Source organism: Microtus pennsylvanicus, chromosome 22 (assembly GCF_037038515.1).
Source record: "Microtus pennsylvanicus isolate mMicPen1 chromosome 22, mMicPen1.hap1, whole genome shotgun sequence".
Taxonomy (NCBI): Eukaryota; Metazoa; Chordata; class Mammalia; order Rodentia; family Cricetidae; genus Microtus; species Microtus pennsylvanicus.
The window spans coordinates 8,147,869-8,724,584 of NC_134600.1; the positions used below are offsets into that span (position 1 = coordinate 8,147,869).

Sequence of the window (576,716 nt, forward strand, 5' to 3'; positions counted from 1 at the left end):
TGTATAGGCATCTGATGCATTTCCTTCTTTTTTAATTATCGAATGACATTTAAGAGGGTAAATAAATGTCTATCAGAATTTTTACTGCCTCTCCCTTGTTTTCTTCGCAGGAGAGAAATTTGATATAAACACAAAATGCCATTACCTAATGAAATGCTTACTACAGAGCAGCTAATTGACTTAAAATAGCTTAATTATAGGCTTGATTAAGTTTTGTTCCGTCCGTGTTTGTATTGGCTTCCTGGGCACAGTCAGTATTACACTTCCTTGGGATTTATGGTGTCCGTGAGTATTCTGCCACGTTTTAAAACTCTGCAGAGGAAACATTGCTCAAATTTAGGAAAAATAGCTTTAAATTCTATGCCTTTTCCTTTTTACAAATTTACATGATCTTTATAATATTTGTATTCCAATAAGTCTTCCAAATAGATGATAATTAATTGTTGTGATGGCTAGCCTTGGTTGTCAAATTCACCTAGTTAAATATATCGTCTGTGTACATGGGATGGTTAAATCATGTTAGGGTTAATTATGGCCTGGTTACTGTTTCCACTTGGAAATTAATCGTGGCGTGAGGAGATGGGATTGTGTGCTAAGCTGACGAGAAGTGAAATTGTGATGCTGTTCTTAGTTCTCACCTGGCCTACGGCTGGAGTAAACTAAAACCCAGGGAAGTGAGCGGGCCCACCTGTGAGGGATTTTTCCTTAATTAAATCATTGGAAGTGAGAAGACCCACTTCGAATCCAGATCTCTGAGGTGGGAGGACTCACCTTTCATCTAGGCTGCTCCTTCTGCTCTCAGCTTGTAGAACATGGCAGAAGGGAGTGTGCTCTCTCTCTTTGCTTGCTGTCACTCTCCCTAAAGACTCCACATCTTCGCTGCCTTTAGAGTCTACTTCTTGGGGATTCTCGTGTATTCTGAAGACCAGCCGAGATGAGACAGCCAATACCGTGGACTAATCAACTACCGGATTCTTGCACCTTCCATTGGCACACAGCCATTATGAGATTATGAGGCTAGCCAGGACACAGCCTATAAGCCTTTCTAATAAACCTTCCCTCTGTTTTCATATGTGTGTGTATGTATGTATACACATATATAAAAAAATATATATGAAGAACATATATTGATTTCTTAAATTCTGTTCCTATAAAGAATTCTGACTAACGCAATGATTTTATTAAATAAAATCATTTAATATTTATTTATGCTCTATTAAATAAAATTAATATTATTTTTAAGTATTGGTGCATGGATATGTTGCTTACAATTTCAATTATCATAATTTATATTTCCTTCATACATGAAAAATATAAGTAGACTAAAAGCCTAAAACCTCCTATTGAATGCCAGGAATACATTAATTAAAGAATCAAAAATCCTGGAATTGGTAAAGAAGTCTATGCAGTATTCCTCATTGTCCTCTATGATGAGGGAGGGTGACTTGATTGGGGGAGGGGGAGGGAAATGGGAGGCGGTTGCGGGGAGGAGGCAGAAATCCTTAATAAGTAAATAAAAAAAAAATGGTGAGAGCCAGATATCATAAAAAAAAGTTGTATGTATTTTTAAAATACTTTAAAAAATGTGAATATTGGCAAACTTTCCTATAAAAAAAAAAAGAAGTCTATGCAGAACGTTTAGTTCTGAATGACAACAATTCTCTACTCTTCGTTCTCATAAATAGAAAAATTATATCACTCTGTAATAGGCATACAATTAGAGAATGTTGTTTTATTTTGGATTGACACAATAGTGACGCATGTTTAGAAGCCCAAGTGAGTTATTTCAACACGTCTGTGACATGTGTTGATCAACACAGGATAATTTACACTTCTTTTCTTCATCTCAGTGTCGGAACACTGAGTTCCTCCCTTCTGGTTTTAATGTAATATGTCATAAACTCGCTTTAGGATCTTCAGAATCCTTTAATCCTTGCGCAATGGCATTCTGTTAATGAATTATAATGGAGATGACATTTAATTAGCTGTTATTTTATGCTGCAAAGAGTGAAAGATTCTTTAGTTTTATATATTATTAATTACCCACTGCAATGCTCTTTATAATTTCATTATTCAAAGTTTCTATATATGGTAAATCCAAAATACGGTGAGGTTAAGCTGCTTGTTCAAATTCATACAACTGTTAGATAGTGGAACCGTTATTTAAATTAGTCCTGATTAGTATCCAAGGATAGTAGCATGGTCAATGATTTTACAAAATTTCCTATTTAACTGGTATTAAGATCACAGATAGATTAAAGTCCACAGTCTTGACAATTTTCCAATTGAATCGCAACTCACTCTGGAGTTTTTAATGGACTGATTTTCTTCAGTTGTAAAAAAAAAATCAGTGACAGTGTTCGCTTTGGTAGTATATATACTAAAATTGGAATGATTCAGAGTAGATTAGCATGGCCCCTAAAAAAAAATCACTGAGAAGTCAAAGATTGGCTTGTAAGATGACTCCCATGGCAACCTTCTGTTTGGGGGTGAACCCATTAAATTTGCTACTTACTCAATATTTACTTTTTCCTCTAAGCAACTTAATATGTAATATATGCAATCAGGGAGAAATGGTGTGTATTTAAGTCATGTTTTATAATTATTTTCTGTTTGTTTGAGACGGGGTTTCTCTTTGTAGTCCTGGCTGTCCTAGAACTCATCAATGTGGACCTGGCTGGCCTTGAACTCAGAGATCTGTCTGCCTCTGACTTCCAGATGCCAGGTTTAAAGGCGTGTGCCACCGCTTCCTGGCTAGGTTGTGCTTTGTAATCTATAAAATAAAACATGAGATTCTAAAAGGTCAAAAATAAATAATTTAGCACAGCCATGAATAGGAGAAAGCAACTTTGCCAATTGCCATATACATTATCCATAAAAATAGTTTAAGAAAAGCAATTATTGACCTTTGACTTTGTTTCATTTGCAATACCACTGCTTCATTGGGTGGCAATATAAGTATTTTCAAAATGCTTAATGATTACAATTTATTATATTTGATTCTATTTCCTACTATGAGAGATGGCTTTTGCATTCATGATATTATATAAAGTGACCAAAGCTCCCCTATGATCACAAAAATAAGAAGCCAATGAAATTTTCAATAATTGCTGTTAAGAAATACTTTGCTATCTTTTACGTTAGCTAGAGGTAAATGGTACAACACATTTCTACAGTCAAAACATCCCAAATAGAATTCTTTTTAAGTTAATAGGATAATAGCAGACTAGGTGTAGCAGAAATGAAGTAAGAAAAGTCTTTCAAATATGAGTGACAGTTTAAAACATTTGGTAACTTTGGTAACTGTGCGTTTGTATTAAAATCTACAAAAGGTTGCTAAAAATACAAACTGTTGCCTAGAAAAAAGTAAAGAACGAGTTCATCAATATAAACTTGATAATCTTTAACTTGAAAGTAGGGGAAATAAAGGGGGAAAAGGAGGATGGGGGCAGTTAGGGGTGGAACTTTAGAAAACAGGCTCATTAGAAGCAGAAAAGTGACTCCGCAGCAATGACCTGGAGCACTGGTCCTTACCCTCTTCCTGCTCCCTCTTCCTTAGGGTCCCCAAGCCTGGGCTGTAGAGGTTGTGTTGAGCTCTTACATTGGGGCTGAGCACACCACTGTCAGCTGTTCTCTGCGTTTTTCACGAGTTGTACATTTCTGTAATAGACAACATCTGCAGAAAAAAAAGCCGTTGCTTTGATGAGGGACGAGAGCTGCACTTATCTGTAGGTATGAGAACTGTGTGTGGAGGATGGATGCCCTTGGGCACTGGACCGGTTTAGGAAGATGACAGTAGTGAGTTGTCCTCTGAGATCCATGACCTCACCAGCCGTAAGTAGTTTGCTGGGTTTACGGGGCTAGATTGGACACATCAGCCACCAATCTTAACAATGCACGCATGCTCCAGCTGTACCGCGTGGATTCAGCCAACTGAGCACTAGTGGTCTTCTTTTCGTTTCCCGAAGGTGGAGGCCACAGCACAAACTGCTTCCTTCCCTGCTGCCAGGACTTCACCATGAATGACAGCAACCTCAGAGTGCAAGCCAAAATAAATCCTTCGATCCTCAAAAAATAAGATAAATGATAAAAATTTTAAAAAAAAAGAGGAAAGCAAATGAAAAGCCAGGAGAAGTAGTCCAAGGCAGGGCCGGGAAAATGAGGCACTATGAGTCACAAATTTCAGGATATTTTTCACATCGTTGATAAGCTCGGAGCTTAATAAATGTTGTCATACATGTCAAATAATTTACAGCAAGTAAAGATCCATATTAATAAGCAAAGGCATTATATGGTCAACCTTTTTCACCCTTTTTTTTAAAATTTTGAGCTATTATTTTCTTTCTAACACAAAGAGCAAAAATGTTCCAGTAAAGATCATGCCCTAAAATTTGTTTGAATTTGAAAAAATAAAACACCCACAATTATTGTTAATGAGTATGCTGTTTATACTTCAGTAGAAACAACCACATTGTTTTCTTTGCTTAAAAGAAAGAAGCACTTTGTTCTCATCATGGTCTGACTTTTGGGCTCCTCTGACTAAGTGCCATGTTCCGAGTGTTTACGTCACCCTAAGATTTGCATATGCTGGCATTATCAACCGGAAAGTGATGATGGTACATAAAGTTAGGACCTCTGAGATTAAATCATTGGACCAGAGCCCTCATTAGCAGTATTAATGCCATCATAGAAGAAGAACAGACAGATGCCTGGCCCTTCTCTTTGTGAGGACACAGCAAGATGGCATTCTGGGAATTGGGGGTACAGTCCTCCCATGTGAACTAACGTATAGTACTCACAAGACATTAGGTTGTCCTGGGCTTTGCCTTAAACTCGTCAACCTCCAAATCAACGAAAAGCAGATTTGTTTTCTTTGAAAGCTACCTGGTCTATGGTATTTGGTGACAGCATCAGGATAGACCAGTGTAATGTCTTTCCTTGGATGCAGATTTTTGGCAAAGTTATGTGCCAAGTTGAAATTGGTGGCAACGATAAAACCACAGAAAAGGTAAAAGAGATTAGAATTCCGCGAGACCCAAGAAAGACGAAGTCCATATTGATACTGTAACATTAATGAAGCTATGGAAATTTTTGTCCAGATTCTGCCTTTAACAACATGACATGTAACTTGACTGTTATCTATCTATCTATCTATCTATCTATCTATCTATCTATCTATCTACCTATCGTCTATCTATCTACCTATCGTCTATCTATTTTATTCCTTCTTTTTTAATGCAAATGATTTGATATTTGTTTGCTTTTATTTTCCTTTGCAGTATTTAATAGTCAACCCACATCCTAGGCAAGTACTTTATCTCTGACCTATTTCCTCACTGCAAACCTTTCCAGGTACTTTGTCTCTGACCTATTTCCTCACTGCTAACCTTTCCAGGTACTTTGGGCTCTGCCTGCTGCAACATTCAGTGAGCTCTCTGAGTATTCTATGCTTTTGGTGTCCACTACTGAATCCTAAGTCTAACTGTGCTCTGTCATTGCCTAGTGAAATGATTCTGCAGCCATTAGAGAGGCAGCCCAAGCCAAGGCTGTTTGCAGGGCACCAAAATACCTCAAGATCATGGCAGCCATGAAGTAGCAACCTCAGGTGCCTTGACCGATGTGTGACTTCGTTCTCTGGGCCATGCATCTGGCTGATCAGCTCTGGAATGTCCCATAGCCACCACCTTCTATCTCTTGCACAGCTGCCGACCTTGAGAAGGGGAACAAGCTAGGAACTCGGGGCCACAGAATCCTTCACAGCCACTGAAGGATCAGTCCTCATTCGATGGATAATGGGTGGGAAGAAAATTGGGGATCCAATGGAGTCCAGCTGCTCTTCGGGTTCCTAAAATAGTGTGTGTGTGTGTGTGTGTGTGTGTGTGTGTGTGTGTGTGTGTGTGTGATCTTAGAGAATGGATTGTCTTGGTCAAAATTGTTTTGCTATGAGTTTGACGATATAAGAACTAATTGATACGTACAAGTGAGACAGTTCTAAATATAAAAAGGAAAAGTATCACAGTTCCTCCAAACATGGAAGACATGAAAATGAGAAAGGATGAGGGAAAGGGCAAAGGAGCACTTAACTGGAGATTAGGCTCTCCCCTGTGCCCATCCAAAGCAGCCACTGAAATTATAAAATGTTGAATGTGTAGAATTGCTAAGAAGCATAAAGAAGCTGAGCTATAAATCCTGGTGTCCCAAAGAAATCGGACACTACCTGGAAGCTCTCTATAGCATGGAGAAAGGTCTTGACATTGACCAAAACTATGTGGAAAGCTTTGAAGTCTATTGCAGAAGTTAGAACTCAAGTCAAGACAAAACTAGAAAGCCCTGCGTGACATCTGTCTTACCATCCTAACATGTGATGTGGTTCCATCTGTCCTCAGCTGGAGGCTCTTCATGTCTCTTTTTTTCCTTTTCTAACACCCAAATCTTTACTGTGAAATACAAGCAGGGGTGTGGCTTAGATCCTGTGCTCCAAACAGCATCATCTTTTGCTGGACATTGAGCCCCTTTTAATTAATTAGCCTCCACATAAAACTTCTCCTGGTAACTTCTTGAAACTTGTTGGATTTTGTTTTGGTATGGTCTGGGTTTGGATTTAGTCATAAATGCTAAACTTTCCTCATTCCACATGAACATGGAAAATAATCCTAAATTTTATTTTTCCAGTGGTGCTTTTTTTTTCTGTAGGTGGTGGGTTGGGGAATAGTCTCCTGCACCCTGGGTTGACTTTGACATCTTTAGAGAGCTGAAGATGACCTTGACCTTCCAATGCCCCTTCCTCCTGCCTCCACATCCTGCGTGCTGGAATTTCTTTGGCTTGCCACCATGCCTGGCTTCTAAAATTCTGTTATGTAACCCAAGGCTACATGTACACCAGACAAGAAATCTCACAGAACTTCACCCCAGCTCCAGGTCTGACTTCTCCACCTCTGAGATGAGAAATAGTTAGTTAAAATAACAGAAGCTTAACTAACTTTAGTTTTATGTTATTTCTCCCAATTTTTTTGTTTCTCGCACTTTAAAAATGTTTCTCATTCTTGGTATGAAGTTCTCCTTTTCTTCCCTCTGAGCCATCAAAGAGAAGAACTCATGTATCTTGTTTTATTTTTTTTTTATTGCATCACCAGTTTTTAGCTTAGTGCCAGGAAAGTGATAGATAAAAAAGAAGAACCACTGAATGACTGGTTTGTATGAATGATGAACAGTTTCAAATTCTAGGAAAGGTCTAAAATACTCCCTACAGGTTCAAAGATAAACTATGACAGCCTCATTCATCACCCACAAAGAAGTCAACTCCCTTAAATGATAAAAAAAAACATTAATTATGTTACTAGTAGGTATCAGTGACCTAAACATAGTTGTCACCTTCTATCTCCTAGCATATAAAAAAGAATTTCATTAATCTAGTCCTTACTCACAATGGATGCAAGTGTTGCACTCTCTGTCCACCCTTCTCTGATCATTTAGTCTAGATGACATGATCTAGGACTTCATTGTTTTCCTATTGGAAAATTTTCAGGAGCCCCAAAACTTGCCTGTCTGCTCCCTCATGGTCCTTTTAGCTCAATCGCATCAAAGATCGCTTTTAGAGGTGAGTCTGAGACTGGGGAAGATATCTCAGTCTGTAAAGCACTGCCCAGGTGAGCAGGAGGACTAAGCTTGGTTCTAGTGGTTGTATAAAAAGCAAAGCCTGGTGGATTAGTGGCTCACACTTGTGATCCCAGCTCTGGGTATATCAAAATAGATGGATCTTGGGGGCTTGCTGGACAGCCTATCTAGCTGAATCAGTCCCAGTGAGGGGCTTTCTCCAGCTTCTGAGGAATAAGAATGACTCCATCTGCACATACGCATACCTGCATGCACAAAGAAATATGAGTCTGGTCTCAGAAGATTCTCAGTAAGACTTCTGCAGAGAACACGAAGTCAGAAACTGTGTCCTGGTTTACAGTCCCCTGTGTGATCAGTCATATCTGATTCTGTTTACCCTTCCATTTTTGTAACACCCAGCCATCGAGCTTCTGTGTTTATACAAATGTTTCTGAGTGCGGCATGTAGTAGACACGTTTCTAGTTCTGGGAAAAGTGGAATCACTTCCTTCTTTATTCCGCTTTCATTGGCAGAGGACGCTCTTGTTCCTAGATGTATTGCAAAGGTGGAGCAGACCTAATTCGTCACTGTGAGATAAAATACAATTGTGATCCTAAGATACACATACACACCCCAAAATAACATACATACATACATACACACACACACAATCTCACACTATGTGACCATGTTATGAAATATATGACATATAATAGTGAGAAGGACTGGCTCAGGATCCTAGGTTACTAACAATATGTAAATATACTAAAAATAGAAAATAGTTATTAATTGTGCTTAACCACATAGCAGCGTAGTCTTTCCTATATATGCTGCATGGACAAGCACTTATTTGAGAGTTACATAATTATGTTACTTTATTGGTCTAATGATCATTTCTTCATTATACTCTAGTTTAACCAGAAAATTAAAGTACTTATATAGTGTTTTTTTTTAAGCTCATACATAACTCAGTAAATAGAAGTGAGATTGAAGGTTGAAGTATTCACGGCTCACATGGAGATCAAACTTCTTTTCTCATTTCCCTTGGTCATGAAAAGTGTTTCTTTAATTTACTTTAAGGAGCATTAAATCTTCTTTAACAAGTCATGAAAATCAAGACAAATATGCCGAGTCACAAACCAAGCAGATCTTATTCTGACTGCCTCCTGTCGGTGATAGTCATTGTTGATAAATTCTGAGATATACTTAGCTCCAAATTATTAATCAAAATGCTTCAAAGGCTATAATAAGCTTAAAATGGTAGCTAAAAGTAATTTTTTCACATTGCTTTGTGTTTTTAATTTATTGTTTTACATCTAAATATGGAACTGAATAACATGAGAACTGGTGTATGAAAGTTAATATGTATGCTTTGGTTTAGATTTGTGTATGAATGAAATATGCTTTTCTTCTCACGTTTAAATTAAGAGACAAAGATACTAAATGGAAATAGTATACCAGCATGTTTCTTCATAATAAGATATGCAGTCAACATTTTTATATTCTTTTACTCATCCCTCAATGAAAGCCTATGCAATTTAGTAAAAAATCTCTTTTTATCATAAGGTCAGCCTTTATTAAAAATATTAACAAAGCCAAGTCAATGATGGGATAAACTCTTATGCTCCCAATACCAAATTCTTCCCTTATGTCTTCCTTTATAAACCTTATCTTTGAAGACAAGGTCTCTAACTTAAGTTTATTCGTTAACTAATCTGTCCTCTGAGCTCCAGGAATTCTCCTATCTTTGTTGGAATGACAGACTCATGCTGCTATAAACAACAATTTACACAGTTCTTGAGTATCTGAACACAGCTCCTCCTTCATGCTCAACAAGCACCCCCTGACCATCTTCCAGGTCCCCAATCCTTCCCTTTTTCATAGATGACTGACATAATGTGGCTATGTGGTGACATTATTTTCCTTATGAAGAACAAATGTATACTCAAAAAATATAACATTTATGCTAAGAATCAAAGATGGTTTCTAGAGTTATCTTTGAACTTTCTGAGACTATAAGCAAACATATTATACTGGCAGATTATTAGCACTTTCCTTTGAATAGCCATAAATAATATCCACTTCTCAACAACATCATATCCTAACTTATAAATATATAGATATGGAAATATAAGTAAAATGCTTATAAGTCTATACTTAAATAGTCAATGAAGTTAATGAGACTTCAAATTCAACTTATCATAAAAAGCTGACATCATAAATCTGAAGTGAAGAAAATTAAGGTTTAATATTTATTTTACTTTAATTAACATCACTTTATTTCCTTGTGATCAAAACCTAAGGAAGCCATTTTTGCATTTCATGTACAGCTTGGTCTGAGAGATGGATCAGTGCTTAACAATTCTCGCTGCCTTACAGAGGACTCAGGTTCAAGTCCCAGTTCACACATCTAGAGTTTCTCAACTGCCTGTAACTATAGATCAAGGGACTCCAACAACCTCTTCAGATTCTGTGCACTCCTGTGTGCGTATGGTGCTTATTCATACAGTACACACACATATATGTAGACAAAAATCATTCTTTATAAAAAATACACAAGTAAATTTTTAATAACTCTAGGTACATAAATTAAATTTTAAAATGACTGAGCTGACTGCCACCTCATGAGTACAGTTTTGGATATTGAAATGACTACTCCCCTTGTTTAAATTTGCCTAAAGTTTTCTTTGAAAGTGGAGTAAAAAGAAATGTCACTGAAAAGTGAGCTTTCATATTAAATGTTATATTAAGGTAACCTATATTTCTCAACAAATAATGTCCCTTAAATGTGAGTTTTCATGAAATGTAACTGTCTTGCTTTCAATACGTTTAGGTACAATCCTATAATAGAAATATGTATTGTACACAAAGACGAGGGCATTTTTGATGTGTTGTCAATAAAAGAAACATGCATCTTCCAATCGTTACCCATCAATCAGATGCTGCTGGGAAGATCACGCTTCACTGGAGAAGGGGAACTTGTTGGAGAAATAGCCTATTCGCATGGACTGTAAGCCTATTAATGCTGTAAATTTATCTTCACGTGTGTCATGGAGGATGCATTATCAGCCATTAGATGAGGGTATAAGCGCAGCATTAATGGGCCACTGTTGATATCGTTTACCACAATATCCTCCCAGTCGTGTGCAACGAACATAGCTCTTTCATCTAAATGGTAGACCGCTTTCAGTGATACACAATTAAGAAATATGCTATCCTGTTGGGAGCCATGCAAGAGGACCAACAAGCAGCACTGGAACTCATGGAACATGGATGAGTAATTGGCAAAGCCACGTCTGAGGGAGTCTTGGAGAGGCAAAGCCATAAGGTCCTTCTTTTGTAACCACAAAATACAGCCTGCCAATAAAAGAGCAGAAAAATACCTTGCTTGCTTATACTCTGTTAATCTATAACAAGTTGCTTGGACTTGGCATATGTATATATATTATGCTTTTATAAATAAAGCTTGCCTGAAGACCAGAGGGAAAATCAGCCATATTAATCAACCATACAGACCAGGGAGTGGTAGCACACACCTCTAATCCAGGACTCAGGGGACAGAGGCAGACAGAACTTTGTGAGTTCAAGGCCACTATGAGCTACATAAGACTGAATCTGTCAAAAAGAGAAACAGAGCTCATACAAAGGTGATCCCAGCATTTGGGGATGCATACATTTAATCCCAGCACTAGGGAGGTAGAGATAGGTGAGATATGACTGGGTAGAGAGAGGAATACAAAGGGGAAAAGACAGGAACTAATTGAGTGTGGAGTCTGAGGATTCATGGAGACAGGATCTTGGTATTGTATTTGATAGAGGTAAAGGGTCTATCTTTGGTTGACTGTTTCGCTTTTCTGATCTTCATGTTGAAGCCCAATATCTGTCTCTGGGCTTTTATTTTTCATGCTACACTTGGAGATAATTTCTTTCTCACCTGTAATATGTAAAATGTTTAATCATGTAAGAGATATGAAGAACATGACGTTTTAAAAAGTGTAACATTGTAATCCTTCACTTAACAATAGAATGTAACCACATTTTAATTTTTGTATTGCTTGACAGACTCTGCTGGGGTATATAAACTGTAAAAAAAATTAAGAACACAAAGAAGGGATACATCTGAACAGAGGTGAAGAAAAGAAATAAGGAGAAGAGAGAGAGATGAAAGACCTTAAAGGTATGTATGTGTGTCCCACGTCTGTATGTTCCTTTATCATTAGTCCCAGAAATAAGTTTTACTCCCTCAGATAGAAAGTCAAACTGTTTGATTAGTTTGCCAACTCAGTTTGCTCCCCGTCAGTTCCTGAGCTGCTGAAGCCTCATTCCCACAGCAAGGTTATCCTGCTGGATTAAAACATAGGCCAAATGCAGTGTATTGTCATCCATTTCAAGGACAATTTTGTGAGTGGGGAGATGCACGCAACAAAAAAAATATTGCTCACTTATACATACAGCTTAAGAACCCAATATTTATAATATACATAGGGGACCTTTCAGCTCTCAGTACTTACAGCGACAACTCCAAAAGGAAGCTTATTCCCACAGAGTACTGGCACTTCAGCTGGAAAGCACTGGTTATTTCTGTAAGTATTATATTTTGGATCTCTAAAATAAAAATAAATGTATGTGTCTAGTAATGGGCACGAGAATTACTTAAAGAGTTTTGTATGAAAACAAGTGCTGTGTAAATACTACTAACATTGTTATAAATGCATAATCAAACAATGAGCCTGCCAAAGGAAGAAAAGACCATAAAATTTACATTTTTGGCACATTGATCAATGACATCTTGCTTCCTTCCTCGCTCTTTCAGTGAATTGTAAAATATAAATATCATAAGGATGCTTAAATTAATTAGAAAACACATAAAATATTTCAACTTTCTAAATTATACTCTTTATAACTTCATTAAATGAATCATTGTTCAATATTTCAACAACAACAAAAAATAATGCATTTGCCAGCTATGTCTTATGTCTATGTGACACAAATTTCACCTGATATGAGGTTAAAAAAAAACACCTACATAAGATCTAACTATATGGAAGCCTGAAGGGTATTTTTTAAATTAGTGATAAATGTAGGAGGGCCCAGCCCACTGTGAACTAACCCACTTCTGGACTTGTGGCCTTAAGTTTTGTTTATGAAGCCAAGCAAACAATAAGGAGCAAGTCAGAAAGCAGCACCCCCTCCATGGCTTCTGCATCAGCTTCTGCCACCAGGTTCCTGCTCTGTTTTGAATTCCTGTCCCAACTCCCTACAGTGATGAACAACGATATGGAAGTGTAAACCAAACACACCCTTTCCTCCTTAGTGTGGTCTAATCATGTGTTTCATCACGGCAACAGTAACCCTAAATAAGACAATGGATTATGAAAAAATATCACAATCTTCCACAATAAACCAAGGAACTTAGTCTTTGGGTTTGTCTGCTTTTCTGAACGTCCTGAGTTCACATTTGAAAAAAATGATATTTCAGATGTGACAGTGGCCACACCTACAACTCAAGTTCCTGAGAGCTCCACCAGGAGGATCTTAAAGCTCAAGGTTGGCCCCTGCTCGTTCCTTTGTAGTAAATTTCAAGCCAATCTGTGATACAGAGTGAAATGGTGTCTTTCAGTGGGGGGAAAGGGGATAATCCACAGTGGGCTTAACAGTAACAGAGCTACTACAATTATTTCCATTCTTAAAATACCTTCAGATATTGAATTCAGATTATATTCTCATTACCAAGTGTGTGGGGCTTGGGAAATCGCTCAAAAAGGCATCGGGAATGGCTATCATGGTTTCTGATTTGAATTTAGCAGCAAGGACCAAATAATAGGCTGTCCCATTGCCTTGCACACACGGAAAATGGTAAACCACAGATGTGTGGAGATTCACAGCTTGTAAGAAAATGGGGCTTAGTAAAGATAGTTTCACACGGTTTCAAGATCAGAGCCAGAACGTGGAACTAGATTTTCCAACTCAAAGTTGATGTCCTGAACACTACTCTGATGTTGGTTTGATTGAAATTGGCAATTCGTACTTCTTTCTCATCACAAGAAAAGAGTGATCATTTTAACTGGTATATTTAAACTGTCTATAGTAGATATGGGAATATGAAACATTGCAAAGCAAGAAGCTTATTTTCTAGGTCTATGCCAGTGTTGCAATTAACACAGTTTGCATGAATAATACAAGTGACTATCCCGGCATGGTAATTAAAACCTTTTGGAAGATTTTAAAGATCAATACTCTTTGCATTCCAGCAACTAATATTGCATTAGTCTTTGGCATTATTGTTAAGTCATGAAGAGTCATAGAACTTGTAAGAAATTATGTTTTCGCTATCATGATTGTGTGCAAATATATGAGAATTAAGTTAGCAAAAATGCTTCTAATATTTCTATTATTAGTCTCAGCTTAAATATGTTCTTCATTAAGAGTAGCTAAGATCAAAATGTAAATCTTTGTTTTGCCAGACAACTCAATATTACCCCCTCCAATGGAACTATTCTCTTACTTGCAGTCTTGAGTTCTTTTGGTGGGAAATAAGATAAACCTTATTATTACAAAAAAAATCAAATATCATTAATGCATTAGTGTTAATTATAAAATAAGATTGATAATAAGAAATAGTGAAAAGAGCAACTCCCTTTGGGGGCCGTTTTCTTTCAAGCTACCACAGGTGCTAAGAATATATACTGGGAATAATTGCCTTTACTGGTTCTTTTCACAAATCCAGAAATGTATCGAGCACAGTTCAGTCATAGCCACAAGAGGCAAGAGAGGAGAGATATGGAAAACAGCTTTTTCCTTCAATGAAAAGATTGCACAAGGCATTTGAAAGCAAAAGTATTACAGGAAGACCCAAATTAAGGCTGGGTTTAGAACAACAGACACTGAAACCAATTTGAATTTGTAAATACTGACACCAAATCAAGTTGAGGTGATTGTTGCTTTCCAATCCCTTGAAAGTCGATAGCGGTTTTCTTCTTGTTCTGTAAACCATTGGCAAGCTGGTTTCAAACATCATCTGGTTTATATTGCTTTCATTAGATATTGTTATCCCAAAGCATTTTTGTGAGATATGTTTAAAAACTTTGACGGGAAAAAAAACTCACTCTTCTTCTTCTCCAACTTGGATATGTGTGCGCTGAGGGGAGGTTCACTCTCCCGACAACAGGGTTCAGCCAAACCATGATACTGAAACACCAGAAGAATTCGTAAACGCATGCCAATATTGATTCAGAGTTTCCAAGAGTTGGGTGGAACTCTTAATCAGTGTATTTTAATTCCCTGGATGGGTATGATAGAAAGTCATAAAAATCTGACTGAGGCCCATTGCACTAAAACTAAACTGTTTCTAGAGTACTGAAATTACAAAGCCAAACCTTAAATACCCAAAACAACTGAAAACACAAGAATTGCAAAGTAGAGGGAAAATTCCACTTTGTGAAATTGTTTATGAATCACATTATTGTCACTTACGCATTGTTAACCAGCTGTATGAAACGGAGACAATAGCAAACACAACTACTCTTTGTCTTATGATAAAAGTCAATAAGGATTAAGTACAGCTTCTGGATAACATTGTTAATAGAATTTGATCTAGAAACACAGCTCCTGTATATTTATCATGTGATGATTTTTTTTTTTTTTGGTTTTTCAAGACAAGGCTTCTCTTTGTAACAGTAACTGTTCTTGGCTGTCCTGAAACTAGCTCTTGTAGACCAAGTTGGCCTCAAACTCACAGAGATCTGCCTGCCTCTGCCTCCTAAGAGCTGGGATTAAAGGTGTGTGCCACTACCACCTGGGCATTTAAAATTTTGAAAATACTACATCTTAATATGTAACTTTTCATATTAGCATTAAGGGAATATGATTTGGAATGTTGCATTGACTTACGTATCTGAAGTAGATTAAAAATTAAATTATAAAATGTTAAGGTGCTGAAGTAATACTGTACTTCTATTTAAATTATTAGTAACTAACATACTAATACAGTGTACCTCTGTATCAATCATCCATAGTCACCTTTACTTGTGTACAGAACATGCTATATTTGTTTATTTATTCTTGATTCAACTGTTCACCTATTTCTACAGAAATGTCACCAAATCATGAATTGTTCCTCTTTTAAACTTCAGAACAGTCTTAGGAGGTGTTATCACCAACATTTTGCAAATAAGTAGACTATTTATAGCCATATAGTCACTAAGTCAGACCTATTTAGCAACATTATATATTTTGTGATGAACATGCATAAAGCAGATACAACGGCATCTCTACACACAGAGTTTAAGTCTCAACTCTGTTAACTTCTCTACCAAAACAACATGAAACCTGAGTCAGAGTTCAGAAATCTTTCATCTAGTACCTTCGTTCTCAAACAAATATGAATTTCTAAATACAGATTACAGAATCCAACTCCATTTCTTTAATTGAAAAATCCTCCTAGTGAAATATGGACTTACACACTTTCAGAGAGAGAGGTGTAGCATCCTCCCCCTTTATGAAGGAAACTTCTCTTTGTAACAGAAGAAGACCATTGCAGAAACCCACAAGCAATCAAACTGCCGAGTTGTGGAGCCCAGTCCTAATGGATTCATCTCTGAAGCAACCCCTTACCCAAGGCTCAGGGAACAGTGCAGTAGAGCGGGAGGAAAGACAATAAGACCCAGAGGAGCAGTGAGCTTGCTGTAAGAACGCGTTTCCTAGCAACATCAGAAGGTACACCCATTAAGTCTCACCATCATGACTGCCTAAGCATGAGCTGAACAAGCCAACAGTATACGTGTCCAAGTGGATAAGGGAAAAGCAGAGAGGCCTCAACCCTACACAAAGAACCACAGGAAACCAAGGAATACCAAGAGAGGGAGAAAGAATCTTCTCCAGGGAAGAGCACACCAAATAGCCCTAAAACATACACGAGTAACATTATATGCATTACATGCACATATATGATTCATATTATATAAATATATATATCTTTTTAGTGTGTCAAGCATTTTACCATACAGAAAGAAACACATTGTCATTTATTTCTTACAACAAAGGTGACAACTATTCTTGTGGACAAACTGTATGAAGTTTGTTGGAATTCAGCAAAATTCAGTCTGATATCAGACAGAGTACAAGATAATCATTGTCTTACGTGTGTAATAACAACTGATTAAAGAAGAGGCCATGAATTTGAAAGAGAGTAAGAAGGGTATATGGCAAGGTTTGGAAGGAAGAAAAGGAAAGAGAAAATGGTGTGATTATAGTCTCAACAAATAAATGACAGATAGTTTTAAAACTCTCCTGGGTCAGGTGATAGCTTAGAGGGTAGAGCGCTTATCACCGAGTTTGATGACCCAAGTTTGTTCTCTTGAACCCTAGTGGTAGATGGAAAGAGAAAACCTGCTCTCACCAGTGTCTTTTGATCTCCATATGGGTGCTGCGGCACACACAAGCATGCCCACAGAAATAAATTTAAAAGGTAAAAGCAATTAATCTCAATTAACCATATGAACAAACAGATATAAAAAACCACTGGACCTCATTGCTCCTGCTTGAGAATTAATGAACGTGGGTGATTGTGCGCACCAATAAAAGAGCAGACAAAACCTCTTCATGGGAAGAGCTCATATAGTCCATCTTAATGGAACAGTAATAAAATAAACACGGTAGCAGGTCTCGTGTTCTGATGTTAGATAGAAGTCTGCCAAGTTCCAAAATGCTTAATGCAACTTGTTCATAAAACAAGACTAGTTGCTGGGTGGCGGCGCACGCCTTTTATCCCAGCACTCGGGAGGCAGAGGCAGGCGGATCTCTGTGAGTTCAAGGCCAGCCTGGTCTACAAGAGCTAGTTCCAGGACCCTGTCTCAAAAATCCAAAAAGAAAAAAAAACAAGACTAGTTATCACTTTTGTCTCCAAAGGGGTGTTGTAGGGACCCAATGACATGTTTCTTTCTTTTTACTAAACTGTCTGACATACGACAAAGCACAATCTGTACCCTCCCTCTACTGAACAATCAGAAAGCTTTAGAGAGAGAAGAACAAATCCCCTGTGTCTTACTTTTCGAACCTCATTTATTGTCAACATTGCTTTTCTAGAACAATCCCTATTTCTCTTCGCAGTTCTCAGAAGCCCTGAGCAATCTCACAGGTCTTGATGATGTCCACTCCGCTTGAAAAATAGTCTGTGGTTGTTGTTGTGCTGGGGATCAAACCCAAAGCCCCCCCACATAGGAGGTAAATCCTCTACAACTGAGCTATCCCCCAGTCTCTTCCCAAATGATTTATTGTAAGTTATTTTTGTATGTATGCACGTGTGTATCAATAACTAAAGAAAAAAGGAAATGGACTTATGAGGAATACATGGGAAGGGTTAGAGGGAAGGAGGAAAGGGGAAGGGCCAATTATGACTTTTTAATTTCAGACTCATACAAATCATTCAAATTAAACGCAAATTTATTTAAGTTCACAAAGCTGGAAACAACAAAAGCTAAATTTAAAATAGTTTTCTACAAAAAACAAAACACCTACCTGCAATTTTTTAACTGAACGCCTCTCTGGGTCAACCTCTCTGGGTCCTTGTATCAATTGCAGATAATGTGTCCCACAACTAAAGTATTCTAACTCAGGAATATTGAACACAGCATGCACTGTTTTAAATAGGAACTTTGAAAACCCAAGGTATGCGTTCACTTAAATTACTAATAATCATATAATAGATGGTGCAAGGTAGAATTCGTAAGCATACTTTGAAAGTTTATGGTCATGAGGAAATTGATTTGAACCTAAGGGAAAAGATATGAAGCGCTTGGACAATCCTACAATAATAAAACGTACCCATCTAGCTCCTCAGTACCTAAATGAAGACTAAATAATATGCATGTTTTATTTACATATTGGACAATGCAGCGCTCTGTTCAGTGAATGATGTTCTTCTGCCACTTGGTGGTGCCTGCCAGTTGCAGAATCCGCTTCTTGGTGGCACTGTACCACCAAATGCTTAGTAAGGGACGCAGCGGCACAGAATTCCCAATGAAAGGCTTTGCTTCCAAGGGCTTGGCTTAATAGTGTAAAGAACCCCCGTAGAGGGGACTGTGTTATCCACTCACAAGCAGCAATTGACTCCGCGGACGTTTTAAGTTACTGTGGGCAAAGGGTCTGAAGAATACACATTCTTACAACAAGAGCCAAAATTTTAGCAGAGAACGCAATAGCAATTTTCCTCGCGAAGATGTTCTGTAAAATTCTGTGTTATAGTCAAGCCCTGCATCCCTAGCTCTGGTTTCTGATACTAATCGCCGCAAAAGCAGTGTCTGAAGGACTTTGTCTTTAGTTTAAATGGAGCTTGTTTTCACATGCCTAATTAGTTTCTGATCTCCGGTCGAGCCTTGGTATGGAAAATCCCAGGTTCTCACTCTGTACTGTGGGGTTGGTGCGGCTGAGTCTGCGCTAAGCTTGAAGGTCTGTTGCAGTCTCGGATGAAAAGCAGCTCCGTTTCTTTGTTTTTGCGATATCTTTGGCAGCTCCATCTTCTGGGCATTCCTTTACCTTCAACAACTCACTTGCTTCATCTAAAAGCCGATTTTTCTGATGCCTCCAACGTCTGGTCAAATTGATCTGTGTTAATGGAGTCTTCGCTGGTGAGAGATGCCATTGAGTGGAAAGCTGAGATCTGTGGCCGCTTATTTGCCTGGGGCAAGAGACACCAAGATTCAGATATCTTTAAGGGTGGGCAGAGGAGGGGAAAGCTCGTCTTGGGAGGGGGCCCGATCCCTGAGATAAAGGAAAAGGTTCCACACTGAGGAAGAAAGAGAGGTGGCTTTGAGGCTCAGAGGTGCTGTGGGGTCACATCTCTCTAAGGCGAAGTTAAAAGGCAGCCGGGTGGGAGGAGGTTGGAGGTCACAGTACTTAAAGGGATTGCTCTGGCATGGTTTGTTTCCTGGTGGCGTCTGCGGAGGGTAGAGAGTACCCTTTTCAAAGCTTGTTAGAGCCTCTTTTAAGTGATTTAGGTAAGGTACGCTAATTGCTTGTTAGATGCCTTCAGACAATGCTCTCAGTCAAGATGCTGGAAGGGGATACAAGGAAATTTAAGAAAGGGGGAGGATATGCGAGCTCTTGAAAGAAGGGGAGAAGGAGGGAGTGGGAAAGAAGAAAGAGGAGGGAGAGAGAAACCAGGGAATATACATGCATGGTGCGGATGGAAAAAAAGAAATCCTAAATAACTGAACAATCACACACACACACACACACACACACGAGAGAGAGAGAGAGAGAGAGAGAGAGAGAGAGAGAGAGAGAGAGAGAGAGAGAGAGAGAGAGAGAAACTCTGCTGCAAGAAACCCTGTGACTGCAGTAGTGACTAGAGTCGCGGGAGACAGACACTCCTCTCCATCCTCGTCCCAGATAGCTCTGGGCCCTACAAGCTAACATGCCATTAAGCTATAGAGTGTTTCTAACTGCCTGGAAGGCAACAGAAGGAAAGCGGTAGCGTTCTGCTGTTTCCCGAGTTCTGGGGCGAAAGAGAACCGAGAGGAGCAAGCTAGTGACTGGAGCCCAGTTAGACACCCTTGCCTCTCCCAGGTCACTGGTGATCCGGCAGCCGCGGAGTAAAGTGCCCAGGGGCTACTGCCCATGCAGCTTAAGCGGATCCTCTCCTCCAAGGCGCCACTTGGCTGTGGATTCGCCCTGTAACTCATCCTCAGCATAGATGCAGGGAAACCTCTTGCTGCTCCTCACGGCCACCTGTCCCAACCAAAACTGACCTTCCAAGCACATTTGGCTGCGCCTTTTAGACAGCCACACAAATAGGTTCCAGGCTTTACCAGATCGCGCAGGGGAAAGGGACCCAAACCTCAGCTGCCCTAGCGGGTCTGAACTGCAGAGAGCCTGGAAAGGGAAAGGGAGGGGCGAGGAGACCAGGGAGAGCCAGGGAGACTGACTGGCTGCACCCGCCTGGAGAGCACCGTCGGGTTTGCAGCTCCTCAGGGAGCCGCTGCTGCTGCTTGAAGCCTTACAGAGCTTTCTAGCCTTCACAGGGCCACCTCTCACCCGCTTTTCTCGGCCACCGCCTAGAGAAGCATCCTTATGCTTCTTATGCTACCACGACATGCCTAGCCTGGATCCCTTTTCTGGCCCACCGGCGCCAGCGGGACACCCTCTGCTCCCTGCCCGCTTCCCCCTCGGTGCCCTGCGGCTGCTGATTCTCCACCTCCTCCGCCCCCACCATCTCCAGCTGGAAGACAAGGCCACCCAGCCGCAGCGGGTGCTGGCAGCCTGGGTCACGCACAGAAGAGAGGTGCAAGCTCGGACCCCACGCAGGGTAGGGGGCGTCCTGGAGCAGAGCAGAGAGGCAAGTGGAATGAAAGAGCGTGGGAGTAGCCGCCCTGAAGCCTGAGCTTCTCCCAGGAGCCACCACCCCCCTCCTCCGCCCCAGCCCGACTAGGGCAAGAGCCTAGAGAGCTAGCCCATCTGTGGCATTGGTGGCCGCCTCCTCCTTGCACCTCCTCGCCGACCCCTCCCTCCCGGGACCTGCATCCCGCTCCGCCAATCAGAGTCCGACTGCCGCTTCCCACGTGACCCCGGGCGGGCTAAGGACCTGCTGCTTCCCAAACGCCAGAGGGATGCGGGCGGCAGAGCGCGAGAGGCGGCGGCTGGGTTGCGGGGCGCTGTGACTGTCCCTCCACCCAGTCTAGTCGCGCGCCTCTCTCCTGCCGGCTGGCTGCCTCCTCTCTGCCTCCTGGTTTCTGTCTCCTGTTCCTCCTTTGCCCCAACCCTGTTCCTTATGGCAGCAGCTCCCCGCATCTGGGGCGAAGCTTCTCAGCGGACTATCCTCTCGCTCCCGGGGCTGAACCGGGTTACTGGATGTTGCTGAAACTCCTGAGATCATGCGCTCCTTTGGCCGCAGCCCCAGAGCCGGCTGTCCCTGCCGCCGCCTCCTCCTCTGCTGCCGTGGTCCGCGGGATGCTCAGTAGCCCGCTGCGTGGCCCCCGCGATCCCGTGTTCTTCAGAAGCCGTTGGTTGCTGCAGAGTTGCGCGAAGTAGTCATGGTGCCGTGGGAGTCCCCGCGGCAGTGCAGCAGCTGGACACTTTGCGAGGGTTTCTGCTGGCTGCTGCTGCTGCCGGTGACGCTGCTTATCATAGCCCGCCCGGTGAAACTCGCTGCTTTCCCTACCTCCTTAAGTGACTGCCAAACGCCCACCGGCTGGAACTGCTCCGGTAAGTCCAGACCCTCAGCCCTCCACCCCTTCACCCCTCAGAAGCGCGGAACCTGTACAGACCTGCCAGCCCACCCTCGTGCGTCTGCCCAGCCCCTCGCCTTCCACTGCCTGGAAGCCAGGACTTCCCACCTCCATCCTGAGAAACATTGGGAACTGCTTCAGTCAGGGCTGGGCGTGCTGGGATAGGAACAAAGTGGAGGTGTGGGGGAACCTTGGATGTCTGCCCTCAAATTGGAGCTGAGAGGATTTAGAGACATACTAGGGAGGGAGTTTTCTGGATTCTCGAATCTAGGGAAACACCTAACAGAGACTATTTCCTGTCGTTTCAAAAATAAAAGTCTAGCCTAGCTGTGCGAGAAATAACTTTATGAGAAAGAACAATCGAGAAAGCAATAAATCAACTCATGACTGCAGGGGGAACCGTTAATTCCTGCATGGGAAAATAAATGCTTCTGAATGCAGGGCTTTCCTACTTAGCACTGGGCACTGGGTCACAGATATTTCTGAAGGAGGCAAGTTTCCAAGAACTGACTCTCTCTCTCTCTCTCTCTCTCTCTCTCTCTCTCTCTCTCTCTCTCTCTCTCTCTCTCTCTCTTTCTCTCTCTCTCATATTTCTCTGCCTCCCTGTTCCCTCCCTCCCCTCTCTCCCTCTTCCTCTTTCCTCCTCTAGCTATAGCCCCCCCCCCCCCCCCCCCCCCGGTCTATAGCTCTTTAACTCTCTCTTGCTCTCTCTGGTGCGCCCTCTCTATCTCTCCCTCCCTCTTTCCTGTCACCCTCCCTCCTTTCTCTCTTTCTTTGGCTGCAAACGCCATTGATTTTGAAAGAGGTTGATTTTGTAGCCAAAGGATGTCCACCCAGGCTTTCTCAGCTCCTATGTAGAGCACAGAAGTTGAGAAAAGAAGCGATCACAGATTCTCCCCCAGCCAGGATGGGATGCCCCAAGCCTGGGTGCTTCTGAAAACATAGTGCCCCTACCCCAGTGGGTTCCAACCCCTTCACTTCTGCACTGGGCTTCCTGGAGTGACAGGCAGTCCTTTTGCTCATTCATCCCCTGTCAGAATACTCAAGCCTCACAGGCTGCACCCTACTGAAGCACTAATTGAAAACGGCCCAAAGATTGAAGCTATTGCAATCTTCCTGGCTTGTTCTACGTTTCCTTGGGAGAGCCTCTAGCCTACCTTGAAGAACTGCGGTATGATAGCTTTGGCATTTTAAACTTCATAAACATGCCTGGGCATTTGTCCTCATGGTTTGATGCTGTCTCGTTTTAGCAAGTGTGTTTATAGCCTTTTATTTTCTGTCAATAAAATCCTGGTACAATAGAATGAGGTGAAGTTTTGTAGAAATATAGGTGAAAGGAAGGGTCTGTAACTGTCGAGAGGGTGTGATTATTAAGTGTAACTTATAGCTGGAGGCATGCACAGTCCTAAGGAATGGCTACGACAAACCCCAAGAGGCAATTAATATATGCCAATCCAGTTCGGGCTTTCTTAAGACAAGTTGAAATTTACAGTTCCATGATATCTGGGTCAGTAGATTGACTGTTCTGCTTTGGGTAATTTCTAAATGTGGCATTTTATGAAACTCAACATGGATCTAGCTTATTCTTGGCACCTGCATTCCTGTAGGCTATTTTTTTTTTGTAGAGAATAAGTTCCACCTGGGAACAAAACATCCTTAAATTTGATTGTAGCTAATGTTGAATAGGACCAGTTTGCTTCATTCTTACCTGGTATTAGTACAGGAAAGAAATAACTTGAGTGTGACATTGGCAATGAAGAAATGCATTCTGAGCTATATATCTCAAAAGTGGGTGCACTAACTAAAAAGAATGACCTGCACTTCTAGCAAGGTTGTTGAGAACTTGGCAGCCCCTTCCCACCCCTGTTAACTGAAAGGTGATCAATCTTCCTTTGAGCCTGAGAGACCTTCATAGAAAACATCAAGCCTGTTTATCTTTATTATTGAGGTTTTGCTTCCTCTTTGTCTGGAAAAAAAATATCAACTAAGAGTCATTTTAGACCTTATAGCAAAGAATAATTAAAGATAAAGAAATACTAGAAATAGCATCCACATACCATCACCAGAGTTTCCGTAAAATGTTGAGTTTGGGTCTCTGATAATAGTCTATTAGTGAGGGGGGATGAGGAAGCTGAGAAGCAAGTATCAAACTTCCATTCAAAGTCAGCATTAATCCAAGCTAAAATTCAGAAGATGATATTGAAAGGGAATGTACTAGGAAACTGGTATAGAAGTATAAAATATTATTGATCCCTTCTCTAGATTTTGGGATTGTTAGTAGAAAGCAACCTTGTGGAACATCGGTGGCTGCTGAAGTTAAATTTTAAGAAAATTCTGTTAGTGCCACAAAATAGCATTCTCTTAAAAGAATTCATAGCATCTTCAAATGACTGGAGCATTCTCTTTGAACTTGAGGTTATGATGACAGAGAAAATGATCTCTTCCTGTGCGACACCAACACCTGTAAATTTGACGGGGAATGTTTAAGGATTGGAGACACTGTGACTTGCGTCTGTCAGTTCAAGGTAAGACATCTGCTATCTGCACCTTCGATCCCTTACAAAGACTGCAAGGCAGAGAGTTGCTTCTGCAACCCATCACTTGGCATTTTATAACTATGCAGATTCAAAGGGAGGCTGGCATCACGCAAAGGTACTGCCAAGGGAGCAAGCTGGTGTCAAGAAGACATGCCTTTTAGAGACTGGTGTGTGCCATAGTTAGAAACGGCACTGGAGTCAGGCAGCTTTGGATTCTACTTTTGAGATGTGGAACACATGCTTTTATAGGTCAATTGACTGAGGGTACTTGTCAAAGGTCAGTGGATATAAAGTGTGAGTTTGTGCTTTTGTTCTTCTTCTCCTGAGTTGTCATCTCTCTCTCTCTCTCTCTCTCTCTCTCTCTCTCTCTCTCTCTCTCTCTCTCTCTCCCTCTCTCTCTCTCTCTCTCAACTCTATCGTTCTTTGTTTTAGTGGTCTTCCATTTTATTATCCTGTCAATATGAGACAATTTTAAGTTGACTTCTATTAAGGTCACTCCAAAACTGCGGTGCCAATTTGGAAATGATGAACCTTGTTAATATACGTTAAGGGTTTTCAGAATAGCACATTAGATGACAACGGAGTCTCCTAGGAACCCAAATGAGCACTTAGAGCCTCAAATTGAGTCCTAAGCAGAAGAAAGGTGCATTTTCCCATGCGTCATGGAAGTTTGCAACAGTTGGAAAGATAAGCATATTTTTTACAAAGGGAAGTATCATCAAAACTAGTTCCCAAAATTGAATTTATTTGATACTACCATTGTTGTTATTAAGTTATTGAATTGATTTAAAAGCACACACTAATATCCAATATATACTGAGTCAGTATATATTATATATATTATACTATGCTATATTACTATACGGTATATAATATACTATACATATTATATCTAATATATACTACACTCGAGATTAAGAATGCTTCCAAAATTCTATGAAAAAAAGAAAGTTACAGAACAAATAAAAAACATAAGGCATATCTACATACGTGATTTAACATACAACACTGAGGAATGATTTAATATTAAATATTGGGAATTTGTCTTGGTGAAGATAAGACAATTCACATTTAAATAGGACTCAAGTTACTTCTAGGTAAGATTAAAGTTCCTTGGGTATTATTTTCTCCTTTACGAGAAACAGAGTGAGCCAATTGGTAGTTTACAATTCTTGAAGATATTGCCCTCACATCATAAATATGTCTGTGACGATCACACGCACGAGGCATCAACTTTCAAAGTCTCTACTACAGCCAGTGGCAAATCACGTTCTCCTGATGAGCTCCGTGAGGGTGGTGGAGCGTGATCAGTTTAGGAATTATAAGCCAAGTGGGAAAAAGCAAGTCGGATAAATGACTAGAGGCCCGTGGAATTTTACAGATTTTTGAAAATTGTGTGATCCCCATGACTTTCTCTTACTTTTGTAACCTAGGGTGGATGCAGAAAGTAAGTTTGTCAGTATCACAGAATGGTTCATGAAGACCATTCCTCAAATGGGAGCTTGTCTTTCTGATCCTTCACCTAGAATAAGCGAAACTGGTAGACTTCTAACTGGGCAAATGCAGGAGATTGAAATATGTCATTTTCTTATTAAAGGAACCGTGTTTGATTTTTAGCTGTCACGGGGGGGGGGGGTTGTCAACCAAGTGATTTATGCTTTTCATACATCGGTCAGCCAATATATATTAACTTAAGTAATTATGGAGTAGCTTTCAAATAATAAATGAAAATATATGCTCCAAGTTTATATTTTTTAATTTACTTACTGGATTATATTGCTATTAATATGTGTTTTACAATAGTCAGTCTTTCAAGAGAAAAAAAAGATCTCTCTAGTAGTAAATTTATACTTTATGTGTTATCAGAAATATTGAACATCTAAATCATAGTGATGTCTAAATAAAATTGTACAAATCACATGAAAATGAGAAACTACGCTGAGCTGGGAGGCCTTTTGTTTCCTCTCAGTCTTTAGGGATTGTTGTTGTTGCTTTGTGAACTTGTTTGTTTTTCTTTTATGTCTTCCCACTTTTATCTGGCGAAAAGGATGAGATCTGAAAATCTCTTCAAGATAGTATCCTAAACTTTTGTTTCTTGTGCAGTTTCATATATAAGCATGAGTTATTCTATTTAAAATGGGATGTGCCATTAGTCTTTCTGGATGTGAGATAAATTTCAATCATAAATATGCATACTGTGCATAACTTTTAATGTCTTGCATTATGTGTTATTACTCAACACTAGAATGAACATATATGACCCTGATTTCCCTTAGATGCCTTAACAGACATTAATTCCCACCCTTCAAAACTCACTCAATGATTACAACTAAACTCGGTAATTTTGGTTAACTGGCTCACTTTTCATTTTTGTCTTTCCTCTATCATTTCTTTCTTCCCTTCTCCCCTCTTTCTTCTACAGTGCTGGTGATTTAACCCAGGGCCTCACATGTGAGAGGGAAGTGCTCTACCAATGACATACATTCCTTTACATCATTTATGAGATATGGAAAGTTATTTTTGTTAATATAAATATTTTACCATTAAGTCATTTTCCTAGAGTATGAAACCAACTGATATATTTATAAAGCACCCCAATTCTATTTTTTTAATATTATTACGCATGCAAAGAAGAATTCCAATAACACAACAGTGCCAGTTTATTATAGACGATAATTAATAACCAAAGCAATGTAAGTTGAACATCTATAATCCATAAAACCAAAATTCTAAAATACTCTCAAATCCATCATTATATTTAAAATGTTTTGAATTTTGTTAAAGCATTTTAGATTTGTTTTTTTTTTTAATATGGATGCTCAAAGGGCAAAGTCTACGCTGACATCTGACAAACGGCGAAATTTCAAATGTTATCCTCCTAAACATTTTGGATAAGGGGTATTAAATCTCTACCAGTAATTCTTAGATAATGAAATAAAAAATTAAAATGCCGTGCAATCCTGTGCATCTTACCTTCCTATCACAGTACCAAAAGATACACTAGTCAATCTGGTAAATCAATTGTGAAGAAAAGACTGAGAGGCAGTAAGCAGATGAGTGGATGGATGGATGAAAGGAAGGAAGATCAAAAGACAGATGAAAGGTAGGAGGGGAGGAAGAGAGAAAGACACAGTTGTTCTTAGTTCTGGCCACAGAGTGATCAATGACAATTTTATGAGTTTAAATTATAAGGTAGCTTTATATTTTCTCAAGAATATTCCAATTTGGGTGTTAAATATTTGCTCTTAATAAACCAGGTCTTATATCTAAAATGTCCAATTACTGGGGTTGCTTTAAGTTTTGCCCAGAAGTTAGACACTGAAAACGAAAGTTTATCTTATTCATAGATCTGTAGTTTTGATGAGGTTATTAGAAGCAGCTTATCTGCACTCTCTGTTCTCACTGATAAGGAGTGGTCATTCAAGGCATGCTCAGTTCAGGGCTCTAATTCATGCCTGACCACCAATTGCAGAGCACGGCTGATCTCTGCCCCTGACTCTCTGCATGGGCTACTTTGGGCTTTGACATAGCATGGTGGGTAAGTTTCAAGGGCAAGCATCCAGAGATAGAGGAGGAGCAAAGTAAAACCCATGTTCTTCAGTGACTTGACATGGAGAATGACAGCCACACCCACCACAGTCAAAGACCTACCCATTTTAAAAACCATAAACAGTATACATGCAGGGAGATGTAGTCCCAGAGAAGTAAAAGTTACTGGTGGAATGGTCAACACATATGGATTTTTAAACATTTTCTCCTCCAAAAGAGTATTATATTATCTTAAGCTATTCTTCCTCAGTCTTTGACAACTGGGAATATAACAGAATTCACTTAACATCTGTTGAGAACCATCTCCATGCCAGACGCTGTGGAAGGTGCTGGCAATAGACGCAACTTAAGTCACATTTAGCTTCTAGAGGCTGAAATCTCAGCCTGAAAATCCATATTAACCAAACAAGCATCAAATCACGTGAAAACTTGTATGGTCTTTTTATTCCCTGGTAGCAAAGATGAATTCCATAGATCTCAGAGATTCAAGCTGTTGGCTCCATTAATGTAGTGTGTGGCTGTCTTAAGCAATATGAAAACTAGGGAACAAAGTCATCCTACTGAAAACATGTATTTGGAAAATAAATTTGAGATTTTTAAAGACATAAAGAAAAACAGAATCACTTATACGTCTTAGAAGTTTATGTAACACACACATTTATAGATTTAACCATAATCTGAGTTCTATTTTTCTTTTTACTTCACCAAACAACCATGCAGACTTTTAGTAAGTTACTAGACATCAAGTTTCCCTTATTCAGACCGTAAACAATACCAGGACTACCTTCATCAACCATTTTTCATGAATCTGGCGTATTTCAGTGCAGAAGTTAGCCTATTCTCACCTAGAGCTGTGGAGGGTATATCTTTGTTTTCTAATTCTACAAACAGTACTTCACCATGAGAGATAGTTGATGACTCTGCTAGCAAAAAGTGTGACATGAATGCCAAATAATTTCCATGTAATAGGTGTTACTTATAACAAATTCTATGTTTTTAAAGCATAAATTTCTTAGTTCTCCACATGTCCCCATTCACCGGTTCAGATGAAGAAACTAAACTATGGATGTACAAGGTTTTAGCCATGAAGTAACATAACCAATCCCTACAGAAAGATGGAGAGAAAGAGAAGACAAGCCAAGACTAGGCATCCACACTTGAGTTTTGGTGCCTGAGAGCATCCATTTCCTTTCATGCAAGTCATGGTACCAAGGGCCAAAAGCATCATGGTGATAATCTACAGTTAAGCTCTTCGCAGCTCCACACAAATCCCCCTTTTGGCTTCTGCATGGAACTTGGCAGCTCCGCTTTAAACACTGCTCACATTTGGCTTAGTGCATCCCACAGAAGTGACATACTAGCTCTCTATCAGCTTATTCTCTATTTTAAGATGCGTATCAGCATTGTGTCATCGCCCGTGACAAAGATAATAAGAGCTTCCCATCCTCCATTCAGTCCAGTGGCCTGGTAGTTGACTCACCTTCTGAAGCATGTGAGAAGACAGAAGAAGAAAAAAAAAATCAGAGTTAGATAGAAGAAATTGTGAATTCAAATAATCTGCACACCCAACATTGCTAATGAAAAGATGACCAGGGGCAAGAATGCCAGACCCAAGCATAAGAAATTTATAAACCAGCCATCCACATAAATTTTGACTCTTGTGTGTTTAAGGAAGAGGAAGCTAGCCTCTTGTCCCTATTGTTGCCATCTCTTTCCTTGACCTTCTTCTCTCCTCCAAGTTCTCAGACAGCACGGTAGCTTAAAGACCTGCCAAAGTCCACCTATATTCTGCTGTCCCAGGTCCTGAACACTGCACATTTACCCAGTAATTGGCCATATTTGTCTTCTGGCCATAAATATGAAATTAGCACCAGCCTTAACTTTTCTTTTACTGTTTAATTGTTATTATCGGAAAATTGAAATCTCACTGTAATTTGGCTATTGTCTTTGCCTTGAGTAACACTGGAGATACACTTACAGTAGTCAGAAATCAAATGTAATTTAATCTATCTATCTATCTGTCTGTCTGTGTATGTGTTTTCATGTGTGTGTGTGTGTGTGTGTGTGTGTGTGTGTGTGTGTACAGAAAGCTTATGAAGACATACAGTCCACAGGTTTCACAAATCAGAAGTGAACTCCTTATTGAGTTGAATAGTAATGACAGATTACCAAAAATCATAATCAAATCAATTTCATATGTAGCTATGTAAACATACTCAACTTATGAACCAACAGTATAACTGTGGAATGGAATTACTCAGTGCATATAAGGCATCCAGAATGCCTAGTTATTAACTATGGAAATAAATTTAAAGATTTCTAAAATATCTAGGAAATCATGCTATTAGCAATCATGACTATCATAAATGCCTTAAGATTTGGATTTGCTCTTTGGAAAAATACCAATTAGCAAAATTTAATATTTAATTTATTCAGTGGTGTATAAAAGGCATAGCATGTGCCTTTCATTCAAAAAACACTGATTTACATCACAGGTAATTTGTCTGTGTGGAAGACTGGGAAACGCTCAGAAACTAATGTGTTTATTGTGCAAGAATACAGACCTGAGTTCAATCCACACTTTTGATGTAAGAATCTGGGTGTGGCAGTGCACAACCATGGCCACATCATGGGGAGAATGATCCCGGGATCAGCTTAGCTGAGTCTGGGGGTTCAAATTCAGGGGGAGACCCTTACTCACAAGATATTTGATGTCAACCTCTGGCTCCCCACACAGGCATGCGCATATACTTGAACTCACAGGCACATACACAAAATGAGTGCATAAATAAATAAACTTGTCAGGATGATAAAACTTTTGCTATGTAAAGGTAAGAAAGGATTAAATAGATTATTGTGAATAAAAGGATACAAGTGCTGTATGAAATTATGGAATCAAATATGCCTCAAGTTGTTGTCAAATTAATTCTCATCTCATACTTGTTTTATTCTTTTCCTTTGGCATAAGTCCTTGAGTTCAAATTTACATGCGATCAACTTTTAAGCATATAAACATGCATATTAAAATTTCCTTGAAACCTGGATAGGTTGTTGATTTATTTTTGTGGGTACTGTATAGTTATAGCACATCCAAAGTTCAAACATTTTAATGAAAAGTAGACAACAGAGAAGCAGTTCCACGTGGATCTGCACGCATGGTATTCCTTCCCGTGTTTCTGGCATAGGCAAGCTTTGATGAATAATCATCTTGATCATTTCATTTGTTATAATTAAACAATGAAGTGCATCAGTAGTAGCAATCAGCAGATAATCACATCCTGGTGTAATTAGCAGGTATAGGACACAGCCAAGTATCTCTAATGTCTTAAAGTGTGATTATAATATGACGGTTGTACCCAGTAGGTTGCCTAATTTCCATTGTAGAAATATGTAGTTTTTATAATGAGCTTATTTTTAAAAAATGAGCATTTCTCTTTCTGAAACAAACACGAAGGGTGATCATTTGGGATTTTCAACAAATTGGATATGCAGTTCACTACTTGTGAAAGTTTTCCTTTTATATTCCGAAGTCTTGCTTCTATCCTTCGTCTTTATCAATATTCAAAGTTTTAATGATAAGCAGTAATTAACAGATCAATATCTTATCTGAATATTTCTTAATGTATCAAGATTAAAATTAAATAGAAAAAATAATAACCAAGGAGTAACTAAGGATTTTATTTTGTTATTTTAGTTTTGAAATTTCAGCCAAATAGTTCTGCTCCCAATACAGATAGCAGTCAGCTTTGATTTTAATAGCTTGACCTGGCTGAGCTGTTTGTTTTCACCATAGCAAGTCAGCAAGGATACCTATCAGGAAAAATTAAATAATCGGGGCGTGCCTGTTGTTACATCTTTTGTGGGCTACTGGCTCAGTCACTTTCTTGGAATCACCTAATCAATTTGAATACTTTGCAGTGCCTCTGCCTAAATCAAATGACAAATTGGACAACATGGCATGACCCTTTGTGTATCTCTCGGTGATGCCCTTACAAAGCAAACCCTTGTAGGATGTGACAGGGATCACCAGCAACCAAAAGGAGTGGTTTGTTTTGGAAGTGGTTATATGTATTGGGGCTGTCTGAGGGATGCAGAATCCAATAACTACCATAGTGTTTTCTTTTATCTTTGTTCCTCAGTGCAACAGTGACTACGTGCCTGTGTGTGGCTCCAATGGAGAGAGCTACCAGAATGAGTGCTACCTGAGACAGGCTGCCTGCAAGCAGCAGAGCGAGATACTTGTGGTCTCAGAAGGATCCTGTGCCACAGGTATGCGCCAAGTGTCCCTGAAAACCACATGGATTGTGGGTCCAATCCCTTCTTGTTTCCTCTTAGCTCCTAACATCAACCTCACTATATACTGACTGTGGCTTCCATTTGTTCTTCTGTTTTTTTAAAGCCTTGCTTTCTTTTTTTAAAAAATTAAATACATCTGTATAAAAATAGGAAATGTATTGTATGACAACTGGTATCTTTAAATACATATATATTGGTTACCAATGTACAGACAGTTGAATCAAATAGAATGCCGCCTTGAGATCCTACATATCAAGTTTATAGAAAAAGTGTTTGTTTGTTCAATTGATGGTCTCTTTGAGAAGGGGGGTTATCTCCTAGAGTGCATCTGTGCAGATTTGAATTCTGAAGTTAGCAAGTTTTTTTTTGTTTGTTTGTTTTTTTTTTGTGGAGGCACTCATGTTAGATTTTAACTTTAAAATGTACTGGATACTGTTTAGCAGATCATACTCAGGAATGCATTGCCAGTGTGAATAATTTACACTAACATCTGTCTTTCTGACACAGTTAAACTCAGATTCTTCGGAGCTCCTTAGTTATGTTGCTCTAAGAATGCTGGAAAAAAGGAAGAAAGGAAGGGAGAGAGGGAGGGAGGGAGGGAGGGAGGGAGGGAGGGAGGGAGGGAGGAAGGAAGGAAGGATATCAGTCCATGAGCTTCTTAGCTTTTCAAGGTTATGTGTTTTAGTTTAATTGTTTTCCTTTTGTTCTCCTGCTTCTTTTTCTTTTTCCATCTCTCTCTCTTCTCTCCTCCCTCCTCTCCCCTCCCTCCCTCCCTCCCTCTCCCTCTCTCTCTCTCTTTCTTGTTTTGTGCCATGGTTGCTATAGGCCAGGAATTTACAGGCAGAGAAATAAAGCAACAACAAGAACACACAAAACAAAAAAGTAATTAGGCAGAACTTGCTGAGGAAAGCAGAGAGCTCTAAAGCGGAGCGGAGCCCAGTGCAGGTCAGGCTCTAGACACCGCAAGCGCCTCCCAACTCAACAGGAGCACACCATAATAGCTACACTTACCCGCAGAAACTTTTGGGAGAGTCACAGTTTCCGAGAAAGACCTTTGCAGGTTCAGGATAAATAGTGATGCGATAGAAAAACTTCTTTCAAGAACTAGGATTAGGGAATCTTTGCTATAGAAGTCCCTCGGGGATAACAGGTCTTTGTCATGGTGTTCCAGGAGAAGCATGTGTTAGTGTGTTGGGGTAGGGTATAATACGAGCAAGGGCTGTCTACTTATTATTAAGGGTGGATGGTAGTTAGAGATGCCCTGCTGACTCCCACGGCCTCCACCATGAAAAAGGACAGTCAATCACGGATGTTTCTCTGCTACAGAGATACGGTCATTCGATTTTGTGTTGGTTGCTAAGGGGTCTCTTCTCCTCAGCGATTCTTTGCCTCAGAATATGAGTGACCTATCTGGATGGCGAGCCAGTTTGGCCTCTGCTCACTACAGGTTTGGCAGAGCAGGTCATTGCCTCTTGGCCTGGAGTGAAAAGGGTGTAAAGGTGACCAGCAAGTGTCCCAGTCAAGAGGGCAGGAGTCCCTGCGGAAGAGGACCAGAAGGCTAGCCTTGGGCCTACGAAGAACACTCAGAAACAAACTATGAAAATAAAGTACTCAGCCACACCAAAAGACAAAGCAATAAAGAAAAACGATTTTGGAACTAATGGGACAGAAATAAATAGAATCACTGGACCTCGGGAAGGCTGTAGCTAACACTGGACTGGCGAAGAGTAGGAAAAGCTTTGTCTGTGATCGAGGAGGGCAGCTGACCAACTTGGGCATCACCGGGTGAAGGCCCGTAGGTAGGCGGAGTTACACGAGATAGAGCAGGAGCTACGGTTATGAAATAACAGCTGGTCCTAAAACCGGCATCCTTTCTCCCGCCCTCGAAGTTCCTCTCAGTGCACAGCCACCCTCTTGATTCATTCAAGTCTATTCCTGCTCGTCCCCAGTGTGCTGCTTTTACTATGAAAATAAATACTTAGCCAAGTAGAAAATTTAATCACAATCGAAGGAGCTGTCCTTACCTCATTTGCATGCTGAAATTTCTATGGGATTTAATTAGTCAGCCAGTTTAGCTGAATGCATCTTCTGTCGACTAGCGGATCTAGAAGAAGGGTTTTGGTCTGAGGAGTGATGGAGAAACCAGGCCTGACGGCAAATAAATTAGCTTTTCTTCATAATGTTCCTATTTATTTTTAATGTTCTCGGACACGGAGTGGAAGTGGCAAGGTGTATTCTCTGGGGACAAAAGTCTGAAGCGCATACGGTTTTTATCTGTTTTGTGCCGCTAGAGATGCGAGGCTGCTTTTTGATCCAGAGTGTGACTTCCTCGTAGCCAGGCTCACGGTCAGCTTCATGTCTCATCTTGTAAGAACTGGCTGATGCAGAAGCAGACTGAGGTCCAATGGTATCCCTTCTCTGCCGGGGTGTTTCTGCCTCCATGCAACTTTCTTGGACTACTTATTTCTGGCTTGTCAAGATGACTCATCCTGCAATTGAGAACGCATTAAAGTATTTCGTAATGAGACTGTTGACGACAGGGACCGTTTGCCCATCTAGTCCCGTTATTCCCTAGCTATTCAAATTGGATCAAATCAAACACTACTCATGCGGACTAAATCTCTTGAAATTTTAGAAACATGTGTGGGAGATAAAAGTCAAAATGCTGTCACTGTTTTTTTCCTCACTTTCCCCCAGTCATCTATAATTTCCCAAAAGCCGAAGAATCAATAGGCAAGTTGTTTTCTCAACATTTTGATTATCGTCTTCCAGACAGTGCTCATACATTTAGCGTAAGTTCTTGTTGACTACAGTCATTCAACAGAAGGAGTAAGTTTAGGAAGGTGGCTTAAGATTGCTCTTGCCATTTAGCACCCTGGGGCCTGTGAACATGGGTATCTTTCTCCTTATATGTGTCATATTCGAGAGGTGGGAGACAAACATCCCATTGGCCTGCCTGAAGGGAGTTACCAGTTATATTAGGAAATGAGAAATGAACTTCATATACTGAGAATACATGGGCAAGATGTGTTAACCCTGCTGCTTCACAGCTTGTGAATAAAAATAGTAGAGAAATGAGCTAAAATACTTGTGAAGGTGTGCTCAGGGGAAACTTAGCAAACATTGACCATTTGAGCACTTAGTCTGTCCAAAAGAAATAGTATTATCCCTGATGAGTATTGTTCTAACTGGAGGAATATGTCCCTATAACAGAGAGAAATGCATAAGCCTTTCTTAATACTTTATCTTTATAATGTCATAGGACTACAGTTCTAAGTTAGTTCTATATTTTAAGATACACACACACACACACACACACACACACATATGGCTGCACATGCTTTTAATCCCTGTGCTCAGAAGACAGAGGCAGTCAAATCTCTGTGAGTTCAAGTTCAGCCTGCTCTACAAGGGGAGTTCTTGGAGAACCAAGTCAACATAGAGAAACTCTGTTTGGAAAAAAAAGAAAAAAGAAAAAAAGATATATATATATATATATGTATATATATATAATATAAAACAAATAAAATATATAAATATATTAAGAGTAAATATATATATAAAATAAATATAAAACAAATAAAATATATAAATATATTAAGAGTAGATATATATTAAGAAAGTTATGTGTATATTTAATATATATTTTAACAAATACATATTTATTCCTAACCAATATTGTTCTTAGCATATATACACATATATATTGCTGTAAACTATTTCTATCAATTAGCTTGTATTTAAGCATATGTCCAGTCATGATGACAGTTAATGAATTAATTAATCGAGTTGCCCCAAAGACTCACTGTTCAACTGCCGTACCTCCATGGCAATGTTAATGTCACACAGGTAGACATGTTGTATGGTGGATGCAGCCACTTTCCCATGAGTGTTGGTTGTATGAATTTTCATGCCTCTAGCCACTCTATGTAGTGTTTCTCAGCAACGTTTCAAAGAGACTAGCAAGAAGAAGAAATGTTTTATATTCATGAAACTGAACAACAAACACAAATTTATAGAGGTGGTTTCTGATGTATGTCTAGAATCCTGTCTGAGATTCCAATGTAGAGCAGCAATAATATATCTGAGACTACCAATATTATATTACCTGGCTCTAACATGAGAAATCCACAAGGAAGCATATTTTCAATGCAAACAAATAAGTAAAGAGAAGATGATGTCTACATTTAGGAATAGATAGTTACTCAATAGTCTTGAATCAAACCAGGAATTGGGTATTTCTGGAATCTGAGTTCATAGATAGATAGATAGATAGATAGATAGATAGATAGATAGATAGATAGATAATAGATAGATAGATAATAGATAGATAGATAATAGATAGATAGATAGATAGATAGATAGATAGATAGATAGATAGATAGATGATAAATAAATAATAGATAGATGATGATGATAGATAGATAGATAGATAGATAGATAGATGATAGATAGATAGATAGATAGATAGATGATAGATAATAGATAGATAGATAGATAGATAGATAGATAGATAGATAGATAGATAGATAGATAGAACCCAACTTTAAGTACTGGCAAGACTTGGAAGGGAGGGCAGGAGGAAGCAGAGTAAGAAACCCTACATAGGACTATTTTCCTGCCAGTTTCTCTTAGTGTCTGTTCCATTGTAAGCACAGAGGCAAAGTTACGCTCACTTCTACCCATTTAAGACACAGCGATTTAGCTACAGACAGACTCCTCAGTATGTGTGGTCTGGAGAAGCATCTTGTCACACAAAATACTCCCTTTATCTCTTTTCATCTTTTTTATGAGCAATTTTCAAGCATACAAGTCTTCGATATGTGTTTATTTGCCACGTATACTGTTTAATTTTCAAAATATGTTTACGGAAGTGTCTCCTTTTTTTTTCTCTTTCTTTATGTCAAAGTCTCTAAATTCAGCCTGATCAAAATTAAAATAGGGAGAATGGTCAAGTTTAGGATTTTTCCAAAGCAGTTTCCTAACAGGTTTCATAAAAGTTAAGAATTAAAAACTGTATCTTATTTACATATTATGTCAATAGGAATTAGATTAAGTTGAGGGATTAAATATTAACATATTAAATACTACTAATTTTCACACCAATGATATTTTAGCTGTGAGATAGTAAGCAAGCTAATGATGCAGTTTTGTGATCCCCACACTTGGCAGGTGAAGGTGGGAGGAGGGCCTGAAATTCGGGACACACCCCCCAACAGAGCAAACTGTAAATCAGTCCTGGTTACAGAAGACCCCATCTTAAATGCAAAACAACCCCAACAAAACCCATTGTTTCATACGTTTTTCAGGTGATTATGACCTGTCATTTTTTTTTCCTTTCCAGATGCGGGATCGGGATCTGGAGATGGAGGTAGGGGTTGCTCTTTTTCTGTATTTTTGGAGATTTTGGTGAGTTACTGTGGATGCTTATTAATGCTACTTTCAAGCAGAAATCTAAAGAAACCTAAGTTTTGAAATTTTTAAGAAGGTTAAACTATATAAAAACTTGTCTTCCGAGTTTAGGTGCTATATATTCCATGCTTGCTTTTTGGTCTATTCATGAATCATACCCATCTCAGTTCATCTTCCTCCTTCAAGTACTGGAGTAAGAGTGGATAAATTTGAAACACGTACAAACACTGCCGAAACCTCAAAATGCAAAACTGTAGACGTGGTTAGCAAGAGAGAAGAAGTTCATGGAGAAAATGTTCAAATATTTGGTTCTTAAATAACATAATATTGCCCTCAACCATTGAGTACTAACATTAACACATAAATGATTTCCTATTTCAAAATATAAGTTTAAGTCAAGACATATTAGCTCATCAAAATGAAAAAATAAACGTTAAGTTAAAGATAACACAATTCTATCTTTTCTTCCAAGGTGAAATTAATATAAAATAATTTTAATAAAATGAGATATATTTTTGTTTGTTTTGCTTTGCTTTGCTTGAGACAGAGTCCACTGTGTAGTTCTGGCAGACTTGGAACTCTTTATGGAGACCAGTCTGACCTTGAACTCACAGAGATCCACCTGCCTCTGCATCCTGAGCACTGGAATTAAAGATATATGTGTTGTATTCTATTGGGCCCAGCCAATTAAGATGTATGTTTTGATTACTTAACTTAAAATATGAAAGAGAAAAGTAGAAACTTTACATCTTATATGCTTGCAAGCAAAGATACTTTATTCTCAGTGTAAACTTTCCTTGTAAATACCCTAAAGCCTTTCCCAAATGTTTATAGACACTAAATAAGTAAAAACACAAATCCCAAAATATAATTATAAGATTGATAACATGAAAACTGATTTGAAATATAAATATCACCTCAAAGATTTATTAGGCTTTGTAAAAATAATTATGTCCTAACTCTTAGCAAATCTAGAATGTGTTGAAACAATAAAGTTGTGCTTTGTGTTCAGGAAGATCGCTACACAATGCTGGAAGCTTTATCTAGTCTAGGAGATTTGAGTCTTAAAGAGAAAGGCTTAACAGTTCAAATGAGCTGCCCCTGGAAAGCACAGAGTTGCACATTGGCGTTCAACATTATTCCAGATGGGCTAAATCTAAGCAGCAGTTACGACTCAAATACAGATCGTGTTTGACATTACATGGCCATGGACCGCCATTCATGCTTCAACAGACTTTCTTTACTCCCAAGAAATCAAGTTGCTCGTCCTCCCTAGGTGATGGAATCAGTACTCTGAAGAGAGATTCCTGGAGGCTTTGAACAGGAGAACCTGGGAAACAAATTAAATCTTAATATAAAAGACGAGAAAAGGGCAGTGACTTTTGCAGATGCTCTGCTGTTGAAATACTAAGAACTCCATCCAATTTTAAGATCTTGCTTTAGTAGGAAGTTGTTTCTGTGCAGAGTTCTGTCCAGTTTCTGAACAGCTAACTGTGTTTGAAGACTGTTCTTACAATCACTCTGTTGAGACTGAGCTGTTCCACTGTCCACCCAACAAGACTTGTTCTTTGCTATCACGTTTACAAAGAAAACAGAATGGTCCACAGAACATAGAATGCCTTCGCCGTGTGGCTGAGTTTACACTGCACACTGTCCCCAACCAACGTGCATCTTGTCTTGGTTTTAAAATAATAACCTGGGCTTTCTGTGCCGGTAGCACTTCCTGGTTTTCATTTGTGGATAATAGCACAAGAAGGTGGAAGCAAAACCACACTCGTCCTTCCTCGTTCCTGTTAGAGTGAACCAGTTTGGTCCTTGTACTCTCCTGCCATCTGATTAAGGCTGTCTGCTTCTTACAGAAACCGTTTTTCTCTCAGCCTGACATTGGCTATATGGTTCCTAAGCAGTGGCACACACCTTTGGGAAACACCTTTCTGTCCCCAGTTTGTTGTGTTCTCTCCTCTCTCACCTGCTCTCTCTTCTTCACGATTCCTTTCAACTAGAGCTTCCTTAAAACAAACAAACAAGAACGTTATTGTGATTGTTGAGAGAGAGTCTTGCTTTGTAACCAGTCTGGCCCAGACAGACTCACTAATCAGGCCAGGCTGGTCTTGAACTCAGAGCATTTCTCCTGCTTCTGCTCACCAAATCTTAAGTCTACATACAGGAACTACCATACCTGACCCAATTGCTTCATAAATACACTTACTTTTAAGAAATAGGGCATATAACCCTTTGAACCAGTCGGTCTCAATTTTCTGAATGCTGCGACCCTCCTGTTACATACAGTTCCTCCTGTTGTGGTGACCGCCAACCATAAAATTATTTTCATTGTCGCTTCATAACTGTAATTTGGCTACTGTTTTGAATCATAATGTAAGTAGTCTTGGAGATGGAGGGTTTTTTTTTAAAGGAATAGAGACCCTCGGCTTGAAAACCACTTCTTTGAATTCTGAGGTCTAATCTTTGAAATAATAAATGTTCTGAAAAAATTTAGCAATATGAATAAAAGTTTTAAATTAGAGACAAAACTGGGATGTTGGCCAGATTGTTTTTCCCCAGCTTGTATGTTATTATAGCCTATGGTACTAGCAGTTTTGAATTTTATTTAAATTGTTTATTTTAAGATGCCAAATAGCTTAGTAATTGCAATGACAAAGATGAACTCAAGTGCAGATTGTATAGCCCCGGAGTTGGTAAAACTGGGTTTGGCTTACCGATGCTCACATCCTTAGGATAGACTGTCTTTGTACTAAGGGATCCTCTAAAGACCTGGGGCTGAAGCTTTCTGTTGACCGGGGTCATCCTTGGAATGGACTGCAGGTGGTCGAACATGCTGTGCCTGTTCTAAGGTGAATTGTAGGAACTGGGTCATCTTTGCAAGGGCCGTGGAAGCTTGATAGCTGTGCTTATCATGTCTTCTCTGACAAAAGTTCCTGTGAGTCTCCGATGCAGAGCATTGATAGGACTAGTAAAAGAAGCAAATATGCCTACAAACACTCGCTAGGAGTAGGGGCCGTAATGAAATGGCTAGGGCCCCCCAAGGGTAAACTCATTTTTTAAAAAAAAAAAGTATCAGTTTTACCTGTTTTAGATTGGCCGATGTTTTTTGAAATGGTTGAGTCTCATATTAGCAAAGAAATTAGAAACTATATTAGACGTGATTATTTTAAGAATAATTTAACCTCTACTCATATGCACAGGGCATAACTGTTGTTTATCATGATTGAGGGAAATTTTTATCCTAAGTATAATGGATGCAAAGGTTTTATGATGTTATTTGGATACATTTTATAGACGGTTTTAACTATTTTACTGTCCAGATCAAACTCTTGAAACTGTTCACTTTGTTACAAAACTGTGTTTACAGTGTCTCCAACATGAGCTTTACTTTGTGTCCCTCTGTAAAGGTGTCTGCAGAGGAGCTAGGAAATTATTACCCCACATGGTGATGAGTGGGAGCCCACTTCAGGGTCTATATCCTCATCTTGCGGTGTCAGTATTCCTTCTGAATTGATTTGCACTTGGAGAACATTTGTGACAAGCCATAACTTCATGTTTTGTGTGCTAGGAGATAAAGCGTGGACCACACGCCCAAGAACTTGAGAAAGCAACTGAATATGGTTAGCAATGTTGGTGCTTATATGTATGGGTATGGAGATTTAGTGTTGTAAATAAGAAAGTGGTGTGTAGGAGGCTTAATCACCTCCTATCTACCCACAGACTTCCTTAGGCAACAAATACCAAGGAAGGGAAAGTATTAAAGCATCCTCCGCTCAAGATCTAGGACTGTGTGGGTGCTGGAAGGATCCTCTAGCCGCTGCTTTTCTGCGTCTTTAAGCTATCTTAGAAACACGAGGCTTTGAATAGTTTTCTTCATTTCCTTTTACAGTAGTTTTGGATTGCTTACATTCTCACCGAGTTCCTAAAGAGAAAAGGTCCAAAATGAAACCCATATCTTTGTTGTTGTTGTTGTTGGTTGGTTGGTTGGTTGGTTTGGGTTAGGTTTTTGGTTTTGTCTTTTTGAGACAGCGTTTCTCATGTTGCTCTGGCAGTCCTGCGACTCACTCTGTAGACCAGGCTGTCCTCGGACTCATAGAGATCACCCTCTACCTGCCTCTGTTTCCCGAGTGCTGGGATTGAAGGTGTGCGCCACCACTGCCTGGCTGAGACCTATACTTTAACAGCTAAAATATTTGCAGATGCGCTGTCCTGCTGTACTTGAGGCAGTATCCATAATCAACTTTTTATGACATCTTCTCAGAGGTCTGAAGTATTTGTGGAATTAAATGTTTATCTGAGATACATGCTATAGATTCAACAGTATATTGCTATTTTGTAAGAACATAGCCAACATACACACTTTAGAGTTCTACATTTCTAGGAAATTCTCACTGTTCTGTTTCTTGAGAGAAAGTTTTCTTTATAGTCAAGCTGTCCCCAAACTTGTGATCCTCCCACCTCAGCCTCATTTTCTGATTTTACAGACACACATTACAACAGCCTCTAAGAGAACTTTTAAATGGATAAATGTTAGAGACACACAGTAGCAAGGAGAATTCGTATCTGGTATTTGTAAACTTCACATGAATTTCAAAGTAATTAATATTATGATCACTCTAAAGCAGAAAGCCGATTTAGATTTTTGTTGTTACTCAGTGCAAAGTTCCCCTTTCCAGTTGCCTTCATATAATATTACTCAGGATTTCAGTAATTAAAATATTTACTTCGTATACAATTTGGCACAAACAAGGAAGGATGATGCCACATCAATGAAATCTCAGTCATTACGGCTTAGGGGCCTGATACAAGCTGGTGCACCACCCTAAGAAGTTGAGAACTCAAAAGTTGTGTTTAAACAGTCTTTTTCTACCTCAGGTAAATCGGTTGATTTGAAGTCATGTGTTGCCTAGGCACTGGGGCAAGATTTCTGGCATCTGTGATGTCAATCATGACCGTTTATTATCCTCAGAGAGATTACATATTAATTCTCCTCTCTCCACACAATGGGAAAACTTATGATGCTGATTATAAAAGAGAATAATCCCCCACAGAAATAAAGCATTAAATACACTGGAGATAAAAAAATGAATATTCATTTCATAAAATGCTTTGATGTTAGAGGTTAGTAATTTTCTCTTCCATGTTGCTGTACTCCTCCCTGGCCTCAACAGCATTTTCGTGCCGTCTTCAGTTACGGTCACAGCCGAGTCTGGCAAACACAATCTACTCCACAATGATTTTTCCCCCATTGGGTTCACATTGCAGCCAAAGTCTGACAGACAACAGGGGTGAGCAGCCCCAGCCAGAAGAGCGATTGGATAAAGAATCCCAGCAATCGCAAAAGAACCGAGGTCTTCCAAGGCACAAAGAGGGAAGCAAACAAGAACAGTCCTTTTTTTTTTTCATCTCCCACACCCAAGAGCTGCTCTTCTGCCTAGTAATGGGCATGGAGCCATCTAAACCCCAATTGGAATCTTGACTTCCATGGCTCAGGATCCGTCTTTCTTTCTCTTTATCTCAAAAACAAACAAGAGGGAGATGGACTAAGGGAAGAGGAACAGTATTAGTGAGGAAGATGTCATGGATGGCAACTCTGGGAAAACATATAAAAAGCGGACAAAAAGAGAAACAATGAGAGAGATGGAGAAGCAGGTGAAGGAGGGGGAAGCCTTGGCTACGAGAAGAGCTGCAGAGCAATTTGTTTTCACATATGAAAACCATTAGACAAATCAAAATGATTTCCCTTTAACGAGAGCAGCGGTCATTTCTGAAGGTCTGGGAGAGTGGAATGAAGGCAGCAGGCTTTTCCAGGTGATGCAGTTGGGTTTATAAAAACTGCAGGGAAGGAATGCTAATAATCCTGTGCAGAATAGTAGACGTGGTTTTGAATTCAGTATCCAGAGATTTGCAGTTTTAGCTTTTTAATTGGCTGGAATGATACCTATTAAATTCTTTCTTTTTTTTTTTTTTTGGATTTTCAGTCTCCTTGGAGAGTCATTCATCTTATTGCTTAAACAGGCTCACACCACTTAAGGGAAGACAATCCTAATAAACAAGAGCAGAGAACTTTGAACCCTGTGAGATCAGAAATGGAATTACAGGAATCCCCATTACCTTTGGCTCCAACTCCTATTTTCTCTGAGAGCGTAATTTCTATGAAGAGTTTCATAAGAATAACTTGAGTCACTCAATTAGTAGCTTTAGGTCCATGGCTTAAAAACGTTGATGCTGGCCTAGGCATGACAGTTCAAACTTGTAATCCTAGCGCTCTGAGAAGCTGACAAAGAGGATCAACTGGACTACACACACACACAGCAAGTTCTAAGTCAACTTGATCTACACAGCAAGACTCCATTTCAAAATAAAAAACAATGACAATAATTATGACTTCAATAGAGTTTCTTCTGTTTAGCAAGACAGTAGGCTCTGCTGGTAGAAGACAGCAGAAATCAAAGGGCTGAAACAAAGGATGGGTAGGAAACACCCAGAGAAACTATGATTATGTGAGATAAAAGAAATAATAAAAAATTCTCAAAACTAATTGCTCAAATGAAAACGTGGAAGGTATGTCAATATGGGCTAATCAATATTTTTACAAAAAAAGCATTCCCATCAGGGCTATAAGCATTGCTGTTTTCTAAGAGGCTGTGGGATTTTTAGAAACAATGGATTTAAAAATGGGTAGGAAATTGTCTTCCCGTTCTTGCAAAGGTCCAAATATGAGTTAGCTAAGTCCGTGAGCATGCTCATGTAATTACTTGTAAATGCATCATGGTTTTAAAACTCACCATTGTAACATTAATTTATTTAAACACAACAAGAATTTTCAAATGTGTAGGTGCAAGTTAAAAAGGATGGCCAGTCCTAATCATACCCCAGTTACAGTAACCATGGCAGCCAACCCAATTCTCAACCTTGAAGAAGGAAAGAAACCTATAGACTTCGGGGTTAGTCTACCTCTCAAAGCAGCTGCTTGCAATAACTACACCAGACCTCATTTTCTATGCTTTACATAAATTATCAATTTTACCAAAACTCTTAGGAAATTTACTAACCCGCCTTTTTATCCTCTCCCATTCCTGCTTTTATTTCCCTCTTAAATCCCATGCTCTTTTCAATCATAACACAAAACGTGCGTTTCTGTTGCTGTCTGTTACCCACATTGGACTCGCACTTAAAGGCTTATGATTGGTATCCATTCTCTTCTGTTCTTTCCCCCTTTGTTCACCATGTCAGTCTTCTACAATTGTTCTCTCTATGGTATTTGGTGGCCTTTACATTTTTAGTGAAATACATATTATGAAGGTGAGAATAACACCAAGGCAACAGTTCATTGTTGGAGAGAGGCTGCTTGTTGGTTCCCTGCCACCCGGCTAGCTTAGACCGGGAATAATCACACAGAAACCGTATTATTTAAATCACTGCTTGGCCCATTAGCTCTAGCTTCTTATTGGCTAACTCTTACATTAATTTAACTCATTTCTATTAATCTGTATATCGCCACATGGCTGTGGCTTGTTAGGTAAAGTTCCTAGTGTCTGTCTCCAGTGGCTCCATGGCTTCTCTCTCTCACTCTGCCTTCTTCCTCCCAGCATTCAGTTCCGTCTTCCCTGCCTACCTAAGTTCTGCCCTGCTATAGGTCCAAAGCAGTTTCTTTATTCATTAATGGTAATCACAGCACACAGAGGGGAATCCCACATCAGTTCACAGCACAGCATCCAGACCTCAAGGTTCCGTGGACTGGAGCATGACCTTCTGCTTTCCAGCTAGCCCGCTCTGAGCAAGTTGCTTAGACCTGTCTCTGCATCTGCGATAGGCGGGTTTTTAGTGAGAGGTGCCGTGAGATTAACCTTTCTATACATGAATCCTGCCTTAGAACAATAGCATTTGTAAGAGTAAAGAAGCTGGATAGGGACAGAAAGGCTTTGAATTGATGCAGGAGATGAAAGTCAGAGCCAAGCCCAGTCTCGTTCCTGAGATGAGAGGCCTCTGCCAATTCCGCTCAGTAGGGATGATGCTAGTGAGCCGTGATACTCCGCTATTGATCACCTCTTACATGGGACTCACCAAAGGTAGAGTAAGTTAAGGCAGTTGGTTTTCTTTGAGGACATATCTAGCAGAAGTGGGGGGGGGGGAGACTCAGATGAGCTGTCTGAATATAACATTCTCAGGGAGAAAGAAGGAAAGATGTGGGCAGTGTACCACAATATCCATTACTAATCTGATCTAGAGAAAATAAAAAACAAAATTCCTATCCTTTTAGAACTTATTGAATGAGAAGAGACAAACATATTGTAAGAAAATATATAAGGAAGAAAACAACAGCCCGTGAGTTCTACGCGGGGGTGGAGGACAGTGGTAATGGAAGTGAGGACATTGCTAGGTTTTGGGGGGATAATTAAAAGGACCTGAGGTGACACAAGATACTGGAGGAGGAACCAAGTTTGTGGATAAGCAAGGGAAGGACGTACAAGGACAGTTAATGCCTAGAATGTTGCAGACCAACATGAGAAGGTATTTGGTTAACAGTGAGGGAGGTGGAGCAATGACGTCACGTATGGTCCTAAAGAAGTTCATCTCTACAGGAGCTGAGGGTCTAGAATGGGCTGATGATTGAAAAATGCAATTAGCTCCATCCTCCAGGCATGCATCCAGCGTCGACGTTGGCAAGGAGGTTGGAAGATGTGTGCAATTAAATGATAAATATAAGGTCGGGAGAGATGGCTCAGCAATTAAGAGTGCTTGATGCTCTTGAAAAGGACCCAGAAGTCTGGTTACCAGGACGATATTGCTCCCAGCTCTCTGACACTGCCATTGCTGTCTGGCCTTGCTGGCTCTCTGGTCATCTGCACATGTGCACATGCGTGCACACACGCGTGTGCACACACACACAAATAAACAATAGGTAACATTCCTGTTGTCTGGTTGTGGTTGATTTTGACGAGGCTGTCTTCAGACCCTGGAGGACCCCTTCTGCTACTCTTCTGAGGAATATTGTCTTTAGTGACTAAAATTCTGGATTTTTCCTGTCATCAAATACAATGTTCTTTTCTATTGGAAGTTTAATTGAAGATTCGAATTTCCAGATTTGGTAGTTTTAAGCAAGAATTAAGAAAATTCTCTTATTTCCAGATGCCATTTAAGCAAAGGCACGGACCTGCATGCTGCAATGCGTGCCCAATTGCATTGACTTGGTTTGAAATTTGGATTTGAAAATACAGCTTTTTTTCAATATACTAGATGTACATACACATATTGTATTATATGTATGTATCATATGTACCAATGTGTACTTAACACAGAACAGTTCTGTTTTCCCTGGCAAATTCCACACTGGTTATAGCTGAGGGAGTCTAACAGAAATCCAGGTTTAAACAGAAAACAATATACTTAAATGATGTGAGCATCCTGTTTCAACAAGCGAAGCCTAAAGAATTCTTCCGGTGCTCCTCCATTATTGGGCTGATTCTGAAAACATACAAGTAAAAACCCCAAACTTGTCATTGTGGATGAGCCGCTCGCCTCTCTCAGAGAAGAGTAAAAGAAAAATTAGCTGTGTACTCACATAATGTGGGCTCTATGTTCTGTAGCTCGATCATTTCAACCGGGTCCATTCCTGCCTGGCTAAATTATATCACTCATAACATAAACTTTTATTTCATTTTCCCGTTGTATTTTTACTTTTTTTACTTTAGAGCATGACTAATTGGGATGCTGGTTTATCCTTTTTTTTTTCTCTTGGTGAAGGCAGCAGACAAAATACCTTGTCGGCAGTATCAGTTAGAAGGGTCAATCAATTCTATATCTACAAGAAAGGGGGGTCTGTAGACTTAATTGGTTCTGGCTTTGTTGAGAAATTTTATGTGGTCCTGTGAAGAGGGAGATAGAGTGAGCATCCTTCTAGACAGCGTCTGTCCTCGCCAAGGACTGTGACACACAAAGCAAAGTGAGTCTTATAGCAAGTGGGACTTCTGACATATTGATTTGAATGCTATTGGCACCCATTTAATGAAGGACTCATTTGACTATAGATTACTGCCAGTTCTGGCTACTCACAATCTAGTGTACGGTTGAATCCTCAAGAGCTGTGGAGTTTCACAACGCTCAGCAATTTGTTCAGCTACTCAAAAGACAGCTATCATCACCGTTTGAATGTGGTTATCGTTGAGAGTAGGTGCTATTTTTTAAATATAATTAAACAGAAACAGCTGTCTGTTAAAGATAAAGAATCACTAGAAGAGCTATTTCACTGCATCTTCAATATGGAGATGGAAGACATTAAATACCTACATGCTGGAAGCTCATGTCCACACTCCTTTGAGGTCTAGGCTGCCCAGCCATGACCAGGCATCAATTCCTGAGTCTCCCCCCTCCAGCCTTTCACTAAGAGAGCTCCCGTATGCCAGGATCTGCTTTGAAAGAGAATATGGCGGAGTGGACAGCAAGTTCAGTGTTAATATAGCACAGTGTGAATTTTCTACCGTGAGTTTTCAAGTCTATGCCTCCAGACCCTCCATCTTTGCCCAGTCATAGGCCCCTTGGCAGGCATCTCATGTCTGCAACATTGGAAAGAGCTTTTAAGAATTTCATCCTAAAACATTTTTTTTTCCAGCACACTCAGAATAAGCATGGTAAATAATCACCTAGCTATAGTATTCTCTTACGCAAAACTCAGAGATGGCTGTCCACCCTCTTTAGACGAAAACTCAGTCGTCCGCTTAGGGGATACAAAGATCTCAACATCAGTTCCGTTTTTGCCCCTTCGGTCTCAACACTCACCTTTTTTCACCCTAGACTTGGCTCATCGGCACTCTTCTTCACTGACGGGGAAACAGTGTTAGTTGGCTTCATTCTGCATCTCATTGATTTTCCTTTCTTTTCAGTAAATCCCTCTCAAGTATTCAACTAAATACCCCTGACATTACAAATAAAGTGTGGGTTATGAGGCTATCTGGGATCTCTATGTACTCTTATCAAGCAATGGGTAATTTGCCAGACTTTCAGGGGTCTTCTTGAGAGGTCTTTTTGACCTTGGAGAACAAAGGCCAAAATACTGACTGTTCTTTATATTTATTATGTGTATGTATAAATATATATACATATATGCATGTACATCTATATACATAATATATTCATTATATGTATGTATATATAAATGTGTATATATACATACACATATTATATATAAAATATACATGTACATATATTACACTGTATTCGATTGTGTGTGTGTGTGTGTGTGTGTATGTGTGTGTATGTGTGTGTGCATACCACAGTGCACCTGTGGAGTCCGAGGAAAACCTACAGGAGATGCTTCCTTTCTTCTTGTTATGAGGAATCAAGAGACTAACATTAGGCCTTCTTGTTGGTGGTGCAGTCTCTGACCGCTGAACTGTCTTGCCCACTGCTTAGCTGCCCTTCTTATTCCCTTTCTCTGTTTTAGTTCAGTCCCCTAAGCTGTGGCTGTTGAGCATCTACAAGAACAGCAGCACCAGTCTTGAAAAGAAAATCACGAATCTGGGTTTTAACTTTGGAGTGTAACCATTTATGCAAAGTCTATAAGTAAAAATTAACATAAATCTTATTTTTGCTAAGACTCTCTTACATCTCTTTGTTCAAATAATCACCTCTTGTCAGCTCTGTGTTGCGTCCACAGTCACACGGAAATCTCTGTGTAGGTCAGTGTGCTGCTGGTTATTCGTTCACCTCATTCAAAACCCAGACCTGTGGATTCTCTCTGAGGGTTTGTGAAGATAACCACGCCCTTGGTACTAACAACAAAAAGTGACCAAGTACCTGAATGTTTCTGCCTTTGACACTGATTGCTATAGTTGATTTAAATTATTTTTTTCTGTTTTATTTTCCTCCTCCTCTTCTTCCCCTTCCTCTTCCTCCTCTTCCTCCTCCTCCTCCTCCTCCTCCTCCTCCTCCTCCTCCTCCTCCTCCTCCTCCTCCTCCTCCTCCTCCTCTTCTTCTTCTTCTTCTTCTTCTTCTTCTTCTTCTTCTCGTTCTCGTTCTCGTTCTCCTCCTCTTTTTCCTCCTCCTCCTTCTCCTTCTCCTTCTCCTTCATCTTCTCCATATTTTCATTATAATCATCATCATCATTATTTTTACTGGTTTTTTTTGAGACAGGGTTTTGCTGTGTAGCCCTGGTTGCCCTAGAACTCACTCTGTAAACCAAGCTGGCCTTGAACCCTCAGCATCTGCCTGCCTCTGCTTCCCTTTTAATTCTTTTTTAAAGGAGCTAAACATGAAGAGCTTTTTATAATAAAATAACTATAGATTGGTTGTAACTACATAGATTGAAAAACAGCAACAAACATTATTGCACATTTGCCTCCACGATCTCTTTATTATCCTCCAAAGGACCCTTCATATGAGCACAACATTGAAGCCATGCTTCAGTTTCAGTTACTGAGTAGAAAGATAGCAGAAAAGAACCTGAGGAATTGGGTATGAGCATTGTAGCATGATTAATAAATACAGAGGCAGAAGTTGGGGTTCAACCTGCAGGTCAGAAAAGCAAAGCAGCCAGCCACTGGCTCTGATCTCTACTTCAGTCCAAAATAGCAATCCTGACTCCAGGAATCTCAGTATGAGACTGTGTCTGAGAGCTGTTTCCTCCTATTTTATATTCCTCTCTAGGGCTGAGATTAAAAGTGTGCACCACTGTTGCCTGGTTTCTATGCCAAACTAGTGTGGCTACTGGGATTAAAGGTGTGTGTCACCACTGCCTGGTCTGTAAGGCCAGTGATCTTCTGTGATCCTCAGGCAAACTTTATTTATTAAAATACAAATGAAATATTGTTACAGAGAATGGTACAAATTAAACCAAACTCAGAAATAAATACCATATACCCAGGACCTAAACAGTGTCCAGGAATTCCCATGGGAACCTTGCAAAAACAGAATGTGGCTTCTTTGCAACTTTATTTACTTATGTTCCATAATGTGTATTTTTACTTGTTGTTTTTAAGTAGCACACAAAGGAATAGGTTTCAGAGTGGTATCTTCATACCACTATATATATATTTCCATTTCCTTTATTTTGAAGTTCACAGGAGCCTCGGAGCCTCAAACTGAACCCAGAATGTGGTATCAGTGGAGTGTGGAGAAAAAAATAGTAGAGATTATTCTAGGACTCAAGGTAGTTAGTTTGGAGGTAATTGAGATGATTTCACCCTATGCGGATACTTTCTTCCATAGCCAAATTACTTATTAAGGTACCAAATGGCTTTGGCCAAAAAAGTAGCATCACTTCAAAATCCACTTGATGCTTTCATTTACTTTGGCACTAAATTGGTGGCAAGTGGGCCGCCTTCTGAGTTTCCAAAGAACTACCGTGATTACCTTACATGGAGGTATTTTGGCAACCAAATAACACTACGTAGCAAACGAGGCATTGGATATTACTTATATCCAGACAGTGTCTCCATTTAATGAAATACAGTGTAGCATTCTGTGCGATTCGGCTTTAAGTCATGAAGTAGGCAAGGATGTAAGCAGAGGGAGAACGGAGCCCCTACAGGACGCCAGTGAGATTCTAGTACAAATTATTTTCGCATAAGCCTTGTTATCATCATCAATGTGGAGGTAAAGACTCTCTCAGCAGAGCCTGAGAGAACAGTGTGTGCCCCTAGGTAGGTGTTTGATGAATGTAAGGGACGGTGGCTGTACTGGCAGGACAGTATTGCTGTAGTTAATCCATCCATATGTAAATATAGAGGGTCCCTGCTCTGCACCCCACACGTTAATAGAAGGCTCCCCATGCAGATGGGCAGCCACCCAGGGCAGGCACCACTCCTCGATGCTCAGTCAGGCTGCTGCTTTGTCCACTAACTCCAATCAAAGCACCCTCTGCGTCCATAGGCCTTTCTCCCTCTCTGTCTCCCTCCACGACATAAATCAGTGGAGGAAGGTTGAAAAGCTATGATCAATTATAAAAGATACCTGTGAAGGATAAAAAAAAGGAAAGTTTAGAGAAAGAATTACAACAATAGAGGACTTTCCCACAAAATGCCACCAACAGAAAGCAGTGTGCTCAATATTTTGTAGAAGGGTTCCAGTGTTCAGAAGGTCACTTGTAGGTGGTTTCAGAGTTGAGAACACTATGTCGGTTTTATACATTGTAACTCCTGATGTTTCTTTCTATATTAACAACACAATACTTACTTACTTAATGCATTTCTCCATTTGATTGTTACTCTGCTTGCAACACCTAAGTTTTTAAGAGCACCAATGTACTCTAAATATAGATTTGCATTCTGATTTTTCTACCACACACACACTTTGCCTCCCATAAGAATAGCATTTGATATTGTCCAGTATATAGTTCTTTAGGAAGCGTAGGTTTTGCTATTACCAGACAGAATGGGCAAAATCAATGATCTAGTGTGGGAAGTGAGTCTAGCTAAACAACTTCCCCTAACCAGGCAATTCAAAGTGTTTTCTGAGGACCATGAAAACCTCTGGGTGCGATTCTGCCAGAGGCTGTCTACGTAAGTGAGGGTGAAGGATGTTGATGTCGTAACTCCTTCTGAGAAGTCACATATAGGTGGCTAACTGCTTGCAGTTTGCCTGGAATATTTACGCTTTTAGCACTGAGAATCCTGCTGCAAGGGGGAAACATGACTGATCATTTCATGTCTTACTCCTATAGATAAGGCTGAGAAGTCTCACAGAAAGTATTTTGTGTTAACACCCACCTCCCCCGTGTGTGTGTATGTGTGCATGTATATGTATTATGTGAGTGTGTATTAAGAAGATGTTAACATGTTACTTTTAGCTTTAAAAAAAACAACATTATTTTGATTCTATTCTTTCCCCTTCCCCAACACCTCTCAGATACTCATTACGTCCCTACTCCTCCACCCAGCTTCATGTTCTTTCTCTCTATGGCTCAAAATAGTCAAAATCAAAAACAAAGAAACAAAGAAAAACAAAATCAATTCTTTTTCAAAAGATGTTCAGAGAATTTATTTGCAAACTTTTTCTCCTGGACAACCAGGAATACCTCTGTGAAAGGGAGAGAAAGCAAACTGTTTTCCCCTGAGGTGTTTCCCTGGGAAGCAGTACCAAGAAGGACTTGAGGTAGTTTGGGATTCTGAATGGGCTCTTTTGAATGTTCTAGACACTATATGAGAACAAAAGAAATGCAGATGTTGGCAACTCTCATGTTTGACAATTCTCTTGAGAATAAACGGTAGAAAAGACTCTATATTCCAAGGACCATTGGGAAGAGGAGCAGCCAGTGGCTAACTTCACACTAATCTATGCTCCGCATATGTACTTGGAGATATTTTTCTTTTCCCCTACCTAGTTTTCCAATAAACTTCTTTTCTAGCTGAAAATTATTTTTTCATACAGTATTTCTCATTATGATTTTCCCTCCTCCAACTCCTCCCAGATCTTCTCCACATCCAACTCCATGCCTTCTTTCTCTCTCTCTCTCTCTTTGGAAAACAAAGAAGCAAATACAAAGCCAAGAAACCAGAATAAGAAAGAAAGCGATAAAGTGAGAACATAAAATATACACACACAAGCAAAACCATGAAAACATGAAATTGCAAACCATAATATACAAGCAGAAGTATATTATGGCAAAAAAAACCCAAAACAAAAACAAAGAAACCAAAAAAACTCAAACAAGGTGAATGATGTAAGAGTTCCCACAAATACCACTGAATTCATTTTGTATTTGTTGTCTATCCACTGCTGGGCATGGAACCTAGCATAATGTGGCTGAGATGCCCAGTGAGACTCCATTGAAGAAAACGAATTTTTCTTTTGCAAGCAAGTATCAATTGGAGATGATAGGTTCTTGGTAAGGGATGAGAGCACTTGTCCACATCCCTCTCAGAGCACTGGTCCCCAATATGGCTTGAACCTGTGCATTCCGTCTCTGTGAGTTCAGATGTTTAAGCTTGGCATGACAGCATAGGCCTGAAATCCCAGGATTCTGGAAAATGAGACTGGAGGGCCTCACTTCTGAGAGCAATGCAGAGATACAGACTCTATTCAAATAAACAATAAGCAAAAGGGATTAGCGATCTACAATGCACACTTTGGAAGACACTACCCCCACCCCAACCACTTGTTTTCCGGTTGCTGTGTGCTGAGTAGAGCCCTCCCTGCCATACCAGGTTGCAGAGCATGAGACGTGAAAAACCAACTCCAGCTCCTTAGAGCACCAACTACTCTTCAGACTAGAGGTATTTAAGTGACGACCTTGAAATTTAATTTCTACACAGAAATATTTTTGCAAGGGACGTAATTCTTTCTCGAGATCTTTACAAATATTGAGTGGTCTTTGTTAGATTTGTGGAGCAATTCTCTTCTAATGGTTTTGTAGATATAAGATCTGAAAGGCAAGGGGAAAGTAATATGAGCAGGTAGGAGGCGCAGAGTCGGAGACAAAGATTTTACATCATTGCAAAAATTCATATCCAGAGCCATGAAGTTGCAAGCAACCTATTAGTAATGTTTATTTTTAACTTTCTAGCCAGCAATCAAAAACTCCTCCTGACTAAACACACTAAAAACACTCCCCAGTGCATCGTTAAAAAGGAGGCCAGCGTCTTCACTAACAAAGCAGTTACAGTGAGACCCAGGACAGGGGGAACCAAAGGACTGAACAACAGGACATATGGAAGAGTTTCTGCTATGTTACAGTGTTCAACATGGATTTGTTTATAACAGAACTCACTTTTACCCGTCTGTCTGTCTGTCCGTCCGTCCGTCCATCCATCCATCTATCCATCTATCTATTATCTATCATCTGTCTATCATCTATCTATCTATCATCTATCTGTCTATCTACCTATCTGTCTGTCTGTCTATCCATCCATCTATCTATCTATCTATTATCTATCTATCTATTTATCTATCATCTGTCCATCATCTGTCTATCATCTATCTATCATCTATCTGTCTATCTATCTATCTGTATGTCTGTCTGTCTGCCTATCATGTGCATGCATGTGTGTGCCATCGCACATGAGGTAGCCTGAGGTCAATGTTAAGCATCGTCTTCAATTGTTCCCTATTTCAATTCTTCAGCCAGTCTCTCATTGAACTTGGAGCTTACCAATTCAGCTAGAGTTCCCTGTGCACAGAGCCCCAGAAGTCCTCCTGTTGCTGCCTCTCTAGATCTGGGTCCTTGAGATTGAGCTCAGAGACCCATTCCCTTAGCAACGGAACCATATCTCCCTGTCCAAGACCCTCCATCCAAACTTGAATATATCTTCCTGATATTTTCTGAGTAGTGTTTATCTCTACATATCTCAGAATTAAAAAGTGATCTATCCAACAGATCTTAGCATATGGAATATATAGATAATGATGACAAAATGTCTTTTGACAAAACTTTCAATTGTATGTCCCTCTGGGACAATAACCTACAGAAGAAAAATACAATGGTTGCTTAATACTTCCTGAAGTTATTGCAATGACAAAACAAACAAACAAATAAATGGAGAAAAACTCCAATTAGTACTAGGCATGTTTCCTTCAGATTGAGCAAATAAACCCACTGGGTGCCTACCATGGTCTGATTGTTCATAGTCATGGATTAAGTCATCGCCATAACTCCAGGGAACATACATCATCTCCATTGTCAATTGTGGGGGGAAAAAAGGAGAACAAATATTACTTGTCCAATCATGTATATTAGGGGCAAAGCTAGCAAGTATTCACCCAGCCTCCTTGGGCTCCAGAATTTCCCAGCTCTTCATTGATATGTGTGTAAATTTTCATAAGTTTAACACTGGGGACTTAAAATAAGAGGCTTTAATCTTTCATATTTCATATTAAGCTGTGTTAATGTGATTGAGAATAAGTTATTACTGCTAGGCATAAGATTTCTACAAATCATCAAATTTGTGTGATATAACTTGGGTGCAAGACTCCATGGGAGTGCGTGTGTGCACACACACAGATACACACACACACACACACACACACGTCTCTGGTAGTGTTGATTTGTATAATACTTATTATCTATTATTCTTTATACTTTCTTTGTATTGGTAACATTGGCTGTATCATATTTCTTGTCACCCAAGTTGAAGAGACAAACAATAAGTCGGAATACTTCAGAGAGTAATAATTGCTTCTCAGATAGTACAGCAGGTACTAGAAGACAAAGCCTCTGTCATGAGAAAGGAATGAAATCTCTACTTCATTATGAGAAGGCAACAAGGCAGGTAAAGATACAGGGACAGGATGCTCAGGACAAAAGCCAGATCTCTAGTAGCTATGTGTAGTCATGCTAGCTTAACGCCCCATCTCCTGGAGTCTTGGGCATTTGAGGGCTTAGTTCCTAGCTGGTGGTGCTGGTTGGGGGGACTGAAGAGGTGTGTCCTTGTTGGAAGAGTGGAGTCACTGGAAGAGGTCTTTGAGAGTTTCTGTTTTGTTTTTCTATCTATCTTTTACATCACATATCTTGATCCCATTAATTTTATCCCCTTCACATTCACCCTCCATTCCTCTGCCCCTCCCCCCAAAAAAAACCAAATTTGAGAGGAAACAAATATAGCAAAGGAAAAAAATTAAAAATCTTGTCATGGGAGATGCAGTGTGATACAGTACATCACACTGTAGATCCCTTTGTCCGTAATACAAGACTTAAACTCATTAGGATAGGATAATTATTAAAACATTTATCACGTGCTTCTTACTTGATACTATTTATGCTGGTTGTGATTCTAATTTTTATACCTGATATTTGTTCTTATTGTATATAGCTTTGTATTAGGCTTAGAACTTTCTTATTTAAACAAAAGGGAGAGGTGCTGTAGGAATTCCTATCGCTGGTAGCCTTTAAGTTACCCGCCCACTTGGGCGTGGCCTCTTATACTATATATGCCAATGTAAAGCGTGCACCAGGCTCTTCAGGCTGCTGGATTTGGTTGCTGTTCTCCATTCCAGCAGAGGACTGTGATCTGTGAGTTTACCCCTAAATATATAACCTTTTATTATACTCAATTCTGAGCCAGTGTGGAATTCTTTTTTAGCGTCCCGCTTCATCTGGTGCCCACTTTACTTACAAATGTTCATTACAGAGCCGTTGGTCTAGTTCAAATCCCTGGGTTTCTACTGCACCATCGATGCTGGGTCCTCTCCACGTCTCTTCCTAGGTATCCAGTTCTTGCCCTGTGTTGTGCAAATCCTGCAGCTTTGAGTCTGTGGGTCAGGTCCCTTCACGTGTTCCAGCAGGTCAGAGATGGGATGGATGTGGGGATGAGTCAAGTCATAACCCTGGATCTGGGCCTGGGCAGCTGCAGTGTTGGACTTTGCGAGTTTACAGGCCAGTGCCCGTTTGGGTCTGCTTTCTGTTTTGCTTGCTTGCCTTTCAAGACGTAAGCTCTTGGCTCCGAGCTCCAGCTCCCATGTTGCCACTCTGCTCTCAGGAACTCCTCCTTCTGGAAGTATAAGTCCAAATACACCCCCTTCTGAACATTGCCTTGGTCGTAACAGAAAAATAAGACAATACACGAGACACCAGTGCAACACAGAGATAGGCAAATACAATACCTGCGCAGCAATCGAGCAAAAAATATTCAGCCGAGCAGAGACATTGTGAGAAATGTGTACTTTGATCAGGGTCATAGAAAAAGTTTGAAGGGCAGTCTCTTTTCTATGTGTAAAGGATTGTTCCAGCCTCCACGTGGAGAGTGAATTCTATTTGAGGCAATATTAGAAACAAGACACTCGTGGAAAGATGATCACAGCCGAACAGGGCAGGGTGACCCTGGCCCACTGGAGAACTGGTTAAAGGGTTGATGAGGAGGTAACAGAGAAACAACTCTCTATTCATTTTGATGAAAGTATGTGGGTGAACAGGTGTTATGAAGTAATTTATGGAGTAATGAAGTGTATGGGTGACTGGGAAGTAGAAACAGAAGAATCAAGTTCAAGGCATCATTTATGACTGAGTAGTGAATTCAGGCCAGCCTGGATATGTGAGTCTTCATCTCAAAAAAAGGAAAGAAAGACAAGAAGGAAGGAAGGAAAAAAGGAAGGAAGGAAGGAAGGAAGGAAAGAATGAAGGAAAAAAGGAAGGAGGGAGGGAGGGAAGGAAGGAAGGAAGGAAGGAAGGAAGGAAGGAGGGAAGGAGGGAAGGAGGGAAGGAGGGAGGGAAGGAAGGAAAAAAGAAAGAAAGGATGGAAGATAAAAAGATAGTATTTGGAAAAGTGTAGGAAGAAAGATAATAATCTCATCTCATTTTGCACACCCCAAATCCTCCGCACGCGCCCAACACAAACCAACACGCGGGTTTCGTTTTAAAACACAAACATGCTTCATAAAGAGTATCCTTTAAGAACCACAGCCACGTGCTCAGCCCATTTTATCCATTGAAGGCAATTTTCTCAGGCTTCAGAGGCAGGCAGATTGACGTGCTTGGGAGTTTTCAGTTGGTTGCTTTTCAATAAAGCCTATGTATACTGATGTTTTTTGTTTTCTCAATTCCTGCTTGAAATTTATACAATTTAAGTAGCATCCACCGGTACGGCAGTAAAAGGTAAAATACAGACGCAGAGAGCTTGGTAATTTGGCTTTTAAATGGCTTTGTGTATTTATATTCTATGTAGGCTATGTAACAGATTGTGATAACAGAATCAGTTATCATCAAATCGCAGCCTCACAAATATAGCAGATACCACGAAACAGCTTCCTTCTGCCGATGGAGATGCGGAGCGCCATCTCCTTCCCGGCATTTTCTCCGTGACGGCACACCGGCCTCAACACCTTCGCTGCCTTTCTCCGGTGATGTTACTGTGACTCTCCCCACAGTAACACTTTCCCTATATTTATCATTGATTCTTGCACATTGGATTTTCTGCTCCACAGACGACTAATTTGAGCGTCTCGAAACATAAAACGTATGGCTTTCACCTTCAGCGCCCCAGTTCACATAACAATAGAGAAGTCATTTCCCAGTTCAGAAAACCCCAAGGCCCCCAGACGTTGTTCAGCCTCCATAATGCTACATAATTTATTTTATTTCTCCAAAGCCTGCAGAGTTTCTCATGCAGTGTTAAGGGAGGAGACCCATTGTCAGGGTGCAGGCACCACTTCAATTAAACTCTGATGCTTGCTCTGTCTGAATGTGAATGCGAACACCGCCGCCCTGAGTGTGACAGTTGTTTATTTCCCTCTTGACGGTCTAATCTTGGGTGGGGCTTACTGGTTGACTCAAATATTTATAAACATGCCTTTCGCTTCCTATCGTGGAGGTTGCTTTAAAGTGAGAAGATTATTTTTATGTTTTACTTGCATCTTTTGTGTGGTTTTTCACAAACTCCTTTAGCTTTTCTCTCTCTTGGATTCTGAATTGCAATTCTTTTTTATCCATCTGTTCCCAGAAGCTAGACCCTTTGATTCCTGAGTGGGAACACTGTTCCACCAGTAGGGGGAGCTCATACCATGCCTATTTTATGGGTTGCCTTGAACCTGTTTGTGGCTTTGTATACTTAAGGGTGGAGCCGTCTTTTTCTTACTTTTAAGCCAACAGTCAGGAGGGTTTGGAATGAAAGTTATTCCTTCTGGTTGAAAAATTAAAATACTTTGAAGCTGTAGATCTCAAGGGCATGAACCGTTTAAGTCTTTAGCTGACGAATCGCCTTACTGTGGCTGAAGTTTTCAGAGAGACGAAATGTGGGCGTTTAAAGTATCTGAAAAGGTTTCTCCCCTTGGATGTGTCATCAAATAGCTTCCCTGAACGAAGAGTGGCCGCAGGACTCAGTCCAAAGGGCTTTTGTGCTGACGACTATAGGCAAGGCAGGTGCTGACGTACAGCTATGCACATAAAGCGAGCTTGGCTTTCCCAGAAATACCTTTGGCGTGACTTATTCTTGGGGCCATTTGTATTTTTTTTTTTACAAAGTCGAGAGCAAAAGGCACACCGATCTCGGTTAGCTCTGGCTCACCCAAAGCAGTCGGGACTCAGAGCAGAGGGTGGTTCTGCAAACTTTTCTTCTTCCAGGTTGATATTTATGAAACGCTGAAATTTTCCAAGCACCAGCTGCAATGGCAGCATCTCGAAAGTGGTGAGCACCAAGCTCCTCTTCATCCTGCCTCTTCTCTTTGTTCCTTTTGCCCACTTGTGAGCATCCGTCTAATGTGAAACACAAGGATGCCCAAGGCTCTGCTCTGCCCCACAGCAAACTCGTGATCTAGGGAGTCCGCTACTCAGTGGACTGGGAGAAGGACAGCTAGCTCCTGCGTGTGTTTTCTCATCAGCATCAAAGAACACACTTGTCTCCAGACTGGCCCACATACTTGACTTTCAAATCATCGCTGAGTCAAGACAGCTGACTAATTGCTTACATTATGGCTAACAAATGTGCAAGTCTGAACTGGAAAGTGTGTGATGCCTGCCTCTGGATGGACATTAATTATGAAATCACTCATGTCACAGACTCTTCATCTAAATTACTGTGCTGCTTCACAGGTCACCTGTTGTTGGAGCCCTGGCATGGAAGAAGAAGGGATGATGGGGAGGAGAACGAGAGGGAGGGTGGAAGAGGGTACCAAATGATGGTGAAGGGTTCTCAGGCATTTACAGCTTCCTCGGGGTGAATGCCACGATTGTCTCGCAATTTTCTAGCAAGAAAATAGCTGTCCTGTGATTGGTGAGCCTTTATCATGACAGAATGATGACGCTTAGACTGGATTCTCGAATTTTAATAGCTTTGTAGTTCCCACCGGGAGAAGCTCTTTTCTCTTTGCTTTCTTCAACATAAACTTTCTCCTCTGCCAGTGATCCTCCTGCCTGCTGCTCCTTCCTCGGTGTCTGATTGCTGTGACGTCATCACTGCTATAATGCCTCTTTCTGTATCACACATTTATTTCTTCATGTGTCTTCTTTGAGTGGTTCTGTGCACAGTGTTACCTAACATGAGCATAAATAACAGGGCAGAGTCTGTGGGATCACAGTATGCTTGATTTCAATGTCCCCGGCCTTGTGCTAGGCCCACATCTAGTACTCTATACATGATTTGGTATTTGTAACAGAACGTATTTATTTATTTTTTTTGAAGAGAGTCTTATTCACTGTATGTGTTTGGGTTCCATAAGAATCTAGATCTGTCTTTTAAGTTTGGTGTCCAGGTATTTCCCTCATTTTCCATTGCCCTACTGCTGGTCTTGTGGCCGTGGCTCTGTGGTTCCACAGGCTAAGTAGGTGCCCTCCTGTTCCTTCTGTTAATAGGTAGTTCAACATAGTTTAGTCTTGCCTTGTACCAGAAGTCAGGCTGTCTGAACGGCTTTAATGGCTTTGTCAATAATTCTTACAAGATGTGGCATCTCAAGCCTGTATCACTAGCGTAGAAATTATAATATAGATAGCACAAGAAAATACTTAAGAAAGCGAACAGCATTTGAAACAAACAAAATGGTGTTGCAAACCCTTAATCATATTTGTCCAGCAGCTCCTATCTTAGCCTCAGCTGTGAATGGATGCTAAGCTCTCTGAAACGGCCAATTCTCGGACACAAACACTTGTTTGATGTGGGAAGTGTAAGGATCGCAGTGTTTTAACAAGTAGTTCAAACACAGGGGCTCGATTTGACCTGTGTGCGGTGTCTCAGAACTGTAGCCCAGCACGGTTTCCCAAATACTGAGTCGCAGTGTGACTGGAGCATGACAAGCTTGAGACCAACCTCACCCGGATAGTAAGAACCTGCCTCACTGTAAATATAATAATATTATAATATATAGAATTGTATATATATTTATATAATAACAAGCAAACAAAAACATCTTCTTCTAGGGAGTCATTACAACAGAAAAGGCTTTCTGAAGGCTGAACTGCTGGCAGCCATGAAACCTGTGCACTGCAGAGAGGGCAATGCAAATTCAGCAATTCTTATCGGCCCGATTGCAGGCCATTAAGCCTGCTTTCTAAACAGCAAAACTTCAAGTCCTTGGTTCTGACTTATATATCTCCCCCAAATTAATTTAGCTCATGATTTTCGTTCATTAATTCTGCGTTTGGTCTGCCAAGCCTTTGTTCAAGTTCTGGGAATGCAGAAGGGAAGAAAGCTAAGAATTCTGATAGCGTGTTAGGAGAATTTCATGGAGCAGGGCAATGAGGTAAAGACATCGGAAGAGGGACAAAGACCATTGAACTATTTACTTTCTTTTCTCCAAATAGACGCACAGATTTTTGGTACAGAGCACTTGGGAGAGGCTGTTGCTCAAAGGGACACCTATGACAGCTCCCTGCATCACCAGATTTTATCGAATAGGGAGGTCCATGTAGAGGATAGTGTTAAACTGAATGGGAAATGGTTTAAGATCAAATACTAGGCTTCTCATATAGGTTTCACAAGCATAGAAAAAACTAGCCCGTGTCGTTCCCAGAATCATGGCTTCATCATAAAGATGAGTCAGGTTGAACTAAAGGGGCTACATTTTAATGAACCATTCTGGACCTAGTTGCTCATCCACACTTCTAAGCAGACAGCCTGGGGAACGGGAGACAATGTTTCTAATGAAAAACTGGCCCCTGTCCCTGTCCTTTGTCCTGATTTTCTTCTCAGCATCCTGCGCACACTATTTTCCTACACTTTTTTTTTATTTAATTTTATTTATTTATTTTTTTCCTTTTACAACCAGTCCCATTTCCCTCTTCCCTTCCCCAGCTCCCTGACCTCTCTTTATTGTCTCCCCATCCAATCCTCAGAGGGTGTAAAGTCTCCTTTGGGGGATCAACAAAGTCTGGCATACCGCGTTGCAGCAGGACCAAATCTTATACCCACTCTTTCCTTGGGCTTTCCCTTAACTACAAACGGAAGACTCAGCACATTTTCCATTCTTCTGGGCGGAATCCCCATGTGGCATTTGTTAACAAATGAGCATCTCCAAATGAACGTTCTGTATCTACAGTTCCCAGCACAGTGGCGACAGAAGCCAGCATGTAAAATAACGAGGATGACTATGCTCTTTGGGGAAGACGAAAACACGCATGCGTGGACTCTTCAGCCCCAAAGAGAAATACAAGTGAACTCTCCATTCCCTAAGCACGGCATGCCTACTGGGAAGAACAGTCCAACACAGGCTTGCAGCCAGTCGGGAGAACTTCCGAAAGGAGGTGGAGCAGGAGGAAACCTTAAATGGCCATTTTCATTTTGAATAATTAGACAGATTTTAGCATTTGTGAATCTTCTACCCTTTAAAACTCACAAGGCAAAAATTTCTTAATGAGAAATGAATAATGCATCATTATTTTTTTTACTTCTCATTTCAACAGGTCACTTTATGAATAGTTTTGCTTAATTTTCTATGTCAAAGAAAATATTTCCATGTTGAAGCATTGGTATTGAATTTCCTTTGAGTTTGGTTTTGAGTTCTAGAAATAATAAAATATCAAGATATAAATGTTAGTGTCAGTGAAAGATGGTAGAGACTAAATAAAATTGTTATTTAACCATGGTTAGCTGTTATGGTTTGCAATATTCTTATGCAAATGCTTTAAAGGAGATTTGAATATATTATTTTCTGCTGAACAGCATGTAATACTACTTTTAAATTACATTACTAAATAACTAGGAAGGCTGGGAATGTAGCTTATTTGCTTGCTCTGGGGATACCCAGCAGCTTGTGGAACCCAGGTGGCAAAGTATACCTTTCTCAACCTAGTTCTTTAAGAGGTGGAAGCGGAAGGCTCAGAAGTTCAAAATCATCCTACGTTGTGATGACAACTTGTACATTTAAACTTGCTGTAGTATAAGCACCCAAGAGGAGAGCTCAACTGAGGTCTGTCGAGATTAAGCTGTCCTGTGGGCATGTCTGTGGAAGACTCTTAATTATGTCAGCTAACGTAGAGAGACACAGCCTGTTGTGGGCAGCACTATCCCCTAGGCAGAGGGCCCTGAACTCTGTAGTTAGAAAGCCCAGGGCAGTAAAGGGAGCAAACTGCAGCCACAGGTGCCTTGCTTTCTCCTTGTTCTTTCCTGGGAATGTGATCTGATGCGTTCTTCCAATTCTTGCCTTGACATCTCCTCAGCGGTGATAAACTGCAGCTGCGAACTGTAAACCAGATCAGCCCTTCCTCCTCTGAGTTACTTTTTTCGCCAAGGTGTTTAATCACAGTAACAGAAATAAAAGCAGAACAAGTCTATATCAACAAACTGAGTTGCCTAAAAGAGAGGGAGTAGAGGGAGGAGAGAGAAAATGGACAGCCATGTGTCCGTTTAGTCCAATAATGTGGTTGACGAATTAAAGGTTGACTAATAAATCTGGGGGTCACTAACTTCTTAATATAATGAAGCTACAGTCTCAAACAACATTTACAGATGTGTTATCCTTTCAAACAGGTCCTTCCTAGGAGCACAGCTACAATTTCACAGTAATGTCGCCAGTGGTAGCAGAGCGTATTCATTTTTCGTCTTATATCATTTCGTTTGGGAATATTTCGTCTTACTAGCCTTTTGCTTATACATTATGGTTTCTGATTTTGCATTTCAATGTGGGGTATTTTTTGGGGTGTGTATGTGTGTGTGTCCTGTGCTTTTCCTTTTTATTTTTATTCTGTTTTTCCTCGTTTGTTTTCTAAAGACAGAAAGAAGGCATGGATTTGGTGAGTGAGGGAGGAAGTGAGGAGGAACTGGGAGAAGTTAGAGGAAGGAGCGTGATCAGAATATATTGTATGAAAATTTCTCTTGAATAGTAACACCATCAGCTGATAGAGCTTTTGAAAGTCGGTGTCCATCCTTCCGTAAAGCCAGTTTCCAGCTAGTCAGAGTTTCTTTGTTGTGAAGTTAGCATGTGAACAATAGGATTACCTGGTTAGGTGATTGCTTTCCCCCTTCATATGGCACACACTATTATGGCATGAAAACCTTCATATGACACACACTATGACAATATGCACACCTTCATATGACGCACATTGTTACGGCATGTACACCCTCATAAGACACACAATTGGATGGCCAATCCACCCTCATAGTGCCTTGGAGGTGTGCTCACTGGGGCAGGACCTCACCTCTAAGGAACTGAGCCCGGTATAGCGAGTCAGTTCAGAGTTTAGAAAGGCCAGGGGAGGTAGAGGATGCGACCCCAATAGACTAGAAGGACAACTGGAGCAGCGTGACAGTTTCAGGGAAGGGCAGATAGCTTCACTTGGCTACGGTACGGTGTGAAACACAAGAGGAGGAAGAGGAAGAACACACTACAGATGAGTTACTTAAGCCCGACAAGGGATCATTTTTCTCATACTTAGAAATTCCTCTTGTTATTAAAAAGATTATGTTGCGTTTGTTTGTTTGTTTGTTTGTTTGTTTGTTGAGCATAGTCAGCAATCAAATCCCAGTCATTCTTCTGGGGGTACTTTTACTAAAACTTGGATAACGGGATCAGGAGGAACAAGTGAGCTAAGTAAGTTTAGGAGCACAGAACAGGTGTCAACATGACCTTCCCCTCTTTTGAGTTAGCAACGCCTTCTTCTCAGACACAATAATGAGGAAAATAGGGAGTCTTTGAAAAGACTTCTTACTACATAGCCCAGCCTGTTTCCCGCCTCAGCCTCTGGCATCCCGGGATTGCAGGCATGCATCAGCACATACAATCTTTAAGTGGCTTAAAGAAAGATAGTTCCAGTTCACTGGCTTGTTTATTGTATACAGCAATCTAAGTAATAGGCATATTTTTGTCCCTATTTTATACCTGGAACATTAGATATAGAAGACAAATATATTTGTCCTATATCTGCAATCTACTGGAAAATAGAAATCCAGATTTGTACATGAATATGCTAATTCCAAAGCAAATATTTTATACTGTCACGCTTTTTCATTTTCTCCTGGAAGGGTATTATGTATACCATATTAATGACTGAATAATCTCTATTCTAAAGTAATTTTTCTTTAATTAAATCAGCCCTAATAATGGCTCAGGAAGGGTATTGATTCCTCCATATTACACTAGTCATTCTAAATGTTCTGGAAATGACAAGAAAATGTTTTCTAAGTCTTTGGTCTACAGGTCCCTACACACACTGCATCCCAGTTTGCTCATCCCCAGATTAGGTCAAAAGACAAGCGGGACTGTTTAGAAATCTCTAAGTGAGACAGAACTATCAAATATGAGACAAATAGATGTTTGCTGCAAACGCTAGCATCTCCTGGCTAGCATCTCCTAATTCCTTATCTCAGAAGTGAACAGTTCGAACTCATAATCCTAGAGGGCTCTCTGCACAGCCTGTGCTCACTTAGAAAGAAAGAAGGTCTAGTTCCATATATACACACACTATATGCTGGCTTTGAGGTGAGAGAACACTCTTTAAGTGTGATTAGCTTCTAACTGCCAACTTCAAAAATCAAATTTGAGAACTGCAGTGTTTGTGTTTATTTTTAAGAAGCCTCATGGCCTGCATATTCCTAGAATCTCAAGGATGTGTAGCCGTTGAAACATATCCAGCTATAAACAGAGACTGTTATTTAAAAAACAAGGTAGCAGTGTGTTTAATTTTTAGATAAAAAGAAGTAAAATGATTAAGACTATCTGTCAGCTCCATGCTGGGCTGCTTTGTTAGGTACAGAGGCAGAACCCTGCAGGGAGCAAAGTGCAGGCTGGGAGCCTGAATTCTGGGCTCTGGCTTCCATATGGTAGAGCTTTTCACAGGTGAGTTCTGTTATGAAAGCCTTAATTTTCACACACACACACACAAAAAAAACCCACCACTATTTCATAGGCATTTTTGAGGAATAAATTTGCTAAGTCATATACAGTATACCTAGAACAATATGTGACATGAAATGCCATTAGCCTGTTAATCAAGACATTTCTAAGCATGCTTATTTAGTTATTGCATAGGCATGGTGTGTGTATACATCTGTGGGCACCTGCATGCCACAGCGCATGCTTAGAGACCAGAGGATAACTTACAGAATCTGCATCTCCTTTCTACCCCATGGGCCCTGGGGATGGAGCTCATATCTTCCGACATGGTGGGGAATGTCTTAGTCAGCCAAACCATCTTGTAGGTCCAGGAGACATTTGCAACGACCTGAGTTACAGAATTAATGGGTAAATAAATAAGTCTGGGGAAAAAACACTGAGCAAACAAGAGGTTTTTGAGGTTTGTTTTCAGCACCGTGTCTGTAGTATTCCTGAAGCACAGAGAACGGATTAGGTGCCCAGTAGAAACGGACTAACGACCAGGTCAAGATTTGATGAAGTTGAAGTTGATATTATTTTGATTCTTCCACAACACATTGTACTGTGTTTGGTTCTTTCCTAAGTTCAAGATCATTTAGCCATGTGCGCACAATGAACAAAAATAGCATCTTCCTCCTAGTCCATCTTTCCTTTGCTATATTGAACAGAGATATTTCAACGTTTTGGACAATTTCTTATAGACACAGATGTCAGATCGCATTATTTTTAGGATAACAACATCAGACCCCTATTTATTTGGACATTTCATGGGTCTTGGCAGTTCCCTTTGTTTCGTAGCAGCTGTATTGATCCAGCTGCTGCAGTTGCTACTTGGGCAGCTGCTGGGTCCCCTTGCCAAGTGCCTCAGATGGTTTTAAACTGATATCAGAGCGAAAACCCGGTCCATCGATGCCATAAATTCTTACAGGCCTCCCTTCAACATTGTCCAATGGAAGGCTGGGGCCTAGAACCTTGGCTTCCAAATTCAGCCATCCTGTCCTCTGGGTATGCGTTAACTCAGATCTCAAATAGCTTTAGTGGGGAAAATACCTCCTGTTCAGCCTTGTATTCCTGACAGTGCTTGGCATCACAGTCATATGAGCAGAGTCTTTCCAAGGCTTTCTACATTGCTTATCTTCCTTTACTGAACCTGAAGCTTCTCCTCCCTTTTCTTCTTCTCACAGACATTCTGTGAAAATCCCCATCAACTTGCCAGAGTGACAAGGATATTACTTCATCTAATGAAATTAAATCATTCCTCCCAATAAGTACCAAATAACAAAAACATGAACATAAATTTCCAGCCTCCAGCTTCATACTGACTTAAGCGAGTTATTGTTGTTTCAGTGATTTTATTGGGTGTACAAAGGTATGTTCTATAACAAAATACCAAATCCTAATAATAGTTGTTGCCTTGAGAGTGCATTGGCAATAATGATGATGATGATGATATAATCAAGGTTTTGTTTGGTTATTTTTCATAAAGAACTATTAATGTTTAGTTTAAAATTCCCCAAACAGTTTTTAGAAATCCTGAATAAAGGTCTTCCAGTTTTTTCTAGAATGAAAAATGGAGAGAAGCCATGTAAACCTGTTCTAACCATGGAACATTACTGTTGACAGAGGTTTCTGTCCCACCAGGCCCCGAGGTCGTTTAGTCCCAAAGAAACCACACAGAGGTCTACATTCACTATAAACAGATCGGCTCATTAGCTCAGACTTCTTATTAATTCTCATAACTTGTATTAGCCCATTATTCTTGTCTGTGCTAGCCATGTGGCTTGGTACCTTTTTTGTCAAGGCAGTCATTTATTGCTTGCTCTGTGTCTGGGTGACGACTCCAGATTGAGCTTTTCTCTTCTCAGAATTCTCCTGTTCTCATTACCCCACCTCTACTTTCTGCCTGGCTACTGGCCAATCAGCCTTTTATTAAGCAAGTACAAGAAACAAATCTTTACAGGGTAAAACCACTGTCCCGCAGCAAGTTACTAAAACCTGTTTGGTAGAGAAAGGTGATTTCCAAATATCGGGCAAAAAGCTGTGAAGGTTGCCAAATGCCAGTTGTGGCTGCATGTCCCTGGCCTTTGGAGGGTGTCTATGTGTTCCATTGCCACTGAGGAGGTGGTATAGAAGAAGTCAATCACCGCCTGGAGAGCACCTAGACAGCCTGCAGATAGAAAAACAAAAGAGCAAGCAGAGAAGAGAGCCTACTGCTGCTAACTGTGGGAGCTTTTAAAGTTTAGATGGGTTTTAATGGGGGGTCGGGGGGGGCAATGCTACTTTATCTATAACTCCCAAACAAGTGAAATAACTGCCAACATTCATGAAGGGTGACACAAAGTCCTGTTTGTGGTCCTCCTAGGAGATACAAGCACCAAAAGAGTTTCTAAATAGAAAATAACTACTGTTATTCTTCTACGAATTTGACAATGGTATCCTACTCATATCTAAGAAAGAAATTCATGTGATTATACCTTCCGCACTGATGTAGACAGCTCAGTGCCGGTGCCATCATTAAGTCCTCTCACACACCCCGTTCTCAGTCACAGTGATCCCAAGATCACTCAAAGCTCTGGAACTAACCGTCTACAGAGACAACTGTTTTTGGAACCAACACTGCACCAGGGACAACTGTTCATAGAACCAACACTCCATCAGAGACAATTGTTCCTGGAAACAACACCGCACCAGAGACAACTGTTCATGGAACGAACACTGCATCAGAGACAACCATTCGTGGGACCAACACCCCATCAGAGACAACTGTTTCTAGAAACAACACTCCATCAGAGACAACCTTTCATGGAACCAACACTCCATCAGAGACAACCATCCCTGGAACCAACACCCCATCAGAGACAATTGTTCCTAGAAACAACACTCCATCAGAGACAACTGTTCATGGAACCAACACTCTATCAGAGACAGCTGTTTCTGGAACCAACATTCCATCAGAGACAACCTTTCATGGAACCAACACTTAATCAGAGACAACTGTTCCTGGGACTGCATGTCATTTGTTTCCCAACCTCAATATGTCCTTCTGTGGTGAAGAAAGACACTTGCCCCATTTCCCAATACTGAAGTAGAGCACTGCCAAGTTGTGACCCTTTCAATTTGTCTTTGATTCTTCCAATCATGGAATTGCATTCGACCCACTGTGAGGACAGTTAATAATTCCTGATTTTCAAAAGCAACCATGTGCCTGACCCAAACTTGCTTAATGGGTTTTGCCATTGCATTTAATTTCCTTGGCTCTCCAATGAAAGATAAAAATACTGTCTTGCATTCACCTTCCACAACCATGTAAGAAGATAATCTGGTTTTGATGAAATTCTATATTGAAAATAAACTCTGTTTTATGTTTATTTACTGGTTGAATCTGTGCCAGTGTTTCTGGGGCATTCTGAGCAGGTATCAGCTATCTCATGCATATTTGAGTAGCATCAGCTCTTTCGCCCTGTTCCAGAATGTGAACTGCGGGTATGAGAATGTATGTGGGCATCTGCGGCATATCAGCATCTTTCAAACCGAGCACAAACTCTAGACATTTTTTTTTATAACACAAGTGTTAATTTCTCCCCCAGGAGATATAAGGAGGGCAAATCAACAGATATTAACTCTGATGAGTTGCATTCAAGCGCTCATCTTAAAAAGTCTATTTACAGTGTCACATGGTTGGAAAAATATTTGATAGTCCGCCTACTTGGTAACTGTTGGTCTGTCGTGGACAGTTTAGAATCAACCCTGGCACCTGAATGTTGCCCACATTGGAAACTGTGAACAGAACGGGGATGCATCGGTGAATATGCATTCATCAGTAGACTGGCTGATGAGAAAGAGAACAGACACTAGGGAAAATGCACAGAAAAGGGACGCACAAAATCAACTGTGGACATCTTGTTTGTTATTTTAAAAAAAATACCATGACTCACCTATGTAGTGCTTCATTAAAAAATGAAATTAAATTATTAACAAGGGTTAACATTTGAAAGTACACAAAACTCAGCTTGGCAGTTCATGTCCGTAATCCTAGCTGTTGGGAGGCCATGTTAGGAAGACAACAAGTTTAAGACCCGGTTGGTCCAAAGAGCAAGTTCTAGGCTGACCTAGACAAGTTAGTGAGATTTTTAAACATATATAATAATTATAATGAAGTTACCCTACCACAGAGACAATGCCTCCCGAAATAACAGAGTATCCAATCAAAAGCCCTATGCCAGATATGGGTTCTGAGTTTCCGATAAGTGGGTTTACATAGACACCCTCAACATTATTGTGATTGCAATTGTTCTCAGTTACCCTCTAGAACTTGGTAATAAGATGTTATTGCTGAAGGTACTACATATTTGAGTCATAAAACATGGAGAAATCACAGGTATCAACCTGGAAACTTCTGGTGTTCATAATACTCGAAGGGTCTATGGATGCTATTGGGGTAGAAAAATAACTAAAAGCCTTATCAAACCGTGAACCCGGTAAGCTACAATAACAACTGGCTTGGCAAGATGAGCTCACTCTTACGCTGGTGGTACAATTATGCAGAGAATAACCAACCATTTTATGATGGGGTTTACGGCCCTCTTCACATGGCAGAATCCATACTTGGTATCATTAATTGGGTAGAGAACTCACGACTGGCTAGGTCATAGATCCTAGATGAGAACCCAATCTGACTATTCTGCTAAATGGACCTAGTAATATACTATTTTCCCAGTTCTTTGTTTTATACCCACAAATGCATCTCTTCTTCACGTTCATCAGAGAAACTGCTTTTTATAGTAGATGCTACTGTAGGAGGCCACTTGTTCAACCCCAGATACGCAGACTCAAAATAACCACACAGAAACTGTATTATTTAAATCACCACTTGGCCTATTAGCTCTAGCTTCTTATTGGCTAGCTCTTACAACCTAAACTAACCCATCTCCATTAATCTGTGTTGCTGCACACCACGGCCCCCGTCTGTGCTCTACGTGCTAGAACCCAGTTCGCGAGCTTCAGGCAAGGGGCTGGAGGTTGAGAATACACATGCAGAGACAGACCAACACACAGACCCTTAATCACTGGTACCAAAAGCCCCTCTTTATTAGCACCATGGAGGCTTAAATACCCTGCAGTCAATGGCCAACAGGTAAAAAATTTCATCCTCTCATCCTCTAGGCAAAGCATAGCTTTTAGTCACTTCAATTAGAAGCTTCTAGACAGGGAAGAGCAGCTGAAAGGCAGGATTTAATTAATGCCATCACTGTGTATTGCCACATGGCTGTAGCTTACTGGGTAAAGTTCTGTCCAACAACAGTCATCTGTCTTCAGTGGGGGCTAAATGGCTTCTCGTGACTCTGCTTTCTTTCTCCCAGCATTTAGTTTAGTTTTCCATGCCTTGCTCTACTCTGCCCTATCACAAGCCAAGGCAGCTTCTTTATTTATTAACCAATAAAGGCAACATTTACAGAAGGACTTCCCACACCAAGAAGCCATTTAATACACTAAACCATAACTAGTCAACATGCAGAGAATAAGAGACAGTGGAATGATCAGTTTTAAATAGAATATCTATAAAAACAACCCCTTACCTCAAGGCTCAAGGATAATTATGGAAGGGGGTTGGGGAAAAAAAAAACTGTAAGAGTCGGAGGTTGTGGATATGTGCCCAGAAAGAGTATTTGACAGATATGACAGAGCTATTGAACACATGAACTCACAGTGGCTGTGACTGCTTCCACAGGATGTGAATAATATCAAGCCAATTAAAACACCCACATGAAGACAAGAGGGCACAAAGTCCCTCCGTAGTGAAGGAGCTATTGGCAGTTGAGGGATTCCAGGAATGTGTCCCCTGGAAAGCAAGCCATTTTTTAGTGGACAGTCATACACCCACTACACAGAGGTAATACCAGGAAGACTCAATAGACTTTTCAAAAAGACAGAGAGCACATGACCTTGAAGGGGAAATTGGTAGGGATACAGATAAAGGAAGAATTCAGTGGGAAGAAATGGGGATGCATGTCTTTGATCAAAGCATTAGATAAATGCATGAAATTCTTAAACAATAAAACAGACAATGAAGAAGGATTCTATTACTGCCATCTTTCATGAAAATAGCTCCTTTTTTTAAGTTCTAGGAGGACTGCATTTTACTCAGCCTAGTATTACAGCAGAATGTGTAAAATGTGTTGTAGATGTTTATGATAATTCTGCTTTAGTTACTCTCAGACGATTTTGACTCAAGTCCATGAGAACTTCTTTATTTTCACAGAAAATATAATTTTTGGATATAAAGATACTGGTAAATTGCACGTAACATTAAATTTTAAGCTAGTTAGATCAGAAAGACTGGTCATTCATGTAGTGTAAGTGTAGAATGCTTGCCTCCATGAATGAGGCTTTGGTACCATACAGAAGCACGTGAACATATAATTTCTTTCGAGCTACATTCTTTTCCCATGTGTAAATAAGAGGCTGTTTCTTTAATGAGAGGCTAATATTTCTCTTAAGCACTGAAATGTATTATTGGACTTACTGGTATTATTGAGAATAATAGTTCAAATATTTAACTGCAAATTGTGTGCTCTTGAAGAATTTTCTTAAACTAAACAATTGTTTATTTTAACTAGACATTACACAGCAAGTTGGCTACTGTCTTCACACATAAATCCTCAATATTAGCCTTCTAGTGGACAATTACATATAAATAGTTTATCTTTATGGCCCTGAAATAAGGTCTGATTAACTATATTCTAAGTGTAGTCATCTCTGTTTGTTAGAGTAGAAAACCATTTCAGCATTTCTCATCCTTTTAATCTAGTGGCCTAGAAGTTATTACAATTGTTCTTGTGTGTACGTATTAAGCAAATAACAATTACTAGTTGACATAATCCAGATATCATTAATGGATCAAATTGCTCAGCTGATTAAATAATTTCCAGTTGCCCAATCTATAATCTTTGCTAAAATAGATGGCTATCTATATAATATAGGGCATCTAACACAAAGCAGGCAGCTATCAGCCATGTGCAGACATCAGCCTAATTAGTTCACAGATACTCTGTTTGCATGATAGTAGATAAGTTAATCAATTAATTGGTAAGTGTAATTCTGCTCCCTTCTGACCACTCTTTACTTTGACAGTAACATCAAATCTCTCCTGCAAGATACTCTTGTTTAGCTGACATCTTGGGTTTCCTCTTACTTAACTACCGGCCGTGAAGTTAAAGATGAGTTGAATACCAATTATCTCAGATTGCCTACCATCTATAAAAAACAATCTACAGTAAAATCTTTGATTTAGTGCTGGCTTTCGTCAGTTAAAAATGGTGCAATCATGGAAGCAAAGAGAACCTGTGGGTGTCTGTAGATGAGACAATATCCAAATAAACTCTTTGCTCAAGGAATGAGATATCTCCATACAGCGAGCCATTAGAGAGTTAGGGAGAAACATGGTGCTAGGGAAACTCCCAGGAATCTACAGGGATGACCCCAGCTAAGACCTGAACTGGCTTTCCTTTGTAATCAGATTGATGACCAATCCAATTGTCATCATAGAACCTTAACCCAGTAACTGATGGAAGAAGATGCAGCAATCCACAGCTACAAACTGGGCCGACTCCCATCAAAGAGAGGAAGGAACGATAATATGAACAAAGGGCTCAAGATCTTGATGGGGTAATCCGCAGAGACAGCTGAACCATGCTATTGGGAGCTCACTGATTCTGAGCTGTAGCTGGGGAACCGCATAGGACTGAACTAGACCCTCTGAATGTGGGTGACATTTGTGTGGCTCAGGCAGTCTGTGGGGCCACCGATAGTGGGACCAGAATTTATCGCTAGAACATGAACTGGCTTTTGGAGCCCATTCCCTGTGGAGGGATGTTGGGGACCAGCCTTGACAAAAACATCTCTTGCCAGGGTAGAGGTGTGGGGATTTAGAAATATAAGTAAAAAATATTAAAATGCGTGAAAAATAATGAAACAGAAACCATAGAATAGGACCAGGAGGTCACTCCAGTGAATACTGAAATTGCCCATGTTAATTTTTCCATACACTTTTAGACCCCAACATGAAAGGGGGACGAAGGTAACAGAAGACTTCTTTAACATGATACAAAAGACAGCTTGAACAGTTAATTGCTTTAATATTTTGAGGCATCAACTCATTAGCATTCTGTTGCTTAGGTAGTGAGGCTACCCTAGACCAAGTATCCTGACGGCAGCCATTCCCCAGGTAACCTCACGTTACAGAAGAAGGAGCAGAAGTATGTTTGCACATCCTGACCATCTGTCAGGATGGAATGGATCTACTTGTATGAGCCATCTTAATGTCAAAAGAACCGAGTAACCCCATCCTGGGTCAGGATATGCAACTACACTTGCCAACCATTTTGACCAAACTCCAAAGTCTCTGACTAACAGACAAGGTGGCAATAGATTCACATTTTTGGGCCTCCACATAGGGAATACCTTGCTCAGCCTTAGTACAGGTGGGAGGGCTTTGGTCCTGCCTCAACTTGATATCCCAGACTTTGTGAACTCCCCATGGGAGGCCTTACTTTTTTTTGAGACTGGATGGTGGGTTGGGTGAGGAAGAAGATGGGGAAAGCAGGAGGAGGTGGGGGAGGGGAAATTGTGACTGGTATATAAAATGAAACAAAAACTTAAATAAAAGATTTTTTTAAAAAAATGAGCTCTTTGCCATAATTTTCTGTCACCCTTATACCACTCTGAGTTAGAGAATATAGAACACTGAGCAATGTATTTGGATAAAAATTGGCAGAGTCCCAGTGTGCTCTGTTTCTGATTATGCAGGAATGCATTCTCTGGTGGGTAACTCATCTGTTGCCAGATTGGTACCTCTTCATTGCTTTTATAGGGCTTCCAACTCTTTTCTCCCCGGATATCTCTTTTTGGACCAGTTTTGAGCCTTTAAAACAGGGTTTACAAAGGCCTTGAACAATGGCCTTCAGTCAGCAGGGAGCACCTATCTTTGTTTCTTCCAGGCTCCCTTTGACTGTATTGTTAGAGAAGCCAGATGCCTACCTGCATCCATTCTGCTCCTGCCTATTAATTCAAAGCCCAGATCAGTCTTATTAGAGCCCATGTTTCCAAAGTGCTCCATAGGAATAAGACTCAGACCTTCTTTCCGATACGTAACTTCCCAGGACAGTACCCAAGGATGACAGCTGCGTGTGTAAGAGAAAAGTCTATGGGGGAAAAAAAGATTTCTTTAGTAGGGAGCAGAAGAAACCTTGATAGAAGATATAAAGAGTGAAAAAGTCCTAAGTGAGTGTCAAGGACCCAATGCTTGAGGATGGTAAATATTTTCCCCCTGTGATGAAGCAGGGAACAATGGGCAAAGCCTCCCTCTGGTCTGAGTGTGGTTGTTGACAGTGTTGCAAAAGCTCTCAATCACAGTTCCCTCCTCCTGGATGTTAACAACCCTGAGACTGCTCTCCCACTGAGAAAAAATAACCACTGCCCCTGTGCCGTACAAAATAAACCTGTTGAGGTTCCCAGGTATTGTTTCCTGCTTGGTGCAACTTCGCAGGAGGGTGCACTGTAGGCTTCCTGTCTTTGTGTCTCTCACTTCTTCATTCCCCACTCAGGTCAAGCCGGTGACCCACAGGCTGTACTCTTTCAATTTCTTAGGAACTGAGTTTGTAGACCTGGAAATGGATCCCATGGCCACCAGTTCCTTGATTTTGTTAGTCACATAAACAAAAGAAGTCAAGAAAGAAATAGCCCGGGTTCCCCAATTTTTGCGTATTTTTTTTCTGCATCATATTTGATTCTAGATTTGAGTCTAGATATAGCAAAGTTCACACACACACACACACACACACACTGATTTCTTTCCTAAACAAACTTCTATTTAACAGTTATAATGATCTTGAAAATGTTACAAATCAATGGTTTTCCTTGGATGCGACTGGACATTGATTGGGATCACTGAGAGAAGGTCAGAAAAGTGATGCTGTAATTAAACAATCTACCGTATCATCTTCAGAAAAGAAAAACTCATGGGGAGTAATATTCAGTGCCTGTTTCATGCTCAGTTCTCTGAAAAAGAATGAAAACGTAAACCTGACATACTGGACTCAGCCCTGCCTCCAAGGGTCTGGAATAATGAGGATCTGGAACTCAGGACAAAGGAGAGGCAGCCAAGGGAAACATGGTAGAGACAAGATTCTTGCCACCGCCATCTGCTTCCTCCCCAGGGATTTGTCCTAGGAACTGATAGAAAAAAATAAACTACAAAGTATTCTGTTTAGATGTTGGACTGTGTGGAAAGGAGCAATACCAGTTCCTTGACTGCAAGACGTTTGGGGGAATGCAACGCACACCGGAAGGGAACAGAGTAGAGCAGAGAACTGGGTATGGAGTATGAGGGTAGAACCCTGCTGTAGTGTGGGCTGCTGGAGAATGATTGTTCACGATGGGATACACCATAACACACAGTAGTTTCCACCTCATGGTTTGGGTCTCAAAATTTGTCAATATTCTTGTTCAGGGGAGGGTTGGAATGGGTAGATGGATGTGCTGCCCAAGATGCAAGATAAAGGCTTAAGACAAATGAATTTTGATGATTCCAATACTGATTTGTATTGTCAGGGTCATGGCTGGCTCTTGGCTACTTGAAGAGTTTATGTTCATTTTTTTGGGTTATTGTTAGCTCGCATTTTATAGTTAATTACAGTTTCTATGTCTCACTATTCTATGACTTTTTTTCAATATACAATAGGTGAACTGAATTTCCATTTGAAGGAGACTTTACACACTTAATCAATTTTAAAATATGACATATTTTATTTATTTGAGATAGACTCACAAGTAGAGCTTATTAGCATCAGCACAGACAGGGAACGGCAACAAAATATTTGCTTTAGAGCCTTACAAGAAATTGTTCTGTGATGAGCCTTCTGGATCAAGGAGTTCAGCATAGATTACATGGTGAACAAAAGCGGGGAAGGTCGTCAGCTATGAGACGACATGGCATTTTGCTTTGCTTGCATCATATACTTAATAATAAATGAATATAATTATGTGAAAGTCCCTAGTGGTAAGTGCAAAACAGAATTGTTGCTCCACGCTTTTGTTGGGGGAAGTTGAGGTTCCAGGGTACCCCAGCCCTAGTGATGTACTGCCAGGCAGGCGACAATAATGTGTGCACCCACTGCCGTCTGAACTGTTAGCTTCCATGAAGAGTAGAATTGACCGGTGTAGCACAGAAACCCAAACGAAACCCACACTATGAACTTAGCTCTGAAGGCAATGTTTACACTAAGTGAGCTGCTTCTACCGTTTCCTTGTCGCCATCTCATAGATTCAGAACTCGGTTGTGTAGGAAATAACCCCCACCCCGTAAACAGAAGAGCTCTGTGGCCATGGCGCTCGTGCAGAAAAGACATACAAGTAGTTTGGAAGCTAGGACAGCCAGAGCAGAGCTTTCCTTAAGGCGTCCCCCCTGGCCACGCCCTGTGCTCATCTCTCGTTGCCACGCCCTGTGCTCGTCTCTCCTTGTGTCCACACCCACTCGGCCATATTTTTGGAGGCAGAAGAGTACTGCTTGCTTTTGAGGACATTAAATTGCCAAAGGGAAAAATAATGCTGACGTGAAACCGAAATATACTTAGCAGACTGGCAAGAGCTTCTGGGAGAGCTTCTTCGAGGGGCCACTCTGGGAGACACAGCTCCCTTCCTCCCAGGGCCCTTTGCGTGAACCCGAAACCTCCCAACCCAGCGAAATCCATGAGACAATGAGTAGGATTTGAAGCAAAATTAAAGGCTTAGAAGATATATAGCCTCTAAAAGATCGATTGCTCGTGATGCAGAGATAAAAAAGAATATGCTGGTCTCCAGTTTCTTATTCGCTCTTTTTCTGGTTTTATAGTAATAGTAATAATAATAGTAATAATAATAGAGATGCCATGGGTCTTAGGGACCTCCTAGACACAGAAGACATTCTAAAAATATATTTGTTTAAATTTTTAAAAAGCCCTGCATGTTTTGGGAATCTTCCTTGGAGGTAATCTGCTAGATGCGACCGATATCTTGGCTTCTAGCAGTAACAACTTATGCCAAAAATGAATCATAAATAAAGTCCGGACAAATGCAACTGTTTTGCTCCAGCAGCAGCTAGCAGATGCTTTGTGTAACCCACACTCTCTTGCAGTCTAGATTCGTTTGTCCCTGGCTTTCACTCTGTAGTGTCTTGGAGCCAAAGGAATTCTAAATGTGTCCTTTGGTCATTTAGAGGCTCTCAGATCACTTGCCGAAGCCTTCTTCTGTTTTAACAAAGAGTAAACTGCCTCGTGAAAAGTCCTTCTGGTTATCCACGGCTCAGCCCACAGCTCTGCCGAGGCAGGGAAATCACAGGCAGGGTAATAAGTACTCCAGAGATGGCTCTTCAGTTGTCATAATTCCTTAATGTGTGTAAAGCATAGGAAGGCAAAGTAAGGGCAAGCCTAGGGGAACAGACACCTCAAGTTGGTCCATGGGCTGTCCATCAAGTAGACAGTTACAATTCTGATAACCTTCTCTTGCATTTACATGATATTCATGTTGGAGTGGAGGCTGAAACCATTTCAGATCCAGAACATTCTTCAGAAAACTTGTTTTATTTGGACAACCAGCTTTGCTAGTTTTCCAAATGGAACAGTAACGGAATCTTAAAAATCAGCCTTTTTTTTTTTTCTTTTTGAGGGAACCGATGCACAGAAGGTTAGTGGAGCCTGTCTGTGGAAGATAACTTAAATTGACACTCTGTGCAACCCAAACACAAGTATTAGCTGCAGAAATTGTGGGAAACATGATTGAGCGTTCTACTCATTACAAGCAATTCTCCTAAGCTCCGTAGACAGACTGTTCTTAATTGAGGAGCAGGCATTCCCAATGAATTTTTATGAGTTCATTCATTCTAGAACATTTCATCATAGTGCGGTCAGGTTATTATATTAAAAATGTATATCACAACTGGAGGAGTTTTGTAAACCATGCATTAATACCCCGTTGTATCTATTTATTTGTACCCTGGGGATGGAGGCAAGAAAGCAAACTGCTTACAGCTTGAAAAAATCATAACTGCCCATGGCTAGCTGTTGATGTTGGAACTCAGGGACAGACCTCTCTTTGACCATAGGAAAGTAATTATGATTGGTTATAAAAAAAAGTAAACGGTTACTTAAAATTGACTTAGTGAACCCATAACGGATTTTTAAACACTGGCTGAAAATAAAAGCTAAGATTGTTAAACCGCTGCGTTCTCCCTCTAGCCTACCAGAACATACGCATACCCACTGAGATTTAGCCCTTGCCTTAACTATTAGATACTAGTCCCTATTAGTACTATTTCAATAAGCATTAGGATTTGTTGTCATGTAAACTGAGGCCAAGAATTCAAGAAAAGAAAGTCATCCAAGATATTTTAAAGGTAAGAGGTGAACCCTGAGGGAAGCAAACTGAATTAGAGTCACAGCATAGCTTCTTTAAGACCACACAGAAGTTCAATGATGCCTCTTCATACATTACTTGGGTCAAACACAAAAGTACATATGATGTCCTGAAAATCGGCATCAAAATGTTGATGTTTTCTGGTGGTTACGATGTATCTTACTGTATAATCCAATTTTTAAAATGGGGTACAGATCTAAACAGAGAAATCTGAACAGATGAATCTAAAATAGCTGAAAGACACGTAAGGAAATGATCAACATCCTTAGCCATCAGAGAAATGCAAATCAAAATAACTCTGAGATTTCATCTTACACCTGTAAGAATGGACAAGATCAAAAACATTGATGACAACTTATGCCAGAGAGGATGTGGGGTAAAGGGAACACTCCTGCATTGCTGGTGGGAGTGCAAACTGGTATAGCCTCTCTGGATATCAGTATGGTGATTTCTCAGAAAATTAGGAAACAACCTACCTCAGGACCCAACAATACCACTTTTGGGTATATATCCAAAGGATGCTCAATCATAGCACAAGGGCATGTGCTCAATTATGTTCTTAGCAACATTTGTCATAGCCCAAACCTGGAAACAACCTAAATGCCCCTTGACCAAAGAATGAATAAGGAAATGTGGTACATTTACACAATGGAGCACTACACGGAAGAAAAAAATTATGACATCTTGAAATTTGCAGGCAAATGGATAGATCTAGAAAACATCATATTAAGTGAGGTGACCCAAACCCAAAAAGACAATTATCACATGTACTCACTCATAAGTGGCTTTTAGACATAAAGCAAAGGAAACCAACCTATAATTCACAATCCCAGAGAACCTAGACAACAAAGAGGACTCTAAGAGAGATATACATGGATCTAATCTACATGGAAAGTAGAAAAAGACAAAATCTCCTGAGCAAATTGAGAGCATTGGGACCATGGGAGAGAGTTGAAGGAGAGGAGAATGAAGGAAGGAAAGCAGAGAAAAATATAGCTCAATGAAAACATTTTTTAAAAAGTAGCTACAATAAATTCATGAGGTCAGCAAGCTAGGCTTGGGTGGAATTTTTCCTTTGGTCTCTCATTTGTGCCCTATCTGTTGGGAATACTTGTCTCTTCACAAGGCCTGGGGGTAGGGGGATATGCCATATATTGTAATTCTGTTTTTGATTTCAAACAGCTAAAAAACAAAACAAAAAAATTAAAACTTAACTTATTGTAGTTACAGCTTTGTCTTTAAGAAATACCTCCTCGCCAGGCAGTGGTGGCACACTCCTTTAAGCCTAACACTCAGGAGGTAGAGGCAGGCGGATCTTCGTGAGTTCGAGGTCATCCTTGTCTACAAGAGCTATTTCCAGGACAGGCTCCAAAGCTACAGAGATACCCTGACTCAAAAAACAAACAAACAAAAACAAATGAAAGAAAGAAGGAAGGAAGGAAGGAGAGAGAGAGAGAGAGAGAGAGAGAGAGAGAGAGAGAGAGAGAGAGAGAGAGAAAGAAAGAAAGAAAGAAAGGAAAAAGAAAGAAAGAAAGAAAGAAAGAAAGGAAGGAAGGAAGGAAGGAAGGAAGGAAGGAAGGAAGGAAGGAAGGAAGGAAGGAAGAAAAACCTTTTCCAAGTTCATACTAAAAGGAACATTTTGGGGAATTTTTACCCATGGGGAAAAAAATCTGGTAGTGTCAGCATCACTGGAGAATGGAGACAGGGATTCTCCAGGAGCTTGCTGACCAGGAAGCCTAGCCAGAGAGCTTCAGATTCAGTGCGACCATGTCTCAAAAGCCAAAGTGGAGAATGGAGAGTAATAGAGGAAATGATTGCTGACTTCTAGCTCCCATACTCACATCTACCAGTGCATCTATGTGCACAAACATGAACTAGAGATGAGAAAAGAGCGATGAATTCAAATGGTTAATGCTTACCCTGCTTATGTAATGTTCAACACATCACCTTTAAATACAGGGGGAACCGATTCTCATACTAACTCCTGCAAATGGAACAAAAGGAAGAAGAAATTTACAGAGGGACATTTAATAAATGAAGTCTGAAAATGCGAGATTGGTGGGTATGATGACAGTTTGGAAAAGGTGATGAGCCCTAAAGAGAGTTCTCCTTGATGCAATTACACAGAAAAATTTAAAAAGCAGGAATATATTTTAATAATACCTCTAGATTTATGAATTTGGAGGTGTGATTACAGCAACTGAGATTTTAAATAGCCTAATAATAGCTGCAGTATTGTTTTTTATCATAATTGCTGTGTAAACTCACAGCTAATAAATGTCTTAAAATAACTGGGAGCAGAAGGTTACAGAGAACCAAATCAAGCATAGCTGTGTGCATTTGATATTTATCCTAAATTAGAAATAGCTGCAAAAAAGTAAGAAGAGACTATAGGTCTTATGTCTTTCAGCAAAAGTGCTTGATGAATTCAGAGAATGCCAAAGCAAGGTGCTTCCTCAACTCATAAATTAAGCAAAAAAAAAAAAAAAATGCCGGGTTGCCATGGGAATACTTAAATTACAGAAAGAAATAAATCAGGAAATGATGAATGTAATTAATTTTTCTTGAAGTTCAACTGATGCAAGGTAAAAGCATATTTATTATGTGAGTGTCTAGTGATCCATGATATTAAAAAAATGAATACCAAATTTGCAATATATGGAAATTAGGCAAATTTTGTTATTGATGTTCACAACAAACACAAAAATGTAGTTACTCACTGATGAATTTAATTTTCTCATATGGTTTCTCACAAATAAATAAATAAATACACATGCATTTGCAAAAATAGAAGGCCGCCTTTTGTAACTTTTATTAGCTAAAAAGTGTAGCAGAACCCATGACGATCCACCAAGCCCAGAAGGTAGCTAGTGTGTACAAACCCTACAGCTCTAAGCAGTGACTCATGACCTCAGGATAGACTGAATGGATTTCAATATTTTACCCGTGTTCCTGATTCTGAATCAAAGAAATAAAGGCCCAAGATTATATTTGGGCAATCAGTCAAGCAAATGAACACGAAAAATATGGGATGTTTTTAAAAATTCAGGAAAAAATAGGAGCCGCCTATGGTCAAATAAATAACCCATCCTCTGCCTAGATGAGCACCTCCATTTGAATTTCTAGGTGGATGAAAATCTATATACAAAGGATCTTCTGTTCTTTCACAAACTGTATGTCTATATTTTATGTGAATCCCCTTTAGTCTTACCTTCCAGATGTGAGTCAAGTGTGATACAGGAGCTGGTATGCATTTGGGATATTCTGTGCGTCTTTACGTCTTGTGCCCCTTAGAAGTACACCAAGGCATGGTCGCTGGAGAGCTGCTGGTTGGAATTTGTTGGTTACTACACCGCCTGTGTCACAAGTTGTCCCATGTCACACGCAAGCATGAAGCCGTCCACTGCATTGAATCAGCAGTGTGACATTTAATAAACGATCTCCTCTTCAGTCTGTGTGTCTGCCCTTCAGGAGCTACTAAATCCCAGGATCAATTTTTGCATTTGTACCATGGATTTAAAAAAAATAATTGATTATGATTCACTATACAAGCGTATGTGGTTTCCAATAAGAGACACAATTTTAGCCATAATAACAGTCATCAGGCAAAATATTAGCCGTAATCATAGACATTTGTGCCTATTTTCTTACTCTCTTAAGATCTTTTTTCATTCTAAACGCACAGAGGGAGGTGTATATATTTTGTGCTATAAATTCATAGACACACATCTCTCTGTGAGTTTAGAATAAAATAAAATCATGTGGTATCCTCAAAGCTATAGTACCTAGCTTCTTTTCAAACCTTCAGGCACTGCATTTGACTCCAGAGAACTCATTCATGGATTTGTCACCATTTTTATGGCACAATCTGATAGCTCTTATAGACACAAAGTTTTTTTTTAAAAAAAATAGGCTGGTCTGTCCATTTATCATCACTTTGACAAAGTAACTGAGAAAAGAGTACTAAAGAAAAGATAGTTTTCTTTTTGGCCCGTAGGCTGTGAGATTTCAGTCCATTTTTGATGGTGTTGTATGTCAGAACAAAAGTTGTGTTTGGCAGCCAGGAAAAAAGAGGAAGACATTCCCTGTACCAGCTGCCTTGCCACGTTCCCCCTTTGTGTCCCAAGGTTGTAGGTCCAGGGCCACTGTACGCTACACAGGGAAACCGATGAGAGAGGGCAGGGTGCAGAGACAGAGAAAGAGAAAGAATACTATCTATTTTTGCCAAAACATATGGAATCTTCTTACCTCATGACATCATGTTTTTCTTTTTGAAAAATTTTACAATTTTTTTTTACTGTACTGAAATGCTCTTTTACTTCTATCCCATGTTTACCTCTATCTATGGGATTTAAATATCATGATCTGTTCCATCTTCCACATGACAGCCCTTGATAAATGGTCACAGGACCTCCCTTGCCGTTTCCTTCTCAAGATCAAACATGCTAGCCCTTCATTGCCGTGTCCTGATTTGTTTGTTTGTTATTGCTTGTATGTTTGTTATTGTTTAATTAGAACAACGCTTTGGCCGCTTGCCTGAGAAGTGTCAGTTTCTATATGCCAATGAGGAATTCAGAACTGGGCAGCGCCCTCTGATTGCTCTTTCCCAGCCCAGACTCAGTGGAGAGATTATCTCCTTTGGAGCGATTGCCACATTCCAGTGATTAGCTCCCACACAAGCAGCCAAATCCTGTGCTTGGCTCACAGTGAGCTTCAACACTCAACTCCCTCGTTCGTGAATACCTCCTATCTGCCTGTCCCTACATGGTTCATCCTCATGCTGGTAATCTCTTGAAGGTCTGTGGTTGATCAAAGCCTTTGTCTCAAATATATTGCCAAGAAAAGATCTTCTCTTCTCAATTGTTATCCTGACACCAAACGGGTTTTCAGTTACCCTAGCTAAACCTCATTGTGTTGGTGCTGTGCTACCTTTCCCCTAGTTAAATTTCTCTTTAATCATCTTAGTGTCAGGGTTCTTTTAAAGTCTGTGCCTGGTGTTAAAGATAGTACTCACATTTTCTGGCTTTGTATCAACAACATAGTTTGTAAAAATGTCATTTACATTGGTTTTTTTTTTCAGCTAAGACATTGCTAAAAACTTGTTAAAACTGAGTGGAGCACAAATTAAAGATGGAAGCTACCTCCCATGATGCCTTCCTACTGATTCAAAATCAGAATACCATTCATCTGTAGCGGCGTAAATAAATGCAGGCAGATTGTAAAGAATATATACAGCTTTAATGAAGAAATAAACTTACAGGACCAAGGTTCCCAAGGAGCACAGGAAGCAGAAGGAGCACGCGGGCTCCCTGGCTCCCAATTTATAAGTAAACATTCGCCCGAGGCAAGCCCGCCCCCTAAGGGGCTGGCTTAACCCTACATTCATCCACAGCTAGAGTCACCTGGGTGCCCCATAATGAACCCCACAGCCTCCCTTGCAGCTAGAGAGGCGCCATGAAGTTTCTTTAAGTGTTTTATTTAGAAACATGGGCTCCATGATGTTAGAAAGTTTGGCTTGGCTTTGATCTTAGAGACTTTGGTATTTTTATTTCCATAAGGAGTTACTTAGTTAGCATCTTCATCCATTATGAGAGACTTTTAACTAACCATCAGATGAGACTTTCTGAGCTGTTGCAGGGTTTAATAACTGACTTTGTGGCATAGAACTCCATATTTTGGTTTGTATCCATTTTTAATTATGCTTTAACTTTTCCTTAATTATATAGAATTGTTCCTGCTCACCTTATTTCCTAGTGATTTTCTAAAATTATTTGATTCCCTTTTACCTTGTAAGTCATCTGTGTCTTGCCTGTGGTATTCAATCATAGATTCGATGTTCTCATACTCTGCTTTTATTTTGTACTTCAAATTACTCCTTGATGGTGTTATCCTTCATCAAGGACATGAAGATAATGTTCTCCATGGAAAGACATAGACACAAACTGCTGTGTTACACAAGGAGCTGTATGCCACTTTTCTCAATTATATCCATTATTTTAAAGAGCCTTTTACTCTGGTTTAGTAGTTGTATCATGTATACATGTATTCTGCTACACATTTAAAATTCTTTCTAAATTAAAAATTTAGTCCTCATTGAAGATAAAAAAAAAGCATATTTGTATTCTCTTAGACCTGCTCTTCCAAACGGCTTCCTCTCTTGTGTATGCTTCCTGGGCTATATGTTCTTCCCTTCATATCTTGTAGCTGGTTCGTTTACATCAAAACTCATTAGAAAGAGTGTCCTAAGAAACCATGCTGGTTTCCCTGGATACCAATTCTTTGTTTTCCTCATCAGTATTATTTCTGATTATATTAACTGATATTCAATTTTTTGCTCCGCGTCTCCTTTTTATTTTACTGGTCGTGACCTTGCTGGTGATTATAATAGCTGTTTCTTAAGCTGTTTTGTAATGCAATTTCAATATAACATCCTAAAATTCAATGTACACTCTTGTAGTCTTTGCACAGTTCCTAAAGTAGCACGGACTGTTTTCCTCCTCCGCACATTTTTATTATTTCACATTCAGGGACAACTTTCTCATTGCTGGTAAAGATTACCTCAGAAGTAGAAACCTACTTCATTATTTTCTCTTCGTCCTTGGAAATTTTGCTTCAGAATAGCACAGAATTTCTGTATGTTCACTCTTAAAAATCAAAACCAACATAGGTAGGTGGAGGTTCCCATGGGTCGCCTTTTTCTTGTGTGTTTTACAACGTGGTGTTAGCTTTGCTTGTGCACTTCTTAGAAACGTGAACTCAGAACTTGAGATCAGGATCATGTCGTCCAGAGTCTTAAGTGTTTGCAGGTAGAGTTGAGGCATTTTGTCTGCCCCCTAGAGCCTGAGGTCTGGTACTATGAAACATCTTTCATCCCTGCAGACTGATAAGGGACATCAGCCCCCAGTCACTTACCTTGGCTCAGAGAGTTTCCATTAATGGCAATTTTTTTCTTTGAATTTTCGAGACAGGGTTTCTCTGTAGCTTTTTTGGTTCCTGTCCTGAAACTAGCTCTTATAGACCAGGCTGGCCTCGAACTCACAGAGATCTGCCTGCCTCTGCCTCCCAAGCGCTGGGATTAAAGGTGTGCGCCACCACCGCCCGACTAATGGCAATTTTCTATACAGATACACACCTTAGTGTATAAGAAAAATGCCTTTTCCGTCGAGGCTTTTTCTGGAGTATCCCATACCACTGAGCTAGTTTCTACCACATATTGTGCCAATTACTAATTACAAAGTAATTTCCGATGTTGACTTGCCAGCTCTGCCAAGGATTCAGAGATAGGTTGCGCATCAAGCTGAGTGGCCTCGCACGGGTCTGAGGCCCTTCTGCCTCCTGCCACTAACCCCACCATGTGGTTTAAGAGAAAGCATCCCATAATAATATGAGATATTATCACAGTCTGTTCTTCGATACAGGTGAGTGCCAGCTTAATTTCAGAATTACACAAAATAGAGGGCATCATGCATTTGGACATCACATTGCAGAGTTGAGAGGTTTTATGGATCATAAATGGCTCAGGATGAGGAAGCTGCCTCTGAAAATGTGGGAAATGCTTAGCAATTAACCTTAAGATGGAGTAGCTCCTCTTTCTCACCGTGATCAACTCACACTTAAGTCTTTAAATGGAAAATGACTTGTATTTAACCTTTATGATTCAGAAAGCCATGTAATTGTAATTATAGCTAATCCAATTAAAGATGGATTATAATAACTGCCGAATTAATAGGTCATGAAACACCGAGTTTAATTATGAGTGTATTTATTTTGGGAAAAAAACACTCTTTTAAAGTATTATGTCATTGAAAAAATTATTTCGAACTTAAAATTGTATAAGTTCTGATTCATAAGTGAAAGGATGAAAAGGGGGGAGGTGACCAGAGCAGAACTGTTCAAGGAAGAGGGACAGAGCAGGAAAGAGGAGAAGATGAGGGACGAAGCCTGCTTTCAATAATCAACCTCTATTATTTTCCATTCGCAACTTTAAAAGAAAGATTGCATTAATAGTTTTTTTCTAGAAAAATTAAAATCATTGCTAATATTTATACTCTAGTGCTATTAGTAGAATTAAAAGAGACTTTTACTTTCTAGAAGCACAAATCATCATCTTGTACTGTGTAAATCATTCACAGACGCAGACACATGTACTTTAGGAGTCGAACCTTTAGGAGAAGACGCAGCTGTAGTTCAGGTAGAACAAGTGACCAGTGTCAGCATCAGTGGATACATTTTAACATTACTGTTTGGTTCCCTTTTTCTGTATTTGACAAGTTGGGGAAACAAGCAGGAATAGATTTATTTGAAGACATGGCTTGAACAGGAAAACAGTTACCCACCAGAAGTTGAAGGATGGTATCAGGGTATCACCCAGTGGGGCCTCAGTCTTTCCAGCCCCTCCCTCAAATGTGCACAAGGGCGTGTTCTCCCATGATGTGTGCACTCAAGTCAAGATCTCCACCTGGCTCTTGGGGTGACATTAACCTTAACTCTCACACTAAATGTCAGGTTTCCTTAACTCGACCCTGCACAGTTCTCACATTCAACATTACCGGGACGTAAGCATACACACAAGGTTTTCAAGCCATCATCTGACGGCTGGGGGAATTGTCCTGGCTGGCATTCAAATGTTTTCCTCGAAAGTTGGCTTTGTCCTTGAGCCACGCGCATCATGACCAGAAGCATTTCTTGTATGCTGCCCCTTGAATATGGTTTCAGAGGCTGAAAAACAGTGGCAAGGTTTCTTGATATAGTCTCCTATAAAGTACCCAGTGGCTTATACTTTTAAGATAGCACTGCAAGGTGGGGAAATGGTTTAGCAAGTAAATATACTTGCTGCCAGGCCTGACAACTTGAGGAAAGAGAGAGAGACAGAGAGACACAGAGAGAGAACAATATTTAAAAACCAAAAGGGTAACTGGTACTCTCCAAAATGAGTGAAATAATAAGCATTTAAAGAAAAAGCACACAAATCCAGAATATTGGAGAATTCTCAAAAAGGCAACAAAATATTCTGTGGATGTCTAATGATTCTCCATAAATTCCCGCAGTGGCCATGTAGATATCCACGTAGGTATCCACAATATAAACTGACTCATGAGCTCAAATATCTAACGTAGGTGTTCAGGCCAAGCCAGGTTATGATGGTGTCCAGCACTCAGATACTGCGCACTCAGCAAAGTCCTGAGAACGTTTGCCTCCCGAGAGATACACTGTGGCAGTATGTAGCAGCTTCAGGATGGACCCATTTGCCGCAGGCTGGAGACATCCACTTTCTCCTGCGGATGTCCAAATTCTCTGCAGCTGCCCTTGAAATCCCAGTGCATTTTTTTTTTCCAGAGCCTCCTCCGAAGCAATTGCGTTCTCCCTCAGCATTTGGAAGCTGCTGAGGGGCACGTAATCAAGCCTTTCTTCACGTTGTCTTAAACAGGCCCGTTATCAGAGCTGCATCTCTCTGAGAGCTTCAGACTTCATTATACTATTAGAAAGAAATGAACAAACTGTACCCGATAAGCTCCTACCACAGTGGGAAACCTTCCAGTCCCCACTCACACTGACTGTACCAGCACTTTTCTCCTATTCTGAGTAAGTTACTCACACTTACAATACGCGCCCCTTTTCTGCTTCCTTCGTGAGATGAAAAAGTCAACTGTGTACTTGTTCCGATGTTAATTTTCTTTCAGCCAACTCAAGCAATCATTTCAGCGTTATAGTTTGAATCTGATTGTGCCAGGATTCGTGAAGGAAAAATCACTTGAGGCTTGCTTATCATGGGTCACAAAGACAGGAAGCTGGAAGGAATAAAGCAATTCAGGGCTAATGATTTATTAGAGCATTTTAAATACCAGGATGTTCTAATGTTGTTTTTGTAATATATTTTAATCATAAATATCACTAAGGTTGAGGGATTTGTAGAAAATAAATGTATATAGACATTTGAGCAAGAATAGCTTAAACAAAGCCAGGCGGTGGTGACACATGCCTTTAATCCCAGCACTCAGGAGGCAGAGGCAGGCAGATCTCTGGGAGTTCAAGGCCAGCCTGGTCTACAAGAGCTAGTTCCGGGACCGACACCAAAGCTACAGAGAAACCCTGTCTCAAACCCCCCCCCAAAAGAATAGCTTAAACATTTTAAAAAGCAGATTTCATCTATAATGACATATAATATATATATATATTATATATAATCAGATCCAGTTTAGTTGTACTTAATTTTCATCAGCAAAAGACAAAAGACTGGAATATTTGTGATCTGAACCCAGAAGATGCAATGGCAATCCAAGAGACTAGCAAAGCAAGACCCAACAACTTTCAATTAAGAAATACTGCAAACAGCCCAGAAAGGCAGATTTCCAAACCTTCAATTAATAGGTTTCCAAATACCATATTAAAAGTTCCTGGCGCTGGAACTGGCTTTGGGGAACCCATTCCCCATACTGGGTTGCCTCAGCCAGCCTTGGTGCAGGGGAGGGGGCTAGGTCTTTCTTCATCTCCATGTGCCATGCCTTGTGGATTCTCCTGGGAGGCCTGCCCCTTTCTGAATGAAAAGGGAGGAGTGAAGTGGGGGGGGGGGGGTCATGGAAGGGGAGCAGGGGCAGGGAATGGAAGGAGAACACGGAGGGGAAACTGTGGTCAGTGTGTAAAATAAATGAAAAAAATAATCAAAAAGAAGGCAAAGAGAAAAATAAATTCTAGACAAAGAGACTATAAAAGCAGAAGTTGCATGAAGTAGAAAAGTTGTCTAAAAACTGGATGGACTCCTTCTAAGCTCAGAGCCTCTGGTCGGAAGAAGTGCCCAATGAAGAAAGGAGCAGCCTTGCTGAAAACACCCATGGAGTTTTCAGCTGCCCTCTTTAGCTCTTAAGAAGGGCACGACTTTTCAATGACTGTGAAATAAAATTGCAACGTCTTACTGTTGGCCAAGTTTTGGCTTTAGACACCGTCACTTTTGACACAGTCCACTCTGTTCCTGCCATGCCTTACCCCAGCACTTCAGCTATGGCCCCCAAACATTTAGTTGTGCCACGTGAGCAAGTCAAAGGCTAGAAAGACTTCTAATCCAGACTGCGCCAGGAATAACGACAGCGATGATTTCTCGATTGCTTTCATGTGTAACGATTTTACCATTGTAGAGTTAGGGAACCAGGCTGCAGGGAGAAGGTAAAAAAGCAGCCCTGGTAGATATGAAGGAGCCGTCCTGGAACTATGAAGACGTCATCCAGGTGGCAGCTTGGGTTAGATGCCACAACACAGTTCCCAGCATCACTACTTGATACTCTGCTTTCTATAAACACCATAAAGTTTTACCTAATTTAACAAGGATACAGGTGAATATCTCGTGGTCCTTGTTAGTAGATAGTTGGGAATAGTCAGAGGCAATCGGGGTGCCATCAAGAGGAAGGAGCCTCAGAGGTTTCTCTGTTAGAATCCTGGTTGGGGACAGGACCACTCCCTTAACACTAATGACTTCACACACACACATAGCGTCACAACTATCAGAAAGCATGGCTTGTAGTTTCATACTTATGTACAATTCAACATGATAGCACAATAGCAGTGTTCCACATGGTCCGTATGTGAAGACCTGCCCAGAAATAAATGAGAGAACTGCCTAAGGGGAACAGAAGGAGCATAATCAGTACAGTCAGATTGTGTGTTCTTTGCTGCTAATAAATTAGAATAGGTTTGGGGGCACTGGGGAGATGGCTCAGTGGGCAACAGTACCTGCCATTCAAAAACAAGGGTCTGAGGCCCCAGCATTCATAAGATCCGGGGTACCTGTAACCCCAGTGTTGGCATGGAGAGGGGGACACAGGCAAGAGATTCTCTGCGGCGTGCTGGTTCCCACCCCATCCCCACACTCAGTGAGATGTTCTGTCCTCAAGAGAAAAAGATGGGCAGGGAGAGAGAGGACATTTGGCAATGTCCTCTGGCTTCCACATGTGGATAGATAGAAGTACATGTCTATCACACACATGTGTGCATATGTACGCACACACACACATACATGCATGCATACACATAATATATGTTTTGGAGTTAAACTGGGTACGTTATACTAAGTTGTATGAAGTCATGTTGTCTCTCCGAGCCTCGGTTTCTCCAACTGGAGTCGGTGGAGAGACTAACACGAATGTTAACCATTAAACCTCAAGCTACTTAAAAAGGATTGGTTTGGTCCTTACCCCATCTCTCTAAGTGTACATACATCTTCACCTCTTTACGCCAAGTCGAAGTTCGGTGGAAAACCTCGAGTGAATTGGGTTTGACAAGACACCCGAGGAATCCACTTTGCCCTTGGGACTGGCATTTCCCGTCATCTCGTTTTACAACCTACATATAGGTTCTGATCCAGTTTTCTTGAGCCACGCCACCAAAACGTCTCCACAAAACACTTCGGTGTGTTTGAGAGATCTGAAGAATTCACAAGGTTTTTCTCGGATCCAACCTGGCATTGTATGCACTTGGCAAATGGACTGACAATTGAGGACACTTTTACAGTTTAAAAGAGATGGTAAATTATTCAGATTGTCCTTTTCCCCATCACCTCATTAATTAGCACAGCATATTAAGGACTTGTTCTGTGTGACATAATATGCGACTGTATGCCACGAATGAAGATGGAAATGTCTTAGGATTCAACACGGATGTTAACAGTCGGATGACGCACAGCTCACCTTTCGCTTGATTGGAGAGGACTGCTTGCGAATTCTTCTTTTTTAAATTTCGACACAATTTAACTGAATTTTAAATTTTTCATCTAGAAATATTCTTGGTATGCACTATTGGCACAAAGTATTGGTATCCCGTTTAAAAACAACGTTTATTAAACTTACTTTCTCTGTTGTTTCTGTTATAATTTTTTGCCAGATCTTAAGTGAAAGGAATAGTTAGCCTCACTTTGAGAATGTTTTGGTTGCTGGGTGGTGGTGTATGCCTTTAATCCCAATGCTTTGTAAACAGAGGCAGTCAGGTCTTAGTTTGAGGCAAGCCTGGACCACAGACTGGCAGACGGGGCTACACAGGGAAACCCTGGCTCAAAAAATGTTTTGGTGACATTTAAGAAACAATTATATGAACATATTTATTAATAAGTAGTCATATATTTGGTTTATAATACAAAGAGGTTTCTATCACTATGATATATAAACTAAAGGGCTAGTAACAGTTTATGAAAGTTGAGGGCCATGATTTTGGCTCCATTAGTTTAGCTTCATGCAGTACTTTAAAACTGTCTTCCCATGTCATCTGTTGGCAGAACATCCCTCCGCAGGCTGCATTTTAAGACTCGACTTGTGTTTAAAATCGTATTCTCTTAGTTCTAAGATTAGGAGAAAGACACCATTACCTAAAAGACATAGCAATTTGTGTATCTAATCTTATTCTGGATTTGAAAGCAAGAAGAAACTTTAGTTACTCTGAACCGTTCCTTTGGGTCGCTATTAAATAGCAAACACTGAGGTCACCTTTCTGTCACTTCTAAAGATGCAATTGGGTACTAAAGGTACCAATAATAATTGTTCAATGATGTTCGGTATTTTAACTTGGGCTAATTAAATGTAAAAATCTGTAAACACTTTGAGAAACAAATAATGATTTTTTTTCAAGATGCCATCATCAGAGAAATGAGGAGGGTACATGATGGGCCAGCTCAGCCAACGCTAACATTATCTTCACGCCACGAAAGCATCGCCACGGAAGAAGGGGAATTGCTAAAACGCACGTGATTCTAGGCGGGACAGGAGCATCACACAGAGAAGAAAGTGTGTTTGGAAAGGAATATCCTGGAATCAGTCTGAGAAAGGGGAAAAGGCTGAGAAGAAAAAGTGTTAACAGTACAGTCTATGCTCCAAACACTAAGAAGCAGGGGGGAACTAGTGAAGGCAGATACACAGGTCCTTACTCCTAGTCTGAGAGTACAAGGAAAATAAGTGGCAGGTGCATCCTACAAACGCCTTGTAGAGTCGTAGATGGGGTGGGCAGCCTATGCGGTTGCTCTGCAGACGTTTCTTTGCAATGGAAGCCCTCTAGCCTGGAAGGCTCGGGAACTCAGAAGCTGCAGTCTCAAGAGGGTCCACCCAGGTTACGTAACCACTCAAATTGCTGGCATGAGGAGAGTGTCTAGTTGGCCAAGCTGCCTGCAGTTAGGGTTCGGGGCTTCGTGACGGGTCTGTTACTGGGTCGTCCCTCCTTCTAGGGTGGGGCTCCTGGTGATGTAGCTGCGCTTGAGTCTCCCACCATTCTCCCTATAAGAAATCTCAATAAACTAGTAATTTCCTAGAAGTGATGACTGATGGATGTCATTTGAGCCAGGATAGGTGACAGGAGATTGTCCCCCATAAATGATGAGATGTTTGGTCATTACAGATTTTCAGAGATTAGAGAGTACGGGCTCCCAGTGGAGAACACCTCCTTTTGGATGTTAGTCAGGGAAGCCCGATGCAAAGGTAAATAGTTCTGTGTAGTAGCTGGTATCTCCCAGAAGGGGACATGCTGGGGGAGCCCTGAGGACAGAGATTGGAGAACCAGGCACCCTGGAATAGTGGCCAGTTTGACAGCTTAGACCATGTCTCTGTTTTTCCTTCATTTTTATGATCAGTATGAATTACTTGCCTGTCCTTATAATGCTTAAACTCCACTTGCCAGATATTACCGGAGAAGCCCATTTTCTGACTGTTTATCTGAGGACGCTGTCTCTGAAAACATTTGTGTATAGTCTATTTTTCTCTGGTTGGCTGCATAAATTCTAGACAGCTGATCTTATCCATCTTGAAGATCCTGGCAGTTTCCCCACCATTTGGGGATCCAGGTAGAGCTCTCGGGAGTTTTCATTGGTCTGGGAGCATGTGCAAGCATCCGGAATCACATAAGAATTGTGTGCATGGATCGTTGCAGCCTGCCCTCTGTCGGGTGTGCTCCGGGGCCTCGTTACACCATCCCCGGGAGGGAGCAGCTTGGCTCGGTGCTCAGGTTAAGCAAAGGTGATGGTGTTTATAACTGCTGAGGCAAAAGAGATGAGAGAAAGACAAATACATCAGCTCAAATGAAGCCATAGGTAGCAAAAAGCGCGCACACCGCTCCGTTGGGTCCCGCTCCATTGGCCCTGACCCTCAAATCCCCTCCGGTTTGCAGGCTACACGTTTAGATTCCTGACGCTTGTGTTCAAGCATGCTGATGTCAAAGTGATGAAAGCCAGGTGAATAAATCCAGATGAGATGTATGGTCCGGCAGCGCGGCCTCCCTCGGCTAGGAGAGAGGGAAAAGGGTGTCTCCAGGAGCAGCAGATCCGATCCTGGCAGGCGCAGTGCTGCTGAAGTCACAGTTTGCTGTGGTTCTGCACCCCTGTCAGCGCCAGTTGGCAAACTAATGGAGATGATGGAATCAAAGAACAAAATGTCACAACAGCAAGGAGTCATTTGACAATTCAAGCATTTTCTTATTCCTTAGAATTCGGCAGAATCGAAATGAAATCCGTCTACAAATGAAGCATCTCCATATTAATAAAGCAGGTAGCGGCGCACACCTTTCTCCACCGAGGAAAGCTGAATTGCATTCTTCTGACCATCCGCTTGGTCAAATGTCTTCGTGATTCCTAATAACTCAGCAAACTAGTTTCTAAACAACCATATTGATTTGAAGAACATAATTTCTAGTGGAAAATTGCAACGCATTCAGACACAATAAGGGTCATTAGAAATGGCACAGCCAGGTCAATTTTAAGCTGTTAGTTTGCTAACATCAGATATGATACATTCCATAAATATCTTTCTAATACTGATCATCTGGACTTATTATATAGTCATTTCTAAACACTGCAGAAAAAGAACTATAAATAAATCAATTCTCTATACACTTTGGAAGTCATGATTTTAATCTCAAAAATGAACAAATGTGGACTGGGCGGTGCTGGCGTACGCCTTTAATCCCAGCCCTTGGGAGGCAGAGGTAGGCAGATCTCTGTGAGTTCGAGGCCAGCCTGGTCCATAAGAGCTAGTTCCAGGACAGGCTCCAAAGCAACACGGAGAAACCCTGTCTCAAAAAACCCCCAAACAAAACAAAACAAAAATGAATAAGTGTGTTGACTCCCGTGATTCACTAATTTTAATTGTTTGTATAATCTGGCACAATTACCTCAATTTTTAACTTTAGAATCTTAAATGTATTACTAAAACAAATAAAAGGAGATTAAATTAGCACACCTCATCAGAAGTTAAGTTGAGATAACTCAGTATGAAAGGCAGATGCTGTCAGAACGTCCCAGATGATGCTCAGCCAATGCAGCAAACAGCAGGCCCTCCCTTCAGAGAAACTAGCTGCAGCCAGCAGTGGGTCACGAGTGAACTACATGTAACTGCACAGAGACTGACACGTACTCTTTTCTTGAGTGTGAACTTAAAGTCGTGATATGGTGGCCTATCCATTTGCCTTAGTAGTCACAGAAAAGAGATAAGCAACTTTATTCCATGGCCGCTGTCAAGCTCAGACCCCAGGCTTCCTGTCCTGTTCTGGTCGACACCTCCCAAGTGTATGTACACCTTGTTTTTTTTTTTTTTGTGCAACATGAGTCTTAAATTATCACTCGTCAATTTTGTTATCATGATGTTTCTCTATGTTTATTGGCTAACGCTAAAGCATAGCTCTATCAATCTACTAGTATATAATGGTATTTTCATAAAATTTAATAATAAAGTTATTTCTATGCAGTGTTTATGTGCATAGTTCTTCTATAAAGGTTATCTTCTGGTTTATCAATTGTACACACTTTATAAACAAATGGGACACGGGTGACACCGTCTATTTCACTGCCTGCTGATCACGCAGAAGCTATAGAATGGAACACCATGCCTGCATTTAAAAGGACCTTCAAAGAAAACCACAGCTCTTTGGGGAAACTAAGCTACTCCCATCTCACAAGTGCCTATCACGCTCTTCAAAGAGTAGATTCCTATAACCTATCACCTGACTATTTCAGAATCTTACGATAAGGCTTCTGAGTTGGCAGAATCCAAATCCTCTGACATCAGTTTTAAATGACTGAAGGTTAGCTATTGATGCCAAAATATTTTTCTTCTCTATTTCCTGTTGGAATGAGTCCTGATGACAAGTACTTTTGATTTTGCAGAAAGAATATGAAACTTCGTTTTTGTTTTTCTTTGGAGAACCCAAAGGTCAGGATGGAAGAGGGTGTGTGTGTGTGTGTGTGTGTGTGTGTGTGTGTGTGTGTGTGTGTGTACTTTAATCCCGTTATCTACCAGCTGCCATTATTTGAACATTTATCTGCAGAATTCTCATTAATGGTTTTTGTCAGCAACATCCCTGAGCCCCATGTAGTCCTCAGTGTTTGTCTCTGGACAGGAGTCTTTCAAGGAATATTCCCCATGCTCGCCTTTTCCTATGAGGTCCACAGTTGTTGGAGGAAGAGTTTTATCTACTCAGATCCAAAAGTTGAATGTGTTACCACTCAGTTGAACATGCCAACTGCATCCAACTCGCTGTCAGATGAGAGCTCCGGTCTTGACTCAGAATGATCTCTTTTTTTAACTCTAATTATCCATATACAAAGTTATGTTTTTGCCCCAATTCCCTTTCTATACTCTCCTAAGAATCCTATGCATCCATCATAGCCAAGAATAAACATCTTGGGTCAGAGAGATGACTTAGCAGGTAAGGACACTTGCCACTAACACCGAGGACTCAAGTTTCATCCTTGAAACCTCCATGTTTGAGGGAGGGAAACAATTCCTGAGAGATTCTACTCTAAAATATTTTCATGCCTATCTTGATGAAAAGAGATATATCAAGGTATAATATATAAGATCTTCTTACAAATAAATTTTGATTGCAAGGACAGTGAATTTGAGTCTCAATTAAGAAAATTCTATTTCTGTACTGACAGTGGGTTATACAAAATTTTGCTGTCCTTTTACCATTGTTTCTTGACTTTTATTTGTTTGGGGGATTGCAATGTTTTGAGATGCGTTTACTAACAGGCACCAATTACGCATAGCAACGAGTCTCATCATGACTTTTCATGCACACAGAAGAGTGCATGTCAATCAATGTCACTATTCCCTATTGGCCTCTCTTGTCCCCTCCTCCTCCTTTCAATCACCTTAGCAAACCTTTTAACCTCCAATCTCCACTGGCCTTTGTTTCTTTCTGTGACAGTGGGTCTCATTGTTTAAATTGAGTGGGGAACTTGTTGGTTCACTGGAACACGTGCTCCTGGCCAGCTGTATTTATTTGGTTTTCAGTAAAATCATTGCAGGAAATTTCTTTCATCTTATCACATAATAACATAATTTCACTGCTTTTACTTCTTGGTTTTGTACCTAAGAGAAAAAAAATTGTTGATCTCTGCTCTACCAGCAAAAAGAGATAAGACATTCAGAATGGGGCAATGTATTTATTACATCTGGGTTACAGAGAGGCATAGTCAGCCATTTAGAAGTTATGATAGCATAAAATAGGCTTCAATAATTTATAAAGAACTTTTATAAAAAAAAAAACAAAAAATCCAGTGTGTTTTTTAAATCTGCATTTAACTATTTTCTAGAATTAGTCACCAAGACACAAGATTGTAGAAAGTTATTTAGAAAGGAAAATGCAAAACAACCTTTAAAATTTACCATCTGGTCAGCTCTGGTTCAGATCAGATTTATTCAAAGCTAATGTATGTGGATATGAGTGTATATGTGTATATGTTTGTGTGTATACATACATAAAGTATATATATACATATATAATACACACATCCATCCATCCACACACATAAGAAAGCAGCCATTGAGCATTCAGGAAATTTTCCTTTAGGTAGTGAATTGTTATAATTTTTTAAAAGCGGAAGATTGCTTTCAGGTGTAGGAGGATTGAATGGGCTTCCTCTTCCTGCAGCAGCTTACATAATTAAACTCAGCAAGTAGCTCTTGGATGTTTACTGACTGTGTTCCAGGCATAACAGTGCTTCTGAACACATACCCAGGGCTCTTCAGAATAGAGACGGGAAGGCGTTCTATTTCCCTGTGACTTGAATATATCCCTTAAACACGAGGCAATTTTCTGTGTCAAAATTTTGTTTCTCTTAAAAGCTTTCGCTGTGGAGTAGTTATGTCATTTCTGAACTGCTCGCCGCGAAGTGGTTGTGTGTCTGCTAGAACCACAGTCTCCAGAGAATTAGAGAGCCCAGCAGCTGCCTGAAGTAGTCACCTGAAGAGCAGCAAACACAACTGATGTAGCTTGATCACGCGCACAGAACTCTCGTCGCTAAAAATCTTCATGCCTTCTATTTGAAAGCCTTCTTTCCGACCTGGTTTTCAGGAAGGAGCCCATGCAGACCCTGATAGATGTTCAGGAGCTTTGGGAATTGAAATCATTATGGAATAAAGACAGTCCTCTTATATCAAAATGTTTCTAAAAGATATTTTATAGACATTGAAATCTACTGCCTTGGAAAATATCTGTAGTTACTTGATTAACAAAACCCTACCATGTTTTTAGACAGTTAACAAGGAGATCCAAAGTCGTTCCTTCTAAGGTTATGATGTGTCAACCTGGTGTGCCTCCATGTGTCATTGTTACTAATATTTAGAAGCTTCCTCTTAGACAAATTTCCTCTTAGAGGGGACTTTTTACTTTCTCTAGGCTTACTAACCCTTATTCACAAGTAAAACATTTTGTATTTCAGGTATAAAATATTTTGAAAAGCTCATACACATGACAGGCAATGAACAGCGCAATCCACATTGTCCAAAATGCATTTCCTCACATAGTCAACATTGATTTGTATACGTGTGAGGAATATGTATCCCAGCAAACGTCTTGAGAAATATTACTGACCCCTACACAATTTCTTTATCCATATATCTGTTGGGCAGTCACTCGGACTGTCTTCACATCTTGACTTTTTTTTTAAATACTGCAGAAAATATGGCCATGGAAGATACTATATCAGGTGATGCAGGGTGATTAAATGCCCAAAAAAGGGATTAAGTAATACACACTAGTTCTGGATTTAATTTCTTTGGAAGCACTCATGCTGATTTCTGTACGAGCTGCAGCGGTTTACACCCCCTTCAACAATATACAAGGATTTTCTTTTCCCTGTCTTCTCACGAATACTTATTTTCTTTTCATGTCTTAATAGTAGCCATCCATAAAAGCGGGGCTGACTTGTGGAAGTTTTGATTTGCACTGCTCTGTGAGTCACGTGTCAAACATGCTTTCACGCCTCCGTTATGCATTTGTCATGGAAATGAGACCCTGTGTCCATTAGAAATGGGTTATTCTTTTATTGTTCTTGAAGTAAATTGTATTTTGTAATTTGTGTATTCGCCCTTTAGAGCATACACTTCACAAGCATTTTCTGTTACTCTATAGGTTGCCTTTCAACTTGATGATTCTTCGTTTTGCTGTGCAGGCATGTTTCAGACTATGTAGCCTGTTTTTTCTTTTCTTTTTTTCCATCTTACACTTCAAGCCAACAAAATCACATAAGATTTTCCTGGCACTTTTATGATTTCAGACTTTCTATAAGTCTTTAATCCATGTTGAGTTGATTTTCATGTTTAAGATAAGGATCTGCATTCTTGACACCTGTGTCAGAGACCAACTGATGGTATATTAAATGTTTATCCATTGGCTTTCTGTTTTATTTCTATTGATTCATTATTTGGTTTGTGGGAAGATCATTATCTTGATCATTACCTTTTTTTTTTTTAAAGATTTATTTATTCATTATATACAACATTCTGCCTCCGTGTATGCCCACACGCCAGAAGAGGGCGCCAGATCTCATTACAGATGGTTGTGAGCCACCATATGGTTGCTGGGAATTGAACTCAGGACCTCTGGAAGAGCAGCTGGTGCTCTTAACCACTGAGCCATCTCTCCAGCCCCCTCTTGATCATTATCTTGATGACTGTAGCTTTGAAATAAAATTTGGAATTATGAAATATGACACTTCCAGTTTGCTCTTCTTAAGAGTGACTTAGAAATTCAGTTGGTTTTTTTTCTTTCATGGTACTGTATGAATTTTAAAGTTGTTTTTCTATTTTTGTAAAAGATTGTATTTGAAGTTTGATAGGGATTTTTAATCCCAAGATAATTTTAGATAATATGAAATTTTCATTTGACAAGTGAAATTACTATATTCAACATATATAATGAGACGATTTCCTATGTGTATATATTGTATGCTGGTGATCAAATTTCTATCATCACATCTTTTGCCGTCATTTATGCACGAGAGCCACAAACTTGTTTGTCTGATAATTTTAAACTTGTATGAGCATTTCAAAAATATTTTTTTCCAAACCATGATCATGGTACATTATTTATTGATTTCTCTTTTAGTTCAGATGATCTTAGAGTTTTCAATGCACAAATCTTCCAGCACCTTAATTTCATTCTCAATGTTTTCCTTAATTCATTACAAATAGGATTGTTGGCCTGATTTCTATGTTTCTTTTTAAGATCTCACTGTATACTTTCGGATGACCCAGAACTTTCAATATAGAGGCTGGCCAGATCTCAGAGATCTGTCTGTGTCTGCCTTCTGAGTGCTGGAATTAAAGGCATATGCCACTTTTCACAGCCATAATTTTTGGTATATAAAAATCTAAATGTACAATAAGAAAATAATTCTATTTTTGTTGATCTTTCTGTTAACGATACTGTTTCACTCAATTTATTTATTAGCTATAAGATGTTTTAGTGTTATCTTTCGAACGATACATAAATTTGTGTCAGTCACAAACAGGAGTGATTTTACTTTCTGATTTAGATGAGTTTTTTTTCCTTCTCCAGTTTCTCAGGCTAAGACTTCCAGAGCAACTTAGAATAAAAGCAGCAACTTGCAACTGCCACGCACCGCGCCCCTGTGTCTGTGCTCTGTGCACTGGCACCCAGTTCGCGAGCTTCGGGCAAGGGGGCTGGAGGTTAAAATACACAGACACACACAGACAGAGAGACAGCGACACGGGTCATCCTTGAATTCCCCAAGAATGCCCCCTTTATTGTGTTCAGGGGCAGATTATATAGAGATAGCCACGCCCCAGCCAAACCCACCAGAAACCACTCTCCTGCCATCAGGAACTCCTGAAGGTCTCGTGCTCAGAGCAGCTGTAGGCACTCAGATCAGGGGGTTACAAGAAATTCAGGATATGGGGTCTCACTGCTCCCAACATACAACATCCTTGTCTCTTCCCCTCTTATCATCTTTGTATCATAATGTTTTTGTCTCAGTTTTACTTACTCTAAATACATTTTCATAATTGAAAAATAAATAATATAGTGATAAAGTAGATAGTTAATAGTATAAAATCATCTGTTAAGACGCATACTATCTGGAACTTACTTCCACATAATATAGTACAACTCTTTTGTAGTAAAACGCTTTTGATATATTAATGCCACAATCTGAGTTATGTTATTAGACAGACGCTTTCAGCATCAGATGAGTTTTGCCCTGAGAGATCCATGGCATGCTGGAAACAGGGTCTACCAAAAACTAGGTTCGGTAAGCTTAGTCTTTTAAGTGGAGGCAGGGGGAAAAAGGAGTGGGGATGGGAATGGGATGAGAGGAGGGAGGGGAAAACTATGGTTGGTTATAAAATAAATAATTTCATAAAAGTTTCAGTTTTCCATAAATAAAAATTTGCTGATCAATGAAGTAAGCTGTCAGCTTAGTCCTTCTCCTTCGGGATTCATCTACCTTAAGAGGTGGTAGGCGTGGATGAACGAGAAACCAGTGACATGAACAGATGTGCAAAAATAAAAATCCCTGTGTCATGTGTGCAACAAGGTAGTTTAAAGTGAAAAGAGTGTAGAATAGAGTAGACAGGTTCTGCTCCATCTTCTTCAGCTTCCATGGCTTGCTTGGTCTGATTTCCTCTATCAGACCTCTATCAAGCAATATTAGAGGTTTTCAGGAAACACACGTTTGCTCTTCTAATTTTATCTACTCAGTTTTTGTAAGGTTTTTCCTTTCCTGTATCACTCATCCTAATAGGTTTTCTGTTGATGTATTCCTCCATCACTTGCCTTGAGTCAGCAGATAGGGCATGCTTACATTCAGATCTGTCTGGAAACTGTCTGCTTTTCCTCCTCTCCCTTGATAATAGAGATCTTAGGCGGAAAGTGTTCACTTAGACTGGCTACATCAGACATGAAACGTTTGTTGATTAAAAATGTAGCCATTCACAGGACAGTTGCAAGTAGTTATAAATAAAGCCACCAAGAATCAATGTGCTAAAAAGAAAATCATCTTGAAGGAGTAGAAAGGCCCCGATACGTGGCACCAGCAATAGAACACTGTAGCGAAAAGAAATTTGCAATGACTTTTGCTTACAGTTTGGTGAATGTGGATCAACAGTACAATTATGCTGGTTTTCTTTCCATTAGTAAAAATATATCACAAATCCTGACTCTCATAGTTTTAATCCCTTTTATTAACATAAATATGCAACATAACATCAGCCACGTTAACTACATCCAGTGAGGGATCTAATACTTTTAATTAGACTCACAATAGTACACAGTCACCACCTCTGTTCTTCTAAGAACCTGTCAACATACTAAACACAAACCAGACTTTAGAAGCAATGACTCCTCGTTGGTTATCTCCAATCTACTCTCTGTCTAGGCTGGAGCCCACTCTAAGACACTCATCCAGGAAAAAATCATCCAGTATTTGTTCATTGGTGGCTGATTTATGTTTGCTTAGCATAATCCTTTATCTTGGTTTTATCATGTGTCAGAATTTGACCACACTTACAGTTAATGATACCCCTTCTATATGTATACATCATATTCATGTATTCAAACATAAGCATATGGACAATTGGGCTGTTTCTAACTTTGGGCTCTTGACAACAACATTGCAATCAATTATTCGAATCATCGTGCAATACTTTTGAGCACTTTCAAAACACACAAGTGGGGGGGATTCTGAATCATGATAATTCTGTTTAACCAAGAACAGCCACTTTTTAAGATGAATGTTCAAGGGTTGCCTTCATCGATACTCTTTCAAGGTATAAATTATAGCTTTGATTTGGTGCTTGGTAGTTTAGAATTTCTAGGTAGACGTGGGTGTACTGTAGTGAGTGAATTTATTAAATAATTTAAGAGTCAAAGTTATAAGAGACTACAAATGACTAGAACAGTCTATAGAAGGCATGGGAGAATATCACATTTGCTTTTATGACTACACATTAACATTTAAATACAGTTCTGTCCTTTTTAGCTTTGTGTTGCAGTAACAGCGACAGGGGTATAACATGTATTTTCATTTATTTATCCTTAATCTATCAATAAATTATCCCTGGTTCCCACTTGTTTGTGTGTGTTTTGATACAACTAAATATGTTTATCTTGAGCCTGTTTAATGCGTTAACAATCTGTCTATGGCAATGAGTGGAGTTAAGTGTCTGCGAGAACGGTCAGGTCTTAAAATGGGCCTATTGGAACTAGGAACATGGTAGGTCACACATAATGAATGGCAGATCTCCCAACTGTTTCTTTTCTTCCCTCACTTCCAGAACAATGGTAATAAGCTTAGTTATCTCTACTTCATTCACTGGTCTACATCTGATGCCAGCCCACTGGAAATACCTGAGTCTCCATCACCTGTAATAGGCTCATCCATTTGTACGTCCCTATTTCAGAGTCAAACACAGCATCCTCATGACACTTTACCTAATTCTGCAAATGCAAACTTTCCCCACCTTGCTACAGTGAGCTCTTCCACCTTCATTGATGTACTTGCTACATTATTCTGGAATTATCATTAGTCTTTATGAGCTGTATTTCTTGTATGTTTGAGCTTCTTGGATTCTGGGGTCATATATTTTTCATCCTGAAATGTCACGGAGTACCCATATATTATCATGTAGACAGGGAATGTTGAAATAAAACCATCATTTTGAGTTGAGTTGACATTCACATTTCCATACATAATCTATAGAAGATGATTTTAGAGACAGTAAAATATGCTCTTCATTAAGTAAAAGTTGAAAATAAAATGTATAAACCATGGACATATATTGAAAATGCCAAGTGCTACTTAGCATTAATGTCTCAGGACAGGAAATGTATGAATTGTGGTCAATATTTGTTTTATTATCATGTTATGACTATTGTATGAAGCAATGCAAAACTAATAAATTCACAAGGATAAATTACTTTTACTCTTACTACCAAATAAACTCCCTCATATATGCCAAAATCTCCTTAACTCCTATCCAAAAATGGAAGAAATTTTTATTCAATAATACACATACAGTTTCCCAGTAACTGTCAAGAAGAGATTTCAACAAAATAGTGGCTACTTTTAAATTTGCCTGCAGTTTTTGTGAAATGTAGTAAAATGCAGACTTATTTTATGATAAATATATTCAAAAAGTGGTATATTCATTTTAAAATAAGACATAGTATATAAGATGGATTATGCAAAAGTTATGATATACTTCTGGAATACTTCATGACATATTTGTCATATGGTTGCATGTATGTATATAACTAACATATATATAAACAGTGAGATAATATAAAAGGCAGTATGTCCTTGGTAACAGGTCAGTTAAGCAGTATATTGCTTGATATCAGCATATCAATTAGATTGTGATTTAATATTTAAAGTATTAAAGTAAGGACGCACGCTGTGAAATCCCAAAGGAGCCTTATTGAAACCTAAGTGCAAGGTTTCGACATCCAATTGCTCCACAATATCCATACATATTTTCTTGTCTTCAGTTAACATGAAAGAATAACCAGGGTTACATTTTTACCTCTACCTAACTTAAAGAAATGAGGCAGGCACAAAGAAAAGTACCACCTTTCATAATATAAATACAGAATTAAACCATCAAGACTTGAAAGGTCCAATACACTACATGTAGAGGAGATTTTGAATTCAGATATTTTAATATGACAGGAGCTGAATGTACTGGCCAGAAAATTCTGACAACTAATTGTAGAATTGCTGAATTCTAACAAAATACTCTAAGGGGAACAGCGACGAAATGGATGTGCTGCTTGCTTTTAAATCATTTACAGTTGAATAATTTATGTTATATTTAATTCATCCACTTAAATTATCCAAGATGACTGCAAGATGAGATGAGGTTTTAAATTGTCAAGTTTTTGCATTAAAATGTTTGCCAATAAACACGTTCTGTTTTTTAATTACTATTTTAATGGTTTTGTAGATTGAGATAGAAGCTAGATGACTAAGCCAGGGTACATATTGTAATGAGTTTTCAAGGCTATAAATATTTGACCTACATCTTTCGACGTTAAATGAAAATCTCACAAAGGTATGTTCTACATTCACTCAAAGAAAACACAACCTAATTGGCAATTACTGTTTTTCTTCCAACCTGGCCCACCTTACGTTCCCATTTCTGGGTCTAAAAGCATTTTTTAGTTGTTCATGCAGAAGACTTCAGAATCATTATTAACTTCATTCTCTCAGATCCATCAGGAAATTCTTTCAGAAGGTACCTCTAAATTATAGCCAGTGCATTCCTACCAAATTGGCCAGTCACTGTATAGCTCTGTCTCTTTTGCCTCTTCTCCCACATGAAAGCTGTCTTCTGGTATTTCACCGAGCTTCTGCCATTGTTTTCCATTGTCTTTCCCCAAAGCAGCTGTCAGAACACGACTGTGCGAACGGAAGCTAGAACATAGCAGGCTTTTAAGACAGCCAATGGCTGTCCATCTCACTTGGAGTAAGAGCCAAACGTTTTATCATACGCAACCTAAATGCATAATGATCTAGACTCCTACTATTTCTCCTATTTTATCTTCCTCTCTTTTTTTTTCTTTTTTGTTTTCCTTCTGTTGTCTCTTACAACACACTAAGCATGTTCTTACTTCAAGGCTACAACAGAAATTTCTTCACATTCTACGAAGGCTTCACCACTACTTTGATTCTCTGGCATCAAACTCTAAATGCTATTAGCTTGGCTCCTTGACTGAATATCTAAAAGTTTTATGATTCATATACTATTCTGCTAGGTTTTAACTATAGAGATGAAAGGGAGAATGATCTTCATAAAAGTTTTTGTGCCTCTAAGTTTTTGTGCCTGCATGCACATATAAGAAATAGTGTATGCAGTGAGCAACACACACACACACACACACACACATATATATATGTATGTATGTATCAAGGAATATATGTGTGTGTTTCATATTTATGTGTATAAATATATATGTATATGTATACATATATGTAACAGCAATTAATGAAAAAAGAAGTCATAAATTTGAAAGAGAACAAGAAGTGTACAGAAGGTGTAGCAGGGAGAGAGGGGAAGGAAAATGATGCAATTATATTATAGTCTCTGAGTTTGAGGCCAGCCTGGTCTACAAAGAGAGTTCAAAAACATCCAAGTCTACACAGAGAAACTGTGTCTCAAAAACAAAACAAAAGAATGAAAAAAGAGGATAAAACAAAAGAGTGAAAGAAAGAGGAAATAAAATTAGAAAAGAATTATATACTGAGTTTTGTTCATATGTAATTGTTCAAAGTACCAGACAATATAGAAAGGTTAGATCTGCGACCTCCTGGAACCAAGACAAACAACTGTTATTCTGAAGAAAACCAAATGGAGACAGATGTCTGAAGGTGAATGTAAATGTGAAAATTCATGTGCAGGCTAAGATCTAAGCAGAAGTGTGAAATATATGGGAGGAATCTAACACCTTGTCCCTGGTGGAGGGACATATCGGTGTCGCATGAGTGAAGGCAGAGTGAAGAAAACACAACTCTAGCACATTAGGATGCTAAGAACAGATGATCTCCCTCATGTCTAGGGACAGCCACTAGAAATTTTAGGAAATTAAATTAGGTCAAGAGAAAATACATTCAATAAGAACCTGAATTACAGTGTAGTAAGAACCATTAATGAGAGAGTAAAATTCCATTTCTGAGTATTTCCACTAGGATCTGACTCAAAATTAGTAAAAGGCCATTAAGTCCATTCTTAAGGCCAAGAAGCTACTGAAGGTTAAGAGGAAAGTGCAGCTCAATACAGCTTCAGTATTTCACCATAACATGTATGTATGCATGTATGCATGTATGTATGTATGTATGTATGAGCGTATGTACTTCTTCTGAGACTAAATGAGAAGCTGCAGTTATCAATAGGATAATCAATAAAGGCTTTATAGAAAAGGGCTTTGCATAAAAGAAGCTATGTGAGCTATGTGTGGTAAGGGAGAAAGGGACAGGGAATTATAGAAGTGCCTGCAAGCAGGACATGCTAAGTATGTGGAGGATAAGGGTCCTGTTCAAGAAATTATGAGGCTAGTTTAGCTGTGGTTGTACCATGAAATCTGAAAATGAAGAAATGTGTGGAAAACGGGCTTTTAGTTGGATATATCCTATAACTGTGGTGAGGATATTTAACTTTCATTTTGAGGAAAATGTGATGTAGATAAATGCAGGACTGGTGTGCAGGTCTGTAAGCATGACCTCCACTCCTGAACTTGCTCTACTCCAGTGTGGTTAGCTAAAAGCTGCAAGGGAGTCAAGCAAAGGCTTTAACTTACTTTCTTCCCACAACACATGGGACATGGTAACAGTATATCAACTTCAATAATTTGTTCATATTAGTCTTTATAAACCTTCATACATTCTTATCATTGCTTAATCCTCCAAATCCTTCTAAAATTTGTAATCAATCTTCCTGAAACTAAACTAAATCACATTTACTTAGCTGGTATATGTGCTCAACAATGTACTACTGGATAGGGTTTAAAGCTTGGGTCTTTGGGTACAGTGGAGGCTTTCTCAACTCAGCAGATCAATAACTCAGGAAGCTACCATGAAAAGACAATCAGCAGTCACCAAGGTCCCCTATTAGGCCAGTGACTTCCAGGCCCTTTGTCTTGAGAACACAAAGAGTGAATTTCCCAGGCATTGGAGGGGTGAGTTTTGAGAGAAGCTTCCCTGGAGAATATAACTCAGAAGAGAAGTTCAGTCACTCAGAGCAGGAGGAGGTCCTAAGCCTGGATGGCTATCAGGGAATACTGTGTAGGACTTAACAGGACCTTATTGTGTTAAAATCTAGGTTGATCTGGTCAGCCCAGTTTTCCCACCCAAGAGGTGTTCATGTTTATTGGCTTCTCCTTCATTTTCAATTACACATTCTTTAATCTCCCTTTTACATGATTTCTGTTTGGCAATGTCGTGCATACAACTGAACAAACAGTAAAATAAATTAGGGCAATACTGGCCATGGTGCCCTTTGTGAGGTTTAGCGTGCAAACCAAGGAACTAAATAAACCTGTCTAAATTGACTGCTATAGAAACTAAGCTGCTAATGTTAAGGAAGGAAAATCTTCAGAAATTATCACGCAGCCTTTCTTTCATGGTGCACTGTTATTCTATGGATTACACTGTAACATAGAAATCCATTTGCAAAGCACTGTGCTTCATAAGAAACAACATGATATTATTCTGAATTTGTTCTATATTAAGGGAAGGATAAAGACAAAGCTGGTAAAATTCCTCTTCCATCCACAAGCAACTGTTTTCTCTGCTAACGAAGGAACAAAAATAAGCTTCTGACGATGGGTTATAAACTCAGGAGAGCATGTAGTGACTCGTACTTTGAATTGGAGAGATCGTAGCTTTATCAGTTATGGCTTCTGTGTAAACAGTCTGATGTGTGCCACGTGTGTTTGACAGCACGAGGGGATAGAGACAGGTGAGTCCTGGGAGCTTGGGGAGAGTCAGTCCAGTTGGAAGAGCATGTTCTGGGTGCTGTGAGAGACCCTCTTCCAAACAGCTCATGCAGAGAAGAGCTGAGGAGTACATTCTGATTAATCTCTCGTCACTACGACCTTTTACACAAACGAGCACAGCTCTCACCAGACACACTCACCTGTCCATGCACCGCACTTACACAAATGAACCTATGCCTCTGGAAGCTGTGAACAAGTCAAGTCTCTCTGCACAAAGTTTCCAGAAGGGCACAGTTCAGAATCAGTGGCACGTGTAAGACCAGTTTGCAAGCCTCCAAACCAATCAAGGAAGTCTTTGAAATACAGTGTGCACTTTAATGATAACGTTTCTCTGTAGGTACATGTATGTTTGCTTAATTTAATTAATTTTGAGTGAAGTTGGATAAAGTTGCTTTCTTGATACAAAATGCAGAGAGACATGCTGAGTTTTCAACTTACATTTATGGCTATTTTAAGGTAATCACTAACTTTAATAATAAAACACGGACAAGATCACAATGCATTATTAGGCTAACATTTCTTCTTTTTTAAGATTTATTTATTTATTATATATACAACATTGCTTCCATGTGTGCCTACAGGCCAGAAGAGGGCACCTGATCTCATTACAGATGGTTGTGAGCCACTATGTGGTTGCCGGGAATTGAACTCAGGACCTCCTGAAGAGCAGTCAGTGCTCTTATCCTCTGAGCCATCTCTCCAGCCCCTAACATTTCTTCTTATCATGTGCATTTTTAATAATGTTTTTGGCCATGAAACAGATTAAGGTATGCATTTGCAATACGCCTAAGTAAAGCATGTAAAAGCAGCTTGAAACACTAAAAGCTGTCCACTTTTGTCCATTGAATTTGTCATCTGTGATGATTCAGAAACACTCTTGAATCCAAATTTCCTGTCACTACTCTTTTGGTGAAGAACATTCATTTTCAAGTCCCAAGGCCACATAAAAATGGAGGTAAGATCCTCCATTCTTAACCAAGATTGCTCTGTGATGCGATCTTGATCAAGTCATTGAGCATTTGGGGGGACACAAAGTCTTAGGGCTGAATAATTCCATGAGTCAGATCTCCCTACAGAAGTTAGTAACAGTTGAACTTAAAGTGAGCATTCATACCCATGTGCTTTTAGGGTCTACGTGGATTGAGTAGCGGCATAGGAGGAGGAGGAGGAGGGTGCAGAGCCACGTACCATGCTGAGAAGTGGGCAGGAGAACAGCCTAAGAAGCTGCTGACAACTCATTCGGTGGAGTTTTTCAAATTACTGAAGCCAACTGTAGTTTTGTGGATGGGCCATCTGGATCGACCAGATAACAGATAATTTAAGTTATTCCTGCACAGTTGTGAATAAGGGATTTCATTTTGGTCTGTGTGTAGAAGTTTAGAAAAACAAGCCGTTGAGTAATTAAAAAAAAAAAAACAAGAAACACAACAGTAACAAGAAACTTACAAGAAATGTGTGGTTGGAGTATGAAGTAAGTCTGAAAGCTGACAAAGGTGCCGATGCCCCAAGCCCTGTGTGTTCTCTCTCTCTGTCTCTCTCTGTCTCTCTTTCTGTCTCTCTCTCTGTCTCTTTCTCTCTCTCCGCATGTGTGTTGCTAGAACTATATCCATATACGCAGCGCCCTACTAGTTCTGACACATGCCTACAGTTCCAGCCCCTAAGCTTCTCAACGGATTAATTTATAGTTCATAGACTTACTCCTAAGAAGGGAAATCTGGCAGTATGTGACTGATGTCAAAGCAAACAGAAAAACGCATAAACATGTATTTGTTGGCTACTGAATTGCATTTGAATCTTATTCAAGGCATTGGTTCTTATTCGTAGCAAGAAGAACAGATACATTTTGTTCACTGGAAAGATTGCAATAGTAAAAATTGGAAAATAAGAATCAGAATACAAAGAAAGGTACTTATTTGTGGTGATTCCTCTGGGATCATTGTCAATGCCAGATGATGGGTACCTGATTGTCTTTTTAGAATACTCTCTGCTAAGACAGTATTTAAAATTTGGCATTATTGGGAACTTTTTAAAAAAGTAAAACACCCTCCTGTTTAAACAAAACCCCTAAACCAAACCAACAACAATAATAACAAATATTCTTTCCACACAAGTTTTAAACGAATTTATGTTTATTCTTATTTTTTATAACTGAAAGGCTTGAAAATTTGGGGATTTAAAAAAAATTACACTGAGTAGAACTCAATAATTTCTTTCTTGATATATTAAACAAAAGTATATACTATACACTCAAAAACATACTGAATTCTGATGGTTATCTGGCAGAAAATCCACAGTAGATTTTTCTGTCCTTCTCAGAAATACCATTTCTCCAGTTAGAATATCTTTGGGAATCACAAGTTTATTAATCTGTCAATTACAAACCACAAAGCTAGTACTTAAAATTGTGATTAAGATTGACTCCTTTAGGAGATTAAAAATGAGCCATTGAATGATGATCTCTCCGAAAGGAAATTCTATACTAGGCCAATAGGAGAAATCTGTTGTACCTTAAAATTTATTTGAAATGTTTGGGTCAATCATTGCATCGACTATCTGGGGGTTCCTTGCTAGCAGTTCTGAAAAAGAGACATTATTAGAGAAGACGGGCTTTTCCTAAGTTTGCACTGAGCAGAAAGGATGAGATGATACATGAGTTAGGAAACAAATAAGCTGGAATTACAAGGAAATCTACCTAATTCCATTGTAAGATCTCTGCACTCACAAACCATTGCACAGTATGCTGTGCACAGTGTGGTGCTTGGAATGAACAAATGAGTGGACTTCTTGGGCAAGAAATTCCCAGATGTATTTCTAAAAACCATCTTAATAAATACCTGTAGATAAGTCCAACATGATTCCCTTAAGTTCTTCCTAAAAATGGATTTCTTGGTGCTACCAATGTATTTGCAAAATCCTGTGTACACACAATCTGTTAACCCCACTCCTTATCAAATATTCTAGCTGCCATAACACTAAAAGTGAACACAGAAGAACATTTATCTTTAAGAATGCCTGCATAAGAACCCAGTCTAAGTAGACATATAAATTAAAAATTGTTTTTCCTCCTAAGAGTTTGAAAGAATCAAGTTCATTTCGAAAAAAATGGAATTTAGTTTATAAATGTGCAAGGTTAATTTGTAAAGATTCAGCCTTGCAAGGAGTGTTCTCTTATCTGGGTGCCCATTTCTAAATTGTTGGCACCACCTCCAATGAATTATTTTTTTAAAAAATAAATTTATTTATTTATTTATCTTAATTGTGCTCCTTAAACCATTAATATTTCACCTAATAGAAACAGTCAAATTTGTCTTGTTTGCTATTAATTCATCAGCTCTATGTAGAAAACAACATTAACTTCAGTTGAAAACCTTCAATGAAAGCTTTCGGCTGTCCTTTGGCATGATGCATAGTGAATTAGTATTTAGTGAAGCCATTGTGTTATGAATAGGAGACCCAGACCCATTCTAGAGAGGAGCGAAGATTAGTAGACACTACTCCTTTCCAAGATGTGGAAGAGAAGCCCTAATTCCATCTCATTGCCGCCACACATTCCGTTGGGCAGCAGCTCCAGCCCCCACAGGCATCACTTCTCATTGGGAAAACCTCTCACATCTTGCAGCATTCCGACAGGAGACAAGTCCGCCACAAATGTTCTGAGAGCATTCTAAGTTAGTCACCTGACTTCTTCATAGCCTCATCTCAAATGCTAGCTTATCTCCAAACAGTGAAGAATGTTTATCGTATGTGCACTGTATGGCTGGTGGGCAGATGGATTCTAGCGTGAATAGCTTTGGTTTTCTTTTCTTTTTTTTTTTTCACGTTTTGATGGTTTGAATGAGATATTCTGTTGTGGAGTATTAGTTGAAGATGTGTATATTTCTTTTTGTGTTCACTGTGGCTTCTAAACATTATTTTCTTCTTTCTCTTGTGTGTTACATTCAAAGTAAGCTGCTAAAGGTTTTCAAGAAAGAGCCAGTGGTTCTGAAGAAGTCCAACAGTTTGTGTGTTTGCCACCCACTAGTTTACACTGAGCACCACTGGGGGAAGCTAATTGTTCTTTGACTCCAAACTAAAGTAGTGGCAGAACTTTTTATATCATATTTTCTTATCTTTTTGCTGTTTTAATCAATTTTTTCTACATTTATTTACTGCTGGGAAATTCTATGTTTCTTATGTTTCCCTACAACGTAATAAGCTAGTATCTCAATGAAAGTCTTGTGTGTTCTGCATTCCTAGAAATGGCATTACACACATGAGCCAAAGCCCACTGTCATTACTGGCTTTCTCATATGTTCTCTAGAGAGACAGGACATAAGTCCTCATACTTGCTCATCTACCCGGTTCTCAACTGCGCTGTCTTCAATTCCCCAATAAACACTCTTAAAAATTAAATTCGCATCGTATGCGGTCTTATTTATCATTTAAAAGCATATATTTAGAATTTGTTTACAGGAAAGAAAACCACACTATCCCTCAAATTGCATGACATTTATTTCAGAAAATAAGTCGTCCCTGCTGTGCCTTGTATACAAGCTCACTGAGGAGCTTCCAAAGGAAAGCAGCTGGTGGGCAGATGGGTTCTAGTGTGAATAGCTTTGGTTTTCTTTTCTTTTTTTTTTTTTCACGTTTTGATGGTTTGAATGAGATGTTCTATTGTGGAGTATTAGTTGAAGATGTGTTATATTTCTTTATGCTGTGGAACACTTGTTTAAGGATGCAAAGGTCGTATTTCTGCTATAGAACATTTGCATAATTATGCAAAGATAGTATTCTTTTATATTGCATTTTTTAACTCTGTGAAATTGTATTACTTTGCATGCCTAAAGCACATGATTGGACAAATTTATTAGCTGAAGAGCCAATAGCAATGCAGGAGGAAAAGGATAGGCAGGACTGCCAAGCAGAAAGAATAAATAGAAGGAGAAAAAGAGAAAAGGGGAGGAGTGAGAAAAGGAAGAGAGAAAGATATTGGGGTCCAGCCAGCCACATATGGAATAAGAAGGAAAGACAAGATATATAGAAATAGGGAAAGGTAAAAGCCCAGAGGCAAAAAATAGACGGGATAATTTAAGAAAATCTGGCTAGAAGCAAGTAGAGGCCAGACATTTATAAGAAAGAATAAGTCTCAATATATTTATTTGAGAACTGGGTGGCAGGACCCCCCCCCCACGCAAAGTTAAAAAAAAAAGGAAACCAACTGCAATGTTCCATCATTGATTTCCAGTTGAGGGGACTGTCTGGGTATGTTTAGGAGGGATAGGCCACTGGGGAAGAGCTTTGGGGTTCAGAAATTTGGACCATGCCCACTTTGTTCTCAGTGCTCTAAATCTGTGGTTTGAAATGTGAGTTCTCAGCTAGCTGGTCCAGTGTTCATGCCTGCCTCCTCCCGCACTGTACTGCCGTGATGGATGGAGACCTCTGGAACTATAGGCTCAAATAAACCCTTCCTTCTGCAAGTTGCTTTCCTCCATGGATTTCACAGAAACATGACCGGGACACGAGCACAAAATCCTGCACTGTCTCTGAGAATAAATACGGCCGTGGAAGAACCTGAATTCCATCCCTTCCTAAAATGTGGCTGAAAACATAAAAGATCTTCACAATTTTGGGTTTCCTACTAAAATGAGCATCAAGTTCCAAACCGAAAGAAGAGATGCATAAAATCAATCTTCTTTATCTAAGAGTTTGATGTTAACTTTGACAGAATCCAAGCCACACTTCAAAAGCATGCGCTTCCCTCTGTTCCCCACTATTTCCTCTCCTCTAAAGTGCCGTGCAACTCACACTGGTGTCGAATCAAGGGAAATTAACCAAAACAGTACTCTCCTGTGCCCAAGCAGGAGGAGCTGGCTGTGGACTTGGAATCCTACAGCAAAAGGACCGTGGAAAAGGAGAGCAAGGACCAAAATAGCAAACCAATGTAGAGAAATGCAGGATGAAGAAAAAGCTTGAACATGTCTGGTCATCAATAGCCAGAAAGAACTGTGTGCATTTGAGTTAACTACAACCCTGACATCTAAATTCAGGTTTGTTTGTTTGTTTGTTTTTTAACTTTATTTTATGTGCATTAGTGTGAAGGTGTCAGATCTTTTGGAAATGGATTTTCAGACAGTTGTGAGTTGCCATGTGGGTGCTGGGAATTGAACCTGGGTCTGTTGGAAGGGCAGTCAGTACTCTTAACCACTGAGCCATCTCTCCAGCCCCCTAAATTTTTAAAATTAAATATTGTACTTGCATATATGTGAGAACTCGGTCTTATACAAGCATTTTCATCAAGGCCATGTGAAGCTGTGAAGATAATCACAGCCTCACTTTAGATACATACAAGAGCAGGGTTGCAATAAACCTCAAATATACTCATTTTATTTTCTTAAGGAATTGATATTAGAAAAGTCACAGGATTCTAGAAAGAATACATTTCTTTCCTTAGGTAGTAGAATAATGGAATGGAATATTTTCAAACATCCTTTACTAGAGGCAAAAGCTCCTGAAATGATAGCAGCAAATCTGAAACTTAATCATCAGCAGACTAATTTGCCTGTCTGTGATGTACGCATCACCTAATGCCAACTGATGTCAACACAAATTATGGCATGCAAGAAAAACTAATTGTTCCGCATTATTTTACAGTTATTATTGATTGCCTTGGCCTTTGCAAATCAAGACAGAAATAGAATGTATAATCATTTCTGAGGATGAGTCCAATAGTTGCTAGAGGGAGGGGAGAGGATGCTTTGGACTATTATCTTAATAAGATATTAAAATCGCAAGGTTCTTTTTGAAGAGGTTTAAATGAATACAGACGAAATCTAAGTAAACTTTCACATGTGACCTTTGATAGGGTATTCTCTGCTTTAAGGAGAAGCAACTCAGATTTGAAAATTGTATTTCATTCTCTCTCCACTCTGAGGTCGTCCTTTAGCCACAAATAGCTTAAAGACAAAGTAAAAACTAAGATTGGCTTACCAAGTATGCCATGTACAAGCATGTAAGGGTGAGGGGAGGGACAGAGACAGAGATTGTAAATGAGAATTTTCTTTCCTCCTGGATTATGTGATAAATTCTTTATTTTCAGTGAGCTGAAATGCCAGTGGAGAAGAATTTGCTTTGGTACTTAGTGGTATCACACTGTATACAGATAGGTCAGAAGTCTGTGCCGCACACTAAAACAGGAGTTCAAATGAAGGTGCGTGAAGAGCCGTATGATAACTCTGTCTCTCATGAGCTTTGCATCTGTCCTACGTTCCAATGATACCTGAGCCTTTATTCCAAGCAGATGCCCTCCTAAACATCACCCCAATTCAAATCTCTCACTGCATCTCCTTCCCATGCCTTTGAAAAAAAATGGAGTGAGCAAACTCTCTTCCAGCTAGTAAGAACATTCAAAAGGAAGCGCCTGTGGTCTGGCTGGATAGTAGGTTGGTATGATAGGTAAGTAAAGGCACTTCCACCGAGCTGGATGGCCTGAGCTCAGAATTCACAGGGTAGAAAAGAGAACTTAATCCAGCAAGCTGTTCCCTGACCTGTTTATGTGTGCCGTGGCTCGTGTGCTTCCCACCAATGCACACAAGTATTTTAGAAAGTAACCAGACATGACCAAAGTTCATGATATTTAACTATAGGAGCAGAGAGAATTGCTGTGATTCCCTGTTAATAGAATGAATGTGAAAACAACCCAGGGGGTTAGAAGGAACGAAAAGATGCAAAACCATAGGTTTCACCGTGGGATTCAAGAATGAAGGTTTATCCAGAAGTGGCAGAGATCTAATGGAGTGTGGTCTATGTATCATTGAGTAATACAGTTTTTTTAGAAAAGTTCTGGTTTGGTCTTCTGTGGGTTCCTTTGAAGCCTCAGCTAAGGAAGTCGTAATGCTTATGTGTTGAGATCTTTCAAAATGTATCTAAATGATTTCCTGTGCAGTTTTGTTTGATTTTCTGCTTGTTTTTTATTATTATTTTATTATTATTATTATTATTATTATTATTATTGCTTTTCTAGACGGGCTGTCTCTGTAGCTTTGGAACCTGTTCTGGTACTTCCTCTGTAGCACAGGCAGGCCTTGAACTCACAGGGATCCACCTGCCTCTGCCTCCCAAGTGCTGGGATTAAAGGCGTGTGCCCCCACCGCCCGACTTCCTGTGGTATATTTTTTAACAGTTGCTTGTAAAGAGACAGCTACTTCTTGAAAATGAGGAACTCAAGCCTTCTAAGACCTGATGGAAGGTATGATGTTATATAGAAACATATAATTCTAAATTTTCTTTAGAAAAAAAAAGAAACAGGAAAATTTATTTGAGAGTACCAACTGAATCTTTCCGGTCGTGAAGAAGTCATAATAATAACTTAGTCAACCATCGCTAGCATTGCTATAAACAGTAGAAAGAAGATGTAGTTTTAAAACTCTTAAATCAGCTCAAATGGCATCCCCACTTAACCAACACTACCCACTGGTCTCCACCTTTGCGCTTTGATTTTCCTTACCACCTAGTCTATCTTCTACCAAACGCACCCTTGTATACCATCTATTTCTTCTCAGAAAAGTGTGAGCACAGGAGAGTGGAACGAGCATGGCTGAGAGAACACCTGTCTCACAGACCCTTAGTCAAGCAGTGAGGCTTCAGACCAGAGCAGAGCAGAGGTTTCTGTCTACCACCCCTTTGGTAGACAGAAAAATGAGAGAAGCTTCCGTAAGGAAGTTTATGCTGGGTTTCTGCTGCTCCCGTAGCGTGACGCCACAAGGCTTGTGGCTAACTAACAACAGATTTGGCACCGGTTCCAGATGTCAGAGATCCCAAGGAAATCCTTCAGGGCTTCCTGAAGGTATGCTAAGAGCTGCTTCCTTCCTGGTATTCTGAGGAAGAACCTTTCCCCCTTGAGACTTCCAGCTCAAAAGGCAGCTCGTATTCTTTCCTTTGTGGCTGTTTTTCATAGTGCCTTATTCCTCTCTTTCTCCATTGCTATGATACCTTCTACTAAGTTCATCTTCTCCCCCCCCCCTTGTGTGAGGGTCCAAATAAATATTCAAATATAATCTTTCCATCACAACATATTTATCCATATATGAAAATGCCCCTTGCTATGTAAGATAATCTAATTAACGTTCTGAGGATTAGAAGAAGATGGACATTCTGGAAGGGCGTGAGTCTTTTTACTATAGGCTTCCATTAGCACCTCACTCCAAGGCCACCACTAGAGTTATCTTCATCTGATGATACGCCACGGGCATGAGTTGCCTTGGAAGAGGGAACCATGGCTCGGAAATTGCCTCCATCAAATTGGCTCCTGGGCATGTCTTGAGGTCTCTTCTTGGTTATTAATTGATGTAAAAGGGACCAACCCATTGTAGATGGTGCCATCCCTAGGTAAGGTATCTAAACTCTGTAAGACAAAGGGTTGAGCAATCCAGTAAGCAATATTCCTCCTGGTCTTTGCTTCATTCCCTGCTTCGTAGTTCCTTGGCTTCCCTCACTGGTGAATTAGAACATGTAAAATTCAATAAACCCTCTCTTCCCAAAATTTGCTTTGGTCACAGTGACCAAAGCCAGCAAACTAGAATACCAACTTCTAATCAATGAAAACAAACACGGCAACCCTTAGAGAAGCAAAGAAACAAAAATGTGTTCATCATTTACATCACCCTAGATTTCTTCTTTACGTTTCAAATAATGTCACTTGCACCTCACTACCACCCAGTAAATATAAAGTGCCATTTGGTAATAGGAAAGAAGCCTGCATAGAAGTGGAAAATGCTGAGTTTCTGAGCAACATAGTCAAGTGTGATCTGCTTCTACTTTGTTCACACCTACTCAGTTGGAAATATGATAGGCTATCACCGCAGGAATTGCCATGCGTGGTAAATAGTGAGTCAACCTTCTGAAATGCTGTTTCTTGTAATTCAACTTCGCCATCACGGAAAAATCTGAAAGTTCAGTTCAAGTTCTGGGTTGTTTGAATCTCTGACTGAAAAAAAAAACCCAAACTACCTCTTTTTGAAACATTTAGGAGGAATTAAGCGAGCACGCAGAAATAAATTGTGGAGAGTGGGAGCCACGCGTGTCTCCTGGACGAGGTAGACTGTGAGCCTGCAGATAGTCCTGGCCTTCTCCCTCCCAGACTGTAGATGCTTTGGCATGGAAGGCACATAGCATTTCATGGGTTTTAACAAGCCAGAGAATTACTTTGAAATCCAGTACTGTAATAATAACCTCCAAATTAATATTTTCATGCAGATAAATTGCATTTCGAAAAAAAAAACCCTAATCTTCTTGCTCATAAAGTGACAGAGAAAAGCAGAAATCTGTAAAAGCCCCCCAGGAACTGCTGCACCCAGTCCACTTGCTGGGCGTTTGTCCTTTGTGCTCAGCTATTAAGAGTTTAATTTAAATTGTGGGAATACGCTGTGCTTGGTTGTAAATAAGCAAAGAAAGTAAATTTCCCTCTCCCTCCCTCTTCCCCTCCCCTCCATCTTCTTCTCCATCCCTCTCCTTCTCCACCCTCCCCCACTTTAGAGAGCTAATGCTTTACTGTATTTTCCCCCCATCATGAAGCTACAAATTTAGTAAGTTAGGTTTGAATTTGGGCTGGGAAAACCTTAACGGTTTGGGTAACTGTTGCACTGTGTTAATAATCTCTATGGTCTCCACTGCCATGTGGCTTCTGCATGGCTGGCTTTGTAGCTGTCATTCCGGAAGAGGTGTTTGATGGAAGCCATTAAAGAGCCATCAAGGCATTAAGCAGCTACTCATGAGGGAGTCTACCACTAGCGCCGCCATGAATTGGCTGCCGAGAGCCCTTAAGCCTTACAGCAGGTGCGATACTACTTAGAGTGAGTCTTGGGAGCAGGGGGTTGACAACAGCGTCCAAAGGACTGGAGCAGAAGGAGCAAGGCACTTGAGTGTGAAGGACAGATGCTGCCAGCCCGGTCTCCCAGATGTAATATTTCCAGCACATTCACAGAGCTCTGGAGCTCATGGTGTGTTGAGTGACAGGAATAGACCACGAAAGTAGCAGTGCCTTGCCAGTGTTCAATGTGGATGAATAACCTCTTGTCAGGGCAGAGAAGTCTTTCTTCGCCCATGAAAATTCCGTGTAGAACTAACGAGACTCCTGGGCCATCATACCTGTTCTAGGCAATTTCTAATTTAGCTGTTTAACTACCTGTGGCACCTCAGCTTTGGAAATGGGCACTTTCAGGAATGATTAAAACTGCAATAGATTAATATGCAAATTCCTCCGTCTCCTTTGCATATGAATGCAACAGGCAAACATGATACATCCATTTGCAGCTACTCCTGTTATTCCTACAACAATGATCAGACTTCTTTGATTTTCCTTTGTAAAGAAAACATGTAAATTAGCTTGTGTCACACACAGTAGAGGGGAACCTGAGCATGGCAAGATGACAAGAATCTGCCATGTTGAGTGATTTGAGCCCCAGCAACTTGCTATGATAATAGATGATATTCTATTATACCACTGGGTTTGGCTGTGATGCTGTTTCACAGCCAAAGATTAAAGATACATCACAATGCCAGCAACTTTATGAATGGTCTCTCTTACCTTTTTTTTTCCACCATTCAAATTAGTACTCAGGAACAGTAATAAACAATTCTGGGAAAGCCTAGAGTCAGTCCAGTAAGGAATTACAGTTTTTATCTTTCAGTATTTCCTTCGATTGTTGAGCCAATAAGCCCTTATTGTCTAATTTTTGGATGTTAGTACTAAATCCTCAGTGAGCACTTTAGGGTGGACGATGACCTTGTCCACTAAGTCCTGACACTCAAGTAGACCACACAGAGACGATGGGAGAGAATACAGAGTATCACATAGCATTTCTAACTCCTGTGCTGTTACAGGGAAAGCAGCAGATCAGTTGTAGGTAGAATTATCTAAGACAATTTCACTGGCAATCAATGGACTTAAAGCTTCTTTAAGGAGGGGAGAAATGAATACACATTTTATTAGGCTATCAGCTCACAGAGGAAGAGAAGAATTTAACTTTACAGGGCACGGGGTTGGGGGCGCAATTTCTTAAGCTTTCTTGTACTCGTGCCTTAAGCAGTTGGTTTTGATTTATTGCCCATATTATTCAGTCCTCTCAGTAACCCTGGGGAGTAGGGTTTGAGGGTATACATGTGCTCCATCTGCGACACTTCTGGAGACCATTGGTAGTTGCAAGTTGAGGAGGCTATTCTTAGGAAAGATAGTTCTCAACATCCATGTAAGGGTACAGGCGAGGGGATGGCAAAGACAACTGTAAGGGTGAGTCTTAAGTTAGTGCCCTGGAACTGGGGGCTTGTCAAGAGAGGAGAATCTGTCTTCTCATACCTTGTGCTCTTTAGAGTTGTCAAAAGATTTCAAGTTCAGAATTCTCCTCTATGCCTAGGGAAATATTCAGTCAAGCTTACCTTTGGGAGAACAAAAGACGAAGATTGCTGGTCCCTAAGCTGCTTACCTAATTCTTCTTCCAAAGTAACTAGGTCAAGTAGGAGATGCTTGGGTGGGGCTGGGAAGACAGATAACCTGAGCCAATGGGGGTTTAAATGGAGGAGGGAAGGAGGTTAGGAGGCATGGTCCTGGAATCCAGGGAGACGGGACTGTGTCTTGATACCCTACATTTGGTGAAAAATTGGAGCAGAAGGCTGCTTCAGCTCCCAGGTGTCATATTCATCTCAATTTCCAATACATTTACTTATTAAACAAATATCTACTAGGTGCTTGGTACCGCAAGTGGATTACAAGTACGACCATGAAATAGACTGGGTTAATTGAACATCAGGAGATCTCAAACCCTAGTTAATTCTATAGCCAGGCAGATGTGGGTTAGGGACTGATAAGGTGTTTCCAACTCCAGAAGAGAAAGACTCTGGGAAGAAAAGGCAAGTGAAGGGGAAAGACTAAGAACCAAATATTTCCCAAATAACCCTTGAAATGTGTGTGACCAGCATTGCATATCCAGGGGGCGGGGTAAGAAAGCGGTGGACATTAGACTAAAGGGGGCAAAGACTAAACGTGCCGTGTAGACAGGGAACAGGCTTGATTCCATGGGCCTGCCTAGAGAGTAGAGACATACAACTCTTTCCTCACACAGTGGAGATCGGTGTAGTTCTGCATTGTACTCTGTCTGCATGTAAAGCAGCTGGTGTAGATCTCAGAAGTTCTAGGGAAGCCTAGAGGGTATCCAGGTCAATTCCCCAGCCATACTGAGAGGAACCTCTCTTTTTTCATCAACTCAGCCATCCAGGATCTAGAAATACCCAGGGAGTCCAACAATTAATTCAACCGACCTCATGTTTTCAAGGCTGTGAGAGACATGGGCTGTGTTCATCAAGGCTTGCGGTTCTATCTTGAAAGGCTCTTGGAGCTTGCCCCACGGATTCAGTCTTCTCTTAATCACAAGCAGGATTTAGCCTCTTTGAAGTCTACGGGGGAAGATGTCCTATTGTTTTTGAGCAATGGTAAATTTCTTAGAGTGATAGAAACGGTGTCCTTACCACTCCACTGCCTTCCAGATTCCCCCACAGGGAAGAGTTTTCTCGCTGCTGAACTCTAGACAGGAAATCTGATGCTGAATTGCTTCAGTTTCTTAGTGAATCAGGCCACCAGAGGAAAAGAAACACACTAGAAGGAATTTGTCTTTTCTAAATCAGGCTTGGCTCGGGAGGGGGCGGGGGGACAGGAACAAATTGGGGTAAACATTACCTCCCAGCTTTAATTCCTTATAAATAAATTTGCCCGTGGCTTAGCAAACAAGAATTTCTTCATTGTATTCAAGCATATAGATAAAGCATACAGTGTGGAAGTAATGAATAATTTAAAATATGGTTTTATTGATAAAGATATTAACATGGGAAGTCAGCAGACGCAATACAGGGATCTGAGTCAGTCAGGAAGACATATAGAGCTTCTCAAAAATTGGATTTGTGAGCTTGAGACATATTGTACATCAAATACAGAAGAGTTTCTAATATAATCTTTATTGTAGCTAGTTCTAATGGATCAGTTCCCTTTCTGCTTCCTCTTTAATTTCACTGCAGTAACACGCTCGAGTGAACGCAGACACGGTACATTTAACCAATTTGGCACTACGCCTTAGGTTTATTAAACAAACAAAGATTTGATGGGCTGTCTCTAAACTTGAGCCGCACAGATAATTCTGCAGCTGTAAATACTGTCCCTAAGGTGATTTCTCACTCAGCTGCTGGTAGGACTTAGCACACTAGGTGAAAAAAGCCCACACACTTTGATATATTACCCATGTGTGTGAATTGTACTATGGACTTCTTATGATTGTTCATGTGTGTATGCATATACTATGATCATGAGCATCCCTCCTCCCCCACTTACATGATCTTCTCTTCTAACCCTTGCCCCGTATAGTGTCCCTCCTCCTCTCTTTGTTCTCAGTGCCTGGATTCTGCATGTGAGAACTCTCTGGAATTTGTCTTCCTGATTCTACCTGGTCCACCTACCACATGGGACCAGTTTTTGCTCCGCAGATTTCACTAAACATTTTGACATGTGTTGGATTTCTTCCCACCTTGCAACCTGCACAGACTTAACAGGGGGGATTGGGCAGGATTTAAAACATTTCCTGTCTGGGTTTTTACATATTCTTCCTTGCAGCCATCATGACTGGGATTGAAACCTTTGCAAAGTTAGGAAATGAATGGATTGCTTTATATTTTTCCAAATAAACAGACAAAGTTCTCTTATTTAAGGAGTTATTCAGATTTGTCTTCTAGAATTCTTGCCCAGAGTGGGGTACAAATAAATATATATTAAATATAACTTAAATAAGTCAGTATTTACAATAAAACATATTTCAAATGCAAAGTTTTGAACTTCTGTACTGAAATTTTCATTTCATTTCTAACATAGAATCTTTAATGTTAAAATGTTAGACTTTTAACATTGTTTTCTTCCAAGGTCCAGTCTAACAGATAATGCTTAATTTTATTAAACATTTTATATTAAAGGAGAAAATTGTCTTTTGATCAATCTTACTACTATAGCTAGCTTACAATCTTATATGCAAATAAAATAAAGTATCTCAAGGCTCACGTCTTTAAAAATTCCCATGGGTCAAAGGCAGTCTGAGGCAGTCTGAGGAATAAGGAACAGCAGAGCTTGAGGCTGTATATCCCTCCAGTGAAGTATGTGTTAATTCTCTAACCTCAGGACCCCTGCTATGGTGTAGCTGCAACACAACACTCGATTATTACAGTGAGCATACATTAAAACCCATGAAGATCATCTCATTGCTCAGCTAGTTAATGGCCTTGCCTTTACTTGGAGAATGATGAAGGGGGTGCACAGTATAAGACATGTAAAACGAAAGACATGACAATTGCACCAGTACTTACTGTGCGTGCAGCTTGTTGCAAGCAATTTTGATAGTAACCGATTTGAAATAAGCCTGCATAAGCTTTGACTCAGAACAAAAACCTAGACGGAGGATTTTTATTCTAAAATAGACTTAAAATATCTCCTGATAGTATGTCATATATGATTTTTTGAGACATCTCACTATAACGCACAGGGATTATGAAGGCTAAAAACACATTGAACAAACAACTGAATTCGTATGTTGGATCTTTAAATGCCTTCTAGTTGTGGATAGCTACCGTGGCCCATGCTAGAGGAGCAACGCATTGCCCTTGAAGATCCGGGTGTCAGCCCAGCAGAAGGGAATCCTCTGATGGGTCCATCTCGTTTAGGCAAGGCCTTTTTTTCTGCTGTGTTTTTGCGTGTTTGCTGAGGCTCTTCTTCTCTGGCCTCTAGCATGGTGTGAGTGGACATGGGGAGATCTCCACTGCCTGAAACATAATGGGTTTATTTCTTGGAAACACCCCATTCCACCAGGCATTTCTACCTGCGGATTGTCAAGAAGATGATCATTCCCTAAGCTGTGCTGTCTAATTCGGTAATAATAATGACGGCTTATAAAGAGTTGTAATGAATATGCATCAATACAAGCCTATTTCATAGCCAAGGTCTGTGAGCCTCACCTATGGAGGTAATGGATTGCAGCTCAAGCCAATGATTAACAATTGAATCCCAATAGCCTAGCTAGTTTAAATTCTTTTAACCTTAATGTTGGGAGATATGTTCACAGGACTCGTAGCACGTCACAGCTGAAAAAAAAATAAGCTTTGAAAATAACCAAGGTAGACGAAGATATTTTTGTTAAATAACTTTGAGGTGAAAATCCCAAAATAGACAATCTAAAGTTTTAGAAAGGCGCACTGATAACTGCAGAACTCTTTAAGGTCAGAGAACAAGAACAAAGCAGCCCAAATATTATTGGCTGACATACTCACCTTGCTAGGTTTGGTTAATGACCAATGGTGATGATTAATTCCTTATACCCACTTATGTTCTTAATCTTCTGATGTAAAAGACTATTAATGAATGGATACATACCTTAAAGATTTAAAGTAGAACTGATTGATTCATATATATTTATATATATATCATTAGGTTTATGATTTTTTTTAAGATTCCTTATAAGATTACCTTTCAAGATAAGTAATAAAGTAATTGACCCTTTATTTGTAACTGCAAAACCTGACAAGAACACCTTGCTTGCCACATGGTTGATCTGCAACAAGTTGCTTGGGTATGAATGTACATGGGTTCTTGGGAGAATTTATTTTTCACCTGTAACACATAAATGTCCAATCAGGTGCGGGAGATGAAAAACATATTTTTCCCTGTAATCATTCACTTAAGACATGGAATGCTACTGCTTTGACTCTTAAACTGCCTGGATAATTCTGTTGGGGTCTAAAAACTGTAACACCACATGAGAGAGAGAGAGAGAGAGAGAATAAAGAAAAAAAATAAAAATAGGAGTAAAGAAGGAAAACATCCAGAGAGTTTGTGAGAGCCTTTTTCCCTAACCCGACGCAGATAGAAAAGCTTAGCCTCACGGACTCGGTGAAGTCCTGTCAAGGCTCTGTGCTGTTGGAGGCTGGTCCCCCAGGGAGTGGTAGATAGTGATCAGTGGTTCCTATACCCTCTAAGCTGTTCTGTTTTTCTGATGTGATTTTAAATGGTCAAAGATGCACATTTAATAAAAATAACTATATATATATATATATATATATATATATATATATATATATATATATATCCATCCTCTGGTCTTTACAATGGTCTGTAGTGTTGGACAGCTTTCCATTTCTCTCATGAAGAAATAAATGCACAGTAAGATAAGACAATCTACTAGGCACAACAGCCGTTTCCGGTGTCTCTGAATCTATCATGCTTGGAAAAATGGAAGTATGGAGTTGCCTGGAGCACTGAGGACTTTAATGAGCCCGAGCTTGCAATGATGGCGGAAGGAAGTCTTCTCTGAAGAGCCTGTGGGTACCTGCATGGGCGTGCATCCTGCACTTCCCTAATCCAGCTTGGTCTATGGCTCCCGGAATTTCCCCGGCTCCATCTTTCTACTTATGCAAGTTCACCTTTCCTGTCTGCGCAGATGCAGATTTCCCCTTCACATTCCTCTTTAGCATGGTTGTTCGATATAAACTGTTATAGATTCCACAGTTGAAAGAAGGGAGAAAGGAAGCCAACTGCCCTGTTGCAAACTTTACCATTTAACTCCCAGTGGGCCCGCTGCAGCGAGGTTGACCCCAGCCCGACCACCACCTCTGAGAGAAAAACCTTTCACCTACGTGAGCTGCGCTTAAGCTGTGCAACCCACGAGGAATGACCCCAGAACATACTGCAGGCTTCTGGGCAGGAAGTTCCAAGAAGCATTAACGCAAATCCAAGCTGGCTGGCGCTGGGTTTATCTTCTTTAGGCCCCACAGAGCTAGTTTTCAGCACGTGCTGCCTCTCTCTCTCCTTCCATCTCAATTTACCAAGAAGCCTTGAGCTCGGGCAACTCATCCAGAGTCACACATGAGTGGCTTACCAGAATTCATAGCCCAGAACTTTCATGCTTCCTAAATCCTTTATTATGAGCCTCATGACATACCATCCTCCAGGTCTCAGTATTAACATCATGGAAATTTATTCTCCAGCATGAGTCATTAAAATGAAAATGGGCCATTTTCTCTGATTCTCCGAGTACTTCAGAAGCAGCGTCACATCCTGAATACAGATTTCGTTCCTCCAAAGGAGATAAGAAAAGCAGTTAAACCTTTACTTGTCTTGGAAGAGGGTGCAGCCCAAAAGAGCTTCTGCTTCTGTTTCCACTTGAAAATATTTAAAGGAGACCCGAGCAGGATTAAGGTTGAGAATCGCTGCACTTGCATTTTTAGCATGCTATGAAGCAATAGAGCTCCAAAATGCCAGGATACAGCGACGGAAACCTGATAAATCCCTCCAGATAAAGAGGTCGGCTAGAACTAAATTAACAATCAAGGTATGTTAGGGGCACACTCACTTTCAAGCATACCTTTGTCACTCCGGAACATATCAATTCCCTTTACAGATTCTATCTCATTTTTCAATTAAGTGGCATATTGAAATGATAATACAACAAACACACACATATAAATCAATATGAAGTTGTATGTATGATGATAGTCAAGATATAAATAGGGGGAAAAAATGAAGAAATTATAAACTGCTCCTTGATCTCTTTCTTCTTTTTCAACAAAAGTTCTCCTGCTGTGGCTTCTACTTTTGCAATTATGGAACTTAACTTTTGGGTGTTTGCCTCAAAATGTCTTCAGGGAAATTGCTGTGTAGGCATCTACCGAGTGAGGAGCGTCAGCGTTGGCATTTCATGTAATAAATGTTATCATCTGACTATGGAATAGCCCACGTACTGAAATAAGGATGAAGCTAGGCTAAAGTATGTGCCAGCAAGAAAAGAAAGTAACGGCCAATTAAGAGACACCACAACATAGTTTACTCTCAGTCAATAAGAAATACGTATTAAAGCATGGAATCTTCTGGATCAGAGCAGTGGTATGGGCTGAGATGACAGTGGACCGCTGTGCAAATCCTAGCTGTCACCAACACAGCCTTGTATATGATTTGTTCTGTGCATGCTAGTGAGATGAGAAGAGCTACCACACTTGGTGCTGTTAGTAAGTACAAATCTCACTCATCGACCCACGATTGCACAGACAGTACCATTCAGAAGGGCAACGGGCAGACAGGGGTAATAGAGAGAACATTCCTAAATGTTCTACTTAGGCCGGTACCTGGCATAAAGAAAGCCTCAAAGGAATGAATGAGTTCCTTTTACTAAGCCTCCCTTTATCTATCTTCTCCCTTTTATTTATTTATATAGTGTGTGTGCATGTGTTTGAGCGTGCACACACGTGTGTACATGTGTGTGTGTGCTGTGTGCTTGAATATATGTGCCTGGGCACACATTCCACAGAACAGCATGAACGGAGGCCAGAAGACAACCAGCAGGGATTGGCTCATTTTTCCCACCAGTGATTGGCTCAAGTCTTCAGGCTTGGGAGTAAGGACCATTACGCTCTGAGCCATTTTTCGACCCCCACACTCTTAATTCATGAGTTGAAGCTTCGTGAAAATTAAGTCCTATAAGTTTATAAAAGTAGGGTAGATATTCTAGATATGAATGCTCACATTTCGGTATATAAGCCAAGCTTAGACATGCCATCAAGGCTCTCATGAAGCGGTGTGTTTTCTGCAGTGAATGGAGTCATGATCACACGATGACGTCTCGCGCTTGGGAAACGGATCTCTGCACATGGTGGTTCCGCACACGGTGAACCGCTGTGTAGCTCCTCTAGCACTTGACTTTGAAATAACTTTTCTCCATATGTGCGCCAAGTTAATATAGCAGGGAAGTTCAACTCAGTTCACTTCATCAGGCATTTGCAATTGCTAAACGCCAGAAATGGACTTTTTTTTTTCCTTATCAACATCTGCATTCCCCTTCCAGAAGAGAATACTGTTACTGTCTACCTTGCTGCTTCTACATAAATGGACATCTTTGGAGGTTTAGTTCCACCTGTTTGGAGATCTGTACCCTAGCCTTTCTTATAATACCACATACACTGAATTGCTCTCCTGATCCCAGACTGTGGGTCACCATGGGAAATGAAGTTGCAGCATGCTGGGAAGGAGGCAGTCATGTTAATTAACCACTGAATGAAAAAGCAACACTAATCATAACCAATGGTTAGTAATTTGCCTTCTTTCATATCTCTGAGGTGGATTCATTTGCACATAAATGTGTAATTCAGCATAGAATAGAATGTATCTATTGACGTATTGTGTGTCCTTAAAGAAACCATTCTAGCAGCCAGTGGGAAAGGTGCTTACTGTCAGTCCGGATGACCTGAGTGTTAGTCCCAGACCCCACATTGTGAAAATAGAAAACCAATTCCATAAGTTGCCCAGTGATCTCCATATACTTGTCCTAGTATGTATGTATTGTCACATACATACATACATACACACACACACACACACACATACACACGAAGTAATTGATAAAAAGTCACCAAACAATAAGAATAAAAAATAAAACTCTAGAAAATTTAGGTGTCCAGAACATTTCCAAAATCAGAGAAGCAGGCAGAGGTGCTATCTAAGATTTCATACGGAGAGATAAAAATCACTATATCAAAAATTATTTTAGTGTTGGGGCAGTGGTGGCCCACGATTTAATCCCAGGGCTTGGGAGGCAGAGGCAGGTGGATCTCTGAGTTTGCGGTCGGCCATGCTTGAAAATAAGCTATGTTACTGATCAATTGGATAAAAGTGGGGCATTCAGGATCTCTGGAGTGGTGTGCCAGTACAAATATCTAAAGGAGTAAATGACAACCAAATTTGTTTCTCCGCAAGGCTGCTCCAGTATAAAATCCCAGTTAGTAACCTAGCAGCATAGGTCTGATCAATGTTCATTCCATGTTACATGTTACTAAAAATCCCGTGTTTAGGACAGTGCTTCTCCTAGCAGATTCTACACCCATGCACCAGAGCCTTACGCCGAAGGAGCCGAAAGTTAAAATAATCTAACAAGTGTTAGCGTGCAGGCTTGCTCCCTCTGCATTTTGTTTTGGTGACACGGAACATCGGGTGATTGTTTTAGAACATGCTAGGTGAGAGGAGACAGGTTATACATAGTATACTAATTCTTCCTGTTCGGCTGTGACGACTGGAGCACCGTGCTGCTAAGAACGCCAAAGCCACCTGTGTTCTTCGCAGAATGGAAGTCTGGACTGGAATAGAAGTGTCTGGCAAAGGTGAGGGAAAGAGCGTATGCAGGGAGAATGGAGAATTTCAAAGGCTGGGGGTGAAGAGACAGCTCAGTGGTTAAGCAGGCTTGCTGCTCTTCCAAAGGACCTGAGGTCAGTTCCCAACACCCTTAAAGAGCACCCGTAACCTGGCTCCAAGGGACCCAACACCCTTCTAGGCTGCACACAACCACTCATAACCCAGCTCCAAGGGTCTCAATGTGCTCTTCTAAACTCTGCAGGCATTACCATCATGTATGCAGACCCCTACACAGATACACTTCTACACACACAATTAAGGATAAAACAAACCATTTTTCTTTTTATTGGAAATACATTTTTTCCCATGTAATACGTACTGATCATGTTTCTTCTCCCTTTCTGCTCCCAATTCTTTCCCGTCGCTCCTCCCATCCAGATCCACCCCCCTTTCTTTCTCTCACTAGAAATAAAATAGGCTTTTGAGGGATAATGGTAAATATAATGTCATATAATAAGATAAAGCAAAAACTAAGACATCAGAATTCAACAAAACAAAGAAGCAAAAGGAAAAGATCCCCAAGAGAAGTCACAAAAAAGAGAGACATGCTTGTTCACACACTAAGGAACCCCATAAAAACACTGAACTGGAAGTCATACACAGACACACACACACACACACACACAGAGAGAGAGAGAGAGAGAGAGAGAGAGAGAGAGAGAGAGAGAGAGAGAGCGCTGAGTAGGTCCTGTACATAATGCCTCAGTCTCTGGTTTTTCAAGTTTTTCCATGAAGGAAACTCCAATTCTAAATGTTTTATTGGGAAAAAAAAATAAGAAAATAGAATATCTTCTAGAGTTGTTTCTTGTAGAATTTCGTAGAAAAGAGGCAACTTCAAAACCAAATACTATGGGTTAAAACTTCAGGGACGCACCCTTGGTTTTTGTATTTTCAAACGTCTATCTTAAAGCTCAGGCAGGGGACTCGGTATTTTCTCTGTTGTGTTTTTCCTTATAACATGCCCAAGTATACAAATGGAAAGCAGCTGAATTGACTGAGAGGCCCCGAGGCTTCCCTTCACTGAAGTAAATTTAGCAGCACCCAATGCCCTTGGCATTTTTTTTTTTGCAACAGTTATAACTCCCTGACTCTTGGAAAAGACTGATATTCTCTATCACAGTTAACTCAGTAGAAATTAAATTTCTGGGGTGTGAATGTAATAAATTTCCACCTTCTTTGATTGCTTTATCTTTCTTATATGATGATTGGCATGACTGGAGACAAGTGGCACCCCTTTTTTGCCTGTTTAGAGGAAAATTCACTAGGAAATCAACCTCAGACTGCTTTAGAATGAAATGTGTATTATGCCCTGTGTTTCAGGCTTGATACTCAAGTAGGCAAGCGTGCCTGCTTTCCGAGCAGATTTTTAGGCTGAATGACAAAGCATTGTGTTTCTCCTGCAAATCTACAGTAAGTTGATAGACTGTACACCAAACTGCTGATAGAAATAACTGAAGTATCGCTTTGCCTTTTCCGTTATTTATCTGCATTTTGGTTAGACCCTGTCCTTCCATCTTAGAATACCAGCTGGAAGATTATCTGTCCTTCTTCACAATCTTACCAAATTTCCGTTCCTGTAATACTCGCATTTAATCTCCCTAACTACGTGTTCAATGAATGAGAATTTAAAAATACCTTTATTCAACCAACACAAATTATGAAAGGTACCTCTTTTTCAAGATGTTTAAAAGATATGTCATGAACTTAAATGTTTTCCAAAACGTTTTGTGCAATCAAATGCAGAAGAGAAGAATTTGGAAAATACCCCCCTGATATATAAGAAAAAACGTAGCCCCAATGAGTAGTACACTTAGAATTTGTCAGAGAGATGATAGGGTTCAAGTTCTTGTTGGAGGGAAACAAGAGAGTCATAGTACATCAAAGCTTGCCATTTTGACTGCTAGATTTTAAATCTGTGCGGCTAAAATGAACCCAGAAATTCCACATTATTTTGGTTCTGTTGCAGAGATATATGATTTACAAAGTGACTGGGAAATATGGGCTGCATCAGCTCCTGAGTGTGTAACACTAGCACAAGAGAATAATCAGTTCGTCATAATGTGATCTAATCAATGGGAGTTAATATGTTCTAATTCACATTCATAAGAAGCAACATGAGGAGAGTCCGTTCTTTAGCCATTTGTAAAATCCTATTTCTCCAGTCTCAAGTCCACCACTTCTATTACCATTTGTTCGCCTAAGACAGAAATGAGATCTGAGACTAATATTAAACTCCCTGATAGGAGAAATTAACACCCTTTATATACATCCTGATAATCGATTTTAAACATCTATGTATCACCCTAGGCAGGCTCTATACATGATGTTCAACTATCAAAAATGATCTCATTTGGAAGCTGATAAAGAATCAAGGAATGTGTTAGATATTTATAAAGCTAATAAACATGCGAGGAATTTATTTTTGGAAAGGTGCTTAGCATTTAAAGATACAACTGTGGCAGGTCAACTTTTCATCTGCAATCTTTTATGCATTTGCAGCATTTAAGAATGGCTGATCCTTCAGCAGAAAGATAAAAGGCTTAGGAGATGAAGTTCATTTCTCTATCAGTTGTCAGCCGAGGTGTGAAGGGCAGACACGCTGCTTTGCCCACGACAGGATCAGATCAGATCTTTATATTTTTTTCATTTGGTCTTCTATTGCCATATGTGTGAGTGGAATACTCTGGTGCCTAGACATTGATCAAAATGCACAAGAACAAAGGTATATTTGAGGAGTGGAAGATGAGACGGTAAGAAAGTAGACATGGGCGAGGGAACCCCTAGCCTTCCAAATACAATGCTTAGTTGATACGTGTGAAAAGAATGAAGAAAGGATGCGGGAGAGAGCAGCAATCTGAGACGGAAACACAAATCTAGCAAAGAGTCGGTGATCAAGTATCTCCAAAGCAAGGGCCTTCTAGAAAGACCTCATTGGGCAGGCATGGCTGGGCCCCGTAGACCCCCATGCTATGCTCAGCTTTTGATGGTGCTACTGGAGAAGAGCGTGGCTTGTACTCTAATGCTGATGTGACCCCGAAGGACTGGCAGGTAAAGCTCTCCAATAACTGCCCATTGGGCAACCAAAAGACTAATTTACTGCGGAAAGGAAGATCGGATATGGATACCTGAAGCTCTGCCTTGCCATGCAATAAAGAGAGGTCATTTTAAGAATGGATATATGTTATTGGAGTTAATGACTACTTGAGAGACAAGGTTGATAGAAAAAGAATGTGGAGGAGAGTTGATTCAGACACTGGCTGAATCCTGCCAGACTAACAAAGAGGAAAATCAAGAGGTGAGCATGACACTTATTTTTGGTTTGAAAGTACCAAGATACCATTTCTATGACCTGAACTGGGTCTAATTTATATGTAAAATAATTATTCATTGTTTTATTTATAAACTGGCACTGCTCCAAATGTAGTTTACGCAAGTGTATTACATAAAATTTCAGCAAAACATTGAGAAAGATCAAATGAAGACCTTTCCCTAAGTCTACACAAATTCTTGGTAATGCAGAGAACTCCGCAGGGCTAAATCGTGATATTCTCCTGATCTGTGTCAGCTGCGCATCAGCAGTGAATCCCTACTGTCCTGTTTAACTTCTTACCCTCTATCTAGTGCTACTGAAATCCAATGCCTAGGACTAATTTTAATAAAATAGTACAAAATGGGGTTCATGTATAAAGAAATCAGGAACTAGAGTACAGCTCTTTGGTAGAGTGTCTGGGTTTGCTCCCCAGAAGGAGAGAGAGAACAAAAATGAGAGAGACTGAGTCACACCCATTCCCTAGAAGGTAAAAATCCATTATCTCTTCCAGTGAGTGCCCTACTATGTTAAAGATATCATCATTTCATAGGTGGCGTCTACTCTTGCATCTTCCTCCCAACAGATATTGTGCTGATTTTGTACCTGTTACAAGTAATACTAAATGAACGTGATGGCTACTCAAAGACACATTAGGAAAAATAAAGAATAGCGCTTATTCAGCTAAGTATCAGGACCACTGATGCATGAACAAGGTTTTGAAATGGTCTTTCCCAAGGGCTCGGGTCTGGCACAAAAGACAATCTACTTTAGATAGACATTCTGACTCTTAACTCATTCATTTTGGAGTGTTGAGAGGCTGATTTAAATTTAGTTAACAAAAATAGTTAAATAATGTTTCCAAGTTTGTATATTATTAAATCACATGAGAAATCAGAAAGTCACATTTACGTACATGAATGTAAGTGTATATGTATAATTCGTGTGAAATGCGTACATATATTCATGTGTGTACACAGACACACATGAATGTCACCAAACAGTAGAACACAATGCTAAGCACCCACTGCAAGTCCAATAGCTTCTCAGCCAGGGTCATATAATCTGCCTGATGTAACGATCAGAAATTAGAAGAAAGACATCCCTGGAAGTTTGATAAGTCATCCAAAAAATCAGATTCACGTGCTCACACTGTAATGGTTATGGTTACTCATTATAGCACATCACCTGAAAGGCTGGAGGAAGAAGCGTAAATTGGCATCCCTGAGCCATTGTATTCATTGTCTTCCATGGTAGATTTTACAGATGATCACTAGTTGGGAATTCTTTTCATAGCTAAAACTGAAGATTTTCATACATTGTAGCACTGCTATTATAGTAATCAAAGCCCGCTTATTTGATCATCATCATAATGGAGTACTTGAGGCATTCTCTCCTTTGCTAATTGACAGTTGGTCAGTTAAGAGGTGCTTTTCACAAAATCTTCAATAACCCTCAGGGTTTGAATTGGCTTCTAATAAATGCCTAAGAAGCTGCTCCGGTTTCGTAAGTGCATTTTGCCGAAAACTCTCAACTGCTATTTTCTCCCGACTGGTCAGGAGATGCCTTTGATCGGCCACGCAGCTGCCTCTCACTTGTTTCTCTCCGTCTCAAGCGTTGTCACCCTCCTCATCAGAACAATGACACATTACCATTTAGTTATCATCTTCTGATGCCAGAATCTTCTTAAAAAGAGAAGGAAACACAGAGAGCAGGAAGAGGGTCAAACGGAGTCTCAGATTGCCTTATTTGAAGAATTACAGTGGGCGATGTGTGGTCGGAAAAGGAAAGCTTCTTGCCTGGTTGTTGCTTCCCCCTTCATGGCCCACCTAGGTGCATACTGACAGACCTTTGGCTCATTTGGAAGAGCCGGGGGTCCAGGGGCTTCTCACATATAACAACACAATATTTCATAAAGAAATAAACTCAGTAACTATTTTTGGATGATCTTATTCCTTCTTTTTAGTCAACAAATAGTCTCTAAGGTCTGTGTGCTGTGTAGTATGTGAATGTTAAGGCACGCAGAAAGACGCAATAGTTCTTGTCCATAAAGAAACCGCGAAGGATGCTTTTTATCAACGTCTTTCCTCTGTTTGTTCTTATATTCCCTTTGGCTTTCTTTCCTCCTTTCTTTTATTACTCCTTTCCTTTCTCTCTCCTATAGAAAGCCTACATACCATCCTTACTCTCTTTCTCATATGACTCTAGTTAATTTGCAAAAGTCAGCAACTGGGAGTCTTTCTCCAGCTGATGTGCACTTCCTCGCTGTGTGTTCTAGTGTTCAAAATAAATATTTTGCAATTAGGGTGAAATATGTTAGTGACAGCTGCAGAGGCTGAAGGCTTTTATTTATTCAGATATCCATTGATCTCGCAAATATCAAGTAATGGCAGATCCCCCAGCTTATCCCTTCTTCTACATGTGCATACATAATTAAATCTCCATGTGCCTACGTTCTGCTTTAATCTCTCCTATAACTGCAAGTAATGAGAGGGTCTTGGGTATAACTTTAGAAGGCATTTTTTTTCTGGAAGAAGTTTTTAGCTGCTCAAAATGAAATGTGCCCTATTATAACAACGCACTGCCTGGACTCCGGTGCTAACTTGCTTTAGACTCACACAGCTCAGCTAGCTTATACGTGGAAGAATGAGGCTCCTGAGCAAAGGAAGCATCTTGCAAGGATGTGCACAGTTTGTATGTTAATAGTATTGTAGTCTAGGCACAGTAATTAACCTTGGCTTTATGAGGGATGCATGCTGATCCAGACTGTGAATATAACTGCTGGGGGAGTTTCCATAGCCTTGGACAAAGGAATGAAAAGTGTCCAATGAAGGCATGGTCCTTCTTCTCTGCCTAACGCTTTTCTTCTAGTCTGTTGTGCTCCAAGCCACAGGAATGTTGATGCTCATTATCAAGATGTTTACGGAGGTAAACAGGGAGAGCTATGTTCAAGCCCTTGAAATAGGGTTTGAATGTGTGTTTTATTGAGAATCCTTGTTTTGCCAATTTATTAATCAAGGGTTATATACATACATACACACACATATATAATCAATACACGTTTATTGCACATATAAATGATCATAATTAAATATATTAAATATTCTGTCCATTTTGTGGGAAGGCAAAAATGCCAATCCTGCCTTCTCTTGCTTCTCATAGACTGAGGGACTCGAAAGTGAACATGCAGAACTGGGTCAACTCAACTGTGAATACCGTTATATGTGTTTAACTCACAAGGCATCTAAGGAGACAAGGGGGATTAACTCTGCTGATGCAAAGGTGGGGTGTCCATCATATCTGATCCAGTATCCATGTCAGGGTTGGCCAGTGCAAGTCAAAAACTATGCTGCTAGTTTTATTTCTCTTAGTTATTGTCAACTGTAACCACTGCGTAGCTACTGATGAGCATAGTGAACAGCACAGACCAGATGAAGAAATTTACATCTAGTGTTTAAAGAGACATGTATTATGATAGAAAACTAAAAAGTTGCTTTTAGTCAAATATTAACCAATAATTCTAAATATACTGGAGTATATATACAGCTAGATATACTGGAATCATCACTTGGTATTTATGGAATATCCTTAAGGTCCTTTTCCACCAAAGTTGTTTTCTCTGCTCCAATAATATTCTTACAAGAAATTTACACATAAAATCTACGTAATGTCCAGTCTTCACCATGCCTTCTTGATCAGTGTGTCTGTTTTAGAAGTGGGATCTTAAAGTGTTAAGATACGCATGGTCACGCCTAAGGTGTTTGCAAACCTCCCTAGGATTAGTAGGAGCAATGTAGAGCGAGCTGATGTTCGCCTGATGTCTGGAGGCAAAGGCATGAGGTTACTATAGGCACCAACCCTTGTAACCACTTACTCGTTGTTGTATTGGATGACTGATCTCTTACAACCCTCTCAGGTACTGACCCGTTTGAGAGTCACTTTCCTGGAAGCTAAGAAATCTTCACAAATACAGAGATCTTGTTCTCCCACTGGGTGTTTCATCTGTCTTGGAATAAAGGACATTTTCACATATGACACTTCTGTCTAGATAGTCTGTAAGAGTGTTGAGAGAGATTCACAGGAACAAGAACCTAGAAACCCGTGCAGTATGTACCGGGGGTGTATTAGAAACACCTTGCTTGGGATTGCATTTTGTTTGTTCCCCAAGTTTGAGCCGTGGCTAATGTATGGTACATTGAGAAGCCCATTAATTTTTTGATTAGCATTTGTTTTCTTGTGTTTTCCTCAGAGATAATCCAACAAATGAGGAACATTCTTAATTTGATCTCTGGAGTAATCATAGGTATGGATATTGTATCATTTTGAACAGATGTGCAGAACAAATGAATAACATCTTTAATGTACATTTCTATGAGCCAAGAACGCAGCTGGCTTCCGGACAGTGCTCAGTCTTGAAGGCTGAATTTCATTTCTCATCTAGACGGGATCTCCTGATCACGTGTCGTCTTGGGTTTTTAGAGAGAAGTTAAAATCAAAGCAATTTTTCTTGAAAGAAAAAAAATAAAAATAAATAAAAAATAAAAAAAAGAAAGTAAAAATTTTGATATCCTTGATAGCTGCATTTAACCTCATGTCAAATCTGCTTTTAAAATCATACTATCCAACCAGGCAGTGGTGGCACATGCCTTTAACCCCAGCACTTGGGAGGAAGAGGCAGGTGGACCGCTAAGAGTTTGGGGCTAGCCTGGTCCACAGAGAAAGTCCCAGGATAGCCAGGACTACATAAAGAAATTTTGTCTCAAAACACTGGAAAAACAAACCAACAAATAAAAAAAAAAACAAAAAAAATGTTCTATTCAAGTGATGCTCTTGGCCTTTGTTCCTCACGCTCACAATTCTTACTGTCTCCAGCCATTTGTACTTAGGATACAAAGTGTTTGCTTCTCACTCACCTTGCTGGGGGCCTCCTCACAGCTGATAGCTGATAGGGAGCCATCTTTAAAGAATCTTACCCGCTAAGTAAAACCTCCCCAGAATCCTCTGCCATTGGTTTTTTTGCACTGGTCCATAAATACGCAAACCAGTCAGTGCCTCAGCCATATGACCCCATCACAGTAAAGGAAGAGGGCTTTATCTGGATTTCTGGTTCACAACCTTCCTTTCTGGACTGGTGGGCATGCAGTGTGGGAGTAAAAGAGAGATGAAACCCCTCAGAAAGCCCAGGCCAAGCCTCCGACCTGGAAGAGAGCGATGGGCAGGAACCTCTTGCTTGTGAGCAAGCGACTGACTTGGCTGGTGGGAGGTGTCTTTTCAGTGGAGGTGGTTATCCCAGAAGATGGGTACAAAGCTGGAAAACCAGGGATGGTCTCTGTGTGCTTCAAGCATTCCATCCTCCGCCCCTTCCTTCTAAAACCTGCTGCCCACATGCGTGGTACACGGTTTCATCAGAACATTGCTTCTGAGACACAAGGGTAGGGCCTCGAGCACAGACACAAAGTTGTCCTTATCAGGACTTCCCCAAGATTTAAGTATATTTCATCAACATCCTTCCTTGAGTCACACTCCATATTTTTCAGGGAAAGAACCTCTTACTCATTTTCTCTGATCTAAAAATAGGGATGTGCATTAAGACATTCAGGCAGCACTAGAAAGGAAAACGAAAGAGACAGAGTGTTGTCTGGTTATCAATTGGGCGAGAAAGCAAGAGTGGGTTTCCAAATAGGGACACTAAATGCTTTTCCGTTCGGGGACGCCTGGAGTTAGCCAAAACCTGATCTTTATGTGAAGTCTTCAATAGCACCTCAAGTGTGCGAGTAAATGTAGCTTTCAAAATACTAATGAATCTTTAGTGGAGTGGCACAAGACATCAGTACCTTCTTTCAGTGAGGATGAGATCGTAAAAATGAGAAAGATGACCTCCAGCCTCCAAGGAGGATGGGTTTGGCTGCCTCTCATTATATAGAGACATCACACCATGCCACGGTAAGCTATATAAGCTGACACTCACAGTAATGAACTGAGTTTGTTTTAGTTTGTTTTTTGATTTTCTTTTGTGGGCGAGGTTGCAGGGGCAGAGGGCTGGGCAATGAGTAAGACTGGGGGCACATGATGTGAAACTCACCAAGAATCAGTTAAAAAGTTAACTTTTTAAGCAACAGAGATTTTGAACTCAGATGATTTCTACCTTAACTCCACTAGTATTTTCTAAATGCCATTCACATGTTTATCAACTAATATATTGTTTTTGCTAAAAAAAATGCTTTTTACCTTTTAAACAGTGACTATCGTCTTAAATCTGAGCAGGGGTTGAATTCTATAAAAACGGGGCACTGTTTTGTTATTTATTCTGTCAGTATAGAGCACATGTTATCATAAGACAAATGTTTTGACCTTTCAAAGGTTTGCTTCTTGGATTTAATATATACATCAATGTGCTTTTATTCACACACAAACATAAGTCAAATTTTATCCCTGAAAAAGTTTTAAAAATGTGTCCTTAAACTCTGTAATTTTGAAACAACTGTGGGACCTAAGAACTAATTGCAGTGCCCGTGAGACCTGTGGCTGCAGCGGCTAAAATTTCCCCCAGACATGAAGACATGACTTTTCCAAATCCAGCAAAAAGTCATATGCGAAATGACCCAATTTGTCATCTTACAGTCAAAGTCCGCGTAAATCTTCGATATATTTTGATGCAGAAATGAATGAGACCAACTTGAGCGAAAATCATACCATGTTTACAAAACCGGCCTCCCAGGATTCTAAAGGAAACGCTGTGCATTTTGTCAACTTTATAATTTCCTTTTGGATGACGTGGCCACCTCATGGGGACAAAGCTCCCTGTAATAGCCATGGCCTCTCAATGTTCTTGCCCCTTAACGGCTTTACAGTGAGCTGAGGATTCTCTCAATGGCTCAAAAATCAACCATCTCTGTCAATGTTTAACTTATTCTAGCTCTTTGACTTTCACAGACCATTGGGTAGCCTTCGTTTCATCTTGCATTTTGTCCCCAGGTGGTGTTCGGGTGTCATGTTTTATTTCATACGAAAATGAATTTTTCTTCTTCTTTGCCTTTACTTGTAAGTTTATCTGAATGAATGAATATTAGAGTGTTTATCTTTTGTCCTGGGTACTGACTGCCTTTCCAGGAAAGAACAGTACCAAAGAGGCTCTTAATAATTCTCAGAGGTAGACCAGTAGTCACAAACTATAGACCAGTGCTTCTGAGTCAGGTGTAACATAGAAGAGAGACTGACAAGAGGAACTGATGGACTCAAAAGCCTAGCGTTGGTAGCCGAGGGGAAATGGTAGGAAAAAGCAAGGTTTCTCGGAATAAACAGAGGTCCTGGATCTGGGAAATATTTAACCTCCTCATAAACACTACATTCTGCCTCTTAATGTTCTTAGTGTGGGGGTCATTGTGCTTTCAAAAACCAAGAGCTCCGCCATTATCACAGAAGTAGGCTGGAAAATATTAGAGGCAATTTAAAGTAATTGTTGCAGCCGCTGGTAGTTTGATAAAACGCTCTGAACTCTCAAAATGGGCTTTTTTTTTTTCACCGTTAGTCTTTCATTTCACCGGCCTCTTTATGCTCAATAAGTTATATGATTAAGGAAGCCTTTATTTTTTATCAATTTTACCCCCAACTTTCTTCTAGATTCAGGAACTAGATGATGGCATTCTCAGGCTAACCGTGAACAGCGAGCACCTGAAAGAGACAAGTTCCCAAAGAAACAGTGACCGTTCTTGATTCTATTCTTGTCTGTAACTGTAGCGAAAACAATCTCTTTAGTATAATCTGTGTTCCCAGGTCCACTCTAATATAAAGAGCTTGGACTTGGAGGAAATTTACCAGTGTCTCCTCTTCCACCTCCCTACCCCTTCCTCTGTCCTTGTTTCTTTAACCAAGGAACATAACTTGGATGATTTGTTGTAAGACTTCCTTCATAGAATTAGTACTTCCATTTCTCTTTTTGTTTGACATATTGCTTTATAATTGCATTTTTGGGCCCACCCAGAAACTTTTAGTCCAGTACCATAAGGAGTTCAGGAGCTGGTCCAGGAATGTACTTTTGAGGTGCTGAACCATCTGGACTTCCTCCAAAGTCCTCACTTGGAATGAGGGAATGACTTAGCATCACCTTTGACACTGTCTTAATGATAACACCTTGGATGTCGGAGCAAGTTAGAGGGTGGGAAGCATTTATGCTTTTCCCTTGTGAATCTCCACCCCAGCCTGTGAGCTAAACAAAGAGGCATGTGGCTTTATTACAAAAAAAAAAAAAAATCTGGGACTGGAGAAATACTCTGTCCAGAGGCTCCTAACACTTCTAGTTCCAGGCCTGAGTGGAGTCAAACAGATGAATCACTGTGAGTTGTTTCTGAATCCCACAATCAGAGTTTTCATTTCCGTGGGTTGCATAGGTTATCCATCCAGAGAGATGAGTTCAGGAATATGGAGGTCTGCTCCGCAGGAAGTTACTTTAAAACTTAGGTAAAATGATGAGATTTTTTTAGTCATGCGGTGGCAATGGTATTGGGAAAAGGGGGGGGGGGATAAACGTGACATAAAGCTTTCTGCTAGATTATGAGGTCTCTAATAAAATGAACACTAAATGCTAAAGCAACTGGCAATTAGTCTTTCCTTCATGAATGACAGAAACTTCTCTGCGTTACAAAATACATTTACACTGCCAACGCAAAACACTAGACTAAAGACACACAGCGGCGTAATGTAATAAACATATGTGTCTTTATTCATTATATTTGCTAATTAGGGAAATTCATTGATAAGGCAGAGTTGTAGGAAAGACATAGGCAAACTTTCATCTCTTTGTAGCCACCACCGTTCCATCTTTGCTCTGTGATTAGATCATGTTAACTGGTTACCATCCTAGACAGAGACGGCGCAGATAAAATTCTACCCAACAAGACCCGTTTCCTTGACGATTTCCAGTGATAGTTCCACATACTTGGCATTCTCTCTTTCAGCAGAAAACATGTTCCTGCTTCTGTGACCAACACTCCAACTTTGCCCTAATCCAATCTCTTTCCCAGGACCTTATGTAATTATGCAAACTCCAGGATATTCTGTAATCACGCCACCTCACCGTCATGGTCAATATTTGAACTTCTCTGTTCCATCTTTCCTCTCAGTATGAATCGATGCTTTAGGACCCTGCTGCAGAGATCCCTGTCTTGGTCTGAGATAATCTAGTTCATGCTTCATTCTCTAACTACATACCTGTGCATTCTGTATGGCAGTCTCACCTACGTCCACCAAGTAACTTCTGAGCGTTTCACAACCTCTTCCAATCTCAATTTGGTGACCAGCATATCCTTCAGTAGCCCCAGACCTATTCTCATAGATTATTTTTAAAAAACTGAATTTCTCATCTTTCCAACATTCATTAAGGAAAAATTCAAATTCATTCGTATGAATATTCATAAGATGGTTTGTATTAATTATGCATTGAATAATACAACTATTTTTTGCTTATAATTACCATATAATTGATATGATATCATTTCATGAAGTTTGGCATAGCAAGTAGCTCTAAGTGAAATTTGCTCTGCATTGTATCCGACTGTTTGCTCGCCTGCCTGCTTCCTTTTCTTCCCTTCTTTCCTTGATTTCATTTGTCTCCTCTCGCTTTGAGTTCTTAGTGCCAACGCAGACAGGAAAAGTTAAGTCAGTCAGACTTAAATAATGGCAGGAAAAATATATCTCAACATAGTAACCCTGTATTAATCTCTTAAATTATTTTTCATTGCTGTGAAGAAGATAGAATATATGTAATTATTTTTTTTAAAAAAAACTTTTTTCTAGTTCTCAAGGACTAGCTTAAGTATGAAAAACCAAAATTTCTGTAATGATGCCTTTTTAAAAAGTCTTTTACTTTGTTCTTGGACTTCTCATGTTGCTTTAGAAATTTAAGTCATTTTGTACAAGCAAAATTCTAGCCATCTTTAGTGGGGTATTTAAATCAATTAAAACGGTGTATAGTTGTATGTCTTTGAAGTCAATGAAAATAAACATAATAGGTTTTCTTCCTAAAATATAAGCTCATGCCGAATTAAGACGTGGATCCGTACAAAGCATTGCACTGTATAGCTCAGGCCAGAGCGCCCCTCCTGTCAATCCAACACTCCAAACTACACAGCAGTCTCCTACCCAAGTGACGAAGGGCTTCACATGGCTTAAGTTAAGCAAGGTATTTTTTTTCTTAGTTTTTAAAATTCACTTTGAGATTTCCAGAGAAATCTCTGAAAAGATGAAAGAAAGTCGCTTATGGCTCAAAAACAGCTTGGAATTTTCTCGGCCTCTAGGAACTGCCAGAAGTTCTCATGTATCATGTTAGCTGCTACATGCAAGACACTCACATGTGGGAGAAATGTCTGAGAGGTCAACTGGCCGTGGAATACAAAATAAACTAGTTGTATAAATTTGATAGAGTGGAAGCCTTTAATTTTTTAATTTTCTTTCCTTTCTTTTTTTATAAATTTATTTATTTATTAAAGATTTCTGTCTCTTCCCCGCCACCTAATTCCCTCCCCCTCCCCCAAACAAGTCCCCCTCCCTCGTCAGCCCAACAAGCAATCAGGGTTCCCTGCCCTGTGGGAAGTCCAAGGAACCCCCACCTCCATCCAGGTCTAGCAAGGTGAGCATCCAAACTGCCTAGGCTCCCACAAAGCCAATACGTGCAGTAAGATCAAAAACCCATTGCCATTGTTCTTGAGTTCTCAGTAGTCCTCATTGTCCGCTATGTTCAGAGAGTCCGGTTTTATCCCAGGCTTTTTCAGACCCAGGCCAGCTGGCCTTGGTGAGTTCCCAGTAGAACATCCCCATTGTCTCAATGTGTGGGTGCACCCCTTGTGGTCCTGAGTTCCTTGCTCGTGCTCTCTCTCCTTCTGCTCCTGATTTGGACCTTGAGATTTCTGTCCTGTGCTCCAATGTGGGTCTCTGTCTCTGTCTCCTTTCATCGCCTGATGGAGCTTAATATTCAGGAGGATGTCTATATGTTTTTCTTTGGGTTCTCCTTCTTATTTAGCTTCTCTAGGATCAGTAATTATAGGCTCAATGTCCTTTCTTATACTTTATTATTTTTAATGGAGCTTTACATTTTTCCTCACCTCTCCCCTTCCAGACTTTCCCCTACCCCCCACGCTCCCAATTTACTCATTTGTGTATTTCTTCTTCCTATGTAGATCCATGTATGTCTCTCTTAGGATCTTCTTTGTTGTCTAGGTTCTCTGGGGTTATGGACTATAGGCTTATTATCCTTTGCTTTATGTCTAAAAGTCACTTGTGAATGAGTACAAATTGTATTTGTCTTTCTGGGTCTGGGTTACCTCACTCAGGATGGTTTTCTCTAGTTCCGTCCATTTGCCTGCAGATTTCAAGATGTCATTATTTTTTACCATTGCGTAGTACTCCCATCATGTAAATGTACCACGTTTTCCTTATTCATTCTCCAACTGAGGGGCATCTAGGTTGTTTCCAGGTGCTGACTATTATGAATAGTGCTGCTACAAACATGGTTCAGGAAATGTCCTTGTGTTATGACTGAGCATCCTTTGGGTATATGCGTAAGAGTGGTATTGCTGAGGTAGATTGATTCCTAAATTTCTAAGAAATTGCCATACTGATTTCCAAAGCTGCTGTACAAGTTTGCACTCCCGCCAGCAATGGGGGAGTGTTCCCCTTGAGATCTGAATGGAAGCTTTTTATAACTATTTTCCTGATCTGTAAATGGAGTCTGTCTTCTGCTGAAGGTGAAACTCAGTTCAGCTATTTTAGATGAGGACATATATATTTTGTAAAATTTGTCCCAAATTAAAAATTATTCTTCATAATTTTAGAAGCAAATTAATGTTAGTTATTACAGATATACTCAATGGGATGATCTTTCATGAACTCTTTATATACATAAAAGAAAAGAGAAAGCCTTCAAAGTCTACCAAGAATTACTTAAGTATCAAGTTCCTTTTGACTCTAAATGGAAGCAGAAAAAAACAGTTGTAAGTTTTGAAAAATAATATTAGGGTTTGCACATAATGTATCTAAAGTTCTATCTTTTTCTCATCTTCATAATAGTTTGAGTGTGCTTATCCTGGTAACTATGGCCCACATATTCAATCTGGAAATCTTTTCTCCTCTATTTTCTTGATACCACCCGATAGCTAAAGGGTTGTTTTCTTTATTTCAGAGTCAGTACACAGAAGGTTGCAATTTGGATATATTTATGCTATTTTTAGTGCTGGTGTTATTTTTAATGTAAATGACACACCATATATGTGGGTCAAAATGATGACCTAAAACTGCACGAATAAAAAAAATGGAAGCCACACTTCGACTGGCAAAGTTATCATTATCTTTGGAAGAAAATCAAAATGCAACAGAGGAGACGTCTTCTAACCCTTGGATAGCACATGCTGGCAATGAAGAGAAATGATAAAAGGCACAAAGGCAGATTTGGAGGAAAATAAAGCAGGTCTAGAGCTGTACAGATAAGGAAAACAAACAAAATCTGAGATGTGGAAAAGCTTGCTCCTTTGGAATGTATTAATAACACTGGTCTGTGATTGATTAGTCTGTCCTGCATAGGTAAAGCTACAATAACAAATGACTTCAGAATCTAGGAAGTGTACGGTGCCTGTGGTATACTTCTTCCTTCTAGAGTTATGGTCAGCTGTGTCTCTGCTCCCTAAGTGCCCTCATTCTGAGACTGGCTGAACGAACAGCGCATATCGTACAATGTATCTTTTATATCAACAGAAAGATCTAGAAAATACAAATACAAATGATGGCTTTTTCACAGCATTATGCCATGGTCTCACAGTTACGCTCCCATTTCAATGCCAGGTCATGTCAGAAGGCGAAGCGTGGCATCATAGAGCTACAGGTCAGACAGCTGTGGCATGAAGCATATAATCCTTTCATTATGAAATGAGAAAGCAATAATGGGGACAAACGATGCGGGCTGCTCTAGGCGTGATTTTCCAGGCGTGTTTTCCGTACAGAATGTGTACTGTAGCAAATCTTCAAAAGTTCGGGCAGGTCTAGGTCAGAAGTCAAACGATTAACCATAATCCACAGAGCTTTAGTACTGAAATCCTTTTCTGCTTGTCAAATTAACAAAGAGTAAGATGGACATGAAATTTCCGCACATTCGTAATTTTATCATGATGTCATAATAAAATATATGATAAAAACAATGTAAACGATCAGGAGAAAACTGTCAGAAATACATTTTTTCTGATTGCTAAAATAAAGGAATATATCATGATTATTTAAAGATGCATATTGTCATCTCAGGATAACCACCAACTTAATAACATAAGGAAATTCAGCCTCTCTAATATCCAAGAATAATTAAATAAGATAAAATAAAATAAATATTATAAAATTTTCAATTAATCAATAAATAAATGAAAAAAATACCAAAGCATAAAATAAAAAGAGACATAACACTGTGATGGAAAATATGAACCACACATCAGCTTGGTTACCTAGCCAAATGAGTCATTAGGTTGGAATAAATGGCAGCACATTCAGATGTCTACAAAATTATTCAAACTTTTCATTTGATGAAATGACCCAAATACATGTTGGTTACAAGAAATACCTTTTAATAAACTTTATAGAATGTTGGAAGCAATGACTTTTAAGAAACACCTTTAGACAAATGGAAACAAAGATATTGGATGTAAAACAATTGAAACAAAGCAAAAGGAATCTAGTGTTCGTAATACGAGAACCAAGTCACTCATGATTGGAGACTCTTGCCACATCCCAAAGACAGTGCAGAAGACTAGTAAGACCATTTCTACCGTGAGACAGTGCCAACAAAGCCAAAGACCCAGAAGCAACCTTACCATCACCAGTATAGGTTTCAGAGCTCTTTTCTCAGGAGCAGATAGAATAGAAACCAAAATCATGACATTTCCAGCCACTGAACAGCGCTGTCAGTCACGAGCATCAATAAAAAATTAGTCTTCACAAAAGTAACGTGTTTTCTAAGAAACGACTTGTAATTTCTAAGATTCTGCATAAACTGCATCTTGAGGCATAAAACAGTACTTAATGAATTTCAAAAGATTAAACTATGTCTCTCCCCACGACAAAATAAATTACTGAATTAACAAATAGAAAATAAAAGCCATAAATCTTTCAAAGTGCTTAAATATTTAGAAGTTAAGAAAGAAAATACTAAGTAATCCATGGGTTAGAGAAGAAACTTCAATGGATACATAATTGTATATTTTCTAGGGAGCTACAAACACATAAAGATGTTTGTGGTGCAGTTAAGGCAAGTCATTAGCTTGAAGTACCTTTATTAGAAGGTAAGGTGTTAACACGCTTGAAAAATAATGAATTCTAGCCAAAGAATGTGGCACCAAGGGAAAATAAAAGTAAGAGTAGAACCCAGTCAAACAGGAAAAGTCAGTACCAGCGTGTACAAAAGGGTCAAACTTACACTGAAGAAGTCACCCCGGAACATCGGTCCTGGAGAATGAAGACACTTGGGTGTCCTCTCTCCGCACACCCGTCCTCTCATGGTGTCCACTATGTGTGCTCCCTAAAGCAAGTTTGCAATAGTGAGAAAAGGAAATTAGAGCTACAGCCAAGCCAAAAGGTACAAAAGTTGCCGAATGTGATAGAAAATGAAGCCCAGTAATGTTAAAAGTTAACATACCAAAGCACCTTGATTTTCCTCCCCAAGATTATGAGGTTGGTTTAACATGTGAAAATGAATGCATTCTGTCACATTTACGGATCAAGAGAAAAAAAAATATCACGCTTGGGGTAAAAGGATTCTCAGTCTTCGCAACACACACCAAACCCGATTGGAGGTAGATCACACACCTGTGGTAAATTTAAAAGCTTGTAAAAGCACAGACTGGTATAAGCTTTGAGTAGAGGACTTTCTAGGCATGACAGAAAAATAAAAGTCATAAAAGGAAAACATGTGTGCTCTTCAGAAGAAAACCCCTCTTGGGAGGTAGTCTGAGAAAAAAAAAATCACAAGATTGGTAACCGAGCAAAAGTTCATATCCAAAATATAGGAGGACATCTGAAAATTTGAGAATAAAAGTGAATACCATCAGCCACAGTAGATTTTACCCTGTGACAGTAAACCTGGTATTGTGAAGCAGTTTGATTAGAAACATATGTATGCAAAAACACATACATGCAAAAAAAAATTATAGGAATGTTTGTCTGGCCAGGAAGATGCTCAGTAAATAAAACCTGCTTGCTGGGCAAGAATGAAGACCTGAGTTTGATTACCGAGAAGCCAAGTAAAATCACAATCCTCTGTCATCACGGGGCCCCTGTGGGAGAGGAGGCCTGGGTGCTCACAGCCAGGAAAGTCTGGACCAAACAGTAGAAAAACCATAACAAAGGGAGCCCTGGCTAAATTTAGGCAGAAGACAAGGAGCCAACACCTCAGGTTCTTTGACCATGCGCATAGGCAGCCATTGTACATGCATGCCTTCATTCCCACACATAAGCATGCAGACACATAAGCACACATGACAGCCAAAACTATTCTCAGGCCTTTATTCAATACATACTAAAATTTAATTATTTTTTATCTTTTTCCTCTCTTTTGTTCTGCCTTCTTCCCAACACCCCACAGTGTGTGTATGTGTACATAAAATTCATACCCACATGAATGCTTATCATGTCGTTATCCCTGAGCTCCGGAGCTGAACTCCTGCCCAATAAGTTTCCAACTGATCACTCCAAATGCCCAAGTCTCCTTTAGCACGAGGATGGACAGACAAACTGTGGCAAAGTCTTTAAAGGACTATTGAGAATCCAAGGATGCTGAATCAGTACTCCTGACACACTCCAACTACTTGACTCTCAAAATTATGACTGAAAGATCAACAAAAGATGGCATGTTGTCTGATTTCATGAATATGACATTCTAGAATGTGTAAGTTGTGGTGACAGGGAGCAGATGCCTCACTTGCCCAACTGCAGACAGGGTGGTGGCAGGAAATGTGGGCACAAGGGAAGGGGCCTAAGAGAAAGAACTTACTGAGATGGTAGATGCCTCCCTCCACTCCTCCTGCCTCTCTTCTCCCCTGGACCACTCATCCTCAGTTTCTCTTCAGAAAAGAGCAGCCCTCAGAGGGACTTCAACTGAACATGGCAGGCACAAAGAGATACAGTAAGACTAAGCACAAACCCTCATATCAAGGCTGGACAAAGCAACCCGTTAGGATTAAAAGGATCCCAAGGTCGGGCAAAAGAGTCAGAGACAAGCCCAACTCTCGCTGTTAGGAGTCCCACAAGAACGTAAAGCTACACAACCATAACATACATGCTGAGAACGTAGCTCAGAACCACGCAGGCCCCATGAATGCCACTTCAGTCTCTGTGAGCCCCTATGAGCCCTGCTTAGTTGGTTCTGTTGGCTGCATTCTCATGGTGTTCTCAACCCTTCTGGTTGCTACAATCCATCCTCCTCATCTACCTCATGATTCCCCGAGCACCACCTGCTCTTTGGCTGTGGGTCTCTGCATCAACTCCCATCAGTTGCTGGATGAAGCCTCTCTGATGACAGTGGAGTTCAGCTCCAGGCTAGGGTATAGCAGAATACCATTAGGAATCATTCCATCGACTTTTTTCACCAGTTGGTTTTATCCTAGGCCATTAGGCTATCCAGCATCTGGTTACTGGCCTCCAGGCAGTCAGGGTAAGGCACTTTGTCAATTAGCATGGCCCTCAAGTTGAACCAGACGTTGCTTGGCCACTCCCACAAGTTCTGAGATACCTTTACCAGAACACATTTTGCAGTCATGACAAATTGTAGGTCTAAGGTTTTGTGACTGAGTTGATGTCCCAGTCCTACCACTGGATGACTTGTCTGGTTACAGAAGATGGCCAATTCCGGCTCCACTTCCCCCATTACTGAAAGTCTTCACTGGAATCCCCCTCGTGGATTCCAGGGAGTTTCCACTTTACTAGGTTTCCACATTGCCCCCCAAGTTGCCCCCTAAATTCTAGTTGTCCCCCCCCCAGGAATCTCTCCCTCCGTCTGTCATTCCTCTTCCTGATCCTTTCTGTTCCCATCCCCACCTGCCCCTATTCCACCCCTGGAATCTATTCTATGCATTCTTCAATGTTGAATCATTGCCTTAAGATCTGAGTATGTCACTAAATGTCTGTTTCTGCTAGGTTCTCGGCAAAATGACCATTTAAAAACTGCTTGAGCATCCCATCCCCCACGTTAGAGACATTATAAGTGCAGGTGTGACAGTGAGGTAGGCAGAGAAGTAGGTGCCAGCATCATCACGTCAATGGATAGCACCAGGGTAAGCATCTGTTTTGACCCAGAACCAAGTGGGGATGAAGGAACGTCACTACCCTTCAGAAGAAGTCACCAGGACAGGGAGATTACAAGGGGTAGATCCCATCACTTCATAATAGTGCTCCACTTTGAACCTTTTTAAAATGGAGTGCGTAGGTTTCCAAACTAGAAAAGGATATCAAATCGTTGGTGTTTTCGGATGCCACACCTCTTTAGTCCCCCCCCCCCCACCAATTTCTTTCAACCTCTTGTTAAAACCTATTTCTATTAAATAAAATGAAATCACTATTCTTCGTGGAAGCTTAAAATGAAGAAGTTAAAGTGTAAATGCATGGTTAAGATAAGACTCTGGGATAAATAGGTTTGTACCCATAGACTCATTCTATGAATACACATATTTAAGCACCGTATCCTTTCCGTCCTCCTTCTGGTGATGAGGAAAGAAGGCAAAGAGGAACCAGCTCCATGTAGTGCACATTTACTGAGCCTGTAGCGGGAGCTAAGTCAGGGATCTACAAGCTTGTGTGACTGTGACCTTTATTAGAATTATAGTTCATATTTCAGCCTCTATGCAAGTACGTGTGTATGACTAGATCGCTGCTATGTAATCAAGCTTATTCTGGCTAAGTAAGACACGCTGATGCTTTCTAGTCTAGTGGAGATGGCTACATAGCTACAACAAGCTTGGTTCTGGCCCATTTAGTTCCACTGACCACTAATAGCTTGTGCATTCTGGTTGGAAATGATGCACGGCGCTGTTCTTTCTCCCCAAAAGTGAAACAGTGTCCCCAGCATCAGGACGCAGTAAGAAATGCTGAATCTAAAGCCACTCTTCATCCCTGTCGCATAGGAATCTGAATTTTACAGCACCTCCTGATGCCCCTTGTATGTTTCCAGTGCTGGAAACCTTGTGCCAGAATGTGGAACTGCTGATGGCTTCCGGGCATCCCTTAGACGGACTCTTACCCAATGGTCTGATTTTTAGGGCTTTATTTTTGTTGTTTGCTACTATAACGCGCATACTTCCACCTCAAATCATGCGATTAATTCAGCATCTCCAAGATAAACAAATATATAAATGAACAAACAGAATCTATCACAATTTGTGAGGCCAATCATACTTAAGAACCCTTGGCCTTTGGGGTTAAACAGAAGTGAGCTGATTTAATTGCTTATCTGTTATAAAGGGGAAACAGATATTTTGGGTACAAAGGAAATATTTTCTTTTCGCTTTCTTGTGGATGACTTCATGCAAAGCATTATATTCCTCATGTAGGCAGTGTTTTATCTTACTCTGGCATACTTCTCCTTGTGAGAAAGGTTCCAAACACTCCCTCTCCTGGGGTACGGCATGGCTTAGTGTGGGTAAGAATGCTATGGTCAGTCTTGCTGAGTTAGCAACCCCCCATCTCCCATTCTTGGTTAGATTCCTCAGCCAAGATCTCAGCTGCTGGAGAAGATGGGCCTGCCCTTGGGGGCTATCACCCACCATTAGTCACCTTCCCCTGGCTGGGTTATGTTCCTGAGGGATGGGAAACTGTAGCCTGAAAGCTGCTAATCCTGCTAACCCTAAAAGGTTCACTCCCATCAGCAACTTCTGTGTTGCATTAATAATAAGAAAGTAATAAAGAGAGCAGCCTCAACCATCAGTCTCCCCCGAGGTAAGGGCCCAGCTTCCCTCCCATCCCCATGGTCCACTCTAATGGTCTTGCTCTACTAGGGCAGTAAGGTAGACTGATGTAAGTATTGCCTCTTTCATCAGAGCTAAATTCTTTCTTCCTCAGAAGCTCTGAGGGATTTTTCTTTTCACTAAAACATCTAGGTTGAGAGCAATATTATCAATACTTTGCCCTGTAAAATGATCCATTTGATTCATAACATAAATACAAGTTAAAACTACTAGGCATAAGGAAAATGGAAAGAAAGCATCAGGATATATAATCACATGCAAGAAAAACTTGAAGATCTGAGAAAAAGTCCTTTCTCAGACTCGCTGTCAGAGCTAGGGATCAGAACTCACCTGCAGACACTCTGGGTCCTTTATGTTTGCGTCTTTGTCCACCAAATCATTTTTTCTTCTCAGTTGAAATCAAGAAAGATAATTACTTTCGTAAATGCGAAAAATTCATGAATAGACCAAGAAGCACTGATGAGGAAATGGGAAACGCTACTCAGACAGGTTTGGATGTAACAGGCCAAGAGTGCGCTGCCCAGTTATGTTTTATAGAATGCTCGTGTGGCCCATGAAGGAGTTAAACCTTCTCTCCGCAGAAATCATGGCATCTCTAGATGATGGGTTCTTTTAGGATGTTTTGGTGACTGAACACTGCTGAAGAGAGTACATTCTGTCCCTGGAAGCTGATTGTCTCTGCTCTAATTAGGCTATTAATTTTTTTTTCATTTTTCAATAAGTTCCTTTCTCTTTCAACTTACCTGTTTTTGCTGAGCACACAGTAGTCTATTAGATCAGAGGTGTTGCTCAGTCTTTGCAATCAAATCACTGGAATGTTTTCTTTCTCTCTTACGTCGTTTCGTACTTATTTTGAGAGGCTAATTTGTGATTTGCCTACATCTTGCCAATTCCATATGTATACATAAGGCAAAAGACCAATATCAATAATAACCAGTAGCTGCATTAATATTTTAAACACAATTTATGTTCATAACTCGAGACAACCTGCAAAAAAAATCGAGTATGTGGTTAAAGAGATGGATCATTAGTTAAGAGTCCTTTTTGTTCTTCCAGAACAGAAGCCAATTTCCGGCTCCTTCATCAGGGGACTCAACTAGAACTGTAGTTCCAGGTCATCTGATACCCTCTTCTGCCTGCTATTGGCACCGCAACATACAAGCACACATCCACACACACACACACACACATATACACAGATAAAATAAGACTTTAAGCTTTAAAATTATTTCCTAAATATTTATAATCCACCAACATGTTTTCTTTTATATAACAGGCAAAGGCTGAAATGGAAGTGTCTAATTAGACTACTCATCCAATATTTCTAAGATTGTAATATTTTGAATAAAGAAGAATATAAGTTAGGAATAAGGAGACTCAAAACACTTTTCATATTCACTGGACTTTTCCTCCACGCTAAATCATTTGTAAAGAAGCAGCTTTTATATAATCTCATGACTAGCTAAGCAATTTTCAAAACCCTATATGCCTTCTTGTTTGTTCTGTTCCTCATGGAAACAGTCAGAAGCATCTACTCCATACCGGTGAGTGCCACAGTATTGCTCAGCCAGCCTTAAAGCTGGGGAAGCAACAAGAGAGAGATGCCATGTCCAGTAGCAAGGGACCCCAGGGCTGTCTGAGAATTCTCCCAGCATTTTCAACCCTGCACACACCTGTCTGCATGCCCTTCATGTGTGCTTTCTGTCCCACAGTCCACGAAGGCTCTGGAGAAAGCAGTCAGAAGGAGACATCTACCTGTGACATTTGCCAGTTTGGTGCGGAGTGTGACGAAGATGCTGAGGACGTCTGGTAAGACGCCGTTTCCGTTTCTTAAGATGATATCTGAGATTAGTTGTTATTGTGTTATTAGCTATTCTTTCAAGAAACACATCATCGGTATTTTTTATTTTCTTCTGACTTCCAAAGGCGGTAAGCAGAAAGGGCTGTGAGTTTCTGGAGCTCACTTGTGAGGTGGGTCAGATGAGCAGATGTCTTCACGGGAAACAGAGCCATCACTGATGACCTACGTCACTCTCACCAGACAGAAAGGGGAATCATATTTACTAGAACATCTCTATAAAATAAATGTCATCTAGGAACAACAGATGACTTCTAAGTTTCTTTAGATTGTAATAACAAACACACCAGACAATGGGTATCTGAAAACAACTGAAACATATTTTTACCCCTTCTTGAGCTTAGGAAGTTCAACATCCATCCTGGAGAAGACTTAGTGTCTACTTCCTATAGATAGATAGCATGGCCTCTCTGTAGCCTAAAATATAAGGAGCAAGGGACCTCCCTAGTCTTCCTTTATAGAAGCAATTAATCAGTTATTTAAAGAGGATTCAGTATACACGACACAATCACCGTTCCCAAACCATCTCTTCTTATGCAGTTTGGCGTCAAGAGTTTGAACATACGTATTGACAGAGAGTTCTAGCCACAGCAATTGCTAACATGATTTCTGATTTGTGGGTCTAAGTAACAGCTGAGATTTAGGAGAGGACACAAGCGAATTCCCACAGCCAAGCTGACAAGACACTTAAACCAAATACACTCTCACGTGTTCGCGGGCGTGCGCACGCGCACACACACACACGCACACACGCACACGCACACACGCACACGCACACGCACACACACACACACACACGCACACGCACACACACACACACACACGCACACGCGCACACGCACACGCACACACGCACACACACACGCGCACACGCACACACACACACACACACACACACACATGGCTGCCTTCCAGCATTAGGGTTTCCTTTCCTATGCCGAACAATGACAATCCGCATTACTTTGAATGGGTGTCGAATACTTAGCCTCCTGAATGGTCTGCGTGTATTAGTCCTGGTCTGGTCATTTGGCAAAATGCATAAAACAAAGGTCACAGAGAATCTGGTATTCCACCTCTTCCCTTTCTTCCTCTCCTCACCCTTTCTTCCTCCCCTTCTCCTCCCTCCATTCTTCTCCCCGTCTCTCTCCATCTCCTTCTCCCTTCTCTTCTTTCTTCTTTGCTCTCCTCCATCTCCCTTCTCTAGTCTCTGTAGCCATCCCCCTTTCTTTCTTTCTCCTTCCCTTTCTTCATCTCCCTTTCTCCCTCCTTTCTTTCTCTTTTACGTATACTTTGTATCTTTTATAAAAACAGAAAACCTTTTATTTGCTTCAATATGAAAACTGTTTACTGAAAGCTATTAACACTCATTTTGATAAAACTTCTATGGGTAGAAAGAATTTCTCTAAAGAAAAATGAACACTTTTTAAATAAGAACAAAATGGATACATTGGCAGGAGCAAACCATTAGGGACTTATAATACATCTTAATGCTGAATAAGCCAAAGACACCACCTGAGTACACTGGTACATTTAGCTGTGAGCGCTATCAGTACCCAGCCAGACAGAATAACCATCTATTCATAAAAACAGACATTAGTAGGCTTTCCAGGTATCAAACACCATCAGTGACCGGAGAGCTAGGAGTGCATCTGTGGTGCACAGACTAGCTGAAGCATCTGGAGGAGAAAGCATGTGTATTTTCTTAAGAGCATCCTGGACATCCTGATGCTGATAAATTTATGGGCCCTAATGTGGGACATCGCAGAATGTCTTCTGAGATTCTTTAAGCATCTCAACTTGTGAGTTTAACCCCAAACTTACTGAATCAAAATTTTCAAAGAATTGGGATTTAGATATTTTTTAGTTATCTGAAACTCCTTAAGTGGTTATGGAAATGCTACTTTGAGAGAAATGACTGACTGAAAAAATTATTGATCTCATTTCTAGCTTCCCATCAGTTTTCATGCAGACATTTGTTTTCCTTTTAAAAAAATATGCACATAGAGGGGGGCTGAAGGGATGCCTCAACCCCTAAGAGCATGTGCTGCTCTTGCAGAAGAATTTAAAATAACTTCCTTTCCTCCATTTCTATGATTATCATATAATGATCAGTTTTAACTAACAGTTCACACTATCCACATACAGAATTTAAGACATGACATTATAGCATTACCTAAAAATGTTGGGTTGCCTACTGTGTGTTCTATCATTTGTACATGCTTGTCCAAAATGGCCATACAGATTATTTTATTTTACTAAGAAGAAATGAATTTTTAAGAGTTTGAAATATGAGGAGGAAGTAGGTGTAAGGTGTTGGCATGACAATTCCAGCAAAGATGTAATTAAAATACGTCTTTGCAACCCTGCCTAGAAGAACGAAATTGCCAGCTTAGAGACGATGTATGTGCAGTGACTCCTCAGGACTGTGGGTTAGAGCTGATGACTCAGAAAATACTTACAGTGGGCAGTGGGAAAACATCCAAGCCAGCAGAGTGCTAATTCTAGTAATATTGCAAAACTTGAGATTTGCGGTGTAAATGGAGTTCAAGGATTTTTGTGCCGGGCTCATGGCCTCAGAAAGAATCAGCAGTTGTCCATGAGAGCCCAGCATGACACATGGGTTCAGAAGTAGCTTTGTTATGAAAATGAGAGGGGGGCAAGACAGAACCTCCAGGAACTGGGTATCACTCAGGATAATGAATTAGTGACTTAACCAGGTCTACTTAGTGGGCCTGCCTTAGATGACCAAGAGGTAGAAGAAACGTAGCCTAAACTGGAGTAATCAATTTCAAGGTCAAAATGAAATCAACGCCAAGGCTGGCTGGCTGCTGGATCAGTTAGCTTTTGGCTAAGATATCTTGTACGACCCAGCCTGGAGACAAGATCAGTTCCAAATTCAGAGTAAGCCTGAACCTCCAGATGGGGACTAAGTGGCCGTGGCTGTGAAGATTAGAGACTGCAGGGGCAGTGAGCCAAGAGCATCATTATATTTCCCAGACAGAGTGAGGCTCGCTGATGCTCGAAGAGAGTGTAGTTTAAATGTCCGAGGTAAGCAAGAAAGAATTACGCTGACACCAGCGCATTGATTTTCATTTACCTAAATACCTTTGTATGTTAACATATTGTGTTTGCTTGGCTCATGAAGTAGATTGGAAACAGCTGAAGGACATGAGACCAGAGCAATAAATGAAGTTAAATAGGCATAGAATGAGAGAGACTATATAAAATAAGGTAGTTAGCACTCCGGGAGTGATCTGACCTACTGCTCTGCAGAATGCTCGCAACAAGAAGGGATTTTTGACACTATTGATTTGGGAGGAAACTATGGCCAGGTCCTTTTGCAAACATCAAATTCCTCACGGGCTATGGAGCAATAAAGAATACAGCATAATAGTTTGTGATACGGCCTCCTTTGATGTCAGCTTTATACAGCTTTATGCATACAAATTTCTTTTTTCGTGGCTTAATGTGCAATAATAAGTAGGGACAAATAAATAGTAATGACAAATGCTATCATTATTATCCCTGGAATAGACACACAAAAGTACACAATTAATCCTGATCTTTCTTTAAACCTGGCCTAAGACATGAACATTTTTATTCCGCCATGGGGTTGAGTCGAGTTCCTCGAAGATCTCCCATGAGGAAGATAAATATTTTGTTAGCATTCATAAGTCAGTACACAGTCCGTTAATCTCCTCTCCACAGTCAGAGGAGGTTCAGAGTTAAGAAGCAAGACACACTGCAAATGAGGACTTACAAAAGAAAAAAGAAAAAGGAGGAAGGCAGCAGAATCAGAGGTCAGAAATAACAGTTTGAAGACGGTATCGAAAGGCTATAACACTGCAGGAATGGATGGTTTGTTTTAAAAAGGCGCTATGTGCTGTGGTTTCATTTGAGGGCCTTTTCCTGTCTCTTTCTTTTTTTATGAAATTATCAAGACTGGAAAAATTAGGAAACGATTAGTTTTCTCAATAAGAAAGCCAGACTCTTGCTACAAAAATGTCTTCCGCTCTGGGTGCTTACCTCTGTGTAAGAGAGGACTAGGCTTGAAGAGAAAGAGAGAAAACTCAAGCCGGATAAACCGTCTACATTGTGGAGGGCCGACGGCTGGAAAAGAGGCGTCCTTTATTGAAGACGGACTTCAGTTCTAGGAGTGCTGAGGAGGAGTGTGAGAAAGGACTGGAAGAATCAGAGGGATAAGGGACACCGTTAGAACGTGGCCTACAGAATCAACTGAGACTTGTGGGAGCACCCAGAGATCAGGAAGTCTGTAGGGGTCTGACCTAGGTCCTCTGCATTGTGTGTTGTGGCTGTGCAGCGTGGTGTTCTTGTGCGTGCGATTCCTAACAGTGTTCACTAGGACTGTCTCTGACTCTTTTGCCTACTCGTGGGATCCTTTTCCTCCTGGTGGGTTGCTTGTTCAGCCTTTACGCGATAATATGTGGTTGCCTTATTGTAACGTTTCCTTCTGTCTGGTGTTTGGTTGATGTTCCCAGGAGGGTCTGCTCTTATCTGAGAGGACATTGATGGTGGATCTGGGTGAGAGGGGAGGTGGGGAGGAAAGACTGGAGGAGGGGAGGGAGTGAAAAAATATGGAAGAATTTTTTTAAAAGACAGACAAGAACAGTAGAAACATTGGTATCACTGATATGAAGAAAGAAACTCTTGTGTTCCTGCATGGGAGGGGTTAAAGAAAGAAAAAAACAGAAGGAATTAAAAGGTTAATTATTCTCTTTAACCACTATCCTGAAAAAAATCAAAACTTACAAATTTAAATATCAAAGCGAATCTCAAATATATAGTGCAAATATAGTTTATACAGGAAAAGAACGGCTTCTAAATAAGAGGAAATTGGCTCATTGCAAAGTAATAAAGCACCGGCTGATAGCAGTGGGAATAAGAACTTACGAGTTCAGCAAATATTTCTTATACTTGGTTCATTTTAGACACCGCTTTATATTCCTTTAATTATCTTACCTGATAAATTATCTCAGCGAGTCCAAAGTAGGTCAGTAGGAACTCCAGGCCCCGGGAACTCGTTCTTAGAAGTAATAAGCCTGGAACATTTGTGGGTCCCTGTCAGTCAAAAGTAGTTCAGAGCCCTGGGGTTGATAGCTGATTGAAAGTTTTTTTTTTTTTAAGGAGCACATTGATAGCTGGGCCTGATCACAGGAATGGCTGGGAACGAAGCTGGCTGAGTGCCGAATATTTCCAGAGTGTCAGCCGAGAGCAGGAGAAGGAGCACAGGTGTAGGAGCGGGTGCGGCCACGGATAGACAGTGTAAGGGGAGAGCCTCAATTATTATATGAGCTTGCTTGATAGCCCCTCACCGTTCTGACTCTGCGCTTGTAATGTTTACCACCGGCCACGCAGCCTCCATGAGCGATATTATGCTGGCTTAAATGCTGTTAATTTTCAGCACCCACGCATTTCTGTCTCTGAAAGCAGCCACAAAGCTTCCAGTATTGAAACACCACGCTGCATGTATATACAATGCCGGCAGCTGACCGCAGGGTAAGAACTGGGAGCAGAGCAGCCCAGACCTCCTGTTCACAAGACTGAGCGCCTAGCGTTGTTAGTTTTCTGTCCTGTAATTGGAGGAGGGTGGACAATTGGATATCCTTTCCTGTGGGTCTTCCACAGTTTAATCTGAAGTCCTTAGCATCCTGCTCCTCAGATCAGAGCAGACTCCTTGCCACTAGAAAGACCGCGAGACCATGTGTTTCTGGCATCATGTCCAACCTTAATGCATTTTGGACGATGGAGACTCATGAATATTTGAAACAGGGCAATGGCCGGGGATGATCCTTGGCACTGGAGTTCGCCATACACATAAGTAAATTAGACGTTAGCTCCTGCTGACTTGGGTGCTTTGGGGGTGTGAGTCTGAGCCGGTAAATTAAGACCCCTCTGAGTGAACACAGCAAATGCCTTCTTCAGAAACTGCTCCTGGTTTCAGTGGAACAGACCCACTGCTGAAATCAGAATATTTCTGGGTGGAAGGGTCAGATAGGGCTAATACATGGAATCAAGAAAATCATGCTTTCTAACCAGAATTTTGATGTAAACTGACTTTATCCAGTCTTTCCTTAAAGGGTTTCCTTTTTGTTATTTCCTGTGTTATCTAGCCTCAGAAGCGTAAAGGTGGTAAAAACCAAATTAGGACTGCCTTCCAACATGAATTTACTCATGATGACAATGAGAAAAGTCAAAGAGGAAAAAAAAAACAAAAAACCAAAGGTCCAGTTTAGAAAATCCCTTGTTTGTTGTGTGTATAAATGGCCTTTTAAGAAACTTATTTCGTGGTCGGATTTATTGTAACCGTCATACGCTTTCTCCCGTGAAACAAACCTTCACTCTAAGCACAAAGCAGTTGGTTATCCCCATTGAATCCATCCACTCTTTCACCCACTCCATCCCCATAACATGGATACCACTATTTGGCCTATGAGTGCATCCTGCCACACTCAAGCTTCCCAAGTAGATAAGGCTGCTGATGACGCTTCCATCCCAGCAGCCTGCAAAGCCCCTTCTGGTATTGGAAAAGCTAGCAGAATGGAGAAAGCTTCCTGGTTGCTGCCAACTTGATTCCTCTCTGCCCTGCGATACAAAGTGTAGTATATTCAACAATAGTGCTTCACCATCGAGCAGAGGTAATAGCCAGTATTGTTCTGGGGTGGGGGTGGGGGTCTTCAGGATACTCCTGACCAAGAACTTGAGGGGAGGTATCCCGTACATAACACTGTCAGGCTGAGCACACGGACACTTCAAATACAAAATGGCTACTTAAAAGCCAATTGCTGTCCCATCCTCTCAAAACAGGGGATTTTGATTTATGAAGTTCCCTAAAACTTTTTAAATGAGCCAATTTCTGATACCTACCTAGCCTAGTTCAAAGGGAATTGGGCCCTTACGTTCTGGAGTTTTCTTGATATTTTTCCAGGTTCCACGCAGTGACTAGACTTAATTACAACATGACAGCTAGAAACCGGATCTACTATGGAGCACTGAAAACTACAGGAGTAACGAATTCTAAATTTCACCTCTGTTTTATATGTGTTAACGTTATATATTTTGGCTACGTAGTATCAATCATACAGCTTTTATTGTAAGTCAAAACAAAGTTATTGTAAATAGCAACGAAACAGAGTAGGCAAAATTCTCAACACAGATTGAGATTCTTCTATGAATTTAACTCTTCCATTTTTTCTCACCAGTTTTACAAAGACTCACTGTAGACTGATCCTGATAGCCTGACATTAATTGTCATAATAGTGAAACATTATTAACGAAATATTGCCTAACTTTTGGTGTACGGTGAACAAATTCCCACATTTGATATCTTTCAGAGTTTGGGGAATTTTGCTGATTTCTCAGTCTTGGAGATAAAAATAGGCATCTCATTATATTCTTCCGAGGAGACAGAAGTTTCACGAACGTGTCTCCTGGGTGTTAAGACACTCTCCTAAATATTTAGATTTATGGAGACTTTTAACTTGTACACGATGAATTTCAATGCACCAATAATTCATACTTTATGTTTTTAAGAAGAGGAAACTGTCGCTCACATAGAAATGAAAATAAAAGTCTCCAAAGCCCCCGAACAGGAGGGAAAGCCTCGATTTGAGAGATCTCGATGTCTCCTTCTGCTCAAAGTTTCTCAGTATGGGAGTCAGTAACACCAATGAGCATGTCCATGTGCATATACACAAATATATATGACACTTGCCTCTGGTGCATCATGTCTTTAGTGTAGGGTCTCATACCTCATAACAAAATGTAAAAACAAAGTTCATGCATCTGGAACAGTAAAACCCAGCAGTTAGCACACCCATAATGAGCATGCTACACGGAACGTTGAGGGTTTCTTCTCATTTTCCCTCCGCATTGTGTAATTTTCATCTCTTTGGGTTTGGGTAAGGATATTAAATTCTTACGGCTGGTGAATATTTTTACTATAGCTATGTTTGTGTGTGGTTAAATGCGGTTACTAATTGGAGGGCTCAAAGAGACATTTCTTTATCACAGTCTACCTGCAGCTGGGCTGTATTTCGGTGACAGTCATTGGAGTGCCACACTCAACAGTGTTTTTCATAGGACTGTGCAAAGAACAGAGTAAGGAAAAATCCAGGGACAAAGTTTAATTTTGTTGCTCGCTACCTGGGAAAAAGTTCATGGGCTATCTATCCACTCTCAAGAGGCAGAAGAAGATACATTACCATATATTATATTATAGATTATATTATAAATGTCCAATTTTGCCGTAAGAGACCCTATCTCAGAAAATAATGTGGAGAGCAAAAGAAGAGGACATCCAGGATCGACTTATGGTCTCTGCACACATGCACACACAGCACACGCACACACACATATGCATGCATGCACACACACGCATGCATGCAGACACAGCACACACGCACACGTGGGCACACATGCGCACGCACACACAGTACACGCACACGTGTGCACACACATGCATGAATGCACGCACACACACATATGCATACATGCACGCACAAAAATCAACATTGCTAGAGGTCTAAATAGTAGATGCAGGAAGGAACGATAAAGAAGGACGGATGGAAGGGGAAAGACAGCAAGAAGGATTGAAAGGAAGAAGTAAAACAGAATGAATTTCTCTAGCCCCTCAATGAAAAAACAAAATTACTCAAAGATGACCTGATTCATCCTTTTTCACTATGCTATGAATGAAATGGAGGAAATGAGAGCAATGTCCTTGGGATGGACGATCATCTGTGGATTATTTACAGTGTTGTCTTTTCTTGGTCACTGCAGCCTTTTCAGTGCCTTTAACAGCTCATACCGTTCTCTAAGCTCATTTCATCAACCAAAATTGCTTTGAATGAAGTCATAAAGGAAATACTAGGTCCAAAATAAGCCATAAAGGCTGACTCATAGTCAACTAATATTCAAGTAGGTATGTCTAGGAGAAATATACAACAATGCATAGAAAGTTAAAACGAAAAATATAGATTTACATGAGAAAATATCGACACATTTCTATTAAAACTATAGATCGCCTCCTACATGTGGAATGTTCAGACATTCAGAGACAACATCCAAGCATCAGTTCTAATGAAAAATAAGGATAGCACGCTGTAGCTCACTTTGGCATTTAAGTCTGATTGACTATGACTTACTTTCATTAGAAAGCAAGCTGACTTGGGGGGAAAAATACAAAAGAATTTATTTGCCTTGGCTGCTCACATTTGAAGATTGAAAAGAAAGAAGAAAGGCCCTGCACTATTTAACAAAGCAACAGATTACTCATGATTCTTCAGAGAAATATAATTATTAGATAGGTTGACAGTTCAATGGGACAAATAGTTGAGTAATTAATCCCCATATAGGTAAATGGGTTGATTAGTAGGTAGTTAAAGGGGTTAATTGTAAATAAATAAATAAATGAATGAATGAATGAATAAAACTGGCTCCAAGACCAAGCAGTTGACAAGCCAGAGATTGTGAAGCTAGTATGGCATTATTCTATTTTGAAAAACAAAATGAGGAAATAATAATGAGAGTTGCATTCCTTATTCCGGTGAGTAGTCATGCCGTCCTAATTGGTGCTTATCGCCATTTTTGTCCATTGGAGTTTCTTTATCTTCAGCAGATCCTAGCTGCTCATCACTCTTTGCCTGCCGTGATGACTAAACCTTTCCGGAGGCTACTAACCATTTATCCTTCTGCCTAGATTGAGGTGGTGCTGATTCACCAACTTTGATCACAGAGTATGGTAGTACCAAGAGATGGCCTCATTGGTTACTCCAGTTTATAGTACTAACCCACTCTAACCCTAAATAGCCAGAGTCATTGCTGTGGTAGCATAGCAATTCAGTCCTTACCTACTGACTCGGAGGCATGAGACCATTGAGCTGCAACAACACACCACACACACACACACACACAAACACACACAGTGTTTGCTCACATTTCAGGACAGCTATGCTGACTTAACATGAGCTTGCCTTTTCTTGAAGCCCTGGTGGCCTATTCTTTCCTTTAATAGAGAGAAGATGAGAGAGAGAGAGAGAGAGAGAGAGAGAGAGAGAGAGAGAGAGAGAGAGAGAGAGAGAGAGAGGTCCTAGATGGGACTTTTATCAGGCAGTCTTTGAAGTGACATTCTCCATTTTCACTCACATTCCACCGGCTGTAATATTCGCCATATAGTAAAAGTGTCATTAAAAAGAAAGAACTTCATCATGAGGTTCGGCAATGGTGCCTGAAAGAAGTATTAGATTCTGGAGCGTTCTGGCCTATCAGGGGGGGATTCATCTTAGCACTTGTGATGAGTGGAGAGGTATACAAAACATAGACAACACTATTTCCTTTAAGGAACTCGCATCCTGAGCGAGAAAGGGACGGCAAATGAGCAATAAAGAAATAAAAAAAGCAATATGCTCTCAGTAATGGGTATTTCGGATTGTGCTAGCGAAAGGTGTCTTCTCTGAGAACTATCACTGGAGGGGTGTCATGATTACTTGTCCTGTTGCCGATATAAAGTACCCCTAAAAAAGGTAAATTAACGGTGAAAGTGGATTTTTGTTTTGTTTTGTCTTTTAGTTCACAGCTCAAGGGTAAAGTCCACCATGACGGACTGGAACAGGAGCTAAGGCTGTTCTCTCAGGAAGCAGGCAACATCAAATGCAGTGTAGGGTCAAAGCCCATGGACTCGTGCCGTCCACATTTACGATGTGCCTTCAGGCCTCGAAGAACCAACACAATCCCTGACCGGCTTGCCTCTAGGACAAGCAATCCCTCATAGATGCTCCTGGAGGCCCGCCTCCCACTTAGATGCCGTCAAGTTGACAGGACAGTTAACACTAATTATCTCAAGTGGAATGTGAGAGTCAGTTATGGGAAGGTCTGTGAGAACAGTATTTTGAGCGAGGAGAACCCCCTGGTTCAAAGGCATAAGAGTGAGGATGAGTCCAATGTTAGGAAAAAAAAAAAGAAACCAGCCAGCGTTCAGGGTGTCCTCTGCCCACATAAGATGTGAAAGGGTCTAAGATGAAGGCAAGGGAGGGATGCGTGAAGATCCAAGTGAGTCTTCATAAAGAGGTTCCTTTGAAGGACAGTGAGGACACCCCAGATGCTCTGTTCTCAAAGTGATATGGGGGTTTGGCAATTTCTAGACTCATCTCTTTCTGACACCTTCCAATCGACCCCTGAATACCACCAATACCCCCTTTTCTCAAATACCAGGGAATGGCTTCTCTTGATTCAGTTACCTCCGTGCTGATTCACCCTTACCTGGTGCATAATATCCGGGAGAGCAGAGACATCTAATTTGTGGCTTCTTTGGTAGTAAGCACAATTCCAAGACAACACTTAGCTCCTGAGCATGCACACGAGTAAACGGGTGTTGATGAAGAAGCGAGAAAATGAAAACAAGTCAAAGGAACAGCGAGCAGTGTGCCCTTGTATTTCTGCCCTCTCCATCCCGCCTTCCCATCTCTGCCATCTGATCCCCATGGCGTATGGGATTCATGGGAAGAGCGTGGAATCAACCACTCTGCAAGCATCAAGGGACTAGAGAACGGATCAAAGGGAGATGAAAACGCCATTGCTGAGCACTGGGGAGGCTAATGGGACAACCTGTCAAATCAGGGCTGGGGCGGGAGAGTCAATTTGGAATCAAGAAGGGAGCTGGTGAGAGAAGGTTCCGTCCGGAGCCAACTGACGAAAAAGCAGAAGCAAGTGGAACGCTCAGTAGGCAACTCATTACAGGCGAAGTTGTGTGATGCAGCCAGAAAGTACCGCAGGAGTTCAGAGAAGCCTAATAAAGCAACGAGGTTTGAGGCGAGAAGTCAGAACAGATACTGAGGTGGTGCTGCGGGAGGACCTTCCGCTTTTTCAGCCAATAGCTGCTGAAATACCAGCCCACTGGGGCGTGGTCTATTTATCTTTAAAAAGAAGAGCAGAGAGCCTCAGGGTGCTCCCTGGCTTCCTGCGCTTCGTTCTGGCTCCTAGGCACCTTTCCTGATGGTTGGTGTTTTGTGAGTTTTACCCCCCAAAATGAATACCCTTTTAAATCCTAACTGGTGTGGGATTGTTTCGAGCATTATCTGGCGCCGAACCAACCCGCACCCCCCCCATCCCCCAGCTTGGCTGCCTGCCTCTGGCTTGGCTACCTGTCACCTGCTCGGCTTGGCCAGCTTGGCTTGGCAAGAGCTCTCCCTCAGCCGGAACCTCCAGACGCCTCCGGGGATCCACAGGTTTGGACAGTCTCTGCTGGTCCAATTTGATCTATACTGAGCCGGTTTTTAAGTTCCCCCTTGCAATGTGAGTCACAGAACTCACAGCTCTGTCTTTAAGTTAGATAGGTATTAAGAATTGTAGATTAATAGTCATCTATGTCTGTCATATTTATAGTTAATCAGGTTCTTTAGATACATAGAGATTATATTTTGTATAAATAGTCTTCAACCTCTTCGAAGAGCTGTAAAAAATGGCATTTAATTTAATCCTAGAGTTCTGTGGTAGTGAGACACAATCACTCCTGGCAACACCGACCTATTCCCAAGAGATTGTTGAGCACCAAAGATACTCCACTTGGAGCTTGTCTTCTTCTTGACAAAACCGGCCTCTGGGCAAGGAATTGCCCATACCTCAACTACTGACAAAATACACAGTATCCGGAAATGGATAAGCAGAACTGTCAAATCTTGCCAAGACAGGGTAAGATGGTTTTGAAAAATCTCTTGCCTGTTAAAAATTGTCTGTCAGTTATTCTAGGCCTTAGTCAAAGTTGGTTGCTTCAACACTGAAAACATGAGTTTGGGTGATTGCCCAGGTACCCAGTTGTCTCTGTGATTTGTTGCATATTTTGGAAATTGTTTGATTGTACTTCCTAATTACTCAGGTAACATTATTTCCCTTCTCAGATCTTCTATGGGGATGAAGACTAGATAAATGTAGCAACTTTCCTCTTATGACTTGTCCAAGTTATTTATTATGCAAGACTTGGGCTAGTTAGGATAGGGTATTTGTTCTTATTGTATATAATTGTGTAGTAGGTTTAGAATGCTCTTACTTAAACAAAAGGGGGAGGTGCTACAGGAGGAACCTCGGCTCCTTCAGCCAATAGCCGCTGAAGTATGAGCCCACTGTGCTGGGGGAACGCCTTCCACTCCTTCAGCCAATAGCTGCTAAAATACCAGCCCACTGGGGCGTGGTCTGTTTATCTTTAAAAAAGAGCAGCAAGCCTCTGCTCGCTCTCTTGCTTCCTGTGCTTGGTTCCAGCTCCTGCTCCAGCAACTAGGCTCCTTTCCTGACGGTTGGTGTTTTGTGAGTTTTACCCCCCAAAATAAATACCCCTTTAAATCCTAACTGGTGTGGGATTGTTTCGCACATTAAGGTAGTGAGAGAAAAAGTAGACATATGGGTAAAATGACATGAAATATTTACTAAAAATAATGAGATAATAAAAAGAACGGACAAGTAAATTTCACCAGTAGTACCTGGACAGACTGAGATGAAAATACTAGAAATAAGCCAACAAGGGGAAGCCCTGAGCGTTGTCATCTCCCATGTACTTAATTAAAATAGAAAACGACTGCTTTTGCTTCTGAACCTCTCTGCTTCCTCACACGCAGAGCAGGAGAGAGAATTCTACTGCTTGGTCACTGTGGGTGGGGCCATTCAATTGTCTAGTTCAAGGCAGACCTGTGACTGAATTGTCAACACAGAACTCCTCAGGCTTTTATTTCCCTCATCCTAGAAGAGATACCATTCTGCTTCAATAGGGAGCTGCTCTATCATCCTGGAACCATAGCTAGACCTTGGCTATATTAATCCGCTGTGCTTTTAGGATTGTTTATGGCTCTGATAACATCTTCCCTTAGCGGATACCTGAACATCACGGGGGGGGGGGGGGGGGGGGGAAGAAGGATGGGTGGAAGATGAGACTCACGCCTGCATTAGGAGAAAATGGAAAATCTGAAGATCTTCAAGGACGAAGAAGACCTGATGTTAGCAAGGCATAATGAGCGATTTACAGCCCACTCAGTCACACAGGCTGCACAGTGGGTGGAGCCTGGAGACGTCACTGCAGAGGTGTGGCCTTTGCTTGCAGCAGAGCAGGGCAAGCTAGGGGGGCTCAGAGAGACTCCTGCTTCCTCCTCATCTGAGAAGGCTAGGGGGCCTCAGAGAGACTCCTGCTTCCTTCTCATCTGAGAAGGCTAGGGGGCCTCAGAGAGACTCCTGCTTCCTTTTCATCTGAGAAGGCTAGGGGGGCTCAGAGAGACTCCTGCTTCCTTCTCATCTGAGAAGGCTAGGGGGGCTCAGAGACCACTGCTTCCTTCTCATCTAAGAAGGCTAGGGGGCCTCAGAGAGACTCCTGCTTCCTCCTCACCTGAGAAGGCTAGGGGGCCTCAGAGAGACTCCTGCTTCCTCCTCATCTGAGAAGGCTAGGGGGCCTCAGAGAGACCACTGCTGCTTTCTCCTCTACTGAGACAGCTGGTAGGCCTCAAAATAGACAGCTGCCTTCTTCTTCCTCGCTTCTCTGATTTGTCTGAGGGTCAGATTTGGACAGAGAATGGTCTCTCCGGACCCCCAATGACGCAATGCCTGAGACGCAGTAGAAAATAGAAACAAGGGATCAGATCCCGAGGCAAAAGTAGGACAGCAGTTTGCCCCCTGTGAAAGAACAAGCGCTTGATTGGGCTCTGACAAGCAGGAGGTGTTTACAAAGATAAAACCTGGCTTACAAGAATGAAGCAGGAATTGATTTTCCATATGGGGCCTACCACTGTGGAGATTAGTAACACGACAAGAGGACAGAAAAGGCAACGCGTCCATTTTTGCTCCAACAATCTGCCTACGTGCATGGCTCACTCCCTGTGGGAAGTTCTGAGAAGGGAGCCGTGAGAAATGCAAAGCAAAAGGGTGTCTTTTCAGGCTCGCTGCAAACTTATAGAAACCTAATTTTAAATTGCTTATGTTTGGAGCCAGGTGTATTGGCACACATCTTTAATCCTAGGACTGGGGGGACAGAGGCAGGCAAATCTCTGAGTCTATGTAGGTAGTTCCAGGCCAACGAGAACTTCATCATAAGACCTTATCTCAAAAGTAAAAAATATTTTAGGTATATTCCTTAAAATGATGCTTGAGATAATTATTTCAGTAGTTGACGCAAAATTGTAAGTTTCTTTGTGAATTTTCAAAAGTATTTTATACTGCTTTTGGGAATTTCATACGGTATATTTTGGCCATATTCCTGGAGGTACCATATTCATTAGTCATGAGAAACAGAGAATTCAAGTTGGTAATGACCAAGCAGTTTCCTTTCTGCTAGCTAGATTTCATAGTATGAGAAGATGCTATGTAGGCTGCTCTGGGTAGAGGGGAAGTCTTAACTAGCAGAGAACCCTATAAATTGCAGTAATGACCATCATGGCAATACATGCCTGTAGATACCACAGTGGCACAAAAGTTATGTGGTAACCAGCTGCTTTCTGATTAAAGTCCAGTCTTACCAGAAAACCATGGTTGGGAGCACACAGTGAAGTTGCTATGATTTTGCTAAATGAACATAGAATCCAAACTGCCCTCTACCTTCACGTCTCACTGTGGAGTTTAAACAGAAAATGTTCCCACCAGTGCTTATACCTGAAACCAAGAATTATGTTCTTCTCGTTGTTCTTCATTTTTGAAGGAAGAGACAAAAATCAGTAAAAATAAATTCTCTTAAGAATTTTCTGTCACAAGAAGAGAAGTCTTTACTGCCTCAGAAAAAAAGGTTTTACCAGGGTAGTCACTCAAGTTTAGGCTGCCTTGCACCTAAATCACCGGCCTGCAATGACCACACTGAGTCAGGGTTTAAATCTGCCAAATCTGCCTTGCTTTATTCCCTGGCCACGATTCCAGAGCTCCTGCTGGCTGTATTTACTAGAGAAAGACGTGCTTGGAAAGGGAAATGGATGGGCGGGGGTCACACAGGTGCTTGCATGCTTAGCATCCTGGTGTCTTGAGAGCACCGGCTTTGCCTCATCATCCCTCAACAAAGGCTCCTGTGTTCTTAACAACAGCTTAGTTAAGAGCTGAGATACAGGTTGCTTGTCTGGCCGTAGATTTTGGTGTTGCCAGTTGTGTGGATGTGAACTCATCCTCACATCTCAAAGATTTTCATCCATAGGAAGAGAATTTGGAGAGGTTTTCAAAGGTTATTGGGAGCCTAGGTACAAACCATTAGCATTAACCCAGTTTCCTTTGAATCTCTTCTTTTTAAAATCGTATTGAAAATTCTTCAACATGCTCCTTTCTTGCTTAGGTCTTTTCTCTTTTTCCTTGTGGTGCATGTAGTTGAAGAGAGAGTCTTACACAAGCTAAGCAAGCACCCACGCTGACTTGTTTTTATCAATCTGATTCATCAAGATACCCAGGAGCTTAAATTTCAGAATCACATCCATCAGATTGGCCTATAGGCCTGCCTACAGCGAGTTTTCTTGATTAATTATTGCTGTGGGAAGATCAATACCACTGTAGGTAGTGCCATACCTGGGCAGGTACTTGGTCCTGGGGTCTATAAAAAAAAGCAAGCTGAACATTCTTCCAGGAGGAAGCCAGGAAGCAACTTCCCCCGTGGCCTCTCCTTCAGTTCCTGTCTCCAGGACAGGACTTGAGTTCTTGGCCTGGTTTCTCCAGATGATGGACTGTAACCCCTTACTCACCGAGTTGCTTTGGGTCACAGTGTTTATTGCAACAACAGAAACCAAGCAAGAATAACACCCTGCTGCTGAGCTGCATCTCTGACCCCTGGGAGTGAACCTTCACCATTCAGACTCGATGAATGGTTCTCGATTAGTGTTGTTTCTTTTTCCATTTCTGGAGCTGCAGGATGGCGTCTTAGCTCATCACAGAAATGCTTCCAACATCTCCAGTGCCACAATTTAAGTAGGTCTCGAATCGCAGCCCTTACTCCAGTCACATGGGACAAGGGTTGAAAGGAATGAAAACATTCAAACCTATTGATTGGGACTGTAAAAAGATGACGACGATTTTGATTTATTTTTTTATATTTCAAATGATGGTGACAGTATTGTATAGACTATTCAAACCAAAGGGAAAAAAATCACGCTCCTCTGAAATATAAAGGAAATTACTGTAGAAAGGGCCGTTAATATGAACAGCCTCCAATATTAAAGATATGATCTGTTTACTACTCAGATGGGGCTCTCACGCATCCTGCCATGTTCCTGAGTAAACCAGGGTGGAAAGGACTCCCAAATACCACACAGCATTTACCCTCTTATATGGCTGAAGGGGATTGAGACCTGGGGGGGGGGGGGTTAGAAACCATTTGTCCCCAGAACCCAGGCTCCTCACCATCCGACTGAATTGCTTCCCAAATTGCCATAGTGTCACAAGGCTGGCTTCTTGGGACTTTGGGGATTTTACAATCTGACCATTTTGTATTTCTTCTTATAAATCTAAAGGAAAGAAAAGTTGAATAACCTGCTCAAGGTTATGCATGTCCATATTTTTCTCAACATAATAACCCACTCTAGTTGAAATTCATATCTAGGATTTATACAGAGTAATGAGGAAGTCATGACATCTTTTAATTGAAGGCCCGATAAAAGAATCATTTTGATCTTGAATTTTTATCTTTATGTCCAGGAGTGAAAGGTAAAAAAATGGTGTGAGCCCAAAAGAGCCCTTTACCAAGACTGCTTTTTCATGAAAGAAGGAAACCATCCCTTAGGCTGGAACCGTTTTAAATAGACCATGGTCATTTACCTTATGAAAAGCGTCTTTGAGGGGAAAGAGATGGCATGACTGACCTAACCCGTTGAACTTGAACTTCCATCCAATATATAACTTCAAGAGAAGTGTGGTCTCCCCCAGCTGCCATGTGTCCTATAAAATCTTCCAGGTCACTGCACTGTAGGTCCAGGTGGGACTGACAATACCATGTCATTCCAACAGAACAGTTTTAATTTTATTTTTAACTGTCAAAGTTTTCACTGCTCCACCTTTCTAGTGTAAAGGACATATATTATCAGAATGACCCAATTTCAAAGCCAGAAGTTGTTTTGCTTGAGACAATTATTAACTTTGTAGCCCTTTTATAAAACCAAAACATAAAAACCCCAAGAAAATATCTGAATCTCTTTCCTTGAAATCACATAAATGCCTCTGCATAGTTATTAATTGCATCTATTAGATAAAGACTCCCTCGCTGGAACTACAAACTGCTGGTCCTACACCCGGACTGGCTTTGTGTTCTTAGTTGACTTCCTAGCATCTCTGAACTAGCATCACTACCTGTAAAATAAGAGACGTGACAGAACTTACCCAGAGGACTTTTAGGAGCTGGATTCCAAAATGCATATAAAAAAGTATTCAGGGCAGTCTTTGGTGCCCAGTACGTTTCTGATGCCACATATGTAAACTTGGCATCTAATTCTCATGTATTTATCTCTCCTTAAGGCTTGCGTTTCCACCTGTACACAGATGAGGGACAGATGATTTTGCAGCCTAGCTCTCAATATGCTAAGCATTGATCCATTCATGTAACACATACTCACTGAGAATCTAAGAGGTAGCCATTACTCCAGGCAAGAGGATGAAACAGATTAAAGTTATGTAACCGAGCTTACTTCCTATGGGAAAATACAATAATAAGTAGACCTGTAGTTCAATAAAAATCAGTGCTTAAGTAAGATATAATGTAGTGTATTTGGACTTAACATACAACAGTTTTAAAGAATTAGGTCATGAATAGACAGTTTTAGATAAGATGACACAAGAAAGATTTCCTAAAAAGACAAAATTTTTAGTAAAAATGTGCAGGATTGAAAAGCAAAGACTATGGCAATCAGCTCTGTCCTATGCTGGGAATCTTTTGATAAGCACGAACCATGTACCATTTGTGCTTTGTGTTTTCTTTATTCTATGTGCCCAAAGTTACTTCATATCGACCACCCTCCAAACCTACTCCATATGTGATGTTTTCGATGCTACCCTCCTGTCACTCAGGCAAGCAATTAACTATGACATAGTTAGAGCTTGCTTTCTGTTCCTGTCAAACGTACGTGCCTGCATCCTTCTGCTGAATCCATTTCCTGTGACTTTGACATCCAGAATCCCTTCCCATCGGTCTTTGTTTTCCTGTTGATACCGCTGTAGCTAAGATGCATCTATGATTAGCATGTCTATTTGAATCCCTCAGCTGGTGGCTTGTTTGAGGTCTCAGCCCAGCTCCATAGGCATCAATGGTCTATGAGCTCATAGTCTCAATATCTTCACTAATGTTTTCACTGAAGGAGGGAGAGGTTGGACAGTTTGAGATCGTCTTAATTCGGTGAAGCGACAATACCCAGTCTCTGCCTCTGACACGCTGGAGTAGAGGGCCTTCTCCACTGGAGCAGAAAGACCATATTAACAGCACAGGGATGGACTCACCTCTTTCTCAAAAAGCAAAACAAACAAACAAAAAAAGCTACTGATGATTCTCCTCACTAAACACATACAATCTCTTTCCGTGCCTATTAGGTTGTATTATGTCTATGTACTCATAACCATGATGGAGAGACAGACCACTGGCTTGCTCCACCTCGACACAAGAGCCCCCCAGTACCCGAGCAGAATTCAGTATTCTTGCTAGAGCAAGGAAGATAAGGAGAAAAATGGCTTTTGAATGAACATCAGATAATTCCTATTTAATCCTCTACCAAATAAACAGTTGCTTGTATAAGAAAGCATTTAAGAGAAACTTATTGTTTCTTTCAATAGGGTGTTGCTCACTCACTTGAGTTCCAAACTCTTTCTTCTTCGTGCCCTAGATCGGTTGATCTCAGTGTGCAGTCCAGGGACCAAGGTATTATGTGGCGTTTTCATTTTTCTTCTCACACAAATGCACAGTGGCGTTTTCCAAAGGCTACTTGATATGTATTATTCAGCAGATTCAATGCGAAAGATGGTATTAGAGTCCAGTTATCTTCTATTAAGGCAAATATTAAAGGGATTTCAAAAATGCACACATTGCCATTCTTTTCATCTACGTTATTCTTAGAAGCCGTATTCATTTTCATTAAAATATCGTATGTCAACACATAGTGAAATATTACTGTGTCCAAATGAATTTAAATATTTAAGAATTCCAATGCCTGTTTTAGTTTTACATTTGGTAAATGCTAAAACATGTGACGTTACTTAAATAGAAGATCCTTGGGGTGTTCAACAGTTTTCCCATCCTAAAAGGGTCCTGTAAGCAAACACTTGGAGAAGTGCTGCCTCATCTTTACCTAGTGTCTTCACCATTGATGACACTTCCTAAATACTGACAATAAAGACCTAGGTTGGGCAAATCTTCCTCAATGCATTGAATACCACTATGCTAGGTTTCCATGGTTGCATAACAAATTATCCAACAATTGAGCCGCTTAAAGGTCAGAAGGTTGGTAGGTTCGTAGAGTGTGAATACCAAGAAGAGAAATAAAAACACCCAAGGGTTTTCGATAGTAGTTTACACCTTAGTGGTAGAAGAAGAATTTTAGTAGTTCTGATTACAAATCAAATATTTAGCACTCGACACAGCAAAGCACGATACAAAAAGAATATGAAAATTCAAGCTAGTTACTAAAAATATTTTTTCTATTCAAGACAACTAGCAAATAACAATCACCACAATAATTCAAGGGTGCAAGATTAGCAAAAGAAATGAGAAAAATCTTTCACAATATCTCCTTTCTAATTGTTGAACTAGAGATGCCACACATCCCTTTCCCAGTAGACCCAGAAATAATGAGCCAACAATACTTTGTGGTTACCAATATGATGTTTAGGAAAGCATTCTATATGTTCTCTCTCTCTCTCTCTCTCTCTCTCTCTCTCTCTCTCTCTCTCTCTCTCTCTCCATGAGTTTCTCATCCCCCTCTAAGGCAAGGAAGCCATTAGCCATGCCCACAGTCCTGACCTGAAAAAACTCTTAAGTAATAAACTATCTTTCGACCATGAGGAACAAATTCTGCCCAACCTTTCCTTTTGTCTTTATCAAATTTGCAGCCTAAGTTGTTGGTCAGTTTAGGGAAGCAGCAATACATCCAAACTATGGTAAGCTTCCTTTGCCATTTGCATGTCTTTGGGGCATAACTTTATGTGTTCTTTAGCAACCTCTGGTTTGAACAGAAGGGCATCTTGAGGCTGACAGCATTCCCACATCATTGGCTATAGGAGTAATCCACCTACCTCATCCTCGTTTTGAGTTATCAATAAACTCCCTTGACTGGGGGAACTGCTGGAATTCTGTGTGCTTGGAGCCCTGACCGTATCACATGTTATAAAGTGTGGCAAGCGCCAACAGATGTCTGTCTCGTTCCTACTCATGATCCACTGTTTCACTCCAATTTACTTACAAAACTTGAAGATAGTCATTAAGAATTCCAAACTGATGGCAGTATATGCAGGCCTTGCGCGAACAGGTCCCATGTGTCCTTGATGCTTGTCCTGCCCACCACTCTCACTGTAGCCAAATGAGTTTCTAGGACCAGCTCCACCCTGGAGGGTGATGGAATTACTGAAGAGAAGCAATACCAAGAGCCAAGCTCATTGATTCTGCTCACCACAGGCTTACGCTTTGAACTCGCTCCTTTTCCCCGTGTGCTATATAATTGCTGTGCTAGGCTCTTTTTGATTGTTTTACAGTGAGAAAATACTCTGTCCAAAACAACTTGAGCAGGGAAGCATTTGTTTCACCTTACATTTCTGAGAGACAGTCTACCATAAAGGAAGCCAGGGCGGTGACACGGGGCAGGCACCTAAAGGCAGGATCCGGAGGCGTAACTCCATTGTCTTGTTCTGTTGCCTGTCTTATTACACCCTAGGCCCACTGCCTAGGGATGTTAGGCGCTCACAGTGAATGGACTAGACTCTCCTATCTCAGCTAGCAATCAGGAAGATGCTCTCCAGATGTGCTCACAGGCCAAGCTGATGGAGGCAAAGTTACGATTGGAGGTTCCTTCTTCTCGAGTTTAGTTGGCAACCAAGATTACCCATCACAGTGGCATATATTCACATTGTCTTGTAGACTCAATCTCCCCAAGGATAGTGTTCCCCTGATGTATTGCCTGACATTCTGGGTTTTGCACATAATATGCCACCTATAATTAGGACTAAATGTATACTTTTAGATAAGTAAATGAATGAATTATTCAGTGTACCTTGAATGTCAGTCATGAGTGCTTAGAAACAAAATGTATCTGGTATGGTCCTTAGTATTCTCATCAAATGTTGTGAGATTAAGACTGTCTTTACCTCTCCAAAGCCTGTGCTTTCTATGGTTTCTCAGGCCACAATTACTAATTTCTCTCTCTTTTTTTAATTTCTGCCTTGTCATGGACTGCCATCCTGATAAGCTTGGTTTCTTTCTGATTTCTTAAAAAAATCTCATTTAGGTGATTTTCATGGGTGAACTACTGGGCTTGTGAAGAAAATTAGACAGTACAGCTGAGGGGTATCTGGAGAACGAGCTCCATTTGTACTTTGAGATTTGTTTTAATTTCAGGTATTTTTGGTTTGGGTTTGGTCTTTTTTTCTGGTCTGTTTTGCTATGGTTGGGGGGGGGGGCTGCACCCTTTTAACGGCTTGCCCATGTGGTCAGGCTTTGTCTGGACAAATAATGCTTCCCAGTCCTTGCGTTCAGTTTTCAGAAAAAGAAATGAAAAAAAACAAGCTGGAGCCTTTGTAGATCTAAGCATTTTTCTTCCGTTTTCTTCCCTGGTCTCTCCACAATGCCAAAGCTTTCACTTCTGTATCAGTTTCAGGGGTCTTTCATAATGACAGAAATGGAATCTTTGTTTCCAGGGAGCAGAGCACAGAACGCATCAGTGTGCCATTTAAGAGAAACTATTGTGTCCGCCTTGTTTATGCGCTCACGGTAATAGTGTTTTAAGGAAGGCTGGACCCAGCCTCTGCCTGTTTATTCAATATAAACAGAAGCGTCCCCTTTTGACGTCGTTAAGAGCAGGGTGTGTGCTAATTTTGCCAAGTAAAAGCCACTGCGCTTGCCCGTATAAATCCTGGTCTAAAGCAACCTCGCTGCCTCGCCATAGTGTGGAAGTGCACATAAAAGAAAATACAGCAATGTTCATCAAATATTAATGCACACTGACACATAGCCATCTATTATAGCCGCAGAGTCCCCACGCTGAGCCACCGGAGGGCTGCACCCGCCTCCACCCTTGTCTTTTTTCTTCAGCTTTTGCTTCTTCCTCCCAAGCAAAGCAAAACTCTCTGTCCCCACCCCAAGTCCAAAAGCAGACTCACTGGTGTCCTCAAGGCGGTCCATTTAGTTACAATAAAGTATCTATTGGGATAATATGTATTCAAGAGAGGGATAACGTTTATCATTTGAGTTTATGACCCTGGGAGCTGAGCAACAAGAGAGCCAGCCAAGGCCTTGGTGTAAGAGGGAGCTAGAAGTTCCCAAGCCGTGTTTGTATTTATTTCTTTACCAATTGCTTGCCAGCATTTCAACCATAAAACCATTATGTTTTGTCCGTGCTTTATGGAAGGATGTATGACTGGCCAAAAGACAGTTCAACTGCAGTTTAAAAACAAATGGGTTGGTTAAATAGTTCAGCTGGGAGTGGATTTTTTCTCTTTGTGCTCTGCTACAAAAGCAATTGTGCCTTGCCTGGGCCCTGCATCAGACGCTGGACCTCCCTGTGGCTTGTCATGGCCATTGAAGCCAGGACCCATCCCACATCCTGTCCCATTTCAGGCCGCCACACCTAGAGGAAGGAAGCTCGAAGATCTGTTTACATACTTGCAAATCTTCCAGTTCAAGAAAGTATACGTGCCAAAATCCAGCGCCTTGCTTCCAGCTAGACTCTCCTCTCACTGTGGGACAAATCGCTTCCCCGTCGGAAAAACTAAAATGCAGGTTCTGAATTTTATACCTTGTGATGAGACGGTGAAGGTTTTCTTTTTGTGACACAGAAAAACGGCCCCTGCCCTTCATGGTTAATGCGAATAAAGGTTTCCACCATCCTTGGAGTTAAATGGACTGCTTCCCATGTTTCGCTTTGAGCTTGTTTACAAAGAACCGTACCGTCAAACGTGCTCATCTCTGTGCTGAACTTTTCCCTCTGGTAAGCCCTTATCCAGCGCGAACTTGGCCAGAAACTTCACACGTGGTTGTCGGAACATTCCTCACTCTCTTCTGATCAATAATTCAAAAGCTCAATAGAAGAGCCTTCCACTGAAATTGAACATATCGTTAAGAGTCCCCGGAAGGTGGGCATCATTCATTCAAAACAGCCATCAGCGCTCCACGGTCACCAACACAGTGGCCAGGATAGCTTGAAATCTGAATTTCTCACTGACTAGCGAGGCATAGCCTCCATACCAATGATTTAGTCCAGAGTGCGTTAACTTTGGATTGTCTCCCTTCATCTGGGCATCTGTCCGCTTCTCACAGGCAAGGCGGTGGTATCCTCATCCACTTCCTCTTGGTCCAGGCCCCTGCTTTTCATTAATCTTCTCCCAGCCACACAGCCAGCTCAGGGCCCCGTGGATATAAGAAATTATCCATGCAGGGAACTTAATTTAGAAAACTCTGCTGCATAAAGAAGTGGCCGAGTCCTCCTCCACTGACGCTCACTGCTGGAGAAAGAGGCGCAGACTAGAAAATGCTGTTGCTGAACTATTGGACAAGAAATAAGGAAAGCAGAGAACTCAAAATTAACTGATTCAACAGGCAACACTTTTATTCATCTTCCTTAGCTCAAAGAACACAGGCATGCAGCCTCAACGAGATGTGCTGAGATTACAATGGCTATTTTTAATTTAACTAATTTAATGTTGGAATACGTGTCTGATCTACAAGTCTAAAATGGGTGAATTCCGCTAAAAAAAAATAGATAACGATGAGTAAATATATAAACTAGGTAAATTCTTTTTTTTTAATTAGGTAAATTCTAACTCAAAATTTGAACTTCATTTTCCAGTATCTATCTTAAAATTTCATTCTGTAATTACCTGTGTTCTCTACCCCAGCTCCGTGGTGCCTAACATGGACTGGAAAACCTCCCATTTAATTTGATAAATTTCCCAGCTTAACTCTGAAGTTGTTTGTGAAAAAGGCAAGAGCCTGCCATGTAAAAGACAAAACAAAGGAAACACAGTAGTGATGAACCCTCCTGAATGTTACACATGCTGTATTTAAGCTGAAGTGATGTGCAGGCTTAATACTGCCCCTGTTGACTTAATGCGGCTTGTGGTAAAAATGAAGAGCAGGAAGTAGTCATAAAATATAATCCACTCAGTATTTATGATAAATAAATTATGGAAAGCCCTATGTATGGGAAATGCATTTGAAATCCTTCCACGAAGAAAAAAATATGGCAATATTTACTTTAGTAATAATGAGTAAGTGCACAGGAGATTTGCAACTGTCACAAGTGCATCTGAGCTAATCATGTGTTCACCCCAATCCTCCTCCATGCAGCGTTCTTTGTTCCTCCACAGAATTTCAAAGGAAAGACTTTATTGAGTGTTAATCTTTTTTAATATGCCTTTATTCACTTTGAATCTTGTGATTATGCTTAATCAGTGGGAGTCATTCATTCTCCTAGAGTCTACAGATGTAGCAGTCCAAAATTCAGATACTCTAAGGCATCATGGAAAAGGGGTACAAAGTACTTAGAAGGAGCATCTCCCAGGCAAACATAATTACTAGTTACTATAGCTAATAGAATTATTATAATAACAAAAATACATACGGGTATATGACAGATAGATGATAGATAGGTAGTAGATAGAAAAGAGATAGATGGGTAATATATAGATGATAGATTGATAATAAATGGATGGATAGATGATAGAAAGGTAGATATGTATAGATAGATAGATAGATAGATAGATAGATAGATAGATAGATAGATAGATAGATAGATAGATATAGATGGTGGATAGATAGATAGATAGATAGATAGATAGATAGATAGATAGATAGATAGAGATATAGATAGATGCTAGATGGATAGATAGATAGATAGATAGATAGATAGATAGATAGATAGATAAGAAACTACCAAGACCTGTAAATATTTTACTGGCCAATGAAACCAGATTTTAAAATATAGCCAAAACCCTCTAATTTTTGACAGAAACAATGTCTTTCTTCCCACTCTTAGAGCCAACCATTTTTGAAAAACATAAAGACAAACCTAATCAGGAAGTTGTGCATCTCTTACTGGAAGGTCAGTTCTGCTTCAGAGGAAGCTGGACTTTCGTCCTCTTGGCCTTCCCATTATCACCTCATCTCTCTCCAAAGAGAAACAGAGCATTTCTGAAAATACTTCTAGGCAAGAGGTGCGAAGTACCTGGTGTTGATTTAGTTAGAATAAGAAAGGGGGGAAAAGTCGATGGCCAGACAGAGAGACATGAAATATACAGCCCTGGATTCAGACATCTTCATGGTAGTGGGCTTTGGTCTATTCAAGCGGGAAGGCTGGCTATGTGAGATCAAAGCTTCGGCACTGCTGTTAAAGGAATAATTTGTCCTTGTACCTATCTCTCCTATAGACATGAGAATGGCAGTTAGACTATATTCCAGTAATGAGGAAGACATATAAATCAAAATATATATGCTAATTAAGACCAGGTGAAACAGAACTTGCTCAGAAGGGAGGAAGCACCTGAACAGACCAAACCAAGCACTTTCTTGCTTCTTTTCTATTATCCAAACTTAATAACATGTGTAGAGTCAACAGATGACTTTGGGTGACTTATTTCATAGTATTTCTCTAATGTGATAAACAGCATTAAGTACTGGAAAAGAGTAGATATCAATAATGAAGATTATTATTGCTAACTAGTGAACATTAAAGGGATGTTTTAAAAACCACGACCTTATGAATAAGTATAGAAGAAGAAAGAGAAGGTGAAGGAGAAAAAGAAGAAGAGGAGGAAGAAGAGGAGAAGGAGGAGGAAGAGGAGGAGGAGGAGGATGAAGAGGAGGAAGAAGAGGAAGAGGAGGAGGAAGAAGAACTTCCATACAAGATATACATAAACATGTCTGGTCCAGGACATAAATCTCAGAAGACATTTTTAATCTAAGAGATAGAGCAGGAAAAAACACTAACATCCCAACTACTCCTATAAGGGCCCCATCCTAACAGAACCACTATAAGGTTACCAACTCAGAACTTTTTTAATAACATAGCTGGGAACTGATGAAACAGGATAGAAAAGGATGGTGCCTCTGTACCTGGTGCTGTTCTAGGCCTTCACAGTGAGCAGTCAGGAATTGGGCCTGCATATGAAACAAATAAGACACAAGGAAAAGATAGAGCTCTCAAGGGCAAACTAAACCACACAAAAATAAAATGGAGTACACATCTGTCTCTCATCACCCCCTGCCTCAATGAGGAACATAGCCCACACTGTAAATTCCATTTCAGTGGGACTGCATGCCCACCCAATACTGGTTCAGAGGAGCTGATAGAGGAGGGCTACTGGGAGCTTGAGATGCCTGAGCCAACCTACCTCTCTGTGTCTGCAGAGAGGCAACAACAGATTAACAATTACCACAGGACCTGGGGCTTCCTGTGGAACCCTCCATGAACTTGCCGATAGAAGGGCTGTTGCTTTCCTTCCAGATAGTTCTTGAGTAGCCAGCACTGGTCCAGATTCATGAGGGTGGGGGGATGCACAGCAGTGATAATCCAGTCTAAAAATGAACAAAATGAAAATGACCAGGTTATATTTTCTTATTCTACAATCTACATTATGATGGTAATAAAATACTAACAAAAAATTTTTGAAAGAATCAAGGTTTTATATGAAGGATGAGATTTCTTTGTTGGTGACTTTTCAGTTGCTGAAGACACCTGACCTCTTCATGTAAGTTTCATATCCCTGAGGTTTGTCTGTCTCCACCTGACAGCACTGTCTCTGTATTTGAAATCCCTCTCCCCAGCCCACTGGGGAAGAACAAGTCACACACATGCTGCACCTTAACACTCAGAGGATGGCACCTGCTGTCACGCATCTGACAAACTCCAGGAACTTCATCTTCTGTCTCCTGTCCACTTCAGCTCTAGCCGTAGTCATTTTCAATAATGGTCTTCAATATGCCATGATTCTTTCAGTCTGGGGCACAGGAATACCACAAATTCTGTTCCTAAAGGGATGGTCTTCAAATCCTCCAAGCTGCTAGTTCTTGGCTAAATCCCTCTTAGATGGTGTGGGAGGTCCTTCTGTCTATGGGTTGCTTTTATTAGTTAATGAATAAAGAAACTGTTGGTAGGGCAGAACTTAGGTAGGCGGGGAAAACTGGACTGAATGCTGGGAGGAAGAAGGCAGAGTCAGGGAGAGACTCCATGAAGCCGCTGGAGACATGCTGGGAATATTACCCAGTAAGCCACAGCCACATGGTGATATACAGATTAATAGAAATGGGTTAAATTAATATGAAAGAGTTAGCCAATAAGAAGTTAGAGCTAATGAGCCAAGCAGTGTTTTAATGAATACAGTTTCTATGTGATTATTTTGGGTCTAAGCTAGCCCTGCATCCGGGAAGAACAAGCAGCCACCCTTTAACACTTAGATCTTAAATTGTGTTTGTTATTATGTAATCTGGTTCTAAGCATTTTTTTACTCAGCATCAATCGACTTACTCATGCCCCAAGGTGTAGGTACTTTATATGAATGAAATGAATGAACCTGCTGCCCTGGCAAGGCTGAAGCCTGCAAGGGCAGCCTACAGATGGAAATACGGTTGAACTTTTGGGTTTCATGGTCTAAGCTGATGAGGATGACTGAGCAGGTCTTTTCCTCAAGAGGGCGCCAGATCTCATTACAGATGATGGTGATGCGGTTGCTAGGAATTGAACTAAGGACCTTTGAAAGAGCAGGCAGTACTCTTAATCACTGAGCCATCTACTTTATATACATATGTACGTACACACACACACACACACACATATATATATACACATACATGTATGTACATGTATATGAGTATAGAGTATATGTATATGCATCTTTGGCTTTTATTTGCCATATTCCCCAATTTATTAACCTGATTTAAAAGTTAAATAGTTTTTTTTTTAGAAAGGAAATTCAAGACGTTAATCCCATTTATTTTGATATACATCATACACAGTCAAGATGTAGCTTGTTTAAAAAAATAATTAAAGAAATTAGTGCCTAAATCCTTTTAGATGGGTGCTATTTGCGCGGTGGCCACTTATCTGTATCATATTCTGACTCATTTTTCTTTTGGGTATCAAAGGTTGCTGTGGCGATGTGGTCATCTCCAAGGTACAAACAGTGATGTTTATTTACTGATGGCAAACGCACTACAAATCCCGCATCATTTCCTACATGTCAAGTTAAATTAAAAACATATTATACTGAAACATTTATAAACCTCCAGACAAACTGCCTCACCTGGGCCTCCTGAGGCCCTACACCCCCATGATTTTGTTCTCCAGAAGTTATGAGCTCTGGGGGGGGGGGGAGAAGAGAGGCACTTCCTCAATAAACAGCCCTCTTTGGGACAAAAAAAAAATCAGGCACCATTTATTTTATGTTATTTTATTTTATTTTTTAAATTTATTTTATTTTTTAAATTCATTCTACATACCAATCTCAGTTCCCCCTTCCCCCATCTCCCCTAACCCACCCCCATCCACTCCTCAAAAAGGGACCAGGATTTAATTCTTTGCAGAACACTGGAAAATGCTGCTGGGGAGAAAGAGATTTTAGCGTTATTTGCTCAGATAACCGAGGAAACAAGGGTGTGGGCGACCTTGTCTAGCAACTGTGAAGTCTGCTCTGAGATGCCAGTCGGTTCCCTGTTTTCACCTTAGCTCTCCCTCCATGTTTTCAGTTGTACTTCTCAAATTCTATTACTTCCTATATTAATCTGCGCCCTTCTATAAAGGAGTCGAGAATTCTGGAAGCGTCTGTAATGCTTGTCTTTCTTTGATACTAGGCTTCAGCCTGCTTTTTTTTTCTATGAGCCCTGAGGTCAGGGCTCCCTAGAATACGGCGGGTGGACAGAGAGCGGTTGTTCTGTCCTCAGAATCGCATCCATGTGAGCCCATTAAGAGAGAGCATGCCAGAAGAGACCGTCCCTCTTTAAGACTGTGACCAAATTGCATCCTTAAGCTTTTTAAAAAACGCCTAATGTTTAGAAAAATTGCTTTCTCCGTGAAGTGTATCTGAGTGTTATACATTTGAGAGGTCGCTCCAAGATGAAACTAAAGTTACAAGATAAAGCAAGACATTTATTTTGCCCTGAAAGCATGGGCATGCAATTTAATATGCTGTTGAGACAGGGGTGTCTGCAAGTCAAATGAAGGTTATATTATAATTGATACTTTGAATTGTTAAGGAGAAGCAAAGGTGAAGTGGGATGCTTTTATTATTATTTTTTTGGTGAAATCTTATTAAAAACTCTTAATGGAATGCCAACCAGAGGCCATCTACAAGGTCTCCAGTTAAATTAGGTATGCAGCCATTAATAGTACCACTAGCTTGCTGACAATGACTCTCCCAACACAGACAGGGGCTGAGGCATTTTTCTCATTTCTTCACGTTCTTTATTTAGTTTCCAAAACTTGAGGAGTAGAAGTCTGGCCAACATCACCATTTCCCCGCTCCTTCAAAATAAATATCTTGCAATTTATATTCAGAAATATAAACTAGCAGATAGCCATGTTTATCTTGGTGTTTTTCAGTTGTGTATAAGTACTTAAACACCTGAAAACTATAATCACTATTAAAAATGCATGGGAAAGAAATGAAATGAAGAGAACTGGGAGGAAATATGGCTGCGGAAACCAAACTGTTCACGTGTAAAAAGACTCAGGGCACCCATCTAGGAACTGGCATGCACACGGTTTGTCTCACAGGCTATGTGCTTTTGCTTCATTTATTTTGTCTTTTTTTTTCCTTCGTGCCTGTCAGTAGACAAACTGAAGAAATGACAGAAAAATGACAGAGAGGAAAGCTTAAAATTCTGGGAAAACTGTATTTTCCCTAACTTATTTTTAATCAGCGTTTAGACAAATCTGTTATTATTTTATTTTTAGCCACAGAACATCTTGGTTAGGCTCCTGTCAGCACACTTTCCTAGAAGCATACTGTGGAGCCTACTATTTCAGTGTGTAACTGCACAGACACACTTCCAAAGACACACTTTCTCTGCGAGAGCAATGCAAAACAGTACAGCACCATAAATCTTCTTCATGGTCTAGAAGGCAGAGGCTTTTCATAGACTTCTCATTATGCAAAACCAGCTCCCCGTGTTGCGTTCTAATCCTCCGAGAGGAGTTGACATCGTCGTCTATTCCTTAATTTACCTCTCTGCCTTGTTGACTCACCACCCAGCAACCTCATGGTGCCATATCTCCTCAGTAAGAAAAACACACACGCCTTAATATAGATGCGCCATCATGAAGAAACAAGACGAGGCGCAAAGACCCTGAGGCAGGCACAAACAAAGCCAACATTTTCGAATGTGATGTCTGGTGCATGTTATGATCATCACTGCAGAGGAAGGAAGCAATTCAGAAAACAAATTTTCAAAGCTATTTTTATATCAACGTTCATTATTTTTTTCTAAATGTGCACCCATTATGGTAGTAGAGATAGCTTTTCCTTCCTTAAACTCAGAAGCAAATCAAAGTTAATTTCCTGCTATGCAGCGGACTTTTGTGTTAGTTAAATTGGTTAGCCAGAGCCAAGTGAGAATGCCTATTTATTTGGGTGGGAGGGCACTGTGGCCTGGGAAACACACTCTCTCTATAGTTTAAGTGGTGCTAGGCCTGATAGAATCAAACAGTGATCTACTAGACACGAGTGAGCAATTTATTAACAGCTTCATGTTTATCAGTTCCAAAAGTAAACGCTCAGAAGCGACATTACATACCTTGAAAGTTTCTCTTGCTCTAAAGCCAAACACTTGCCGGTCGATGGTTCCTGGAAAAAGAACACATTCAAATATTCTAGGACAGTATGAGCTATGATCAGCTAATGAAAAGTGGCCCAAAAGCCAGTGAAAATTCACCTACTTTGTTTTCACCCGCCTTGTTTATATCATAAACTGAAGAGATACAAAATCATTTCACAGAAGGTTTTGCTTCACCTTCTAAAAATGACGATAATATAACCCTGGTAACATTGTAGTTAGAATAAACCAATCGATTGCATACATTTAGTGAAATAATTAGAAGCTCAAACCCTGGCTACTTCATAGACACTACAAGGCTACCTAGAAAACATGCCTCAAACGGACACAAAAACTCATGGATAACCCCGCTTCTGCCAGGCCACGCCCAAGTTCACTTTGAAATGTTTAAATACCATTTCCTATCCATGAGTGTGCTGGCTCACGGCTTTACTTACATGTTCTTGACAGGTTTGGGGGAGCTCTACTGGAGAAGGAAAGCAGAGGAGAACCAAGTCTAGCCCCATTTCTAACTGACTTTCAACTGCCAGCTTAAGAGGACAATCAGTCCCCTTTAAGCAATAATTGAGGGGAATAGAACAGGAGGGAGAAAGACAAACGCGCCGGATTAAACGCTCACAGATGACAGTGGATAAAGAAAGACAAGCCCAAGAGGAAGGAGTCAGGAAACAGCTATTTATGGTGTCTTAATCTGTAAAGATAAAAAAGCAACAGTATAATAGGGAGAAACTCGAGGCAAAGGGAAAATGTTGATCCACTTCAACATTTTGCTGAGTGAAAATTCCGCCGTGGTTATGTAAAATATTCCCCGTTGGCTAGCTTGGATGATTTTGCCAATTAGAAAGAATTTGTCTTTATTTGTCTACGAATAAAAAGCCGAGTCTTAGGGAAACTGAAACTAATTTAACAAGGCTTGCACTTTTACAGACTTTGAAAGCGCCTACCCTCCTGGAATCAAAGGGGGCGATTCCCACTTTCACCTGTGCCTTGCTTTGAGTAAATAAGCCTGAGGCCTGTCTGTAATCAGTTGGGTGCAGAGAAAGCAAGAGTGGATGGGGGAGCTGGGCTTAAGCTGGGGAGTGGAAGGACTAGGTGGCTACTGAGTCTCTAGCCTTCATCTGGTCTCAGATGTCCTTGCTGTCCACACCACTGCTCCCGACGAAGGGCATTTCCGACGCAGACCCAGGTCCCTGCCTGCTGCCTTCTGATTTATTTTTCAAAACCTTATGCACCTCCTGGGTGAAGTTCTAAATCCCGCCTATAGGGAGCCTTGATAGTCCGGCAAACAAAGCCATGGACTTGCCTCTGGGTCAGAACACTGTATTTTTCTCTCTTCCTATTAACCGCAGGATAGTGTCTTACTTGCCTTTATAACAAAGAAGTGATTTCATGTATTAGATCTTAAGCGAACTTTGGAGTGAATTGAATCATAAAAATTTTATCTTTGAAACTTTCCTTTGATATCTTTCTACCATGCTACTTCATTACCTAATTGGAAAATACAGGATTCGGTAACATTTAAGAAAACCCAATTTCCTCTCTATTTCTCACTGTAGTTGAAGTGAGTATCTTTTGGACTCTGGTCCCTATCTGATATAGGGAAAAGCTGATTTTCTCTGGCCTTCTAGTAAGTCCTTACTAAAAGCATATGCTTCCGAGTGTGGAAAGAGTGAGCGTTCATTCCGACCAGACAGTGACTGGTTTCTCCCCTAAGACTTGCTACTGTTGCATTCCTGGGCACATCTTGCCTGCCCTACAGTGATGCAGTTCGCAGGGTTCACATCCCTGACAACTGTTGATGACAAGTCTCCCCCGGCGGCTGCATAGCACATTCTGCTGTGAGGGTTGGACCACACGGAGGAAGCTTCCCAGTCCACCTTGATTTTTCTGTGTTTTCTAACCAGAGCTTGTTATGTCTTCAGCATTCAGGTCTTACTCAACTCTGAAGGGCAAGAAGCCACACTGGCCACTGGTGATATTGTCTTAGGGGCTTGGGGACCTCCCTAGCCAAAAGCAATTTCTTTCTTGCGGTAATGTCTCCGCCCTTCAAAAAATGATGCCTTTGTCATCCTCGTTTAAAGAAGTCATTAGGACTCGTGAAATATGGAGTACCTTTCCATAAGACTTGCGTATACATTCACCAATTCATCCCTGTGCACGCTCATTCACGCTAGATGTCTCCTGAGAAACAGTCTGCTAACTACGACTGTGAGCCCACACTTCTGTTAGCCTAGGCTGGTACTGCGATTGCTTGAACTCCAACTCTGTCTTACAACACAGTGAGACGTCACCAACGTTTAAGATGCTGGCACTGTCTGCCAGGGGAAAGCAGATGGCCCAGCTTTGACTAAGCGACCTCATAGCTCGGACTCCACGCCCTTGAATATACCAACTACTATAGTGTGTGCCTTCTGCTAGCTGGGAGCCTTCCTCTAAATGGCACTCTTGCTACTGAAGTGGTTTAAGATATTTAAATGCTGGACATCGTTGTTTCTTTGTTCTGTATTATTATTCTGTAAAACAACATTGCTGTGTTTGTATTAGTAGGTATTATTTAAATAGGAGTCTTTCCAACTGTGTTATATTTAACAGGCTTGAGTGTGTAGCTATTTAAAACCTTCATCACAAGTGTGCTCAGTCTTCAGACTTAAAAAAAAAAAGGTGAGGTATAATCTGTATATTTTAAGCCTCATTTTTTGATTTTAATCACAAATTATTTTAAAGCCACACACGCACGCACACACACACACACACACATACATGTATACTCTGGAATCTGTAGCCAAATGGACCACGTTGGAGTGAGCATTGAAATCCCTTATAAGCATGTAAGTCCTAATCAGCCAAACAAAACATCTTCAGAGACAGCGTCTAGAATGCCTTTGACCCATTTAATGTTTCTGCAATGGAAACAGACCACTGGACAGATCACAGCTACTCATTTTAGATCCTATGTTTATACATGTTTTAGTGGATAAAGGTTTAAAGCCTAGCCCAGTGCGTAGTTTCGACTCTACACAATCTTCGCAGGATGCTGTGTGCTACAGTCTGATGTGTGCATGAGGAAAGAGGAGAGCTGTTGCTAGCAGCTCTTCCTGAGTGGAGAGACGCCCTTGAGTGCCTGGTTATCACTGCATTATTGACCGAGTTCAGGGCAGAGCGTACTTCCTCTTCACAGGTTCCAAACACGACAGTCCAACCGAAAACAATGCCTGCGAAATGCAGATTTTTTTTCACTTCATTTCGAAAAGTATTGTTTTTTACAATATTTAACAAGCCTTTGACTGGTGTTTATTATTTATGAATAGTCACATAGAATATAAGCAATAAATCGATAAACATCTCTTCTTGTTTTGCCTAAATATTTGAACCTGCACAAAGCCCTGCCAGCCAACTCCAGTCCAAGTGTGTTCAGGTTTCAGCAGCTATTCGTAAATCTCTGAAATGAAATAGATCTGTTGATATCGGTATAAATGTAATCAACTGAATCCAATTACTGAAATCAGACACACGCTAAATGGCCTGGAGATGCAGAAACCACTGATTGGCCAAGGGTTAGAGCAGACAGCCGTTCAGCCCCTCGGTGCTTCCCCGCTAACATAACACACTTTGCAGAAGAGCGGTTCTCTGGAGAGTAACAACATTAGCACAAACTACATAGCTGTTGAAGGAAACAAGGCCTCTTGCATTTGGGTTTAGAATAAGCAGGCTCGAACAAGGAGCCTTAACCATTCTGAGTATCGCCGTAAAGCGACAGCCACAGCAAAACCAGAACTATATGGTAGGTACAATTATCAGTGTGAGATACGCAGAGAGGCACTGGCTCAGCAGCGAGGAGTAGAGACAGGGCTTGCCAGAAGGCCTAAGTGCTCTTTCCAGCATGTAGCATGATTAATAAAAACCCAGAGACAGATACTGTGGTTCAACTTGAAGATCAGAAAAGCAAAGCAGCCAAGCCACTAGAGAGCTGTTACCTGTAAGAAATCCTCAGACTGGAAGAGTGATCGTGGCTCAGTGAATCCTCAGAATGAGACTGAGAGCTGTCTCCTCCCATCTTATATTCCTCTCTAATGCCGGGATTAAAGGCGTGCACCACCACCACCCAGCCTCTATAGCTAACTAGTGTGGCTACTGGGATTAAAGGTGTGTGCCACCACTGCCTGGTCTGTAAGGCTGACCAGTGGGGCTGTTTTACTCTCTGGTCTTCAGGCAAGCTTTATTTATTAAAATACAAATGAGCTGAGCTATCACTACACGGGCCCCCGTGTTTAGGTTCCTTAACTGCCTGTAACCTTAGGGTCAGTTGATCTGGCACCCCCTGCTGGCATCCACAGGCACCTGCACTCAAGAGCAAGGCATACAGGCTCAGAGTCCATTACACAGACAACACACATACAGAAATGGAATTGAAAATAAAGTAAAATGCTAATTAAACACACTTTCTAGGCTAGGGCTCTCAGACTCTGGAAAATCCTCCCCATTCTTATTCATTAATGAAAATGGATCCTTGGGATGCAAAATTTCTCATTATATTTAAAACAACCCATTTCACTGCCGAGAGAGAGTTGGATCTAGTTTGATGGTTGCACATGAAAAGATGTAATAGCTTATACATGCAGGCCCTCTTTTAAAAAAATAGTCACCACACATCCATTGTGAGCTAAGTATTTAACAAAAATTAATGAATATGTATTGCCCATGTGAAGAAATGCTTTTCTTGATAACTGAAGCAAAGAAACATGCGCTGATCTAATTAACTATATAATTCAAATTAAAATTTTATGTCTCTATCAGTGACATCTAAGCAGATTTTTTAAGCTGAAAATGTGTTCTGTGTTTACTCGTGGATATGGCAAGTGTTTGAGTCTCTATTGTGTGAACAGACATTGTTCTTGGCGGGCAAAGTGCAATAGTAACTCTCTACACACATTATCTATCCTATGAGAAAAAAGAAACAAATGAAAAATCAAGTACTCCAGGTACTGTCAGAAGGCCTAGACTCTGGGTAGCTCAGGGAAGCTGCCTGAGAAAACAGCACCGCCATCTTCTAAGGATTGCAAGGCAGACCTCTGCCTGCAGGAGCTGCCTGGGAGCGGAAAGCCTTCCCATGGACTCAAAGATGAGAGGAGCGCTGGAAAGCCCACTGCAGGCAAAACGGGGACAGGGCCTCCAACACTGGTAAGAGGTGACTTGTAGATTATCAACAGCCAAACCCGCTGGCCGCATAACCCATGAAAACATGTATAAGTGTTACTCTTGTGGCAACGGTACCTTTGGTGGGTTTTGAGAGGGAGTACTTCAAGCTCTCTGTGTTTGAAGAGTACCAGCTGGGCTGCAGCGTGACCTGACGCTGGGTGGGGAAGGCAGAGAGGCCAAGGAGAGCAGCCTAGAGGTCCGCCCCATCCTGGTTATTCACAAACAGTTTCACCTTCTTCTGACTTCAGCTCCTGAGTATCTCACTATTCGAATTCTGATAAGAGTCGTGAAGTTTTTCAATAACCGGAGAATGGTTTTAAAAGTCACTGTATACTTTTGGCAATTTCTCTATGCCTGGGATTTCAGTGTATATAGTAATAATAACTCCTGGTAGCGTGTAATCTTTAATCGTATGCGTCAAATGGCTATGGTCTAAGTAAATATGAACACAGAGCTAAAGCCGGCACGTCTCTTTCGTGTGTATGTGTGTGTGCATATTCTTGCAAGGGCACACATGCGCGATGGTGCACCTGTAAGCATGTGCATGCATACGTGTGTGCATACCTGTTCTTGCGTATGCCCACGTGTGTGGCGGTGCACGTGTAAGCACGCGTATGGAGGTCAGGGATCGAGCTTCAGTGTCTTTCTCTGTCACTCTGCATCATTTGATACAGCCTCTCTCATCAGTGGCTGTAGTAACTGTCGCCTTGGCAGGCCCTAGGGTCTCCTAGGAAACGAGTCTCCAGTCCACTCCTGGGAGGGGTCATCTCTATTAGCTTAACGGAGTTGTAAAGACATGTTACCGTGGACAACACCATTGCCTGAGCTTGGGTCCTGGACTGGATGTTGTAAAGGCAAGCCAACTCAACACGGGTGGCCCATTATCACTCTCTGATTCGCGACTGTGGACGGTGTGAGCAGCTGTCCCAAGCTCATGCGTCCATGACATCCCCCCCGTGACAGACAATGCCTGGAATTGGAGCCTGAATAAAATTTATTTTTCCTTGCTTTGGACAGGGTAATTTATCACAGCAATAGGAAAAAGAGCCCACTCACCAAACCTGGAACTCCCAACCGACAAGCTCCCGGCCCTCAGTTCTCGGCCTGCCTCGCACTAGCGTTACACACTGGCCACACCTTGCTCATGTTTTATGTGGAGAGCTACACTCAGCTTCTCCTACATGCGTGGCCGGCCCTCTACCAACTGAGCCAGCTCCACAGACCAAAAGCACCGCAGTTCTGTATAAATAGCATACGTGTTTTAAGTTACACGACTTTTCATCCCAGTTTCATATTTAAGAAGTCACTTTCCCCGGCGTGCAAGGACAAAACAATTTCCCTACTTTCAAAATTGTGGGTGTAGAGAGGGAGCTGCCCAAAGATGTAAACAAAAGTTATCACCTTCTTTTACATTTTAAACTGTAGTCCGATGCAAATGGACTCATTTGTTGTAATAGGAGCGGTGGGCTGCGTCCCGGCACCCGGCCTCCCGCACGGCTAGCTTTACCCGAAATAATTACACAAAAACTGTATTCTTTTAAACATTGCCTGGCCCATTAATTCCAGCCTCTTATTGGCTAGCTCTTATATATTGAACTAACCCATTTCTAATAATCTGTGTAGCCCACGAGCTGGCTTATCAGGAAAGATCTTAACCTGCATCTGTCTGGAGTGGGAGAATCATGGTGACTCCTTGACTCAGCTTCTTTCTCCCAGCATTCTGTTCTGTTTACTCTGCCTACCTAATTTTATGTCCTATTAAAGGGCCAAGGCAGTCTCTTTATTTAACCAATGAAATTAACACAAGCCAGAAGACTCTCTTCCATCACTCATTTGAATAGGAAGATAAAAGAGAATATGGAACAGTGAGAAATAGTGGGTTTGGATTCTGTCCTTTGGTTTGTTTTTGTTTTTTTAAGTAATGCAGGAAAAGTCTGTTTTAGTTTACGCATTGGCGTTTCAGGTCCTGGTTGGCTGGAAGAACGGCACAGCAGAAGGGTATGGTGGCTCAGGTCTGCTCACCTCACAGTGACCAGGAAAGAGAGAAGCAGATGGGAGGGAGCCAGGGCAAGACACAGCCTCCAAGGACATGGGCACAGAATCTGCTTCCTCTAGCTAAACCTCTTCTTTCCTCTTGCTGTTGCTGGAATTAAAACATCATGACTAAGGCAACTTACAGAAGAAAAAAATGGGGGCTGGTTCTCATCTCCTACAGAAGTGCTCTTACCACTGAGCCGTTTGCGCAGTCCTGACCAAAGTCTTCACAGAGTGAGTGTGTGGCCCAGTTTTTTTGACCACAGCTGGCACTAACTCTGAATTTGTTAACAGATAACAGATAACAAATTCGTTGGTTTGTAAATGTTAAAATTAGCTTTTCTACTTCCTCCAAGAAGTATTTCAAACTACCCTTTAAAAAAATTGTCTTCACTAGCGGCCACTTACTATAACAAAACAAAACAAATTTTCCCAAGTGATACTGCAACTTGAGAAGCCTTCTGGGGTCTGAGAGCTGTACTTATCTGTGGGCAGAAAGCCATCAAGTGTCTCTGTGCAGCAACTTAGTGAAGGGGCTCACAACTGGTCCCTGTCCAGAGGGTCAGGGCTCAGCCACAGAGTCCATCTGTTATCACACGGGCTTCAAAGCTCCTAGGCTACCGTTGCAGAAATGGAGGCAGAAAGACTGCAAGTGTGGAAGGCATGGAAGGCCAGGAGCTGCACAGTGGATGAGACAGGGCTGCTGAGCCCATGACCTCACAGCAGCTGAGGATGCACAAAACCTCCACAAGATCCAGCCGGTCGCCATTCTAGCATGCAGGGAGGTGCTCGCAAGTTCCCACCCCGAACCGCGGAGCTATAGATAACTAATAGGAAGGAAAACTACATTTTTCTATGGGTGTGGCCCTTAATGGGTCAACCAGTGGATGGGCCCCACACTTAGGGACATATAGGCAGCAGGAATTGAACTCTAAAAATGTATTTGAAATGGGGGGTATAGGAAAATTGAGGGGATATCAAAGGACTTAAGGGTTGAAGGGGGTGAATACGATCAAAGTACGCTGTATGAAAGTCAAAGAATTAATAGAAATCTTTTTTAAAGTCTACTGAGATAAAGCCAAGAGTGGGAACATTTTGTGCCGCCGTGCTTAAGAGCAGAGATGCAGACATTTTAATTAGAATAAAAAGAATAGCGCCATTAGCAAATAACTCTAGCATGAAAGAAAAAAAATAAACGAGAAGAGAGGAATCCGCTGCTGCTTTACGCAGGTTGCCGTGGACTTTTTATCTATAAATTTACTTAAACATAGATTTGTCTAAAAATCTATGAATCGAGCTTGTTCCTCCTGAGTCCAAGTTCGATTCACCTCACTCGTTTTATTTAACCGAATGTAGACATCTAGTCTATTTTCACTGTCCTTATAGACAAGATGGAGAATCGTTCTCCTGGATTGTCACCAGCAACACTGAACCTTTTCAGGATGTTTCCCTTCTAAAGGCTGAGGCCCATGAACGACGAGAAAATTGGTCCCTGAGGCCTTAGGTTGCGTACGCATAGTATTGAATACTTGGACCGAAAGTAAAAGAAGAGAAAGGAAAAAGACAGAGAAGCAAATAGTGGCTCCAATCAAATACAAGCTCAACTAACACTGTTCCCATTGCTCCCTGTGACATGCCAATATTTCTAAAGCCTTGGATAAATAAACCACTGGCATTCACATTTTAAATAAAAAAAAGAAAAATAAAATATAGAGGAGCATATCAGTTATCACGTGTTTAAAATCAGGTATGTTGGGATGCTGTCAACATTTCAAAACATGCATAATTAAAAGAGTCATCTGCTTACATGCATGCCCAGTCATGGCAAAGCAACCCTAAATTTATAGATTTGAAGTCAATGCACACAGTGAATAGTTCTTTCATCAGAGCTGGGCGAAAGAGTATTTGCTGCTGGCCGGTGAGCAGGAGGGAAAGGTAGCTTGATGTCTAAACTGGGCAGAATTAGAGTAATTGAATGGAGGATGAAGAATGAGCTTTCCTGGCACAAGGAGAGTGACCAAACCCCACTGTGCACAGAACATCATCTGAGGTTGATTTTCCCTCCTCTTGAACCCTGAGCACAGCTTCTTTGGGCATTGGTGGTAAGCTAGGTACTGATTTCTTGATGAATTCTGTGGCGTGTAGATTGGAATTTTAACTCAGTCTAGACAATGATTAAGCATATTTTAGGTGCCAACAATGGGCTGAGGTCCTAATTATAAGATATACACAGTCTTGTGTTTTTCACTAAATTGTAAAGATGGGTTAACATGCCCGGTGGTAATTAGATTCCCAAAGATGGCGAAGGAGGGAGCAGCCTAGAACAGTAGCATAGAGGAAGGGATCAGTGCAGAAGACAGCGAATCACTGGGCTTGGCAACTTAGGAATCCTCTGCCGCCCACAGACGAGTGGGCATCAGGAAGGTGTTACGAAACCACACAGAGAGTCCCCTGTGATTTCTCTGTCTGTGGGATGGTTACTACATGCTGGGCACTGTGCCGGGCAGGGGAGAAGGGAGAGGAATGAGGAACACTCAATTCCTTTAACAGAGGCTTCAGCACAGAAAGAGCAGCAAGGGCAGTGAGGGCCTCAGACAACCAGGGTGGACTGACTACTAGAGATTGGTGGTGTTGTGTCTGTGAAGAAAGGAGGCGAAGTGTCTTAAAGATCACCATGGCTACACCTTACGGCATCCCCAGCTAGGAAGTGAAGCTTCAGATTTGCAAGGTCACTTAAGGATAGGACCCAATGTCTCCAGACCCCTGGAATATTGACCATGTCATTTTCAAGAGGCAACACGAAGTAAGACTTTCAGAAGAGAACTATGCTCTGGATTATTGGAGAATCTGTGAACACACAGAGATCAGCAGGCGGAGGAGAGCGAGAGGCACTGCTGATTGAACCTCCAGTTGGACAAAGGGATTTAGAAGCCTCTTGTCCCAAACCCTCGGGGAATCTGTGGAAATGGTTACACCATTGCTATTCTAGTCCTAGGGTCAAATCCTCTGTGAAGCCTTCACTCTCCTCCAGATGCCACCATGACCCCTCAGGGATCTCACAATATAGTCTTTCCACCTACAAGGCCCAGCTCTGATAACGCTGGATACCAACTTACCGTGTTGTGATCTCTGCTGCCGGCTGGGATCACAAAAGCCGTCTCTGTCCTTCTCACATTTAGATCAAGACCGTAGCTGATATCAAATAAATGTTCGAAATCACTTAGCGGATCTGCCCTAAACTAAATGAAAATGTATGTCCCTGATCGAAAAGAATGGCAGTAGAGGTCGCAGATGCCCAAAGACCTCCAACAAGAGGCCTTGCATCAGGGTCCAGAAGGGAGGCATCTGCAGAGTCTCTGCTCTGCTTATGTGTGTACCTTATGTATATGTATTTATGTGCCTGTGTGCATATGCAGATGTGCAAGTGTATGTGTTGATCCTTACTTACCCTTCACCTGGTTTGAGACAGGGTCCCCTTATGATTTACACATTGCATATGCCAGGCTAGCCGGTCCATGAGCTTCCAGGGATTTCCCCTTCTCTGCCTCCCAAATGGCCATTGGATCCGCAAGATGATAAGATGATGCTACAGCGTCCACCTTCAGATGGCTCTGGGGCACCAAACTCAAGTCTGCCTTACTCACTGAGCAATACCCAAATCCTATCCATCCTTTTCTTACCACTTAAAGTCTAGTAATTGGGGGAAATGCCACCATGTGTTCCTGAACACAACACTTCAGTGGGTGAACCCCGAAAGAAGACAGGGAGAGACAGATGTGGGTCTTTCAGGCGATCAACACTGCTTGCAAGTCATTTGGTGGAGCCATAATTTCAACCTGAAACAGTTCTTTACAGAGACATCACCTTATTCCGCTGGAATCTCACCATGCACACACTTCCACACACTTGGTTTAAACTTGAAAATACACCTAGTTCAAAGTCAGTGCAAAATAAAAAAATTGTACCAAGATTGGTAATTGAATTAGCAGGAAACAAAACATGAAAACCAACACATTTTCTTGTGAATTGTTAAATATTTGGAGAATTTCAGAAGTAATCCACCACTGTGCACTCACAACTGGATCTAAACCTCCAGAATATTATCTTTTGACTGTTTTTGTTGCTGTTGTTTGTTTTGCTCTTGTTGAGACGGAATATCACTGTGCAACTCTGGCTGTGCTGGAGACTGTTGAGTAGACCAGGACAACCTGGAATTCACAGAGATCCACCTGTGTCGGCCCACCCTGGGATTAAAAGTATGCGCCGTCATGACCACTTTAATTTTCTCTTAAGAGTATCACATTCCAAATAAAAATCAGCTTACAGCCTTGATCATGTTTCCTGTCTTCACATTCAAGGTTAAGAATGCAGGACACTATGGTATTTTAATAATTTTTTGTTATTCATCTTATAAATTTTATGATCATGTGTTATATATTGAATGTTACTTAAGTTTTATTTACTTACCTTTATATTTGTGTTTTCCCTCCATATATATCTGTGTACCATGTGCATACCTGGAGCCCAAGGAGACCAGAAAAGGGGTCAATTTACCAGGGATTGGAGTTAAAGATGGTTGTGATGTAGCCACGTGGGGTACGGGAATCAAACTCAGGAACTCTAGAGGAACATCCAGCGGTCTCAGCCTCTAAGCCACCTCTAGACTCCCTAAATATTATTTTTAAAGGAACTTGCATACAACTGACCTCCAAATTCATAAGCAAAAGTTGAAGAATGAGGTAATCATAAAGGAAAACCACTTGATACGAGCACTGATTGTGCAATTAGTTAATGCCAGCATAATTTAATCAATGCTCCATTACATAAGCGTAAGCGTGGTGACTGTCAGAAAATAACAGGTCCAAAACCACTAAGGATCGATTCCATGAAGATAGATGACAAGGAGATCCCAATACTATCTGACATTCCTGTCTCGACACTTTATCAGTAGCTATTCATACTGAATCATTCATTTTGCACAAATATGTGTGATAGCACACCTGTGCACACTTCTTACCCCTGCTCCTGCTCATTGCTGAGGAATAAAGCCAAGCTAAATAGGCTGCTTGTAGTTTTGTGTCTGCTTTTATTTAAACGCTGGGGATAGAACCCTTGACCGCACGCTCGCAAAGCAAGCATTTTGCCACCGAACCACACCCCAGCCCTCTTTTACTTTTATTTGAGGCAGAGTCTCAAAAATTACTTGGACCCTCTCTATAGATCAGACAGGTCTTGAACTCATGATTTTCCTACTTCAGTCTCCTGCACCTTAGCTAATAGCTTGCATCACCAGGATTGTGAGTCAACTCTCAGCAGGCCTAATGACTAAGTTTACGATCTTAAAACAGTGGTATGTCAAAGCCCTTGTTCTTCCAGAGGACCAGGATTTGATTCCCAGAACCTACAGGGCAGCTGACAACTGTCTTTCAATCCAGTTCCAGAAGATTTGATGCCCTCTTCTGGCCCCACAGGCATCGGTCACATACATAGCACACAGACATATGTGCAAAAAATATACTTAAACAAACAAAATAAATCTAAAAAGAAAAAAGCAGCTGTGTCATCAGATGAGACCACATTGTTCTGGAGGAAAATGATTGTGGCTCTTCGTAGAAGGCAAGATAAAGCAATTAAGCATAGAGGTGGCCAGCACTTGAAACAGTATAGTGGATGGACAATATTTTCAAACTAACAACCTTTGCAAACTGTAGAATCGTAATTCATGTCCTGTTTCTTATCTCTCATGAGTGAAGTCTAAGGGCAGGACATGAACATGTGGTTTTCTTGGAGATCTATGCTTTGCTGAAGTCCAGATGCATGGAGATCCATGCTGTGCACGAGTCCAGATGCATGGAAGTCTATGCTGTGCTGAAGTTCAGTTGCATGGGGATCTGTGCTGTGCAGAAGTCCAGATGCATGGAGATCCATGCTGTGCAGAAGTCCAGATGCATGGAGATGCATGCTGTGCACAAGTCCAGATGCACGTGCTCCTGAGATCTTTTTTACTGGGGCGAAAACATGCCAGAGAGTGGGCTTACCAATACAAACCGGAAATACAGTACTGGCTGAAGTGGGTGGGGTATCCCAGAACTCCGTCTGAACTCTGTCACTCAACATGATATTTAACATGAAGGAGCAAGTGGAGATTTTAGTCTAGCACATTATTAAAATGTAATGCAACTTTTGGTAGTCCAAATTTCTGGGCTATTCATGCATTCTTCCTCTGTGTATATATGACCATCCAAGCAGAGCAGCCATACTTCCGGTGACCACAGTCATCGCTGGTCATGACCCATCCAGGAAGAGCAGCCACACTTCCGGTGACCAAAGTCACCTCTGGTTTTGAAATGTTTTCTAGCTTAATGGGTAAGAGCACGCACACGATGCTAATGAAGCATTTTGCTCCAAGATATTTTTAAAAATGTACATGAGGAAGAGGAATTGTTTACTTTGATTATTTTAAGATGTAAATGCAGCTGCTTCGGAGTGGAAAAATAATAATCTAGAAGAGGGGTGTGACTGTAAACCATGACAACAGACGGAGAGCTAACTTCTGCTCTAGCTCGATCTTACCCGTGGAGGAGGGGTGTGGGAAGGCTTCCTATGACGAGACCCACCTTTGACCCTAAAGCATTCTCATTGATTAAGTGCCAGTTGACACCGGGTTTTGTTTCAGCCTTTTTCCAAGAGTCATGCTGAGTGTAGAATAAATGAATCTTACATAGTTACGATTGTTTTTCTGATGTTACTATTATAGGAGAACTTGGTTTTTTTTTCTTTGCCACCATGACAAAGACATGGGGGGACAAAGCCATCTTGTCACACAGGTCAAGATCTTCTCTGTACCTGCCTGTCCCTCTGAGTTTCCAATTTTGATAACAATCTGGGACGGTAAAGAAAGCAGGGAGAACAGATCAGGAAGGACATTGTGGTCATATTTGTTCCTTAATACGGCACTCTGCTGTGCCTTAAGTAGCGACCCTCTCAGCCTATCGATTGTCCCCTTTCTTCTATATAACAAATGCATCACTGCCCGGCTTTCTGTCCTTGTCCCTCTACATCACAGTGCCTTCTTGTTAGTGCTTCTGCCTTGTAATCTATTGTGGTCTGGTAATCATTATCCTTTGGAAGCACAGCTTCGATCACAATGACCTTCTCCTCACCCTGGGCTCGAAAAGCTTTCAAGGCTCACCCTGGCCCAGAAGATGAAGGCCACTCCTTGGGACCGAATGAAGCTCCCTTTCAATCTGTCTAGATTGTTGTCATCGCCTTTCGGTGGAGAGAGTTCACTCCCATCAGACAGATGGACTCGTTGTCTTCCGGCACACAAGGCAGCCACCTTGTACCTGCTTCCCTGAGTCGTTCTGCCCACACCCTTTCCCCATCTAACTGCTACCTCTATCTTCTTAGGCATTTCACCTTCTGCCTCTTCCTCTCGGTAGTGTGAAGGCTGAGGATGAGGATGAGGTTAAAACAAGGAGCCAGGCACAGGGAAATGCCCTAGCCCCTTCCTGACACTTTTCTCTCCTTTCTCAGAGGTTGATCTTGGTTTACTTGGAGAACCGGTTCTGCTGGATGCTCCATGATTTTTTTTTTTTTTGAATCAGACTATTTAACCACCCATTTCTGTGCCTGAGTATCTGGATAATGTGTCTGTCATATGGAGAAAATGTGTTCAAAGTCTCTCGCTGTGTAGTATACACCAAACAAGACGAAACCCTTTATGATAGGATGAAGAAGAAAGAAAAGGCTATGTGGAAGTTGCTGTTGCTAAGATTACTCGGTGGGTGATCTCACACTGTCTTGGACTGGAATGACTTGAGTCTCTCCCCAAATGCTGCTTGGGGAGCCCCTAGCTCACATTGACTCTTATACACATCGGCTTTGGGAGATGCCTGGGTAGCCTTGAAAAACAGATGAGGATATCTCATCCAATCAGAACTGCAAGGCCGCCCACCAGAACTGCCCATAGCCTCGTATCTGGTTTCCTGGATCTCATACCAGAACTGTCAGAACCTATGGGCTGCAGCCCAGTTACCCAGGCCTCTGAACTATTCTACACCACAGTGATCTGCATGCAGGTTTAGGAGTCCTGCTTAGGAAGGCAAAGTCAACGATGGTAACTGTGTGTTGTGAAATTATAATTTCTCAGAACCTTTAGTAAGGAATGTATGCATTATTACTCTATTTAATCTCTACAATGCTGCATTCACTTGGTTGTCCCAGGTGCTTGAAGAAGTTAAACAACTTGCTTAATCCCACGCTGCTAACAGGTAATCAAGCCTACGTACAAGGCAGGCCTGATGCCAAATCCCAAGCTTTCATCACAGGCTCTACCGAACTTCATTCCATTGAGCAGACTATGTGTGGCCGTCTATCTCTTTCTAGGCAATAATTCCTTATATTGAACATGAGATTCTGTTTGGGAAAGCTCTGGCAGCTCCTCTGAGAGGGATTCTTCAGCTCAGTATCCAGACAATTTTCCTGGTCTCATCAGTGAGTCACAATATACTAAGAACTTCCCTGTAGGATCTCAACTTCTATGGCTCTTGATCTCCGTACAAAATTATGTAAATAAGCCTTTTCCATATTGTATACATACATAAATGTGTGTGTGTGTGTGTGTGTGTGTGTGTGTGTGTGTGTTGGAGAGATGGCTCAGCAGTTAAGAGCACTGGCTGCTCTTCCAGAGGTCCCAGTTTCAGTTCCCAGCACCCACATGGCAGCTTGCAACTGTCTGTCAATCTAGTCTTAGGGGAGTCAACACCCTTTTCTCTCCTCTCAGTCATGTGAAGCACGCATGTAGTGCGCAGACGTACATTCAAGGCAAAATACCCATGTACATAAAACAGATGAGAGAGCCACATCACAGCACCAGGCTGAGCTCTGGGAGTCTGGATGAAGAGAGGGAGGGAGGTTTATATGAGCAAGGAGTGTCAACGTCATGGCGGGCAACCCACAGAGACAGTTGACTCTAACTTGTGAGAGCTCACAGACTCTAGAATGACAGCTGGGGACCCTGCAAGGGACAGAATCAGGCCCTCTGCCTGTGGGCCACAGTTTTGTAGCCCGATCTGTTTGTGGGACCCCTGGCAGTGGGACCTATCCCTAGTGAAAGAGCTGACGTTTTGAAACTCCCTTCCGTGTGGTGGGATGCCTTGCTCAGCCTTGATGCTTCAGCTGAATCTGCCTGGCTTTGTTGACTCCCTGTGGTTGGCATTACACTTTCTGAGGAGTAGCTGGGGGTAGGTCAATGGAAGGTGCAGGATGGGGAGGAGGGAAGGGAGAGGGAACTGTGATTGGAATGTAAAATATACCTTACCACCTTTTAAAATTCCAGTGCATCCTGGGTAATGATTATGGACACGCATGTTGCTCCTTTCTGTAGGTTTTAAACTAAAGGGTTGCCATGACCACAAGAGGAAAGCATCACATAAGTGGCACTGTGCCAGGCCTACCGGGTTTGATCTCAGTTGACATTTTTCCTGCCCTTCATTTAGACAGTTTACTCTTCTAGAACATTTTCACATTTCTTTCCTCGTTTTTTCCCCTCCGCCGTTCAGAGTCCATTCCTACACGGAAGTTTCTTCACAGATAAAATACTTATAATCAAGTTCCATCAAAAGGAAAAGTGAGAGTTAATGGGTAAATGGATTTAAAGGATCACAGGAGTCTCCAACGAGAGGTACATGCTGTTTTACTGTTATTAATGTAATGCGCCCATCCATTACAGCGAGCACAGACAGAGGCGCTGGCCTCTTTTATAGGCCAGGCCTGAGAGCATCTGTTTCATAACCCTGGAGACAGAGCGGCTTGGGGGAAACAAACCACAAGGCCCCACTACCTGCTCTACGACTGGGTCCTTTAAAAGTGGACTGGGAACGTTAGACGGTCACGGAGCCAAGGACCTTGAGAAAGCAATGTGTCAGCCATGTTTAATAGATGAAACCGAATCTAGTGAAATTAGAAGGCAGCCACAAACCAGACGCATGAATAAGTAATCTGCGCCTTGGCAGGGTTTACTTCCTCACACTTAGGCGGATGACAGGCGTTCCTAAAGACACGGAACGACCATTTAACTCACTGCGGATCATCCTTACAATGGTCATTTTCGTAAGGCAGCGGACTAAATTAATGTCGAACCTCCCAAATATTCATGAGTCGATGATAAATGTACGCCAGTCATCTTAGGTACCACTTTTCATTTCTTATGCTTTGGGCTTGGAGCATCGCATGGGCTTTTGCCTCTTCCCTGTGACTCAGGGAGCGAGGTTTTCCATCCCTGTTCATTGTTTGAGGAGGGTAGTTGTACTGAAAGACCCCCTGAAATGATTGTTTTGGATCCAGTAAAGGCTGATCCCCTTTCTTTGTAGCTTGGACGAAAAGAGATCTCTGTAATCGCAGTGTCAAAATGTCAAGAGACTGAGATATACTGAGGGGAAAAAAGGGGAAGAAAAGGAAAGAAGAGAAAACAAAACAAAACAAAAAGCCCTTAAAGGCAGGCAGGCAGGACTCAGCCTTACAAATCCCTGGCTTGCATACAGTGCTGGTGACACGCTGTAATTAGCTAGTTACTCCTCTCAGAATGAATAATAATGCAATTGTTTGCTAAAAGCAGTGAAGAGGGAGAGTCTCTGTTTTTTGAAAATGAGTGTCTTCCACTTTTGTATAAAGAATTTAAAAAACGAGATTTATTTGCATAAGCTGCTAAAGCCAGGGACCTGCGACTTCACTGTTAGCCTATACAATTCCCACCTTACCAGAGCCTTTATCTGTTTTCCAGGTTTGGAGCTAGCAATAAACCGCCAAACTACAACCGTGTTCACATTCTCTCGATAGCCAAATACCAAGCTATCCCCAAATATCACAAGATATAAACAGCGTTAGGCTGGTTAAAGCCCCTCCTATCTCAAGTGGACACTTATGCCTCTGAGACCCTGAAGACTCATACGCTTTTGTCTTCGCTCGTGGAAAGACAAATGAGGGTGGGATCCTGAGTTCTTCTGGACCCTTCTCAGTGGCTTCATGTGGGTCCCACAGCACGGTTCGGTCCAGCTCCGTTAGTTTATCTCTAGTTCTGGCCAATAAAAACTCTCAAAACCAAGGTATTAGGGACAGAACAGCAAAAACCAGGTCCAGGGACAGTTTTGCTATGATTAGTGGTAAAACTGAAGACGCACTGGGACCACGCATCCCTACAAGCGGGAATCTTGAGCTAGGAAAATGGAGGAGGAAGGAACAATTTCTTCACATTGGAATTGTATCATTTATTGATGAAAAAGCGGGATGACCTCAGGTTGGATCAGCTAGAATAACGGACAGTCCATTAAATGGAAGAACATGGTGCTTTGGGGTTTCTTACATGAATTGCTAGCAGGCTCTTCTAAGCTCGTTGCAGTGGTATGTTACACACGGCAAGCTGGGTCTGTATGAACTTACCCACCATTCCTACCTTCCTTTACTGGTCCCCCTCGCTGGTCTCATTTCCTCTCCGGTTTCCAGCCCTTTTAATTTAGCACGTCTCTGGATTTTTTTCTCATCAGTGTTAGCATCCAAACACGATGATCGTAGTCTTGAACTCCTCCCAGGTCCAGCTAGCCATTCCCTCTGTAATTCATTCAACAGGTTTTGTTTTGTTTTGTTTTTTGAAGATTTGCTCTAACACACTGTGCTGTATACTGGAAATTCAAAGCTAAGTAGGATACCTTGATCCCAAAAAGGCTAAAGAAGAATATAAATACAAAATAAAACTATAGAACCGCAGCGAGCCCCTGGATATGCTGCCGTGAGGTGGATCTGAGCCTCCCACAGTCGGGTTCATTTTTGTTAAGACTCAAAGTCATACTATGCCGTGAATATAAATTTGCAAGATTCTCCTCTAAAATTTTTGAAGAAGAAACTCGGGAAAGACGCTAAAGCACTCCAACTTTTACACACACACACACACACACACACACACACACACACACAGAGAGAGAGAGAGAGAGAGAGAGAGAGAGCTCAGTTGATTCCAGTGACCTCTATGTTTTCACAGGGTTACGTGACTATATTAATGCTTATGTTTAGATTTAGCCAAATTTATTCACGGCGTTTTAAATATATGACATGCTGAATAACCGGTGCTTTAAGTTTTAAGATTAATTCAACCCGCATTAGATTTGTTATTATTTATCCTGACACCTAGCGTTGGCTCCCAATGTCTCAAAAGCATCCGTCAACAATCGGTGCCAATATTCCAAAGAGTTTGGATCTTGCTTGGTCAGACAAAGATTAAAAGTCAATATAAACTCAACACATTGTGATAAGTAGCCCAGGGGTAGACGCAGCATTGTGCTTTAAACCCGGCACATGCAAAGCCTCTCTTCTATCAGTAATGACATGAATGCGCATCTGTCTTTGTTCCCCTTGAACTTCAATTTGCAGAACCGTGCAGCCTCTGGCGTCAGGCTGCCCAAATGGAAAAATCATATCCTTCTGCTTATAATCAACGTGGCTTCCTCAAGACTCAATTTTCTTACCTATTCGATGGAGATAGTAACAGTGGCTACCTTTCTTTGAAAGCATAAAGGACTTACCTCATTCATTACATTTGTTTACCAACATGTAGTTATTGAAAGCCGATATGCCTAAAACACTTAGCAAAAAATGAAGATAATTCGGTCATTATAAAAGGAGAACGTAATAGAAATTCAGAGAAAGGTCTTAGGACCCTGCCTGTTGTGGTCATTTCTGAAACTCGCAGGTTTAGATAGACAAGATACAGTAAACAATGATTATAGAATCAGAGATTACTAATCTAATGGAAACATTGACATTAGATCCTCTCAGTTTTCTTCCTCCTCGTACTTCACAGGCCCCGAGCCACTTTAACACGTCTCGGTGGCAGCTCCCACAAAACCAAGGATAAATGACTAGGAAAGCAGCTCATTTGGTAAAGTTCTTTCCTCCCATGCAATCAAGCCCTTGATTTCATTATGACACCACATAAAATGGGAAATGGTGGTACACGCCTCTAATTTCACACTTGAAAAGAAGAGACAGGAGAATCAGAAATTTGGGGACATGGCTATCTAGTGATATCTAGGCCAGCCTGGACTTCCCAAGACCCTGTCTCTAAGAAGGAGGAAGAGGGAGAGAGAGAGAGAGAGAGAGAGAGAGAGAGAGAGAGAGAGAGAGAGAGAGAGAGAATCACTGTGTAGGCACTGGGTCCTCCACCAGAGCAGCAAGTGCTCTTAACCAAACTGCAATATCCCCCCTCAAAACAAAGTAGATCATAAAACAGAATTAAGAGAACAGCGAAAATGATTTTATAAAGTCTGTTTTACAATATTTGATTGCAGTTTAGGGGAAAATTTAGAATTAAATTTTCTTTAATTCACCAGATGTTTCTTTAGCCTCTAAGGGGGAAAAAAATAAGTGAAAGCCATGAGCAGCGACCAATTTGAAAGTGTCACTTTATTATGTAAAATAAGAGCTAAAAATAGAAGGCGTATACCTTGGGAAGGGATCTTGGGATGTGTTGAGTGAAACCTGAGAATCCCATGCAATTCTGTGTAAATACTGTTTATAGGGTGTGGGGCTTTCTGAGAGGCTATCTACACCTGCCTCTTCCATCTCAAAGGGTTTTCGTGGCACTCTCAAAGGGTTGAGGGCCACTAAAGGTTCTCATTTGCTACATTTCATGCCTATTCTCCCTTAGACGGAGAAATACCTCTACTGATGGCATTCCACATAATGTGCTTGGTTACTTTCTGTTTTACTGGCCCTTGGGACATTTTTTTCCCGTACTCCCACCATTTAGCCAGTCCATGAAGAAGTACCGCAGGGTGTTCCCACAACTTCCAAAGCAGTTCTGATGCAGTATCCTTGTCTGAATTCTTTAAGCAACCTGGCGAGATTTATGCACGTTTATTTCGATTCACTACTAGGTCCTCTGGATTATTTATTATTAGGTCGGTGTTAACATTTTCATCTCAGAAAACTGCCAGAACTTCTCTGCAAGAGGACGATTTGATTCTCTTGCATTTAGTCCAAGCTAGCCCTTCTCCCATTTGTATCGTGGTAATACCACTATTGACGTCCTACATCTTATTTCTCTCTTCCTTTAGGTGTGTATGCAACATTGACTGTTCTCAAACCAACTTCAACCCCCTCTGTGCTTCTGACGGGAAGTCTTATGATAATGCATGTCAAATCAAAGAAGCATCATGTCAGAAACAGGAGAAAATTGAAGTCATGTCTCTGGGTCGATGTCAAGGTACTGTTCGGAGCAAAATTTCATCTCAAAGAATGTTTTTAGTCTCTGTGCAGAAATGAAAAAGTGAAGATAGCTCCTTATTAGGGAGCTATTTCCTATCCGAAAGACAGTTCTGATTCACGATGGATCGCGTAGTCAGCTGTAGAATTTGTGTTGATCATAGGTGTTTGAGGGCCCATAAGAAAGAGTGCATGTCTTTTTCAGTATAATGGGACAGTACTGTCACAATGCCATGAACAGGAGTCAATATTCAGAAGATCACAGTCATTCTCCTGGCAAAAGCTAATGAGAAAGTCTGGTCAGGAATTTAAGAATTGATTAGGAACATTGGAGTTAAATTGAATCACTCCTTTTATAGATGGATTCAGTAGAAATATATTAAGTACCTCCTTAAAAGCGGAATATAGTCAAATTTTCTGTTTTGTTATTCAGAGGAAATGGCTTAGGGAGCTTGGACTTGTTTTTCTTTTATTGAATGTATCTATCTCAGCTACAGTTCTGTCCCAAACTTCAGAAAGATGACTCTGTTCTGTTATTCTCACAAACATGCCTGTGCATTGAAAGTCTGCCTCCATTCAGAGTGCTCTAGAACATAACTGAGGTTCCGTTATTGCTGGTGGTGGTGAGGGAAACAACAGAGCTCACCCGCAATGAAGCGATGAAGATACTGTGGGAAACGTAAATTTGATAGATACGTGGGAAATGGTTAACCGGCTCTTGTTGTTAATTTCTTACTAGATAACACAACTGCAACCACTAAATCTGAAGATGGGCATTATGCAAGAACAGATTATGCAGGTTCGTAAACTTTCCTCCTAGTAAAATGTGAGCCTTTGTGTGACAGTCTTCCACTGTCTACCGTTTGTCTTAACCCGAGCGCCGTATCCCCCTATCGTCTTAGTGCAGGCTTTAAATGGGCAGGAACACTTTCTTTGACGCAAATAAGACGCACTTTTCTCTTGCCAGAGTTAAAGCAACTGTCAAAGATGTCAGTGAGATAGCGTTAAGTTGTTTTGACAGGTGCAAATGGTACAAATGACAAAACATTGATCAAATTAATGGGCATCCCTGGAAATTAATGCGAGCTTTGGCAGTATATTTTAACAGAGGCAAAGACTCTTGTTTGAATTCTCTTAAAAGTCAACCGTCGAAAGCTTGCTGGTCTCTGAGAAGAAAGACACCTACAAGCCCTGACACAAGTCACTTCTGTCTACACGCAGAACTAAAATGGGTGCATAATTGATTTTTTTTAAAGTAACTAGCATGTTTCATTTATTTAGATTCCAGAATGCAGTTTCTCAGACCTGCAAAGTCATGATCAACTTTATGTGAAAACATAAATCTCATTCAGTAACTATGGAATTTATTTTGAGTAATAAAAAATGCTACCTAATTTACTTCTCCTACAGTGAGAAATGACTGTTGGAGATATATAATTGGCATTTTAGCAGATGCCTGTGATTTATGGGAATTTAAGGTAAAATAATGAGAATAAAAGTTTTGAGCTTGGTAAAAGTATTCAAGGAATACTTACTTACTTGTTTGTTTGTTTGTGCTGAGTTGAGGCAGAATCTTTCTATGTGGTTCTTGCTGTTCTGGAACTCACAGAGAACTCCCTGCTTCTGCCACCCGAGTGCTGGGATTAAAGATGGGCACCACCATGCCCAGCTTCAAGGGATTTTTATACAGAAGTTTTTGTTTAGCTACTGAACATTTGTAATCGATGTTATAACTAAGATTCAGACTCAAACTATTGCTTCTTGTCCTTCAAAATATGCACCAGCATTCACCCTTCTATTTTTATTTTTCCATTTCATTTTGTGATAATTAGCATTATAACATAAACAAATACCTGGTGATAGTTTAATTACTTGCTCAGATCAGAATGTAAGCATAAGAGTTTTTTAACTTTTGCATATTTTACCTTAACGTTTTCAACATCTAGAGAAGACTGCATATTCTAAAAGCCTGAGACGATCAGTTGTGCAATGGATTATATATGTACATCATAACCATCCCCAAAGCACGACTAGAGATATTAATAGATGCTCCTTGCAAAGAAGATACTAGTATTCAGTATGTTTAGGGAGTGTTATGATAAACAATTGACCTTCTCCCGGCACTCCTCTCTGCTCTTGCTTCCGTTATACAATCTTTATAAATATACATGTTTTATGTAAAATCATCTCTCAGAGAATAGGTTCTGGGATTCATTCCAGCCCTTTACAAATATCAGAACCTGAGGATACTGCAGTCGCTTATATAAAGTGAAGGGAAATTTTCATATTACCTATGCCCATCTTTTTCCTATGTCTTAAAATAATCTCTAGATAATTTATAATACTTAATACAATGTAAAGTCTATGAAAACAGTGGTGATATTGCATTGCTTAAGGAATGATGTTTCTTTTTAAATTCTCTGTACATATTCTAGAAGACACAACTACCTTACATATATTTTTGGTTCCACAGTTAGTTGAATCTGTGAAAATAGAGTTCATGGATGTGGAGGGCCATTTTATTTTCCTTTTTAGTTGTGATTTCTAATGTGTGAAATTTCACAGACATGCAGGTAATATGATACCACAAATCCTTGTGTAATTGCCTTTACCCACCTGTAACATCAAGTCGTGAGTACATCCCAGTTCTCATTCCCTTCTTCCATAATAGATGCAAGAAAATGCCAGAAATCACAACTTAATTCATAATTTATCACACATGTAAAATTTCTTTTTAAAAAAATCACAGTACTACAGCCATCTTTTTAAATACGTATGATCTCTTATAGTATACAGCATTCATCAGAAGTCTTGAAAAATAGTACATTTTGTAAAACATTTATCAGGACAAGTGTTCCCAAAAGTACACCATCCAGATATGCTGATCTATAGACACTTATCAAAAGTAATAAAATATGATAGTGGAAATTAGTATCTGAGAGTATATATGCTCTAAGATTTAAATAGATCCAAAAATGAATATTCTACGTATTGAAAACAGCTATCTTATAATATTATCAGCGACTTGCCCTTGTAATAACTTTATACCACCTGGGAAAACTCGTTCATTTGAAAAAAACTCTTCAAAAATGATGTCTCTTATGACTGTCTTCTTTCATGAATCGTCCACCATTGGACGGATGAGAAATCAAGTCTTGCCCTGAGGATTCTCATCCTCAGCAAGGGACCCTTGAGGTTTGCCAGCATCCTGTGCAATGTCTATGCCTGTCCATGGCTGTCCCAGCAAATACCAGCATAGAGCTCGCCAGCCTCGCCATCTCTTAGATTGCACATAACAATTCAACTTCAAGGAAGGGCAGAAGGTTGGATTTCTACCCCAAATATATACATATTTGACTTCAGTGAACCTATGTTGTTACCACTATTTTAGTTCATTTTTGTTTTTTTTATTTTCAATAATATATTTTATCCTTTCTCTGCTCTGGAAGTGTTTGTGCATTTAAACACTATGTTTTGAACTTACCATTCACCATTACCTGCCCTCCCCCCATCTCTCCCAGTAACCTCTGCCCCATCATCCTCCCGAGTTCACATCCTCCATTTGTTCTTCTTCTTAATAACCCTTGAGTCCAGCTGTTGATGGTGGTTGAGGAAGGAAGAGGAGCGCTCCTTGGGGATAAGACCTGGGTTTCCCATGCCCCGACAATGGCCCCACACCTCAGTGCATGTGGGTTGCACAAATTTTTTCCATCTTAATGTCATCTCTTCAACGGACACGGGAAGGAAAGAGAACATTTCCAAGCAGAAATGATCAGGTCGGACAGCGTGCTCCAGATTTTTCTAGTTTGACAACAGATCAACCTACTAAATCGTGTAATGTTTGAGGGGCAGCGAGGTGTCTGATCGGGCAAAGGCCTTTGCTGCTTAATCTAATGAGTGTGATCACCAGGACCCGTCAGGGAGAGGAGAGAACATAATCCTGCACATTCCCCTCTAACTCGAAACTGAACACACATATGCAGATGCAGAAATACAGTTGTGCACACAAAATAAAGAAAAATGCAAACATGTTAAAGGTTATGATTCAACATACATGCTTTTTCAAATCCAAATAAAAGATAGCAACAAAAATGTTAATGGTAGCTAGTAACCCATAGTGAACTGCAAACCTAATACTCTAAACCTTTCTAGAACGTACTTCAGCTACATGTGATATTCATGCATGGTCTTCTTGAGATATAGTGCGTTCGAAATTATTTCAATGAATGTGTTTCTCAACTTTCCCAAACTTCTGGTAGGATTTTTGTTTTCCCAAGTTTTGGCACACAGAGTTTGGAAAACGTGAAAGAGTCCAGTGGAGAATCAGTGTGTTATTGTCCTGGTGATTTCTATTCCACATGTTCTAAACTCTCCAGAGAGGGAAAACAGGAACTGAGTGACTCACATGCCTAGAAGTCTGCTCTCTGCTCCCAATTCATTTGATGTCACAGCAACTTCCCTTGTTAAACAAATGTCTACGGGCTCTCCCACCAGAAGGAAGCAGCAATTGTCATCCACTCATTTTTCCAGATGTGACATTAGTGCTGTACCCCTCTCATTCTGAGCACAATTTAAGAGCTGTTAATGCACTTCTGTTAACTACAGAAGTGGCTATTTTCTTACAAGAAAGCCTAACGCTCAAAATAAATTTGTTAAACCTCCTCTGTAATAGCATCCAAAAGAAAGACTTCTGCCAAGACCAACGGAAACTGAATTACCATTTTGGATTTAAAACAAACAAAAAAAGGAATGAAAAGAATATTATCTAAAGCTAAGCTAGCATGTGCAGGAGGCTAGAACGTGTCTACTGTGCACAGAGACGTGAATCCATGCTCCTCAGAGGCACAAAAGCGTAGTCAGCACCAGAAAGCTGGCCACAGTTCCAGTGTATTCCAGGCAGAATCTCTCTCTGTTTGGGTTGTCTGTGGTCACCTTCCTTTCTTCTCTCTTTAATGAGAACACATGCATTTCTGAGTCTTTAATCTAAGGCTTTGTATCTCTGTCTTCCAGGCCAAGTGACAAGTCCCTGCCCTAGATATCATTCATACCTAGGTATGATACATAGATAGGTGGATGGATAGATAGATAGATAGATAGATAGATAGATAGATAGATAGATAGGTGATAGATAGATAGATAATGGATGGATAGACAGATAGATAGATAGATAGATAGATAGATAGATAGATAGATAGATAATAGATGGATGGATAGATAGATAGGTGATAGATAGATAGATAGATAGATAGATAGATAGATAGATAGATAGATAGATGATAGATAAATAGATGATGGATGGATGGATAGATAGATAGATGATAGATAGATGATAGATGGATGGATAGATAGATAGATAGATAGATAGATAGATAGATAGATAGATAGATAGATAGATAGATAGATAGATACCTAGATATCATACCATTCTTCCCCATCAGCCCACGTCTTAAGCTTAGATTCAGGTCTGACTTTTCTCTGCAGAGGCAGAGACACACATTTTCTATATCACAAGCCTAGGGCTTTCTGGCCTTCCCAGATGCTGATATTAAACTTCCCTGGTGAACTTTTAAGATGGTGTACTGCACGTATGTGTGTATGGATATATTTATCCTCACCGAGTTGTGCTCTGAAAGGGAAGTGGATTTTGAAAACTGTGCTCCTCCATGTCTGATGTATATCAATATCTGTGTCTCCTCATGGATTCCTCTCCTGCTAAGAGTCTGGGAAAGCATCCGAAAACATGGCTACATATTTTTCCCAGTGTACTTAATTTTATAGCTTGTTAGATCTTCAAAGAGACATAAATTTCAACTACTTTACTTTTTATAATCGAGAAAATAAAATGTATTTTCTTTTATGGCATCCTATGCCAGCTTCCAAAAAGGATTTGTGGTGTTTTCATAATTAAACTACAGTCAATGAGAGTGTTTAAACAGAGATTGAAAACATAAAGAACAGAACTGTTAGGGAACAGAAGTATACTCAAAGCATGGTTACTATAGTCACAACACTTGGCCCTGAGCTTCCTTGCATCCTATACGAGAAAGGAATTATGATTGAGACTGTTTATCCAGAAATGGTCCCGAAGTCCCTCTCTGTAGCAATGCTGTCCAAGGCTCCACAAAGGCAACTCTTCTGATAAGAAGAACCTGGGATGGAAATGGATGGAAAATAATTCCAGAGGCCAAAGAGAAACTGTACTTTGCTAAATTATATAGGAAGTATTTAGCACAGACCTTTTTTAGAAACCATGACTAGAAAATAAAAATGCATAGAGTCCTCAACAGCGATATTTATAAAATATCCCAAGAGACTTTCTGCATGGCTGAGGGTTTTAAAATGACTTGTAATAAAATTTTAGGGCATAGTCTTAGTTAAGGTCTCTATTGCCATGACCGTGGCAACTCTTATAAGGAGAAGCATTTTGAGCTGACAGCTTACATTTCGGAGGTTCGGTCCATTACCACCATGGTGGGGAGCATGGCAGTATGCAGGCAAACCTGATACCAGAGAAGGAGCTGCTACGTGTTGAGAATCAGGCCACAGGAAGTAGACTGAGACACTGGGAGGTATCTTGAGCATATACAAAACCTCAAAGTCCACCTCCACAATGACAACATCCTTCAACAAGGCCACGCCTATTCCAACAAAACTACTCCTCTGAATAGTGCCAGTCCCTCTGGGGGCCATTTTCTTTTAAACCGCCACGGGCACCAAAGCAAGCAATGTATATCTCAGTCAGATGTGTCTGAGGCTGACCAAAGCAATGAGGTCCATTCATGTAGATTTCCAAATCAGGAAGGGCGAATATCACAAGAAAATGATGGGGCGGGGGGCTATAAGGAAACATGTCTAGCTTGCTTATTTATTTATTTATTTATTTATTTTTGGATTTTTCGAGACAGTGTTTCTCCATAGTTTTTGGTTCCTGTCCTGGAACTAGCTCTTGTAGACCAGGCTGGCCTCGAACACACAGAGATCCGCCTGCCTCTGCCTCCCAAGTGCTGGGATTAAAGGCGTGCGCTACCACCGCCCGGATCTAGCTTATTTATTGTGTGTGCAGTATGTACAATACTTCTATAAAAGAGCAGGCAGAACCCGTGCAGATAAAGAACATTTTCAGTGACAGCATACATGTGGTATACAGAGGTCCTTGGTTTTAATGCTGGTCAATGAGAGGGAAAAAAGTCCTACACTCCCTGTACCTTCAGAAGGACCAAGACCTCCCTCCATCTGGGACTAGCACCAAGGAGGGTTTACCTATCTTCCCTGAGTATTGCTTTGGGGCAGTTCACCATCTCTTGTTTTGGGAGAGTCCTGAGTTTTAGAAACACTCACTTGAAATGTACTTATCCTTAAACAATAATTGAGATATTACACCCATGCCTGAAATGTGGAAGAATCTAGACTTACAAACCAGATCCACTCCATCTTGTTAATATCCTATCAACCCATTTTCCACACAAAGGAGAAACTGACATCCTGAAAGAGTATCAACATAGCCTAAGCGAACTGTCAAAATAACTGGTTCTCTGTGGAAGCCGTGGCAGTTTACAAAGCCCTTCCCCACAGACCGCCTCCCTCTGCCTTCACGGCAGAACTGTGAGCCGACATTGGAGGCTTCTGACAGGCGAGAAATGAAAGTTCAGAGAGAATAAGTGCGAAGATTGCGTGGCAGAGCTGAGGTTCAAGACAGCACTGCTAATTGAGGAAGTCAGCAAGCGTGAACAGTGAGGGATCCCCGAGAAGTTTAACTGTCTAATGCTCGGGTGCTTTAGAGCGGACACCACACCCTGAACTTAACCTTTTGTGGGTTTCAGATTCAAAGCTGTCTTGTGCTGGTGTCTCTGCTACTGTGAAAATCTCTGGCTGCTCTGTAATCTGTCTTATCCTCCTCTAAGCGCTATTTTGTTTGATTTTGTAAACTGCTCTGGAAGCCGAGGTGATAACTCAGTCAGTAGAGTGTTCGCTTGGCAAGCATGGGGACCAGCATTTGAGCCTCGGAAACCAGGTAGACCAAAGAAGATGTGTAGAAGTAATCCCGGTTCTGGGTGAGCATAAACAGAAGGATCCCTGGGGCTCGCTGACCAACCAATCAGCCTAGCATCCTTGGTGAGCCTAGAGAGACCCTCTCCAAAAACTATCCCAGAGTGGGCAGCATCTGAGATCTCTGCATGCCTCCACACACAGATGTGGAATGTGCATGCACATGCAAATATGCATATACATGCACACACATACACACACCACACACACACACACACACCTCCTGTTGTTTCCTGTTTCTTCATACAGTAGAGAACCCAGAGTAGTACTTGCTACCAATAAGCCTCACATTAATTATTAAAAAGAAAAACCCAGCTTCTCTGTGACGCTTTTTGTAGTTTACAAAGATTCATTCACGTTACTCTGTTTTAAGGTCAACCCAATAAAACAAGGTTACAAATACGGGGCTCAGAAAAGCTGAATGGCTGGCCTGGAACTGGCCACAAAAGCTTTCATTTTGCCCACCTGCCTGCGCAAATGGGGGGCCCTTGCTTGATTTGCTGAGTGTTTGCCTTGATGGCTCCTCTACTCCAGGTACACAGGCATGAATATGAAATGGTTTCCTATCATATATATTTATCACGAATTAATTCAGTCATGTGGCAAAAATCCACATTTAAAATGGAAGCTTTCTGCATTGGCTCATGAACACAAGGAGCACTTCGCTGGAAAAACATGTTCTGTCTGGGCCAATAATTTGGTCTATAAGAAATAAATAGCAGAAAATGCAGACAGCAGCTTGTAGCGCAAATATTGATATCAGCGGTGAAAGAAATGAAAATGTTTGCCCAGGCTATAATAGTACCACTAGACTAGCTTAGAATATTTAAGCCCAGGAAAGGTAGAAATCAAGATCTCTGAGGGGGAAAAGAATGTCTCTTTTCATGTATCCCCCCCAGCCTGGGATTTAAATTAGGAGTCCTTCGAAATTCAAGACTTCTGTGAACTCTAATGCACAATGCCCCGCTTCCTCGAGTCTCTGTGCATCCATTGCTTTCTCCCTAAAATTCTCGAGCCACTCACCTGTACTCTTCTGTTACGTTCATGGTTATAGATAAACACCGAAGTGGTATTTGCAATACAGATGAAGGCACAGGCAAAAAGTTGCCTTGGGCCCTAGGAGACACTCTGAGAAACTATGTTTATGCCCCAGTTCGTAAATGCATTGTGCATCATTTATGTGCACTTTCTCCTGGTTGAAATGCCGCCTTTCTGAGACAGCTTTCCACCTGGAGGTGTTACTTATCCATCTGCCTCTTTCGTCCATATATGTGGGACAGCCGCTTTGCTGGTGTTCACTGCAGCATCAGGGAGCATCGAGTTTGCGCATGGGTCATTGCTGTGTTCGGGTGTTTAACCTGGAGCTGGTCCTGTGACTTTCTGAACCTGTTTCTCAGTCTGTGCAACAGAAATGGTAACCTCACTCCAAACCCTTGAATTTTTGTATTAGAAGCCATCATGCAAGCTACTAACGAGAATCTACTGAGATAGCTGGCCTTAGGATTTTGTTTCGATATAAATATGAAGACGGATTTATTTTGGTGGGAAGAGACTTATTCTATGGAGTAGTGTTTGAGGCCCATTCTATGGAATATTGTTGCAAGGAGGCTTCTTGTTGGTTCCTGGCTGCTCAGCCCCGAAATAAGCACACAGAAACTGTATTAATTAAATCACTGCTTGGCCAATCACTTAAACTAGCTAGCTCTGACATCTATAATTAACCCATCTCCATTATTTTATATTTTACCACGAGGTCGTGGCCTATCGGCAAGGATTTAACACATCTATCTCCTGCGGCAGCTCCATGGCTTCTCCCCTATCTCGGCCTTCTTTCTCCCAGTGTTCAGTTTAGTTTCCCCGCCCCCTGCCTACCTCTGTTCTACCCTATCAGGCCCAGCCAGTTTCTTTATTAACCAATGCTATTCACGGCATACAGAGGGAAATCCCACATCAGAGTATGACTGGTGTTATATGTGCTCATTAAAATATGAAATTTTAATGCAATTTCACTGTTAATGAACTCAAGCCCAGTAAGCATAACCATTCCTTTGCAAGTCATTCGATAGCTATTGCAAAAGTCTTTGGACAACTTTTCAACTAACAACTATTAAAGTCATGTTTATCAATCACTTATTTCTCTGCTGTTAGCATAATAATATATCTAAATTTTCACAAGTCAATTTTTCTGGTTTTCCTAAAACCAACATAATTTTACAGATAATATTCTTTAATAACGTAATATGATCACATGACCATTATGACCTAAGATTAATAACAATTTTGTACAATTGTATAGTCATATGACAGAATTGAAAATGGTGATATCCATCTGACCATGAAAATTAGTCATTTATAACACAAGGTATGTGTTTAAAAGACCCACACATTAATTATTTTTAAAAATCACAAGGAATGGGTAACCAAGCAAAAACAACAAAAGCTTAGAAAAGAGGAACATATTTCTGCTGATGCAAAAGGTATGTTCACAAAGATATGTCAGAGCCCTCAAGTGATGATGAACACATGCACACACACCCTAAGAAGCAGAAACGAATGCTTTCAACAAGATCATAGAGAAAAGATAGGTCTCATTAGCACTGGCAACAAAGCAGAAAGACTCAAATGCCCTCACACTGTTAGTGAAAATGCCACAGGGCTCCACCCAAATTTACCCTTATCATCTCCACCCCTGCCATGTCATTTATATTGCTATGAAGAACAGTACCAGTATGTATCAAATGCATGAACCTGGAACAGTAAGCATATCCTAATATCTTGGAAAAAAATTTTTTCCATAAAAATGCTGAGAGTGCCCCCAGTGAGTTGAAAAGGCCCCCAACGTGGGCATCCACCCTAGCCAGTACACTAGAAATACATTTGTTGTATCTTGGTGATTCAACCATATGCAAACATAATCACCTCGAAGCATTTTTAAATACATGCAAAACTAAATCTTGCATGGAAATCGCATTTCCAATTACTGTTTCATGAGGGTACTTTGTTCCCACTTCTTGTTCACATAAACCAAAACAAAACGAACAACCAAAACCACACTTCGTTTGGACTCAAATATGGTCAAGAGGGGTCCAGTTTAGGAGCAGACGTCAGGCATAGCAAGTGCGGGGAAATCAGCACTGAGCTGAGGAAAGGGATGGCATGGTGACCTCTACCTGTAGCGAGGGCTAAGGAGGCTAGAACATCTCCGAATCCTGCAGAGCAGGGCTGGACAGATGCAGAGCACAGCTCTGGATGAGTTCGGGGATGTAGATGTTGGGACCAGAATCGCATTCTCAGGAAAGACAGAACTAAGACTCTAAAATGCACGTTGAGTCTCTGGGAGATTGGTAACTGGGGCAGGAGAATGCTCACATGTATGAGAGGTGGGCGGGGCTCTCAGACTGGCAGACTCAGAAATCTAAACCCTGAATTCACCAAGGGTAAACTTCCCTTTTCTGGAGAATTTACACTAGCCAAACTTAGCGTCTGAACACTGGTTTGCAGTCACCCAGAGGACTTCTCTGGGCTAAATAATTATTTGGATGATGGGAAGGTCCCAGTAGTCATGAGATGACTCAGTGAGTCTGAGTGCACGCTCCACACTGGTCTCCTCAGTGAGTCAGAGTGCACGCTCCACATCGGTGTGCATGTTCCTTTGTTATTGGTTTCTCCTTTTTAGTGAAATATGCCAATGGAGAAATGAGAACAACCAACAGGTGGACTGCAGAAACTTATTCATGAGTTGCTTATCTTGTATAGAGAGAGTTTCCCATAGTTACCAAGGCAACCTGTCAACAAAGGTAGAAAACCACTAACTCTCACCTACGCATACGCAAGGCTCGACAGTATTCTGCTCTTTTGAAACTGTGTTTTCTCCATCTTTGCCTACCCCTCAGCTACTCACTGTCTCTCCATGAATTGATAAATGCCAGGGAAACCGCTAATTATAACATTATCCTAAGAAACTATTATCTCCGTCTCAATCATAGCTATCATCATCGTTATACTCATCAGTAAAGATACCACTGAAACCAACTCACTTAGCTCATTCCGAAGCAAGCTACAAATTGTATGTGCTGTCTGTTGTTCAGGACTCTCCAAGAGACGACTCTCCAGTGATGTGGATAATCATATTTATTCCTTAATTTCATTTGAATTTTAGAGCAAATTAGTTGCAGATCACATCTTATAAGAGCTTGGCAGAGCAATATAGAAACCTTTGACTTAGTTTCAAAAATGCCGGTAGCACTGAGCCTTCAAAACTGCCTTGTGGGGTTAGGAATTATGAGAATATTCACATTCTATGGGGCCTGGAAATCAAACGCTATTGAGTAGTCCACGCCAGGTACTCTTGTTTACCAGGAGACACAATCAGCCAGCAAGGGCCATTGGTTTATCAAGGTTATTTCTCGCATCTTACTTCAAATGCATATACATGTTTTTAAAATAATAGTCAAGATTGGTACTAGAAATGCTAAAGTTTCATGGGGGCTTGGGGGAACGGACCTGTGCCTACCAAGTCTTATGAGAATGAAAAAGTTTAGTCTTCTTAGGAAAGTTGGGCTTCGGGCCATGGCGCTACTGAGAGACCTCCTCTGTCTAATTGGATCTCTTATCTCTTCAGCGTTTCCAACCAGTGTTCTCATAACTCAGGGCTCTGTTTTGCTCCTGTTCGAAGCTATGTCATATTTCTGCTCATATTAGATGTTTTCTACAAACTTATACTAAATTGCTGAACCAAATACTGCCTGTTTGAAAGGTTTTTGGTTTTTTGTTTTTAATGATATTCCTTGAGGAGGCAGTAGCAGCTTCTTTCAAAGCCTCCTTTTATTTTCTGGGCCTGAGTTTTTCTAACAGTTGGTTCACAGAAAAAGATTTAAAACCTGCTACCTGAATCCTATTGCGGCATTCCACAGAAATCCTTAAAAGCCTGGAAATGTTTGTGTTGCTCATGGATCAGAGTGTCTGACTATCTTAGAACACAAACTTTCATGAAAACTCCTGAGCCTCAAAAGGGGAGACCTAAAAGATCTCTCAGACATGGCTGGGGCTGGTTACTGCTCAACTATGCTGTGCTGATTCCTCAAGTAAGAACAGGAATACGCAGTTCTCCTCGGTGGTTCCCAGGTGCAGATCCTCCTGGGAATTAGGAGCAAACCCTACTGCATCTGTATCTTGTCGTACCTCGTGAAATAAAGTTATCGGTTTTGCGGCAAGGACAATGAAGGTATTTGTTTAAAAAGACAACGGGAAAAACTAGCAAAGGCAACAGGAAATGATAAATGAGCAAGTCCCTGCTGCAGTAATTACTTTAGCAGAGCAACAAATGAGTAAGTTTCTCAGGAACGATATTTTCTGTCAGAGAATATACCTCTGCCTGCTCTTCAGCGTGTGCTCCGTGGCGCTCGTTACTGGAGGAAAATCGCTTAAGAAGGAAGAGCTGGTAAATAAGTTGCCTGAGAAATTTGCTTTCTGAAATGTTTAACACTGTTCTTTGCTAGAACAGATTATCTTCTGAAATTTGGAGTTTTGTCATCTCGCTTTTGCTGCCCTTAAATTAAGAGTTCTTTGTAACCCAGAAGGCGTCCACTGAGTGGGCCTGGAACCCAGTCGGTAGAGGGCTAGCCTGTTTCCCTTCCTGTTGCTAAGAGACAGTACTCTGACCAAAGCAACTTCAGGGAGGAAGGCTTTACTTGACCTCACAGTTCAAACAGCCTGTCAAGATGGGAAGCCAGGGCAGCAGGAGCCTAAGGCAATGGTCTGCCTCCACAGGAAACCAGAAAGAATGAACATTGCCCAGTTTTTTCCCCCTGCTACATAGTACAGGATCCCTTCACAGAATGGTCTCATTCACAATTCAATGGATTCTCCAATAGGAGTTAAGCCAGAACCACTCAAAAGTCTCCCAGTTCCCAGATAACTCAAAATCCTGCTCAATTGGCAATTAAACTAAGGTTACCCCTAGCTAGCGTGAAGCCCTGAATTCGACGTCCAGCACCACAGAAACCAGTAAAAGCAGTTCCCACCTGTTGTCCCAGTATCTAGAAGCAGACGGAGGACATTCAAGGTCATCTCAGCTTCACAGACTGTTTGAAGCTAGCCTAGATTATATGAGACCCTTTTCCAAAAACGATTAAGTCGTTTAAAAGAAAACTGAAGCAAATCTTTCTGGCACAGACTGGTAAATAAAAACTGATCCCAACATGGTGGCACGTACCTTTAATTCAAGTATTCTGAAGGCAGAGGCAGGAGAATCTCTCTGAGTTCGAGGCTAGCCTGATCTACAGTCAGGACAGCCAAGGCTGTTACACAGAGAAACCCTGTCTCAAAAAACCAAGATAAATAAATAAATGAAATCTATTCATTGAATGGTTTCTCTCTGCCAGCTGTGGTGGTATATACAAGTAGGATTTGCTGAGGAAGGTGGAGGCAGGGGGATCATGAGTTTGAGGTTATCCTGTGAATGGTATTCTCTATGTAACTTGCTGGTATCTGCCAAGACATTTTTTTCCTTAGCATTAAACTGAATACAAGTTATCAAAAGACCTAAATTTGAGACTCGTGTTTTCAGTTTTAAAATGGCACAAAATCTAGGGAAGCCTTTGGAAAGTATCAGAAATGCGCATTGTGTATCTCTGCCCTCTCATATGGTTTACACACGAGGCACTTGTGCAATGAGAATGTCTCTGTGGGCATAACTGACGTTTGGATGTGCAGTTTGGACGTGCATGCTGCTGATGCTAGACCGGCATAGAATTTAGATTAGTTTCCTGATCGAGGTAATGATTTGGATGATTTGATAATAGTTCTAAAAATATTCCTCCTGAAGATTTTTAGATTGTTGATTGCCATTTCTGTGTAGTAGGATAATATTTGGGTAATATAAAAATTTGGTGTTGTTAAATCTGTTAGTTATCAGTGTTTCTTGTTGAATGTTATGTCTGAATTTATACTCCGGGAGATAATTCTACTTTCTACTCATTGGCCTAAGCTCATTCAAACTTCATCTTCCAATGGCGTGACAGTTGTTTGGGGCAAAATGCTTGTCTTGTGGTGAAGGCATGAAAGAAGAGATCACTATAGTCCGTGTGCATGGACTGTTTCGCAAGTTAAATAAAATTTTATGAGCAGAAATCAATATTATATAACCAATGACAAAATATATTGTAGACTAGACTCTTAGTATAATAGCATGCCAATTCAAGCTCTAAACTAAAGATGTATTTTAAGGGCATATTCCAGATAAGACAGAACTCTTCATTCTCACATTTCAAAATGCTAGGTTTTATTGGGAGATTGTTCACAATTAAGCCAAACACATAAACCTTTCATAACAGAGGGATTAAGTTCAAAGCTTGTTCCGGTCTCTTAGTGTCTTCCTCTTCTATTGCTGTGTTAAGGCGCCAGGACCACAGGGATTCATAGAAGAAATGGTTTATTTGGAACTTACAGTTCACAGGGTGAGTTCATGAGCATCATGGTGGGAAGTGCGGCAGCTGGAAGGCCGGCATGGCAGTGTGGCAGTAGCTGAGAGCTTACATCTTCAGATACAACAAGACAGAAAGGAGTGTCTGTGACTGGCAAGGGCTTTTGAAACCTCGAAGCATGCCCCCGGTGATACCTGCTCCAAGAATGCCATACCTCCTAATGCTTCCCAACCAGCTATGCCAACTGGGGAGCAAGCATTTAAATACATGAACCTCTGGGGGTCATTCCAATCGAAGCTACCACTCTTGATAATCAAGCAATTCTGCCTCATCACTAATGTTTTCAAACATTACTCTTCCCCTTTCCCATCATATAAATAAGACATTATCTTATTTTTAAATTTCTTTAGAGAAATCAATCTCCTGAGTTTTCTTGATCACCGAACCCATAGTTAATAATCCATGATTATAAAATGAATATATTTTTATTTAAATTATTGTCCATGGACAACTTATATCTAAAGGTACCTTTGTTCATTTAGAAGTTGAACACACACACACACATTGGTAGCTTCCTTCCATAGCTTTACCTACCATATTCTCAGTAGATGGGCTGGCTACCCAGGGTTTAGCAAAATACATCTACAGACTATTATTAGACTCTGGATTTAATTTTGAGCCCTGAAATAGCATAGTTCGTTCTCTGCTGCGTGTGACATTTTAAAAACCTGAGCAAACAGTATTATTCTTGGGGAAGAAAAGCTCCTTCTCACTAGATTCAGCATTTAGAAACAATATTGAATTGATTTGAATCAGAAGATTGTCTCTGAAACCTGAAATGAATATAAACATTAAGCAGATGATCTCACCTCTTCCTTCCTGCCCGAGTCCTGCTTCGTTTCTTATGAGTGGTTCTTAATATTCATCCAAAGCTTGTGTGCAGAGGCATCTCAAAACCACAGTGCACTCTGGATTTTGTCAGAGCCCAAGCAGGCTGTACTCCATACCTCAGACTGTGTAACCTTTGAGCCCTGGGGTGGAACCCCATTATTGTGAAGCCTGCTCTAACCAGCCTACTAGGCACCGCTGTTTCATGGGTCGAGGTCAGGCATGATTTTTTTTTAACTGCTGTTTCTACACCCAGCAAACAAACATGGTACTTTAAATGAATAAAGCCCTCCTGTTTTACCCTTCAGGCGGAATTCTTACGTTCCTTGGAATGACAAAGGTTCCCATCCCTTTTTGCCCGAGGTGGCAAACATAAAAGACTGAGACGCATCATTAATCATGCAGACTGTCTGCTGCGATGCTGCCAAGAAAATGATTATCCTCGGACCGCCCATCAATATTCCCGACACCTGTCTGCTAAGGCAGGTCATGCATATCCATCTGCCTTTGGAGAAGTGTCAATGCGCAAACATCCCTCCACTATTTTTAGGGTCATGTTAGCAATATTCATCACCTCGCTGTCAGCTCCTCCAATTTGTCATGTTGTGGCGGAGCCACCAGTGGCCACCTCCCCTCTGCATGGGGGTGTGCAGAGCAGAAGAGGTTCAGAAATTGTCAGAGGCGTGCAAGACAGTAGGTCCCAACTACTGGCCAGAGTTCCCACCAAGAAGATGCTATGGCTACTCACCTTTGAGAAGAAATAACAGACACTAGAGGTCCCTGTGTTTGGTCCCATCGACGTGTGTCTGTTTTCTCGTCAATGGATTGTATTTTTAATGGGTTTTATTATAAAAACTCAAAGCATTTTTGATCTTGCAAATGATTCTGGGAGGTTAAACTCACACCTTAGAAACGAAACAACCCTTCAGAAATCAAGAGGTCAAAGGAAGCTGTTGCGATCAGAGCTGTCCGTTCTGAACACCAGAAACACGCTATACATAAATTAGAAATGACGCAGAAAGGCTGTGGAGGAATCGGACGCAGCGCCAGGAGCTCTGAGGTTTGTCTGGGCTGTCACCCAGCCCACAGCCACGACCCCTGAAGCGGCTCAGCCTGAGTCTGATACCCACAGTCGCTGAGCAGTGAAGGCATGCCACCACAGGTGGGAAAATTCCAGAACCAGGGTTTCACCCATCCCCACATGCTGCCCTTCAGCTGTGCTCAGAGAGACCCTGATAGGTCTTGCCTGGGGTGTTTAGCTCCGTGCGTCTTCGTTTTCCGACGTTCAGAATGTAGCTGTCAGATGAGTTCCAGTGCTTGTTTCTGAAGAGCCCGTCTCCCTAGTTTTCTGTGTATTAGTGGCAGAGAAAGCCCCAGAATGAAATCTTTGCTAACTGTGACCTTCTCTAGGATGCGCGTGAAGACAGTAGAATCCTGAAGATGACCGGAAAGGCCCTGTTGCTGTCCTGAGTTCACCAAAATGTTAAGTTTTGAGCTAGAAGAGTATCAGTTATTTTCAACCATTACTGAGCGATGTGAGTTTAATCATGTTGCCCCTGAAGTAAGTTGCCTGCTTTGTAGCTGTTAATGTCTAGGACTGCAAAGCAACAGCTAGAACAAAAAAAACAAAACCCACAAATTTCCTCATAGGGAGAATTAATCCCTTAAAGGAATTGAGATTTTTGATAGCTATTTGTGTTAATGAAAACCTTAGAGAATGTTTTAAGCCAGTATCAGCAATTGAACCCAGGCCCATATGCGAGTATGGCTTAGCCATACTTCTGGCCCCTCAAGATTACTAAGGATTGATCAGTTTGTCATTGAGGCTAATAATGTTTACTTTGGTTTTATATAAATAAGAACACCCAATGGCAAGTGATACACAAGCCTCTTGTTATTTTTCAATCAGAATCACCTGTAACTCTATGAAACATTCGTATACTAATTCACGATGATTTTGACGGCTTCTATGACAAATAGAAAATTAATCGTGAAAGAAATAGAATAACAGGAATTCATATTTACCTGGCATTTACTTTGCATCAAGATGCATAGACAGGGCATGCTGCCTTGCCCCTTCTGAATCTGTCTTGAGAGTTCATAAACCATTAGGAATAAGGGAAGGCAGCACAGACAGACACAGCTGAGCAGGGAGTACCTGTGGAATAGTGTGGCTGACGATAAGAAAAGCCAAAAGGTTGCCAGTTTGGTTTTTTTTCAGTATCAGATTTACCTGGCAGAGAAGAAAAAAGGAGCCCTGTAAGGTGAGGACAGGGTAAAGGTGGGCTCAGGGCCTGGGTAAGGAACTTTCCATGAACTGGAAGGTTCTCGGGCTGGCACTAGGCTTGTTGCTGCCAAAACAGGGCATGGAGAAGAGGGAGAAGTGGAGTTGAGGGGAATGATGGTTTATGGACCAGCCGGGCTTCCTTCGTTCTTTGTAATAAATGTGTAAATGTATCCTTTGGCAGGAGGATAAAGGTTTTTTTTAAAAAGTAATATCATAGAAACAAAAAGGATTAAACAACCCCGACAGCATAGGGAAGAGGGAAGAACAGAAGAGCAAAGAAAAGAATAGACAGCAAGACAGATTAGGAAAGCCCTGTAGGAATGATGAAGAATGGGTATTATTTATGGCAGAGAGGAAGAAATATGTTTTAGGGGGCATAGGATGTATAGGCTTACCAGTTTCGCTGCCTGGTTATACATGCCAAGAGAAGTCAAGAGAAACACGTGACTCTGGTTTGGTTGCCTGAGTGATTAACACAGAGCAAACCACATGAGGAAGAGACCGTGTGTGGACAAAATAAGGAACGCTTTTGATGGCTTTCCGTGGACACCCCAACATAGGGATCAACCTGAGGGCCTTCCAGGAGGGCAAAATGAAAATAATGACGCTCAAGGGGATGCTAACACTGGAGGGGCCCTGGGGTTGAGAGAGAAGAAAAAGCCAAGGTGGCCAAGAATCAAAAACTAGGGGCAGACGAGCAGTCCAAAGGGGTCCTGGAAAATGATAGCAATAAGACCCTCAGAAATCCCTGCCCTTGGCTTCCCCCATGTCCTGCTTCATGCTTCTGTCCCTAGGGTCAAATACAGAATCATTTCATTCTAAGAGTTGTGACTAAACATGCCCCTTTTGATCCCAGTCTCACTTTTCTGAAGTTATGACTGTAGCTTCCTGTTCTCCTGGCTGTTATCTGTGAGCAGAGTAGGCACTCCACTCTTATTATCAATGCAGTGCCTAGAACAGTGCCCGGCACATGGTCAACACACTACAGATATGTGATCAAGGCCAGTGCTCGGTGACTTTTTGTGCAAAACTACACAAGCAGAGGCTTATAGGTGTGTGTACCATAGATTATAGATACATTTTCATAGTCCTGATGGGTTCCAGTCTGGGAGTTTAATATTTCACCTCTACCGGACATTTAAAGAACACTTTAAGGCCGAGCTTTTATAGGGAATTTCATTCCAAACATTGCTTTGGAAGTAATAGGAAAGACTGTTTACCGAAAGGGGAAGAAAGAGACCTTCATATGCAAATGGCTGGCATTTGGAAATGTCATATAGCTACATCTACATATAAATAAGCTGCTCTCTGAATTCCAGGGGAAGGAGACTTTGTATAGCATTAGCCAATTTCTATATCAAAGTGAAGTGAAGGAACAGAGAGTCACAGGGAAGGGTGAGTCTCTGCTGCCTCCTAAGAGCTGCGCGCTCCAGGTCAAAGAACAACTGGCCAAAATCCAAGGCAGAGTGAAATCAAATCCGGCAGTGCTTGAAGGATAATGGAGATAAGCCAGCTAGAAGAAAAGGGACTCCTGGATCAGATTTTGAGAACTCCCTCTCTGGCCCTTGCTTCCTTCTAAATACTGACATGGAAACCAACTCCTCTGAGAGTTTTACATAATCTCTAGGCCGGTATTTTTTTTTCCCCTTGTGTGAAATTCTAAAGGTTGGGCCAGCCAAACCAATGACATAGTTTTTAACCTCTCTCCAATTTCTTATTTGTTCCATTTCCTTACGAGAATATGGTGCTCCCAGATTACGGAGGAGACACAAGGGGGGGGGGGTGATTAATAAATTAATTTGTATACGTTGAACTGGCCGTTTTTGCGGAATCCCCATGGGACTTGCATTTCCTTAGCAGCAAAAACTCAGACAGTGCCAGTACCACAGTTTGACTCTAGGTTACTAAGGTAAATATAACAAAGCCTGCCCTAGCTCCAGGTGCTGGGAGAATAAGCTTCAGAATGACAGCTGAAGGAAAATGCTTGAATTTTAAGAAAGAACTCTACTTCTTCAGTAAGCTTAAGACAGACATAGGGAAGAAATTAAAACATCCAGTTGTCAAAGAAAACCAACCAATGAAGATTGTCTCAGGGATGGACGAGTATAATTGCTACCTTTTTAGGGACTACGGGAGAATGCTTGGCAACTCGTGAGCGTTGCTCTTTGAAATGCCCTTTCATTTCAAAGACTTACGATCACCATGGAAAATATTTAAAACTTAGAACCAGGAAGTGGAAGAACCTTATCCATGACCACCATCTACTGTGGGAGAAACAGAGAATACATGTGAATAGTACGCTCTCCAGCCAGAGAGCAGTCTGGTCGGCTGCTAGGCCTCCTGCCCGCCCCTGGACGGAAAGAAGAGGAAAGGGAGAGATGCTCATTGGATCCATCTGAAAATACTCAGTCCCTTGTGGCAGATATTAAAGGAACCAAAGCAAGTCCATAATGAGGATTAAAAATATCATATCAAAGAACATGTTTCAAAAAACTAAAAAAGGAACGAGAAGTAGGGAAAATTTTGGTTTTTTTTGCTAAAATGTGCTGACATGTGGGGATATTTATGTTTTTCCGAACATCTGGTGCGTATTACTGTGTTTTTATTCACACGCCTCTATTATTACTGAAAGAGGAAAGCGGGATAATTAGGGCACACCGCCACAATAAATGGATGTCACGCATGTCTTTTTCCCCCCTGCATGGGATCTCAGCGTCCCCTCAAACACAAAACTGTTATCTCTAAGTAGAGGAATCTAGATATCATCTTATTATAACAAACGTCTTTCCGTCAGACTAGACCACACGAGTGAGCAACACTTGCCTCTGAGAACCTAGACCACGTTTCAAGTCATGATTTGTCATTATTAACAGTGATCTACATCATACTTTTAATAGTGGCTTAAGCTTGAAGCACAACCTAAGCTTGATATATGCTTGCTTCGCCAAGATGGAATTCCATTTCTTTAATAAGACTTTATGGGCCAGAGATTATTTTATTAGGAAGAGGGGCACCATGACTTTTGGCTCCTTGGTAGCCTGTCAAATTAAAGCTGTCTCTACTGACTGTAAACTTGGCTTGACCTTCAGGTCCTATTAAAGATGGCCTCAGCTGCTTGTGGCTGCTCCAAACACCACTACTGAGCATAGCTGCGTCCCCTCCATCCAGGGCAGGAGCCAACAATAACACACAGTCCCAGAGTGGCTAAGACTCGGACACGTGGGGCAGTAAACTGCAGGCTGTCCATAGTAATTGCTACACTGTGTCCCGCTCTGTAGCAGGGCATTGTGATGTCACTTACCGTCTGGTACTCCTGCCCACACACCCTGCCCTGGTCACCTTCACTGTGTGTTTTCTACGTATCGTTAGTCACCGGACACCACGCTGAATCTGGCTTTTGGTCGATTTCCTCGTTTGCCAAATTCTTGTTCCTGGTTCCTGTGTCAGCTGAAACGTCTCGGCTCTGGGAATGACAGCGTTTAGAGCAGACCAACTTGCTGAGTTCCTTATGATCTGCGTGTTCCATTAAGATGCCTTACTTTGAAAATCTCATTCATTTAAAAACGGCAATAAGGTGTGAGTGCCAGACAGGGCTACAAATTTTACCAACATGAATTATAGGTGATCACTTGCCTGGAGTCACAAAGCTGCATGAACAGGGGAGCGAAGAAGAAACAAAGACTAAAGTCCAAACCTTACTTTCCAGGAAGGTAGTTGTATTTCCAGGTTAGGATAAAGCGTTTCGTATATGTGTACCATAATTTTTTTTCATACATTCTCTTCATCAACTGTCTTCCCCCATTCCTTCTTCTCTCTCTGTCTGGTTCCTCCCTTTCTGTTTTCATATTACACATGCTGACCCCCCCCGACTAAAATCTCTTCCTCCCTTCTCATGATTCTCATTTCTGGTTTCTTCCCGAGTCCCCCATCATAAGCTCATATCTATACAAACATACAGATTAATGAAGATTTAAATCTGGGTTCCATGGATGAGAGAAATCATGTTTATTAAATTGGTTTATGGCACATCCGACGATGGCTTCTAGGTCCATTCATGTTCGTGAGCATGCCGGTTGTCATCATGATTGCACGAAATTCCATTGTGTCTATCTACGGCTTCGTCCGTTAAGAAGAGACATCTGGACTGATATTGAGAATCTCCCACTTGGTTCTACTTCTTACCATCCTTCAATGAACTCTTTTCTCTTCACCTCTGCCTCGGAGTCTCAGCAAGAGTCCATCTGTGACCAACATGGGCTTCCTGTCTCCATTCTAGAGATGACGAAGCAGCTGCAGAAGCATTTATGAATTTCCTCGTGCCCTACTAGTAAGCAGGGATGCTGGCTTCCAGACTCAGACAATGGCATGGTGACCCCATTCACATGAAAATGAGATTACTCTCAGGGTTGCAGAAATTCGCTGCCTTTTAACATACCATCTGACTCCCAGAACATATTGATTGCATATTGAGAAACCATCGGAAAATTTCCTTATGTGTGGTATTTCTTAGATCATGCCACGAAAGAAAAGATTGCACCTCAGGTTCTTCCAGCGTGTGCTTTGCTCTTGATTTCTTTGGCATACTACCGCCTAAAAGATGATGAAGGGCTCTTGTGGGTCCATGCGGTACAGGAAGGAGACCGCACACAACTATCCCTCATCTTCTCCGTATTAAACTAATCATCACTCTCCAGTGGATGGTCCACTGTTCCAAACACAGACCATAAGCCCGGCGTTGAGCTTGCTCACCTGACAGCGCACTGGAATGGCAGGCTGGCCAACTCTGGCAGTGTCAGAACTCTGAAACAGTTGCCTCTGGTGTTTGCAAGATAGCAGAAGTTAAAAACACAGGAGAAATTCTAACCTTGCAATGCCACTAGCTGCTCTTGGCCTTGCCAAATAGAACATCTATGTCTTCTCTCTCATGATCCCTCTCTCATTCTCTCTCTCTCTCTCTCTCTCTCTCTCTCTCTCTCTCTCTGTCTGTCTGTCTAGACACACTGAAGAAACTATATTCTGTACAAGGCTGTAAGGGCAAAGGTTGGAGATTTGAGTTTAAAAATGTTGAAGGACGATGTTGAATTTCTTTATTGTAAGAGTTTCTGAATACATAACAAAAATCTCTGGGTCTACTAAATCTTACAAATAAGAGAAATAAGAGTAAGAACACTTAAATTTAAAGACTTCCCCATTACTTTCAGGTCAAAAGAAATTACTCAAAACTTACAGTTAGCGAATAATTTTCATGATAAAGACTTACTTGTTGTAAGACATCTCATAGATGTAATCACTGTCAACCTTTGATGATCTTTTTTCTAGTTTTTGTTTTATTTTTTTCACATACTGTCTGTGCACATATTCATGTAGGGTATATGTGGATTTGTATATGTATTTGTATGTGTATGCATATATGTTTGTATGTATGCAGGTGTCTGTGTGGAAGTATGTATACATGCTTATTTGTTTGTGTGTGTATATACTTGAGTGTACAATATGTGTATATAAGTATGTGTGTATGTGCATGGATATCCCTGTGCAATCATAGTGTGTGTGTGTGTGTGTGTGTGTGTGTGTGTGTGTGTGTGTGTGTGCTGGAGTTGGAATCCTATTCATTTGATGCACCATCAAAATTTCTACCTTTTTTTAGTAGAATAATATTTCCCCTTCTGCTGCACTGTAATTTAACTATTACATTGTTGCTAAAATGTCAGATAATTCCCACTTTTCCTGATTTTAGATGATGATGTTGCTTAATCTTAGTAATAACTCTGTCTATTTTGAGGCTTTGAATTCACAGATTTTGAAATTTAGTGGAGCATACTGAAGCATATTCATTAAAGCGTTAGTAAAGCATAGTCTGTCCTAACAATGACATCTGACGGTCTTGAGTCTTCTCTGTGAACAACTGCCTGGCTGAAGTCTTTTGTGACTTTCGAATGGCCATAGTTCTTCTCTGACATCATAAAAAATGATCACCATGAGTCTACCACTTCCGTTCACTAGTCTTTGAAAAATGAGAGAGGTGGAGAGGAAGAGAGAGAGAGAGAGAGAGAGAGAGAGAGAGAGAGAGAGAGAGATTTATACATAGTTTAAAATAACCAAATCCTAAAAGTATATGTAGTAAAATATATTCATATATATACATATATATATAAAATATGGTGGTGGCACTTTCTTTAGGCAGCACAATCTGAGTTCTTTCTTTTGTTCTCTTACTATCTATATTTTTTTACTGTTGTCAATTCAATGTGAATTGCTTTTGTAATGAAAAATATCCAATATACTTCATCTTTATGAAAAAGCATAGAACTAAGCAATTGAGCTATCCACAGAAAACCCCATTCTTCACGTTGAATGGCACAGTTTCTATTAGTCCGTGAAACACCAATGGTTACGACTCCACCTGCAGACTCAAGTGGAGGAGTAAGGCAATCTCGGGAATCTCTCCAGGCAAAAAAAAAAACATTTCTGTCTCAATTATCTGTACCTTCAGACCAAATCGTTTTCCAGCCTGAAATTATCCAGACGACCGTCTCTTTGCTGTTCCCTCTCTCTGCATGTCCAGCCCTGAAACCAGTCACGGTGGAGACACTGAGAAGCCCGTGAAACTGAGACCTGGAAAGATGGATGTGAGGACTCCAGAATCTCTCTCTTCACTTTTAATAACCTCTGTGCATCTGCATCTCTTTCGATGTAGACTTTAGAGTTAGACACACGTGGTGTCTGGAGCCAGTTACTGCGTTAAACATGTATGGTAGTAGGAATTAATTGAGTAGGTCTGTTTTCTCCCTCCTAACTTATCAAAGATGTGCGCAGACAAAAGAGTGCTCTCTCTCTCTCTCTCTCTCTCTCTCTCTCTCTCTCTCTCTCTCTCTCTGTGTGTGTGTGTGTGTGTGTGTCTGTCTGTCTCTGTGTGTGTGTGTGGTTTATAGCTATAACATGTATCTGTTTATCTGTGTATTTATAAATGTGCAAATAATCATTTATATGCTTGTGTGTGCACACGCACGCACACACACAAACACACACGCATTAACTATCCTGTGGAGTGTTGCAGTCACCATGTAAGAGTGACATTTTGAAAGCATTAAAGTTATCATAAAATAACCATATCATTTAATAGTCCTTTGACCAGTACATGACCCATGTTCTATGATACAAGCTAAAGAAAGCAATTCTACAAATTTACTCTCTTTAAAGAACCTTCTTCCCTTGTGATACATTTTTCAAAGGCAGAGACACTTTGCTTAAAAGCGTTCTTCGGGGATGTTTCTTCAGAGTTTTCAATTCATATCATTTCATAATGTGTCCTCCTGGGCCTTTAAGCTCGCCTCTCCAATGTCCTGCAGACTGTCATAAACGGCCTTCCTCCTGTCTGGTATATCTTACGCCTCTAGGTAATCTTCCTAATATTGCTTAGTATTAGATAGTTCAGCCCCTGGTAGTTTTCTGCTAAACAGTAAATTCTTTCCAGTCTATTCAATTCTATTTTATACACACTGAACCATAAACATATTTCTGTGTTCTCAGAAATCTCATGATTTCTGAGACATTGACATATATGCATGGAAGCTAAACCATTTCTCCTCAAACTCTCCATGATCCAAAGTGGCAATACTGAGCTACTTAAGGCACAATTTAGTCTTTTGGGGGTGTCCCCCTACTTTTTTTCTTTGGAGATAGGGTCTCTGTAGTGTTTTGAATGAGAACAGTCCTCATAGGCTCATATATTCAGATGTCTGGTCCTCATTTGGTGGAACTGTTTGGGCAGGATTGGGAGGTGAAGCCTTTGAGGTTTCAAAGCTGTGTCACTCCAGTTAGTCCCTCCGCCTCCTGCCTGTGGACCAGACGTAAGCTCACAGCCACTGCGGCAGGGCCACACCTGTCTGCCCACTGTCACTCTCCTCTCCATGACAGCCATGGGCTCTGATCCTCAAGAGCCAGGAACCCCCAGTTAAATGCGTTCTTTTATATGCCTTGGTCATGGGGTTTTGTTACAGCAATAGGACATTCACCTCTAGCAAGTTCTGGCCTCAGACTCATGACTCTCTCTCTCTCCTCAGTATCCAAAGTGCTGGAATCCAAAGGTTACCAGCACCTGCTGGTAATTTTGCTGTTCTTTTGTTTACAGCAAACAAATGGGGCACACACAATCCTCCTCTAAAGACAGATTTGGCATTGACGTATCTTCTTCTCCCTGCCTACCCATGTGCAGTCTGTACTGATTTCCTGTGTGGCTGTTGCTCCCTCTGAGTCCCTTCATTGATTCATTTTCTGTACCAGTGAGCTATGCCAGAGACTTTCCAAATGGCTTCCCATTGCCCTTGAAATTCAAAACTCCTCCTGGTACGTAGAGTTCTGATCATATAGGATCTTGGTTGACCTCTTCATCTTCCTTCATTTTGACCTCTCTTGCCTGTCTCTGCCTCTCCTCCCCCTTTACCTGGCTTTACCTGTCTTCCCCTGCTGCTGGCAGAAGCTTCTTTGTGTGGGCCACTCATTCTTTCAGGGCCACTCCCTGGGCTCTTCAGCTGGCCGGCTCCTTCACCACTTTTTCTTACTAAACATCTTCACACCCCTGTCTGCAATAGCTTTCCTGTCCCACTGTGCAGCACCTGAACATCCTGGGTGATTCTTGAAATATTTCAAGATGACATGTTGAGTTCTGTTGTTGTTGTTGTTGTTGTTGTTATTGTTGTTGTTTGCTTTTGTCTGTTGTCTATCTCATTGTCTAATGTACACACTTTGTAACATAGCACTTGTACCTTAGGTTTGCAGCATTAACTACACAGGAGGAAGGAAGTAAGTCAAAGTTTTAAGTGAATCCGTTGATAAATAAATTAGATCAGTAAGGTAAAGCCATAGCAAATTTAGACACCTCATGAGAGGAAATATTTTTTTTCACATTTTCAGGATCCAAAAAGTTACATGGTCAAATACCAAGAGCCTAAAATCATAGGTTGATATTAACATCACCGCTTCAAGCAGAAGTGAGGGTTTCTAAATTATCTATCACCTTCCACTCCTGTTTCAGAATATATTCGTTTTTGTTTCTATTTCTAAACAAACGGTCGTCTGGAAGCTGCAACTGTACTGTCAGCTGTTCTATTTCAATACACCAAATAGATGTTTGATTCTCCAATCGAAAATGTACATGTTTTATAACCTCTATTGATTGCTTGAGTGGCTTACCATGTACTTCAAGAGTGTAAATTATATCCTGGGTATGGGTTAGACCCGTGAAAAGGTAAACAAGCCTTGAGACCACAAAGTAGCTTTTGGTGATAATTTATTTCAAGCTCTAAATAGTGTCTAGGTAGAAAGAAATTGTGTAGAGTTACACAACATCCTTAACTATTTCTGGAATCACCCATCTGGAGTTAACTATTTAAAGTCATCTCTGGCTATAAAAGCACCAGAAATAAACCAGTTGTTTCAAGCTAGAAATTTAAAAAGGAATCTTTAGCTGTTTAAAATGCTGGTGATTGTCTGCAATTTACTGTGTGTCTATGTATATTTTGCATACACACATATAGCTTGGTGATATTTCAAATACAAGAATATCTCAATTTGAAATTCTCTCTATCAAATGGAAAATTAGTCATTTCATTTTCAAATTATCTTAATTAAATAGCAGAACATTACAGTTTCATCTTTCCTTAATGAAATAGAGACGATTTCAAATTTTCTTAATGAAAGACTTAAGTCCTTCTTGTACAAGATATGCCAAAAAGTCTTGCATTTTCTTAATTAGACTGGATTTCATATGAAATGCCAGCTATTGAGAATCCAGGACATGTAGACAGAACTGAACTGCAGGAGCATCCTCTAGAAGTGACCCAGAATCTGCCTATCAAAAGGGTCATTGATGTCAGTTAGCTTTTTCATCATTTACTTTGAGGCAATAATGGTAAAATGCAGAACCATTTGTTCTATGGCAAAGTGAATAATGAACAATGGTATTTTTTTTAAAAAAAAATGATGAGAAGTAACTGAATAGATAAAGAACAACCCTTTGGAAAAGTTAGCTCGAGGTCTTAAAACATCTTTACTGGAGCTACTAGAATTGACATCTTCAAGACATATTTTTGTAATGCAAATGAAATGGACAAGTACTTTCATATAAGTTTAGGCTAAGACTATCAGACACATAGAAATTATCTGAGGAAGACCGGGACTCTGCTGAGTTATGCTGGGGAAGCAGACCTAAACTCACACTCTCCAGGTCACGTGGCAACTGCAACCAGTCTTCAGCCCATTCCATCACTCTGTGTGTGTATTGAAAAGTGACTTCATCAATGTAAGAGACTGTAATTAGTAACTGCATTTGCTAAGGCTCTGCTATGACCTGCTGCTGCACACAGGGGACCTAACAGAAATTTGTTTGTCAGAATCCCAGATGCCTGAAAGTCAAGAAGGGGTGAGGACCAAGTTGTCTCTCGCTAGTTGGTACTTCCTCATGTATTGGTCCATAGCCCCAATTTCTGCCTCCATCATCATATGACCTACTGCTTTGAGGGAACATGGTGTGATCTACTATAGAAATTTAAAAAAATGTTTTTTTTAATTCTATTAATCAGTAGACAGATAAGATTTCGCTGATAAGTTTTTGAAAGAATGCTTTTATTGACAGAATGTTTCTATAGCAGGTTAAAGTTGGGGGAGGTGGGACATGGAAATGTAGGGCAGATTCTCACAGTATTGAAACTTTTGCTTTAGAAAGTAATAACACCCTCAACAACATTCTTATTCTGCTCAAACACAAATATATTTGATTAAATGATATGTATTAAGAAAACTGCCATCAAACCTGCTGGAAGCAGTGAAACCCAAATCCTGAATTTCTTGTAATCCCCTGATCTGAGTGCCTACAGCTGCTCTGAGCACGAGACCTTCAGGAGTTCCTGATGGCAGGAGAGTGGTTTCTGGTGGGTTTGGCTGGGGCGTGGCTATCTCTATATAATCTGCCCCTGAACATAATAAAGGGGGCATTCTTGGGGAATTCAAGGATGACCCGTGTCGCTGTCTGTCTGTCTGTGTGTGTCTGTGTATTTTAACCTCCAGCCCCCTTGCCCGAAGCTCGTGAACTGGGTGCCAGCACACAGAGTTCAGACATGGCGGGGGCGCGGGAGCGCAGCAAAAACAAATAGCTTTCTAGACATTAAACTGTTCCAAAAAGTTAACTATCAACAAAATTTCCCTATTCTGTCTTAGGAAATTTGCATATTTTTTTTTTAAAAAAATCAATTTTATCTAGAATCCTAGTTTGAAATGGCAAACTCTTCCTCAAAAATGTGCATTGCATAGTCAACTATGTATGGTTCTGGGAACTGTCCTGCCTTATCCTTGACTGCATAAGAGAGTATTGCCTTCTTGTCCTTCCCATGAGGAACACTTACATTAATTTAGTCAGCTACCGTCACATGGCAGTACTCCAGATTTGTAAATGAAACTAAACCCATGCTATAAATTCTCCAACTGCCCTTTCTGGGCCATGACATCATTGGGAAGAAATATGCAAAGCCATCATTTGCTTACACTGGCTCCTCCATTCATTTATAGATGTCCTTCTTTGTCGTCGGTAATTGGCAGAACATTTTTGCCCTTCTTATTTTACTGAGGAAGGCTGGAGTGGAGAGCAAATATAGCACCAACCTGTTCGCACCTACTCCTGCCATGACGACTACTGACCCTTCGTTGAGCAACATCCTTCTCCGCTATATTGTACTTTACTTTTTCAGTAAGAGAGATATTGGAGTCATGAGATAATCGCATCATGAAAATGTGCAGCTGGTCCTTAGAGACAAATATGCGAACGCATGTTTTCAAAGCCTCTTTCCCTCCACCAGGGCGCAGATGGTTGGCTGCCACCTATGTCTTTTATGCCTATATGACTTACTTATTACTTATTATATGTAATTACTTATTACAGTAAATATTGAGTACCCACTTTGTGTCAGTCCATGTCCCAAACAACTGAGACTGGCCAGCATACTACACAGTCTGACAGAAAACGGGGTGTCACCTAATGCCAAGCGTTCTCATGTATCCCAAATACCTGACAGAAATGTCATTGGCCCCCAGGATAGCTCGAGTGACTACAGCCCCCATGTTGGTTATTGGATCCTGTACTAATAACTAAATGTCATGTTTACTGTGTGTCATTGGGCAAGAAACATTTGGAGATGTCCTGGCTAGTGTCCCCAGAGTGCCGTCTGATGGATGGACCAGGTGCTCCTCAAATCAGAGGGAATGCCAGACCTGGTAGCTCGGGCCAATGATCAAGCTATTTGGGAGGCTGAGGCAGGAGAATTGCAAGTTCCAGGCCTGTGTGGACAGCAGAGCGAGTTCAAGCTCAGCTTGATCAACTTAATGAGAACCTGTTTCAAGATAAAACGTAGAAAGAGGGATGGGGATATAGCTCAGAGGTAATATCCAGAGAGGTCCTAAATTCCATCCCTAGTAGGATTGGGGTGGGGAGAAGAGGGAAAAGGGAGGGGGGCTGAAGGGAAAGGGAAGGGAGAGGCTGTATAAGCAAATAAGTAGGAATTCTGATTACATAAGGCATGTCCATTTATTAGCATTTCCCAGTGTAAAGTAGCTGTTTGTCTCAGTCTGACCGCCCCCAGCTATCACATGGCCACACATGGTAATCTTGCTCCGGGACATTTCCTTTTGCCTTTCCTGTCCTTCTTGCCATGTGTGATGTTATCTTTTCCGCAGACTAGCTGAACTTAAGTAGTTATGAGCCCAGAGCCAACATTCCTTCCCTGCCACGTAGAAACGGAAGCCATCATAAGCATTGGTACGAGATGTACCTCTCCTCAGCTGTCTCACTCATTCCATGTCCAAAAGGATGCTCCGTTAGCTTTCACGCAGGGAGGTCTTGTTGGTCTTTTGGTAGTTACTAAGAGTCATTAAAGAAGCCCAGGTTGAATTGGGCTTTCTTGGGAGACTTCACAAACATCCACATGGTGGGAGGGGCACACAACATATTCTTTCGAGTATTGGCTTCCAGAGATGATTTTTAATTGAATAGTTCAGGATGACCACCTGTAGTGAAAAGGGGCTGGCCAGCTGAAGGCCCCTAAGGGCTCCTTGTGACAAGGAACGGTGAACACAGGGAAAGAAGCAGATGACAATCCACAGCTTGCATGCTCACCGTCCGTGGCTGATTGTGACTCTTGATAGCTCAGGATTTTGAGAGCCAACACAGATTTGGGTCCAAGAAGGTGCCAAGCATGGTACAGTCTCCCTACAACAATGACAGTCTAGAGTGCTAAAGAAACTAGCTGATTGTACAGAACAAAGACAGAAGGAAGGACACAGCTGGATGAGGTCAGCTCTCTTGATCCTCAGATGGAATGCCAGAGTCACCTAGAATGGACATTTTTTTGTAATATTTATATATTGCAGAAAGGTATGGTACAGATTTATATCACACTTATGGAAATAATGTCCATAATAAGTAAACACTTCATTACGGTTTATATTTTAATAGTATTAGATTCTCAAATACTTTAGTAACATAGAATGCCACTAACAAAGCCTGAAAGCAATGGTTTCCTACTCTGTATGCCGTAAGAAGCTGTCTTTTCTTTCCTTGAAAAAGCTGAGTGAGTTTTCACATTCAGTTTAAAACTAAAGACTCTTAAGGACTCTGAGGCCTTCTTGGGACCTTGTTTCTCGTGACCTTTTGGATCCCACAGTCTTAGAAACTCCCCTCTTGCTCCATAGAATGGACTTTTTAAAAGATCAGTCCCTTTGATGGTGATTCACCATCAGATGAAGCCGGGGAATTCATTCGTGGGAGCAATAGAGTGAGCTCACCCTAGGCAGCATTGCCTTAACAGAGGGTTACACTTCAGCATTTACTTCATTAAATTTTGTATACACAGAAGATAATTTATAATGCATACATACAAAGTGCACACAGTTAGAGACACAAACATGCATATACACACAGTTTGAGAGGTATTTGAGCAACAAAACATCTTCTAATGGCAGCCATATTGTATGTATGTATGTATATATATACATATATATATCACTCATTATCTACATTACATAGTGCCTATAATCATAGCTGTTTACAATTTCTAGTCTAAATAGTTTATTTATATTTAGAAATGAGCGTTAACTTGAATAATCCAGGACCATAATCATTAGAAGTTATTTTACCACTAAAGTTACAAGCCTTTTAGTTCATTCCTTTTGTCCCCCCCCCCCAAAGTTGAGCTTTAAAACAGTTCCCATAGATACACGTTACTCCCAGTATCTCTTCTCTCAAAGTGCTTTAGCGGCTCAACTCGTGAAAGCTTATTGAAGAGTAAAAGCTATACCTTTGTTCCTTAGCTGAAGAAATAACAAAAGCTCTCCAGTTCATGAAGCCGTCTTGTAGAAAAGCAGGCTGATTACCAGTCTCGGTCACTGCCATTACCACCAAGGGTGTCAGCAGTGACAGTTTTGGCGCAGCGAGGAATGAGAATAAATGAATGGCTATGTGCCGAAACAGAAAGGAAAGCAGAGCTTCATTACTTTAGAATCGTAGCTTCTATTTAGAAAATCCATGCCTTGTTTCTGTTTTATTTTGTTAATAGAAATGTCTTTCCTTCTTGTCAATCAAAAGTTCCGCCTCTTGCTGGGCAATACCGTGACACAAAACCCAGCTCTCAGTCTAAAGGGAAGAAGTTTATTCTAGACCGATTTGAGTGACCCAAGAACACAGATCTGGGTTACCCCAATTTCCATGCTTCCATACGGAGTCAGTTTTATGAAGTTTTCTATAGCTTTACAGACCAAAGAAAGCCACCAATCAGGCAAGATTAAAAATACATTAGCAGGAACATCATACTTTCCATTCCCGTATTTCTCAATCACTAAACAACGGTGGTTATAAATCTTTCATTTTAGAGCCGCTGTCCATGCTTAGGTGATAGACAGCGGATGTAGGTGATGGGAAAAGCCTTGGATAAAGGCTTTGTGAGAGAAAGAAAGACAGAGATAGAGAGAGCATGCGTGTGTGTGTGTGTGTGTGTCTGTGTGTGTGTCTGTGTGTGTGTGTGAGAGAGAGTGTGTGTGTGTGTGTGTCTGTGTGTGTGTGTCTGTGTGTGTGTGTATGTGTGTGTGTGTGTATGTGTGTGTGTATGTGTGTGTATGTGTGTGTGTGTATGTGTGTGTGTGTATGTGTGTGTGTGTGTGTCTGTGTGTGTGTGTGTGTGTGTATGTGTGTGTGTATGTGTGTGTGTATGTGTGTGTGTGTATGTGTGTGTGTGTATGTGTGTGTGTGTGTCTGTGTGTGTGTGTGTGTGAGAGAGTGTGTGTGTGTGTGTGTCTGTGTGTGTATGTGTGTGTGTGTGTGTGTATGTGTGTGTGTGTATGTGTGTGTGTATGTGTGCATGTGTGTGTGTGTATGTGTGTGTGTGTGTATGTGTGTGTGTGTGTATGTGTGTCCGTCTCATAATTTGCCAAGATTAGGAAGAGAAGAGTCTGAGGAAGGGATAAAGACCCACAAAAATTTGTTGGAAAGCAGGGGCCTGAGAAACTGATTGTGAAGGAGCGACAACGCACACAGACACACACACACACATGCATGCACGCATGCGCACACACACCATGCAAAGAAGAAGATGCACTCATGAAGACCAGGCATAGTCAGGGCTTCAGGAAGAAGGAAGTCGTGAACTGTATCAAATACTCCAGAGGGTTTGAACAGCTGCCTGTGAGAAGCGGGGACACAGAGTTTAGGAACCAAGTCGCATCTGCTCCACCTGCTATGGCAGCTCTGCCGGCCCATGTCAGGGTCTCTAAAAACTAGATGGGAAAGACAAAGTAGAAGTCAAGGTAAGGAGTGAAAAGGGGGTGTAGATGATGCTGGGGAGAGACCGGGATTGAGGAAGACTTCCCGGGATTGAGGAAGACTTCCCGTTTTATTTTCCCAATGTCTTGCTTAATGCTTAGCTGCGGATAGAGCAGAGAGTGGAAGGCACAGGGGAACAAGACTGAGGCAGAGAGACCTTGAAGGAGGTAGCAGACGGGAGTCACAATGAGGGCCTCCCCTGAACTAAGTAAGGGGAAGAAAGCAGGAGAGAAGCCCTTGTCAGAGTGAAACGAAGAAGCTAAGGTTTGAAGCAGGGAACACGAAACAAGATGCGAGGTTGGATGCTGTTTTGCGTTACCCAGTTCTCAACCAAAGCCAGTCTACGTGGGATGCTGGAATAAGCTGACACCTCGTTTCAATTGTCTGCTATGCAGACTCCCAAAAATATCACCAAATCTACTTGGCCATTGGTGTCTTGATCTACACAAAACAGTTTATAAATCTTCCTTGAGAGGCTCTTACAAGTGAAGTATTTTTACCGCATTATATATTCAAACAGTGATAGTCTTATTGTGGGTCCTTGAATAATTGTAGATCTACTTCCATCTTGTCTTAATTATTCCTGTTTCGAAGACAACAAGCTCAACTCACTAAGAGACCATAAATATTCAAATTATGTATAACATATTACATATAGCATGTAGCAGTGCTAGACACTGCAACTACTTTAATAATATTCGTATAACATATTACAGAGGGATTCTTGCTGTTTGGCTTCTGTGATTTGGATTTTGCACTCGGTTTCAGGGGTCCCTGTGGTCCCTCTATTATTAAAGTCTTTGTTGTCGCTGTGTCTAGTTTTGGTCCTAGCACTCTCTGTGGGTCCTTACTTTCATGTTACAAGTAAAAACAAATATATTACCTGATAATGCTTATCTGGACTGTTTAACCACTTCTTCATACACTACCTAAGGAGAAGGAAGCAGCTGGACACTCAGCTCAGGCAGCTAAAATAGATACGGCTTTGACCCATCGCTTCTTTCTGTTGTCACTTAGAGCAGTTTTCAGAATTGTCACCAAAGTCTCAGTCTCACTGAGAGAGGCTCCCCTGAACAGCCTCTACGCATATAAATTTGGCCAGAAAGGCATAGATTTACTTGAAGACAAAAGAAACGGAAATGTCCTTATGATAAAAATTCCCTCCCTTGGGTTTTTCCTTCTCTAAAGTTCCTAGTAAACTTCAGCTTTTGAAGAGAAGAATTGCAGCAGAAATGTCACGGTAGCCTAGGGGGTGGAGCTGAGCAATCCACCCCATAATAGCAAAGCAGCTCTAGCTCTAGATGCCCCGGAGACTAATGAATCATGGATCCATGCCTCTTTCCAAGACCTGATATTGACCGAAGGGTTATTAAAGCCATGTGAAGTTCTATGAAGTCATGTTGGTTTTTAAAGGTCGTCAAGCTAAAGCCTCTAAACCTACGAGTAGCCCACTTGCTGAAAGATGGGCTCCTGACTGAAGAGAAAAGCCAGGAAAAGAACGTTGGAGACACAACAGATCTTCTCTCCGACCGCTACTCTCTTCACCATGGGGAACTCTGTCAAGTCTGAGTCAACAAAAGCAAACCGTCAAAAATTTGCATAGTTTGCTCTTAATAATAGACGGAACACCATTTTTTCCCTTGGAAATCTAGGATTTTAGGCTAACTCCCAAAAAGCCTCATCATAACAAACCCTTGAATTGTAATAACTGGGTCTAGATGCCATAAATAAAATATTACATATAAATGGCCCTCCCAAGGTTTCGCAGGTTCTTCAGTGTCCGTCTCTGTAAACACGTTATAGTTTGAAACATAACTGGTAAGAGTCCAGGAGAATAGCAACAAAGTTTTGCATTTCAGTTACCCAGTCCATAGATTACTATACAGATTTCAGAGTCCAATTCACATGCAGGAAATCCTGAAAACACCACCAAGGCTTGGCTTGGAAATACGGTAACATGAAAAGCAGATTCTGCTGCTGTCTTTAATTATATGTCCAGCAAGAGCGCGTCCAGGAGGTGATATCTGCTCACGGTTTATGTCAGGCCTGATGTGGAACAAGAAACCCCATCTTTACATTCTAACTCGCTCAGCCCATAGCTCTCCTCACAGCCTAGCTGGCAAACTTTCACATCGCAGTGTAACTGCGGTCTTGAAACGATCCTGTGGAGGCCAATTAAGAGAAAGTTATTTTCTTCTGGTCTAAAGAGTAGACTCTACCTCTGGCCTCGATGAGAGACCTAACGTTCCAAGCTATCCAAACTTTAGGTTTAATATCGCCAAGCCTGTCAGTTCCCTGGCCAAGAAGAAGCTTAATTTGCCTCAAATCATGCTAAAAATTTAAAAAAAAAGGTGGGAGGAATAATTATTCTTATTAGGAGAAGATATAATTTTCCTTCTCAGAAACGGTGCTCCGTGTACAGTCACTATGGACCCGCCTCGAGGCCCTGTAAGCCAGCCTGCTTTTCCGAGACTACTATCTCAAGAAGACCTCACTTTTCTTCTGTCTCTTTGGTTTGACAGCCGGCCAGATCCCAAGTTTGTTCTGTTTGCCTCTTTGGACTTTTCCACTATTTCTCTGAGGCTACCTCCCTCTTGGATGTGGCTACTTGTAAACCTCCATGACTAATTCAAAAGCCTTTCTCCTTCACCGTCTCCCTTCTCTGAGCAGCTGCTGAGATTTTCAGCTTGCCCTCCCTGGGGTTTCTCGTTTAAACACTACTAATTGTCCTGAGGGCTCCTTCTGAATCAGTTCTTAAATTCTTTCATAAATAAGACTCACGGTCCTGGGAGGAGACCTCTATTTCCCCAGCAACATGTCACCCTCTAGGACAGATTTCTCACAAGCAATTTCACTTAATGCTTGCAAGGGGTAAGGGGTGGTATGCTTAAGTTGAAGGGGAAAATGTCGAATTGTAGCACTTTACAGAATGGGTCACTCTCCCCTAGTTTCCCAAATGATTCTCACACTGAGTGATGATTGTGTCCTGGCCTCTGTCCTGTGTGCCCAGCTATGACTTTGAGCTAGCATTCTGGAGTCTTGGTCCCAGAGCCTTAGAGAAGGAGAGACTGTTCTCATCCATTCATCTATGCCTAAGAAAATGATGGCAGCAAGTGAGCCCATTGTGGAATCCGTTCTATTGCAAGAACTCGCATCATATTTCATGTATTCAGAATTCATTCCGCAGTCCTGGAACACCTTTCTGGTAAAAAGAAAATCCTTAAATTACAATTCAAACTATATGAGGTTTCCCACCACCTCATGTTTTTATCCTAATAAAAGAGGGAATCACAGAAACCGACTATCTTCTCCAAGACCAACTCTCATCAACAATAGGAACAATCACGGGATAGCTTCAGATCCATGACTTACTTCTGTCTTAGACATAATGCAAACACAAGGGACAGTAGTATTTTTTTTCTAGTTAGTTAAAGAAAATTATTTCAGAATTACTTTGGAGATAAGACAGTAAGTAGGAAAAGACTAAAACTGAGTTTCCTGAGAGAGGCCAGTCTGTGTAAGAGTTTCTCCATCCTGTCACTAAATAAAAAAGGTGCCTGGTAGAGTTTTTGGGGTCACTTCTGTAAACCATCATATCATCTGTAAATAGCGAAGTTTGACTTCTTCCTTTCCAATTTGTATCCCTTGTCTCCTTTTGTTGTCTTATGGCTCTAGCTAGAGCTTTGAGTACTATATTGAAATAGATATGGAGAGAGTGGACAGTCTTGTTTTATTCTTGATATTAGTGGAATCGCTTTGCGTTTCTCTCCATTTAATTTGATGTTGGTTGTCGGCTTGCTGCAAATTGTCTCTATTATGTTTAGATATGTTCCTTGTATCTCTAATATTTCGAAGACTTTTATCACGAAGGGGTGTTGGGTTTTGTTGAAGGCTTTTTTCATTGTCTACTGAGATGATCATGTTCATTTTTTTTCTTTCAGTTTGTTTATATGGTGGATTACATTGACAGATTTTCATATGTTGAACCATCCATGCACCTTTGGGATAAAGCCAACTAGATCGTGGTGGATGGTTTTTTTACTTGATGTGTTCTCAGATTCGTTTTGCCAGTATTTTATTGAGTATTTTTGCATCAATGTTATTGAGGGAGACTGGCCTGTAATTCTCTTTGTTTGTTGTATCTTTGTGTGGTTTGGATACCAGGGTTATGTTAGCTTCGTCAAAGGAGTTTGGTAGTGTTCCTTCTGTTTCAATTGTTTGGAACAATTTGAGGAGTACCGGTATAACTCTTCTTGGAAAGTCTGGTGGGATTCTGTACACCAGGGAAAATAAATCAAGCCGAGTCTGAGATCCCATCTTACACCTGTCAGAATGGCCAAGATCAAAACCACAAATGACAGCTTATGCTGGAGGAAATGTGGAGTAAAAGAAACACTCCTCCATTGCTAGTGGGAGATGGGTTGGGGAAAAGGTGGTGGAAAGTAAGAGGAGGGGAGGGAGGGGGAACTGTGGTTGGCATGTACAATAAATATAAAAAATAATAATATAAAAGGAAAATTAAATAAAAAGCTCCATATTATATATATTCAACATTAAAATATTTAATCTTCTAGAAAAACAAAATATGCTTTTTGTGCATATAGGAACAGATAAGTTAAAGATAATAATCCACTCTTAGTAACTCATGTATGTGCTTTTCAAGATAATATGCAATATTAAATAATGATGCCACAAGATGAATTCAAACCCACAAAATCTATTTCCTCCACAAAGAAGACAATGCACAGGTGAGATCACTCTGTGACATATCTGAATTATGGCCTAGTCAAAATTTAAGACATTTTATACTTTTTCAAATCTATGATGTTCCTGTAACTAAGGCAAAAGTGATTTCTTTTGTTTAATATATTCCACTTAATATCCCTATTCAGTCTTTCTCTTAGGATATAAAATAATAATATTCCCAATAAAAGTAACCACTTGCTAGTGATATACTATAACTGCATATTAGCAAAAGAATTATTATTTTCAGAGCTTAAGGAATCCAGATGTATGAAGTAATCTAGTTTAGCATACAGTAGCTCTAGACTTTGGCCTCAGGAAGGGGTAGCCCCGTTTCCTCTTTATACCTCCAGAGACTTAGTGTTCGCATCTACTCACATTTATCTAAGAAGCAGCTCTAGTTGTCCTACAGTGAGCAGGAGTCTGCCTTCCTTTCTGATGCTTTACTGGGCATTGAATTCTTGATGCTTTCATCCTTGGGACCCTCCCAACTCACCCTAAATTACCTACAGAGAATCATTTCCTTGAGATCGCTGACCCATGGATTTGATTTATCTTAAACAAAAGCCTGATTAAAGCAAGGTGGTTTTCCTAGTTGTGCTTGCTGCTGCTTTGATGGGGGTACCCTGGCCAGAACAACTTGGGGAGCAAAGGGTTTATTTACTTACATTTCAGGTAACAGGCAATCACTGAAGGAAGTCAGGACAGGAACTCTTACAGGGCAATTATTCATAAAGCATTATGATACATCCTGACAAGATATGGCTGATACACAGGGGCTAAAAAGTATATTCCTCTCCACTAATCTCTTCTCTTTACAGAGGTCGGCAGTCAATGACGGGTTTAAAGCTTCTTCTCCCCAGATGCCTAAGACAGGGGCTTGCATAAATGATGCCTGTTCCAATGACGAAAAAATTGGGTAAATAAAGAGGACTTTGCCCAAACCAGGCGCGACTCATCTGTCCTGTTGCAGAAGCACAGGGGTTATTAAAATTAATAAGAGAGAGTGGATTGTAGGCCTATATTTCTGTATGGCACAAAAGCCATAGGCCCAGTCTGAGCTGATCATGTAGCTCTGCAGACAAGATGTCTCTGCCTAACAATAGCAAGGATGTAGATCTCCTGAGGAGAGGTGTTGACAGAAACTGGTCAGGATGTTTGGTGCTTCCTTCCTTTGTAATTTGGAGGATGTCTTAGAGATGCTAATTCATGGCCTACCTGACTGCTAGATGTGGAGGTGACTTGAGTCCAGGCACCTGGTTGCCTAGGAGATGGCCTAATGTGTTTTCGCTCTATTGATGTGAGGATATATTAGCTGTTTGGAGAATAAACGAGAGATCTTTGGAGAGAGATCTTGCCCTTCCATGATGGCCATGTAAGCTGCGTCAGTTTATTCCTCGTGACTCCATTCCAGTCCAGTTAGGGAATCTGTGTTGGACCCACACGGGCTCCGACAGGCAGGATCCCGGAGACAGGAGATGATACAGAGGCCATGGAGGACTGCTGCTTATTGGCTTGCTCCCTGTGTCTTTCTCGGACTGTTTCTCATAGAAACCAGTACCACTTGCCCAGAGGCGGCACCACCTACAATGCGTCCGGTCCTCCACCATCAATGGATCATTAAGAAAATTCCCTACAGCTGATTCTTAAGGAGGCATTTTCTCAATTGAGTTTCCATGCTCTCAGATGACTCTAGCTTGTGTCAAGAGTACATAAAATTAGCCAATGCATGAAATATTACTTTAAAACGTCATCTGATTATTTATACATGCCACCTTCCAGAGGGATCCCTACCTGTATAACACAGCTGATCTTCCATCATTTAAGATATTTAATCTATTCATCTTTGATCTTACAAAGCAAAAAAAGATGATTTGCACTGTCACAAAGGAAAATAACCAGAAATGCCAAATCATTTAATTCAAATAAAACATGATAAAATATGTCACTACCCAATGGATTAGATTCTCACGTCGTAATCTCAGAGCTACTCACTCTTTGTAGGCTGTACAGACGTCAAGAAAAGAGAGAAGAGCATCAGAACAAGAGAAACAAGTTGGCTATGAAAATATTTAATTAACATCATCATACATGAATAGTATTCCACGCCTGTCTCTATAACTGGGGCTCTCAGTTTTCTCTTCCGAATTTCCTTTTCTGGACACACACCCACTGGAAGGCGTGTGAACAGATGGCATGACTGGATTTTCAACACTTCCTTGGACAGTCTATAGCCATTACCAGAAGAAAGGCATTCTCTCTTCAGAATCATTGCTGGCTTTAGTCCAGTTTCACACAGTAGTGTCTCTGCTTTGAAACATAATGCCTTGCTTTAACAGATGAGTTCTCCAAATACTGTATTTCAAATTTGTGCTGGGGAAGGATGTGTAGGTGAACTTTTCTTTCCCATCAGTCAGTTCCCCAAATAGCCACACAGAGATTATTATTAATTATAAATACTAAGTCAGTTACTTAGGTTTGTCTTCAGTCAGCTCTTACAATTTAATTGAACCCATATCTGTTAATCTATGTGCTGCCCCAAGACTTGTTTTCCTCACCTCTGAACTTCCCTAGTTGCTTTTTCTGGGTCAACTCAAGACTCCTTAAACTCTGCCCTCCTTACCAACATTCTCTCTGACCCCCAAATCCTACCTAGCTATTGGTCACTCAACTCTTTATTAACAAATGAGAGTAGTATTTATTAACAGTGTACAAAAAGATAATTCCACAGCATTTCCCCCTTTTGTCTAATTAAATGGATGCTTTTAACTTTAATGTAGTAAGATTATATACAACTGAAATGTTTATCAAGTAAGAACTACAGTTACAATTTGCATTTGGCAAGTTAGAGAAAAAATACTCATTATCTGTACTATCTTGAGAAGTTCAATGTTTTGTACCTAATTCACTTTGTATCTTTTTATGTCTCTCAACCTTATACACATTGCACCTCTTTTGTGATTTCCTTTTCTGAACAAGGAGAACTCTAATTATAAATTGCCTTCAACACTATCAGAGACCCATAAAGGATATAATATTATCAGAGTAAACAGGAAGTGAAGAGCAAACAACTTCAAAACTATAGTAATGACAGAAACAGCAGGCTGCCTAGACAGTTACCCAAAGTTCTTCTGTAACACTGGAGTATCCATCTTCCACATACAGGCCTAGAATATCTGACAGACTTCTGTGAAGCAGGAATTGTGAAGGACTGTCCCACCTTGTCTTGGCAAGGTTCAGCAGTCCATTTCTTTCGTGTCCTGGTTGTCCAATTTGGACAGCATACTGTCAGCAGTCAAGGCAAGGGCAGTTTCTTGCCCAGTGGCTAACCTTGCCACAAAGAAAGCAAACTCCATGTGGAGTTTCTTTGATGCACATCATCATCTCTGAAATAGACTGATGCTGCCAGGAGCGCACATGCCTCCTTGTCATAAATAGTCTTATATTGTTAAAACATTCCAAATACCCTATTCTGTAGATCTCTGAAGTGTTTTAAAACCACCTGTCTATCTAAAATACATCTATGTTTGACCTTGAAAACATACCTAACATGACTACAAGTTTGATTGCAATAGGTAACTAACTACTAACCTGCATTTCTTGATTACCCTAAATAGTTTGAAATAAAAACTTTCAAGGACTAGAAATTTACATTATGTTGTTAAATGAGCAGCAAAGGTACAATACCTTAAACAACAGTAGAAATGTATATACAGTATGCTTTAACAAAAATAACCTTAAATTTGTATCAATATACAAAAATATTTTAAATAAGAGAAAAAACATATATATAATATAACATAAATAACATAAAATTTGTATCAATATACAAAAAATCCACACCAACCTAAAATATTTAAGACTAGTAGTTGATTTTTTTGGTTTAAAAATAGATTCAGTAGTCTGCTTTTATCCCATAATTTCTATATCCCCTTTTTTCTTTCCAAAATAAGATCCTTGAATTTAATCTTCTTTGTTCTACTTTTTCCCTGACCATTACCAATAACAACTTACAACCAATTCCTCTAGACAATGAAAAATGGTCATAACCCACTGAATGACCAAAATCCATTCACACACACACTCACCCTCTTGGGAATGTGGGCATTGTGTTCTCTGGATTGCTTCCTGCTGTCTGAGAGGCAACAACGGCTCTACAGGACCTTGAGAAATTTAAGACAATGGGCAAGTGCTGGGAGAGCTGTTTATATCATTTTTTCACAGTCTCTGTGTAATGGAAAAGTGAAGGTCTTATCTGAAGCCCTGGCTAGAATAGTGCATGAGGTTGGACCATCTCAGCTAGCTACCTTGAACTTGTTCTGAGCAGTTGGTAGTCCAAAGCTGACATTTGGATGGTGTTTGTCAGCTTAGTGGCATTACCACAATCCTGGTGGTATCATTGTTGTGGGGACTCACCATCCTTTCGGAGACACCAAAGGTCACTGTTAGGAATGGTCACAGTTGACTACAGAAAGCTTAGGTATTTTTATATGTCCTATGCTGCCGATCTCAGGGAAGTTAAAATACCACAATTTGTGGAGTACATCCAGAATACACAAACCTAATTCCTACTTACCTGATAGAGACTCAAACCCAGAATCATGGACAGGGAGCTACATGAAGTCTTTTTCTAGAATTAGTTAATACTGTATATAACCAATAGTATCATGAAAGAAAGTTTTATACATATAAATATTAAAAAATTTAAGATAATATTTATATCTTAAGAAAAATTTTAGAGCCAAAATAAAACCAAAGGATTATGAGATTAGTGGAAATAGAACAATCCCTTAATTTTGATTTTTGTTCTGTGCCATATCAAGACTGTAGAATAACAGGTAGACACATAAACACTCCTCACTGTGAGCAGCACTGACTCAAGTCTGAGCCCCTCGATTTGTCTCTGTTTCCTTTCTATCCACACCTAGGTGACTTGACATAAGGTAAGGCTGAATCTTGTGCCGTTCTCTCTGTCTCTGGTTTTTCATGTCTGTCTTCCTTACAAAGGGCAGTCTGTGTAACTAACTAACTATACGAAAGAACATGACTCCTCAGCATCTCTTGACAACTGTTGACTAGCAATGGGCATGTGGTTGTATTAGCTCTGCCCTCAAATAACTCCAAGGTATGCCAGAGAACACCTCCGCGAAGACTCAGGTACTCTTCCTGAATGAATATTTACATATGTAAATATTTAACGGGACACTTGGTGCAGAGTTTAGCAGAGACATGAAGAGTTTTTACCCTAGCTACAACCTTTCTCAGAAGGGAGAGTATAACCCTTACATTAAACCTCATTGAAATGGAAAACAGAGAAATCAATGTCTGAGCTGTCAGGCACTCAAAGAAATATATACACTTCCAAAGTGTCATTTTTATATAATTTTAAATCTCTGAATGCTTTATTGTTGCTTAAATACCACTGTACATAAACTCCAGGTTCACAAATATTTACCATGACTCATACATATATTTGTTGAGATATTAGATTTCTGTGTTTCTGCTTGCCTTAATATACTAAAATCTCATTTCTAAAGTATGTCTATTGCTTCCAGGGAACTGGTCGTATATTCGGGTTTTCAATCAACTGGTTTCCTTGGTTGGATTGACTATAAATCTGTTGACATATATTGATGACGACTCCTCATTTTCTTGCCCAGGGATCACTTCTTCTACTCATTTATTTTCAATTTCTCTACTTTCTTATTTGACAGTATCACATGAGCAAAAAACAGAGCCCTCTAAGCTTACAAGAGCTAGAATAAACTAATCAGCCGACTTTATGATGGAGACTAGTTCCCCCCACACACACACATGTTCCACAGCTTAGACAGGAAACAGGAAAAAGCCAGCTCTTTGCACGCTGAGGCAATACCTTCATTCAAAAAAAAAAAAAAAAAAAAACATGTAGCGCCTAGACATCAGCTCACATAGGACACTGTTCGGAATCAGAAACTGTCAGTTTGGGGGTAAGGTTCAATTTAAAAACACCCTCAAGGATGGGTTTCAAGTTAAGACAACTCTTGATCTTCTTTTATAGTTAGCAGAAAGAAACCCAGCCCTTTAATAAGACGAGAGAACTTCTGACAGAAAAGGCTGTGTTTAACTGGAACGGAGGCAGTCGGGGAAGTTCCCCACAGGCGGGACTGCCGGAAGCACTGGGGTGTTCCTAACGAACACTAAATAGAAGTGTTGAATCGTTGGCTATGCTGAGAAGATTCAGAAATAAGAATGGAAATCAGTGCTGGCTCATTTCATGAGCAGTGGACCTGACAACCCCCACTGCTGAGAAATCCTCTGTCAAGAGCGCAGGCCTGGCTTGCCTACTCCGGTTGTGGCCATCTGGACCCAGCAGGAAAAAAAGCCTGCTCTTCTCCGTGGATTCTTTTCTGTTTGTTTGTTTGTTTGTTTGTTTGTTTGTTTGTTTGTTTGTTTTTGTTTGTTTTTTGGATGTTCGAGACAGGGTTTCTCCCTAGCTTTTTGGTTCCTGTCCTGGAACCAGCTCTTGTAGACCAGGCTGGCCTCGAACTCACAGAGATCCGCTGGCCTCTAAAGGTGTGTGCCACCACTGCCCGGCTTCTCCACGGATTCTTGAATAACCAGTTCGTCACACTGGTACATCTAAACACCAAGGTTACCCTGATTCCATTTTGGTCAGATGGCACTCAGTACTACACACTTTGATTTTCTTGTGTGTCCTACCAAAAAATTTAGTCAAAATGTATACAATCCTTAAGCGAATGGGAGACGCCAAAACGATTCCCACAGCCTCACGGTTTTTTCTGTGGAAGTAGTTCACGAACTTTCGCGACGATTTTCAGTGCCGAAACATTTCAGTGCGAAAGATCACCAACTACACCATGGCTGAAATATCACAGACAAAACAAATGAAGTACTGAAATGTCACCTGCGCTCTCTCTCCCCCGTGGCTACGATATATACCTTATAAATCTAGGATACCCGTTGAATTATCACCCACCGACGTTGTATGCATAAATACCCCTACAAAAGAAAACACTAAACATTTTAACAGTTTGCTTCAAACTTTAATGCTCTGCACATGGCATCTAGATCCTAAAATGTATGGAAAGATGTTTTGCAGCTCCTCCTACATATAAATAAGGCATCCATCTAATTTGCGAGTGGCAAAGGCTCGTCCTGTTCCTGATGAATATGCTTAACACCCATGACTGCAAGTGAAAGTTATAAGGATATGCTATAATAAAACATGGCGCCCCGTCTACGGATAATGGGAAGTAATCCGTTCCATGAAAAACAACCATTAGCTTGCAGTCTCTCACTGCTGCCCCCGTTACTGTGGTGCTTAGGAATACTTATAGATTGAAAAATACCTGTAGATTGAGATCGATAAAGTTATGTTTCTCATTGATCCAGAAAGAAATTTTCAAGAATACTGTATTTCAGAAGAGACAATGAAGGCAAAACTGCGTTGTGTGAGTGTGTGTGTGTGTGCCTTTGTGTATGCCTGTGTCTATGTGTGTGCCTTTGTGGGTGCCTGTGTCTATGTGTGTGCCTGTATGTGTGATGTGTGTGTATGTGTGTGCCTGTATGTGTTGTGTGGTTGTGTGTGTGTGCGCGCGCGCACGCGTCAGAAGAGAATATCATGTGTCCTCATCTATCCCTGTCTGCCTTACTCCTTTCCTTTAAGCCAGAGTCTCTCACTGAACACGGACCAAAACGGGAAACCATGAGCCCTAGCCAATCCTCTGTTGCTAGCCACTCCCACAGCATTGGAGTTGCGGGCATGCATGTGTCTACACCTAGCTTTTCACATTAATGATGTAAGCCAAACCCAGGTCCTCACGCTTGCACAGGAAGCATCCTTGCCCACTGAGCCATCTCTCCAGCCCAGACCTTCTATCACTGTACAAGAAACACAGAAGAAATTGAGCAGACACTCGCTTGGAGATGCTGTGGCGAATGTGTTGTCAACATATCTGAGCAAACAGGAGCCCGAAAGCATCCACGTGTTATCATAAAAAACATTAGGAAACAGAACTGCTAATGACAGCGGAAGTGTTTTCTTTTAGAATATACGGTGTTTCATTTTCCTTAAGTTTAAATTTCACAAATCATTCTTTCCTTTTTTTTGACTTTTTATCGATTCTTTTTGTCGATTTCATGCCAATCCCATTCATCTCCCCTTACCCTCACTTCTGCCTTCTGCCCTTGTGATATCCCACTCCCCGCAAAATAAAATTTAAAAGTAAAATCATAGAAAAAAACCAATCCAAACCAAACAAACAAAAGTCTTGGTGTGGAAGCTGCTGTGTGGTCCAGAGAGTCACACGGTATCTCTTTAATTCATACATCTTTCCCTGGAAGTTCATTGCGATGAGTCTCACCTGGTTCCAGGTCTCTGACTTTTGCTGTACTATTGATATTGGGCCCTCACTGGGGCTCCTCTTCGATAGCCTACTGTTGCCGTGTGTCATGGAGATCATGCAGCTTTGGTTCTGCAGGTCGGGTCCCTTCGCACACTCCAGCTGTTCCAAATACGGTGGATGTTGGGCTGGGCTAGCTCATAGCCCTGGTTCTGAGCCTTGGATTGGTCACCCCGCTAGCTTTCCCTCCACACTTGGGTGAGCTTTCCAGCACAGACAGTAAGGAGCGGGGCCAGGTCTGCTCACACAACCCTGGGTCCTGCTTCCCTGCACTCACACCCCCAGTGCCAGCACTACTGTTTTGCCCAAACGAGGTGTAGGACCATATGGATCGAAATAAATAGATGTGACTATCTATACAAGTGATTCTAAAACAATCTCCAATTTTATTATTGTGGCAATAAAAATGTGTGGTGCAAAATGGAAAAAAAAACCCTTGCACTCACGATATATTATAAAAATGCCTGACAGGATGTGTTTGTTGAAACTGCATTTGGTCTAGAAAATATTTAACAATTGAACACAGCCATCTTTTAACTTAGTCCTCATGTTGAGAAGTATCAAGGCATTTGAGAAATCTGCTCTTAGAGAAGTTATGCTTTGAAATTGAAAAATAAATCGAGAATTTCTTCTTGGATTGTTTTTATGATCAACGTACAGGCTCTATGCAAAGAGAATTAAAGCTATCTGACAACTCGTGGCCACATCAGTGGCTGTTAAAGATGTAGGAAATTGCATAAAAGCCTGAAAAAAGCTCTGGGTAATTTTGCAGTTTCATCTCTAAACACAATTGTGAAGACGTCTGTCTTTCAATGCTCTCTCCCTCTTTCCTCTGAAGCATGACCTTTTAGTCCTTGCTCTTTTCAACCGCATTTCCGACTGTAGCTTTTCTTGTTAATGTACGAGTTGATCTTACCCAGCACAGACGGTATTTACAGGGGTGCTTGCTTTTATCTGTATTCGCAGAGAACGCTAACAAGTTAGAAGAAAGTGCCAGAGAACACCACATACCTTGCCCGGAACATTACAATGGTTTCTGCATGCACGGGAAGTGTGAACATTCCATCAACATGCAGGAGCCATCTTGCAGGTAACATTTCCTTGGTTAAACTTTTAAAAGGCATAAAGTTGAAATGTAGAAACTCGCTTTTAAGTGTTAGCGGAAGATTGCTTTACATTCTGCCTAAGCAGGGGAACAACATTCAAGTTTCTGTCTCTTCCACACAGAGAGAGAGAGGGAGAGGGAGAGAGAGGGAGGGAGGGAGGGAGGGAGGGAGGGAGGGAGGGAGGGAGGGAGGGAGGGAGGGAGAGATATGAAAAGATGTGTGTAAACCTTATCCACTCAGTGTACAGCACACCACTCTGTTCTTACAGTATAATTTTATAGACATGGATCACTTTCTTTTTACAGTCTTTCCCTCTGAATGTAGAGCTGAGATTGGCGCTCCTCCCTTAGTATTTTTGGGGAGGTGATTTCCAAAACGCTCCAAATCATCTATGAACTATATGATTTTGCGGACACTCACTCTCTTTTCTACTGAGCCTAGGATCATGAGATGATTGGCCGCCATGGCTCCAGTTCAAACTCAGAAGAGACGGAAAGAAATTGCTTGTCTGGGCTTAGTTTATAAATACAGTTTATAAATATCTACTCGTGTCTAGAACATACAGAGATTCTTTCTGAGATGAAAATTCAAATAAAAACATATTTATATTTACATTAATATACACTGGAGTATGATGAAATAAAGAAACGACACTGTTTGGGTCTCTTTCTCCACCTGCCCCTCTGTCTCTGCTTCTCTTTGTCCGTCTGCCTGTCTTTCACCCACAGCTGCCTTCCATACCTGTTTCCTTTCCCAGAATACCCTGGGACATGCCTGTTCTTCAACAGACAGAGTGAACATGACACACAGAGAGCTCTGCAGTCCCTCTCTCTGTTAGCAGTTATTAAATTACACCCTCCAGAGACCCGTGGAAAAGTCCTCAGGATGTAGTTGCAAGAAATTCAAAGTCAAGTGCCAAAGGCTTTCCACAGAGCAACGACATATTGATCCAAATTAGTATATTTTGATCAAATGCTTATTTCAACATGAAAATTGCCTATCTGAACTTCTGGTTGGGAGGCTGGGTGAGTGAGAAGCAAGATCTAGTCTAGTAGGATGCTCACACTGCTTGTTTGTATACCTGAATTGCCTGCACCAAGATTTTTCTCTTCAGAACATTTGAAGAGAATTTCAAGAACATTCCTCTGTTCAAAACAAAGACCTTTATGACTTTATGGCCATCAGTTTAAGAAATTACTCCTGCTGTATCTCTGACTCAAGATTTTTTTCAGCATTTTTCTGGCGTAGAACAGGTCTAAAAGAAACGGCTGTATAGTTTTTGCACTGTGTCATTAAGCAATCCATATCCATGTTAACCGAGGTTAACGGAACAAATTAAGAGTACAGAGTTCCGGGCCACAGGTGACCAGATGCTGTCCTTCCTTCCAGATGTGATGCTGGCTACACTGGTCAGCACTGTGAGAAAAAGGACTACAGTGTTCTCTACGTCGTGCCCGGCCCGGTCCGATTTCAGTACGTCTTGATTGCAGCGGTGATTGGAACGGTTCAGATCGCTGTCATCTGCGTGGTGGTCCTCTGTATCACAAGGTCAGTAACCGTGCTTGGGCATCACCCAAGCTGAGGGCAGCGCTTGTCCCTCCCTTTGACTCCGAGTCTCTTGGTGAACTGACTGTAGCCATCCATTCTCCGTGAGTCCTAGCTCCTCCCGGTGAGAATATTTCAATAGCCACGTGGAAAGGCATGGGTTTTCCTACAGGACAGGCACAACTTATTTCACTCATTTTTATATTAAGATGAGTATTGTTTTTGTCCTAAGACTATTTTCCTCTCTAACAGAGAATAACAACATCTTTTTAAACACTCTTTTCTCTGTAAAAGGCCACTTTTCATTCAAATTATGAAGCACTAACTTTACCTACCAGAATCGCTCTGCCCAAAGTGATAATAGCTGTTATATAAGGTGTAGAAATGCTTCAATTCTAGTCCTCATTAATAACATTTTATTTCCAAGTAGAACATTTGGACACCATCAGTGTTAACACACCTGGTGTCAACAACAAACACCTTTTCATTTTAACATGGTAAGTGCTAATCGCAGTGATTTCAACGCAACAGGAAAGATTGTGTTCTACTAAATGAAAACCTTCGAAATATTTTCAAAAGAGCGGCAAATATCATAACTTAATAGCAAATTCCAAGCCCAGAAAAAAAAAAGGTAATTTTTATTTGAACAGGGATGAGATCACAAGAGAATAGAGATTTCATCCAGTTTCAACCAGAAATTGAGCCATGATTCCCGGGTGATGGCTGAGGTTCAGTTTGAGATAAAGAGCAAAGTTGGGGATTTGTTTGATCTCTTGAATGTGTAAACGTGTGGTCGGCAAGAACTAGACTCTAAACCCAATGCATCATTTATGTCTCGTGGCAGCCAAAAGGCCAGTGTAGATCTGTTAAAAGATAAATAAAAAACTGAATTTACTCTCTTTTTTAAAACGTCCAAAGTAACTCTTTGGGGTTTTTTATCACATCTATAAGACATGAAGACTTTCATCCATTTCTTCAGTTCTATAGTAAACCAGAGACTTTCCCCAAAAATGGGAAAATAGGAAGCATTATGAAATTAAAACATAAAGACTGTAATGTACCTTGGCATCTGTATGATGCTACCTTCTTTGAAGACAAGTGTGGGATCTGCTCTTTAAAAAGAGAAAGTGTAGCTCACAAATTCTCACCCAGCCTACAGGCATAAGGGGAGATCATCACTGGAGCTTGGGGCAACCCTAAGCCGAGTCCATCATCTTGACTCACAGGTTTAGATGCCAAGCAAGCCAGTGGGTTGTACGAAAATATGTGCAGCTGACTTAAAAACAACTTGAAAACCAAAAGTCCTGAGCACAAAATGAAAAGACAAAGAAGAATCTGAGATACCGAAAACTGTATCAGACATCCCTAAGGGCACATAGAAAAACAAAACTTGTATAAATATTCACACAATAACAACTTGATTGCTGTCTCGTAGAGTGGAGAAACTCAGAATTTCAATACTTCAAACGTCTTCAAAATAAGCTATTAATCACAGTTTTCATTCCTAAGTTTAATGGAATATATAGACTATTTTGCCAGGATTTTGTATTGAGATGCTATAATTTTGTCATATGTTTATATATTCACATGTCTGATTGCACAAATGCCCATGTATATACACTTTACAACATTACAAACAAAACAAAACAACAGTTATCCTCACTTTCACGGCAGAGACCCTGAGACGTGAGATGTTATCACATACTGAGATTACGCAGCTGAGTCACGAACTCAAAATGCTGTCCAGCCTGTCCACTGCTTTATCTTTGCACTTAATGTTGCCTCTCTGCTCCTAGCTGCTCATAGTTTTGTGTGTGCTTCTGTCATGGACTAAGCTCCCAGTTTGAGTAAGCTATGTCTGCTATATTTTCAATGAATGTGTCATTTTTTTCTCTTATTTTCCATGCAAAACTAAGCAACAACAACAAAAAAAAAAAACCCATACTCAAAAAGCCCCACGTTGGGCGCCAACTGAAAGGGGCATGGTCGATCGGTATTTAGAATTAACCAGACCAGTTTAATATAATAGATTCAGCTTTTAATAAATGGAAGAAAGAGAACTTACCAAACCCAGGGTTCCAGCCATCCAGGAGCGCAGGGAACAAAAGGGCAGAGGCAAGCACACCTGGACGGTTTGTCTGTTTTTCTGTGGCCCCAGGGGGACACACCCTAAACAGAATGTGATTGGCTGAAGTTCCCCATCACTATCTGATTTAGGGGAAGAGAAATAGCACATCAGCCATGCCTTCATTGTTATCATACATTATCTAACCCTTTCCCTTGTACAATCAAACCTTTGAAACACACTCCAGGAAAAGTTTGAATCCATATGTCACACCACTGTCCAGGGTAGACTCATCCCATTCATTAAAAGGCAGTGTGCTTACAAACCAGACTCCCTAAGTGGACCCACCACTGACCCCAAGAAACCCTGTTTGCCTGCTGACCTGGCAAGCTTTGCTTGTCAAGACCTATACCAAAGTGCCCAGATGCTGGAGAGTTTACAGCATTACCCCTAGCCTAGATGCCCCCATTGTCCTCAATTTTCTCTTAATGTTGATCTTATCCGGTCTGTTCTTTGTTCTGACTTCCTTTCCTTTCTCTCCTGTCCTACCCACTTCCACCCAAATCTGTTTCTCTTTTTTTTTCTGTCTACTCAAGAACCTGCCTCCTGAGCAATATCTCATAAAAATATGAATATCTAGAGACCTGATCCCAAGTGAAAAGACTTGTCCCGTTGAGAAGGTGGACTGTCATCTTTTTTACTGTCATCTCCCACTTGTCGAAAATGTGACTGCTCAGATCCATGTTTGTTTTTGACAGATATATGGTCCCAGCAACTGCACAAAAATGGGCCCACACCTACTATGTATGTGTGTGCACGTGTATGTATGTCTATATACATATTTTCCACTGTACCACCTGTAGTTGTAATATAATTTTGTTAGTCTCATATTGTTCTTGCTTGCATGATCAAAGAAGTCTCTTATTATAATAAAAAAATACTAGATCAGCGAGTTTCAGATGTTACTGAATATTAGCTTTTTGTAGAAGCACCATAATTGGTACCAATTTTTGTCTCGAGTTTTATAGCATTAATGCAGTACAATGATATTAGGCTAAACCAAAGCAATATTCCTTTGCATTTACATATCGGGTGTTATCAGCTGTTTTGTTCCAATGTGATAGCATCTTACCTTATAGCGCTGAAATGTCAATATAACACTCATCGTTAAGACATTTAGATAGAAAGTTGTTGAAGACATTTAAAGAGAGATGTGATAAGCTTGGCACTTGCTTGTTGGCCTTGTGCTGAGTCTGGCCATTGCACAATATAACGAACATACTGAAGGAATGAACAGAGAAGGGTGGGGTATTTCTCTTCTTCTGTTCTTCAATTTTCAACAGAAGCCTGAAGACAACGGCAAGGAGAAGCAAATAATAGTAAAACGAATGCAATAATAATAACTTTTACAAGTATTCCAAGGTTCTTCTAGTAATCAGTATATTTTTACGCTGAGATACTTTACTATTTTGCCTCTACAGCCTCGCTCTTTGACTGTAGGACCGAACTTTAGGTAATCGCATTAGACTAAGATCTGTAAACTTTCCAACCTTCTAGGAAATGCCCCCGAAGCAACAGAATTCACAGACAGAAGCAAAATACAGGGCACTACAGTTCAGACAACACAACAAGAGCATCCACAAGGTTAATCTAGAGGGAGCATGTTTCCCAGTGGCCGGACAACTGACAGCTTGGACTACACAATACAGTATTAGAGACAAAAGAATAAGACGAGATCTACACATGTTGCCTTGCGTTTGTGGTAATCTACACCAATGAAAACATGTACTACAGCTATATTTGATTATGTATGGATATATTTGAAATAGTATACATTGTCTTGATGTTTTTTCTGTAATGTAAATAAACTATTTATATCAATCACACAATATAGTTTTTTCTTTCCCATGTATTTGTTATATATAATAAATACTCAGTGATGAGAAAAAAAAGGCATTCTTAAATTTGCAGTAATTTGTAGCTGTGACCCCTGTCCAGCCGGCACAGGCTGTGCAGACAGCAGGCTTTCATCCTCTGTGCAGCTTCAGACAGCACATTCATGTGCACAGGACTCTGGAGCTAGGTTTTGAGTGATTCCAAGACCAAGGGAAATGATGGTTATTGGAAAGAGAAAAAATTATTTGCTGTATCAAGGAAGCATAAAATATGTCAGATACTGGGATCCTCTCTGCTTCATCTACTTTCTTCCCTGTCTTTCGCTTTCATTCTCAGAAAAGAAAAATCTCTGGCATATAAATTAAATAAGTGGAGAAGGGAGGGAAAGTGTTTTATGACTCAAAATAGAATGCAAAGAAGATACTTGTCTTTATTGGGAGGCAGCCCAGCTCTCTCCGTCAAATACATCTGCCCTCGGGGATCTGAGTAAGGGATTCCTTAGGTATATAAACAGTGGCCAAACCTGTTCTGCTTCTGTGAGCAGAAAGAGCAACTAGGAAGAAATTGTAACTGCCTCAGTAGGTGTGAGCCCAAATCTCAGTTTCCTAGATGAGCCTTGCTGCACGCTTTAATCCCAGCACTTGGAGGCAAGGGCAGGCAAACCCCTGTGAGTTCGAGGCCAGACTAGACTACAGAGCTAGTTTAGGACAGTTGAGATTTCACACATGCACGCATGCATACACACACACACACACACGTCTCATAGAAGGAAAAAAAACTTTTGATGTGTTTATATCTTCTATGAAAAGAAGGTAGACTCACAAAAGACAAATGCTCTCTTGAGCATTTATGCTCTTAGGGCCCAAAGAGCACTGTTGTTTGAAACTGAAAACCAAAAGACAATGTTTCATGACAATGGAGAAATACGTTTTGGGCATATTTACGCAAGAAAATCCCTGAGAATCTAAGGAGCTTGGCGGAGGCTGTTGCCAACCTCTGTCAGATATGGGCAGACACTTATGAGTAATCATTGTTTGGGGGAAGTCAACTGTGAAAATTCTCAACGAATAAGATGAAATACCAAATTAAATAATTTCTTTATTATCATTCACCTTTGGGTAGTTCTTGTAGCACCTACGGATGATTTAAATAAAGCTTTTTTTTTTGTCTTCTTCAAATGACTTCTTCATGAACTAGAGGAGATGGCATCCCCTTTGTTAGAAAACAAAAGACACATCAAATCAAAATGGACTGGATATAAACTATTCTATTAAAAAAATAAGGGTTTCAAGTGAAACTTAAGGCATTTGTTAACATATAATAAAGGTGACAATCTATGTAAGACTTGGGGCTTTGAAAAATGTGATTTTCTAGATTGTCATAAGTTTGAAAAATTTGACTTTCTTGACATAGCTGTCACTCAAGTGTCTCTATGAAGTCACTCTCTTGACACCTGCAGATGACATATCCCTGGCAAGCTGCCTGGAGAAGTTCGTTTGTTCGGGATACACAGAGGGGGAAGTAGCCCTACTTTCCTTTGTATGTCAGTAGCTGTGATAAATAAACCCTTTGTTCTCCCTAAAGAAGAGAACAAGAATGTACCACCCATGGCGGCATATCTGTTCAATGAAACTCTTCCACTGACTTTTGGTTACAAGTATATGCAGTTACTGATTTTGTAGTAAGTTTATGCATCATTACATGTAAATTTTTATCAACAATGATAAATGCATCATTACATGTAAATTTTATCAGCAATCATAAACCTAAGTATTGGGAGAAGTCCCTTATACCTTTCTTCCCACATCCGTGCTAACCTACAAAATGAATCCTACATGTGCTATTTTGGTTCCTAGGGCAATACAACTAAAATGTGGTCCCAATCCAGGGGAACACACAGTCCAGTACCAGCAGAATCTGCTGGCCTTTCCTAACTCATCTCTCATTCTTTGCCATTTGATTCTTGCGTCATTCTAGTTTTCTAGACCATTCTTCCTCACACCAAGTTAGAGCTCAGCTGTCTGCAGTTTCTCTCACCTTGATTCTTGCTGCTCTTCTCTAGGGTGAAGGAACAATGCTGTGTCCTTAAACTATAAAGAAAGAAACAAGTTTTCTTATTCACTCCAGAACTCTACACTTACGTTCTTCTCCAAGCAAACACTCGGAATTTCCTCTTCCGCTCTTCCCGCGACACCATCCCACTTTCTCCCGGCATCCACTTCGTTTGCTCGTGACTGAACCTGCACGCTACTTTGTCAGAAGGCCCACTGAAGCATGGAGCTTACATGGCCCAGTCTAATAAAGAAATGCGATCTCATCTGTCCAACATACAGAACAGCTTGCAGAAAGTAAATGTAGGAGTCACCTCCCCTACTTTGTTAAATTCCTCCTGGGCCCCCAGTGCTACTAGGGAGCCCTGAGCCAAACCCTTCACATCTTTGAACTGAATTCTTCCATATATTTGTCAACCCATCACCTTAATCCTAAGTGTGTGCGTGTTCAGAAAAAGGGACTTTATTTTTACTACTGCTATCAAAGACACATTAACTATTACGGTTGCTTACTATAACCATCAATTCAAATGGTTTTTAAATGAATACCTAAAGATCCCCTTCAGTATACATTTACAACACATTCTGGATTTACTGAGGGTCAGAAATGACAACCCCCCCTTCTATGCTGTGAAAATCTCCAAAGAAATCCTTACCTGAAAAGAACTCACTACCAAGCCATCTTGGTTCCTTGACTTCCAGTTCTCAGAGACCCAAGGTGGAGTCTGAGGTAAAAGAAGGATAACACGGGAGGTAACAAAGACTGTCCTTCCGGTCATTGCCTAGTGGTTGGGAATCCTGCCCTCCAGGATGTCCTCCAGACCTTTCCACAATGACCTACACAGAATGGCTTCACTCCCGTCACCATTCTAGGGTCTTCTGCCGTTTTGTACCCTCCACACCATCCTCACACCCCTGTCTTTACAACGCTCTGGGAAAATAAGATTCTCACAGAAGCCCCCCAAATACAGGCCCATCTCCTGATCATGTTGGGGGACTTTCCGTGCTGGGTGACATTTATCCATGCAAGTCAGTCTTTCTCTTAGCCTAACAGTGACGTGAATCTAAAGATCCAAGGCTCGCTAAAGTTTTTCACTTATTCTACAAGCATTTACTCGGTCTCTATCCAATGCCTGATACTATTGTTGGCCTATTGAACAGCATGGGGTAGGAACAGATCTCTCCTTTCAGAGGAGGCGAAGGTGAGTGACAGACAAGGATTTATCAAGCCACTAAATAAAATAAAATAACCTTTAAGTTCTGCTTAGAGAATTAAAAAAGAGTGAGCTATTTCAGGATGTGGCTTCAAACTGAGTTTAATATCGAGAATTCGGCTTCTGAGATGAGGCAGATGTGGGCCCCAGCTTAAGGCCTACTTTATTACCTACTTAGCCTTGGGCAATTTGCCCAAGTTCCCTATGCCTCCTGTTTAAAATGGAGAAAGCAGCATCTTCCCGCACACAATGTGACGACTAAGAGAAATCGCATCAATCGATGTTTGGGGGCTCGGAACACTGGCATCCACAGAGTAAAATGGAAATATATGGAAATCCTTTTGTAGAGCCATGATAAATATTTATGGTAACAGTAAACAGTTCTGATAAAGCATATTTTATCAGCAGAGTTATACATGATGGGAATCACACGGTCCGAGTTAGACAGAGTCCAGCCGTCACAGTCACTCAAAGGAGTGCTTCTTGTGTCTTAGCTGATTTTAGTTCTGGAAAATGAGGGCGATATAGAGATCAAAGATCAAAAAGAATACAACTCAATTTCCCCCAAATTCATCCATTAGTATCATGTCTGAAAAGTCTGGTGGCGGGGGCGGGGGAGGCATCATTCTTTTCCTTAAGATCCTGATAATGTTTGTAGCATCAAGCCCGTTGTGTTTTAGGACCGGGATGAGTCAGTACCGCTCTGGCTGATCCTCGCAGAGAAGCCACTGCAGAGAATTGAACTATGACAAGGTTTATCTCAAAGTCACATTAGACCCTGCTAATGTTTGTCCTCGGGATGCTGTTTCCATTTGCCAAGTCGGGCCGCACCTGTATAGACTGCTCTTCCTCAATTACAGGAGACATTTCACTTACATAATTAATCATCTGGATATCAATAATGAAAGCTTCTTCATTGAATTAATTGATATCTCTATATGAGCATCCACAGGAAGCACCCATAAAAGGCAGAGGAAGGATGAAGGGTTATATGAAGTAATGGGATTAGTTTTATAACCAGAACATAAATCTATGACTGAACATGGCCCTCTGAAGGCAACATCAGAACATATATAAGATGTGCTGATATCTAGTCTCACCGTGGTTGGAAATCTGCTTTACTGGTCCAGCTATTCTTGGGATACAAGCTAGGTTGAGCTTCATGAATGCTATATAGGCTAACTTGAATATCCTGGTTACTTTCAGATTTTCACTAGGTTGTCATTACTAACCTCCCATGAGGTAAGAAGTGAAAGAAATAGCATTTGCCTTTGTGTTCTCAGTCCAGAAAAGGCAAAAGCTTGCATGAGCTAACAGAACAAAATCAGTTACTGTCGGGGGGGACAGACAAAAGGACATGTCGCAGTAGACCAGGTCCTGTGCTGAGCCTTCCTGATCCAGTAAAGGCACTGGCTCCACACGAGGCGTGGGCACCATAACCATCCTGAGAAAACAACTCCCAGGACCCCCACAATCAAACCCATTCTTTGGGGTGTATTTTGAGATGACTGCATGTCCTTCCACCCCATGGATGTCTCCTCTCAGTGAACTTCCTCTCATTCTCAGAATGGTAACCGCCTCTTTTATGCACGGCAGGAAGCATCCATCTTTGTTGCAGCCCTTGGAGGCACAGTCTCCAGCATAGTCCTCCATGAGCTTGGACGTAGAGAATAGGAGTCTTTTACAGGAGTCCAGCTCTTCATGAACAAAAAGCACAGAGCAATGCCCCAGATTGTCATCACTGTATAACAGATAATTTAATAAATATATTAAGAAAGAATGCTCAAATGATGCTTGAGATTAGAATATGTAGCTAAACACAAACAAAACATAATCATATAAAAGCCAAGAGAAAAACATCATTGTATTTGTGGATATCATTGAATATCATTTTTGATAATTTCTATAAATTTCTATATATGTTCAAACATGAACACAATACAAAATTTAATAGCAGGTTTTATGGCCCAATTTCAGTTCCTAGAGAATATGTATAAAAGAGGCAGGCATTGTGGCATGTACTAATCCCTGTGCTGAGGACATAAAGACAGGCAGATCCCTAGGGTATACTGGTCACCCAGCCTATCCTACTTGCTAAAAATGATAGAAGATAGATAGATAGATAGATAGATAGATAGATAGATAGATAGATAGATAGATAACAGGTAGATAGATAGATGATAGACAGATAGACAGACAGACAGACAGACAGACAGACAGACAGACAGATAGATACATAGATAGATGATAGACAGCTAGGAAGACAATAGATAGGTAATACATTAAAAATAAAAAGGTGAGTAGTGATTGAGGTACAGCACCATGATGCCCAAGAATGACCTCATTCATGGGCATGCATATGCATGCACACATATAAGAACATACATGCACACATACATGCACATACATTATATGTATGCAAAAATATATATTTTTGCAAAGAACTGCCCCTCACTACCCAAGCTGAAATTGCCTAGTAGAAAGAGACACTGAATTCCCTGAACAAACTGGTCCAACAGAGACATTTTATTCTACTATGCTTTACCACAGTTATTCTAAGGAGTCTGTTTATAAGAACAAAAATGAAGGTAAAGCACTTTGGCCAACAGGGAACATGTTGGCATATCTTAGAAGTCCCTTCAATTGTTCACATCCATATACGTCCTCTATACTGATGGTATATCATAAAAGAACTGTTGGGGGAAGGGTTGCTTGTTCATTTCCTGCCATCCAGCTAGTTTAGCCCCAAAATAATCACACAGAAACCATATTAATTAAATCACTGCATGGCCCATTAGCTCTTGCTTCTTATTGGCTAACTCTTACATATTAATTTAACCCATTTCTATTAATCTGTGTATTACCATGTGGCTTACCAGCTAAAGTTCCCAGAGTCTGTCTTTTGCAGCTCCATGGCTTCCCTCCCTGACCCCGCCCTTCTTCCTCCCAGCATTCAGTTTAGTTTCCCCCGCCTACCTAAGTTCTGCCCTATCAACAGGCCAAGGCAGTTTCTTTATTCATTAACCAATACAAGCAACACACAGACAGAAGGACCTCCCACATCAAAGAACCTCCAACTAAACAATGACAACACGAAGGACAGACAAGACCTGGGTAGAAAATGAAAGGTTATGGGATGGCGAGAGAGACGGGCATATCAAATACCTGGTGGGCAGGAAGTGGACAGCTCGAAAAGAGGAATAAGAGTCATGTTTTTCAAATACCCCTTCTAGAGGAAATGAATCAGAAGCATTTGAGCAGGGTTTTTGGGGTGTGGAATGACGGCCAGAATGCAAGGAGCACAAAATGGGGTATCCAGAGGCCTCCTGCCCTGAAGTCTGGGGTGGCTAGCCCACTGTACCTCAAGTTTGCTGGCAGAATAGCTGGCCTAGCAAGCTGGGCAAGAATGAAGCCGCAGTACAACTCCCCCCAGATGAGTTTTCAGGCCTCTGGGTGAGGACAGACTGTGTTTAAAATAAACATTCAATGCCCTGCATATTTTCTTCCTCACAAATCTTGACCTTGAGATATGTAAATTAGATGCTTTAGATGTTTTATATTCTGCTGGGCAACCCTGTCCCAAAGTCCAAGATGAGCCATGTAGATAAAGAAGAGAGGACCAGTGAAAGCTCTGCATCCCCCTGCATCCGGGACCAGCCTCCCTCTCGGGGCTGTGCAGAAGGAGGAGTAGCAATCACAAACACAGACTTCTGGATGGTATCTAATCCGCCCGCACTTGGAAAACAAAATCCTGGGATCATAAAGCAATCCCGCGTCGCATTAGAAAAGACAAGCTAAAAAAGGAAAGCGACTAGTCCTGGCTTCCAGAAGACAAATCCCTCTGCAGTCTGCCTGGGGATATATGGGTTGGGACTGCCAAGCAGAGCAAGCCACTGGAAAACACTGTTTGGGTTTGAAAAGATGAATAGAAAGAGAAAAATGGCTGTTCTCTAAGTCGGGGTGAAGAGAGAAATGGGGAGGGAAGCCCCGGTCTGTACCTTCAGCCTTTCGGGAGGCAGGTGGCTCAATCCTTCACAGGGCAGTGCCAAGCAGAGCGGCATGATTCGTAATTAAACTCGCCGACCAAAGAGTGAGTCTTGTAAACAGCCAGCGTTTGCTCCCGACGTGCCCCCAGAGGGCTGAGAGTCTGCTGCCCCAGCATCCGCAGAACGACATTATATTTCACTTTTAAATAAGATGTACATGACTGTGCACTTGCGCCCAATTACAGTAGCGCATGATTTACATAAAATTAAGTCTCCTGCCTAATTACAGTCATACAGGGATTCCAGGAGAGAGGCTTGCCGGTGAACAGTTCATGCCTTAGCATCCAGCCTCCCCGTGACAGCCAGTGGGTCCAATCAGTAGAAGGGAATTCTGGAGGTGCTGGATCGCCACTGAAGTGTTCCTTGCTAGTTCCAGCGTGATGTGTACACGGAGTGACTCTGTCTAGAACCCAGGGTAGGGGGAAGTTGTCCCATTCTGCAATGAGCTCAAATGAGCTCGGTTGCTTTGTAGCAAGGGCGGATCTAGAGTTCGGAAGTTTTCTGCTCAGGGTGGAGATGAGGCCCCTGGATGAAGAATCTAGCCTAGACAAAGAAGGAGCCTCTGGCTCACTAGGGCGGCTAGGAGGAAAGGCTCTTCCCAAAGGGCATCCATCTGGCGCTGCTTTGACAGCGATGTGACTATAGCTGCTGCTTCTCTCATCTTACTTCTGCCGTTTCTTCTGCATTTCTGTTGCCATGAACATGAATACAGTTTTTGTCTGAGAAACACACAGTTTACACATTAAGAGAGAACTAAAAGCGAAGCTTTCTACAGCCCTCGCCAAAAGGCAGTTTCTTTTCTGTTTGTTTTGTTTTCTGTTCTGTTGTGTTCCTTTTTTTTTTTTTAACCTCCCTTCCACCTCTGCCAGACCTGCTGGAAGAAGTGGAGTTGAAGAAATTCATTGAGCTGGCAGAATAAGAAAATGATTGAAGGCTCCATCATTATCAGTTCAGTGGGGACGAGTCAATGCTTCTCAGAAAACTGCACAAAAAGACTTCAAGGAGATCAAATGCTCCCTGTGCCGGCTGACCACAAAAGATGACAATTTCATGTTTCCACCTCCTCAACCCCGTTTTCACCCAGTACACAGAAGAGCTGGCTAACGAAAAGAAAGGCTTTGTAGGGGGAAGAGAAAAACAAGCTATCCAGCGCGCTCCTAAGGAAAGTGTGGAAGAGAGAGAGCTACTCTGAGCAGATGGCGCTTGCAAAAGCGACCACAGATCAAAATCAGAAATGGGATCTTATAGTTGGTGCATGAACAGAGAACTTCTCGTTTCTAAGCTCAGTGCTTCCCCTTTGAAGTTCTACTTCTAGATTCTGGTCCTACAACCTGCCAAGCACTGTTCTGGAAGGACCATTAACTGAAGACTATTAACCAAGATTTGCATTTATGTGTAGAAGCATGTTCTAGGAAAAAAAACTATTTTCCTTCATAATTCTTTTGTTTGTTTGTTTGTTTTCGAGACAGGGTTTCCCTGTGTAACAGTCCTAGCTATCCTGGAACTAGCTCTTGTAGACCAGGTTGGCCTCAAACTCACAGGGATTCACCTGTCTCTGCCTCCTAAGTGCTGGGATTAAAGGCGTGTGCCACCACCTTCCAGCCTATCCTTCATAATTCTTGCCATTCGTTCTGTAACAGAACACCGTGTGGAGAGGCATGTTCAGGTCTAAGTTGCTATCATCTTCTGTGAGGAAGATTTCCCAGGATTTCTTGAGGAGATCTCGAGAGAGCATGGAGCCACTGGGAATTCAGGAAAAGATCCATTCTTCTGTGTTTTACTCCCCTCTTCCCACCAGCACAAATGTCTCTGTCAGCGCTCCAGCCCCATTACAGAGATCTAATGTTTGATTCCCGTTGTCTGGCTTTGCTTCCTTTAAGCCAAGCCGTCTCTGTTCCCTTGACTTGCTCTCCCTAAGCCGTTTCCTCTTCTGCCCAGTGTTATAACACCCTTTCTTTTCAAACGCTGGCATTGGCCTTGAATTTTCCATTCTTTGACTTGTTGTTGTTGAGTCTTCACAATACCAGAAGCCTCACAAGCTCAGACCTAAAGAGTGGGCAGACTCAAAGGAACATTGTTGGGTTTGGAGCTAAACAGATGAATTAAAACCCATACCTCGATGTCAGTCGGGACCCTTCGCTGAGTTTGGGAGCAATGCAATGACTCGCCCTGTCCTGGTTTCATTTCTGTGGCTGTGATAAATTATCCCGACAGAGAACAACTGGGGATAGGAAGGATTTCGCTTTTAGCTCATTTCCAGGTTCCAGCCCATCATCTCCATGATGTCGAGGCAGCTCAAACAGCTGGTTGTATCACATCCATAGGCAGGATCAGAGAGCAAGTCCTTCCTTGCTTGGTTGTGAGGCAGAGTATTCTCAGCTAGCTTTTCTCATTCTTCCACAGTTCAGGGTTCAATCCACGAAGCGGCGTTTTCCGCGTTCAGTAGGGATCTCCAGCCAAAGCTCTCCCCACAGACACTGGAACAGTCCAACTAGACCTACATAATTCCCCCATTACCACTCTACCCTGTTGGTCTTAGGATGGGACATGCTGGCAGAGTACTGACTTGGTCTTGCTAGTCATCTCTCTAATAGCACATATACATAGAAACTGAAGATGTGTTTCCATTTGAAAGTTAGACTCCCCGGGAAAGATGCCCTGAAGTGTGCAGTATAGCACAGACTCCTTGGAGGGAGTTTACCATTCATTTTCCTTTCCCCTTCCTTTATTCTGGTCTGGCCTCAAGCTGACTAACTTCCAGGTGGCCCCCTGGTGAGGCAAAGGAATGAGCTGCTGTGCTATAAATTATCGTGATTACAACCCGACAGCAGACCCCCAGCTGAGGTCTCTAACTCCCTGCTAGGAGACCTTTCAAGGACATTCCCTTTCCTGAAGGTTCAGGAGCACGAAATGGCTTTTGCAACTCTCTGAGCTTTTTAACTTCCATAATTCTGACACTTGTTGGATGCGTTTTATCTCCTGATCAATTTAATTAGGGGATGTCAGATTAAAATGATCTGTTGTTTCTGAAAGGCACTTGAACTCCAAGATGCACATACGAAACCACGGTCTTTCTTTGTCTCTCATTCTATCTTTCCACACCCATCCTAGGCAGCAAGAGGAGACAGGGCTTTGTGACACCAATTGCCAAAGAAAGAGACAGGGACACCACAGGGATCATGTAGAAAGCAGTGAGGCAGGGGCATTATGGGAGTCTCTACGTGTCAGACACAGACATTTGAAAAGCTAAGATGGAAATAAATATGCCCCATTTTATTTCTACGATTACTTATCTCTGAGTCTTTCTTTTGTAAAAGGAAAGAGCAGATTTGAAGTGGCTCTATGTATCAGAGGTCAGAATTGCCGGAAGGCAAACCAGGCATGGGATGAAACTCAAGCACACATAAAGATAGGCGGGGATGACGGCCTCAGGAGTAGCCTACAACCTGATCTCTTGTTTACATCCCAGGTCCCAATTCTATTCTTACCCATTCATTTGAATGGACACAAAAGAAAAACCTTAGCCACCTAAGACAGTGCTTCCAAAGCCACCAAGGAAAGAACCGTGAAATGAATCTTTCCATAAGGTCAGTTATAAATGAAATAACTGTATTCTGAATAAACTCCCCTCCAAAATGACAAACGGAGAGGCCACTGGAGAACAGGAAACAGCCTTGGATTTTACTCTCCAAGCATTTTATGGAGGGTGGAGGAGTTGAGAGGAGAGGTTAGCACAGGCGATTTATCAAGGCATCTTTCTCCTAATATACTACATTGCTTTAGAATTTCAGGTAAGAAGAGCCTACTCCGTTAAAGATTCATAGAATCGATTTGCAGGTAAAAGACCTTGTAGAGCATGAGACTCTTACTCTCAGGGTCGTGGGTTCGAACCCCACATTGGGCGCCATCTGTTGTAGTTGGAGTGGCCTACTGTATTCTTTTAAACACTGCTTGGCCCATTTCTATCTAGCCTCTTCTCGGCTAACTCTCGCACCTGGACTAGCCCATTTCTAATATTCTATGTAGCACAGCTAGGTGCGCTTACTGGGAAGATTCTAGCCTATGTCCATCCTGGGTCGGAGCTTCATCGCGTGCGTCCACCCGGGAGCTGGGCATGGCGTCTCTGCTCCAGAGAGCAGAGCTGTCGAGTCTGAGCTCACTTCCTCTTCCTCCCAGCATTCTGTTCTGTTTACTCCACCCACCTATGTTCTAAGCTATGAGCCCAAGCAGTTTGTTTATTACTTAACCAATGAAATCAACAGATTGATATATGACACTCCCACATCAACCTTAAATCTGTCAGACCAAACTCTACGGGGGTAGGGGAGCCATAAAATGATACAAGAGGATATTAAACTGATTTTAACCGCAGATATTACTGCTATGTGTTTATGGATCTATTGCTAAAATTTCATCGTCAGCCCCCTCCTTGGCTTAAAAATAGCCAATCAGATGCTCCGGCAATATTTAATTGTGCTGTGTTTGTTGTCTCCATTGAGCCCATTCATATCTGTCTGAGGCCCAATGAACTGCTCCAGAAAAAGGGCCGTGACAACAGAAGAATATTAGGAACGGCGGATTCAGTGCAATGACAGCCGTGGCTAACTTTAAAGGGGTTTTCCAACTGTAAGACCTGCTGCACTGAGTGCGTGGGACCCACCCAGAGCACTTGCCCTGAACTTCTAATTTCCGAGTGGAGACTGGCTTGCTACACAGACTGTCAGCTCTCTGAAGCCAGGCCGTTCAGTCCACCGGTGATTGGTTCATTCTGTTGCCGTGTTCTTCGAGCTCAGTGAAAATCGCAGAATAAAGAATTTGGAGTAAATTGAGGGAATTCATCCTCTCGTTCCATTTTATTTAATGTTTTGAAACTCTCGGGCAGATGAAAACTTAAGAAAATGATGAAGAGCCTCCTGGGATCGACAGGACAAACACTGTCTTGGTAAAGCAGCTGTGGCACATGCGCTGTTTCAGAAGTCTCCTCTGAGAACCGGGATACCCTGAGGTATTATTGGCCAAAGCATGAGGAAATTGTGCCGGCAAAGCCTTCTAAGAGCAGAAGAGAGGCGTGGGTGGGGCATAACGTGCCTGTTCTGCCCTGTAATTCAGAATAGGTGGCCTATCCTCACGACTTTCTTGTCATAAGCTAGTCTAGGAAGCAAAGAGATCAAGGACTTGAACCACAGCGGCAAAGCCTTGCCAACCAGCAAACGCATGGAGCGGAGCACGTAACTGAAACTGCTGGGTTGTGTTGACATTTCCCGAGAGAACTGTCCACCCTAGGAATCGCTCATCTAACAGACAAATTCCAGGTTCTTTTCTCAACCTTTGAATCCCCAAACTGCTCAAGCCTTCTGAAAGCAAGATCACCTCTTGTCTTGTGTCTCACGGAGGATCCTGCAATCAGCAGGATGAGGTTCGCTGATCATCATGGCCTGCACTTGAAAGAGAAGGAAAGAAACCAAGAGGCCACCCTAAGGAATCCCACCATCAAAACTGTTTATAGCGCTTGTATGCTTCTTCAGGGTAGGAAGGGAAACGTTTTCTCCCCTCCTTGTGGGCTTTATACCTCCCTGTCTTGATCTGATACAATAACTTAGCTATAACTTTGAAAAGACCTCCCCCCGCCCTTATTATTAAAAGAACAGCCATTTAGTTCACCCATCTCAGCAAAACACAGCAACGTAGCAGCCAAAATATTAACATTATGGTGCCTGTGTGCGTGCGCGTGTGCATGTGTGTGTGTGTGTGTGTGTGTGTGTGTGTGTTGGTCTGCATGTCTGTTTGCATGCCTGCCTCTGTACCTTTGACCAGTTAGGCCTAGCAGCTGCTAAAGTGCCTGGCTGGCTCACTTTCTTGTGACTACCTCTTGAGAGTCAATTCCAAACTCCCGAAGCTGAAGAAGAATCGTTCAGCTCTGCAAAACAAATGAAGTTGAGCAGGCAAGTTCAATAGGAGTAAATACAAAAATTCAAGGAGGTTATGTCAGATTTTAAATCCCTATCATTATTAATTTAATTTCCAGTCATTATGATAATGCCGAGCATTTAGGATGCATTTGGTGTTTATGTAAATGAAATTACTTCTCAAAATTACCATTTCAAATTAATATGCTATTAAAAATGTCACCAGAAAGTGCTCTTATTATTTTGCCAGGGAAATAAACGTTCGCTGTTTCTTTTTATAAATGAAATTTCGGCACTTTAAAAAGTCTTCCTTCGATTTTGAAAGCTGCGATGTTTCTGTTTAAGAATTCTCCTTATGCTACATTAGTGCCGAGTTCTTTGACAGCATAAAATATGCAAATATAGCCTTTTAATGGTGATTTTCCATTTTGCTGCTGTCGTTTAACTCAGACACAAGCGATGCTGCGGCAACTTATCACTTACAACAGTGAAGTCACTGAATTGATGTTTATGTTCAGAACAGAGCAGTTGACACAGAAACAAATACATTTCAAATACCATCTGCACCACGTTGGCTGCTTCCTTCGAGAATAATGGAGTTGTCGGGGCTCAGCCTTCGAGAGAAGCTCCTACCTGTGGGGCCAAGAAGACACAGGGCTATTGCCAGGAAATGAGCAGCGGAGGCTTCCTCCGTGTGAGCATCGGTCACAGGAAAGAAGGGAAAGACAAGAAAGGGAGGGTGTGAAAACCGCAGCTTCCTAGGAATCTCCACAGCTGAACCACCTTGCTTTCGGGACCTGTGTCTTCCAGAAGGCCCATTTGGCTCCCTGCCTCACTGTCCACCTCTCCTTACAGCCTCTCCGCAACAGAACCTCTCCGTCTGTTGCTTGGTTCCAACCCAATGCTTAGGAACCCCCGGAACGCTGTTTGCTGAATTGCGTGGGAGTGGCACGGTCATGGCTGTTGGAGCTGATGAAGGCAGGCAGCTGGGTGGGAGGAAAGCTGGATGGAGAGCCTTACTGCTGCCACATGCCATGCCTAGCAAGGCTGGCGCTCTGCGGGGCGCTGCCATCTGATCTGGAGAGTTGTTAGAACACAAGACGCAGGAAGCTTCTCTACCATGCTGCACCCGTGAGAACGTGAAGAGGAATCTCCTGTTAACGGGTCAGTGGGCGGTGTATTGTACTGAATGAGATCTTTCTCTTAGCTTGACTGAGGGAAATGGTGTGAGGCATTTCGATAAGCTCCGCTCTGCCCGAGGGTCCTAACACGGAGTCAAACTCTAGCTCTGCCCTGCCACAGCAGGTTGGATGTGTCCTGTCAACACGGCTAAAGAGTAGCAGATACATAATTGATCCCCCTTGTGCCTAGACAGGGTATGTGTCCTCAACCATATCCCTTGCTTATCCCCTTTACCTCTGATGAATCCCTTTACCAATCCTGCCGGAGAACTCCACCATATGTGCAGTCTACCCCGGCAGATAGTTACCATCTAGCAGGTGTGGTAACTAATTATGCTTTAGAATTTACACCAAGTTACGGATTGAGTAAACACATGGCTAAAGTAGAAAATCATTTTTCTAACTCGCTATTACTCTCCCACATGCCCAGGTTGGTCAAGTATAACTTCCTAATAAGTATTATGGCCTCTCACTTGTCCTTACTATTGTGAAACCCAAACTCTTCCTTAGATTATTGCAGTTCTGTCTCATTAAGATATTTGCATAGCTTTCGATAAAATAATTTAGGTTTCACATACAACAAAAATACAAAAAAAAATCTAAGGGTGTGGTGGGCAGCATAAGAAACCTCACAACCCTCTTCCTGCTAGGAATGCCCAATGTCAGCCTGTCCTTAACTGATGGTTTACACACAGTGGTCTCTAATGAAAAGAACGTGTCAAGGTTGAGTTTTAAAATGGTAGCCATGCATCAATTTCTCTGAGCAAAAGGACAAACCAATGCTATGAAATAGTTCATGAAGCAAGAACTGAGGCATCTCAATACCCACACAAGTTAGCCTGGATACAGCTCCTTTGTCCACTGGCCCTTCAGACAAATGCACCTCCAACCTATATGCTGGCAGTCCCTGTGAGAAACATTAATCTAGAACCTCATGAAGAAGCAGTGTGAACATTCTTGACCCATAGGAATTACGAGCTAATATTTGCTGCTTTTATCTACTAGATTTTAGAATAATATAGTAGGCCTCAACAGGGAACATATATAGAATTGAGCTCTGACATTCATCCCAGAGGAATAGAACCTTAATGGTGATTTTTCTGCATGAATTCTGAGCTCTATGGGTCTTATCAAGAGTCTAGATGGACCACTAGGGAGCCAGCATGGGACGGACCTAGGTCCTTTGCATCCGGGTGATAATTGTGCAACTTGGTCTTTTGTGGGGCCCCTAGCAGTGGGACCAGGACCTGCTCCTAATGAATGAGTTGGTTCTTTGAAACCTATTCCCTATGGTGGGATGCCTTGTTCATCCCTGATGCATGGGTGAGGAGCTTAGGCCTGCCTCAGTTTGCCGTTCCATGCTTTGTTGATTCCCATGGGAGGCCTTTCCCCATCTAAGTGGAGATGGAGGAGTGGATGAGGGAATAGAGGGAACTGGGAGAGTGGGAGGAGAAACTGTGGTTGGTATGTAAAAAAAAAATGCTTTCCTCTTAAGCATGTAAAAAAGAAAGTTGGGATGTGGTAATGAAATGACCAACACCACTTTGTTGCAGACATGCGCAAAGTTGGCATGCGGCAATAATCAGCACCTGCTTTGTTGCAGACATGCACAGCTGCTCATCTGCAGCCTAGCCACTAGTCAAGCAGCAGCTGAGCCCACAAAAGGCCCGCTTTTCCCTGGACCTCACCGTCCAGCTATCTGACTTCTATGCCGGTATATGTTCAGTCTGCATAAACTATAGAAAGAAATATTCTAAGCAGACTCTGTCACTGTATAAGGCTAAATTCCTTCCATTTGAAAAATTCTGGAAAGGGTTTGATGGAAAGCTTAAAAAAAAAGGAAGAGAGCCAGAGTGGTCAACAGCAGAAAGTAGATGAATGTCTAACGCTGCCAGAAATCTAACGAAGGTCACCAGAGAAAGCTTTCCTTTCTATGATCTCTTGTTCTTCAGTCACACTTTCTTCAAAGAAATCCAAAAGAGTAAGCTTGAGCAAGTACTCCTCTCTTTGAACAATCAGCTGGAGGGATGGGTGGCAGAGAGTAGTATCATGTACTAAAAAATAGGTGGGCACAGTTTCCAAAGGAGCAGTGAGGCTGCCAGCCCAGTCACTGTGGTTTCCTTAAAGGACTGCCTTGCCTCTTTATTGTTGCCTCTGATATTTCCTAACGGTGAGGGCTTATTATTTAGTCAAAAGTACCTGCTTCTGATACCCCACCAATGTGTCCACGCTGCAGACCTAGTGGGTCAGTTTACAGCCCTACAAAGTCACATTTGAGACTGACTTAGTCTGGACTTTCCCTTTATTACGATGATCACCTATGACCCTCCAAATTGAGCTCAGCTCTCAGATCCGTCACTTAGATCTCTTGCTGTTACTTGAGAATATTTCCTGTTACCATGCTCTGCTCATGGAACATTCATGGTTCACAGCCTTCCCACTCATGAGTAAGGCCACCTGGGGGTGTTTTCCGACACCAAGGAGAGAATTCAGCTTTCCCTTTAAGAGGAGTCTCGTCTTTTTGTAACCAGTGTTTTGCACATAGTGCACAGCTACCAGATAAGAAGTTGTGACATGCTAGGACCATTCATACCAAAGAACAGAAGGAAGAGCCAGCTATAGTAGTGGAGAGGCCTTAACCGTGCCTTGGCGGGGACTCAATGCTTTTTTCATTTGGGGATTATGAGACCCAAAAGGGAGAGCCGCATTTCTTCAAACGTGTGCAAGGACCTCCTTCAGCTGTGCTAAAAGAGGGTGCTCTGTTGTCCTCTGCGCCACGTTTGATAAAAACCTCAGGAGCATTTTTTTAAATTTATTTATTTATTAAAGATTTCTGTCTCTTCCCTGCCACCGCCTCCCATTTCCCTCCCCGTCCCCCAACCAAGTCCCCCTCCCTCCTCAGCCCGAAGAGCAATCAGGGTTCCCTGCCCTGTGGAAAGACCAAGGAACCCCACCTCCATCGGAGCATTTTAAACTCTCAAATAAGGAAGTCTGGGTCTATAGCTCAGTGGGCAGAGCACGGAGGCGTGAGACTTTGAGTTCACTCCTGGGCACTAGAAAGAAAGAACAAAAGAAAGGGAGGGAGGGAGGAAGGGAAGGAGGGAAGGAAAAAGGGAGAGAGGGAGGGAGAAAGGAAGGAAAGGAGGGAGGGAGGGAGGGAGGGAGGAAGGGAAGGAGGGAGGGAAAAAGGGAGGGAGGGAGGGAGAAAGGGAGGAAAGGAGGGAGTGAGGGAGGGAAGGAGGGAGGGAAGGAGGGAAGGAGAGAGGGAAGGAGGGAGGGAAGGAGGAAGGGAGGAAGGGAAGGAGGAAAAAGGGAAGGGAGGAAGGGAAGGAGGGAAGGAGGGAGGGAAGGAGGGAAGGAGGGAAGGAGGGAAGGAGGGAAGGAGGGAAGGAGGGAAGGAAGGAGGGAAGGAGGGAAGGAGGGAGGGAAGGAGGGAGGGAAGGAGGAAGGGAGGAAGGGAAGGAGGGAAGGAGGGAGGGAAGGAGGGAAGGAGGGAAGCATATGACAGTTTTTGAATGCATGAAAATCATCTGAGAAAGCTGTTCTGAACAAAATCCTGTACCCTAGTTTCCTGTCTTCAGATACAGCGGGCTTGGGAATTTAAAGATTTAATTAGCACCCCAGGTGATTCTGATAAAGGACATTTGTCTATCCACCGGTACAATATCATTGTTAAAAAAAAAAAGCAGAAGTCAGCTGAGGCTCTAAACCAGCCAGTTCTAACTGAATAAACGCAAGCCCTCCTAACTCACACGAAGCCAATCGCATCACCAAGTCATTGTGCCACCGGGAAGGAATCACTTCTGACCCGTGGCTTAAAGGGAAGGAGAAAGGTGGGTCAAGCAAAAGTTCAAACGAGCAATGGGCACTCTGGGAGGCTGAAAGGTCAGTTTCAGCATGGGCACCCCTCAGCCGGGGGTGTCTAGGGATCTTTAAAATACAGACTAGAAAGGTCAGAAGCAGCCAAGAAGGAAAAATGTTCTAAATGCTGGTAACTGAAGTGCTAAAACATTTTGTTTGAACAAACAGTTACCATTTAAGATGCCTTCAAAAGCAGCCGATAATAGCAAATTGGTTCCAATGCTACAAATTTGGTAGCTTTGAGGACGATCAAACAACCCCCCCACGGCCCCCACCCCGAACCTATAGCCCTGTTACCAGCCCTGTGTGTCAGGCACAATTGAACTTTCACCATGGTCTTGATGGAGGCATGCCTCTGAGACGTTGTGGATGTCAAGCGTTGAATACAAGCCGTTCTTCCACAGCTACAAATACAGGTGCTTAACATGAAAACCGTAAAACCCTGCAGTTAGCTCAACTAACCTATTTTACTCACAAGCACCCTAGAAATGAGGGGCTTTCCGCGGCTAGGCCGGTTTCAGAGCTGGATGGCAGAGAATACTAAAATGTTTCTTGTTATAACGAATGGTTGATGTGGGTTCAGCTGCCCGGGGCTGCTGGCCAATGGAAAGGGACGGTTAAAGGAAACAGACGGAAAAGTACAGATAAGCCTTGGAGATGATCGGGCTAGCGAAGGGCCAAGGGCTTACTTAACCTTGAGAAAACAGACTATTGGAACAAAGTTTTTAGAAGGAGCAGAAAGGGGAGGAAGGTGAAGGATGACGACAAGGAGGAGGGGTTTAGTTAGAAACTAAAATTAGGAGGAATTCGAAAAGAGATAACAAGACAAAAAAAAAAAAAACACATCTATACTGGTCCAAAAATTGGACGTAGGAGAATCACATGGGCTCTCTGTTGTCCTGGCAACCTTTCCCCCAGGTGATGCCTGCGCATTGCTGGCTACCTAGAATCCAGAGCACTGGGTTCGAAGGCAGATTCATTTAATACTACGGGGAAGTACTGAATGAAGCTTTCTAAGGACGGACTGAACCTTTGCGGCAGTTTCCGGGGTTATCAACGGAAGCTGGATGCCCGCTGTGCAAGTGGCTCTCTGGGCTGTCACTCAAACCCCCTGCGGGTCTTCCCTGCTTATAGTATCCAACTGAGTCTTAGTGTTAGTATCTCGGGACTCTCGTCTATTTTCTTTGAAAAGCCTTTCTTGGATCTAGCAGAATCGTGGTTCCGAGGAGACCATATGCTGATTACTGCATGTCTCTTACAGACCCGAGTTACAGGAAATATTTCTATACCCCGGTGGTGGGTGGCATCCTGTTTGGGAAGAAAGCGCTTATTGGAGAAAATACCAAGAACTGTAACTTTCTGACTAGAGCAGCAACATCTTATCATATTCATCTCTGAATTTTTCCCTAACCATCTCTGAGTTATACCAGTGGAGTGGCTATAAGCGTTAAGACAAGAGAAAACCAACTTCAAGCTACCCCTAAAAGAGGGAGGAACAGAATCGTGTTCTTCTAACCCTTAGTAGACAATTGCTCTATCTATTAAAACTCAAGCATAAAAAAAAAAATGAGATAAAAACCCTCAGGGGACACCCTATTATTACTGACTGTAATTTGATTAGAAAATGAGACTTGAAACAACACAGGTAACAAAATAATATTTACTGTCTACAGGAAGCTCATCTGATAGAGGAACCCAATAAATCAGAACCCTCTGTGTGAAGTACGAGGTGAAAGAAGCTGATGAATCTGTAACTACAATACCCTCACTAGTGATTCTATGAAGCAGAGATCAGATTTTCAGGCCCCGGGCACCACGTCCCTGTGTCTGTGAAGACAGGCTCTTGAAGGACGCTCAGTCAAGTCACGGGCTTGCACTACAACCAAGAACAAGTACTGGAAAACGTGATGAACCTCCACTTCCATGCTCTTTGGGACAGCCGCACTTTACCCCCAACAAACGTGGCTTCTGACGCCTGTGGAGGAGTCACCAAAAACATGTGCATTCAGCCAAGTGAAGAATTTTGCACTTACCCGAGCCGTGGACTGTGAGTACTTCCAACTTCAAGCAACTTTGCGAGCCTTATAATCCTGTTATTCTTTAAGGAGTCCCGATTAAATTCTAAATGCCTCGGAGATTAAAAGGGTATATTAACGGTATTAAAACTTTGAGAGCAAATGGTATGCCTCGCAGGGTATCTTTGCATTTAATGAAAACATTTCTATCACAGTTCTAAGTCTATTATGACAGATCTTCATTTCAGAAGTTGTAAGATAATCTTATTTTAATTAGAAGAGATGGGGCAAGTATATTAGAGTAATACAGTTAAATATATTCATCAACTTCTTGTCAGTTAAAAGGCCTCCTTCAGACTTGGCTATGGCGATGTGCTATCACAGGTGTGAGCAGAATTCTGCATAGACATTCAAAATGACTTCCAGAGAGGCTAAGATGATGAGGTTGTTGTTTTCTAAGGAGCCCCTCTATAACTATACATAATCTCTAGCAAGAGCGGCAGTGCCCTGCACAATATCCACTGTCAAATACAATGACTGAGCATTCTTGTTGTGTCTAGTTTGGAATGAAATATTTCACATCAGTTATTTGGGTTGAATAAAACACACTATTCAAGCCACCCTCACCAGTTGCTTTTTGCTTATTTTTAAATATGGCAGTCAGGATATCTGTAAACTTGGTGTATAAAGTACATGGCATTTCTATGAGACACTGAATGATGCTCTATGTCATTTATCCAGCACATAAGATCAGCCTTTGATCACATTTGATGGGTTAGTAGCAAATGTAAATTACAAATCACAAGTGAGCTCCTTCTGGGTTTCCCCAAATCCAACTAAGCTTTCCCCCCATGGATCCATCAGGAAATGAGAGAACGAAAAAGCCTTTCTAAGCTGCAGCCCAGGAGGCCGGTCTGTAGCCACGGAAAAGAACGGCTCACGGACTCCCGAAAGAAAACATGGATCGTGGGCATCCCATGTGCAGGCTGAGAAATGAAGTCAGAAGGATTCAGTTGGAGAATCAATCTTTAATATCAACTATGCTCATGATCTATCTAGACATCCATGAGGTGGAAGTTTCATCTTGTGCATTTGCAATCTTAAAAGAGAAAAAGAAATGTTAGTGAGAAGGTACATCCATGGATAAGTAGAAGTTGATTTTTTAAATAAACAAGCATCTCTAGAGACGGTCGTAATGCTTGGGAGCCAGGAAAAGTGTGTACCCCAATCACAACAAAGAGCACGTAAATGAGATACAGAAACGCCAAACTGATAACGTAATGAGACCACACAAAGTTTTTTTGTTTTTTTTTTTAAGGTGAAATTTGTTATTGTCAAAGAAAAAAAATGTAGAGCAGGACAGAATCAAACTGAAAACAAATAGCCGATGAAGAAATCAGTAACATTCCTCGAAGGGACGCCAAGGCAGAAGACGCAAACCCCTTTACGTACAGCAAAGCCAGAAACCCAACTAGAAAATGCAAAGGCTATCAAAGAGATGCGAAGGAGATGAAGGGGGGATCCATGGATTCTGGGCTTCCGTCTCTACGAAAGATGTGAGAAGACTTCTGCTTCCATCTTTTGTTAAAAGACACAGGTCATAGGCATTAGAACAAACAGAAGAAAATACCCGAGGTCTAACCAACAGACCAAATGTAAATAAAAATTCCCAGGACAGATGATTTCCAAACAAGACTTCTAATGAGGGGAGCATGGTGACCTTGGAAGGGTTGGAGGGAGGAGGGGAGAGGCAGGAAGGGGAGCAGAGAAAAATGTAGAGTTCAATAAAAAAAAAGACTTCTTAGGAAGATAGATGGTGAGATAGGGAATTAACAAAACATGTCCCTCTTATTAACCACCTCAAGAGCAGTCTGCCAGGGGATTCAGCTCAGGATGGTAGAAAGAAGTTGTCCTCAGTCTGACTTTTTCTAAGTTTAAACTCTGCTTTTCTATTTCTATGTAAATTATTTTTAGTCTCAGTATATTACACAGATTAGCTTCAAACTTTCCGTGTAGCCTAGGCTAGTTTTAAACCCACAGTCTTCTTCTGCGGGCTCAGAATTTTGAGCGCTAAGATTACAGGCATGCAACCCCATACCTGACTAAATAAATTTTATTTTTGAGGATAGATAACAGAAAATGTGCGTAGCATGGGAGTCCATATGATGTTGAAATGCATGTGTACATTGTGTGGCATTCACATTGGGTTCAATGTATGAACCTCAGCATTTCTCTGTGTTAGAAGCACGCAAAAACCTTCTAGTATTTTGAAATATACAATATAATTATTATCATCATTATTCTAGCCAGTTTACTATGCAATAGTACATCAAAACTTCTTATTCATATCTAACTAGAACTGAACACCCATTGATCAACTTCTATCCCTAATCCAATGTGCATACTTTCAACCTCTGATAACCATGATTCTGCACTCAGCTTCTGTGAGATTAGTATTTTTAAATTCTGCACATGAATGACGTCCTACAGGATCCGTCTGTTTGTATCTGGCGTGTCTGACTTAACACGATAATGCCGGTTCCTAGTCATGGTGCTGCAAATGACAACTAGTCACGGTGATAAAGTGGGACTCATGCCAGGGATGTAAGGAAGGATGAGTTCGCAAAGCTAGGGAACGTGATGCGACAGATCGAGAGAATGGGATACAAAAGGTAAATAAATAAAGGCCTGATTGCCGGGGTAGGTGCAGGTAAAGGCGTTTGAGGAACTCCAACATCCCTTCGACAGAAATACATTGGACAAGTTAGATACAAGATATAACAGAACTAAGCCCTATACAAGGCCACAGCCAACATAATAACACATGGAGAAAAACTAAAAGCTTTCTCTCTAAAATCTTGAAAGATATACAGCTACCAACTCTCACTCTTTATTAAACAGAGCACTGGAAGTTCTCACCAAAGCAATTAGACAAGAAAAACAAATAAAGAACATCGATATTAGAAAACAAACCAAATTGTCACCACATACAAAGGGTAGGCTCTTATAACCAGAACCCCTCGGGCTGGAGGGACGGCTTGGCAAGTATCAGTGCTTACCTTGCAACCTGAGGACCAAGACTGGAGCCCTGGCTCCCATGGTGGAAAGAGAATGACACTCAGGAGCTGTTTTCTGACCTCTACACAGAAGCGGTGACACATGCGACCCTGCATATGAGAATCACACAAAATATTATTATGATCATTATCATTGCTAGAATAATTAAAAACCTCAAAGACTCTACAGAAAACCCGTTGGAATCAATAAGTAAATTCAGTGAAGTTTCAAGGAATGGAATCAATATGCAAAACTTAAGTTCTATGCCAACACTGAGTTATCTGAGATAGAATTCAAAACACTATGCCTATACTAGCTATACAAAGAAGTATAAATAAATTTAACGAAGGATGAACTTGATTACAGAATAAAAGAGGACACAGGAAATGGAACGGCATGCTGTCTTCACAGGTTCAGAAAAACAATATTGTTAAAATGTCCACACTTCCAACAGTGACACATAGGTTTGATGAGAAATCCACCAAAATACTGGTACTATCGTTTATAGATATAGAAAAAAGAATCCTAAAATGTTTATGGAACTAAATCATTAAAAAATAAACACAAAAGAGCAGATCAGGAGGCATTATATCATCTGGCTTCAAAATATACTATACACCTGTAGTACTACACTGCCAAAAATGAGACACGGGGGCCAGTAGAACAGAAAACTGATTTCCAAATAGATGCTAAGGAGATACACTGGAGAAAGAATATTTTCAGAGAATGATACTGGGAAATTAAACAGTCACAAGCAAAAGAATGTGTGTGTGCAAGAGATGAAATCAAACCCTCCAAAAAGAAACCTCTACTCCCCATGTTTATTCTGCACTCTTTGCATATCTAAAAAAAAATGGAAACAGACTAGGTTGGGGACGGAGCACCACCAGACCCTGAATTTCTAGTAAACAACTTGTTTTCCTCTGCTCTGAGCAGCCTGCAGCTGCTCTGAGCACTAGACCCTGATGGCAGGGGAATGGTTTCTCATGAGTCTGCAGCTGAAAATTTCTGAGAGCTGGGGTGTGGCCAGGGCACTATGTACGCTGCCCCTGAACACAATAAAGGAGACATTCTTGGGAAACTCAAGAATGACCCATGTCTCTGTCTCTGTGTGTATGTGTGTGCGTCAATCTCTTGGCCCTTGCCGGCTCGCTAAAGGTCCTGTCGTGCAGACGGTATGCTACAGGCATAGAATCACAGTACACGTAGTACAGGCGCTACAGGACCGTAGCACACATAGTAGCACAGAAGCGACAAAGCTAAGTACCTAGCAACTGACGAATGGATAAAGAAAAGATGTTGCCAAGCTGGGCGGCGGTGGCGCATGCCTTTAATCCCAGCACTAGGGAGGCAGAGGCAGGCGGATCTCTGTGAGTTTGAGGCCAGCCTGGTCTACAAGAGCTAGTTCCGGGACAGGCACCAAAGCTACAGAGAAACCCTGTCTCGAAAAACTGAAAAAAAAAAGAAAAGAAAAGAAAATATGTTGGCTATGCCCTATGGAATACTATTCCACCAACATGATATCTAACCTTGGATCGGGCATCTGCGTCAAGGTTAAAGATGAAATATCTAGGACGTTAGGATTTTGCAGTCTTGGCTAAGTTGGGTCACTTCCCAGTGGCTTGGGAAACGTGAGCAAAATACTAAGAAACACTGAAAATTTGTCAAGATTTTCTTAAGCGTTTTTTTAAGAGTTTCTATTGTTGAACAAATACTTAAGAATTACATGACATGCTGTATTTGATTTAAAATACTCAAGAAGAAAAAAACGAGGAACGGCGAAAGATGTGACAAAAGAGAAAACAATTTTTCATAAAATGGGAGCACCATTTGCTATTCACTTTAGCTTTTATGTATTTGAACATTGACATAATAAGAGTAAATATTCATCAAGGAAAATGTATAGCAGTGTAAAAGCCGTGAAATAAAAACGTCGTCACAAAAGCCACACGAACAGTTTACACCACGTACACACCACACACTTGCTCACACGAAGAGTAGATTTTCAGTGATGAAGAGGTTTCCTCACGGACAGAAAATCGTCCTGTGAACTCAGCAAAGGAGAAGTTAGGATTTCTTGGATGGCAAAGTACCAATAGCAGTCCCTGATGAGACAGAATTATCTATAATCTTTTGAAAAACGACCAAATAGAAAAATCAAGTGTAAGTGATTGAAACTTATTTCTCTAGTGAACTGGCCAAACTTACAGGGTAAAAAAAAAATGCCCCAAAGCCCTTCCCAATCCTACTCAGGTGGGAAGAACAATGATATATGATCTTTAATGTGTTGCAGAGTAGAACAATTACTCAGTATGGAAAGATACATACAAGAAAGAAAACTTTTTCAATAACTTGATTCTATAAAAAGTTTAAGAAGAACTGCAAGCCATTCATCCTGAGAACCGGTGTGCCTCACTGCTGTGGCTAAAGAGAAAGCCAGGGCTCACACCACTAGAGAAAGGTTTCTACAACTACCATGTTTCCAGATCATTCCAGTGCAGCAAAATAGAGAGCTTTCTGGCTACCACAACTGAATGACCCCTTAACCAGGAAGGATGGAAACGAGTCAACAGCACATACTATCATTAAGTGGTTGACTACATTGTGAAAAACAGCTCAGCTCAAATCATTAAAACTTCTCCACTTAAAAACATCAAACTTGAGAGGCGTAGTATAGTAAATGCCCAGTGGACAAAAGCATTTAAGTGGATGGATGGCTTTATTCGCCGTTTCCTAGAGCTAAGGTCTGTTCCTTGAATGGGTCAGTTTCTGCTATCCAACAAATACAATTAGCAAGATATACTCCAAGTTACTGGTGCTCACTGATGGGTTCTTAGGAAGCACATCCGGGGCTCTTGTAAACGAGTTAAGAAGTACACAGAATAAAAATGGCTACGGCCTCTTTTGGTGCCGTCTCTGGGCTAAGCAGTAGACCGCATGGAGAACCACACGGGTTTTATTGGATTAATTTTATCTTTAATGCGTTGATGCCACTCTCCTTCTTCCTTATAATTTAACATTAACTGTAATGAGACCAATCGTTCAGTTGCATAATTCAATATCACGACCCGTAGCCTAACTATGAGGAGACGGGAGACTAGAGCTCGTATGCAAAAACATTGCCCATCAAAAACTGCAAACATTTACATTATAGTTTGCTGTATTATCTCCATGTAAAGTCTAATTCAGCAATGATTAGAAAATTAGCATTTGTGGATTGCTTTTCTTCTTTTTTGCAGAAGAGCTTCGGTAATTTCATAAGTGTTATTTGACTGAACCCTTTATTCATTCTGAAACATACATTATATTTTTATAAAAAAAATTTTACTTCTATGTGTTGGGAGTATTTTCTTCTAAATCCCAAGAAAGCTAAATAGCAGATAGCTCAGTCGATTTCATCAAATAACCAAGAGCGGGTACATTACAGTCAAGGACACTCACCTGTAATTGAGTTGAGATAGCGGCAAGAAGGTTGTCTATCAAGGTGCCTGCCTCTCTGACCTCCCTGAAAATGACCACTGTACCGCTCGACTCCGTGCTGGTTCACACTGAAATTGATTGTTCCCTGCAATAGCCAAGTCTTCGCATTGTTGAATACCCACCCCCAACAGCCAGGTCTTCGCACTGAAGTTGAATTCCCACTCCCAACAGCCAGGTCTTCACACTGAAGCTGAATACCCAACCCCAACAGCCAGGTCTTCACACTGAAGTTGAATTCCCACCCCCAACAGCCAGGTCTTCACACTGAAGCTGAATACCCACCCCCAACAGCCAGGTCTTCACACTGAAGTTGAATTCCCACCTTCAACAAACAGCCAGGTCTTCACACTGAAGATGAATACCCACCCCCAACAACCAGGTCTTCATACTGAAGTTGAATTCCCACCTTCAACAAACAGCCAGGTCTTCACACTGAAGCTGAAAACCCACCCCCAACATCCAGCCAGGTCTTCACACTGAAGACGAATACCCACCCCCAACATCTGAACAGACTGTGTCTTGTTCTCATTTGGCACTTGCTCATCAGGGCATTACATCTTAGACCCCTGCAACTTTGGACTTTAAACTGGTGAACTATGAACTCGCAAGGAAGATGAGTGTGGAATCCTTGTTTCTCTGGAGCACATGAGGATGCCAGTTTTCCTTCCAGTCACAGTCTGTGTGGGGCATCTCTTAGACAGCGCAGTCTCTCACAACATGGCCAACTTGCCACAGTGGACCCGCTTGTGCTCCAGGCTCAGTCTCTATACTGCATGATGGATCTTAGGTAACAGCAAAAACACAAAAGCCTCGGGGTTATGACCAACGTTAACCCTTGTCTACAATTGTTTCCATGTGGGGTGTTTCCGGAAGAAACTATTCCATTAAAATGCTTAATTAGCTACAATGCTAATAGAGGTGAATCCTGCTGAATGATTTTATTGCTGATTTTTCACTCTTATTTCTTTAGTGTAGATTAATTTATTTAGAGCCAGCAAAAGCATCAAAATTACTTTAAATTTACACCCCAAATTCCCATTAATACAATCTGGAAGGAAAATTTAACAAAGACACTATTTCATCGGGAAAAAAAAAATCCTTTTTCAGTTTTGTGTTTTGTATAACAACTTCTGATTTTCTCGAAAATAGAAAACGCAGTTAATTTCAATTTACACGGAATTTTTGAATGAAAATCCTTTATAAGAAAAGCAGACTACAAAGATCCCCGGGGCTCCATCTTAACCTTTGTTGAGGATGTCAGCACTACCTACCACCTCCTATGTCTGAAAGAAGCAGACAGGCTCTTACCACACATGAAATACCATTATTCCAGGATCCAAGTGACTTATGTAGTCTGAGTCACTAAAGGGATTTATATTTTAGAGTAAAATAGCACAGAATTTCAGAAGAGAACTCCGAGACTTCTCAGAGCCCACATACAAATACAGTGGCTATAGATGTATAGTTATTTGTATATCCAGATGTGAACCTCAAGGACCTAAGTAGAAATTTCATTTCGCTTTATTCATTTAAGGAACTGCAATCAGTGGGTCCCTAAATAGCAGGTCCAGACTCAGCAGCCGGACTCAGGAATTCTATCACACTTTGTTTATGGCTGAGTGCGCTCCCAGAGAGCTGGTGTGTGCTGAGCACACAACTACTCATCGTGAAGCCATCAATCAAACTCTCTTGATAATAGAAATCCCTAAATAAATGAATTACAGAAATCAATGAGTCTGCTATTCTTTCGGAGTTCAAAAATCACTGAAAAATTTACCATGGATTTAGGAGGCAATTAAATAGCGGGACATCAATATTCCCTTATTCATTTCTCAGCTCATTCAGCCCTCACAGCTCCGGTTAGCAGATATCTCCAAAGTGATTGCTAGCAACGGACTCTGCAGACTCTGGGGTCATCATAAGAATAAATGTGGCGCGGGGGGAGGGGGGGTGTTAGGGAAGGAGAGTGGCCTAACCACAAAATAAAACAAAATTCCTTGGGCCCAATATTTACAAGTGTGGACCTAAATCCCATTTGTGTATTATAACAATTAAGAAGGCCAGATGGAGATTTGACTCACAGCCCCAGAGAAAAGCAAAACCTCTCAAATTGACTGCTAAATTTCACTTCGCCTTTGCCCTCACAGCACTTGGAGCAACCGCTACTTGCCTGTGTCTTAGCTTCACCCTTGTCTTTGTTTTGTTTTGTTTAGTTTCCCTTTTGGTCCAATTCCAAAGTTATCCTTACTAGTGCTTAAAGCTTCCAGATAATTCTCAGGAAGAATAGAAACTAAATACATAAATAAGTATCTATAAGCTCAATAAAATACACTGGGGTGGGTCCGATGCGTCTATAGATTTAAGTAAATGGCCAATAGTGTGCCGAAGGAACGTGTGGGTAGCTAAGCAACAGTAAAGCAAGTTCCTTCAGCATCAGCACCACGATTGCGTCATACCATGACGTCACCGTGTAAAGGCTGCCCGCGATATGCCTGCCGATGGTTTAGGCATTGGAAACAGAGGTGAACCTATCGTAAACTGTGCCTCCCTCCCTGCCAACTGGTGGAAAGGAGAACACAGTCATGGCCATGTAGCACGAAAGTGCAGTATAACAGAAGACACGTGCATCAAAAGATTATTAAGATTTGGGGGTGAAGAAGCTAAAGGAGACTCGTCGGAGGTTAGAAGCTAGGTATCCGTGGCTGAATGCTTTTGAAGAATATACCAAATTGAGGCAGGAAGTCCACTAATGGCTGTAGCACATATGAAGGCAAAGGAGAATGGTCTACGTATTGTGTTGGAAGCTATAATCCTTTTGGCGTGGCTGTAATGGAAAGGGAGCCATGCTAAGATCCCCACACCCCAAGAGCACATCCTGTCTATCCACTTGCAGCAGGTGGGATCTTTATACAAATCCGAGTGATGGGGCAAATGTAAGGTCTGATTATTATCCAATATTCATGGGATAGCTGTCATTCTTGGTCATTAACACGTAAGGTGCACAGGTCATTCTAGGCACTAATCCGTCTTCTCACCTTACTTGCAAACCCTTGAAGAAAAACCGACACTGAGAAAGCTAATGCAAGTTTTTGGAAATGCCATTACTAAAACGCCGTATGCTGCAAACATCAACTAAGTTCTTCCTTTGTTCCCTCATTGCCATCTGTCATCCTCTGTCAAAGGCAGCTTTCGGTTTGTACCCAACTGCGCAGCTCGGTCTGTTTGAATACCCTCTGATTATAGGGATTGTGTTGTCATCCTCCCTGTTCCTAGGTAGCTGGCAGAAAGGCTTGCCTGCCGATGATTGATGAGCAGAACAATCAATCAATCAGCTCATCTGATTGTGTCCTTGAAAGCAGAGGGAAGCCTGGGCTGTACACCTAGCCAGTTGAAGCAAAGGAAAACATTGTACACCGTCTGCAATGTTGAGGATCTAGGAGACGGAAACGTACAAGAATCCGTAAACATCCTTCTTTGCATACATCTAACAAAATCAAGAGTGACAAGGTGATGCGAATTTCAAAACTGCAGCTCATTGCCTAAGTGATATGAAAATATATTTTCTCACCTAAGAAGCTTAAAGTTTCAGAGTGGAATAATTCAGTCCTTCAGCAACGACTGGGCTGTCAGCATGGCTTTCACCTGTTTCACATAATCAAGTCACACTCCCAGGCTGCACTGGAGAGTGTAGCTCATACTTTCGTCCTGTTTTCTTCTATCTCTTTGGCCATCGCTGGATCACATGACTAGGCCTAAGTCAGTGGGGTCGGAATTAATATAAGTGGTGCGGCTGTAAGCTGATCAAGACCCATCTTAGGGTGCGGATACTGAGGGTTTGAGCCTTTCCCGGGAGCCTGACTGAAGCAAGGGATCTGAAGCAGGAGACTCGTGGTTCAGAGGCCCAGCAAGATCTGCCATGAAATGAGTGAGGGCAACGTTTACAATGGTCAAGGACCAGTTTATTTTCATCTCCCTGGTTCAAATATACAAAGAACAGCACACCAATAGCTATTTTTAAGAAACTAAAAAAAAAAAAAACAGATAATACTTGAATAAAAAAATAAACAAAACCAGGCAGCGGTGGTACACACCTTTAATCATAGCACTCAGGAGGCCGAGGCAGGCAGATCTCTCCGAGGTCGAGGACAGCCTGGTGTATAGAGTGAGTTCTAGAACAACCACGGCTATCCAGAGAAATTCTCTATTAAAAATAAAGACACCAAAAATCAAAAAATAAATAAATAAATAAACAGAAGGAAAAAACTTAACATAATAATGTCATAAATCACATTAAAACAGTGATTTCTTAGTGAAAAATAGAATATTCCATTATTATGGAGTCTTTCCAAAATAGTTATTGGAATTTCTCTGCTGCATCAAATGCAGTATGTCTATGTTGCTTATGTATTTCCTCTCTCTCTCTCTCTCTCTCTCTCTCTCTCTCTGTGTGTGTGTGTGTGTGTGTGTGTGTGTGTGTGTGTGTGTGTGTGTGTGTGTGAAGGCAGACGCTGATGTCAGGGGTCTTTCTCTACTGTGCTCTCCTTGATTTGGGGGATTATAGGCTGTGACATAAGCTTTTTTACACGGATGCTGTGGACCTGAACTCAGGTCCTCTTATTTTCTGGACAAGCATTTTTTCAGCTGAGCCATTGTTTAGTACAGATTCCAATGCAAACAGCCCGAGACTGAGCATCAGCTACTGGCCTCGTAACTGTATTTACTGTGTTTGCACTGTCCTTCAACAGAGACATGCAGGCTTCCACCAAGATGTCGAGGGTAAGCCTGGCTAATTTGGTAATTTATTCAAAGATTATTTTCATGGGCAGAATAACATAGCTCTAAATGTTAATGCAGTTTTTGAGAAATATTTCTAGAATTCAAGATCTGTCATGTATTTCTCATTAATAACTTGTTGGAAATTTATTTTTAAAAATAATTTTACTACTTTTGCCATGTAGTGGTGGTGCAAGCCTTTAATCCCAGCACTTGGGAAGCAGAGACAGGCGGATCTCTGTGAGTTTGAGGCCAGCCTGATCTACAAGAGCTAGTTCCAGGACAGGATCCAAAGCTAAAGAGAAACCCTGTCTCGAAAAGCCAATAAATAAATAATAATAATAGCAATTTTATTACTTTTAATCATGTTGGGTGCACAATATATGTATACGAGCAAAAGTGCCCTCACGCTCCTCGATTCTTCTGGAGCTATGGTTTCAGGCATTGTGAACTGCCAGGCATGGCGGCCTTAAACCAATCTCAGATACCTGCAAGAGCAGTTATGTTTTTGTGACCACTGAACCATCTCTCCAGCCGCAACCAGCAGACTCTAAAAGTTTATTAATGTGAACCATGCCAAACTATACACTTTCAAATTAATCTCAGACTAGATGGAACTTAGGCCCATTAAGCATTCCCTTTAAGGACCAAATATTGGGCATAACAATTACCAGTGGTTGCCTAGCAACCAGGGTATCTGCACTTACAGTAAGTTTGTCCTACACACTCCTGTAAGACCGGTGATGAATAACTATCCACTTGGAAGCCTTATTTACAAGACAGGTTGTACTTTTTCTGGTATTAATGACTCCGATTTCGCTATTCAAAGGAGATAAATTTCAGGGAACGAATCGGGAAGGTGACATCATGGTCATTAAACCGTGAGTACTTTGACAAGCAGTCTTCAGACGGATGCCTGGTTATCAGAGCAATGATGCCAATCACTGCCCATCACGGCACATGTTATGTTAATGTCAGGTAACTAGCTCAAGCTGTAAAAATGCCACGGGCAAAGTCTAGCTTGCCTCTACAGATTATGATTTTCAACAGAATATAAGATTAACTTATGAGTGCCTTGGGGGCCATCCCCAAACTATCCTATTCTTTAAAATGCCTCAGGTGGGCCCCGCAGTCACAAGAGTGTCACCTCTCATCCCGTCTCCCACCGCTGGAGTGCGTTATAACAAATAACCTTTTTAATTCTGTAAGCACCACGGCTGCACATTCGCGCTGTTGGAGTCCCTGGTGCCATGACAGCCAGAGAGCCCTCTGAAGTAGTGCGGCTGTAGCCTGCCAACTGTGTTTGGCTGCCCAGCTCCTTCTGGGCTCCCAAAGCTGGCAAGCTAATATGCTAATAAAATTCATTAGCCCGGGCTCTGACAGACAGTTAAAACAGGACTCCGCCACGGCACTCCCGCGCTGCAAAGCCATTATTGCCATTTCAGGAGGCGCAGCTAATTCAAAGAAGATGATGACAGGGTTTGCAATCAGGGAACATTAGAGTTTAGGGCGGTGGAGAGGCTGAACACGCTAGGCAGGCAATGCTGCCAGCCACCCTGATTTGATTTCTGGCATCACCAGTGGGCCTGGCAAAGAAAAACGGAGGTAATGAGATAGAGTGAGAAGACCAGGCACTAGGAATGGCCTTTGAAATAATTATTCTCTGGGGGTAGCAAGGGACAAGATGAAGAAGCTTTCAGGGACAGGCAGGGGACACCCATGGGACCCCGTTTCCATTACAGCATGACACTCGGCTGAGCAACTCTCTCCACTTGGGAAAGCAGAGTACTAAATAGGCTGTCAGAAGGGAGGGGACACCGGGAAGGTTTGTGGAGGAAATGAAGCTGTAGGGACAGAGCTAGGCAAGGCTGCAGGAAGCCTGCAAGAGAGCAGCCATCAGGAGGGGGGTCTTCCAGAATCTCTGATGGGAGCCGTGCTCAGTCACTTGCTTCACAGCCGTCAATCTCTGTATTCTTCATAATTTTTATACTATAAGGGAAATGACAGAGCTGGGCGGGGGGAGGACACCACAGAGCTGCAGTTGTCCAAGGAGCGATAAAATCCCTTAAGACATTGACAAAACAGAGAAGCCCTCTGGGGCTCTTGGCTCAGTCCAGTTGCGGCCATACACAGAATGATTAAGGCGGCATTTTCTGGAAGGGTGAGACTTTAAGCGTCTGGATATAATCAAACTCACCAGCAATCCTTTAAGAAGAACAAACCCAGACCTCAAGTTGAACCAGAAATGGGCCATTTCTCATTTGGTGGTAAATACTTCTGAATCAAGTTGGAGGTCACTGGCTAAACAAACCGTGGGTGTGGCTGTCACAGGCCAGTGGAGTTTCTTCTTGCTTACCACCCTGGAGCTTACCCTGTGTTGTCTGCTCTTCTTCTTCCCAAGAGAAGTTTCCTCTGCTGAGAACGACCACTGACAATGAGAACATGCACGAATGATGTCGCCTTTGTCCTGTGTGGCTTAAGAAGTGGGCCTTAAGACAATATTAGACCATAGTCTTCTCCCAACACACACACACACGCATGTGCACACACACAGACTCATGCTCACACACAAATGCACCTACATCGGCATGCACATACATGTACATAGGATTCCAGAGTTGCTGTATATTTCAGTGGTGTATTTTTATTTGTGCAGATAATATTATCCAATACAATTATCAGCTACATATAGCCCATGGTTTTTTTCAAAGTCACCACATCCTTTCTTGCTCTCCTAATGGAAAACTGCGTCTCCACGGTTGCCACCATTTATACTCCCTAGCAATGTCACTTATTTAGTTCCACCATTAATTTCAACTATTTTTGCTGTAGAATTTGTTCACTATCAGCTCCAGGCCCACATTTTCACGGGCCCGTTGGAGAGCATTAAGGATGGACCCTGAACTGGCAAGCTATATACATGGACTCACAGCTACCGATTTAGATTCCACTTGTCCAGAACTCCTCATCCTGGGACCCTGTTCCCATGAACTATGTCATTATCTCGGTACTTATCTAGAAAAAAAAAACCTGGAAATCGCCCCTTTTCTGGTATCATGGGGTGGAAAGTTTGCATACGAAGTCTTTCCTGCCTCTTACACTGAGCCCAGGAGAAACCTGGACTCTCTCCGGCTATCTTAGATCCCTTAATACGTGACTTTAGAAGTAGAGTCTGAAGTTTGAGGACCATTTTATCAGAGTTTGAGAGAAAAGCAACAACACAGACAGGCTGTAAATCTCAGTAGCCACAAGAGAGGGAAGATGAGGAAAAGGAAGAAAGAAGATCACACATTTCGAACTAGGGAGCACGACATGTTCATCCATGCAGGTTAGCAGCTGCTGCAAATGCAGAAGGTCGGGGGGCTTCAGAGGAAGAGACCAAGTCCAAAGTATGGAGTAATGCAAGCTCAGCCTTTTAGCCAGCAAGTCAAGGAAAAGAGATAAGAAGACATTGAGAAAAAGTTGGACTTTTTTCCAGCTAGAACAAAGACCAGGAGGCAGGTTTAGCGGGGCTGAGTGGTGAGTGGATAGTCTATAACAGCTGTATCAGAAGAGGGTCAGCACACATGACTCCTCAAAGTGTAAATGCATTATCTCATAAAGAGTGCAATTATTCTTCCCATCCCTTCAACATGTCTGAGGAATAGTCTTCTGGAAAAGGAATTGACAGACACAGGTAGATTGACTCTGACTTTTTTTTTTAATTGGTGTTAAGAATTTCACACATGAGTACTATATTTATATCGCCCGCACTTCTCCCCCATTTGGTGCCTCCCATTTCTCCCAATGTCTTCTTTACCTATTGTTAAAAATATATTCACACACATGTGTATACATAAATACAGCCTGCTGGGTTCATTGGGTGTCACGCTTACAAGTATTTGTGCAGGGATGCCCGCTTAGGACTGGATTACCGATTGGGGTTTTGTCCCTGCAGAGGTCTGATTGCCCTTCTCTCGGAAGGCATTAATTGCCCATATTCCCTTCTGATAGTACTCCCATCAACAGTGGGATGTCATGAGGATGTCACTGTGGAGGTCTTGTGTAGGCAACCATATCTTTGAGATTTCGTGTGCACAGATTTTGTGTACTATATAGAAGGCACCAACTCATAGCAGACATTCTGGTCCTCTGGTTCTTATAAGAGCTCTGCCACTCTTATATGCCACGCTTATAAGGTTCCCTGAGCCTTAGGTGTATGAATTGTGTTGTAGATACATGAGTCGGGGCTAGGCGGCCCCTCCCTGGTCAGTTGTTCTCTGAATTTTGATCAGCCATAGATTTCTGTAATGGTCTCCATCTTCTGGGAAAATATATATATACTTCTTTGATGATGGTTGAGAGCTACTTATTTGTGGGAATAAGGATAAGTATTTAGAGTACAATTAGGAATTACACTGATTTGGGAACGTAACAGTATGTTCTCCGTGAGGTCTATGACTTTACTAGCACAAGAAGTTGGCTAGGCTTGTAGTCCCAGGCACAAATTCCCACCTACTAAGAGAGCCTTAAGTCCAGCTGGACAGCTGCTGGTTGTCCTCAAGATCCAAGTCCACGCTTGCACCTTGAAGTTGTCTAACCATACTACTTGATGCTGCGATTCTTGGGCTTTATCCTGGCTCAGAACTATTGACGGTTTCTCTTCCTTGGCAGCTTGTATAACACCTTCAGGTACAGTGAGAGCTCACTCCCAGGGAAGAGGCTTCCAGGTCAGGTCTAGTTCCATTTCTTTCCCCAAGTCTGTGTCCAGGTGGGTTCACTCTTAAAGGGTAAGACAATAATCTGTGATCTGTGGAAATTTGGAGGAGACCAGGATACCGTGTCTCCACTAGGGTCAGAGGTATAACGCAGAGGTCAATCTTTCAGCCAAGAGGAAGCTGCTTTTCTTCAAAGAGCTTCAGCAAAGCAAAGGTGAATCTCCACTTCTCATGTGATGATTTAAATCCTAAGAAGGAGAAATTGTGAAAGTTACCAGGGAAATGGGAGGCTGGATTCACAGCCTACCGTGGGGAAGGGCTTTATCCATCCTTGACAGCCTGCTTGTAAAATTCACACACACACACACGCACACACATGCACACACACACACGCACACACACACACAAAGAGACAGAGTTGAGAGCTTGGCATCATTTCAGAATTAGGCTGAGACTGAGGATTTGAAGAATTTATAGTCTCTACAATTTGCTGTCTTTCAGAACTCGAAAGACGTTCAAGGGACCCAGATAGTTGGGGCTAGATTGCAGCAGGACCAAATGAACATGGGTCACCTATACATAGAAGGAGGCAAAATAAAGACAGCAATGAGCACACACGGTCCAAGGATGAGATTTGTCACTACTGAGATTATAATAGATAAAACCAGACTGGAAAACTACGGCCTCGCCTTAAACACTTCCGGAATTTATGGCCAGAGCTGGGGGAGAACCAAAACTATTACTGTCTTCTGTTTAAAGGAAAAAATAGACTTTTTTTTAAGGTCCTGGTCCTAAACCACTATCCAGTGTATCTCTGTTCTAATCATTACTATCATATTTTTCTAACTAAGAAAGTAAATTATGAATTCAACAGTTTTTGTGCACAGAACACAAATACTAAACAGAAAAGTACATCGTATATACTCACAACTGGCTACTTTAGTTCATCCCCGACTCTCTTCAGTCTGGGTTGAATTTGCAGACAACCAGTTACTGTGCCTCCATATTGCCGCTTCCAGATAAAGTCTGCCTGACTCACCTCTGCCCTTAGGACTTTTCTAGAGGATTGCAAGATCCTCCTAATCCGACATTGCTATTTACATTGTTTAAGATTAGCTTTGGAAATCATGAATGTTGATTCAGCATACCCTGCTCTAACATACCATCGTGTTTCCATGGAAACCGGGATTGATTTGCACCAACCGCCACTGGTGACGTGCCAAAGGCGTGGTTTCTTTTCTCTCACACTTACCTTAATCTTTTACCTTTCACCCCTCTCTTCTCTTAGTTTAGGATGAACTAATGTCTCAGTTATAAATTTCTTCTTTTTAGATTCCTCATGATGACTCGACTTTTCTATTCTTCAAGAGGCACTCTTCGATCTGAAGAGAAGTTATCGTTGTGAGCCTGTGAGAGGGGGCTCAGGGTAACAGGCACCAAGCCTGTGGCCCTGAGTAGATCTCTGAGATTCACACGGTAGAGTGGGAGAATCCATTCCCACAAGTTATCCTCTGTCTTCTGCATGCATGTCATGGCGTGCATACATGCACAAACATACACACTAATAAATAAAAATAAAACATGTTTTAAAGAAAAGATTACTATTACAAGGTCAACTTTAGTTAACATTCCTCACGGTTTTCCAGCATTTCTTATCTCAAAAGTAAGACAACGTAGTGTCCTAATTAGGGTTCTGATGTTGTGATGAAACACCACGAACAAAAGCAACTTGGGGAGGAAAGGGTTGCTTCCACTTACAACTCTCGCCTCACACACCATCACTGAGGGAAATCAGGGAAGGAACTCAAGGCAGGAACCTGAAGGCAGGAACTGAAGCAGAGATTTCGAAGGAGCACTGTTGACTCGCCCACCCACCACGGATGGCTCCAATTCCTGTTTTGTACATCCCGGGACTCCACAGGGCGGCACTGCTCACAGTGGGCTGGAACTCCCACATCATTCATTAGTCAAGAAAACGGTCCACAGGCTTGCCTGAGGGCTAGCCTTAGGGAAGCGTCTTCTCAACTGCCGAGCCCTTTCCCCAAATGAGGCTAATTTGTGTCAAGCTGACGATAACCACAACAGCCAGGAGACACAGCTTGCGTGTGTTAAGATAACTTGTAGATGTACCACCCTGCGGATCCACGTGCCATCACAAGCCTTTCCTGACGAGTAAACACATTCGGTTTCTTCAGAAGAAAGGAGACACCGAACTCTCCAGCTCTCCTTCCCTGGTGCCCTCACATGGCGTCTCTGTCACCCCTCACGTCAGCTGCAGAGTGGCATTGCTGTGGTGTTCCCACCTCCGACATCTCTACTCAGGCTGTGAAGAGAATCTGACCCTTGAATTCCTTCGACAAACGCTTCTAAACTCCCAGCTGTTCAACGAGATCCGCTAGAAATCACTTACACCCGGAAGAGTTTGGAGAGCGCATGCTTCTTGTTTGAGAGTGGAGCTGACTTTCCCAGAGAGATGGGAAACCCTCTTGTGAAGAACTACGGCCATCCTGAACACTCAGATGTTACGACGAGGATAAAAAGCCATATATTTCTGGAGCTTCCGGTGGTAGTCCCGCTAATAGCCGCATCACCTCCATACAGAGGTCTTATGAAGAGGGTATCACACATCAAAATACTTTAAAAGGAAAACTTCTCGTAACGATGGTAACTTCAGGTAGCCTAGTGTGTGTACCAACCCCCGTGGGATTAATCTGTTGGTAATGGCCTGGCATTCTGTAGCTGTCACCATGGAGTCACATATGTGGCGGTGTAAAGTGACAGATTCCAGTAGACAGCAGAACAAATAACCTTCGGCTTCACCCTCTCTCTTTGTCAACGTAACTCATAACTTCGGGATCTCCCCTTCAACTTGAATTTCACAGAGACTGAAACGCAATCACAGCGAATGGGAAAAAAAAAGCCATAATTAGCATCATCAAATTTTAGAGCAGGAGGAGACCACAGAGATCATAATTGAGAATAAAGTTTATTTGAGAGATATAACTTTATTTTTCCCCTTTGGTGGATTAAACGGCCGAGGCAATCTGCTCCAGATTGCCCTGTCCCGTCATTAGAGGAAATTAACCACAACACTTAGAGAAAGGGATTATTTCCCCTTGAACGTACTGTTTACGATAGTTACCGATACCTTTTAAGATATTTTGTGTATCTCTTGCTGCCCATACCTGACCGGAAATCAAGTCTGGCCTCAACCCTTCCCAGAGAATGTTCTAATTACAATGCGCCCGCTTTCCAACTGGTCCGCAGAGAATGGTCCCACAGGGACCGATGCTGAAGACTGAGGGAGTAAGCCTTGGAAGAGAATGTGTTTGCGCATGCTCCAAAGCCGAAGGATCCTGCGGTTTTAGCGCTAACGAAATACGATTTGCACATGGATGACAGGGTGGCTGCGGCCATGGGAGGAAGAAGCGAAATGATGCAAATTCTCATCCCAGCCATGCAAGCGGTGTGAGCGTGCGTTTAATCAGAGAGCCGAGGGAGAAATAATTTGGAAATTGGTTCTTTAAAGTTTGAGACAGGAAACTCTTTTTAATCATCCTGTATTGTACACGGCTGCATTCAGTTATTATCTACCCTATCAGCTTGTAAACCACGGATGTCAAAAACAAATCAAAACTTTTTCTTAGGACCGCAGGAGCAATTATCACACACAATATCTTGTGCATAAAAGATGCTTAATGTTATGTGTGTGTTGAATAAAAGAATATATGAATAAAAATACGAGGATGATAGGATCGTTAAGTGATTGAATAAAATAAATTTTAAAGAAAGGAGAGAGGACAAAATCATACACAGACAGTAAACTTTAAAATAGGTGCGAAATGTTGCTCGCCTCTGGATGCCATAGGCAGGGTGCCGGCTCTCTCAGTAAGCAAGAGGTTACTGAGCTGAGCGAGGGCTGCTCTGCCCTGCTCGCTGGGAGAAACATTTCAAAACACTGTCACATTGTAGGTTTTCTTTTCCGATCATGGCAAGCCAGAATGCATCACCCTAAGGTGGGAATCATAAGGGCTATTCATCCGAGAGCATCAGGACATAAACTGATCAACATCTGGGGTCGGGAAGAAATTATGGCGGCTCCAAAAAGCCCCTCCGGAGCACGCTGCAGGGCACACGGCTGGCGCTACGATGCCTACGCTAAAATGAAACTCCACTGTTAGTTTTTTTTTTTTTATTGAGTAGCAATTCTTGCAGTTTTCAAAATGAGAAGAGAACACAACAAAGAAATCTGCTCCCACAGCGCCACCACCTCTTATGTTCTCGCTCCCAAATAAAATGCAGGCGACGGGAGAGGAGAGCAAAGAAAACTGTGGCATTGTTGATCTAAAGCCCAAAGCATTTCGACGCATGCCAGGGGCCATCGGATCTATCAGTAGGACCAGAAAAAGGGCACAACCTTCTCCCGAGAAAATACACAGCATGCAGAGGCAGACGTTCCATCTTTTCAGGTCAACAGCCACGTCGCCATCAGTTTTCTCACCAAAAAGATACTGGGGAAGAAAAGACACCGCCTATTCAAAGACAAAGCTTTTTGTTCCAGGCTGGTAATTTCATTAAGTTAAACATTTAGATGAAATTATTCTACCTTAGAACAGAAACAGGGCATGTACAGAGATGGGGCCTTCATTTCAAGGGCACAGTGTTGTCACACACGGGAGACAACTGGGGGCGGCCAAACTTCTGGGGCTTATTTAAAGGAAGGAGCGGGAGCAGTTGTCAGACAACGTTTCCATACCAGGACTCCCGGGCATCTGGGTGGCCTATTCAAAACAGCTAATGATCTTTAGCTGTTCTGTGCGCTACAGACTTTTCAAAGATGCAAATACAGGTAAGGCTGCCTGAGAGCTCGAATAACAGCCGCTAAGGTCCTCAATGCCTTCCAAACTCTTGGCTCCGCTGGGGAACAGCTTGAGGCCTTGCGCAGTGCCCAGAGTCAAAAGTTCACTCCATCTTGGTGACATTAGCAGCCAAGTCGAGCGAAGAGAACAGCGCCACAGTCTACAAAGTTGTAGCGCTTTGCCAGATTCTCGCTGTTCTGGCTTAGATGCCGACGAGAGAGCAGCCAGCAGAATGGCAGCCGGGTCGGGCGAGCTGTGCCCGCTTTCAGGTTACAGCTAGCGCGCACAGCATACACTGGCTAGCGAGAGCATTAGATGCGCTGGGCTATTTAAAGAGAAGATCGACACATTCAGCTTCGGTGAGCTCTCTTGGAAGCTACGAGCTCATTTGCATGATAAATATTTGTGAAGTGTGTGTACTCTGTGGAGGTGATAAAAATATAATGGTGAACAAGCCTTGGCCTCTGCTCTTCAAGTGCTGAACTAAAGAACTCAATCAATACAACCTTCTCCTTCCTCCTTTCCCTACCTCCAAATTCTTGACGGCAAAACTGGGGTCTGTTGAATGCTAGGCAGAAATTCTGTCCCCGAGCAATGTCCTCAGCTGTTTTTACCCCTTTTCTTTTGAGACCTTGTCTCGCTAAGTTTTCTAGGCTCACCTAAGAACGTGTGATCCTCAGACCGCCTCAGTTTCCTGAGTAGCTAGGATTACAGACCTTCAATAAGAGGCTAGGGGTGGTCTCAAATTTCTGTAAGGGATGTGGATAAAGTATTATTTAAATGGCGTGTGGCTGTCTCTATGTTGGGCTTTGGATGAGGGTATGGTGATGGTGGTTAGCGATCCAAATCCCATGAGAGAGAAGGGAACGTGAAACAGGAAGGGGCTAGATGGAGCAGGTGGCCGATTATTTAGCAGAGTCCATTAGTGAATAACAGGCGTGCCGTGCAATCCAAGCAGAGTTTAGCAACAGGGACTGGGGAAATGCGATTGTTCACTATATATAATGGGGCATATTACTTTTAATTATGAAATGGCTAAAAGGAAGCACAGAGAGATGGAGCAGAGGGGGCAAAAATCAAGGCAAGCTTTCGGGATCTACCATAGGAGAGATGTCGAGGAGGATGTTCAAGAGCCCAGGGTTCCATTTCTGAGACTATCTGACTTTGGAAAGCCATGGAACCTCCCTTGCTGGTCCCCATTTTACTCAGTAAAATGCGGCTATACAATGCTGATTCCAAGGATGCTGTCTGGGGAGAATGAGGGAAAGAATCATACAGAAATAATGGTGTCCTGTGCTGGGGTCAAAGCCTGAGCCGTCACGTGACACGATAATAAAACTGGAAAGTCCAGCACAGGGAAAGCCCCAAAAGATCAGTAGCTGAAGCACAAGCCCCTGCCCGTGCAACTCTCCTGGGACAAGACCGGCATTTCCAGGAAGACAGGAGCAACGTTCTCGGGAGCAACAAGGGACATCTGGATCACACTTCTGTGGGGGCGGCCCTTCTCTTCCTCTGTGTATCATGCCATGCCTCTGCAGATGCCAATATCAGCCTCCCAGGAAGAACTTATAAATATCTGCTAAATAATTTAACACGGCGAGATGAAATCTTGAGGCCTGTGGAATGAAAGCAGACATCTCCCAGGGGCCTCCGAGTCTGCAGTATAGGAACCTGCTCTTTACAGGGATGGAGTGACTTCTCTAAGACCAGGATTTGTTTGGGGGGGAGGGTTGCCATCAAAACTTCCTTCTTCACCAGATACCCCCCAAGTGGAGATCCCTACCGGTAGGCATCGTAAGGTTGATCCAGACCCTAGCACTGGGAGAACTCCATCCCACTGTGGAAAGGTTTGAAATATTGGTTAACTTTGCACCTCATTTCTAGTCTTTGAGTTTGAGAACAGCAAAACCACACTAGGAATCCTTCTGGTTTTGAGTCACAGACTTAGAGACTAATCACAATGTCAAAAGAAGAAGCAGAAATGGATCCACGGTCTGTTGTTTGTTTGTTTGTTTTTTCATTTTTTATTTAAAAGTTTATTTATTTATTTTATTTTATTATTATTATTATTTTGGTTTTTCGAGACAGGGTTTCTCTGTAGCTTTGGTGCCTGTCCTGGAACTAGCTCTTGTAGACCAGGCTGGCCTCGAACTCACAGAGATCCGCCTGCCTCTGCCTCCCGAGTGCTGGGATTAAAGGTGTGCGCCACCACCGCCCGGCTTATTTTTTTTTTCATATTGGATGCCAGCCACGGTTTCTCCTCCCTCACCTCCTCTAGCTCCAGCCTCAACCTACTTTCCCCTAACCTCACTCTCCATCCCCTCTCCCGGCTCAGAAAGGGTAAGATCTCCCATGGGGAGTCAACAAAGTCTGCCATATCAAGTTGAGGCAGTACCAAATCCTTCCCCCTGTATCTAGGCTGATCAAGGTATCCCTCCATAGGAAATGGGCTTCAAAAAAAATCAGTCCATGCACTGGGGATAAATTCTGGTCCCACTGCCGGGGGCCCCACAGGCTGCCCAAACCACAGAACTGTCACTCCCATTGAGAGGCCCTAGTCTGGTCCTATGCAGTTCCTCAGCTGTCAGTCCAGAGTCAGCGAGCTCCCACTAGCTCGGGTCAGCTGTCTCTGTGGGTTTCCCCATCATGATCTTGACCCTTTTGCTCATATAATCAATCCCTCCTCCCTCTCTCTGGACTCTGGGAGTTCTGCCCAGTGCTTAGCTGTGGATCCCTGTATCTGCTTCCATCTGTTACTGGATGAAGGTTCTATAATGAAAATAGGGATGGTCATCCATCCGATTACAGGGGAAGGCCAGTTCAGGCACCCTCTCTGCTATCGCTGGGAGTCTTAACTGGGGTCATCCTTGTGGATGCCTGGGAGTTTCCCTAGTGCCAGGTTTCTCCCTAACCCCATAATAGCTCCGTCTATCAAGATATCTCTTTCCTTGGTCTCCCTCTGTCCCTCACCCAACTCAACCATCTCAATCCCTCATGTTCTCCTCCCCCTTCTTATTCACCCTTCCCTCCCATCCCCTTCCAATTAAATTGACTCAGGAGTTCTTATCTACTTCCCTTCCCGGGGGCATCCTTGAATCCATGGTATGTTAAAGATGTATAATTTTACTGTTGCTACCTTTGTGAAGATGGTGCCTGAGATAAGAATATGAGGTTCCCTACTCTGGGTCAGTCAGAAATTTATCGAGGGAAGACTAGGCCAAGTATAGAAGGTACAATAGAAGCCGTGGACAAGGCGGCAGCTGTCTCTTCCTTCATGCAACTGGCAGGCTATGGATAAAGAGGAAATAGGCTGTGGATGGGGGTAAGAGATGGGGACACAGTGTAGCAAACCATGCTCAGGTAAGGTGCTAATACTCCAGAAACTCCAGACCCAAGTGAAGAGCAGAGTTTGCCAAAAAAGCAATGGTGATAATTGCAAGAATGTTTGAGAAAATAAAGAAAGGAAGGAAAGCAGGGAGGGAAGCAAGGAGGAAGGGAGGAATGGAAGGAGAAGAGAGAGGGAGGAAAAGAAAGAAGAGAACCATTTACTGGATTAAAAAAAAACTCATAGTACATAAGGGGAGATTCAACAAAGCAGGAGGAGCAGATTTCCTTGTTGTTGTTGCTTAAGTGTTATTTTTAAAAAGAAATCAACGTAGCAATCACTGGGAGGGTCACATCTTTCTTAGACCTATTTTTAAAATTCACTGTGTAGTTCTGAATTGTCTTGATTTGAGACAGAAACATGAGGGTCTCACTATCTTTCCAGAGTGTGGGGGCAATGGCGATCCACTGGTGTGCCCCACGAATGATGCTATCTGATGTTCCCAAGCAATGTTCTGTAAGGTTTTACAGTCGAGGATACAGTGAATTCTGAAAACGATTCCATTGTTCCCCCACATGGAAAAGCTGAGCTTAAGTCGTTCTCAGTGTTCTCACACGACAAAGCCAGGGTTTGGACCTCTGTAACATAAAACAAATGTTTTGTCCCGAACTATGCGCGTTGTCCCGTATGTTGAAGAAGTGAAGTAAGATGCTGGGGGTTGGCGTCTGCTTTTTAAAATGGGGCTAAAAAGGCCAAGTGAAAACGAGACCTTTCAGGGTCCGATGGACCGTATCCAGGAGTTGGAATCTCTTCGAGAGAACTGGCAGCCTGTGAAGGTGTTTAAGTATAAACATGATGTGACCTCCTTTATTTTATACGAAGACCTTTCTCGAGACTAAGCTTAGTGTCTGAAATTTCTAAGTTGCTAATAGAATCTTTCCATGAATGTCCTAATTTTGTTTGTAGAAGGAATAGTTAGTTAAACCTTAAATGCCGTGGATCTAATTAAGCCATACAAAACAGAGTTACAAAAGTAGGGACTCATCGGAGAAATTTCAACCTATATTCTGAATTTCATCAAATTCATTTCATTGAAATGATAGTACATTTGCCTATAAGATGGATTTTAGAATCTTCTGGAATATTTGCTATTGTTTATGCTTGCATTCACATTGGACTTTAAAGTCTCTGTGACATAAACAGAGAAGTCTTTCAAAAAAATAAGAAAATCTAGACCCAAATATGTATGCTATTGAAGATTCATTTTCATCTCGCATATTCTCAGATGAAACTACAGTTCCAGAATGGACTCGTTTTCTTTAAAACCTTCTTCTTTTATTGGAGACTACCATAGAAAACAATGTGTCGTGTTGCTCGATGACCTCTTTATTAAATCTCACACATTACATCTCAATCAGATGAAACCATTTTCATTAGCCCTCCCCTTCCTTTCAGCGCTACTGCAGAGAGAATATTACACCTTAGTGGAACTACCGAGTGCGTGTGCTTTGTGGGAAGTATGTATATCCTACGTATGTCTCCTACTCCATTAGTTCAAATCAGCAAGACCCTCTACTCAGATCTTTCTGAGGTATATTGTGATGGTTTAAATGAGAACACCTTCCCCATCGATTTTTGTTTTTTTGAGACAGGGTTTCTCTGTAGCTTTTGGTGCCTGTCCCAGAACTCGCTCTTGTAGACCAGGCTGGCCTCGAACTCCCAGAGATCCGCCTGCCTCTGCCTCCCGAGTGCTGGGATTAAAGACGTGCGCCACCACTGCCCGGCTTCCCCATAGATTTTTATGTTCTTAGTCCTCAGCAGAACTGTTTGGAAAGGGTTTGGAGGTGTGGCCTTATTGAAGAAGGTATGCCCTTGTTGGAGGAGGTGTGTCACTGGAATGGACTTTAAGGTTTGAAAAGCCAACACTAGACCCAGTCTCTCTCTCTCTCTCTCTCTCTCTCTCTCTCTCTCTCTCTCTCTCTCTCTCTCTCTCTCCCCCACCCCCTGCTGTCTGTGGATCAGGATATAAAGCTTTTGGCTACTTTTCCAGCAAACTCCCACCTGTGTGCGCCACCATGCTTCCCGCCATGACTATGAACTAACCATCTAAAACTGTAAGCGAGTCCTCAACTAAATGCTTTCTTTTCTAAGAGTTACCATGGTCATGGTGTCTTTCGCTGCACAGTGATAGGATAGTAACTAGAGAATATATGATACAAATTATTTAAATAAACGTCCAGCTTGACCTCATGGATAGCTGAGTACAATTGTCTTTCTCCATGAATGCATTTCCTGGCTCTCACATTGAGTAATAAGTCTGTGTGAATTAAATACTGCTTCGCTTTAAAATCTTGAGTTGACATAAAAAAAAAATGTCTTGACAAGCCTTCATGCTTCAGACTGAATTATCTCTAAATCTACTGTGCCATTCCAAACTCTTACTACACCTGAAATCTTTGTGTAAAGAAAATAAACATGAGCGTGATTCATTGGGCCTGTGGGAAGTGGGGAGACCTCGCTGTGTCTGCCGCGTCTTTTGTTGCTGATTCAGCTGGTCCTCAATAAAGTGGTATTCTCAATTGACTCCCCCTTTGATCTCCTTTGCTGTTTGTTGTGTGCCTATGAGCGGTGTGTGCATATACGTGGGCCTGTGTGGTTACCCATGCATGCTCAGGTGGTGACCACAGACTAAGCATCTTCCTCGATCACTGGTTACCTTATGTTTGTATGCGACAGGCTCTAAGTGAACCTGAAACTCAGCAACACAGCTAGATATGCCAGTGAGGTCCTGGGATCTGCCTGTTCTCCCAGCACTACAATTAAGGCCATATCCCCTCAACCTGACTCTTAGGTAGGTGTTGGGAATCCGACTCAAATTCCAATGCTTTTCCTATAAGCACTCTCCCCATTGAGTCATCTCTCCAGCCTCAAAATTGTACGTTTTTATGATAATTACAGCTCTATTTTCTCAGTAGCTTTTATTCTCTGAGCTATTTGTTTGCTTCAGTTCAGACCACTCAACGTCCCCAATTCTTTTCCAGGAGCAAACCCGCGATAGTGAGAGGAGATGCACAGCTGGGACCTTTAGCAGGAACATCTGCATTGCCTGCAATAATTAGCATTTTGCTTTCCGAGGCACCCTGCTTTGCATTTATACTGCACCCTGAATCAAACGACTTTAGGACACCCCCCCCAAATTAGTTCATCTACACAACACAGCTCTGTTGGCCCCAAATTGCAGGAAGCTCTGAAGAGATTTTATTTAACCTAGCAAATGGGCGAAAGCGGAATGAGGGAGGGAGGCAGTAAAAACAACAAGCACGGAAGAGAAACACCTGCAGATGGAAAACGTGGAGCAGTGGCTGCAAGTCAAGCTCTTTCCCTAAGCATTGCTGAGTGCTAATGAAAGCAATTAGCGCTCGCCCAGCCTGCATCCACATCCTCCATGCGGGTGGACTCAGAATGGCCAGCATCACTTCTTCCCGGAGCTGTTAGAGTAAAGCCAGACAATTTGTAAGGCTGTAAGGAGTTCTCTCGGTGAAGTAGTGTTTGCCAGCCATTCTGTGACAACCTGTCCCCTTGATACTCACAGGAGATGATTGGGTGGCTTCTAGGGGTTCATATCTTGCTTACTTTCCACAAAGAGTTAATTCTCCTCCCTTCCCATAGCTCCCATCCACTGTGAAATGGAAAGGGGGAGTGTATGAATTCTAACCTGGTCAGTTCAGATGGAGTTTAGTCCCTTTCTCCATTGCCATAGGACAAGCTATATTCTGCAGAAAATGTGGATTCAGTCAGAGTGCCTTGTGTACTTTTACTCTTGCCAGTGGTTCCAAGATTCTGGGCCAATGGGATGCGTTCTAGTAATTTCATTATGTCTATACGGTGATAGCTTGAAATCAGCACATTGTTCCCAAATCGCCCTTTCCCGAACTAGGTAGAGACTGTGCCCTTATTGTGCACAATATTCCATTGCTTCAAGTCTATTTGCAATTTTCCCATCTATCCCTTTGATCTATTCATATTCTGGTCCCATTCTGCATTAAAGATCTCCCGAGAAAATTGGGAGTGTGGGGGTCATGGGAGAAGCACAAGGGGAGGGGAGGAAGGGAGGGGAGCGGATAAAATGTATAGCTCAATAAAAGCAATAAAAAATAAGTGTGGGACCTGTCATCTTAGTTCCTTTTAATACTGAATTTTAGAATTTTGCTAGTTATGATTTTTTTATTATCCCGTGCATTCCTCTGTATCAATATTGATATTCCAAAAATAATATTGATTTCTAAAATTGGGATGCCAGTTTAAACATTATCTTAGAGACAAGGATAGCATATTGACTGTTCCTAGTAAAAGCATGTCTTTTAATGCTTTTACTTTTATTAGAGTCTTTCAATAGCATTCAAAGCTTTCCTTTCTGTGGTCATTCATTGATTTTGGTTCATCCTCTTAGGTTTTCTAGATATTTAATCATATTATCAAAAATAACAAATTTTGCCATATTTAAAATTGGTATGCTTCTATTTTTTTTCTTTTCCTGGAGTATCCTCTAGCCTGAATTCAATTGAATGACTCAATCAAAGGACCATGCACCATATTCTTGCTTCTAGGGGTTGCCAACTGAACGTTATAATTTTATTCGTAATTTTTATGTTATATTGAGACAAATTTTAAATCAGTCAGTGTTTATAAACAAAATGGTTAGATCACAAGAAATGAGAGGATTTCTTGATAAACGGTTTCAAGTTTTTTCAAAATATTACCCGGTTCTAAAAGCAGAGGCTGGTTATTTTTTATTATATTGAAAAAAATATAATCAGAAAGATCTCTGCATAGCCAAATAAAATAAAACAAAGAAGGCAAATATACTCGAAAATGTAGTTACATCCCACTTGACATAGAAAAGCATACTATTCTAGACGGTGTCTTTAAATTCATTTAAATAATTCAAGACAACTAATTCAAAGAAACGAGCAAGGGACCAAAGTGGACTTCATGGAATTGAAATGTGAATAGTTCCTAGTCTTATAAAGCAGCAATAATCTCATTTATGGCAAGAGAACAAAGATCAGCATGACACTGTATGATCCAATGACCACAGGGGAAACTTAAGCCCTCACAAGATGCTACTCTAACAAGTTGTTAAATGGGAAAAAAATCTTCAAACTTTATTGATGTTAAAGTAAGGTAGTGACAGCTTTTGGATGGCATTTGCCAATATCTCACACTACCACAAAATCAAATATGAGTTGATATCATTCTTGTACTTGTAGGAATTTATCCCATGGGACTGTTTACCTATGTACAAAATAATGAAGAAGGTTCCCCATTGCAGCGCTCTCTGGGAGAATCCCTGACTAGAACATGGCTGATATTTTCCTAAAATAGACTGGTTGGAGGTGGTATCCGTGCAGCTGCATTAAAGAACAACCAAAGAGTTCTCCAAATGTGGAAATATCTTGTAGATATCAAGGAGTGAAAACAAAAATTCAAAGTGAGCTCTTTGACGCGTCCTTCCGCTTAAGGGATAACAGGGAAATATGGAACAACATAAGAGGATGTGTGTACAGTTCTGCACAGTAACTGAATAACAGAAGCAAGCACAGCACACTGGAAACAGTGGTTACTGTCTCAGTAGGTGGAGCAGAAACCGGCAGACACAGATAGAACAAAGACGTTGCACTATTTCCTTCCTCCTGTCTTTCTTCCCTCTAGGTTTTATTACTCAACACTTTTTTAAAAATTAAAGGAGGTACTTCTCAAGAAGGCGAGGGAAGAAAGCAAGGTCAAAACACCTCCCTTATATCTTTAGAAAAATAAGGCAAGCGTATCGAGGCTTGGCCAGAAACCTACTACAAAGAGCGAACTGCCTAAGGCCTTTCTCAGCCGCTCATCTCAGGATGTCCTGGGCATGCGCAGTCAATGGCAAACTTCCATCTCTCTGGGAGAGGGCTCCGGGCCCAGCCTGGGTAAAGCAGCCAAACCTCCCAGGATGCGCTGAACATTCTGGAACAGCTCAAGTCACAGGGTCACAATTTTCCCTCCATCCCTTTCTGTCTGCCAAGCAATGAACGTATCAACATTAATCTACAACATCTACCGTTGTCATAAAACAAAAAAGGAGAAGAAATTGCAAGTTAAACAGTAAATGGACCCGAAGAGAATGCACCTTATTAATTTTATTCAAGATCAAAACAGACCCGCCTTCCATCAAAGAGAAATACACAAAATAAACCATGCAAAGTCCTTTGGAAAAAAGTCTGGCAAGGAAATCAAGATAGCAAGATAAAAGCTGGAAGAATATCTTTTTACAAAGTCTTGTGCCAAAAGACAAATATTTTAGAAGACCGCTTTCGTAACTTAAAAAAAGGGGGGGCAGATAAGACGCATTTCTGAAAGGGGGATAATATAATGGAAGAGGCCACTAAGTATATTAAATAACTAATAATATCGTCATGGCATTTCACATATCCCCCAAAGCGAGATCCAGCTTGATTGACCTTGTAGAGGGTTAAGTCTGGTACATGGAACACAGTTTGACACACTCTTTCAAACCCCGCAGTAAAGGAAAAAGAAATGAAAAAGTCGGAGGAGAGGGGTCGAGAAGAAGAGCAAGTGGCAGAAATCTGACATCTGGATAATTGATCTTCCGGGAGGAGAAAATGGAATTGCCCCATCCAAGCCGGTTAAGAAATGGGCTTTTACACTTAGCACATTCTCCGCTTTACTTTTGCGAAAACCTGAGAGGCTCTTCAAAGATCCAACTCATTGATTCGCCATCCAGAGGGTGCGCTGTTTTCCTCAGAAGCCAAATATGAGGGCAGCCACTCGAATTCCTTATCTTCAAAAATGAAAAAGCATATTTATTGGGCAGAGGTCAGAGAGAGAGAGAGAGAGAGAGAGAGAGAGAGAGAGAGAGAGAGAGAGAGATGGGGGAGAGGGATGTAATATCTATAGAACAGATATAGGGATTGACCGGCAAGGCTAATAACAACCTAGGTGTATACTATGTTCTATGCCCCAGGAACTGTGCAGAAGATGAGCTAATTTAACTACCACTAGCCACCCTCTAAGGAGGCATGAGGATCGTTCTCAGTACACTCGCCAGTAAGGAAGACCCAGGCCATTCAGAGAACGGAGACTCCAGCCTGGTTTATCTTTCTCCAGAATTCGTAATTTTAACACTCCCCCTCTCCCGTCATCTTCATGTGGCAGGGAGTCCCAAAGTCCCCAGAAAGAGCACAGAACTCCGAATGGCAATGCTCACCCACAGCAAGTATTCCGAGGTGGTGGCTTTGGGGCTACCTGGGATCTCTTGGAGCAGCTGATTTTATCATTTCAGCAATGTATACAAATCTGTGAGCTGTTGTTGGCCATAGTCTGGACTATCTTAATTACTGGAGAAAGCCTAGCATTTCTTAAACAGTAAGCCCTGAATCCAAGCAGTGCTAGGCCTGCCGCCTTTCACAAAAAAACTCAAGTGAACGCATCGAGTCAACTGGTGATTGGGGAAAACGTTCTGACCTTCTTAGACATACAATGAGATGGAAAAACCCGCCAGTGATTTAATAGAAGAGAAAAAAACCCTCTTAATAGGAAGAAATAAGCGAAATTGAAAATCAATTAAGACACCAAAACACACCAAAAATGGCCAATCTCCTGAATTAGATCCTAATAAAATATTGAATTCCTCCCATGAAAAGGGAATCCACAAGGGCCCAGGCAGGAAAAGATGACCTAGAAGAAGCAACCAAGACAGTAGGTGGCCCTGAGTTCTCTCCCTTCCTACAGAAGATTTAGGAGGAGAACAATGTGTAGTAATATGGAGCGGCGGGGCTGTGTCCCCAGCACCCCAGCTGCCTGCTAGCTTATGCCCCGAAATAATTACACACAAACTGTGTTCATTTAAACACTGCTTGGCCCTTTAGCTCTAGCCCTTACTGACTAATTCTGATATCCCCATCAACCCATCTCTAATAAACTGTGAGCACCGGTCTTACCGGGAAAGATTCAGCATGTCTGACCTGGCGGCTTGCTTCATCGCGTGCATCTTCCCGGGAGCTGGGTCATGGCATCTCTCTGAGGCATCTGCTCCCAAGAGGAGAGCTGTAGAGTCTGAGCTCACTTCCTCTTCTTCCCAGCGTTCTGTTCCGTTTACTCCACCTACCTTTGTTCTAATCAATAAAATGGGCCAAGGCAGTTCCTTTATTAGCCAATGACCTTCCTCCATCAACAATGCATCATGGACTATGTGGAACACCATGCTCCTGAAGGCCCGGGAGCGCCTAGCACGGTAGGCTTCTGCAGAGTCTGCTGGCAGGCATGAAATAGAGTAACAGGACACACACACACACACACGTGTGCACGACAACCCCTCCTCACCGCTGTAGAGGACAGAGCTAGCCTGATGCCTGCTTCAGGAAAGGGCCGACGTGGAAGCACAAGCCACTCCATATCCTGCCTGAGATCCGACGGCAAACATGACAGACATTAAGACCTGAACTCAACCCTGTGGCTCCAGCATCTGTAATTTTAGGATCAGTTTGTTTTGAAGGTGAACCAATAATCCACAATAAATGGCGATCGCACACGCTCTATACCAACCAACAGTGCATCTGGGATGTCGTCTATCTGCCCCCCAAAGACTGGGGAATATTTGATTTCTATTTTACTTATTTACTATTGAGAAAGTGCTTGGCGTGCGTGCGTGTGTGTGGACATGCCACGGCAAGCGTGCGGTGGTCAAAGGACAATTCTGTGGAGCTGATTTTCTCCTCCCGCGTTATTTGGGCCCTGGAGCTGAGACTTCGCCCAGGAGCGGGGAATGCAGATCACCTTCCGCTTTCTAGCACTGAAAGGCCCCATGGCATCCTTTACTACCGTAGCTTGGTCATCACTGCCCTTCTTACTGGGACAACCCTGGCAGCATGAAGTTTAGATTGTCCATCAGGAAAATGAATATGCAGTTAGCTGGCAGCTTCCAGCTCCTGGATCCACCGCTTTCGCTTCAAAACCACACAAGCCCAGGGTTGCTGAGAGCCAGTAGCTAATCGGCTGGAGCATTAGGTAAGCTTAGCCATTGTGAAACACCTCTGAGATTTAGTCCAGCTGTCCTAGCGTCCCAAATTCTTCCTCCTCCCGTTCTCCCCTCACATCCTGCAACATATAAGACATGTGTGAGACTAGCCCCATGCAATCCCAGCGCTGCTCTCAAGGATTGTGGTTGGTCACGGACTGATCATTGCTGTCTCATGGATTCCCACCTCCTCATCCTTAACCTCCATTTCTTCCTTCCTTCTTCCCTCGCTGCTCCCCTTGAGTTCCTATCCCAGGCGGCCCCTGAACTCCCCATGTAGCTGAGAATGACCTTGAACCCTAATTCTCCTGCCTCCTGAGTACCGGGGTTCCCTGCCGATGGAGCTTACACAGTGCTGTGGTCCTGACCCAGGTATGAGTAAGCATTCCACGGACGGAGCTACATCCCAAGTGGCCCTCATCTCCTCCGGCTGAGTCCGTCCGGACAACGGATTTCCTGGAAACCCCGCCCATCTCTAATTCCCTAAAGAACAGTGAGTTCTCTGTTAGTTACAATAACGCCCCGATGAAGATGGCAGCTGGTGTACGGCAGGTGTTCGCTGTCTTTAGTGGATGGTTGATGCATATATGAGGGATTAATTAATATTATTCAATAAGGCTTTAGTGATAATCCAGAGATGGATTTAAGGCCATTGGTAAATACTCTTCGGATGAGGGCTCAGGAAGTCACCTCTCAGTTTGTTGCTTTCTCACGCAAAAAGAATTCGGCATTCTTTATTGAACTAAATCAGAGCTAAGCATTCCTAGACTTGACAGAAAGGGTAACTCCTACCATTCTTCCTTGGCTTCCAAGCAAACAAAGATAACTTTTAACTTAACATTTCACACTTGCAGTTTGACACTCATTGAAATACGTGTGCAGTCAAGATAAAGGGAGCAAGGTTGGATAAGGTCAGAAGGAAGGGTAATTGATAGGATCAGTTCTGTCGTCAGTGAACTGAACACTTCAGAATTTGTGTCTTTTTTTTCTTCTCTAAAGCAGGAACGATTTGAGATACCTGAATCCAAACAGAGATTACAAAAATAAAGCCTTTGCTGCTAAGGGACTTTATCATATTTTTCCATCTCCCTCCTGAGAGCCAAAAAAAAAATTTAACAGCCAACCTAAAAAAAAAAAAAAAAAAAAAAAAACTTAAAAATAATAGACCCAAATATGGTGAGACGGTAAACTTGAACCTACTAGAACCCTTTTAAATGGCGTTGTTCTAACAGCCAAATAGTCACCGCTCTTTGTGTGGCCTTTGATGGAGACCTCACTACTGGGTAATGTTATTTCACCTGTTGGAACCATTTATTAGAGTTCATGGACAACAAGGCAGAATAAACTATTGCTTTCATGACCCAAAGAAAGTTCTTAGAAATATGGCTGCTTATAAAATAGAAGAGAAGGCTACTGACCAAGCAGTGTTGAGCCCAAACAACTAGACAGGGTCTCAGGGTACCATAGGAATGACCTCAAGATATTTCCAGCCTGCCGGAGCCTCTATTTAAAATTCTCCCCTAGATGCTTCAGTTTTATAGCCTAGGCCAAGGGCCCTTCCCTTGATCTTGGATAATTATCCGGTTGTGAATATGTTCACTAAGGTAGAGATGTATCCCCCAAATAAAAAACAGAGCTAAGGTTGTGGTTGCAATGAACATAGCCTCTGAAGCTGAGTTCTAGAAGAACCTTTGAACATAAGTGAATTTCCCAGCTTCTCTTGCCTTCAGAATTCTTGTCCATAAAATGAAACTAATAATAGTGCCTATCTTAGAGACTTTTTGCAAAGATTGAGAAACTAAAAAATGTTGTTTTCTGAGTCGTTTTGTGTTGTTAACTGTCATTACTTCACGAAAAGCGGTTACAGGATGCGGGAGATGCCTTCTACAGAATACCTTATTGATGGCAAGAGACTCCCTCACTTCTGACCTCAGCCCAGTGCCCTGTAGATGCACGTGCACCATGATGCCAACACCTGACCCCAGTATATCACCCTAAGAGGGGAAAACAGGGATCTAGAAAGACAACACAACTTAACTCAGCTGGAGATGCTGAGAGACCCCAGGTTAACCTTAGCAGATAAAGTGCCAAAGGCAATGAGCAGGAGGAAGAGCCAAGCACACTTCAGGTTTACCACGATGTCCATAGCAGTCAATGCAGGACATCCTAAAGGTCTGATCCGATGAAAGACAAGGTGCTGTGTGTTCACGTGTATCAACTAGACTCCCTCTTAATTGATTGCTTGAATCCAAATGCTGATTTCTACATGCAATCCTCAACTTTGAGACACATCCGCAAACAACGTGAGATTCCATCAGTAGTCACTATAGTATTTTCCACTTGGTGTGCAGTGAACTATTGATCACACATTGATCCTTAGCTACATCCCTACACATCTTTGTCAGGAATATCTTTTCCAGATGTGAGAGACAATTTTTTTTCTATTTGCAATAAGTGCTGCCATATATTACGAGGACGAAATAATAGGCATTTTATTGAAATTGAGAATTTTATGCGAACAATTACATAAAACACTCCGGCGACTTAGTCATTTCTAAATGAGACTCATAGTTCAGTCACATAAATATGCAACGTGGAGAGGACCACAAGTAAAAAAAAAGTCTCTTTTTCAGTGCTGGTAAATTCAGTAGAAATCTACAGACAGGAATAAATAGCACATCTCCAACTCTGACTCATGCAAAATCCAATAAAGTCATTTTGTACCAAAGTGTATGTGAAAAATAAGTCATAGTAAGGATTCTAAGATAAACATCAATAATAAAGGGCTAGATAATTCTACCACAGCCAGAGAATACGTTCCCTCAAGAAGCATCCATCTGGGAAAGCCCCAAGAAGAAAGACGGCAACCGTCTGTCATTGGCTGTTTCTGGAAAGGAGTTTCTGTGTTTTCTGGGTTTTCCTAGGTGCTTCTATTCCTCTACAAAGATGGGTCAACTTCCAATGAGGTCTCGGGGGCTTAAGAAACTGCATTTCTTCGCTGCTAATTGTTTTATGTGAAAACAGTCTTCTGAACTCCGAGGCGAGAAATCCTAAATGCCATTCCTCCAATTCAAATCGGTTTTCCATGGAGGGAAGGAAATCCTTAAAGGGGCGAATAAAGAAGAACATCTATTCTAGACACGCTATGCTTAGGGAATATTTGTTGAACAAGCAGCTCCAGGGACCCCAACTGGACCCTCTGCTGCCACTATATTTCCGAAAACTCTGTCTGGACATGTCAGAGAGACTAGCAAGGAAAACTTGACAGAAGTTTATTTGCTTCAGGGGATGAAGAACTTTGCAGGAGAAGAAGAAATTAAAAAAAAAAAAAACTGAGAATAAAAATCCCTTCCAACAGGACCTAGGTTGTCATTTACCTGTTTCCAACCCTTCCCTCTGGATGTCTGTCTGGATCCCATGAAGACAAAGGGGCCCCAGATGAAGAGGGGGCTTCCAAAGACTATTTCATATAACTTCTTGTGGATGGAAGAACCTGGAACACTGGTTATACAACCTAAAGAGCCCAGTGCAGAGCTGAGCAGGTGGCTCGATCCATAAAGTACCTTCCGTTCAAGCCTGAGAACTTGAGTTCAGATTATCAGCACATGCATTAGCAGGCATCGACAAGTGGGTATATAAGGCAGGGGATGTAGGTGGACTCCCTCTGTAGCTTGTTCACCACCAACCTAGCTGATCAGCGAGGAGCTGGTTCAGTGAAAGGGCCTGTCTCAAAAGGTAAGAGAGATAGAAGACCCTTAATATTTGATATTAGTGTCCAGAGGCAAGCATGCACACACACATACACACACACACACACACACACACACACACACACACAGAGAGAGAGAGAGAGAGAGAGAGAGAGAGAGAGAGAGAGAGAGAGAACAAAGTGAGAGGCTTATCTCACTGCCTTTCCACTCCCCCGTGTGCCCATCTGGAACTTTCACAGCCTATCTCGAAGAGTAGAGCAGCCACAGGGTAGCCAACAGGCACCTCTCAATTTTCAGGAGTCCCCATAATTCTCATTTCTGGGCTATAGGTTATATCTAAAGCAGGTGTCACCCATATACTAATTCCCCCACGCCAACTCAGTGAAGAAATAAAATAGTTCTCTTCTCCAATCAAAGCTGGGAGACCGGTACCCCAGAAGAGAAATGATAAGATAGGAGAGAGCTAGGTTTATTCTGGACAGTGGTGTGAAATGTCCATTGGCCACTATCATTTTATCTTTGGGTCCCATGGCTATTGGAGATCAACGCTAGGGCTCCCTAAGCTCCCTAAAGGTTTGTTTGACTTTTTTAAAATATGCATTCAGAATTACTGCCTTCAAATGTTTTGATGTCATCTTGTCCTGCCGTATCTGATAAAAAAAAAATTAACTCAGATTGACATCCTCACTGCTAGAGACAAGATATCGAATTATCGAAGGATGCTCTAAATGCCAGCATCTAAATGCTAGCTGGTCTGTAGACGGTAGGTATTGTTTCTGACACCCGCGTCGTGTCTCTGACTCTTCATTCAGCTGAGTGCTGCGTCCCGCAACGCCAGCTAACGCGGAAAGCAGCGGTCCACAACGTGACGGGGTGACTTAAAAGGGAAGGAAAGCCACTGCTCAGCCTGAGTACCCATCTCATGTCATCCATTAGGAGAAATATAAGGGCAAAGAAGGAGAGGTTATTTCCAGCCATTGCTCAAATCAGGCCGTGCTTTCTCGAACGCTTGCGTCGAACGCAGCCCCCCTCCCTCTAGCGTCGCCCCATGATTCATTATGGTGAGAGCCCATTTAAAAACTAAATTCCATGCCATTTCCCTAATCAGCTCGCACTTATACATGCCGTCAGCTCATCCCGTAATACTGTTTTTGGCTTGAAATCACGGACTCTTTAAAACATGCTGAAGTTGGAAAGGGCCTGGGAGATAATACAGGTCAACCCACTTACCGCACTGATGAGGAGCCCGTGCCAAGATGGAAGGAGATTTGTCCAAAGTCACATTGCTAATTAGCGGCAAGCTTCGAGCTGCGTCCCTTTGCAGGCACTGTCTCAACCGAACTGCACGGGGCCATGGCTGCTGCGAGGAAGAGCAGCGAGCTGGGGGGCACCTTCACGCTATTTAGGCCAGGAGGGACAGAATACAATTAAACCTCACGCACTGTGTGAATCCCTGCGAAAGTTTCATTCCTTGTCACATTTCAGTGATTAAAGGGTGTTGGCTATTTATTTAAAGTAGTCAAAAAAAAGGCCTGTAGATCTGATTTTAAAAAATGCTATGTCATAGGTCCAAAAGAAAATTCACAGAAAGCCTTGAAGAAGGCCAATAAGATCAAAACAGTGGGCGGGGGGGGGGGGGGGGCACTAGACGGGAGCATCATGGATTCTCATTCATCATGGATTCTCATTCCAGTGCCAGAGAAAGGAGGGTTAGAGCCGTCCACTTGTCCAGCATCGCCATGAAGCAAATGCTTATTTCTTCTTGCAGCTCTTTCTCCAGCGAGGCATCAGAATACGCCTCTCAAACGCATCCCACCTCAAGCAGCCCTTCCTCCAGGCTCAGAAGCTCAGGCTGTGAGCGATGAAGGGAAGAAGGCCAAAGGGCTGATTGCTCGTATCTTAGGAAGCCCCTTCTAAAGACGGCTGGTTTTGAGAGACAGGAGGGCACTCCCTTGGAGTCACCTCCCATCCGTCATCAGGGCTTAAAACAACAGAGGACCCTTGTCCTTTGTGCGTAGGTGGCCTCTGAGGAAGCTTGCGTGTCTTCTATTACAGCTTCTGCTCTTCTCAACAGCATCCTTGACTAGGGTCAGTTTCTCTTCACCGCCCTACTAATCTCCTTAGCCCTCCCACCTTCTGCCTTGGTCTGGGTGCTTACTGCCAGATTCTCTTCCCAGTTAAATGCGCCCAAACCATTGGCTGAATCAGAACCCCCTGCTGGAAAATGGGGGACACCTGCGCAGCTTGAAGCCACTTGAATCCCTCCTATTCCGTCCTACTCATGTGGTTCCTGTGTCCCTTAGAACTGGGCAGCAATGTCTGAAAATCTGAGCATCTTCTTTGGTGGTCATTTCAGACATCTTGCTTCCAGCTCTTAAAAGCTTAATCGAGGAGATGGATGCAAAAGAGGGCTCAAAATAGTGGCATTTTTTATTGCTATTCACTGACCTTGAACCATTCCAAGCCCTAAGTACCGACAGCAGCTTTAAAGTCCATGTCTCCTTTGGTATTTTTCAAAAGTCTCTTCTCTTTTTTTATTTTTTATTTTTTTGCGTCTTAACCTTTCTGACTTTCTCACTCAGCTTTCTATGTGTATTTCACACGTCTGTCGGGTCATCTGCTCTTTGTGCCTCTGCATACAGCCTTTTTCAACTTCAGACAGCCTAAGTGCTCGGTCTCACTCAGCGTCAGAGCCGCCGTGGGTATCATCATCCTTCTCTCCCCTAAGGAGAGAAAACAATGCGGAATGCTGCGGCCGAAATTACAAGTCAGAGCCTTCTCATCATTCTCCCTTAGGCATAGTCTAGGATGGAGGGAGCAGGGAAGGAAAGGCAGGGCCACCCAGAGGAGAGCCGCGCTGTCTCCCTACCACAGCTTCGGCTGACTAGGCCAGAGGTTGATGTGGCCGTCTTAATATCCAGATGTTTAACCACAGTGATAATGCAGCTGGCATTGGTGCCTTTTCTTTCTTCTGCTGAACACACTGTCTCCATGAAGAGACTTACGCGGGCTGGTGTTCAACAGGACTCGGCGGCTGGGAGCCACTTTCCCGCAATTCATAGATCAACCTAAACAAAGTGTGAGTCTTCACACCCAAGGAACTGGGTGTAGCTTCTTTAGGATGAATGAATGGCAGGTCCCAGTTTCTCATCTGCCACTCATGGAAGCTGCAAAGGACACTGCGGTTTGCCCAAAATCCAAGCCTCATTGGACCCAGTGATTCAGCCGACGTGGATTCTGAGACGTGTATGCCAAGCGATGAACAGTACCCCAAGCGCTCTCTTCAGCCCACCCATGAGTCAGACCTTCTGTTGTCAGGCATCACGTGGCCTCTGTTCACTGACTCACCACCGCCAGTCATGGAGGTGCCAGTAAAGACAGGTGTTCCTGCTGCTCCTCCCTGTATCCCAGTGTTCCCAGGAACGCTGTCTGAAACCAGCAACTCAGCAGTATGCCTCTTCCTCCCACTCTCAAGTCCTCACTCCCTGAGTCAGTTTCATTTCTGTACACTTCGGGGGAATGTCAGCAGGCTCCCGAGGGTCTTCTTGGCGTGGTAGCATCACTCTAACGGCGACCACTCCAGGAAGATACCTGACCACGCCTATAAAGGAAGAAACTGCTCAGAAAACCTCGGATGCCTTGAAACCCCTCCACTAAGCACACAGGAACAGACCAGGATCACCATTTCCCTTGTCGGAGCCTCCAAATGTCTTCCTCTTAGCTGCTTCGGAAGTATCCCAGATCCCAGTTCTGGGAGGGGACTGACATGCCAATTCACGGGGCTGCTATTTAAAGAGGAGGCCAAAAAGCTATACATATGCTCCAACATGGAGACGCTTTCAGCTGTTCAGAGAACACAGCAAGATAAATAGCCATGCCACGAGAAATTACAGCATTGTGTACCGCAATAAATATGACAAATGATAGGCCAGATATTCATTGGCTCATAACAGTTGGCAGGCACAACCATCTGTGGATCCAGAGTTCAAACTATTTGTTTTCTCTCCTACAGCTGCCTTGATATTTCTCCTTGTCAGCTGGAACCTCTGGCCCCTAAGGTAGTCTGGACAACCTTGCAAAATCTTTGACCTTAATAGATTTTTTATTACGAACTGTAGCTATTGCAGAAAAAAAAAAGTCGAACTGTATGTGTGGAAAAAAAAAAACAGAAACACACACACAAAGTGGGGGGTATTGTTTTTTTAATGTAGAGGGCTTTTTACTTGGAAAGAATCTAAAAGTAAGAAAGGCAAACATAAAGATAATTAAGAAAAATGATAGTGTCTGTTGCCTCAGAAGAAATAAATCTTGTCTCTCCTTTATTTATTGATTAAACAAGGAACCCTGCAGTGGACTCAAGTTGCTGCTTTTTTCACTAGGAAGGGAACCCTGAAGCCCATTATTTTATTATGTCAAAGGCTAATCTATATTTCTCATTTAAAATCTAAACTCTCGGCTGGGTGGAAATTTCACAACTTCTACACCTGATAAGAGGAAGCCTAATGAACTTTGGTGTCACCGGAGCCAAACTTTCCAATTAGGCCAGCAGCTGCAGGTGAATTCTGTGAGCTTCCAGGCAGAGTCCCAGCAGCCTGGAGTTGGAAAAATCCATGCTGAGAAACATCACGGTATTAAATAGGTGTCCTCGGAATGTCCTCGGAATGTCCTTCCCCAGTCTTGATTCTCCTGCTAGACAACAGAAGAGTATTTCAACAGAAAGGTAGAGAGAGTGTTTTCCGGAGTGGTGAAAGGTGTTGAACAAATCTCAATAAATGTAACTTCCTCCCAGTCACCGACTCACCGTGGAAGAGAAGGAGTTCAGTAAGACAATGGGTACTCTTCTTAGGTAACTTATCCTCTCTCTGTATCTCTTTAGCATTATTAAAGCAGAATGATCACACTCAAGAGCGTTTCTCTACACCTCCCACTGTGCACAAAACACCAAATCAAGAGTTATGAGGAACAACTTTTGGAAAGGGAAATTTCAGAATGGTAAAGATCTCTGCAGCCCTTTCTCACTAGATATCACCCCACCCAATCAACACTGACACCCAAACAACACTGTCATTTTTTTGTATGTGTGAGACAAATCTGCCTGTAGCACTCACTGCCTCCACGTAAAGCAATGAGTATCATTTGGTCTCTGGGGGATGGAAATAAATCAGACAGGATCCCAACTCGGATGGTTCCCAGTCATGAAGATGAATCACGGCATAATTCATGTGGTGAAGACAGAAACGTGAAAGACACAAGCCGCACCGTGAAAGTCAAGAGACGCATTCAGCTTTGAGAACAGAACAATGCAAAGCTTCCTGGAGAATGAGAGTCTTAGCAAAAGGAAGGACTTGAACATGAAGTCCTCATAAAACAGCAAAGGCACACCAGTCCGAGAAAGGAGCCACACAAAAGCAGGAAGGCAGGAAAGTGCTTACAAGCTAAGCTGAGTGGGAAAACAGTACAGATATGCAAATACGTATTGAAAACCATTTATCCACAAATATCACCTAAGGAAAACTCTTAGTACATTTCTGGCAGTGTCTAAGGTACTGGGGCAGGAGTTAAAACAAACAAAACCTCAACTCACGCAAAGTTGTGCTCTAACTAAAAAGAACAAAAACTAGTGTGTCAGATAGTGTTAAAGAATGTAAGTATCTGTGCACAGAAGCGTGAGAAAGCAGTTAAGGGCAATTGTTTGATAGGGCACCTTTTATGGAGAAATTTAAGTAAATGCAGGGTAAGTTAAATTGTCTTAAGGAGATACAGTCCAGGCAGAAACCTGAGAGGTGAGATGTGTCTAAAGTGGTTTAGCAAAGATGTCAGGTTGGCCTGGCAGAAATGGGTGCAAGAGATGGATACAGGGTTACTGGGGCTTGGAGGATGGGTGCAAGCCACCATATTCAGGGCTTGGCTGCTAAAGTTAGAACTTTGACATGAGAAAACCTTGGAGGGTTCAGGAGAGACCTGGCCTCACTACATTTTGGGATGAGAGCTATGGCTGCTGCATGGAGAACAGACAGAAGGTGATAAGGCTGGAATGCAAGAGACCAAGGAGAATATCCCAGTGGCATGAAGAACACTCCAGAAATGAGAGCACACAGAACATTCCAGGAGAGAACACTGTAGAACATTCCAGAAACAGAGCATGCAGAACATTCCAGAAGAGAACACTGTAGAACATTCCAGAAACAGAGCATGCAGAATATTCCAGAAAAGAGAGCATGCAGAATATTACAGGAAAAAAAAACAGCATGCAGAACATTCCAGAAAAGAGAGCACTGCAGAACATTCCAGAAAAGAACACTGAAGAACATTCCAAAAAGAGAGCACTGCAGAACATTCCAGAAAAGAACACTGAAGAACATTCCAAAAAAAAGAGAGCAGGCAGAACATTCCAGAAAAGAGTACATTCAGAATATTCCAGAAAAGAGAGCACTGCAGTGTAAAGAGAAGACACAATGAGGCTTGTTCAGTGAGAGCAAGACAAGTTGAAAGGTCTCTGTAATAAGGAGCTTCTTCCTGTTCTGAATTGGGCAAATATCCCCCCTCTTTATTTACAAAAATAAAAGAGTGTATGGTTTTCAGTTAATTAGATCCCACCATGTCAATTATATTCAAACCATGAAAGTAATAACGTTAATCAGGTAAGGAAGAAATTCTGAGGAGGGCGGCAGGATCAGACACACAACTACGAGCTGTAGACAGCTAATGGCGGGACTCACATGGATTGCCCGGACCATTGCAACTGCAGCCTAGCAAAGAACCAGGGTCCTGGGCAGCCCGAGGTCCATGAATTTCAGGCACCATTTCCCCTCCCTTTTGCAAAGAAGGTATAGAACTATGGAACAAGGTGGGGGAGACTTGTGCCTTCTGCCATCTTAAGGAGTGTATATAAGGCTTCTACTCTCCTGGGTAAGGAATCTCTAAGTTGGCACGCCTAGTCTGTGTCTTGCTCCATTCTTTGCTAGAGACACAAAGAACATGGTCACTGTGTCCCTGCAGCCTCAAATCCTCTCTGGTCACAGTTTTAGCGATACCATCAACCTTACCATGCAAGATAAAATAACTTGACTGACAGCCTCGATCAGCTTTTGGCCTCCAGTCCTCTCCTTTCGCAGACTAATAATTCTTAATTTAGAACTGTAGCACGCTAGTTCGCTTACAAATCACTGACAAGAAGGCTTTGTATGTAACAGCCATGTTGTGGGTTCTTTCCTAACAGACTCAACATAAACCTTCTCTGGGACACTCTGCAGGGAAGTAGGTGGCAGCAGACATTGCCTATGTTTTCAGGGTTCCTCAAGGGAGGAGGAGTGACTGGCGCTTGTGTCCTGCCCAACACGAGTGCTGGCTAAAGGCATCTGCTCGGCGTCCTTGTGGGTGAGGATGCAGCTTGCCTCACCTTCACCCTGTCCCTCGCTCCTTCAGGGTGCCAGTCGGGGTTCTAGCCCCTCCCATTTGCTATCACAGCTCCATTTTACTTGACACGCAAGCTACCATGTCCTGAGAGAGAAGCTCGCTTGATGGGTCTGGCATCTCAAGAGTCACGTGACTGATAAACTCTTAAAACTCATCTGGGTAAGTTGTCCGGCCGCAGACAGCTGTGTCCAATGGAAAAAAGAAGGAAGATGATGTTTCCAAATGCCTGCAGCTACCTGTAGGTCAGCTGCCGTGTCCGGCCCAAAAATAAAATCTGAAAAAAAAAAAAAGAGAAAAAAAGTAAGAAAAAAGTCCACCAGCATAATGTGACGAGAAAGCAAGGGGCTGTGGCAGACAGGACAACGCAGGCCAAGCTGGCATTTCTTGTCGTTGAGAATGACGAGCTGCTCTTCCTTGCTCTATGGCTGCTTCTGCTCCTCCAGGACAAAATGACTCCGTGTCAGCCATCATCTTCCCGGAGCAACAGTCCAGGAGCATTTTTCTCACTGGGAGATGACAGGCCCATGGCAAATTGAAAGTGACCGTGACTCTTGGTAAGTGACAATGGTTTTGGAAAAGAGCCATTATTCACGACAGGGCGCTTTAGAAATATTTTAAAGTAGTGTTTCTCAAACTTTTTTATTAGTTCTTTTAGGGATGTGTATTGAACATGTTCACCTCCCTCCCTCCACTCTTCTCAGGTTCACCCCCCTTCCCACCCTACCCAATTGTATTAATGTATTAAGTCCAATTTGTGCTGACCAATATGCACACACGCATATAAATGTATATTATATATAACTTTATATAATATATTATATATAAATGCATGTTACATATATACTTGGATATATGACTTTCCACTGAAACATGACCAACCTACCAGGAGCTACACTCTTAAAGAAAACCAACTCCCCCCCCCCGCCCAGAAGCTAATGGTTACCAACAACTTCTCAGCTAGGGGTGGGACATCGTGCCCACCCTTCCTCTCCATGCTGTTCTTTTGACTGCCTTGAGTTTCTACAGGTCTTGTGCATGCTGTCACAACCATTGTGAGTTTATATGTGCACTTCCCCTGAGGTGTTCAAAAAACTTCTGGGACTGGCAGTCATTTTAGCCTCTCTTCCACAATGATCTCTGAGCTTGGGATGCGGAGGTACAGCATCTATGTTCCCTTTAGGGCTGAGAAGTCTATGGTCTCTTATTCTTTGAACCTTGGCCAGTTGTGTGTCTATCATCATCTGCTACATGTATAAGTTTCTCGGAGAAAGGCAGAGAGAGGCCTTTAACTATGTGTATAACAAAAAGTCATTTGGAGTCAGTTTAATATGTGGCCATTTTACAGAATAATAGCAGATTTTTTTTCTCGGGTTTTATGATTTGTCTAGTAATGGGTTCTTGTTCTGTCGTGGGTTTCAACCCATGGGGTGATGCTTAAATCCCATCAGAAAGTGGTTGGTTGTGTTCATGATGTTTGTGCCACTATTGCACCCGTGGGCATGTCTTGCCAAGCCCACCTTTATGCTGGCAAGAGTCACCTTGGAGTAGAGCTAATTTTTACTTTTCTCCTCTGGGATTCTCATTAGCACCTTCCAGAACTATGACAGCTGGCCACTAAGATTGAAGCTTCCAGGTTAGGAAGCTGTATTTCTCCTGTAATATGCATAGAGGTACCTGGTGATCTTGTTGAAAGGTAGCTTAAAAACTTGCGCTTTAAGAGTTGAGGGTATGCCCCGAAATTCAACACTTGTAACATGCTTCCAGGAGAAAGCCAATGCTGGTTTTGCTCACATTTTATATTGTCAGACATTAAATGATATCCCCCGTGTTAAACTTGTGGCCACTCTTGTTTTTCCTTACTTCTGAGAAGACGACTATGTGTTTTGGATTTGGTCAGAGATCTTGCTTTTCTATTGACAGCTGAAGGTTATTTTGAAGTCTATGGACACCCAAGTGTCACTGGGCCCAAGGACAGCGGTTCCATCCTTCACTTTAACGAAGGTACAAGTCGTGAGACTCACTGGTTGAAATGGGTTTCCTTCTTAACCTTTCTGGAGGTTAGTAATTAAATCCTTAAGCAACCCAGTAAGCAGGAGTTAGATTGTTTTGGCTATGACTTAGCTCTGTGGAAAGTATTAAAGCTCGCCTTTTTTTTTTCCGGAAGAAAAATAACATGCTATTTTACCTGCTGCTTGGTAGAATGAGAGCTACAGAAAATCAGGAAAGGAGGCTTCAAGTAAAAATAATGATACCCCGCACTTTGATTCGGATTCTGTCATTTCAGAGAAACCTCTAAAGATAGATTGATTTTGATAATTTCCTGAATTCCCCTCAGCGTCACCTGGAGCCAATCAAGAAAAAAATCAGAACTGCGCTGACATTTGGGTGTGAAGCAAAAACAACACCTTTAGATTCTAAACGGCGGTGGTTTCTGAATGTGTACTGGCGAGACGCCGGGAGGTTGGGGGGCTCTGTCTTATCTGTGCACACAGGGAGCAGCACACAGGCCATCGTGTCCCTGAGGAGTTGGATTCAGATGGGCAAGGGCGGTAGGGCTATCTGCAAATTGCTTTGAAGCAGGGTCCACTGATCAGGCCCGTTTACTTTACAGATAAACATCACCTAACCTCAAGATTGAAAAGATGCTGTTTCAGACCATCAATTTATTTTCAAATTGCGGAGTTGGGAATGGTAGTTGGCTACGCAGGAGGATATATGGCCCAATTGTCATTTAACCATACATAAATTAAACATCTGCATGAAAAGAAATGCCTTTTACAATTTTCAAATTGATGCAAGCTTTATGGGGAGATATAATGAGAAAAAGGATGTATTTCATGAGGAAAGAATGCTGTCTGGAACAAAGAACCACAGGCAAGAATTTAGGGGTCAAAGGACAGAATCGGTGGCATCTCGAAGTTTGCCTTCAGGAATAAACGCTCTGAGGAAGGTCAGAGGAGAGTCAGTTGAGTGTAAATGCTCCCTGCTTCCCCTGAAGCCATAGAGATGCTCCAGGGCCAGGCTGTCTGGAGGAGGTAGGACCACTTCAAATTGGCTGGTTGAACCGTGGCTCATTACTGAAGGCGACGAAGCACTGAGAAGATGGAGCAGAACACAGTAGTCGGAAGGCCTGCTCTGCCAGCCAGTCTGCCTGACTGTGAGTGCACCTGCTAGCTGTGTGGCTTTGGACAGGTCACACAGCTTCCTGTGTCTTCGTGTGTTTTGCAAAAGAAAAAGGATAATGGTAATAGTGGTGTAGGGTTTTAGCAGCACCTCGTGAGTAACTAATGTTGGTGTCTGCCCACATGTGAGTACTGTATGTTTCTCAAATGAACGAGTTAATAAACCCTCGTGGCTTGGGTGCACGTTCCCTACATTCCTGATGCCGGGTTCCAAGGCAGACTCTGCCACTCAGTGAACATGCTACATGTATCTGAAGATTAGACTGTTCACTGCCACTACCTGTTATCACGTCAGCTGTTGGAGGGAGGCTGCTAGTTTGTTCCCGGCCGCTAAGCTCACACAGAAACTGTATTAATTAAATCACTGCTTGGCCCATTAGCTCTAGCTTCTTATTGGCTAACTATTACATATTAATTTAACCCATTTCTATTATCTGTGTATCACCACATGGCTGTGGCTGTGGCATACCAGCTAAAGTTCCCAGCATCTGTCTTCTGTGGCTCCATGGCTTCTCTCTGACTCCGCCCTTCTTCCTCCCAGCATTCACTGGTTTTATGTTGAGGTCTTTGATCCACTTGGATTTGACTTTTGTTCATGCTGACAGATATGGGTCTGTTTTCATTCTTTACATGTTGCTAACCAGTTATGCCAGCATCATTTGTTGAATATGCTTTTTTTTCCATTTTTCATTTTTGATTCTTTGTCAAAAATCAGGTGTTTGTAGATATGAAGATTGATATCTGGGTCTTTGATTTGGTCCCATTAGTCCTCCTGTCTGTTTTAATGACAATACCAGGCTGTTTTCAGTACTGTAGCTCTGTAGTAGAGTTTGAAGTCAGGGATCATAATGCCTTCAGTAGCTCCTTTAATGTTCAGGATAGTTTTGGCTATGTTGGGTTTTTAAGAATTTTGTTGGGAGAGAATGGAAAACCTTGTCTTGTTTCTGATTTCAGTGGGGTCGCTTGGATTTTCTCTCCCTTTAGTTTGATGTTGGCTGTTGACTTACTGTATATTGCCTTTATTATGTTTAGGTATGTTCCTTGTATCCCTGCTCTCTCCAAGACCTTTATCATCAAGGAATGCTGTATTTTCTCGAAGGTTTTTTTCAGCATCTAATGAGATAATCTTGTGGTTGCTTTTTTTTTTTCAGTTTGTTTATATGGTGGATTACATTGACAGAATTTTGTATGTTGAACCATCCCTGAATCTCTGGGATGAAGTCGACTTGATCATGGTGGATGATGTTTCTGATGTATTCAAGTTTGTCAGTATTTTATTCAGTATTTTTTGCTCATGAGGGAGATTGGTCTCTAATTCTCTTTTCTAGTAATGTTTCTGTGTGGTTTGGGTATCAGGGTAATTTTAGCCTCGTAAAAAGAGTTTGGCAATGTTCCTTCTATTTCCATTGTATGGAAAAATTTGAAGAGTATTGGTATTAGTTCTTTGAAAATCTTGCATAATTCTATGCTGAAACCATCTGGTCCTGGGCTCTTTTTTGTTAGGAGACTTTTGATGACTGTTTCTACTTCTTTAGCAGTTATAGGTCTATTTAATTTGCTTATCACGTCTTGATTTAATTTTGGTGATATTTTCTAGAAATTCTCCATTTCCTTTAAGTTTTCCTGTTTTGGAGAGTACAGGTTTCCACAGTATGACCTGATGATCCTCTGAATTTCCTCCTTGCCTGTTGTTATTCCCCTTTTCATTTCTGACTTTGTTAGTTTGGATATTCTCTCTCTGCCTTTTGACTAGTTTTGATAAAGGTTTGCCTATTTTGTTAATTTTCTCAAAGAACCAACTTTTTGTGTCATTAATTCTTTGTATTGTTTTCTTTGTTTTTATTTTGTTAATTTCAGCTCTAAATTGATTACTTTCTGCTGTCTAGTCCTCCTGGGTGAGTTTGCTTCATTTTGTTCTAGAGTTTTCAGGTGTTCTGTTAACTCACTAGTTTGGGATTTTTCCAGCTTTTTTATGTAGGCATTAGCGCTATGAACTTTCCTCTTAACACTACTTTCACTTTGTCCCATAAATTTGGGTATGCTGTGTGACCATTTTCATTGAATTTTAGGAAGTCTTTAATTTCTTCCTTGACCCATTGGTGATTCAAGCGAGCATTGTTTAAATTCCATGTGTTTGTGGGTTTCTGGAATTAGTGCTGCCTTTGAATTCTGATTTTAAGCCATGGTGACCTGATAAGATACATGATGTTATTCCAATTTTTTTGCTGTTGTTGTTGAGGTTTGTTTTCTTACCTAGTATGAGTTCAATTTTTGAGAAGGTTCCATGAGTTGCTGTGAAAAAGGTATATTCTTTTATATTTGGATGGAATGGTTTATGGATTAAGAGCATTAAGTCCATTAATTGTAACATTTGTTAGTTCCCTTATTACTCTGTTAAGGTTCTATCTGGCAGACCTGTCCGATGGTTGAGAGTGGGGTATATAAGTCTCCTACTATTAGTTAAAATAAACAAGAACATAGCACTCCACCTGGCACTAGGCTCTTCAAGCCTGTAACCCATGGTAAAACCCCCATCAAGCTAGCTTCTGAGACCTCCGTCACCCTAGACCCCAGCATTGTTTTCCTTATTTTATGTTGTCTAATAAATTACCAGCAACGTTCTGATTTAAACTATTTATTATCTGCAGTACTGCATAATCAGTGAAGGATGGTAAATCTCTGTCAGAAAACCCACACCCATTGGTGATGCACGAAGCCAGGTTCCGGCTTTATTAGCTCGGAAAGAGAGACGAGAGTAAAACCTTCAGTCCTTCCTGATCTGTCTGTCCTCCCCACTGACGCTACTTCCAAAGGATACACGGGGTCTCCTTAGAACCCCTTGCCACTGCCACATGCAAAAAATCCATGTGCTCCTCAGAGAGCCATGCTTTCCACAAAAAGATTGCAACTCTCTGGAAAGCCGATTATGTCACAATAGAAGAGTGTGTGTGTGTGTGTGTGTGTGTGTGTGTGGTGTGTGTGTGTGTGTGTGTGTGTATCTCCTATAAATTCAACAGGTTAAAAAGCCTTTAAAGATAGAGACTAGCAAAAGCCGGGGAATATTTCATCATTAATTGTATTCTTAAATTTTGGATATTTTTCTTGTCAAAATGCTAAAGCATATGTTGGAACTGTAGTAAGCATTATACTCTTCTGTTGTTTTACTCCCCCTTATCAATGCATAAAATTTAATATTTCTACTGTCTCTAAGCCAGGCCCTGAAAGATGAGCATCAGTACTTGCAGCCTGTATCCAAGGTGAGACTGACAGTCAATAATAAATGTGTGAAGAATAATGCACTTAACATTTTAGACACTCAAAATAGTACATGACCAAAAAAGCATAACTAAGTAAATAATAACAACTCACTGCAAAGGAGTTGGCTGCTTAGAAAGTGAATGTCCTTGTCTGGACCGCATATAGAATATATTAGAATATATTCAGTTACTTGGATGTGAAGAAATATTTAAAAATGTTAATGTTAAAAATCCTGGAAATTGCAATAATATTTAGCTTTCTTTGTGGGCAAGAGTTTCTAATAAATAGAAGGCACATGGATAATGGCTACTTGCTGTTTTAAGAGGTGATTCTTAACTTCAAAATATTTAAAAAGTGGAATAGATTTAATTAAGAATATATTGGAGATACATTTCATAAAATCTAGTATGTCAAATACCGTTTTTGAAAATTCATATCTACATTCAATATGTACTGACTTTTTCCTTGTCATCATTCCTTAAAGCACAAAACATAACAAGGCTTTAAGAGCTTTTACATAGCATTTAGCAGTATTAGAACTCTAAAGATTATGTAAAGTTTACAGGAAGATCTTCATGGGCCATATGCAAATACTACACCATGCTATAGACCACACGTGAGCACTGGTAGATTTGGGTCATCACAGAATCCTGAAATCAGATCTGTCATGCAGTCAGGAAAATCAGGATCTTCATCTCACTGAAAATCAAATAAAAACTTCAGAAATATTTTCCCAACTATCTTATTGAAGGACTTTCACAACCAAAGCATTCAGTTGCAAAGAAGACACAGAGGAAAAATGACCTCAAATATTGTATCACCTAGGCTGGAAATATGGGGTATGGGTCAGTTGAAACTGTGTTGTCTTTACAAGCATGAAGACCTGAGTTTGAATCTCATGAACAGCCTTGTGATAAATAGTGTCTCCCTTCAACACAACAGGCAGGCAGACGCGGGTACTTCCAGTGGTGAAGATGTGGGTGGACTAAGTTCACAATCCTCTGAGGGTACTAGCATCACATGACCATATACCACAGCACCCTGTGAGAATTAGTACCAGTGTGTGGATACATCAAGTATTAAAGCTTCCTTTGTCTCTCATTCACAAGTCTCGCCCTCCGCAAAACGCCATGAAGTCGTGACATGCTAGCTTTCAAGTAAGATAAGCCTCAAATCCTTTGCCATGCTCCACAATTATCTGATTGCCGACACATCTCTTTGGCTGTAAAACGTGTTCCTATTAAAAATACCCTTAGGAGAGCTAGAACTTAGGCTTTAACGATTATTTATAACTTAGTATATAGTGGAATTATAAGATCCTTGGTTATAAACAAGTTGAGACAGTGAGGGAGGTGATGTGGGAAGAATACCAACCTCTATTCTCAGCAGCTGAGCTTAGGAGACAGCTCTCCACACAAGCCAGCACGGCAGAGTCTTCTGGAATGGAAAGCAGGAGAATCAGAATAGGACCACCCTGAGATTTGTCAGCATCCTGGAGTAGGAAAAGCTGTCATGAAACAAGAACAAATAACGTTGTAGGAATAGGATGTAGCTCCGTTGGCAGATGGCTTGCCTGTGTGGCAGGCACAGGGTTCTGCCACCTAAACTTGGCATGGTGGCAATACATTCGTAACCTCAGCACTTGAAGGGCTAAAGCAAGAAGACCAAAAGGGCAATGTCTTGCTTGGCTACATAGCCATTTCCAGCCATGGCTGCAGAAGACCCTGTCTCCATCATACAATAAATGGAAAATTATCTACAGTATACAGCAAATGGTCAAATCCTTATAATTGGCCAGGCAAGTCCTGCACCTGACTCCAGAGAACATTTGCAATTCCATGACAACATGACAGGTCACACCAACTGGTTGTCAGCTCTGGGAATTCCAGGTGGCAGGTCATAGACCCTGGCAAAAATGTGCGTGTATGTGTTTGTTTTTATATTCTTTGAAAGGGTGTTTCATGATAGTTTTGGAGATTTTTGGAACCCTGACTGCTCTTTGGACTGGAGAGGGAGGGGGAGGGGAATGGGGGGAGGGGGAAGGGAATGGGAGGTGGGGAGAAGGCAGAAATTTTTTAATAAAAAATAAATAAAATAAAATTAGAAGACAATGTTGCATTCTCCCCCAGCAAAGAATTTTTAGGAAGGGTTAGAGGATAGATCTGCAAACCATTTCAGTTGTGTTCTGTGTTGAGGGATTAATCCTGTGTTCTAGCACATGGCTTCCACCCACTGAGCTACACAGTCATACTGTGTAAGAGCCTTGATAATCAACAAGACCAGTATCAGATGTGGACTCTGTTGTTGTACTTGCCGTTTGTTCCTCTGACCTCATGGATGGTTTCTAGTAACCTGGTGTCTAAGTCTGAAAAAATTTATCAGTATTTTGATTAAATTACTTCCTGAAAAATTCTTCCAAACCTGAGATTCAAGTGATAAGTTTGATTTTAAGTTTTTATTTTACATGTTTCATTACAATCATGCCATAAAAGAGATGACCAGTGGCCAAAAGGAATCCATACATTTGAAGATTCCCAAACACTCAGTCTTGAAAATTCCACAGCTGTTTCCCCTCCCTGTAATCTCTGAATTAGGGAAATGTGCAGCCAGTGCTTCTAAGAGACTCCTATACTTCAGAATGCCAGAGGGAAACCAAATTTCATCTTGAAAATGATCTCTACTGGGAGAAGGAAATAGCAGTTCATGGAGTAAGCACCAAGTTGGCATATAGAAAGTGCGCTTAAGTTTATCTAGGACTGTTTGAACTGTAGTGCTGTATGCCCATTCGTCTTGAGCCATGACGTTTATGATGTGGGATTGCCCTAATTACTACTGCTGTTCATTGGCTCTTTCCTCCTCTCCGCTCATAGAGAAAAAGAAAGAACAAAAGCAAATAAGAAAAGCTCCTGGATTCCTACACGGTGTGTGAATCCACTTAACACAGTTCTAATGTTCAATTAGTCTCAGCAAGTGGGTGATGAATCATTCCTCCAGGTGTCTCCTAAAAAGGATGAAATTTAGTTCCAACATTTGGACCATTCTCTAAACCAACTACAGTCTTTCCAGTTTAATATGCAAGAAATAATTGAATCCAAGTCTACATGCCAAAACATTCTCTCCCCAGGTACAGAAATAATAGCACATCCCCTACCTGAGTATCAATTTCTCTTATACAGGTGACAATGACTTAATTCCATCATTTGTGTCTCTTTTTCTACTTGATTTGATGATATCTCCTGCCATCTACTGATAGGTAAAAATGATATTTAAAAAAACCTTTTCTGAATCATACTATCGTTATGCATAGATGACCACTTGCCAGCTTCTGTTTAAATATGGGAAAGTAATCTACCACATCAAGATTTTCCATCCAACGGAAAATCTTCGCTTGTCCTCTGCCTTACTAAGAAGCACTACAGTCTGGGAGAAATAGAATTGGCTACATTAGCTTTAGAGTCAGGCTGGTTTCTGTGCCAACTCACCCAAAAAACATGAAATCTTGCATTCAGTTTATATTTTTTTTACTCTAAAAAAATAAACGTATTTGGGATGGGGCACGCCTCCTCCCTCTTCCAAGATGTTCTAAGTTTTGCAGGGCATTTGAGCCCTCTATAAATATATAACAAAGAACTTCTCATTCAGAACTTTACAGATAACCCAGTTAAAATTCCAGAGGGCCAACCTTTGGTGGCAGAGTTCCCCATTGCCCTCTATGGCTCCTCCCATTTGTCTATTCCATCCAACACTGCCTCTGCAATGGCTCTCAGCAACCATCTGCTGATTCTCCTTATGTTGATATGTCGTCTTCCCTGTGAAAGACTTGTCAGTACGCAAAAACTTAGTTTTGAAATGGCATTTAAGGTGCTGACTGTAAATGTCTTCCTCAGCTACCTCTGCCACTGACCACAACTCCCAACTGAGCAATAGATACATTCGATTTGTTTTCTGACCTTTGAAGAACAGCCAGCCACAATGACTCTTTGCTTACCTAAGGGTCACTTGCCTCATAGCTTCAAATGTCCAGGACACCGCAGAGAGCCAAAGACAGACAAGAACAAACCTCAGAGGAATGTTGTCAAGGGTCTCCAACAAGCAGAACTGTGTGTTACCTGCCATGCCTGGCCACCTGCCCATGCGCTTGTCGACAGACTTTTTCCTGCCCCCTTCAAAGACACAACTCCTCAATGCAAACTGATTCCAAATCTTATCCAAACTGAATATTTAGCCATTGGTTTAGAGCTGGCAAACTCCACAAGAGAGATTCTGCTGGGAGGTGGGCGGCGACCATGGGAGGTGACAGAGAAACCTCTGACAGTAAACAGAAAAGTGGGCCGTGTAGTTTCTCATCAAAATCTTTTAGAATGGCAAAGAATGGGTCGCTTGTTCTAGAAAGGATACTAGTACCGTCTATTGAAGTAATAGATGAACAGAGTTGTTCGTTATGTAAGTTTTAAGCAAGAAAAATTCACTGTGTAGACCTTCTCAATTCTAGATGATCTTAGCATATACTGTCATATGTATATGTATATGTATACGTATATGTATATCAGTAGCAGAAAGTGGAGTCTGACACAGGTAGGCACTTACCTCACCAGGTAAGACACCTCCAGAAACTTCCTACAATGTTAGGCAAGTGTTAGAACTGAATCTGGGGCCTTGTACTTTCTACCACTCACCTATCTCCCTAACGCTCGGTTTACATGGTTTGCAGTCTTCCTATGTCCCCATGCTCACCTCAAGCCCACAATCCTCCCGCCTCCCCCACCAGAGGACTGTGGTTAAGCAGCCCATATCATCATGTCTGGCTATCCAAAGTTTCCAAAGGCAGAGTGCTTCAACTCAAAGTTATTGATTTCCCAGCAAACTTTCCGCTCTCTCTCCTTTACTTCACATCCCCTAAACCAGGCGTGTTTCAGAGCATAGATCACTAGCATCCCAAGCCTGGGGCTGTGATGGAACTCGTGTAAAGATGGCTGGGCAGAACTGACCTCACAAAGTTGCCCTTAAATCTACATACACACAACAACAACACAGAGAAGAAAAGGAAGAGGAGGAAAACTGCATATGCAAAATGAGTTCAAACTCTTCTCTGACTTTGGTCAAAACCATGGTGCCTGCAGAGATTCTGTGGCCCTCTATAAAGTGGCCCCAGCCAGATCACTGCTGTATATGGTAACACATCAAGTCCAAGCTTGACAATTGCCTAGGGATCATACAATGTTGAAGGTGGCCTTCTTCCCTGGAGGCAAAAGCCTGTCCTGTACCCTGCTGTCCTGATTCTGGCAGGGCTCTGGGTTCAAACAGGTGCTGGATCAACAGCCTCTCACGCGTCTTTTGTTTGTCCTGTCCTGTGAACCACAGTGTTTCAAAAGAAGAAGGAGAAGAAGGAGAGGGAGGAGAAGGAGGAGAATCAGGAGGAAGAGGAGGAGGAGGAGGAGGGGAGGAGGAGGAGGAGAAGGAGGAGGAGGAGGAGGAGAAGAAGAGGAGGAGAAGGAGAAGAGGAGGAGGAGGGGGAGAAGGAGAAGAGGAGGAGGAGGGGGGGAGGAGAAGGAGAAGAAGGAGAAGAAGGAGGAGGAGGAGGAGAAGAAGAAGAAGGAGAAGGAGGAGGAGGAGAAGAAGAAGAAGAAGAAGAAGAAGAAGAAGAAGAAGAAGAAGAAGAAGAAGAAGAAGAAGAAGAAGAAGAAGAAGAAGAAGAAGAAGAAGAAGAAGAAGAAGAAGAAGAAGAAACAATAACAAGGAACAGATTGCAAGAAAAAATAGGAACCTGCTCCTGCTCCTGCCTCCCTCGGATTTGCCCCTTTACTGTCATGCGCTGGGGTGTGAAGAAGCACAGCTTGGCAGGAATTTGGCCTACTCTGTAAAGGTCATGACAGTTCCCAACAGAAAACGATGACTCATGTTCCATACATCCTGATATTTCAGAGCGTTGGGGGGGAAATGCAGTCCGCTCCAACACACCCTTGCTTTCCGTGGTTTCTTGCCAGTTCGCTTGTGAGTTTCACTGCAGAGGGCAGTTCAGCAGCCAAGGTGAGGGAAGCTGCTGACGTGAACGAAAGTTCAACGGCAGGTCACGAGGATGCCGGTCCTCTGTGCTTTGTGTTTATAGACACAGGTTCATCAACACTCAGATGGTTCTCGTGCGAATCTGCAGCTCCGTGTGCACGCATCTTTCAAAGCCGGTTTGGAGGCTGCCTCTCCTCTGGATTCTGCACACAGGCATTTGCACACACACGCCAACCCCAGCTTTGAATTTGTATGGTATTGTCTCCGAACTTGAAACACATCCAGCTTTTGACCTCCACTTCCCTACACTTCAGGAAGCAGGAATTCTCACACCCTCGGGCCTCTTAGTAAAAACAAACCCCTGGAAAACACTTGCCAGAAGGTGCGTGGTGGTTCACGCTGTATGGGTATAATACTCTCTCCTCACCCAGGTCATACAAGATCACAGTCTAGATCCTGATACGAACACATGGAACAATCGAGCAATACAGCTCCGCAACAGACATATGGCACATGCGCACATGTGATCAGCTCGCCGTCTGCAAGTGAGTTCAGGAAACGTGGGCTAAACAGCATCTGCTTCCCAGGGGTGCAGAGAAACCCTCAGCCCGACCCTTTCTCCTTCCTCCTATGGTAACACTCAACACTCAGATGCCAAGGCTGGGGGGATTGGCCATATTCTGTTCTCATTCCTTTGTGTCTGGCAGAGAGCTGAGGATCCTTGACAAGAGGAGAGGCAGGAGAGGGGTGTGGTCCCCACGGGAAAGCCAGCCGGATACTGTTATCAGAGGAAACAGCAATGCATTCTGGGCAAGGGAAATTGGGAGATTAGCTTGAAAGCAAGCAAGTAAGCATTATAACGTCCGAGCTCAGGGAGACCTTCACTGGTTGTTCAGGGTTACAGAGAGGAGCGGGGCACTTAGACACTGTAACGAGCTTTCCTACATATAAGATTACGGCCCTAAAGACAGTAAGGCCCCCACTGTTAAGGACACAGGATAACTTAATGGTCTCCATAGAAAATAAGAGAGTCCCCAAAGATTTTTGTCAATTCTGGGTCAAAAGGAAAACTGAACAAAAACATTTTCTTTTTTGATTTTTTTTCAAGACAGGTTTTTCGGTGTAGCTCTCAATGCACTGGAACTTCATTCGGAGAGGAAGCCGGCCTCATACTCAGAGATCTGCCTGCCTCTGCCTCTGCTTCTGCTTCCTGGGACTAAAGGTGTGCACCGCGATGCCTGTCTGAGCAAGCCATTTTAAATTCAGAAAATTATAGAGGCCATGACTGTAGCTCAGTAGTAGATTTACAACCAGGCATATCTGGCCTCAGTTGGTTCCTAGGCTGAACATGGGGAGTCGGGACAGGGGATACACACACACACGGCACAGGAATCCTCCACTCTACAAGAGATGGCTTTTTCTTTTCTCGTGTATATACATTTTGTCGTGGCACAGCTGCATTCAGCAGAACAATTTTCCTAGTATAATATAAAAGTCTTTTTACCTCTAAGTCCCACATATTGACTTTAGGTCTGTTGACAGAAACTCTATGGAAAAAGAAAAAAGAATTACATTCTTATTTGGCAACTTCCCAAGCATTTGAATTATAGCTACAGCCTTCTTCCAAAGCACAACACCAATAATAATAATTGACTTTTCTAGATTGAACAACTCCAGTGTCTTTCAATGGTTTCTAAGGAACTTTGACTGATACATCCCCACCACTTTGACCCTCTTCTGCGGTGGTACTCGCTACACAGAGAACAGGGTAATTATCTTTATATATATATATAAAGATAATCTTCCAGAACGGATTTCCAGAGGCTGAGTTCCACATTGTCAATATCCCTTTAAGAAATCTGATGCTCAAAGTGAAAGCCAGCACTCCCGGGCCAGAAAGCAAACGCATGGCATTCAGCTCACTTTAGAGAGAGGCCGCCATATGTCACTAAGCATTTCGGGATCTGCTGTCATTGAGGAGGAAGCAGGAGACTGCGGGGAGTCAAGACAGAGTCCTGGGTCGGGTTCCAGCATGATTCCATGTGAAGTAAACCCTAAATAAGGAAAACAGCAGAAGCAACGTGCGTCTCTTGGCTCTTTAGAAAAAACTCTTCAGCCTGGAAATGCCTTATCATAGTCCCAGCCTACTGTTGCCTCACAGCCCCCAGGGGATCTTCCCTGGAGACCTGTTAGAAGAGGAACGGGCCTTGAAAGAAGGTTCTCGGGCACATCAGAGCTGACCGAAATCAGTTCTGATGTCAGGACTCAGTACATGGTGATTGCAAGGAGGAACAGAGACCAAGTGTGTTTGGTGAGCTGCTGCAGCCTACGGTGAAAGCCGCCTCCCAAGGCTCCTGTCCCGAGGGCTTCACCAACCTCCAATATGGGCTTGAGATGGAGAAATGAAGACGAAAGGGCAGGAGCTTGTTATCCAGGCAGGTTTGGGTAACAGGATATCAAGAACACATTTGGCAGATTCAATACATTCTCCCATGGCTACTGGAAAAACACTTTATAAAGTGTCTGAGAGATTATAGGTACTGAAGCCAGGGAATAGTTCACAGTCTCCCGACCTATGGCTGGCAGCCTTCTCTTCCTAAGACACGGATAGGCACGCAGGCAGGACACGGAGTAGCACACACTCAGATCACGTGTGTGTTAACACTCGTCAGTTCAAATCTAAGCCTAATTATTTCCTTTTGGATCTCCTAAGCAATGGCAATCAATTCTCCCCAGTTTGTCTAAAGACTATGCCTAAGCTCCTTACTCTTAATGTTGAATACAGTGATAAACTGCTTGCTGAGCCTGGAAATGGGACCGTGAAGTGTCCTTCCTCCCTGCTCATCTGTTGGCCGCCCTTTATTTTCTTGGCTGTTTTTGAGCCCTAAGAAAAGTAAACAAACACGTGTCACGGTGGCTCTGGCAGGCACTGTGTACACATCACTCAGGCGAACCAGCATTTTGATGGCTGGAGGACTTGAGCGACGCAGCCCGGCTACAGATGAAAGGTGTGTCGCCTTCGGATTCTGTCGACGCGTAGACGCTTTCTCCCAGGCATGTTTTAAGAGAGGTCTAGCAAAACTCCTCTTGTCTGACAAGCCCGCCTGCAGCAGAACTTACACTCTCAGGAGGCAACCTACTCCCTGTGTGGCGTGAGGAACTGATACCAAAGGCGAAGCACGAAGCAGCGTGCGGATGACGTACGTAAACCTGCCTGCATTTTATGATACATGCTCAATGGAGCCTTGCAGGTCATGAGGGCAAGGATTTTTTTTTTTTTAATCTAAGTTTTGCCTGTCATGTTCATTGAGTTCTCCCGAACAGTGCTTAATATATACTTGCTGAATACATAATGAGGCCAGGAATCTCTGCTCCCGCCACACCCAGCTCTGTGGCTGCGTTATTCTAGACACTCCCGACACCATTCTGCGTTGAAACGGTGGGACATAAACAGCAGCAAGCTGACAGACACCAGTCCTCAGAATAATGGAGTGACGGGTCTCAAGGAAGCAGCCTGGGTGGGAGATAATATTTAGACTCCTGCAGGTACAAAACCTCGTGTTGGCATTTTACCACCCGAGAAATCCTTTTCATGTCTTTTCACATTATGCCAAAGGAGTTCACGAAGAAAGACGGGCTGTGCTCCTCATCAGTGGCATCCTTCTTTGTATCCCCTAGGAATTTAACACCTTAATAACCTTAGCTTGGACGAAGAGGAGTCAAGTCCAGCGTGGGCCTGCCTTTTATCTGCGCTACCAGCAGCGTTGGTGAGGAGTTCAAAGGATGGGACAAATGAGTTGAGTCCTGCCTCCGATGCAAATCTGCCTTTCTGGATGGGAAGCTGCAAGGCTGCGGCCCCAGCGTAACCAGGGAGAAGAGACTCAAGCTGCAGAGAACACCACAGAGCGCGGGCTGCAATGAGGAAAGGCGCAGAGCCCAGAGGAGGCCTGCAGCTTCTTCATTGCTACCACCCCGTCTCCCAGATGCGTCTGGGTAGTCCAACAATGGGTGTACCCACAGTCCCAACCTAGTGTTGAGGGTCTAGAGGATTCTTTGGGGGCCATTGGCCATTGGTCTACACTGGAAGCCTGAAGAAACTGGCTTTGGATATCACAGAAGGAAGGCAGCAGATGCAGCAGCAGCAACAGCGGGGTAGATGAGCTGGCCAGGAAGGGAAGCAGGCGAAAGCAAAGCTCCCTTCCTCTATCTTTTATCTGGGCTGCAATGGGAAGGGGATGCGTGCGACGGAAATGGACCTGCCCCCATCTAGGGGAAGTTCTTACATTTACTGCAGAAAACCTCTCCCAGATGTACCCAGCAGCTTGTCCCTCCATCAATTCTATATACACACAAACTGACAGCCAATATATAACATCACAGTGTAGTAGGATAAAAACAATAGCTGGAAGGTGCCCATCCCTCCCGAATAAGCATTGTGTTCTTCTCACTAATAGGGACATCCCAAGCTTGACCTTACTATTTGCTCATACATTAAAAGCTACCAGTAAAGTAATGGGGGGGGGGTAGCAAGTGAGGAGCACAGTCAACACGTGCAGAGATCCGATCCGATTACTACACTGCTTTATTTGACGGGTTCACAATAAGCCTATCGTTGTACCATATTTGAAAAACTAGAGAAATGAGAAAATACTTGTTAGGAGCTTGGGCATCATACACAGGCTCACAGATCAAAGACGTAGAGGCCTGAGTGAAATACTTTTTATCGTTTATACTGCCTTAACCGGAAGGGATAACAGGTTGGGGTAGTGTCCCAACCATCTTTTGACCACCGAGTCGCAGTGAATAAATTTCCAGAGAAATGCGGTGCGGCAATGAGGGGAGAAGTTCAGGTGCACCGCAGGCAACGTCCTCTTTTAAGGATTGTTTGAAATCAGCTCTGAGACACAGAGTTCTTCCAGAGCAAGATAAGAGAGATGTTTCCACACATGTGCAGCTGAAAACGAGTGGACCGGAGCCAGCTTCTCTCACCCAGTGAACCTCTCCAAGGGGCAAGCTGGAGCCCTGGGACTGACTCCTCAGACCTTTCCCAGGGAAGCCGAATGTCCCCAGCAGAATCAGCACAGATGGGATCTTGGAAATCAGCCCCAAAGGCGATTCCACTGAATTGTCTTTGTCTCTGAGTCCCTCTCTCATCTTGTCCCAGATGGACGAAGGAAGTCAAGCCTCCCATAAGAAATACCTGCAATATCAGCACTCTCTGGCTTTGCTAGCTGTAGCTTTCTGTTTCGTAGACCTGAACCCCATTGGGATGTCTATAAAAATGGAGAAGAAGATGAAACTCAACTAGTAAATGCCTGCTGCGAAGGCCACTTTTATTTTGAAGTAGCGCTTCAAAATATTGTGGAGTGAGCGCTGGGATGGAGAGTTAGCTTTGTGCCAACACCCTCTACAGGGAGAGTTGCACCTTGGGAGGACTGCACGGGCTGCTTCCAGAGAGCCACGAGGAGGGGATAGAGCAGGGCTTGGGGATATGTCACCCTGGGCTAAGCTTCCTCTGCTCCCCAATCTGGAAAGTGATTATGAGCATGAAAGACATGATCAACAGGTTGCAGAAACAAATAGCTTGAAGGGTGCATTAGTTCATCTTGTTTAACTTTTTAATACCGCCATGACCTAAGGTATAAAAATTGCCATCTGTATTTTACAACCGAGAAGACTGTGGCTCCGGAAAGATCCATGCCTTTCTTTAGCAGGAGAGAGGGACTTTTTGTGAAATTACCGATGGCTAAGTTTGAGAATCACTATTTGAAATCGGTCAAGACTCCATATCTTATTTCGTATTTTCTATTTTAAGGAGAGCTTGTAAAAAATTTCTTTAGTTCTGAGACCCACAGAAATCAGGTCTGCCTGATACTGGCACCGTATAGAGCTGCAATCCAAACACAGGGGACCCTAAACCCAAAGCCTGAAGCCTTCTGAGAGTCTCTTGAAAACTCCTCATGGTCTCCTCTCCTTGGAGCGATCTGCGACAGGCAAAATCCTGTCCCCCTCAAAACCCACAACCCTCACTCAATGTGGTTGAATTTGGAGGTTGAACCTCTAAGCGATAATTGCTGTAGAATGAGGTCCAAGTCATTTACCCTGAAATGAGGCTCTAATCTAACAGAATCAACAAGCTCGTAGAACAGGGAAGAGGAGGGGCATTTTCCATGTGTGTCCACCTGGAAAGAAAGAGTCCTGCAGACAGAGAAAGAAGGAGGCTGCTAAAGGCAAGGGACCCCTCATGAGAATCAAGCAAACCAAACCAGAGTCTGCCGCCACCTGACTGCGGCTCTCAGCTTCCAGGATTCTTACAAAGCGTTGTTTAATGCGCCCCGTCTGTAATGCTTTGTGACAGCCACTGGAACACGTACTGTCTTGTATGTCAAATAACAGGACTGCTTGTGTGTTCTGAGGAGGATCAGCCCACGGATAGAACTGTAGGTACGGTCAGAACCCGGCTGACATTACTTCACCTTTCCTAGAAATCAAAATGTCTTCTTCGTTCCTGCCTTTGGGGACGCAATATTAACCACTCCAAAGCAGAAAACCTTTCGAGTACTAACCTCATTTTGTCCCGGTTTTCCAAGGATGAGATGGACTTCCGTATACACACCCCTGCAAGAACCTTGGGCTTAACGCTGTTATCTAGATGGACTGCGGGACAGAATAATTCGCCAAGATCACACTGCAAAAATTTTGTCTAATTAGTACAACAAATATTTCCCAATCCCCATTTACACCATTGAATAGGCATCGATCCCTCAGTGGGGACAACGACTTGAGTAGGCAAGCCAACCACTGGACGGTTTTGAATTCAACGTAGGATGACCAACAGGCATCTGAACCTAAAATCACAAAACATCATAATAATTTTCATTTCCTACCGATTCTTCAATTCTTATTTCACTAACATTTATCCACTCGGTGCCAGGTTGTCTTAGAGATATTAACAGCCTGAAGAAAAATTAAATGCAGCCTCCAGGATGCTCACATTCATAGGCAAAGGCATTCCCTTTATATTAACCCCCTTCTTGCATGTCATCACGTGACTGGGGTAGCTCGTGGCACTGACTCCTGCGATTCCACTAATTATGAATCAACACCGAAAAGACTTTCCGTGGTTGGCCACCCCCTCCGTTAATTTTTAGTTCATCAGAAGATTACGCTGGATGAGCTTGACCTAAAAGATGATCGCTTTGATCAAAGAAAGATGTTTCCGACTGAGAAGGCACAAACAGCTGTGTTGCGGAGCAAGACTCGGGCTTAAAACCATGGGAGGTCTCTGGACGCTTAGAGCACCTAGCTGACCGCCAGCCATAAACCCACTGCCACGCCCATAGGAGACTTTAAAGGCTGTTAGAGGAAGGCGCCACAACACGGATGAGACGGGATTTGGGCCCACGCCTTGGTTTCTGCCTGGTGAAAGCCTGAACTTGCCATGACAGGGAGCTAAAACTGTGTTAGAAAGGTTCTTAAGTATGTGTTGGGGACGGGTGTGGTGAGGGAATGTGAGTGCCTGCGAAGGGTATCGGTGTCCAATTCCAGGGTAACTGGAGTGACAAACTGTGAGCCACCAGGCAGAGTACAGAGAACCAACCTCAGACACTCTAGGACAGCGATGCTGTGCTCTTATCTGCTGAGCCATCTGTCCAGCCTGGAAGAGTATGTTATTTTAAACTGCTGAGTTTGTGGAAATTTCTTATGCTTCATTAAAAAAAATAATAATAGAGTGAATAACATAGACGAGGTACCTGCTTTTGTGAGGCTTTGACTTCATGAGGGACACTTGCTCGTAAAATGGAAGCAGTATTCCATCTCATGACATGGGCAACAGAAAAGTTGCCCCCCGTGGGTAGAGTAGAGAGACGGTGGATGGGGAGAGGGGCCAAGGAAGACTACACTGACTGAAACTCAAAAGCCAGCCACAGGAGATAAATGGGAAGAACCTTCCAGGCACGAGGAAGGCAAGGGAAAAGACCTTCCATGCTGGTGGCCACATCATCACAGAATTAACTCCGAGAGCTACATGGAGACACTACCCACAAGTCCATTCATTTGATGAAGGCTTAATTTAATATAAACGTATAACTGCTTCAAACATACGCTTCCGTAGAGTGGGCACTACTGGACATTAATCAGTTTAAGTGCCATTAGCCGAAGTTCTAATTATAGGAGCCTTTTAAATTCGCCTTTTCTTCAACCTCTGCCCGGCGGAAATGTTCCTTATAGAACCCAGTACTTAGCACAAGGCAAACTCAAAAGGACAGCTAATGAATTGGAGCACGTCTCCACTGGCTTCAAAGTCCGGTGTTCATCTGATTCTTCTGGTGTGGAAGGCTGTTCTCCATGAGGAAGACAAAATAAAGAACAGCTCACCTGTGCCGTGCCCGGACCTCTGATGGATGTGCTGCGGTTTGCGGTTTGCGTTAGACAGGGAACCGAACTGCAGCAACAACAAAGAAAGCCCGGAGTAGCCTCGGCAGGTGAGGGCTAGCATCAGGCACTTACTGGGTTCCGTGCAAAGCGCACTGCATGGTGTCCCTAAGCCCTTGAAACGACAGGATAGTGTTATCACTATTTCAATAAAGAAAGGCGGGCTTTAGACGCTAACATTTTCTCAGAAATACACCAGTTGTAAGGATGGGAGCTGGGACTCAATCCAAGTGAAAGAATTGAAGCCCCAGGCTGTCAACAGGTAGTTCCAACACAATACAATAATCACTAAAATGAATAAAGTATCCGCAGCGTGCCAGGTGTTGGGCATGTCACGTGATGAGCAAATTTTACCCACAGGTGATCCTGTGCAGCAGCGACTATTGGCTCGCAGTTCGCGATTCTTTTTTTTTTTTATTTATTTATTTGCAGACTCTCAGAGAGGTTAAGAAACCTGCCTGAGGTCACTTTTAACCTCTTGGAGGTTCGGTCCCTGTGTCCTAAAATGGTACACCCGTACATGGATTTGACCCCAGCCAGTCTGGCACCATGGCCCTCGCTGTGAGCCATCACAAAACCCTGCTGGGCCCTTGACCCAAAAGGAAATCATAAATTGCTGCCAATGTCCCTGACATATTTTCTGTTCCTTCTTAACTGCAGTGAGTTGGCAGAGCCAGCCAAATAATTCTATTTGGACATTTTTAACTCATCCTTAATGATAAACTTCTTTAATTAGTTTGAGTTGCCTTTCTCCCCTCCCTATGGGCTCTGAGCCTCTCAGGCTGGTGTTAGGGGTGGGAATTGGGTTAAGGTGAGCCTTCCTATTTGTCTCAGAATTTCAACTCTGACTTGTAACTCAAATGTCATGCCTCACAATTGAAGTTAATAGAATCAATTAAAGCCCAGCGTGGCTCACTAGCCTGCAAAATAACCTATTGAAAGCAGGATTTTGTAAATGTGAGTCTAATGAGACCAGGGGAGGGCCTGGGCATCTAAAGACAGGCCTATATTTCTCAGCCTCAGCAAGGTGGAGGCACTATACCCGAAGGGCATGATTAGGCTACATAAAGAAGCTTCCTAGCTGAATCGGGTTCAGTGTAACTACCCTTGGCACACTCTGCAAACAGAGAGGATGTGCTCTCTACTGTGGAGAGACTCCCCCAAAGGAAACGCCCGTCAGTGTTTACTCAGCTCTGTCCGGAAGGAGAGGCCTGGGGTCTTCCTCAATGCTTTCCAAGTTGTGGGTTATGACCCATTAGCAGGTCAGGAAGTGTAACTTTTAGAATCGGGCTGAGATTTTCAACAGGACAGATCTGTCTGTTATATGAGGCAAGTTTTAATACCATTTCACAATATTTATTTCTGTTGTCAACTTCTAAACATATATTTATGTTCTAGTTGGTGAGCATAGGGTTTCTGAAATGTTTCCCTTTGTGGGTCTGTTTTAAAGCCATTGATGTACTGATCTTAAGCGTCCTAACTCATAGAAGTGTGTATTTTGGAGTATCATAAATTACCCTCAAAATGGGAAAAGCTAGAAACAGTGGTTTTACTCTGCCAAACTCAAAAATATCACGAAAAACATAGGATTCTTATTCCCCCAAAGTCAAAACTTTTGACATAAAAACAACAGTAAACTTGTGTGGTTACATTCACATGTGATTCCAACACTTAGGAAGGAGAGACAGTAATCAGAGGTTCAAAGTCACCCCGGGATAGAGACTTTCTCTTAAGAACTAAAAAATAAGCCGGGCGGTGGTGGCGCACACCTTTAATCCCAGCACTCGGGAGGCAGAGGCAGGCGGATCTCTGGGAGTTCGAGGCCAGCCTGGTCTACAAGAGCTAGTTCCAGGACAGGAACCAAAAAGCTACAGAGAAACCCTATCTCGAAAATCCAAAAAAAAAAAAAAAAGAACTAAAAAATATATAAGTGATTTTTTAAAAGAACAATAATATGATGACATACTAAAGTACTTTTTTTAAAAATGAACGTGTTTTGCTTTACGGTGCGTTTGTAGCTTTTCATGAAGCCCCCTTAGCTAGGCATTGGAGAACAAACATAAATATGCCCAACGAATCAATGAGCACTATGTACAGTGAGGGACACCTCAAAGAAGCGCTGCTTTGGATGTCTGTGTTTTGCTATGGCGGCACCAGCTCAGCTCCCGAGGAGATACAGCCTCTGCCATAAGCTAGAATAGAGGGAACAACCCCTGGGCTTGGGGATGTCCTGCAGCACTGACTCTGTGGATTGATATGGGAAACACACAGGCTCATCGATGGATCCCAGAGGAATCCAAACAATGTAGGTCAGCTTTCCTGAGATTTCATCACCAAAGCATGAGGGAATAAGATGATAGTTCTGGAATTTCTGGATCCACAAGTTGAAGAACTGAATATTATAGAGGCTGTTATTCTGAGAAATTTTGACAAGGAGGTCATGAGGGTTCATGGTATTTTTATTCCACGCGACCGTCTCCCAACGCTGACACCAGAACTGCAAACTCAGTCTCTCAGAAGTATTGTATTAGTTCATCTTTGAAAATCTTGTAGAATTCTGCACTGAAACCATTTGGTCCTGAGTTGTTTTTGGTTGGGAGACTTTTTTGATGACTGTTTCTATTTCTTCAGCAATTATAAGTCTATTTAATTTGCTTATCTCATGTTGATTTCATTTTGGTAAGTGATATTTATTCAGAAAATTGTCCATGTCCTTTACGTTTTCCAATTTTGTGGAGTACAGGTTTTCAAAATACGACCTGATGATTCTCTGGATTTCCTCCATGTCTGTTGTTATGTCCCCCTTTTCATTTCTGATTCTGTTAATCTGGATATTCTCTCTCTGCCTTTTGGTTAGTTTGGATAAGGGTTTGGCTTTTTCGTTGATTTTCTCAAAGAATCAACTCTTTGTGTCATTGGTTCTTTGCATTGTCTTCTTTGTTTCTGTTTTGTTTATTTCAGCTCTCAATTTGATTATTTCCTGCCATCTAGTCCTCCTGGGTGAGTTTGCTTCTTTTTGTTCTAGAGTTTTCAAATGATCTCTTAACTCACCAGTGTGGGATGCTTCCAGCTTCTTCTTGTAGCCATTTAGTGCTATGAACTTTCCTCTTAACTACTTTCATTGTGTCCCATAAATTTGGGTGTGTGGTGTGATCATTTTCATTGAATTTTAGGAAGCCTTTAATTTCTTCCTTTATTTCTTCCTTGACCCATTGGTGAGTCAGGTGAGCATTGTTTAATTTCCATGTGTTTATGGGCTTTTTAAAATTAGTGTTGTTGTTGAATTCTAATTTTAAGCCATGGTTACCTGATAAGATACATGGGGTTATTCCTTTTTTTTTTTATCTGTTGAGGTTTGCTTTATTACCTAGTATGTGGTCAATTTTTGAGAAGGTTCCATGAGGTGCTGAGAAGAAGGTATTTTTTTTTGGATGTAATGTTCTATAGAAGTCTGTCGAGTCCATTTGAATCATAACATCTGTTAGTTCCCTTATTTCTCTGTTAATTTTCTGTCTGACAGACCAGCCCAGTGGTGAAAGTGGAGTGTTGAAGTCTCCCACTACTAGTGTGTAGGGTTTAATGTGTGATTTAAGCTATAGTAGTGTTTCTTTTACATAGGAAGGTGCCCTTGTATTTGGGGCATAGACGTTCAGTATTGAACATCTTTCCTCTTGGTGGATTTTTCCTGTGACTAATATGAAACATCCTTCTTTTTTTATTTTGATCTATTTTAGTTTAAAGTTTATTTTATTAGATATTAGGATAGATACACCAGCTTGTTTCTTAGGTCCATTTGATTGGAAAATTTTTTCCCAACCCTTTACTCTGAGGTGATGTCTGTCTTTGAGGTTGAGGTGTGTTTCTTGTATGCAGCAGAAAGATGGATTCTGTTTTCATATCTGACGTGTTAACCTATGTCTTTTTATAGGTGAGTAGAGTCCATTTACATTAAGGGATCTTAATGATTAGTGTTTGCTAATTTCTGTTATTTTAGTTTTTGTTGTTGGAGACATTATCGTGTGATTTTTCCTTCTTTGAGATTTGCTGCTGTGAGATCATCTATTGCCTGTGTTTTTGTTGATGTAGCTAAATTCCTTGGGTTGGAGTTTTCTTTCTAGTACTTTGTGTATGGCTGGGTTTGTGGCTAGGTATTTGTAGTTCCGGATCATTTTCTCATAATTTCCATTTCTATAATTCCCTCAGTTTGTGTTTTCTTTATTGTCTCTCTATTTTCAAGTCTCGAACAGCTTCTTTTGTTTGATTGCGGGTTTTTTTTTTTTTTTTTTTTTTTTTTGGTTTGCTTTAAGGGATTTGTTGATTTCTTCCTATTTTTTTTCTCCATTTCTTCGAGGGAATTTTTCATTTCCTCTTTAAGGGCTTCAAACATTCTCCTAAAGTTATTTTTTAGGTCCTTTTCTTCTGCTTCATCTATATTTGGTTGTTCAAGTCTTGCTGTTGTAGGGCACTAGTTTTCATTGGTGTTGTATTGCTCTTTGTGGTGTTGAGTGTGTTCTTACCTTCTCTACCCATCTTTTCCTCCGATTGGTGTAGTTGGGGCTGTCTATGTCTTTGGCTGATCAATCTTCCATGTGCCAGTGGATCCAAGGTTCAGATTGCCGCGCCTCATGTTGCAGTCAGGGACACAGTTCCAGTCACCCCAGAAATAACTCGGTGTTCCTGGAGGTCACTCAGTGCTCCTGGGGGTCACTCTGCAATACTGGGGGTCATTCAGGCCTACTCCCAGGGAGGTTGCTTGCTTGGGGCTGCTCCTGCTGAGGTTGCTGCTTTGGGCCTACTCCAGCAGGGTCATTGACTCAGGCCTGCTCCAGCTGAGGTTGCTGGCTCAGGCCTGTTCCCATAGATGCCCTTATCCTGGGCCTGCTCCTGCAGAGGCTCCTAGCTTGGGCCCAGTCCCACAGTGGTCTCTGGCTTGCGTCTGCTCCCTTATACCTGCTCCTGTGGCGGTCTCTGCCTCAGGTCTGCTCCAGCAGAGATCTCTGGCTTAGGCTTGCTGCCTCAGAGGTCACTGATTCGTGCCCTGTCCTCAGAGGTCTCTCACATGGTATCTTATAGTCTAGTACCAGAGTGTGAGCCATCCCTTGGTCCCCAGTAATTTGTAGATCTTGAAAACTAGAGTCAGAGTGACCTTGTTTACTTCTGAGCTACCTATAGAAAGGGGGGGGGTCACTAAACAGGTTAATAAAATGATCAAAATTAAAGAAATTTCATTAGTCATCTCACTTTAAATATGTTAACACATAATGGATATGCTATATAATCAAAAAAAGTCCCACAAACCAGAACTCATCAATTCATTAAAAAGAGGATTTTTATAACACTTAAACCAAGAAATGCTTCTCTGGCAATTATTTCAACTTACCATGCACCCCTGGAAATACTATAATTGCATTTCTCTTCAAATAAAGACCTTATAATTGACACAATATTTTCTCTAAGTTAAATCAGGCTTCCTTCCATTTAAGTTAAATTAGTTCCATCTTACGTCAGGGCCATTTACACTAGTTTCTTCCACTAGTTTTATTACCCTCTCTCCGCCCTGATTCTTTTAAAGGTCAATCCCTGAACTGGAAAAACTCCATCTTCCCATGTTTTTATTTCCCTTACTCCCCGCAGAGGAATGAAATTAGCAAGGAGAGATGGACATGCCTAATCACCATCCAGACCGCAGCGTATCTCCGAAGGAGTTGCTACCAGCGCACTAGGCAGAGTGTAAAATGTGGTCCATGCACATCCTTGCTTGAGAAGTCCTTCAGACACCAGTGGGCATCCTCCTGGATGCTCCAACGCTCAGCCGTCCATCCTTTGTCTCTGGAAACGCTAGGACCCTGGCTCGCTGTTGCTTTGTTTGTCTTTGCTTTTGAAATCTTTTCTATTTGTAGTACTTAATCCTGTCCACCTGCCCCACTGGACTTAAATCTCTTGGGGAGTTCCTTCTCATCATTAAGGTATCTTTGCGTTTTTCTCAATTTCATACTCATGTTCTATTGGAAGGTCTTAAACAAAGGAAACAGGAATGTTTATGGAATTGGATTAAAGCATACGATTAAAAACCTTCTTGTCACAAACGAGGAATCCCAGCCTGCTCACGGCCAGGATTTAGTGTCATCCAGATAGAGTCTGAGCTGGAAAACCAAGGTCCAGCTCCTTTGATTTCTCAAGCTCTCTGGAACATGGCAGTGTGTCAAACCACCAAGGCAGGGAGAAGTGGTAAGACTCCGTGATCAATGAACGCTTCGCTGTTTGTTTGCCCAAGTTGTTTTTCAAGAATTTGAGACAAAACTAACATAATTACTATGTAGAAGTATGTCAAAGCAGTCATTGAATTATAAACTTGTCACAATAGAAAAGGCCTGACAAACACAATTCACTAGGTTCACAAATAATGAAGGGGGAAGACCTAAAGTCTCTAAGCTTCTTTTGCACTTAATACATTTCATCATGACTGTCACCAGCCAGGTCTGGTATGGTGGTAGTGTCTATGCCACAGCTCACAATTATTTTAGAAAGAGGAGCTCAGAATACATTGAGATAAAGCAGTCATGTACTGGAGAACAGTTAACCAGCCCCCTCACGCCCATTTTCGTCACCTTGTGCATGTTGCCTGAGTTTCTGACTTGCTCAATATTATGGGGTGTGTGTGTGTGTGTGTGTGTGTGTGTGTGTGTGTGTGTGTGTAACAAAGGAATGGAATTAGCAGTGAGAGACGGACATGCCTAATCACCATACAGACCGTGGTTCTGAAGGAGCCGCTACAATGAGTTGCATGCACTAGGCACAGTCCAAAATGTGATCCAAACACATCCTTTTTCCTATTGGAACAACGCCACAGTTGCCACTAAGACAACAGTGCTTTGAAGCCAGAGAGTGTGAGCCGACAGGGAGAGGAATTCAAAATCACACATTTTTGGCATTCAGAGATAATTTAAGATGTTTCAAGTACCTCTAAGGGTAAGGCACCAGGCAGAGGCCCTCGCCACCCCTCCAAAGGCATTTTGTTGCTAGCACGTGGTACACTCCCGAAATACTTTTGATAAAGAACCTTTGTAGCTGCGACTTCTCTAGAGACGTAGCTCTGCTTTAACCAACCAGAGGCCCTGAGTTCCCACACGAAAATGTAGAAACTGCGAGGAGGGTGATTTATATGTAGTTGATGGCAATCCATTATGGGAATGTTCATTAACTCGAAAACAGAGCAGAATGAGAGGAAATGGTTTTATAGCGCTATGATAAGGATTTGAATTATCTATAAAGAGGAGCTAGCTCCCTGACAAGTGCCAGGGTCAGATACCAAAACGGCTTTGAAATTTCCTTCTCTGGTTCTCAAGTTAATATGACTTCCTTTAAGGACATTGTAAGAAGTCCGGGTTGTTAACCTGGGATTTGGCTTGTGTGTTTTGTTTCCTTGTTTGTTTAAAATTCTATTTCTTCGCCGCTCCTCGTACTTCACAAAACATATTTGAGAAACGGCGATTTTGAAATAAGGCTTTATTAAAGTCTGAGACGCATGACCCCAGGAATCCTGAAGCTTCCTTCACAGGGGAGCTTTTGGAGCCTTAAAACTGCAGCAGGGGAGGGAAGCAACTGAGAGGGTGGGAGGAAATTCTCATCTCATGCGCATCCGCATCCAGAGCCCTCCACTTCCTCAAGCATCAGCTCTGTCCCGAAAACACTGAGATATCTGCCTGCTTCCTGGATGTATTGTTTTTTTTTTTTTCAAGGTCTTAAACTATTTCAGGACAGCATCCATTCAAATATGGTATTATAAGGAAAGCTTTTATTATCAAGATAGTCTTTTAATTTAAAGCTCTTTGCCACACTTCCTGTTTGCTTCAAGGGTCTGCCTAGAGGAAAGTAAAAGCTCCAGGTCATTGGGATGGTAACAGCTTCCTGAAGCTGAAAAGCACAGCTTCCATCCTTCCTTAGGTATGGCCTGGTGTTGTCTTCTAACTGCTTCTTGTACATAAATCTTGTTTTTCCCAGCCAAAGATTCAGAACTTCTTCGGGACGATAGTCTCGATTTATGTTTCTTCCCTGTGGTCTAAGAGTCCAAGGCTTTGCTGAGCGTATAATAACTCATTTAAAGCAGATTAATTTATCTGTAAGCTAGCTGGTCACCCTCATGTACTTCCCTAAGGTCTACCACACACGTGTGAGTGAGCACAGGGGAAAGCAACAGAAGAAGAAATATTAGCTCTGCATCTGCAACAAGACACCACATGTTTACAAAATATGAAAATTCACCTCTTCCAGGCAAAGAGAATGAACTGGACAACTGAATTAGTATGATCATTTTTATTATCTTCATGTTTAACTCAAACGCTGCTCCCCAGGCCCTGGCCCAAACATTTCACAAACAATTTATTCTTCATAACAACTAAGAGGACCAATATTGTTTTTATTGTGTAATGAGAAACTAGGGTCACAAAAAGAAGACTCGTTGTCCAGGGTTACACATACAACCCGATCAGAATGTGACCTGGGAAGTGGGGCTTGCGAGTTCACGACCTTAGTTAGTCTGTTTCCTGAGAGGAAAAACTGGAGTAGGGGGAAAAATGTGTTACCATCTTCAGTCTGCACACGTTTTTATTTCTGGGTCCAAGGTCAACTCTTGCCATCTGTTGAGAAAAACATGGACGAAAGAAAGTCTTGCCTAATGGCTTTAGAGAGTGGTGTGGGCAAAATCCTCAGGGTTTGCTGAATGAGCCAAGGGTAAAGAGATTATATAGGGAAAGGCATGCAGATTCATCAATATGCAAAGGGGAAGATAGAAGCAGGCGTCTCGGCTTGCTGGACAAGGCTCAGAAACTGAAAACAGAAAGAATGGAGACAATGTGTAGGGAAGTAACAAATGGTTTCTTGGAAAACCCAGTGGACCTGGAAAACATACAATAAATATCCCGACAAGAAGTCCGCGGGGCATCAAAACAGATGATAGATTGTAAAATGATTCCCTGTGAGACCCTAGAAGGAAACGGTGTGGACAAGAAAGTGTCCAGGTGTGTTGGCAGACCTCGGTCTTTCTTCCTGTTCAATACTGATCATTTCCAATTGAGGATATGAGTTGAAGGAGACAGAAGACATTTGTTCTCTGTAGGAGAATCCTATCAGATTCTTGAGAGAACTTTGAAAAATAAAAAAAAGCAAAACAAAACAAACAAACAAAATCCACCACGAAACAGTCCTTGCTGGTGGAAGACAAGACAATGTCAGAAAGAGCTTGTAGTGATGAGGCAAGCAGGCCTGTTTTTCGTCCCATACGGCTCCCATACGGCTAGCTTAACCCCGGAATTATTACACGAAAACTGTATTCGTTTAAACACTGCCTGACTCATTAGTTCTAGCCTCTTATTAACTAACTCTCACATCTTGTATAACCCATTTCTAATAATCTGTGTAGCACCACGAAGTGGTAGCTTACCGGGAAGATTCTAACCTGTGTCATCTCGGAGAGGAGAGCTATGGCGTCTCTCTCACTTCCCTTCTTCCCAGCATTCTGTTCTGTCTACTCCACCCACCTATGTTCTGACCTATCAGGCCAAGCAGTTTTCTTTATTAATTAACCAATGAAAGCAACAGATAGATAGAAGACACTCCTACATCAAGAGCTGAATTCTGAGGTTGATGCTAAGACTTCTCTGTTTGTCAAAGCACTAAGTCTAGGGATGTTCTTCTCTGATCATACATCTAACTCTGAGGGCAGTATTTGGAAGTAATTTCCATGTCCCCTAAATAGTAACTCAAAGCCAGGCACTAGTGACACACACCTTTAATCCCCACACTCAGGGGGCAGAAGGGGGATTTCTGAGTTTGAGGACACACACGATATCATGAAGCCATATAATCTGGTTTGAAAATTTAGCTTTTGAAAATCTACACCAGATTCATTTTTTTGTTTTAATATTTAACACATCTTTGTTCAACTAAAATGTCCTAAATGTAAGGTTGGTTTTTGGTTTTTGGGGTTTTTTTTTTAAGAAAATGTCTTAATTTTTAAAGGGGAAAATTCCAATCAAATCTTCTTTTGGCATGTGTAATTCTCTGTTCCTAAAGGCTCCGCTTTAAGTGGGCTGGGGGCTGTCGATTATCTAAGGAAGCTGTGGGCCTCTAGAATGTCTTTAATGCATCTCCCTCATGAGCAGGTTGGGAGCAGCATCCTGGCCCACGTTCTGCGAATGCTCCCTACATACTGCATAGAGCCAAGGAGAAGGGAACCAATGGCTATAGCACCCTAAGAGCTTGAAAATGTGGTACATTTGCACAATGGAGTACTACACAGCAGAGAAAATAATGACATCTTGATATTCATGGGCAAATGGATAGATCTAGAAAACATCATATTGAGTGAGGTAGCCCAGACCCAGAAAGACAAATATAATATGTAACTAATAAGTGGTTTTTAGACATAAAGCAAAGAAAAAACATCCTACAATTCACAATCCCAGAGAACCTAGACAACAAAGAGGACCCTGAGAGAGGCATACATGGATCTAAACTACATGGGAAGTAGAAAAGACAAAATCTCTTGAGTAAATTGGGAGCATGGGGATCATGCGAGAGGGTAGAAGGGGAGGGGAATGAAGGAAGGGGACGAGAGAAAAATATAGCTCAATTAAAAACAGTTTTTAATGAAAGAGCTACTGTTTCATTGGTTTACATGGAGATATTGCTATTGAGAAAAGTGCTGTCCCATGATCAGTACCTGACCCTGTGTGGGCTGACATTTGTTCTTGAAATCCTTCAAAGCAGGACTTCCTGCCAAAAGCACTTTCACAGTCTGGGTACATTTAAGACCAACCCAAGCATGTAAAGTCGTGTTAGGCGAGAAGCCCCACATCCCAAAGGCCCCGCTAAGCAGGGCCACGTGTGAGAACAGGTGTGCCCCTTCACTGAGCAGGAATCTGGAAACGTCAAGCATTAGAACCGCTCCAATTCAGCCTGGCCCCGGCAGTCAGACTGCTGGGCTGTGTCAGTAAAGGCCTCGCGCGGATGGGAATAGAGAAATTCTTGGCATGAATTCAGAATGAGAGGAGACAGATTCACACTTTCTCCTTTTAAAGAATTCAGAATTCTTTAAAATTCTGGGGAGAGGGGTTCCTCTTTTCATCTTTTAAAAAGTGAAAAAAATTTTTTTAAAGTTTTGTGATTCTAAAACAGCATTCATTTGAAAGACTGTCACCTCTTATGTACCAGTTCCACAGCAGGCATGGCGGCTTGTCTGAACATCCCTGCAGTCTAAGCTCTTTCAAGCTGGATTGCTTCCTCACTTGCAAGAGAAGGACGCACCAGGCTGTTTTTCTTGTCAGTTATCAGTGTAATTTCCATTCCTTTGCAAATAAGAAAGGAACACCATAAACTTGGCTGCGCAGACCCTTTCAGCCCTACCCCTCCCAGAAGGGCACTCGGTGTTCTGCAACCTATCAGTCAGCTCTGGCGCAAGAGTAAACAATACTTTCGGTTACAATAACTTGTATCCAGGGGAGGGGAAAAGAAGCCCGCAGTAACACAGCAGCCAGAGGAAAGTTTACTCGCTTTAGCCAATCAAAGGCTGGGAAGGCCAGCCAAGTTAACATGTTTCTCCCCGCCTCTAAATGAACTCATGATTGAAATATGGCATTGAATCTGTTTTAAAAAGGGAAGGCGTGTAGGAAAGAAAAGCGAACGCAGTCAAGAGCTTTGGCTTGTGGGGAACATGGTTAGGAAGTGTTTGCTTGTGGCTGAACCCGGTGTGGGTCCAGTAACCTTTGCCTCCCACTGGGTGGAGTAGGGCCTTTAAGAGCAGCTGGAATGCACTGCTCCTGATCAGCTTAGCCGGTTATTCCCTGCTTGAACCTCTGCTAGCCCTGGAGAACAGCGTCCGGTTCAAACCAACGGACCTCCCGCGCTCTGCAGTCACCACAGCCCACTTCTTGCCTGAGCGAGACACTTTGCAGCAGGGGAAGTAGGCTCCCATCTGCGCAGCCATGGGTGAGGACGCTGTACAAGCTGAAAAGTTCCAGCACCCGAATGCGGACGCTCGCCAGGAGAAGCCATCCAGCCCCAGCCCAATGCCTTCCTCTACACCGAGCCCCAGCCTGAACCTGGGCTCCACAGATGAGGCCATCCGGGACAACTCGCAGGTGAACGCTGTGACCGTGCACACACTCCTGGACAAGCTCGTCAACATGCTGGACACCGTGAGGGAGAACCAGCACAACATGGAGCAGCGGCAGATCAACCTGGAGGGCTCCGTGAAGGGCATCCAGAACGACCTCACCAAGCTCTCCAAGTACCAGGCCTCCACCAGCAACACCGTGAACAAGCTGCTGGAGAAGTCTCGCAAGGTCAGCGCTCACACGCGCGCCGTCCGGGAGCGCCTGGAGAGGCAGTGCGCACAGGTGAAGAGATTGGAGAACAACCACGCCCAGCTCCTCCGCCGCAACCACTTCAAAGTGCTCATCTTCCAGGTTAGTGTCCCCAGGCCACCCCCTCCACATGCGTGATCTCAGTCCTGAGATCCAATCCGTCTGGCCAGTCAAGCACACACGCAAAACATTATCCTCCAGCCACCTGCTACTGGCAACTGTAAAATGTTCCCATACGGGTTGGAATCCCCCTGTCCTTCAGGCAATGCCTGTGGGCCTGGTGGACTGGGAACATTTGTCAGGGAACACCTAGATACACTTGGCATAGGGTGGAAAGCTGAGCAGGTGCACGCACCGGCTGCAGACAAATCCGTTTGTCTCTTCTCATTAGGAAGTTGGGGCTGTGGCTGCAGCTGTTAGCTGGACAGGGCAAGTTAATTCGGTGGCTTTTTATTAACTCTTAGTAGAAGTGAGCCAACTCCACGAAGCATTTGTTTTCTTTTGTTCTAACCAAGACTGCCCACACAAAACCTTTAAACCATGCCTTTTTCCCAAAGGCTCCTGGTGTTTGGGGAACTAACAGAACGGGTGGTTGGAACGAGCCGTGTTCTTTAAGACATCTTTTGTCAAAACAGTCTCCAGTTCTTCCTAGCAAAAGTGGGAAGCAAAGGGTAACTCTTTACAAACCCACTAGATATGCCCACATTGCTCAGAAGGATGAAACTCTACAGTGAAATAAAAGAAGGGTCATCGGTGGTGGTCACAAAGACCAGCCTTCAATATCTTCTCCTTCAAATGGCTGCCTTAGCATGAAAGGGCCACTTAATATTTTTTTTAATGCATCAGTGATGCAATTAATGTAGCAAAGGCTATTTGGGGACAGGAAGATGGCATGGGCTGTTGTTCGGCCAAGTGGTGGGCATCTGTTAATCCACGGGCTGCCCTGCCTAAGGCTGGAAACCCTTCTGTGGCTGGCACTGAGCCAACCCCGACCCCAGGAAGCAGAGCCATCCTGCCTCGGGGCTGTCTCCTTGTGACCATGTGAAAGGAGAGACTTTCAAAGCCAAGGAGGGGAGAGGCCATAACCAACAGATTGTGAACGCATACAGGGAGAGCCTTTATCTCCCCGGAGACAGTAGAAACTGGGATCGAAACCGAAGGAGCCTTCTTTTTTTTCCTAATGAATCTTCTCTGCCAAGTCAGAACCCGGGGCTTGCCTGTCACCATAAAAGGAAAGTCTCTTCTTGCTGTCCTTGCAGCCTCCCCAAATTGCACTTGAGGGTTGGGAGGATCCGGCAGCTGAGGCTCCTGGACCTCACAGGCTTCCTCATTTGGGGAACTTTTAGGCTTTTAATGCAGATGCCATAGCTTTTCAGGCAGCAGCTGAATGGGAAAGAGATGTGGTCAACCATCTGAGATTCTACCTTTACTAGCCTAGAGGCCTTAGCTCTCAAGGAATTTCTAAATTAAGTAGCAATCTCCTAACCAAACGGAACACAGGCAGGCCCATCAAAAGAAACTTCCCTTCCTTCAACATGAACTGGAGATAGATAGGTACCTCTTGCCTTCCATTAAGGAGGGGAGGAAAAGGTTTCTCCAGTAAAGGAAAAGAAGGATTTTTAAGGATTTGCTTTTGTTTTGATAATGAATGTTCTACCAGCATGAGGAGCAGGGACGGGGAAGAAATGGCCAGGCATTCAGAGAGAGCTGTGGATCTGGCCGTGGGTGACTTAAAGGCAGGTGCTCTTGAGGAGGCCCTGACAAAGCCGCCTGCTGTGTTGCATTCGACCAACAGGTGTGGCATTGCACCTGAATTAAAATGGAAGCACACAAGACCCAAGTGGAAGCTAAGGGAATCCAAAGCAAAGTGTGTAGATCATTCTGGACCCATGAGCAAGCACACACACACACACACACAAAGAGCCATTTAGAAGGCAGGGAGCTTCAGGCCAGTGACTTTCAGGCCAGTGACTAGAGCTTTCTCTTTCCATAGGAGGGTCTCCACTAGCTAACGGGAATTAGAATCCCAGCTCCGAAGGCGCAGGATGGTTATCTGAGAAACCAAATGGAACTGTGGCTGTCTGGAGCGTTTAGTCTTTTCGAAAGTAGAGGTTTGAGTAGGGTACCAATTATGCTAATGAGAGAAACAGTAATTTTTATTAAAGCGGAATCCAGGAGAGGGGGCGGGAACACAGACACTGGCCCACCTCCTACTTTGATCCTTTGCCAACTGTGTTGACGGTGGATACACGTGCCCTCTGTGGGCCTCTGTTTCCACCCCCCCCTTTGTAAACACAGAGGACAACAATAAAAGCAGGAAATGGTTGAGCTCTTAATAAGCCCAGCATATACTGCCCAACACCGTTCTCCCTACTTCTTGTCTATCCCCGAGTTAAGATGAAGATGTCGAGTTTGTCTACCGTTGTGTAGTACATTGGTGGCGAAAGGTGTAACTCGATGCCACATTTAGTCCGTCCCAGAATATGGGCTTCCAAACGCTAGTGCTTCCTGGCATATACTTCTCCCACGAAGGAGGAATAAAGGAGATCACATATTTAAGATGACTCATGCAGACTGGCATGGAGCAAGGGCTTGCTGCATAGAATCTATTACTGTCTGGGCCCGAAATGCAGGGCTGAGACAGCAGGCTCCCCTTCTACTAGACTAGGGATACAGCTCTTGGGATAAAACTGACCCCACCCTTCTGACAACCCTGAAATAGCCTTGCAGACCATGATGGGGAAACCCGCAAAAACAGCTGACCCAAGCTAGCGGGAGCTTGCTGATTCTGGACTGACAGCTGGGGAACCTGCATAGGACCAAACTAGGCCCTCTCAATGGGTGACAGTTGTGTGGCGTGGGCATTTGGTGGGACCACTGGCAGTGGGACCAGTATTTATCGCTAGTGCATGAACAGGCCCTTTGGAGCCCATTCCCTATGGAGGGACACCTTGCTTGGCCTAGATACAGGCTGGAGGGCCTTAGTGATGTAACAGACTTTGTTGACTCTCCAAGGGAGGTCTCACCCTTTCTGAGGAGTGAATGGGGGTGCAGGTGGGGAGGAAGTGTGAGGAACTGGAGGATGCAAGGGATAGGGATCTGGGATTGGTACGTAAAATAAGATTTTCTTTAAAATAATTTTTAAAAAAGAAATAGCTTTTCTGGTCCCTTTTTAGTTGAGATTTACTAGCACACAACATACACATACCCGTTATATGCCTGCCATCTTTTCAAAATCAGCATTATATCATAACCCATGAAAACAAAGGATGCTACCCAAAATACTACTCCAAATAGACCTTTCTAACACGGTGGTGGAAGGGACCATCCCAGCCCTGCAGAGAATGCAGAATGTGGATAGCAAACACGGTGCTGGGACCACTGGTGCCTTGAAAAAGATCTGTCATTTTGCAGTGTTCTGGAAGCCTATGATGCAATTCTCCTTAGTCTCCTTATTAAACAATTACATTCCTGGTTTAGGGCAAAAAAAAAATGAAAATAGGAGGATGCTTAAAAAGAAAAGCTATCCCTTGACTTGGGCATATTTGGTACTGTAATGTTGAGAAGATCCATGTTTGTGAAGATAGATCTATGTCGATCTGAGAAGGTCTGCAGTTTGTGAAATGCTTTCACATCCCAAATCTTTTTTCCGAGTGTGTGTATACGTTTGTATATATGCGATTGTGTCTATGTGTATCTGTGTTTGTGAGTTATATGAGAATATATCTGTGTTTGAGAGCATGTGAGTATGTGTGAGTGTGTGTTTGTGTGGTGTGTATCTGTATACGTGAGTACAGGTGAGTATATCTGTGTTTGGGAATATGTAGGTATGAGTGTGTGAGTGTGTGTGTGTTGTGTATTTGTATGTATAGATGTGTTTATGTGTATATATGTGTGGTGTTTGTATATTTTTATGTGAGTATATCTGGGTTTGAGAGTGTTTATGTATGAGTGTATGTGTGTGTGTGTGTGTGTGTGTAGGATGATTTGTGAGATACTTATAATTTGGACTTTTAATTCCTATCTTTGTTTTACATCTACTTAAAACACGCCATTTATTTGTTGAAGTTTTCGCTGTGTTCCACAACAGCGTTGTAGCTCGTGGGCATCCAGTTGTCAGTGAATACTTCCAATTGCAGCCATCAGGATCTGACAGCTGGAGAAACAACCATTGCCCCTTTGAACACCAAGATAAATTTGGAAATTCCAGTTAAAAAAAGAAATTTTCTTCTCTTTAATTTTCTCTGCAAAAGTTTAATATAATATTTGAGTTCAAAATAATGAGACATAAAAAAACAATAAATAAAATAAAACTTAAAGCATTGATGATCAGAATATTAATGCCGAGGAAATAGCAAGTTTACCGTTTTTCTCGGAAGCCTGCCTATCCTTTCCCCACAGTCGAAGTTGTGTGGAGAGTTGAGCAGAAGTGTTCTCTGCTGGCTGAGGAGGCTTCAGGCACTGCCCACTAACTGGCCCTGAAGAGGAGGTGCCACTGGCATCCTCAGAAGGTTCTAGTGATGACTGTTTGAAAAAGAAGTCTGGGAATCATTTCAAAACCAGGGAACGAATGAGGGTGTGCCTGGACGGCTTGCACTTCCATCCACATGGAGTTGTGAAACTGGAGGAAAAAAAGAAGAGAAAGGTTGCATACTTTCAGCGGAGACATTTCTGAAAAGTTGAGTCTGTAAATGTGCTTTAACCATTCATCCTTTGGGTTCCTTCAATAATATCAGAATTTTAGAAGTGTGCTAATAGTACAATCTCCGTGTGGTTTTTAACTCCATTGGTTTAAAAGAGGACTTTACCCCAGAACATTGCTCTAAAAGCTGTTCAGTTGGGACAGACTGGAAAGAAATGGGGATGTGTGTAACCAAAGATGCCTTTATGTGGAAACTCTCCATGCGTGCTTCACGGGCCAATTCCCATAAAGAATATTGGCTTTGTCAGGTTGCTTATCCAGTACCCCTTTAGTGTATGAGATTAAAAATTATTATTTCTTAGTGTTATTATTTACACTTAGTAAATGCAGGCACTAGAAGTAAATAACTTGTAGTTAGTATTTCTCTGGGGGAAAATTGCATTCAGATAGATAGGTAGATGATAGATAGATAGATAGATAGATAGATAGATAGATAGATAGATAGATAGATGATGGATAGGTAGATAGATAGATGATAGATAGATAGATAGATAGATAGATAGATAGATGATAGATAGGTAGATAGATAGATGATAGATAGATAGATAGATAGATAGATAGATAGATAGATAGATAGATAGATGATAGATAGTAGATAGATAGATAGATAGATAGATAGATAGATAGGTAGATAGACGATAGATAGATAGATAGATAGATAGATAGATAGATAGATAGATAGATGATAGATAAATAGATGATAGATAAATAGATGATAGATAGATAATAGACAGATAGATAGATAGATAGATAGATAGATAGATAGATGATAGATAGATGATAGCTAGATGATAGCTAGATTACATAGATAGACACATGAATACATACATATATTCACAGTGTGTGTGTGTGTGTGTGTGTGTGTGTGTGTGTGTGTGTGTGTGACACTCTGTCAGATGCAGCCCCCTCTAGACTTTTGAAATGCTCTTCACTCTAGTTCAGGTCCTATAGTTTTTACTCTGTGTGGGACTACACACATTGAGTGTGAATGGGGGCACTATGGTATTTTTCCCGTGAACGGTCACTTCTTTTTGTGGCGGGTAGGTTAAAATCACATAATCAAATATATTTTGTCTAGAAACCCCTTAATAATCATTTAGTTTAACACAATTTTCTATGAAAGGAACTTAGGGTCTGAGGAACAAAATTACTGTCAAGGTCTCATTTCATTGATAAAAGAAACTATAGAATTGTAGAGCAGGTAAACATAAAACTATAATCTCACTGTGGTAATTTTTATCACATAAACAAGTTCATGTTTATGAACCTTTTAATCATTCAGTGTGGGTTTGTATTGTTTTTGTATTTTTCATGTGTAACAAAGAACACCTAACCAATGTGATCTTTAAAAAAAAAAAATTGAACCCTTGATAACACTAAAAAAGAGAGAGAGAGAGACTTTTAAATCCTCCAGAATGTGAAGGTCTGCCTGGGGATTATAGCTAATGCATTTTACTCTTATGACTTGCTGATTCCACCGACAGCCGCCCCGGGGGTATAGCTCTAATCAATGGCTTTATCCACTTGGCGATCTATACCTGAGAAACACAAACTGGAGAAAATCTTGATGTGTAAAGGAGACCTATAAATCAGAATGCCAGGTGACATAGCTTCATTTTAAAAGCGAGTATTTAGAGATGCTTGGATAAAATATTCCATGGGCCCACATTTATGTTCTTCACATCCCGACAGAATCGCACCTTGTTCCTGTTATTTTTATCTAACAACAGGAATGAGAAGGGGGAGAGAGGAGAGAGACCTGGTCCCTCTCTCCATTCTCGGTGGTTTCAATGACTTCAAGCTGACTTCCTTGGCTAATGCTGGCCGCAGGATCTTTTGTTTTTAAGTTTGCGTGTAGGTATATGTGTGGAGACGATGTGTATTGTCAACTTCAAACCAAGCAGTGCCCAACGGGCTGGCAGTTTCCTCTGCATTGATATTTACACGCACAACTGGGGCTTCTGGCTCACAAGAATCAATACAATAGCAAACAAGCCGAGGCATGTGGAAAAATGCTACTTCTGGAGAGTTCGTTCCATTCCTTTCTCCCGTATGCCACAAGCATATCCGTCATATGTGTTTGAAGTTTACTACTTAATATTCCCTTCCTTGGAAAACTTCCTAAGGGTCCTTGTTAAAGGTCAGAGCCCGGGACACCTGCATCAGTGGGGGCTGAGGACCTTTGTGAAAATGAAGGACAAATAACCACCCGCTCCTAGGGGTTTCTCCTAGGTAGACCTGTCCCAGGAAATAACCCACAGGGGTTCCCTGTGCCATTTCAGGGAGTCACAAATCCCAGGTAGACAAGTCAGTAGCTAGCTTCAGTAAGGAGCAGAGGAATTAGGGCTGTACATTCAAGCCCCTCTCTGAAAAGAGCTGTAAGTCCGGGAATGTGTAAGAGAAAGCATGCTACGTGAACACAGAAGTGTCACCTCCCTGGTTGGCATGTGACACAGAATGTGTTTCCATGAGATGTGTAAGAGGGCTACATACTAGACCATATGCCCCGATGCGAGAACAGCTCCATGGATCCTATCCACGCTGAATTCCCACTGCTCCAACAGCGGAACGCCATACTCTGTATGCTTTGTGCAGGGCAGTGACTTCAAAGGAAGGGAACTGGTATTTTTCTGGATTCTAAACAAACGTTTTTGGAAAAAGAAAGAGATCTCTGTGCTTAGGAACTTGCAAATTTCCGCATAAAAGGAAAAGGGTTGCCTTCGAAGATGATGTCAAAAGAAGTCACAAAATGCACACACTGTCCGGTAGACAGAGCGTAAAATATTGCCTGGCTACCTCGAGGGGCAGCAGAGATGCAAGGAGACGTTGCTCCGTAGTTTCCAGCTGCATAAAGACACATCCAGCTCATTCTGGATTATCTCTGCCCCTGCTGAGTTAATTCCATAATTGACATCGAAGAGCTCACCTGTAAATTATTTTCACACTTCACCAAAGAGTTCACCTGGGTTTCCGCCTTCCTCGACACCCTTCCCCCACCCCCCCATCGGAAGATCTAACACAGATATTACAATTCACTTCCTAATACGCTCTCCTCAAAGCTGTCCTCGACAAGAGGGACAAAAGAGCCACCAGGCTCTACTTTGGTAAAGATAAATTTTTACATTTAGGAAAAACTGAGACTCGTTTTAATTCTACCCTTTTGTTAACATTGAAGAACAGAAAGTTACCCGGTCTGTAACTTTTGATGGCCCCGAGAGCTTATGGTATAGACAGTGTACCTTAAGGCTTAGTTTCCGCGGTTTTCTGCCTGAATGCCTTTCCTCACTTAGGACTTTTAATAGCATTTCACTGAGCACTTGGTTTTATCCTTCCCTGCAAGCAACAGCTGCCAACCCCGCTCAGCCCTCTTAATCAAAGCCCGGGAGAAACGTAGCTTCCAGACAAGACATCAGAGCCGTGACTGCTTCTGTAAGTCTACCCCGTTCTGTACCGCGCATCCCTCCACTGGAAACAGAACCCTTCTTTCAGAGGGAGACCACGGTGCCCCTCAGGTCTTGGCCTCTCTAGTATCCCCAGTGCCACCAGCATTCAGCCGACCACCCTCTAGAGGCAGAGCTGAGTGGGCCCGTTCCTACAGCCCTCCAGCCTGCCCCCACATAGAGCAATCTATACCTCAGCCACCTTCACAACCATCTTAGAAAGCCGTCTTACCCGATGTGCTCCCCTAGTGAGTAGTTGTTAAACTTTACATGGGGAGACACAGTGTGGAAGAAAAGATAAAAACCCTTCCAGAAAGCACGGGCCTGTGAAGCAGAGGCAACTTCAGCTTGAAGCGTGACAAGCTGTTGGCTTCAAAAATCCACCTCGAGAAGGACCCCTGGGAACTAGCCACTGCCGATAGCTCCTCAGTTAAGGGGTGAGGCCTGGGTCATCATGCACACCATCTTTTGCATGTCTTGTACAGGTAGCCCCAACTTCTCTGAGTTCATGGGTGTAATTCTTATGTCACGTACAGAAGATAGACGTTCACAGAACTTCTCCCTATCCCCCCCCCCCAGTACTTAAATTCTTTCCATCTCCCTCGCTCAGTGTTCCCTGAGCCTTCATGAGGGGAGGGGACTGATATAGCGACCCACCGAGGGCTGAATGGTCACTCTCTTGCTCTCAGCACCATGACCAATTGTGCACTTACTACAAAGAAAAACTTCTCTGATCAAGGACCAGAGCAGGCCTGGTCTATGAGAGCATTTGGTACTGAAAAGCTACGTTAACATCATGACCATTTGTCATAATAATAATAGCAGAACGTATCCTAAGGACTGTGATCTCCCCAGCCATGTTCTTCAACCAGGGTTACAGTAACAGAACGAAAACCCCTTCCTATGAAGCAGGCCTCAAATCCAATCAGAAAGTAGTTAGTTAGTCACCCACGACAGCTGTACCATTATTACCTGTGAAGCAGGCCTCAAACCCAATCTGAAAGCAGTTAGTCACCCACGACAACAATGCCACTACTGTGCCCGTGGCCACGCCCTGTCTGGCAGGTTGGTAACACAGGACACAGGGTTTGGTGCTGTGTAAGATCACTGATGGGTTTTCTCTCACACAGCAGCCTTCCGAACACCTGCCAGCACCCTGGAAGGTCGTGCACGGGGAAGGCAGACCTTCACGTCCACAGAGGGCAGTTTGTTTTCCTACTTCCGAGTGTGCCGAACCGGCTGAGATGCAATGAGGTCACCTGGAAGCTCTGGGCGCAGTGCAGGTGGAAAGGAGTCTGGATGCGTGCCCAACTTACGTTCCCGCAGAACCCCCAGTGGTCCTGGGATTGCATTTTGAATGCTGCTAATCTAGGTCAAATCCTCTGGTTCCTATCTGGAAGGAGCGGGAACCCAAGGAGATTAAGCTGTTTGCTGACGCTCCACAGCCATTTAACAGTTCAGTGAAGACACACTCAGGCCTCCTGCCATAATTCTCCGCCTTGTGCTATTATTTTCTACAAAACCACGAGGGTACCATGAGAATGGATTCTTGTGTAACAGTGGAAAAAAAAAACACTTAAAACTCAAAGTTGCTCTTATACTATGTGGCCTGAATCTGTCTGTATTCTGATCTCTCAGGGAGCAACTTTGCACCCTGAAGATTTTCTGGCTCTGCCAATCCCTGAGACTCTATGGGAGGCCACGGTTGCCTCTGCCAGAGACTGGAGGCAGGGTATGCTGGGAAGCCTGAAGAGGGCTGGCTCTCCAACTTCTCACTCTTAGCTGGTGGTGAGCCCAGAGCTTCCTTGCCCAAAGACACACTGCACACTAGAGGCTTGACACCCTATCTGGTCACATGTTTGCCTCCTCTTGGTCCCTGCCTGATTCCCAGAGGACACATCCTGATCCACGTGGCTTTACAAGCAGGAGCTGGGAAGGCGAATCCTCACTTACATCGCTCCAGTATGTGTGCCTATGTATGTGCGCGTGTGTGTATGTGTGTACATGTGTGTACACCTGTGTGAATGTGTGCATGAATGTGTATTATGTGCGTGTGCATATGTGTGCGTGGATGCATGGGGGTGTGTGTTTGTGTGTGCATGTGCACACGTGTGTGTCATTGTGTGCATGAATGTGTGTGTATGTACGTGTGTGTGATGTGTGGATGCATGCGTGTGTGTGTATGTGCATCTGTGTGTATGTGTGTGTGTGTGTATGTGTTGATATTGATCTGTACAACCGTCTCTTCTAATGCCCAGTGGAGGAAGAGGGACCTGCTCACGGCTTCTATGCTATTCTTCATTTAAGGACTCCTTAACTCCCCTCTGGCTCCGTCTGCATTTTCCACTGTGAACTCTGGCCATGTTTGTACTGGAATTGTGGCAGAAGCTGTGCCCCTGACCAGACGGAAGGGAGGAGAGAAGGCCTCTGGGCTCTCAGGGCTGCCACTTACTTTAGTCTCTTTATCTAGGCAGCTTCCTGGCCTATATGAGTCAGGCCATTTCCCTCTGCCTGTCACTGATAGAGCCTTTGCCAGCTCCGCTCGTGGTATTCCCACAGGCCAGTCTGGCCTTATCCAGCCCGATGGGAATGACTGCACCCACACGAGAAAGAGTGCTTCCTCTTCTAAAACACGAAGCCATGCTTGATTTCTATCCTTTCCATTGCCCAGAATCACACCCAAATCACAGTCGTTCAGGGCTATTTGTAAAATGTGCCATTATCCTAAACCCTCCCTGCCCTTCTTTTCAGGAAGAAAGTGAGATCCCTGCCAGTGTGTTTGTGAAGGAGCCGGTTCCCGCTCCCGTGGAAGGCAAGGACGAGCTTGCTGAGGAGAATAAGTCCCTGGAGGAGACGCTGCACAACGTGGAACTCTCCTCCGATGATGAATTGCCCTGTGACGAGGAAGGCCTGGAAGACAGCGCCGATGAGAAGCTGGAAGAAAGCAGGGCGGAGAAAATAAAGAGATCCGGTCTGAAGAAAGTGGATAGCCTCAAGAAGGCGTTTTCTCGCCAGAACATCGAGAAAAAGATGAACAAGCTGGGCACAAAGATCGTATCTGTTGAGAGGAGGGAAAAGATTAAGAAATCGCTCGCATCCACCCACCAGAAAGCCTCTTCAGGGATAAGCTCCTCTTTCAAAGTTTCTCCCCTGTCCTTCGGGAGGAAGAAAGTCCGAGAGGGAGAAAGCTCTGCAGAAAACGAGACCAAGTTGGATGACCAGAGCTCCATCACAGAGGGTGTTTCCGAAGCCTCCCTCCCCAGTGGCAGCGCGGAAGATGGTGAGAAGCCAGCCTTGAAGGGGAACAGCTCCGGCGTGGGCAGCAATGCTGACCTGACCATTGCGGAGGACGAAGAGGAGCAGTCGGTGGATCTGCAGCAGGGGCAGCCGGGGTATGATGAGAATGGTTACACGCTCGACTCCGAAGAGATGGAAGGATCTGGTGAGAAACAGGTCCAGCCGGCCGTGCTGCAGGTGGACCAGACTGCCTGAGTGCACGTCCAGCCAGCACACGGGGCCAGCTGCAGAACCCAGCGCTGGCTCAGGGGCATCCGCATCCCCCAAAATCCCCTCTGCACCTCTTCCTGCTCCCGGCTGTGACTGTCCGGGCCGTTATCACTGGTCATGCCCTCAGACACACATGGATTCAACAAGCAAAACGCCAGGGGTTCCACATTTAATTTGCTTTTAAGTTCTGTTTCTGTAGAATTTCTCCAAGTTTGAAATAAGAAAGGGATAGAACAATTAATAAACACCAATCTATTTGGCTTCGTCAGGAAAACTAAAGTAGATTTAAGACAGTAGTCATGAAATGTGATTTTTTTTTTTGGTCATTCTATCAGCTTGCTGAATTGAGTAGCAGTAACATAGTGATTTCTCAGCATGGTCTATGAAAGATTATTCTTCAGATATGTGACCTAGAATACACGTAAGTCTGTACACTGAAAATGTAACTCTGTATTTTAAAAAAAAATATTTACAAAAGATAGAGCGCAACGCTCAGCTGATTGTTCTCTTATAGGAACCTTGTTCATTCATTACACGTGGAGGGATTGGACCGCTGTGATGGTCAGGTAAGGGCATGGGGACCAGTAAGCTAAGAACCTAGGGTGACGCGGTCGGAACAGGAGAAACGGAATACAAAGGAGACCAAAAGGAAGGATGCTGCAGAGAAAAAAAAGGATGTACTCAAAAATGAAGTACTGACATTTTATATCTATTTTTCCTTTTAATAACAATACTAAAGAGGCTCATCTATCTTGCAAGCACATGTCTTAGCTTCTCAGTCCTTTCATAGTCTAGTATTATAACTATAACCATATATTCTGGTATAAAAGTCCTGGTTCTTCTTGCTAAGTGAATGGCAGGGCACATCCTCCGTGAAGAAGTTGAAAAGGATGCTGTCTCTTCGGAACAACGCAAGTCTGAAATAAGCAACATGTGCTGTTTTGCGGGGAGGCCAGTCACATAATTAATCCTTTAATGTTTTTTTCCATTCTGAAGTGACCTTTCCACCCCATATATGATATAGGTTGATAAGGTATTCAAACCTGCATGTGTCAGAAGAGAAAATTCCAGTCTTTCTTTTTATATACATAATGGTAATGTCATTCCAGGTAATAGTTTATTTATACATTAATTTTGCAGGATACTAATGCGTTGTTTTAGCTTCTAAAAGCATGCTAGTATTTTATGTCATGTGTTTGTTCTTTCTGCCTAACATACTAAAGAGTTGCCTTAACTATTTTTCATTACAAAAATGCCAACATTTTGCTAAGTTACACTGTAAAGATAGGAGGCCCGGGGCTTCAATTCTCTGCCCTGGGTCTGCAGTGCAGCTGACCTGACTGACTGGCTGACAGCTAAAGATGACCCCGGCGACCTGGCAGGAAGAGGTGACTCCAAGCAGCAGTCATAAGCTGCCTCTGATTGCAAGGGACAAGACGGAAACCGTGGGTTGGTGGTGTAACCTCTTCAGCTCTGCTCCTATGCTGCGGTGGATGTAACCCGCAAATACTGACTTGTTGAACTAACAATGCCTGTGTGAAATAAGATCCAATAAACCAAAAAATAAGAAGTGTATAACAGTGTCGGTGTGTTTGACAAAAACCGTCTTACAGGCAGAAGGAGCTGATTGCAAAATGTTTGCCGGGTGTAACGGAGATGGCGATGGCTTGTGTCTTGGTTCCCCTGTTAACTCTGCTTTCTCCCCCCGCCCCCCGCCCTGTCACATTTAGAAATTCAGCACTCATTCTTCAAGTTTGATTTTCTCGACACCGCCTTGCCAGCTCTATAGCAGGTGAATTGATTGCAGCCGCTTGGTGAATTTGCTAGTTCCACCTGCATTTAGTAGGATTGCGCCAGGCAGCCCTCCGCTTCGGAACCTGTCGAGCTGCGCATCCAGTTTGTTCACCCAGATACACTTTTGTCTTCTGCGGGGCCGCGGACTGTGTAGACTGACTCTTTGACCCAGCACCCGAAGCAGGCTTGTTCCACCTCCTGTAGAGTGACTGTCACTTAATGTGCCTGATGAGCTGGGGGAATCCGCGGGTCCATGACGCACTTCTATCTCCCGTTGCAAAAGTGCTTTATTTATTCCTATACAGGAGACGCTTGTCAGTTGAAACTGCGTGCAGACATCCTAAGTTTTACTGGCAATCACATGTATTCAATGTTCCACAGTCGAAGCTTTAAAACCCCAAGCAATAAAACAGAAAATTAGGCCAGATAATTGTTGGGAAGCGCATACCATAGGGAGGAGAGCAAGCAGCCTCTGTGGCGATGGGACCTATTGGTTTTGTATTATGGTTGAATTATTTGCATACTGGTGAAGCTGGGAAGTCCCCAGATTAGATATGTCCTCTTCCCACCCATCCAATAAACCACCCCTAACTTTATGTGCCTGGAACTCAGGAACTGAATTAGTGTCCCCCAAATACCAGCTTCACATTAATAAGGACTGAGAGCTGTATTTAGGAGTGGAATCCGACCGTAAGATTCTTCTCTTATATGAATCACAAAAATCACAAAAAAACAAGCAACAAAACATGATTTTTCTGCAGGATTCATTTCTTTTAGGCTTACAGGTAGTTCAATGGGCATCTTTCCCTCTGGCTTAGGAATCCAGTTTTTAGAATATGAGAAAGCAAAACCAGACTGAGGATAAGAATTAGCCCTGCATCAATGCACGCCTTCTCGGCCCTAGCTTCCCACCGACAGCCTCCGCCCATCCCCTGCGAAGTTTGGGTTTTGTATGATTCTATCCACTAGGAGCAAACTGGAGCTCCTGCACAGCCAAGCCACCGGTGTTAAGTAAAGGTTATAATGAAAGTCGTTTCCTACATTAAGACACTAATGCCTGAGCCCAGTTAATTCCTGCTCGAAAAGTCTGTTTACTGCCCTCCAGCCCAGATCTAAGTGATTTTATATTGGAGATTGGGAGTGTGAAGAATGGAGGTGCGGGCAGCAATCATTATTAACAGTTCCATAGCAACCACAAGTCCTTCCCTAAAACCCAAGACTCCGGGACTGCAAACCACGCTGTCAGTGAAATTGGCATTGCGACCTTTGTGGGTTGCTTGATCCAGGTGTCCAGATAAAGAACTCTGCAGTCAGCAGCTCATTCCTAAAGGGACCAGGCAGAAAACTCATGCCGTTAAAGGCGCTTTATCCTTCACTTTAACCATCGCGTTATCTTGCGGTATTGGCAAGCCTAAAATTATTATTATTATTATTTTGGTTTTTCGAGACAGGGTTTCTCTGTGGTTTTGGAGCCTGTCCTGGAACTAGCTCTGTAGACCAGGCAGGTCTCGAACTCACAGAGATCCGCCTGCCTCTGCCTCCCAAGTGCTGGGATTAAAGGCATGCGCCACCACCACCGGGCTGCCTAAAATTATTTTTAACTCTGCACGCTAACTGCCCAATTAAGAATTCACACCTCTAGAATCCAGCTTGATGTCCATATATTTATATACTTTCCACTGTAAAAATCTATTTGTTAAATATTTCTAAAGCAAAGCAACCTTTACTCTCGTTCATTTGCTGAAATTCTTAAGTGCTTTGGGCAGAATACACAGAAAGTGAAAGGAAAGAACCAATAACTTTTATAGTTTCTTTGATTCAGGTTGAGCACCCCAACGGCCAGCAATTCTATGTACCTAGAACAAGGATGATCTCACATATGCAGAATCCTAGTAGGGAAGTACTGGATTTCCTCCCTTTTAATAGAGTAAGAACTTGAAATGTTGCAGTTAACTTATTCTAAGTGGTAAGGTCAAGAGGAGGGACTCCAGATATTTTTAAACATTCAGTGCATTCTCATTTGAATGGAAACTGTGTCTCTCTGATCTGTGCGGCACAGCCCAGTTTCGTGGCTGTCAAAATCCAAAAATGTTACAAGAAAGCACAGTGCCTGAACATAATCTATGCAATCCTCCTACGCTTCAAATTCTCTCTCAATTACTATTCCCTAATACAACGCACACATTTTTCAATTTCTTTATATATTTTTATTTTTATGTATGTGTGTGTACCTGTATTGGTTGATGGCACCACAGGTCTGCAAGTGTCTGGGAGGACAAAGGGCAGTGCATCCCCTGGAACTGGAGTTACATGTGGTTGGGAGAAGCCTGATGTGGATGCTGGGACCTGAACCTGGACCCTCTGCAGGATTAGCAAGCACCCCGAACTGCTAAGCCCATTTCTCCAGCCCAAATAATACACACATTTCACCCAAGAATTCTTATACCAAATTGTTTAGAAAGTAAAGGCAAGAGAAAAGGTCTTTACATTTTAACACTTACGTGTTTGCTTTTTTTTTTCTGGTTATTTTTGATCTGTGGTTGAACCTACTAATGCAGAACCATGGATACAGGGACCAACTACTTTTTGTGTGAGGGCATATGACTTGCCCAAGTTAGCATAACTAGTAAGGAGTTCCAATGTGCAACCCCAATCTGAAATCCATTCTGCTAGACAGACTCCTGGCCATGGCATAACTGTGTTTATTGTGAATTGCTTTATAAGCGCTAGGTGGTCTCCCATTCACTTCGTTTTCTCATTTCTCCGGCATCACAGACAGCTGCACTTCATAAATGCTCCTCGTGATTGTCATCTCAGGGCCTTAAACACACATACACCTAGCTGATGGATTTTGGAGAACTATTCTCAGGTTTTTTTAAGACACAATAGGGGCTCTTTAGGTCCTGGGTGTCATTATCAGGGGCTGCAGGGCCCCCTCTTTCAGATGGGGTTTAATAAGAGCAAGCTGTCGACAGAGAGATCCTGCAAGTTGCTCGTTCAAAGATGGCTCATGAGGCCCCCCTCAACCTCTGTATGTTACGGGAATCATATTCCTCCATCATTCTTGAGAAATTGCTATGATCTACTCAGATATGCCTTGCCTCATAGGCTGGGAACAAGAGAAAAATTAGCACAAGGTAGGAAGGAGGAGTTGGGAGGTGACGTGGCCCATCATGGTATGTGACCCTTCCAGTGGCTGTAATTTCCATACTACTGGGAAACTTTCTTCTTGGGAAAAACAGAGGCTAGGTTTAAAAAAAAATGCTTGAACCCCCATCTCTCTGGGCAAGAAATCAAAAAAAGCCCTCTAGGTCAGCACTAAGGTGGATGCTGCAGGCAGGAACTCCCTCCAAAGGCTTTGGCAGTGGCTACTGACTTAAATGCCGGAAGAGCTCAGACAAAAGTGAAAGAGCCTAAGCAGGTGGTGGCAGCTGTGGCAAGGCTATCTCCTGTGGGCTTTCTGGTGAAGCAGGTTTGCAACTCACATGCCTGAAGGCATGTGTTCTCCTAACTCCCACAAAGGGAGAGTGTTCGAGAAGCCACAAGGGCTATGTGACTCCAGTTACCATGAGGAAAACCAGGCCAGGGATGCCAAAATTTAGACTTCTTGTTGAGAGAGCTAAAATCCGGATTTCTTTGTACTGTGAAAACCTCCTGGCTTTTAATTTCTGGCAAGCAGTTCGATCGGTTTTGAGCAGTTGTACACTGTGCAAGCCAAATGCCAGTATTTGTTGGCTGGATGTGGTCCAGGCACAGACCATCAGGTTGTAACTCCTGATCTCTCGAGATGAAGGTGCTGGGGTTCTTCTTGCCTTTCTGCAGACTATAAATACCAGAATAGAATGCTAGTAAGAGGATCCAATTTGCCTAAAGAGCACAGAAACACTCCTAGGGGACATACAGTGTGGAAGCTCTCCTGCTGGAGCTTCTAAGAACATTCCCTCTCTCTTGCTGATGCTACAAGATTCAGAAGACCACTGTATGTGATCTGTGCTTAGTGGGATAAGGGAGCCAAAGCCAGTTGCAGGGGAGTGGCTACATGCACCTTAGGAAGAAGACATCATCCCTTGGCATTTATGCATGTGAGTTACCTGCAGCATCCCCAGATATCAGATGAGTGGACTTAGTTCACTAAACACGCGAACTTTCTCTCCCATCTGCATTTGAGCTGAAAAAATATCTGCTTTGGTCAATAACTTAGAGTCTTTACAGATGACAAAAAGCAAGTGTGTGTTCCGCTCTGTCATGTGTCTTGGTGAAACTGCCAGCCAAGACTTGTTCTCCGACTCCTCGCTGTTGATAATGAGATACAGAAGGGGAAGAACACGGCTCAGGGTTTTGGGGTGCTAAATTGAGCTTCCAGGACTCAGAGTTGGAGAACAACACTGATACAGATTTAGCACGGGGTCATGGTGCCCTCTGTTAAAGAGAAGCTTTTCATGGTTGCAACCACTTGTCGTTCTGAGGAAGGGCAAGAATTAGCTGAGTCTCTAAGGGCTACTAGCATTGCAACTATCTCCACAACCCTCAGGACACAGAGGAACATGCAGCATCTGGTGAATAAGCAAGTTACATTTCCTAGGATCTTTCAATCAATAATTTCAAGTTCCTAAATAGAAAGGAAGAAGAAGGAGGGGGGAGGAGGAGGGGGAGGAGGAGGAGGAGGAGGAAGAAGAAGAAGAAGAAGAAGAAGAAGAAGAAGAAGAAGAAGAAGAAGAAGAAGAAGAAGAAGAAGAAGAGAAAGAACGAGAGAGAAAGAAAGAGCAATTCCCGCCCTAGGATGCATGTAGATTTGCAGTATCACAACGTAAGGGATTGACCTTGAAATTCCACACGGAAAGCAAATGAAGTCTATTGAGTATGATTTAGTACTCCGCTTAGCTCACTGCCAGGGTTGGAATATGTAGTGCACCTCAAAGTCTCCTTTGTTGAAGGGCTGAATCCTTCATGGTGGTGCTATTTAGGGAGGGAGCAGAAACTTTGGGAAGGGGCCTCTTTCTGGAGTAAATGAGGCCCTGGGCACAAATACTCTTAGAGGTCTTCCCTGGTCCCTGGTTTCTTATTGGGTTTCACTTCCTGTTCATAAAGTGGGTATCTCGGACAGCCATTAGGTTCTGTCTCACCAGCACTTTTATACCAATGAAGCCAAGGACCATGGGCCACTGGAACCCTGAACCTAAGTAACTCTTTACTTGTCTAGATCAAGGATTTTGGTTCAGCAATGGAAAGCTAACACGTCCATGGGTGTAGTTCCTTCTGCCATCATTCTGTGTTCTCGGAGCCTAAGGTCTTCTTCCCAACTACCTTGTAGCTTGGCTTTGCAAAGATTAAATGAAATTAGTTAAGCATGAATTAAACAATAACTCCAAAGAATATTTCTCTGCCCCAAGCGTTTTCTCAATACATATTTCATTTTATTTATTAACGTTGATTATATTTATTGGGCATTTGTGTGAAGCCCCGTGTTAAGCATGCATATAAAATAAAAGCATACTTTTGCCATGGGGAGACTCCCTGTCTCTAGACGAAGATGAAGAGCCGAGAAGTCCCTGGGAAAGGAATGTGAACTTAACTGTAGCAAAGCAAGAGGGAAGCTATAATTTAAGAGAGAGAGGATGCTCAGTCTCACGGAAACAATGTGCATATACTGAGCCGAGATCACTCAGTGAAGGATCAGGAACTCATCTCTGCACGTCCCAGACCTTCTCGAAACTAGGTGGTTTCGTTCACACAACAGAAATGTATTTCTCACAGGATTAAAGACAAAGACACCCAAGGACGGGTTACCGGCAGATTTAGAATCTTGTAAAGGCCTAGCTTTCTGGTTTACAATGGAAACAGCAGACATCTAAGGCCTGCTTTCTTTTCTTTTAAATTCTCTTCACTTTTACTGATTCTTTGTGGATTTCACGCCATGCATCCTGATCCCACTTGTCTCCCCATCCCCTCACATGTGCCCTCTGCCCTCGCAACCTCCCCCCAAAACAAAACAAAATTTGAAAGAAAAACCAAAGAACAAACTAAACAAAAAAAGAAAGAAAAAGAAAGAAAAGCCTGTAGTGTGGAAGCTGTAGTGTGGTCCATTGAGTCCCACAGTTTACCCTTCAGCGCGTGCATCCTTACTTGCAAGAGCTCACTGCCGCCCGTCATCAGTCTGGCTCAAGGCCTCTGGCTTCTGCTACATCTCCAATAATGAGCTCTCACTGGGGCTCCTCTTGGATAATCTGTCATTGTCATCCTGTGTCATGGGGATCCTGCTGTCTTGAATCTGTAGGCTCGTCCCCTTCACATGCTCCAACAGTTCATAGATGAGGAGGATGTGGGGGTGGCCCAACTCAAAGCCCTAGTTGTGGGCCTGGGTAGTAAGTAGCTGGGTTGGTCGGCCTGCCAGCTATCCCTCACCATCACTAGCTGGCCGTGCTCTCCAGTGCTGCCTTGGTTGGCTTACCCATTGTAGCCTGTTCTCCTGCTCTAAGGTCCTCATCCACATTCACGCCACCAAGGCCATCTCTACTGCTTTGCCCAGGCGAGGTGCAGGACCCTCTCTCCCTATTGCTCTAGGGTGCTTATGGGAGGACGGGAGGGCTGTCAGCTCTCCTGCTCTCAGGCCCTCAGGACTAGTTCAACTGCATTCCCAACAACAGGGTCATCTCTAGTTAGCTATCTAGATGGGGTGCAGAGCCTGCTTATTGGAGGAGAAGTCGCTTGTTTGGTTCCAGGGTGCCCAACTAGCTTAGACCGGAAATAATCACACGGAAACTCTATTAATTAAAACACTGCTTGGCCCATAAGCTCTAGCTTCTTATTGGCTAAATCTTATATTAATTCAACCCATTTCTATTAATCTGTGTATCGCCACAAAGCTGTGGCTTACCAGCTTAAATTCCCAGCATCTGTCTCCAGCAGCTCCATGGCGTCTCTCTGACTCCACACTCCTCCTCCCATGCTAGAGGCCAAGCCAGTTCTTTATTCATTAACCAATGAAAGCAATACATAGAGAGAAGGACCTCCCATGCCACCTGCTCTCCTAGATGCTGTAGCTGGTGAGGGGAAGGGCTAGGTCCCTGACTCTTATGACCCTGGGGCCAGCTCCCTCACCTGTTGCAGGTGGTAATGGGTAAGAGAGAAGGACATCTTTCTCTCACCCATGACACAACACGGCAGAAAAGGAAAGGGGCGGGGTCAGATCCCCTTCTCTCATACCCTCAGGATTGGCTCACCTACCTCACCATGGACCCTATGGTCCTCAACCACAGAGTCAGCTCTAATGTGCTGCTTAGGTACAGTGCACACTTGTGGTGAGGGGTGGAGCCATCTTTCCTGAGAGTGTGCGTGGAGGGGAGACAGCTCTTCCCTGGGTAGTAGGACCAGCTCTCCTGATGTAGTACCTAGCAAAGGACAGGCCACCTATCCCATGACAACTGAAAGGCAGGGCTGGCTCAGCATCGCATGGTTCCATTGACCCCCTGTGCTAACACGGACCACAGACATCATCACAGACCCCAAGTGCAGCAGAACCCTGGACCCAGACACAGCTCTTGACAGCAGCTTGGGCCAGGACATTATTGTTTCCTAAAGACATTATTCCCACATGGGTGCCTGGAGCCTTCGTGGTCGAACCACCCCCAAAAGCTACACCTCCTAGTGCACTTCAGACATTGTGTGGTCCATGGTCATGAACACTGGCACGATAATAGGTTCTGTAAATAGAGAGGCCAGAAGGGGAAGGAAGCTGGGCTGTGGAGATAGAGATGATTGGACTTTCAAAGCCAAACCGCACAGGAATGAGAAGTTCACTCTAATGTAGTGGAACCATTTGATAGAAGGGGACTGAGCAGAAAGAACATATAAGGCCTTTAAAAGGCAACACCGACAGCAAACACACTCATTTGTCTCCGCCAACAGGTAAGTATTGAGCACAGACTATACATGCTAAGACCCAAGGGAGGTGCCGGGTTCACAGGCAGATAGGAGCAAAGCAAACAGTATAACCTTCCTAGCTCTGGGTCTCAGAAATCCTGAAATAAACTTTGGCACCTTTGCTCTCATGCCAAAGGTTTTTAAATATATGTGTGTTTAACTTCTGGAATTTTCCCTCATGAAAAAGGCACTGCTAGTTTACAATATTGTGTAATATTTTTGCTAGGATGACGGTAATGAGTACACGGAACTATTCAGTGGAAATTAATGAGAAAATACTACTTCCTTAGATTTAGATTTGATAACTTCACATCCAACTTCAATGGGGTTTGAGTTCTCCTTACAGTAAGTTACCTTGTTAGCTTTTAAAATTATATTTATTGTTTTTTAATTCAATTTAATGATATTGAGTAAGTAGAAAAAAACATAATTTTACTACTCTGATAAGTCCTCCTGTAAGTGTTTATTCTCTTAAATACAAACATTACAGAAAACTATTAGTTTTCTATTTCTGTGTAAGAAGTCACATGAACGTAGTGACATTACATGGCTGGTTTACTAGCTCACAACTTCATAGGACAGAAGGCAGCGCATCTGAGCCTGAACGCAAGGTATCAGCTTCAGACCTCGCCATTGTTCAGATCCCAGAAGAGCGGGCTGCTTGCTCTCTTTCCTTGCCGAATGTCATCAGGGCCACTCTTTACTCCTGGGTGCAGTGTGGCCCAAACTCCTGACCAGGGAGCCCTCTCCACCTGCCAGCAAACAATGGCACACCCAGCCCATTCCATGCTTTGAATCGCTAACCTGGGCTTCGTCGATTGACCAGAGAAGAGGGAGCACCCGCCTTTGAAAGTCTCCTATGGCTAAGCCAGGCCCATAAACCAACTCTCTTAAACCGTTACATGTCAAAATAGAATGAACAGAATGTGGCATGGAATGGACGCAGACTAGCGATTATGCAGGGAGTGTCCTCTAAGATGCAGGGAAATTTGAGAGTCAGCTGTGAATTTTATCAAATCCATAAAGAAACACAACAAAGGTTCCCAATAAAATGACCCAAGGATGTGTTGAGGGAGATTAAGTTGCGTATACCCCCATCTCTCCCAACCCTATCGTTACTTTAACTGCCTACCTGATTGGCTTGAGACACACCTGGGACGTTAGTTCAGCACACCTGAATGTGTCTATGGAGGTGCTTCCAAGGAGAGATCCTGAAGGCCAAATGTACGACAGCATCTCCTAAAAACGTGATATCGTGACATTATTATTGAGGGGCTCTGAAAAGTAGGAGGGGTGGCCTAACTAGAAGTGCTCACTAAGGAACTGTAGCTTCGCCTTCCTCTCACACTCATTTCCCTGTTTCTCAGTCACCATGATATGAATGCCTCTATCAAGCCTCCCCACCATAAGGGACTCACACTTGTTAAACTATAAGCCAAAGTAGAACCCGCCTGTGTGTGTGTGTGTGTGTGTGTGTGTGTGTGTGTGTGTGTGTGTGTGTGCACGTGCACGCGTATGCATGTGATGTATAGTTGTGTGGGGCATTTGAGGGTACAGATACCTGTGCCTGATCAAGCGATTGGATGACCTTCTCTGTAGCTGTTTGTCTTGTTGCCCTGGTCCAAGCTCTTTCACTGAAGCAAGGGCTAGGATGATAGACAGAGCACTCCTGGGCTCTTTCTGTCCCACCCTCCAGTGCTGGGGTTATAGGCACATACAGCCACACCTGGCTTTCTACCTGAGAGCTAGGGATGCAAACCCAGGTGTTCTGGTCCTCCTGCTTGCAGAATTAGCAAGTGCTCTTACCCACTGAGCTATCTCCCCCACCCCAACACACCTAGGCACCTCAGTGATAACCCCAGTTAACAGTTTTCTTACGTATTTGTCCAAGAAAAAAAACATAAAAAAATGCATATTCAGCTCCAGATTTCCTCTTTGAACTTAAGTGAACAATCATAAAATCATATTTTTGTTTTAGTCTCCTGGACTTTTTTGTAGTGACAGTTTGAATCTGTAGCACTGTGATGGCTACATTCAAGGCTTATTTTCTTTAATAGCTGTCTAAGAATTTGCAAGGACATCATCAATGAATCATCCCGGAAACAAAGACAGATGATTATTTCCAGAGACTTTTTAAAATCATGGCCAGAGTTTGCATCAGATCTATTGTTCTACCTGCGACACCTGCTTCTCTTAGGATAGATGGATTCCCCAGGAGCCTCTGCTTTGGGAGAAAGTCAGTTCATTTCACTTTCAAAGAGCAAGCTTGAGTAGCAGCTCCTGCAAAAAGTGATCTAGACACAGTGAGGATTCAAAGGGATTTGGAAAGGAACCAGCAAGAGAAGGAGGGAAAGAAGCAAGTGGAGAAAAAGGAGAAGAAGAGAGACGGGGAAGAGCAGATCAAAGCAAAATAAATCAGATTAAAGTTGAAATAAAATCTGGAGTTCATCTTTGCTTCAGAGCAGGAACAAAGTTCGGCCCCCCTGATCATTGCATCTCTCTCCAGAGCAACATGAAAGATATAATAAGTATTACCTCTTCCAAAAAGAGATGCATGGCTTTCCAATTATTGCCCTTCTAACAGTCTTAGCCTACAGTCTTTGATCTATGGCTTTAGAATACCAATGGTTTCTTACCTGTTTCTTGTATGAACAAAAGCGCAATGTGACAGCCACTATTTTCATTGTTCTTTGAATAGGGATAGACTTTAAAAAATAGGTACGCCTTCCTAGTCATAACTCATGGTTCCTAATGGCACGGTCAAATTCCCAGATTCGATTTTCCTGCTGAAGTGCCAAGCTTTCAGCCATTTCAATGAACACTGTAAGCAATGGCAATGGCTTCAAGTTCCATCTGGGTTTAGTCAGTGTAGAACCCATGAGCTTTTCCTCGGGGCTCTGTCTGCTGTTAGGAAATAGTGAGAGTTCCTGTACATGGTATTAATGCTAATGAAGTTATTATACCAACGCCTTAACAATGTGGTCGCTCACTCTTAAAACTGAAGAACTCCTTGCTGTTGTACAGAGATCCTGAAAGCATGCCTCTGAAGGTTACCTGCTAGGACACGGATGGAGAAAGGAGCATTAAAAGTGACTCAGCATCCCCTATGGCTTAACAAGAAGCCTCTGCATTGTGTGCGGCAATTGCTATGGAGACGAACAGAGCAGGAAAACTACCTCAGGGCCCAATGCCTTGACTCATCTTCCGGGACATAAACTCTGTGCTTGTTCGGTGCCTGGAAGTAGCCTCTCTGGCAAGGAATGTCATCTGGACAGGACGCCTCACCCCTGGCCAGTTCCTTCATCCCCCTTTTTTGTAGAACATCCTCTAAGCCCCTACACCATGCAGAGGGTAAGGCAAACACTCCCCCCCCCCACAGAACCCCCTGAGAGAAAGTCTGCTTGCTAGCATAGCTATCCTTCCAAGAGGCTGTAAAAGACTGGATGACTGAGGGTCCCTAGGATGAGGCTCATATGCTGATTTGGGAGGATTGCCATTTCTATAAATTCAGGGCGCTGGTGGTTCCTGGACGTGAGTCGCATGCACAGGCTAGAATATCAGCTCTTCAGACTATAGTGTCCCCCTCAAGTCTAGAGCCCCAAAGGGGAGCAGGAACTGGTTGTAGCCTGACATACTCTGTGCAGCCTGTGGAGGAGGTTCATGTGACATCTTTAGATGAAGGACACCTGCTACTGCTGGGCAAAATTGGCCTTTGTGGTCATTGTCAGCATAGCATTAGGACAACCCTGGAGACAGTCACAAACAGCTGGGATTTCTAGGGTGGCGTGGTCAATGGCACGGTTCAATGAGTAATGATACAATCAGCATCAAATAAATGACATTAGAGAATGGTGAAGGCGAGGAGCTCTAACGTGTTTCGATACAAATAGACTCTGAGGAGCACAGCGTTTGGAATACTGACAGCACGGTCACCTCTTTCTCACCGGTGGGAGATACGACAATAGCCAGGAACCCAGGTTGGAGGAGGAGCTATCTCACCTGTAGCAATAAAAAAAACGTACCAATATGTGAACAACTCCACTTTATCAAGCACCACACAGAAAATTACAACACCTCACATAGGTATAGAAGCTTTATAGCATGCTTTAAAGCCGATTGTTTGTCTAGATGTCCTCAGAAACGATGTCCTAGAGGGCGTGCGTGTCCTAGAGATGAGCCCGAGAAAAACTCCCAAGCCAGGTTAGCAAGCAAGTTCTCCATGTATATGAAGCTGAAGCCTTTCTCATACTGCTTAAGTTGGGAAACTTTGGGACTTAACTTAGTAAATACTCTATATTTACATTAACCATTTACTATTCCCTGTTTGCAAAGACTTTCTGGGGAGACTCTTAGTTTTTGAGGTTGCAATCATCTACTACTTTCTTCTCTTTTAAAAAGAGTCTGAAATCCTCAGAAAAATGGCTGTTGAAGCTGCCTAAAAAAGGTGAGATGGTCCTTCAGGGTTCCTGCTACATGAAAGATTCTGCTAGACATATCTGCAGGACACAGAAAAAAGTGACTGACAAACTGCCAATATAGGCAGAACTGTCTTTGAAATTTCCTGCTGCTGGATACTATGGGCCAGTAGGCTGAAGATGGATGCCCCAACAGTACAAAAAAAAAAAAAAACCTTTGGATGACTGTCCAGGCAGCGAGATGTCTCCGTCAATGAGTTTTGAAAGTAGCTTACAATGCACTTCCTGTTTACTTCTGGAGTCTTTGATGGAGTTGAAGAATATATAGTTACAGTTTTTCTTAGTTATAATAAAAGATAAAGAAGATATAAATATTGTAACTAATTCTTGCTTGATAACTATTTTATATATAATTTTACTATTTTAAAGTTAAAACTTTCCTTTATATTTAAACAGAAAAGCAGAGGTGATGTGGGATTCCCCTCTGTATGCTGTGATTACTATTGATTAATAAAGAAACTGCCTTGGACCTATAGCAGGGCACAACAGAGCTAGGTGGGTAAAACCAAACTGAATGCTGGGAGAAAGAAGGCGGAGTCAAGAGAAGTCATGTAGCCCCACCGGAGACAGATACCAGAACTTTACCTGGTAAGCCACAGCCTCATGGTGATACATAGATTAATGGAGATGGATTCATTTAAGATATGAGTTATCCAGAAATACTTTTAAGATATTGGCCAAACAATATTGCAAATAATATGGTATCTGTGTGATTATTTCAGGGCTGAGGAGACGGGAACAACACTCCAGGTATGATTTACTCACTGAATTAAGGACAAGTAACTAATATCATCATATTTCTAGACTGATTGCTAACATAATAGAGCATTTCTGGCTATCTTACTATGTCATCAATTGATTGGAAACTCAGAGAATTAAAATGAATTTTGCTTGATAACCACCCTTAAAATCTTCTCTAAAATAATATAGATGTCTGGTAAAAAAAAAAAAAACACACATATGTTAATGCTGAGGTAACCCATGGATTGTCTCTACAATTTTGTTAGGTGGTCTGTGAGAGTTTAACTGTATGCAAAAACATCCAGCCATCCAATGGGCTCCTTCTGTTTAGCACCCATATATATATAGTGTGTGTGTGTAGTTAATTATTCAAAAGTGATTAACCTCCCTAATGACTTAAACTATTAGGTTAATTGTATAGTTGTTTAGTCAAACAACTAAGATAAGTCAGGGTTATTAGTAAAACTACTTCCTGTTCAGAGAACTATAATTTATCTCTAGAAATGAGCAAAAGATTGAGAAAGGAGGCCAAAGAAAATGATTAAATTTCTAAACCAACTCGGAGAAGTTTAATAAAAAGCGGCATAAAGACTCTGGAAGTGCAATCACACAAATACCCTTGTGATTTGTCTCAGCCAGTGATTTCTTTTTGTTTGTTGATTTTATTTGGCCAGGTTCTAACCCTACAAGACGCTGTTAGAGGACTGCGTAGCTCACTCAACTGATAATGTGTTTGCCTTGAAACCTCAAGGCCCCAAGTTTAATTCCTAGAACTCAAGTAGGAATATCCGTGTACATGGGCACACTTTTAACCCGACCACTAGAGAGGCAGAGGCAGGTGGGTTGCTTGAATGTATTGGCCAGCTTGGGGTGGGGGCGGTTCCTAGGAACAGTGCCTAAAATTATCCACTTGCGTACACAGCCCCATACATACCACATACACACACACACACACACACACACACACTTAAAGATTCTTGTGCTAATCAAACTCAAAACTCTTCTCCTGGAATTTAAAACTTTCAAATGCCTTTGAAATTCTCTAGCAGAGAACAAAATATTTTAATTACATCATAGTATATTTGAGAATAAAATACATATTGCCAAGTGTGTACCGTGGTAAAACTTAAAGATAACCATGCTGACGGTGTCATGTCTCTTGCTTCCTAAAACTTTAGCAGATGTCTTTATTCAGATAGAGATAACATAGGGAAAGCAAGTGGAGAATAATTTGAGCTTCTTAATGGTTGCTTGTGTTTTTGATGAGGAGACATTGTTCTCCAAGTATTGCCTTCCTCATACCAAACAGTGAGAGAAGGGATCCAAATATCAGGGGCCTGTTATAGTTTGAATATGACATACCATCGATGGGTACATCATTGAAGATTTAGTCTTAGCTGGTAGCATTATTTTAGAAGGTTCTTTAGGAGCTGGGATATATGGCTAAAGGAAGGAGACTGTTGGGGATGGGTCATTAGAACTAATCTGCCGGCCTCCCTTCGCCTTCCCCCTTCCTCCATTTCCTGCTCTTCCCCCAATATCCCCCTTCTCTCTCTTTACTGTCCTCCAAGAAGTAAGTATCCCCTGACGAATGTCCCTTTCACTGAGTTGTTCTACCACACCACTGCATCAGAAGCCATGTCACCAAGGAAGATGGCCTGCCACCTCGGAAACTAGGACCCAAGATAAGTAATTTCTCTCTTCTGGGTGCTTTTCTTGGGTCTCTGTCAGCTGCGGGAAATGTGGCTAAGACACTATCCTCCTGAAATGTTCTAACGATCATGTGACCACGTGTGAAGAGTTTTGAACAAAGATGTTAGCAACAGACACAAATTAGCTCTGCTTTTGGAGAGCTAAATGACAAGGTTCAAGCTTTTTTTGGTATGGAATTCAATAACAACAAAATGTATTCATCTTCCCTTAAAAGGCGGAGGCCATCTAGAAACAGAATCCCGGGGAAAACAGTCTTAGAATGTGAGATCCTGTGACTCTCACGAAATAAATCACAAATTACATCAAATTAAAAGCAATTTTCTGACTTTTCAACACTGACCCTCAAATGGAGGCATCTCATTCAAGGCTCAAATGCTGTCTTCACATCCTACAAATCCAGCAAAAATCATTTCTAAACGCAAAGAAACGGAACTGAGATGAACATCAGATGTCTAAATAGAAAACAGAAAACACCTGCTTCCTTTTAAAAGGCTGTTTCAGAATTAATTAGAAGGTATTGATTAAAAATAAGCAATAACATGGTGGAAATGAAGAGCCAATTCCTTCAGACTGAAAAATAGTATTGAGAATCAGTAATGCCCAACTGAGCGCCTCATGGATGGACATCATGCAGGCTGCAGAGCTTGGCTTTAGACAGTGGAAATGGTTCCAAGTCCTTTACTATGCAGCTATGTAGCCCCATACAGAGGGAGGGAGGGAGATGGGGAGAGGGAGAGAAAGGGAGAGGGAGAGAAAGGGAGAGGGAGAGGGAGAGACCTGGAGGGGAGAGGGAGAGAGAGGGAGGGAGAGGGAGAGAGAGGAGAGAAATAATAATGCCTTTTTCATTATTATAAAATAATGCTGCATTTTCTAAACAGTGGGCTCAGCCTGACATTTCCTGGAGGATCGCCCCTGTCAGCTCCAATCACCTGCTCCCAGATGCTGACTCAGAAAACCCTCACACCGCTAGCTGGTGGCGAGGCAAGGAAACCATGCGTTCTGCACATTTGGGGTCCTGAGTAGCACAGTCTCCAGGCCAGTTTCCTTAGAACAGAACAGAGTTGCAGACATTGATACGATCACGTTTCTAATTACAGAGCACCCAGAAAATACATATTATTTCAGCTGCGAATGGACTGTTTGATCCCGAGTGACAGTCTTTTACTGTGTTGCCCAGATGACTACCATGTACCAGGGCCGTAATAATTAGTCCTATTGTAGCCGCCGAGCAGCATTCTAACTTGAAAAGCCAAGCTTTTAAGAAAACTACTATAAATAGAGCCGAGTTTTAGGCAAACTAACAAAACCGGGGGGAAAGGGGTAGGAATCAATCAGGTTTTGAATTCCCCAGCCCTTGTGAATTTGATTATCTGCCAGCGTTTTCTGCATCAGCTGTTGGATAAAGGCCACCCAGAGATAGCAGACAACCGAGGGAACTTTTCTCTTTCAAGAGTTTATTAGGGGTCAGTGGGATAGGCTTGAACAATTTGGAAAAGATAGAATGCTGTATTCTGCTTGAACCCCGGTTGATAGTGATCTTCTCTTACTGAATTCATTAGGACAATGGAATTCATTAAAAGTAAGTCACTATCTTGCATCTTAGTCCCCTAAAATCAGAATCCAGTGATGTTGGGGAGATGTTTCTTTTAAAATATATATATATTTATTTATTTTGTTTACAGTGTTCTGTCTGCGTGTATGCCTGCAGGCCAGAAAAGGGCACCAGATTTCACTGCAGATGGTTGTGAGCCACCACGTAGTTGCTGGGAATTGAACTCAGGACCTCTGGAAGAACAATCAGTGCTCTTAACCTCTGAGCCATCTCTCCAGCCCCAAAATGATGGGGGTGGTATGTGTGTACCACAGCACATATGTATGGACCAAAGGACCTTTTTTTTTTTACTATGTATATAACACTCTGCCTCCATGTATGCCCACATGCTAGAAGACGGTGCCAGATCTCATTACAGATGATTGGTGAGTCACCGTGTGGTTGCTGGGAATTGAACTCAGGACCTCTGAAAGAGCAGCCAGTGCTCTTAACCGCTGAGCCATCTCTCCAGCCCCTAGGGAGATGTTCCTGCTGGTTAAATACTCGCTGTAGAGGCGTTGGAACCTGAGCTTGATCACTGCTACATACACAATCAAGCACAACGGTGTGCACCTGTAATCCAAACTCCAGTGCAGAAGGATCGCTCGGCCTTGCTGGCTGGCCCATCTAGCTGATTTGATGGAGTTCGGTGAGAGACCCTGTCTCCAAAAATGAAGTGGAAAGTGACTGAGGAAGGTACTTGTCATTGACCTCTGGTCTCACATGGCACACGCGCACGCACACACACACATGCACACATGCACACAAGCACACATGCAGGTACGTGCACACACAAATGAGAGCCTAAGACAATGCTGGCACATGAACACATTAAAAGGATGCTCTTTAGGGAAAAATCAACCAAGGTTAGAGGCGCAGGTATGAGGAGAATAATGAGAAAGAGATGAGCAAGGATGTAGCCCCACCCAAAGCTACTCTTGCCCTAACATTTGAGTTAACACCATAAAATTATTAATAGATCCCTTGATCCAGGGAGCCAGAGGTAAGTTCCTCCTTACCCATTAATCTGGGAGCCTTTCTTTGGGGGTGAAGATCAGCTCCCACAAGCTGTAGATTCTGTCAGATAGTCTCTAGAAAAGGCCAGATGTGGGTCACTAACAAGTCAATATTCATAGCTGGTAAACAAAGCGTGGGCCTTGGAAGGTCCATACCCGCAGTGAAGAGCGAATGGGCCTTGGAGAACCCACTCATGATGCCCACAGCATCCAGCACAGTCAGCTTGCTGATGACAACCCACTCACGCACGAGCAAGCCCTGCAGAATGCAGTCAGATCTGAGACATTCTGAAGAGGTCACCTCGACAACCAACAGGTGAGGTCACTGAGATGAAGTGGCTGGCTGGCAGCCGTAGCCGGTTGCCCCTAATCGAATTGTGCCCTCCGACTGGTGCTTCCTTTGCTCGTTAGCAATCTACAGCCCATGACATAATGCATCCTTAACCTATTTTGGTGCTCTTAATTCGGAATTATTCCTTCTTCCCGCATGGAGGAAAAAGCTGCCAGTTTTGAGAATAGCCATTAAGTTAAAGGCATAAGGCAGCATGCTAGCATTGGACTTGAAGCCAAGGAATTGGGCTTCACAAATCATAGAGAGCATTTTATTTCAATGGGAAAATAAAGCTTCCCCCTGAGGGATTTGGGGTGGAGAAGGAAGTTCCCTTTTCTCAAGTATAAGATGTATTTGCATCTGGTGAGTTCTGTTTTATGGAAATGGCCCACCCAGGAGGAAATGTGAGGGTCTGTTGTGACCCTCCCTGCTTCTCAACCGGGAGCGCTGGAATTTGTAATCACAACACAAGAGATTTTTCCCTTCTCTCCTCTCGGACTTTGTGCTGGAAATTTGGAGTAATTTGCTTGTTCATGGTTGCTCTGTGGTATTCTGAGGCAATCAAAACAAATCTGAGCCTTTATTACCTAACAGGTAGACAGGAAAGAAGAACCCAAAACGCTGGGGAACAACAGATTTGGTAGCCCTTTACCCAGATGACATACATGCATGCAATATGCACACATACATACACACATGTGCACATATAGTAAAAGAAATCCTTAGACTCCTGATTGCTGATTTGCTTCCTCACTTGGAGCAGTTCATTTTATAGTGTAATTCATTGAGAACAAAAAGAAACAAAAAAAAAAACAGAAAAGGAAAGGAAAGATTTACTTCTTTGTCTATTTCTTTCTCATCCGACCTAATCAATGAGAAGGCATTAAATATAATTGTTTCTAAATCTTAACCGGAAATGCCAGTTTGATCACAAAAGGCTTCGTTCAAAGGCCATGAAAGTCCATGCAGAGGGTCACCAGCACTATTTTCCACGGGGACAACTTGATTTCTCCAGCTCAGAGACCAGAGATTTGTCCTGGATTCTGCAGCCAGCCTAAGGCAGTGGCAGATATCTCCCTGTCTCATACTGATCCAACCTAATTGTAGCCACACAGCCTACACATTATATATTTCCTATTTTGAGAAAAATTCCCAGAACAGGGAGTGGGCAGTGGGCTCAATTCTACTTTCCACTAAATTGAGACACCTTAAAGATAAGAAAAGCGGCACTTTCTGTGACAGGGAAGAAGCTGCACGGCATGCTCGCTGCTGTGAAAAATCGCCAACTGGGGAAGAGGGGGGATGAGAGGAGAGTGCTGGATTGACTTTGGGTCACAGGACAGCTCTGAGTTCTTACCGAGCTCAATTTGGTTTTCTCCTCCAGCCGACATCCTGAGTTCCCCGAGGACTAGAAGCAGAATTGTGCTTTGCAATCCACACAAGATTTGCAGGTTGTCCTTAGCGTTCATGGGCCCTCCGTGCCTTGCCAGTGCACGGCCATGGCCCTGCAAGATTCAGCACTGAGTCTCAGGGTCACAACCGTCTTAATCATTACTAAAGATCTCCGGAGGTTCAAATTCTGGTTTGGAAGCATGAATGAAATGAACGATAGCTGTTTTATTTTCTTATTGATATACAAAAATGATACTTCATTTTTTTACTGTTTTTATTTGGTTGGAGGGGATTGAAGAATGGATTTATGAACTACAAATAAGGGAGAAGAGGAAGGGAAGAAGAGAGAGGAGCTTCCTACTAAGCTATTGCAAGAGTTCACAAAAAAAAATGTTAGGACTAGTTTTCAAAATCAACCCGAATAGACGTTTACTTCTTTGCGGGAGCCCGAGTTCAGTCTCACAACAGAAAATTTCGTGCTCTGCAGAAACCAAGCAAAATGAAAGGCAAGGAGACAAGAGGCTAAAGCCAGAGGCATGGCAGCCTTGCTAATAGAATTAGCAGACATTTGTTTTGTTTTTACAGGTGCCAGACGCTGTTAAGATTTCAAGTATGCAAGAGTTATCACTTCCAGAACAGGAGCTCCAAACTCATAGGTGGGATTGAAGCCCAGCTGGAATATTTACTGGTGTGTGACTTCTTAAATATGTTCAAACCTCCTCCAGTGTTTTTATTTGCTCATTTCAAATGGGTGTGAAACATAGTCCCTAACTCAGTTCCATTCCAGAGAAGATATATATGCAGTCTGATGTTCAATGCAGCCTTAAACACAGTAGCAAAAAAAAAAAAAAAAGAATGTAGCAGCAACTTAAATAGTCATTGATAAATAAATAGATATTTGTATGTGGTACACACATATCAAGAGAAATTATTCAACCTGGGGCCTGGGAAGATGGCTCAGTCATTAAAGCATTTGCCTTGTAAATACAAGGAACAGTGTTCAGAACCCCACTTAAATAACGGGGAGGCATGGCAGCCTGTACATAATTCGACCTGCAGAAATCAGAGACTGATGTGGAATTCCCCTCTGTATGCTGTGATTACCATTAATAATAAAGGAACTGCTTTGGGCCTATAACAATGCTATAGGGGAACAGAGCTGGGCAGGAGAAACTAAATGGAATGCTGGGAGAACAAAAGGTGGAGTCAGGAGAAGCCACGTAGCCTCCCCAAAGCCCGATGCCTGTAGGAATCTTGCCGGTAAGTCACAGCCACATGACGATACACAGATTACTGGCAATGGGTTAAATTAAGATGTAAGAGTTAGCCAATAAGAAGTGAGAGCTAATGGGTCAAGCAGTATTTTAAATAATACAGTTTCTGTGTGGTTATTTTGGTTCCGGGTGGCCGGGACGAACAAGTGGCCCCCTCCTTACAACAAGAGACAGGAGACCAGCGCAGGCAAGCTGGCAAGGCTGACAGCATTAGTGAGTTCGGCATTGGACTGAGAGCCCCTGTCTCAGAGAACAAAGCAAAAGAGTGAGAGAAAATGGTCCCCAGTAACAACCTCAAGCACCCAGGCACACTCACACATGCATATGTTCCCGCATACATGTAGAGATAGAACTCTATAGCCGTACTTGTCATACACAACGCAACACGCATACAAATGTAGAGAGGAGGAAAACTGAAGAAAACTATTCCACCCGAGGTGGGAGAAAATAATTCTGTTAGTTATGATAAAAATGAATGAGGCTAAGAAATCCCGCTAAGCGAAATAAGCTAGTCGTGGCGGGCAAACGCAGGGTTGTTTCTCAATAGCCTTCTTCTGAGCTCACAGAAACTGAAGGGCGAGCAAAGACTGTCAGAGGCTGAGGGAAGGCGAGAAGGGGTGTGAAGCTTCAGCCAGCACAGACTCTGCCCTACTAAAGAAGCTCCTGAGACCTGCAGAGCAGCGTGCCTGTCGCCAACAAGACAGCACCGCACAGTTAAAAGTTTAGCAAGAGGGTACATCTCATGTCCAATATTCCGCATCGATAGGAAAATAAAACTTTAAAAGAAAAAAATTCTTACCTCACAGGATGTTTGGAGGCCATGTGAATGAATACATCAAGCAAACGGTGGCAAATGGAAGGAGCTTGATTGATGCAGACCGATGCTGTTATCTACTTATTAAAGATGAAAAGGGTGGCCGGGCGGTGGTGGCACATGCCTTTAATCCCAGCACTCGGGAGGCAGAGGCAGGCAGATCTCTGTGAGTTCGAGACCAGCCTGGTCTACAGAGCTAGTTCCAGGACAGGCTTCAAAGCCGCAGAGAAACCCTGTCTAGAAAAACCAAAAAAAAAAAAAAATGAAAAGGATGGATTTCTTAAGGTTTAGTAAACGTCTCGAGGCCACAATGTGAATAAGGAGCAAATCTGGGATCTGAATTCAGGTGGTCCATCCTGAAAGCCCACTGGTATAAGCAGCAGACCCTTACGCCTGAGGCGCCGACTCCTGGTGGCCCCTACGACTTGGACGAGAGCTGGCCAGATAGCAGGAACTGCAAAGCAACAGATGCCAGTGAGTTCTTCCTGGTCAGCAGCTTGTGGCTGAGCACGAGACTAAGAACACAAATACCGGTTACCATACAATGTGTTAGTATTGAAAGGACCCCAGTCCTGGGTGAGGAGGCTTGACACCAGGAAAGCTATTGCCCAAAACTAGCTTCTCAAATGACACCCACCCCAACCCCTCTCAGATGACACCCACCCTTGCATCTCACATCCGACACCCACCCCTGTCTATGTTTGGACCCAAGACCCCACACATTAAGCTAATATTCCACCACTGAGGTTTATCACAAATCCCCCTTTTGCTTTTTATCTGGAGACAATGTCTCACTGAATTGCCTAGGCTAGGCTTAAACTCAGCTTGTAGCCCAGACAGTCCTTAAGCCTGTGGTCCTCCGCCTCCCCAAGAGCTATAACTACTGTCCTACACCCCCTGGCCAAACTCCATGATTTTTTAAAACCATGCATTAATACTTCAGTAAGGGCACATTTCCCAGAAAGCAAACAGAAATCACTCAGTATGGAGAAGTATATGCACGTTCTTAACTAATCGCGCATTTTATACACACCCTGTGTCATTCATCCCATGGTACTGAATCTCCCTGAGCCCTTCCCATGCTTCCGTGAAGCAGAACTTTTATAAACGAGACCTACAAAAGTTAGATGAGAGGGTTACAAGATGGCCGAGGGAGAATTTAACCCGTACATTCTTGATTCCTTGTTCTAACCAAGAAATAAGCATTGGCTTATCGTTTTTACTGTGTTGCTATATTTTAGACGAGACCTGTGTGATGGATATTTAGGCAAAGCCCCCTACTCATGCAATAGGATTGCTTTAGCACTGTTTGGCGCGCACAGAGGCCACTCAGTGAGTACAGCTGCTCGTACTAGCCACACTCCTAACACAATCTCCGTTTGCGAACACTTACACATGTCTTGCACTCTGTATGGCTAAAGAACCTAGAGATGGGACGATCAGCCCTACTTTAACTGATGCAAATTCTGAGACTGGTACAAAGTGACTTGCTCCAGTTAAAAGACTTTAAAGCAACTTCGTGAGCCTGGTTCTCACAGGTGTGCGTCACAATTCTTCCCCGACCTTTGGTAACACTTCCCAAAGAAATGACTAGAAAATATTGGAGCTAGCCCGATGGCCCAGTGGTTAAGAACGCGTCTCTGCGTGCATGAGGACCTGGGTTCAAATATTCAGTGCTCACATAAGAAGCGTGCCGTGGCTTCATGTTCTTGCCTTTCCAAGATCCTGAGAACTCTCTAGCCAGCACGGTAGCAGAGCAGAAGAAACGCCAAGCTTCCAACTCCGTGAGAAACCTTGTCTCGAGAGAATAAGGAGGAGGGCAGTAGAATATGAAATCCAGCGGCCCACTCTGGACCGTGTGCATGTGCACATAGGCACACATAATCCATACTTGCACATGCATCCCACACGCTGCGTGCACACACACAAAACAGTCCAATAATCCAGTATCTTTTCTACATATACAAATATTTGATATCTACACGCTAGTATTCTAGATGTTCACAGAGCCTTACGGAATACATTTCTACAGAGACAACTTTCGAACATAAACCCACAAGGCTGGCGGGATTGATTGACACCTCTGAGTCCAGCTCTCCCAGATAAATTGGGAACATCACAAACATGTGTTTACAGGCTATGGGCAGCTAGTGGCACCAAAATATCACTGCGCTCTTGGTAAGAGAACAAGAGGCTGGAAAGAAACAGAAGGGTGGTCATTAAGAAGGCAATGTGGTTTTTTTTTTTTCTCTGACTATAGAGAGATAAAAGAAAAAAAATTAAATGCAACCAAAATGTCTGCCACACCTCAGCAGGTACCCTAGCATCGGATCCATCTGCACTTGACTCAGGGTTAGCTTGGAATAGAACGCTCAAGAGGGAACAATGTCAACTTGTCTTTGTTTCTTCTTCCTCCCTTGGGGTCAGGAGTGGGGGAAAGCAAGCTAGAAAGAAGGGAGGAGAGAGACAGAAAGAGACAGAGCCTGGGGAGAGAGGAACTAGCTTGCTTCCATGCCCCGTACATGGTCACACAGAGATCTCCGCTGTCCTTGGAATGAAGGGGCCCGCGCAGCCAGCTGAGAATCCGAGTCTCCTAATGGCCACTCAAGAAATGCTCCAAAGTGAGCATGGAGATGACGTCACCCCTACCCTGGAGGGACTTGCGATGGAAGACCTTCCGACACTAACACAGACAAAAATCGACAGGCTCTCTAGACAATGCACTGAGAACTTGGAGCAATCAAATAAGTACGTAGCCTGACGTCCATGAAGTATCACTTACATTGTAATCCCAGACCGCTCAACTCCCAACCAGCCTAAGAGTGCCCTGAGTTCACCAACTATTAAAACAAAGTCACAATACATTTCGCAAACAGCCTTCAGCCGCATAAAGATGAAGCCCCTTTTGAGCGGAGATGGGCAGGCTGTCTTTATAGAACCATTAGAAGGCATTTGCGAGGGAGCCGTGCATGAGAATTTCCTCTCAAGCCTTTTGAAAGGTAAGTAAAATCAAAAATCGGCAGCTAAACTAGTCTCCACTTGGACACAGATTTAATTATTCTGGCTAGCTCCGAGGAGATCTAATGATTCTAATGGATTCTTAAACTGCCCCTAAGTGGTTCTCCACACTTGGCTGTGTCCACAGCCACAACAGACGGAATTATCTCCATATGGAGAGGAAGCTACACTGGGGGCCAACCGGCGGCCTGACAACACCGCTTCTGGACAGTCTCGCAGCAGCTGATGCCACTACCTAATGGGCTACACGCCCCTTCCGGCTAACTCCCCACAGTAGCTCACTCTTCCGCGGTCCCAGCATCCCTCTGCAGAGACCCTGTCTGAGAGTCTTCTAGGAAGTCTGGGATTGCTCCCCAGTCTGCTGCCCAGGGAGAAGGCTAAAATATAAAGAGGAGAGGTGTAAGCTTGTAAATACGATCTGGAGAGGTCGGACCAGATATTTGTTAAGGGTGGTCTCGGGAGTAGTGTTTGCTCATGAGGCAGAAACGAACATATCCACTAAGGTCCAACAGTGGGTCCGTCTGCACTGCGTTCAACATTCAGCGTGTTTCTGTGCACTTAGCTCACTGTGTGTGTTTTCTCATCTGTATAAATACCTGTGACTGTCCGCGTCCGTCATATGATGCTGCTGCTGGTCCTGCTGTTATCCTTGCCTGAGAGCCCAGAGGACCAGTGCATCAGCATCCCTCCTTTCTACCCTGCATCTAGGCAGAGACTTTCCCGGCACGGCAGGTCTAAGTGTGCTTCTCCTCCGTGCCTTTCATTCCACAATCAATGGAGCTCAAATTGTGTCCCCATATCCCAAACCTCCGCAGATGCAGCCATTGGAAAACCTGAAGCCTCTGTGTAGTGAATTTTCAGCCTGATACACTTGCAGAGGTCAGTTCCTCTGCACAAACCTTGGGCTTTCTGCCTTTCCCTGTCTGTTCCACCTGTCTGGGACCATGAAGTGGTGTCACGCAAGCCAGGTTTTTAAAGAGAGGGGGGTACCACATAGTGGGAGGAGCACAGGCAGCTACGGCTTTCATTTTCAGTTTGGCCTTCAGTAGGAAAACTCATCCACCTCCGAACCTCAGGTATAGAAGAAAGAGTACGAACAACGATATTCAGCTTGAGTGAGGGTAATAAAATTAAAATCGGAGGCTGGGAAGATGGCTCAGCCTGAAAAGTATATGCTTATCATGCAAATGTAAGGGCCTGGTTCAGATTCCCCAGCATGTGTGAAACAGCTGGGCGCAGAAGCAGTGCCCACCAGAATCCCAGCACCAGGGAGGCAGAGGCGGCACCTGGGAGGCAGAAGCGGCACCTGGGAGGTTGAGGCGGCACCTGGGAGGCAGAGGCGGCACCTGGGAGACAGAGGAGGCACCTGAGAGGCTGAGGTGGCACCTGGGAGGCAGAGGCGGCACCTGGGAGGCAGAGGCGGCACCTGAGAGGCTGAGGTGGCACCTGGGAAGCAGAGGCAGCACCTGGGAGGCAGGGGCAGCACCTGGGAGGCTGAGGTGGCACCTGGGAGGCTGAGGTGGCACCTGGGAGGCAGAAGCAGGAGGAGTCCTGGGGTTTTTTTCTGGCCTGCTAGTTTAACCAGAAGAGGGAGTTCTAGGGGCCGTGAGAGCTCGTTGCAAAAATTAAGGTGGAAAAGTAATTGAGAAAGACACCTGATGTCTGGCCTAAACACACACACACACACACACACACACACACAGGCACACACGCATGCATGCACGCAAAATAAAACCTGAGAAGAACCTTGATCATATAGGCCATGCTCTGGGGGTAGCCATTTTTATTTATTCTAATAAAAAACCAACTAGTTCTAGAAGCTGGGGTACAGGCATTCTATTTTAAAGAAAATCCTCCAAGTAATTCTAGGTTAGAGAAGCAGAGCTAACAATTACATAAGCAACCGAATGTGCAGGAGGCGGGAGGGGAAGCGATGAGCGGGTCACAGACTGCTGCAGAAGCCAGACTCGCCGCTCTGCAGAAAACAGATGCCTTCGGTGAAAGCCTGAACCCACATTTCCTTGCGCACCCAGCATTTCGGGAGCAGCCTGGCCCTTTCAGGACCCCTGGGCTTCGACCCTGCCTCTCCGCACATCCAGGGACAGTGCGCTGGCTGGCAACAGATTCACAACAGTGTGCCTGCTGGCGGAAGTCTTTGACTGGGGCAAGCTGCAATATGACCCCTTTCTCCTTCAAATTTATCATCAATCAATGGTGCTCTGCCAACTCTATCAAGAGGATCCTAATCTCTTTTGCCCTTACGCTTCAAGGAAAGATTAGGGAGCAATCAGAAGAGTCTGAGCTGTGAGTTCACAAGGACTTTCCACACAAGGGCAAGCACCCAGTAGGCGCCCAGAAAGCATCAGCCTCAAGGGAGAGTAGGGTCGCGGGCTCTTTGTGTCCCTGCGAAAGAAGAAAGAATTTCCTGTGAATCCGCAAGGATACTCGCGTCCTAGAATCTCTCTTGACTTTCTCCTGTGTTTGAACATAACTCTGTAAGATAATATTAGGATTCACGGAGCCCCGCTTCACTCCATTGATAGCGAGGATCATGCCTGAATGAGTGACTGAACCTGGGTAAATGTCAAAGGCAGTCACTTTTCAAAAGCACTGTGGGCTTCGGGGGTTTGCTCGTCCCTCCCATTCCCGATCACCTCCGGGAGTGGCCACCGAATGGCGCTCACTGTCACCGCCCCACATTTCATTGTTTCCCTTGTGCCTTTAAGGAATCAGACTTGATCTCAGTCATAAAATTGGAAAGCCGCGCAAGTGACGAGACGGTCCCCCAAGGCAGCTGAAATATAGGGTAGATTGAAACCGACAGTTAATCTGTAGCAGTAAAAAATAATGATATCATCATAAAACAAGTTTAAGATTAGACCAGGCTCAAACACTGTGCGCCCACAGGATATATAGATGGGTATTGTCAATCTTAAAAAACAAAGCAAAACAAAACTGAACCTCGGGGCTTCACCAAGCGCTCGCCTTGCGCTCTTCTATAGTACACTACCGCCATCTGCCGGCCGGAGCCAATAAAAAGTCTAGCATTCTGCTAAGTCCTGGAATATTCCACTCGGTAGAGCCTGCTGTTAATTGCTAGGCACTCGGGAGCATATTTTTAACCTCGTAACATCGTTAGAATGGTACAAATAAGTCATAGCTCCTAGAATATCAAACAAACTAAAGAACCTAAGAGGCGAGAGATTGGCAAAAGCCCCTTAGCCCGATGAGCCTGGCTGCAAGCTGCCCTTGCTGGGCGAGTGCGTCCTTAGGGCTTTGCCTTGTTAGCCCCGAGCTCTCCCTCCGAGCTTTGCCCTTCTACCTTCCTCCTCTCCCGCTGCCTTCTCTCCCAGGCAATCTACAACCTCACTTCAGTGCTAGGCAAAGCAGCAGTGCTCAGCTAAAAGCAGCCTCCTCCTTCAGATCTTAGGGAGGCAAACACTGTGTCCAGGGAAAGCAAAACCCCAGTTGTACCAAGTGAGAAAAGAAACCTTGGGCTTTCAAAACCCTCCCGGCAGCGTTTTGCCTGATTTCCTCGGGGTTTACCTTGCCTTGTGTCTGGATACTCTAAGTTGGCAACAAGTGTTCCTTAGAGGCAGAAAGGACAGAGGCTTTATACGCAAATAAAATCCAGCCACTATAAAACCCTCCTCACTTTATAGCATGTGCTCAATCTTACCATTTTAGGCTCCCAGTTACTATCAACACAGGCCTCAGAATGCCGAACTCGCTGGGAATAAAGGTGTCCTTCCTTCTTCACCATGGCTTGGGGATTTTTTTTAATTGCCTACAATTTAATTTTTTTTTTGCTCCATTTGCATGTAACAATTGTGTAATAGAACATTTAACAAAGGACTTTAATTTTTTTTTTAGTTAAAAACTCTCCCTGACACTCCTACCTTCATGCCCATAATGAGACAACAGCTACCTGTTGTTAAGCAAAATAACTCGGTTTTGTTTGGTAGTGGTATTTCTCTGGGAGCGATGTACAGGCTGGTGTGGCAGCCACAAGCTGCATGCTGCAGGTCTGTACGCACCCATGGCGGTCATGATTCCAGGAGGCTAAACTGATGTCCTTCTGGAAAGGGTCACGCTTGCAGCTACCTAAACTGCTAGCTCACCATTTCACGTTCTGAATCGTCTAGAGAACTCTGCCTCCACCCCACCCCCGCACCACCCTTTTGCGCTACAACTTCATAAACTCACCAGTAAACACTAACGGAACAAGAGTCTCGAATAAAATTTCCATTTCAGTTATGTTAATGTACTAAACGCATTTTACAATCACTTTCTGCATGTCTTTGCCATCCAATGCCATTAAAAGAGCCAACGTGAAGTTACACTGAAATAAAATACGAATGACCGGTCTTACCAAATAGCAAAGGGTTTCAGCAGGGAGTAATAGCGTTTTGGTCCTAGGGCAAGGAAGCCTTGCTATGTGCTGCTTACACGGGCGCAACGGCAACTCGGAGCAGCCCTTTCAGAGAAACAGTTTGTAAAGAGTGTTCAGTTTGTGCCTTCCAACGCTAGACGTTCATCTTAAAAAGGGAATTGCTGATAAATGCCATCATCCGACCTTGTCCACCATAACAAACGCTTTAGTAATCAAGCATGCGCTCCCCGAACGCGCCTTTGGCCTTAACCCTGGAACCCGGAAGCGATCTTGTAGGCTAGGAGGGTCTTTGCAGATGAGCATTTGTTTGCTAAAGGTCTTGAGATGGAGGGCTTTACCATGCCTGTCCGGATGTGACCAGAGTAATCACAGAACGTCCATATAGGAGGAAAGCAGACAGCTGGAAATCCTAGACGGGGACCAGACAGCAGAGTGAAGTGAAACCTGGAAAGTAACGGAATTGCCCCTGGGCCAAGGGATGCAGGCGCTGGCCTCTTCAGACGCACTTCTCAACCTGCGCGTCGCCACCCCTTGGCAAACCTCTCTCCCTAAAAGTATCTACTTTACAACTCATAACAGCAGCAAAGTTACAGGAATGAAGTAGCAAAGATGATAATTTTATGACCGGGGTCACCACAACATGAGGAACTGTATTCAAGGGCCACAGTCTTAGGAAGGTTGAGAACCACCGCCCTAAAGGCTGGAAGGGAAACAGACTAGCCGAAAGTATCTCCCAAGGGATGGTGGCCGTGCCCACACCTTGACTTTAGGCCTCCTCTCCTCCAGAATGAAAGATAAATTTGTGTCTTTTTAAGCTACTAATACATAAAAACGTATTAGCGTAGCAATAGGGCAGGCTAGGCCACATATCAAGACCCAGATAATCAGTCTCCCCAGTTTAAGGGTGATAAAGGATCCTAGAGCTTACACTTGAAGATCTGAGGGCTGTTTTGTTTTGTTTTGTTGAGATTTTGGAATGAATGCTTTTCTTTATATGGCAGTGTTTCTTAAATGTCAACACAATGAGGTCACAGATCCTCTGGACTACGGCTTGCCTCAGTGACACCTTGCTGAGGTTTGTGTGTGAGGTGGCCGTAGTGTCAAAAGAAGGTCTCGGCGGTCCCAACATCAGCCTGAGCAGTGCTATCATTGGTAAGAAGGTAAGAACATAATAAGATATTGTATGAGCCCTGCAAAGAATATAGGAATTTGTTTTCCCCTCCGAAACGAGGCTGGGTATTTGCGCAAGCCTGTAATATATGGACTTATTTAGTCTGAGAACTTATTTCTCATGCAGTAGCATATCGTGGCAAGCCATGTTGCAGAGGCCGGGGAGATGGCTCAACGGGCGAGAGCGTTGCATCTCTCCTGCAAGCGGGAGAAGCTCAGTTCACAGACTCAGCACTAATATAAAGGCAAGTGTAGGTGCGTGTGCTACCCCAGTACTGGGTGTTGAAGGCAAGTGTAGGTGCGTGTGCTCACAGCCTGAGTGCTGGGTGTTGAAGGCAAGTGTAGGTGCGTGTGCTCACAGCCTGAGTGCTGGGTGTTGAAGGCAAGTGTACGTGCGTGTGTTCACAGCTGAGTGCTCGTAGATCCCGGGGCGCTCCCAAGCCAAACAGCCAACTTCTGGCAGAAAGTGACGGGGGAGAGGTCAAAGTCCTCATGTGATCTGCCCCTGCAGTGCACAAATGCCGACTCGTGCACGTATGCAAACATGCACAAAGAAACACACACACACAAGGAAATAACCCAGGAAATATTTAATAAAATGGCAGGAGAGCAACATGCTGATGAAATTGAAGCAACATACAAGCCGTTACAGTAGGATACCAACAATGATGGAGGAAGAATAGAAACATACACAAATGTTAAGGCATCGCGAGTTTCCTTTCCTTGTGCCTCTTGACATTTTCAAAAGCTTTTACCATAAATATTCCCTTATTGTGAGAAAAATAGATCTTTGAGTAATAAATAATGAGATCAAAATGCTGGCTTTCTTGGTGCTGATTCCAGGGCATGTTTAAAATTCAGGATAACAATTTACTTGCTGACCTCCGACAAACAACCTTTAAGAACAAGATAGCACACAGACCCATAAGAACGACAGAAATTCAGTGAGAGCAACGGATGGAAACCATCGTGTGTGCCCAGAACAACTGTGGGAGAGCTACAACACATGTGTGTTCATACATATATGTACACACATGTGCATAGGACTTCCAGGAGACCTGTTTCCTACTGTTTAAACTGTTTAGTTAATGCTGTCATGTTTCTAGTGTGAGGTTAGAGACGCTTTTCCTTCCTGGGATGCCACGCTCCCTCATATTCCCATCAGCTAGCATTAGCAATCCGTGACCTGAAAAATAAAGAAATATTTACTATCGGATCAAGAGCTAGAAAGATGGCTTGGTTGTTTTTGTTGGTTTGTTTTTTGTTTTCCTTTTTTTTTAATTTTATTTTTATTTGTTTTTATTGAGCTAGATATTTTTCTCCCCTCCCATCTCCCCTCCTCTACCCTCTCCCATGGTCCCCATGCTCCCAATTTACTCAGAAGATCTTGTCTTTTTCTCCTTCCCATGTAGATTAGATCCATGTATGCCTCTCTTAGGGTCCTCTTTGTCGTCTAGGTTCTCTGGGGTTGTGAATTGTAGGCTGGTTTTTCTTTGTTTTGTGTCTAAAAGCCACTTATGAGTGAATACATATGATATTTGTCTTTCTGGGTCTTGGTTACCTCACTCAATATGATGTTTTCTAGCTCCATCCATTTGCCTGCAAATTTCCAGATGTCACTGTTTTGTTCTGCTACGTAGTCCTCCACTTGTAAATGTAGCACATTTTCCTTATCCATTCCTCAACGGAGGGGCATTTAGGTTGTTTCGAGGTTCTGGCTATGACAAATATTGTTGTTATGAACATAGTTGAGCATATGTCCTTGTGGTATATACCCAAAAGTAGTATTGCTGGTCTTGAGGTAGGTTGTTTCCTAATTTTCTGAGAAATCACTATACTGACATCCAAAGGGGCTGTACCAGTTTGCATTCCCATCAGCAATGGTGGAGTCTTTCCTTTACCCCACATCCTCTCCAGAATAAGTTGTCATCAGTGTTTTGTATCTTGGCCATTCTGACAGGTGTAAGATAGAATCTCAGAGTTGTTTTAATTTGCATTTCTCTGATGGCTAAGGATGTTGAGCATTTCCTTAAGTGTCTTTCAGCCATTTTAGATTTATCTGTTGAGAGTTCTCTGTTTAGGTCTGTACCCCATGTTTTTATTGGATTATTTATTCTTTTGATGACCAATTTCTTGAGTTCTTTATACATTTTGGAGATCAGCCCTCTGTCTGCTGTGGGGGTGGAGGCTGTTGTTTTGTCTTGTTGACCGTGTCCTTTGCTTTACAGAAGCTTTTCAGTTTCAGAAGGTCCCATTTATTAATTGCTTCTCTCAGCGTCTGAGCTACTGGGGTTGTATTGAGGAAGTGGTCTCCTGTGGATGGCTTGGTTGTTAAGAGCACTTGTTCTTGCAGAGGACTTGGGTTCAGCTCCCAGCACCCAGATGTTGGCTCAGTACCAGCAGAAACTCCAATTCCAGGCTCTCCAGTGCCCTCCCTGACCTCTGTAACAAATACACACAGTGCACAGTCATACATGCTTTTAGTCAAACTCCTCAAACACAATGAAATAAATAAATTGACCTTCTGGGATTCCTTCTCAAGATTTTACTGTAATCTCAAATTATTGTAAAAGACATGTTTGTCAACATCCTCCAAGCTAAGGCACACTTCAAACATGGCAAATACCCGGAGCTGGGGGAGAGGGGGGTCTCATTCATTAAATTTACAGAAATGGTCCCTCAGAGAATTAACTGGCAGAGCTTACCTTCACTGTCAAACCGATTACCAAATCAGGCTAATTTTCTCACAGAGAATCTCTTTGTTTAGCTTAAATAAACGTGTTAAATATAATCATGTACATCCTGATCTACAAATCAAAATTCATTGTTAGATAAGGGTGGGAGGAGACATGAGTTTATTGCTGATAGGATATGATAATGAGTTTATTATTCTTCTATAGTTCTATCTAGGCTTTCTCTGCCCCTGGGATTCCGCCACTGCACAGCCTAAGATGAAAGTGGGCAAGGGTGAGTCTGAGTGTGACTTTCTTACATAGATTAGAAGTGGTCGTAAAGGGGACAGGGAAGAAGCCACAGCCCCATAGCCATTCTCTCTGGCAGAATAGTTTGCGGAGGGCACCCATGTTGTCTGAGTCCATTCATGTCGCTACAACCAAACACCAGGGGCAAGTGGTTTCTAAGACTCAAACACAGCCATCATGTCTCCAGAAGCTGGGGGTCCAAATTCAAAGCTACGGCATGGTTATCTACTGAGGCTGGGTCTCCCAGAAGGGAGAAGTACTATCTCCTCGCTGAGCCAAAGATGTGAAGACAAGCTGACCAACTGTTTTACCCAGCCTTGTATGAAGACTTGGATTCACAGATGAGAGAGGCTCCGGTGACCTCATCACCTGGTATGGCATCAGCTCCTAACCCAGGCCACCTGCGGTACCTTTCCTGAAGGAGATGTACCACCGCTACCACACGCATGCACACTGAGGATGGAGCGCTCAATTCCTATAAGATTATTAATGGCACTGCTGCTTTAAATCCACGAGATAAAGAAAAACATTCTGCCCAAACAAAGCTAGAAATGGATTAAGTCAGCACACAAGTCTTGAGAGCAAAACTTAGACTACAAAACTATCGATAACAGACAGGGTCAGTTAATTCTTTGGATGAGTTTGAAGTATCTTCTCAGACAAGATCATCTTTTGAAGGCAGATAATCTGGATAAGATTCTCATAATCATGCAATGATTATGATTATAATGTTTCTCCATGACAAGGCATAACTGAATTATCTCTTAGGTCAATGATTTAAAAAATGAATTCTCTCAGATTAAGGTAATTAGGTTTTTTGAAATATCTATGTAAATGATTCAGTTATGACCTCCTTTTCTATTTCTCCACCCCCATCTGTGCTGGCCGGTTTAGTGTCACCTTGACACAAGCTGCAATCACTGGAGAAGAGGGAGCCTCGGCTGAGAAAATGCCTCATAAGATTGGGCTGTAGACAAGACCGTAGGGCATTTTGTTGATTAGTGATTGATGCAGGGAGGGCTCAGCCCATTGCGGTGATACTATCCCTGGACAGGTGGTCCTAAGATATATAAGAAACAGGCTGAGCAAGCCATGAGGAGCAAGCCAATAAGCAGCACCCCTTCATGGCCTCTGCATCAGCTCCTGCCTCCAGGTTCCTGCCCTGTTGAGCTCCTGCCCTGGCTTCCATCAATGTGGAAGTGTGAGCTAAATCAACCCTTTCCACCCCCCAACTTGCTTTTGGTCATGGTGTTTTATCATAGCAATAGTAACCCCAACTAAGCCAGCATCCTTGGACTTCCATCACGTATAGAAAAGCTTTCATTAGATTGTAGACTAGTGGGCAGTAATTACTGTAATTTCATTAAGTTTAATCAACCAGCAAGAAGATTTGGTTCATCCTCTGGGCAGGCACTGTGCTGCACTGTAGGAAATTTGGGATCAAATGGCTCCTTCGCGCCCATGAAATAGTGCAAAGGACCAGACGTGGCTGAACTCATAGGTAGTTTACTGTGTTTGCAATGGGATGTTGAGACAACAACTTCCATTGGATAAATTTGCCCAATGGACTGACTAAAACTAATAAATAAATCTAACACAGCACAAAATAAATAAATAAATCTCATACCCCATCATCTTTTCTACATGGGAAGCTGAGCATCGCTACACTTTTTCAAAGTCCCCAGCAGCCCGGCTGGCACGAAGAGGGTGACATGTCTTGGTACCTACCTTCCTGACTTTACTCATCATTTTGACCCACTATTCTGGGTTCTAGCCATAAGTGGCCTTCTTCCTTCCCATCCGCGGGGCTTCCCGTAAACCAGCCTCTTCTTGAAACATTTCTTCCCCCACCACTCCCCTATTAAACCCTACTCATCTGGTCAGAGCATAGCCCAGACTGAGAAGACAGGGTCTGTGCTCTGGCAAAGCCTTGCGCGGGTCACAGTTTATAGTGAGATCCGCGCTCCCTTCATTTGGTTGGCATCCGTGTCTTCCACGAGTGTGGATGACCTATGACAGGCACCATCCAAGAGCTTTCCATCCCCGCTGCGTCCTTCCATGAAACCGGCAGAAGCTGGGGGATTTCATTATCAGTATGAGCGTTCTAACTCTGCCTGTGAAATACCAGCCCTGGAGCACAAGCCCAAACAGCCATAGAAGGAGCATTCTCTGAGCACAGACTGCAGCCCCAAGCCCTGCCCTGGAGGTCTAGGGAACCTATGAGGTCCATGAGATTCCAAAGACTTTTTAGAATAGTTCTCTGGGTAACAGGGAGCCAGGTAGAAATGGAGCAAATGTGTCCCTTGCCATCTCCACTGTGGCTGCCCCTCCATGCTTTACAGACCCTTCCCTTAGCTCCCCTCCCCTTCTTCCCTCTGGGCCTGAGCTTCATCTGTTTGCCTCACTCCAGAGCCTAACAAACCACCTGCCGTCTATTAGGCACTCAATAGATATTTATTGAATAAATCAACCTTTTACCTAAGCCTCCCCTGCAGCACAAACGTCCTGAAACTTCCCCAGAGAAGAAATGTTTGGCACCTCTGCCTCTCTTGACGTCTTCCCACATCAATCCCACTCTCCTTTCTTAATCACCATTTATTTTTCCTCCCTGGCTCATTATTTTCCACACACCAACTGCCATGTCCCCCTCCCTACCCCCCCCCGAGGTTGGCAGCCACATCATTTAAACTGACCAGAGGAAACTTTGCTTTTCTCATAACCCAAAAGACCCACAAAGATGAAAGAAAAGAAACACCCTGCTGCTTTCTCAGCCAAGTATGCCTTTGAAAGATTTGATTTTCTCCTCCTAGCTCTCTAATTATCTAAACATTCCGCAGCACAAAATACCATATTTACATATGCAAAGCAAGGATGAGGATTCAGAACACTTAATTTATTCACACACGGAATGCTGAGACAACTGCAAATTCAGACGTTATGTTTTTGCCGATTTCCATCTCCAAAGCAACCTCAGAATATATTTCGTCGCATAGCACTCTGGCCCTCAAGATCTGATCTGCAAACAATTGATATTTTAAGGACTAGTTTTGAAGGCAGATATTTAGTTATGTGTTTGCAAATGGAGGTTCGAGAAGGAGGGCTATTAATTTACAGGCCTCCCTGGAAAATGGGGTCTTGGATTGGTAAACACTTTCTCCTAAGAGCCAGGTAAGGAAGGGGGAGGGGCTGCAGGGATGGTTTAACAGCTTTTTCCCTCCTAGGTAGGCTCATTCAGAATGGAAGTGATTATTTAGAAATCCATTTCACTCTAAGCAAAATGTCCTCACCCAGGGAATATAAAAGAGAGCTACCGCTGGCTAACTCCTAAGCAATTGTTGCCATTTTATTCTGCATTCTTCCTGATTATCCCCGATAGTTTAAATAAATATCGGTAATGGGTCCCATCCTCCTTATTGTACCATATAAAGCCTACTCCATGCAGAAAATACATCCTAATGAAATAATAGCCTTTCTTCGATGTTTCTGGGCCAACACTTAACGCCATCTCTTTCTAATTTTCTTCCAGTTCACAGCAGAGTAAAGACAGGCTCTGCCCCAGAATGACACATTGTCTATGCGACAGTCTTGTTGTTTAATGGTGAGCAACATTCCTACCGGAACGTCTCCCTTGAGGTCACCTCTCACTCCATAAAGTCCCTGAAGAAGCATTGCTGCCTGTCCGGATCCGCCGTCTCCAGGAATGTCACATGAAATGATCTGGAAACTAAGCAAAAGAGATAATGAACTCGCGGCTGAGAACTTTTTTTTTTAAAGAAAGTGGAAAAATTAAAACGCAATAATTAAGACAAGGCTGGGACTTTCGAGTTCACTTCTTTTCCCCAGTTCTACCTTTTTCTACATATCTAAGCGTCATGGCTCCTTCATCTCACGGACTGGCTTGAATTTTAAAAGTTCCCTTCTGCTAATTATCCAGGGGAGTCCAGAACGCGCTAATTGAAAGACTTCCCACATTCTTTGTTTTCTCGCAACTAGTTGTATTATTTTAGCCTCTCCCTAAGGTCTGGCTTCTGCACACACAACATCCAAGACATCACACAGTTGAACAGCGTGCATGGTTGTCGCCAATACTCCATATAGGTATGGGGAGGAGAGAAGCTGCAGGCCTTACTGTCTGGTGCGCACAAGCTGGGCTCGAGCCTTCTCACGCAACAGTCATGTGACAGCTTTGTTAGACATCTCACTAGGAGAGAGTCTAGAGAGGATCACTTTATGACCCTTGGTGGAAAAAAAAAAGATTCGTTAGGAACCACCTGCAAAGTTAAGATTTGTAGGTTGGTTCCAACGCAGCTCAGCTCGTTGCAAATAACATGTTTAAAATGATATATTTTGTTTATTTAGCTTCTCTAGGATCACTAATTATAAGCTCAATGTCCTTGGTTTATGGCTAGAAACCAAATATGAGTGAGTACATCCCATGTTCCTCTTTTTGGGTCTGGCTTACCTCACTCAGGATAGTGTTTTCTATTTCCATCCATTTGTATGCAAAATTCATGAAGTCCTTGTTTTTTATTGCTGAGTAGTACTCTAATATGTATAAATTCCATACTTTCTTCATCCATTCTTCCATTGAAGGGCATCTAGGTTGTTTCCAGGTTCTGGCTATCACAAACAATGCTGCTATGAACATTGTAGAGCATATAGCTAAATAAGGAGAACCCAAAGAAAAACATACAGGCATCCTCCTGAATATTAACCTTCAGCAAGCGATGAAAGGAGACAGAGACAGAGACCCAAATTGGAGCACAGGACTGAAATCTCAAGGTCCAAATCAGGAGCAGAAAGAGAGAGAGCACGAGCATGGAACTCAGGACCGCGAGGGGTGCACCCACACATTGAGACAATGGGGATGTTCTATTGGGAACTCACCAAGGCCAGCTGGCCTGGGTCTGGAAAAGCCTGGGATAAAACCGGACTCTCTGAACATAGCGGACAATGAGGACTACTGAGAACTCAAGAACAATGGCAATGGGTTGCTGATCCTACTGCACGCACTGGCTTTGTGGGAGCCTAGGCAGTTTGGATGCTCAACTTACTAGACCTGGATGGAGGTGGGGGTTCCTTGGACTTCCCACAGGCCAGGGAACCCTGATTGCTTTTCGGGCTGGGGGGAGACTTAATTGGGGGAGGGGGAGGGAAATGGGAGGCGGTGGCGGGGAAGAGACAGAAATCTTTAATAAATAAATAAATAAATAAAAATAAAAAAATAAAAAATAAAAAAAAAATGATATATTTTGTTCCAATATGTATTTGAAATTCTCCCTCTCGTGGATTTACAAACCCTTGACACCAAATGAAGCATCATGGCCTGTGTTCTGAAATTGCTCTCGTAGGCTCAAGACTATGCTGCGGCCCCACCCCAAATCGTTCAGTAGCTTGGGCAAGTCGCTGTCCAGCATGTCTTTAACTGCATTGGAAAGGGATTGTTTTTCTCTAACAAGCTCTGCTAAATCCTGGGCCTCCGCCAGGGAACTTCTTCTTGAGGTTAATGAGATCATTCTGCAGTGTTCTCTACCTGGACCTACAGACTCCCCCTGCATCTTCAGAATTTATTGCTGTCTTCTTCTTGTATCCTAGCACACTAGGCAGCCTAAGGAGTGAGGAGAAAAGGGAGGAAGGGTTTTTTTTTTTAAATAAAAAAAAAAACCTCAGTCATTTTGAATGACCTTAGTAGAAGTTGAAAACACATCCCCGTGGGTTAAAAATCTCTCTCTAATCTCTCTTCTGCCCTACATTAAATTCTTGTGCCCTAAAAACCTCATGCCTCACACAGTAGTTCTCTCTGGCTGCCTGTACCGAGGACATTGCAGGAAACATACAAAAGGTTTATGCCCAAAGATCCTTCTGGTTACCATGTAATAGAAGCGCTATAAAAAACAGCAATAAAAGAACGATTAGGCAAGCAATTAGGCATCCGGCATCCTCTGCAAATTATAGTTGCACAAGGTTTTGCCTATGTGACTATATATGATGCTTTATTGTGGATTTAAAAGTCTGGGCATTAAAGATAAGATGGGGAGATTAGGAATGATGGATGCTTTTCTGGAAGACCAGACTTCAGTTCCCAGCACACACTTGCGGCAACTCTAGCTCCCACGAATATGATGCCCTCCTTCGAGCCTCCCACCACGGGCACCCACACGCATGTGCACCTACACGCATGTGCACACACACACGTGCAGACATACAGATGCACATAAAGAAAACCAGTCTTTAAAAAGAAGAGGCTTTGTCTCCTACCTTTCCATAATTACAATAAAATAATGACCATAGATTTTTTTTTATTGGCTTGAGTAATGCAAATGTACTATTTCACGGTTCTGGGGTAAGAACGAGATGCATCCTCAGAAGTAAAATCAAGGTGACAGCAAGACTCCATTCTGCTGGGTGCCCAAAGACCCAGCTCCTGAAACTGTGGGTCACAGCCCTATATGACATACCCAAATGTGGGAGTAGCAAAAAATTTGGCAAAGTGCAAGATTACTGCGCATACAATGACCCCCCAAAAATCTCAAATTCGTAAGGACTGGGTTGGTAGAGTACAGTATATATATGGAACCAATGCCACATAAACTAGGCATGGTGGTACATACCTATCATCCCAAGCCTTCTTGATACATAGAAGCAGGAGAGTCAGGAGTTCAAGGTCAGCCTCAGCTACTTGAGGCCATGTCTCAAAAAAAAAAAACTCTAATGCGGAATGAATCCCTGATATTAATTCCTGTTGCCCTGTGTGCCTTCACTGCAGACTTGCTTCTGAACATAAAACATGCATACTTCAGAAGCTGTGGTCTGATCTGCTCAAAAGCCTATGGCTAGGTAGGGCACAGGCCTTAGGGAGGAACCTAGACTGTCGTTTTGCTAAAGGGACAGACACGTAGACAACCTGACTCCTGACATATAGAATAGTGTCACCCCAGCCTTTGTAAAAAAAAAAAATGAGCGCCCTACTAAGTGGAATAGTCACTGGCTAACGTATCTCCCAATTGGAAAAATCTAATAATGAGGGCTGGAGAGATGGCTCGGTCACTAAAGGGGCTTGCTGCTCCTGGGGAGGTTCTGAGTTCAAGTCCCAGCACCATTGTCAGGTGGCTTAGAATCCCCCATAACTCCAGTTCCAGAAGAATCAGAAGCCTTTATCTTCTGTGGGCACATAACCTTCATTCATACACTCCCATAATTGAAAAGAAAAAGGAAATATAATAATAGCATCCTTATTGGCTGAGCTCAGACTTGCATGCCAATTTGTGTCTTGTCTTATCTCCCCAATTAAAAAGCAGTCACTTTTTTTCCCATTATCTGGATGTGTTGATTCTAGAGCACAGTTTCGTTCTCCCAGAAGGCTAACTAACCCAGGCAGATGACAAAGCCAACGCCTCCCTGGACCACAAGATCAATTTCAGGCTATCTGGATAATTTAATGAGATCCCCAAATTTTAAACAAAAAAAAAAAAGGCTGGTGATATTTCTCCAACGTAGATTGCTTGCCTCGTATAGGCAAAACCCCATATTTAATGCCCTCAATCTCATCAGAAAACAGTGTAAGAATGTGGAGTGTCTTTGAAGACAAGAACACTTAAGTAGCTTCAGAAGCCTTGGCAGACTAGCGAGATGACTCAGCGGGTAGAGACACTTGGCACCAAACCTGAAGCCCTGAGTTTGATCCCCAGGATCCTTGTTGCGGAAGGAGAGTTCCTGGGGTCATCCTCTGACCTCTGTACCGGCACCTCTGCACACCCCTCCACACACATAAATAAAGAGTAAGAACTTTTTTTAAAAAGACTCTGGGCTCGGGTCCAGGTGGGTAAAGAGAAGGCAATTAAGCCATAGGAACACTAAAAGGAAATTTTAAAATCCTTAAGGGGATGGAACACGGGTTTATCAGTTAAGAGCACTGTTGCTCCTGCAGATGCTGGGGTTCCAAACCCATCATCCACATGGCGGAGCACAAATTGCTGTAACGCCGGTTCTTGGAGATCCGATGCCCCCTTCTGGCTTCCTCAGGGAATACATGCAAGTGGTGTATATACATACATACATACATACATACATACACACACACATGCATATGGGCAAGCAAAACACTGATACACTTAAAATGAATCTTTGAAAAATAAAGCAAAAAAAATCTTTGAAGGACTTCACTGTATGGAGTTTTCTTTGAAGAACAAGAAAAATTACATAACTCAATAACTTTTTAAAAAACATCTGGCTCTTCCAAAGACTTACATATGAATAATTGCTGCCAGCCCGCAAAGAATACCAGATCAAATCAAACAAGACAGGGTGGAAACATCTTAGCAATACAAATGATGAACCTACCGAAGTGCAAAACAATCCAAAAGCACTAATAAAGAACTCCACTATGGCTTACAGTTGTGATTTTAACCAAATCAATGCTGTGATTTAGAAGAACATTATCATTGGAAACCCCGTTAGCATCGCAGGTCCAGTCAGCCTGCATGGCCACGCCCTCCTAGGCAAGGACAGTAACAGCTGCACTGACTTTCCCCTTACAGTTCTCCTTCGTGTATTAGTGAGGCCAGGAGCACATACAAGGTGCTGTGAACTGTCAAATGTAGAACTTTCAGATTGTCTTAGTGGCCTGGGACTCAAGCCCCCGAGCAGAGCGTGGCTCTCAGCTCCTGGGGAGTGCTCCAACTGCACACTCAATACTGTCCCATTTCCAGAAACTAGGAAGTGTAAGCGTGACATTCTAAGCTTTGATTTTGGACTGTTTCTTGACTTAAACTCTAAGTGAATCTAAAACTTTAGATCAGGAGGAAGAAGCTGCACAAAGTCTTTTGAAACGCGATCTGACATTTTGAAGAGGCGTGGAGGCAGTGTCTCTGTGCTCCTGTAGCGGGTCCCACGTCACACTTTAGATTGCAGTGTGGGCAGCATCTGAGCTTCCTGTCACCCCACAAAGCCTACAGATTCCAGGTGCACTTCAAACAGTGGAGAAGGTAGCCCCTTGACTGAGAGCTTCTCAAGCCCATCCTTCCTAGCAGACCTAAGCAGCTGCCACAGAAAACTCAGGGGTCAAAATCCACACTGAGAGGGAAAAGGTAACAAGCCGACCTGTGCCAGGGGTAATTTATGATTAAGTTAATGAATTTCTAATTAGGCTTATAAAGCCCTGAAGGATTTGCTGCAATGACGCATGGCAAAGCCTTTATTCGGGGAAAACTAGAGTGCTTTAGATATGGGCCACGGAGCAGATCACCACGTGGATCCAAGTCACATCTCCTAATCAAGCCCACTCCTGAAAGCAGGAAGCATAGGAAAGAAACAAAGCCAAGTAGCCATCTGTTTAGACCCGGTGTGGTACCTGCCGGAGTACCTCTGTGCAACTGTTCAATCGCTTCTGAGTTGGAAAAACAGATTAGTGCCGGTTTAAATAACGCCTAATAAATTCCCATGAATCATTTCTAGTCTTCTATCTAGGACCTTCGTAGAGTGGGTTTGTCTCATAATGAAGGACATCCCAGAATTAAAAATAGAACCTTATTAAAAGTAAGGGCCGCACGCTTTAATTAAGTATGCCCCCACTCACCAGTATTGAGTGAGCAGTGCTGTCCTTAAAGGGAGGGAGGGAGGAAGGGAGAGGGAGATTAGCAAGTTGCCTCTGTGGCTGGCAGTGGCTCTCCATTAATCCAGAGGTGTATAGATCAGGCTGCACCTGCGCGGGGAGGAACGGCGTGTTAATGGAGGCGGCTGGAGCAATCTATTCTGAAGTGTGCTAGCTAAGAAGTGCATCTCCAGAGAGAGAAGTGGAAAGCCCTGGGCTGGTGTGAAGAAATAAGACAGGAGTCAAAGATACGCACACATTCTGACTCCCTTTCACACGTCGAGACTTAATTAGCTTATTAAGCTACAATCATATTCAAAAGGCAAGAGCTTAGAGGATTCTTTAGGGTCTGGCGTTCATAATGGTATCCCTGCAACGCGATTCTTCCTCGACTCGGTGGGCTGACACGTGCCGTGGTCTGTAGAAGTCTGCAAACAGATGAGAGCTGACCCCGAGCCAGGCAGAAAGCATTGACACCTGCTCTCCCTGGCTGCTCACACTGCCCACTGGGCCACAGCCTGCTTTCACTCTCACAGAAGGCTGGCCTCTGGGATATCTACTCATTCCTATCTCCTGACTGCACACTCAGTTTGGACATGACCCCAGATGACTGAAGGAATGAATTTATTCCTCTCTCTCTCTCTTTTCCTGTCAAAGGGGCCTTTCAATCATGAAACACAAACTAACCTTGAACAGAAAAACACTTTGATAATGATACCTAATAATATGGATCTTTCAGGAAGCATTTTTTCAGACAGATTTATGGTCAATGGATTATTTCATCTAATTCTTTGAGATGCCCTGAGAGGAAAATACTGTGTATATCCCCATTTTACAGATCAATAAGCTGAAGCACAGAGTTCATGATGATTTTCCAGAACAATCTAATGTCTAACAGGGCTTGAATTAAAACAGTGTCTCTCTGACATAAAAGACTTGTTCTTTTTTTTATTTTATTTTTTCTGTTGGTCAATAACTTAGGCATATTTCTAGCTAGCTTTTACATCTTAAATTAACCCATTTCTATTATTTTATATTTTACCACGATGTAGTGTTGGCATATCCAGTCGGTACATTAAATAACCGGACCAGCTCAAGAACAACCATTATATTTTTAAAAGTTGAAAAAGGGGGAAACTCGTGCTACCAGAGTGGGAGGTCCGAAATCTGAAATGGTCAGGTGAGCACCGCACAGAGAGAGCGCGCACCTACCTACCCCTGTTTTTCTACCTGGGCTTCAGGCGGCCACACCCTAGCCAGATTTGATTGGCTGAGCTTTCCCATCACCACGAGGCTTGTGGTGAGTTACTTCTTGCTTCTTGGGCAGCCACATGGCGTCTACCTCCTTCGGCAGCTACATGGTGTCTCTATGACTCCACCTACTTTCTCTCTATATCTCTGTTCGGATTTTCAGCCTAACTTTAATCTAAAGTCATTGGCCAAAACAGTTTTTTCAATAACCAAAGGTAATAAAACATATTCATAGCATACAGAGGGAATTCCCACATCATCCCCCCTTTTCTGCCTAAATAAAAATGAAAGTTTTAACTTTAATGTAGTAAAATTACATATAAGAAAACAGGTATCAAGCCAGAATTACAGTTACAATATTTATCTTTTATCATAGCTAAGAAAAACTATAATTATAGCTATCTATTCTTCAACTCCATCAAAGACTCCAAAAGGATATAATATTACCTAAGTAAACAGGAAGTGCATTGTAAGCAACTTCTAAAACTCTGGAATTGACAGAGATATCTCGCTGCCTGGACAGTCACCCAAAGTTCTTCTGTAATGTTGAGGCATCCAGTCTTCAACCTATAGGCCCATAATATCTGGCAGACTTTTCCATGAATCAGGACATTTGAAGATCTATTTTATCTTGTAAAGTTTATCAGATACTTTTTTCCCGTGTCCTGCAAAATGTCTGGCAGTTTTTTCATGAAGCAGGAACCCTGAGGGACTGTCTCACCTTTAGGCAAGTTCAGCAGTCATTTTTCTGTGGGTCCTGCATGTCCAGTTCATACAGTATCAAGCAGTCTGGGCAAGAGCAGTTTCTTGCCCAAATGGCTAATGAACTCCATAAGGAGCCCTTTCGACGCCCATCTTCCTCTTGAAGTAGATTGGTGTTGCCAGGAGCAGGTGAGTCTCATTCTTAATTTCTTGTTGAGACTCCAAGGCTCACTCTGCCTATCTCTTTCACTCAACTTTCTATGTATCTGAGATACTAACTTAATGAATGAATAGTAAACAAACTCTGGCACTTCCCAAATGCATGGCACCCAGCATCCCTGTGTCCTTAACATATTTATAGCGTGTGGAATGCCCAGTCATGAGAATGAGCAAAAGTAGCCAATTGTTCTCAAGCACAGTCAGTGTCATTAAACGCTCTTTCCTATGTAATGCTTCCTACCATCTTCTTTCATCATGCCCATTGTCCCAAGTTGCTACACACATCAGGAGAATCTCCAGCTTAGTCTACTGCCTCTCTAGAAGAAAACCTCCTCTGAAAACTCATCAAAGTAGGGTGTGGTGGTGCACACCTTTAGTCCCAGCACTTGGGAGGCAGAGGCAGGCGGATTTCTGTGAGTTTGACGCCAGCCTGGTCTACAAAGCAAGGTCCAGGACAGCCAAGTCTGTTATACAAAGAAACTCTGTCTTGGAAGACCAATAAAAAAAAAAGAAAGAAAAAGAAAAGAAAGAAAAGGAAAGGAAAGAAAGAAAAGAAAGGAAAAGAAAAGAAAACTCATTAAAGAAAACAGGGAAGAGACAAGCTATAGTTTTAGGACCATGAAGAGTCTATTTTAAATCAAATGGGCATGTGCTCATGTGATTCGCCAAAATGTCTTGGAAAAAAAGTCAAAGAAAAATACAAGGAGAGTTAAAAATGATGTAAATTGGATTGCTACAAGTACTATTGGAATTGCAACTGGTAAATGAAAATCATTGTTAGTCATTAATCATTCAAATTAAACTCATGCTGCCAGTGTATCTGCTCACTCTGATTCAAGCTAAGCTATCTAGAGTACTTGCAGGCTGTGCGCCATGTTTACATTCTTTAATTTGGGGTTGGTTTTTTTTCATGAATGGGGAGGGTTGCCTATTAATTCCTGCCTAACAGGAAAATGGACTTTCCCCTATCATTCCTAGACAGCATTTTAAAGCCTACCTCAATTCCTGGATGATTCCCTGGGATGTTGGTTAGTTCCTTTCACAGCTGAAGGAACAGGGATCCTGAAAGACTCCAGGGAATTCTGACCCTGCTCTCTCTTAGGTCAACTCTTGACCCCGGGAACTCTCCCCCCTAAAAAGGTCGGAGTCCTCTCCCCATCTCTATGCAGACATGTCTGACCCACTCTGAGGTCATGTCCAAACTGGGAAATCTCCTAAATAGAAATGAATTTAATAATTGGTGGATGCCGTAGCTTGGTGACCCCGTGCTATGTTGGTTGATCACATTCCTCAAACCAGTGTGGAGAAGAGGTCTAGACCCCTGTGACCCCTGTACCTTGTCCACCATAACAGGGTCAGCAGCCAGCCCTGGAAGAGACCAAAATGCAAGTATGGAAAATATGGCTTCTCTCTCTCTCTCTCTCTCTCTCTCTCTCTCTCTCTCTCTCTCTCTCTCTGTGTGTGTGTGTGTGTGTGTGTGTGTGTGTGTGTGTGGTTTACAGTGTCAAAGATCAACACTAGGTTTATATATGTATGTAAGTACTCTACCCCTTAGCCATGTCCCAGGCTTCAAAATAGGATTTCTGCAAAAAAAAGATTATTTTTTTATTTATGTAGAACCCCAGATCTTAAGTCTGTCCACCATAAATCAGGGGACTATTTATGTTTTCCTAAATGTTCTTGCAAGTCTTCCAGACCTCGATTATATATTATTGTCACTAGCAAGCCTTTTCTGGATTCCTCTGCCTGAACGGATACCGAGTCCCTCTTAAGTTTGTTACCATAACGCCCAAGGCATTCCACCCCATTTCAACATTTTACATGCTGTAATGGAGTTGTTTGTTATATTGGTTATTTTTTTCTATTTCTTTAGTAAACTACCCAACTAGAAACAATTTTTAAAAGATTTATTTTGGCTTAGAGTTCAAAGGGACCTATTTTGTCTTCATATTGAAGGCACAGCCAACGGGGTATAAGGCAGCTGGTCATTTGGCATCAGCGGTCAGAAAGCACAGAATGAACAGGAGGGGGCCAGGTTCTAAAACATCAGGGCTTGCTCTCAGGAACTCGCTTCTGTAAGTAGTACCTTCTAGGGGTTCTACAGCCTCCCTAACAGTCCTGCTAGTTGGGGAGCAAAGATTAAGATGCATAAGCCTTTCTTCGGAGTCTCACCTCTAACAACTGACTGCAATTATCTTTGTTACTAAGGATATCTAATCTAGTCAGTGTTCTATCCCCAGAGTCTAATAATGCCTAGCACATCAGAGAAAACCCTGGACAGTACGTCCGGTGATCAAATGAAGGGGCATAGACTCTAAAGCCCGCAAGCCCTACTTCTGTGAGCTAAGTTGTGATCTGGCATACAGCAAATCACTGCTCAGGTCAAGCACTGAAAAGAGACCTGGAAGAAACTCAGCATTCACCAAGCATTTTCATAGTTCAGTTCAGGGAGAGTCCTCACAGGTCCAAGGCAATTATTTTAGAGCAAGGCATGAGCATCCTCATATTTCAAATCAATTAAGACTTTGTCAATAACACAGCAGTTCAGTTCTAGTATTGAAAACACAATTACTTTTTTTATGTTGTTGAAATAGAGGGAGAGGATGCTGCATACTCAACAGCTGCATAACTAAAGTGGTTTTGACAATAGTCTACCGAAGTAGACGTGGTTTGTTGCTAGCCTAAGACTAGACAAGCACAAGATTCTCTCTTCTTTGAAAGAAAAAAATTCTTGTGTGTTCCAAGACTACAGGTAAAGAAGTGAAAGAAATGAAGAGGTCACTTTACATTGGGAAGTACCACCTTAACAAAGCTGTGGTTGGTAACGTGCCTGAGAATAGGGACGTGGAGAGACACCATGAGAAGTAACACTGACACTTAACAGGAAGGGGAAAAGGTGATAGAAAAGGATGGCAATAGAAAGTTGATGTGGCATTTCATTCCCCTTTATATGCTGTACATACCATTGGTTAATAAAGAAACTGTCTTAGGGCTATGATAGGGTAGAGTAGAGCTAGGCGGGAAAAACTAAACCGAATGCTGGGAGAAAGGAGGCAGAGTCACGGAGAAGCTTGCTGGTAGGCCACAAGCCTCATGGTAAAATATAAATTAGTGGAAATGGGTTAAATTAAGATGTAAAAGCTATCCAATAAGAAGTTAGGGCTAATAGGCCAAACAATGATTTAATTAATACAGTTTCTGTGTGATTATTTTGGGGTTGAGCAGCCGGGAGCAAACAAGTGGCCTCCCTACAACAGAAAGTCAAGTTCCAAGGCCTTGTTTTTCAATGTTCTGCTCTTCTTACCCATGTTCCCTTGGAGTACACAAAATGATAAATCCAATCAGTGCCTCCATGCAACTGTCTCTTGTGATAGAGAGACTGATCCCACTCCAAAGGCATCCACACTCCTGGAGCCCAAGCAAGAGCAGTTTTTCTCAAATGGTTAAGTGGGTTTTGCACATGGAAAAACTCTAGGTAGGACCAATATGGTCCAAAAGATCCTTATAAACAGAAGAACACAGGAATAACAATGAGGGAAATCTATAAAAATACTTTGCTAATTTGAAGATGGAAGGAGAAGCCAGAGGTCAGGGAACACAGGTGGCCCCTGAAAATGGAAAAAGTGAAGAGGCTGTTTCCCTGGAGTTCCAGAAAAGGCCTTCTGACAACTTAATTTGACCCCCATGAAACCTGTTTCAGATTTATGAACTCTGGTCTGGTAAGAGAATAGGATGTTCTCGTTTGAAGCTATTAAGTTTGTGATCATTTTTTACAGAAGCAATAGGGCAATAACACACTTCCCACATTGGTTTTTGTAAACCCAAGCCCTACATTCAGGCTCTTTTGACTTCCTTATCAGATTCCCCTTGACTCAATGGAACCCCAAGACCCAAACCCATCCCCCCACACCATATCTGACTCTATGCCAGTTAGTCCTGACTGTCATTTTGATTAGCTTAGAACGCAAAGCAAAGCATTCTTCCGGGTGTGTCTGTGAAGATGTTTCCTGAGAGAAACAAGGGGAAAGACACACCCTGAATGCGGGTAACACTTTCTCATGAGTCAGGGACTTCGAAGGGATGACAAGGAGAGAGGCGATTCCCACAGAATCCTCATCTCTTTGCTCACAGCCTGCCCTGATACAGCCACTCTACTCGGCCACGCCCTCCTCACCACGATGCAATGAGATCTCTGGATCTGTGACCCAAAATAGACGCTTCTCCCCTTGACTGATTTTCTTGGTGACAGTCACAAACAGCCCAACACAGACTCTCAGTCTACCCGTACAGCTGGCTACCCCATCTTTCTTCTGGGTTAAGCCCAAACGCTCGTTCTTCACCCTCCTTGCCAGTCCCAATGCTCATCCACCCATCACGATGAAAGCCTACCCACGTCTACTGTTTGGACTCTCTTTGTCATGATCCTAAAAAGAATCCCAGTTCTTTGAAGAGTTAAATTCTAACAAAAAAATTAAGACAATTTACACAGGAAAATGAATGGTCTCTGAGTCAGAACGGAAGGGAATCGAGGCAGGCGCCTATGTGCCCTTGGCTGAAGCGTGAGGCAAAAGGGAAGGGAATTTTCAGCAACGGTAAGCCTTCACTGGATAAGCCGATCCAAGGACTTTTCGGGTCTGAAAAGATGTAGTTTCCATAGTTACACAAAGTGAGAAATATTGGTGGGGAAATGAAGTAAAATGATCTTTCCAGAAATATTCTACAAGCTCTGTTCCTTACTATGCCTCAAGCTCTCGCGTGTCACTCAGCTACGATTTCTGGCAACTCTAGTCCCAGGATGCGGCCATGGTCCCCACGAGGGTGCTCTCTCACTCACTCAATCCACAGCAGGCAGAATCAGGAGCCGAGGGCCCAGCGACTCCCCAAGACAGAAGTGCTTGTCAAGTAAGAATCGGTGCGTAGAAGGTCCAGCTGACCTAGTTAGGGGAGCTCCGCATCCTGTGAAAGTTCCTGAGAGAATAAGATATGTCACCCAGAGCTCAACTCGATAGGGAAACTCTCTAAAAGGCCAAACTCTTAGAAACCAGTAAGGAAGAGTGGCTCACTTCGAGTGACAGCTTGTCACTTCCCGCGAGGAGCGTCTCCGCCTAGGCAGTCTCAGGACACCAGAAGCTGACTTTGTCCTAATGCGCCCTGAAACTCACGTCAATCAGCGTGGAGTTTTAGAAAACTGTATTTGCGGGAGAGGCCTGTTCCATTGTGATCCTGGTACTATTTTGTGCTGTTTCCCAAAGCAAAATCTTTGAGACGCTAAGTACCTGCTAAGTACCATTCTTCTCTGTAGGGCATCAAAATGGACGCCCCCACTACCTCAGAGGGTCGCAGAGAAAATGATGCAAATGAATAAATTGTTTACTTCGTTCAGGATTTCAAAGCTTTCAGTCCATGATAGCAGGGAGGGTCCAAAAACACAGACTAGTTCAACCTGGAAGCCGAGAAACGGAACACGCGTTCTCAGGCTTTATCCTGTTCTCCAGACCAGATGGCGCACCATCCACACTCAGGGTAAGGCTACCTCTTAGTTAAACTCAGTTCTCTCTGGAAATGCCTCCATGGACTCACCCAGGAGAGTACTTTCCAAATCCCCCAGGCACTTCTCAGCCCAATGAAGTTGACAATCAAGATTCACCATCACAGTCAAGCCTGGTAAGCTACAGTTGCTGGGCCCCATGGGGGGACCCCTCGCCATCCACTGATTCAGTGAACAATGCCAGGCTAAACCTCAGGGGAGAGCCGGTAAATGTCAGGGAGAGACAGTTGTGGCCAGCCCACCAGAGAACATTCTAGCTTAGGTTCTTTTCTGTAACATTAGTTGGTGCCCGTGGGTGTTTGCTGGAGCCGAGCAGTGTTTTCTGACCTTTGATTTTTATATTAGTCTTAACTCAGCTTCAGAAATGGAGCCGTTGGAAATGTATGTAAACAAATGTTTTGATGGTAAAAGGCCTGCTTTTCTCCTCTCCCTTCCCCTCTCCTTCTTGCTCTCTTCATTTAATCCTAATCAAACCATGTTTTCCCTTTCTGGCTCAAAGATAGTATAAATGAGCAAACACGTATTAGTCAACCATTAGGACTGTTATCTGAAGCATTGGTGTTCCTAACCCCCTAAACTGTTCTCCAAAAAAGGGGTTCAAATGGGTCCAGTGTGTGCTACTCTCCCTGGTAAATCGATGAATCAAACTGCCAATGACGAAGGCTCCTGACGTTCTGTCGGCTACAGCTAGTCCCGTTTGAAAGGCTGGCTTCGTCCCGATCAGAGGAATTATAGGAAAACCTCTCTCCTCATAGGAAAATTCAAACAAAAAAAAAACTTTCATTAACTACATCCCATTTAGAAGAGGGACCTTCTTGAGAGTAAACTTCTGATTGCTTTAATACCAATCTCAACTCTAATTGTCAAGATTAAAGCCTTGGGGAAAATCAGGACAACAGAAACTTTCGTTTCAAACACATGATGTTTGCTAGTCGTTGAAATGTCTGAAAGTAGGCCAGTGGGTTTGCAGAGAAATATGAAGTAGAGGAAGGTAGAAAAGAGCAATTATTAGATAGTGATTTATTGATCTATTTAGTGATTTGATAAATCACTGCTTATACTAAATTTGCCATGCATGACTTCACTTACTGCCTGAAACAGAATGATCAGAGGAATAGCTGAGAGAATGGGTTGCTGCCCTTAATGACCACGTGGGCTTCTGGAAGCTCTCGCTAACCTCCCCATCTTCCCGGTGGCTTTAGAGCATCAAATGAGAACCCACACCAGACCAGCACTGAAGCTTTCTAGGAACTGTCCTGGCCTGGGTCCACTCGCGACATCTCTCTTCCACCCACATCGGCATTGGGGAAGGGACGGACATTGCAGAAAGATTCTGTTAACCAAATTGGAGACCCACGCAGGGAATCAGGCTGAAGTAGGCGGGCCCTGCAGAGAAATCCCCTAGGAGGCACGCTGGCTGCAGTCTTCAGCGGGATGGTAGCCACAGGTCTGCACGGTCACCGCCAAAATGCCCACGAAGTATTTGGGGAAGCTGCAGCCGCAGACCTGTACTCCAGAAGGCCCGATGTGATGATTCCCGCGATCGGCTTCTGTAAACGCGTCACAGTCAAGGAGATAAGGAATGCAGTGGCTTAGCTCACTCATAAAATACCCATCTCGGTTCTGAGCTGCTTCTCTGGGGAACCACTCTGGTTTTCAGTGAATTCCGAGTCTTAAACTGTGTTGGAAATCATCGTTGTTTAAGTGCATCACCAGCCTATGTCCCTCAATATCACACGGCACACACATTGGTAACTTTTAAAGTCATTTAAAAATTCAGTTTAGTCTATGAATTTTGGGACATAGTCACAGGACTCTTTCTGACAACTGCTTTAATTAATATATATATATATATATATATATATATATATATATATATATATATATATATATCCAGGCTTACTAGTCAGGTTTATAATCCCAGCTACCTGTGAGACCGAGTTAGGAGGATTAAGAGCAGATGACCTGCTTGGGCTATAGGGGACTTCAAGGCCAGCACGAGCTACTTCGTGAGACTCTGTCTCGTAACAAGCAAGGGCTAGGGCTATCACTTTGGGGTAGAGCAGTTGCCTAGATGGTCCTTAGTTCAATTTCCAGCACCACAAAAAGGGGGGGGGTTTAAAAGAAAATAAGAAATTGAAAGGATATTTATTCTAATCAGATGTACTGACAATTAGAAAGAGGAACTTGGCGAGCTGTGTCCCACCCAACATTGCATCCCCAGTGACTTAGCTTTCTTACCCAGAATGCCGCCTGACATGAGAAAAATACCCTCAGCATGACAGAATCCCAACTGGCCTATGACCACCAGGAGAAACTGGCTGCACCTGTAAGCCCGTAGGGTTACAGCCAGAAAGGGCAGGCAAGCACCGCCTTACACACAGACCCAATCTATAGAGCGAAATTTTTCATAGTGAGGCAGGTTCTTCTCAGGATTAAGCCGTTCTCCCAGAGGACAGCAGGGGCTTGCAAGAGCAGAGTTGATACAGGAGAGTTTTTGATAGGTAGGCCACGGTAACATGTTCCAAACCTGCCTCCATTACCCCCCTGAAATATTAGAGCTTTTCTTTAAAATTTCATTTCAGTAAATAGAAAAGCTTGGGAAATCCTCACTTTAGGATGGAACTTTGCCATGGTAATGTGTGTTGGAACTGTCTGTTAGCAAGCTGAATCACGTGTATTCTCCAGACTAATTTGACCGAAGGACCTATCCGTAGTGTCTGTTAGCATCTCGCGGGGGCTCGCGTGCTTCAAGGAACACAGACTGGAAAGGGCCGCATTTGTTTAAGATGACAAAGCCCACGGTGCAGCGGTTGGAAAATGGGCGCCCGGGGACCATCATTCTAACCGGTCCTGCGTTCTGTGCTTTTGCCGTCTAATCCCCAGCCGTGATATCAAGTGTTTCCTACCGCCATCAGAAGTGGCAGGTTCAAGCCAAGTGACAAACAATTGGACTCCCTGACATCACTCGGGACCACTCTCAAGATGCTTTCCTGGCCTGTTCCTCCAATTTTATGCAATTGTATAGTCTCGGTGCCAGGACTAGCTGGCTGTACATTTAATTTCCAGTTCTGTTTCCGAGCCCTGTCATTTCATCAATCAGAGCTATTCCATCTGCGAAAATGCTGACAAATCCAGCTGCTTTGTCACTTCCAATCAATTCACGAATGTTTCCACGTTCTGTTTCAATTAGCAACCCCCTCTCTGCCCTGTTTGATGACTTGATGCTACCTACTGTCTGCAGATTAAAAAAAAAAAATCAAATTACACGTTGCTTTGTCCTCGATATTAAAAAAAAAAATCCTTTCTTCTTTACCAAACCATTTCTATTTAGCATGTTTAGCCCTCTTAAGTTAAATTACCCTCTAACACTAACACGCTGAGAAGTGAGAGGTTCAATTGTTACACAAAGAACGGATCCATACCTGGACGCTCCTCTTGACATTTGCTTAATCCCGGGGCTCTTGTTCAGAATTCAATCTTCTCTCATCTAAAGCTTCCCATTGTTGCAAGTTTTTCAGCACCTTCCTTTAAATACCTACTTGAAGTGTTGTTTACTTGACCATAATCCCTTCCTAGTTTTATTTAATTCGCCAGCTATAATACTTAGAGTGTCTATTGTCTGCACTCCTTGACTTGGAGATGCCAGGAGCTGGTTAGGCACCGTCATTCTTGATGCTGACTGTGTTACCGCTCAACACGCTACCCCCCCAGCAATTATGAAGCAGCCATTTGAATACTACGTTCCAACTGCATCCCGTGCCCCTGGCGTCCCTTCTTCTCCTCTGAAAAACGGTCCATGCTTTCCTGTTTTAATTACACAAAATTTTATGGAGTTCTGCTTTTGTCACGACATACAGAAATAGCACAGGACTCTGACTGTCCCGTCCCGTGCTCGGTGTCGCAAATGACAGAGAGACACTTTTATAGCCTAAAGCAATACAGCAACAGTGCTGGGGGTCATACTTCTGCCTTTAGTGACAGTCTGTGATCGCCTGCAGCCTGCCTTATTTCCGGGCTGGCTGGTTTCCCGAGGACCTGTGATAACACAGCTAGCTCCCCGTTGCCCACCTAATCTGCCTTCCGCCTTCTTTTATGTTTTCTTTTAATGCATTTTTCTCCTGGTTATTGGGTTTTGCCGCCAAGTAGTCTGAATCTATAGCTCTGCCTTCCTCAGGGCACTCCAAGGAGCTAGAATTTGCTTCCAGCCTGCAAGCTCTCACAATTGTCCCCCTGTTCCTACGGCCGCGGGTGGTGAAGGCTGAACAGTGGAACAATGGCCGCTTGCTCCTGGTGTCTTGAAATCTCCATCAGCTTTAATCTTTTCTAGACATTGGGGGGGGGGACATCAAAATGTGGCTTATCAGTAGAAGTTCCCTTTTCCTTCTGTATATCAAGACCCCATTTGGGTTGTGTTTAAAAGACGAGGTCGTCATTTTGTCCCGAGAGACTAGTTTAAGTATTTACAACGAATACGCATGCACCTGGTTGTTCAGCAAATGCTTAGTGAACACCAACTCTCCCCACTACGATCTTCGGGTTGGACAACACACCTGAGAAAGAAAGGGTTGGTTTTTTTTGTTTTTTTTGTTTTTTTAGCTCACAGTTTGAGGATGCAGCTCATCCTGTCAGAGAAGACACGGCAGCAAGAGCAGCCGTGGCACCAGGAAGGGAAGGCAGCCGCTCGCTCATGTTGTGTCCGCAGTCCTAAAGCAGAACGGCAAATGCTGCTGCCGGGCTCTCTTACATCTGCAGGATCTGTCATGTATCCCAAGTTCTGACGCATTTATTAGGAGAAAATAGCCTGCATTCTATTAAGAGACGACATCATGACTTGGGGGACGTAGTTCTGTGATAATGTCCCTAACCAGTCATGTAGCAAGGTAGTTTGAAAGGAGTGGTCACTGGATGCATGCTGAGTGCTTTGGTGGCAAACAGCAGAAAACCAGACATGGGGACCAGACTGTAAAGTCCAAATCATTTCACATAACAAGATCCATGGCGCTGAGTGGTACAGAAGCTCCATGTCAGAAAACCACAGCGGAGATTTTCTTGGTGCCCTCACATTGCCTCAAGGTACCTGCAGAAACAGTAGCTGTACCCAGCAAGACAGCCTTCTAAGTAGGAAGGAAGGAAACTGAGCAAAACGGGAGATAGCAACATCCACTGTTCCTTCTCAGAAAGGCTTCTCTTAGAGCTCATTGACCAAGCAACTTCTGAAGGCACACTCTACCCTCAAAGTTCTCAGAGTGCGGCTCTCAACAGCTCCTCCTCCCTCTCCTGGGATTTCACAGAAACGCAAACCCCCAGGCTCCCTCAGAAAATCTGAGTCGAGTCCAGGATTCTGTATTTTAACAGGACCTCCAGGCGACTCGGATACCTGCTAAATTTGAAAGCTCCTGCCCTAGTCCCCAGGAAGCAGAACTCTTTCACGATGCCCAGATGAGGCTAGTGATTGTGTGTGCCTAGTTAGACCCGGACACACTGTAGCCTGGTATAGAACGGGACTCCTAATGGTGAACAGGAAGCAGCAACAGAGAGAAAGGCATGGGAATGGGAACAAGAGTTGTCATGGGGATGGGAAGCAAAAATCAGACCTCAAGTCTGAAATTACTGATTTTTGCAGATTAGAGGGAGCTCATGCAACTAATAAACAGCTGGAAGAAATCAGAGTCCTAATGAAAAATAGGCCTGATTATTCTACTTCAACTGTAATTGAAGAGTGTGATAAGTACCATATCATGACATATTTGCCGAAAAGCGATCCCACGCTGCAAAAATCAGCAGCTAATTAGAACGTCAGGTACGTGCCAGATTTCACACAATGTGTGAGGTGGGGTCAAGGAGGCTGTTGCTCAAAATGCAAATGACTGATTTTGCATCGCTTCCTCTAAACCGGTTTCACTTCTGCAGCATGGTGATGTGTTTGGTTTGGTTTTTCTTTTTTTCTCAAGAGAGGATGGATCGTCCTCTCACCATGTAGCCCAGGCTAGTCTTGAACTCACAATCCTGCCTTTGCCTTCCAAGTCCGATAGTTACAAGCATATATTACCTCATTCGCTTACCTTCAACGTAGCATTAGAGCACACACTACGTTGAGTTTTCCAGCCACCTAACTGCCAAGTCCAAGACCCACCAAGCAGAGACAGCTGTGGAGCCTCTGAAATGCAGCTGCACGCATTGAAATATGCTCTCATGCAGCTCCACGCATTGCAATATGCTCTCATGCAGCTCCACGCATTGAAATATGCTCTCATGCAGCTCCACGCATTGAAATATGCTCTCGGCATAAAATGCAATGGTCTTCAGACGTAGTAGAAAAGAATACACGCACGAACTCAGCATCCATGACTGTAGGCACAAGACCTGCACAAGATCAAGCCAGACACAATCCCGGCACGGGTGGGGAAGGGAAACAGGAAGTTCCGCCCCTCCGTGAGGTGCTGCTGGGAAAAGGAGAGTCAGTTTTCTTCAGGTATGTGGCTCCATGAGGCAACTCCTGCTCCAGTAGGTAGCCCATACACAAAAGGCAGCACTAAGGGGACACAGTGGGTGGAGGGGGGGAACCACAAGAAATCTGATAGACAAGTGTAGTGACAAGGAGGGTAGAGGAGGAGTTGGGAGAGAGGGATGGGGGTAGATTTTAGCCAAACATATTGTATGCATATGTGAAATTCTTAAATAATAAAATAAAATAAAAACGTGGGCAATGAGAGCCAGAAAGGTAGGTTACTAGAAGGAGGTACTGGCAGCCTAATGACCTGAACACTCCACTCTCATAATCCACATGGTGGAAGGAGGGACCCAGCTCCGGAAAGTTGTCCTTTGACCTCCATATTTGCACTGTGACATGCATACACAAATATTCATACGCACGCACATGCACACACAAATATTCATATTCACGCACATGCACACACAAATATTCATACGCACGCACATGCATACACACTCTCACACACACACTAATATACAGGGGGAGGAAAGGCTAAATACCTAAATTTAAAATATTAAAATGTGCAAACTGGAAGAGAATCTTTCGGACTTATCTTAAGTTAGTGGTGAGGATGGAGAGTCTGAGGAATTTAAACCATGAATGCCGGCCTCCCAGGAGGAGAAACGTAATCTGAGCCTCTGGAAAACCCAAACACCCTGCCAGGACAGGGCTCTCCCCTGCAGCAGGAACTAAGGACAGAAGGACATACAGAGGGTGGCTTCGCCTTCTCTTCTGCACACCAGAGACAGAACAGGTAGAAGAACAAGCAGGCGTGATGCTAATTAAAAGCCACAAGACGAGAATGAAGCAGAAGGGGAAAAAAAAAAGACAAGAGATCAAGGACTTTGAAAACCATCCCATTCCAATTTTACCAAAGGGTAACTCTGCTGCTGGTTAAATAATGATTTAGTCATTACAGTGACTCTTAGAAAGTAATTTATTGTCTCTTTGTATTATTGTTGTGTTTTACAAAGTAGATGTTCAATAGAGGCCATTTGAATGAATTAATTCTTGTTGCTTTGCTGATAATAAAACATATTTTAGCTAATGAATATTTATTCTGACGATTTTTATTCCAGTTCCTTCTCCACAGTCTACTCAATATGCCAGAGCAAAGGAGAGCCCCAGTCCCTCAGGGTTTAACCCTCCCAAAGCCAGAAACCTCCTCCTATCCCACATAGAGACTTCTCTCTGCTCCTTTGCTAGAGGCTGTGTCAGGCTGGGGTCCACCATGACACTGCTCAAACAGGCTTTCATTGAGCTTCCCCCTCCCCACCTTAAGCACTTCAGGAATGGAGAAAGACATGCTTCTCTCTGACATCACTCGATCCTGACACTCCGTGAGGGTTGGGATTGTTTGGATGCTGCAGTGTTGACAGGTGAAGCTTATATGGCAATTCCTTTCAGCGGAAGCTCACGGGCGGGTGCCATGAAATCCTGCACAGCCTTCGCAGGCTGTCAAAGGGTGCTTTCTCAGAGTTTTATCATTCCATAAACAATGGCAAAACCCGTGGTTAAGTCACAGGTTCCCTTATAGGCACTGGTTTGGAGGCCATTCTCAACTTGACAGGCTCCAATATACATTCACTATGAGTGGGGTTTCAGCTCAGAAGAGCCAATGCTCATGACAGCAGCCAAAATATTTCCTCACAAAGAGAACAATTTATCGTGAAGTGCATTGTATTGATTTCCTACAGGACTTTGTGAGTCAAGACAAAAGCCAGGGAGCCCTTAACGTAGACAGCACATCCCTGTTCGTCATCAAGGTCCTCAACCAGAGATGCTTTGAAGACACAATTGAATCTTGCTATTGAACTTGTCACGAGCCAGGTAGCTCCAAACCATTGAGAGAAACCTCTGGGGTGCAGCTGACACTTTTTTTCTTCTCCAACCAACTTGGCAGGAGGCGCTGTGCTCAGGAATTCTACTCTCCCCTCCCCCCGGAACCTCTCTTTTCCCATACGTGTGGCTCATACGTTCAGAAACCTTCCCTACAGCAGCAATAATTTGAGGGTGACGTGAAGCTGTTGGCTTTGTCCAATTCTTGCTTCCGAAGATTCACATTTTATATCAGAACTCAACAGCAGGAGGAAACCCTATTTAATCATCTAAAGGTGATAAATCGCCTGGAAGATTCTTAAGAAATCGGAATTTGAAAGGCAACTCTGACCCCAGGCTCTTTCTTCATTGTCTGCATCTGGATGTTGCCAGATACAATTGAGTTTACTCCTCCCTTCCACTCCCACATCCTCTGTGCCCTGAGCCCACGCTCTGCCCACTCTTCCAGATGTTTGTGACAGCCACTGGCAGGTCTTCCTGTCTTGGGCTTTTCTTCTCTGTAATTTCTTTTCCCTCCATACAGCTGTTTGTGTTATCTTCAGAAAACACAGTTTTGATCACATGATTCCCTTTCTCCGTGTTTCAGGGCTCCCTTCTTGGGTCCAAACCCAAGCTCACACGTCCTCACCAGGCTTTCTAATTGTGCCTCCCTGGCTCTCTCGCTCTCATTCAGTATCTGCGAAAGGCTTCCCTTCCTAAGCGTTCACAAAGGTTGCAGAAAGTAGCAAGCATGCTAAGGATTTCTTGGTACTAAGGGAATAAAATAATGAATTGCAATTCTTCCCAAGAGGAGCACTCATCAAACCAGATGGCAGACTTGTGAGGGCCATGGCCTCATGTTGTAGGAGGCCCCTTGTTTGTTCCAGGCTACTCAGCCTTGAAATAATCACACCGAAACCATATTATTTGCGATATTCCTTGGCCAATATCTTAAGCGTATTTCTGGCTAGCTCATATCTTAAATTAACCCATCTCCATTAATCTGTGTATCACCAAGAGGCTGTGGCTTACCCAATAAAGTTCCGGTGTCTGTCTCCTGCGGGGCTACATGGCATCTCACTTGACTCTGCCTTCTTTCTCCCAGCATTCAGTTTAGTTTTCCCCCACCTAGCTCTGTTCTGCCCTGCTCCACTATAGGCTCAAAGCAGTTTCTTTATTAACCAATGGTATTCACAGCATGCAGAGGGGAATCCTACATCAACCTCCAGTCAGCCAGGCCACACCATTAAGTCACAGAGCACCGTGAAAACAGAATAAAGAGGAGTTTAGTCATCCTATTGGTCCTGACTTCACAAATATATGCCACCCATTGGCTCCCAAGCACAGTAGCTAGAAACCCTTTCCTGAAGTCATTCAAGCCAGTCCCCTACCCTTAACACTCCTTCCCCTTTGTTACTCTGCAGCTTCGCTCATCTGACCCCCTCTCTAGAAGCTGTCTCTGCATCCTTCCCGTTGTCCCCAACCATCTAACTCTGCTCATATCCCACATCTCCATATCATTCTCTCTGGTTCCTCCGGCCTCTTTTCCTCACTTTAATGCTATGGCATTTTTATTCAGATGTGTAACACTACTACTTGTTTAAGGGACCATTTATCCACTTAAATTTCAAAAGCCTTAAGGGGAAAAATGATACATTTTGATTTTATCTTTGGGTTTCCCCGAAGTCTCTAAAGACTTTGCGAGTGGCAGGGTGGAGAGAGGGAGGGAGAGAGAAGGCACAAGAGAGAAGAGAGAGAAGTGTAGCCACCACGTTCCCTAGGAAGTCACAGAGAACTTGGGTGTCAACTCCTCCGCCATCCTTACTGAGATAGGCTCTCTTGAGTCTGCTAAGGCACTGAGTACTATAAGCTAACCGGAGACTCCTCTTACCTGCCTACCATCTGGCACAGGAGTGCCTGTATTACAAAACGGTACCACCACATCTGGCTTTGTACGTGGACTCCAGTTGGCAGGCTTGCATGGCTATAGCCCTTACCCTCTGAACTGTCTCTCCCAAAGTGCCCGTACTACTATGCACAGAAAATCCCAAAGATAGGATTGACATTACGCAGGACCTTAGCAAAGCGACAGCTAACATGTGTGCTGCCTCTTTTCATAGAAATTCTCCATCATTGTTTCGTATGACACAAGATTTAATCCTTGCCACGCACCGGGCCCCCGTGTCTGCGCTCTGTGCGCTGGCACCCAGTTCGCGAGCTTCGGGCAAGGGGCTGGACGTTAAAAAACACAGACACACACAGACAGAGAGACAGCGACACGGGTCATCCTTGAATTCCCCGAGAATGCCCCTTTTATTGTGTTCAGGGGCAGATTATATAGAGATAGCCACACCCCAGCCAAACCCACCAGAAACCACTCTCTGCCATCAGAAACTCCTGAAGGTCTTGTGCTCAGAGCAGCTGTAGGCACTCAGATCAGGGGATTACAAGAAATTCAGGATCTGGGGTCTCATTGCTCCCAATAAATCCAGTATTCTCTCTCTCTCTTCCTCCCTCCCTCCCTCCCTCCCTCCCTCCCTCCCTCCCTCCCTCCCTCCCTCTCTCTCTCTCTCTCTCTCTCTCTCTCTCTCTCTCTCTCTCTCTCTTTCTGTATATATATTTCCTGACTAAACTGCAAGGCAGTTTTCTTTTAAATAGTAACATAGTGTGTGGACTGGAGGAGTCAATGTCCTATTTCTTGGTACTTTGTCACTGAAGATTTTTCTGGCTTTCTCCAAGAGTCTTTGGTCCAAATGGTCATGTCGTAACCACATGTGGGTAGGAGACTGCTGGGGGAAAAACCAGCAAAGTTCTGGAATACTTGCTAATTAAAGGGTGTGGTGAAATTTCAAGCTACAAATTATCGCCACCTTCGGCCTTCAGCGGAGATGTTTCAAAGCTCCATGAGACAGAGCTCATACCTGCACAGGGACTGAAGACATCAGTTTTGAGAAAAAAAAATTCTATTCTCAATCCAATGATCCTTTATTAGGGAGAATCAATGAATTTTCGTTTTGTTTTCTGTTTTTTTTTTAATTTACATCAACTGCGTATTTGGCTTTCTTTGATTTCCTGCTTCTCAGCTCGGTGTTGTTTTTATTTGGAGGATGCCCTCAGTGCATAAAACACCACACTGAACTGTCTAGTGGATATCAGAATACTCAACTGAATTCTTCAACTTTCAAAATTACTTGTATTTTGGAAGATAAGACTAATATATGGAAACCATTAGTAGCTCACTGTTGCCAGATTTCTAAACAATATCTCACAGCACCCTTATAAGTCTACTGCCTTAGGCTTTGCTGCTGACTTTGGTGTAGACTCGTTAAAGCACAACCATCCTCATTTCGAGGTCTTAAGTGGCAATGTCCCCGTGCTTTGGACCTGCAGCAGCAGACACGTCTTACAATTGAGTGAGTCATGTCACAAATGTCAGCTACCCACATTTTCTGATTCCCACCCCAGATAAGCGGTTTCACAGTACAGTCATTTGCATCTTCAATGCCCTACACAAGCAGACACCCAACACAGGCTTTGGGGGAAAACAAATTGAAAGGACGAATGCCATTACTATGATTTCATATGTGAAAAATGAAAAAGACTTGCAACCTCCGGGGTCTTCTTCAAGCAAATGTAAACTCCCCACAAATTTTATGGAAGACAAAAAATATAAACGACTCTTCTCAGGTATTTATTTATGTTTGTTTGTTTGTTGAGGAGGGGGCTAGGTATGTGTCTGTGTGTCTGTCTCTGTGTCTGTGTCTCCATGCACCTCTGTGTTCAGGTGGCTTCCGCGACCAGAAGCAGGTGTTGAATTCCCAGAGCTGGAGTCATAGGCAGTTGGTAACCTCTCAACTCGCTAGAACTCAAACTCCATTTTGGTGCCAGCAGTATCTTTGCCTCTTGGTTCAATCCCTGCAGTTGCTTTCTGTGTCTTTGGGAGATGTTCTTGGTCTGCTCTGTGCTGTTATGGTCTGTGACTCAGCGAGCTGCTGAGGTCTCTCTTGGTTCACTCTTTTGGTCCATTCTGTGCGGTCACAGCCTGTGCTTCAGAGTTCCTCTGAGGTAGTGGAGCGGGGTGGTAGGTAGGTTTGGAAGCAAGTCCCTTTCCCCAATTTTTAAACATTTTTTGTTTTTACCATTCAGATTTTTCTATCACTGAATTAGATATTTTATTTATAATTTTGAATACCCTATAAACCGGAAAGTTTTGTGTTCCATATTTACCAGTTTTAAATTCCTTTGTTTAGAAATTGATATAATTTTTTAATTACAATAGAATTATAATTAGAATAAGAAAGACGCCATAGGGCTGCTTCTGTGCAGTAACTTACAGTACAGTTAAGTTACTGCCCAAAAGGAACTTGCTGAACAGAGTTGGATGAGCTGTACTGAAGCAATGAGTCAAAGATCTTTATTTTTATCTTTGCACAAGAACAAAAGTATGGAACATAATATCCAGATGGAAAGTGAAAAATATCATTGTCATTTTAAATGAAAAAAAAGGATAATTTTTGACAAAAACATGGGAACTATTGAAGGTAGGCAGAATTCTTTATAAAAGAAAATTGACCTCATAGTAAGGAGAATGAATTTGTTAGTTCAACAGAAGAAAGTTCCCTAAAAATTTCCACTCGTGATTGAAAGCCCTGTTCTGATTCACGACCCTGAGGACCTCCACTGGACCTCAGGATGGTGGTTTACTTGAGAGCATCCCTAAACCAGGGAAGCAGTACACCTGCCGCAGATTCCCCTACGGCCTCATCCTAAACAAGTCCCAGGAGCACAGGCAGTGTCCCGCCGGGACAGATGCAATGCAATCACTCTTTTCTGCAAAGACTATGTCCAAAATGAACAGCAAACTGGAGAAATGGGAAAGCATGTTAGAACAAGAAGAGCATGCTAACTTAGAGGAAAAGTACAGTTTGTGCTGGAGAAAAGCGTTCTTCTGTAGCAGCTATGGAAACTCTGTTGTACCTTCCAGTGTCTACTCAGTGTGGCGACTCTTTCACCCTGTGGAGGGGTCCTCAGAGGCTCTTCTGCACCAAACACTACTGTTCCGACTCCACAGGCTCCCGTAGACTCTCCCTAGGTCCCAGCTCTTTCTCTTCTGTCTGCTCTTCTTCATTTTCATCTAGCTACCCACACACTTTAATTTTTGCACTTGTCTCCCACTGGGTGAGCTGATTTCCAAGCATCCTCTCATTCTTTCTAACTCCAATCCTCCAGCTCGCCCCCACCCCCATCCTGAGCAAGAACATGGGCAAGGCTTCTTAAATCAGACCTCAACAGCTACATTCTTATTTCTCTCTCCACACATCAGACACAGAACATGGCTTTTTTTCTTTGTTTCTCCCAGGGCTTTCCAGCCTCCCACTTTTTAATGAAAGAAAGAAAGAAAGAAAGAAAGAAAGAAAGAAAGAAAGAAAGAAAGAAAGAAAGAAAGAAAGGGTCCATGTAGCTGATTCTTCTGCTATTGTCTTCGGCCATATATAAATCACCAGTCCAAGAAATATTATCTTAAACTTAAGGGCTTAATAAAATATAAATAGCTACCTTGAACTTTGGATTAAATTTTATTATGCTAGAAATGTATGCAAATTCCAAGTAACAACTCAAGAGAAAAGAAAAATGAACAGGGCCACTGGTTTTTCAATTATTCTAAAGAACCTTATATCAAAGTCACTTTGATTTAGGGACTTCAAGGATAGAAATTCCACTTATGGAAGGGCCACCCAGGCAGCACTGCTGATAAAACTTTCCAGGTATTTTTAAAGAAAGATTAGCCCTGGATCTTAACTCTCTTACAGCTTGCTGGGAAGATCTTCATTCTATTTAACTGTTAACAGTCAGCTCCTTTGCTCTCAGGCACCAAATGCTCACTTACATTGAATATGAGCATACCCTGAAATTTCTCTCTTAGGTCCTCTTCATTCCTCTAGCAAGGTAACTGATTCCGGTTGATGAATGGGTTTAGTTCAGCAAGGATGACACATTTCAGAGAGCCTGAAATTTACACCTGTGCTGCTAAGTCTTCACGGAGCTCCTCCCTGCCTTGCCCTACATATGCTATGACATAGGCTTATATGCTGTGACAAGCTAATGCTTATATGTTATGAAAACGTTACTAGCATTGTTACTGTTGTTTCTAATGCTATTTTTCACCCATCTCTCATTATTTCAGGCAACATGTCCACTTTAACTTCACAATTAAGTCAGCACACCATTTTATGCTGTCTGGCTACAATCTGCACGCATTTCCTCTCACCTTGGTAGCTTATGTGCATCGACCTCCACCTCCAATGGTCTCCGAAACCGTGTTTTAGCTCCTGTGCTCTGTACTCTCACCATCCATTTTCATTTATTCCTTGGGCAAACTCTTCTCCATCTGTGGCTTCTGGTCCAGCCTCTACTCCTAAGCCCAATACTAGCATCTCATCCCACACTCTCCAAGAAAAATCCAGCCCCAACTTCAAACTAACAGATCCCAAATACAATTTAACAAATGTCACACCAAATAGGATTCCTTTCTACCCATTTGATTGGAAATATTTAAGAGACAATACTGAAAGACAATTTTAACCTTTCCCTGCCTTTCACTGACTGCTGGTGTGGGAGGTCCTTCTGTATATGTGTTGCTTTTATTCATTAATGAATAAAGAATCGGTCTTAGCCTGTGATAGGTTAGAGTAGAGCTAGGCGGGGAAAACTATACCGAATGCTGGGAGAAAGAAGGTGGATTTAGTGAGATGCCACAGAGCTGCCAGAGGAGAAAGATGCAAGCCATTATCTGAACCTTGCCGGTAGGCCACAAGCCTCCTGGTAAAATATAAAATAATGGAAATGGGTTAAATTAAGATGTAAGAGCTAGCCAATAAGAAGCTAAAATTTTTGCTTGATGCCTGTTTTGTTATATGTAATTTTACTGTATTGAAGTTAAAAACCTTCTTTTTAATTTAAACAGAAAAGGGGAAATAGTATGGGAAGTCCTTCTGTATATGTGTTGCTTATATTAGTTAATGAATAAAGAAGCTGCCTTGGCCTGTGATAGGGTAGAGTAGAGCTAGGCAGGGGAAACTAAACTGAATGCTGGGAGAAAGAAGGCAGAGTCAGGGAGACACCATGTAGCCATGAGAGGAGAAAGATGTGTAGGCCACAAGCCTCACGGTAAAATATAAAATAATGGAAATGAGTTAAATTAAGATGTAATAGCTAGCTAGCAATATACTTAAGTGATCCGCCAACAGTGACTTAAACAATATAGTTTTCTGTGTGATTATTTCAGGAGTCTGGGCAGTCAGGAAAACAAACAAGCGGCCATCCTACAACAGACTCTGGTCTGTCACCCAGATCCATTATTTCAACCACTTAGATCACACTCTTGCCACTTTATATACAAACTGACCTTTGGCTCAGGTACCATGTCTTAATAATAGTATTGCAAGTCTCAGCATGTGGCAAGGATGGTTTCATTGACCCGTTCCATATCCATGAATCTTCAATAACTTCCCACCATTGGTGGTGCTAGGCACCAGCTCTACTAGCCTTTATGGATTTCCCTTACCCTGGGGCTATATTCAGCCATTGTCTACTCACCTGGGGTGCACCTACTCTCTGTTAGGCTCTGTCTACATTGCCATCCACACCTGTCTCGTTGCTACTGAGCCTTGCATGTTTTCCTGCTTTCAGCTTGAACCCAACCAAACGCTGCCTTTCAGGAAAGTTGTTCGTTAACTCCAGATCCTGTGACCCTTCAACTAAATTATCATCGGTAAACGAACACTCAGAGCATTTCTGTTCCTCTTCCATGTCCTAGGCCAGGCAAGGACATTGTTCCCCTCATAGAACTCGTGACAGAGCCTCCACAAATACTTGGTAACCAAGTGTGGGCTAACTAGCACTGACTGTTTTCCCAAAGTGCTAGACCTCAGGTACCCTATAATGCAAAATTGCTTCAGAGTGCAGCACTGTGTACAACTTCTGGCTCTGGTGATGATAAAACCCAGAGGTTCCTACTTAAATCAAGTTTCGGCTACTGGACTCCCAGCCTATCCTGACCCTATCCACACAGCCTTTGAAGCTGATTTTACTATCCCTGTCGCCCTTCTTCACTTGAACCAATCCGCTATATTAGGCACTCCCATTATTCCCTTTGAAATGGATTAAATCCAGTATTCAAGCAATCCAAAAGACTTCAGCAAAAGAAACTTAATAAAATCTGAAGGAAGGAAATAATAAAAATAGAAAGTAACATAATCAAATTAGTAAACAAAATCATATTAAAATTATAAATTAAAGCCAACAACTGGATAGTTGGGAAAATTATGACAAATCTAATGAAAAAATTAGGCCACATGTTAGTAATACAAAGAGAGAGAATATAAAGCAGATAAGGAAGTGTTTGCGGTTATATCCAAGTATGTTTAACTCTTCATCAGCCCTTTCCAGACAGCTCCAACTTTAACCTGTAAGCCATCCATTAGTGACATCATCCCCATGTGTCCAGAATGAGGGTGGTTGTATGACACTTTGGAATGGCTTAAAAACATAGTTGCACAAATATTTGTTGGAGATCATAATGACAATAAAACTATTTTGTTAAAAAATACATAAATGACTAAACATGGTTCGGAATCAGGAGACTGGCTTAGAGAAAATCATAAAAGAAACTGAATAACTCCAAAGCTGATCTTTGGACAGATGGTTATGGGGGAAGTCCTTTCAAGTCTTCATGAAACATAAGCTTGAGGAATAGAAAAAGGGCATAAAGCTGCCTGATATTCACACCAAGAAGCCAAACAATGCTGCCAGCCAAACCATAGTGAAGGGAGAATATTACTAAAATCATGTCATTGTTTTATCTGTGAGGGTAGATCCACAACTCCTAAAAACACGAAACAGTTGAAACAAAGAGAACACTCTATGACGTAACATAGCAAAGCATGTCTAATGACCAAAATAGAGCTTGTGCTAGAAAAATTAATTGGTTTAATATTCAGAAAGCAATTCATTCCTATATTAAAAGGAAATTCAAATATTTAATCAGTGATTTGCATTTGGAAAGTGATATCATCCTTCCCAGGAAAAATGGGACAGCTCTGAAAGCAGCAGCACTCTGAACAAGCAAAGCTTTAGAAATGATACCTAAAGAAAGTGGGAATATGATGCACCGTATCACTATTAATATTCAACAGAGTCCTGGACAGCTACCCTGAAAAAGTCAAAGTCAAGGGAAGAGATAAATTCCTAGGAGACACTAAATAAAACATCTCCTATTTGCATGCAGTGTCACTGTGCAGTAAAAGAAAAGGAGAATATGTTTTAAAAAATCGTGACTAGTAATCCTCAAAACTTTCCAAGATATGTAGCATTCAAAATTAGTAAATATCATAAAAATTAATCCTATAACAGTAAAGAATATAAAATCCCTAAAATTAGACTCATTGAATAACATCTAAAGTTACATGAATAAATGAGATGACCAGTTTTCAGAATGTATCATATTTTAATGTTGCAAACAAACACTGTACCCCCTAGCAGTTCCAAAGATTCAGGTCTTAGGGTAAGGTCGTTGAACCACTTTCAAGTGATTTTTGTAGAAGGTAAGAGATATGACTCTAGTTTCTTTCTTTTCCATGTTATTACACAGTTTCCCAACATCATTTGTTAAAGAGACTATCTTTTTTCCAATGTATGCTTTTGATACTTTTAACAAAGATTAGGTGACTATAGCCATATGGGTTTTTTTCTCTTCTATGCAATTGGACTGTGTGTGGATTTTTGTACTAGTACCACACTGCTCTTGTTCCTATGGCTTTGTAATATAATTTCAGGTAGGGTATCGCAGTGCATAAAGTGTTGCTCTTTCTGTTTAGGAAGCTTTAGTGATCTTCTGCAGTCTCGTATGAATTTTTGGGTTTATTTTCTAGTCTATTGAATAATATCATTAGAGTCATAAAGAGTATAGCATTGATTCTGTCCATCACTGTCTATAATGCATCATTTCTAAAGTATTAATTATGTCAGCCCATGAGTGATTTAGTGAGGGTTTCTATTAATGTGATGAAACACCATGACCAAAAGCAACTTGGGAGGAATGGGTTTGTTTAGCTTATACTTCCGTATCATAGTCCATCATTCACAGAGTCAGGGCAGGGACTCAAATAGGGCAGGAATTGATGCAGGGACCATGGAGGCTTGCTGCTTACTGGCTTGCTCTCCATGACTTGTTTAGCCTGCTTTCTTATAGAACGCAGGACCACCATCCCAGGAATGGCATCATCCACATAAATGATGTGCTTATGAAGTTTTGCTACCAGGAAAATGATACATTCATAGAATGAGTTTATAGTAATTAAAAATTAATAAAAAATAATTGAAAAAATGTTCTACATGGTGGCCTACAGTTCAGTTTTCCAAGACATATTCTCAGTTGAGGATTTTTTAATCTATTCTGAATGGGATTTTTCCATTATTTCGTTCTCAACATCTATTGGGCATCTTTGTTCATGGTGGAAGTTGGTCCATTCTTTGTGTTATGCACATGTCTAGTATTGGGGTTGCATTGTCTTCATAGGATGACTTTGTAGTGCTCCTTCTCGGTCTGTTTTATGGAACAGTTTAAAGACCATTGTTAGATCTTCCTTAAATGTCTGATAGAATTTAGCAGTGAATCCATCTGACCCTAAACCTAAATTTGTATTTATATTTACACATATAAATGAAAGATATTAAAGTGGAGGAGGCCATTAGAAGGTAGTAAGAAGTCTAAAAAAATGGAAAAACAAGAGAAGACGAGAGAGTACATAAGACACGAAAGCAGAAGGAAGGTCTGTCTTGGAGAAAGGAAAAGAGCCAGCAAGAGAGGAGAATAATTGGCGAAAACAGTGAGGGAGCAAATAAAGACATATATTTATGAGTAATTCAAAATTAAACTCATTACTTCATATGCTACTAAAACTTATAATAATATATTATAGTTCCCTTAATTAAAGTCCATATTGAAAGACGTCATTCTTTCTAAATAATGTGCATATTAACTGTAAAATTTCAAATTCCATTACAAATGAATTTTTTTCAATTTATCTAAACGAGTCTAAGATTTATCTAGCAAAATAAAATGCCAACACGAGCTTTGAAAAACTTTTTTTTAAAAAAAATGAATGTGGACTTGACCTACTACAAATAAAAACCTTTATGAAACTATAATAATTTAATGATGCGATAATAGCACAAAATTTGACAGATTAATAGTACAAACTAGATAGCCCTGAAATAGGACTAAAAAGTATAAAAGCTTAATGAAGAATGGTAGATGAAAAATTGCATGCCATAATAATGCCAGAAGTAATATTGGTGCATATAAAACTGATTTAAAAGCAAAAAAATACATCACCAAAAAAAAGACATAGATTTGACTGCATAAAATTTGTATGTCATCGAAATAAACTTTAATGTAACATAAATAATATTTCAAAAACTAACTACAGAATTCTGCCAGGAAACATTTTCCCCTCAAAAAAAAATGACATTTAAAAGTAAGCTATGAACTTGGAAATGTATTTTTGACCTATATGGCAAGGTGAGGACCACAAAAAAGATTATTTACATATCGGTAAGAAAAATGAAAACATAAAATATGATGCACTAGTTTTAGACTATGTCTGTAATTATCAATTCCACAAGTCCAGTACGTCTTAAAACTATTTGCTATTGTTTTACCTTTCTGGAGGTCAAAACTCAAGGATCAATTCCAGTGAGTGAAAGTCAAGACTGAGTTAAAATCAAAATGTACACAGGGTGGCTCATCCCATTTTTCTAACTGAAGATTAAAGCTGGCACCATTGTGCACGTTACTCTTCTACGGGGCTACACCCAACCCCTCTCTCTTAATTCTGGATGCTCTATAAGAGATGACCTTCTCAGCTCTCCAAACTTCTAGGCATTACCTACCTGCAGTCCTCGCTGCGTGGCTGATCTGCAGTCCTTGCTGCATGGCTGATCCGCAGTCCTGGCTGCGTGGCTGACCTGCAGTCCTCGCTGCGTGGCTGACCTGCAGTCCTCGCTGCGTGGCTGACCTGCAGTCCTCGCTGCGTGGCTGACCTGCAGTCCTCGCTGCGTGGCTGACCTGCAGTCCTGGCTGCATGGCTGATCTGCAGTCAGCAGCGCAGCATCTTCCGTTCCAGTCTGGCGCCGCCTCCATCTTCACCACCTCCTGCACTAACGAACGCTTGAAGACTCCAGACCAAAGCTTTCAAGTCTTAGCAAAGCTATAGAAAATGATGCACTCAATGGCAGTAGGAGTCTAACAACCACAAAACAAAACCATAGTGAGATGTTTGTGTTGCCTAGGGAGTTGTTACAGATTCTCTAGAACGGGAACCCTTGATTTGAGCAAGAGAACATGTCAATCATGCTGAGGGCCATGACAGAGCATCGGATTTAGGAACTTTAGACTACTTAGTCCAGTGACTTGATTCCTCAATTATTTATTTATTTATTTATTTATTTATTTATTTATTTATTTATTAAGGATTTCTGCCTCCTCCCCACCACCGCCTCCCATTTCCCTCCCCCTCCCCCGATCAAGTCCCCCTCCCTCATCAGCTCGAAGAGCAATCAGGGTTCCCTGACCTGTGGGAAGCCCAAGGACCACCCACCTCCATCCAGGTCTAGTAAGGTGAGCATCCAAACTGCCTAGGCTCCCCCAAAGCCAGTCCGTGCAGTAGGATCAAAAACCCATTGACATTGAGTTCTCAGTATTCCTCATTGTCCGCTATGTTCAGCTAGTCCGGTTTTATCCCATGTTTTTTCAGACCCAAAAAGAGGAACATGGGATGTACTCACTCAAATTTGGTTTCTAGCCATAAATAAAGGACATTGAGCCTACAATTCGCGATCCTAGAGAAACTAAATAAGAAGGTGAACCCAAAGAAAAACATATAGGCATCCTCCTGAATATTAACCTTCATCAGGTGATGAAAGGAGACAGAGACAGAGACCCACATTGGAGCACCTGACAGAAATCTCAAGGTCCAAATCAGGAGCAGAAGGAGAGAGAGCACGAGCAAGGAACTCAGGACCGCGAAGGGTGCACCCACACACTGAGACAATGGGGATGTTCTATTGGGAACTCACCAAGGCCAGCTGGCCTGGATCTGAAAAAGCATGAGATTCCTCAAAATTTTTAAGGAATTAGTTACAAAGAGATTCGGAATATGTAGCATGGGTCCTTTCAGCAGTATTTCCAAGACTATTACGTTAGAAACTATTTCCAGCAATAAAACTCTTGATTTAAAAAAAAAATTATACAAAAGCGCATGATTGTATCTTACACAGTCATTAAAATTAGATCTTCCAACCTTGTTAGCACTGAAGGTTATTCTCCCTATACACTGTGGATGATTACGAACAAACACAGAAAAATATGGACGAATAAACCAGCAATGGTTAACTTAGAATCATAGAGGAACCAGTTACTTTTATTTTCTTCATTCTACTTTAATATTTTCTAAAATCAAGCGTAATAAATATTATTACGCTTGCGATTATTTTTTTAAAAGGGTAATTAAAATGTTTCCAAAGCCGAGGATGACAGATGTTGGCCATTGAGCTTTAGAATTCTAAGCAGCATAGAAAATAGAGCGCTGGACACCCCCACACCCCAGCTCCCACATGTCCGTGGGAGACTAGCCATGCACGATCGCTCCCAGAAGCAAAGCTAGCCAGCGCTGTGCAACACACATCATCAGTCACGCAGGAAGCCAAGGAAGGAGCTGGACCCAGCAAGACGGAGCCCAGAACTCACATTCAGAGGCAAAGCAGGAAAGGATTGCGAGCATGTGACTGAGCTTCCCAGAGTCAGAGGGGAAAACTAAACAATACAAGTTTTAATTAAATTCTACCACAGGAAGAAGAAACTAATTGGAATGGGGGGGGGGGGAACTGTACCAAACAGACACATCAGAAAGGCACAGTTCGCAGCGAGGCAACTTGGCTTCAATGAATTCATAGAAAATTTTACGATAATGGAGTTTTTGTTAGTTTGCTGTTGTTTGCTGTGTCGTCTTTATTGCTTCGTGGTAATTCCTAAAGCAGTGCCTGTGCCTACTAGAAACCCGATTGTCGGAATAACTTTGGGTCAAAAGAATTACTGTGTGTTTTGCTTTTAGCATGTGTGTGTATCTGGCGTGCATGGATGGATGGATGTGTGTTCACATGTGTGTGGGTACATGAAGACGTGTACACACATGTGGGCGGAAGCCTATGACTGGCAGCAGGAGTCTCTTCACTGTGGTCCTGCTATGGATAAGGCTCCTGTACACTGTAAAGATTTGTTACTCATATCAGTTTAATATAACGCTCATTGATCAGTAGCCAGGCAATAGGTGTAGGCAGGGCGACCAGACTAGAAGAATTCGGAGAAGGGGGAAGAGCAGAGATGTCTTTGTCAGCCAGATACAAGGAAGCGAGATGAGATTGCCTCACTGAGAAAAGGTACCAAGCCACAGAGCTAAACGTAGATAAGAGTCATGGGTTAATTTAAGTTGTAAAAGGTAGTTAATAATAAGCCTGAACTAAAGGGCCCACCAGTTTATAATTAAATGTAAGCCTATGCGGGTTTCTTTGGTACTGAACGGCTGAGGGACCAGGCGCCTCAGAAACTTCTGTCTACAGTTCTCCCGTATTTATGAGGTCAGGGTCCCTCAGTTGAGCCCTGATGTTGTCAATGTGTCACTAGCCAGCTTATTCTGGGAAGTCCCTGTCTTGGTCCTCTAAACACTGGAATTACAAGCGGGTCACTTCATCCACCTGGCATTTACATGGGCTCTGGGGCTCCGAACTCTCTTCCTTACTCTTTCAGAGCAAGCGCTCTGTCAACTGAGCCACCCCCACTTTCCTTTATCGTTGGGCTTCTTGGCTCATCTGTTTTTCAGAGCTTGAACTTACAGCCAAACCCAACCACCTTTTCATAAATGTTCTTGATACCAAGCCAATGACCTGGCAGAAGCAACTTGAAGGGGGAAAGGTTTTCTCCGCCCACAGCTTCAGAAGCTTAGGCCCATGGCTACTTGGCTCCACAGTTTAGATCCATTATAAGGCAAAGCCTGGTGACAGCAGAGACATGTGACAGAGGACACATGCTCTTCTAATGGCAAACAGAAACCTCAGAAACCAGTACAGGAGAAGGCCAAGGCAACTTGATGACCCTAAGCCCACAGCCCTGTGACCCACTTCCTCTAACAGGGTTCCACCGCTCATCACCTTTTAATGATTCCATCATGTTCTAAATGATCAGGAGATTAATGCATCCATTATATCAGGGCCCTGGGGTCTAATTACCTCCACAGAAGCCATCACAGTCACGCCACACCCAGAGGTGGGCTTGACGAATCTGTCAGGCATTTCTCAATCACCATTACAGCCCGGTAAACAGAAGCAATGAACTTGACTTCATGCTCAAAAAGATATTACATTAGAGAAAGCACTGTCTCAGAAAACTTTAGCTATCTTTACAACGTAAAAAATAATAATAATAATATCTTCAAGTCTAAAGCCAGTTGCTTAAGAACACATCTAGAACGAAGTGCAGAGCTAAAGTCACAGCCAGGTCAAGGCAGAATCTGCTCCTCAGGCTTCCTGTGCTGTGTTAGTTTTGCTTTACCGTAACCGCAAGCCTAAATCACCACATAAAGGGAAGCCTTGTTTGGACTCACTGCTCCTGCGATTTAGTTCACAGCCCTTTGGCCTCCTGCTTTACTGAAGAGATGGAAGTTAACTCACCTCGTGGCGAGTAAGACGGGAACGATCTCAACATCCCCTTGAAGATTGGACCCCTCACATACACGTGACTCAATATTCTGTAGTAATAGGAGGAGCGGCGGCGGGGCTACGTCCCCAAAACCCCAGCCGCCTGCCTGGCTAGCTTATGCCCCAAAATAATTACACGGACACTGTATTCATTTAAACACTGCTTGGCTCATTTCTACCTAGCATCTTCTAGGCTAACTCTCCCACCTGGACTAGCCCATTTTTTATCATCTGTATAGCACCGGTCTTACCGGGAAGATTCTAGCCTAAGTCCATCCTGGGTCGGAGAGCTGTGGAGTCTGACCTCACTTCCTCTTCCTCCCAGCGTTCTGTTCTGTTTACTCCTCCCACCTATCTCCTAACCAATGAGAGCCAAGCAGCTTCTTTTATTTTAACCAATGACCTTCCTCCATCAATATTCTTCTGTTAGTCAGCCACCTACTAAATGTTCCACCACCAAGGGTAGGGTTCCAGACTGAGGACCAGGACTTTAACATATGGGCCTTGGAGGATAAAAAAAAAATCAAAATTCAAAGCATAACACTGACTGCAAGAGCCAGATGATACCAGGTGACTGATTTGGCTGAAGGATGTGTGTCTCATTGAGCCAGCTGTGCGGCTTCTCGCAAAATATGAACCATCCCTATGCCTATCCCATTCCCTGTGCCTCACACCTGCTGGTTTCATATTGCTAGCTCTAAAACTCAATATGGGCAACAATAGCTTCCTCAAAACTGACCTCGGAGATCCGTTTCCAAATATGTTGCCGACTGAGCTGGATATGAGCTGAAGGAACATCTTTCTCGGAGGCACTAAGCGCTGCCAGGCCACGGGATGCCCTGTTCCTTGTAATCTTGCTGCTCATCCTTGAAGTCTCTGCCTCTGACATGTTGCCATTTTCAGCTCATTAAATAAATTACTTATTAAAATAAAAGAGCATCCTGCAGAAAGTGTCTGGCCTAATGACATGGAGCTGGGGAACAAAGCTAATAGGATTTTGGTGCTGTCTGGTTGTACGGAATCAGCTCAGATAGGGGCACCCAACCCTGAGTACCCCCTGCAGAGGCCAGGGACCCACAGAAATTGAGGGCACAGGATGAGTGGAGAGGCCATTTCTGCTTACACAGAAGGGAGACGCTTTTACAAATTGAGGGCCAAAACCACCCTATTAAGCCATTGTAGGCCACTTATGGTGCTTAGTGAAAAATCTGTAATGTACAAATTACTTTTCTCATAGCCAAGGAAGATATATGGGCAGATAAATTGCCAGGGTCTCTAATCAGAGATAAGGACAACAGCATCGTGACCAAGCAGGCCTCAAATGGTAAGAGATTCAGACTCGTTCTTACCTCATTTTAGCAAAACTATACTCAAGTAGCAAACAGCATTAGTGAGTGAATTGCTTTCTCTTGCTTTTTTCTATTTTTTAGAGTGGGAGACATGAAGTGTGGGTTTCTGTGATCCTACACAAGGAAAAAAATGAGGGCAGATAAGGTCTTTGCTTAACTGGAATATGAAAAATATTTTCATGGGCTGTTGAGTCTCACTAATTAGATACTTTAATGAAACTTGAAGATTCTCTTCTTCGTTTCTAACGCCATTTCAGCCCTTCCAACTTTTATGGGTAATTTCTTAAGCAGAAGAATGTGTGACTCGGGGAATGGGTGTTTTATCTATCAGAAGATCTAATGGTAAATTGATAATGGCTTCTCCTAGAGATGGGACCATGGCTTGCTCCGACTGCTTTGAGAACCGCTAATGAAGAGAGTTTCTTTCCAGTGTTCACTCAAATGAAAATTAACATTAATTGAACATTAAGTACCACGGAAACACCCACCAGCTCTTTCTCACTTCCCCCTCTCGGCCACCCTGCCATTTTCTCTGTTAGCATGCTAGGCGGAAAGACGCCTCCTCCTATTGTGCCTAAGCAAATCAATGGACAGGAAAGTGATTTATCATTCAGGAAAGGCAATCAGATTGCTTGGAAGCTGACAGCTGTTCCCCAAATGCAGCTGAGAAACAGACCTTTGGCAACGTGTGAGATTTGGAACAAAACGCTATTACTGTACTTCAGCTGGCAATAAAGAAGCTGACAGGGATCTTAATAAACAAACACCACGCAGCTTTAGATGTAGCTGCTGGACCACTGCTGTGATCAGAAGTGGTCATCTTCCCATCTTCCCCCAAGCTACTGCGGGGCGAGAAACATATCAAGCAAAGATTTTTAAAAGCTCTATTGATTGATTGATTGAAGATTGAGGAAAAATCTGGTGGGTTTTTTTCCTTATATAGTTCATTTTAGAAAATGATCAGTAGAGGAAAAAAAAGGTTGAGAGATGTAGAGAGCTTAAGACAAGGCAGGCATGGCTTTTGGTAACACAGGAAGTGTTCCAGTTTAGTCTGAGCTCCAGGTCCGAATTCATCTCCTTGTCCACGCCGAGAGTGCTGTCCCTTCTCTCCCGGCTTCACTAGACTCCAACTGGCCTAGCGGGCAAAATGTAGATCCGGCGTGGTCCTCAAACGGCCACAGAGCCGGTGTGGCCTCCAGACTGCCGCAGCTCCACAGTGGTTTTCTGGACGCCTTGCCCCCAGTGTTCTAACCTTCCTTCCTATGACCTGTAGAATCTCTCAGGGAGCCCCTCTATTTGTTACCTCTGACCTCTTCCTTCCAGACCCATTCAATGACATTAAACTCCTTGTTCTATATTCAAAGAAAAGTGGGTTTTGTTTGTTTTTACAGGGCTCCATGTTTCTCTGAACACGATCCCTCGGCAGGAATGCTTCCCACCTCTTTTCCGTGGCCAGTAGTGTTCCATCTTTAAGAGCCAATGTACCTCTTTTTCTTCTTCATTTCAAAAACATTTACTAAGATTCAAAGGTCGTTCCAGCCCTTTGGCCTAGGAGGAAAGTTGGAAGATACGACCTTCTTCATTCATACAGTTATTCTTTTGTACCAACAACTGCAATCCTAAACCTAAAACCATTGTGTCTTCCAGCCGCTGACAGATTCGTCGGTCTCCACAGCTGGTTTCCCCCTCCCCTCTGACTCCAGCTTTCTCTCCTTCTCAAACCGTCCATCCTCCGGTCCACCTCAAGATGTCTTCTGGTTCCTGCTGACCCTGTGCTGACCCTGAGTGGCTAACTCCTCCTTTTCTCCCCTTCTCCAGTTCTCCTCACAGAGTACCATTCCCTAAGTACCACCACAGCGCCATCTAAGTCTTCTTCAAGATAACCACGAAATTCTGACTTTAGAGTTGCTCCTTGACATTTTGGTTTAGTGTACGCGCCTCTTAGAAGTTACATGTACCATAAAAAGTACATCTGCGGCCAGGCGTGGTGGAGCACGGCTTTAAGCTCACAACTGGGGAGGCAGAGGCAGGTGAGCGTCTATGAGTATGAGGTCATCCTGGTCTACATAGGGAGTCCTAGGACAGTCAGGGTTACATCATGAAACCCTTTTTTGAAAAAAAGAAAGAGAGAGATGAAGGAAGGAAGAAAGGAAGGAAGGAAGGAAGGAAGGAAAGAAGGAAAGAAGGAAAGAAGGAAAGAAGGAAGGAAAAACTGGACCAGTGACTCTTACAGAAACATTTTCTTCCTACCCTCATTCGGAAAAGTTAGACTAAACCGGGCCAGGGCGTGAAGGGGAAGCGAAAGAATGAAGAAATAACAGCCTCTCTGAGGCCGGCAGAAACATCGAGATAGAGGGGAGACCTAATTGGCTTTCCTTTTTATGCTAAATTGGAAAATCTGTTGCATCTCGATGGAACAGAGTTTGAGAGATAAAGGGATTGGCTAGTCGGCAGGTCTGGATCTTTGAAACTCTAGAGGGGATGGGCTGTAGATGTGAACAGGGGTAAGATAATTCATCGTTAGCAGAAAGAAATGCTTCTCCTTTATTACCTAGCTGAAAAGAATGCGCGAATGGGCAGGAACGCAAAAATTCATCCAACAAATATGTATTGAGAATACACAAGTTCGAGGCTTCTTTGCAGTTTTTAAATTACAGCGGTAAATGACGCAAAGATCACCCACCCTAGCGACGCTCATTTCCCGTCAAAGAAAAGCAGATAGAAAAGGCTTATCAGCAATTAGGATGCAAAGAAAATTTCATTTGCGACAGGGCATGGGGAACTCTGTGTGGCGGGGGTGAAAAACGACTTAAAACAAATCAGGCTTGCCGCAAAGGTGGCAATTAAGCAACAACGTAAGAAGGAAGGGGATCATTCAGAAACCTGGGAGAAGAGTTTGTCAAGAAACGAGCACAGCTGTTTCAAAACTGTGGGTGGGAACGTGTTTGGCATTCATAAGGAGGTTCACAGTTTACTCAGCAAAAAGCTCTCTGAAGACTGAGGCGCTGAGTCTGAGCCGAGAAAACTAGTGGAAGTTTGGGAGAGAGAGAGGGAGGGAAGGAGGGAGGGAGGGAGGGAGGGAGGGAGGGGAGGGGAGGGGAGGGGAGAGGAGAGGAGAGGAGAGAAAAAGGAGAGAGAGAGAGAGAGAGAGGACTTGGGGAAAGGTCTTTAGGCGACACGGGTGGTTGCAAGATGTATTTTGGAGTGCTTGCGTTTATGCCGGCAACGCCATCGTTCCAAATCACACCCCTCGGAGTTCAGAGGCTCTGGGGAACCGACCCAAGGAGAGGATGAGGTCTCAAGAAAGTACTGAGGGCCTGTGGAGTTGCCAAAGCACAACAGATGTACCAGGCACAGGAGAGGCGCCCATCCCTGTTCTGCTCAGGACTGTTCTAAGGACCTAGCGCTTTCCTTTGTGCCATGGCAGGCTCTGCCATCGTGGGTACTGTGCTAACGCCGACACATTTGGTTTATGTTCATGTCTAACAATATTTTATTCCCCTTTTGAGCTCCCTCATAATGCTGCCTGATCAAGAATGGGCGTTTAGAATGTGTTTGCTGTTGACATAAATTATAAATTCATTGATTTGCCATTTGTGCGTTGTTACCTTTCAACAGCTTCTCATCTTTCCGTGCATGTGATCCATTCTTTCTATTATATTGTGTAGGTTAGGAACAGAAATTATTTCTGCGCCTCTTTGTTTCCCTGGGAGCATGCCCTAGAAATAGAAAAACCCAATCATTTTCTCCTATTGTTGTTAAAGAAAAAAAATGATTAAGATGATATATCGAGGTTTTTCTAGAGTTTTATTTTTTTGAATTACTCATAAACCTGAGCTGGGGAATGACCAAGTTCTGAGAGGAGACCAGAGATGTAAGTGATGTCATCAGGCTGCTGTTGAACAGAGTGGTCCTGAAGACAGATGGGTCCTTGTGCTGCCAACATTGCCCAGGCTTTTAATGTTCTCCCAGGAGAGTAGCATCCCTGCGGGTCAGGAGGGCATTTACAGAGTAGCCCCCACGCGGAAGAGCTCTCACTCGGGACTAGCTGTGGGGTGAGTGGCCTTCAGGGATGAGGAGGGAGAGTCTGGGGATCGGAGAAGCACCAGGGAAAACAGAGCCTTTTCGAAACACTACTGGATGCCACGCTTGCATTATTAGCCTCAAAGGGACTGTGTAAGTTTTAAAACAGAATGTCAATTTTCAGTGGGTTTCAATGACAAAAATTCAGCAATGCCAACTTGGTCATAGTTCCTAGACTGAGAAACGGCATTGATTTGCATGAGCGATTCGAGCGCTCCGTGAATTTGGGGAGTATTTTATTCTAATCACCAATCCCATACTACCTAGTTAATATCAGATAACTTAACTCAAATGAATATTTTGAGTCTTGCAGCTACATAGAAAGAGCCTGGTGAAGAAAAGCATTTCTGCTCACAGGCCAACCGCATCCTTTTCAATGAACACAGAACTTGTCCTTCGGGTACAAGGCAATCTTATTTGAGTGTGGGCAGTGAGAATAAAACGAACACAAAACCATTCGTTCACTTGCCTTTAAACAAAAAGTTGCCTTCTCTTACGCAATCCTTCAAAAGACTTTAAATAAAGTATTCTGGGTTTTGACCAAATATACAGGCAGGCCCAGGTTCATAACTTCACCTAATTGGAAAAGTATAGTTAAATGTCATACTTGAAAACCAGTGTTGCAATGTCATTGACCCACATTAATGACAGGCTTTCTTCTCCTTTCCACATTGATTTTCCAATACGGTGTTGATGGCGCTGTGATGTATGTGCCCTCTCTTACAGATGTAGATGTACCTCACTATAGGTTTGATATGTTGCAATTAAAACAAAATTAGACAAGTTGGATCCTTGCAGCCTGGAATAAAAGAAACATGGAACTTCTACTCACGTCTTCACTGCCTGAAACATTCCCACCTCAGCCGGGAGGAAAGGGGCTCAGCAGGTAGGGGGAACATTCGAAAGGAACTTTATCTGCTGCAGAGAAAAAAAATGTTAAAAAGAAACAGTGAACGAGAAAGATTAAAGCCTTGTGTTTATGTAATATTCTGCCCCAAGAAAAGACAAAAGAGGAAGGTGCCCAGGGAGTCTTCTGAGAAACTCATAATTAATTTATAATTCACTCATCTCCAGCTCCTGTTTTCCCTCTAAAATGTTTATGCTGCTAAAATTTAATATTCAAATACATTATGTATGTGTGCATGCGCGCGTGAGTGTGTGTGTGTGTGTGTGTGTATGGACGTGCGTGCATGCGTGTGTGTGTGTGTGTGTGTGTGTGTGTGTGTGTGTGTGTGTGTGTGTGTGTGGACTTTTATCTAAACTAAATTAAGTTTAGGTGAGCTCACATTTGTTTCTTTAGCATGTATATTATTTATTACTGGATCATCAGAACATTAGCTAATGCTCTCCAAGGGTTGAACTGTACAAGTAGGGTTTTTATGATCCCGTGAAGTTGTTTTGTTTGGTTTGGCTGTTCTTTTGGAATGGTACTTATTTCAATCAAATTACCTTAGTTAATTGTCAAATGAGCCATTTTCTAGAAGAGCCAAAATGTACTTAAAGGAAACCCAAATCAACTTAGAAAGAATTCTCGCTGGCCTTCATATGGACACTGTTTAAAGGCAACTTGGCATTTTCTTAGATATTTCTCAACCAGCAGGATAAACTATGTTATTCAACGACAATATACGGAGAGTTTTCCCTCTCCACAAACACCCAGGCTAAGCAATCAAGGCCCAGGAGTCCCTGAGCGGCTTGGCTTCTAAAAGTCTGCTTCCTTCCTGCTTGCGCTCTTCTCTCTCTCTCTCTCTTTCTCTCTCTCTCTCTCTCTCTCTCTCTCTCTCTCTCTCTCTCTCTCTCTCTCTCTCTCTCTCTTTCCCAGACAGGCTTTCATGGCCAGCTCCTGGTTCTCAACATACTCTTGTTCCTGGAGTACTCCCTGGTATTTTCTCCTGAATTATCTTTCCTACTTCACTTTACTTACGGGGTCCCCTGCCAGGTAACTAACTCCCTTCTACAAGAAGCACAGTAGACTCCCAACAGCTCCCCAAGAGTCTGTTTGAAAGGCATCTGTGTGCCTTCAACGCAGTGTGAATTACAATCCTGTGCCCGTCATACTCTACTCTCCGCACAGCCTCACATGCGGACAGGCGAGTCAAAAGCACAGCCAACCTTCCCCGTGATATCTCACTTGAATTATTTCAAATCGGATTTCTATTTTAGTGTACATTTGCATATTTATTACTGTACCTGGAAGTCCACAGTTTAAATGCCTTTGAACTCCCTTTGCTTGTCATAAAGGAAAAACAAAATTGGATTTGGACACAAGCACATTTATTGCTGTCTATTTCATCTTAATCTGAAAATGGATTGAAAAAAAGAGTACTCACATTAAATATATATATATATATATATATATATATATATATATATATATATGAAATTTACAGACTAACTCCTATGTGCAAATAATATGAGCAATGAATCACACACAGCCAGAATCCGTCTCAGTCTGACGTTGGCAGGTTCTGGCCAATAAAGCCCTAAAGCGTGAGAAAATCTTAGCCAGGAAGAGATGCTGTTCCCTGTTTCCTTTATCATGCTCATGACAATGGGTGGAAGTGGAAACCTCCAAGGAAGCTCACTTAAAAGGTATTCAGTCTCCAAGGAAACAGAAGGAGAAAGCAAGCAAGAACAAAAAAAGGAAGGCTTTCTGTCTTATTTTCCCTAATTCCTCCTTTTCCACATCAACACACACATCCGCTATGTCTTACACTTAAAAGGTATTCAGTAATGTTGAATAAGCAAAGCAAGCAAGCTAAACAGAGCCATGAAACTAAGTAGGCATCCAGGGTGTGGGGAAGATGGCTCAGCAGTTCAGACAAGAGGACTGGGATTCCGATACCCACATTCCACATAACGGTGGGTGGGCATGGCAACCTGCCTGCAATTTCAGCCTTGGGAGGTGGGTCCAGGATCCCAGAGCAAGCTGGCTAGCTGAGAAGAGAACCCCTATCACCGAGCAGTGAATCTCATAGAGAGACCTTGAACAAAGTAGAAGAGTGATCATGAATGATCCCTGACATCACACTCACATGGGTACCCATGAACCCACACTCTTGTGCCTACCCACCTGAGAACACACATGCATACATTCCACACACACTTACACAGGAAAAGAAGAAGAAAAAAGATACCAAGTTTATAGGCTACAACATGGAAGAAGGGTCTCACTTTGACACCCTCTACTGCTGCCTTTATCAGGAGCCAAAGGCACGCAGCAGCCATGTTGGCTATACTCTAGGAGTACTCTTGGAACTACATGTCCCAGAGGTCTCAGCCACACCTGAGGCCTTCATGGTCTTCTTCCCCTTTCTATCTTCCTATGTGCTAGCCAAACCAGTGCACAGTCTTGGGGGGAAGAGGATGAACTGTTCTGTGGGAGGAGTGTGGTGAGGGCAATGGTCAGAGCATCTAGCTGCGAAGCCACTGTTTGTACACAAAGCCCTTGTCACAGCGAGAGAAGACAGAGCCCACGAAGGAGAAAAGCTGCGAAGGACCAGTCTATGTAGGTCAAAATTCTGAGGATCGTAAGAATCCTAAATTTGAGCCCAGCTCCTGGCTCATCCTGACGATGTATTTGTCAAGGTGGGAGGATGGAACGTACTGTACTTAACGGGTTTGTAAACATGCTTGGTTATTTTAAAACACTGACATATGTCCTAAGTGGCCGCTCATTTGTATCCTTGCCCCAAGCCTGCAAATGTCAGAGGCGGCCTTGTGTAGGAGAGCAGAATAGAGGTAGGTGGGGAAAACTGAACTGAACGCTGGGAGAAAGAAGGCGGAGTCAGGAGAAGCCACGTAGCCCTGCCAGAGACAGACGTGGGACAGAACTTTGCCTGGTAAGCAACAGCCACATGGTGATACACAGAGTTAGAAATGGAGTAAATTAATATGTAAGAGCTAGCTAAAAATATACTTAAGCTATTGGCCAAGCAGTGATTCAAACGATATAGTTCCTAAGTGATTATTTTGCATCTGGGCAACCAGGAACAAACAAGTGGCCTCCTACTGCAATTCGGTAGGACACGCGATCATCTCTGTTTTTCCTTTCCCTCTCCTGCAGACCTTCATTCACCTACACAGCGGGTTTCAGTCTTGCCCTTCAACCTAGAATGACTTAGAAACATTTATTTTAATAGCAGGGCCTGGAAGCCAGCTGCAGAAATCTTTGTTCAAGATATCCCTTGGAATCAGTGTCTTTTCTAAAACATTTCTGGTAGGGTCTAATGTAGACTCTAGGCTATGAACTTAACAATATATCGATTCCTGATAACCTAAAGAGACGTGTCAGGGGCTCTTGAAAGAACTGTTTGAGAGCACTGGGTTTCGTCTCCTTGCCTTCACCGATGAAATTCATTCTGCTCTCACTCACTTTTTTTCAAGATCGATGATGTGTCTTTCATTCCTAGATACTAACTGTTGTTCCTTTTGAAAACTACAGCTCCCAACATTCCCCTGGACTACGGATAATGTGCGCGCAGGACACTTCTCCCAGACGCCCTTGCATTTCTCGTTAAAAGCAGGGGTCGCCACGAGCCCCCTCTCTCTTACCCCCTCTCCTTTCGTCTCTGCACACCCGTACCTTACTTGTTGCTACCCCTCCCCCATTAAAGTGCACCCACGTGGGACCGCCGCGTGTTCGTGTCTCCTTCCTAACCCGGCACCGCCGTGTGTCTCACGTAACGTCCCCACTCTCTAACCCCACAGACAAGAAAGGCAGAAACAAGAATAACACTAACCGTGTCTTCATATTTAGATTCTTCTATGTGCTTATTGATATTCTTCATTTCTTTGAGACACAGTTACAGGAATGTTTATTGCATAGTGAATAAACATAGTGTCTTCTCTGCAGAGTTTAAACTTCAACACATATTAAAATCCCTACAGTATTTGATAAAATTCACATCCTGAGCTCTGTTGGGGAGCTCCAATTCAGGAAGCCTGCAACGAGGGGTTTGCATGTTTATCAAGTTCTTTGCATGGGTCTGCTGCGGATTAGGTGGACAGGCTTTGCAAAAATTCCGCTCCTCCATCCCTTGGGTCTGTGGATCATCTCCAGATATGGGAAAGTTTTTCTACCAAACATTGGCATTTTGTAAATGACTCAGCAGCTGCTCTCGTTCTCTCTGTCGTAGGAAACCGATTATAAAAATAGCTTACATCCCACTACGTCTTAGTCTACAGTGTGTTCAAATCAACTTGTAATAAATTCCGATAAGTTAATCAAACTCTTATGAAGTCCTTAAGCTGATTGCTTCTCCCATTATCGTTCTGTAACCTGGGATATACAGTATAGCTTATTACCAGTTAATAGATGATAATCAAATACATTATCCAAAAAAAATGATGACACTAGGAGTTTTGAACAACTCAGTTTACACTGATAGCTACAGTCATACAGGGTTCACTTGTGATTTTTCTGGGTGGGGGGGGGCTGTTCCTCAATTATAGGGGTAAAAAAATATCATTAAGGCACAACTTTGCCATCAAGCCATATGGATTGCTTCCCAATTTCTTGGTTCTTTAAATTGTCACTAATTAATTGATTGACCATTTCTTCTGATGGCTCCCAACAGAACAGTTGTAAGTTAGCATGACTCAGTACCGTGAAAGGAAAATGCCCTTTCCGGTTTCTCAGCACTGAAGATTGGCAGCTGTGCGGTGACATTTCCAATTCCCAAATTCCAGAGCCAAACAGTGCTGCGTGATTTAGTCCGTTTGTTCTTTACAATAATCCTACCGAGCAAGCTAAGCTGTGCCCATTTGGCAGCTTTTGGAGGACAAGGCTCAGAAGCCTTCTCTGCCTGTCACTCAGTACGTACACTGAGCTGAGAGTAAAGCCCGGGTGTTCTGAACACTTCCATAATCCTCTGTCCACTACATCACAATGTTGGTAGGTAGACGGAAGTTTCTGTCCCACTGGTCCCGCACCCATACAGTCCCAAAGAAACGCACAGGGGCTTATATTAATTACAAACTGGTTGGCCTCTTAGCTCAGGCTTATTATTACCTAGCTCTTACAGCTTAAATCAACCCGTAATTCTTGTCTGTGGTTAGCCACGTGACTTGGTCCCTTTTCTCAGTGCAGCGTTCTCATCTTGCTTCCTCTTTATCTTGCTGGTGATGGACTCTGTCTTTCCTCTTCCCAGGATTCTCTTAGTCTGGTTGCCCCACCTATACTTCCTGTCGGGCTACTGGCCAATTAGTGTTTTATTAAAATAATACGAGTGGCAAATTTTTACAGTGTACAGGAAGATTTTCCCACAGCAGAGGTTCCTGGCTTGGGTGACATACCTGTACCATTATTCCAGAAACTCTTTAATTACCTCTTTATACATCCTACTTGTCCTTCCAAGTCCTTCCAACTTTTCTGACAGTTGAGATTTGCTCTAGCTGCATGTTCAACATGGTTGACTCTCTCTATAAAAGGCACAAATGAAAACCACCTAGACATATATTCCTCTCCTCTGTGTCTTGCATTCCACTTATCCAGGGCTAAAATGTCCTGATCATCTTCGTAGTCTGGATCTGTTATTCCCAAGCATCAATTGACCACAACAGTGTAGTTGGCTTTATACTAGATGCTATTATAGTTACACAATGAAATGACAGGTTCAGATTGGTGAATTTATGCTAAACTGTGGCTTATAACCAGGAGGGGAAGTAAATATAGAAAAGAGAAGTTGGGTCAAGATTAACTCAAGCCAAGGCGTGTTTTTAGTAAGGACCAGCAATGGAAAAATATGACGTGAAGGGAGGGGATTCCTCTAATCCATGCTGTTCCCAATGAATGTCTCTACCCTGTGCACCCCTGGTAGTAAAAACTGATTGTCCTCAAGGTGAGGACTGCCTAGGCTGCTAGTCAGAGGCATTTCGGCCAGCTCACATGGTCACCTCTCTTGGCTTCTTGAGGACAGCCCTCTCCACAACACCTGGGTCTCCTTAGAATGAGTCAACACCCTGGTTTCACCAGATGTTTCTTAACACGTGAAAGAATTTCGACCACGGACTGAGAGTGTTTCTAGTTGCTGAAATTCAGCTGTTATGGTTTGATCTCAGAATCTTCAGTAAGCTCGTGTGTTAAAGAGGAAGTAAGTCCCCACCTGATGATACTAATGGGAGTCGGTGTCAATATTAGGAGGTGTGATTCATTCCAAGAAAGTAAAGTACAAACATGGAGATTAAGCCGGGCGGTGGTGGCGCACGCCTTTAATCCCAGCACTCGGGAGGCAGAGGCAGGCGGATCTCTGTGAGTTCGAGACCAGCCTGGTCTGGTCTACAGAGCTAGTTCCAGGACAGGCTCCAAAGCCACAGAGAAACCCTGTCTCGAAAAACCAAAAAAAAAAAAAAAACAAACATGGAGATTATACTGGGACCCCGGCCTCTTGCTCCATATTACTGTAAGATTCACAGCCATCATGAGGGGAGTAGATTGTTCGGCCCTGCCCTTCACCATGATATTCTGGTATGCCACTGGTGTGATTAGCCAACTAAACATGGGCAGAAGCCTCTGAAGTCTTAACTCTACACAAGTGCACTCTGTGAAGGTGTGTGTGTGTGTGTGTGTGTGTGTGTGTGTGTGTGTGTGTGTGTGGTGTATAATTTTTAAAGGCGTTTATCCTAGGAGCAACAATACAATTACAAGGCATTTTGTTAAAATACTAAGTAAATTTAAATTAGTGAAATGTAATTCCGTGTTTGGATTCAGAACTCCTGATTCCTTGTTCATAACCTAATCTAAACATTTCTGCCAAATGAAATTTAGCTATGGCTTAAAATATTTGAAGAAAATCTGTCATCCAGAAAATTGAGGTCAACCGAAAAACAGATGGCATCTATAAAATAGGGTGTTGGCTTCTCTGTTGTGCCAAGTAAGAAAATAAAATAAAACCTGTGTGAAAAGACAGCAAATACATCTTATCAGGAAACACATAAGTATTTTTTAATTTATTCACTAATTTATTTATGCAGTATCCTGCCTGTAGGCCAGAAGAGGGCACCAGATCTCATTATGGGTGGTTGTGAGCCACCACTTGGCTGCTTGGAATTGAATCCGGACCTTCAGAAGAGTAATCAGTGCTCTTAACCGCTGAGCCATCTCTCCAGCCCCCACATAAATATTTTTAATAACACAGACCTATGAAACAGAACTGAGCCTTTCACATGTTTTGATGTGATTTCTATTATTTGAAACTGTGTTCCGGGAAGCATGGTTTGGGAAGAAAATATATTTTCAAGTCACACGTAGGTCTCCTCAGAATGTATTAGACAGACTGCATTCCCATCCTTATCATTAGAAGGAAAACATTCCTTTGATATCTTGTCTTAAGAATAACCTCACTTTAAGTTTAGTGCTAATGGGGGGACCTAATGATGATGCACAAGGGAAAATATTTAGTCCCCAAAGCTCAGGTGACCAACATGCTTAGACCCCAGGGAAGTTTGGGAACATAAGTGTCATCGACAAAGTAACCAACACTACCACGAAACAGGAGCCAGAGACCCCATTGATGGGGGAAGCTCTGTTAACCAATCACCTTTAAGAAGTGGAGCCTAGTTAAGGCGTGGCTACATGGAGCCCAGAAAGAAAACCTTGGACGGACCAGGTGCGTGCTCTCTGGGTGATTCCCGCTGGACAGAGAGGAACTCAGACTTCCCATTCTTGTGGCGTGAGTTTCCCCTTATAACAATTAAAAATATAATTGTTTATCTTTAAGCTGGTCTGGTTACTTCCCGAATCGAGCTAGATTCTCCAGCCTATGCTATGAACCGAGAGCTGCAGGGTGAAGCTTTGTCAGCATCATTCCCAGGACCCCCATCCATCTCTCACAGATAATGAGCGGCCCGAATTTTTCATTTGGAGACAGAGAAACGGGGCCTTCTTTCTGGGGCACTGGAGTGAGGAAGGCATGAATAAAGATGAAGAAGTGGGCATTTTCATTTTGACTGGAGCTAAGTAGTTTAAAAATGATAATGAGGCTGAAAAAATGTATTTAATAAAATTATGCTATGATTAATAAACTAGCTGTTGTAACATTTACACCGAATCGCTTTGTAGAATATCTTACTTTTTGAGCAGAATAACTTAAAAGCAGAACTAGACTCAACATTAGACATTTTCTACCCTAAAGGGTATTTTTCTCCTTTGTTGAAAACATAAGACAGAATCATGCCCTAAACTGAGTTTTATGAACAACACAGCATATCGTCTTTAAATGAATATTTTATGAAATGCTTTATGTTAATTCATAAATCATTACTTTTGGTACAATACAGCAAGATGATGTCAAAGAAGCCATGCTATTTTCCTGTTCTGAGTGACTCTGCCTATTCTGAGGTCTACGGTGAAGAGCTGCAACGTCTCATGACCATGTGCGTTCTTGGGGAAGTTTTGGTCGTTTCTGGATTTGTGATAGCATTTGCTCCAAACACCTGATTTCCCAGTTAGGAAATAAATGACTCAAAATACGGAATCACTCAACTATATCTTTCTCTCGGGCCACCTGTGCTGATGCCTCACTGAAATCTAGTGTAAAGATGCTCATGCTATTAAATAATGGTTTATCAAAAATATATCCTTTTGTTCCTTGTATTTCCTACTTTTCTCTCAGTAAAAATAGCTTTCTTTTTCCTTTTATTTTTTTTTGTTTTTGATTAATTTTTTGGTTTTTCAAGACAAGGTTTCTCTGTGTAGCCTTGGATGCCCTGAAACTTACTTTGTAGACCAGGCTGGCTTGGAACTCACAGAGATCCACCTGCCTCTGCTCCCCGAGTGCTGGGATGAAAGGCGTGTGCCACCACTACCAGGCTAAGACTAGCTTTCTATTAGAGTTGTTATGTACTTATTTGTTTGATGGTTGTTCAGTTTTGTGGACTATGGCATTTTGTGTGGCTTTACCGTATGGTAAAAAGGTAATGATCGTAGTTAAGATTATCACAGTTAATTTCATTTAAATGTATTTTTCTTAAGTCAACAGAAAATGGGAAAACTGAAATTAGACTCGCCATTAAAATTTTTCTGACTCGAATAAGTCTTTCACATTCTCCACATTCGTCCTGGGGGCTTTTGCCTCCTCTTATACATGCAAGGATAACTAACTCATTTGCAGTGTGTGCTGTATAAGTCTCAGCAGAAATTGGAAAATGTCCAAAACCTATCATATTTCCCACAAGAACAAAGCAGACCTAAGTATCATTAAGTTAGAAATAAGAAGAAGGAGATGGAGAAGAAGAAGAAGAAGAAGAAGAAGAAGAAGAAGAAGAAGAAGAAGAAGAAGAAGAAGAAGAAGAAGAAGAAGAAGAAGAAGAAGAAGAAGCCATGATCACAAATAACAACTATAAAAGCAATATGGGACATTTTTAAGGGAAAAATGCTGGTTCTATGAAGTTAAAGACCTTTTTACCATATTTGATCCCATCCTACCCTGCATGGATGTGTTCACGACCTCCTGCATCTTAATGCATTCAGCAGACACCGTTTCTAGTTTTATCCCATTATTTCTCCGTTCCCATTGACAAATTCCTCTTTCCTGCTTCCAACTAAAGATGCACACTGTGGTGGTTTGAGTGTGAATGGTTCCTATAGGTTCCTGTATTTGAATGCTTAGTCATCAGGGAATGACGCTATTTGAAAGGATTAGAAGGCTAGAAGATGTGGTCTTGTGTGAGGAAGTGTGTCATGAGGGTGGGCTTTGCAAACCCAGAGTGTCCTCTCTCTCTCTCTCTCTCTCTCTCTCTCTCTCTCTCTCTCTCTCTCTCTCTCTCTCCATATCAGGATGTAGCTCTCAACTACTCCTCCAGTAGTGTCTATGTGTCGTCATGTTCTTGGCCGTGATGATAATGGATAAACCTCTGAACGTGTAAGCAAGCCCCCAATTAAATACTCTCTATAAGAGTTACCTTGGTCGGGCTGGAGAGATGACTCAGTGGTTAAGAGCACTGCCTGCCCTTCCAAAGGTCCTGAGTTCAATTCCCAGCAACCACATGGTGGCTCACAACCATCTGTAATGAGGTCTGGTGCCCTCTTCTGGCCGCAGGTGTACATACAGGCAGAATACTAAGAATGCTGTATACTTAATGAATAAATCTTTTTAAAAAAAAGTCACCTTGGTCATGGGGTGTCTCTTCAAAGCTATATAACAGTGACTAAGGTAAATATTCACCACCCCATCATACATTCTTTGTGAATTCCTGGCTTAGAATTGTGTTTCAAACTTAGGCTTCTACTTAGGATGACAGTGAACACATTCCTTCTGTTTCTGCACACCACGGGAGTGGGTCTGAGCCTTCTTCCTTTGGAGAGCTAGCCAATACCTACCCCCAACCTCTAACCCTGAACTATTACTTTCTCCCAAGGAATCTGTTCATGGAAAAGTATATGAAATAAGAAGTATTAAAGAAGAAGTGTTAGAACCGGGAGGTACTGGTAGCAACCAGTTCTTCCTATGTAAGCCCCATATTCTCAATCTGCATTATATTTAGTCTGAGTCTATTTGACAGCTAAAAATATTTACATATTCACCATCTTCCTCTGCCAACTTCAAGAGATGGCTCATTGCTGCTCACTTCCAGAATCTTCCTTATGCTGTCCTAGCATACTTGGCAAATGGGTCATAAAGCTACAGCCGAGGAAATGGAATAGAAATGTCCACCTAACAGAGGGGTCAGAGGGAGGGTGGGGTTGCTAACAAACCCGGAAGTGGAGCGGGGCTGTGTTAGCTCTCTAGGGAAGAGACTATAAAGCCAGGAAGTGCAATTCTGTAGCCGTGTAGATGAGGAGAGGACCAGTCTCGTGCACAGTAACCCCTCTTTGCCATCTGTCTCCAGGACCCCTGAAAAGGTATGGAGGAATTTTTAAGGCATTATATAATGCTCCTGGGTTTCTTTTCCGTTTGACAGAAATGGAAGACATGGATCTATTCAAGTTTCAGTACAGGTGACGGCTCAGAGTGACAGGTACGGCAGGGGCGAGCAGGCAGAAGAGCAAGATACACAGCCAGCAAACGGCACCGCAAGAGCCAGCAGGCTACGGCTCTGAAGTCGCAAAAGCCTTACAAACAAGCTTTATTTAGGAGACGTGCCCTTACTTTTGCTAGACACTTCTTGCAGCCAATTTTTTCCCACTTACAAGAAGCACTGTGACACACTAATCTATTTTAAAACCAAAGAACCAGAGAACCATGAAAACTCCGCACAAAAAAATCCCAAACCCAGGATGCAACAAGCAGAAATGTGCACAGATTAAAAAAAAAAAAATCTCAATAGTGTCAGAGGCCAAAGGGGCAGTGGGAACTGAGTTTCGCTAGCGGGAATTACCGTCTGCTGAGTATTCCTGGATAATCAGGTTTGTTTCACAGACCTGCACATCTATTTAACAGAAGGAATTTGTTAGTGGGCCAAATATGTAAATTCCAAAAATTAACTGTGTATATTACAGATATTAGATAATATATCAGAGTTGAGCTCACTTTCCCATTGAGGAATTGTAGAAATTCTAAGTAAACCTGGGAGAAAAAAAAAGATTTTAAAAACTAATGACCCTTTCAGGCTTTCTTATTTTTCATAGAACTCTGTCCTATTTAATCTCCATTTTGTTCCATCAGTCACGCTGAACACTGACTCAGCTGCCGTCTGCAATATCATAAGAGTGACCTTTCCTGTCTGCATGCCGGTGACGCGCTGTCTGATTCATCAAACCCATTCACTACCCTATTCCAGCTGGTTGAATCCAGCACTCTCAGAACTTCACGCGGACGCCAGCCTGCCTAGCGGTCCCTTTGCAGGACGTGTGCGCGCACCCTCTGGAGCTCCACTCCGGGATTTCCAAATCATTGAAAAGATGGCTTCCCGGCGACCTTCCCTTTGGGACTCTCTAGGGAAGATCCATGGATGTCTTATAGCCTCTAAACAGATGAACCAAGGAAAGGCACAAACGCTCTGGGTTTCCTGAGATTTTACTTCAGCGAAATTGCCCAGTTATCTGACCTGCTCCTGTCCCATAGCCTGAAGCCCTGTTAGCAATCTTTTGTCTTTCACCGCAGCCTGGAATCCTTTACCAATCTTAGAAGATGGAGAGGATAAACAGACCGTGTGTTTCTTTGATTTAAAAAAAAAAAAAGAAAGAAAACTCATCATTGTGTTATTCCTTTCCTTTCACCTGTTAAACCTTTTAGAAACAATGATAATACCGAATTTTCTTAATTTTCACCTGAATATGCACTTACTTTCCAGGCTCTTCTATCAAGAAAATAATTAAATTATGAGGTTGGGGTTAGAGCAGTAAACAAACAAAAAAAAGCAAACCTTGATTCTTGTCAGTGAACAATCTCAGACCAGGCACATTGTGTGGGGTAGGGAGACTGTAGGAGATGCAAAGACATCCAAACCCAAACAAGATGCTCACACACAAAGATCACACAGGGGTCCCAAGACAAAGCAAGGTTGTTTACCTCTTCGTTTGCTTGTAGGGAAGCTGAGAACAAGATACTTACTGTTGACCCTATATTTCTCTATATTGTCTCTCTCCACAGATGTACGGGACATGGGGCGGGGGGGGGAGGGGCAGTTGAAGCAACTGTTTGGCTGGGGGTTCTAAGCTGAGGAATGGGACCTGAAGTTTCAGACTCTTGAAACTTCACAGTCCAGGGATGGCTTCAGGGAAGCTGTACCAGGTGTAGGTTGTAAATCTAGGATGCTGGTCTAGGATTTGGGTCTAGGATGTAAGCCTAGGAAGCTGGTCTAGGATTTGGGTCTAGGATGTAAGCCTAGGATGCTGGTCTAGGATTTGGGTCTAGGATGTGAGTTTAAGATAGGAGTACCAGAAACCAAAATGCAAATGCTGACACCTGGGAACCAAAAGGCCTCATGCATAAATGATAGTGAGTAGTAAATAGAAGGCACTTGAGTCCTCAAAAGTCACCCAGGAGGTCACAGCCCCCACTGTGAGTGAGTGTTCTGTAAGCAATTAAAGATGTTAATGGTGGAAACGCCTTCCACCTGACACTGAGTCTTCACACCTTTCTGAGGCTTTTAATCATCTCTGCTGGGCTTTTCTGGGAAGTGCGGTAGGCTCTCCTTCCCCACAGTTGACAACTTGCTGTACCTGGTGGCCCTGCAGCTACTGTGCCCCTGCTGCCCTGTTCATCAACAGCTTAGGCAGGAAGTGGTGACACTTCCAAGGGCTCTACCATCTTCCGTTTCTCCATAATGTTTCTAACCTCTTCGCTATCAATCTACCAGGAAGTAAATACTTGCACGTTAATAGGAGGCTTGACTCTACCCCAGAGTTTTAGTTTCTTCTCCTGCTGCTAAGGTAAAAATACTCTAACAAAAGCCCCTCAAGTGAGAGAGAGTTTGTTCTGGCTCACAGTTCAAGGGCGATCAGTCATGGTGGGAAGGTCAAGATGGAAGGAACTTGAAGCAGCTGGATGTCATCACATTGCAACCAGAAAGCAGAGAACCATGAACACGTGTGCGAAGCGAAGCTCCCACTCTCCTCTCCAATGTCCAGGATCCCACACAGGGAATTTTGCCACTCCCAGTGGGTGGGTCTCCCCACCTTGATGAAAGTAACCAAGATGCTATTACCCAGGCAGGGCCAGAGGCCTGTCCTGGGTAATTCTAAATTCTGTAAAGTTGACAACCTTAACCAACAGACCCGGATAAGTGTCTGGCTCTTTCTTTCCAATCTGTTTATATTTATAGACATCTATAGAATTGGATTCACAATTATCAGTAACCCAAAGTCACCCAGTAACCGCAGAGCCACAGAAAGAATACGTCTTGCTAATGAAGCTCTGGAAAGCTCACGCTCAGAGTCAGGCTTCCCATGAGCGGCTCAGAGTGGAACTGAGCCCATTAACAATGGTGGCAATTTGAGCAATCGACTACTACAAGGTGGCTCGTGTTTATGAAATGCGTCTCATGCTCTTTGTCTCATTTAAACCAGCACAACTTTCAAAAACAACCGGGCACAAATTCTTATAATTTACTGTTTGCAGGTGAGAGAAACGAGACTCTGAGAGGGTAGGTGACTTGCTCCAGGGTCAACAGATTTTAAATGTCAGAACCAGAGCACGTGACTTCAAGGCAGCTACTCACCGCATGGCTATCTCATGGTGGCCTTTTCCTTCGGCCTACATTCGAATTAGTCTCACAGGAAAGGGCACTCGCCGTTTTGGGGTGAACAGCGCATCTGAATGTCACTGCAGAAACATTCATTCCTTCTTGTGTCTTTATAGTTGCTTCATGCCTGCCTCGTCTTTACCTCTCTCAAATTCCTTCTCAATGTAGTCGGTGCCATCAAAGACAGCAGTTGGTCACTTCTCAAGTCTTTGGTGGAGAATGTATGAACCGCGCAGACTCAGTTCAGGGGTCGGCTTGAAGCAGCGGATCGTGGCAAAGAGAAGCGGTTAGCCATTATACTCATCCACTTAAGGCCTGGCCGCTACTTATCCCTTGCAATTTCTTCTCGGGGCCAATAAGAAATGAACAGTTTTTCTGATTAATTCTCATGACAAAGAGTCACTTCTTTTTAGGAATCAGAGGTTACGGTTTTGTTTGGTGAGCTTTCTCTTCTAGGAATACCAAACAAGCCCTTCAGTCTAACTTCTCTGACGCTAATTTAAATTAAGATTGGGTTGAGCCCACCCTTTGAGAAGCTGGGATGAGGATGCTTTATTTCTCATCAGACTGGCACCCTGGGAGTTCATATTAACCCCAGCTTTTCCCCGCATGAAACAGAATTGGATTTATTGTCAGTCCCGCGGACCACCGCTCCACTAACCCTGTTCATCTTCACGCATCCCTTCAGGTCGCCAGGCCTTTTTTTTCCTTCAGGTTACATGAGAGCGCAGCATATTTTAAGTAGAAAAGGCTAGCTTCGCTGTAATTATTTTAAAGGACCCAGGTTCCCATAAGACAATCATTCTCACTTTGGGCTCTTTTGAAGGAGAAAACACAAAACCGTTCACAGAATGGAATACTCTGGGCTTTGATACCTGGACTGCAATACTATGCTTAAAAAGAAAACTTCATGCATGAGAATATTATTGTATACTTTTTAAAAAAGTAAACAACATATGCAAGACATACTAGCTTAGGGTCTCCATACGGGTTCCCAGTCATCCTCCCTGCACTTCTCCTCCATCCCTGAACTCACAAGTTGAAAAGAACTGATCTAAAACGTTTGGCTCCGGTGACTAGTTCACTGCCTGAGAAGTCCTCAGAGCCCAGCTTCCCAGGTATGGAGGTTAGTATCTAGGTCCTGTCTCCCAAACCTGTGAGGTGCCTCTTGAAGTCGCCATAGCCCAGCTTCCCCGGTGCGGTTAGCATTTGGATCCTGTCTCACAAACTTGTGAGGCTCCACGCCCAGCTCTCTTTGGCCTTTTTCCTTTCGGTTTGCTTTTAAAATTAGCATACCACGTAAGAGACTTCACTAAGGAATTTCCCCGTGTATATTATTCTCCTTTGTCCGCCTCGCCCACCCTATCCTGATCCCCCCCACACCCTATACTTCTCCTCTTCAGCACCCTCTCTGTTTTCATGTCACAGGTACCATGTTAACCCCTCCTTGGCTGCTCCTCCGCTGGGCATCTCTTCTTCCTCTCATGCTTACCCGTCTCGTTTCCTTACCCACGCCCAGGAATTCCTGAGCACCAACCGGTACGTCTCATGCATGTATCAATAATCATGATCACAATCAGAGGGTGATTTCTAAGGAAACCCCTCCCCAAAGATGCCCCAAACTGAGCTGATCAGAACTGCATTCATCTTCCATGCAGAAAAGCTCTCTCGACATTCAAGTTTCTATAGCAAAAATAACATTTCCTGGTATTAGCAGCTTCTCAATCCTGTATAGTAAGGTCGCCTGAAAAACTATACCTGGGTCCCATCCCAAGCCAAAAGAGTCTACAGGAAAGGGAAGCCACACACCGTTGGATTTATGTTAGATTTTTAAATTTTTATTTCGATATTTCCAAACAACCTAATCTGTCGACAGAGCCCTAAATTTCTCCGTGCCTCTAAAGAGCCTTAAAGAGGAGAAAGCAGACAGGAGAATGTAGAGAAATGACCCTAGACGGGAGATGCCCCGGAGCGTGAGTCAGCGAAGCAGAGCAGAGAAGTGTCAGGAAGATAAATGTCTTCAGTGTCACCGCTGTGCCCTTGACCTGAGCCCCTCTCTTACACTGAACATAGGGTGTTTTCATCTGAAACTCTTCCCCTCGGCTAAGCCGTATTCCCTTAGTCACGGAACAAACCCTGATGCCTAGGAGCACATATGAAGTGTCAGCACGAGCCAAAGTTCATCCTGACGAGGGGGGGGGGGGGGAGAGGAGGGATGAAGCAGTGAATTTAGAGTCGGTTTTGCACCTGTAATTACCATCTCTTTCTTTAATGCGCTGATATTTCCCGTTGTTTTTTCTCTTCTGATAATAGTGGCTCTGTATTAGATCTGTATTAGATCTTTCCATGTTATTATATTCTGGGGTACTACCAGGGATTATAAAAGGATATTTATGACTATGCTGCACAAATCTGTGTCTTAGATAACGAACTTTGATACTATACCCCGGAAAAGGCAATTCTTTGGTTTCAAAATGTTTCTGTCTATAGGCAAACTTTGGGATGAGACCAGAATCTTAAGACAAGGATTACAGAATGAAATTCTGACTTGGCTGTACTGTTGGTACAACCTCAGACCAATTCCAAAATCTCAGGCCTGTAGTTTTCCATTGTGAGATGAGCATAGGAACAGGAATGTCAAAAGTTGGCCTAACACTCAAAGTCACCGTAACTCGACCTTCAACGTCTGTCATCAAAGGTGACGAAATTCTTTCCTCTTCCTCATTGCTTTGACTGCCTGACTTGACAATGGTTTCTTTTTATCATTTTATTCTTGCTAAGGCCAGCTAGCACAAAGCATCTCTCCCTGATGTCCTCCCCCACAGTGGACCACATACATCACTCTGCCTCCTTTTCCATCTACCGGGCCTGAAGCCAGCTCCTGTGTCTTCTGAAATCCATCAGCATTTGCGAATATCTATGGCTTTAGCTATTAGTAAGTTTCTTCAGTCGTTAGCAGACTTGCTGCATAACAAATAATACCACTATTTATGTCGTAAAGTAGTTTGTGCATGAGAGAACATTTTTCTTTTTTTCTTTTCTTTCTTCCTTCCTTCCTTGCTTTCTTAGAAATTGAGGGGTGAAGCTGGGAGGTGGTGGCACATGCCTTTAATCCCAGCACTTGGGAGGCAGAGACAGGAGGATCTCTGTGAATTCCAGACCAGCCTGGTCTATAAGAGCTAGTTCCAGGACAGGCTCCAAAGATACAGAGAAACCCTGTCTCAAAAAACAAGAAAGAAAGAAAGAAAGAAAGAAAGAAAGAAAGAAAGAAAGAAAGAAAGAAAGAAAGAAAGAAAGAAAGAAAGAAATTGAGAAGTGGATAAGGCTCCACTGAATAACATTGGCAAGCAGTCCCCCATTGAGGTGATAGCTGTCAACAGGGTTGCAAGCGTTGACATTTTAACTAAGTATAAAGGCTCCATGTCCACCACAGTTCACTCCCAGGCTATACTTCAGAGCTGACTGATGAGAGGAGGCTTCTCTTGCTCCCCGTGGGATAGCCTGGCAGTCTTCTTGTCCTGGCAGCAGATTCGCCAAAAGCTAGCATCCTAAAAGAGCAAGGCAGAAGCGACAGAAACGTTTCATAACTTTTCTCAGAAAGTAGATGTCCTCACTTCTGCAGCTCTCTATCAAGCCGTGGTTCAGTAAACAGAGCTAGAAGGAAGCTCAAATGGCACATGAATACCATTGGGCGACACCTTGGCAGCTGGTTCCTGCTCCCAAATTTTTCCTTAAAAAAAAATCATATATTCATTGCACAAAGTACAATGTACCTCCCATTTCACACACAATCCATGCCTTCTCTGTTTCTATTCAGAAAGGGGCGGGCTTATCATGGGTATAAACAAAACATGACAAATCAAGTTGCCGTAAGACTAAGCATCTCCCCTTGTATAAAGTCTGGACAAAGCAATCCAGCTTGAGAAACAGTCACCCAAGAACCAGCTAAAGCTTTAGGGACAGACCCTGTTCCCATTGCTAGGAGTCCCACAAGCAGACCAAGCTACTCAATTGTCAGATATATGTAGAGCGTCTAGGTCCGTCTCATGGAGGCTCCCCAGTCATTGGCTCAGAGTCTGAGTTGCTATGAGCCAGCTTAGCTATTTCTATGGGTTTTCTTATGATGTCATTGACCCCTATTGCTCTACAATTCATCCTCCCTCTCTTCATCAGGCTTGCCAGAGCTCACCTTAGTGTTTGGCCATTGGTTTCTGTATCTGTCTCTATCAGTTGCTGGATGAAGGCTCTCTGATGACAATTGGGGGAGTCGCCAGTCTGATCACAGGAGATGACCAGGCAGGCAATGAAGAGTCTTAGCTGAGGTCATGCTTATAGATGTGTAGTCCTCCGCTGTGTAAATGGACCACATTTTCTTTATCCATTCTTCGGTTGAGGGGCCCCTAGATTGTTTCCAGGTTCTGGCTATGACAAATAAAACTTCTATGAACATAGCTGAGCAAGTGTCCTTGTGGTATGATTGAGCATCCTTTGGGTATATGCCCAAGAGTGGTATAGCTGGGTCTTGAGGTAGATTGATGCCTAATTTTCTGAAAAAAACCACCATATTGATTTAGAAAGCAGCTGTTCAAGTTTGCACTCTCACTAGCAATGGAGGAGTGTTCCCTTTGCTCCACATCCTCTCAAGCATAAACGTGTCATCTGTGCTATGTTGGAATCTCAAGGTCATTTTAATTTGTTCTTCCTGATGACAATAGATGATCTCACAGCAGCAAATCCCAATGAAGAGAAAAACACATGCAATAACGTTACCAACAACAACAACAAAAAACAGGAACTAGCAATCACTGATCTTTAATATTCCTTAATAAAAATGAACTCAATTCACTTATAAAAAGACACAGGCTAACGTATTGAAAACAAAAACAGAATTCATCCTCCTGCTGCATACAAGAAACACACCTCAACCTCAAAGACAGACATTACCTAACAGTAAAGGGTTGGAAAAAATTCCAATTTAATGGACCTAAGAAACAAACTGGTGTAGCTATCATAATATCTAACAAAAAATAGAATTAAGCCAGGCGGTGGTGGCGCACGCCTTTAATCCCAGCACTTGGGAGGCAGAGGCAGGCGGATCTCTGTGAGTTCGAGACCAGCCTGGTCTACAAGAGCTAGTTCCAGGACAGGCTCCAAAACCACAGAGAAACCCTGTCTCGAAAAACCAAAAAAAAAAAAAAAAAAAAATAGAATTAAAACTAAAATCCATCAGAGATAAAAAAGGACATTTTGTATTTGTCATAGGACAAATACACCAAGATGATTCTCAACATCTATGCCCAAAGTACAAGGGCAACCACATTTATAAAATAAGCATTCTAAAGCTTAAATCACATATTAAGCCCCATACACTAACAGTGGGCGATTTCAACCCCCCACTCTCACCACTGGACAGGTATGCCAGACAGAAACTTAACAGAGAAATAAGGGAACTTGCATATATTATGACCCAAATGGACTTAACAGACATCGTATAGAACATTCCACCCAAACACAAAAGATTATACTGTCTCTGAACCTCAAGGAACCTTCTTAAAAATTGAACACATACTTGTTAACAAAGCAAACCTCAACAGATACAGAAAAATTAGAATAACCCCATATATCTTATTGGATCACCACAGCTTAAAGTTAGAATTCAACAGCAACACTAATTTCAGAAATCCCACTAATACATGGAAATAAATGCTCAACTTGTTGGGAGCTGTGAAACCCCCAGAGCCTGAATTTCTGGTAAACAACTTATAATGCTTGCAGCTGCTCTAAGCACAAAACCCTCAGAAGTTCCTGATGGCAGGAGAGTGGTTTCTGGTGGGTTTGGCTGGAGCATGGCTACCAGTTAAGGATTCCTATATAAGCTGCCCCTGGACACAATAAAGGGAACATTCTTGGGGCATTCTGGCATCAAGGATGGCCTGTGTCTCTGTGAGTCTTTGTGTGTTTCAATCTCCAGCCCCTTGCCCGGTTCACGAATTGAATGGTGGTGCATAGAACGCACACAGCATGGTGCACTACACAACTGAATCACCACTGTGTCAAGCAAGAAATAAAGAAAGAAATTAAAGACTTCCTAAAACTTAATAAAAATGACCAATACAACATACCCAAGCTTATGGGGCTCAATAAAAGCAATGCTAAGAGGAAAGTTCATAGCACAAAATGCCTACCTTTCCTTTAGAGCTGGGAAAATCCCAAACTAGTGAATTAACAGAATACCTGAAAGTTCTAGAACAAAGAGAAGCAAACTCACCCAAAAGCAATAAACAGCTAGAAATAGTCAAATTGAGGGCTGAAATCGATAAAATATAAATAAAGAAAACAATACAAAGAATCAAGGATACAGAGAGTTGGTTTTTTGAGAAAATCAACAAGATTGGCAAACCTTTATTCAAACTAACCAAAAAGCAGAGAGAGTATATCCAAATTAACAAAATCAGAAATGAAAAGGGGACGTAACAACAGACACTGAGGAAACCCAGAGAATCCTCAGGTCATACTTCAAAAACCTATACACCACACAATTTAAAGAAAATGGAAATTTTTCTGGATAGGTACTAATACCAAAATTAAATCAAGACCAGGAGAACAATTTAAGTAGACCTATAACCCCTTTAGCTAGTGCTGGGCATCCCTCTTCCGGATGTTATTTCCATATTCATTAATTCACATTTTTCAGACTTTATTCAGATGCCAACAAATCTTCAGCACATCATTTGCTGTAATATCACAGCTGTGCACGCATGCGCACACGCACACACACGCACAATCAAGCCCTATTTAGTTCCATTCCATCCTATTTTCTATTATATATCGTCTTATTCTTCTTCTAAACTACTGGATAATTTATGTATTCCCCTTCCCTTTACTTTCCCCTCATGTAGTGAAAAACAAAAAGCTCTTTACGAGCAGAGACATTTCTATTATCCACTGATCTACGTCGAGCCTACAGATACAGAGAGCATGTTCCATAAATCATTAATAACTCTCTCCTTGACTTTACAAACTATGCGTTTCAGGAGTAACGCAGGTTTCCTAGCCCAACAGTGGGAGAGGCAGCTACCCTCTGAGCGCCTCCATTCGGAACCCAGACTCAATGATGGTTTCGCTGTACTGAGCCACCATCCACACAGTATAGCCTGTCCGCAAATCCACAAAACACGGATGGTATCTTTTAACTCTTTCAACTTAAAAATAAGTTAGGATTTTTTTTTAAAGATTTTATTTATTTATTATGTATACAACATTCTGCCTCCATGTATGCCTGCAGGCCAGAAGAGGGCGCCAGATCTCATTACAGATGGCTGTGAGCCACCATGTGGTTGCTGGGAATTGAACTCAGAACCTCTGAAAGAGCAGCCAGTGCTCTTAACCACTGAGCCATCTCTCCAGCCCAAGTGTAGGATTTTATAATTTTGGTGGTGAGCCTAGCCTTTAACGGCTGAGACCTCTCTCCAGCCCAGTATATTATTTTAATTAAACAAATGATTATTAGCACAGAGAAACATTTTCCACACTCCTTGGCTGAATTAACTGTGACTTGATGGTGTGTTCTGTGCCTCCAAACCGTCTGCCTTTGTGGCAGGGAATCATTGCCTTTCAGCCCTTTTTACTTTCTTTTTACTACCATTAGCAACATTCATAGACGATTTCTTTTATGGCCTATTTTACACACACACAAGAAAAGCAAAGTTTTTATCACTTTCGGGAGAGCCAGCTTGCATGCTAATGAGCACAGAACAACACAGGCAAGTTTCCATTCCAAGGCTGCTGCTGCCCCTCCCTGCTTGTTAGTCAATTCCAGCACAACCAGTCTGGCAAAGAGGGTAACGAGATCCACTCCTCAGCAAAACTGCAAACCGCTACGTATCAAGGCGCTGGGAAACGGGCAGAACCGCAACCGTTTGTTTAACCTTCAAACTCCAATAATGTGGTGTGATTAGACTCCAATCAGTACAACAGATACCTTGTGGTGGGGAAGACCCAGACGAGGGGGCAATCGAAAGAAGGGACTCTGGGAAACCTCAGCTCTTCCAGGTGCTGGCGTGTGAAGAATGCAAAAAACGGACCCTTGTGAGAATTTGCATCCCTCACTATCAAGAGAGGAGGCAGCCTGGTAAGGAGGCCACAGAGACTTTGGAGACGTGAGGACTTGTGGGAACTGAAGGAAGGATGCTAGAGGAAGTGTTAGCTTAGACACAAAACCTGTTAGTGCTTTTTACTAGAATAAAATCATAGCCTGGAGGGTTATATTGTCTACTGAACAAAAGCTACTTGTGTCTCCACCAGGAAAAAACCCTGTAGAGTCCTAAACAAAGATACCCCCCCCCCGCCAAGTGAAGCAATTTTGGGGTGGTTTACTAGGCAATTTATTAGCCATTTTTCTTTTGTTCTAGACCAAAAAGTTGGCAGGTGCAATTAAAGGGAGATAGGGTTGATTTTGGTTCATGGTGTCTAAAAGGATTTCAGTCCACTGGAACAGAGAGAAGCATGGTGGAGCGGCTCCACGGTGGGGAATGGACCAAGAACGACCCTCTTGTCATTGTGGAGAGTTTCCATGGTAGGAAGTGTGTCATGAAGGCCGTCATGTCATAGTGGGTCAAGAAGTAGAAAGCACAGACAAGAACCAGAGGTAGTTATAATATCCGATTCCCCTCGCCTGCCACCCAGCCCCACCCCCCAAACACTCTATCACCTTCCAAAGATCAGGAGCCCAAGAACTCAAACCTCTTCAGCACCACATCGTGACAGGCAGCATTGCAGCTTGACCCAGAAAGGTCACACCGCCATCTCTGCCAGGTTCGCACTTTTAAAGAACTGAATTAGAAAATTCTTGACTTTGAGAGATTCCCATAGCAAAAACTGTAGTCATTACAATCAAAGGCGTCTAGTCTCTTTGGAAAGAGAAACCTTTCCTTTCCTAAGATCCTTTTACATTACAGTCCATTTTACAAATGAACTGTTTTACTTAGACAACTTCTTCCATAAAGCAAGGACATGGTCACTGAATTAATGATGAAATGAATGGGCCCCACGTTTCAGCCTCATTCAGAAAATTCTGAATTGAATGCATCCACCAACAATGTTTTAGAGAAGAAAATGAAGAACCATGGATGAAAATGAATTTAGGATGGCTGATTAATGTACTCAAGGTCATAGTGTGTGTCCAAAACTGAATTTGATAGAGTAAAAGCAAATTTTATTTATTTATTTACTTATTTGGTGTTTCAAGACAGGGTTTTTCTGTAGCTTTGGCGCCTGTCCTGGAACTAGCTCTTGTAGACCAGGCTGGCCTCAAACTCACAGAGATCTGCCTGCCTCTGCCTCCTGAGTGCTGGGATCAAAGGCATGTGCCACTGCCTCCTGGCTCCAGATTAAAATTTTAAAAAGTATATGGTGCTGTATCAGGTATAAATTTTCAATTAAGCATCTCTGGTCCGTGGGCATCAATGATCTCAAATCCCTCAGAGAGTGGTCCTTGGCCATAATACAGCTTGTGTAGTAAGACACACAGAGTTAAGGACCACAGGGAATTTTGTCCATTAACAATATAGACATAAATGTAATGCCTTTTCCTCAGGCTCTCAGCTGGCACTGTATAACAAGAAGAAAAAAAAAGACACAAAAGAAAATGTGGGGGGGGGGGGAGAAGGGAGAGAGAGAGAGAGAGAGAGAGAATACAACAGATCCATGGCATGTAACCTTTGTGTTGATGAGAGAGTTCAGAAATGAAGACACAGACCCAGAGAAAACAGTTATTCATATGCTGGCATTTAATGACAAGTATCCATCCACATATAGATGAAGAAAGAGACATGACCTACCGATGATAAACCGGGAGACAGCAAGGCTCATTTGTTCGGATTCTTCTTCACCTCTCAATATATTTACTCATTTAATCTGGGAACAGGGCAGGACCCCTATCACACAGAGGCCTCTCCTGCAGAAGGAGAAAGAGGAAGAACAGAGAGCAACTCCCCTGCTTCTGTGATTTTTTTCTTCTGTTTCTTTCAAGCTTAAAATGTTCAATATGTCAAGTGCCATGTTTTGAAATATTATGTTGTGAGCTCTGATAGTAATTTTCTCCAATGAGATGCTTAAGAGAAGACATGGATTGGTACCACTGCAGATTAAAAAGGATGGGGAAGAGGAGGAGGAGGGGAGGAGAAGCAGAAGACGATGAATGGAAGACAGGAGGAGATGAAAAACGAAGAGCAATGGTGTGTATATTACTAGCTTGGAATCATTTCATTTTTATATCTTCACTTTCTGCTTTCTCGATTTTGGCTTACAACTTCATTTTTTCACTGAAAGACATCTAAACTTTTAATTTTTGAAAATGAGTCTGCACTGTTACGACAATCCAATATAGGAAGACACGGAATATACTACAAAGCAAAAGCAAACAGAAACCACACAGGAATCTGGCAAAATCAAGCTTGAGGTGGGGGATCTGTTTATATTTATGCTACTTTTTTGTAAGTGTTTTTATTGAGCTCTATACTTTTGAAAGAGCAGAAAGAGCCTGTAAAATGTTGGGGTCTAAATTGCCTTTAGTCAGCCATTTTGAGCGGTTATCTAAGGGGTATTTGGGTCATGTCTGAGTGCAAAGGCAGATGAGTTTAGAAGCCTTTAAATCAGGCATTAAATGTAGAGGTCTGGGATTTTCTATGTCTAAAGGACACCCCAGAAGAGATATTGGGTTCATGTTGCTAGGCAAGTTACCCATGAGCGAGGCAGAGAAATAAGATCCAACGGCTTGGAATTTCTAGCATCCCTGAAATTCAGCAAGGATGGAATGAGAAGGCACAAGTGGCTCAGTGATTCGCCAAACACAGGGCAGGAGCTGACCCCGAGGGACCCGGACGCGAGGGTCTGAGAGACAGACACATGGGTACCAGAGAGAGGTGAGAAGCCATAGTGGAGAAATGAGGTCTCCCTCCTGGAGAATGGCCAGAGGTGCTTGTCAGCCAAGGGGGTCAGTCATGGCCTTTAAGACAGTGACTGGGGCTTCCCCTGTAGAACTTTAAGACAATTCTGAAGCCATTTCTGACCATTCTGAGCCCTCTCCGTCTCAGCAGTAATTCCTCTCCTTTTCCCCCCCTGGAAACCAAGGACCTAACAGCTACACATGCACGTATGTTCTCCAGAAATTGGAGCAAGATAACCTTTAGGATGTTGACTCAGTTCCTGAACAATTACCCACACACGTATGTTTTGACTCAGTCCCTGGGAAACGAGGTCAAAATGACCTCTTACCTCATCTGATCCCTAAAATTAATCCCTAAAAATAGTAATACTAAAATAAAATCCTCATACGACTAGAATCTTTTTGTGTTTTATATATAAGTAAAACTCGGGAAATGCATTGAATTTGAATAAATAGTAAATAAAATTAAAACTAACCTGCAATCCCAGACTTAAGCAGATATTTGAGACCAGAAGTATAGTGGGTTCAGTATAGTGAGTTCAGTCTATGTAACATAGCAAGCCCCCATCCCAAACACAAAAAACAGAAAATACACACGCCAGTGTTAACTGCTTCAATTCAGACTTCAGCTCCCTCGGAGTAATGACCTCAGAAAACTCCTGTTCAGTTTCTGATCTGCAAATTAGATAATAATAATTGCCTTGTTGGATTGTCCAGAACGTGGTGAGTGGGTCACCTTGCAGGTGGTTGGCCCGGCGGGGTAAATCTTCCCGTGGCTGCTGGTCCGGCGGGCGAGTGACTGCCTGAGAAGCCTGGTGCAGAATCGCTGCCAAGCCTCGTTCCTGATTCATAAAATGGACAGCCAGAGAGGTAATGCATGCTAACTGTGCTTTAAAGCCTTGGGAGTCGGGAGCAACTCATTTCGTAGATAACATACATATAAAAATAGGTGAACATTAAAATTTACTGGAAAATATAAATTCAGCTGTAAAACCCTGTCCTGACTTCCATAAGTCTCGGAAAAGAATCCTAAAATGAACTGCAAAGTAACTCCACGATGTCAATGGCGGTCATAATCAATACACAAACCAATTAGCACAGCTCAGGAGATGTTAACTCCCGGCTCATGCTCTTTTGAATGTAGTATTCAGTAAGGAAACGAGAATGCTCTTGAAACAATAAATTTTGATTTAAAACTATCTAATGTGAATTGTAAGATACAATATGGATGGTCATCACAAACTACTGTTCCTGGCGAGTGTATTTTTGGCTTATGGTCATCTTTTTTCTCGAATGATCCTGGTATTTCTGTGGGAACCATCTGGCAATACGATTTCCCAACATACATTAGAATCTGCAGTATGGAACTTTGCATGGAGCTATGCAAATAAGGTCAGGGCTAGTTAAAGCTATAAACTATAATTGATGAGGACTCCGGCGGAACAGAAGGACTTCTATTTGCCAAGCACTGTGCTACATGCTTAAAACAGAAAACCCAGTCAGATGCACATTTTAAGAAAACTCAGAGTCTGAGAACTTTTTAAGTATTAAGAGATAGAGAGAGGGACTTTATCAATTCCAAAAAGATGGGAGAAACGGAATGAAAAGCATGGGCAAAGAATGAACGACCTAACAAGACAGAAGCTGGACGAGACGTCAGACTTCCCCAGCCAATTCCCAAACATTACAAAGCTTGCCATAGACTTGCCTTCCATGAACTGTTGAGTAAAGGCGACTCTCGTTCTACAGAGTGGGTTCTGACAATTGGATAATCTGCACTGGGAAGAACTGATACAGAAAAAAAATGTAATAAATCACACTGTAATTAAAATGTTAGACCTTTAATATTTAAAAAATTAAAATATTTTTAATACTTAAAATAAATTTAAAAAAATAGAAATCCCGGCAGGATGGCTCCAACCTATAATCTTTGCATATAGGAGACTGAGGCAGTGGAATTGCCACAAGTGAAATGGAAGTGTGGACTACAGGATTAGGACAAAAGCCGAAACACACACACACACACACAAACACATACACACGTAAGCACATAAGAGGAAACTGTTTAGAAGATTGTGTATCCTAAATCTACACACCTGCCTAAAGAAATATCCCAGAGAAAAATCTATAGGAAGACATATAACTAAGATATCTATATTATAATTCATGCATAAAATATAGAACCCATTAACAGAATAAAGTACAGTTTTTCTCATTGCTCTTCATTTAACATGGTGGTTTTCCACCTGTGGGTCTCAACCCCTTTAAGGTCAAATATCAGATATCGCGCATATCAGATATTTACATTACGATAGCAAAATTATAGTTATGAAATAGTGCTGAAATAATTTTATGGTTGGGGGTCACCCACAAGCTGAGGAACTGTATTAAAGGGTCGCAGCATTAGGAAAGTTGAGGGCCACGCTGTTCTTTCTTTGTTGGGGGTGGGGGTTTTGTTCCTTTTTGTGAAATTATCTTCAAACTAAGTTTGTCATACTCTAGGAGAAAATTCAACGCCATTTGAACTGGGCTACTCTTAAAATATATGCTATTTTCCTGTAAGACTGAGTCATTATACCCAAGAACAAAGACTATCTTCCAACTCCCTTCCGTTTTCTGGTCTTGTTTCTGTTTCCTTGGAGTTCGTAGAGTCACCATGCGGTGTTCAGACCATGGGTGAGAGGGGTTGAGAGAAAAAGAGAAGGAAAGAGTAACAGCTTATGCTCCGTTAAGGAGAGCAATTGTGTAGGTGTCAGGGTAGGAATGGATGTTTGTCCGTCTGGGTGAACAAACATCCACCTGAGATTGGTTTTTGGAGCCAAGAGGAAAGAAACACTCTGTCGGGGTGTTGTCAGTGGCAGAGTACATGCCCGTAAGTGTTTACGGGGGGCCTGAAAACAGAAGCAATACTTGCTATTCCCCAAAATAATCAAATAAAGGAGGGAGTCAGATTCCCATCCAAACATCCAAACTCTTCCAGGTTGCACCCGCTTTGCCTGATTATACCTTTTAGAGCCAGCGCACATATTGTCTCTCTACGCTAGTGCTAGTTCGAGAAGTTGTTTTATTCCTACTGAAAGAGGCCACGCGGTTAGCAGTAGCTTTGCATTCTAGGTTGAGCACCATTTCCATTGGCGGAGAACCCTGTCTGTCTCCCGCTCACGCTCCTCCACTTCATCTGGATGAGTCTCCTCAAAAGGGGAAGCCCAGAACGGGAACCACGGAAGCCTTTCCCCCCAGAGAGAACGCAGACCCCCGGTCCCTCACAGTCACTTTCTGAGGGAACTTCTGTCTGCCTAACTGGACCAGAGAGGCCTTTGCTTAAGAGCGTGCAATTAAACGTACTGTAGGATTTCAGCTGGGAAGAAATAGCCTTTCCCGATCTGTTTCTTCCCACCCACAAGACATCGTTCCATATGCATTAAACTCCTTATAACCGTGGATGAGAGTGCCCCGCCTCCTTTTGGATTGGAACACGAAGATGAAGATCAGCCTCCGAGTTATTATTGCTTTTACAAAGCAGAAGGACACCTCGCAACTGGTTAAACACATGAAAAAGACAGAAGGCATGACCTGTTTATACGCAGTTTAAACACGTGCCACCGAAAGCTACAAGATACCGTTCATATACCTGTCCTCATTTCACGTATTCTGCCGCTCATTGCTTGAACCACAAAATGCAGAGAGCCCAGCAAAGCGGGAGCAACCCAAGCAAAGGCGCAGCTCGCGGTTTTCCCAGCAGAGGCCTCCGCGGCTCTCAGCGTGAGGCTCTGCCTCGCAAGGATGCCAAAAGCCTGCTACAGTCTGACTTTCCCACTGAAACTGCAGCTTGTAAAACAATCAGGATAAGCGATTCCTATATGGTTATTTTCTCACACGGATTGCGAGAAACGGTTGATGTGAATTTGGCTCAAACTAACTATCTGAAATAAGTAAAGAAACGGCATTTCTACCTCTGGAACCACAAAGTGAGTATATTTAAATACTAGGTTTTAATACTGCCCTTGGAGCGTTGCTTTAAAGACCGTGTTGTGTATTCCAGCTCTATTGTGCTTACGGGAAATGAATGGCCTTGCATCTCTTCATCCCTTCTAAAATAGAGGTTATGCGAATTATGTAACGTATACTCTTGTAAAAAATGCATCCAAACCACATAAAAACTACTAACCATTACTTATCTCCCCCCATTCCTCTATTTTTAATTATTACGGATTTTTATGTACTTCTAGAGTTCCGTATATTTTTTTAAAATATTTATTTATTTGTTATGTATACAATATTGTTTTGTGTGTATGCCTGCAGGCCAGAAGAGGGCACCAGAGCTCATTACAGATGGTTGTGAGCCACCATGTGGTTGCTGGGAATTGAACTCAACCTTTGGAAGAGCAGGCAATGCTCTTAACCATTTAGCCATCTCTCCAGCCTCAAGAGTTCCATATATTTTTTATTCCACTCCTCATCTTTCATTTCTCTCCCTTTCCATCCCCTCTCTCTTGCTCTCCATTCTTTTTTTTTTTTTTTTTTTTTTTTTTTTTTGGTTTTTCGAGACAGGGTTTCTCTGTGGCTTTGGAGCCTGTCCTGTAACTAGCTCTGTAGACCAGGCTGGTCTCGAACTCACAGAGATCTGCCTGCCTCCTCAGTCCTTTGCTAGGGACTAGATTAATTTTCTGTTGTATGTATTTCATAGACAGCATTAAACTGACCTGTTACACGTGTACTGATTTGACCCTGAAAATATTGATGAGGAGCTCGGGATATCTTTGGGCATCTGGAGGGAAGATGGAGCAGGAAAACAAAGAAACCATATACAGCAGGAAATATAAAAGGTTTTTCTGAGAAATAACCTGCTCTAGAGTATATGTGGACAGGGCTTGGAGAAAGGAGTCCTCACAGACTAAGAAATGCTACAAACAGCCAGACGCTTGTGGGGACAGAGGGACCAGCACCAAAGACATCAGCTCGGAGGAACCAAAAGGCTGTCCTTGGACCTCATCACCCTGTACATCCTCAGCCTGGATTTAGTGACTCTTTTGCACCCTCTTGCAAGAAGGTATCTAAGTCCATGGAGCCTGGACCAGGCAGAGTGAATGATCCTTGACGTCTGACTTCTGCCTCTCTAACAAAATGCCTGTGATAATAAGCTTTACAGAGATACATTTTGCTTTGGCTCATAGTACTAGAAGGTTCAGTCCTTGGAGAACTGGCCCCACCCCTTTGGCAAAGCATGACGTCATGCTAAGATCATGCGATGGAACAAAGACCTCACCCCACGGGCAGGAACCAAAAAGAGATCAGGGAAGGAGACAAAGGCCTTTTTGGCACTAGAAGCAATGGACATAATACCAAAGAACTAGAAAGGAAAGTCTCCTACATAGTACCATCAGAAATGGAAGAGGACCAGATGGTACACGTCTGTAGGACACAGCGCGGGGTGTGTCTGTGATTTCCAGAGAAGAATTGAGGGGGAGCCCCACTATGAACCTGGATGGTAGCATCCCTAGTCTGGAAGCCTGAGCCAAAAGAAAGAAGAGAGCAGAGTAGCACCTGGTGGGGGACTCCCCTCTATCTACTGGGAATGTTTTTCTACCATTGGTTAAGAAAGAAGCTGCTTCGGCCTATGGCGGGGCAGAATAGAGCTAGGCAGAAAAACAAAACTGAATGCAGGGAGAAAGAAGGTGGAGTCAGGAGATGCCAGGCAGCCTTCCAAGAAGCAAGAGGTGAGGTAACAAGCCACAAGCCTTGTGGTAAAAGATAAAATAATAGAAATAGGTTAATTTAAGATGTAAGAGTCCGTTAATAGCCTGAGTAAATAGGCCATATAGCATGTAATTAATATTAAGCCTCAGAGTGGTTATTTCATAAGTGGCTTCAAAAACAGGAAGGTGGAGTAAAACTGGTCCAGGGAGACCATTAGGACCGAGAATACTTCTAGCTACAAACTCCCACATATCCCCTTTCTCTCCTTCTACATCACCGACTTGAGCTGCTGAGTTGTGCTTTTTCCCGTTCCCACCCTCCCACCACAGTGGATTGACACCTCTGAAAAGATGAACCAGGATCAATTCTCTCTACTTCTGTCAAGTATCTGGACACATGACAGGAAAAATAACGAAGGCACCTCCTTGTTCATTGCTATCCCGGAACTTATCAGCGTTCCTGCATGTCGTGAGCACATGATAGATGTCTATGGGATAAATAAACTACAAAATATCTACAGCAACTTTTTCCATGGTGAGAATAAGCTCCAAAGGCTGGCTTTGAAAACGCGTCAAGAGAATGCTTGTGAACGCTGAAAATTAAGGAAGGCGACTGAGGGCAATCTGAAAGAAGCAGACCTGGCATTCAGTTGTACGTAGAAACCCAAGCAAGTGTAGCAGACCTGTGTTTGAAAGAAGAAAAAAGAAGAAAAAACATGGGTAGATGATTGTCCACAAAAGCAGGAAGAAACCCAGATCCTAGGGGAGGAGAACATGATTATGCAAACAGTGCCTGAAGGGAAAGCCATCCTTACTCAACACTCAGAGTGTGAATCTCTTGATGGCACCATCCCTTGAGCTCGGTGCTCTGTCCTTGCTGGGAGGCTCCTCTTGAACGGAACCACTCCTGGTGTTTGTAAAGTCCTTGTTCTTCCGAGTCTGCCTAGCTAGGCATTTTTAGTGCTGCGATTATGCCGTCCCTAAAGCTGGAAGAATAAACCTGTAGGACAAGCTTTGTGAACACTTGAGTGGCACCAGGTCACCTAGAAGGATGGCCTTTCCTTGGTGTACTAGGAAAAGGGTGGCGTAGCTTTTGTCAGCTTGAAGCAAGACTAAATGTTTCTGGGAAGAGGGAATCTCAGTTGAGGAACTGCCTCCATCACATTGGCCTGTCTGTGTGTTTATGGGGCATTTTCCTGGTTGCGTCATTTATGAGCACCTAGCCCACTGTGGGCCATGGGTAGATGGGCTCAAGCCAGATGAAGCACTCCTGCGTGGCCTGTGATTCACTTCCTGCCCCCAGCTTCCTGCTGACTTCCTGCCTTGGCTTCCTTCAAAGACGGTACGCTGTAACCTGGAACAAACTCATTCCTCCCTCACGGTGGCTTTGCTCGGTTTCTATCACAGCAGCAGAAAGCAAATCGGGACAAATGGGATTGCCAACCTCCTAGAATAAAGGCTACCTCTGCCGTGATGGAGGCAGCCTGCACAAGCCACAGAAGGTACTGGTTTCAGTCCTTTCTCCGCCACTGATGTCTCTGCCTCATCCTGTGCTTTCCTCAGTATCACATGTCTTCCAGAAGAGGAAAAGAGTTCCTAGGTTCTCTGGGGTTGTGAATTGTAGGCTGGGTTTTCTTTGCTTCCTGTCTGAAAGCCATTAATGAGTAGTACATATGATATTTGTCTTTCTGGGTCTGGGTTACCTCACTCAATATGACGTTTTCTAGATCCATTTGCCTGAAAGTTTCAAGATGCCAATATTTTTTCTGCTGTGTAGTACTCCATTATGTAAATGTACCACATTTTCCTTATCCATTCTTCAAAGGGCATTTAGGTTGTTTCCAGGTTCTGGCTGTGACAAACAATACTGCTATGAACATAGTTGAGCACATGTCCTTGTGGTATGATTGAGCATCTTTTGGGTATGTACCCAAAAGTGGTATTGCTGGGTCTCGAGTTGTTTCCTAGTTTTCTGAGAAATCACCACACTGACATCCAAAAGGGCTGTACTAGCTTGCACTCCCACCAGCAATGCAGAAGTGTTCCCTTTACCCCACTTCCTCTCCAGCATAAGTTGTCATCAGTGTTTTTGATCTTGGCCATTCTGACAGGTGTAAGATGGAATATCAGACTTGTTTTGATTTGCATTTCTCTGATGGCTAAGGATGTTGAGCATTTCCTTAAGTGTCTTTCAGCCATTTTAGATTTGTCTGTTGAGAGTTATTTGTTTAGGTCTGTATCCCACTTTTTACTGGATTTTTTGTTCTTTTGATGACCAGTTTCTTGAGTTTATTGTATATTTTGGAGATCAGACCTGTGTCCGATGTCAACCAATCATTTGTAATAAAGACAGAAAACACTTGGAATCCCCAGAAATGTGGTGTGTGTGTGTGTGTGTGTGTGTGTGTGTGTGTGTGTGTGTGAGACAAGGGACTGACCCCAGAATCTTACATGTGCTGCACAAGTTCTGTACAATATGCTATATCTCTAGTGTGGGATATTATTATTATTATTATTATCTCTTCTCTTCTACAGAGCAAATGGAAGCAGAAGAAAACAAAACAAACAAGAACACATTCTGTATGTAACATTGTAGTTCCCTATTTGCTGAGCTACTGTCTCAGGAACACACTTGTTGAATGTTTGTCACAAATCTTTTAATATCCTGTGCCCCTTACTGTTGGCTTCTGTTCCCATCCCCCCTCCCCCATGTCACCACTTGCCACCAATTCCCAACCTCATCTTGTCTCTGTTTCATATGATGGCATAGGTTACCAGCTTTTCATGGCCACTCTGTCCCTATGCACAGTGACACATCAATTTTATGTCTCTCTCCCTGTCCCTCTTGTGGCTCCTTCAGGACTCTGCGCTGTCAGTCTCTCGGTCATGCTGACTGCTGCCAACGCACACCCTTACTGCGCAGCCTCCACTTGGCAGGCTACACCCTCTGCCTGTGACTCTAGCGGAGGCCCGGCTGGTGTCCCGTGCTTTGGATCCCTGATGTGCTAACAGTCTATTGTCGTCTCCGTCAGACCACGGGAAAGCGTCTGTAAACAGAGACATGAATGCAAACAGCCTAAACAGACAACACAATTACTAACTCAGACACAGAGAGAAGTCAGGACTCCAGCTGGGTTAGTTTACTTTGGTGTGGTTGGGTTTCAGTTGGAGACACCATCTCTATATTGCACATTCTCGCCTTGAAATAATGTATGCCCAGGCAGCCCTAAATTTCCAGAAAGATGGCTCGGTGGTTAAAGGTACTTGCTGCTCTTGCAGAAGATCCAAATTCAATTCTAAATACCCACATGATGGCTCACAACCATCTGCAACTCAAGTTCTAGGAGATCCAATGTGCTCTTGCAGGCTCCATAGGCACCAGACACAAACATACTGAACATACATACACGCAAGCAAAACACTCATACACATAAAATAAAACATATACTGATGTATTTATCTAAATTGTTTTATTACTAATAAAAACTCAGGAGTAAGATATTAGGATAAAAAAACTTATTCATCAAGAAAGTACTAGAGGAGTGATCAACTAGCCCTCTCGGTTCACACTTCCCAGATCAAAAAGGACCGAGAATCTTTCAAAGCCCCTCTCTGCGCCTCTCTATCCCTGGTCTGGTCCTCCAAGATCTCTAAGGCTCATTCTGTTCACCTGGCCGCTGACTCCATCTCCTGATTTAAGGTTAACCTTATTAAGAGTCCCTAGGTGTCGTAGTGAGGTCAAATATCCCACAACAAAGTGCCTTTTTATTTTAATTTGTAAACCTCTGCCTCAGCCTTCCATGTGCTGAGATTACAAGTGTGCACTCCCAAGCCCGGCACCTAGCTTTCTCGGCTCTCTCCCTCGGTTCTCTTCTCCTTCCGTGGATTTCAGTAAGCGCCGCCAGGGAGGCTTTTCCTACTGACTTCACCTGTTACTGCTACAGTACCAACATTCTCAGGCTGATTTGTAAATTGAGGGAATTTGTTTCTCCCTGCTCTGGAGTCTGGAGAGTGAGACGGGCAGGTAGGGTTAGTTATCTGCTGAAGCTTGCTACAGCCTTGCAGGGCAAAAGCAGCAAAGGAAAGGTTCCTTGGACCGCTGATGTCCGCTCTGAGGGTAGAGCCTTCATGTCCCAGGCGCCTCCTAAAGCCCCACTTCTTACTACTATAGCATTAAGTTACATAGCAAGTCATTATATATGATGTGTGCCTATGATATTTGATTACCCAGTCCCAGCTTATACATTCCTTCTCCGTTTTGAAGCAAACTCACGAGGAAAAAAGATGGTTAGCCATAGAAAACGCAAGATGAGCCAGCAGAAGACACAAGAGTACTAAGAATCAGCTTCTTGAATTCCAGGGTATGATGGCGTATGAATCAGAGTTCCCTAGAGCAACAGAACGGGGAGCCTATAGAATGAATCTCTGAATCTCCCTCTCTCCCTCCCTCCTTCCCTCCCTCTCTCTTCTCTCTCTCATATATATGAGAGATGAGATTTATTAAAATGACTAACAGGCTGTGGTCCAGCTAATCCACCAACTACTGCCTATTAACAGAAGGTCTAAGAATCCAGTAGTTGCTTGGTCCATAATGCAGGATATCTCACTTGGTCTTCTATATATGCCAGAATCCAGAAGAAGTAAGCTCTACTGCCAGTGAAGAAATTGCTAGCAAAGGGGGGGGGGGCTGGAGAGATGGCTCAGAGGTTAATAGCACTGCCTGATCTTCCAGAGGTCCTGAGTTCAAGTCTCACCAACCACAAGGTGGCTCACGACCATCTGCAATGAGATCTGGTGCCCTCTTCCGGCCTGCAAGCACACATGCAGACAGAAAACTATATACATGATAAATAAATCTTAAGAAAGAAAGAAAGAAAGAAAGAAAGAAAGAAAGAAAGAAAGAAAGAAAGAAAGAAAGAAAAAAGAAATTGCTAGCAAAGTGAGAGCAGGCAGGCAAAGAGTAAAAGCTTCCTCCTTCCATGTCCTTCTGTAGACTCCAGCAGAAGATGTGGCCCAGACAAGAGGTGGATCTTCCTCCCTCCAAAGATGTTTTCCACCTCAGGGATCCAGATTAAAGGTGTGTCTTCCTAGCTCAGAGATTGTATTAGAAGTGGCCCTTCCGCCATGTGGTGGTGGCGCATGCCTTTAATCCCAGCACTCGGGAGGCAGAGGCAGGCGGATCTCTGTGAGTGTGAGGCCAGCCTGGTCTACAAGAGCTACTTCCAGGAAAGGCTCCAAAGCCACAGAGAAACCCTGTCTCGAAAAACCAAAAAAAAAAAAAAAATTTAAAAAGTGGACCTTCCCACTTCAAATTAAGCAAAAATCCCTCGTCGGTGTGCCCCTCCATTTGTGGATTTTAGCAAATGACAGATATACAAGTTGACAATCAAGAACAGACATCACAAGCTGGGTGGTGGTGGCACACGCCTTTAATCCCAGCGCTCGGGAGGCAGAGGCAGGTGGATCTCTGTGAGTTCAAGGCCAGCCTAGTCTGCAAGAACAAGTTCCAGGACAGGCTCCAAAGCTACAGAGAAACCCTGTCTTGAAACAGCCCCTCCCCAAAAAAGAACAGACATCACAAATGGCTGGTTGGTTGGTGTTAATTGTCAACTTGACAGAATCTAGAATTATCTAGAGACAGGCCTCTCGGCATACCTGTGGAAGAGTATCATATTACATTTAGGTGGTAAGAGCTGCCTTCTGTGAATGATGCCATTCCTTGGCCAGGATCTTGAACCATTTAGATGGTAAAGGGGAGTAAGCAGCATGCAAACATCCATCGTCCTGCTTCTAAATTGTGGATTCAATCGGAATGACTGATTCTAGTTCCTTCTGTTTGACTTTCCCACCATGGCAGACTGTGCCCTGAACCCTGCGCTGGAACAAACCCTCCTCCCTTAAATGGCTTTGGCCAGGTGTTTCATCACAGCAGCAGGCCAGACAAAGGCACTGGGTGTGCCTAGCAATTCTCCCTGGAGCATGCAGATTAACTAGTCCCTCGACTTTCTCTTCTTACCTCCAGATGCAGTATGTATCAATATTTTAGTATACACACACTAAAATATTGAATAAAAGAAATTCCTTTCCTATGACCCATAGTAAGTTGTATTATTAAATGTTTATTTTCTGGCCTAAGAAATTTGCCAAACTTTATTTAGCACGGAATAAACCTAGGATGTAATCGGTCCTGTCTCCGTTGCTGGGATCAAGGAAATGAGATTGGAAAGCCAGAGGTAATGGCTCATGCTGGAAACTACAGTTCTCTGAGACGAAAGGAGATGGCAGCATGAGAACAGCTTGGGCTACCATCTCTCGAAAAAGTGGGAGGAGGAGCAGTGAGATTCTGTCTCTTAAAAAAAGGAAGAGGGGGGCTGGAGAGATGGCTCAGCGGTTAAGAGCATTGCCTGCCCTTCCAAAGGTCCTGAGTTCAATTCCCAGCAACCACATGGTGGCTCACAACCATCTGTAATGAGGTCTGGTGCCCTCTTCTGGTCTGAAGGCATACACATAGAAAGAGTATTGTATACATAATAAATAAAATGAATATTTAAAAAAAAGAAGAGGGGAGGAAATCAAAAGACGGTGTGCTTAGACTGACATATAATTTTATAAGGTTGCACACGCAGCTAATACAAGACACAGCTCAGCCTCCAGAGTGACTGTTAAGTGACATCTCTTGCCTCTCTCTCTGATGCTTCCACACTATATTCTCCTGGATTCTGTCTAGGAGAAACTCCTACAGATGAGAAAAGACAGACAGTCTGGGATCCTACTTAAGAGTATTTGTGGCCGGGCAGTGGTGGCGCACGCCTTTAATCCCAGCACTCGGGAGGCAGAGGCAGGCAGATCTCTGTGAGTTCGAGACCAGCCTGGTCTACAGAGCTAGTTCCAGGACAGGCTCCAAAGCCACAGAGAAACCCTGTCTCGAAAAAACCAAAAAGAAAAAAAATGATAAAAGATTAATGGCTTCTTTGAAAAGCTGTGAAGTCGTCAGTTTATGCAAAAGCGGCTTCCGGCGCGACAAAGTCTTGCACAGTCAAGGTTAATCAAACACAGGAAGGCTGTGTGTACACTGCTTCAAATCTATCAGGATGTCAGTTCATCATTCAGGAAAAACTGAATATTTAATCTTTACAACCTCTCAAAATGAAGCTTTATATGTGTTAGCTGTCTAAGGTCAGGCTGACGGGAGCTCTAGGCTAAATCGCTTAACCTCGGTGATGGTTATCACTCCATTAGACGGGAGACTTGCTAACCTGGGCCAAGAGAGCTGGAGCCCTTCAGTCGATGCACTTAGCACCTGGCAGCTGCTGGCTCCGGGTAAAAGTGGGAAAAGAGGGAAGCACAAGAAACGAGCGTTAGAAACGTTGCCCATGGACTAGGCCTTCCCACACAAGGCCTGAAATGAGCCAAAGAGGATACTCCAAGCGGGTATGCCAATCCACTTCTCCCTGTGTTTGCCGGATGGAGGTAATCGCAAATAAGGTCAAGCCCTTTCTGGGTCTCAGATTTTCCTAGCGCCCCCTCCCTCCCGCCGTCCCTTTTCCTTTCTCTAACCTCTTGTGCCTAGAGAGCTCAATTAGTTCCTGAGCTTGCCCTTTGCCCCCATGCCCCCACTCTTGATTACCTTCAGGTACAAATCCTCAGCAAACACAGCCCTAAAACACTGAGAAGCTGGGGGAGCGGCCCATTTGCACAGGGGTAATGATTAGAAACGCGCTCCTTAATTTGCATAATCCCTCTTTCTTCCGCGCTTCATAACGGTCTTTGATAATTTTTTTCTCCCTCCAAATGGCATGGGTTGGGAGAAAGAATTAAGCAAGCATCAAAGTTCTGGCTCCTGTGTTCTCAGCTATTACATTAATCTTTAAGATTTCCGCTCCCATTTATTAAAAACCAGTGACTCGTCCAACTTTACACACAAATCCATATCACAGTTAATTAGAATTTTGGTACTCTGTTTGTCTTTTCCTTTATTAATTCCTGCAAGCATGAAGCAAGCCTGTGAGCATGGTTGTGGAAGAGAGAAGAAAAGAAATCAGACACAGCTGTCAGCCAATCAACAACCAGCAATGGTCCCACAGTAGGTAGGCACCTTAGAGGGGAGCCTAGGTCCCTTGGGCTGAGGGAGCCACCCTCTAAGCAACCCAGGGAGTCAGGTTGGTCTTGTATGAAGTTGAGATTAGTTCTTGGCCCCAACCTCTAAATAAGGGACTGGAGATTAGAAGCAAACAATGGATTTTTTTTTAAAGAGAAATGTTTACTCATCCATGATCAGCCAAAACAGTCAATCCTTCCTGTGAATTGACTCTATCCTTCCTTTCTGAAAAGTGTGTGGGTGTGCCCGCATGCGTGTGTGCGCGTGTGTATGTGCGTGGGCACGCGCGTGCACCCACACGCAGGCACAAATACCTTTGCAAAATTTCAGCTGCAAGCAGAAAAAAAGGAAGTGTGGAAAGCAAAGTAGATCTAGACTGGAAGCGAGACAGCAGGACAGAGAGAACCTGGACACCGAAGAGGCTAAGCACCCTGGAAAGGCAGGCTGGCCAGGACACGCTGGCAGTGAGGAGCTGAGAGCCACCGCTCCAACACCAGGGTTTTTATTGCATATTGATTTTGCTTCAGGAGGTTTGTGTGGAAATCACATAAAACAAACAGAAAACTAATTTTCTTCCCAAACTGCTCTCGAAATGGGTTGGGGACTCTCTCGATGTATTTTCTTATTTAAAAATATCACTTGCATTCCTAAAACCCTGCAGTCTATAAAGAAAACACCAAAGGGGAGGTAAGAAATGCAAGGCTCAGCGCACAAGCTGAAGTCGCCCACGAAGAAACCACATTTGAGTTTTAGGGCGCAATGCATTCATACATTGAAAACACATTTTTTTCTTTTTAAGAAAAAATAAAGTTGTTTAATCACACGCTGTGTGGAAGGCAACTATTTGGAGCTCTGGGCGTGGGGAACCACAAAAGGTACTATATCCTGGATGGGAGGGCTGACGTGGGCATGCCGGGTCCTTCCGAAGCATTTTTCCCACCCAAGTTCTGGGAGCACGCTGTAATTCGGAGGTCCCGGGTTCACCTCTGCATGGATGGCCCCGATCCCCAATAACTGCCTCCTCCTCCAACTGCCAGCACAGGGCCAGCAATGGACATCTCAGTGGCAATGCCCAGATGCCCAGGCCAGTCTAGAAATACAGCAGGAGCCGAGGCTAAGGGAGGTGGCTCAGGTGGAAGTCATTCCGGTGTAACGGGTTGGTTATCAGCGCCTCCTGGTGCCTGAGCTCCTCGCCTGGGAACAGTGACTCCTTCAACAGGGCATAAACTCCTTGAGAAGGTAACTACAAACACTTAGTACTTAGAGGCTACTATGTCGTCGGTCTCCCTCAATGTAAGAATCAAGCTCGCGTGGCCTCCTGAAGTCAGCAGAGGCTTTTCCAAGAAAGGTATCTCTTTCTGTCCCACAATTAGGCAGAGCGCTAACCCCACCTTCCCAGCAGGAGATCCTTGCTACCTGAGGTTGACCCCTGGTTCCTAGGACTTTCTAAGCGGTCCTAGATGGTTAGATATTAATATAAAGCTTCACCAGTGGAGGGCAGCAGAGAGACTGTCTTGGCAGGAAGGACGCTAGTGCTGGGCGGCTAAGGGTGGACCGTGCTTCAGCTCAGGAGACACTAGGGAATACTCACCTCGCGGGGAGTGTCCTTGGCACTCCAGAGGGGAATCGCCTCAAGTCTAGCTCAGTCAGCTTCCCGGTGTGTCTTCCACATACCCAGTTGGTGTCTTCTAGCCTGCCAGCGCCCACTTGTTGCGTCCCCCAACCTGCGCCACCTGAATGAACTTCTCTGTCAATGACACACGCCCTGGACTCAGCCCCAGGGCCCAGAAAGAGCTCCTCTGGATGGGGGAGATGGCTCAGAGGCTAGGGATACTTGGTGCTCTTCCAGAGGACACAAACTCTGTTCCCAGCACCCACATCTGACCCCTCCAAATTGTGATTCCAGCTCCAGGGGTCTGACACATGGCATTTAAAAAAAAAATTTTTTTAATTAATGCATGAAAAGAGAGAGGGATTCTTTTTATTTATTTATTTATTTATTTATTTATTTATTTATTTTTCGAGACAGGGTTTCTCCGTAGCTTTTGGTTCCTGTCCTGGCACTAGCTCTTGTAGACCAGGCTGGCCTCGAACTCACAGAGATCCGCCTGCCTCTGCCTCCCGAGTGCTGGGATTAAAGGCGTGCGCCACCACCGCCCGGCTGAGAGAGGGATTCTTAAGAGAGAGGGGGCCTTCCTGGACTAGCTCCTTCCTCAGCTCTTTTACTTCCGTCTTAGAGAACCCCCGTCCCTTGCACCCCCATTCTGCTAGTCTCTGTTTGCCCATTGTTCACTAATGTCCCGATGCTAACTAGGAAAGCTTGATTTTGAACCTCTCCATCTCCAAACACTGCGGTCCCCATGAGTACAGGCTAGCACCCTAGTACAGACGGGAGGACCGAGGAATTTCCTACTTTCTCAACTTTCTTAGCACATCAGAGAATCTACTGCACGTACTGGCTTTGTGGGAGCCTAGGCAGTTTGGATGCTCACCTTACTAGACCTGGATGGAGGTGGGCGGTCCTTGGACTTCCCACAGGGCAGGGAACCCTGATTGCTCTTCGAGCTGATGAGGGAGGGGGACTTGATCGGGGGACGGGGAGGGAAATGGGAGGCGGTGGCAGGGAGGAGGCAGAAATCCTTAATAAATAAATAAATTTAAAAAAAAAGAATCTCAGGAGCCCCCATGCCCACCCTGAGGGCTGCTGCAGAGTTTGAAATATATGCTTCAACCAGCTCCAACACCAAAGCATCCTGGACCCTTCTGCTCCTTCCCTCTTCCTTTTACGTTACAACCGTGTGTAGTTACACTCCTTGAATGGAGTTCTGAGTCCGCTGCTGGGGTGTTTTGTCCTCCCCACCTTTCACCATAAGCTTTTCAGTTCTTGATGTTTCTACTGAAATGTCCTCAGGCACTGACTGAGCCTCTCCCCAGCAACGCCTACTAGACCTATTCAAGGGGTGGGGGTATACACAATCAAAACACATTGCGAGAAATTCTCAAAGAATTAATAAAAGAGGCTGGCTCATTCGTGCCTTTTATTTCTGGCTTTTAAAACGTACCTGTTTCTCCTCTTACATGTCCATAGCCTTGTAGGGTGCCAAGTTCTCTCACTCGGGTCCTTAGTCGATTTATCATGGTTGTTTTAAATTAGGGGTCTGGGGCTGGAGAGATGGCTCAGAGGTTAAGGGCATTGCCTACTCTACCAAAGGTCTTGAGTTCAATTCCCAGCAACCACATGGTGGCTCACAACCATCTGTTATGAGGTCTGGTACTCTCTTCTGGCCTGCAGGCATACACACAGACAGAATATTGTACACATAATAAATAAATAAATATTTAAAAAAATAAAAGCACACCATGTTTAAAAAAAGAACAGCATATCCTGAATGCCCTGAAGAGGAGACTCAGAAAGGAAAGGCCTGCGTCACTGCCATTGTTATTGTTTGGGCTTCCCTTGTTTTTGATCTCAGATTTTTTTTCAGTCTCAACCTCCCTCTTTCCACCCGTTACTGAGCAGTTTCCCCCAGGTCCCCCGGAGTTGTCTGTTCCTGGGTTTCCACTCCAGGATGGTTTTCTGTTATTTGCCGCCCACTCCGACTTCAGGGACACGGCCGTTCCCTCCAACCTCACTGCTTCCTCTGTCGTAGGAAGAATTACTCTTACTCTACTTACTCAGTTTGTGGGCGCTGTCAGGATGCAGCGGCAACTCCTTCACTTCTCCGCCCCATGTAAAGAGTTATTAGACTCCAGTGTCGAGGGAATAATAGCAAGAAAAAAGTTGGCACACAAGGCTTTCCCCCATCATCTCCCCTTTTTGTCTAAACAAGAGCAATCCAAACCCAATACAAAACTATATATCCACTGTTGGTTGGATTCACTGTGGCAAACACCAGACAGGAAAGCTGTACCTACGGAAGGCCAGCCATACTGTGTGCTGAACGGCCATTTGGTCCACTTAGGAAGGTCCTCATCAGCTCTTCTAAAGGGACTTTCGAAGACACCAGTGTGATGGAGGAAGGTCATTGGCTAATAAAGGAACTGCCTTGGCTCATTTTATTGGTAAGGACATAGGTAGGTGGAGTAAACAGAACAGAATGCCGGGAGGAAGAGGAAGTGAGGTCAGACTCCACAGCTCTCCTCTCGGGAGCAGACGCCTCAGAGAGAGACGCCATGCCCCGCTCCCGGGCAGGCACACGCGATGAAGCTCCGACCTAGAATCTTCCCGGTAAGACCGGTGCTCACAGATTATTAGAGATGGGTTGATCGGGATATCAGAATTAGCCAGTAAGGGCTAGAGCAGAATGGGCCCAAGCAGTGATTAAAAGAATACAGTGTCTGTGTAATTATTTCGGGGCAAAAGCTAGCCGAGCAGGCGGCTGGGGTGTTGGGGACGCAGCCCCGCCGCTCTTATTACTACACCAGTGATCATTTCTTAGATTATTAGTTCATTAGAGATCACAAACTAGAGAAGTTTTGATATTCTCGGTCCTTGCTGGATGGAGTTCCTGGTAAAGAAGAAACCTTCTGGATCTGTTGTTTCTCTCCAGCACTGTGCTCACAGGGGGCATAGAAACACCCTTGGGGGGAGGGGGGCTGGAGAGATGGCTCAGTGGTTAAGAGCATTGCCTGCTCTTCCAAAGGTCCTGAGTTCAATTCCCACCAACCACATGGTGGCTCACAACCATCTGTAATGAGGTCTGGCGCCCTCTTCTGGTCTGCAGGCATACACACAGATAGAATACTGTATACATAATAAATAAATATTTTTTTTTAAAAAAGAAACACCCTTTGGCTCTTCTCAGAACAATTAGCGCCTTCGCGCCCTACAAAATACAAAGGCGATTTTTAAAATTCATAGATTTTTAACATTATTTTCAGTTTATTGCCATTATCTTGATGCACATTTTCCATCTTTGTAAGAAAGCAGCCCTCTGAATCGGCCCTCTGGTCTTTTTGAAATGAGCCACGATTCTTTAAAAGATTCCTTTCTTTCAAGTCCAATGAGATGTTTCCAGCTACTTACTCCATTTCTTGCAAGTCTCCAAGGAGTCCTTACTCCTTAATAGGAAACAGTGTTTAGAAGCTACAGCCCTGGTTCTGGAGACTCCTTCTTACCACTCTTCACACACAAGGACTAGAAAATGGTCTATTTCAAAGAAAAGCCCTCAGTATTTCATAATGCTACTTCCCAAGAAAAGTCTAGCTGATTACAACTTATAGACTACTTAGCATCTTTTTTGGACAGGATTTTTTTTTGTGATTGCTGATATTAACAAAAACTGTATTTTACCTTACCAGAGATACCTATAATAGCTTCTGAATCCTATTACCAATATGAATGTTGCTTCTTTAGTTTTACCTTGAGGCGTCCCCACTAAGAATGCACAGACAAATACTTATTTTTATAAGACTTGAAATAATGTCTATTTTTAAGGGGCTAATATAGCTGGCTTCATTCATTTTACTTTTGCTAGGGTCCTATAGCTACTTTCTTGTCTTCATTTTAGGATGTGTGGCAACAAAACCTTGGCATAGTCTCGGCTCCAAAGCTTTGTAGAGAGCAGTCCAGCATACTGCAGAGAAAAGTCCTGCAGAAAATAACCAGGCTAGCTAAGGATAAAACAATTATATTTTATTTATTATAAGGAGAAAAACTCACAAAACAGGAAACGAGAAATCCAAACACAGTAATGGGGGGGAAGAGACGTAGAGTGTGTGCACACAGAGATGCACACCTTTGTACCTGTGTCCCAGCAAAGCCACGCCCTAACTAAGACCCACCTCTTAAAGATTATTGGCTAACAAGGCTTTCCCTCCTCATCTCCCCCTTTTGTCTAAACAAGAGCCATCCAAACCCAATACAAAACTATATACAATAAAAACAGATATTAAGTATAGAATTACAAACAGCATGAACAATATTAAGCTAATACAGGGGAGCATGTCTTATTTTCTGCTAGCTTTGGCCACGGATAGCACACCACTTCAAAAAGGCACAGATGCTGGTGTGCACTTAGGATTCTCCAGATCAGCTGTTCTGCTGGATCAGCCTGTCCTGTTCTTCGCATCACGGGATGCCAGGAGGCTGGCACCTCAGCTGGAGCCAGATAAACTACAGATTCACTATGTCTGCTAGGTGGCAGGCTGTCCCGGAAGTTCCTCAAATGGCTTCTTATCCCTGGCAAACCTAGTACTTGTCCATGTTTGAAACCTCGGGACTCCAAGAATGTGAAGCAAGTACCGTGTACAAGTACTGGTTCGTCTTTGGTGGGCACTGATCATCACTTTGATCATCTCCTGAAGCAGAGGCCAGTACAGAAGATGAAGACATGTCAAGAGGGAGGTCAGCTATCAGCTATTGGTAGCTATGCGCTACAGAGAGCCATGCCCGGCCACAGCACAGTGACATAGGGCAAATTCAAGAGTAAATTATGAATAAAAGAGCTTGCTTCTTCAGTCACCAAGAAAGCATGCCGTCAAATGTCCATAGCTTTTCCTATCTAATATGAAGAGTACTTCAGCGTTATTTTAAAACAGTTCTCACATGAACGAAGTTGGGAACTATGGTGGTTTGAATAAAAACGACCCCCAGAGGCCCAGAGGGCATAGCACTATTAGGTGTGCCCTTATTGGAGGTATGTCACGAGGGGGTGGGCTTTGAGGACCTAGACACTCGAGCCTGGCCAAGGTCACTTTTACTCCTGCAGATCCAAAGGGAGAACGCTCAGCTACCTCTCCAGCACCACGCTGCCACGCTTCCAACTGTGATAACGGACTGAACCTCTGAACTGTAAGCCAGCCCCAATCAAATGGTTTCCTTCCTAAGAGTCGGGGTGGTCATGGTGTCTCTCCACAGCAACAGAAACCCTAAGACAGAAATTTATGCTTTTAAGCAGGACTGAAAAGGCTCCTGTTTGTCTGCTTCTGTAACTTTCTATATGTGAAGAACATTTTTTTTCATATGAATAAAACATGCTTCCTGGTTTATCATTTGGTTTTAATTGTATTCTATAAATGCAGTCAAAATTTATCAGTCTTTCCTTTAATGCTTATATATCTGGAGCCATTTTCTCCTCTATTCTCAAGCACTGGGGGAATGTAAGACTTTTTGTTTTGTTTTGTTATGTTTTGTTTTTCGAGACAGGGTTTATCTGTAGCTTTGGTGCCTGTCCTGGAACTAGCTCTTGTAGACCAGGCTGGCCTCGTACTCCCAGAGATCCGCCTGCCTCTGCCTCCCGAGTGCTGGGATTAAAGGTGTGCACCGCCACCGCCCGGCCAAGACTTTATTTTATTTTTTATTTTCATTTTTGGATATTCGAGACAGGGTTTCTCCGTAGCTTTTTGTTCCTGTCCTGGAACTAGCTCTTGTAGACCAGGCTGGCCTTGAACTCACAGAGATCCACCTGCCTGTACCTCCCGAGTGCTGGGATTAAAGGCGTGTGCCACCACGGCCCAAATTTTAAAATGTGTATAAGGGTTCGTGGCAATGGCACTATACTAACGCTTAAAGTCCACATTTCCCTTGCTGGCGTACTGTGACACTTGACTGTAGACCGGATTAATTAGGTCTGTGCTCAGTTAACATACTAATCCTGGGTGAAATGCTGAAGTCTGTGCTTCTCTCCTCCATCTGCCCCTCTGCCTAGAGAATTTAGTAACTAACCACAATCCTGTCTCTGCCAGAGCCCTACCCAGTGCGCCAGCAGGAGCCTCAATGCATCAATATCACTCAGCAGTTAAATTACAGGGATTTGTGTGTGGGGTTTTGTCATTTCCTCCGCGTATGATCTCGGGCAAATATACTCTATCTTTCTAATGAAGATACCACCTCCGTCACGGGGTCATTTTATAAAGTACCGAAATGTAGGGAATTTGCCAGCCAGCGTAGAACTTGGCATATCGTCAGTGCTCAATAAATTAGTCTATTACAGGGAAGAATCCTTAATCCCCAAGTGATAAGAACACTTGCTAATGGGATGTGATTAATGCAGAAACAATTCTACCGGCTGTGAAGCTGCTCAGTGCTGTGAGCAAACACACACAGAGGGGTAAACTTTGCTAAGTAAGCAATGTGGGTATTCTAGGTATGCCAACTGAATACAGCCTATCAGCGAATGCTATGAAAACACAGAACAGCACAGGGTGTTTGTTAGGGACGCCATACACACACACACACACACACACACACACACACACACACAGTCTGGGAATCGAGCCGAGGACCTGTACTGAAAACTCTGAAGTTTTTAGGCAATGCTCTGCTCTCAACTTTCCATCCCAGACTTGGTGCTCTGTCCTACCACAGGGTCCTAGCTGAGACCTCCAGTGGTCAGAGTGGTGTGCCCTTCCCCCGTCCCTCTGCCACTACTAAGCAGGTCCTCTAGCTTCCCTCTCCAGCTCAGCACTGTCTGCCCCGAGGGCTTGGGCCTCCAGGTAGGAATCTAAAACTATAAATCCCTTTAAACTGAAAAAAAATTTTTAACATTGATGGATGGCTAGTAGGGAACATTGGTTTTATAGGTGTTGAGAAGCATAACAGAGAATTTCTAGAGGGTTTTTTTAAGTGTAAGGCACTTTTTTTAAAAAAGCCATGAAGATCACCTAAAATAGGTACATTTCATTGTATATAAATTTTACAGTAAAACTTGAAAATTCCAATGAATAGCCATGTTGGAATATCAAGAAAAATAATACTGTCCGAAACGGATTCAGATGGATTGACTGTGAAACACAGAAGGTGAGATGCTGAGACAAAAGGCAGGTAGTGAGAACAGGTGTCTGTAAAATTCAGCATCTTATAAAATGATGAGGCCGGGCGATGGTGGCGCACGCCTTTAATCCCAGCACTCAGGAGGCAGAGGCAGGTGGATCTCTGGGAGTTCGAGGCCAGCCTGGTCTACAAGAGCTAGTTCCAGGACAGGCTCCAACACTACAGAGAAACCCTGTCTCGAAAAAACAAAAAAAAAAATAAATAAATAAAAAATAAAATGATGAGAAACGTATTCTATATTTTGTCATAAATTGCTCTATGTGCAAGTGCACAGCAGTAGTGTCATGTAAGTGGGAACACCTCCTACTGTGCCTGCTGCTTGTCCCAAGCCACTGACCTGGCCCTCTACTTCCTCTTCTACTTCACATTCCTAAGCAGGTCCGGGACCCTCTTGGGCAAAGGAGAATGAAGCCTGGTCCATTGGACCAGTTGGTCAGATCTTTGTAATGAAAGTCCAACCCTATGTCTTGTCGCAGTGGATCAGTGATGTAAGTGCTTTTCTATACCAGGGAAAGGTGCACAAACTTAAAACTTGTTCCCTGGAGCTGGGCATGGTCATTCATGCCGTAGAAGGGGGAAGGAAGATCAAGAGTTCAATGCCAGTCTGGGCTGCATACGTCCCACCCCCAAAAAAACTTTTTTTTTAAATTCACGGAAATCTCCGAATATTCAGTTGGATATTGTCTGAATTCTTTCCAAACGGCATGGAGGAATGATAACATTTGTCTTACTTCCTATAGCCATAAGGGCCTTTGTGTTTGTTGAGTCTTGGATATAGAGATGCTTTGTACAAATTGGCTCGGATTCATCAGAGGGCTTGACTGCCCCACTGTTCTAAGCTAGGTTCGTGTCATGGCTTTGGTAAATAGCAAACGGAAGACTCAAATCAAGAGCTCTTCCGCTCAAAACCATGCTTTCACGTTACATTCTGACATGTGAGTTTTGATATGCAAAGCTCATACAACGGCATGAAACAGCCATTTGTCATAAAACACCACTGAGTAATAGATTAGCTCCTAGGAGCAACTTCAGGCTCTACTTCCTTCTCAACAAAAGGCATCTTTAGTGACGGTTTTCACTAGTCCTAGGGAGGACTCGGTGGCTAAGAGCACTTGCTGCTCTTGCAGCAAACCTCGGTCCAGTTCTCAGCACCCAAATGGCAGCCAACAACCATGTCCAACTGCAGTTCCAGGGTATCTGGTGCCCTTCTAACCTCAGCAGGCACAGGTCACACATAGGATGGATGCATAGCTAAACATTAGGTAAAACACAATTTGAAAAACAGTCTTGGCGGTCTTGCTTTTGTTTTGTTTTTCAAACAGGGTTTCTCTGTAGCTTTGGAGCCTGTCCTGGAACTAGCTCTTGTAGACCAGGCTGGCCTTGAACTCACAGAGCCGCCTGCCTCTGCCTCCCAAGTGCTGGGATTAAAGGCGTGTGCCATCTTGCTTTTGTCTGTATCTCTGAGGCAGTTCAATATTTGATCCGCTTAAAGGGAATTTTCTATTACCTATTTACTATGATTACCTCTTAATGTCATGTATTTCCTGAATAAAGCAGATAAAATTGTTACCCTATGGAATAGTGGACCCTCTTCTCACCTTAGCTAAGCCAGATTTGTTCACGGATACTACTCAGTAACTCCAGTAGATGGCTCTAGCGCAGACAGTTTTTGTTCAAGTAGCCCAACTGGTCAGAATTCTTGGTCTTAGGGCTCAAACTCGGGTGGGAATTGTGCTTAAGATGGGACCGAGACCTGAAGGTGGAGATGGTGTGTCCTCCGCATCCCCAGTAACGTCAATGCCTCCGAACCTGTTTTTATACTCATTTTCTCACATTGAGTTGAGTGACAGGAGTTTGAGATGCCACATTCACTTCCTGAGCAAAGCTTTAAAAAAAAAATGTGCTTTAAGTTTTAACCTCCTTTTCAGGGAGGAAAAGTCAGTTTTAACTAGATACAGGTCAGTGAGCCCATGCTACTCCTCCATAGAGATCTATTCTTAAGTTGGGCAGCTCTAGGCCAGCCTGAACCACAGTAAAAACTCCTCTCAGGAAGACCTGAACTCAGCTTTGGTGTAATTTGAGGGATTCTGTTTGAACCGAATTTACAATTTCCAGCATTCCTATGTAGAGGGCCTAATGATCTCTATTCAGAAATGCTTGTTTTAGGCCGTCATCAGTCTGTGCTTTAGAGAAACATCCTTCTAAATACATCTTTCCCTGTTCAATACAATTTCTAGATTCTAGATTTACAGACGGAAATGAGAAAACAATCCTAAAGTCACGCTGTCACTGTGAAAGGGAAATGGGCAAGGACAGGAGAGAAAGATGTCCAAGTGTTTGATGCAGGGTCTTCCCGACCCAAGCTTCCTTCCAGGTCAGAGGGTAGTTCATAGCGCTGAGAAGCTCCATGTATGTTATCTGAGCTTTACCTGACATGTATTCAAGGTTACTCCATAGTCAGTTTGTGAACAAGAAAGCTAGCCTCGCTTGAATCCAGATGGGAATGAATTTTAAATACCAATGACCTGGCCGGGCGGTGGTGGCGCACGCCTTTAATCCCAGCACTCGGGAGGCAGAGGCAGGCGGATCTCTGTGAGTTCAAGACCTGCCTGGTCTACAAGAGCTAGTTCCAGGACAGGCTCCAAAACCACAGAGAAACCCTGTCTCAAAAAACAAACAAAAAAAAATACCAATGACCTTTAACTTTATCTGGAAATGGTAGGCACGGGTTTTTTTAAGCATGCCAATAGCCCCTCGGTGTTAATACATCTGTGGAATCTAAGATACTACATGTCAACAGTGAACTGTCAGCTCGCCCTCAATGCTCAGGGCACACCCTAATGTTTTGGGTTGTGTATTTTTGACTCTTCAAAGGACTTCAACACCTATTGGCTGAAATGTTAAATGTTATTACACTGAACACCTCATAAAGGTTAAGAAAAAAAATTCTTCAGGTCTGTTATCATGCACAAATGCTTGTTAGTAACTTAATGGAATTGATTTTGAGTCTGTGTTCTGTGGCTTCAGAATTATCAGGTCTTTGTTCATTCGGAAACCTGACTATAGCCTTTGAAACCAAATTCTAGCATATTCTCAATAAACCAAACTTCAAGGCATCTAGAGAAATATGCCTAGAAAACCATTTTCTAGCTTCTTCCTTGGGTGATGGGCTGTTTTCAAAGGTCACAATATGGCGTCAGCAGAAGCATGCCTCAAGTGTTAATCATTAGAGCTGCTTTGTGAACTGTTTAACCACTCCCAGTACAACCCCCATCTAGGGCCTTGGCGTGTGAGGACCTCACTAGCCAGTTCTCTCTGCCCTCAACCCCCTCCTGCCGTCCCTGTAACAGAAAATGACTGCTACCATCCGATCCTCATCTATTAACAAGAATCAGCCTCCCAGCAGTCACAGGTGAGGGCCTCAGTGAGCTTAGCGCTTGGCATACGCTTGTTTGGGAAAAGTGTTGTTGCTTCCGGGGCTTCCCAGTCATCGCTGGAACCTCAAGAGTCACACACACAGCTTGGCTTCACGCCAGCAGCCAGCATGCTAATGACACCCAAGAAGGAAAGCATTTCGGCACCACGCGTCAGAGCCTCTGTGAATGGAAACTGTGGTGCTCGTTTGTACTACTGGACTGCACAGCTTAAAATATCTAGATGGCGAGCTAACATTTCAAACCACACTCTAAAAGCAATCACTCTTCAAGTTTTAACACCACGCTACTAAGACTGGAGAAAGAGGCCAACAGGGAGTGGGTACGGTATAGGAAAGCTGGGCTGGTTAAGTGCTTCTGTGAAGGCAAACATGAGTGTTTGGCTATCTGGACATCTTTGGACCTTTTAAGTGTTTTGGACCACTTTGTGGCAACTCTGAGCACATGGCCAGACAAAAGGGACAAGCTGGCCTGATCATACATTGTTGCTCCTGGAAACAATGGGGACCCAACCCTAGAAATACGTTTCTACACTAATGGTTTTTGTTCCACTGGGTCTTGCTGAGAGGTGTATTAACGCTGGTAGCTGGCGGACGGCGTCAGAGGAGGAAGGCAGACGCTTTCTTCCATCACTTCCTGACGAGTGGTAGCCAAGCAGACTGGGAAGGCAATTAGTCACTACTGTTTGGATGTCACTTTGCTTTGGAAGTGTTCCTTAAGAAAAAAGAAACTTGTTAATACATCAAACCACATGAACATGTCAAATTACTGAGAGAGGCGTCCTTCATAAGTAAAATCTTAGGCCATGTTCTACTTAATCTCAGTATCGCAGAGCACACAGACACTTCCGCACGGAGCCTGGTATTCCCTCTATTAACATTCTGACCATACGAGATCCGACTGATCATTTACCGGAAGTCACTGTCATTCCCTACATCCAAGTCCTAACTCCTCAGGAGGACCACTGTTTTTCCTAATCACGACTTGCCTGGGTGCCACAGGTTGGAAGAAAATGAATGCAGTTAGAATGGAGGGTCCTACAAGCCACACCTTACCATACTTCAATCTGTCAAGGTTCGAATCCTTCTTTAGAATTACCTTCAACACATCTTCCCACACATAAAGGAACTGCTGCTCCTACCTCTTAAAGTGTCAACATTAACTTGTAGATAATTTTTATTTAAAACATCTGTCATTACAAAACACAAGTTTACTTTTACTCTTAGGTAACTTTTTTTTGAAGCACTCAGCAGTGTAGACAAAAACCATAAAAAAAAGTCACAAAATAAAATTAGCTATAATTATTAACATATGAACAAATGACCAACTATCTATAACATCAAGGCCCTGCACCTATAAACCATAGGTGAATTCCCTGTCGTTCCTCAACTGTTATAATAATCTCCACGAGGAGCCTAATACATTGCAAACTGAAAATCTGTTAAACGAATGAGAAAACCCGGCACAGACTGTACTGAAATGCTACAGAACCTGAACAGAAACTTAGTTATTGTGTGAGGTGAGGGGAGAGCTGGGGAGCAGCCAGACCAAAGCTAATGCAGCTCCGGGGAACCGGACTGTGTCCTCACAGAACACACAGCCCCCACCCTACCATCTGCAATCGAGGTCCATACTTCTTAAGCCATTCATCCTCGCTCATGAGGCTGTGATTTGGGTTTGGAAACTAAAGCGCATGCACACTCCTCTAGGAGAGGCCGTGCCCATCCCAGTGTTTTTCCTTCTACCTGATGACCTGTAATAGGTCGTCACGTGGCTGTCATTTATCTACAAGTGTTTTGTTTTTAGTCAGACCAGCCTGGGGTGCTGGTGCACAACTTCACCACAGCACCTGGGCGAGGGAGACAGGAAGCTCTGGAGTTCAGAGACCCACCTGGTCTATGAGTTCCCACCCAGCCACGGCTACAGGAGACCCTATCTCCGAAGGACTACCGCTACTGCAGTGTGCTAACTCCCTCCAGTTCCACCGACACTCCACGTGGTCAAAAAGAAAACATTCAAGGACTCCGCTGTAAACTTTTCTTCAATGTTTGTAACAAATGGTAAGAACATTATCTTCAACAGATTTCCTCTAAAGATAACTTGTTATATATTACACGTTTTATTCCATAATTCCGATAAAGAATCTGGGTCTCTGGTAATTAACCAAGAATGTAGGATGATTCCGTCCTTGGACAAATGTTAACCGCAGGCCAGTCACTCCAGGCGGTCAGTCACGGCTGGGTCACGAGCACTCAAACTGCTCCCAGCACTGGTCAGGCTTCTGGCTGGGGTGGAGATCACTTCAGCTGGACATAGCCCAGTTTAAGACAAAAGAACATTTTCCATGAAATGCTATGGCAGAAAACTCACCACGGCTATATAAGGCTGGTGTCTTAAGTAACTCACCCTTGAAACAGGGACAGGTTTTCAAGTGATACCCAGTAAAGTTCTGGCTCTAAAAATAAATGTTCCTGCTTTCAGAGTTCCTATTCTTCAATAGGAAGGATGTAACTGAGCAGCTTAACGCTTGCAGTAAAAACCAACCATTCTTAACAAACCAAAAATATACAAGGAAACCCGTAAAGAGACAAACTTTTCACAGTTAGCAATGAAAAAGTGCACTAAGTGTTCAAGTAGGGCAGGTAGTTTAGCAACTACATGTGTCTCTTTGGTTCAGGTCATCTTTTAAAGGCTCTCCTTGGATCCCTGGCATTACTGATTGTGGTCATGACTGTCTGACTACCACGAGCTCCTGGTAGCTGGGGATTGATGGGGTCCCGGCCATTGCTTCTACCAGTATATGGAAGATGATATCCTCTTGATTCAGGGCCAGTCTGGATACCATTTCCTGCGATAAGAATTCAAAAAAATTAGCATCATTTTCAGAAGTGGTCTACATATTGTGCTACAGAAACAAAATCATTTAAGGTCTTACACACAGTGAAAGCTTATAAATATCACAGGAAACAAACACTTTTATTCTATAAGGAAAAGAGTGGGCTCTGGGCCTCTGTTTTACCAAATACATGACCTCGGTACTGAATGAACAGAAGGAAGAAAACCTAATGAGCAATAAAATTAGGAACAGAGTATAAAAAAAATCATTAACTGCCTGTATGTAAATCAGAGGAGAGGCAGAGAACTGTTTGAGAACTAGGGCTTGACTCAAACACAGTGTTCCAATGTGATCAAACTATTGGCAGACAGATTTTCCACAAGGTGAGCTGGTTACAAAAGCCTTCAGCTGCCCTAATGAACTCCATTCACAGAAGGATGCTTCCCAAAAGACACAGGCTCCGGCAATCACCGGTGAGGTCTGCGGGAGAAAGGCCGCTCTCTCTGTCTCACCAGCTGCTACTCTACAGCACCGTTTTCCTGGACAGGTCCCAGTGCGCCAGAAGACCTAGCAATTCTGCACAGATTATAAACAGCCACGACATCATATGCATTTGTAAACACAGAAAAATAAAAGATCTGTCTGAGGGTTACCAAAAATAGTCTTCCTACTAATCAAGAGAGCAGGGTTTAAATACAGAGGGTGCTCAACACTTGGCCTGGACAAGCACCCTCTCTAACTTCTGCAGAATCACTTATCTGAGTGTTCTTGCTTACACTAGCGTTCCCATCTAACACAAAATTAGAATTTCCCCTGTACGGAATGCTTGCACATCGTCACAAACACGGACAAAGTCTTACCCAGTGGTCCAAACGCACTGACGCTCCCTTTATCCTTCTCATTCTGCACCTGAAACAAGTTTCAAGTTCGGCAAATGAAGACACAAGTAACACACGTAGAAAAAAAAATATATATATATATATATTTTACTTTAAGGCTTCAAAAGTGGTTTTCCACGATATTTAATGATTTCTCTAAGTCCATGCAATGTTAAGGCATTCAGAAATCTTACCCAAGCTTCTTAATAGCTTTTATTACACCCAGTATTTCCTGATTATTACCTTTACTCTGAAAAATACTAAACAGCACCTCTATCTACTGTTACAAAGCATACGGACTCACGGAATCTATGGAATAAAAGCTACTTTAGAGATGTCTTCTGTCGAGCCAGGGTCTCATAGTCCCCAACTCGTCAAACTCGCCATGTAGCTAAGGATGGCTCTGACCTTTCCTCCTATCTCCAACCTCCTGAGAAACAGGACTTCAGGCCTGTACCACCATGCCAGTCTGGTAAAGAACTGGGGAGCGGAGCCCAGGGGGGGCGGAGCCCAGGGGGGCGGAGCCCAGGCCGTCATGCATGCTTGGCAAGAAGTCTATCTGTTGAGCCAAATCCTCTCAAGATTGTTTCACAATTCCTTTCATCACAGTTTGGACATCAGAGGTTTAGCCTACCGACAGAATTAACTCAATCATAACAATATACCATGTACTTGGATTAATTACCGTTTTGTTCTGCTGCCCTCTGTAATCTGGGTTTGGCTCACTGAAATTCGGCACTTCTGAATACACCATACAAAATCTGCAACAAAGCAAAGGCCAAGTAGAATGATTCCCAAACGTTTTTTGTATAACCTCCTTAACTTACAAGAATGAAAACCTTCGGTGTCAAAGAATTACCTTAACATTAGCAAGCTAATCCAATTAATTTGCGATAAAAAAAAAATCCTCTAAATAACTATATCCTGAATTAACACCCAATTATTTGATTCTCTCACAATCCCTCTTGTTCACCATGAACCTGCAAAGAGAATCAAAGGCAAAGAATAACTTCTACATGGCTGAGACAGGTAATTGGCTATCAAGCCACAAGTCAGCCCAGGGCTTCTGTAACTGACAACATAACTTGGCACCCTGTTGACACAGGGCTTCCTTAGCTCTTCAACTCTGAAAAGAAACTAGACCCCGTCTGGAACCGTCTTAAATGGGCCCCGACAAAGACGAGCCACCAGTGAGTGGGTGACTTTCTGTGGTTCTTCCCTGAGCTCATCTCCCTATGCATGACATCTAGCCAGATCCTGTAATCCCTAACACAGGACACTAAAGGAAGGGCCGGCCCCACGGGGGCTGCTCTCAACACACCTGAGTACTGACCGGTTTAATCCAGTGACCTCCCTCCAGCAGGAATCAAGTGTGCAAGGCTAAGGAGGCAGTTTAGAGTTTGCACCAATTATTCTGCTGACATTATTGGAAACTTAGTCACACGAGATGCATTCCAATACTCACTCTCCAATCTTCTGAAGTTCACCGCCCCTTCCAGTATAAAGAGTCAGGCATCCTTTCCACATTGATGCATACCTGGGGGGGGACAGATGGGGTTTTCAGAAGAACGTAGAGCTTTATTTCATTCCCAGTGTGTTTCTGTGTTAGATACAAGTGCAAATCAACCTTTCTACCCACCATGTCAAGTCAAATATAGCCCGTGTAACTCTTCTGAGAAATGATACAAAGAAAATTCTACTGCCACATTATGACGTAATCATCTCAACTCTAACCCTAGGAGAAAATGTTGGGCACTGCTACAGACTGAACCCAGGCCTTCCTTACATACACTCAGAAAGCACTCAGCCACTAAGCGAGGCTCCCAGATCCTGTTTTTAATAAAAGCCTTATATTCAGACAGCTCCCTACGCTGTGCAGGCTGGGCTTGACCTTGCTGTCACCCAGTAACCCTAGCCACTTCCTGTCGCAGCCTCGGGAGGAACTGGAAAGCCAGGCACGGGGCTAGCTAAAGGAAGGTGAGCTGACCTGACCGGGAAGGCTGAATCAGGAAGAACTCAACACAGACACTCAATTTCCGCTGCCAGAAGCTCCTCATCAGAACCCACTTTAACTCCTCTGTTGCCTGGCTTTCCTCCCACTTCCTCTTCCCCTTAACTGAGCTCCACATGGCGAAGTCTACAGAGTGTAGAAAATGCGTGTTTGCCTCTAAACGTGCAATGCAGAGGATCCTACAAGCGTCCCTTCTGCTGAAATGAGGTGCCTGTGTTTTAAAATAATTTTAACTGCAGTCCAACAGTTCGAGAAAGTGTAACATTTTCTTCTAAAAGATAATGTGGAGAACTTGACCAATGAGAGCAAGTCCTCACTGACAGCAAAGCAGCTCCCCTGTGCCAACTACTGATAATTTAGGCGCAGCAGTGTGTGCTTCCCCAGAACACCATGTCTCTCGCCTCCAGAATCAGACCAAAGTCTGGGTTTTCAATGTTTCTTTGTTCAACCACCAAGGTTACCTCATGGCTTAAATATGGCCTAGAATAGATATTTACTGCTATCATTATTGTTGTGGTTGTTATGGTCTTCACCATAGCCTCCAAAGAAGGAATTCTTCTTGGCTGAAGTGACAAAGATGTAATGTCGTGTCACAATGACTCAGTGTTTGAGAATAAGATGTCTGAGTCCTGACTCTCACTTCCTGCTTTGATGACACTCTACCTCACTTCCTGAAAATGCTGCAAGGCCTGCACCACAGTGTCAAAGAGCTCCTGCCCGGGGAACTTAAGGCTTCTCTGAGCCAACATCAACTGCCAACTATCTTCCTGGTAGTGACCAATAAAATCAGTACAATTCTCATCACGTAGGCTTTCAGATTTCTAAGATTCTTTCCTGGCCTTTTCTTAAGACTAACATTTGGGGAAAAGAGTAAAAGTTGATGAAAAACAGTGCTCCACCTCTGTTGCCAACTAAACGGTCTGAAGGTATCAGACACCCTCTGCCACTTGCTGTGTATTTGGGGGCTTGGGGGAGGGGGTAAGAACACTGATCTCACTGAAGAAATCATTTCCACAGTCATTTGAGACACGGTCTTCACCTTTCCTGAGTACAAATATGACCACAGAAAATGTTGAGTTCAAGCTAGGACTCAGATGGCAGAATGCTTGCCTGGCATGCAGGAGGCCTCTGGCTCATCCCCAGGACATTTGGGTACATGCCTGTAATCCCACCACCTGGGCGGTGGAGGCAGGTAGGTCAGAGGTTCAAGCTCTTTCTCCTGGACATCTTAAAGTTCAAAAACAACCTGGAATATACAGGAGACACTGTTTCCAAAAAAGGAAGATAAAAGAGCAAAATTCCCAGCTACTGAGTTTATGCCCACACCACCTAAACAAAAACTGTTGATGGGACTTCAAGGCACTAAAAAGGGAAGGATTTGGAAGACACTGTATCAAATGTATGGACCGATTATAAAGGCAGTGCAGTCTTAATCGCCTACTAAAAAGGCTCAGGAACTCACATACGGTATTTCTAAAAAATACAACGAACCTTTCCAATTGGAGGTGAGGAGTTAGTTCTGTACCTGAAATACGCTTAGCCGCAAAAGGTGAGCTGAGGCCAATTCTGCCCACAAAAAACAGTTCACGGCTTCTTGAAGTAACCCATGGAAGAGCCAGGCAACTTAAGAACTTTGAGAACTTGGCTGGACGGACCCCATAACCCGGCCAACCCCACACCTAACCCCAATTTATGCACACCTACCCTCTGGTCAACCGAATAATATCCCCGGTCTGTATGAGCCCTCCGATTTCATCCCACACAGAAATAGTGATACTGCCCGTTCTATCAGCTACTTTGCAGGATCTCACTTCATGGCCGTCTTTGGTTTTGGTCACGCGTCCTGTGAAGATTTATAAAAATCCAAAGGTGAGGGGGGGAGAGATGTGTTAGATAACGAGGCCGTTCAGGGCAGCTGCCTCACCCTCCTAGGACACGGTACAGGACTGGCTTCTGTCCCGGGGTAGGAGCCGAGTCCGGCCTAGGGCGGCTGGGAGCACGTGGGGGTGCGGGAGGGGGTTGGGGAGGGGAGAAGTCCGAGCGCTCGAGGGCGTGGGGCGGGCTGCGGACCCCACTTACCTATCTCCAGGACAATAAAGACGACATTTAAGTTTTTCAGTCCGGCCTTAATGTCTTTTATAAAAAGCGGAGGGTCGTTGACCCCAAGCATACTGAGGCAGGTGCGGCTACGCTGGGCAAAGCTTCCCACCCTCCGGGGCCAAGGGGCAGAGCCGGGGGAGGGGGAGCAACCTGGGACGGGGCTGGTGACCGGGGTCAGAAGCGGTTAGGCAAGGGCCGGGGAGACCAGCCCTGGAGGCACCAAGCCAAAAGGAAGGAAAAAGAAAAAAAAAAAAAAGCTCACAAGTTCCAAAATCAAAAAGACGGCGCACTCCGCACACCGAGTGGGCGGCGAGCAAACAAGGGTGCGGACTGCCGCCGCCTGGGCTAAGGGAAAGAGGCAGCCGGGGACCGCCCGGCCCGAGTCTCGCTGTCCCTCGCACAACACACACACGCACGCGCGTGCCCCTTCGGACTCAGGCTCCGGGAAGAGACCGAGACAGCAAAACGGCAAAGCAGCCGACCAAACGCGCAGCCAGCGACTGCCGAGCGCGCCCTCCGGCCGGCTTTATTACACCTTCGCTCCGCCCATTTTATGGCGTCACGCGACGTCGCCACGCCCACCACCCCGCCTATCGGGGAAGCTCGGAGCGCCCAGGCCCAGCGCAGCCGCTCTAAGCCCCGCCCCGGCCACGCAAGCCACGCCCCCGGCGCGGCGACCGGCGCTCGGCCACACCCTCCCCTTCCCGGCCGGCTTGCAAAGGTCTTCCGGGTTTCGATCGAGCCGGGGGTTTGGCCGCTCGCACAGAGCTTGGGCTTCTTGTCCCTGCCCTCGGGGGACTTCAGTCCTCCGGCCTGGCCCTTTCGCACCGCGATCCCGCGGAACGCTGCCGTCTCGGACCCCGTGGGTAGAGCAAGTGTGCGGTTGAGAAGGAAACAGGGCTCGGGAGAGTGGGCGAGCGGGATCGAGGAGCCAGGCCCGAGCTTCCCACCCGAAGGGAGCTCGCCCACCAACTTCCCTCCTTTAGGCTTGTTTAAAATTGGGATCCAGTAAAACGAGGTTGTCTCTTACAGTAACTTGTAAGCCTCTTTGCATGCTAAAAATAATAATAATATAATTATTATAATAATAATAGAGCAAGGTGTGGCCAGAAGTTTGGAGAGGTGGCTAACCATTTCCGGAATTCTCAACCATTTGCCCTTAGAAAGAATTGGGCTGAACCACGGTGGCTCATGTCTTTAATCCCAGCACTTGGGAGGCAGAGATGGGCACATTTTACAGAGGCAGTGCCAGGACAGGCTTCAAAGCTACGCAGGGAAACCCTGTCTTAGAAAACCAAATTAATTAATTAAGGAAGACTGCTTAGAATTATATACACATTTTATAAAGAGGACCTGAATACTTAAACCGGGCCCAGCACGGGTCTGGACAAGATGGGGTCCCATCGCCCAAAGGGGAAGTGGGCACATGCCCCCATCCCAAACCCAGAACCTACCTCCGACCCATAACTACTCACAAATAAAAAGTTCTCTCCAACAGAGTCTCTCTGGTGATACAAACCACTCTTGAGGCCAGGCCCTATGTCCAGCAGTAGGTGACCAACACAAAACCAGCTCCGTGACATTTTGGGATGTTCATTGTCAGGGCTTATTTTAACCGTAAAGGTCATTTTCATATATTTTATGGTTTCTAGTTCTGTGGTTTTGTGGGATTCCTGTGTGTGAATGTGTGTCTCTGTGGCCGTAGGTGTTTCTTGTGCTTTTTCTTTGGCTCTTTTTTTTCCTATTTGTTTGTTTTTCTTCTATTTGATTTATTTTATTACTACTTTCCAGATGCCCGTTTGTTTTCTAACTAGAGAAAGAAAGAGATTGGATTTGGATGGGAGGGGAGGTTGGGAGGACCTAGGAGGAGTTGGGGAAGGAAAACCATAATCAGAATATACTGTGTGGGGGGAAAAAAAAGCTATATTCAATAAAAGAACACACACACACCCAAAAAAAGAGAAAAGAAAAGAAAGCCCTGTAAGAAGCAGAAGCTACTGTGGAGGCTGGCCCTGCCCTTCCCTGCCCTACCTCCCGGGACCCACTCAGCTGATTCTCTCTCACTTCCTCCCCCAGCACGGAGGTCCCCCCCCCCCCAACATGGCAGCCGCTTTCTCTCTAATCCAAAGGCAGCACTGAGAAACTGCAGCAAGGAAAACACAGTTCAGTGGAGGGCAGTGGGTTTCGGCTACTCCTAAGTCAGTCCCCAAAGATAATGATTGACAGGAAAGAAAAAGGGAGAGAGAACATGCATGCTTTCAAAACACCGGTACGCATAAAAATCAATTTTTAAACATGCTTTGCTGTCCTCGCTGCCTAGCCATTAGCTGAAGTAATGTAACATACATTAAACATCTGTATCTGGAACTGTACACTTAAAGCACTTTGTATTCAGTTGTTCAATGATCTACATCTCATACACCCCAATTAAAGAGCTGGGATTTAAAACCTTACGATTATAAAAATTCTCTTATAAAACGAAACTCTAAAATGTGTATTTCTTTATCTAAATGGATAATTGACTTTTTTTTTTATTTGGTTTTTCGAGACAGGGTTTCTCTGTGGCTTTGGAGCCTGTCCTGGAACTAACTCTTGTAGACCAGGCTGGTCTTGAACTCACAGAGATCCGCGTGCCTCTGCCTCCCGAGTGCTGGGATTAAAGGCGTGCGCCACCATCGCCCAGCCATAATTGACTTTTTGTAAGGCTTTGTAACTCAGAATAATCCCCAGTGCTTGATCGGGGTGGTGAGGCAGTGAACTCTGTAGTGGATGATAACACATTTTCAGTTTATCTTTGGAAGAAGCACAGCTTTAAGTAGATTAACCCAATCATTTATATTGTCATTCAGTGATGGGATGGGCGGCTTTGGCTTCTCTGTTCCAAAAACCTTGTTTCCAGTATAGGGAACCTCTCAGTAGCTTCCTAGACTTACTATTTATAAAAAAGCAAAATCACTACGTTCAACAGAACTAACTGGAGATAACATGTTTATTGGTTGAGGTATATATCTTGATTTTCATAGAAAAGGCTCCCAAGGAGAAAAACCCCGGGGGTGGGGAGGAACCTTTCATGGGGTCAGTGTTTGTTGTTGTTGTTGTTGTTATTTGTTTGGTTGGTTTAGGTTTTTTGAGGTAGGATTTCTGTGTGTGTGTGTGTGTGTGTGTGTGTGTGTGTGTGTGAGAGAGAGAGAGAGAGAGAGAGAGAGAGAGAGAGAGAGAGAGAGAGAGAGAGAGACAGTGCTAACTGGCCTTGAACTTTCCCTGGAGACTAGACTGGCCTTGAACTCACCCAGTAGAGTAGGCTGGCCTTGAACTCACAGAGCTCCGCCTGCCTCTGCCTCCCAAGAAGGCTTAATCTGGATGCAGAGCAAAGAGTTGCTACTGTCCACTTGTTTCCTATGTCCTATGTAAACTTGAAAGAACGTATGAACAAATACTTAATGTATAAACTCAGGATGACTGGTCCCAGAGCCCCTAACAAGCCTTACAGAAAGTATCAGATTCCCTATGCTCACTCCAAACACATGTGGGTCTTATGACTATTTAGAATTCCCATTTACTAGCTGGTTTGCTGGCAAAGGCCTGCAATCTCCAGCACTTGGGAAGCTGATCTGAGCTATATATCAAGGCCACAGATTTCTGATTTACTATGGTGATGTCTCTACAATCAAAATGGATACCCGTCTCTTACTTTGGAGCATTGTCAAGCTCATACATGCACACAGACCCCTTCATCTCACTGTGAAGAAAGAGTTGGTGCTTGCAGTGCAGGGGTGGCACACGCCTTTAATCCCAGCACTTGGAAGGCAGAGGCGGGCGGATCTCTGTGAGTTCGAGGCCAACCTGGTCTACAAGAGCTAATTCCAGGACAGGCTCCAAAACTACAGCGAAACCCTGCCTCAAAGAGAGAGAGACACGAGAGAGAGAGTTGGTGCTCTGTATTAAGGTTCTCTAGAGGAACAGAACTGATATATCAAAGGGAAATTCATTAGAGTGGCTGATAGGGTGTGGTCCAGCTAGTTCAACAATAACTGCCTCCTGACAGAAAGACCAAGTATCCAGGAGCTGTTGGTCCATGAGATTATATACCTTCAGGTGGCCTTCAGTCGCAAGGAAGTAGGGATTACAACATAAAACCTTTGATTTTGTGGATGAAAAAAAAATACAAGCCTGGAGATGTTAATAGGAATACCACCTATATATAGTTCCTAATGAATTCCTACGTTCCAGTCATAATCACTAATAGTTGATAAGATTATGGGAAGGACATAACTGGACTCTCTCAGCGGGACTGACATCAAACCTTCCCCATGTTTACAAAGCCTCCCCAGGTAATGATCAATGCACAACCAAACCTAAGAAGCATGGGAGGTTAAGAGAAGTTTTAGAACAAAGTAATTTCCATTTACCTATTAGTTACCTGGGCCAGGGTTTCCTTGTACTGGTTAGTTATACTGGTGAACATTTGGGAGTGGCATTAGTGAGTACGACTTGATATCATCAAATTCTATTGGGGGAATTTTGAAAACATATTTCCTTGTGTACTTTGTATAGGCATTAAACATAATTAACCTATTGATACTAAACTTATCTTTGCTAGGAGTGAGGCTGCGCCAGAATTTTAAAAGAAGTGCAAAAAAGAAATATCCATGGCTTTCTGGAACTTACATTCTAAAGGGGTAGACAGAAAAAAAAAATGGTGGAATTATATAGTAACTAGTGAGCCGCGAACAATAGGGTAAGAAAGTCAAGCAAGGGATAGACCTGATTCTGTCAGTAGACCTTCAGAGGGCTCAGGGGTTCTGCAAGGAAGCCTGAGGCTCTGGGTGAGTGTCAGGCTGCTAAAGATAACACCAGAGTAAAGACAGAAAGACGTTCATTTTACTAAATCCGTTTCTTCAGTGGGGAAGTCTGCGTACGCGTTTGTTTTTACTGTAGGCTGGACCCACCCACCCACCACTGGACTCTATTCCCAGCCTGTCTGCACAGCAGTTTCTGCTGTGTACAGGCACGCGTACCACATTGGTTCTTTCCTTCCACATTTATGTGAGTCCCAGACATGAATGAGCTCAGGTCCTCAGGTTGACGTGGCCACCATTTTACCAGCTGAGCCATCTCACCGACTCTTTATATTATTATTTTTAGATTATAAAAGTACATCTGTCCTGATATGGAAATGAGGCCGGGATGTGGGGAAATGAGGAAGGGCTTTGCCTACCATGCCTGAAAGCCCTGGGTTCGAAACCCTGGACCAGATAATAAATATGTGTACTGTGGTCAGGTTTTTATATAATGAAAGCCCACATGTCTGTTCTCAAACTGCCCATCTGGATGGATATCTATCATGTAATGGCAGGGTACTTAGGGCTTGAGATGAAGATGTAGGAGAAGAGTTTTAATTTTCCATTTATCTGCTTTATCTGATTTGAATTTTTGAATTTTCTGATTACTAACCGATAGGCATATAGATTTTTGCTGTCAGTATACACTTTTATTTTCCTCTTTTTATACTTTTATTTTATTTGGCACTGTTGCCCACACTTCCTCCATTTGACCAAACTTCAGGTCACGTGCCTCTCTTCAGTACGTCTCCCCTACAGTGTTCTTTTTCAAGTTACAGGAATGTCCATATGTCTGATTTCCTATTTCTTCCAGGTACTGAAAGTCTTTGTGTGCTCTGGGGGATTATGTGTTGTCTAGCTGTCTGGAAAGCAAAGGGCCGAGTTTGTAAAGCAGAAAGGAGAAGTGAGCTAGATCCTGATGGAAACTGAAGCCACTGGTTGATGAACCAAACCCCCAGGGCAGGGTTCCTGTACCACCATCTAACTAGGGCAAAGGGAACTAGATAGAGGCTTAGGGGGAAAACAAGAACAGCGAGCTCACTGATTTCTTTTAGGGGAGATCACTTCTAGGTAGGGAAGCACCACAGTAAGGTCCCTTTGTCACTTTCTCATGACTTATTAGCTCAGCTGTCCTGTGTGGGTGGGACGAACAGAAGAGGCAGGGACCTTTAAAAGGGAAACAGTGCAGGCGTCCTTGTGAGTGTAAGACAAGTCAAGAGCTTGCTTTTTTAGAGCCTAAAAAAAAATACCAAAAGATGCACACACACACACACGCACAAGCGCACGCACACACACACACACACACACACACACACACACACACACACACACACACACACGGCAGGGGTGGGATCAATAGACAGACGCTTGCTCGTTTCTTTCCCAGTGTGAGCAGCACAGGACTTCAAGGGGCTCCTACTCCTGTCACTCAATGACCCAGGTTCCTTCCGTTTCAAAGTCACCATCACCTCAGGACCTCAAAGCTGGGCTGTGATCAGGTTTCGCACTCACACCCACAGAAAGGGAGAGAGCGACTTCAAGGCAAATGACATCTCTTTAAGGCACAGAAGATGAGAACTTCTCCAAAGGGGGCACATTTCAGCCACCAAAGGGTCGTCATAGATTATGAAAACCATCTAAGTCTTTTACAACTCAATTCTAATGAATGAGTAAGTGGAAGAGGCTAAAATCCGTATCCCCTCCCCTACAACAATGCTAGGCAGCTGTAAAAAGTGATCAAAGCTTCAGGAAAGATGAGTTAGAAGTGGATTGGCCCTCGTGTTATCTCTAAAGCAAACAAACAAACAAGCAAACAAAATCAGCGAAGCACCAAGAGGCCAGGACGCGTTTTAAGGTCAGAAAATGTTGTAATGAAAGGAGAACCAGGACCCAAATCTTCCATTTCTTATCTATTGTTACTGACCCTTCTTCCCGACGTCCTTTATCGTTTGCTGAACACTACGTTCTTGTTTTGTTTTGTTTTTAGACAAGATTATCACATTGTCCAAAGGCTAGCTTGGAGCTCACTGGACAGCCTGCACTGGCCTGGAACTCAGAGCAGTCCTCCTGCCTCAGTCTCCTAAGTGCTGGGGTTATAAGGCTAAGCCACCACACTGGCTGTGTTCTTCATTTAACCCGGAAGGGTGTAAGCTGAAGACAGTGGCATCTCTCTGAGCAGGTGAACCTGAACCATTCAGCTGCTTCTTTGCTAATACAGTTCAACCTTTCAGCCTCTTTCTATAGGAAGAAACAGTCACGAGGATTAACTTTGGGTATGAATTAGATGCATAAGAGTGCTCATCAAAACCTAGTGGCTTCAAAACAACATCTGTATACTTTCATGATGTCATCTAGGAGGGACTTCCGGTGGCCTTGCCTGTAAGCATTCAGAGGCTCAAGTCATCTTGATGGCTCATCTGAGCCTAAAGGGCCTCGGGAGACCGCATTCACACATCCGGCAGCTGGTGGCTCTGCACTGGGACACCTGTTCCTCCCACAGTGTCTTCTGTCCTCTGGAAAGTGATACCAGGTTTCACAGCAAGATGACGGCAGGGTTTTGGGAGGGAGGTAGATGCTTCCATTCTAAAGGCATAGACTCTGGAAATAGCAGCATTTACATTTGTTCCGTTTTGTTGACTGTCCAATCTAGTTCTAAGGGAATGAGATAACATCCGTGTCTTTTCTGTGTCTTTTTCGTTTTGTCCCCAGCTCTCTCCGAGTCACCTGACGGGACTTCAAATGCTACCGTTTACTTCACTTGACCGGAACAGAGGGAGAGAAGAGTGGAATTCATTCCAGTCAGGGGATATTTTCTAAAAACAAGCACACCTATCCCTCTCATACTGTGTGGGTTTGGACTTAGTCCCAAAGCCTCATTTGTCAGCAAGGGGAGGGGTCTGGAGAAGAAGCATGAGCCAAGCCAGAAGTTGGCAAACCGGGTCATTCGCTACAGAAGAGCAGTTGCAGATTTAAAAACATCAGCTAGAGAAGGGGGGAAAAAAAACGAGGCAGAGATCTGAGATAAAAGACACGGACAGGGGAAAAAAAATGTAAGAACAAAAGCCAGAGATTGCAGAGCAGGGCATTTGGGGAATGTCTGATGAAGTGAAGAATCCAACAAAGCTAGAGTGGGGGATGGGCACTAGATAAGGATGAAGAAAGGGAGGAGAGATGGGGCCTGATAAAGACCAGGTGGTGTGCTGGGAAGGAAGAGACCAGAAGCAAGGGCACATCTGGGCTCCTCAAGTCCAGCCCAGTGCCTGGCTAAAGGACTCACAGGACAGTCTTATGTATAGCTCTAACAGTGACAGATTCCGATGGGAAAGACACACGGGGCAAAGTCTGGAGGAAGCTTTGGTCGAAGCTCTCCTGTGGGAGTCACAAGTGATAACACCTGGTGGAAATGCTGCCCTCGGGGGAAGTGCGCTACAGACTTGGTGGCCCGGTTCTCACTGAGTGCTGGGCAAACTAGTACTCTCCTTAGGGTGCAGACCCAAGTTCCTGAGTAACAGAAGGAAGGTATTGAATATGGACTGTGTTGTTTAAGCAGTTTAAGCATAGGAAGTCACACATAACACAGAGAATTGGGTGGGAACTCTCCTGGACCCTAAGCTTCCAGATGCCAGTCAAGTGGCCAGACGCAGATCTTTCTAGAAATAGCAATCTTTTTTTAAATTTTTTTAATTTATTTATTTTTTATTTTGTTTTGTTTTGTTTTGTTTTAGGCAGGATTTCTCTGTGTAGCACTGGCTGTCCTGGAAGTAGCTCTTGTACACCAGGCTGGCCTCGAACTCACAGAGATCTGCTTGCCTCTGCCTCTGCCTCCCAAGTGCTGGGATTAAAGGTGTGCACCACCACTGCCCAGTGAAGAAAGAGCAATCTTGTACCTACTATTAACTACTCTTACTACTCTTTGCACACAAGTCCACAGAGAGGGACTCAAACCAGAGCGGAATAGGAGGCAGGAGAATCAGCCAGGAAACAGTCTCCATAGCTAGTACAGCAAAAAGCAAATCACGAGGCAGAGGAGCTAAGATGGAGAGCAAGGACCAGACCAACAGCAGAATTCAGAAGCCGGGGAGTTAAACTGAGCGCAGAGAAGTCTTAACTTGCACAGAAGAATGAGGGGCCGTCTATATAACAACCTCAGCAGTGCCTTTAAGGAACTGGAGTTCTTCCTTAATTCCGCAGGTGAATGACCCATGTTCCAGTTCTACATGAGGCCTGGTTGTTCCACTGAAATACCCACACACTTGCCTCCTCCTTGTTCTGCAGTACTGTAGTAAATCCAAGTTTCCCAGGATCAGAGAGAGGCACATACATCTGTGTCCCTTGAAACCCAAAGCACGTCAGTCTCATATCATGGGTGCCACCCACGGAAGACGTAGGTAGACTTTTCCGAGAAAAGCTGGGCTGGTAGTCAAGAGACAATTGGCCAGTTAGATAAAGGAATTGTGACCCGCAGGAGATTTTCCTCCAAGACGGCTACGTAGCCATACCTCGGCTCCATCAGGCTACTCACAAATTATTCCGATGAAAAATCTTTATTCATTTTAACTTGGCTACTATAGTCCACTTGGTGTTCAGTCTCTGGTCCTCCTGCCTCCATCACAAGGGACTCTGTACTCAGCAAGAGTATCATTTGCATATTCTATGCAGCTCCTCTGACCACTTCCCATGCTCTGGCTGGGTCCCCTTTGAGTGAGCCCTGTCCACTGCACGGCTCTTCCGGGTCTGGTCATATGTTCTCATGTAATATTTGTTAAATATATTATACTAGGATATTTATATGCTTATCTTAAGCACACTGTGTGCCTGACACATAGCAAAATGCTTCAGAAGGGTAATGCTTTAAAAGATGTGTACACTGAATAAACAAAGGCACACATAAACCAAGAAACAGTATAATGTTTTACATAGTGTTGTTCTGATACCAAAATCAAAAATCCTTGATTAAAACATTCAATTTTCACGGCTCATGCTTGAAACAATAGCTCTTAACTATTAGGGTGCCTGGTATTTCCCAAAATACATTGCTCCCCCTTTTTTCTTCCTTCCTTCCTTCCTTCCTTCCTTCCTTTCTTTCTTTCTTTCTTTCTTTCTTTCTGTCTTTGTTTGTTTGTTTTTGTTTTTTTTAAGACAGGGTTTCTCTGTGGCTTCGGAGCCTGTCCTGGAACTAGCTCTTGTAGACCAGGCTGGCCACAAACTCACAGAGATCCGCCTGCCTCTGCCTCGCAAGTGCTGGGATTAAAGGTGTGAGCCAGTACTGCCAGGCTCCCTGCTTCTTCTTGGATGAGATTATTAGTTTCCACAGGTTAAAGTGGATACACTGGCGTTGACTATAGTAAATCCCCCAGAGAGGAAGCAAATTCTTTTGAATTGTGGAAAGCCTTAGCTCTTCCCCAGCTATGCAAGTCTAGTGCCGACTGCACACTGCTCAAGAGTATCCAAGGGTGTTTACGTGAGAAGGCAAATGCAGCCCAGTATCGCACAGCCCTTTCTAGACGAAAACACTTCCAACCTCGGGGCTTCACCTGTGCACGTGGGCTTTCCCAAGGAGGCTGATTTCAAGAACTATCAGTTCCCTAAGCTGACACTTCCGGCACTACAACGAGTTCCCTAAAGAATTGAAGGCGGAGGGAGATAGGGCCATAGCACCAGCATCACCAGACTGTCTTTCGGGGACGGGGGTCTCTTGAGTCTAGCTCTTTAAACGTTGGTAGGTGTGCATTGTAAGTGCCTTTTATTTGCCCGGGTTTTGAGAACAAAAGCCTTTGGTTGAACACTCTGATCAGTAGCTCTGGTTTATGGATGAACATTGACGTGAATTATACAAAATGAATTCCCAGAAACTGGAGACAGAATTTGTTTCTCCGGATAGCATCGCCTGAATCTGAAGTTCATTAGAATTAACTTTTCCAAGGGAATGAAAGCGTGTGTGTGTGTGTGTACAGCATGAGCTACGGTTTCCCGGCTTCATAGTACATACAAAGGACAAGGTGGCAAGGTCAGAGAAGAAAACACTGTTTCCTTGAAACATTTCCTTTGTGTCAGGCACTTGGCATCCACTCTCCTGGAATCCCCACAGCCCTCTCTCTAAAGCAGGATTTATTACCCACATTCCACAGAACTAAAACTTCCGCCATATTTCATTGCCTGTGCCTCTACCAGTCAGCCTGAGAGACAGCGAGACCATGTCATAAGACCCAAATCCCCCTAGTCAGGTGGAGCTCACACTCAGTAATAACCCCCAATGGGTGGCAACAGTCAACAAACCACGGCCCAAGCTGCTTGTCTGTTCTGTTATCTAAGGCTGCATTCCAGATGCAGGGCCAGAGCTGAACACGTGGTCTGCCGAGTTCAAAATATTTATTACCCATCCCGTCCTGAGAGACTGTGCTGAGCCCTAGCACAGAACCTGTCAATCAAGAAGCAGTGCCAGTGTGAGAAAAGCAATTCAAAATCCAGCACGCCCTGGAAAGGGGTATTTTACGGGTGCATGGGAAACCCGCTGACTCAGCGTCAATCGAAAGCCGGTGTTCTAAAGTCAGTCAATTCCCCTTGGCTTGCTCTCTCATCTCCAGAGGAATCTCACCTTCAGTATATCATTCCAGGATGATGACCACCGAAAACACATACAAGGAAACACACGTGTAGTTATCACGAATGTAGCCAAGTTACAGGTGGTTCAGTGTTTCAGAGTCAAATCACCACATCGTGCAGTTAGTATGATTGTCCTATACAAGTGGGATTATATGGAGAGATTAATAAAACAGGATTTATAAACTTTACAGTAGGATTGTCACTGGTCCCCCCCCAAAAAAAACCCATTTATTGAAAAATGTTCTAGTTGGGAAAACAGATAATCAACCTCTCAAGATACATTATGTTATCAGAATCTCCTTCATATCAAATAACTTCAAATAATAAGTAGGCTTAATTGACGGAAGAGGTTTGCAGTGTTCAACAATTTATTTTCAATAAGTATACTCTTTATTTGGTCTTACACCAAGAGGGCAAAAGAAGCCAAAGAACATAAACGCAGAACGAGTTTGTTTTCTTTCTAAACGTGTGTGTGTGTGTGTGTGATGTATATGCATATGTACATGTATGATATGTATATATTGTGATGTATGTGTAATGTGTGTATGTGTGTGTGCTATGTATGTGTGTTTGTGATGTTGGGTGCTTACGCGTGTGATGTGTGTGTGTATGTGCATGTGTGTGTATGTGCATGTGTGTGTGTGATGTGTGCGCATGTGTGTACCATAGCATGTATGTAGAAGTCAGAAGACAGCATGAAGGAGTTGGGTCTGTCATTCCACCTTCACGCGGGCCCCAGGGACGGGATACAGGCTGTCAGGTTTGTATAACACGTGCTTCACCCAGTGGGCCGTCTTGCTAGCCCTATGAATGATTTAAACAACGATTCACTAGAAATGGCGGAACCGGAAGCTGCAGAGTTGACGCCGATTATCTCGGCCTTACTGCTCCAAGTCACTTCACTTCTGAATCAAGGCAGAAGACGCCATGCTGGGCCTGGAGCAGGAAATGAAATAGAGCCAAGACAGATGAAGTATAAACTAAAGAATTTTAAGCAATTTTTAAAGTGAACAATTTTTTTCTTACCTTGAAACTTTACAATAACTGGCGATAATAAACGTGCCTTATTTCAGCCACTTTTATATGCTTTCTACTTTAGGGCAATTTTGGATTTATAGAAACCTACAAAAGTAATACAAAGTTCCTATATACCGTTCAAAGGAATTTCCCTATTGCTGGTATTATACATTAATGGGAAATACTTGCTATAATTAATGAACCAGTCCCTAATGGCAGTCCATACCATCTTCAGCTTACTTAAATTTTTATCTACTGCTTTCTAGGTTGCCTTATGCTTCTTGTCTCTGAACCAATTAAATATTGGCTGGAGAAACTCGAGGACTAAGAGTGATTTAATCCGTGAACAGAGGACCTCAAGGGTGAGGGGCTGGGCTAAACAGATGGCCAATCAGCCAGTGAACTTGGTGAGCTGCACAGGGCTTTCTGATGAAGAGTTTCCTACGAACACACACCACATGCACGCACGCATGCAGGCACACACACGCACGCGCGCGCGCACACACACACGTGTACACACATGCACACACGCAGACACACATGCAGACACATGCATGCATGCACACACACAAATCAGTTCTCTGCAGGTCTAAAGGGTCCTGTCCCTTCCTTTATGCCCTGCCCTGACTACTGGCATGAATTCTCGCGATACTCGTTTGTCCTGAGAACTATTAAAATAAGAATACCCTGCCACAGAGAACACAGCAAACTGGACCCGTCTTGACACACCTGGTGGGCTGACTTTGTTACGTTCTTCACAGGATAAACTTTTCACGAGGCCGGGAAGAAAATGTTTGTTTCGTGAGGGTGGGGACAGAATGGTGTGGCGGAGAGGGCTCCGCAACCGCAAAGTTGGAAGGGGCCTGGCGGGAGTTTGGAGGATTCCTAGTCGTATTGGGGGATATATAAGTAAGTGTCGTTCTTCCAACTTTTAATAATCCCTTATAAATGTATGGGGAAATCAAGGCCAGGGTGGATTTTTCAAGTCGGCAATCATTAATAATAATTAACTTCACTTAATGGTTCATTAGGTACCAGCATGCTTAAGGATCAGGAATGCCTAATCAATGCATGAAACCGTCTCCAGACATTGATTAAGGGTACTTATGAGGGTTGCTTCAGATTGCACCTTTTAATTAATAATTAAATTATATTTAATACTAACGCCAACTGGTTTCCTAGAGATTTTCTTTCAAAAGAAATCTTTGAAATCCTTTGTTGGGGTTTAATTATTGGGTAAAAGTCATGTTTCACAGTGGTGCTTCCTCAAGCCTGGACCCTCAGACTGCAAACCTCCACCTAATCCCCGTGAGGCTGGCAAGCAGGGCATTCCACTCAAGCTGGACGGACAGACAGCCCAGGCAGGCAATTACACACTTAGCCAGACGTAAGCCAAAGGCATCCTTACTCTAACTCCAATCCGTGTCCAGCTTTGAAACTCATGAGCAATGTGTTGGTTTTCAAATATCTGAGCTTCCATGGGGTACTGGCCTGGGCTCATTTGTTGTAGTTCCTTTAGCCGGCTGAGTTCAGTTCGCTGCGGGGAGTATCTGGAGCTGAAACAGAAGAGACTCTCGCGGTGTCCCACCACAGCTCTGGATATAGTCAGCAAGCAGAAACACACAAGTAGCCACAGCTGATGTGTTTCCAGACAGTGACAGGAGCCTTATTGGAATTGAGCAGCCATATCCGGGCAAAGCTTGTTCCCCACGGAGCTTCGAGCCCAGGGAGCTCCAAAACCTCTCAGCTCCTTGGGAAACGTATAGTGAATTTCTGTATCTTGTTTGATAAGATTCCCAAGTCACTGGAAAAATGAAAATAAAAAGCCATTTTGTCTCAGGTTCTTTATGAGTAAAACCGAAAGTGGAACTTGCAAGAAAGTAGCATTTCAGAACCGTGTGCACTTTGATACTGCGCAGAATCCCGTTCCCTATATGAAAGACGGAGCCCTGCTAAGGCGACCGGCTGAACTTGTAATATACCTCAAAACCGTACAGAAAGGTGAGGCTCACAGGAACTTAAAGGCTGCCTGTTCTTCTTGAAGGTTCCTTATTGGAACCCCAAGAGATTGTCCCTCAAGGCAGTCTACTCAGGCTGTACAAACAACTTCACTCTCGGAATGACAGAACTGTAGCTTGGGTTCAGAGTCCGCCAGTGTCCACTGCACGCATGCGCACAGACACTCACAAGGCACACGAGAAAGCACCAAGCGAGGAGCAAGATTCCTTGTGATTCTTGGCAAGTGTGTTTTTGAATGTGCTCCGGGAAAACTCGTGGCATGCACACACATGGGAGCATGCTATCTGTTTTGTTGTTGGTTTGGGGTTTTTGTTGTTGTTGTTGTTGTTTTGGTTTTCCTAGACAGGGTTTCTCTGACCAGGCTGGCCTTGAACTCACAGAGATCTGCACGCCTCTGCCTCCTGAGTGCTGGGATTAAAGGCGTGCGCCACCACCACCTGGCCACTATTTAGTTCTCTATAATCTACAGTTATTCTCCAACAGCCAATCAGTGTCCCTGTAGGTCAAATTGAGAGAATTTGGGCCTGGGTGAATAATCTCTACTTTTCCAGACCAACCCTGTTAAACTTGCTTCACATTTCACAATCCTGGACACAATCTAACAGTTGTAGTACTCAAGGCATATCCGTGCGGTGCATCCATTTCCAGTATAATTCTCCACAGAGAAAAAAAAATATGTATAATATACTGTGAGGGACCAGAACGAAAGCACACCTAACCCCTGAATCCACCTAAAGTAAAATATTTTGCATATTAACAGTAGCTTCATCTACAGTTCAACAGTGGGTCCCTAGTTGCCCTGCGTGCTCCTCACCTACAAGTAACCATGGCTCCCTTGTTAGAAAAGCAGCTGGGATGCATCAGGTCCCTTTCCTTCCCAGTTGTGGGAGCCGGTAGAGATCGCGACATCTGCCTTTCTGTGAGTTTCCCACCCCTACCCCGAGGAACTCTGGCTCAATAGAAATCTTGCCACATTTTTCCCCAGGTGACCTAGACAGGCACTTGGCCTGATCCTCTTCTCCCCAACTCGAAGAAATGGCAAGGCAGGGCCTTCACCCCACCCCACCCAGTCCTCCATTATTCCCGGCAGACCATAGGCAAACAGAGTGACTACCTCTCACGCGTCCTGTTGGAATTCCTCCTTTAGGAGAGCAAACTGCCTCTGGGCACATGACTCAGCCTCCAGTTCTACGTCTCATTATCCCGGGCAGGGGTCATGCAACAGCAGCTGCAGCTTCCTTGCAATTCTGCTCCATGTTGACCATCTCATTATCCCGGGCAGGGGTCATGCAACCGCAGCTGTAGCTTCCTTGCAACCCTGCTGCATGTTGATCATCTCATTATCCAGGGCAGGGGTCATGCAACCGCGGCTGCAGCTTCCTTGCAATTCTGCTCCATGTTGACCGTCTCATTATCCTGGGCAAGGCTCATGCAACCGCGGCTGCAGATTCTTTGTAATCCTGCTCCATGTCTGCTGTTTTCTGAGAGCACAGCATCTGCTCCAGTCTTGCAGCTATGTGGGAGTGGCCCGCATTCATGCAGCAGACCCCATTCAAGAAGAAGGCAGGCTACCCCAGAGCACAGGGAGGGAGGTGGCTCCACTGGAAGCCTGCCCCAAACCTCCCACTCTCACATCCTCTTCGGGCAGATGCTCAGCCTCAGCTGTGTGTTTTACTCTCTCGATCAGGGATCCCCCAACTGTCACTACAGCAAGAAGACGTACTACCCCTTACTAAATGGCTGGGAACAGCTATTTGGGGATCCCCCAGCCCGCCACCACAGACATTCTCCTCATAAATGGCTTGGCCCCGGTACATCCCTTTTCATTCAGTAAAGGCAATGTGATCGCTCCACCCAGACTCATCTTTGCTTCTGGAAGGTTTCTGCTCCAGTTTGTTATATGACTTCTTGAGTAGACAGACAGAGAAGACGTCTATTCACCCAATAGAGTCCCACCAAGTGAAAGAAATGATCCCATCCAAGTCCACCTTAGTGAACGGTGAGTTTACTGGGTTTACATATAGGATCACTGGTGACTCTCAGACTTCTTCTTCACTGAAAAGCCCCACCCCAGCCTGGGTAATGAATGACTGACAAGAGCTGCATGGCCGGGCGGTGGTGGCACACGCCTTTAATCCCAGCACTCAGGAGGCAGAGGAAGGCGGATCTCTGGGAGTTCGAGGCCAGCCTAGTCTACAAGAGCTAGTTCTGGGACGGGCACCAAAGCTACAGAGAAACCCTGTCTCGAAAAACCAGCTGCATGGTTCGATTCCCTATCTTGACTCAAATCTTCCACCTGTACACTCTACCATCCCACAGGATGGCATGTAGCTAGGGCAGGATTGTGCATAATAAGGGGGCAAGCAGGAGTGTCTGGAATCTCAGACGAGGGGCTGCTGATCCTTCCTACGGGGGAATGGTACCAGGCCCAGGCTCGTGAGGATCTCATGGGACTGATCCCAGCTGCTTTGGCTTCAAGACAAAGATTGGCCAGGCCAAATCGAGAGGACATTTTTGCTACAGGCATGACAAGGAAGAGGTAGATATTGTTCACAGCTAGTCTCCGTAGCTCGTAGGGACTGTATTTCCTTTCCTACACAGTACTTCATTTTTTTTTCAAATTAGTCTCTTGTTTTGATGTTGTTATTGTTGTTTACCTAGGTTTTCTTATACTTATTCATCCTCTCCTTTAATTTTATGGACTTGTAATGAGAACCCTAATAAGTTCCTCTTCTGGTGAAAACCTGGCTTACCTGAATCTGGATGAAGTGCTGGTCAACATTAACCCTAATAGGAAACTTAGAACTTCCTACACAATAAGTCCTAAGGCGTCTGTCTTCTTCTCTCTGGTTCACAAGCCTTCATTCTCCCTTACTTCCCACCACTTAGGAACTGCCTTCAAAATAGTAGAGAGGAACTAAATGTCAAGAGAGTTTATATATCTGAAAACATGCTCATTTATACTTTGTGCTTTTTCAGTAGAAAACTAGAAGTCTGTTTTTTTTCTTTGAATTTTGAAGTCCCCTCTGTAATGGTCTGTCCTGTCCCTTTAAGAGACAAGCCCCACCCACTCTCTCCCCCTTCCACCGAGGCAAGCAGATCTTCCTTCTGCTTCTAGTCTGTGCTCTCTTTCTTTTCTATCTCCTCTCCTCTCCCCCTCCCCCTTTCTGCTTCTCTCTGCTCTTCCCCCCCTTTCCTTTCCCCTCCATAACCCACTAAATAAATACCCACTTCCTCTGCATGCTGTGCCTATCCATCTATGTCTCTCACCTGCTAAGACTCTGTGAAACAAGCCTACCCACGGAGGTCTCTCATCCGCCATCTCCCACCCACCTGGGACCCACAGAGGTCTTGGGTAGTGAGACCTGGCTTCCCCTCATTGTCCACTGCAGCCCCTCGGGGAACTACAGCCTTTTATCTAAACCTTAACACCCTCTGTCGAACTCTACAATTGTTTCTGGGCTGCACATTTGCATATGTGACCTTCTGTTGCTTGATTTTGCAGATGGTAAATGTGAAGGGTTTCCCCCTTAGGATCTCGCACTTCCGTTACTTAGAACTTTGTTTATTCTTTGACACAGGTGTACAGAGTATATAGGGACGGGGGTGTAATTCAATGGTCTAGTATTTGCCTAGCTTATGTAAGGCCTTAGGTTCAATCTCTAGTAGTATAAAGAAAACAATATAGACCATCTACCATGTGCCAGCCATGGCTGAAGGTCCTAGGAAAATGTCAAAAAAAAGTTTCATCATCACATTCCTACAAGGGCATCTATCACTCACGCTCTGGGAGCATCTGATGGGCCTGTTCATCTGGAAACAGAGTGTACAACCCACTTTCATTAGTTTTCTTCTTCCCTCATGCGCTCTCTCTCCTCTTCATAACCCTGTTATTAGATGTTGAGCCTCCTGACAGGTCCTCTGATTTTCATATCTCTTCTTCCCCACATCATCCTGATATTAGTCTTTTTTCTTACTTCCTTGGGGGGTTCTCCTAACTTTATCTTTTAGCTTGTATATTGAATTTCTCATTTCTAATGTCATATATTAGTGGCAAGCCTCTTCTGAGTTCACCAAATATTCCTTTTGTAGACAGTCCCGTTATTGTTTCCTATCTTCCCCTTTCTCTCCGAAGACAAGAGAGTTTATGTTTGAAGTTTTCAGTGGGCAGAATTTGTTTCCTTTGGGTTACTGCCTTCTATTTGTTTCAGTCTCTATCTTTCATTAGTAAGCTTTTTACAGATTCTTGCCATCCCACGCTGGCCTTGTGTGTCCCTAGCTTTGTTTTGAGAATGCAGTTGAAAGTTGGTACTCTGTGCAAAAAAGAAGCTCTCTTTTGTTTGCTTTAGGATGGTGTAGCAGAGAGCCCTACACTGGACCAAGGTCAGTGCCTTTCTTCATAGGCCAGTGGAGACTGCCCAGGGAATGAGTCCAGGTTTCTTCTGGGAAAATGAAAGCCTGCCTATCTCTCTACCCATGCTCTGGGAGTCAAGTAAAAGAAGAAGATGAAACGCCGGGCGATGGTGGCGCACGCCTTTAGTCCCAGCACTCGGGAGGCAGAGGCAGGCGGATCTCTGTGAGTTCGAGACCAGCCTGGTCTACAGAGCTAGTTCCAGGACAGGCTCCAAAGCCACAGAGAAACCCTGTCTTGAAAAACCAAAAAAAAAAAAAAGAAGAAGATGAAGGAACCAGCTCCAAAGTCAACAGCTAGAACTGGACCAGCCGTGACCATATTCTGGACAAAATACCCATCAGGCCTCTTGTCCCTTTTGTGTTTCCGTTCCTTTATATAAGGTGAAGTGTATTCAGCATATCTGTCACCTCAAGTCCAAACTCTGAGTGCTACAATGCCTTTTGGTAGTGGTCACTGTATTCATAGAGGCACCTCACATTCTCAGTTACTCATGTCAGAAACCAGGGAGCTCTTTTACTCCCACATCCTCATCTCACCAAATCCCGCTCCTGAGTATGCCTGCCTATGACCACTGAGGACATGACCGTACTTCCTTTCGTGCCTTCTGTGAAGGTCCCAGTCCCAGTGCACACTACCTCTCCCTATACTTTCCCAGTTGTCACCTGCTGTTGTCCCTGCTGCATTTTTTCTCAGCCTCTCACCTGTCCACACCACACACACTGCTGCAACCACCGTCTTTGCAAAACGTCAGCCACGTCTGAACTCATGCGTCTGCTTCCATCTTTCCAGGGCTTCCCAATCAAAAGAGAAAGGGTCTGTGCAAGGCTCTGTAGGCATTGGCCACCCCCTCCTCAGCCTCACCTAGGAGGCTGCTTCCCCTCCCACAAGCTCTTGTTTTCTGTCCTTGGTTTCTGGTGTTCTCACAAAGGCGGAAAGTGCCCTGGCTACAGTTGCATCACCCAGTCCGGATGACCCCTCCACTTGGTTCTGGTTATGGCTTGTGTCTTGGCTCAAGTATGATTTCCTCAGAGAATCCTAGCAAGGTCAGGGATCTGTTAGTATAAGAACAAGCATTTCTTTTGCTTACTAACGAGCTCCAATTTAGTGACTATCTGATTATTATATGTCTGCCCCAGCCAACCGTAAGTCAATAGTGCCAGACATGGTGATGCATACCTTTGATCCCAGCACGGGGGAGTCAGCAACAGGCAGATCTTTGAAAATGTAAGGTGAGACTGGTGTATATGTTGAGTTCCAGGCCAGGCAGGGACACACAGTAAGACCTGTTCTCAAAAACAAAATCAACCAACAAAAATGAAACAAAAAAGAGTATCTCAGCCAAAATATCCCTCAGATTCATGACATCATCACGCGTTATCCACATCTTTTAACGGATGGAGGTCTTTGTTACTTTTTAAATGCTGTAATACGTTTCTTAGGATCGTGTTGCTTAGTTGTTTGCTGAGTCGGGACCTTGCTGTACATCCAGAACCTTACTGTCTGCTTTCCTTAGTCACACCCTGGAATTACAGCTGTGTGCTGCAAACCTCGGCTAACTTCTTAGATGTGTTGAATGTAGACAGCTGTCAACCGCAGTTGTAAACAATCGCAGGCTGATTGAGTAGTGGAGAATCAGACCAGTCTGAAGCTTTCAAAAGGCAAATTAAATTTTATCCGTGTTTCACAGATATTATAAGCGATTGGGTTAACGATCAATGTCAAACACAGGCAGTGTTTTGTGACAATGTTTCCTTGGGGCTGTTGTTATCATTATGGAGAATTTATCACTCACTGGCAATAAGCAAGGGCTTGAAATGCATTAGTGCATGCCATCCTCGTACCCAGTCCTAAGATGGTCTATAGGTGGTGTTTCCAGTTTAGCAATGACAAAACCTAGGCAGGGCTAAGAAAGTGGCCAATGGTTGACATGGGGGTCACACCCAAAAATCTGACTTCAATGAGAAAAGTCAAGTGTGTGTGTGTGTGTTTGAAAGTCAGGGGATGGCTTGCAAGAATCTGCTCTCTTCTCCTAACCTGTGGGATCTGAGCATCTAATGAGCCATCAGTCTTGTTGGTAAATGCCTCTACCTTGTGAACCATCTCGCTGGACCAAGCAATCCCTTTCTCCGGAGAAAGCGACCTCACACTGGGGAGGCTCTTTATTTGAACACAAAGAAGGAACAATTTTGAATCATTCAGCACTGAGACAAGCTACTCTGACAGATGGGTATCCAGCCCCAAAGAGCCGTGTGTTATCTTTAAAAGCAGAAGTTGGCCCCACGGTTAAGTAAAGCCTAGCTCCCCAAGTTTGAGAAGTCGTTTATAGCTAGCTTCTGTCACCAAGCTTTTCCCTGGTTGAAAGTTTGCATTGATGTCATCAACTCTGCCTTATCCCAGGGCTGCTTAACCAGGGCGAATCTTGCTTTATTGAGTTCGGGAGTCACTTTGCTTAATGGCTTGCTGTGTGAACAACTTGGCATATCCTTCACTCACAGTCAGCACCTCCTCACTTTAATTACTCGCTTTGTTGACATTATGCCGTCTTCAGGGAAACGCGGAACTCCAAAGCTTGATGCCGTGGTTCTTCTGTGCTGCTGTAACAGAACGGACTGCGTAATTTGTAATGAGCCGAGGTGGATTGGTTCGTGGTTCCCTTAGCAAATCCAAAATTCGGGGGCTGGCATCTAACAAAGGCTTTCTCACTATGTGTCAGGGTACAAAGGTGAAAAGAGAGTCACAGAACAGATGGCTGAAGTTAAACTTGCCTAACAATGATGTCAAGAATATGTCCCCAAGGGCTGAGCCTTCATGGCCTGTTTACTTCTTGTTTGGCTCTACCTCCTCTACTGTTATATTGAGGGCTAAGTTCCTATCATATGGACCTCGTAACACATTCAAACCACAGTGCTAGTGACCATCACAAAATACATAAAATTATAAATAATGGTAAAGAGAAAAACACAAGGCAAGAGTTGACAGGAATTAGCGTGATTTTCATGAGGATTTGATAAACTCCAAAGCATAAGAAAGCAGTCTGAGACAGAAGGAGCTTGGTAAATTTGAGCCAGCCGTTTTCTCATAGCAAACGCTGGGCCAGCCAGGGCTACAGAGTAAGGCCTTACCTCACAAAACCAAAACCCAACAAACAAAAGGTGCTTGAAAAGAAAAAAAAAATGAAAAAACAAACCGTGACTCCATATCAGGAAGGCAAGAGCCATAAGAACAGGATTAGGAAGGCTAATTCTATTCTGTATAGCTCTCTTGAAGCTTGCTTGAAATACATTGTCTACTTTGAAAAAATGCATTGTATGTTTAAAAACAAAAAGAATCCAGGTTAAGCCTGATGACACAGACCTGTAATCCTAGCACCTAGGAGGAGGCAGCAACAGGAAGTTTGTCCGAGCAAACCTGCGCGCACATGTGTGTGTGTGTTTCTGTATATAGAAAGAAATACGTTAGATTGGAATTATTATAGCTCTTCCCAAATGGTTGAAGGGAAACGTCCATCTATGGCCCACAAGTGTTTCCCTTGGACCTGGGAATGTCACTTAATCGTTCTGTTTCTAAATCTGGCCACACAGGCTGGAGCTTTTTATAAAACACAGATTGGTCCTCACATGCAAGCATTCTGAAGAGCAGCTTACAAAACTTCCTGCCAACAACAGGGCAAGCTGCTAAATCTGCAGAGTGAGAGGGGAGCCTACTCTCTGGCTTGGGTATCCTCGCTGGAGAATAGCTGACCCTACGGTCCCACAGGATGTCGTGAAGACGAAATACAACGAAGAAGAAGATACGCAAGTCAAGAAGGGACCGTGCTGGCTTTTCAAGGTAACGTAAGAATGCCGGTTGGCCAAACAAGCCTGCCAGACACTACCAGGGTTTTGACTAGATTCCTTGGGTCCCCGCTTCCTCTTGCTACGTGCCTATCCCTCAGTGTCTGCACATCAGTGCCAATCTAACCAGCCAGCCCTCTGGTTAAGAGAGCCACTTGCAGGCACTGGAGAGCCCTGAGCCACAGGTGTTGAGATTAAGGAGGGTGGGGGAGCTCACGCCCCACCCCTGCCCTGGACCTGCAGACAAGTCAGTCCAGAGCTGGGACTGAGTGGAGAAGGAAGCTTCCACACAGGCGCCCTTGACTTCTCCTTTACCACCTCCACAATTCCCTCCCGGGATCCTTTTAGATTTAAGGACATCACTGAGCTGAGCATCATTTGGCCACAAATTTTCATCTAGACACATTTCTGCAAATATCATCTTCCTCAGCTGTAGAGGTTGTTCAATGTCTGTTCAATGTCTGTGTGTTCATGAAAGTAAAGCCTGCCGATTCTTCTTTTGGGATCTCACGTCTTTCCTCAGATTAGGGTTTGTTGTTGTTGTTGTTTTAAGTGTATAATCTACGTACAGGAAAGGCCAACTTTTAGTACACAGCTCAACAGATTCTACATATACACACCCATGCAATCAACCCCCAGATCTAGATCTAAAAAACTTCCAGCACCTGAGGGCTCTCCATGGCTCCTCCCAGTCAGCAGAAGCCACTCCTTAGCAACTAAGATTCCATCACTGTGGACGAGTTGAGCCTGTTAGGTCCTTAGAAGCACAAGCATCCTTTGTGTTCTCTGTCCTTCAGTAAGCATTATGTCTGGAAAAATTTCCACTCTTCTACATTACATGGACTTTTTCCCTCTGCCTTCTTTCCTCCCTTCTCTCCCTTCCTTCCTCTTTCTTTCTTTTCCTTTTTTGAGAATTTACAGTAATGCTCCCGCCTCAGCCTTCCACATGTATGTTTTTTTTTCATTGTTTAAATACTGTAAGGTTTGTATACCCATTCTATCGTCAACGGAAACTGGGGTTCTGTGTAATTTGAAGTCATTATGAACGAAGCAGACAGGAATACCCTTTACCTGCTGTTGCCAGGGACAAATGCTCATTTCTGGCTGTATGCTGAGGACTGGAATTGTGAGGTCCAGGTTAAATGGCTACCCAGCTGCCACTGTTGCTAATGCAAACACGCTCTTTGTTTTGTTCATATACATACCTACTTAGTTATCTACATTTTTAGTTACCGCTATCCTTTGTCCTCAAGTTTTATTGTAGTATAATTTTACATATAAATTACACCTTATTAAGGTAAATTTTCTTTTTTTTTTTTTGATTTTCGAGACAGGGTTTCTCTGTAGTATTTTTGGTGCCTGGCACTAGCTCTTGTAGACCAGGCTGGACTCGAACTCACAAAGATCCTCCTGCCTCTGCCTCCCGAGTGCTGGGATTAAAGGCGTGCGCCACCACCGCACGGTTTATGGTAAAGTTTTAATAACTTTGACTAGGATTCCAGTAGCACAATAAATCCCACAATCAGAATAACGAACACCACCACCACCCTAATTATCTTCCACGTTCCCAGAAACCTCGGCATTGTTTATACAATCATGTATGACCATCTCCCCTTTTATCTGTCCCCCTTTTAAAATTTTCCCATTTATTCCTTCAGATGAACTCAGAATGCCTCTGCAAGTCAGAATAGACAAAACACACGAACCAAAAGACAGATCAGCCTAGGAGGGATTGAGTCACGCACAGCATGGCACAAAGCAAGCCACCATCCTCTCTGATACCACAATTAGAATGATGGGGCCTGTATAAGAAACAGTGCAAATGACGAAAAAAATCTACAACAAAGGCTTAAAATTGGCCACACCCTTCTAAACATGTCACCTGCAGTAACTTCCTCAACTCTCCCTACAGTCCTCTGGAGTAGTTTTCCCTCTCCCGGTTTCATAGCCGCAGAAACCAAAGCCCGGAGAAATTTGTAAGTTTCCAGCCCTGAGTCCTGCCCGAGCCATGCGCTGGTGGCTACTGTGCTCCCTCCTGCCTCTGCCTCCCAGCCAAGGGTGGTGCGCCTCAAAGAGCCTTCCCTCAAGGATACAGCCCTGCTACCTTTATTACATCCATTCATCTTCGCTAGGCTTTCAGTTAGCTATACAATTCCTCCTTTGTGCCAAGCACGTTTTTAGTTTAAGTTAGCCACTCACATTTGATGCCCTTTGGTACCATCGAAGGGTGCATCTTTTTCCCTTGGTGCTCCTCAGTGGTCCCTAGGGGAGGGAGCCAGAGCTATAAACCCATTCACAGTGTGTAACTAAACCCACTGCATCAGGACCAATTAACAGGTCCACAAAGAGCAGCTTGAAGCAAGGTAACCCTGCCCTGCTTTATTGCTGATTGGAATGAGGGGATTGACAATGAGGAAAAACAGGCTGGCATTTCTCACCATTGTCAGAGAATGAAGCATAGAAAAGAAGTCAGACACTTCCAAAACACGTGCTATACCAGTCCCCAAATTTTATTCTTAAACTTTTCATTCTTGCTACTTTGAAATCTTATCTGTAGCTTAAATTGACTAAGGGATAATTTTAACATCTTCTCACTGGTTAAAGAACTCTGCAGTGAGCAAATAGCTCTTCACCTCTAGATGTTCACAAATGAATCAGGGGAAAGAAGCTTCATGTTTGTTTTGAATTTAATTTCTCTTCAGTGGATAAATATTGCTCCCGTTTAGGGGTGGGAACTCTCGAGCAGTATGTCGAAATGTTTTGACTTGCGTGCCGTAGATATAACTAAAAGTGAGCGTTTCGGTTCTTCGGAGAACATTTTACTGTCAGTAAGAATCTACAAATTAGGGTTGGGGCTGGAGAGATGGCTCAGAGGTTAAGAGCACTGGCTGCTCTTCCAGGGGTCCTGAGTTCAATTCCCAGCAACCACCTGGCGGCTCACAACCTTCTATAATGAGATCTGGTGTCCTCTTCTGCTGTGCAGGCAGACACGCATGCAGAACACTATATACAAAATAAATAAATCTTAAAAAAAAAGGTTCTTTAGAAGAGCAGGGAAAAAGTAAATAATAAAAAAAGAATCTACTATGTCCCTAGATGTCCCTGGAACAATGATTAATCTGCTACCAGTTGGGACAATGACCAGTTGGGACAATGGGAAGGGAGGTGGCATTCAAGGTTTAAGAATAAGACAGCCTAAGGAAGGTCAAACAAGGGGCTGTTTGCCAAAGGTGTTGGCTGTGGAGGAGCCCCAAGGAGTGGCGGTGTACACGAGAATCAATGTCAATGAATCACAGGGAAGGCTGCTGGGACAGAAATAGCCCTGTGGATAAGGCCATGGTAGGAGGACTCCCAGAAGGCAGTCGGATCCAGAGCAGTCAGCTCTGGATCCGGCATACTAAATCTAATACACACTCAAAGTCTAAACAGCCAGGAAAAAAAATAAATAAAAGGTACTTTCCAATACTCACTCAACAACATGTTTCTTGACAGTAATTTGATTAAACACAAGAAAAAAAAGTGTTACTCGAGATTTTAGGGTATAAATAACAAAAGTATAAGCAATAACAGAAAAAGAAAGCGTATTTGGTCATCACTGGGAACTCTAGGAACCCTTCTGGGCCTAGGGCAGATGAAGAACTATTATTGCCTGTTACGTCCAGGCTTCTCCTGTGGAGACGGTCATGAAGAGAGCGCTCAGAGTCCATGTCCCATTCCTTTCCCTGCAGAACAAGGGTGGTAACCCGGGTCTGTAGCTGTTACTGTTGCTGACGGGGTAAGTGGGGGCTCAGAGCTCGGCTCACCCAACCATGAATCACAGCTGGAAGTAAGCTACTCTGCTAGGGCATCTGGGAAGGTAACTGGCATATGGCATCGTTCAGCTTGTCCAGGGCAGCGTCCCCACTGCCCACCTTCCAGGTGGCTCTCCTACCTTGTCCTCTGCTGTTGAGCACCCGCTTCAGAGATTCCAGCCGTACCAGTAGATGGCCGTCAACCACATACACTAGCCAGAAGTAGAGACCTGTTTTGAGAAGCAACCCCAAAGTGTGAGCTTCTTAGTTGCTCTGTAGTTTGATGAAACGAAGTCTTGGATTTTAAATTCCAAAAGTTCATCACCAAGCTAGCTATGGTGGTTCATGCCTCCCTATAAGCCTAGTCCTTGGGAAGCTGAAGCAAAGAAACTGCCGTGAGTTCAAGGCCAGCCTAGGCTAGGCAGAAAAACTCTGCTTTAACAAAGCCAGTCAGCAATAGTGGCAGCAGGGTACCTTCTACTACTTCCATTTCTCAGCAACGTTCCCGTCTCTAAATCTCTTTCTAACAACGATTTACCGCATCTGGGAGATCTAAACTTATGAAGCTCTGGAAGGTTATGGGGGAAAACGGTCTCTTTTATGACAGTTCTTCCAAATCTCATGGGGACTTTTTTTTCACTGGTTCAGCTGGCTCTGCCTTTGTCCTTAGGGAGAACTGGAGCACCTGATCTGTTGTGTTTCCGATGCCTTGACAACCCCTGCTGCCAGGAGTGAGTCAGTCTCACCTGAGCTACGCGGCATAATAACGATGGGGGGAGGGGCCATATCTGTGTGCAGAACGGACAGACGGTAGAAAGGCTTCACCAAATGTTTGCGTCTTCACGTCAGCAATTACCAAGCTTGACTACACATTATAACCGTCCCGGGAGCACAAGGCCTAAGACAATTAATTCACAAGCTCTTGGCCATGGAGACCCAGGAATAGGCTGGGTTACAGAAGCAGGGTGTGGCTAAGGTACACCCAAGGTTGTCAGTGATTGCCTTCAAGACAATAGTATTTCTCAGGCCAGTTAAAAGATGACGTTTGTCTTGTTCTGGGATCACTTTTTAACTTGTTGCTCAAATCAGAAGCCTGGGAAGATAAAGTAGCTAAAACATAGCTTTTGAATCTTTCTGAGTTCTTTCATAGAAATAGAAGACCCAAAGCAGGCGAGGGGAAATCCATGAATGGCACACAGAACCAAACCGGGCACAAAATCCACCCACAAACCACAAAATAAAAATAAATGCTCGCAACCCATAATGTCTATGCAGTCGGTTCAAAAGGGAAGTCAGCGGGTGGCTGAAAGATGCGAGACAGAGCAGATGCTTCCCAACTTCTGATGGGCTGTCTCACAGTGATTTTGTCGTGAATTGAAACAGAAGTCAATCAAATACATTAAGGCATGGAATTTAGCCAATCCACAGTGAACCTCTGCGGCTCCGTGGCTGACGGTGAGCAGTCAGTTAGGAACTCCCATACTCAGCATCAATACACAGTATTGGCCAACAGATCGCCGAGCTCAAAATTCAAATCTGAAAGCTGAGGGCTTTGCTTGATTGTCAAAGGGCTGGCGTAGCATATACAAAACCCAGCCCAACTTAGATCAAGCTGGTGGCACAAGCCCGCAATCCCAGCACCAAGGAGGCAGAGGCAGGAGGCTTAGAAGCTCAAGGTCACTATTGGCTAAGTGAGTTCGAGGCCATCTTGGGTGCATGAAACCTTGTCTCAAGAAGGAAAATAATCAAAATTCAAAGCCTTCTTTCTGCTGAGTGAATACTACTCTCCCACCATCACAGATGAAAATGGTGTACACGTGACCTAAACTGGGAGCTGTCTGTAATGAATTAGTACTCTTTGAGAGCACAGCCCTGGCCAGATAGGTTCTTGACGCTAGACGCAAACTAAGCTGGTGTCAAACTTTTCTGTGAATTTTCACAGATTTCTTGCTATTTGATATTTTCCACAGCGATCATAGATTACTAGAACATAAACATGTAATTGCGTATAATAACATGTGCATTGTGTATGAACATACATGTTGCACAGGGGTGTCTCCAATAGTAGAAAACAGATCCGTGAAGCCTGAGTGTGAGTGTGGGCGCCTGGGCCTCCTGAAGGTCATGCAGGTAGGACCCATTAGGACGTCACGAAGGTCAAACCATCTGCAGTGCAGATTCCACACCTTGTGAAGCCAACCGGGAAATCCAGCGGGGAAAGGGGAGCTTACGCAGAAAGTCCGTATGAAAACAAGGAGGTGACACCCCACCATGGACAACAGGCTAGAGACGTCATCTGATCCAGATGCCATAATGTCACTGAGCAGGACAGCTGTGGTCAATGGCTGGAGGCTGCCAAAATGTTTGGATTGGTTGTTTCTATCAAGCTAAAATATAAACCAAGCATCAGGAGAATGAGCAAAGAAACGAGGGAAGTTGATGTAGAACCTTGTGTATCTAAGCACCGTGGCACTGGACTAACTCTGCTGAAGAAGGGTGCTCTAACAAGCCTCTGTTACAGGGTGTCTGTCTGTCCTCTAATCCAGACAAGACTGACACCCATCATGAGCGTCTCACCCTCTTTCTTAGTGATCCTTACCTTCTTCCTCAAAACAACGTATCAGAATGCTGCTGTGTCTCAAGGCCCTTGAAGGACAGGAGGACAGTCATAGAAGACCTCAGGGTGACAGTTGTCAGAAACCACAGAACCGATCACCACTTTCATCATGGAAATCAATGAGAATGAGTCTGCGTTGAACTGGTAACCCGTGTGATTCCCTCAGGCTGCATCCCCAAGCAAATATTACCTCGAAACCTCAGGTTCCCTGTCTGTAAAACAGGCTTGCTAACTGTATTCACCATTGGGGATGGTGGCTGCCTCCTGTAATTCAGAGTTTGGCCGGCTGAGGCAAGAGGGTGCCACGAGTTCAAGGTCAATCTGATCCAGGTCAATCTGAGCTACAAACTGAGAGCCAGGGCTACAGAGCAAAATCCTACCCCTCAAACCAGGCAATAATAGTGATGATGATGATGATGATGACGATGATGATTTTATCCACGGTGTAATAACGAAATCACAGTGCGTAGGACAACGCCAACAAAATGCTAACTGATGACAGCAGTGTCTTTACTAGTGACACAGGGCAGACACCAAATCTCTAGTATGAAGGAGAAAATGCCACAGAACATGGCTAATCTAAAAGTTCCAGGCTTAGCAAAACTGATTTCACCGCCTAAGGGCTTCCCTTGCGGTGCTCATGTTATTATACCATGTTACTGTGGATCGAACACATACGGTTAGCAATGAGAAATGTTGTCACCTTAAGCATTTATCTTTCGTTGCACTTTATCGCGCTGTTGGGCACAGAGGACTTTGAACCTCCAAAAGACTTGGGCAAGGCAGCTGAAATGCAGAGCCAGCAGAGATGCCTGCCCAGCCTGGTAGGTGGGAGCGGCCCGTGAGATCACAGAGGGACCAGCTCGTTACAGAAAGTCCCCCACACACACCTCCTTCGTGCATTTTGAGCCACCTAGGCCCCCTTTATCTGGGGGGAAAAAAACAGTTCTCCGTGTTAATCAGCAGCCACAGCAAACACCTGTTTTTCTGTGTGTGGCTTCAGATGACTTGGTATGAGTAACTTCTAGGGAGTTGATTACATCAACAGATTGGCTCAGGTCTTATGCAGACTTAGAATCTATTTTGCCTGGTGGAGGTTTTACTGTGGGCCATCTTTCCAATCTTTTTTTTTTTTTTTTTTTTGTTTTGTCTACAAGCTGTTGGCTCTGGGAAGTATTTACATTTTAATTAGGAGCACTCAACTCCCTTCTACTCCGTCAAGCCGGCTTATTTTCTTCCTACCGGCAGCTTTGGAGGAAGCAGCTTAGGGTGCCTTGCCTCGCCAAGCCACTGAACCAAAGCAGAAGGCCCCGCAGAAACAGGAAACCATGTCCTCATTTACCAGATCTGCTTCTTGTCGGGGTTTATCATAGGGACTCTGAAATGAGCTGCTTTCTGGAGCAAGCAAGCCGTTACCTGTCTCTCTTCTCTGGGTGAAGCTACATTTTAATACAGCACAGATACACAGCGTTCACTCAACGTCTCTGGGAAGGAAGTTTGTTTTCTGTGCGTCTTTTCAGATAAGCCTATCCTCTTAATCGTCCATCCTTCGTATTTACGAAGCTATACTATTAAACGTTATTCAACCTCATCCCGCTTCTAAATCAGACAGCTCTCACCACGCATGCGCCCTTGGACTATGCGCTGCCACCCACAAGGGCTACGGATCTGAAGGACTGCTGTCCCCAGCGTTGCCCCTTGCGCTCCAGTTTCTGGCTTTCTGTCTTTCTGTTCCTTTCTCTGCTCCTCACTTGCGGTTTCTAATCCGTCTCATTTGCTAATCACCTAAGTGTGTTTCCTAGAACGAGGGGGCTAGCCCCGCCTGTTCCTAGAACTTGGTGACTGGCGGAACACTTGACAGGAGAACATCACAAACTTAGGGCGGACTTGCTACTAGCCAGCGTGCGGCTAGCTACAGACGACTCATGAGAGCTTCAGTACAGGAATTTATTGTCTCCCAGCTCTAATTTCTCCCCCATGGTCGACTTCATTCTCCAGCTGGTGGCAATATGACTTGGTGGCCAGAGACGCACCAAGATACCTCAGACTTTCCAACAACGGAGGGATGGCAGCAACTGCTGTGCCTCTCTCGGGATAAAGCAACTGTTTCCCAGCTGGCTGCCCACCTCAAGAACCACAGTTGCCCTCTCTTAAACTCACCGCCGGGCCTCTGGCTCAGGATCTAGAATTCCTGGAACCAGCTCAGGCCGAAGTGGAACGCCCTTGGGAAAAGAGGCGCTACAGGCACTGAAGTGAGCCAGAGCACTTCCTGGGAATGGGCTGCTCTGCCATCGACGTCTAAAAATAGCGTTCCGGGCTGGAAACCGTCTCTGCAAGCGGCTCAGATTTGGAGCAGATCCCTTAGAGAAATGTCAAGGATTGTTTGAGACAAAACCGATCGGCTACCAAGGACATTCTAGTTGGCATGAACAAGGAGCCGGGGACAAAGTTTGGTGTGGATCCTATGTGACTTTTGTGGCATCCAAATTAGACAAGAGACCAAACTGCACAGAGCATTAGAAGATCTTCAAAATACGGTGGTGATCATGGCTGTGGATTTTTATGCTAAGCCGGAATCCTTCCAACGCTTGCAGGCAATTGGGTCAAGTGAATGGCCCCTCCACTGGTGGAGTCTTCTTACAGCACATTAAAAAGATGTTTCAACTGAAGACAGCTTGTGCTGGAGAGGATGTGGGGAAAGGGGGATATTCCTGCATTGCTGGTGGGAGCGCAAGCTGGTACAGCCCCTTTGGAAATCAGTATGGCAATTTCTCAGAAAATTAGGAAACAACCTTCCTCAAGACCCAGCAATACCACATTTGGGTATATATACAAAGGAGGCTCAGTCATGCCACAAGGACATGTGTTCAACTATGTTCATAGCAGCATTGTTTGTCATAGCCAGAACTTGGAAACAACCTAAATGCCCCTCGACTGAAGAATGGATAAGGAAAATGTGGTACATTAACACAATGGAGTACTACACAGCAGAAAAAAATGACAGCTTGAAATTTGCAAGCAAATGAATGGAGCTAGAAAACATCATTTTGAGGGAGGTAACCTAGACCCAGAAAGACAATTATCACATGTACTCACTCATACGTGGCTTTTAGACATACAGCAAAGAAAACCAGCCTACAAATCACAATTGCAGAGAACTTAGACAACAATGAGGACCCTAAGAGAGACTTACATAGATCTAATATACATGGGAAGTAGAAAAGGACAAGATCTCCTGAGTAAATTGGGAGCATGGGGACCTTGGGAGAGGGTTTAAGTGGAGGGGAGAGGCAGGGAGGGGAGCGGAGAAAAATGTAGAGCTCAATAACAGTTTCTGTTCTACAGTTACATCTGGGTTTGGGTCTCAGGTTAGTTCAAAGTGGAAAAAGTCACAAGACACACCCTAAAATATTCTTTTAAATTTCGTTTGGAAAGAAGTCTTTTCCCCAAATTAGGACGAGTCAAACTACTATACATAGTACTGTCCCACCTGCCTCCTTCCCCCACCACCTGAAGAGAGATGCAGTCGGGGCAGAAATGAGAACTAGAGTTCAGATGGCAGCCATACCCAAGGAGTCTAAAGGCAACTGGGTTGTCCCAAAGTTAAGAAGAAACACACTGTTCCAAGAACATCACTGCTTGCATTCTGAAAGCACTCACTAAGAGGAAGAGGCAAAAGATTTCCTGAACTTGAGTCTCAGAGAAACTTCTTTGTATGTTTTCTCAACATGACAGACAGAGTGTCAGTCGAACTTGCTGATGCAGGCCTCTAACCACTGGAATGGGGAATGCTGAGGCAGGAGGATATCTGCTTAGAAGCCTGCCGAGACTAAAGAGCAAATTCAAGACCAGCCTGCTCAACTTAGTAAGACTCTGTCTCAAAATGAAAGGTTGAAACAAGAGCCCGGGTTTAGGTCAGCAGGACAGCATCGGCTGATTCGTGGGCACCCCGGAGGCTCAGTCAGCAAAACTGGGGTAAAGGTGATGGAACATTTGCCAGACTCAACAAGCTATTAGCTACAAACAAAACAGTGTCCCTTAGAAGCATCCTGAATGCAGGGCCCTGGATGGACAACCAAGAAAAGGAAATCCTTCACACTTAAGCCATTTGAGACATAAGGCATATGCTTTAGACAATTTTTCTCTTTAAAATAAAAAGCCTAATAATAGGTAGAAAATATTAACTTATCTGCCACGTCAGGGAAGCTTTTTGGAAAAAAAATATTCATGACAGGGACAGGATGGAGCAATAGGCCAGCCGTTCACAGTCAGTCAAAGCTGAAAAAACTGGACTCAAGCTTGGGAAAGTTTAAAGAAACCAGAGCAGCCTGAGGCGCCCTGGGAGCAGAAACTCCGCCCCAGAGGGCCACAGCTCCCTGCCTCTCAGCCTGGAGCTTCAGTTTTATCTGATTCAAGCACTCAGGGACAGAGGTAAACCCTCTAAGAAGGAACCCAAAAGTCACTCAAACAGACTTAGCTGAGCTCCCTGTAAGGAGAAAGACGATCCCCTGGTCCTCCTTTCCCCGGCTCAATTCTATTCTGAAGAGCCTCTGAGCAGCCTCAGGGGTCCGACTCCCACTTGAGACCCACGGTATCCTCCTGTCTTTTACCCCACTTGTCTGTCTTTATTTCCTCTTTAGTGTGAAGGAGGTTTCTATGAGAAATCCATCACCTGAATCATTTAGCTACCTCATTCCACTGAAGACTTTAAAAGAGAACCAACCCTTCTACTAGAGTAGAGACGGAAGGGATATAAGCATACAAACATCCACCTTTCCTGTGACAAACCTAGACGTTGGAGCGAAGCCATGATGAGGACGGGTTCCCTGGCTTGGCTTGGCCACCCCTCTCTCTTCATCCTCTTTCTTATTTTTATTTTTTGATTTTTCGAGACAGGGTTTCTCTGTAGCTTTGGTTCCTGTCCTGGAACTAGCTCTTGTACACCAGGCTGGCCTCGAACTCACAGAAATCCACCTGTCTCTGCCTCCCGAGTGCTGGGATTAAAGGCGTACGCCACCACCGCCCGGCTCATCTTCTTTCTTCTGCCTCAAGATGCAGACATGCGAGATTTCTCCTTCCACTCAGTTCTCAATTCTCTGCTGCTGCCCACGCGAAGGCCTCTCTCCCTCCTGCCCCTCTACCTGCAGCATGGAGACTCAGCCCTCAATCAGCTCCCCCAAAACGTAGTCCTGCTCCCTTTGAGAGTGACTGGGATGCTGCTGCAGGGGAGGGAGACCAGAAATCTTACAAGCCGTCACTGCTGGATCATGATGTGGAACACACTGAGAAGGAGGTAGAGAATCCATGGGTCTTATGCCAGCATCCTCATTTATTGCCACCGTCGAGATTACAGTCTAGCACACGCAAGTACCACTCAAGCGAGGTGGCTTCCCAGGCATGCACCCCATGATAAAGGAGCAATTGTCTTCATCTCTTCAGCTTGAGATAGGCCGACCATCTGAATGGAATACAGTTCCCAGGCATGCACCATTCCCTTGAAGACCCTGTTGCTACATCAAGGGGAACAAGGTGGCCACAGGGCACTGCTCAATGGATGCGCCAGGGTTTTCCCAGAAAACTTCAGGGGGCCTGTCAGTGTGCCTTTGCATTTATTGAACCTAAATACTGTCTCATCCAACAGCATAGCTAGCCGACTGCCTTGTCGGCTAATTAGGGGGAAAGATGTGACCGCAGGACAAGTGGCCCCTTTGGGGTTTGTAAACCAGGGTCTGCAGCTAACTTTCTCTGTTCAGTTTTTCACTTTGTTTTGTAAAAGGCTTTGTGAAGATGTAACTAGCATAGCCAATTTCAAACATCTGGTTTAGCGATTTCCGGGAGATTTATAGTTCTCCAAAATTTGCCTTCTGTCACCCCCAAAAGAATCCTGGGTCCTTTTACACTCAATCCCTATTCCTGCCCCAGCTCCCAGTCACTATTATGCTGTCTGTCTTGTTTAGATTGGTCTCTCCAGGAAATGTCATAGAAATTGGGTTATATAATGCGCAGAGCTCGGGTGTCTACTTTTTTTTTTTGTTAGCGTAAGGTACCAAGGCTCTTTGACATTGTCACATGCAGTGGTACTTCTTTGTTTTTGGATGCTGTAGAGTATTCGTTGTAGGACTAAATCACATTATTTTCATTCACGGATTGACTGACATTGGATTACTAACCCTTAAGGGATATTATGAATGCACCTTCTATGCTATGCCTTTATGTTTGTTTTTAGAAACCTATGTCGTCATGACACTTGGGTAGATACCTAGGAGTAGATGCACTAGATCATATGTAACATATGACGTAATGACACTTGGGTAGGTATCTAGGAATAGACTCACCAGGTCCTATGTAACATATGTCATCATTACACTTGAGTAGATACCTAGGAGCAGATTCACCAGGTCATATGTAAAATTTATGCTTAACTTGAAGGAGTTGCCAAGTAGTTTCCAAAACAGATGTACCATTTTACATCCTAACCAGCATTTTCTGATGTTTCTACATTTTTCACCAACAAATGCTGTCATCTATATTTTTTTTAAATATAGGCTTTTTAGTGGTTTGGTTTGGGGTGGATTGTGAGTAAAAGCCAGTTATTAGGTAGCTAGCTAGTTAGTGGTTGACTGGCTGGTTTTGAGGTGGATTTTCCACTTATATTAGACTGAGATGGAGCTCATGACCCCTTCCTCTGGCTTCTGAATGCTGGGATTCTAGGAAAGCACCAGCTTTGGCGTTTGCTTCAAAACTCAAGTTTTCCCCAAGCTTCAACTCCTATAAGCATACGCTCCTATGCACACAATTTGCTTTGTAACTGGTTAAGGCTTAGGAGGCCATCGTCATTCGGAGGAGACACAGGAAGAAGATGGTCGTAGTATAGAAGATGCTCGCTGTTGTCTCAAGGAAAAGCAAGGCCAGGTGCCACCATCATCCAATCCCTGTCCCTATGGCAGGCAAACTGCTTCCTGTCTACTTCATTTGAACTGGGGATTAGTTCGGCTTGCTTGTGCAACAGTGAATATGTCTACCTGTAGAGGAAAAGGGAATTTCTCCACTGCTACAGAAGCAAGATTTAGCAGGGCAAATGTTTTTGACTCTCTGTTATCAATGAAAAACACTGCGTGAGAGAATAAAACACAATCTCAGCCTTTATGTAAATGCTCAGTTAGACCTGTTCATTTCGGTGTTTGGAGGAGCGTGTTGGGGTTAGGGCTTCAATATATAATTTTGGATGGGGGAAATGGGGTGGGGGGAAAATGAGGTGGAATGGTTTTATTGCCTCATAGATGAAAATTACTGAGTCACAAATGACGTGTGTGTTTGTGTTTGTTTGTATGTATGTGTGTGTGTGAATGAAGTTGGCAAATGCGTGAAAAAATTAAATTGAGGTTACTAATTATGACCTCTATGGCAGCCAAAACTTCTAACTGCTGTCATCGTTGTGGCCCTTTAGGAAACTAAACAGATCCTTTTGTGACTCGTTACCCATGGCTTTGATGTCATTTCCAGATCTGCCAACATCTTATGCAGTTAAGCGCCGGCAGGCGGCAAGCTGGAGAGAGGAACGCTTTTGTGGATCTATTCTATAGGCTTGAGCAGGTGGAGACAGCATCCAAGTCATGCGCCTATCTCACAGAATGCTCCCTGGCCCTGAGCAGTGAACTGGAGATGTGTAGGGGCCCTCTGAGTGTGTTCAGGAAGCAGGAGGCAGCTATGGTCATCAGTGCCCATCTCGGAAGTCCGTGTAGCCTATAACCAGCAAACAGGAGGTACCAGGCCGTCCTTCTCACCAGCGCCCCAGAAACATGCACCATCGCAGCCCAGCGTGGGCCATACGTTCTGCAGCAAGGCATTCTTGTTTTTTTTTTCTTTCTTTGAGCATTGGAATATTCTGAGAATTACCTTGGAAGACAGCTGTAAGAAACACTACAAAAGCCAGGTGGTGGTGGCGCACGCCTTTAATCCCAGCATTTGGGAGGCAGAGGCAGGAGGATCTCTGTGAATTCGAGGGCAGCCTGATATAGACAGAGAAACCCTGTCTCAAACAAAAAGAAGGGAAGGAAGGAAGGAAGGAAGGAAGGAAGGAAGGAAGGAAGGAAGGAAGGAAGGGAGGAAGGAAGGAAGGAAAAGAAAGGAAGGAAGGAAGGAAGGAAGGAAGGAAGGAAGGAAAAGAATAAAAGAAACACCATTAAAAAAAAACCTCAAATGGTTTAACAAGTCAAAAAAAAGTACAGGTACAGTTAGACTTTTCTGTGAAAATGATGGTCATGGAGTACCCTCAGATTTGATACCACAGCTCACATTTATGGGAGGAGGCAACCAAGGGGAATTACGTTCACAATCTTTAAGATAAATAAAACAGTTTCCCAAATCGTGACGATTAATTTGAGACCGAGTTGGTCAGAGGCCAATCACAAACCAGGAGGCTGCTCAGAGGAAGGCGGACTGCGCACACAGTCTGCTCAGGTCCAGGCCTCTCTCCCAGGAAAGACCCAGGCTGACACCATGTCTCAGGCTCTCAGTGTGCCTGAACAGGAAGGAACGCTCAAACAGGGTTAGGAAGATGGTGGTGTGTTTTAAAGCTTCCCACTAACTGTCACTATTTTTGCCCATATGCACACAGCATACAATGGTCCCCACTGCACTAACCATAAAAGATTACAGAAGCAACTGGAATATTAGCTCACGCTTATGACAGGTGGTATGACTTAAATTAAATGTCTTGAAGAACACCTGAGGACGGCTAGACAGTTCCAGGGTCTATGCGCTCGATGTAGTTCCTCCTCTGGTAACTACACCTCAATGCAAGAAGCAACATGACAGGAAAGCCCCAGCCCTCTGATCGGGACCATAGGAAAGTCCTCCTAATTTCCAGGGAGAACCCGTGAGCGCTTATCCAGAAGAGCTGGGGAATTCTGGCTGGGTAAAGATTACTCAGGATGTCTCTCCTTCAAATGCCAAGACAAATTTACCCACGTATTAAGTGGCAAAAATCTCTATAGCCTTCTGCTCTCAGGTTTCTAGAAAGACCTACTGAGGAGTGCTGTGCTCTCATCCCAGGGCAGTATGGTCCAGAGCTCTTAAGATCCTTCCACCAGCCCCTGGTGCTCAAGTCCCTTGTCCCCAGCAATGTGGCTTTCTTCTGATCTGTAGGAGCTCCCGGTAATCGGCTCAGCAGATTGTTTAGACCAGATGAGACCCGTTCAGGATGGTCTGCCCATCACACTCAGCTTGTTTTAAGGGTTGTAAGGAACAACCTGCAAAGAGAGGGGGTTGCAACACTCAGCCATGGAGAGGCTCTGTAATTTACCTCCACATCTGTATTTCAGGCTCTGGCAGTATACAGTCTGCTGTGGCTCAAATTTGACAGCGACGAGGAGCTGGTGTACTAACATCATCAGGAGCTGAATTTTGTCTCTCCCTCCCCTCGTGATAGAACTGTATTTGGATTCGGGTCTCCAAGCAAACAAGAGTAGACTCCAGTGTCATAAGCAGAGATGCACATGCAGGCATGCACAAAATGAAGACCACGTGAAAATGGGAAGAAGAGAGGTATCTATAAGCCAAGGAACACATTGATCTTGAGATTCCAGCCTCCAGAATCATGAGAAAATATCTCGCTATCATTTTCTTCTATGGCCCTGACAGGCTAAAACCCTATCCAGGCAGCCTTCCTTCACAGAGTAGTGTCCTGATACTGTCTCCTGACAGAGATGTGACAGCCGGTCCTATGCTATGGGTTCCCCACACCGAGCTGCCTCTTAGGCTAACGTTTTTATTTCACCTGAAGGGAATTATTGCTAACATTACAGGTCTCCAGGCACCGCATATCAAGTCCCTGAAGGAAAAGGAAGAGGTCCTTGATTGTGGTGCAAAAGAAAATGGACTTTGAAGTGTTTGGGGTAACTGTTGATACCAGGAGGAAGAGAAGGAAGAGGAGGAAGAGATGGAGGAGGAGGAGGAAGAAATGGAGGAGGAGGAGGAGGAGGAGGAGGAGGAAGAGGGAGAGGAAGAGTGAGGAAGAGGAGGAAGAAAAGGAAGCATTAGGTAGAAGGAGAAAAAGGAGGAGGAAGGAGGAAGAGTGAGGAAGAGGAGGAGAGAGGAAGCATTAGGAGGAAGGAGGAGAAAGAGGAGGAGGAGGGATGAAGGTGGAGGAAGGAGGAAGAAGAAGGTATAGAAAAAGAAAGGAAAAGAAGGAAGGATGAAGGAAGGAAAAAGTAAGAAAGAAAGGGAGAGAGAAAAGGAAAAGATACAAACTAGGCTTGTTAATGGTTTTTCAAATGATGATTTTCTTAAAATCGTAAGGCAGCCAGGCATGGTGGCACACACCTCTAACCTCAGCAGACCCATGGTGGCACACACCTCTAACCTCAGCATGGTGGCTATGAGTTAGGGGGCAGCCTGCTCTGCTTAGCACTCAGCAAGTTCCAGGACAGCCAGCACTAAATAGACAGATCCTGTTAAAGAAAAAAAAAGTGAAGTAAGGGGCTGGCCAGGTGACACAACACAACGAACCCCCACAAGTAGTTTCCTGACCTTTATACCAACATACAAAGAAGTCACTATAAAGCATTTAAAGTTTAAGCCATTACTGTGCCTTCAGATGAAAACGATAGCGGTAGATAGGTGTGTGCATGGGATTCTGAGCTGTTACTAAAGTACTGAAGAAGGTATGTTAAGGAAGTCCTTACTCAGGATAAAGAAAACGCACTGAATCTTTGTAGTGAAGCATATTCTCCTTCCTTCCAAATATTGATCAGGCTAACACATCTATGCATGCTTGTATACAGACAGACAGACACACACACACTCACACACACACACACACACACACACACACACACACACACACACAGGAAGCCCAATTGTATCAGCAGATTGCTGGTTAGATGGTTGCTGGCAGGAAATTCCTACTCGTGAGCTAATTCCAGAAAGAGTTGAGTCCCTCCCCACTGGGGCCAGCCCTCCTGGAATAGAACTCCTTCACAGATGCAAAGCCAGGAGACTTCAGATATATGGGTGGAGCAGTAGACACGCAGGACTGGGAAATTCTGAGGTTTTTGTATGTCCTCACAAAAACTGTGTTCTTTACTTCCTTCCTAGGTCCAGGTCTGTCCTGCCTTCTCAGAAGTGCTGGCAATTCCTAAAGACACACCAACAGTAAAAGCATTTCTTTACCTGCTCCTCAGTGTTAACACAGAAAACACTTAGACCCACTCCGAGGCCTTTGCAAACAGAATTGTCTGCTGCTTGAAAAACACCATGCCCAGCAGGTGTGCTAAGACAGGACCCACCTGGCTCCTGGACCCTTCTCCCTGGGCCCAGAAACATCCCTTGTGGACTGAATCCCAAATGGGCCAGCAAGTCCAAACACAGCCCCGTCAAGCCCTTGGGCCATGAGTGACTGACTCACTAACTCCAGACCCGAGAACCTGTGAGGAGGCTGGGCAGGCCAAGGTGCTCACCAAATTCCAGAAAACCTGACAGACTGGAAAGGCAATCCCGGTGGCGCAGGACCAGGTGTCCATAAATTGACCACTTAATCTCACCTGATTTTACCCTGCTGGTGAACAGACTAGCCAGGCCTTTAGCCACATATCTCCCCTGCCCTGAGCTCTAATTAAAGCTGGCCGAGAGCTTTATAATTTGCCCAGATAACCATGCCGGTGATGCTGAAGTGTTGGCTCATTCACAGGGCTCCTGCGAGTTCTTTATTGCATTGTTTCAGGTTGAGAAAGATGAATCAGACCATAATTGGCTTTGGGATTCCGTCTTGGCTGTTTGTGGGTCGGGAATCCTGGCCCCTGGTATGCCCTTTCCCTCCAGTGAACCATACGCACGCGCGTACTTCGGGCCAACACCCTTCCCTCTCCTGCCTGTGCTAAGCACAGGAAGGGGGTGTTATTGAACAGTCCAGGAGGGTGGGGGTTCTGGGTGTCCTCCATCAGCGTTGACCACTCACGTCTAGTCTTGATTCCTAAGATTTTTTTGTTTCTGATTCAAGGACCTACAAGTGCTACAATAAAATAACCAACTTGGGGCTCAAGATTTAACTTTGCGATCCATTTCACCTACAGCCTCTGTGATACACACACTCACCACGCACAGAAACCCAGACAACATACCATTGCTTGCTTGTTATCTGTTGCAGAAGCCATTTGGGGGTGAGATTAGCAGGGTCAGACCTCAAACTTAAGCCAAGATTGTTTTTATTTTTATTTTTTTTTAAATATTTATTTTTATTTATTATGTATACAATATTCTGTCTGTGTGTATGTCTGCAGGCCAGAAGAGGGCACCAGACCTCATTACAGATGGTTGTGAGCCACCATGTGGTTGCCGGGAATTGAACTCAGAACCTTTGGAAAAGCAGGCAATGCTCTTAACCACTGAGCCATCTCTCCAGCCCCCAAGATTGTTTTTAATTGTTTTTTATTGAGCTCTACATTTTTCTCTGCTCCCTTCCCTGTCTCTTCACTTCCCCCTTCCACCCTCCCCCAAGGTCTCCATGTTCCCAATTTACTCAGGAGATCTAGTCTTTTTCTACTTCCCATGTATATTAGATCTATGTAAGTCTCTCTTAGGGTCCTCATTGTTGTCTAAGTGCTCTGTGATTGTGATTTGTAGGCTGGTTTTCTTTGCTTTATGTTTAAAAACCACTTTATGAGTGAGTACATGTGATAATTGTCTTTCTGTGTCTTGGTTACCTCCCTCAAAATGATGTTTTCTAGCTCCATCTATTTTCCTGCAAAATTCAAGATGTTGTTATTTTTTTCTGCTTGCAGTATTCCATTGTGTAAATGTGCCACATTTTCCTTATCCATTCTTCAGTCGAGGGGCATTTAGGTTGTTCCCAGGTCTAAGCCAAGATTTTAATGAACTCAAAATCTTTGGATCTGGAGAATATTTAAGAGTTCGTGTTTCTACATGGGCCATGAAGTCTTTTTAAAGCACGCCATTGTATAGCCAGGCCCCTGTGCCTGGAACCTCATGACAGCAGGTAGATTTATTCACTCTGAAACTAAGGAAATATCAATGTCAAGTCCACGCTTAATTTTGGGTCTCTCAATTCTACTTCTTTGGTAAAGAAAGTCTCCAAGACCTGTAATCTTCTGGCCCTGAGAAAGCTGAGACAGGAACAATGAAATGATTCAAAGGAGCAGGGAGGAACGCTTCCACGCTGACCTATCTGCCTGTCCACAAGATTGCTCAAGCAGTCAGCAGCGTGCTTTTGATAACATCCATGTGTTTCCGAGATTGTGAATAGAACGTTCCACAGGACTTTCTGAAAGTGCCCCATTTAAACTGAAAACTAATTGCTCTTTAGCCCTGAACACTTAGCTAGGCCAATCCCTCTTCGTGGCAGCCTCCACATCTTTTTCCGATTATTTTCTACTCCTACTTGGCCTTCAGACATCACCTCATGGCTTGTCACCCCGTCGTGCTGACATCCAATCCTCTACAGGGCTGTCACATCCTCCCTGTGCAGGCCACTTGTCTCCCTGTCATTTTACACATATTATTTGCATATTTTTCTTACCCTCTACCTTTCCCACTAACCGGAAGGTACACGAAGCTCACGTGACACCCGATCCTTAGCTCAGCCCTGCAGCCGCAGGTTTGGCACAGAGCCTAGCCCGCACACGGTACACACACTCAGCATGCGCCTGTAGACAGAATCAGTTATGAACCTGCAAGGAAAGCTCAGCTACACACAAAGTCAACGAGAACTGATATTGATAAAGTACATTCTCTGATAATTATTGCTACTCAACAGTAAAATAGGCTATCTTAGAACGTAAACAATCGCCATCCAAAGTATATTTTCCACTACTGGGCACGGTGAATAGGAAAATTTTTTATAGTTTCTTAGTTGAACTAAGATCAAGTAGAAAGTCTTGTAAGTCTGCAGTCATGGAAGCATTTTCGTGCCTGGCACTGATGACGACCTATATAGCTGATGATATGGCGTAGCTTAAACACGGGAGACTTTAAGAAGAGCCGATCGGTTTCAGTGGCACCTTTATGTGCAAAATGGGTGCAACCAACACACAAGAGAATGAACAAGCAAGAAAATGACAACACAGCGAGGGATCCAAACAGGACCCGCCGTCTCGACAAGCAGGGAAAAGAACGAGCAGAGAGCCGGGCTATGGTGGCGCATGCCTTTAATCCCAGCACTCGGGAGGCAGAGGCAGGCGGATCTCTGTGAGTTCGAGGCCAGCCTGGTCTACAAGAGCTAGTTCCAGGACAGGCTCCAAAGCCACAGAGAAACCCTGTCTCGAAAAACCAAAAAAAAAAAAAAAGAAGAAGAAGAAGAACGAGCAGAGTTATAAGACACTGAGATAGCTGGGATCTGCATCCTTGAGTGTCAGAGAAGAGGGGGTGCTGAGAGAGACAGCGCCCTGGAAATGGAGTGTGGTCCCCCCAAGTCTTTGCCTAGGTGCTAATATATAGAAGAAAGCACTTAAAAGTCAGTATGCAGAAAAGCGATACTCGTGTAAAATTAGGAAGATTGCATGATCCTTTCAGACAGAGTGGGGAAACGCCCTGGAAAGAACTTTGCAGACCAGGCAGTGGCAAATGCCAGCTAATGGACCAAGCCTGTTCACAAGCTGTGGAGGTTTGAATAAGAATGTCCCCCATGGGCTCATATATCTTTTTTTAAATATTTATTTATTTATTTATTTATTTATTTATTTATTTATTATGTATACAATATTCTGTCTGCAGGCCAGAAGAGGGCACCAGACCTCATGACAGATGGTTGTGAGCCACCATGTGGTTTCTGGGAATTGAACTCAGGACCTTTGGAAGAACAAGCAATGCTCTTAACCGCTGAGCCATCTCTCCAGCCCCAGGCTCATATATCTTAATGCTTAGTGACCAGATAGTGGCACTATTTGAAAAGGATTAGGAGGTGTGGCCTTTGAGGAAGCGTCCCTGGAGGTGGGCTTTGAGGTTTTGAAAACTGGCGCTAGCTCCAGTCTCTCGTTCTCCCTAAGGAAAAGGATATTGCTCTCAGTTACTGATCCAGTGCCTGCCTATGTGTCTCCATGCTCTCCACCATGGCGATAACAAGTGGAACCTCGGAAACTGTAAGCAAGCCCCCAGTTCCTTTCTTTCATAAGAACTGCCTTGGTCAGAGCATCTCTTCACAACCATAGAACAGTAAGACACGGCTGGGGAAGGTATGGATATTTTTCAAAGGATTGCAAAACAAAGAAATATATGAAAGCAAGTAATCTCCTGAGCCTGAAACACCATTTCTATTTCAAAACAATAAATAAATAAAACTTTGCAATCCCTCAAGTAGCCTCCTTAAACTTATACGTTTAGTGCCGAGGATAAAGAACCTGATGTGTAAGGTCTTCCCTGAACCCAAACCTGCAGGTGCTCATCGAGAAGACCCTGGTAGTCTCGCAGCACAGCTCACAAGGAAAGAGGACTTTGGTTTGATTTAATAAAAGTCCACAAAACTTGGTGTCCTGAGACATAATATTCACATCAATAATTCAATTAAAAATTGCCAGGTCTAGAAGAGGAAAACACTCCTGTATATGTCATCGGCTGCTGTGTAACAAACTGCTCCCTCCAAAGGGAACATTTCTTTCCTTGTGTGATCCTGTGAGGCAGGAATTCTTGCAGAACACAGCGGAGAATGTTCCTCTGGACTTTGTACCCTTTAATGTCTAAGCTGGAAGACGAAGGGTAGGGGTGAGAATTATCCACCCCTACACTTATTCCTTTATCTTTTGGCAGTAGGTACTGGCTAAGCAAAGCACCATTGTGAACACAGCCTTGGTTGACAGCATCTGTTTGTTTATTCCTTGCACGTGTCCAGGAGTAGTGGAGCTACGATTGACTGGTACCAGGAATATCACCCTTGGGTGCTAAGGATTGATGCTTTTGTTGGTACACCTAGAGCAATGGAGCTGCGCCTCAGCAGTTGGTCAGGCTGTTTTGCACAAATACTGTGATTAACGATCCATACCAGGTTCAGCCTTGGGGTTTCAAGCTTCAGCTGCTTAGAAAGTTGTGCTATTGTGACGTGACCAGCACGTCAAAAGCCTTGAACGCAGAGGTTCCGACGTGCGTCTGGACACACACTCCTATTGATTGCTGCCAGAGAGGATGCACAGGACTCGTATCCTCTGACGAAGACTCCAGAACCTGTGCTGAGCGCTGTGCGCTCTGTCAGTCCAGGGAAAATGTCTTACCGATGGCTTTATCTGCAGTCCGGTCACAATATAGTCTCTATGGCTGTGATAACCCGTTGAGTCTGGTATTTTCAGGCAACCACTGAGTCTTGGGGTTCTCAAAACACCATGAAAATCCAAAGAAAGCCAGATGGGGTTTGGGGAGATCCTCAGCAGCTGAGAGACCTCAACTCTTGCAGAGGACCCAGGTTTGATTCCCAGTGCCCACACGGGACCTCACAGCCATCTGCAACTCCAGTTCCAAGAGATCCGATGCCTTCTTCTGGCCTCTAAGAACACCAAGTACCCATGTGGCATACACTCATGCAGGCCAACACTCATTGACCAAAAGTAAAAATAAAGGCTAGATGTACAAGCTGTTCACTGTTCTCTAACATATTAACTGAAATTTAGTTGGGTGTGTCTGATCAGGAGGCTACGTCACTAGCAAGGTGTTAGCCTTTGCTGGGCCTAACGATCTACACCCAAGCCTGCTTACACAGTGGAGGTTTTAGTTTCTCTTCCATAGGACGGCTCATGGCATAACTTCCCTGGGAGAAAATGATGAGAGACAGAAGAGGGAAAGGGAGGGGGCATGACAGAAGCTTGTTCAGCTAGAAGTTAAGGCTATTAACTTTGCCACATTTTGTCACACAGACCAACTTTGGCATAATATAGGCAAGGACAATTAAGAATGTGGATACAAGGAGACAGAGGTCATTAGAGACGGGCTATTAAACTAGAATACCCATGTTAACACAAGAGTAAGCAGATTCCCTAGGAAGGATTGCGATAGCAGAGAAAGAGGTCTATTAACTGCAGACGGGTTAGTCACTGAGAAACTAAGACAGTCAGGTAGAACGGCCGTTTTATTCCAGTTCTCAGAGGCAAAAAGCCAAAAGGTCTTCTTCATGTGTGTTTACAACAGGTTGTTTTCTGTCATGAGTATTTAGCACGCATGTCCACGTCAACCTATGCACAAATGTCAGAGGAATTAAAGAAAAGGTGTTGGGGGGTTAGCAAACAGACAATTCTGCTTTGAGCAAAAGCGTACTGGGAGAAATTGCGAACACGTTAAGAAACAGCGTGAAGACGTCAAGAATTCGGGCTCAGCAAACAGGAAGCCATAACCACAAACTAGAGCCTCAGCGGGGCTGCAGAAGGTGATGTCTGCGTGACCTCTAGTTGTCCTAATTCGCCAGGAGCATCTGACCTAGAATTCTTTTTTTTTTTTTAGGAAAGGCCATTTTAATAAATTATCTTAATTGTACAGATTTTCTCAAAATTAAACATGCTAAACCATGCCCTGGATGAATCTCAAGACTGCACACCACTCTTTCTATCTGAAGACTTAATCCACTGGAGTGTCTAGTCTTTGTCCAGTAACTTGACAGCAAGGTCATCCAGGTCGCCAACCTCGCCAGAGTCTTCTGCCACCTCTCACTTGCCAATTCTTTGAACCACCCAGTCCTGCTGGCAGAGAGGGCAGCGATTGTTCTGTTTCACCCACAGGGACATGCAGCAGTTGTGAAAGGAATGATTACATTCTCCCCAGACCACAACACAGTCCTCTTGTTTGTTTTCAGCTTGACATCTAAGACAGGCATCCATCACCTGGACCCTGCAGATGGCGCAGGTGTCGCACTCAACGTCCCAGCTCCACATGGCTACCGCGTTCCACTTCTTGAGAGAGAACATCTTGTCGCCCCCCGGCCTGGAGCCTGCAGTCCCGGAGTGCGAGGACAACACGCACGGTTCCTCGCCGTCCTCCACGTCGGCCATGGCGGCGGCGCAGAACCCTGACCTAGAATTCTAGGTGACATCGCCGGTGAGGTGGGAAGACGATGCTGGGAAGCCATCAAACATGCTGCATGCATTGGGATGAGAGACTGTTGGCTTAACACTGTTAGAGATTAAGGTACTGTCATGGTACTGGGCCCAAGAGACAGTACAGGGGCAAATTAATACTTTAAAGGTTTTTTTGTTTGTTTGGTCTTTTGTTTTGTTGGTTTTTTTAGTTTGTTTTTTTGGATGATTGGTTGGTTTTTTTAATTTTGTTTTGTTTGGTTTGGTTGCTTTGTAAAGGAAAAAAATATTTCAATGAGGTAGCACAAAGATATTTATTAAGAACTCCAAGAACACAGACTTCCATATTTCTCGTTAGATTACTGTCTTCGTTAAGATTTCTATCACTATGGTAAAACACCATGACCAAAAAGCATGTTGGGGAGGAAAAGCTTTAACTTCCATATCGCTGTTCATTCTCAAAGGAAGTAGAGACAGGAACTCAAACAAGGTAGGAACCCAGAGGCAGCAACTGATGTGGAGGCCATGAAGGAATGCTGCTTGCTCCTCATGGCTTCCTTGGTCTGTGTTCTTATAGAATCCAGGATCGTCAGTCCAGGGATGGCACCACCCACAATAGACTGGGCCCTCCCCCGTTAGTTACGCATTAGGAAAATGCTCTCCAGGCTGGTGCACAGCCAGATGTGAGGGAGGCATTTCTTCTTCTCAGATGATGACAGTTGTTTCATGATAGACATACAATGCCATCATATGTGTCTGAATCCAGCCAGCACAGTCACCAGCTTAGAGTTTGTGGAAAGGAGAGGAATATCTTGAAAAGAATTAAAACAGCGCATTTCAGACTGACCCTGGTGTGCAAGACTCTAAGCTTAGACTCCCCTAATCTTACCAGTTCAGCTTCCTAAACACCATCATTCTGGTCGAATTGGCCAAACATCAGCCTTTCCAGATGCAGTGTGTCCATTCCTCTCTACTTTTTAACGTCCCCAATCCAGATGTTCCACAGGCTATGCATCTGAATTCGATGAAACAGACTATCTTCTTGGAACATTCTGTAGCCCAGGTTTACCTTCAGCTCACTGTGGAGCATCAAGTCAGCCAAAACATTGGTAGCCTCCTCCTGCTTTAGCCTCCCAACTGCTAGAATTGCAAGTGTGACCCCCCTGTGACCCCCCACTAATATGCTCTATTTTTATTCGTCTCAACATTTGGCTAAGGGGATTTTCTTCCTCGTGTACATTTAGTAAAGTCAAACCCAAATTCACATGGTCAACTTGCCATTACAATGCCCAGCTGGTCACAGTGGCTCACACCTGCAATCCCAGCATTTGGGAAACTGAGGCAGTGGAACGCAGTGGGGGTAGGGGAGTGGGGGTAGTTGGGTGAGTGCCCAGCTGGTCATGGTGGCTCACACCTGCCATCCTAGCAATTGGGAGACTGAGGCAGTGGACCGGGGTGGGGGTGGCTGGGTGGGGAGGTGGGAGGATTACCATCTTCAAGTCCAGTCAGGGTTATACAGAAAAGCCTCATCACAAACCCCAACGAAACAAATAGACAAAACCACTCAAACACAGGAGATAACCAAACCATAAAGGGAAAAGGGTTGTTTGGCTCATGAATTGGGTGAGTTCAGACCCTGATTGTCAGGCCCATTGCTTTTCCACCTGGTCAAAGCAGTATGTAACAGCAGGAAGCACATGGCAAGATAAAACTACTCATCTTGGGGCCAAGCAGTGACAAAGAAGGTTCTGGGACTTACGGTTCCCTGTAGGGGTGTGCTACACGTGTCCCCTATCTGACAACCTCCACTAGTCCTCACATCTTAAAGGTGCCAGCCCTGAGAGTGTCCAGCTGAAAGCCAGGCTGCTAACACAGGACCCTTCTGGGGCCCGGGGCCAAACCCTTAAAAGTGACCTTGTCGCAAGAGGCCTGTTGCTGTTGGAAAACTGATCAATATCATATAACATTTTGGCATCATTGATGTCATCCAAATGTACATGAGTGAGATGTTCCTACCTTTACCATGGTAACTGGGGTTTTATCCTTCTCTTTCTTCCTTTCTTCCTTCTTTTTTATTCCCTTTTTCTGTCTTTTGAGTACTATACTAAATATTTTGTTTATGGTTTTATGTGTGTGTGTAGCTGAAGATTCTACCCAGGGCTTGGCACATTCCGGGCAAGTCATCTACCGCAAAAAGCAGCACCAGCTGTAGCCACTTAGGTGAGGTTTCTTACTTTGTTAGTATCTGGTTTGTCAGCTTCTCTGTTAGTCAGAATTACCATGGCCGTGATGAAACACTATGATCAAATGCATCTCTGGGAGGATAGGGTTGATCTGGCTTGTACTTCCATGTCATTGTTCATCATAGAAGAAAGTCAAGGTAAGAATTCAAAACAGGTCAGGAACCTGGAGGTGGCAGTTGATGCAGAGGCCATGGAGGGGTGTTGCTAACTGGCTTGCTCCACATGGCTTGCTCAGCTTGCTTTCTTATAGAGACCAGGACCACCAGCCCAGGGGTGGAAATACCTACAATGGATTGGGACATCCCACACTGATCGCTAATTAAGAAAATGCCTTACCACAGAAGACAACTTCTTGAATAGAGCACCAGTAGCACAGACACTAAGATCAATAATTAATAAATGGGACCTCCTGGAACTTAAAATCTTCTGTAAGGCAAAGGATGTGGTCAATAGGACAAAACAGCAGCCTACAGAATAGGAAAAGATCTTCACCCACCCCACACCTGACAGAGGACTGACCTCCAAAATATATAAAGAACTCAAGAAACTAGGCATCACAATACCAAATAATCCAATCTAAAAACTGGGGCACAGACCTAAACACAGAATTCTCAACAGAAGAATCTCAAATGGTTGAGATAAACTTAAAGAATTGTTCAACATTTTTAGCCATCAGGAAAATTCAAATCAAAATTACTCTGAGATTCCATCTTGCACCTGTCAGAGTGGCCAAGATCAAAACCACAAATGGCAACTTACGGTGGACAGGATGTGGAGTAAGGGGAACACTCCTCCATTGCCGGCAACTTACGGTGGACAGGATGTGGAGTAAGGGGAGCACTCCTCCATTGCCGGCATGAGTCTAAACTTACACAACCACTTTGGAAATTGATATGGCAGTTTCTCAGAAAATTGGGAACCAATCTGCCTCAAGACTCAGCTATACCACTCTTGGGTATATACCCAAAGGATGCTCAGCCATACCACATGAACACCTGTTCACCTATGTTCATAGAAGCATTTGTAACAGCCAGAACCTGGAAACAACCTAAGATGTCCATCAGTGGAAGAATGGATAAGGAAAATGTGGGGCATTTACACAGTGAAGTATTACTCAGCTGTGAAAAAAAAATAACATCGTGAAATTTGCAGGCAAGTGAATGGAATGGAAAAAAAAACCCCAAGTGAGATAACCCAAACCCAGAAAGACAAACATGGTATAGACTCACTCATAAGTGGATATTAGCTTGAAGGCTACAACCCACAGCTTCTGAGAGGCTCAGTAACAAGGAGGATCCTAAGAGAAAACCATGGATTTCCCTGGGAAGGGGAAATAGAAGTGATCACCTGGGTAAATTGAGGGTGGAGGGCATGAGAGATTGTGTCAGGCAGGTTGTGGTGGGATGGATAGGTAGAGTAATGAAAGAGACGTCTTGATGAGGGGGGGCATTTCGGGTTCAGAGAAATACCCGATTCCAGGGAAACTCTCAGGAATTCACAAGGATAACCCCAGCCAAGAGTCCTAGCAATAGGGGAGAAGGTGCCTGAACTGGCTGTCCCCTGTGGTCAGATTGATGACTACCTCAATTGTCTTCAAAGAGCCTTCATCCAGTAACTGCTGTAAGCTGTTGCAAAGCTCCAGGAATCCTCTTGAAGAGAGAAAGGAAGGGTTGTACTAGCCAGGAGAGTCAAGGTCATCACAGGGGATCCCACAGAGACAGCTGACCTGAGCTCGTGGGACTGACAACTAAGGAGCCTGCATGGGCCCTCTACATATATGTAACAGTTGTGTAGCTTGGTCTGTTTATGGGACTCCTAGCAGTAGGATCATGGGCTATCCCCAAAGCTTGAGCTGGCCTTTGGGAACCTATTTCCATGCTGGGATGCCTTGCCCAGCCTCAATACCTCAGTACAAAGGGAGGAGCATAGTCCTGCCTCAACTTGATATACCACGCTTTGTTGACACCCACGGGAGGCCTGCCTCTTTCCAAACAGAAACAGAGGAGTTGAAGGAGGGGGGAGGAAGGGGGGATGGAAGGAGAGGAGGGAGGGAAAACTGCAGTCAGATGTAAATTAAATGAAAAAATTTAGTTAATAAAAACAGGGGAAAAAAGAAAAGAAAATGCCTTACAGGCTTGCCTACAGCCCAAGTTACCAGGGAGGCACTTTCTCAGATGGGGTTCCCGCCTCTCAGATGACTGAAGCTTGTGTCAAGATGACATAAAACCAGTCAGTAGAACCTCCTATGCTAATAGGCATGGCTCTCTGACCCTCTTCTGGTTCTGAGTGCTGCCTGAGCCATATTTCATTCTTCATTCAAGCAAACCCTGTCCATTTAAATCTGCCTGAAGTTTTACTTCTAGAAAAATGTCCATTGATAGCCATTGTGTTCCTCCCCACACTATAAATCATAAAACATTATTCCCCATTTTGCTTTCTTATCCATTGCTGTGTGCAAGTTTGTCCTAATTTTCCAACTCGGTGCCCACCTCACACAAGAATCACTGTCGTAGCTATCCCACACAGTGGTGTAAGCTGTGGTTCTTACCGCACCAACTCTGAAGCCCAAAGAGAACTGAGAAATGGAAAATTTCCCGTAACTTGCCTGGCCAAAGCCTGACACACCTGAACGCCACCTGGCAACCAAATTTGTCCTGATGTGAACTGGCTTAAGGCTGTTTGTGATCTTCATCATCACCATCACTGTGAGTACTCATGCACTTTGCTACCATGATGCCCAAGTGTTTCTTAAGGCAGCTCTGCCCTCCCATGCTGCTGTCTTACCTGGGATGCCATGTACTTACTTCAGCACAACATTAAGTTCTCAAAAGCCTACATTGCAAACACCTCTGGGTACCCAAGGTTCCTATTAAGCAGTTTCTTTTATCTTCCTTTCTTATTTTTTCAATTAATTCTCATTTTCTCAAGTCGTTTTATTTTATGATAGAGAATGTCTTTGGCCTTCTTACACAAACACTTTAAAGACTTAGGAAACTGTCGCAATGAACAACACTTTCTTTTTTAATTTTTATTATTTTATTTTATATCCTCACTTGAATCTTCCTCCCTCCTCTCCTTCCAATCCTTCCCCCAACCTCCACCCACTGCCCCCATATGCTCCTCTGTAATCAGAGACAGTACTTTTGTTTCCCAGCCGCCCAGACCCAAATAACCACGCAAATTTATATTAATTACAAACACTGCTTGGCCAACAGCTCACGTGTATTCCTAGCTAGCTCTTACATATTAAATTAACCACTTTCTACTATTTTATATTTTACCGTGGGGCTCATGGCTTATGAGTGAGTTTCTGGCATCTTTCTCATTCTGAGGTCTTTTTTTAATCTGTATCTGTCTTACTGTGTATCTGTAATAATTTTCTGACCAGCAGAGCTTTTTTTAAAAATGCTAAGCAGCATGGCTAGGACTAACACTGCAGCTTTGCCAATTGGCTCTCCCCCATCCAACATGGCGGAGGTACGTTCACTGCCTCTGCGAGCCATGCTCACTGCTCCCGCTCCAGGGACACAGCAGGTCGACATCACCATTAGACAGCGTGTGGCATTCTGCTTACAAACCTCATCTACATGCTCCATAGCAGCACCTCCCAAAGGAGCCAGAGCCCTTTGTGCCGCAGTACAAACCAGGAAACCATCCCTTAAAGAACCTGCGCCTCTGCTTGAGGCCAGCAAACAGAGCCTATCTAAAAAACTATGTCCATGTCACTCCTCCCTCACGTTTCTTCAGAAAGGGGCAAGCATCCCATGGGTATCAGCCAGCCATAACTTATCAAGTTGTAGTAAGAGTAGGCACCCCCTCTCCTGTTGACGCTGGAGGAGACAAACCGGCAGGAGGAAAGGGTTCCAAAAGCAGGCAGAAGAGTCAGAGACAACCCCTGCTTTCACTATTAGAAGTCCCATAAGAGGATGATGTCAGTCATTTTTACTCTTTATTCTTTGGTCCTTGGGGCCCCATCACCCAGTTCCCAAATAAATCACACAGAATCACATTCTTTCTTATGACTGCCCTGCCTTAGCTTGGCTTCTTTCTAGCCAGCTTTTCTTAATTTAAATTATCCCATCTGTCTTTTGCCTGTGTGCTTTTACCTTTCCCTCAGCTTTTCTTTCCTTCTTACTCTGTGGCTTGCTGCATAGCTGCGTGGCTGACTCCTGATGTCCTCCACTCCTTTTTCTCGCTCCTTGAATGTCTCTTCCCAGATTTCTCCTCCCATTTATTCTCTTTGCCTGCCAGCCCCACCTATCCTTTTTCCTACCTAGCTCTTGGCTGTGCTGCTCTTTATTAGACCAATCAGATGTTTTAGACAGGCAAAGAACTACGGCTTCGCAGAGTTAAACAGATGCAGCATGAAAGAACTTACATCTGCATCATTAAACAAACGTTCCACAGCATAAGCAAATGTGACGTACCTTCAGCTAATATTCCATGACAAGAGTGTCAAGGCTCCCTCGTTGTCAGCTCAGTCTCTAGCCCCTGTGAACCCAGGTTAGGTGATGCTGTGTGTTTTCATGTGGTGCCCTTGACCCCTCTGACTTCCAAGCTCCTAGAACAACCCTTTCTGAACACAACTCCTACTGAATTTTCCTGGACTCTGAATTGCTGGTTTTTATTTGTTCATCAGCTGTGAGACACACTTTTTAACAACTCAGACAGTGCCGGGCGGTGGTGGCGCACGCCTTTAATCCCAGCACTCGGGAGGCAGAGGCAGGCGAATCTCTGTGAGTTCGAGGCTAGCCTGGTCTACAAGAGCTAGTTCCAGGACAGGCTCCAAAGCCACAGAGAAACCCTGTCTCGAAAAACCAAAAAAAAAAAAGAAAAAGAAAAGAAAAAAAAACCAACTCAGACAGTATTTAAATGTGGAGGACATCTTTACGGGCCACTAGCTCTTTGACCCTTCTTGAATATACATCTTATAATCTTATCCAGGATTAGATTAACTATGATACCATTAAAATTGAGGTGGCCTCAATGGGCGTTAAGTGTCTAACTATTCTTTGTTCTCTCTCTCTCCCTCTCTCTCTCTCTCTCTCTCTCTCTCTCTCTGTGTGTGTGTGTGTGTGTGTGTGTGTGTGTGTGTTCCCAAATTTTATTTTCCTATTCACCTACCACCTTTTTCAGTCTTTCCGTGTGACCTCAGAAAGATAGGTGCTAACCCACAGCGTTTGAGCATCCATTAAGCCTGACATTTAGAAATCAATGTAGAAACGACTGAGAACTATCATTCGGTAAGTGAAATTTTGCATCATAGGGCGACTGACTCATTAAGCTTAGTTCTAAGAGACAAGAAAAGATTCCCTAACGGAGGTTGACGGGAAACCCCTGGGTCGCAGACATTTCCTAGCTTCCTGTGGTCAGCCAGATGCTACCGCAGTAGGCACAGTCCTAGAACACACAGCAGCATGCCTACAATCGGCAGAGGACCGCTTCCCCTTTCTGAAGCAGAATCTACAAGGAACTACCAAGTCACCTCTGTCTACGGTTGTTTAACAGCCAGTGCCTAAGTTTCCACAGTAGGGTTGAAAATTCTATTCTTTGGGATTCTGAACTTTTAGCAGAGAAAAAAGAAATTCTCTAGGATTACCCATACATAATCGTGTGTGCATGTGTGTGTCTGTGTGTGTGTGTGAGTGTAGAGCCTTTATTCAATTCAAAGCTGAAATAAATTTATTTGAAGTCCACGTTTTACAATTATTTATTAATCAATATAGAATCAGCATAGCACGAATTAGCACAGCCCTGACCATTTCGCAGGGACTGGTAAGCATGTTAGGTGTGTTCCCATTTGAATTTCTTACTCAGAAATAAGTCAGAAGACCTCAGGTTCCTAACTCCCTGGATGCGATGGGATGCAGCTGTTTTTCCCCGTGTGCCAAGCTATACCAGATGATCTCTACCTCCCTCCCCTAAAAGCTTGTCAAGCAAGCAGTGGGGTTGGAAACCCAAAGTGAATGGAGAGGGCACAGCTCCCTCAGAAGTGGGAAGGAGGCCATGCCAGCAGGGTTCCTTGAGCATTGCCCGCAGCTCTGTGGATTGCTATCCTCATTGGAGGGCATCCATGGCACCAGGTCCCTCAGCCGCCTTCTCTCAATCTGCCCGGGCTATTCTCACACCTGAGTCCTTCTGTAGAGCGTCCCTCATCAAACCTCTCATGCCCAGACTTCACTTTGCCGCCAAAAGCTCTAAGTGACCTTCCAGACTTGATGTGCCCAGAGCTCTGATCAAAGTGGCACCACGAGGCGGAGAATTTTACCAGAGACGTTTCCGAAAACAGAAGTGCCCCGCCACCCATTACTAATATCTTCAAAGAGTAACTGGAAAGTGCCAAGGAAACCCCTTGGGAAAATCTTAACAAATGTACCTCACTCGGGAAATTCTGGAAAGGTGAGACAAGCTGCCACATCCCGACTTCTCGTGTATATGCTAAGCTGACTTTTCACCACAGATTCATTTACGCTCTTTCATAAAATACATTTATTATCTCTCCTTTCCAGATGCTTCAGCTATATGAATACAATCAAGCCATGAGAACTTTCTAGCTCTTGAGCCCAAACAGACTAAGAACGCCGAGAAGCTGTTGAGCTCTCCAGGGGTGACTTTCATGTAAGTGGTTCCATTTCGGGAACCTGAGCCAATCTGAGGAGCCAAGCCGTGAACAAGACACTTTGCTTTGACAGCTTGGCATTGGTTGGAAAACCATATAGTCTCACGTCTGTTACATGTTCGAGATCGAGTATCAAAGTGAAATCCTTTAACAAGCTTTGGCAAAGGACCAAATGTGTGTCATGGAAGATAAGAGTTCTTGGGATGAGCGCAGGGTGTGCTATTGTTGTGATTTGCCATAAAAGAAAATTCTACAGCAGTATCCAAATTCATGCTAACGTCACGAGTCTGAAATCAAAACATTAAAACTAACGACCAAAAAATTTAGTAATCATTTCTTTGTGCTCTTTGGATGGACTTTGGCCACGGATATATGTTGATCAATTAGTTATTTCAGTCAACAAGATGGCACCAGTTGCTCATTTTTGCAGCAATTTTGTGAGGCTTACATGTAAGAATTATATTCAGTATATCCAAGGGGACTACTCTTCCTTGAGATCAGTCCTTGACTTGACTTGCGTGGAGAAGACACGACATGCCCTCTCCCTCCCAGGCCAACCCGTAGGCTTGGGTCTCTGGAGAGGTGACAATACCACTCCTTGCAACCTTCTGTGACCACCTTCACCCCAGTGGCATGCTTCATTTCTTCAGGGGGATCCAGACCCATGTTTATCTCTGCTCCAAGTGTTCTGTCCCAAGCCAGCCTACATCCTGCCAAGGAACAATTTCAGCTTCAATCTACTAAGCAAATAATCCAGCACTGCCTCTAACGGTCCCGCGGGTGCCTGCTAAACGCTTTTGCTAATATAGTTGTCATGTTAAGGACCTGGCCTGAGAAGGCATCATTGCGCTCTGCAGCTGCCGTCCTGGACAACCAGATGGAGATTGGCAGGACAAAGAAGTTCAGCATCCAAACAGGTCCACCAGGCTGCTGGGTCCTGAATGAGATTGTCTTTGAATCTGTTTATCACTTGGGCAGTACTCTTGAATAATCATAGTAAGTCTTCAATTATTTACAACACACACACGCAGACACACACACACACACACACACATGAATCTCAAGTTAGCAGAGAAACAGACAAGCCCTCAAGTTGTGAAGTTATTGGGGGATGCTGGGCCTGACACAGAAGACGATCAGAAGCCAGCGAGTAAGCCAGGCCAACAAAACCATCTGACCCATGTGTAGCCGTAAACACACTCTCGGGACACAGGAAAAAGTTGGACCCCCTTCAGCGGAACCTCCTCAGAGATGAGCAGGCAACATTAACACAAATGGATCCCAACACAACAATACCAAGCCATGAACAGAACTGTTGGCATCCCAAAAGCAAATTGTTCCTTTTCCCCAGAAGAAGAGTCCAGACCCAGTGTGTGGCTTGCCTGGGCTGGATCCCTCTGCCTGCCTTCTGCCACAACTCCAGATGCTTAGCTGTTAGCCTCGATCAGTCTTCGTTCAAGAACAAAGCTGAGGGCTGTCAAGATGGCAGGCAGAGCAACGCTCCAAGCCAAATTGGAGATCGCCGTCTATGCAAGATGGGACTCAGGGAGGACCTTGAAAGAGGCAAATCACATGAACACCTTCAGAATCTATGAAAGTAAGCAAAACAACAACAACAACAACAAAACCTGTCCTTCTGCTAGGTTAAGTGGCAAAGGCAACTCAAAACGACTTTGGGGTGTCGGAATAAGCAAGCTTCAGAAGCAACAAAAGCAGTTACTGATATCTTAACAAGCAGATAGTCACAGCTGTGTATTTTTGACTGAGGGTCACTGAGACAGTTTTACTGTGGATGTGATTTCAAGATACTAGAATATCTCTGTGAAAAAGACAGGCTTTTCTCAAACTTAAGGGTGTGTTCATATCACGGCTTTCAGGCCTACTGAGATTTCTGGTTTCTGTAGTCTGGGAAGAGCAGAACTACACCAATATCACATAATGGGCGACAGATCCCACACCGACAGCCAGGTTTCTGCATAACAAACAACCCCAATTCAAGTGACATCTCTCAAGAGCACTCACCCATTCTCACTTTGAGACTTGCCAGGTTCTTGCTGACTGCTTCTAGCTCATTCTGCTCTGACGCCTGTCATGCAAGAACCAATGGTCACTAGAGTGGCATGCTAGGGTCAGTGGTCACCAGAGTGACTAGCTGCCACCTCCTGGCGGATCACAGAGTTCACGAATCTGACCACACCTGTCCCCAAGGGCGGGGGAGGCTCTATATGCCTTAGATCATCTAGTACCTGGTTGACAAAAGCACATGACAAGCCAGAAGTCACCAGGGCAGAGACATGCGCTGTGCCTGCCTTGCTGGAGACCCTGAGCGAGAACTTGAGAACACAGTTACAGCTGACCCCATCCTGCACTAGAAAAAGTGTCCATGATAAGTGTTTTGTTTTGTTTTGGTTTGGTTTTGGTTTTTTGAGACAGGGTCTCTCTGTGGTTTTGGAGCCTGTCCTGGAACTAGCTCTTGTAGACCAGGCTGGTCTCGAACTCACAGAGATCCGCCTGCCTCTGCCTCCCGAGTGCTGGGATTAAAAGCGTGCGCCACCACCGCCCGGCCATAGTAAGTGTTTTAAAAGGATCTTTCTTTTATATTTTCTTCCATATGCTTAACATGGAAGCTAAGAGCTGGTAATATTTTCCTATTATGAACCAATCAGTAAATGGCTACATTGTTGTCTTTGTGGACAATACAACCTTTGTTTCAACTCTCCCATACTAGCGTGAAAACAGCCATTGACAACACAAAAAGGACCCACTAAATCCACCATTTAAGACCGTTGTGTGTCCACTGCCATGTAAATTTCAGGTAACCGTCACGAGTTACAGGACGTTATGAATATCGGTTTGACTTTTTAAATCTGTAGAAATGTTAAAAACCGTTCATGGTTTGGGGCCTACATAAGCTAAGTGCTTAATTAAAGTCGATTAACCCACAATGCATGAACTCTAAATTAGCCCATGGGCAAGCCAAGCACTTGACATTTACAGAGAAGACAGTGCACAAAGCTGGGAGTTTGCATAGGTTGAGGATGTAGACCACAAAGACATGTACCTGGGGACCTTTGAACATGCAATTTCTGTAATAAAAGTTCTACACTATAAATGCTAGAAGTCATGATACCAGGAGGTTATTAGGGTGTAGCGAGGAAGACCTGCAGGTGGAGATGGGCATCTGCTTTCCTGGGATGTTTCAGCTTAAATAAAATAGCTAATGTTGTTACCCAGTACAAAATTAAATTGTTAAAGACAGAAACTGAAAGTCACTCCCTTCTTAGGTGAACCTCATTGATAGCATGACACATAATTATATATATATATAATATATAATATATATACACATACACGCATTTTATTTCTCTATTATATATACAGGTATGCTGTTGTTTATTAAAATATTCTAATAACCCAGTGTTTTAAGTTTAATATGCAATTGTGGTTATGCATGTGCGTAAAACACCTGTACATGTATGCAGAGGCTGTAAGTCGTCTTTGTGTGTTGCCTCTAATACTCTCAACCTGATTTTGTGAGACAGGTTCTCTTACTGAGCCTGGAGCTCATCCTCTACTGACCGGCCAATGAGCCGAGCCCCCAGAATCTGCCTGTCTCTGACTCCCTCACCCCCAGTGCTAGGGTACCAGGCACATGAGGCCACACCCAGCTTTTTATGTAGGTGCCAAGAAGCCATCTCAGGTCAGAACGCTTTCCCATCCCTACTCACTAGGCCTGTAACGATAACCCCTACAGACTGTTTTTTTTTTAATGTAACAGTATGTTCTGCAAATCTTGTCATAATAATACGAACAGATTTTGCAATGTATTGCAAAAACATGGTATCACCATCGTTTAAAACTCACACTGACATCCATTTCAGTTCTTTCCAGTTTCCTCCTACAAATGTGACATTAAAGTGAGCATCCTCATCACGAAATCTCTCCGTAAATTAGCCACTGAGCGCTAACAAACGCGGATCTAAAAGTCCAATATTCTGGATCAAAGTGCACGAGGTAGTTTTATCAACCGGTTTTTTTTCCCCCCAGTGTTGTCCGGTGAAGGATAAGGAGATTGGAAGTTGGGACACGAGGGTGACAGAGTAATAGTAACAAATTAACTAATGAATAATTGGATGAGAAGGGGGAAGAGAGGGGAAGACAGGAGAGAATAAGAACATTTGGTCAGGCCTGGAGGTGGCGGCGCACACCTTTAATCCCAGCACTCAGGAGGCAGAGGCAGGCAGATCTCTGTGAGTTCGAGGTCAGCCTGGTCTACAGAGCTAGTTCCAGGACAGGAACCAAAAAGCTACGGAGAAACCCTGTCTCGAAAAACAAAAAAAACAAAAAACAAACAAAAAAAAGGAACATTTGGTCTTGAGACTTTTTATTTGAGATTAACTACTTTTTCTTCTTTGTCATTGAATCGCGGAGAGCAGAGGTTCTGAACAGGGGTGGAAGGATGTTATGGTTGGGGTCCTCTGTAGTAAACCATCCCCAAACAGAACGTATCAAAGCCACAGTTGGGTTTTAGCTCCCAAGGTCCTGTGTTCACTCCACTTGGGTGAGAGATTCTTGACCAGACTTTCCTTCGGGCAGCTGTCGTCAAAGTCTGGGGTCAAAGTTCTCTGCTGGCTCCACCGGGCTGGCTGTGAGTCACCTCCAGGCCCTGCCCCCATAACTCACTGATGACTGTGAACTGTGCGCGCACCAACAGGTGAGTCTGCAGGCTCTCTCCCGATAGCTAACAACCTTTACAATATGGCGGCTGAGTCCATCGCGGGGCATGGACCAAGGGTTAGTGGTCTAAAATCCCATAAAGTAGTCTGTATTTATTCAAGTCTTTCTATGCTCTAAACCTGGGAGTCATAAGCTAGTGCCTTTTTGAAATTGTTCTACTACATTTGGGCCGGGGAGTGGGGGAGGATGGCGGTAAAAATGGGTTCTCTCCTTCTGTTACTTGGGTCCTAGGATCAAACTCAGGTTGTCAAACTTGGCGGCAAGTGCCTTTGCCTGCTGATCCACCTCACCACCCTCCCACCCACCCCGTCCACCAGACGATAACTTCTGCCACATTCCCTGGGGAATTTCCAACAAATGTCTTGGAAATGCCTGGAAACAAGAGGAGACACCTCCTCCATGGTGGGACAGCAACAAGTCACCCTACAGAAGAGCTGACCTCGGCTATTCTTGGAGGACAGCCGGCCACCCTCAAGGAGCAGACAGGAGTCCTCTGAAAGTGTGGACAAGCCTGTTCATGTTTGCGTCTTCCTCTATAGGCAATCCTGATGAGTCCCAAGACTCTCAAAGGGCCAGGGGTGGGGGGTAGGGAGGGATAGCGAGGGGAAAGCAAAGACACAAATGCTAATCCTGGTAAATACAGTCTATTAACTATTTCAATGGCTATTGTACCTTAATATTCATCTAAAGATTTCAGTAGGTTTCTTTGTCACTAATTTGGATTCAACTCACCTCTAGCCTGTTCGCTAAAACCTCATCCATAAAAAAATCCGCAAAAAGAGATCGGACCGCTTTTGACACCGTGACTATATTGAAGTGAGCCTGGATGGAGATCCACGCACACACGTAAGTTCTGAATTGTAAGTAGAAGAGCCTGATTAAATGAACGTTGTATTTTGGACCCCAGTTCCCACCAGGAATACCTATATTTGACGAAGAGAGCACTAATCAGCTATTCATATTATGTATGCAATCAGGGGGAGATTTCTTTGCAGACCCCTGCAGCCCAGTTTTGGCCAGAACAGCAGCTGATTTCCATCATTAGAGCATGAAATCTGCCTACTTTTTTTTTATCTCAGCACAGGTGACTTTAACCACCATGACTGGTCACAAAATTATATGGTTTTTATTAGGGCATTTGGTTCTTACAACTGCTCAGGATCTGTGGATTGGGGGAGCTGGGGAGGGGAAACTATAATCAGAATATATTATATTTTTTAAAAAAGTCCATTTTCAACTTTTTAACAAAAGGGATAGGGCAAATACTTGGGGCGTGGGTGCTTTCGATGGCCCTTCTCATTGGAAGTCCAAAACATAGTTTCGAACTGCTTTTAGCAACGCTAGTAGGGTCAACAAGTAGATCTTCGTGCTGACTGCCTGGCCCTAGTGGGTGGGTGGCTTTTGGACTGGAAAGAACCCAGTTCCTCATGATAAAAAGACATAAATGATAGAGACAAGTTGTGCGCTACACCCAAAAATATCAGGCTGGTGCTCCATGCTGTCTATGAGGAAAATGTTTTGGATTCAGTGTGGAGTTTATTAGGAGGAAAGAGGAGGGAGGGGGAAGGGAGGGAGGGAGGAAGGGAGGGAGGGAGAGAGAGAGAGAGAGAGAGAGAGAGAGAGAGAGAGAGAGAGAGAACCTCTTCAGAGAAAATAGCAGACAGGAAGAGAGAGAAGGGGTGGCCTCTTAAAAGGACATTTGCACCTGTCAGAGAACCAGGATCCCAAGGGGCAGGGCCAAGGTGTGCCGGGATACTAACAAAGTGGCCTTGTTGTTTGGGTTTTGTTTCCATTTTGTTAAAAAACACAGGTACCTAGGAGGTCAGAATTCACTACTGAGGAAAGAAGGGATGGATGGCGTTGGTCCCCTCCTCTTTCTCCCCCTCCATAGTCCCTGGGAAGAGAGGAGGGTTGGGGTGAGGGCTAGCTACGATGAGGACTCGCCTGTCAACACTTGGCCAGAGACGCTCTGAGCCCCATCTTCCAGGGCCAATGGCTGCACAGGAGACAGGCCAAAAGACGCATCGAAGAAAGTCTCCCGAAATGTGAGACAGGGTTGATCTGTGCCACGTCTGAGCAGTAACTGCATAAGATAGGCAGACACGTCACCGTCAGACGATGGAACCTTCCACGGCAGCTTGGCACTGAAAAAGGGTGGATCTCACAAAGAACAAATTGATTAAATGAAAAGTAGATGCTCCCCCCCCCTCCGCCCACCCCCAGTTCATCCAAAACATTTTCCCCAGGCAGCATGGAACACCAGGCTGGTATTTTTGGGTGCAGGGCACATTTATCTCTTTTTATCACGTTGGCATTTGAGCCCCTTATCACCATATGGAGGGAAGAAGATCTGGTTTCCCTGGGCTGCGGTTTCAACCTGTGACTCAGGAGGCCTGCTGTGCTCATCTGTCCGTTCTGAACTGGGCTCCCGATTCTGCTGGGAAGCAATAGGGGAAAGGCTCTCAGTCCTTAGCAGGCTGGGATGGAGAAGC

General features: G+C 42.8%; 4 protein-coding genes, 1 long non-coding RNA gene and 1 pseudogene across 11 annotated transcripts; 4 read left to right on the plus strand and 2 right to left on the minus strand.

Annotated features, from left to right (window-relative positions):
- Positions 1–2,356: 2,356 nt before the first annotated feature.
- On the plus strand, positions 2,357–2,454 carry LOC142840098 (U6 spliceosomal RNA; annotated as a pseudogene).
- A 16,546-nt stretch (positions 2,455–19,000) lies between these two features.
- Positions 19,001–283,451, plus strand: LOC142839747 (tomoregulin-2). Of its 3 annotated transcripts, XM_075956027.1 has the most exons (11): positions 19,032–19,217; positions 20,810–21,792; positions 24,231–24,340; positions 32,041–32,170; positions 37,542–37,568; positions 154,700–154,796; positions 208,141–208,289; positions 209,028–209,087; positions 256,907–257,030; positions 258,436–258,594; positions 262,214–262,612. In XM_075956027.1, the coding sequence occupies exons 2-11, from the start codon at positions 21,621–21,623 to the stop codon at positions 262,308–262,310; spliced, it is 1,125 nt and encodes a 374-aa protein (XP_075812142.1). In that variant the 5' UTR covers positions 19,032–19,217; positions 20,810–21,620; the 3' UTR covers positions 262,311–262,612. The 3 variants fall into 3 exon arrangements, with proteins under 3 accessions (XP_075812144.1, XP_075812142.1, XP_075812143.1); XM_075956029.1 differs by lacking the exon at positions 262,214–262,612 and adding an exon at positions 282,485–283,451 and having other exon boundaries at positions 19,001–21,792; XM_075956028.1 differs by lacking the exon at positions 19,032–19,217 and having other exon boundaries at positions 20,613–21,792; positions 261,253–262,612.
- A 76,466-nt stretch (positions 283,452–359,917) lies between these two features.
- Cavin2 (caveolae associated protein 2) lies at positions 359,918–373,684 on the plus strand. The gene is made up of 2 exons (XM_075956148.1): positions 359,918–360,559; positions 371,351–373,684. Exons 1-2 carry the CDS (start codon positions 360,077–360,079, stop codon positions 372,089–372,091), a joined length of 1,224 nt encoding a protein of 407 aa, XP_075812263.1. The 5' UTR covers positions 359,918–360,076; the 3' UTR covers positions 372,092–373,684.
- A 133,175-nt stretch (positions 373,685–506,859) lies between these two features.
- Positions 506,860–514,983, minus strand: LOC142839898 (SOSS complex subunit B2). 5 transcript variants are annotated; one of them, XM_075956301.1, is made up of 6 exons: positions 513,096–513,438; positions 512,552–512,637; positions 510,846–510,917; positions 510,066–510,141; positions 509,363–509,411; positions 506,860–508,514 (listed from the first exon to the last, which is right to left on the minus strand). In XM_075956301.1, the coding sequence occupies exons 3-6, from the start codon at positions 510,905–510,907 to the stop codon at positions 508,345–508,347; spliced, it is 357 nt and encodes a 118-aa protein (XP_075812416.1). In that variant the 5' UTR covers positions 510,908–510,917; positions 512,552–512,637; positions 513,096–513,438; the 3' UTR covers positions 506,860–508,344. The 5 variants fall into 5 exon arrangements, with proteins under 5 accessions (XP_075812416.1, XP_075812417.1, XP_075812415.1 ...); XM_075956302.1 differs by having other exon boundaries at positions 512,502–512,637; XM_075956300.1 differs by lacking the exon at positions 512,552–512,637 and adding an exon at positions 514,967–514,983 and having other exon boundaries at positions 506,861–508,514; positions 513,096–513,234.
- Positions 514,984–536,019: 21,036 nt separating this feature from the next.
- On the plus strand, positions 536,020–554,858 carry LOC142839860 (uncharacterized). The gene is made up of 3 exons (XR_012908846.1): positions 536,020–536,213; positions 551,950–552,172; positions 553,724–554,858. It is a non-coding gene; the product is annotated as an uncharacterized LOC142839860 (long non-coding RNA).
- Positions 554,859–560,056: 5,198 nt separating this feature from the next.
- Positions 560,057–560,611, minus strand: LOC142839744 (RING-box protein 2). Its single transcript, XM_075956024.1, has one exon. The coding sequence runs from the start codon at positions 560,599–560,601 to the stop codon at positions 560,260–560,262; it is 342 nt and encodes a 113-aa protein (XP_075812139.1). The 5' UTR covers positions 560,602–560,611; the 3' UTR covers positions 560,057–560,259.
- Between the last annotated feature and the right edge of the window lie 16,105 nt (positions 560,612–576,716).

Excerpts from the sequence above, each read along its gene's own strand:
- LOC142839747 (XM_075956027.1), top strand. The coding sequence starts at position 21,621 with ATGGTGCCGTGGGAGTCCCCGCGGCAGTGCAGCAGCTGGACACTTTGC. Across the intron at positions 37,569-154,699 it reads ATCGGGATCTGGAGATGGAG|TCCACGAAGGCTCTGGAGAA; the intron begins GTAGGGGTTGCT and ends TCTGTCCCACAG. Across the intron at positions 208,290-209,027 it reads GTCTCTGGGTCGATGTCAAG|ATAACACAACTGCAACCACT; the intron begins GTACTGTTCGGA and ends ATTTCTTACTAG.
- Cavin2 (XM_075956148.1), top strand. The coding sequence starts at position 360,077 with ATGGGTGAGGACGCTGTACAAGCTGAAAAGTTCCAGCACCCGAATGCG. Across the intron at positions 360,560-371,350 it reads TCAAAGTGCTCATCTTCCAG|GAAGAAAGTGAGATCCCTGC; the intron begins GTTAGTGTCCCC and ends CCTTCTTTTCAG.
- LOC142839744 (XM_075956024.1), bottom strand. The coding sequence starts at position 560,601 with ATGGCCGACGTGGAGGACGGCGAGGAACCGTGCGTGTTGTCCTCGCAC.
- LOC142839898 (XM_075956298.1), bottom strand. The coding sequence starts at position 513,561 with ATGCTTGGGGTCAACGACCCTCCGCTTTTTATAAAAGACATTAAGGCC. Across the intron at positions 510,918-513,095 it reads ATTATTCGGTTGACCAGAGG|GTATGCATCAATGTGGAAAG; the intron begins GTAGGTGTGCAT and ends GTCCCCCCCCAG. Across the intron at positions 510,142-510,845 it reads GAACTTCAGAAGATTGGAGA|ATTTTGTATGGTGTATTCAG; the intron begins GTGAGTATTGGA and ends GCTTTGTTGCAG.